At 39.9% G+C, this 576,716-nt stretch overlaps 4 protein-coding genes and 4 pseudogenes across 10 annotated transcripts in view; 5 read left to right on the forward strand and 3 right to left on the reverse strand.

Annotated features, from left to right (window-relative positions):
• The first annotated feature begins 41,043 nt into the window (after positions 1–41,043).
• EDA (ectodysplasin A) lies at positions 41,044–468,533 on the forward strand. Of its 5 annotated transcripts, none has more exons than XM_055267222.1 (8): positions 41,044–41,635; positions 378,777–378,882; positions 451,942–451,965; positions 456,846–457,025; positions 458,512–458,546; positions 459,477–459,528; positions 462,439–462,569; positions 464,410–468,533. In XM_055267222.1, the coding sequence occupies exons 1-8, from the start codon at positions 41,240–41,242 to the stop codon at positions 464,659–464,661; spliced, it is 1,176 nt and encodes a 391-aa protein (XP_055123197.1). In that variant the 5' UTR covers positions 41,044–41,239; the 3' UTR covers positions 464,662–468,533. The 5 variants fall into 5 exon arrangements, with proteins under 5 accessions (XP_055123197.1, XP_055123198.1, XP_055123199.1 ...); XM_055267223.1 differs by having other exon boundaries at positions 462,439–462,563; XM_055267224.1 differs by having other exon boundaries at positions 462,448–462,563.
• LOC129476598 (uncharacterized) lies at positions 95,407–95,525 on the forward strand (annotated as a pseudogene).
• On the forward strand, positions 112,859–113,058 carry LOC129476647 (uncharacterized; annotated as a pseudogene).
• Positions 120,994–127,926, reverse strand: LOC134736067 (transcription factor NF-E4-like; annotated as a pseudogene).
• Positions 360,111–361,308, reverse strand: LOC129475176 (CCR4-NOT transcription complex subunit 7-like; annotated as a pseudogene).
• A 1,065-nt stretch (positions 468,534–469,598) lies between the features above and the next one.
• AWAT2 (acyl-CoA wax alcohol acyltransferase 2) lies at positions 469,599–477,051 on the reverse strand. The gene is made up of 8 exons (XM_055267230.1): positions 476,961–477,051; positions 473,400–473,510; positions 472,974–473,044; positions 472,526–472,730; positions 472,117–472,291; positions 471,240–471,439; positions 470,827–471,016; positions 469,599–470,682 (listed from the first exon to the last, which is right to left on the reverse strand). Exons 1-7 carry the CDS (start codon positions 477,043–477,045, stop codon positions 470,862–470,864), a joined length of 1,002 nt encoding a protein of 333 aa, XP_055123205.1. The 5' UTR covers positions 477,046–477,051; the 3' UTR covers positions 469,599–470,682; positions 470,827–470,861.
• Positions 477,052–489,638: 12,587 nt separating this feature from the next.
• OTUD6A (OTU deubiquitinase 6A) lies at positions 489,639–492,074 on the forward strand. Its single transcript, XM_055267231.2, has one exon. The coding sequence runs from the start codon at positions 489,735–489,737 to the stop codon at positions 490,599–490,601; it is 867 nt and encodes a 288-aa protein (XP_055123206.1). The 5' UTR covers positions 489,639–489,734; the 3' UTR covers positions 490,602–492,074.
• Positions 492,075–561,338: 69,264 nt separating this feature from the next.
• The window catches only part of IGBP1 (immunoglobulin binding protein 1), a 23,658-nt gene continuing 8,280 nt past the window's right edge, over positions 561,339–576,716 (forward strand). Inside the window, exons 1-4 of one of the 3 annotated variants that reach the window (XM_055267228.2) lie at positions 561,339–562,110; positions 562,290–562,702; positions 563,087–563,380; positions 575,149–575,344. In XM_055267228.2, coding sequence (XP_055123203.1) covers positions 562,515–562,702; positions 563,087–563,380; positions 575,149–575,344 — 678 coding nt within the window. In that variant the 5' untranslated portion in view covers positions 561,339–562,110; positions 562,290–562,514. Of the gene's footprint in view, positions 562,703–563,086; positions 563,381–575,148; positions 575,345–576,716 lie in introns of all 3 variants that reach the window. The other 2 variants (XM_063635132.1, XM_055267229.2) reach the window with 2 other exon arrangements.

The following is a 576,716-nucleotide window of genomic DNA, read 5'->3' on the forward strand; positions in this document are numbered from 1 at the left end:
CAAGATCCTGTCTCAAAAAAATTAAAATAATAATATTATTATTATATTATTATTTAATAATGATAATAACTCCTGTCTCTGACCCAGGAGTTTTATATCTTCTATAAGTATTCATGAAATCACGACAGGATAACTTGTTAGCTTGCAAGTAGGATACACTCTCAGATCCTTCACAGTTCTTGGCAAGAATCACCTGGAGAGCTTGTTCAAAATGTAGGTTTCTGGGTTGCCCCTCAGATTATGATTTGATAGTTCTAGGAGGAAGGCCTACGAATATGAATTTTTGATAAGTGATTCTGATGCTGGAGGCCTTTTTACCTCCCCTGAGAAACACCATCTTCAGAATTGTTAACTTGGATTTGACTATAGACTAGTCAAATATTTCTTTTTTTTCTTTTTTCTGTTTTTTTTGTTGTTGTTGTTGTTTTGTTTTTTTGTTTTTTTGAGATGGATTCTTGCTCTGTCGCCCAGAGTGCAGTGGTGCCATCTTAGCTCACTGCAACCTCTGCCTCCCAGGTTCAAGTGATTCTCCTGGCTCAGCCTTCCGAGTAGCTGGGATTACAGGCACACACCATCATGTCCGGCTAGTTTTTGTATTTTTAGTAGAGACGGAGATTCACCATGTTGTCCAGGATGGTCTCGATCTCCTGACTTCGTGATCCACCCGCCTTGACCTCCGAAAGTGCTGGGATTACAGGCGTGAGCCACTGCGCCCGGCCCAAACATTTCTTCAGACATAGATAGGGGTAGTCATAGATTAACATATGAGTTCTTTTGACAATTTTTCTAGTTTAATATAAAATGGTTAACATAGAAAATATCTGCTCAATAGATTAAAATGTAAATAAATAGAAACAAAAATAAACTGGTACCTTTGTCACTAAACTCAATTGTTGAATCACGGTGTAAATTAAACTTGAGCTTTAATTTCTCCTCTGATAAAAAAGTGGGAAATGGTTCTTATACTAGATGACTGGTTCCTCCAGCCTGGGTTTCAATAAATGTTTACTGAGCACTGATTGTGTACCAAGCTCTTGTTCTAGGTGCCAGAAATATAGGAATGAATGAGACAAAGTTCCAGCTCTTGTGAAGTGTAAATTCTAGTGGAAAGACACAGACACTGAACTCATGGACAAATACCTCAGGTGTTTTCAGATAGTGAATAAAACAGAGCAACGGGACAGAGGATGACCTGGTGAGTATTGAGGGGCATCTTAGCTATAGCAGTCAGAAAATGTCTTTCTGGGGAGGTAACATTTGCGATATGATTAAAAGAAATTTTGTGGCTGTTGGTCTCTGTCTGCCAGAGACTTGCCCATTTGTAGGAACTGAAGGTCTTTAGCCTTCGTGGTCAGCCTCACCCAGCTCCTGCCACAACTGAAAATATAACAAGAGCTTTTTCCCACTGGTGGCTGAAGTTCAGAATTAGCTTGATGCCCTAAGCACATGATCTGGTGTGTTTGAGGAAAGCCCTAATCTAAAGAACTGGGCTTCACTCATTTGACACCTATTTAACATCTGCGTCAAAAATTATTCTAGGCATTGGGGATAAGACAGTGAATAAGAGCAGCCCTTACTCTCATGGAGCTTCTAGTAGCTTCTATGGCTGGCTTGAACTCCATCCTCACCCCACCCCCAGCAGCCTAGACCTTGCCCAGTCTGTCTTCTTAGGTTGATAGGGGAACTAGACCATGTTCTCTTCAAACCAGATCAATCCCCAGAATCCTGAAACTTCTACCCAAATTTCTATGATTATCACCGCTGTGCAAATACTACTGTTCCTGGGCCCCAGACTCCAAATTCGCTCTCAAACCAGTACAAATAAGACTTGAATTAGCCTCATTACCTTGAACCCTGTGACTTGGACTTTTGGCAATCTCCCTTCTTCAGGTTGGGCCCTTCTTTCTCCCTATTGCTGCCTGCCAGTCTACTCTGTCCTCTTTCCCTGTCAGGTCCCAGCATGCCTGTTGCTGCGGTTATGCCACTGACTCCTAGAACTCCTTCTAGCTTAGTTGCTCCTGGCCTGATGATCAGAGCTAAATGAAAACAAAGAAGATGGAGGCAGCAGTGCCTGCATCAACAGCCCTTCTCCAGTGAGAGATTCCTTCCAATCAGGAAGAGGTTGCTCTGGCAACCACCAGACTTCTCACTTCTAACTTACTCTAATCCCTCTCTTATCAATTTTCCATTACAATTGAATGAGTTTCTTTTCTGAGACAAGTTTCTCAACCATTTTTATAACCTGCTTTGTGGCACCAATTAGCCTTTTCTTAAAGGGAAGGAATTCTTTATCTTTCTGACAATTATTTCAGTGCTTATTATATGTAAGGCAGATGCTGGGCCTCAGTGGTAGTTCTGAAGATGGAAATACTGTATGGTTATGATGTATGAGGGAGAGCACTGGATTTGGAGTCAGAATACCTAGTATTTAAAAATCACTTTTTAAATTTATAGAAGTCATACAAAATCATGACCAATAGCTAAAACAGCACGGAGAAACATAAAATGGAAAATAAAAGTACTCAGCTCTTATTCCCATTTCTCATATATAAGTAATATATTTCTGTGTTTCAGTAATTTCCAGTACATGTATAAGCATATGTCTTCCTTGGTTTTCCCCACAAATGGGATCACTACCATACATATTATTTTGCTCTTTGACTTTATTTTTACTGTTTATTGAGCATTTTTTTTGATTAGCATATATCTTCACATTCTCTTTGATGGTTGCATTGTATGGATGTACAATCCACTACTGCTGGTCATTTATGTGTCCGAATTGTTTTATTACAATGACTTTACAATAAATATTTTGGTATACATATTTTGCTAGAAGTGGTAGTATTTGTGTTGGATAAATTTCTGGATGAGAAACTACTGGGTTGTAAGTGTAAGCTTACTGGGTTGTAAGCATTTAACATTTTGAACATATATTGCCAAATTGCTCTTCTAAACAATAGTATCAATCTATCATCTTGACAGCAGTATATGAGAGTGACTATTTGCCAAGAAAACCTGGTCTTTAATCCCATTACTTTCTAGTACTGCAACATTGGGCAAATTACTTAACCTAGTTGAACTGCCATGACTTCTCTGTAGAATGGAGATGACAGAGCCTTCCTCACACAATTGTAAGGATTAAAATTAAATAGGACAGTCTCAAAAAATTAACATACGGTTACCATGTGACCCAGTAATTACACTCCTAGGTATGTGCTCAAGAGAAATGAAGGTGTATGACCCCACAAAAATTTGCACATGAATATTTATATTGCAGCATTATTCATAATTGCCAAAAGATAGAAACAATTGGATGTCCATCAACTATACACACACACACACACACACACACATAACTATATATAGATATAAATAATGTGCTATATCTATTTAATTAAATATTATTTGGCAGTAAAAAATAATGAAGCACTGATATATGCCATAACACAGATGAACCTTGAAAATATACCGTGTGAAAGAAGCTACGCACAAAAGGCCACATATTGTATGAGCCCAGTTATATGAAATGGCCAGAACAGGCACCTCTATACAGACAGAAAGTAGATTAATTGTTGTTTAGAGCTGAGGAAAGGTTAGTAGGGGAAAATGGAGAGTGATTGCTAATGAGTATGGGGCTTCTTTTTTGGGGTGATGAGAATGTTTTAAAATTGGTTATGGTAATGGTTGCACAACTCTGTGACTATACTAAAATATTGATTTTATGCTTTAAATGGATACATTATATGCCATATGAATTATATCTAAATAAAGTTCTTATATAAAAATATTAAATGAGATAATACTTCTGCTTCCAGCCAAATGGAGTAATAGGTACCAAATTTACCTTTCTACTTGACACAACCTCCCTGAAAACTCCAGACAAAATATATGAAACAAGGGTTTTTGAGACACTAGCTATCAGGCAATGAAAAATAGTGATTCCTGAAAAATGAGAAAGAAATGAGGTGAGCCCTAAGGTTTCCCAAATTGCTGCCATGAGAGAGTTTTTAGGTTACAACACAATAAGGGGGAGCCCAGGTAGATCCCAGCACACTCCTTGAGTTGAGAAGATGGGGGTGAGAGTTCAGGTAGACTAAAGTGGCTAGAGTTAATAGATCAGAGTATTGAAGAGGAAGGAGTTGCATAAAAAGAAACTTTTGGAGATCTGCAAATGTTACCCCAGATCAGCATATGCATGTGAAGAAACTACCCAAAGGCAAGGAAAAAGCCATTCAAAAGGATTAAAGAGAATGCAGCACTCACATGAGACCAGTAATAGTGTCCATACCCACCAACCAGAATGGAATACTTCGTAACTCACAAAGCATTGGGTAGAGTACTCAGGAAGGTCTTGTCTCAGTAATGGGAGATAATTAGCTCTAGATCAAGTACTATTTCAGATTCACATAAAAAATTATAAAAGCGAGGCCTGTAAGGGTCAAACTTTTTCCAAATAACCCTACTGTATCCCAGAGCAAGCCTCAAGAAGATTTATAGGAATACAAAAATATCCAACACACAACAATGTGAAATTTACATTATCCAGCATCCAATCAAAGGTTACCAGGTGTGCAAACAAGGAGAGCACAATCCATAATGAGGAAAAAAATCAACCAATGGAAGCCATCCCAAAATGGACACAAATGTTACAATTAGCCAAGGACATATGAAAAAATTTATTATTTATTAACCATATTACATATGTACAAAGAATTAACTAGAGACATAGGAGATATCAAAAAGACCCTAATTGAACACATAGAGATGGAAAGTACAATGTATGAGGTGAAAAATACACTGGATGAGATTAAGATCAAATTAGACATTGGAGAAGATCAGTAAACCTGAAGGCATAGCAATAGAGCTATCCAAAATGAAACACATAGAGAAAAGAGAATTTTTAAAAATTAAAAGAAGCATCAGCAAGCTGTGGGACAACTTTAAGCAATGTAATACACATGTAATTGAAGTCTCTGAAAGGGAAGAAGGCAGAAAAATATTTGAAAAAATACGGCCAAAAATTTTCAAGTTTGATGAAATATATAAACCCAGGCATTCAAGAAGTTCAAAGAACCTCAAGAAACATGAAGAAAACCAAGCCAAGGCATATGATAATCAAATTGCTCAAAACCAGTGATAAAGACAAAATATTCAAAGCAGCCAAAGGGGAAAAATTTGAACACTCTTAAATGCAGAGTAAAATGTTAACAGCAGCCAGAGGAAAAAAGACACATTACATTCAAAGGAACAAAGAATGAGAGCAGACTTCTCATCATAAAAATCAAGCAAGAGAACAGCGAAGGAACATCTTTAAAGGACTGCAAGAAAAATGAACTGTCAATCTAGAAATCTTTGCCCAATGGAAATAGCTTTCAAAATAAAGATGAAATAAATATTTTTCACACATGCAATAGCCAAAAGAATTCATCACCAGCTGACCTGCACTACAAGAAATATAGAAGTCCCCTAGGAAGGAGGAAGATGATACCAAAAGGAAATATGGAATGAACCAAATGGAATGAACCAAAAGGAATGAAGGGCACTGGAAATGATAACTACGTAAATAAATATACAAGTTTGTTTTCTTATTATTTAAATATATTTAAAAGATAATTGGATAGTTAAGCAAAAATAATAACAATGTATTGTGGGGTTTATAACATAATTAAAAGTAAAATGTATGACAAAACACAAAGGTCGGGAGGGGAAATGAAAATATACTATTTTAAGGTGTTTATACTATTTTTAAGGTAGTATGCTATAACTTAAAGGTAGATTATGATAAGTTAAAGATATATACTACAAACTCTAAAACAACCACTAAAATAACAAAACAAAAATTATAGTTAATAAGCTGGAAAAGGAGGTAAAGTGGAATCACACACGAAAAAATCCTCAATTCAGAAGAAGGCAGGAAAAGAGGAATAAAAACCAGATGGGACAAATAGAAAATAACAAGATGATAGACTTAAACCTGGCTATTATGGGTAATCATATTATATGTAAATAGTCTAAACACTCCAATTACAAGGCAGAAAATGTCAGATTAGATAAAATAGCAAGACCAAGTGAACTGTGATGCCTTTTTGATGTGCCAACTTGGCTACGCTACAGTTTTCAGTTATTTAGTCAAACACTAATCTAGGTGTTTCAGTGAAGATATTTTGCAGGTGTGACTAAGCCCCTAATCAGTTAACTTTAAGGAATTTTATCCTGGATGGACCTGACTGAATCTATTAAAAGGCTGTAAAAGCAGAGCTGAGATTTCCCCGGGAGAGAGAAGAAATTCCACCAGTAGACCACAGCTTTGGCCCATATATCCATACGATTCCATTCTGCTTATTATCCTTCCTTCATGACTTCCTGCAGATAAAAGTTTCAGCCTGTGTCCATGAGTTCTAAACTGCCTGTGATCCTCCCTTCCTGACTGACTGCCGTATAGATTTTGGACTTGTTTAGCCAGTTCTCACACAATCTCACAATTGTATATGTCAATTCTTTATAAAGTCTCTCTCTCTCTCTCTCTCTTCACTCCCCTCTCCACCTCTGGCCACACACATCCTACTGGTTCTGCTTCTGATGATAAATCATCTCATCATGGCTTTTACCTGTTGATATCAGTCACTCCAAGTCTCCTCTGTATATCCCTTTCATGACCCCATATCCTTCCCCTCCCCAACTTCTGAAATTCTTCCACTTTACTTCGTGGAATTCCTGGTCAGTCATCACCATTCCCCTGTATCCACAACTGCTTCTTTATACGTTCCCTTCATTTTTTGTGCTTAACTGAAATAAAATTCTCCTCTCAGGTCTTCACTCTTTGAAACCCTTTTAAATGGTGCTGCTTTCTCTTCCTCACCTCTAGCACCACAGGGCCTGGAGATGGAAAAGAACTCCTTCTGATTGTTGCTTCCAGAATATTTCCCTTCCTCCTCAATAGTAACCCCCAGCTTTAAATCTCATGTCATCAGATTATACCATCTACTATGTGTACTCAGGGCAGTCAACTACTGATCCCAGATCACTCACCCTTACTCAAAGATTTTAGCACCTGGCTCACTGTCACTCTCACTAACACTATTCCTGTCATAATTCTTGGTAATTTTAGTAACCACATAGATTATCCTTTTCTCAGCTCCCTGACTTCCTCTCCTCTAATTACCTTGTCCTCCACCCTACTTGAGCTGCTAACCCACATGGTTGTATCATTGACTTTAACATTAGTAGAAGCTACTATTCCTTGGCCGGGCGCGGTGGCTCACGCCTATAATCCCAGCATTTTGGGAGGCCGAGGCAGGCAGATCACCTGAGGTCAGGAATTTGAGACCGGCCTTACCAATATGGTGAAACCCAGTCTCTACTAAAAATACAAAAATTAGCCAGGCATTGTGGCAGACGCCTGTAGTCCCAGCTACTGGGGAGGCTGAGACAGGAGAATTGCTTGAACCTGGGAGGTGGAGGTTGCAGTGAGCCAAGATGGCGCCACTGCACTCCAGCCTGGACTACAGAGTGAGACTCCATCTCAAAAAAAAAAAAAAAAGCTACTATTCCTCTCTTTTATGAGTTTCAATCATCCCAATCTGCAACTACCACCTCTTTCTAACTCATTCCCCTATTCTAATGATATGTTAGTCCCACTCAATGAACCTACTACTCCCACTCTGTCATGTCCACACTTCCCTCCATACTGTACATAAATTCCATGGCCAACCATTATTTTAATTCCTTTGCATGTGCTCTCAATTCCTTTGCTCCTCTCTTACTTTTTACTCAAATGGCCAAATCCTAAGTCTGGTTAAATCCAACTATCCACCTATCTTGCACCTCCGTAATTAAATTTGGCTGGGAAACAGCACACATCATGCTGACTCTTCTCATCTTATATTCATAAGAAATACTGGTCTGTAGTTTTCTTCCCATGTAGTATCTTTGCCTAGCTTCAGTATTAGGGTAACACTGGCCTCATACAATGAGTTGGGAAGTTCTCCCTCCTGTTCTTCTCCTTCTCTTCCTCCTCCTCCTCCTTCTTTCTTCTTCTTCTTCTTCTTCTTCTTCTTCTTCTTCTTCTTCTTCTTCTTCTTCTTCTTCTTCTTCTTCTTCTTCTTCTTCTTCCTCCTCCTCCTCTTCTTCTTCTTCTCCTTCTTCTTCAGATTATGTACAACTGACATTATTTCTTTCTTAAATGTTTGTTAGAATTTGTGAGTGAAACCATCTGGGCCTGGAAGCTTTTTAACTACAAATCACGTTTACTTGACGGATCTCAAACTACCCAGGTTACCTATTTCTTTTTGAGTGAGCTTCGATAATGTGTATCTGTCAAGAAATTGGTCCATTACATCTAAGGAGTATAGACATAAATTTGTTTGTATTATTTCTCTATTATACTTATAATGTCTGAAGGTCAACAGCCATTAAAATAACAAAACAAGGAGTTATAGTTAATAATCTAAAACAAGACAAAATGGAATAATAAAAAGTATTCAATTCCAGAGAAGACAAAGAGGAAAGATGGAAGAAAAATAAAATGGAACAAATAGAAAACATGATAGATTTAAATCTAAGCATACCTAAAATTACATTAAATGAAAATTACCTCAACACTCAGTGAAAAGGCAGAGATTGTCAAATAGGGTAAAAATGCAAGACCTAATCATATTTGCTGCCTGCAAGAGCCATACTTTAAATACAAAGAGACAAATAGGTTAAAAGGAAAAAATGGGGAAAATATAACATGGCAACTCTTGTCAAAAGGAATCGGGAGTGGCTATTAACATCAGACAATGTAGATTTCAGCACAAATGATATCGTTAGGAATAAAGAAGGTCATTTCATAATGACAAAGGGTTCCATTCATCAGGAAGAAATAAGGTTTCTAAACGTTTATGCAGCTAATAAAAGAGCTTCAAAATACACGGAACAAAAACTGACAGAACTACAAGAAAAATAGACAAATTCATGATTCTGACTGGAGACTTCAATACCCCTCTCTTAAAATTTGATGGAATAAGGCCGGGCGCCTTGGCTCACGCCTGTAATCCCAGCACTTTGGGAGGCAGAGGCGGCCAGATTACGGGTCAAGAGATCAAGACCATCCTGGCCAACATGGTGAAACCTCGTCTCTATTAAAAATATAAAAATTAGCTGGTCGTGGTGGCAGGTGCCTGTAGTCCCAGCTACTCGGGTGGCTGAGGCAGGAGAATTGCTTAAACCCAGGAGGCAGAGGTTGCAGTGAGCTGAGATCACACCATTGCACTCCAGCCTGGGCAACAGAGTGAGATGCCGTCTCAAAAAAAAAAAAAATCGATGGGATATGTAGAAAATCAGTAAGGATGTAAAAGATTTCAACAACACTATTGCTGTGGTCTGAATGTTTGTGTCTCCACAAAATTCATATGTTGAAAATCCCCAATGTGATAACATTAATAGGTGAGAACTTTGGGAGGGGCTTCACTCTCATTAATGGGATTAGTGCCCTTATAAAAGAGGCTTGAGGAAGCCCCTTTGCCTTTTCACCATATGAGGACATGTAAAAGGCACCCTTAGGAAGAATGGGCCCTCACCAGACACTGAATCTGCTGGGTGCCTTGATCTTGGCCTTCCCAACCTTCAGAACTATAAACAATAAATTTCTGTCAGTCTAACAACTACCAACCAACTTGAACTAATTGACATAATATAGTGTAATTCACTATATTATGGAACACTCCACCCAACTACAGAAGGATACTGATTGCTTTCAAGTGTACATGAAACATTCAAGATGGACTACATTGAAGGTAATATAAGAAGCCTTAAGAAAATGAAAAGAATCCAGCCATACAAAGTATGTGTTCTCATCAAAACAAAATTAAATTATAAATCAATAACAAAAACATACCTGAAAATTCTCCAAATATTTAAAAACAAAATGACAACCTTCTAACTAATCCATGGATCAAAGAAGAGGTCTAAAGGGATATTAGAATATATTTTGATCTGAATGAAAGTCAAAATACAACATAGCAGAATTTGCAAGATGCTGCTAAAGTAGTAAAAGGGGAAAATTTATAGCACAAAAACACTTATATTAGCAAAGAAGAAAGGTTTTAAAGTCAATGACCTCAATTTCATATTAAGACACTAGGAAATGAAGAGCAAATTCAACCCAAAATAAACTGAAAAAAGGAAACATGTAAGTAAAAAAAGACCAGGGTGGGAGTCAATGGTATAGAAAACAGGAAAACAATAGAGAAAAATCAATGAAGCCAAAATCTGGTTCTTTGAAAAGATCAATAAAATTGGTAAGCCTCTACCAGACTGACCAACAAAACAGAGAGAAGACATGCATCACTAATGTCAGAAATAAGAAAAATGATATCACTACAGAATCCACAAAATTTTAAGTGGATTATGGGACACTGTAACAATTATATGCCTATAAAAGGCCGGGAACGGTGGCTCACGCTTGTAATCCCAGCACTTTGGGAGGCCGAGGCGGGTGGATCACGAGGTCAGGAGATCGAGACCACAGTGAAACCCCGTCTCTACTAAAAACACAAAAAATTAGCTGGGCATGGTGGCGGGCGCCTGTAGTCCCAGCTACTCGGAGAGGCTGAGGCAGGAGAATGGCGTGACCCCGGGAGGCAGAGCTTGCAGTGAGCTGAGATCGTGCCACTGCACTCCAGCCTGGGTGCCTGGGTGACAGAGTGAGACTCCGTCTCAAAAAAACAAACAAACAAACAAACAAAACAATTATATGCCTATAAATTGGACAATTTAGATAAAATGGATATATTCTCTGAAAGAAACAAACTACCAAAGCTCACACAAGAACAATTAGATAACTTGAATAGCCCTACATCTATTAATACAATTGAATTGGTAATTAAAAACCTTTCCACAAAGAAAACATCAGGCCCCAGATGACTTCATCGATGAATTCTACCAAAAATTTAAGGAATAAGCAACACCAATTCAACATTAACTCTTCCAGAAAATTGAGGAAGAGGGAATATTTCCCAACTCATCGTTCTGATATCAAAATATTTTCTATGGCCAGCACTACCTTGATACAAAAATTTTCTGAACAAAATTTCAGCAAACAGAATTCAATATTATATAAAAAGGATAATAATGCACTATGGTGATATAGGGTTTATCCCAAAAATGCAGGGTTGATTTTATATTTGAAAATTAGTCAATGTAACTCACTATATTAACAAACTGGAAAGAAAAAATCACACGATCATCTTAACCAGTGCAAAAAATTACATGACAAAATTTACCATCTGTTTCTTATAAAATTCTCAGCAAAGTAGGAATCACTGGGAACTTCCTCAACCTGATGAAAAACAGTTACAAAAAACCTATCGCTAGTATTATACTTATTAGTGAAGGATCAGGAATAGGGAAAGGAGTGTCCACTTTTACTCTTCTATTCAACATTGCATTGGACATTCTAGCCAGTGCAATCAGGCAAGACAAATAAATAAAAGATATGCAGATCAGAACGGAAGAAGTAAAACTGTATTTATCCACAAACATGACCATCTATCTAGAAATCTGATGGAATTTTTAGAAAATCTCTTTAAACTATTAAGTGTGTTTGGCAAGATTGCAGGATACAAGATGAGTATACAAAAATTAATTGTGTTTCTGTATACTAGAAATGAAAACTCAATAATTGAAATAAACAAAGCAATACCATTTACAATAGCAACAAAATACTTAGGGAACTTAATCCAATACCTAATCCAAAATACTTAGGGATACACCTGACAAAAGATGTGAAAGGTCTGTACAGTGAAAACTACAGAAAACTGCTGGCAGAAACTGAAGAAAACCGAAAATGATTGGGGAGATATATTAGTGGGTCAGAAGATTCAACATTATTAAAGTGTCAATTCTCCCCAAATTGATCTATGGATTTAAATGAAATCCCAATCAAAATCCCTGAAGGCTTGCAGAATTGACAAGCTGATTCTAAAATTCATATGGAAATGCAAAGGACACAGAATAGCTAAAGCAGCTGTACTTCCTGGTGGTGGAGCCAAGATGGCCAAACAGGAACAGCTCCGGTCTACAGCTCCCAGCATGAGCGACGCAGAAGACGGGTGATTTCTGCATTTCCATCTGAGGTACCGGGTTCATCTCACTAGGGAGTGCCAGACAGTGGGTGCAGGACAGTGGGTGCAGGGCACCATGCACGAGCCGAAGCAGGGCGAGGCATTGCCTCACTCGGGAAGCCCAAGGGGTCAGGGAGTTTCCTTTCCTTGTCAAAGAAAGGGGTGACAGACGGCACCTGGAAAATCGGGTCACACCCACCCCAATACTGCGCATTTCCAATGGGCTTAAAAAATGGCACATCAGGAGATTATATCCCGCAGCTGGCTCAGAGGGTCCTATGCCCATGGAGTCTCACTGATTGCTAGCACAGCAGTCTGAGATCAAACTGCAAGGTGGCAGCGAGTCTGGGGTAAACAAAGCAGCCAGGAAGCTCAAACTGGGTGGAGCCCACCACAGCTCAAGGAGGCCTGCCTGCCTCTGTAGGCTCCACCTCTGGGGGCAGGGCACAGACAAACAAAAAGACAGCAGTAACCTCTGCAGACTTAAATGTCCCTGTCTGACAGCTTTGAAGAGAGTAGTGGTTCTCCCATCACGCAGCTGGAGATCTGAGAACGGGCAGACTGCCTCCTCAAGTTGGTCCCTGACCCCCGAGCAGCCTAACTGGGAGGCATCCTCCAGTAGGGGCGGACTGCCACCTCACACGGCTGGGTACTCCTCTGAGACAAAACTTCCAGAGGAATGTTCAGGCAGCACCATTCGCGGTTCATGAAAATCCGCTGTTCTGCAGCCACCGCTGCTGATACCCAGGCAAACGGTCTGGAGTGGACCTCTAGCAAACTCCAGCAGACCTGCAGCTGAGGGTCCTGTCTGGTAGAAGGAAAACTAACAAATAGAAAGGACATCCACACCAAAAACCCATCTGTACATCACCATCATCAAAGACCAAAAGTAGATAAAACCACAAAGATGGGGAAAAAACAGAGCAGAAAAGCTGGAAACTCTAAAAAGCAGAGCGCCTCTCCTCCTCCAAAGGAATGCAGTTCCTCACCAGCAACAGAACAAAGCTGAACGGAGAATGACCTCAATGAGTTGAGAGAAGAAGGCTTCAGATGATCAAACTACTCCAAGCTACAGGAGGAAATTCAAACCAATGGCAAAGAAGTTAAAAACTTTGAAAAAAAAATTAGATGAATGTATAACTAGAATAACCAATGCAGAGAAGTGTTTAAAGGAGCTGATGGAGCTGAAAGCCAAGGCTTGAGAACTACGTAAAGAATGCAGAAGCCTCAGGAGCCCATGCGATCAACTGGAAGAAAAGTTATCAGTGAAGGAAGATGAAATGAATGAAATGAAGCGAGAAGGGAAGTTTAGAGAAAAAAGAATAAACAGAAACAAACAAAGCCTCCAAGAAATATGGGACTATGTGAAAAGACCAAATCTATGTCTGATTGGTGTACCTGAAAGTGACGGGGAGAATGGAACCAAGTTGGAAAACACTCTGCAGGATATTATCCAGGAGAACGTCCCCAATCTAGCAAGGCAGGCCAACATTCAGATTCAGGAAATACAGAGAACACCATAAAGATACTCCTCGAGAAGAGCAACTCCAAGACACATAATTGTCAGATTCACCAAAGTTGAAATGAAGGAAAAAATGTTAAGGGCAGCCAGAGAGAAAGGTCAGGTTACCCACAAAGGGAAGCCCATCAGACTAACAGCAGATTTCTCAGCAGAAACTCTACAAGCCAGAGGAGAGTGGGGGCCAATATTCAACATTCTTAAAGAAAAGAATTTTCAACCCAGAATTTCATATCCAGCCAAACTAAGCTTCATAAGTGAAGGAGAAATAAAATACTTTACAGACAAGCAAATGCTGAGTGATTTTGTCACCACCAGGCCTGCGCTAAAAGAGCTCCTGAAGGAAGCACTAAACATGGAAAGGAACCACTGGTACCAGCCACTGCAAAAACATGCCAAATTGTAAAGACCATCTAGGCTAGGAAGAAACTGCATCAACTAACGAGCAAAATAACCAGCTAACATCATAATGACAGGATCAAATTGACACATAACAATATTAAATTTAAACATAAATGGCCTAAATGCTCCAATTAAAAGACACAGACTGGCAAATTGGATAAAGAGTCAAGATCCATCAGTGTGCTGTATTCAGGAAACCCATCTCACGTGCAGAGACACACATAGGCTCAAAATAAAGGGATGGAGGAAGATCTACCAAGCAAATAGAAAACAAAAAAAGGCAGGGGTTGCAATCCTAGTCTCTGATAAAACAGACTTTAAACCAACAAAGATCAAAAGAGACAAAGAAGGCCATTACATAATGGTAAAGGGATCAATTCAACAAGAAGAGCTAACTATCCTAAATATACATGCACCCAATACAGGAGCACCCAGATTCATAAAGCAAGTCCTGAGGGACCTACAAAGAGACTTAGACTCTCACACAATAATAATGGGAGATTTTAACACCCCACTGTCAACATTAGACAGATCAACGAGACAGAAAGTTAACAAGGATATCCAGGAATTGAACTCAGCTCTGCACCAAGCGAACCTAATAGACATCTACAGAACTCTCCACCCCAAATCAACAGAATATACCTTTTTTATCAGCACCAAACAACACCTATTCCAAAATTGACCACATAGTAGGAAGTAAAGCTCTCCTCAGCAAATGTAAAAGAACAGAAATTATAACAAACTGTCTCTCAGACCACAGTGCAATCAAACTACAACTCAGGATTAAAAAACTCACTCAAAACCGCTCAACTACATGGAAACTGAACGACCTGCTCCTGAATGACTATTGGGTACATAACGAAATGAAGGCAGAAATAAAGATGTTCTTTGAAACCAATGAGAGCAAAGACACAACATACCAGAATCTCTGGGACACATTCAAAGCAGTGTGTAGAGGGAAATTTATAGCACCAAATGCCCACAAGAGAAAGCAGGAAAGATCCAAAATTGACACCCTAACATCACAATTAAAAGAACTAGAAAAGCAAGAGCAAACACATTCAAAAGCTAGCAGAAGGCAAGAAATAACTAAAATCAGAGCAGAACTGAAGGAAACAGAGACACAAAAAACTCTTCAAAACATTAATGAGTCCAGGAGCTGGTTTTTTGAACAGATGAACAAAATTGATAGACCACTAGCAAGACTAATAAAGAAGAAAAGAGAGAAGAATCAAATAGATGCAATAAAAAACGATAAAGGGGATATCACCACTGATCCCACAGAAATACAAACTACCATCAGAGAATACTACAAACACCTCTACACAAATAAACTAGAAAATCTAGAAGAAATGGATGAATTCCTCGACACATACACCCTCCCAAGACTAAACCAGGAAGAAGTTGAATCTCTGAATAGACCAATAACAGGCTCTGAAATTGTGGCAATAATCAATAGCTTACCAACCAAAAAGAGTCCAGGACCTGATGGATTCACAGCCGAATTCTACCAGAGGTACAAGGAGGAACTGGTACCATTCCTTCTGAAACTATTCCAATCAATAGAAAAAGAGGGAATCCTCCCTAACTCAATTTATGAGGCCAGCATCATCCTGATACCAAAGCCTGGCAGAGACACAACCAAAAAAGAGAATTTTAGACCAATATCCTTGATGAACATTGATGCAAAAATCCTCAATAAAATACTGGCAAACTGAATCCAGCAGCACATAAAAAGCTTATCCACCACGATCAAGTGGACTTCATCCCTGGGATGCAAGGCTGGTTCAACATATGCAAATCAATAAATGTAATCCAGCATATAAACAGAACCAAAGACAAAAATCACATGATTATCTCAATAGATGCAGAAAAGGCCTTTGACAAAATTTAACAATGCTTCATGCTAAAACCTCTCAATAAATTAGGTATTGATGGGGCGTATCTCAAAATAATAAGAGCTATCCATGACAAACGAACAGCCAATATCATACTGAATGGGCAAAAACTGGAAGCATTCCCTTTGAAAACTGGCACAAGACAGGGATGCCCTCTCTCACCACTCCTATTCAACATAGTGTTGGAAGTTCTGGCCAGGGCAATTGGGCAGGAGAAGGAAATAAAGGGTATTCAATTAGGAAAAGAGGAAGTCAAATTATCCCTGTTTGCAGATGACATGATTGTATATCTAGAAAACCCCATTGTCTCAGCCCAAAATCTCCTTAAGCTGATAGGCAACTTCAGCAAAGTCTCAGGATACAAAATCAATGTACAAAAATCACAAGCATTCTTACACACCAATAGCAGACAAACAGAAAGCCAAATCATGAGTGAACTCCCATTCACAATTGCTTCAAAGAGAATAAAATACCTAGGAATCCAACTTACAAGGGACGTGAAGGACCTCTTCAAGGAGAGCTACAAACCACTGCTCAATGAAATAAAAGAGGATACAAACAAATGGAAGAACATTCCATGCTCATGGGTTGGAAAAATCAATATCGTGAAAATGGCCATACTGCCCAAGGTAATTTATAGATTCAATGCCATCCCCATCAAGCTACCAATGACTTTCTTCACAAAATTGGAAAAAACTACTTTAAAGTTCATATGAAACCAAAAAAGAGCCCACATCACCAAGTCAATCCTAAGCCAAAAGAACAAAGCTGGAGGCCTCACGCTACCTGACTTCAAACTATACTACAAGGCTACAGTAACCAAAACAGCATGGTACTGGTACCAAAACAGAGATATAGATCAATGGAACAGAACAGAGCCCTCAGAAATAACGCCACATATCTACAACTATCTGATCTTTGACAAACCTGACAAAAACAAGAAATGGGGAAAGGATTCCCTATTTAATAAATGGTGCTGGGAAACCTGGCTGGCCATATGTAGAAAGCTGAAACTGGATCCCTTCCTTACATCTTATACAAAAATTAATTCAAGATGGATTAAAGACTTACTTGTTAGACCTAAAATCATAAAAACCCTAGAAGAAAACCTAGGCATTACTATTCAGGACATAGGCATGGGCAGGGACTTCACGTCTAAAACACCAAAAGCAATGGCAACAAAAGCCAAAATTGACGAATGGGATCTAATTAAACTAAAGAGCTTCTGCACAGCAAAAGAAACTACCATCAGAGTGAACAGGCAACCTACAAAATGGGAGAAAATTTTCACAACCTACTCATCTGACAAAGGGCTAATATCCAGAATCTACAATGAACTCAAACAAACTTACAAGAAAAAAACAAACAACCCCATCAAATAGTGGGCGAAGAACATGAACAAACACTTCTCAAAAGAAGACATTTATGTAGCCAAAAAACACATGAAAAAATGCTCATTATCACTGGCCATCAGAGAAATGCAAATCAAAACCACAATGAGATACCATCTCACACCAGTTAGAATGGCCATCATTAAAAAGTCAGGAAACAACAGGTGCTGGAGAGGATGTGGAGAAATAGGAACACTTTTACACTGTTGGTGGGACTGTAAACTAGTTCAACCATTGTGGAAGTCAGTGTGGCGATTCCTCAGGGATCTAGAACTAGAAATACCATTTGACCCAGCCATCCCATTACCGGGTATATACCCAAAGGATTATAAATCATGCTGCTATAAAGACACATGCACACGTATGTTTGTTGCAGCACTATTCACAATAGCAAAGACTTGGAACCAACCCAAATGTCCAACAACGATAGACTGCATTAAGAAAATGTGGCACATATACACCATGGAATACCATGCAGCCATAAAAATTGATGAGTTCGTGTACTTTGTAGGGACATGGATAAAACTGGAAATCATCATTCTCAGTAAACTATCGCAAGGACAAAAAACCAAACATGGCATGTTCTCACTCATAGGTGGGAATTGAACAATGAGAACACATGGACACAGGAAGGGGAACATCACACTCCGGGGACTGTTGTGGGGTGGGGGGAGGGGGAAGGGACAGCGTTAGGAGATATATCTAATGCTAAATGAAGAGTTAATGGGTGCAGGAAATCAACATGGCACATGGATACGTATGTAACAAACCTGCACATTGTGCACATGTACCCTAAAACTTAAAGTATAATAATAATAAAATTTAAAAAAAAGAAAAGAACAGCTAAAGCAACTTTGAAGAAGAACATAATTAGAGGGCTAGTAAAAATGCCCATACTACCCAAAGCAATCTACAGATTAAATACAATCCCTATGAAAATTTCAACGTCATTCATTACAGAAATTTTTAGAAATCTTAAAATTCATATAGAACCACAAAAAATCTTGACTATTTAAGGCAATTGTGAGCAAAAAGGGAAAGCTGGAGGCATCGCACTACTGGATTTCAAATATATTACAAAGCTGTAGTAATTAAGACAGCATACTCTTGGCATAAAAACAGATACATCAACCAATGGAATAGAATAGAGAACTCAGGCCAGGCACAGTTGCTCATGCCTGTAATCCCAGCACTTTAGGAGGCCGAGGAGGGCAGATCACGAGGTCAGGAGTTCGAGACCAGCCTGGCCAATATGGTGAAACCCCATCTCTATTATAATACAAAAATTAGCCAGATGTGGTGGTGAGTGTCTGTAGTCCCAGCTACTCGGGAGGCTGAGGCAGAAGAATCACTTGAACCTGGGAGGTGGAGGTTGCAGTGAGCCAAGATCGCACCTCTGTACTCCAGCCTGGGCAACAGAGCGAGATGCCATCTCAGAAAAAAAAAAAGAAGAATAATCGAGAGTCCAGGCAAATCCACACATCCATTGTCAACTGATTTTTCACAAAGATGCCAACAACTCATAATGGAGAAAGAAAAATAGAATAAAAAGAGAATAGTCTCTTCAATAAATAGCATTGAATAAACTGGACATCCATATACAGAAAAATGAGAATGGACCCTTGTCTCACCTCTTATACATGAATCAACTCAAAATGGATTAAAGACTTAAACATAAAACCTGAAAATATAAAATCACTGAAAGGAAACATGAGGTAAATCTCCAAGACGTTGGTGTGGGCAGAGATTTCTTGGTTATGACATCAAACCACAGGCAAAAATGACAAACAGGATTGTATCAAAATAAAAAGCTGCTGCACAGCAAAGGAAACAATTAATAGAATGAAGAGACAACACTGGGATTGGGAGAAAATATTTGCAAATCATACATCGAATAAGGGGCTAATATATACAAGGGACTCAAACTGCTCAAGAACAAAGAAAACAAATAACCCTATTTAAAAATGGGCGAAGGATTTGAATAGAAATTTTTCGAAAGAAGACATAAAAGTGGCCAACATATATATGAAAAAAATCTTCAATATCTCTAATCACCAGAGAAATGCAAAATAAAGCCACAATGAAATATCACCTCACACCTGTTAGATTGACTATCATCAGAAAGATGAAAGATAACAAGCATTGTTGAGGATATGGAGAAAGGGGAACTTTTATACACTTTCTGGTAGTAGTATAAATTAGTACAGTCATTTTCTCAAAAAACGAAAAATAGAATCACCATATGATCCAGAAATCCCACTACTGGGTATATACCCAAAGGAATTCAAATCAGTATGCTGAAGAGATGCCTGCATTTCCATGTTTATTGCTGCATTATTCACAATAGCTAAGATACAGAAACAACCTAAGTGTCCATCAATGGATGAATGGATTTTAAATTGTGGTATTTATACATAATACTATTTGGCCTTAAAAAACACACAGGAAATTCCAGGCAAGGCACAGTGGCTCATGCCTGTTATCCCAATGCTTTGGGAAGCTGAGGCAGGAGGATCCCTTGAAGCCAGGAGTTCAAGACCAGCCTTAGCAGTATATCAAGACCCTGTCTCTCCAAGATAAATAGCCAGGCATGGCATGCACCTGTAGTCCTAGCTACTTGGGAGACTGAGACAGGAGAATTGCTTGAGCCCAGGAATTCAAGGTTATAGTTATATCACTGTACTCCAGCCTGGGTAACAGACCCTTTCTCTAAAAACAAAAACAAAAAATAAACAGGAAATTCTGTCATCTGTGACAACATGTGTGGACTTAGAGTATATTATGTTAAATGAAATAAGCCCGTCATAGAGAGACAAATGCCACAGGATCTCACTTATACATGGAATTTTTAAAAGTTAAACTCATAGAAGTAGAGAGTAGAATGGTGGTTACCAGAGGCTGGTGGTGGGAGGGAGATGGGGAAAGGGGAGACATTATCAACAAGTACAAAATTTCAGTTAGACAAGAAGAATAAGTTCTGGTGTTGTATTGCACAACAAAGGTGACTAAAGTTAATAATGTATATTTCAAAATAGCTAAAAGAGAGGATTTTAAATGTTCTCACAACAAAGAAATGATAAGCATTCAAGGTGACAAATATGTTAATTACTTGATTTGATCATTCTGCAATGTATGCATGTATTGAAACATCACATTGTACTCCATAAATATATGCAATTATTATTTGTCAGTTAAAAATTAAAAAGAACAAAGTTAAAGGGCTAATACTACCTGATTTTAAGACTTCCTTTAAAGCTACAGTAATATAGACAGCATGGTATTGGTGTGAAGATAGATAAATAGATCAATGGAATAGAATAGAAAAACCATAAATAGACTTTTACGTGTAAGGACAACTGATTTTTGACAAAGGTGAAGAGGCAATTTAGTTGAGAAAGGATATTGTTTTCAATAAATGATGCTAGAGCAATTAGATAGATATATATATATGTCAAAAAAGAGAGAACATAAATCCATACCTTGCATCTAAAAAAAATACTCAAAATGGATCATAGACTTAAATGTAATACTTCTAGATAGAAGAGCATAGAGCATAGACGTAAATATAAATTTCTAGAAGAAAACATAGAAAAAAACCTTTGTGAACTAGGATTAGGCAAAAATGTCTTAGATATGACACCAAAAACACAATACATAAAAATGTGATAAATTGGACTTCATTAAAATTTAAAACATCTGTTCTTCAAAAGACATGGTGAAGAGTAAGACGACCCACAAAATGAGGGAAAATATGTGCAAACCATATATCTTATAAAGGACATGCACGCAGAATATATAAAGAAATGTTAAAACTTATCACTAAGAAAACAAATAACTAAATTAAAAATGGGCAAAAAATATGAAAAGATATTTCACTAAAGAAGATATCTGAATGGCAAATAAGCACGTGAAAAGATGCTCAACACTGATAGTCCTTAGGGAAATATAAATAAAATTGCAATGAGATACCAACTATTAGAACAGTTAAAATTTGACCATACCTAGGCTTGGCAAGGATGCAGAGGAAATGGAACTCTCTCATACACTGCTGATGGGAATGTAAATGGTACAACCACTTTTGAAAACAGTTTGCAGGTTCTTAAAAAGTTAAACATACATTTGCTATAAGATCCAGCTTAGTCCATTTGTGCTGCTATAACAGATTACCTGAGACTGGGTTATTTATTTATTTGAGACTGAGTTTCACCGTTGTTGCCCAGATTGGAGTGCAATGGTGCAATCTCGGCTCACTGCAACCTCCACCTCCCGGGTTCAAGCAATTCTTCTGCCGTGGCCTCCCGAGTAGCTGGGATTACAGGCGCCTGCCACCACACCTGGCTAATTTTTTGTATTTTTAGTACAGACGGGGTTTCACCATGTTGGCCAGGCTGGTCTCGAACCGCTGACCTCAGATGATCCACCTGCTTCGGCCTCCCAAAGTGCTGGGATTACAGGCATGAGCCACCGTGCCCAGCCACTGGGTCATTTATAAGAACAGAAATTTATTTTCTCATAGTTCTGGAGACAAGGAAGTCCAAGATCAAGGTCTGGCATGTTTGTTGTCTGAGGGCCGCTCTCTGCTTCCCTGATGGTGTTTTATTTGCTTCACTCTCTGGAGGGGAGGAAGACTGTGCTATCACATGGCAGAAGGGCAAAAGGAACAAAATCCTGTCAACCCCTTTTTAGAGGGCATTTAATCCCATTCACAAAAGCGGGGAACCCTCATAACCTAATCACCTCTTAAATGTCCCACCTCTTAATACTACCACATTGGCGATGCCTGAATTTTGGAGGAGACACATTCAAACCATAGCACCAACCACACTACTCTTAGATTTTTACCCAAGAGAAATGAAAGTATGTGTCAGGACAAATACTTGTACGTGAATGTTCATAGCAGCTTTACTTGTACTGGCCAAAAATTGGAAACAGCTCAAATGTTTGGAAATGGATAAACAAACTGTGGTATGTCGACAAAATAGACTATTGCTCAGCATTAAACAGGAATAAACTGAGTGAATGGCATAACATGGATGAATCTCAAAAGAATTAAGCTGAGTGAAAGAAGCCAAAGTGTGCATATTGTATGATTCCATTTATGTAAAACAAAAAGAAATGCAAACTAATACATAATGACAGAAAGCAGATTAGTAGTTCCCTTGAGACAAGGCTGAATGGGGAGAGATTAAAAAAGGGCATGCAGAAACTTTGGAGTAATGGGTATGTTCAATATCTTAATTGCGGTGGTATATACATACATTAATCTCGTTAAATTGTATACTTTAAATGTGTGAAATTTTATTGTATACCAGTTATATCTCAACAAAGGTGTTAAATTAAATGATCCCAGCAACATTTTTTTGTGGCCATAGACAAGCTTATTCTAAAATTTATATTGAAAGGCACAGACCTAGAATAGCTAAAGCATCTTTTAAAAGAAGAATAAAACGGGAGGAATGAGTCTACCCTATATGAAGTCCTGCTACATAGCCACAATAATCAAAATAGTGTCATATTGGAAGAAGGATAGACACATAGATCAATAAAATGGGATAGAGAACCTAGAAATAGACACACACAAATATGCTCAATTGATTTTTGACAAAGGCACAAAACCAATTCAATTGAGGAAGCACAGACTTTTCAATAAATGGTCCTGGAGCCACTGAGCATCTATAGGCAGAAAAATGAACATCTATCTAAACCTTATACCTTATAAAAATTAACTCAAGATGAATCACAGACTTAACATAGAACTATTATTTAAAAGTTTAGAAAAATAGGGGGAAATATTTCGGATATAGGGCCAGGCAGAATTTGTAGACTTTATACCAAAAGCATGATCCATAAAGGAAAAAAATTATAAATTGGACTTTATCAAAGTTAAAAACTTTTGCTTTGTGAAAAACTTGTTAAAGGAGGAAAAGATAAGCTACACACTGGGAGAGAATATTTGTACAACACATATTTGATAAAGGATTTGTATCTCATATTCTACAAAGAGCTCTTAAAACTAAACAATAAAAAAGCAATCCTATTAGAAAATGCGCAAAAGACATGAAGAAACCAAGAAGATGGTCAAATAAGCTTATGGAAATATGGCAACACCATTAGCCTTTAGGGCGATAAAAATTGCCCCGTGTGAGGTCATAATGAGATAATCACTATACACCTATCAGAATGGTTAAAATAGAAAACTGACAACACCATATGCCAGTCAGTATGTAAAGAAAATGAATTACCAATATGTTGCTGGTGGAAATATAAAATGGCACAGCCACTCTGGAAAACAGTTTGACAGTTTATTGTAAAACTAAACATGCAATTACTATACAACCCAGTAATTATACACCTGGGCATTTATCCCATAGAAATGAAAATTTGTATTGACATAAAAACTTGTACACAAATGTGAATAGCAGCCTTATTCGTAACAGTCAAGACTAGAAACAACTCAGGTAACCTAAAACGGGTGAATGTTTAAACAAACCACGGTACATCCATACCATGGATTACTACTTAGCAACAGAAAGGAACAAACTACTGATACACATGTCTTAGTCTGTTTTATATTGCTATAACAGTACCACAGACTGTGTACTTGATAAACAATAGGAGTTTGCTTGGATCACATTCTGGAGGCTGAGAAGTCGAAGAGCATGGCACCAGCATCTGGTGAGGGCATTCATGCTCCATCATCCATCCCATGGCAGAAGGCAGAAGAGCAAGAGAGGTACAAGAGAGGGAGAGCAAAAGGAGGCCAAACTTGCTTTTATAACAAAACCATTCTCATGATAACTGACTCACTCCAGAGATAAGGTTATTAATCCATTCATGAGAGCAGAGCCCTCAATGACCTAATCACCTCTTATTAGGCTCCATCTCCCAGCACTGCTGCATTGGGGATAAAGTTTTCAACACATGAACTTTGGGGGACTCATATAAACCATAGCAATGGATTATATGTGCCTTAATCTTGGACTTTCCAGCCTCCGGATCTGTGAGAAAAGGATTTCTGCTCTTTATAAATTGCTCATGTGAGAGTATTTTGTTATAGCTGCCTAAACAGACTAATAAAGGCCCTCATGTACAGAAATACTGTCTCATGTAGAAAGGATGGAGGCATATGAGAGACTGAAATGCAGTCTAGGCAGAAGGAACAGCAGGTGCAATAGCCCTGAAGCAAGAGAGAAGTTGAGTGGAGTTGCAGATTCAGGACAGAAAGAAGGTAGTTGAAGCAGAGAATTTCACCAGGGGAAGGAGATGAGCTCAGAGATGTGGCTTGGATCAAGATTGTATATTGCCCTGTAGACAGTTGTAAGAAGTTTAGATTTTATTCTGGTTGAGATAGAAATCATCTTATGGTTTTGAGCAGGGGAATACCACGATCTGCTTTGTTATTTAGGCAGATCATACACACTGGTGTATGAGCAGAACAAGGAAGAAAGTGGAAAGGCCAATTAGAAGGTTGTTGCAGTGATCCAGTTAAGGGAAGAAGGTTTAGCCTAGGGTAAAGGGACCTGTTAGTTCTGTGAAGTAAAGAAATGGTCTATGGGTTGAGGTGTCACGTTAATGTCTCATACAGAAAGATGTGTTAAATGTTAGATAGTGGCAAGTACCTCCAAATGACACTTACCAGCAGGTAGCTGGAAATCCAGAAAAGCATCAAGAACTAAAGAGATAGATATGAGAGTCATTATCATTGAGGGTATGACTGAGTGCTTGGAAATAGATGACATCACCAAAGAAGCAAAAGAAGCAAGAGAGAAGAACAGAGAAGACCGAGGGTAGAATTTGGGATAGCACCCATATTTATGTTATTTTTTTCCATTAAAATTACTTTAAATTATGAAAGTAATATAAAAATATTACAGGAAATTTGAAAGTAGCAAAAAGAAAAAAGTCTGATGATCTAAACCAACCATTTTATTATTTTGAAAGATTTCTTCCTCCAGGGCTTTTAATATATATCTTTTAACTAGTGTGCATATAGTTTTATATTGTATTATATTTCCTCACTGCTCCAGAATAGCCTACATTTTGGAAGTGGGAGAAGAGGGCCCAACAAAGCCAATGGAATTAGTTAGCAAAGGAGAGTAATATAAGGGAGTAGTGGCATTAGACTCCTATTGGTGACTTTGGAACGGAAATAGAGATGTATATAGATGCCAGTTTTTAGTTTGGTGGCAAAAGGAAGGGAAAGGATAAAATCTTGAAGTGGTGGGTGGATCCAGGGAGGATTTTTTTGGGTGAAAGATATCTAAGTATGTCTATAGGCAGAGGAAGGAAGCAGAAGAGAGGGAGAAATTGGAAATGTTGTTGACAGGGTATGGAGCATAGTCTCTACAGAAGTAGGAGGGGTCTGAATTAACAGCTGGGAGAGAGATAAATTTCTTTCTCTGACATAGGAGAGAAGAAGAAGAGATTGGGTAAGGGAAGAAGTTGAGGTAGCTCATCCTCCTTGAAGATGACTTGAGGGTCTCAGTCATGTAGAAGATAGTCAGGTCATCTCCCGAGAATGAGAGAGACAAAAGTGGGCCATGCGCTTTGGGAAGTAAATAATGTTTGGATTGGTTAAGACAGAAAGTCAAGAAGATTGCAAAGCAGATAAGTGGGTAACTAAAGTTGGAATTAGAATTAGAGAGGACCTCTAACATCATCTAGTCCAATTCCTCATTTATAGATGAGGGCTTGAGGTTAAGAGGGGTGTGCCAATCACACAGCTACTAAGAGTTAGAGCTGGGATGTAGAATCTAGGTCTACATAAACCTCTATCCAGCCCAGAAAAGCAAGTTTAATGTTTTCATTTTGATCTATCTCATGGGAAAGACTTTCCCCTGGCTAGCTAGAGACGAAACAGGGCAAAACCCAGGAAACAGCTTTATTCCAAATGCAAGCACTCTCCAAAATCTGCATGTTGGCAGCCCTCTCTGTAAGAGCTATCTTAACAAACAGTCCCTCATCTAGAATATTGAAAAGCCAAGTATAGAGTTTCAAAAAAGTGTTGGAAGGCTTTTACCTTAATCAACTAGACAATACATCTCAAAAGAGCTCCATTCCATTTTGTCACAATGAAATAGAGGCTTAGCAAAAAATTAAAAATAACCTAGAATAACCAACATTAGGGACATGGTTTAATAAGTGATGACCCATCAACAGATGGAATGTGCAGTCATTAAAATAATTACAAAGACTGTAGAAATAAAAACATGCTTATGATATGATGGTCAGAGAAGATGCAGAATTCAAAATGATAATTATACCTTAATAGCAAATATGTAAAAATAATTTATGCCCATTGAAGGTAACATTCAGAAAGAGAAAACTGTTCATCTGTTCATGATGAATTATAGATGTCATGACTTCTAAATATTCTTTATTATTGTTATATCATCTGTTCATATAAACATTCAAATAAATAAAAAGTAACTATTATTTCCTCCAGAAAAGAAATACTCATTTTCACAGTTGCTGAAAGCAAATGTTTTCTATTGTTAAATAAACTTAAATGAAGGCATGGATGGGGATCCTAGTCCATTGGAATGCTCAACTTCTTCAACACAATAAGCAAAGGCATTCAGCAGCAATGTCTTCTGGCTGTCACAGGAACACATTTTGGGTACCTCTCCTTTAGCAACACCCCTTTTTTCTCCCTTTCCCTCCTCTAGGATTAGAAGCAGATGGCAGGAGCTGGTAGATCTGGAAGGGCAGCCCAGGGAGAGAAGAGATTCTAATATTAGGCTCCTAGGTGTTATACTGTTTTCACCTATTTATTTGCTTAAATTTATTTTTGATTTATTTTAGCAACTGTACTCCATGAAAGAGAAGAAAGGAACTATTTTAATCTGTAATCCTACTACTGAATACAATTTTTTAATGTATGTGTTCTCTGGAGATAGGTTTTTATACAATGAAAATGTCTATACAATTATGTGTTCTATTTTTGTCTCAACATTATTGTGTTTAGATATTTCAATGTTTATTGCAGTCCTCAGAAGTAAGATTACATAATATTCCATTCAATCTATGTGTCTTAATTCACTTAACTATTCTGATTTTGTTGGACATTTGGCTATTACCTTTTTAAAAGATTATGCGTAATGGCATTTCTTTGTATTTGTATATATAAAATGTATTTGTATATATAGTTTTTTTTTCCTTCTTTTGAAAGATTACCTAATGAAAAACTTCCAGGAGTGGAATTACTGTGTGAAAGGGCATGAATTTTCTTTATGGCTTCTGATATAAATTGCCAAATTGCCCTTCAAAAGAATTGTCCTAATTTATCCTGCTGCTCATACTATTGTATGATGATATCTTTCCATCCTCTTTCTCAGAGCTGAATCAACATGTACTTGATGTTTTTTGCTACTTTAATAAGTATAAAATAATATCTCATTATTGTTCTTTAGTACCAGCATGATTGAATGAGTTAAATTATATCATCTAAGAACCCAATCTCAGATCTTCAATTAGAACTGGTGGCTCCCAACTCCTAGTTCAATGCTTTTTTTAAAACAAAACAAAACAAAACAAACTAGTGTGTGTGTGTGTGTGTGTGTGTATGAATTGTGTTTCACACCTTTCCCAGCTGCCTAATGGTGTGAGTTGTTGCTGGAGAGAAGGTGAAGAGAAAGGGGGTAACTACAAAAGGATTGAAGTTGCTCCCTGCCATATGTTGTTCTTCCACACTATATAAGAGATGCCAGGATGCCAGGTATCATCAAGTTAATCAATGAAAGGCAGAGCAAAACTGGAAGCGGATAAATAAGTACTGCCCAAGAATGGAGAAAACTATCAATGAAAAAACTCAGGCTTGTTTTTGATTTCTGGACCTGTACTGGTTTTCAGTCATACATAAAACCCAAAGGTATACAGGCACTTAATAGAAAATCAGTTACACAATATGTGAAGTGCTAGAAAAACTGGCAGAATTCTTCACAATCCTCCCTAATGTGTTCCTGAAGTTTCCTAGTGAGCCTACTCGTGAGATTGTATTTACTTACACTTTGTTGCCGGCAAGAATCAAGGTGTTGTATTTCAACCAGATGTCTTGAGCTGGGTTTTGCAAGATAGCGTAGCAAACAGGGAGACATGTGTTTTCCTTTACACAGACCTTCTTAGGCCATCACCAGCTGCTTTCAGTCTCATGGGTGGATCTCTCCACTTGTCAGATTTCCTAGCTCCTGAGGTTTTGGAAAAGCCACTCTTGGTTTCTTTAATCCATTTTGGGCATTGCTAATTATCTTTTAGGTGTCAAATTACACTTCCAGCAGTTTCTTAGGCCATCCCTTAGGCTTCCTCCCTAACCTGGGCCCCAAGGGTTATGGGGCCTGCTGACCTTAAAGCAGTCTGCTTGCAATAGTTCTCTCTAGTGTCAAGGAAAATTATGAAAGACTGAATGGGCAAAAAAGATTACTGGATGTTCTGACTTGTGCATTCTTCTGGGATATCTGTGCCTTTTATTGACTTTGAGCTATTTAAAAACTTTATAAGTTGTAAGAAACTGAAAATAATGCAAAATACTCTTATCCATAGAAATGCAAAGGAATTTTGTCTGATGCCATCCAATTGATTATTGTCCTGGATATTGGATATTGACCAGTTTTGTATCTATTTGAAAACTCAGTCCAGTATTCTTAATTGCCTGTAAGAATCTATGTTCTTCAAATTCGCCTTTGAACTGGTTGTAACATCTTACTGTTTCCCTCATTGAATAATGAGTTCAATAAAAATTTTTGACATGTGTTTATTTTATATTAGCATGAGAGTCATGATATTTTTTTTAAAAATTATCCTTTAACACTAGCCTGCCTTTCTTCAGAGGCTTGCAGGTCCAAATGAGCCTCTCTTTTTGCCCTTTTGTCTGAACTGGAAGCATTTAGCTCTTGTTCACCATGATATTTCAATTTAACTATTTTTAAAAACTTAGAGAAGAATTCAAAATGACAACTATATTAGCTATAACTTCAACTAATGCTTCCTCCAACCAGCTCTTCTCAGAATTCTATTCTCCAGCTTCCTCAAAGACACTTTTGGAAGAAGCAATTTACTTTGATAGCAAGTTTTTGGCCCCATCAGAATCTGGAGAAAGAAGCTCTCTGACTTGTTCACAGTACATATAATCACCCACCCCCTTTGGAGGCTGGGGCTTCTCACAAGTCAAGTGGTCGTTTCTCGGTAAGTTTTGACCTTTCAAAAACTGTAGTTTTATGTAAAAACCAATTGCTTTATGTAGAAACTTTTCATTTCCCCCTCAAATTTCAAAATTTTAAAAGTACATTTAGGGGACAGCTTGGCAGCTGCTTCTTTAAAAATAAATGTTACCAATTAAAGTATAAAGGTCAGTTGCACAGAGCCTTTTGGTGGCAGGATTCTGAAACAGTCAAGATAAGGTGAGGATTTGCACTCAGCTGGTTGAATACAGGAATGAGGCTGGATAAAATGGAGGAATACCTCAAGGCAAAGTACAAACCAGGAAAATTATTAGAGATTGGTAGGGAATGAGGACTAGGAATCAGAAGCTAAGCCAGTGATTTCTAGTTGATTTCCTGTTTCGTGCTTTTAGCTCAGCAGAAGTAAAATGAAAGTAATTCATGTGTTTTGAAAATGCCTTAAGAGTGTCAGGTACAGATATGTAAGGTAGTAGCTTGAGGGGAGAGGGAGGAGCAATTGGTTCTAGTCTAGCTCATTCATTAACTTAATGGGCATGATTCTTGGCCCTTCTGGGCTTCAGTTTCTTCTTTTGAAATAGGTTGGACTGGACTCGGTGGCCTCCTAAGGGTCTTCCAGTTCTGACTTCTTGAGTTATGTATAAAAGCTGAGAAAAAAAAATGCATGTGAGTTTTGGAACTCTGGGGGTTAAAGTAGAACTTGCTAAGCTTGGGTTGTCACACCTGGTACTGCAGGACTAAGGCCTTTGGGCCCAGGAGCCCATGATCTGGTGGGTAGTAGTGATGCTTAGGTCATATAATTTCTCGGGGCTGCCAGCTCCTTCCCTCTCAGCAGCTACTCTCCTTTCTCAAGCAATTTGGCACATTCCTAAGGGCAACTTCTTTTGCGCAGGCATGGGCATGGTGTCTCAACTCCTGCTTCTGTGGGTCCTGCTTTCTGTTGCTACAGAAAGCTTAGTTTCTAGTCTTTTCACAAAGGAGTCAGTGTGTGGAAGCTTATTCTTCAGTAGCCATTGCTGTAAAGCACATTCCAGTCAGGCAAAGTCTGTATTCCCAGTGTTAATCGAAGATAGGTCACGATAGGAAAACAAAATCCCTAAGCTGACTGAACTGAACTTGTATGATAAAAAGAGTAAGATAGTGGTCAAGACTGCTGTAGGTCTATGATATGCTGGATTTGGCCTCCTGGGTATTCATTTATTAGTTCACACAGTTCACTGAAGTTCTGTGAGCTGTGAGTGCCTATAGCCAGTGCTCAAAAAACTCTTTGAGAAGTGGATGGATGTATAAATGAAGTAATGAATGGGCAAGTGAAAGAATCAATATAAAACCCTCTGGTAATTTTTTACTGAAACTGTTATTTTGTAGTAGCACTTTGCAAACCCCCTCTGCTAGCAGGTACCCCACTATTTTCTCCTTGGCTCTACCTCACGTAATTTCTTGGGTCTCCATTTACTACTGCTGCAATTTTCTGATTCAGTTTTGTGATTTTTTGAGACCTAATTTGGCTTGGCTGCAGTATCATACCTTCCCATTGGACTGTAAGATCATATTGGAATGAGGAAAAGGTACCGCCATCTAGTATCTATTAGATTCTAACTTTAAAATTACAGAAAACTCCTTATTCCTTAGGTTTCTGAGTATGCAAAATAAATTGTTCATCATGGCATAATGAAAAGAATGTGGGCTTTTCAATCAGTACTGATTTGGATTTGAATCTTAGCACTACATCTACTAGCTGGGGGACATCAGACACAGTACTTCACTTTTCTCTGGGCCTGTCTTTTTTTTACATGTAGGAAAATGAGCAATTTACCTTGTAAGGTTGTTCCTGAAGATCAAATGAGATAAACATATGTAACTTTGCCAAACATAGTGCCTGGCACATAGTAGGTACTCAATACAAGGTAGCTATTATCTTAATATCTTACATTTGTATAACATTTTATATTTTACAAATTCTACCATACTTTCTTTTACTCATCCTAATTCTAGCATCATTATTTATTAACAGAATATATATATTCTATATATATTACATATATATATATATACACACACACACACATTGATACCATAAGACTCAAGATCAACTTGGAGCTCATCTTCATACACCAACTGTTCACCTTGGACCTAGGCTTACATGATTCCCATCCTTCTAGGAGCCAGACTGTTACCCTGTAGAGTCCATTCCTGAGTTTTTACTCATCAAGTGTTAAGCAGCTTAGAAGTGTGCTTAAATTCCAATAAGCTGTTAATTTAGCATTTCTTAGCCCAGGACTGCTAGTTTTCTGAGTTGTTTAAAGGAAAGCTTTCGAATTGGGGTGATTCACATTTTTTTGTGCAATGTTTGAAGACTCTAAAACTGTTAGGACATGGCATTTCCCAACTTATAAGAGTGTGCCTGTGAATCTGGTCCAGCTCAGAGGTGTAGTGGGAGGGGGGACAAGGCCATTTAAAAGCTTTGCTGTTATACTGAATTTGTGAAATAGAGTCCCTATTTTTCAAATAAAAATGTTCTTATTGTACATTAATTGTATTAATTCTTTGTTTTGTCCATTGATGTATTCCCAGCACTTAGACTGGTGCCTGGCACATAGCAGATACTCTATGAATGCTTACTGAATTGATATGCTATATAAAATATCCAAAGTTAAGTGTATTAACTCAATGCAATCTAGTTGTGGGCAGCTGGAGTCATTTTGGGAAAGTTATTATAACTCTAGAGTTTTCCAAGCCCTGTCACAGGTTGCTTACCACAGAACCAAGATTGGATCCTAGAGAGAGTCTCACTCTCCAGGGCTCAGATCCCTAAGATCTGTTCTCTAATTCTCATGACCAAGAAATGCAGACTGTGGGCACAATAAGCTCTTTGGCCAGATGGAGCAGGCAAATATAAGTGTAATGAGTAAATATGACAGGTTTAGTAAAAAAAAAAGAACCCTAGGCTGAGTCAGGTACACTGACTGTGTAACCTTTGATAAGTCATTCAAGTAGTCACCTCTCTGAGCTTCAGTTTCCTCCCGTTAAATGAGGTCAAATGGCCACTCTACCTACCACACATAGTTGTTTAGAGGATGTGAGTACCTGTAAAAAACAATTCCAGTGATTCTCTTAAAGTCCTACTTTGCCAGAACTGAATCTGCAATCTCCGCTGTGGTCCTGATGTGACATGTGGCATGGCTCTGTGGAATATGTAGTGCAGTATGTGTTTCTAGGCTACTTGGTGGCCTGAATGGTGGTGCTGACACACATTGCAGGGGACACAGATGCAAATGACATTCTGCCAGCAACAGGATTTTCTATTTTTGAATGAAAAATCCCTCTCATGAAGTGAGAGCCTCCCCATATGCTCGGCCACCCATGAGTAGCCAAAGACTTTATTGCAAAAATGAATATTCCATGTTAATATTGTGCCATTTTGCTCTCTATAGCAAGAAGAATTTCTATCTCCTTATTATTGCTTCATGAATTTCTGCAAACATTTCTATGCCACTCATGGCAATAGTCATTTCTCACAGCAAGTAAGAGGTCTGCTTTTCTTCCCCCTTCTTCAGTATATGTTTAATTTTTTTTCCTAAATACTCCTGACAGCCTCGCTTATATAAATGTGCTCAGCATTTTATTTTACTTTGCTTTCCACCTAGAGCAGCTGTCTTCTCTCCATCAAACCTAGACCCCTTCTGCCTTCAAACCGCTGCTTAAAATTCATCTCTACATAGTCTCCAATCCATTAACAAAGATTTGGTAAGCAATGGCTTGAGGTAGATTCTGTAGGGGCTAAGACAAAGCCCTGTCCTTTGAGGAGTGCTGGCTATAAGCTGGAAAAATTAGACCCTCATGCAGAATGGGGGAAGAATTAGCAATCGTGAGTGGCATACTCTCAGTGCCAACTGTGTTGTATGGGCAGGGTGTCCTGGTGGAGAGCACTGTGGGCAGGCAGGGTCAGGAGGGGGAACTTGAGCTGGGCCTTGAAGAATGAGCCAATTTCAAATAGGCAAAGGGGAAGGGAAAGGAAATTGGAAAGGGGAAGTGGAATAATGTCAGCAAGAGGCAAAGAGGCAGGAATGTAGACATTTGTTCCTGGGCAATGAGAGCCAACGTTATGCAGAGGCAGAGGTTTGTGGAGACCTAGCAGTGGCACAGCTGGAAAGGTAGTGTGGGGCCAGATTGGAGGACTCTGGATGTTAGGCTACTGTTCTGAAGTCAGTGGGATTACTGTGCAGAAGAATGGCCTGATAGGATCCAGATTTAGACAACTTCATCTAATTATGGTATACTCAGTGGCCTTGGAGTTAGGGCAAAATGGTGGTGTCGGTAGCAGCCAGGCAGGAGGCAGAAGAAACTCTGACTTGCAGCCAGTTTATCACTCTGCCACTCCAGAAATCTCACAATTTCTGTGTGTCTAGCTCTGTGAAGCTGATACACTATCTGTTATCAGCTGGGAGGTAAGGTTGAGAACATGGAGCATGGTATCTTTGAGCCAGTCAGACCTGGATTCAAATTCAGACTCTGCCACTTAGTTGCTTTTGAATTTGGGCCAGTCATTTAACCTCCCTGAGCCTTGGTTTCCTCATCAGTGAAACATGGAAAATACTAAACTCACACAGAAGTTAATAAGAAAGACTGGCACATCAAAGATAAGTCTTCAACCAATGTTCCTTTCCTTCCTTCTCTCCTCTTCTAGTTAGCTTTGTGACCCTGAGTATCTTTTCCTCTGGGAGAATTGCCTCATGCAAAATGAGACAACTGTCCTTTCCTGCTTTACTATGCTGAAAGAAAAGGCCTTGCCTATCCAGTAACACAACTGACCAGTCCTTCTTTCTCCTTCTTCTTACTCTACTAGGGACGGAATTCATTCATCCCATCAACAAACATTTATTGAGAGCCTATTATGTGTCAGGCACCATTCTTGGTCCTGTAGACAAAGCAGTGAACAAAACCAGACAAAAATCTCTGCCCTTGTAGAACTGATACTCTAGTTGTGGCTGCAGAGGAGTCATACAATAAACAAATAAATATATAAAATGTGGTAAGAAGAAAAATACAGCAAAGTAAGGGGACAGAGAATGATAGGTTGATAGGAAATTGGCCAAGGAAAGGTTCTCTGATAAGGTGACATCTAAGAAGAGCCCTGGAGGAAGTAAGGGAGAAGCCACGTGGCTTTCTGGGAGAATAGCATTTCAGGCAGGAGGAAATACAGGTAAGAAGACCCTTAAGTGGGAGCATTCTTTGCGGGTTCAAGGAACAACCAAGAGCCCAACATGACTGGAGCAGAGTGAACAAGGAAAACAGAGGTAGATTACAAGCCCAGGGAGGCAAACAGCAATCAGATCATGTAGGGCCTTGTAGGCCAAGATAAGAACTTTGAGAGAGATGGAGAACCATTGGAGGATATGGAGCATAAGAGTGATAGACTCTGACTTAACATTTTCACAGAATGTCTCTGACTACAGGGTAGGGAATAGACTATAGGATGGCCAGGACAAAAGCGTGGAGACCCTGTATACATTTATAGTAATCCAGGTGAGAGAGCACTGGGGTTTGGACTAGGATGATGACAGGAAGGTGGTGAGAAGTGGTCGGGTTCCAGATACATTTTAAAGGCAGAACTGACAGAACTCACTAACAGATTTGATGTGGAGTGTTCAAGAAATCGTTCAAGGATGATCTCATAGTTTTGGGCTTGTCCGATGGGAGGTTGGCGTTGCCATTTGCTGAGATGCAGAAGAACTAAGGGATAAGTACATTTTGAGGGAGAAGAGGTTTGTTTTTGGTCATGTTGAGTTTGAGACGTCTATTAGACAGTTAAGTGAAAATGGAGAGGATCAAGTTGAATACAAAAGCAACAAGTCAGGGGAAGTTGGTGAGAACATATAGGTCCTATCTCAAACTTTAAGTATGCAGAAGCAGGGCCAGGGACTTAGTGAAGGCAAATTATGCAGATGCTTTTCTACATTTCTGCCATGTCCTTGAGTATTGCTACATGTTTTCCTCTCATCCTTTTTTGATGGAAGTCTCCTACATAACAGGGACTAACATTTACTGTGCATTTATTATATGCCACACAGTGACAGCATCTGAAGGAGTTGAGAAAGTGCCACCCCATAATATGCCACTTTGGACTTCAAACTGAGGGCATTTGGGGAACAGCAAATTCAGGGAGGGATTTCTGAACTTTCCTTTTCTGTCTAAAGACAGATCCTCCAAAAGGAACTCAATTGTTATGAATCCCCTCCCTGGAAATCTCATCAACCAGGGAAGACTAAATGCATATTACAAGAGAGGAGACTGGAGGTTTACTTCATGCCCAGATGAACTTTATCACAGGGTGTCACCTATTCTTCTAAGGTCCCATTTATCTTTCCCCAAAATCATTTATTCCTCCTAGAGGCCTACTTTCCCCCTCCCCTCTTCCCTATGAAGAGGGTCTATAAGTGTCTAGATCTCACTGGGTTGGGCATTCACTTTTTGTTCATGTGATGTCCCCATGCATGTAAAAAAATGTGTATGCCTGCTATAGTTTGGATGTGGTTTGTTGTCCCTACCAAATCTCATGTTGAAATTTGATCCCCAACGTTGGAGGTGGTGCCTAATGGGAAGTGTGTTAGTTATGAGAGCAGATTCCTTGTGAATAGATTAATGCCCTCCCTGGGGATGAATGCATTTTTGCTCTGTTAGTTCCCCCCAGAACTGGTTTTTAAAAAGAGCCTGCCCCCACTCCATCTCTCTTGCTTCCTCTCTCCCCATGTGATCTCTGCACATGCTAGCTCTCCTTCACCTTGTGCCATGAGCGAAAGCAGCCTGAGGTCCTCATCAAATGTTCAGTCCTAAACTTTTCCCAGACATCAGAATCATGAGCTAAATAACCTTTTTTTCTTTATAAATTACCCAGCCTCAGGTATTCCTTTATAGCAACACAAAATAGACTAAGATAATATATTTTCTCCTATTAATCTGCCTGCTGTCAATTTATTTTACAGACTCAGTTACCAAACTATCTGAGGAAAGAGGAAAGCCTTCCCTTTCCTACACATCCTGATTAAGTACAGCTCTCTTGCAAAATATATACTGTCATCTCCATTTTGCAGATAAGAAAACTGAGGCTCTGTAAGAGAAGCAAAAATCACTTGTCCTAAGTCACATAGCTTATAAGTGAATAAGGTGGGATTCAAACCAGGATCTAAGTCCAAAGTTCGTGTTCCTTCCAACTATCTGCTTATCGCTAAGTAGGTCAGAGAGTCACCTGATCTCTATGTCAATTATTTATTCTGTGGATTAACCAGAGCTAAGAGGTATTTAAAACCAGTCCCTGCCTAACTCCTTAGCATATTCCACTCAATTGGTGGGTATTCAGGGGTTGACAACATATTTTGGATCTTTATTATTTGGGGGTTGTCAACTAATATTGTTTTATTTTATTTTATTTTATTTTTTGAGATAGAGTTTCACTTTTGTCACCCAGGCTGGAGTGCAATGGCACAATCTCAGCTCACTGCAACCTCCACCTCTCGGGTTCAAGTGATTCTCCTGCCTCAGCCTCCTGAGTAGCTGGGATTACAGGTGCCCGCCACCATATCCAGCTAATTTTTGTATTTTTAGTAGAGATGGGTTTTCACCATGTTGGCCAGGCTGATCTGGAACTCCAGACCTCAGGTGATCTGCCCATATCAGCCTCCCAAAGTGTTGAGATTACAGGCATGAGCCACCACACCCAGCTATATTATTTTTTAGGACCAGACAAACAAAAGTAGGAAGGGAAACTTGATGAGACAGACAAGTCAGTGAAATATTACAAACCAACTGTATTTGAATTTCTGGATTATTTATTTTTCTGGATTATCCACAACTCTCATAGCAGCACAAGTAAGAGGATAATTTCACAATTTTCATTTAGTTCTATTTCCTTTGTATCTTTCCATAATGTATTATGTAGCTCTTCACCCAGGAAATGTTTCATAAGTGGTACGGACAGGCATCCCTTGGACCAGTTCCCTTTTTGGAATTCTAGTAGTCTAAGTTACCATGAGTGACTTCATGTCTTATTCATTTGACAAACAATATTGGTGCCTACTATGTGGTAGGTGCCATGCTAGGTATTAGAAATATCAAAATAAAACAATATTGGTGCCTACTATGTGGTAGGTGCCATGCTACGTATTAGAAATATCAAAATAAAACAATATTGGTGCCTACTATGTGGTAGGTGCTATGCTAGGGATTAGAAATACCAAAATAGAAAGGACACAATTCTTACCATCAAGGAGCTCATAGTTTAGTGGTAAGAAATCCATGTGAAACATTCAAAATGCAGTGTGGTAAGTGATATCATCGAAGTATGCTCAGGGTGCAATGAAAGCATAAAGGAAGTCTGGTTGGAGTGAGTTGTGGGGCCATATCAGAGAGAACATGTGAATTGATTCTTGAAGAATTTATCAGGTTTCCAAGGTAGGGGCGATCTTGACAAAGAAACTAGCTTGTTCAAAGGCACGGTGGTGTGAGAAGTGTCAGCAAATTTAGTAGTATGCAAGCATGACTTCCTTGTAAAATGGTGGAAGATAACGTTGGAGAGGCAGATTAGAGGTCATGTTAAGGAGCTTATATCTTGTCTCCTGTAGTACATGGGATCAAAGAGGTAAGGTGAGGCCGGGCGCGGTGGCTCACGCTTGTAATCCCAGTACTTTGGGAGGCCGAGGCGGGCGGATCACGAGGTCAGGAGATCGAGACCACAGTGAAACCCCGTCTCTACTAAAAAAGACAAAAAATTAGCCGGGCGTGGTGGCGGGCGCCTGTAGTCCCAGCTACTCGGAGAGGCTGAGGCAGGAGAATGGCGTGAACCCGGGAGGCGGAGCTTGCAGTGAGCCGAGATTGCGCCACTGCACTCCAGCCTGGGCGACAGAGCGAGACTCCGTCTCAAAAAAAAAAAAAAAAAAAAAAAAGGAGGTAAGGTGAATGAGTGACAAGGACAGTATTGAAGGATAGAAGAAAGAGGTGGTGATGGCTGTGGAACTTGATTGTTCATGCTTGTTTCAAGGAGACAGTTCTAGCTGAGTGTAGCCACATGGGAATGTGAATCCAGAGTTATCAGGTCTTCTGGTTTTTTAACAGAAAAGCAGGAAATCTGGATTTTTTAAAAATGTGAAATCTCCAGAGTTCCAATAGCTGACAATTTTTTTTTTTTAATTCAAAGGTTTAGTCGATACTGCACCAAACACTTGCTGGATGTGGCCTGCAGGCTGTCATTGAGACCTGTGCTTTAGGGGACAGGATATGTATGGAAGCATAGAAGCTAACTGAAGCAAAACTTTAAAACGCTTAAAAAATAGCCACATACATTCCTCTCTGGATTGCCCCAGTCCAACATTTCTACTGCATATGATGACACATGTTCTTTCTCTGGGGAAGCAAAGAGAGGTCCCAGGTCAAATGCAACCCTCAGTGCTTCTGAGGGCAATGGTGTAATCCAGAGTCTCAGTCAAGCCTGGTAGAACATGGTAAGGTGAGACCAGTGTGGCCCCTGAGCATCACCATCACCACCAGGAGATGGCTGTCATTTGTTTCCTTTTCATTTTAGAGGAAGAAAGGGCAGCCTGTTTAAACTATGTATGCAAGAAAGTCAACGTGGCCAGTGACAACACAGATAAAACACAGTGTAAAGGCTGTTAAAGTTCAAACTCCTCATTTTACTGCTGGAGAAACTAAGGCCCTGAAAAAGCACAGTGACTTGCTCAGAGGGACCCGGCAACCTAGTGGCAGGATGCAGTCTCCTGACTCCTGGTCTAGCATTCTTTCCAATAATCCCGGGCTGTGATAATTAAAGTAAATCAGCCTGGCAGTTTTCCTAGCATCTAGAATTCCTGGACTGGACAAGCAGGACTTGAGAGCAGCTGTTAAACACCTTTTTTCCCCTTAGCTCTAGGATGATGATATTCTTTGTGAACTTTATATTTCATGGGTAGGGGTTAAAGAGAGGACACAAAGGTGTTTTTGAAGCACTGAGAGCATTCACAAAGTGTACAGAGAAAAGTTGTCTGTGGCTAATATATTTAAGGCTTATGACCTCTGTGCTCTCTGGACTGACCTGCCAGCAGATGCTTTTGGTTTTGTGTTTTATTTCTCTTATTTTGTCTTCTTTTCTATTTCTATCTATGTTTTTCTTCTCTTCCACCAGCCTAGGTCTTAGGCCTACACATAAGTGCTCCCAGCATTGCTGAGCCTCCATGATGACACTCAAGATGCCTGCTCCAAGTCAATAAAATTGTTAATTATTCATTACTCAATAACACGGAATGAGAGTACATAGTGACTATGAAGCATACATGGTTCTCCTGCTATGGTCATTTCGCTTTCTATAATCTCAGACTAGTAACTCTTGTCAATTGTGACTCTTGATTTAACTAACCCTTTCCATCCTTCATTTCAGGGTCTATTGTTCTGCCATTTGCCACTTTTTTTTTTTATCTGAACCCGTTTCTGATTGGTGCAGCTGTTGAAGATGCTGCAGTTGCAGCAGTGTACATCTGGAACATTTGGCTGACTTGTTGAACTTCCCCTAGGGAGTACTCCAGGAGAAGGATGGGAGGGGTGGAGAGGCCAGAACAGTTGCCTGTAAATAAAGATGCCAGTAGTGTCTGGCCATTCTGTGGACCACCCTTGTACAAATCTACTTCATTCTGGCCCTCGGCTTCCCTGTCTACTCACTGAAGGCATATGTTCTCCAATCAAAACTGCTGCAGTGGAAGAAATCTATTCTGGCTGTGGATGCTCTCATACAGCATTTTCTGCATTGTACAGGGATCGATAGCTATTTGTTGAATTAATTAATATATCAAGAAATCCTAGGAGACTGTTTTACCCTTCATAGGACAACATCATTTCAGTTCCGCTTGGCATGGAGCGGCTTCTCTGATACTTAGATTGAGCCTTCAGAGTCCCTCCAGGAGTGAGGCTGCTTGAGTCCCACCCATTCCCATAGTTCCCAGGCTCCTGGGTCTCCTTTTCTTCGGGCGAGCCATTGAATTGCAAACACAACAGGCATGGTTTCATTCCAAACCCAGAGCTGTTTTAATTAGTTTAACGTCTGTTAAACGCTTTGAAGATTGGAAGCAACAGATAAGTACTGGATGATGTTATTAACAACTGCAGTTAATTGCAAACATTTCTATTAATGCTAGTTTCTGCCTCCTTTTCTTTGCTCTACTTTCTTTCCAAGGTTCCCAAATTCTTAGCCTCCCCCTCCTTTCCTCCCCGTACTGGCGCTATAGGGTTAAACTGGGGCGGAGCCCAGGGATGAACGACAGCGCCAGTCACCAACTGGGACGGGGCAAGCGGGAAGAGCTGGGTGGGGCGGCCAGGCAGAGGCGAACCCTCACGCCCCCAGGCCCCGCCCCGCGGCTGGAGGCCCGGCTGGAACGGCACGGGGTGGGGCGCCAAGGCTTGGCGGCCCCGTGGTTGGGCGTCCCGGCAGCCGCTTGAGGGATGGGGCGGGGTCGGCCAGGACCTCCTCCTTCATTCCCTCGGCGGGCCGAGCCTCCCCTCTCTCCCGCCCCTCCTCCTCCCTTTCCCACCCCTCGGAGTGGAGCTGCACATGCGGCTGCTCCCTACTCCGTCCCGCCCAGCCACCGTCGCGCAGGAACGGGTCCCTGCAGCCCCCAGCCGATGGCAGGACAGTAGCCGCCTGTCAGAGGTCGTGAACGGCTGAAGCAGACGCAGCGGCTCCCGGGCCTCAAGAGAGTGGGTGTCTTCGGAGGCCATGGGCTACCCGGAGGTGGAGCGCAGGGAACTCCTGCCTGCAGCAGCGCCACAGGAGCGAGGGAGCCAGGGCTGCGGGTGTCGCGGGGCCCCTGCCCGGGCGGGCGAAGGGAACAGCTGCCTGCTCTTCCTGGGTTTCTTTGGCCTCTCGCTGGCCCTCCACCTGCTGACGTTGTGCTGCTACCTAGAGTTGCGCTCGGAGTTGCGGCGGGAACGTGGAGCCGAGTCCCGCCTTGGCGGCTCGGGCACCCCTGGCACCTCTGGCACCCTAAGCAGCCTCGGTGGCCTCGACACTGACAACCCCATCACCAGTCACCTTGGGCAGCCGTCACCTAAGCAGCAGCCGTTGGAACCGGGAGAAGCCGCACTCCCCTCTGACTCCCAGGACGGGCACCAGGTGAGTCACCTAGTAGGGGCGGCGGCGGCCCCCTCCCCTCGCGGGTAGGGCGAGGGCCCTCCGCCTCAGGGGCCTGGGAGCACTCTGCAACCTCGAGCCAATTTAGAGGGCAGGACCAGGGAGGGACCAGGCGAGCAAGGGAGAGGTTGCCCAGGGCAGGTTGTCTTCTCTCCCTGGCCCAGCTAATCCAGACTCCCTGGGGACCCCTTGACTTGGAAGGTCTAGCGCGCGCCCGCGGCCCCTGGCTGCGGGCTGCCTCCAGAAAAGTTGGCGACGCTCCCGTCGAGGAGGTGCCTGCGCTGCCCCCCGGCCGACTAACGGCTTGGCCCTTCTGCTCGTGATGAGGTTCTCTGCCCGCGGTGCTTGTTTTTTCGTGTCTAGAGCTGACGCCAGAACCAGCAGGCTCCCCTTTGGAGTTGGAGCTGTAAACAGCTGTAATAACTGTTCCACATCTGCCCGTTGAAACAGCTTTTAACCGCATTTTCAGCGCGGGTCCTTGTGCGCTGACCAGAACGTGGGCTTGTTCACACTTACCTGCAATTTGAGACTGATTGTCCTCGGCGTTCTAGTGAGGATCAGCGCCCCTGAGGAATTCTGGTAGAAATATGCCGTCTTGCTAGACAACTTCTGAACAGCAATTTAAAAAATCTATGGAAATAAAACTCACCCTTTGCATGCCGGTTCTGATTCTTAAGCGGGGTAGGTGTGCGGTGGGAAGGGTGGGTGGGAAGCGCTTTTACTACTGCTAGCTTGAGAACAGGAATCTGCCAATGGAATAATTACTCAGGACTAGTCCCCCAAGAGCAGTTTTGTTTTGTTTGTTTTTGCAATCTTTATGGTGTTTGTGCCCTTATTAGCAAACTATTAGCTTTGATGTTTGTTTTCTATTCTGAAAGCTCTTTATTCAAGTAAATTTCGTTCACTTAACGTAAATATTGTCTTGGTTGCCATGTGTGAAACTTAGGAGAAGCATCCAAGGATCCTTTTGAGATGGCTAAAGGATAATAGTAAAATTGTACCTCTTAGGGAAGAGAGCAAGTTGTACAAATAAGTTCCTTGAGGTGAGGGACCCAAGCCTTCTATATTTACTGCCACATCCAGAGTCATTGTCACAACTCTGTAAACATTATTTGTGCCACTTTGACCTCCCATCTAAAGTGGTGTGGTTGATAGAGACATCACATTCATGATAATAGTGTAATGTTAGGACTGATACTTAAAAAAAAAAAAAAAGATGTGCATTGTAAAGTTGCCCTGAGCCTTAAAATGTCTTTCTAGCACACTCCAATTTATATAACAGCTTATCAAAGAAGAGAATCAGCAGACGTGCTTCTCATACTTGAAACTTTAAACGTTGCAGCTAAACGATAATTAACTAGGATTCTGACTCCTTTATTTATCTACTGCCACTCCCCCCACACCCCAATGCCCAGTAGAAGTATTTAGCAGCTGAACATTGATATTCTGTGAAAAAATGAAAGAATTAAACTTCTTTAATCAAATGTTGGCCAATACTTTTTGGCATTCAGGATGGACAGAGCCATTTTTATAGACTGAGGATTAGCAGAACAGCTGTACTGTAAGGCTTCTGTGATGGCATGAAACTCTTACAGGTGTATAATGGCATTTAGTTACCTGCCTTTTGTGTGGCACTAAAATAGTTCTGTCTAGATTTAAACACAGCTTCCTATCTTCTGTCCTTTATTCTTTCTGTTTTAATATTTTTGAGCAATAGAAGCACGGATACTAGCTCTTTACATTTGTTGACATCAATTGGAATCAGTTTCCTAGAGTTATGAAGGGCTTATATGAATCCATTTCATTTGATTCCCTTGGGAAACATAGGCCCTAAAGGGAAAGTGACTTGCCCAAGGTCACATAACTAGAGTCAAAACTGGGATGATAGTTGCTCTCTTAACTCCTAGTTGGGTGCCCATTCCCCCAACTACCTCCTGGGACCTTTTGCGAGGGAGCAAGATGGAGCTCCATATTAGAACTTTTACAAAGTAGAGGGCTCAGATCTGTATCATTTTGTTCTACTCTACCTGTATTTTGACTACAGTAAGTTTAACCATGTATTCCTTATTCTTCCTGAACTTCACTTTCAGATTTGGAGTATACTTTGAAGGAATTTTAGCCCAAATTCAGCTTGTTTATTTTAAGTTATTCAACTTGAGTTTATCTTATCTTGTATATTAGTTTTAGTATACAAAAATAAGTTTTTAAAAAAGTTGATTGGGTATTAAATTAATGCTGCTACAAGCTTGGGTAAAATTTCTAGTGCCCTGGTGCACCCTCTGCTGGCTTTACAGGGACATTTAATTTTCAGTATCTGCTGACACTCAGAATTCTACATTGTGCTGACAGATTCTGATTCGGTAAATAAGGAAGTAAACAGCCTTGTGGGATTTGGCCACGTAGGTCATATTTTTATATTTTAGTTTTTAAACACAAACAACTGCTGTTACAGCAAATCTTGGATGGAGAGGAAGAAAGATAAAAATATACACCCTTCAACGGGCAGTACATTCAGGTTTCTTACCAGTTTATCTGTAAGGAGTGAAGGCAAGCTGATGAGAGTAAACTACAGGAAGCTCTCATGAGACCAAGTGGGCAGAACAGTCAGAGACACTTCATGCAGGTAGGCAAAAGTAAACGTATCCATCCTTACGAGATGATGGGCTCTGGGCTCTCATTTATGACTCAAGAAAGGGACCTGGAAATCACTGTAGATGTATGTATATCATCTCTCAATTTAAAACCTTTTTAAGCAGGGCACACAAGGAAGTTAGGGCAGGTAGGATACAGAGCAGAGAGATCAGCACAGTTCTCTATGTGAAATGTTAGAAAAGTCTCCCCGGTGGGGACACACTTGCTAATGATAAAGTGAGAGAGTCACATCAGACCTTCCGTAATCAATCATCTCCTTCAGCTGGAGCAACCAAGTAGCTGAGATTTGTCTGGATAGTTGGTGGAGATTATCTCAAGAGCAAGGGATATCTCATTTGTGTCTGAATTAGGACAATATACAGTAATACGATTGTCACAGTAAAAAACTAAAAACCACTGCTGATCATTCTGTGGAGATGTTGCGCCAGTTGTGATTGTGGTCCTCAAAGGCCAAGAATGTAGTGGGTATCATCAGGAAGGGTGTCAAAAACAACAAAACAAAACACTTACAAAACACTTATTTTTTCCATGTACAAGATCAAAAGCAGATTGGCTTCTACAATCAGACAAGAAATTCTGGTGGCTGCTCCTCAAGAAAAGCCTAACAGCTGATAAAAGTCCTCAAAAACCCCATTAAATTGATCAAAAGGATGAAGGGATTTTCTAGTTGGTTTTCCAGTCTGGATAGAAAGAGGTTGAAGGAGGAATATGATCAAAGTCTACCAAACCATGAGAGAGATGAATATGATTAATATATTGGTGTAATGTAACAATCCAGTTCAATAAATAGAAAGCCTGCTGTGCCAGACACAATGTTAAGTATTAGACACCTTTTAATGTTTGAAAAATTATTTTCAAAAGGAGGCAAATAAAGGTAGTATCTTATTCAACTCATTGTCTCAAGTAATAGTCAAAATTATGGGTAGATCAATACAGATTTACTTAGAACTGTTAGGGCTATTTGGAGTATGTTCCTAATTATTTGAAGTGATGTCATAGATGTCAACCTTAAAGTTCTACAAAACATTGCTTGACATAAGTAGGTAGGCCATTAGTGTATCCAGAGTTGACATTACCTGTGTTAAGGCTCTTCGATCAAGAACATAACTAGGAATCATTCGAGGTAATTCAAGGTGAGCACAATGAATAAATCCAAGGATTTTTTTTTTTTTTTTAGGGAGGTGGGATCTAGATAAAATACCTTTACTGTGGGTTTAAATACAGAACTTTTGATCAACTTGCTTCATTATTCCCATCGCATTTTCTCTCTCACTAACTCTGCTGCAACCCACCCATCATATCCTGTCTTAGAATCATTCTTTAGTTGTTATTGCTGTTGTTTTCAAATACATTTTATGTCTTTACATTAGAGCTCCTTAGAAATCTGCCTTCATTTTTGTCTTTCTCCATAATGCCTGACACAGTGCTAGTTACAGTTACTGTACTCAAATACTTGTTGAGTTGAATATTATTTTGGGACTTTGGAGGTGTTTATGTAAAACAAAGACATTTTCTCTTTCTATAACAGGCCTGTTTTCCTCAGGTCTTGCTAAGCCTGTGACCTATCAGCTATGCTTAGGTGAGTAAATAGTTCCACTGGAAATGTTTCACTGATTTCTAGAATAATTAGAAAGTGAAATGGAGAAGAGCCTTAACCACATAGTCAGTCTCCCAGTTTCACACCTTCTCTCTAAGATGGTGCAAAAAGCTTCCTGTAATATATTGTTTGATGTTTTGTTTTATTTGCTTTTAGGTCTCATATCTTTCTTTTTATCTTAGATCTTTTGAAAAAATAATCTGTAATTTATCTGTAACTACCTTATAGAGAAGATCTCTTTAAAGTAAAGAACCTCTGAAGCCATTTAATTCCCAAGAACATTACCAAGAGAAACCACCTTGCCTGTAGAGGACCATTTTATCTGACTCCTCTGTAAATACTCAGGACTTAGCTTTTCATTTCATTTCTTTCTTTTATTAAAAATCTTTTCTATTCAAGTATAACTCACACAGAAAAGTATATAAATCATATTTGTACAATTTGATGAATCATTACAACGTGAATATACTCACGTCACCAGCACCCAGGTCAAGAAATAGAACATTATTATATGCCACAACTCCTACTTATACCCTATTGTTATCACTATATCCTCCTCACTCTCTCAAGTTCTGACATCATAGATTAGTTTTTTTATCTTTCTCCACAGCGCCTGACATAGTGCTAGTTGGATTAGTTTATTAGTTTTGTTCATTTTGAACTTTATATAAATGAAATCAAACAGTGTGTATTCTTTTGGATCTGGTGTTTTTTGCTCAATACGGTTTTGGTGACATCCATTCAGGTTGTTGCATGTGGCTGTAGTTTTTTGTTTGTATTTTTTTTGTGTATGAGACAGAGTCTTGCTCTGTCACCCAGGTTGGAGTGCAGTGGCATGATCACAGCTCACTGCAGCCATGACCTCCCAGGCACAAGAGATCTTCCAACCTCAGCTTTTTGAGTAGCTGGGACCATGGGCACATACCACCATGCCTGGCTCATTTTTAATTTTTTTGTAGAGACAGGATCTCTCTATGTTGCCCAGGCTGGTCTTGAACTCCTGGCCTCAAGCAATACTCTCACCTCAGTGTACCAAAGCGATGGGATTACAGATGTGAACCACCATGCCCAGCCATTTATTTGTATTTTTGTATATTATTTCATTGCTTGAATATACCACAGTTTATTTACTCTATTTTTAATGAATTTGTGGATTGTTTCCAGTCTGGGGCTATTACGGATGCTGATGTTGTGAATATTATTGTACATGTGTTTTGGTTGCATATGCTTGAATTTCTATTGCTTGTATAGATTGGAGTTGCTGGGTCATGGGGGATGCATATTTTTGACTTTATTGATAATGACAATTTTTCCAAGTCATTGTATCAATTTACATTCTCACCAGCAATGTATGAGAATTTCTGTTGTTTCATATTCTTACTAACACTTGGTATTGCCAGTCTTTTTAACCATAGCCATTCTGGTGGGTGGCTTTGTAGTAATATCCGTTGATTTTAATTGGCATTTCTCAGAAGACTGACGAGGTTGTGCTCTTTCTCATGTTTATTATGCATTTGCATATCTTCTGTGAAGTGCCTATACAAGTTTTTTGCCCATTTTTCTATTAATTTGTCTGTCCTTTTCTTATAGATTTGTAGGAATTCTTTATATACTCTGAATATGAACTATTTTTGTATTTTTTATGTTGTAAGCCATTCCAAAATCTGTGATTTACCTTTCTTTATGGTATCCTTTGATGAACAGAAGTTTTTAACTTTAATGTGTTTAATTTTTTAGTATTTTCCTTTATGGGTAGTGTTTTCTGTGTCCCATTTAAGAAATATTTTCTTACCTTGAAACTGTAGATATTCTCCCATATTATCTTCTAGAAGCTTTATGTTTTTGACATTTACATTTAGGTCTATACTCCACTTGAAATCGATTTTTGTGTATGCTAAGATACAGAAACTAAGCTTCATTTTTTAAAATATAGATATCCAACTGATCCAGTACCATTAATTATAAGGACCATCTTTCCCCCAGTCCTCTACAGCGTCACCTTTGTCATAAATCAGGTGCCTGTATATGTGCAAGATTGTTTCTGAACTGTTTATTCTATTCTGTTGGTCTCTTTGTCATTACATCGCTACCGCAATCTTAATCACTCGACTTTATTATTACCTGGTAAAGCAACTCCTTTCACCTTGTTCCTCTTATTTAAAAGTATCTTGGATATTCTTGGCCCTTTGCATTTAGAATCAGCTTGTCATGTTCCACAAAAAAAGAAACGTGCTGAGATTTTTATTGGGATTGCATCGCATCTAAAAATCAATTTAGAGGGAACTCACCATTTTATGGTATTTAGTTTTCCAATCCATGAACATACCCAGCAGATTTGGTGTTTGGTGACTGCCTTCTTCTTGATCCATAGAATGACACACTCTTGCTGTATCCTCATGTAGTGGAAAGGATAAATGCACTTCCTTGGACCTATTTTATAAGGACATTAATCTCATTTACAAGGGCTCTGCCCTCTTTATTTAATTGGCCCCTAAAAGCCTCATCAAATACCATCACATTGGTGATGATATTTCAACATATGAATGTTGGGGGGAACACAAATATTCAGACCATAGCAAACCTGTTTTAGACATTATCTCAGCATCCTTTATGTCTGTTACATACTTTTCTCTGTATTCTATCCTTTTTTTCTCTCTATACTTCATTCTGGGTATTTTCATTTTTTTCTTTTTTTTTTTTGAGACCGTTGCATCTACATACTTTATTTTCAAAAAATCTTCACAGAAACAATGCAAGGTAGATACTGCCATGTCTCTATTTTTACATATGGAGAAACAGACCCAGAGGGGTTAAATAACTGTCTGCAATCATATAGCTATTTCTGGAACTATGTTTTACATAGGAATTTTATAAACCATATATAAAACTTGTATCAACTGGACCATTTAAAATGTGCATGGAGAAGTTTCTATTTAAAGGACTCCCATGAAAGGTAGATTAATTCAGTAAGTGGTATTGGGATTTACTGACTTGCCATTTTGGGGGTTTAAAAAAAAGACAAGTAAAACTGGATCCTTATCTCACCTCTTATACCAAAATAAATTCCAGATGGAACAAAGATTTACATGTAAAACATGAAGTCACAGACATCCTAGAAGAACACATGGATGCATATTTTTATAATCTTACATTCTGGATATTTTCCTGTGACTTAACTTCCAATTCATTAATTCTGTCTTCAGCTTTGTCTAAACTCCGTTTAAACTCACTCATTGAGTTCTTAATATTATTTGTCATGTTTTTTATTTTTAGAATTTTCATTTGGTTCTTTTTATAAAATAGTGTTTGGTTCTCTGCCAAACTGCCAAAATATCTTTTAACATACTGGCCATAATTATGTGAAAATCTTCATTAGATTACTCATTATTTCAATCCTTGAGGGTATGTTTCTATTGTCTATTGTTTGTCTTAATTTTCTATCATTTTACCTTTCTCCTGGTTAGTTTTGATTGAATGGTAGACATTATATATGAAAGATTATAGTAGAGATGATTTGAGGCCTCAGTTATTTTTATCTTTATCTAGAAAGGATTTATACTCACTTCTGGCACGTGCTTAGAGACACTAGCAATCTCACATCTCCTTAATTCAATATGAGACTGAGATAATTTAAAGCTGCCCTTCAATCCAAGTGAAGGTTGACTTACCCTTCCTTTTAGTATTTATGCCTTCTAAGTTGAAACCAAAAGCTTGGGTTTTTTTTTTTCCCTTGGGAGTTCTCCCTCTTTGAAGGGTTCTCAATTCCAATTTTTGTTCTTGTAGCTTCATGAGTCTGTCAGAAGCTCCTCTCTCTCTCTCTTTCTCTCAGCTGACTCTGCTATATCAGCCAATGACCTTAGAAGAAAAACAGCCTCTCTCAGTTTTCTTTTTATCCTGCATTTTGGCTTTATAGTATTGCATTACTTTGTTAGATATCAGATATCTTCAAACATATATCGTTTATATCTTGCCCCAATTTTCTTGTGTTTTTTAAAGCAGGAAATTTAGCCCAAATTACTTTTGCTTCCATTACTAGAAGCAGAATCAGCTTACCATTTCTTCAACAAATGTTTATTGGTCATCTCCTGTGTATCATGCACTGTACAAAACAATGGAGATACAGCTGTTGAACAGATTGGAGGGGATTCCTGCCATTGTGGAGCATACAGAGAAGTGAACAGGCACATATAATACAATTTCATAAAGCAATGGTAGGGTTAATCATAGGATGATCTAGAGCACTAAGGAGGAGTACCTGACCATGACTTTTGAAATCAAGGAACATGTTCTTGACAAAGCATCTTCTGAGCTTAAACCTAAAAAGTAAGCAAGAATTATCTAGGATAAGACTGTTTTAGGCAGTAGGAACAGCAAGTGCAAAGGCCTGGAGATGAAAGAGAACATGGTACATCCAGGAATAAGAAAACCTAGTTTGTATGAAGCTACTATTATCAAGACAATGTGGTTCTGGCATAAGGACAGGCATATAGATCAATGGAACAGGATTGAGAGGTCAAAAATAAACTCTTACATTTATAATCAATTGATTTTTGACAAAAGTACCAAGATGATTAGTTGGGGGGGAAAGATACACTGTTCAATAAATGATGTTGGGAAAATTGGATATCCACGTGCAAAAAAGATGAACTTAGATACTCACTAGAGACCATACCCCAAAAATGAACTCAAAATGGATCATAGGCTTAAATGTGAGTACCAAAACAATAAAATGTTTAGAAGAAAACATAGAAAATCCTGAAGATCTTGGAGAGCAAAGATTTATTAGATATGACACCAAACACATAGTCTAAAAAAGAAATGAACCGTTTTGGAAAGAAACTTTTTCTTTTTTTTTTCCAAAAGAAAACCTTGAAAAATGAAAAGAAATGCAACAGACTAGGAGAAAATCTTTGGAAAACATATATCTGGTAAATAACTTATATTCAAAGGAATTTACAAAGGATTCTTAGAATGTAATAATAAGACAAACCAAACAAAAAAATGAGCAAAAGATATGAACAGATATTTTACCACAAATGAAGATACACAAATGGCTAAATAAATAAATACATGAAAACATGTTCAACATCATTATCCATTACAGAAGTTTAAATTAAAACCACAGTGAGACACCATTTCACACCCACTAGACTGGCTATAATGAAAAAGACAATAAGAAGTGGAGATGTGGAGAAATGGAAACTCTCATACATTGCTAGTGGAAATGTAAAATGATTCAGCTGTTTTGTAAAACAGTTTGTCAGTTCCTCAATAAGTTAACATAGAGTTACAATATGACCCAGCATTTCCACTCCTAGGCATATACCTAAGATAATTGAAAACATGTTCACAGAAAAGCCTCTACATTGAATGTTCATAGCAGCATTATTCATAATAGTCAAAAAGTAAAACAGCTCCAATGTCTGATGTGGTATAATGTGATATAATATTCTATACAATGCAATATTTTTCAGCCATTAAAAGGAATGAATTATGAATAATGCTACAACATGGCTGAGCCTCAAATATATTATGCTAAGTGAAGGAAGTTAGTCGCAAAAAAACCACATTGTATGATTCCATTTATATGAAATGTCCAGAATAGGCAAATATATAGACACAAAAATTAGATTAGTGGATGCCTGGGGCAGGGGGTAGGAATTAGGATTAACTGAATATGGGCATAAGGGCACTTATTGGGGATGAAAATATTCTAAAACTGATTTACCACAGCCAGGGTTATAGCAGTGGAACGAAATAAAGGAAATGATGCAAGAGATATCATGAAGTTACACAATTCTGTAAAGTTACTAGAAATTATTGAATTGTACACTTAAAATGGATGAATTCTACAGTATGTGAATTATATCTATATAAAGTGTTTTTTTTTTAAGTGTCTGGCACATAGAAGATGGTGAATAAATGTGTAAGGGGCGTTGGTTGTTTCTGAATGATACCTATCTTTAGAGGAAGAGAATCTTCAAGCCTGTTCGATTTACTTCAGAGATTTCTCCCTCTAACAGATGTGTCCAGGGTCCCAGTGCAGAATCAATTGAATTAGAAGCTTCAAGGATGGGAGTCTAGTCATATATAATTTGACAAAGCTCTATGGGTGATTTTGCCAAGCACTGCAAATTGAGACTCTGTGATTTATGGAATTGTGAATGGCTTAGTATGGTCAGAACCTAGGGTGCATGTGGGACTCAAAAGGTACTTGCACTTGAGTGGGCAGTAATCAAGAATCTTGGCCCAGAATCATCTCTGTCTCCCTCACTTTCCCTTTTTTCCTCTCTACATCCCTCTCCCTTTCTGCCTCCCTGCCTCTCTCTCTGCCTCTTACTCTTATTCTCTCTGATAGAAATAGCTAGCTAGCTATTCCCAGATCCTACTTAGAATTTTTTTCAGAATTGTAGGGTTAAAATATATCATACAGATCATCCGTGGCAGTGGTTCTTAACCAGGGATGCATATTAGTCTTACCTGGAGAACTTTTTCAAGATACACAGGCCCCTGGCCACACCCAGACATACATCATTAGAATCTTTAGAGTGAGACCATGGGCATATATAGTTTATAAAAAGGTTTTTCAGGTGATGCTGATGCTCATCTCCATTTGAGAACATACTGCTCTAAAGGAAGAAATAAAAGCATAAAGAAGATAAGATTTGGTTCCCCATGCATAACTTCAGCTTCCCTGTTACAGATTATTAGGTCTGTATCACCTGTGTTACTGAAGCTACTTTTGAAGACCACTAGACCTGAGCTTGGGTGGTAGTGAATGCTTAATGAACACCACTGTGGAATACCATTTGGAAAATCAATTCATAAACTCTGAGGAGAGAGGGATTAGATTTCAGTTGCCATTTCCTCAGCCAGATGGTAGTGCTGTGTGCTTGGAATAGCCAAGAAAGGAGGGTGGTTTCCTGTCTCTTGTGGCTTCCTGGGGACTTCGCTTGCTGCTAGCTGCTGAAACCACCTTAAAATAATAGGCTGTTGAGTAATTTTCTCCATGTATATCCACCTGACAGTGGGCCTGCACTTCAGAGATGAAGAGTAGTTTTTATTGGTGTGATGGCATATAGCAAGGATTGAAACCAAACAGCCACAATGAAATTGATTTTCAAAAAGAAATTACTTCTGAATTTTATTCTGTGGTTTGTGGATTGTTATTCTTACTTCATCTTGCCACACCAGTGGCCTACAAGGACAATGAAAGCTTGAACATGAGTAAGAGTTTTGGATCAATCCACAAGGCTCTGTACCTAGAAAAACTGCATGCTGCAAAAGCACGTTTGCTATGTAGTCTAAATGATGGGGAAACTCTGAGGGTTTCTTCTGTAAGGATGGACCTTAATACCTGTCACAACTAGTCAGACTGAGGGAAAGAAGGGCAAAGAGTAGATTTCAGGAGTTCTTTCGACTCAACCCCCACTCCATCGAGTCCCTATTTGGTATAAGATATTGCTAGTAGGGGGATTGTATCCTCAAGACAGATTCAGCTAACAGAACCAATGAAGGAACACAAACCTACTTCATCCTTAATGACATTAGACAAATCCTTTGGTGCAGCTTGTTTCTGTTTGGATTCCCAGCTGACATCTCAAATTTAGTAAGCTAAACTGAACTTATTTTCATTCTTCCCCTTCCCATCACACACACCAAATTTTACAAAAGTAAACCCTGATTTCATGCTCTCAATCACTAATGCATAAAACTTGAAAGGCATTATATTTTTACTTCTCCCTTGTCCTTGCTACCTATATATAGCAATCAATTGTTGATTCCTACTTTGTGATGTTGATTTATATTGTTCATGATGTCTCTTGCATGACTCCCTTTCTTTCTAGTCCCACTGCTATCACTCTGGCTGTATTTGGCTTAGATGATCTTCAAGGTGCCTCCCAACAATAAAAATCTGTAACTCTTTCTCAGCTCCTTATTACCTCACTCCTACAGTGGTTGTGTAGCTGAGAGTTGCTTTGTTCTCTATTCCATATATACACCTCAGCTAGATTATTTTTCTTCCAGAGCCATTTTGTCATGTCACTTCCGCCTCAGAAACCTTGATATCTCCCTACTGCCTGTAGAATAAAGTTCAGACTTCTTAAACTGGCATTCTAAGCCCCTTTGCAATTGGGTTTGAACTACTCTGTCACTCTTCTTTTTATTCTCTGTTTGAATCTTGTTTTATCCAGACTGGTCCACTGACAGGCTGCGTTCTGGCCTTTGTTTACCTGTTCCCTCAAAGAAGAATGTCCTTTCCTCCAACCTGTCTCTTGGACCCCTCCAGGTCCTTCAAAGCTCAACTTAAACCTTAACTCTTGGGTGCATTCTTCCTTGCCCATCTATCCATCCCAGCACCCTAAATTCCTCATTCAGCACTGTGCTGTGTTGTAGGTGCTCTTGTTTCCTTAACTTGATGTGAAGGTTTTTGAAGACAGAGACTGAGTGTTACATTCCTTTATAGCTCTTACACCTACAACGCTAACTGTACTCTTAATTAAATACCAAAGTGAATCTTAAGGTATTGAAACATTCCCCCTAATATTGGACTCTAAAATATAGTTGTACACATTGATTGTGAGGATTATCATGCTACCTTAAGGATCTGGTGATTATTAATGGAGTCTGTCACTGGGGCTTCTTTGCTTTTAGAGCCCTGCTTAAGGTCAAGCACCCTCACAGAAAGTTTATTAGACTCTAGAGCTTCCTTCCTCAGTTCCTTTCCCTCCTTCAGATCTTTAAAAGCTTTTCACATAACAAGTATTCATATTCCACTTTGACCTGCTATATACCTCTTGATTTCCTCAACACAGCAAGTCCTTACCTTCAAAATGCTTTTGGAATTCATTTCTCCCTGAATACTGAAGGTACCTCAACTTCTTGGCTTTCAGATTCTAACTCATGTGCCAGGTCACGAGAGGCTCCATACCCAAATTTCTTTTCAAGTCACAAACCCCATACACCCCCATCGTATATCAAAGTTCCCTAACCTTCTTGTTTGTATTTTTAACAATAACTCATTTAAACGTGTAAATGTTGGAAAGCCCTTAAGGTCAGGACTCTCTCTGTTTGTCTTATATAGTGCAAAATATGCCAGTGTTCCAAATAATAAAGGTTTAGGGAAAAGCCCAGGTTGTGGTTATGTACGTGTCTGCATTTGTCTGTGTGAGGGAGTCAAGGAAGGGGAAAGGGAGAAAATGGAGGGACTGACTTGTGTTTCTTTGTGTTTGCATATAAGTATTAAATACTAGAATTCTAGCATTTAATTTCTAGGAGAAATGTGATTCATAGTTCAAGACATAAGACCAAGTAGTACTACTGTTTCATAAACTACACTCTTACATTTCCAGTTAACCCATTTTCTTCTCAGCCCCTGACTTTACCTATTCATTCACAAAGTCTGGCTCCCACCTGCTAAACCAGAGTGCCTCATGCTTATTTTGGTCTATTTTGGATATCTTTGTTATCCTGGAGGTTGTAGAAAGAATACTGGAATAAGTTCTGGCTCTTAACCAACTAGCACATTTCAGTGTCCTTATTTGTAAAATGGGAAAGACAGTACCTTCCCTGTCTCCTTCACACTGTCTTTTTGAGGATCAAACACAAATATATGTGAAAAATATAAAGTCTTGTGGTAATTTCTTAGAGGACTTACTGATAAATCTGTCTCTTTGTCTCATTAATTATGTAAAGCTTTTTTTCTAATTACTACCGTATATTTTCCATATAGTTGCCCTGTTGACATAAATTCACAGGGGTTGGTAATGGTACTGCGTTTTTTCAAATCATGCTTTTATGTTATACTCCCTTTTTGCATTTACAAATGCTTTCTTTCAGCCTGGCCCTCTGACAATTTATTTCCACAAGTTGTAGAGGGATAACTAGATTGGAAATTGGGATACAGTAGTACTGGTCCCAGGTCTGCGTTTAGTTATTCTTTTCTACTTAAGTTGGTTCACCTTAGGTAGGTCATTTCACCTTTCTGGCTCTCAGTTTACTCATCTGTAAAATGTTGGAGATTGAAGTTGGTGATCTGTAAGTTCTCTTCAAACACTAACAATTTATCATTGCAGCTAAATAGAATTCGTGATGCTGGCCAGGCACGGTGGCTCACACCTGTAATCTCAGCATTTTGGAAGGCCTGTAATCCCAGCATTTTGGAACACCTGAGGTCAGGAGTTCGAGACCAGCCTGACCAACGTGGTAAAACCCCGTCTCTACTAAAAATACAAAAATCAACTGGGTGTGGTGGCACGCACCTGTAATCCCAGCTACTCGAGAGGCTGAGGCAGGAGAATCAGCTTGAGCCCAAGAGGTGGAGGTTGCAGTGAGCCAAGATCACACCACTGCACTCCAGCCTGGGTGACAGAGCGAGACTCTGTCTCAAACAAACAAACAAAAAAAGAATACCTGGTGCTTTTTTTTTCAGTTTTTCCTGCTCCACACCCCACTCCTTGAGAATCACTGGCCTAATGAATATAGTCCAGATGCCAAGTTCAAGACCTACATCAGTGTTGGCTTGGCAGTATTATGTACTGTTTCCAACAAGAACCCCCAGTTATATATAGATTGGTTTTCTTACTGCACATTCCTACCTTCATTGCCACTGTGTCATTCCCCCTGTTAAAATCTTTTTTTTTTCTTTTTTTTTTGTGGTAGAATACTCCTTTGTCTCTAAGGACAAGCTTAAATGTTATACTTTCCTGTGAAGCCTTTCCTAATAGCTTAACCCTTAGTAATATTTTTTCTGTTGCATCTGAACCACATCTGCATTTATGATATGCCAGACACTATACCGGCATTGTAGGAGACAGAAAGATAAAATAAGTTCCTCACATTAGAGAAGGCTGAAATTGGGAATTAGCATTCTGGGCAGTGGTTAGCAGCATCAGCAAAGACTTGGAAATAGTAGAGTGGAGTAGAGTGGAGGGTGAGTTTGGATAAAGGCTTAGAGCCCATGGACCTTACTTATTTGGCCTATAACTATATATCCTCTTACGACAGTTCTTGTGATAGTATACTACCTTATAATATGAAACTGTGGTTTATTTGTCATTTATTGGCTACCTAGCTTTCATTTCCTTTTCCTAATACCATTGCAGTTTCTTTTTGGAGTAGTCCCTTTCCATTATTGGATGGTGTAATAGGAAATCTAGGTGCCTGTATCCCACAAGAGAAGCCAAAGGGGTCAAGTCCTTCTACTTACTACCCCAGTAAAATCAAAGAGCAGTAGTCATGTGATGTATGGTCAACCAACCTACATTCTCTTGTGGGATTGGCTTGACTTTGTCTTACAGTCTGTATCCTTTGGCCCATTGCTCCAATCACCCTCTTGCAATTACCTCAAGTCTCTTGACTCTCTGTCCCCAGGTCCCCCTGCCTTAACAAAACCTCAGTCTAGGATTAGCCCTACCATTTGGCTTTACCAGTTCTACATGAAAGACTGTTGAATAGGACTGCAGAGAATAACCAATTACAGCCACTACAAATTCAGGCCCCAACCTCTGCTGGATACTTAGTTACCTAGCAATCTTTCTTTCTGTGGACTGAATTAGCTTGATCTTCTGAACTCAGCAGCAATTCTGTACTCTCACTTTGGTCCTCAGACCTCCTGCTCTAAGACATACTTCACTTTCAGCTGTTAAAACCCGATTCCTACTTCACTGAAAACAATCAAGACTATCTGTGACATCACCTGCAAATCCATTCTCCTCACTCACTATAATACCACCTATGGATTTTACTCCATTTGCCCCCACTCTTATGCTCCTGTCTGCATAGAGGAAATGTGTTCCTTTGGTTCAAGACCAGTCCTTTCATCTGAGCTTTGGATCTTCTCCCCTCTTACTATCTCATGGTCCTTTCTCTTAGTCATTTTCTTCCCATCCTGTATCTTGGATCTCTCTCAAACTTCTTTTTTTCTTCTTAGCATGTAGTCATGCTCACATCTCATCTTTTGGGGGGACCTTTTTTGACCCAAATCTTCCTAAAACTACCCTTTCCTACTTCTCTAAATAGTTAAGCTTCTGAAAAGAGTGGAATAAACTTGCTGTCTTTACGTTTTAACCACTCATTGATGCCTAATCATCCTGTGGTTCAGCTTCTGTGTCCTCCTCCCAAGAGTTTGTGCTTGCTCACCAGTGACCTTCATGTTGTAAAATTTAACGGGATACATTTATTCTAATCATATTTCACTTCTCTGTCAAGTCCTTTATTTTATTATTTAAAATTTTTGATAATAAGCAGAGAAAGCCACTTGACATTATGAATTTACTGGGGATAGTTATTTCAATGATTAATGTTCCTCAGTGAATATTTATTATGAAGTTTCAATTTTGTTTTAGAATTTTGTAATTGAGATATAATTTACATAACTTAAAATTAATCCTTTTAAAATGTACAAAACACTGGTTTTTAGTATATTCACAGAGTTGTGCAACTGTGAACATTGTCTAGTCCAAGAACATTTTCATTGCCCCCCAAAGAAACTCTGTATCCATTAGCAGTCATTCCCCAATTCCTCCTTTCCCCCATCCTCTATCAACGACTAATCTACTTTCTGCCTCTATGGATTTAACCTACCCTGGGCATGTCATATAAATGGAATCATGTAATATGTGGCTTTATGTGTCTGGCCTTCTTCACTTAGCATAATATTTTCAAAATTCATCCATGCTGTAACATGTATCCGTACTTTATTCCCTTTTACAGGTGAATAGAATTCCGTTGTATGGATATACCACATTTTGTTTATCTATTTTGTCTATTGATGAACATTTGAGTTGTTTCCACCTTGGGGTATTATGAATAATGCTGCTATGAATATGGAGGTGTACAGGTTTTTGTTTAAACACCTGTTTTCCACTCATTTGGGGTATATACCTAGTGGTGGAATTGCTGGGTCCTATGTTAATTCTATGTTTAACTTATTGAGGAACCACCAAGCTGTTTTTCACAATTGTTGAACCATATTACATTGTCACCAGCAGTGTATAAGGGTTCCAGTTTCTCCACATCCCTGCCAACCCTTGTTATGATCTTTTTTATTATAGCCATCTTACTGAGCATAAGGTGGTATCTAATTGTTTTGATTTGCATTTCCCTAAAGACTAATGATATTGAGCATTTTTTCGTATACATATTGGCCATTTGTATACCTTCTTGGAAGAAATGCCTATCCAAATCCTTTGTCCATTTCTAAATTGCATTATATGCCTTTTAATTTTTGAATTGCAAGAGTTCTTAATGTATTCTGCATACTAAACCCTTATTAGAGATAAAATTTGCAAATATTTTCTCCCATTCTATGTGTTGTAGTTCTTTATTTTTATTTTATTTTGAGACAGGGTCTCACTCTGTTGCCCAGGCAGGAGTGCGGTGGCATGATCTCGGCTCACTGCAACCTCCATCTCCTGGGCTCAAGCGATCCTTCTGCATCAGCCCCCTAAGTAGCTAAGATTACAGGCTTGCGCCACCATGCCTGGATAGTTTTTGTATTTTTTTTTTTTAAGAGAGTTGGAGTTTCCCCATGTTGGCCAGGCTGGTCACGAACTGCTGACCTCAAGTGATCCGCCCACCTCGGCCTCCCAGAGTGCTGGGATTACAGACATGAGCTACCATGCCCGGCCTCCTTATTTTTTGAACCCTCTCCTCTTTTGGTTTCCGTGGCAATAGGCTTTCTTATTTTTTTTCCTACTTCTCTGACTATTCCTTCCTAAGTTCTTTTAGAAGGCTCTTTCCTACATATCTCTTAAATGTTGTTACAGTCACGTGCCACATAACGATGTTTCTGTCAATGATGAAGCACATGTACAATGAGGGTGGTCCCGTAAGATTATAATGGAGGTGAACAATCTTTATTGTCTAGTGACCTCTCATAGCTGTTGTAACATTGTAGTACAATGCATTACCTTTTCTATGTTTGCATATGTTTGGATATACAAATACTTACCATTGTGTTACAATTATCTATGACTTTATGAGTATTATGTACAGTGTTCAGTATAGTAACATCTTACACAGGTTTGTAGCCTAGGAGGAATAGGCTATACCTATGTAGTAGGCTATACCATCCAGATTTGTGTAAATACACTCTATGATGTTCACACAATGACAAAATAACCAAATGACATATTTCTCAGAATGTATCCCCGCTGTTAAGTGACACATGACACACTATTTCCTAGGTCTACACTCTTGGCTTCTTTTCTCTTGTTAGTTTATATATTCTCCCAGCGTGATCTCCTTTAAATTCATGGCTTTTAACTGTCATCTATGTAGGAATGATTTTGAAGCCAAGATCTACAGTATATACAGTTCAGACCTCTTTCCTATGCCCCATACCCGCTGAGCTCCAGTAGCATTTCTATTGGAAATCTTTTGAGTATAGCATAGGCAACTTGAAATCAATTTATCCTAAACTACATTTATCACCTTCCTACCCCAAACCTGCTTCTCCTCCCCTGTTCATTTCAGTAAGTAGTACTACCATTCATTTACTTATCTAAGCCAGAAGTGAGAATTGTTCTAGATTACTCCTTCTCACTTCCTCCCCACTCATATTCTAACACCAAATCTTCTTTTTTTTTTTTTTTAAACAGAGTTTCACTCTTTCGCCCAGGCTGGAATGCAGTGGCATCATCTCAGCTCACTGCAACCTCTGCCTTCTGGTTTCAAGCAATTCTCCTGCCTCAGCCTCCTGAGTAGCTGGGATTACAGGTGCCTGCCACCATGCCCAGCTAATTTTTGTATTTTTAGTAGAGACGGGGTTTCACCATGTTGTCCATGCTGGACTCGAACTCCTGACCTCGCTAACACCAAGTCTTATAGATTCTACCTCTTTAGTGTTTCTTCAGTTTCTCCTCTCATTTCAATACTTACTACCTCAAAGGCCACCACCAACCCAGTTTAGGTTAACTTCTACTTTTTTTTTCAACTTGAGTGTCACCTACTCCAAAAAACTTTCCTTGACTATTCTTTGCCAAGTCTGAAATATATGCTCTTTGGTGTTCCTATAAAATTCTATGCTTACTCCTGTCACTGCACTTAACTATAACACACTGTACTCTACTGATATAGTTCTGATGTTTGTCCCCTCCAAATCTCATGTTAAAACATAATCCCCAATGTTGGAGGTGGGGCCTGGTGGAAGGTATTTGAGTCATGGGGGCAGATCCCTCATTAATGGCTTGATGTTGTCCTTGAGATAGTGAGTTCTCATGAGGTCTGGTTGTTTAAAAGTGTGTGGCACCTCTTCTCCTCTTCCTTGCTCCCTTTCTCACCATGTGTTGTGCCTACTCCCACTCCACCTTCCAGCATGATTTTAAGCTTCCTGAGGCCCTTCCCAGAAGCCAAGCAAATGTAGGTACCATGCTTGTACAGCCAGTAGAACTGTGAGCCAATTAAGCCTCTTTTTATTAATAAATCACCCAGTCTCACAGTCTCAGGTATTACTTTATAGTAATAGTAATGCAAAAATGGCCTAATACATCTGTGCATCTTATTTAACTTGTCTGCCTTCTCTAGTAAACTGAAGTCCTTCTCTACTAAACCCCTTTTTATATGACTATGTCCACAATGCCTAGAACAATGTCATGCACACCATAGGTGCTCAAACTGGTTCATGTTTTTTTTTTTGGGGGGGGGCTCAAACTTTTGAAGGAAATAATTAGAATGTGATACTTTATTATAAATCCCTAGGCAGAATATGTTCAAGGAAACTGTTTCTTCTTGCTACTGTAACTTTTTGTTGTCATAGCTTTCTATTTATTGAGAGGATTATGTTTTTCTTGGGACCTGGACTTATGTGAAGTGAACAAAACAAGATTAATTGTGCTGTCTGTCAGACATCCCACCTCACTTTCTCCATCATGCTCCAGTGGGGTGTTGCAAGGTTGTGGCATTGTCACAAGTGGGACAAGGATTGGAAGGGCAGGACAAGCAAAATTTTCAACCAGCAATTTTTTTAGCCTTGCCCTGGGAAATCACACAATAGTAGAGCTGAAAAGAATTTCAAGAGATTGTCTTATCCAGGCCCTCTGCCTTCAAGCAAGTGAATTTTAAAGCATTCGTGACAAATGGTCACTCAGGAGCCCCTAATAATCTCACTAAGAAGAATATTCAATGGGGATGGGAAGAAATACAAAAGTGCAAAAGTTATGTATGCCAAGTAGTCAACAGGTATACTTCAATATAGAGAAGGATATATTAGGAATTGACTCCGGTGCAAATCTATATATACATCTGTGTTTTCTCATTGCCTTTTATTAACAAATGGGAGGTTTCATTCCTCAGAGAACTGAGCATGTTATCTGGTGTGGAATCAAAAAAAAAAGAAGGAATTAGAGAGCAAAGAAGGACTCTGAAATTGTTCCTGGAATCTGGGCTAATGGAATGAGCCAGCTGCCTTGGGAAAGACCTGTATCAGATAGATGAGTTATGCTGCTTCAGGCTGTTTAATTAATGAGATTGGGTTCTGTAACTGACCTGTGGATATAAAATCTGCAGACTGAGGACAGAACATACTCTTGTGAAGCAATTTTGCATTCTAAGTAGAGGATTGTGGAGTGGTACTCTACATGGCAGTTAGATACATGGACTTCATAGCCTGAAGTCAGGATTTGAATCCTAGCCCTGCCATTTACTACAAGTCTCCCACTAGTCTTCTCCATTTCTTCATCTATAATAAAGACAATATCAACTCTATAAAGTTGTTATGAGAATCAAAGAGGCAATGGATATGAACCTTATAGCATAGTGCTTGGCATATAGTAAGTCCTCACTAAATGTTAACTACTACTACTACTACTGCTTAGTAGTAGTAGTGTTCTAATCATCACTGTGCTGTACTAAAAAGACAATGAGCAAGCAAAGGGGGAAATGCTTGGTTAGTCTTAGCAGGAAATTCATGGTTATTTGGTGGTGGTGGTGGAGGCAATGAAAAAAGGTTGCCAATAGTGTAAATGCCTAGAGAGCCTTCTCATGGGCACCTGAATTCTGTCACATTTCCAATATTAGATGTTTGCTGATTATATGAGGGCTACAGCTATCATACAGCATTTCACTTAAAAAATGTTTCCATTGTCTTAAATACTTTAGGCTCTGCCACTCCTTGCAAAGATCAATATAAATCCCCAAATTACCTGAAAAGCCTATTTTACATTCTCTTTCTTAAGAAATATTGTTGTTGCCCACCCCCATAATGTTGACACTTTGCCAATGAATTATACAAAAAACAAGAAAAGAAATAAACAATCATGTTGTACTGGAGGCAGCCAGTATTTCCAAATGATGGGTCCATGACATACAAGCAAGAGAAGTTCATGAATAGTTCAGTACTTAGAATTTGAATGTTGGCTAGATTGGGAAAACTCATGTAACAGGTTTTAACTCCAGTTTGAGGGAGTTGTTTTAAAAAGAACTTCCTAATAATCATTTACAGTCCAGTTAGCCATTTTCCCATTTGTAGTAAGGGTTTTTATTTAGCCTTGCTCATTTAAAATTGGTCTTCAGTAATGCATTTAGGGCTTGATAACTGTGCAAATGATTTTCTCAAATAGCATCGTGATGATGCCAAGAGCTCTGAATGCTTTTTATGGCTTCACCCAATTCTACAGGAACATGAATGTGTTGAACAAAACTTTCTCTGGGTTAGTCTGAGCAGTAATTTCTAGTCTCTGTACTGTAAGCCTATTATGTAGGTAAGATCATAAGCTAAATAGTCACAGACCTGCTTTATTGTTGTTTATTTCTTATTGTGGTAAAATATACGTAATGTAAAATTTATCATTTTAATCATTTTTAGGTGTACAGTTCAGTGGCATTAAGTACATTCACAATGTTGTGCAATGATTGCCACTATTTCCAGAATGTTTTTATCCTTCCAAATGGAAACTCTTTCTACCCATTAAACAACTCCCTACTCTCCCCTCCCCCCAGCCCCTATCAACCATTAATCTAACTTTTTTTCTGTGAATTTGGCTACTCTAAATACCTCATGTAAGTGGAGTCATACACTGTTTGTCCTTTCATGACTGGCTTACTTAAATTAGCCAAGGTTCACTTATGTTGTAGCATGTATCAGAATTTTATTCCTATCATGGCTGAATGATACTCCATTTTATGTATATACCACATTTTGTTCATTTATCTTTAGATGGACACTTGGGTTGCTTCCACCTTGGGGTATTGTGAATAATGCTGCTATGAACATGGGTGTACACATTTTCATTTGAACGCCTGTTTTCAATTCATTTAAGGTACATACTGAGGAGTAGGATTGCTGAGTTGTATGGTAATTCTACATTTAACTTACTGAGGAACCACCAAACTGTTTTCCATAATTTTTGAATAATTTTTGCATTTTTACCAGAGGTGTATGAGGGTTCTAAATTTCTCCACATCCTTATCAACACTTGTTATTATCTTTTTGATTATACCCATCCTATTGTATGTAAAGTGGTATTTAATTATTGTTTTGATTTGCATTGCCCTAAAAACTAATGATATTGAGCATCTTTCCATATGCTTATTGGTTATTTGCATATCTTTGGAGAAATGTCCATTAAAGTCCTTTGTCCATTTTTTAATCAGGTTATTTTTGTTGTTGAGTTGTAGGAGTTTTTTTTAATATATTCTAGATATTAACCTCTTATGCAAATATGTGATTTGCAAATATTTTCTCCCATTTTGTGGATTACCTTTTCACTTTGTTGTTAATATCTTTTGATGCACAAAATTTTAAATATTAATGTAGTCCAATTTATCTATTTTTTGTGTGTGTGCTTTTGGTATCATATCAAGAAATCTTGAAAAATCCAATTTCATGAAGCTTTTCTCCTGTATTTTCTTTTAAGAATTTTATAGTTTTAGGTCTTTTGTTTAGGCCTTTGAACCATTTTGAGTTAATTTTTGTATATGGTATAAGATAAAGGTCCAATTTCACTGTTTTATATGTAGATATCCAGTTTTCCTAATGCCATTTGTTGAGAAGACTGTCCTTTCCCCACTAAATGATCTTGGCACCCTTGTTGAAAATCAATTGATCATATATGTGAGGATTTATTTCTGGTCTTTTTGTTTTGTTCACAGACCTGCTTTTGATTCTTGGCTTTGTTACTTATTGGGTGACAATCTGTGGGTTACTTAACCTCTCTCATGATAACTCCCATGATAGAAAGTAAGCTTCATGAGGGCTGACATTTTTGTACCTTTTGTTTACTGTTATATTCCTAATTAATCAATATTTGATTACAAATAATAATATTTGTTGTTGAATGAGCAATAATCTCAGAAGGCTGTTGTAAGAATTAAATGAAATAATATATGTAAAATGTTCAGCACACTTCCTGGCACATAGTGGGTGAGAAATGTTAGTTATTTTACTTATTTTTCTATTAATTGTAGAACTCCTAAGAATAAATTAAATGGTAAATCTTAAAATGCTACTATTTCAAGTGAGTCTCTCTTCGAATTCAGAGGACAGGTTGGTATGGGTGTGGAGTTACCTTGAATTGAGTGGCCCTCAATTGGAGGGGCACACAAGAACGCATCACAACCATCTTCCCCCTCATAAGTTGCTGAGACTGGCTCCCTTGTTTCTGGCACCCCAGAGACAAAGGCTGGATGAACACTGCTGCTGAGATGCCAAAGAAGAAAATGAAGGTTTAGGGTGAAGTGGGGTAAGGAGAGCAGATATTTAGGCATTTGGTAGGCAGCTCTTTAGGTCTGAAAGGAACAAAATATGCGTCACTGTGATATACTAACACCAGGCCTGGCAGGAGAATTAGGGGGTTTGGAGTTTTGAGGATCTACCATGGGCCAAGTGTCAACCATTGGACTTAGAGATTTACATATATTCTAATTTGTCTTCACAATTTCCCTGCAAAGTAGGTATTATCCCCATTTTACAGATGAGAAACGGCCTCTGAGAGATTAAATAACAGATTGTAAGTAGCAGAACTGGGATTTAAACCTAAATTCATCTTGACTCCAAAGCCTGGGACCTGAAACAGCATGGATTTTATTTAGTTTCCTTATAAATTCTAGCCCTTCTGGTAATCGTGAGAACAGCTAATAAAAAGTTGGGGCTCATGTAATATTTTCGTTTGTTGTTTTTTTTTCCTGATACATAACTGCTAAGCATTTACATTATCACCATGTCCTGTTCTGTTGTTTTAACTGGCAAATTGGAGGTACCAAAGCCGCTAGCAAACAGTTTTTCTGAGAAATGTAAAATTTTCTAAATTATATGCCTATGCATTTTTATAATTTGCAGTGGCAAATTATAAAACGCAATAGCAATTATGCTATTTGTAGTTTGTTACATTTGGCAAGATATGTGGTGGGGTGAGTGGTTGGGAGAGATGTGAGGGTGTGTATGTGTGTGTGTATACATACATATATAATTTGTGTATATACATACACACATGAAAATAGTGGGAAACACCCAAGTCAGTAAAATGGACAAACACATTGAGGAAAATGGCTTTAAAGTTTTCTAACAAAAATAATGTAATTCTTGTGCTAAGTATTAGACTAGTGTATTTCACTCTGCTTCTAAGCCATGCCAGTCATTTTTATAAACTCATACTGTCGTTTGCAACATAATAAAGGCAGAAAATGCAGTTGGTTCATCAAAGTCACTCCTTTTGTCATAACTTTATATGGAGGGGTATTACACTGTTGGTGCCAACTTTATAGAAGGACAGGCTGTTGCTTGGATGTTTGCATGTATATGTATAATGGTGCAGCAAGAATTATGCTAGGACTCTCATGGGTACATTCTATTTAGACTATGAGAAGACAAGAGCTCGGATTATAGAGCTAAACTGCATGGCTTTGAATTGTTGTTCTCACAGTAGCTTTGTGACCTTGAACAAGCTACATAGGGAAACTGAGGCTCACAGTTGATGTGAAAAGTGGAAAAAATAACAAGCTATGTAATTCATAGGGTGGCTATGAGAATAAAATACTTGCGAAGTATTTAGAAAAGTTCCTGGCTTACAGAAAGTGTTCAATAAGTGTTAGCTGCTGTGTTTGTTATTGTTGATTACTGTTCTTATTTTTACTGCCAGAAATAATAGTAGTAGTAGTTGGAGGAGGAGGAGGAGGAGGATTATAGGTGTGTCACAGACTGAAAATGAGTGGGGAGGCAATGCCCTATAGTGCGAAATTTTAGCTTTAGAGGCTGAAAGGCCTGGGTTTGATTACTACTTTTATTATTTATCAGCTATGTGACTTAAAACTTAACCTAGTTGTTCTTTCATGATTAAAGTGAATAAAGTAATACATGAATGATTACATTTCAGTATTATTGTGAAGACCATGATGAAGTCACATATATAAAAATACTTGATAAGCCGAAATACTATATGTTATATGTGTATATTGCTATTTGCCAACTCTCTTAAAAAGAACCAAAAAGAGTTGGCAAATAGCAATATACACACATAACATATTGTATTTATATGTTTTATTCTTATAAAGAACCAAAGAGAATTGAAAATGACTTATAAAAATGACAAAGCATTTATATTGTCAAAATTGGTATAATATGAAGATAAACCCAGAGTAGAAAGCTTTGAATTATTATTATATCATTTATTGAGTATTTTCTTTGTGCTATGATATACACTGTAAAAATCTTGCCTCACTTACTCCTTTCAACACCTCTTTAGGTCTAAGGCAGGAACTTGATTTAATTCAAGTTTTGAAATATTACTATAGTTTCAATGTAAAGACCTCACAGAAAACAAAACAAAACAAAGCAAAACTGAAGTTCAGAGAGGTTAACTTGCCTGTGTTCACAAAGCCAGTAAGCCAGTACGCTACATAGCCAGGACTGGAATCTAGCCCTGATTTCAAAGCCTCTTAACTGAACTTGAAAGATGGCAGTGGGAGGTGAAAAGATTTTGAGAAAAATACTATAAGAGATGAGTGGAAGCTAGACATTATTGAAGATACTCTAAATAAATGTTGTTTCTTCTCCTGTTTTCAACCTTAGTAAAAATGTTCTTGAGGAAAATCTAAACCTAGTCAATAACCTGAGGGAGCCAAGGAATGTAATGTAAGCCCAATGAGAGCAAAGACTATTTCTTCTTTACCACTGTATTCCCTGTGACTAGAACAGTGCCTAGCATATAGCAGGCCCTCAACAAATAATTATTACTTTTATGTATAAAATACATCAAAACATATATGGTAAAAAAAGACCTAGTCATATTTTTAGATTCTTTTTACTTGGAGTTCTTTTTTTTTCTTCTCTTCAACTTTTATTTTAAATTTAGGGGGACATGTGCAGGATGTGCAGATCTGTTACATGGGTAAACGTGTGCCATGGTGGTTTGCTGCACAGATCATCCCATCACCTAGGTATTAAGCCCAGCGTCCATTAGCTATTCTTCCTGATGCTCTGACAACTCCAGTGGGAGTTGTTTGTTTGTTTATTTTTTTCTTGTAAATTTGTTTAATTTCCTTGTAGACTCTGGATATTAGACCTTTGTCAGATGGATAGCTTGCAAACATTTTATCCCATTCTGTAGGTTGTCTGTTCACTCTGTTGATCCTTTCTTTTGCCGTGCTGAAGCTCTTTAGTTTAATTAGATCCCATTTGTCAATTTTTGTTTTTGTTGCAATTGCTTTTGCATTTTAGTCATGAAATCTTTGCCCATTTCTATGTCCTGAATGGTATTGCCCAGATTTTCTTTTAGGGTTTTTATAGTTTTGGGTTTCACATTTAAGTCTTTAATCCATCCTGAGTTATTTTTTGTATATGGTGTATGGAAGGTGTCCAATTTCAATTTTCTGCATATGGCTAGCCAGTTCTCCCAGCACCATTTATTAAATAGGGAATCCTTTCCCCATTGCTTGTTTTTGTCAGGTTTATTGAAAATCAGATGGTTGTAGGTGTGCAGTCTTATTTCTGAGTTCTCTATTCTGTTCCATTGGTCTATGTGTCTGTTCTTGTACTGGTACCATGCTGTTACTATAACCTTGTAGTATAGTTTGAAGTTGGATAGCATGAGGCCTCCAGCTTTGTTCTTTTTGCTTAAGATTGTCTTGGCTATTTGGGCTCTTTTTTGGTTCTATATAACTTTTAAAATAGTTTTTTTTCTTATTTTGTGAAGAATGTCAATGGTAGTTTAATGAGAGTAGTGTTGAATCTATAAATTACTTTGTGCAGTATGGCCATTTTCAAGATATTGATTATTCCTATCTATGAGCATGGAATGTTTCTCCATTTCTTTGTGTCCTCTCTGATTTCCTTGAGCAGTGGTCTGTAGTTCTTCTTGAAGAGGTCCCTCACTTCCCTTGTTAGCTGTATTCCTAGGTGTCTTATTCGTTTTGTAGCAATTGTGAATGGGAATTAATTCATGATTTGGTTCTCTGCTTGCCTGTTGTTGGTGTATAGCAATGCTAGCAATTTTTGCACATTGATTCTGTATCTTGAGACTTTGCTGAAGTTGTTTATCAGCTTAAGGAGCTTTTGGGCTGAGATGATGGGGTTTTCTAGATATAGGATCATGTCATCTGCAAACAAAGATAATTTGACTTCCTCTCTTCCTATTCGAATACCTTTATTTCCTTCTCTTGCCTGATTGCCCTGGACAGAACTTCCAATACTATGCTGAATAGGAGTGGTAAGATAGGGTATCCTTGTCTTGTGCCAGTTTTCAAGGGGAATGCTTCCAGCTTTTGCCCATTGAGTATACTATTGGCTGTGGGTTTGTCATAAATGGCTGTTATTATTTTGAGGTATGTTTCTTCAATATCTGGTTTATTGAGAGATTTTAACGTGAAGGGATGTTGAATTTTATTGAAGGCCTTTTCTGCATCTATTGAGATAATCATGTGGTTTTTGTCTTTAGTTCTGTATATGTGATGAGTCACATTTATTGATTTGTGTACGTTGAACCAATGTTGTAACCTGGGGATGAAGCTGACTTGATCATGGTGGATGAACTTTTTGATGTGCTACTGTACTTTATTGAGGATTTTTGCATTGATGTTCACCAAGGATATTGGCCTAACGTTTTCTTTTTTTTGTTGTATCTCTGCCAGGATTTGGTATCAGGATGATGCTGACCTCAGAAAATGAGTTCAGGAGGAGTCCCTCCTTTTCAATTGTTTGGAATAGTTTCAGTAGAAATAGTACCAGCTCTTCTTTGTACCTCTGGTAGAATTCAGCTGTGAACCTGTGTGGTCCTGGGCTTTTTGGTTGGTAGGCTCTTTGTCACAGTCTCAATTTCAGAACTCATTATTTGTCTATTCAAGGATTCTATTTCTTCCTGGTTCAGTCTTGGGAGGGTGTATGTGACCAGAAATTTATCGATTTTTTTCTAGATTTTCTAGTTTATGTTCATAGAGGGGTTTATAGTATTCTTTGATGGTTGTTTGTATTTCTGTGGGGTCAGTGGTGATATCCCTCTTATTTCTGATTGTGTTTATTTGATTCTTCTCACTTTTATTCTTTATTAGTCTAGCTAGCGGTCTATCATTTTGTTATTTTTTTCAAAAAACCATCTCCTGGATTTGTTGAGTGTTTCAAGGTTTTTTCATGTCTCTATCTCCTTCAGTTCAGCTCTGATCTTTGTTATTTCTTGTCTTCTGCTAGCTTTGGAATTTGGTTGCTCTTAGTTCTCTAGCTCTTTTATATATATATAAATACTTTAAGTTCTAGGGTATATGTGCACAATGTGCATGCTTGTTACATATGTATACATGTGCATTTTGGTGTGCCTCACCCATTAACTCAAACCTAATGTAAATGACGAGTTCTCTAGTTCTTTTAGTTTAGATGTTAGGTTGCTAACTTGAGATTTGTCTAGATTTCTGACGTGGGCATTTAGTGGTATAAATTTCCCTCTAAACACTGCTTGAGCTGCATCCCAGAGATTCTGGTATGTTGTCTCTTTGTTCTCATTAATTTCAAAGAACTTCTTGATTTCTGCCTTAATTTCACTATTTACTCAAGAGTCATTCAGGAGCATATTGTTCAATTGACACGTAGTTGTGTGGTTTTGAGTGAATTTCTTAATCTTGAGTACTAATTTGATTGTGCTGTGGTCTGCGAGACTTATGATTTCAGTTATTTTGCATTTGTTGAGGAGTGTTTTACTGCCAATTATATGATCAATTTTAGATTAACTGCCATGTGATGATGAGAAGAATGTATTATGTTGTTTTGAGGTGGAGTGTTCTATAGAGCTGAGTTCAGGTAGTAAATATCTTTGTTAATTTTCTATCTTGATGATCTGTCTAATATTGCCAGTGGGGTGTTAAAGTTTCCCACTATTATTGTTTGAGAGTCTAAGTCTCTTTGTAGGTCTCTAAGAATTTGCCTTATGAATCTAGGTGCTCCTGTATTAGGTGTATGTATATTTAGGATAGTTAGCTCCTCTTGTTGAATTGAGCCCTTTACCATTGTGTAATGCCCTTTTTTGTCTTTTTTGATCTTTGTTGGTTTAAAGTCTGTTTTGTCAGAAAATAGGATTGCAACCCCTGCTTTTTTCTGGTTTCCATTTGCTTGTAAATTTTCCTTCATCCCTTTATTTTCAGCCTATGTGTGTCTTTGAACATGAGATGGGTCACTTGAAGACAGCAATACCAATGGGTCTTGGCTCTTTATCCAGCTTGCCATTCTGTGTGTCTTTTAATTGAGGCATTTAGCCCATTTACATTTAAGGTTAGCATGTGTGAGTTTGTTAGTTATATGTGAGTTTGATCCTGTCATCTTGATGATAGCTGGTTATTTCGTAGACTTGTTTATGTGGTTGCTTCATAGTGTCACTGGTTTGTGTACTTCAGTGTGTTTTGTAGTGGCCAGTAACAGTTTTTCCTTTCCATATTTAGTGCTTCCTTCAGGAGCTTTTGCAAAGCAGACCTGGTGGTAATGAATTCCAGCTTTTTCTTGTCTGAAAAGGATCTTATTTCTCCTTCACTTACGAAGCTTAGTTTGGCTAGATACAATTTTCTGGGTTGGAATTTCTTTTCTTTAAGTATGTTGAATATTGTCACCCAATCTCTTCTGGCTTGTAGGGTTTCTTCTGAGAGGTCTGCTATTAGTCTGATGGTTTTCACTTTGTCAGTGACCTGACCTTTCTCTCTGATTGCCCTTAACATTTTTTTTTTTATTTCAACCTTAGAGAATCTGATGATTATGTGTCTTGGGGTTGATCTTCTCATGGAGTATCTTACTGGGGTTCTCTGCATTTCCTGAATTTGAATGTTGGCCTGTCTTGCTATTTTGGGAACATTCTCCTGGATGATTTCCTGAACTATGTTTTCCAGCTTGGTTCCATTCTCCCTGTCTCTTTTAGGTTCCCCAGTCATAGGTTCAGTTTCTTTACATAATCCCATATTTCATGGAGGTTTTGTTCATTCCTTTCATTTTTTTCTCTATTCTTGTCTGCCTGTCTTATTTCAGAAAGATAGTCTTGAAGCACTGAGATTTTTTCCTCCTCTTGGTATATTCTGCTATTGCTACTTGTGATTGCATTGTGAAGTTCTCGTGTTGTGTTTTTCAGCTCCATCAGGTTGGCTGTGTTCCTCTCTAAACTGGCTCTTCTGGTTATCAGCTCCTGTATTGTTTTATCATGATTCTTTGCTTCTTTGCATTGGGTTACAACATGCTCCTTTAGCTCAGCAAAGTTTATTATTATCCACCTTCTGAAGCCCACTTCCATCTATTCAGCCATCTTAGCCTCAGCCCAGTTCTGTGCCCTTGCTGGAGAGGTGCTGCGGTCATTTGGAGAAGAGGCACTCTGACTTTTTGAGTTTTCAGCATTTTTACGTTGATTCTTTCTCATCTTTGTGAGCTTATCTTCCTTTGATCTTTGAGGTTACTGACCTTTGAATTAGGTTTTTGTGGGGTTTTTTGTTGATGTTGTTATTGTTGTTGTTTTCTGTTTGTTTTCCTTTTAACAGTCAGGCCACTGTACTGTAGGACTGCTGTGGTTTGCTGGTGGTCCACTCCAGACTCCAGTTGCCTCGGTTTCTCCAGTACCTGGAGTTATCACCAGTGAAGGCCATGAAACAGCAAACATGACAGCCAGCTCCTTCCTCTGGAAGCTCTGTCCCAGGGGGGTACTGACCTGTTGCCAGCGCACATGTGCCTGTAGGAAGGAGCTAGAGACCCCCATTGTGAGGTCTTAGTCAGGAAGAATGGGATCAGAGACCCACCCAAAGAAGCAGTCTGGCTGCTTTTTGGTAGAGCAGGTGTGCTGTATTTCTGGGGGACCCTTCCTTGTCCAGACCACCTGTATTCTTAACAGCCAGCAGGCTGGAGTGGCTGAGTCAACCAAACCTCAGAGATGGGGGCCACCCCTTCCCCCAGGAGCTCCGTCCCAGGGAGAGATCAGAGCTCTATCCGTAGAACCCTGGCTGCAGTGGCTGAAGCCCCCACTGGGAGATCCTGCCCAGTGAGGAGGAATGGATCAGGGTCCCACTTAAAGAAGCAGTCTGGCACTGATCTGGCAAGACAGCTGTGCTGCACTGTGGGGAACCCCTTCCCATCCAGGCCGTCTGTATTCTCCAAAGTTGACAGGTTGGAATGGCTGAGTCTATGGATCAGCAGAGATGGTGGCCGCCCCTCCCCACAGGAGTTCAGTCCTGTCTCAGGCAGACTCCAGCCTGTCACCTTTGGCTGGCTTGAATTCCAAGCCAGTGCATCTTAATGTGTGAGGTGCTGTGGAAGTGGGGCCCACAGAACTGCTTGGCTCCCTGGAATCACCCGCCCTTCCTAGGGACAGGTATGGATGGACTTGCCAGTGATCCTGGGTCTGGAGTATGCATTATAAAACTCCTGGGTTTCTGTGTGTGCCTCAGTGGCTGCTCTGCCGAGACTCCACACAGCTCTGTGTATTGGACCCAAGGTCCTGGTGGTGTGGGGTCACAAGGTGATCTCCTGATCCATGGGTTGCATAGATCCGTGGGAGAAACATGGTTTCCTGGGGCAGGCTCACACAATCACTCACAGCTTCCCTTGGCTAGGGGTGGAGGGTTCCTTTGGCTGCATGTCACTCCCAGGTGGGCCATCATCCCTCTCTACTTTTCTTCATTCTCTGTAGGTCGAGTTGTTTGCCTAGTCAGTCCCAATGGGAGAACCTGGATATTTCAGTTGAAGGTGCTGAATTCACTCACCCCTTTCATTCCTCTCCATGAGTGCTGCATACTGAAGCTGCTTCTAATTGGCCATCTTGGCCCTTCCCATATTTTTAGATTCTTATGAAATAGAGTGTTAGCTAATGCATATTAGGTAGTTCCTGAAATAGTTTCAGTGAATTATGTGTGCATATAAATATGAAGCATCTAAATGATAGGTTGGTCTATTTAGTCTAGTTGTCAGTGTCAATAGGAGAATGGTAACTCTATTAATTTGTGTAAACAGTGCAATTGTGGTGACTATCTGGGGATTAGATACTGGAAACCTATTGACTGAGAAATTTATAAGGTAGGGCTATTATTTCTTTACTTTTTTTTGGCTTATAGCAAGCTTCCCAGTAGAATAATATTAAATGCTATAAAATAAGCAAAGTGAATACTCAAACCTATTTCCTTTGTACCCTTGTAGTGTGTGAAATACAGTCTTTTTTTTTTTTTTTTTTTTTTTTTTTGAGACAGAGTCTCACTCTGTCACCCAGGCTGGAGTGCAGTGGCGTGATCTCAGCTCACTGCAACCTCTGCCTCCCAGGTTCAAGTGATTCTCCTGTCTCAGCCTCCAGAGTAGCTGGGATTATAGGCATGCCCCACCAAGGCTGGCCACTTTTTATATTTTTAGTAGAGACGGGGTTTCACCATGTTGGCCAGGCTGGTCTTGAACTCCTGACCTCAGGTGATCTGCCTACCTCGGCCTCCCAAAGTGCTGGGATTACAGGCATGAGCCACCGCACCCAGCCAATACAGTCTTTTTTGAGGATAAGGAAAGAGGTAGTACTTATCTCAGGGAAATTCTTTAAACCGAAGAGTTGGAACTGTGGCTGCCATATCTTTATGGGAAATGTGGCTTAATGATTTATTATACTATTTGTGTTCATACAACAAAGAGCACTCCCTGTTTGCTGAGGTAGTATAGTACAAGAACATTGGATTTGGAGTAAGAAGATTTTGGTTCTACTTACTGTGTGACTTTGAGCAAACCATTGACTCCCTCTATGGAGTAATAACATCTTCCGTATCTCATAGGATACTAGGAATGTCAAAAGGAAATCATAGGTGTTTGTTCACTCATTCCTTTCGAAGATACTTATTGAGTTGCTACTTTATGCCACATATGGTATATTAGATATTGGATATATTATAGCGGCAAACAAAACAGATAGTGTCTCTGACCCTGATGTAATTCATAGTCTAATGGCATAGCTAGCAAATATATAAGTAAATATGTACTTACAAAGGGCTATGAATGGTGGTTACCAGAGGCTGGGAAGGGTCGTAGGGAGAGGGGTCATGAAGAGGGGTTGGTTAATGGATACAAACATACAATTAGATAGAAGGAATAAGTTCTAGTGTTTGATAGCACAATAGAGTGACTATCATTAACAATAATTTATTGTATATTTCAAAAAGGCTAGAAGACAAGATTTGCAATGTTCTCAACACAAAGAAATGATAAATGTTTGAGGTGATGAATATCTTAATTACCCATATTCAACCATTACACATTGTATGCTTGTATCAAAATATCACATGTACTCCAAAAATATAATATGTACAACTATTATGGATCCATTAAATTAAAAAAAAAACCAAAGGGCTATGAAGAGTGCTGTGAGAGAATAATAGGGGAGGGTCTGCTTTAATTAGAATGAACAGAGAAGGTTTTGCTGAGTAGGTAGCACTGATACTGAGACATAGGATGAGAAGGGCATTGGGGGAGGGGCCACATAACAGGAAATGGAAAAGCCTATGTGAAAGTCTTGAAGCAAGGAAGAGCGTGGGATGTTGGAGGAACTAGAAAAAGAGCACTGTGACTGGAAAGTAGTTAGTAAGGGGGAAAGTTAGGCAAGATGAGATTGTAAAGGCAGGGGGATCCATGGCTTCCTCACCAAAGTTAGCAGTAGAGTTTGGATTCTATTCTAAGTGAAAAGTCCTAAAACAGGAAAGAGTTTGGCATGTTTAAGGTACAAAAGGATGCCAGTGTGACTAGAGCCTAGTATGAGTAGAAGGCATGTTGGTGGGACAAGAAGTTTGGATTTTGACCTAAGTAAAATGGGAAGACATTGGAGGGTTTTAAGATTTTATAGAAACAATTAGTGCAGATGTGGATTTTTGAAGAAGATTCCTCTAGCTGATGTGTGGAGAAGGGAGAATCAAGAAGTGAAACTAGAAGAATAGTTGGATGTTCTTTCTTTCCAGGTAAAGAAGGTGATGGCATTGGATAATGTGGTAGTAGTGAAGGGGAAACGATGTAAAGGGGTTCAAGGCATATCTTGAACATAGAGCTGAGAGAACAAGCTTTCTGCTATTGGTATCCAGGTATATAATCTATCTACTGATGTGGGGGAAATTTGGGGGAGTCAGTTTTTGAGACTAGGGGAGATGTAGAAATCAAGACTTTAGTTTTGATGAAGTTTGCTTCTGAGAAGTTTAATAAAATGAGGAGCAAAGAGTATCCATTTGTTTATTTTTACAACTTGGAATGCATTGATCTTTTATAAGAGCAGTTTCAGTGGCATGATGGGATGGAACAGTTTAAGATAGGAGATACTGGCGTTTAAATGCCTGAGGATAATCTATAGAGTAGAGATTGCTGATGCAGGAGAGAGATGCAATAAACAAAAATATAAAGTCTTTGAAAGGGGTTGGGAGAAGAAATGGGATATAAAACACAAATGGAAGGTTTGGCCTTTGAGAGGGACAGGAGCAGTTCATTCACTCTAACAGGAGGAAAGAAGAGGAGAAAATGTGTGTTGGTGGAGATCACCTGATGAATTTGGTGGTGGGAAGTGGGGTGTGCCCACCTCTGATGATACCCTTCTCAATTAAGTATGGGGCAAGATCATCAGGGCAGAGAGCAGAGGAGAGTGATGAAAGTTTTGAAGAGAGAAAATAGTTGTCCTGGAAAGCAAGCTTGATAAAGTTGTAGATTTCAAACAAGTAGCATTTAGTACCTGTTTGAGGTCTGTGATTATGATTTTAAGTACAACCTATCACTGAGATTGTGTGATTTCTTCTAGCAACATTTAGCTGCTCAGGTGCAAATTCAGAGCAGGCAAATGACTGAATTTATCCAGGGTCAAGGACTTGCTAGGCTAGGGCAAGCCAGTTGAGGAAGTGATTACAATGGCAAACCACTGAAAATCTTGCATAAGGAGGGAAGAGGTTGACAGACAGTGACAACGTGGCAAGCTTAATAGATTGGAGTCTTGATGAAGTTCATTTACTCATTTAACAAATAATTTGAAAGACAGAAATTATAATACATGGTATTGACTGGGGATAAGGGAAAATTAGAAAAGGTAAAGGGATCATTAGGGACATGTTTTTGACACAGCTTTTAAAAAAAGAGATTCTAAATTTCTCAATATATTTCATATCTGACTACAGAATCCTTCATCTTACACTTTTAGTAGATTTCTAGCTTAAATACTTCCAACAGAAAGTAGCTTTACTGTTAAACAAATTCACTATTCTTGTCTTCGACCTTTAACCTGTGGCCTCCGTGGAAGTGGTCCAGGAAATAATCTTAGAATTAATTGCTTAAACTTTCCAACTATCTTGTTGAGTTACTGCCAGTCCATAAATATCTTAAGAAATAAATAAGATATAGCGCTTAAAATGTGTATGAAAGTGTTAGAGAATATTATATTGCTATAATCATAGAAGCAGCTTTCATTTCATATGATTTATTATTAAGAACAAAGTCCATACTTGATTTTGGATAACACTCTCAGGTATAAACATATTTTCTCATTTCACTTAACAAATGTTCATAAACTTCTGCTATGTGCTAGGCTAAATGCTAGAGATACAATAGAAAATAAAACAATAGGCCGGGCGCAGTGGCTCATGCCTGGAATCCCAGCACTTTGGGAGGCCGAGTTGGGCAGATCACCTGAGGTTGGGAGTTCGAGACCAGCCTGGCCAACATGGAGAAACCCCGTCTCTACTAAAAATACAAAATTAGCCTGGCATGTGGTGCATGCCTCTAATCCTAGCTACTCGGGAGGCTGAGGCAGGAGAATCGCTTGAACTGGGAGGCGGAGGTTGCGGTGAGCCGAGATCACACCATTGCACTCTAGCCTGGGCAACGAGCGAAACTCCATCTCAAAAACAAACAAGCAAACAAAAAGACAGTAAAGGTCCCTCCCCTCAGGAATCTTACATTCCTATGCAGAGAGCTTATGATTGTGTACAGAAGGTATCATTACCTTCTTTTACAGATGACAAAAGTGAAGCTCAGATTACTCAAGTCAAACTAGAAGCTAGGTCTTCAGATCCTCAGTTTTGTCTGTCTTCTGTAATGCACTGTTTCCTTATTAGCATGATGATACCTACCTTTAGTGATCATTTTTGGATAAATTTGAGGGATTTGGACCACATATTTTCCCCATGTGTCTGAATTCATTCCAGTTGTGTATGTGGTGGAGGGGGACTATCTTGAGAAAGTTCTCCACTATTATTTACATCATTAGAATAAATATATATATATATATATATATTGCACTTTGTGATTTAAATTATGCTGCAATAGGTAAGGAGGGTGAGAGGGAGATAAACCTCACAACAAAATACCTGTTCCCCTGTCCCATTATTCATGTCTCCATTACTCATTCTGTCCTAGGAGCTCATTCTGCCTCTCCATCTCACTATCACTTAGGTGATATTCTACTCCATTATCCACTGATCTCCTTGCCCACCATCTAACCTACTGCCAATTTAGGCAAAATTACCCTTGTCTTTCCCTCCTAATTTCTCAAGCTCACCATTTGTCAGATATATACTTTGTCTGTGCCTCTCATGTACCTCAGTATTTGAGGAAATCTGGGTCTACAGTTGACCTCACAAATTCCACCTGTGCAGTACTGTGTGCACATCAAGTGTTCAGATGCTATTTCCTGACTAAAACCTATATTGAGGCATTTTTGAGCCTTTCACAATGCTCCTTAGTCCTATTAATCTAATCTTCAGAAATCTTTGTCATATACTTTTCTATTTCTACTGCCAGCACTCTAAGTCAGACCACTTGCAATGCATATACCATCAACTCCCTTTCTCTCCCTCACTTCTTTTTATTCACTTGGCAAAGTCAAAATCACAATTCTAGTAACATTCTGCCTCCTTGGTGCTTTTACCCATGCAATAAAAGTAGCTGGAAAAAAAACACATGACCACACTGCCTGATCTCACTTTATGTATATATGTATGTATGTATGCATGCATATATGTATTTTAGATTCGGGGGTACATGTGCAGGTTTCTTATATAGGTATATTGCAGGATGCTGAGGCCTGGGGTATGATTTATCCCATCACTCAGGTAGTGAGCATAGTACTCAATAGTTTTTCAACCCCTGCACTCCTCCCTCCCCCCGCATTCAGTAGTCCCCAGTGTCTATTGTGGCCATCTTTAGTTCCATGTGTACCCAATGTTTCACTGTCACTACAAGTGAGAACACGTGGTATTTGGTTTTCTGTTCCTGCATTAGTTTGCTTAGGATAATGGCCTCCAACTGCATCCATGTTGTTGCAAAAGGCATGATTTCATTCTTTTTTATGGCTACATAGTATTCCATGGTGTATAGGTACCACATTTTCTTTACCCAATCTACTGTTGATGGGCACCTGGGTTGATTCCATGTCTTAGCTATTGTGAATAGTGCTGCAATGAGTATATGTGTGCATTTGTCTTTTTGGTAGAATGATTTATTTTTCTTTGGGTATATACCCAGTAATAAGATTGCTGGGTTGAATGGTAATTCTATTTTGATTTCTTTGAGAAGTCTTCTAACTGCATTTCATAGGGGCTGAACTAATTTGCATTCCCACCAACAGTATATAAGTGTTCACTTTTCTCTGCAATCTCACCAACATGTTTGTTTGCTTACTTTATAACAAAAGCTATTCCGATTGGTGCGAGATGATATCTTATTGTGGATTTGATTTGCATTTTTCTGGTGATTAGTGATGTTGAGCATTTTTTCATGTTTATTGGCTACTTGTCTTCTTTTGAGAAGTGTCTGTTCATGTCCTTTGCCCACTTTTTAATGGAGTTACTTGGTTTTTTTTCTGAAGTTCCTTATGGATTCTAGATATTAGTCTTTTGTTGGATGCATATTTTGCAAATATTTTCTCCCATTCTGTCGGTTGTCTGTTTACTCTGTTGGTAGTTTCTTTCACTGTGCAGAAGCTCTTTTGTTTAATTAAGTCTCATGTTTCTATTTTTGATTTTGTTGCATTTGCTGTTGGGATCTTCATCATAAATTCCTTGCCCAGGCCAATGTCTAGAAGAGTATTTCTTAGGTTTTCTTCTAGGATTTTATAGTGGGACATCTTACATTTAAGTCTTTAAGCTATCTTGATTTAATTTTTGTGTATGGTGAAAGGTAGGGGGTCCAGTTTCATTCTTCTGCATATGGTTAGCCAGTTGTCCCAGCACCATTTATTGAATAGGGTATCCATTCTCTCCTGTTTATTTTTGTCAACTTTGTCAAAGATCAGTTGGTTATAGGTAGGCAGCTTCATTTCAGGGGTCTCTGTTCTGTTCCATTGGCCTGTGGGTCTGTTTTTGTACCATGCTGTTTTGGTTACTGTAGCTTTGTAGTACAGTGTTAAGTCAGGTAACGTGATGCCTCTAGCTTTCTTTTTGCTTAGGATTGCCTTGGCTATTCAAGCTGTTTTTTTGGTTGCATATGAAGCTTTGAATAGCTTTTTTTCTAATTCTGTGAAAAATGATATTGGTAATTTGATAGGAATAGCATTGACTCTGTAGATTGCTTTGGGCACTGTGGACATTTTAATAATATTGATTCTTCTGGCCCATGAGCATGGAATGCTTTTTTGTTTGCTTGTGTCATCTCTGAATTCCTTTAGTAGTATTTTGTAGATCTCCTCATAGAGATATTTTACCTTCTTGGTTAGCTGTACTCCTAGGTATTTGTGTGTGTGTGTGTGTGTATTGTAAATGGAATTGCATTCTTGATTTGGCTCTCAGCTTAAACATTATTAGTATATGGAAATGCTACTGATGTTTGTGCATTGATTTTGTATCCTGAGACTTTGCTGAGGTCTTATCAGATCTAGGAGTCTTTTGGCAGAATCTTTAGAGTTTTCTAGGTATTGAATCATATTGTCAGCAACAAGAGATAATTTGACTTACTCTTTTTCTATTCGGTTGCCTTTTATTTCTTTCTCTCACTTTAAATTCATGAATGTAGAACTCAAGTTAGACGTTTATGCAGCCTTTCTAGTTCATTCATTCCCTTCCTTTTTAAGATTTTGTCATACTTTCTTCTCAAACTCTCAACATCACTGCCCACATGCTCACTTTCAACAGAGAACTCTGCTTCCTATGTTTGCATAGTACTAAAGAGTTTACAAAGTACTTTTGCATGCCTTTTCTGATTTTATCTCTCCCTCTTCTGCCCTTGGAAATTGCTAGTTTAAGCAGTATTCTTCTTTAGAGCAAATAACTCTTGGTTCTTCAGTTGGTTCTAGTATCTAGTTTACCTCTCCTAACCATTTAAGCTGCACAGATCAACCTGTGCTTGCATTTCAGTCTGTAAAAGGAGGATCCTCACACCTACCATTTTCACTCACAGGAACATTGTGTAAGCATTTGTCTTTACTCTGATTCTTTTTAAGTATTCGAGTACAAAGAAACTGATTTTCCATCCACACCCACAGCACTACAAAAGATAACCTCCCTGGACTGGAGATTCAGTGATTATTTTTTGACTCCAAAGTGTCTGTTCTGCAGTTTGATAATCAAGAAAAATCCATTTTTATCGTGGCCTAGACTAGCTTCTAGTCTAAATATTAGTGGGCCCTGTTTTAATATTTCTCCATGTATTAAATCAAAGTTTTCAGAGCAAATAAAATAATGATGAGCTTTAATTTTCTAAAAGTATTTCTTTACTAAAAGATTCCTTTTAGGTTGAACAGGTCCTTGGTAGATTTTAAATGAGTTGACTGATACCAATTCAGTTTATACTACGTTTCAGGAACATCCTTTTGTTAAAAATGAGCTACATTTGTACAGGCAGTCCCCAATTTTCACCACAGTGGTATTCCTGGGAACTGTCATAAAACAGATCATATTTTCCTACAGGAACAATATTACAATTGGGGGTTGTGTTCCTGACCAAAGATGTAGCATCAAATAAATCATAAATATAATCAACAATGTGACATAAAAGCAAAGATATAGGAACAAGAAATCTGTAATCATTTTAAGTAGTTAAAAATTACACTCCAAATCCTACAAAATAGACACAAATGTGGCATATGCAATCATTACACAAATGACACCAATGCATTAGAAAGTGTGCATAATGCCCTTAAAATGCAACCCAATTTTACAGTAAATTTTACCAAAAATAACCTGCCAGTCACAAGGGATCTATTTGTAGTAATAAATTCTTTCTTTTTGCTATCTTGTAATGCAAAAATTCTTGTGGTGTTGGAGGCAGTGTATGGTCTAAATGATCTAACTTTGTTCCCAAACCTGGCAGTGCATCAGTCACCTGAGGAGCTTTAAAGATGCAGGTTTCTGGGCCTGAACCCCAGAGATTGTCATTGAATAGGACTGGGGGGAGGCCAGGAATATGTATTTTTAAAAGTTCCCTAGGTGATTCTGACACACAACCAAGTTTAGAATCCTAGGCATGGATGTGTCAGTACCTATTTATCTTTCCCATCCCTTTTTTTCATAAGCTCATACATTCAGAATCATTCCACCGACCATAACATTTGTGCCGGTAATAGGTATAATAAGTGCTTCCAAGGTGTTTCTTTCATTGAAAAACATTTTAAAAAGTAAAGGCTGTCTTGAAGTTTGAAAAACAGTTTAGTAAGTGAGGATAAAGTCCACGTTTCTCTACTCACCCACTCCTATATGTAGCTTTGAATAGGCTTAGGTATTAAATCATGTCTTAGGAAGTGACAGTTTTTTTGACAGCCATCAGAGTTCTTTGTAGTTGATTGGGAAGCAAGAAGAATTGCTAGGTCATTAATCACTAGTATTTTTTTTTAATTTTAAAAAAATTTATTCTTTTTTTATTATACTTTAAGTTCTAGGGTACATGTGCACAATGTGCAGGTTTGTTACATATCTATACATGTGCCATGTTGGTGTGCTGCACCCATTAACTCATCATTTACATTAGGTATATCTCCTAATGCTATCCCTCCCCCCTCCCCCCACCCCACGACAGGCCCCAGTGTGTGATGTTCCCCACCCTGTGTCCAAGTGTTCTCATTGTTCAATTCCCACCTATGAGTGAGTACATGTGGTGTTTGGTTTTCTGTCATTGCGATAGTTTGCTCAGAATGATGGTTTCCAGCTTCATCCATGTCCCTACAAAGGACATGAACTCATCCTTTTTATGGCTGCATAGTATTCCATGGTGTATATGTGCCATATTTTCTTAATCCAGTCTATCATTGATGGACATTTGTGTTGGTTCCAAGTCTTTGCTATTGTGAATAGTGCCGCAAGAAACATACGTGTGCATGTGTCTTTATAGCAGCATGATTTATAATCCTTTGGGTATATACCCAGGAATGGGATGGCTTGGTCAAATGATATTTCTAGTTCTAGATCCTTGAGGAATCGCCACACTCTCTTCCACAATAGTTGAACTAGTTTATAGTCCCACCAACAGTGTAAAAGTGTTCCTATTTTTCCACATCCTCTCCAGCACCTGTTGTTTCCTGACTTTTTAATGATCGCCACTCTAACTGGTGTGAGATGGTATCTCATTGTGGTTTTGATTTGCATTTCTCTGATGGCCAGTGATGATGAGCATTTTTTCATGTGTCTGTGGGCTGCATAAATGTCTTTTGAGAAGTGTCTGTTCATACCCTTTGCCCACTTTTTGATGGGGTTGTTTGATTTTTTCTTGTAAATTTGTTTAAGTTCTTTGTAGATTCTGGATATTAGCCCTTTGTCAGATGGGTAGAGTGTAAAAATTTTCTCCCACTCTGTAGGTTGCCTGATGGTAGTTTCTTTTGCTGTGCACTCTGATGGTAGTTTCTTTTGCTGTGCAGAAGCTCTTTAGTTTAATTAGATCCCATTTGTCAATTCTGGCTTTTGTTGCCATTGCTTTTGGTGTTTCAGTCATGAAGTCCTTGCCCATGCCTATGTCCTGAATGGTATTACCTAGGTTTTCTTCTAGGGTTTTTATGGTTTTAGGTCTAAGATTTAAGTCTTTAATCCATCTGGAATTAATTTTTGTATAAGGTGTAAGGAAGGGATCCAGTTTCAGCTTTCTACATATGGCTAGCCAGTTTTCCCAGCACCATTTATTGAATAGGGAATCCTTTCCCCATTTCTTGTTTTTGTCAGGTTTGTCAAAGATCCAATGGTTGTAGATGTGTGGTATTATTTCTGAGGGCTCTGTTCTGTTCCATTGGTCTATATCTCTGTTTTGGTACCAGTACCATGCTGTTTTGGTTACTGTAGCCTTGTAGTATAGTTTGAAGTCAGGTAGTGTGATGCTTCCAGGTTTGTTCTTTTGACTTAGGATTAATCACTGGTATTTTTTTTTAAAATACATTTCATTGTGTAAATTTAAGGTATACAACATAATGTTATGGGATACATATACATAGTAAAAAGATAATTACAGTGAAACAAATTAATGTATCCATCATCTCACATAGTTACCTATTTTTTTGTTTCTGTAGCAAGAGCAGCTAAAATTTATTTATTTAGCATGAATCCCAAATACAGTACAATTTTATTACATATACTCCTCATGTTGTACATTAGATCTCTAGACTTGTTTATCCTATATATCTGCTATTTTTTATCCTCTGACCTACATCTCTCCATTTTCTCCCTCAAGCCCCCACCCATAGTAATCACTGTTGTGTTCTCTATTTTCATATGTTTGAATTTTTAAGATTCTGCATATAAGTGATGTCATGTGATATGGTTTGGCTGTGTCCCCACCCAAATCTCATCTTGAATTGTTGCTCCCATAATTCCCACATATCATGGGAGGAACCTGGTGGAAGGCAATTGAATCATGGTGGAGGTCTTTCCTGTGCTGTTCTCATGATAGTGAGTGAGTTCTCACGAGATCTGATGGTTTTATAAAGGAGAGTTCCCTGCTTACGCCCTCTCTTGCCTGCTGCAATGTAAGATGTGTCTTGCTTCTCCTTCACCATCTGCCATGATTGTGAGGCCTCCCCAGCCATGTGAAACTGTGAGTCCATTAAACCTCTTTCCTTTATAAATTATCCAGTCTCGGATATGTCTTTATTAGCAGTGTGAAAACAGACTAATACAGTAAATTGGCACCAAGGTAGTGGGACACTGCTGTAAAGATACCCAAAAATGTGGAAGTGTCTTTGAAACTGGGTATCAGGCAGAGGTTGGAACAGTTTAGAGCACTCAGAAGAAGTCAGGAAAATATGGGAAAGTTTGGAACTTCCTAGAGACTTGTTGAATGGCTTTGACCAAAATGCTGATAGTGATATGGACAAAAAAGTTCAGGCTGAAGTGGTCTTAGATGGAGATAAGGAACTTGTTGGGAACTGGAGCAAAGATGACTCTTGCTATGTTTTAACACAAAGACTGATGGCATGTTGCCCCTGCCCTAGAGACGTGTGGAACTTTGAACTTGAGAAAATTCTGGGAAGAAATTTCTAAGCAGTAAAGCATTCAAGAGGTGACTTGGATACTGTTAAAAGCATTCAGTTTTATGTATTCACAAAGATATGGTTTGGAATTGGAACTTATGTTTAAAAGGCAAGCAGAGCATAAAAGTTTGGAAAATTTGTAGCTGGATGATGTGACAGAAAATAAAAACCCATTTTCTGAGGAGACATTCAAGATGGCTGCAGAAATTTACATAAGTAATGAGGAGCCAAATATTAATCGCCAAGACAATGGGGGAAATGTCTCCAGGGCATGTCAGAGGTTTCCATGGCAGCCCCTGTGCTCACAGCCCCAAGGCATAGGAGGAAAAAATGGTTTCGTGTGCCTGGGCCCAGGGACCCCCCTGCTGTATGTGCAGCCCAGGGACTTGGTGTCCTGTGTCCCAGCTGCTTCACCTGTGGCTAAAAGGGGCCAAGGTACAACTCGGCTTGTGACTTCAGAGGGTGCAAGCCCCAATTTTTGGCAGCTTCCATGTGGTATTGAGCCTGCGGATGCACAGAAGTCGAGAATTGAAGTTTGGAAGCCTCTGCCTAGATTTCAGAGAATGTATGGAAATGCCTGGATGTCCAGGCGAAGATTGCTGCAGCAGTGGGGCCTTCATGGAGAACCTCTGCAAGGACAGTGCAGAAGGGAAATGTGGGGTGCAAGCCCCCACCCAGAATCCTTACTGGGGCACTGCCTGGTGGAGCTATGAGAAGGCCATCATCCTCCAGACCCCAGAATTGTAGATCCACTCACAGCTTGTACTGTGTACCTAGAAAAGCCACAGACACTCAACGCCAGCCTGTTAAAGCAGCCAGGAGGGGGGCTGTACCCTGCAAAGCCACAGGGGTGGAGCTGCCCGAGGCCATGGGAGCCCACCTCTTGCATCAGTGTTACCTGGATGTGAGACATGGAATTCAAAGGAGATAATTTTGGAGCTCTAAGATTTAACTGCCGTGCTGGATTTTGGACTTGCATGAGGCCTGAAGCACCTTTGTTTTGGCCATTTCTTCTATTTGGAATGAGTATGTTTACCCAATTCCTGTACCCCCACTGTATCTGGGAAGTAACTAACTTGCTTTTGATTTTACAGGTTCATAGGCAGAAGGGACTTGCCTTGTGTCAGATGAGACTTTGATCTGTGGACTTTTGAGTTAATGCTGAAATGAGTTAAGACTTTAGGGGACTGTTGGGAAAGCATGATTGGTTTTGAAATGTGAGGACATGAGATTTGGGAAGAGCCAAGGGTGGAATGATATGGTTTGGCTGTGTCCCCACCCAAATCTCATCTTGAATTGTAGCTCTTATAATTCCCACATGTCATGGGAGGGACCCTGTAGGAGGTATTTGAATCAAGGGGCGTGTCTTTTCCATGCTGTTCTCTTGAGAGTAAGTGAGTTTTCATGAGAGCTGATGATTTTATAAAGGGGAGTTCCCCTGCACATGCTCTCTCTTGCCTGCTGCCATGTAAGACATGTCTTGCTTGCCCTTTGCCTTCCGCCATGATTGTGAGGCCTCCCCTGCAATGTGGAACTATGAGTCAATTAAACCCTTTTCCTTTATAAATTACTCATCCTTATGTCTTTATTAGCAGCATAAGAACAGCTAATACATCATGCAATATTTTTCTTTCTGTGTCTGGCTTATTTCACTTAGCATAATGTCCTCCAGGCTTATCCATGTTGTGGCAAATGGCAAGATCTCGTTTCTTTTTAGGCCAAATAATATTTCATTGTGTGTGTGTGTGTGTGTGTTACACACTATAGTTTCTTTATCCATTTGTCCATTGATGAACATTTAAGTTGTTTCCATATCTTGGCTATTGTGAACAATGCTGCAATGAACATGAGAGTGCAGATATCTTTATGAGGTGGTGATTTCATTGCTTTTGGGTATATGCCCAGAGAGGGTCATATGGTAGTTCTATTTTTAATTTATTTAGAAACCTCTGTATTGTTTTCGATAATGGTCATACCAATCTACATCCCTACCAGCAGTGTACAAAAGTTCTCTTTTCTCCATGCCTGTGGCAACATTGTAATCTTTTGACTTTTTGATAATAGCCATTCTAGTGGGTGTGAAGTGGTATCTCATAGTGGCTTTGATTTGCCTTTCCCTGGTGACTAATGATGTAGAGCATTTTTTCATATGCTTATTGGAGATTTTTATGTATTCTTTAAAGAAATGTCTATTCAGGTCTTCTGACCATTTTGTAGTTAGGTGTTTGTTTTTCTACTATTGAGTTGTATGAGTTCTTTATACATTTTGGATATTAATCTCTTATCAGATATATGATTTGCAAATATTTTCTCCCAATACATAGACTGCCATTTCATTTTGTTGATTGTTTCCTTTTCTGTGCAGAAGCTTTTTAGTTTGTTGTAGTCTCATTTATTTAATTTTGCTTTTGTGGCTTGAGCTTTTAGTGTGATATGTAAAAAATCATTTTCAAGGCCAATATCCAGGAGCTTTTCTCTTATATTCCCTTCAAAAAGTTTTATAATTTCTGGTCTTACATTTAGGTCTTTTATCCATTTGAATTTATTATGGTATAAGCTAAAGGTCCAATTTTATTCTTTTGCACGTGGAAATCCAGTTTTTCCAGCACCATTTATTGAAGAGACTACCCTGTCCCCATTGTGTTCTCTTGGTGCCCTTGTCACAAAGTAATTGAATGTATATGTTTGGATTTTTTCCTGGGTGCTCTATTCTGTTTCACTGGTCTATGTGTCTGTTTTTATGCCAGAAAAATACCATTTTGATTACTATAGGTTTGTAATATAATAAATTATATAATATAATCAGGAAGTATGATGCCTCCGACTTTGTTTTCCTTTCTCAGAATTGTTTTGTTTATTCAAGGTCTTTTATGTTTCCATACAAATTTTAGGATAGTTTTTGCTATTTCTGTGAACAATGCCATTGGGATTTTGATTGGGATTGCATTGAGTCAGTATATTGTTTTGGGTAGTATGGACATTTCATCAGTATTAATTTTTCCAATCGATGAGCATGGGATCTCTTTCCGTTTATTGGTATCCTTTTCAGTTTATTTCATCAGTGTTTTGCAGTTTTGGGTATACATATGTTTCACCTCATTGGTTAAATTTATTAAGTATGTTTTCGATGCTATCATAAATGGGATTGTTTTCTTTATTTCTTTTTCAGTTAGGTAATTATTTTTGTATAAAAATGCTACTTTTTTTGTATGTTGATTTTGTATCCTGCAACTTTACTGAATTCGTTTATTAGTTCTAACAGTTTTTTATGGACTTGGGGTTTTTTTACATATAAGATCATCTCATCTGCAAATAGAGATAATTTTACTTCTACCTTTCTTATTTGGGTATCTTTTGTTTCTTTTTCTTGTCTGATTGTTCTGTCTAGTACTTTCAGTACTATGTTGAATAGAGGTGGTGGGAGTAGGCATTCCTGCCTTGTATCACATTGTAGTGGACAAGCTGTAAGTTTCTCCTTATTGATTATAAGGTTAGCTGTGGGTTTTTCATAAAATGGCCGTATATTATGTTGAGGAACATTAATACCTAAACTTTTGAGAGTTTTTGTCAAAAAAGGATGTTGGGCTTTTTTGAATGCTTTTTCTGCATCAATTGAGATGATCATGTGGTTTTTATCTTTCATTTTGTTAATGTCATATGTATCACATGGATTGATTTGCTTATGTTAAACCAGTCTTGCATAACAGGGATAATTCCCACTTGGTCAGCTTATATAATCTTTTTGATGTATTGTTGGATTTTGTTTCCTAATATTTTATTGAGGATTTTTTGCATTAATATTCATCAGTAGCCTTTAGTTTTCTTTTCTTGTGATGTCTTTATCAGGCTTAAGAATTCCAACATGTGTTGGAAAGTATTCCTGCTAGCTCTGTTTTTAGAAGAGTTTAAGAAGTATTGGTGTTAATTCTTTTTTGAGTGTTTGGTAGAATTTAGTCATGAAGCTACTGGTTTTGCGCTTTTCTTTGTTGCAAGATATTTAATTACTTCTTTAATCTGTTTATTTGTTATTAGTCTGTTCAAGCTTTCTATTTCTTCCTGACTCAATCTTGGTAGGTTGTATTTTTCTAGGAATTTATCTATTTCCTCTAGGTTATCCAATTTGTTGGCATATAATTGTTCATAATAGTCTATTTTAATTTCTTTTTTTTTTTTTTGAGACAGAGTCTCACTCTGTCGCCCAGGCTGGAGTGCAGTGGTGCGATCTCGGCTCAAGCTTCACCTCCCAGGTTCACACCATTCTCCTGCCTCAGCCTCCTGAGTAGCTGGGACTACAGGCGCCCACCACCACGCCCAGCTAATTTTTTTGTATTTTTAGTAGAGACAGGGTTTCACCATGTTAGCCAGGATGGTCTCGATCTCCTGACCTCGTGATCCCCCCACCTCGACCTCCCAAAGTGTTGGGATTACAGGCATGAGCCACCGCGCCTGGCCGTCTCTTTTAATTTCTTAAGTGTCTTATAATTTTTTCACTTTCACTTTCATTCTATTTGAGCCTTTTCTATTTTCATCTTAGACTGGCTAAGGATTTGTTAATATTGTTTATTTTTTTCAAACAACCAACTCTTAGTTTTATTGATTTTTTTCTATGATTTTTCTGTTCTCTATTTGATTTATTTCTGTTCTGATTTTTATGATTTCTTTCCTTCTTCTAATTTTGGGTTTAGTTTGTGCTTCTTTTATTAGTTACTTAAGGCATAATGTTAGACTATTTATTTGGGACCTGTCTTAGTTCATTTTGTGTTGCTATAACTGAATACCACAGACTGGGCAATTTATAAGAAAAGGTAAATGTTTCTTGTAGTTCTGGAGGCTGGGAAGTCCAAGATTGAGGGGCCTGCATCTGGCGAGGGCCTTCTTGCTGTGTCACTCCATGGCAGAAGGTGGAAGGACAAAAAAGTATGAGAGAGCAAGATGGGGCCAAACTGGCTTTTATAACAAGCCCACTCTCACAATAACTAATTCACTCTCACAGTAATAACAACCTATTCATGAGGGCAAAGTCCTCATTACCTAATCATCCCTTGTTAGGCCCACCTCCCATCACTGTTGCATTGGGGACTAAGTTTCTAACACCACGAACTTTGAGGGACACATTCAAACAATATCAGGATCCTTCTTCATTTTTAATGTAGGCATTTATTGCTATAAACTGCCCTTTTAGAACTGATTTTGCCATATCCCATAGGTTTTGGTGTGCTGTGTTATCACTTGTCTCAAGATACTTTCAAATTGCCCTTTTGATTTCTTCTTTGATCCAGGGCATGTTTAATTATTTGTGAATTTTCCAAGATTTCTTACTGTTATTGATTTCTAGTTTTTTTATAATTATGGTCTGAAGTGACACTAGATATGATTTCAATCTTTCTCAATTTATTAAGACTCGTTTTGTGGCCTAACATGGTCTGTCCTGGAGAATGTTCCATGTGCATTAGAGAAAAATGTATATTCAGCTGCTCTTGGATGGAAAGGTTTTTTTATACATTTGTTAGGCCCATTTGGTCAGAAGTACAATTTAAATCCAGTATTTCTTTATGAATTTTCTGTCTGGTTGATCTACCTATTGATCTACTCATTGAAGAAAGTGAAATACTGAAGTTCTCTACTATTTTTTTTGGAGATGGAGTCTCACCCTGTCACCCAGGCTGGAGTGCAATGGCGTGATCTTGGCTCACTGCAACCTCCACCTCCCAGGTTTAAATGATTCTCCTGCCTCAGCCTCCCAAGTAGCTGGGATTACAGATGCCCACCACCACGCCCAGCTAATTTTTGTATTTTGAGTAGAGACGGGGTTTCACTGTGTTAGCCAGGATGATCTTGAGCTCCTGATCTCTTGATCTGCCCACCTCGGCCTCCCAAAGTGCTGGGATTACAGGCTTGAGCCACCACGCCCAGCCTGAAGTTCTCTACTATTATTGTTTTGCTATTGATTTCTCCTTTTATGTTCATTCATATTTACTTTATGTATTTAGGTGCTCTAATGTTAGATTCTTATATATTTACAATTGTTATGTTTTCTTGATGAATTGACTTCTTTATCATTAAACAATGACCTTCTGTGTTTCTTGTAAAAATTTTTGACTGGAAGTCTATTTTGTCAGATATAAAGATATAAGCATAGCCACTCTGCTCTCTTTTGGTTACCATTTGTGCAGAATAGCTTTTTCCGTTCCTTTGCTTTCAGCCTATGTCCTTAAAGCTTAAGTGGGTACCCTGTAGACAGCATATAGTTGGACCTTTTTTTTTAATCCATTCAACTACTCTATGTCTTTTGATTGGAGAAGTTAATTCACTTACATTCAAGGTTATTATTAATAGGTAAAGACTTACTACTGCCATTTTGTTGTTTATTATTTATTGGTTGTTTTTTAGCTTCTTTGTTCCTTTCTTTCTCTCTGGATGAGCATAGTACCTAATAGTTAATTTTCAACCCTTGCCCCCTACCCCATTCCCTTCTCTAATTGTTCCCAGTTTCTATTTTTGCTATCTTTGTGATTTGATACTTTTCTGTAGTGCTGAACTTTGAGTCCTCTCTGTTTATCATTTGTATATCTGCTGTAGGTTTTTGTTTTATGTTTACCGTGATGCTTACATAAAACATCTTATAGTTATAATAAACTATTTTAAGCTAATATCAACTTCTATCACATGCAGAAACTAGAGTTTTACCTTCATTTTCCACAATTTATATTTTTGATGTAACAATTTACGTATTTTTATGTTGGGTATTTTTAACAACTTATTATAATTTTAGTTATTGTTAACCATCTTTTTTTCTTTTTCTTTTTCTTTTCAACTTTTATCTTAGATTCACATGGTACATGTGTAGGTTTGTTAACTGGGAATATTGCATGATGCAGAGGTTTGGGGTATGAATGATTCCATCACCCAAGTACTGAGCATAGTACCTAATAGTTAATTTTCAACCCTTGCCCCCTACCCCATTCCCTTCTCTAATTGTTCCCAGTTTCTATTGTTGCTATCTTTATGTCTATGAGTTGTTCACTGTTTTGACTTATAACCATACTAGAGTTATGTATGATTTACACACCATTACAACAATATTGGAATATTCTGGGTTTGAGTATGTATTTACCTCTACCAGTAAGTTTTAGATTTTCATATGTATTCATAATAGTAATTATCTTCTTTATGTTTCAACTTGAAGAACTTCCTTAAGCATTTCTTGTAGGGCAGGTCCAGTGGTGACGGATTCCTTAAATTTTTTCTTGTCTGGGAAAAACTGTCTCCTTCATTTCTGAATGACAGACTTGCTGGGTATAGTATTCTTGGCTGACTGTTTTGTTTTTTTTTCTTTCAGGACTTTGACTATATCATTTCATTCTCTTGTGGCCTACAAGGTTTCTGCTGAGAAATCCATTGATATTCTAATGGATATTCCTTTGTATGTGACTTGACATTTTTCTCTTGCTGGTTTTAAAGTTTTCTCTTTGACTTTTGACAGTTTGATGATAGTGTACCTTAGAGAGGGCCTCTTTGGGTAGTAGCTGTTTGTGAACTTTTGAGCTTTGTGAATCTGGATGTTGATATCTCTCCCAAGACTTGGGAAGTTGTCAGCAATTATTTCATTAAATAATATTTCTGTCCCTTTCTCTATCTCTTCTTTGAAACTCCCATAATGTGAAAGTTTGTTTACTGTTTGCTTAATGATGCTCCTTAAGTCCCATAGGCTGTTTTCACTCTTTTTCATTCTTTTTATTTTTACTGAGTCATTTAAAAAAAAAAAAAACACCATCTTCAGGTTAACAAAAGTGAACAAGCAGTAGTCAGGAAATACCATTTTATGCCCATCTTACCAATTGGCAGAAGTGCTGTTATTCACTGTTCAATAAATAAATATTTACTGATTCTTTCTTCTGTTTGATCTAGTCTGCTATTGAAGTTCCCTCTATTGTATTTTTTTAATTTTGCTGATTGAACTTTTCAGCTCCAGGATTTATTTTTGGTTCTTTTTAATGATATCTATCTATTTGTTGAATTTATCACTCAGATCATAAATTATTCTCCAATTTCATTGAATTGTTTCTATATCTTCTTTTGTATCTTGCTGAATTTCCTTAAGATTAATATTTTGAACTCATTTTCAGGTAATTTGTAAATTTACATTTATTTGGGATTAATTATTGGAGAATTATTTCATTCCTCTGGTAGTGTCATGCTTCCTTGCTTTTTCATGTTTTTTTTTGTGTCCCTGCATTGATGTCTGTGCATCAGTTGGTGTAGTCACCTCTTCCAAACTTTACAGAGTGGTTTTTGTATGGGAAGACATTCACCTGAAGATGGGCCTGAGGGTGACAATTGAGCAGACTATGGTGACTCTCATTCCATGTGGGCACAATGGTGTAGTCTTTGTGCAGCTTATTTAGTTGTAATCAATGTCTGTGAAGACTGCAGGAGCCTCAGTAGTCTAGGCTACTGGAGTTTGTGGCAGTGATGGTGGCTTCATAGGTTATTAGGGCAACGGCTTTAGGGATCCTCCTGGTCTTACTTTTCCTACAGTGGGGTATCTGAGCTGTGGGTATCTGTGTTGGTGTCAGATCTGACATGGCCAATAGGCAGCCACAGTGGTACTTAGATCCAGGGCACAGGTGCTCAGAGCAGCTGTGAAGGTGATTTCCTGGGCTCAGGGTCTTGTGAAACTATGGTAGCACCCAAAACTTGAGGCATACGTTCACTCTCCAAGGCATGAATGACTGCGGTTTTCCCACTAACCAGGGACTGTTGCTCTGTGGCACACTTCAGAAGCTTGGGTCCAGGGGACTGTGATATAGCTGTGGTTCTGACCAGCTAATTCCAAGCTGGTTCCAAGCTGATTCTGAATGGGGGAATAGGGTGGCAGAGGCAAGGTGTTTCTTTCCGTTCCCTAAGCAGCCATCCTGGGTTTGTGTGCTCTATAGGTTTTCTGCTGCTTCTTTGATGTTCTCTGGCGCTCTCCTTTAGTCATTTCTGTCAAAAATGTAGTCATTTATTCATTGTTTTGTTTTTGTGTGTGGTAGATAAAACAGTACTGGGAACTTCTCTTTGGTCATCTTGCTAATGTCATTCCTTTTTTCCTCTCAATCACTAGTCTTTTCAAAAGAAACTCCATGTGTCACCTATTAGAGACACTTATATAAAGTTTTTCTTCTCCTAGTAGATTGAAAGCTCCATGAAGCCAAAGACCAGGTCTTAAATATCCCCTATTTTTGCCCATAAATCCTAATACATTGAAGGAACTCAGTAAATATTTATTTATTGAACAGTGAATAATAGCACTTCTGCCAATTGGTAAGATGGGCATAAAATGGTATTTCCTGACTACTGCTTGTTCACTTTTGAGAAAATTCTTCCCTGAATAGTTTGCATTCATAGGTCTGGATATGTGAATATAAGTTTTAGAGTTGTGGGGGGGACTTAGATCATGTTATACACCTACCACGTTTTTAAATGGGAAAACTGAGGTTTTAAGGTTACCATGCCAGGTTTTTCTCCATTTCATATTTTTCTTTTTATCCATTTATCACGTTTGAGTACCTGCTATGTATGGGCCCCAAAATGCAAATGGTCCATTTCCTTTATGAAGTAAGAGGCAAGGTCATTTTCTGAAAAGGGTGGAGCTGGGGAATAGTGCTCTGAAGGATTGAGAAGATTGGAGAATTTTTAAAAGTTATGGCAGAGTCTACGGCCATAACACCCTGAACAAGCCTGATGTCGTCTGATCTTGGAAGCTAAGCAGGGTCGGGCCTGGTTAGTACTTGGATGGGAGACCACCTGGGAATACCGGGTGCTGTAGGCTTTGGCTGGGTGTGGTGGCTCACGCCTGTAATGCCAGCACTTCGGGAGGCCGAGGCAGGCGGATCACGAGGTCAGGAGATCAATACCATTTTGGCTAACATGGTGAAACCCTGTCTCAACTAAAAATTCAAAAAAATTAGCCAGGCGTGGTGGCAGGCGCCTGTAGTCCCAGCTTCTCAGGAGGCTGAGGCAGGAGAATGGTGTGAACCTGGGAGGCAGAGCTTGCAGTCAGCCGAGATCGCACCACTGCACTCCAGCCTGGGTGACAGAGCGAGACTCTGTCTCAAAAAAAAAAAAAAAAAGTTGTGACAGAAAGTGAAAAAGAGAAACACAGCAAGATTGGTGAGCAGATTTCAGGAGTCTGCTGCAAGTGATTTTTATTTTATGTATTGAAACAAATCTGCCTGTTTTGTTACTTTGCCCTATAATTTGGCTACTGGAGATAGGCACAGAGAAAATGAATGGTAGGAATAATCAATGGTTAGAATTTGGCCTAGATGAGTACAAAAACATCATTATCATTATCAATAACAATAACATCATCATAGTGAGTTAAGAGGTTTTGTGGTTTTGGCAGGAGTGTAACAGCATTGATACACTATGGAACCTAAGCTGGATAGGGAAGGAAGTGAAGAAAATTTTGATTGATAGGGAGAAAGTAGAGGAAGAAGGGTCAGTGAACTAGAGGTCTTGATGACCTGAAAGAATAGTGATAGTAGGAATAGTTGAACCAGCAAAGCTGGAAGTTTGTGATCAGAGAATTTCATGTTTGAATTAGTGATTTTGGAGATGGAGTAGGAAAGGGTGATGGAAACTTCCAAGGTGTACAGAGTGAGTGGCTCATATGGAATGGAAGGATGAGGTCATCGGAGGTGAAGAAGTTAAGGAACTGAAAGGTCAGCATATTCGGTATGCTATACCACACTTTCATGAATTTATCTTCCTTTTAGATGGTAACAAAAATACATCCTACACCCAGGCAATTTTACTGTATTAAAAAAAATCATTTAGAAGCAAAGTTATTGGTGTGAGGTGAATATATTCTATAGTCTGAATCAATTCATGAGATCTAATAATGTTCAGTAACTATTTCCTCCATGATCCGTTTTACTATGAAATTTATTTTCTGAATCAAGCTTTGCCTTAGGTGGAGGATGGGATCTTTATTAGTGTTCACAAGAGACATGTTTAAATGTCAGCTCTAGGACAGCTATTCTAGGCTATTCAAAGTCTATTCTCCAAGGAATTTGAAGAGCTCTCAGAGTGGATATATTAAATTAGCTGTCGCAGTAAGAAAGATGTGGAATTTTCAATCTCTGCCTCTTTGCTATCCTCTTTGTTTTTGGACATGGTCACATTCCCTCTTCTAAAAAACATTTCCTGGAACCCTGCTGCCCTGTCAAGCTACCTCTCAACTCTCTTCTTCCTTTCGTTGCTATAAATATTTACCTTTCTCTTTATTTATTGAAAACAGCTAATTTTTATTGAACAATATTGTAGGAAAAGCCTGTCTATCTATCTATCATCATAATACATAGCTTTTGTTATTTGGGGTATACTTTTCTCTGTTACATATGTACCTTTTTTTCCCCATAGTTTGAATCACAAACTGTTAAGTCTTATGAGGGTAGAAGATCTGTCTATTTTGTCTGCCACTATGTAGCTAGTATGTGTGCCTATCACATAGGAGGGACTCCATAATCAAATGTGAAATGAATGAATGGTGTATATTTTAAATTTGTATTTTGATTTTTTTCTATTTAACATAAGTATTTCCCTTTTTCTTCAGACTATTATATTCAAAAAGTATTTTATTGTTTTAATAGATCATAAATCACTACTTTTTGTAGTTGGACATTTCAAGTATTTTACAATCATTTACTATTACCAACAACAATGTAATGTACAACCTTTAGCATTAATGTATTTGCTTGCTATTATTCTTCCATAGAACAATTTTTTAAAAGTTAAATTCCAGGGAGTGGGATTACTGGGCAAAAGTGAGTATTTTCATTCTGGTTAGCTTGTTGAAAGAATTGAATACCTTTTGCCTTCATGTCCTGACTCCTTCCTAAGTGGCTTGGAATTTGGCTCCTGCCTCTACCACTTCAAAGAAATACATCTTCCAATGGCTTCCCATTTGCCAAATCAGCCTGTTTGTTTTGAGCTTTGAGAACCTTCTTCACTTTTCTTGTAACGTTTAATACTAATTTACTACCACCTTCTACTCTCCTGGCTTCATGACATGTCATTATTTTGGTTCTCTTGCTGCCTCCCTGACTGATGTTCTTCCTTGAACCTCTGAAGTGTAACTTTTCCCAAGGTTCTGTCCTGTCCCCTCCAACACTGTTATCTCTGTTTTATTTTTTTCTTTTTTGAAACAGTGTCTTGCTTTGTTGGCCAAGCTGCAGTGTTGTGGTGTGACCTTGGCTCACTGAAGCATTGACCTCCAGGCTCAAGAGATCCTCCCACCTCAGCCTCCTGAGTAGCTGGGACCAAAAGCACATGCCACCATGGCCAGCTAATTAAAAAAAAAATTGTAGAGATGAGGTGTTGCTGTATTGCCCAGGCTGGTCTCAATCTCCCAGGCTGAAGCAATCTGCCCTCCTCAGCCTCCCAAGGTGCTGGGATTACAGGCGTGAGCCTCCGTGCCTGGCTTCTGTCTGTATTTTAGTAACTCCCAAATTATTATATCTAGCCCTGACTTCATTCTTAAGCTTCAGATTTGCATTTCATTTTTTGATCTCCCATTAGTGTTCCATACTGTATACTCATCGTGTCTAAAAATGAATTAATTTCCACCCTCCAAATCAGTTCCCTGTAACTATTCCATTTCTGATAATGCTGTTGCCATTCCTAAAATCTGGACACCATGGAGACATTTTGATCCTTCCTCCTCTTTTGCTCCACCTATTCCATTAGTTGCCCTGCTATATGAATTCTAATTCTTCACTGTCCCTAACTTTTTTTTCAAAATTTTTTTCTTAATTGATTCATTCATTTATTTAACAAATATTTATTAAGAACTACCATGTACCAGGTACTATTTATGGAACCAAGGATATAGCAGTGAACATAACAGACAAAAATTCTGGCCCTCATGGAGCCAATAGTCTAGTGGAGGAAGACACACAAGCAGATAAGTAAAATACATAGAATGTCAGATAATACAAAGTTATATGGAGAAAAATTAGGGAAGTTGGAGAGAGAAGGTCAGGACAGGATGTGTATGTATATGTGCACATTTTTAAATTGGGTAGTCCAGGGAAGCTAACTGAGAAGGTGATATTCGAGCAAAGATCTGGAGGCAGTCAGGAAAGAGCCAGGCAGATATGGGAGAGGATAAGGGAGCATTCCAGGCAAAAGAAGTAGCAAATGTAAAGGCCCTGAGATGAGGGAGAACATGAGTGTTCCAGAAATAGCAACATGGCCATTGTGACTGAAGCAGAATGAGTAAAAGGAAGAGTAATAGAGGTGAGGTCAGAGAGGTAAGAGGAGAGGAACAGATCATGTAGGGCCTTGTCGGTCATTGTAAAGACTTTGGCTTTGTGTTATGAGTGAAATAGGAAACCAATGGAGGGGCTTGAGCAAAGGGGTGACCTGATTTGACCTATTTTATTGGTAGGAAAACTTTAGCTGCTGAGTTGAGACTAGACTGTAGCACGACAAGGGTAGAAGCAGGAAGTAAGTAAGGGGGCTATTGCAGTAAGTGAGGTGAGAGTTGATGGCTTGGACCAGAGTAGTGGTGGTGAAAGTGGTAAAAGATGGTTGGATTCTGAATTTACTGTTGATTGAACGTGGCATGTGAGAGGAAACAGGGAAGTCAAGGATGTCTTTGAGATTTTGGCCTCAAATGGAAGAATGAGTTTTTCTGTGTGTGTGTGTGTGTGTGCACGTGTGTATGTGTGTGTGTGTAATCTCTAATTTCTTGGATTCTCAATATATATTTTATTCTGTTCTATACCGTAATTACTTTTCACCTGGGCAGTATCAATAATCTTGATAAATGTTCAGTGGTGAATCAGATCTCCTCTTCCAGCCTCTCTTCTCACTCCAGTTCACCCTTTATAAAGTGAGGCACTAATCATATCTTCAGTGGTTTCCCATTGCACTTAATTCAGTAGGTAGACTCCCCTGTCTTGGATTCAAGGCCCTCCATAATATGAGCCCAACCTATTTCTTTGGCTTTATCCTTTGCTGTTCCCTTATATCTTCCAAATAAAGTGGCTTGCTGCTCCTTGAGTTTAGTGTTTATCAACATGTAACACGTTATAGATGATGCTTATTTGGAATCACATAATGGTTAAGAATATAGACCTCTGTAGCTGGATACCCCAGGTTTGAATCATAATTTCATTTCTCATTGTGCCTTTGGACAGTTTGACTTCTATATGTTAGTTTTCTATCTCTAAAATAGGGATAATATTAATAGCAGACTACTTCATAGAGGTGTTTTGAGAATTAAATGGGTTTATATTTAAAACACAAAAACAGTGCCTGACCAACATGTTAAGTACTCTAATGTCTTGGCTGTCATTGTTGTTATTATTGTTACTATTTTTATTGTCTCTTTCTCTCCCCACTGTAATATCAGGTCCGTGAGGGCAGGGATTTTTATCTGCTTTGTTTACTGTTCTATCCCTATTGCCTACAACAGTGCCTGGCATATAATAACAATAAATGCTCAGTAAATATTTGTGAAATGAATAATTGCAGTTTCCTTAGCCCAAGATGACTACTACTGCTGTCTCTTCCCCCTACTCTCTTCTCTTAAGAACCTGTCCAAACTACAAGGCTTATCATGAATGCCATGTATTCCATGGAATACTTCATGATTTTCTGATCCTTCTCCCCAAGCTAAGTTTAATCTCTCATTCCTTTGAATTCCCATAATAACTTACTTACGGTTTTCTTACATCTATTACATTTATTTGCCTTTCATCTTAGTCATTTTTATCTAATCTCGCTTACTAGATATTAAGTTATTAAACCACGGACTGTGTCTTACTCATTTTATATCCCTTGTGATGCTAGTATAATGCCTTGAACATGGTAGATGCTCAATAGACATTTGCTGATTGAACTGAATCTGTTTTACTGTTTATATACTTAGTTGTATACAAATTTTCAGATTTCTAAGTCATACTTCCAAGGTATTAAATCTCTGTGCAATTTATTTCTTAGGTATCCTAAATGTTCAAGCTTAGAAAGACTATGCTTTTTTATCTGCAGTTGCAGAAGAAATAGATTTGTCTTAAATCTTGTTTTAACTGCCTAAGGACCTTATACCAGATTATGAAATTGTCCTGCATATATGATCCTAAAGGGGAAGGTTTATCAAATATGGCAATATACAGCTGGAATTCAATGATCTAGTAACATCACCTAAGAACTCAGATGAGAAAAGGCTTTGTGCAGATAAAGTGTGTGTCACAAGATCCATGCACTTAAGCTCATGCATGTTATATAGTGTAAGATTCTGAGATACTCACTTATAATTTATTTACTCATCATTATGCTTTAATCATGATTATCATATTTCCTAGCCAACAGCTGTGGAGAGGCCATTTAGAAATGTTAACAAGGCTCATCGAATAGTAGGAGGGAGAGACAGCTGACTCTAAGGAAAGAGACAGAAAAACCAAAAAACAAGCCAGGAACTCATAGCAATGCGGGTCTAATAGCCCTATATGGCTTAAATAAGTCTTGAGGGCATCAACGTGTTATAATATAGCTCAGTAATTGATGTTCATAATAATGACCCAAATTCATCAAAAAACAATTAAATCGTGATCATCTACTATGTTCTATTTGTGAAGATAAGCAATGAGTATTGAGTTTTAGATTTCCATCCAAAAGATTAAATTTAAAATGGTTTTGTGTATAGAGTAATAAACCCTGAACTAGCAGGACAACTTGACTAACTCCTTCCTGAGTTATAATCAGGATTTTCCTTCATTTCAATATATACCTTTCTGTTCAGGCCCCTCTAACTAGAATTGAAATGCAATGGTAAGGCAACATGAGGCAGTAAATCTATAAAAATGAATTGTTCATTCACACTACATTTATAAAACAGGAAATACGATTATAAAACAGATGTTGACTGATTGAAATGCTGTATGCTCAATCATGTTAGTGTTTATTTGATAAGGAATGCCGTTTGTTTAGCTTTGCTCATTTATTCAGTGACTGTGGCCTGGAATTTTATTAGATGCTGTATAGCTGTATATCTCTGCCCACCAGAATGCTGAGAGAATCTTAGCTTGAATGAAACTGCATAAGAAGTTGGAGCTGTTTAGCTTTGGTAGTGAAGATGAGAAGACTTTAGTTTTGAAGGTTTTCCATTTTAAATGTCTTTGTTTTGTTTTATTTCATTTATGTATGGTTGCCAGAACATAGAAGTGACTAATAGTCTGGAAGTATTCATTACATGTTTATCTTTATTCTGAAAACTTTCATCTTCCCAAAAGTCTTTCAATGACTACCCAGGGAGAGATCGAGAGCCAAGAAAATTTCCTGAAATGGAACCATTTATAACTGATGTGTTTCTGAATAATGGAGAAAACTTAAATTTAATTTTAAAAGTACTGTAATACTAAACAGCTCTTATATTTGAAATAAATTATTCAACTAATTTTTTGTTCTCCCTTGGAGCCAGTTAGCAAATATCTTTTGTGTTGCAGTGAGATTACAGCAAATGATTTCATGGGAACATTTATTTAGATTTTGTATTTTATTTTATTAGCTGATAATATCTGGGCCTTTATGGTATAGAAACTAGCACAATAAATATTTGAATGAATAGATTTAGGAACCAGATAATTTGGAAGGGTAATTTCAAAACTTGAATGAACTATGACATTTAAAACCAGCATCTTGGATCATCATGTAACATATTGTATAATACACGTTATAGTGAAATAGATTTTAAAATTTAATACCTTAAGCAAAATATTTTAGGAATAATTTTTCTTTCTTTTAAAGAATAAGATAAATAGGTTTCTAGTCCCCCACATCCGAATATTTTTGTGTCCATTTTACCCTCTTGATAAAGGCAGAAAAGGGTTTTTAATTGTTCCTAATGCAGATTAAGAGTTGTTAACCTCTACAAACTACACAGCCAAACTAAAGTCAGTTCAGAAGGATGTGATATGTTACATAAATGTAGTATGTTATGCAGCATTACAAGTTCCTTATAATCTCTACAAATAGCTTTTAGAATTTACCAATTGATTTAAAAATAAAAACCAGTGCATGTTAACATAAATAACATAAATAACATTTTACAAACAATAATTTCTACTTCATCAAGAACATTCTTAAGTGAAATGGCATATCTTTCTTTTCTTTTCTTTTCTTTTTTTTTTTTTTTTTTTTTTTGAGACAGAGTCTTGCCCTTGTTGCCCAGGCTGGAGTGCAGAGGCATGATCTTGGCTCACTGCAACCTCCGCCTCCCAGATTCAAGTGATTCTCCTACCTCAGCCTCCCGAGTAGCTGGGATTACAGGTGTCCGCCACCATGCTTGGCTAATTTTTATCTTTTTAATAGAGACGGGGTTTCACCGTGTTGGCCAGACTGGTCTCGAACTCCTGAACTCAGGTAATCTGCCCACCTTGGCCTCCCAAAGTGTTGGGATTATAGGCGTGAGCCGCTGAGCCCAGCCTGAAATGGCATTTCTTTCTCTGAAAATGCATGATGGTAAAGAATACAATGGCCACTACTATAGTTTGGTGTCCCTGCCTTAATCCATGCAAGGCACCAACAGTTTTTGCACCACTATTTTTTATAATAACAGCTTTATTAAGATATAATTTACATACCATATACTTCACCCATTTAAAGTGCTAATTCATTGGTTTTTAGTACATTCACAGAGTTGTGCAACTATTATCATAATCAATTTTAGAGACCCAAAAGGAAACCCTGTACCTATAAGTAGTCACTACCCATTTTTCCTGAACCCTCCCCTCTTCCAACCCCTAGGAATCATATATCTACTTTCTGTCTCTATAGATTTGACCATTCTGGACATTTCATTTAAATGGAATCATATAATATATAATCTTTTATGATTGGCTTTTTCACTTAGCATAATATTTTCAGGGTTCATCCACATGGTGGCATGAATCAATATTTCATTCTTTTTATGGTTGAATGATATTCTATTATATAGTTATATTACATTTATCCATTCATCAATGGATGGACATTAGGTTGTTTACATTTTTTGCCTGTTATGAATAATGCTGCTCTCAATATTTGTGTACATGTTTTTGTGTAAACATTTGTTTTCAATTCTCTTGAGTATATACCTACAGGTGGAATTGCTGGGTCATATGGTAACTCTCTGTTGAACTTTTTGAAGAACTTCCAGACTGTTTTCCAAAGTGGCTGCACCATATTACATTTCCACAAGCAACATATGAGGGCTCCAATTACTCTTCATCCTTGGCAACACTTGTTATTGTCTATTTTTTATTATATTCTTCCTAGTGAATTTGAAATGATATTTCAGTTGTGGTTTTGATTTGTATTTTCTTGAAGACTAATGATTTTTTCATGTGCTCATTGGCTACTTATGTATCTCCTTCGGAGAAATGTATATTCAGATCCTTTGCCCATTTTTCAATTGAGTAGTTTTTTTTTTTAGTTGTAAGAGTTCTTTATATATTCTGGATATGAGTCTCTTATCAGATATTTAACTTGCAAATATTGTCTTTCATTCTATGAGTTGTTTCTTCACTCTTATTTGTGTGAAGAAAAAGAAAGGGAGTATTGCCATCTTAACAATATTAAGCCCTCCAGTCTATGAACGTGAGATGTCTTTTCATTTACTTAGATCTTCTTTACTTTCTTTCAACAGTGTTTTGTAGTTTTCAGTATAAGTTCTACCCATCTTTTGTTAAGTTTATTCCTAAACTTTTATGCTGCAAAGTTTAATGTCCAATTTATCTAATTTTCCTTTTGTGGCATCTCCCTTAGGTATCATTTTGAAGAAAGTATTGCCTAACCCAAGGTCACAAGGATATACATTAATGTTTTCTTCTAAGAGTTTTATAGTTTTAGCCTTTACATTTAGGTCTGTGATCTATTTTTTATTTTATTTTATTTTTATTTTGGCAAGCCTGTATTGACAACCTGCACTGAGGGATGCATTGATGCAATCAATATCTGAAGATGAACTATTAAAAAGTAAGTGTAAAACAGTGTCTTAGGTTAGGGTCCCTGAGAAATACACTCTAAGATGGAGTTAGAATATAAGCAGTTTGTTGGGGAATGCACTCCGATCAACTCTTGTGGGGAAGTGAAGGAAAGCATTGAGCAGTGGAAGGAGTTGAACTGTTAGTACAGTCTTCACAGGAGCTCTGGGGCTGGGATGGCAAAATGAGAATACTCTCATGTTGAAGGGGGCCTTTGTACCCTACCCTCTTCACAGACTTATCAAGGGATTTTCGCTGCCCTGGGAAAAAGAGGTTCTTTCTGGACAAAGGTAATTTCCTTGAGGGATTTGGTTGAGGCTCAGTACCTCATTCCTGAAGCAAGGAACAGGACAACATACACCTCACAGTGGCACAGTGTTAATTCGCAATGGAGGAACTGTGTTGGGATACTATGGGGGAAAGAAAAGACAATTAGTATGTGGATATGCCTCTGTGTCAGTGAAAACTTTCATAGAAGAGGTGATACTTGGACTGCCTTGACGTATGGAGGTATATTTATCAGGTAGTATAGAGAAATAGTATTCCACTGATATATGTAAGCAAAGCCTGGTGCTTTTTATTTATTTTTTTTGAGACAGAGTTTCCCTTGATCACCCAGGCTGGAGTGCAATGGCATGTTCTCGACTCACTACAACCTCCACCTCCCAGGCTCAAGCAATTCTTGTGCCTCAGCCTCCCAAGTAGCTGAGATTAAACGCATGCACCACCATGCCCAGCTAATTTTTGTATTTTTAGTAGAGATGGGGTTTTGCTATGTTGGCCAGGCTGGTCTCAAACTCCTGGCCTCAAGTGATCTGCCCATCTTGGCCTCCTGAAGTGCTGGGATTGCAGGTTTGAGCCACTGCACCTGACCCAAAGAAACATGTCACTCAGAGTGCCTTAGAGTGTAGGATCCAGGAGGAGGGATTGAAGAGGAGGATAATGAGGTGGTGACAAAGGATGAAACTGCAGAAGTAGCAAGGTCTAGGCTATGGAGAGGTAAATGGCATGCCCAGAAGTTTGTATTTTATTCTAACAGCTAGGCAGGCCTTTAGGCAAAGGAAGATCTTGTATGATACGTGTTATATTTAATTTTTATACGTGGTATGAGGAGTGGATCCAACTTCATTCTTTTACTTGTGGATATCCAGTTGTCCCAGCACCATTTGTTGAAGACTGTTGTTCCCCTATTGAATTCTCTCGGCACTCTTGTCAAAAGTCGATTGTAAATGTAAGTGTTTATTTCTAGACTCTCAATTCTACTCCATTAATCTATATGTCTGTCCTTATGCCAGCAGTACTACATTGTCTTGATTACTTTGTAGCCTTGTTGTAAGTTTTGAAATCAGGAAGTATGAGTCGTATAACTGTTCTTCTTCTTTTTTTTTTTTTTTTTGAGACAGAGTCTTGCTCTGTCACCCAGGCTAGAGTGCAGTGGCACGATCTTGGCTCACTGCAAACTCTGCCTCCTGGGTTCAAGCTAGTCTCCTGTCTCAGCCTCCCGAGTAGCTGGGATTACAGGCGCCCGCCACCATGCCTGGCTAATTTTTGTATTTTTTAGTAGAGATGGGGTTTCACCATCTTGGCCAGGCTGGTCTCCAACTCCTGACCTCATGATCCACCCGCCTCGACCTCCCTAAGTGCTGGGATTACAGATGTGAGCCACTGCGCCCGGCCCAACTTTGTTATTCTTTATCACGATTGGTTTTGGCTATTCTTTGCCCCTTAATTTCCATATGAATTTTAAGATCAGCCTGTATTTTGATAAGGTTGTGTTTAATCTGTAGATCAATTTAGAGAGTATTGCCATCTTAACAGTATTAAGTCCTCCAGTCTATAATGTGGGATGTCTTTTCATTTATTTAGATCTTCATTACTTTCTTTCAACAATATTTTATAGTTTTCAGTATAAGTTCTACACATCTTTTGTCAAATTTATTCCTAATGTTTTATTTTATTTTGATGCTATTGTAAATGGGATTGTTTCTTAAATTTTATTTTTCAATAGTTCATTGCAAAAATAGAATTAGAGCTAATTTTTAATATTGACCTTGTATACTGCAAACTTGCTAAACTTGTTTATTAGGTTTGGTAGGGTCTTTGTGTGTGTGTGTGTGGATTCCTTAGACTTTGCTCTATGTAATATTATGTTATCTGCAAATAGAGATAGTTTTCTGGATGCCTTTCATTTCTTTTTATTGCCTAAGTTCATAACTATAACCTCTAGTAACAATGCGTTGAATAGAAGTGGTAAGGACATCCTTGTCCTGTTGGGGGAAAATATTCAGTCTTTTATCACTTAATATAATGTTAGCTCTGGGTCTTTCCTAGGTACCCTTTAATGTGGTTGAGGAAGTTTCCTTCTATTCCTAATTTTTTGAGTATTTTTATCATGAGAGAGGGTACTGAATTTTATCAACGTTTTTCCATGTGTACTGAGATATTCATGAATTTTTTTCCTTTATTCTATTCATATGATATATTAATTGATTTTCTGATATTAATCCAACCTTGCATTCCTGGGATAAATTTCATTTGGTCATATTATACAATCCTTTTTATATATTACTGGATTCAGTTTGCTAGTATTTTATTGAAGATTTTTATGACTATATTCATAAGATATATTGGGCTATAGTTTTCTTGTGATATCTTTTTCTGGTTTTGGTAGCAAGGTAATACTGATGTCATAGAATGAGTTGGGAAGTATTCCCTCCTCTTATATTTCTTGGAAGAATTTGAGAAGGATGGGTATTAATTGTTCTTTAAATGTTTACTAGAATTCATCAGGGAAGCCATCTAAGCCTAGGCTTTTCTTTGTGAGTAATTTTTTTATTACAAATTCAATCACTTGTTTTAGGTCTATACATCTTTTCTATTTCTTCCTGAATCAATGTTGGCAGTTTTTGTTTTTCTAGGTACTTTCCCATTTCATCTAAGTTATATAATTTGTATACATACAGTTGTTCATTGTATTCCCCTATAGTCCTTGATGTATGTTTATGGTTAATAGTAATGTCCTCTCTTTCATTCTGAATTTTAGTAAATTGAGTCTTTATTTTTGGCTTCATCAATCTAACTAAAGGTTTGTCAATTTTGTGGATATTTTCAAAGAAAAAAATCGCCTTTTGAAAAGAGAAGTAGCAAATTAATCATTTGAAGGCAGCTAGTAACCACTATATAATGACCTCACTGACAGTGTGTTCTTGGCCACATGTTTCTTAACCTCCTGGAACCTCAGTTGCCTCATCTATAAAATGGGGTGATATGGCTTGCCTCATAGATTTGTCTTTAAAATTAGATGAATTAACATGTAAAATCTCTAGCACAATACCTATTTATGACAGATATTGTACCTTTCATTAAATGCTCGTATCTTTTTCTTCCACATTATTGTGCTGACCCTGGTTTTACTGCATTATTCTTCAGTAGCCAGCTTTAATTTACTAAAGTAAACCTTAAAAATGACTCCCCTTTTAAAGTCTGAAAAAATATTTTTGTGTTTTTTCTTCTACCATATAATCAAGATGTTATTTATTTTCACTAAAATTTAGGCATATAACCAATTTCAGAATGTAAGCAGGTGAAACTTTGGTTTAATATTAACCATAAATGAAAGTAAAAGCACAGCTGGGATTGTATATAATAAATTATCATGCTTTGTATTATTTTCATCTTTTTCTCATCTCAGTAGTAATTTTATTTCCTATTAAATATCCATAGAGATAATTTGTTTCTTCTTAAAGTAGAGCACCATTTCTCAGATAACTTTAACATTTCTGAGACAATTGTGACCTTTTAATGAACTTTATGATAGTTCAGCAGTGTTATAAATAATGAACCTGAAACTCTAAAAAGTTACCAAAACTTCTTTCAAATTGTGTTATATAATTTATTCAAGTAAAGAAAGGTAACTCTAATCAATTTTTATATTTTATTAAAAGTTTCTACATCCTATTAGTAGGATTTATATTCTGTCTTTCCTAAGTATTTTTTGTCCTAACTTCCTCCATAGGTATGCACCTTTATTGCTTGCCAGTAACTTGAGGAAATAAGAACATTTCTTCCAGACTTTGAGTCAATGAAAAGTGACTCCCATATGGAAATAGGAATTGAATGCTACTGTCTCATGTATAAACTCTGTATTTGGCCTAGATCTTTTCCCTTTCTCTGAAATGAGGAAGATGTTATGGCACCTCACTTCACATGTGCCTGACCAGCTGTTGTAACATGTATCTTCATGAACCCTATGTACTGGTTTCACTCTATGGATTACTTGTACAGTAGGAATAATTGAATTGACAAATAGGGTTATGATTAGGTTATGATAGAAACTCTCTAGCCCAGCCTGACACAAGTAGATCACAAAACATCTTTATTCTAACACTGATGATAGGAAAGCATCTCTCAGGGATGTCGGTAGAGTTCCCAGGGGTAACTTTCATCTCAATAGATCTCCAACTCCAAGCAGAAGACATGTTTTGCCGTGGAATACGGAGAGTGAAAACTCATGAATGAATGAGAAAAATTCATTCTCAAGAGACCTGCCTTAGCTAGCTAACACACGTCATTAGCAATGCGATCTTAACGGAATTATTAAACATCTCCAAGCTTCAGTTTCCATGGATGTGGGTGGTGATAACAGGATTGTTGAGAAATTTTAATAAGATAATTAATGTAAAGTACTTAACACAGTGCTCAGTTCATTGTAAGGGATTTTCATCAAGTTTTGTCAAAATAATTTCTCTCCTATGACCCACTTGGGTGTTGTAACAGGTCCGTTAGCTTTCTTTTACTATATCTGAAATTTTTGTCCTATATTCTTCAGATCAGTGCTTTTATTATTGATGGTTTGGGTTTGTGTCCCTGCCCAAATCATGTTGAATTGTAGTCCCCAGTGTTGGAGGAGGGACCTGGTGGCAGGTGATTGGATTATGGGGGCAGATTTCCCCTTGGTTTTCTCAAGAGAGTGAGTGAGTTCTCAGGAGATCTGGTTGTTTAAAGGTGTGTAGTATCTCCGTCCTTGTCTCTCTTCCTCCTGTTCTGGCCATGTAAGATGTGTCTGTTCCCCCTTGCCTTCGCTATGATTGAAAGTTTCCTGAGGCTTCTCTAGCCATTCTTCCTGTACAGCCTGTGGAACCGTGAGCCAATTAAACCTTTTTTCTTTATAAATTACCCAGTCTCAAGTATTTCTTTATAGCAGTGCAATAACAGACTAATACAACTATTTAAGATAGTTTTATGGGTCCTCTTACTTTTACCTCTATGCCCCAGTTTTTTTCATTCCTTTCTTGTATGAGTGATTTTCGGGCTTTTCATCATTTTGGAAACCCTACTTGGATCCTATTCTCAGTTATTTATTTCTTTTAAAATGTAGCACACAGAACTGGACTCCGTACTTTAGAGATTATTTGTCCAGCCTAGCCTTCCTTTAATTCAGCTATTAGACTTTTATCAGTGTAGACTAAGATTACTGTAGAATTTTCTTTTCAGTGGCTATTTTATGACCTTGTGGCCAGATCAAAAGAACCATTTTTGAGATAAGAGACCTATTTGAAATCATAGTTCTGAACACTGATTCAAGAATTGTTTTCTTCAGCTCTGAATTTACATGCTGGTTTCATCAGTAATCTATTTGCTCAGAGACTGACTTACTGGAAAAATGAAAACAGCATTTGTAATTATATATTAGACATTTTATTCTTATACCTGTATACCTAGATTTGATTGGTTAATTTATAAGCACCAACATTTCCCACATTTGTTCTTCAAATTTTATTTAGGTGGACTAGCTTATAGACCATTGACTTCAAATGGAATTGTGAAGCTAATCTTTATCTGAAGCTTAGGTGATGAAAGGCTTTCTTTCCCAAGCAAAACTAATGATACTCCCGAGTTCAATGAAAATGGCCTAACATGGAAACCAAGAGTATGTTGCTTCCTCAGCACTGCTTTCTTTCTCTGCCCTCTGGGAGGAGGGGAGAGGGCTTATGGGGAAAGGCTGCAGGAGTCAGAGCAGCCAACCTATGGCTGACCTGAATGATACTGTTAAAGGTAAAAGAAATTGCAGAAGAGATAATCAGTTTTTACTGGAATTTAGACTCCATTAGTTTTCCTTGGATTATTCAGAACACACTTTTAAAGGAGAAATCCAGAAGAATAAGAGGGAAGCACTAAGGATTGAGCCTCTTTTTCACCACACTTTAGATGATGTCAGAATTATTTTGTTACATTGTTTTAAGATGTGAATGCTTAATCACTATAGTATATAGGACTGTTCTTTGCAAATATTTAAGGGTTTTTTTTTTTTTTTTGCCTCTGGAAAACCTCAGCTCCCTAGACCGCATTCTCTGTATCTCAATTTCCTTATTTGTAAAATGAGGACAATAAGAGTACATAGAATACTTCCTAACTTCCCATAAGGTAAGTCTTTTGTCTCTATACTTAATTCTTCCAGTGCTTTAAACTATTCTTAGGACCTATACTGATTTGTGTAAATTGTGGTTACTTGTGTATGAGTTTTTTGTTCCCTACTAGATTATAATCTCTTTGAGGTCAGAGGCTAGCTGAGTTTTCATCTTTTTTGACCTTCGTAGTTCCTTGGATTAAACACTTCAGTGAAACCACAAGAAAGTAATCAGAAATATAATTGGGCAGGTGGAACAAATTTGTTAAATCTGTTTGGGAAAACAATAACTGGTTCTTAAGTAATAAATCAGCCTCAGGCTCACTGTTCCATAATCAGGGTGGGAACAAGGGAGAGGGGAAAGTATATGTTTCTCAAGATATCTGAGAACAGAAGCCCTGCCTTTAATATGGTTGATTTCATTGGATAATGGAGGAATCTCTTCCTAGTCGTGTCTGGAAAAATTAGGAAGCTTGTCATTAGCTGTACTGTGATGCAGATGTGACTTCAAAGAATCAGTTCACTTCGTCTTGTTATGTTGTGGCAGAAAGCAGTATTTCAAACTATCACAAAGCAAGGAATTGGAGTATAAGATTAACGTCTAATATGTTCTGCATGGACAGGCATAATTTCTATTAAGTATTTATCCTTAAGGCAAAGCTAAACAGATATAATTAGCATAGGATTTTTATTTGAAAATATTGATTTTCTACCCTCTCTCTCTAAAGCAGAGACTATAAGTGTCATAGAATCTCTGGGTTAGAATGGAGATAGAAGTCATCCAACTCAAGATCTCATCTTCTTTGTCAGTCACTTCTGCAATATCTCCATCAAGTTCTCACCATCCTAGGCTTGCAATGTGTCAGCAATGGAGAACTTGTCCTCATGGGAGATAGCTAATGTCATTTGTAGGCTGATCTAGTTGTTACAAAAGTCTTCCTTATTTAATACTGCAATAATAAACTCTACCATACCATAGTTATTCAGATGGGAGAAAGATCCCCACATACCCCTGACTAGTCTCCAACCCCCTAACTCCAGGCTAAACATGCTTTCAACTGTTGCTTTGTTACTTTGTTGCACTTTCCACACTGTATATTTTAGTCATAGTTTTGTAGCTGTATTTTTACACATCCTCTGAATTGTGAGCTCCTCGAGGACACGAACCACATCTTATCTTTGAATGTGTCTGATATATAATGCCTTTGAGTAAGAAAAACATGGCATTAAATCTCTGCATTATCTAGGCTACTCTTGTTTGGATGTTCTCTGAGTTATCCTTCATTAAACATATATTTACTGAATGCCTTTCTGTCAGTCAGATACTGTGCCAGTATTTAGGAATACAACAGTGAAAGAGAAAGATATAGTTTCTGACTTTGTGAAACTTAAAATGTGTGAGATACAAGGAAATGGGCAGTACAAAACAAGGAGACAGGCTGCACTAAAGGAAGGATATAGTACATGGTTTCGAACCAAGGCTTTTGGGATCAAAGATGGCTTTTTTTCTCCCCCATTTTCTTGTTGAAATGGGGAAAATATTTTAGGTATGGTCTGACCAGCCCTGATGATCACAGTTTTCATCTGAGTATTTCTGGATGTATATGTTATTGTAGGTTAAGGTAATATTTGCCTTTATAATGCTACTACATTATTGCTCATTCATTCAATAAATATTTATTGAGCACCTATCATCTGTTAAAATCTTTAGATAAATTAAAGTTAAAGACTATACTTTCAGGGATCATTTCTATAGTTTCTTACTGGAGAAGTTTCTTTGAATGTATAGAGCACTAAAAACCATATTATCTCCCAAGTGTAAAGCTGTCTCTTGGTGTTGGTTTACTTCAATTGCCATTTGCCATTAATGATTGTTCTTCTTTTCTTTGGGGAGAATAAGAGACAGAGGACACAGTCTGGGTGGGGAAAAATATTAAATTTAGCAGAGTCTAATTGAGCAAAGAACTATTCATGAATTGAGCAACCCTCAAAACCAGAACAAAGGGAGGGGAGAGAAGATGACAGGGTTGGCAATCACTACTCTGCTTTCTCTGTTTAACCACCATGACTATAACAGCTCTTCCTCACACAGGCCAAAATCAATCTGATCTCCAGAGAATGGTTTAGGTGAGTTAAGTGAAGTGTGGACCTAATGACATACTATACCGGAAAATACTTTATAAATTAAGTGCTATATATATACTACCGTTATTATAATAATATTTCCACCTAATTCCTCCCAGTAAAACTTCATTCTCTTCCATGTCACCCAGCTTTCTGACACAGTACCTCTGATCATACATACCCTTCTACCATATCACATCTTCTCACTTACCCATTGTAAATAAGCTTCATGAAGATACAATCCAATTGATTCAGTTAACTTTGCCAATTTCAGTTTTTAGATGCCATTTGTCCTTTCAGTCTTTCCGGAAGACTGAGGGTGGTAAGGACAATGATAATGCCATTGTATTCATGACACCTTATTCAATTGCTTTATAATTTGTCCAGTAAAATAGTACTTCTATTGCTGGAGATTTCTCCAGGAGCACTCCATAAAGGAAATACATGTTTTAATAACCTTTTTAGCTACTGTTATAGTATTGGCCTTCCTACACGGAAAGCTCCTATCCAATCAGAGAATATAGACTATTATGAGAAAATACTCATATCCCATTTAAGATGGCAAATGAATGAAATTCATCTCTAAATGTTCAAATGGACTATCAGAAAGTACAAATGTACCACCTGAAGTTTTTATTGTCTTCCAAGGATTATGGGTTTGACAAAGCAAACATTGGTTATAAACCATTTTGGCAATTTAAAAATAGTCCCCACACTAATATTTTTTCATAATTGGCATAATTTTTTATACTCCATGATGAGTTATGAAGTACAGAACTTTTAATAATGGAGGCTTTAAGGACTTGAGAAAGACCAGGTGGCCATCTGTGCCCTCTATGAGTCGCTTAATATTGAATTTATATTCTTTTAAATATCAGATTTGTTTCTCCAATTCAGGTGTAGCACTGTTTATTAAATAGGGTAAAATAGGTAATCTGACCTCAATCAGTCTTAAGGAGTTATTTTAAATTGCATATCTTAACAATTTCAGTACTGGCTGACTTGGTATGAAAATCTGCCAAAGCATTTCCTTAGTATTTAATAATTCTTGTTCTGCGTTTGAGTTAGCAGTTTTATAAAACTAGTTTCTTCATTGGAGATCTGGAAAGTCTCACCTAGTCTAATGGTGTATTAAAGTTATCAGAAATCTGTACTTGTCAGAGTCCTTTCCATGAATCTCCTTGAAGACAAAACATTTTAGGCTTATAGTTGCTCAGGAAAGTACCAGAGTAAACAACCATCTGTGAATAATAAGGCTTAAAATGGCCATGGTTAAAGGCCTGTTGAGAGCTCACTACAACGTTGATGCAATTGACAAGGAAATTCAGTTATTTTTGCTGCATACAACATTTTAAGATAACTAGAATTATGACTTATACCAGGACTACTAGATTTCTATGAATTTTATACAATTTCTGAAACACGTATTAATAACACATCCATACAAATATAACTCAAAGGATTAGCTTTACCTATTATTTGACAACACTCTCCATATAATTTAATATATCGAATAAGCCCAGTTAGTTTATATTTCTCTTTTCACAAAGAGAGGTATCCTTTTGAGATGTTCCAAGGGCTTATCTGGAAAATCCAAAGTTAATTCAAAGTAAAGAAAGAGACTTAAATTAGAATTTGATTTTGTGAAGCTTGTCAAAAATATCAAAGGTTTTGGCCTGGCATGGTGGCTCATGCCTGTAATCCCAGCACTTTGGGAGGCCAAGGCAGGTGGATTGCTTGAACTCATGAGTTCGAGACCAGCCTAGGCAACATGGCAAAACCCTATCTCTACTAAAAATATAAAAATTAGCCAAGTATGGTGGTGTGTGCCTGTAGTCCCAGCTACTCGGCAGGCTGAGGCAGGAGAATCGCTTGAACTTGGGAGGTGGAGGTAGCAGTGAGCTGAGATCGCACCACTGTAGAGAAAGTAAAAGAAAAGGGAAAGGAAGAAGGAAGGAAGAGAAAGAAACAAAGAAAATATATGGTTTAAAACACTTGGTCAAAATATAATAAGTGACTGTGAAGTAACAGTAATCATTTAAATAGAGTGATAATTAAAAGACTTTAAAAGGCAAATATAGAAACATAGTTGTAGAAAAATCCTTAGCTCTTTTAGAGGACTCAGTTTTCCTTCTTTCTGTCTTTCTTTCTTCCTTTCTTTTTTTTTTTTTTTTTTTTGACAGAGTCTAGCACTATCGCCTGGGCTGGGCTGGAGTGCAGTGGCACGATCTCGGCTCACTGCAACCTCCACCTCCTAGGTTCAAGCGATTCTCCTGCCTCAGCCTCCTAAGTAGCTGGGATTACAAGTGCCCGCCACCACGCCCAGCTAATTTTTAGTAGAGATGGGGTTTCACTATGTTGGCCAGTCTGGTCTCGAATACCTGACCTTGTGATCCACCCGCCTCCCGTCTCAGCCTCCCAAAGTGCTGGGATTACAGGCATGAGCCACTGCACCCAGCCTCAGTTTTCTTAAGTAATCAAAAACCTAATATAGAACGTGAAGCACAAGGAATCATCTTGATAAAGCACAGAATCTTTGTTTCCTACCAAAAAGGTAAAGAAAGAACTCTCAAAATTTCCTAGTAAGAGCAGATCAAAGGCTGGACGCAGTGGCTCACACCTGTAATCTCAGCACTTTGGGAGGCCGAGGTGGATGGATCACCTGAGGTCAGGATTTTGAGACCAGCCTGACCAACATAGTGAAACCCCATTTCTACTGAAAATACAAAATTAGCTGGGCGTGGTGGCACATGCCTGTAATCCCAGCTATTTGGGAGGCTGAGGCAGGAGAATTGCTTGAACCCAGGAGGCAGAGGTTGCAGTGAGCGAAGATCGCACCATTGCACTCCAGCCTGGGCAATAAGAGCGAAACTCTGTCTCAAAAAAAAAAAAAAAAAAGGCGGATCAAGATTCCAGGAAAGCCTTATTGTTTCAACACAAGGTAAAAAATTCTAGTTTTGCATCAGTGTACATTTGGTAGTAAGGCTCAATTTTTAGAAAAACTTGTGAATAATTTCCTTCTAATCTTAGCTTGATCACACATAAAATTACTTTCATAAGATTTATCTTCCACAAACCTTCTGTAATCTTTTTATGTCTCTTATTTTTCGTATACTTTTTGGTTTCTCATTTTGGAACAATCAATCATTCTACTTTAGGATAAAAATTACCCTCTTTTTTTCTTCTTCTGTACCTCATAGCTTCACTTACTAAAAACATGTCTTACTTTACTCACATACAACAGTTGTTTTCCTTTTATTTCTATTTTAAATTACCATATATTGATTAGCATTTTCAGCTCTTAGTAACCTTAATTTCTAGTGAAAACCCAGGAAGTAAAACAATTTACAACCCTCTGTTATATATAAACATTTTATGGTTATGCATTTCATAATTTCTAGAACATGTGCTTCTTCATAGAGTAATTTTTTCATGTTTACTAACAGACCCAAATAGCATATCTATACTGTTTGAAAACAAGATGCCAAAATATGTATACTTTAAACTTACGTTTTGTGATTAATATTTTGGTATTTTTAACTTACTTAGAAATGACCTAGACATTTCATGAATATGTATTACAGTAATTCCTCCTTTACTGCAGTTTCAGTTATCTGCGGTCAATTGCAGTTCAGAAATAGGTGAGTACAATACAATAAGATATTTTGAGAGAGGGAGAGTGAAAGGTTGTATTGGTTCGAACCCCAAGAGCACACCAACAGACAACACGAGGTAGTGTGGAGCAACACGCTGTTTTATGAGCGCCTGGGTGCAGACGGGCTGAGACCTAAAATGGCGTCAGCACCAAATGAGGGTGGGGCAGGGATTTTATAGTCTCCTCTAAACAGAAAGTGTCTCAGTCTGATGTAACTGCTACGTGGTACCCTGATGGCCTCTCTCTCGGTCTTCAGGGGGTACGTGTCTTCTGGCCAGCTCTCTTCCTGCTTCTGCTATCTTGCTGAGGCACGCTGCTCTCGCAAGTGGTCTTGGATCTTGGGACTGGGCCTGAGAAGGGAGGAGTTATTCATTCCCTTAAGCTTTCAGGCCCTGGGGAGAATCTTTCATTCCCATCTATTTTGTTATAGAAAAAGGGAAAAGGGATGACTTTCTCAATAACTACTTCAAGCGTGACATGGGGGGTGGTGTGGGCACCTTGGAAACAAAGAAAAACTTAATTTTGGGGGTATTCTTGACAGACAGGTTGGTATCCATCGTGTCGTTGCAGCAGGAACATCATCTGGATTGTCTGGTGGTTAACTGTAGTTTCAGCAAGACTTTTAATAGCTTTTATTATTAGTGGGATAATACAGGGGAGAAACAGGAGGAACCCAATGATGAAAATTACTGTCCCTACCAGTGTTTTAAATCCTCCTAATTAGAGAACCACCCTCCAGAAGGTTTGTTGGGTCCCATCCCTTCCAGGTTTGGACTGGTACATGGGCTACTTTTCTGATGTTTGAAGCAATTTCTAGAACTGCTTTTTTGTTATCGTCTATGTTAAGACAGCAATTAGAGATATTAAACTTACCACAGACCCCACTCTCTTCTGCTAATAACTAGTCTAGTGGTAGCCTGTTTGATAAATTGCCGCGCGCATTTGATTTTGTTGTTGCGGGAGCATTTCCAGGGCTGGGGAGGTTTGGTTAGTGATTATCTCTAGAACCTCCTGTAGTCTAATTATTCTGTTTAGCATATATATGGGAGTGCGATAACCCCAGGAACCATCCTCAGCCCAAATGGCAGGACCGTGATATTCGATGATCCATTGCGGAGGCCATTTGTCCTTTTGCCATCTTTGGCTTCCTTCTACCTTTAAGGATCGTTTTTCTTTGTTTAGGTTATTCCATACAGGGACTCCGAGAGTATTGCCCACTGTTAATGTTTTGGAGGAAGGAGTATCCTTGCGGGGTGAGCTTGACCCTGGTGCGACGGATCCAGCAGGGGAGTCCTTGGACTGTCACTGCAGTTGGCATGCTGAGTATCACAGTGTAGGGCCTGTCCACTTCGGTTATAGCTTTTTGTGAGGGTTAGGTTGGCAGATAAACACATCTGTGCCTGCAAGACAGTTATGTTGAGAGGACAAGGAGGTGTCGACAGGCAGAGGCATGGCCTCATTTGTTGCTTCATGAATAAAAGACAGTGTCTGGATTAAGGAAGGGGGGTAATTTCCAGGTGGCTCAGAGTCTGGTAAGGGTGGAGGCCCTAAAAGAAAAGTTCGGCCATACATGATTTCAAAGGGACTATAAAAAGAGGGTGCTTTTTGTGTTGCACAGAGTCTCATGAGGGCAAATGAGAGATTTTTTGTCCACGACTGGCGGGTTTCTAGAGTTGGGCTTGGTGAGTTGGTCTTTAAGGACAGAGTTGACCTTTTCAACTTTGCCTGAAGATTGGGGCCTGTAGGGTGTGTGGAGAATCCACTTTATTCCCAAGGATGTAGAGATGCCTTGGGTAATTTGGCTGATAAAGTCAGGCTGTTATCAGATTGGATGGGTGTTGGGAGTCCAAAACGGGGAATTCTGTGCATGATGAGAGTTTGTGTGACGACATTTGCACCTTCTGAAGTTGTTGGGGATGCTTCTACCCACCCGGAGAAAGTACAGACAAAGACTAGAAGATAGCGGAGCCGTTTATCGGGTGGCATGTGAGTGAAGTCTACTTGCCAATCTTGCCCAGGTGCCTGGCCCCGGGCTTGGTGGGTAGGAAAAAGCAGCGGCGGAGGGACTCCTGGGGTGACACTGAGTGGCAGATAAAGCAGGTCTGGGTGATTTCTCAAACACGGCTAGAAAGGTGAGGACAAGTGAGAATAGGGTGGAGAAGTTGGAAGAGAGGTTTGTACCCGACATGAAAAGAGTTGTGGAGACTTTAGAGGATAGGAATTGTTTAAGAGTGAGGAACAATGAAGCACCCTCCCTTTACATACCATGGTCCTTGTTTTTGAAGGTTTTGGGCTTGATAGTCCTCCTTTTCTTCTGAGGAGTAAAGAGGAGAGAACAAGGACAGGGACAGAGCATGGCCAAGTTTAGATGGGAGCTGGTTAGCATGGTGATGTGGGGAGTTTCTATGAATAGAGCATACAGTTGGAGAAGGCATGGGGCAGGGATGAGACTTAGTACACTGCGGTGAGCTAGCATGTCTTTGATGTTATGGGTTGAATAAACTGTTAGGTTGGCATGGAGAGATAGTTTTATGCTTTTAAGAGTGAGGACTGCAGCTGCCGCTGATGCTTGGAGGCAGGCAGGTCATCTGAGAACTGTGGCTTCAAGCTGTTTAGAGAGGTAGGCAACAATCTGGAGGGTGGGTCCCTTAGACTGGGTTAGAACACCTAGTGCAACTCCATGCCATTCACTGGTATAGAGGGAGAAAGGTTTGGTGAGGTCTGAGAAAGTGAGGACGGGGGCTGAGATGAGAGCCTTATGGAGTAGACGGAAAGGTTGGGTAATAGTCTGTGCAGGGTTTAAAGGCTCATGGAGAGGGCCTTTAGCAGCTTGGTATAAGTTTAGCAAGTAGAGTGAAGAAGGGAACCCAGAGCCTAAAATATCCCGCTAGTCCTAGAAAAGAGATAATTTCTTGCTTAGTTTGCAGAGGCAGGAGGGACCGGAGTAGGGATATGCGGTTGGTTGTGAGCTGTCAGGTTCGTGGGGTAAGAGCTAGGCCTAGATAGGTGACTGAGGGGGTGCATATTTGTGCTTTCTTAGGGGAGACCTGATACCCCTGTTCTGCCAAGAAGTGTTGCAGTCTCTGAGAGGGGCTACACAGGAGCAGATCATTAACATATTGAAGGAGAGTGGACAGTTTTAGGGATAAGGTGCAGAGGTTGTGAGCAAGGGCCTGCCCAAAATGGTGGGGGCTGTTTCTGAAACCTTGAGGTAGTACGCATGTGAGCTGGTATGAAAGGTGAGTGTCGGGGTCTTCCCACATAAAGGCAAAGAGGTCTTGAGAATCAGGGTGTAAAGGAATTGTGAAAAAAGCATCCTTTAGGTTTAGAACAGAAAAATGGGTGGTATTGGAGGGAATTGTGGAAAGTGAAGTATATGAGTTAGGAACTACTGGACATACTGGGAGTACAGCTTGGTTAATGAGCCTGAGGTCCTGGACTAAGTGATAAGTTCCATCTGGCTTTTTGACAGGTAGAATTGGTGTGTTACAAGGGGAGTCTGTTGGGCAGAGTAGGTGACTGGCAAGGAGGCGAGAAATGATAGGCTTTAGGCCAATGAGAGCTGCTTGGGGGATGGGATACTGCTTCTGTGATAGGAACTGAGTGGGCTCTTTAAGGGTAATGTGGACAGGAGTGTGGTGTGTTGTGACTGAGGAAAGAGGTGTGGAAGTATCCCAAACAGCGGGGTTGACTATGGATGGGGAATAAGGAAAGGTTGCATGTTTTAAGGTGGGAGGTTGGAGGAGTAGAAGAAAGTTAGAAGCCCCAGAGGGGTCTGGGTTGATGCATTGGGCACTATGGGGAACGTGGAAGTGGAGAGTAGTGTGGAGTTTTGAAAGGATGTCTCTGCCTAGGCGTGGAGTTGGGCATGAGGGCAGGACTAAGAAAGAGCGAGTGAAGGAAAAGGTGTGCAGGGAGCAGAAAAGTGGAGGGGTGGCTCAGGGTTTGGAGACTTGTCCATTAATTCCCACAACAGAGACTTGGGAGGACTAGGTGAGTCCTGAAAAATTAGGTAAAGCAGAGTAGGTTGCCCCAGTATTAATTAAAAAAAAGCAGGCTGGCTTACCTGCCACCATCGGAGTTACCCTTGGCTCGGATGAAGAGATGGTAGTTGCTGGGGCATCTGTTGCAGGGCACCGTCAGTCTTCAGCAGCAAGGCTGATGAGATCTGAGTAGGAGGTTTTGGCCGGCTCAGGAAGGGATGGGGGCGGTCCTTGTGGGGGCCACTCACAGTCCAACTTCCAGTGGGATCCTCTGCAGAGGGGGCATGACCTGGTGGGCTTACCTGGGTTTGGTCATTGTCTGGACCAGTGGCCTTCATTGCCACACTTGAAACAGGTGCCGGGTGGAGGTGGATTCTAGGAGGATTCTGTGTGGAGCTGTGGCCCGTGGGCCTGCAGGGCCCCTGATGGTGGAGGCAAGCATTTGAAACTGCCTGTTTTTGCCTTTTACTTTCCTCATCACGATTGTTAAAGACTTTGAAGGCAAAATTAAGAAGGTCTTGTTGTGGGATTTGGGGGCCACCGTCAAGCTTCTGAAGCTTGTGCCGGATATCGGGGGTGGATTGGGAGATGAACCAAAGGTTTAAAATAGTGGTTCCTTCTGAGCTGGCTGGGTCTAGGTTGGTATACTTTCTCATGGCTTCAGTTAAACAAGAGAGAAAAAGGTCTGGGTTTTCGTCAGGACCCTGGGTGATTTCTGAAAGCTTTTCATAGTTGATTGTTTTATGGACACCCTTTTTGAGTCCTGCAAGGAGACACACAATCATGTGGTCTCGATGGCAGCGTCCGGGGGCCCCGTCTTGATAATCCTAGTGGGGGTCCTGGTTGAGGACTGCCTTTGCGCCAGTAGGCTGGGCAGGAGCTTGGTGATGAATTGTATTAGCATACGCCTGAGCTAGGGTCCAGGTATGGTCCCGGTCTTCTAGGGTGAGGGTGGAAGAGAGGATAATGTAAAGGTCATGCCAAGTTCATAAGACTGGGTGAGGTACTGAAACTCTAATATAAGAGGTAGGGTCTTCTGGAAATGAACCAAGCCTTTTGTTAATTTGAGAGAGATCAGTAAGGGAGAAGGGAACATGAACTCTAACAATACCTTCAGTTCCTGCTACTTCCCGAAGGGAGCACTCCAGCACAGGCACTGAAGTAAGGGTGGGGCATGGGCCAAAGATGGTGCCTGAGTGAGTATAGGTGGGAGAGAAGGAAGAAGCTGGAAGTGGTTCCTGCTGAGGGTTTGAAGGGGGAAGGGGGGTTAAGCTGATAGGCAGTGGAGGATAGATAGGGGCATAAGGTGGCAGGATGGGTTTACAGGCCTCAGGAGAGGGCGGTAGGGGGAGGAGAATGGGTACAGACAATACTAGAATTGTCCTGAGGAGGGGAAGGTGTAGGAAAAGAAGTGGATACTGCTGATTGGGAAGATGGTGGCTGGGAAGATGGCAGCTGAGAGGATGGTGGCTGGGAAGATGGCAGCTGAGAGGATGGCAACTGGGAAGATGGCAACTGAGAAGATAAAGAGGAGGCTTGGGGGATTAAAGGTGGTTGAGAGAGAGAGGTAGGTGCTGGGAGGGGTGGACAGCAGTCTGCTAGATCCAACAAGGAAAAAGAGGTAGGGCTGGGAGGAGAAAGGCGATCAGGGTGGCGAGAATGGAGGAGAAGGATTTGAACAGGTGAGCAAGAACTGCAGAGGTCGGGTTGTGATCTGAGTGCAAAAAGGCCTGGACATAAGGAATTTCTCCCCATTTTTCCAGCCGTCAGCAATAATTGCTTAAGTCAGTTAAAATTGTAAAGTCGAATGTTCATTTGCGGGCCATTTGGACCCGTTATCTAATTCGTACTGTGGCCAGACTGAATTGCAAAAAGACAAGGTGTTTAGGGCGGATATCTTGTCTGAGGCCTAAGGTTTGCAAGTTTGTTTTTTTTTTTAATGAGGCAGCCTAGAGGGCTGTCCTTTGGAATAGAAGACTGGGAATTTCCCATAACAGAGGGTAGGCTTGGGAGAAAAGGGAAAGGGAGACCATCTTGCATGGCCGTAGGGAGACGATAAAAGGAGCAATTGTCACTGCTGCCTTTTTCGTTCCTGGAATGGGATCAAATGGCTTAGAAGCGTCCCCCCAAGACCAGATGATCAGCGAGTACCTGGCACACTCTAGAACCTTCTTGGACCAACGTTGGATTTTCGGACCGGAGAAACCAAGAGAGGCTGTGCAGATTTTTCCCTGTTAACCGGGCTCCCGGGAAACTACCGGTAGGTGAGATCAGTGACTGATGTGCATGCACAGAGAGGCGACTGGAGGCTGAGTAGTTTCCTTTGTCTGGCTGCTGTGGCCTGCTCTCCAGGGTGGAGGCGTAGGTCCACGGGGGACCGGAGCCCCTCCCGGTTTTCGGCACCAGATGAAAGGTTCTTGTATCTGTTCGAATCCCGAGAGCGTGCCAACAGACAACACGAGGTAGTGGGGAGCAACACACTGTTTTAATGAGTGCCTGGGTGCAGGCGGGCTGAGGCCTAAAATAGCGTCAGCACCAAATGAGGCCAGGGCAGGGGTTTTATAGTCTCCTGTAAACAGAAAGTGTCTCAGTCTTATGTAACTGCTACGCAGTACCCTGACGGCCTCTCTCTCGGTCTTCAGGGAGTACGTGTCTTCCGGCCAGCTCTCTTCCTGCTTCTGCTATCTTGCTGAGGCATGCTGTTGGTGGAAGTGGTCTTGCATCTTGGGACTGGGCCTGAGAAGAGAGGAGTTATTCATTCCCTTAAGTCAGGCCCTAGGGAGAATCTTTCAGAGAGAGAGAAAGACCACATCTATATTACTTTTATTGTAATATATCATTATAATTTTGGTATTTTATTAGTTGTTGTTAATCTCTTACTGTGCCTAATTTATAAGCTAAATCTTATCATAGGTATGTATGTATTGATAACAACATAGTGTATATAGAGTTTGGTACTACCTTTGGTTTCAGGCGTTGATGAAAAGAGTTCAACTCTGTAAAACATTTCAAGAGATTTATTCTGAGCCAAATATGAATGACCAATGGCCTGTGACACAGCCCCAGTAAATCCTGAGAACATGTGCTACAGCTTGGTTTTACACATGTTAGGGAGACATAAGACATCAATCAGTTCATGTAATATGTATATTGATTTGGTCCGGAAAGGCAAGGCAACTGGAAGCTGGGGTTTCCAGGTCATAGGCAGATTCAAAGATTTTCTGATTGGTGATTGGTTGAAACAGTTATTATCTAAAGACCTGGAATCAACAGAAAGAATGTCTGGGTTAAGATAAGAGGTTGTGGAGACCAAGATTTTATCATGCAGACAAAGCCTCCAGGTAGCAGAGGTAACAGGCTTCAGAGAGAATAGATTGTAAATATTTCCTATCAGACCTAAAGGGTCTGTTCTATCAGTTTTAAGGTCTCTGTTTTGATGTTAATGTTAGTCAGCTGTGCCTGAATTTCAAACGGGAGGAGGGTATAATGAGAAATGTTCCATTATCACCTGAACTAGTTTTCAGGTTAACTTCGGAATGCCCTTGCCCAGAGGTGAGGAGTGGGGGGAGTGGGTGGGAGGGTCCATCAGTGCATCTACTGGGTGTCTTGGAATTTATCTCCCAAGGATAAGGTGGGGACTACTGTGCTTAATATAACATAGAATGACTTTAAGATTTTAAGTTACTGAAAAAGATTTTTGAAATTTTGACAAGTTCACTTAAACTTGTATCCCGTTTACATTCACTTAATTTACTTATTCTTGACAATTCTTGAATTGCTCATTAAACAAAACTGGCCATTGAAGGAGTTCAGGAAATACCACCCTAAAATATGTATATCGGTATACATATTTTTGTTATGTTGATGACTTTGAGCTGAAGCACTTGAAAAACAGCAAAATAGGCCAGGCGCGGTGGCTCACGTCTGTAATCCCAGCATTTTGGGAGGCCAAGGTGGGCCAATCACCTAAGGTCAGGAGTTCAAGACCAGCCTGGCCGACATGGTGAAACCCCGTCCCTAGTAAGAAAAAATACAAAATTAGCTGGATGTCGTGATGGGCACCTGTAATCCTAGCTACTTGGGAGGCTGAGGCAGGAGAATGGCTTCAACCCAGGAGGCGGAGGTTGCCATGAGCTGAGATCACACCATTGCACTCCAGCCTGGGCTACAAGAGTGACACTCCATCCCCCCCCATAAAAAAGAAAGAAAAAAGAATAACAGCAAAATACAGAGGCTTTCTGAGTCCCCCCTCCATCTGCCTAAAGACTAATGCTACAAAAGGAACTCAATTGTCATCAGTCCTCTGAAGATTAACTGTTATCGCAAGAGAGAAGGCCAGAAGTCCATCGCAACCAGACAAACCTTGTCACAACATCATCTATTCTTCTAAGGGGCCCATTCATCTTTCCCCAACACGATTTACTCTGAAGATACCTCTTTTCTTCGACCTCTGACCATTTTACTTATAGTAGCAGTAGGGATTGAGTCAAGGGACCTTTGTCCTTTTTTAAAATGACCTGCCTGATTATTGCCCTAAGCAATTTTTTTTTTTTTGAGATGGAGTCTCACTCTGTCACCCAGGCTGGAGTGCAGTGGCACGATCTCGGCTCACTACAAGCTCCGCCTCCTGGGTTCACGCCATTCTCCTGCCTCAGCCTCTCCGAGTAGCTGGGACTACAGGCGCCCGCCAGCACTCCCGGCTAATTTTTTGTATTTTTAGTAGAGACGGGGTTTCACCGTGGTCTCGATCTCCTGACCTCGTGATCCACCCGCCTCGGCCTCCCAAAGTGCTGGGATTACAAGCGTGAGCCACCGTGCCCGGCCTGCCCTACCAATTTTTAGTTAGGCTTCTCATTATATTTGTCTTTGGGCTTTTAAAATTTCTCCAAACTGAGGTAAATAGAGTGGACTGGTTTGGGTCCCTGAAATGTTGGGGGACCAACAGGGAGTCCCTGTGGTCCATCCATCCTTTGTTAGATTCAACCTTTGTTTTAACCCCATCACTGTCCATTTTAGTCATCTCATTTTTAAGAACCATCTAAAAATTTTCTATGCCAAATTTGCATTTCTAAAGTGATGGTTCTTAGGTAAAACAAGGTACAAAATTTATATCTCAAAGGTACAGAATTCAGATTTCAGCACTAATTGTCATTATTTGCTCAAACCGAGAAAAGAAGGTATAGGTAAAGGCCCAGTTAAGACAAGATGGCCAAGAAAATCACCTTAAACAAAGGTAAGGCTTGTTATGTAAATTTAAGGCAATGCTTTCTCCATTGTAAGAGCTTCTAATAAGAGTCCTGCCTTTCTTCAGGTGCAGAGACAGAGACAGCCTTATAAATGGAGATTTCCTTTATAGATGTAAATTTATTTTACAAAAACGTCTCAAAATAACTAAAAATAGGCAGATCCCAGCCCAAGTTTTTAAATTAGTTAAAATTAGTTCTGAGTTCAGAGTGGTTCCCATTAATGCATAGGGCAGACAAAGCATCTTCTATGCCAGCCTAGGATACATTTCACTGTTGTTCTGAGTTTAAGATTTTGATGAAGGCATAGAGTGGTTAAAGAAGCAGGCCACCTTTATCTGAAGGCTGAACTTCTCTATATAACTTTTTTATCCTGAGATGGGAAAATAAGCAAAAAGGTTAATAAATTTAGAGTACTATCGATGAAAAGTGTCAAACTCTGTAGAATATTTTTGAAAAGATTTTTTCTGATCCAAATATGAGTGACCATGACCCATGACACAGCCCTCAGGAGATCCTGAGAATATGTGCCCAAGGTGTTTAGGGTGCAGCTTGGTTTTATACATTTTAGGGAGATGTGAAACTTCAATCAAACACATTTAAGAAATACATTGGTTCAGTCCAGAAAGACAGGACAACTTGAAGAAGGGTGGGGGTGGGGAGGCTTCCAGGTTGTATGTAGATTTACAATTTTTCTAATTGGCAATTGGTTGAAAGAGTTATCAATAGAAAGGAATGTCTATGTTGAGATAAGAGGTTGTGGAGACCAAGGTTTTATCATGCAAATGAAGCCTCCAGGCGGCAGTTTTCAGAGAGAATAGATTATAAATGTTTCTTATCAGACTATGTTGATGTTAATGCTGAAGAGGCCTAATGAGGCATGTCTGACCCCCACTTCCTGTCATGGCCTGAACCAGTCTCTCAGGTTAAATTTTAAAGTGCCCTGGCCTAGGAAGAAGTCCATTCAGGTGGTTGGGGGTACCTTAGAATTTTATTTTTGGTTTACAGTAGGCAGAGGAGGATAAAGAGAAAGATGGAGAGAAAGATAAAGAACAGTCAGAATCATCAGTCAACATAAAATATTTTCTCTCTCCAAAGATCATGTTGACCAGAAAGAGGTGGACAGAGTTGGCAGAACATATAGTCAGCAGGGTTTTGAGAAGAGAAGTTTCAGTCAACTGAGAGGTTTCTATAGGAGAAGCAAGAGTAAGTACAGAAAACAGAGAGAACTAATTCTTACAAATATTTTTCTGAAAATGGTCCAAGTGGTATTAGACAGGTTTGGACACAGGAATCTTTTAGACATAATTTGAAACCTCCACCATGGAAATATTCTTTGTTTCTCTCTGAGAAATTGGTTAATTATCATCCAAGGAGTGAAGCCTTTGGGGGCTTCCTCTAGTGAGGAAATAGTGCAGGACAAAGTGAGTGAGTTCATCAGATGTCTTCTGTAAAAACTGCCAATTTATTTTCCAATTCTCTGGCTGTTTATGATAAAGGCAGACATCTCAGAGCACAGGGTACTTTAGTTTGGGACCCCTTGTTTTTGGTTTAAAATTTATACCACAAGGTCTTCTTGGTCCTTGTAGATGTTGTAGCTGTAAAGACACCCAACTGTTTGCCTTTTGTAAGGAGTTTTCCCACTGTGCCCACTGTAACTCTAAGTTACTCTAAGTTCACCCATTTCTCTAGAAAAACACAAGTTCTATATCCATAGTTCTTATACATGAAATTTGCTAGAGTTCCACATGGAGGAGTTCTAGACTTTTTGGATCCAGATGAACCCATGATTTCCTATCATATTCTAGTAACCTTACCTACCTATTGAACCCAGTCCAGTTTCTGTCTGACCCAGGCAGACACCTGCGGCACCCCCATACAGTACCCATTCCTGTTTCTATTGTGACTTCTGAATCCATTGTGGATTAAAAAAATGCTAAAATAAATTCGAGAGCTCAAGCAACAAATTTGTGGAGCCCAGAATCTGAGAGAGAAATCACCCATGACCCCAGTTGCTGTAATAGATCAGTGGGCATAATGGGCTCTGTTGGGTACTTTTACTTAGTCACTCAGTGCTACTGGGGGTCACTGAAGTTCTACTTTGGATCTGACTTCTGATGCCAATCTGTTAAAAGAAAAACTTTAGATAAACTAAATTTAAGAGTTTAATTGAGCAAAGAATGATTCACAAATTGGGCAGTCCTCAAAACCGGAACAGGTTAACAGAACTCTTGCCTGCAGCATTTATTGACGAAAAACTGAGTGCCCTAAGAGAGACAGCTTGATTGGTTCCAGCTCTGCCTTTGCCTTATTTGAGCATGGTGTAATCAGTTAGCTACCTGCAGTTGACTGAAGCTTGGCTACTGTGATTGGTGGACACTCAGCTATTTGTTACAAAAGTATACTGTGAAGTTGGGCTTTGAGTTAGTTTTTATGTACGTAGGTTTTAGTTCATCAGTTCATTAGGTAAGGACTCAAGTATGGAGGCTTCACACATGTATGAGGAGCTGTGCTAGGAACTGGGGCTATAACAGTGATTAGAGGTAGATTTACTATAAAGTGAATGAAGCTTAAATTCCAAGGCCCTTCACTTGCAGGGACATCTTCTAAGGCCCTATAACTAATTTTGTATTTGTAATTTTGTATTATTGTTCTTGAAGAAAATTCTGCAACTCATATATTTTAAGTCCAACAAAACCTGTACCTGGCTAGGAAGAAAACAAAGTTCCTGTTACCTGCTCCCATTTTGATGGGAGCTGGAGTGGGGGCAGACAAAAAATATAAAAAATAGATCTATAATATATTAGGTGGAAGCAAATACAGGAGAAACTTAGAGCAAGGAAAGGGATATATAAAAAGTGAGGGGTGGGAGTTGCTGTCTCACTTATGTGGTCAAGAAATGCCTCTGTGATAAAGCAAGACCCCGAAGAAATGAAGGATAACATCATGCAGATACTTGGGAGAAGAACCAACTGGATAGAAAAAATAGCATGTGCAAAGGTCCTGAGTCTAGAATGTGTTCTTGGTGTGTTTGAGGAATGGCAAAGTTGTCAATGTAGCAGAAACAGTAAGAGATGAAGTCTGAGATCATGATGGTTCACTGGGCTTTCCATCAGCTTAAAACTCTTTCACAGATGCTGCTGTGTTTATTTAATTGTAAGTTTGGACCTTTGTGAAAGGCTTTTTATTTGTTTATGTTATTTTTCATTGTGTATCTAACAGCCAGTATAGTCTGTTAATTCCTAATTCTGACTATTCAAATATCAGTACCCTTGTGTACTTCAGACCGTCTGCAGATTCAGTAAACTATATGCTTTCTGTTTGGTTTTCAAACCATCAGTGGAAATCTTGAAGGATATGTGGCCTTTTAGCATTTGGCTAGGGACCATTGATTGACATTTAATCTTTCAGTCAGTCTTGAGTATGGTCTTTGAAATGTTTACAAGTTCTCTCAGCTCTAATGTGGCACATCAGTTTTGACTCTATAAAGCTATTGTGAGACACCGTCAAATACTTTCCTAAAATCAGGATATAAAAACAGTTATAGCACTCACCTGATAACATTTATATCAAAAGTAAAGGAAGGAAGAAAGGGAGGGGACAGTGAATGAGTTTTTTTCTTAATGAACTCATACTAGCTCCTAGTGTCCACTGATTTCTCTTTTCTTTAAACTGTCTTCAGCATTATTTTTTTCTCTTTTTAAAGAGGGGGTATCACTATGATGCTCAGGCTGGCCTTGAATTTTTGGACTCTAGAGATACTCTCACCTCAACCTCCAGAGGAACTGGGACTACAGGCATGGGCCATCACTCCTGTCTATGTCCCCAGCATTTTAAACCGATGTTGTTATTAAGAAAATTGTAGATTCTTTTTTTTTCTTGTAAATTTGTTTGAGTTCATTGTAGATTCTGGATATTAGCCCTTTGTCAAAAATTTTCTCCCATTCTGTAGGTTGCCTGTTCACTCTGATGGTAGTTTCTTTTGCTGTGCAGAAGCTCTTTAGTCTAATTAGATCCCATTTGTTAAGTTTGGCTTTTTTTGCCATTGCTTTTGGTGTTTTAGACATGAAGCCCTTGCCCATGCCTATGTCCTGAATGGTATTGCCTAGGTTTTCTTCTAGGGTTTTTATGGTTTTAGGTCTAACATGTAAGTCTTTAATCCATCTTGAATTAATTTTTGTATAAGGTGTAAGGAAGGGATCCAGTTTCAGCTTTCTACATATGGCCAGCCAGGTTTCCCAGCACCATTTATTAAATAGGGAATCCTTTCCCCATTTCTTGTTTTTGTCAGGTTTGTCAAAGATCAGATAGTTGTAGATATGTGGCATTATTTCTGAGGGCTCTGTTCTGTTCCATTGGTCTATATCTCTGTTTTGGTACCAGTACCATGCTGTTTTGGTTACTGTAGCCTTGTAGTATAGTTTGAAGTCAGGTAGCGTGATGCCTCCAGCTTTGTTCTTTTGGCTTAGGATTGACTTGGCAATGTGGGCTCTTTTTTGGTTCCATATGAACTTTAAAGTAGTTTTTTCCAATTCTGTGAAGAAAGTCATTGGTAGCTTGATGGGGATGGCATTGAATCCATAAATTACCTTGGGCAGTATGGCCATTTTCACGATATTAATTCTTCCTACCCATGAGCATGGAATGTTCTTCCATTTGTTTGTATCCTCTTTTATTTCATTGAGCAGTGGCTTGTAGTTCTCCTTGAAGAGGTCCTTCACATCCCTTGTAAGTTGGATTCCTAGGTATTTCATTCTCTTTGAAGCAATTGTGAATGGGAGTTCACTCATGATTTGGCTCTCTGTTTGTCTGTTATAGGTGTATAGGAATGCTTGTGATTTTTGTACATTGATTTTGTATCCTGAGACTTTGCTGAAGTTGCTAATCAGCTTAAGGAGATTTTGGGCTGAGACGATGGGGTTTTCTAGATATACAATCATGTCATCTGCAAACAGGGACAATTTGACTTCCTCTTTTCCTAACTGAATACCCTTTATTTCCTTCTCCTGCCCAATTGCCCTGGCCAGAACTTCCAACACTATGTTGAATAGGAGTGGTGAGAGAGGGCATCCCTGTCTTGTGCCAGTTTTCAAAGGGAATGCTTCCAGTTTTTGCCCATTCAGTGTGATACTGGCTGTGGGTTTGTCATAGATGGCTCTTATTATTTTGAGATACGTCCCATCAATACCTAATTTATTGAGAGTTTTTAGCATGAAGTGTTGTTGAATTTTGTCGAAGGCCTTTTCTGCATCTATTGAGATAATCATGTGGTTTTTGTCTTTGGTTCTCTTTATATGCTGGATTACATTTACTGATTTGCATATGTTGAACCAGCCTTGCATCCCAGGGGTGAAGCCCACTTGATCATGGTGGATAAGCTTTTTGATGTGTTGCTGGATTCGGGTTTGCCAGTATTTTATTGAGGATTTTTGCATCGATGTTCATCAGGGATATTGGTCTAAAATTCTCTTTTTTTTGTTGTGTCTCCACCAGGCTTTGGTATCAGGATGATGCTGGCCTCATAAAATGAGTTAGGGAGGATTCCCTCTTTTTCTATTGATTGGAATAGTTTCAGAAGGAATGGTACCAGCTCCTCCTTGTACCTCTGGTAGAATTCAGCTGTGAATTTATCTGGTCCTGGACATTTTTTGGCTGGTAAGCTATTAATTATTGCCTCAATTTCAGAGCCTGTTATCGGTCTATTCAGAGATTCAGCTTCTTCCTGGTTTAGTCTTGGGAGGGTGTTTGTGTCGAGGAATTTATCCATTTCTTCTAGATTTTCTAGTTTATTTGCATAGAGGTGTTTTTAGTATTCTCTGATGGTAGTTTGTATTTCTGTGGGATCAGTGGTGGTATCCCCTTTATCATTTTTTATTTCATCTATTTGATTCCTCTCTCTTTTCTTTATTAGTCTTGCTAGCAGTGTATCAATTTTGTTGATCTTTTCAAAAAACCGGCTCCTGGATTCATTGAGTTTTTTGAAGGGTTTTTTGTGTCTCTATTTCCTTCAGTTCTGCTCTGATCTTAGTTATTTCTTGCCTTCTGCTAGCTTTTGAATGTGTTTGCTCTTGCTTCTCTAGTTCTTTTAATTGTGATGTTAGGGTGTCAATTTTAGATCTTTTGTGCTTTCTCTTGTGGGCATTTAGTGCTATAAATTTCCCTCTACACACTGCTTTGAATGTGTCCCAGAGATTCTGGTATGTTGTGTCTTTGTTCTTGTTGGTTTCAAAGAACATCTTTATTTCTGCCTTCATTTCATTATGTACCCAGTAGTCATTCATTTGGAGTAATTATAAATGGTAATGTGTCTTTAATTCTGGTTTCCACATGTTAATTATTAGTATATATAGATGCAATTCATATTTGTCTCTTGACATTGGACCTTAAGCAACCCCATCAAAAAGTAGGCAAAGGATATGAACAGACACTTCTCAAAAGAAGACATTTATGTAGCCAAAAAACACATGAAAAAATGCTCATCATCACTGGCCGTCAGAGAAGTGCAAATCAAAACCACAATGAGATACCATCTCATACCAGTTAGAATGGCCATCATTAAAAAGTCAGGAAACAGTCAGTGTGGCGATTCCTCAGGGATCTAGAACTAGAAATACCATTTGACCCAGCCATCCCATTACTGGGTATATACCCAAAGGTCTATAAATCATGCTGCTATAAAGACACATGCACACGTATGTTTATTGCGGCACTATTCACAATAGCAAAGAGTTGGAACCAACCCAAATGTCCAACAACGATAGACTGGATTAAGAAAATGTGGTACATATACACCATGGAATACTATGCAGCCATAAAAAATGATGAGTTCGTGTCCTTTGTAGGGACATGGATGAAACTGGAAAACATCATTCTCAGTAAACTATCGCAAGGACAAAAAACCAAACACCGCGTGTTCTCACTCATAGGTGGGAATTGAACAATGAGAACTCATGGACACAGGAAGGGGAACATCACATTCCGGGGACTGTTGTGGGGTGGGGGGAGGGGGGAGGGACAGCATTAGGAGATATACCTAATGCTAAATGACGAGTTAATGGGTGCAGGAAATCAACATGGGACACGGATACATATGTAACAAACCTGCACATTGTGCATATGTACCCTAAAACCTAAAGTATAATAAAAAAAAAAAAAAAAAAAAAAAAGTCAGGAAACAAACAGGTGCTGGAGAGGATGTGGAGAAATAGGAACACTTTTACACTGTTGGTGGGACTGGAAACTAGTTCAAACATTGTGTAAGTCAGTGTGGTGATTCCTCAGGGATCTAGAACTAGAAATACCATTTGACCCAGCCATCCCATTACTGGGTATATACCCAAAGGATTATAAAACATGCTGCTATAAAGACACATGCACACGTATGTTTATTGTGGCACTATTCACAATAGCAAAGACTTGGAACCAACCCAAATGTCCAACAATGATAGACTGGATTAAGGAAATGTGGCACATATACACCATGGAATACTATGCAGCCATAAAAAATGATGAGTTCATGTCCTTTGTAGGGACATGGATGAAGCTGGAAACCATCATTCTCAGCAAACTATCGCAATGACAAAAAAGCAAACACTACATGTTCTCACTCATAGGTGGGAATTGAACAATGAGAACACATGGACACAGGAAGGGGAACATCACACACCGGGGCCTGTTGTGGGGTGGGGGGAGGGGGAGGGATAGCATTAGGAATTATACCTAATGTTAAATGACGAGTTAATGGGTGCAACACACCAACATGGCACATGGATACATATGTAACAAACCTGCACGTTGTGCACATGTACCCTAAAACTTAAAGTATAGTAAAAAAAGAAAATTGTAGATTCACATGCAATTTTAAGAAATAATATGGAGAGCTCCTCTGTACACTCTAGTTTCCGCTAATGGTAACAGTTTACAAAACTATAGTATAATATGATGACCAGGAACTGACATTGGTGCAATCTACCCATCTTATTCATATTTCTCCAGATTTACTTGTAGTTGTGTACAATCTTATCTGTGTAGCCTTGTGTATCTACTACCACAGTTGAGATACAGAACAGTTCCAACATCAAAAGGATCCTTTGTTTTGTCCTTTTATAAACACATCCATTGCCTCCTTGTGTACCCTCCCTTTACCCCATCTCTAACCCCTGGCAACCACTAATCTGTTTCTACAGTTTTGTCATTTCTAAAATGTCATGTAAATGGAATCATACGGTATGTACACTTTGGGATTTACTTTTTTTCACTCAGCATAGTCCCCTTGGAATCCATCCAAATTGTTGTATGTATTAATAGTTTGTTCCTTTTTATTGCTGAGTAATGTTTTATTGTGTGGATGAACTGTAGTTTGTTTAACCAGTCACCTGTTGAAGGACATCAAGGCTTATTCCAGTTTTTGTCAGTTACAAAGAAAGCTGCCATGAACATTTGTGTGTAGGTTTTTGTTTGAACATAAGTTTTTATTTTTCTGGGATAAATGCCTAAGAATCCGGTGGCTCACGCTTGTAATCCCAGCACTTTGGGAGGCCGAGGCAGGCGGATCACGAGGTCAGGAGATCGAGACCACGATGAAACCCCGTCTTTACTAAAAATACAAAAAAAATTAGCCGGGCGTGGTGGCGGGCGCCTGTAGTCCCAGCTACTTGGAGAGGCTGAGGCAGGAGAATGGCGTGAACCCGGGAGGCGGAGCTTGCAGTGAGCCGAGACTGCGCCACTGCGCTCCAGCCTGGGCGACAGAGCGAGACTCTGTCTCAAAAAAAAAAAAAAAAAAAGAATCCAGTTGCAGGGTTGTATTATAGTTGCATGTTTAGTTGTTTTTTTTTCCCAAGAAACTGCCAAACTATTTACAATAATTTATAATTTTACTTTATACAAAATTTATAATTTTACTTTACCATAGTGGCTATACTATTTTACATTCCCACCATGAGTGGTTCTCTTTCTCCACATTCTTTCCAGCATTTGGCACTGTCACTGTTTTTAATATTAGCCATTTGGATAGGTATGTAGTAGTATATCATAGTAATTTTAATTTTAATTTCCCTGATGGCTAATGATATTGAACATCTTTTCATGTACTGATCTGCAATCTCTGTGTCTTTAGTTAAGTGTCTCTTCATGTCTTTTATTTGTTTTATTTTTAATTTACTCTTGAGTTTTGAGAGTTCTTTATATATTCTAGATGTAAGTTCATTTTCAAATATGTGGTTTGGAAATATTTTCTCCTAGTCTATAAGCTTACTTTTTTGTTGTGCTCACATAGGCTTTCACAGAGCAAGAGTTTTAAATTTTGGTGAGGTTCAATTTATCAATTTTTCCTTTTATGGATCATACTTTTTGTGTCAAGTCTAAGAACTCTTTGCCTCACCCTAGTTCCCAAAGATTTTCTCTTATTTTTAAAAAAGGTTTTATAATTTTACTTTTATATTTAAGTCTATGATACATTTTGAGTTAACTTTTATATAAATTTTGAAGATTATTTCAGGGTTACTTTTCTTGCCTGGGGTTATCCAGTTGCTCCAGCATCATTTGTTGAAAAGGCTATGCTTCCTCCATTGAATTGGGTTTGACTTTAGTCATACATATTTATGTGAGCATATTTTCTCTGTTTTGTCTCATGGAGCTATATGTCTACCTTCCACTAATACCATGCTGTTTTGATTACGGTAGCTATATATGTTGTGTTAATATGTGCTAGAGTGATTCCTTCTCCTTTTTTTCTCTTTTCCAGGGTTGTTCTACCTATTCTGGGGCCTGTGCCTTTCCATATAACTTAAAATAAGCTTGTCTATGTCTACAAAAATCCTTGTTGGGATTTTTATAGGAATTATAGTAAACCTGTGGATCAATATGGGGAAAATTGACATCTTTACAATGTTCTCTTCCGATCAATGAACACAATTTGTCTATCTATTTAGGTCTTTAAAAATTCCTTTCAACCCATTTTATTTTTTTACTTTTTGTAACTTTTATTTTAGGTTCAGGAGTACATGTGCAGGTTTGTTATACAGGTAAACTCATGTCACAGGAGTTTGTTATACAGATTATTTTGTCACCCAGGTACTAAGCCTAGTACCCAAGAGTTATTTTTTTCTGATCCTCTCCCTCCTCTCACCCTCCATCCTCAAGTAGACCCCAGTGTCTAATGTTCCTCTCTTTGTGTCCATGTGTTCTCATCATTTAGCTCCCACTTATAGGTGAGAATATGCAGTATTTGACTTTCTGTTCCTGCATTAATTTGCTAAGGATAATGGCCTCAAGCTCCATCCATGTTCCTACAAAGGACATGATTTCATTCTTTTTAATGGTTGCATAATATTCCATGGTGTATATGTACCACATTTTCTTTGACCAGTTTGCTATTGATGGACATTTACATTGATTCCATGTCTTTGCTATTGTGAGTAGTGCTGCAGTGAACATATGCCACATGCATGTGTCTTTATGGTAGAATGATTTATATTCCTTTGGGTATATGCCCAATAATGAGATTGCTGGGTCAAATGGTAGTTCTTTGAGGAATTGCCACACTGTTTTCCACAATGGTTGAACTAATTTATACTCCCACTAACAGTGTATAAGCATTCTCTTTTCTTTGCAACCTCTCCAGCATCAGTTATTTTTGACTTTCTAGTAGTAGTCATTTTGACTGGTGTGAGATGGTATCTCATTGTGGTTTTGATTTGCATTTTTCTAATGATCAGTGATATTGAGTTTTTTTTTCATGCGCTTGTTGGCTGCATGTATATATTCTTTTGAAAAGTGTCTGTTCATGTCCTTTGCCTACTTTTTAATGGGTTTGTTTTCTTGTAAATTTAAGTTCCTCATAGATGCTGGATATTAGACCTTTGTCAGATGCATAGTTTGCACATATTTTCTCCTATTCTATGGGTTATTTGTTTAATCTGCTGGTAGTTTCTTTTGCTGTACAGAAGCTCTTTAGTTTAATTAGATCCCATTTGTCCATTTTTGCTTTTGTTGCAGTCGCTTTTGGTGTCTTCATCATGAAATCTTTGCCTGTGCCTATGTCCTGAGTGGTATTGCCTAGATTTTCTTCTAGGGTTTTTATAGTTCGGGGTTTTACATTTCAGTCTTTACTCATTCTTGAGTTAATTTTTGTATATGTTGTAAGGAAGGGATCCAGTTTCAATCTTTTGCATATGGCTAGCCAGTTTTCCCAGCACCTTTATTGAATAGGGATTCCTTTCACCATTGCTTGTTTTTGTTGACTTTGTCAAAGATCAGATAGTTGTAGGTGTGTGGCTTTATTTCTAGGCTCTCTATTCTGTTCCATTGATCTGTGCATCTGTTTTGTTCCATTACCATGCTGTTTTGGTTACTGTCACCCTGTAATATAGTTTAAAGTCAGGTAATATGATGCCTTCAGCTTTTTTTTTTTCCCTTAGGATTGCCTTGGCTACTTGGGCTGTTATTTGGTTCCATATGAATTTTAAAATAGTTTTTTCTAGTTCTGTGAAGAATGTCATTGGTAGTTTGATAGGAATAGCATTGAATCTCTAAATTGCTTTGGGCAGTATGGCCATTTTAGTGATATTGATTCTTCTTATCCATGAGCATGGAATGGTTTTACATTTGTTTGTGTCTTCCCTGATGTCTTTGAGCAGTGTTTTGTAATTCTCATTGATCTTTCACCTCCCTAGTTAGCTGTATTCCTAGGTATTTTATTCTTTTTGTAGCAGTTGTGAATGGGATTGCATTCCTGATTTGGCTCTCTGCTTAGCTATTGTTGATGTATAGGAATGTTAGTGATTTTTGTACAGTGATTTTGTATCCTGAAACTTTGCTGAAGTTGTCTATCAGCTGAAGGAGCTTTTGGGCCAAGACTATGGGGTTTTCTGGGTATAGAATCATGTCATCAGCAAACAGGGATCGTTTGACTTCCTCTCTTCCTATTTGGATGCCCTTTATTTCTGTCTCTTGTGTGATTGCTCTGGCCAGGACCTACAGTACCATGTTGGATAGGAGTGGTGAGAAAGGGCATCCTTGTCTTGTGCTGGTTTTCAAGGGGAATGCTTCCAGCTTTTGCCCATTCAATATGATGTTGGCTGTGGGTTTGTCATAAATGGCTTTTATTATTTTGAGGTGTGTTCCTTCAATACCTAGGTTATTGAGAGTTTTTAACATGAAGGGATTCAACAGCATTTTATAATGTTCAGTATATACAGCCTATATGTGTTTTGTTAGGTATCAACCTAAGTACTCTATTTTCTTCAGTGCTATTGTAACTGGTATTATATGTTAAATTTTAGTTTCTGCATGTTTATTGTCAGTATATAGAAAAGCAATTGAATATTTGTGTGTTGATATTTCATCTCTGTACTTGGTGATATGGTTTGGGTCTGTGTCGCCTCCCAAATCTCATGTCAAATTGTTTTTTTTTTTTTTTTCGAGATGGAGTCTCGCTCTGTCGCCCAGGCTGGAGTGCAGTGGCGGATCTCAGCTCATTGCAAGCTCTGCCTCCCAGCTTCACACCATTCTCCTGCCTCAGCCTCCCGAGTAGCTGGGACTACAGGTGCCCACCACCACGCCTGGCTAATTTTTTGTATTTTTAGTAGAGACGGGGTTTCACTGTGTTAGCCAGGGTAGTCTCGATCTCCTGACCTCCTGATCCACCCCCCTCGGCCTCCCAAAGTGCTGGGATTACAGGTGTGAGCCACCACGCCAGGCCAATCTCATGTCAAATTGTAATCCCCAGTGTTGGAGGTGGGGCCTGGTAGGAAATGATTGGATCCCGGGGACAGATTTCTCTTTTGGTGCTGTTCTTGTGATAGTGTGTTATCATGAGATATGGTTGTTTAAAAGTGTGTAGCATGTCCCCACTTCTCTCTCTTCCTCGTGTTCTGGCCATGTAAAATGTGCCTGCTTCCCCTTCACCTTCTGCCGTGATTGGCCTCCCCAGAAGCTGTCACGTTTCCTGTACAACATGTGGAACTATGAGCCAATTAAACCTCTTTTCTTTATAAATTACCCAGTCTCAGGTACTTCTTTATACCAGTGTGAAAATGGACTAATACACTTGGTAAACTCACTTACAGATTCTAAGTGTTTTTCTGTAGTTTCCTTGGGATCTTCAATGTAGACATAGCATCTGCAAACAAAGATAGTTTTCTTTCTTTCTTTCTAACCTATATGCCTTTTTTTCTTCTCTTATTGCACTAGCTAGTACTTCTAGTACTGTGTTTAGTATTGAGAACAACTATTCTTGCCTTGTTCCTATCTTAAGGAAAAAATACTCAGACTTTTACCATTAGGTATGATGTTACCTGCAGGACTTTGTAGATGCCTTTTATCAAGTGAGTTAATTTTTCTCTATTTCAAATTACTGAGAGGTTTTTTTTTCATGAATGAGTGTTGGACTTTGTCAGATACCTTTTCTGCATCAACTGATATGATCGTATGATTTTTCTTCATCTTGTTGATTATTGTGAATTACGTTGATTGATTTTTAAATGTTAAGCCAGCCTTGCATACCTGGAATAAACCCCACTTGGTCATGATGTATAATTCTTTTCATATATTTTGGATCCAGTTTGCTAATATTTTTATGAGGTTTTTGTATTTAAGTTCATGAACAATTATTGGCCCTTAGTTTCCTTTTTTAAATTATATTTTCTTTGTCTGGTTTTGGTATGAAGATAACACTACCCTTATAAAATGAGTTAGGAAGTATTACCTTCTTCCTATTTTTCTGGAAGAAATTTGTTAAAGTTTATGTTAATTCCTCTTTAATGATTGGTAGAATTCACCAGTGAATTCAGTTGAGCCTGAAGATTTCTTTTTCAGGAGCTTTTAAATTACAAATTGAATTATTTTGATAGTTACAAGTCTACTTAGATTATCTATTTCATCTTGGTCGAGGCTTGGTAGGTTGTTGTTTCTGAGGAATTGGTCCATTTCTTCTCAGTTATCAAATTTATGAGCATAAAGTTATACATAGTATGCCCTTATATTTTTAATGGTTGTAGGATCTAGTGATATATTCTGTTTCATTCCTGACATTGATAATTTGCATTTTTTTTTCTTTTTGTCAATGTTGTTAGGGTTTTGTCAATTGTATTGTTTTTTTTTTCCCCCTAAGGAACTAGTTTTTTACTTTATTGATTTTCCTTTTTACTGCATAAGACTGAATTATTTAAAAATGTTTTCCTCATAGGTTCTTTATAATGCATGTAACTGTTTAACACATTTTTTAAAAAAATTTCAATAGCTTTAAGGGTACAAGTGATTTTTGGATACATGGATGAATTGTATAGTGATGAAGTCTGAGCTTTTAGTGTACGTGTGACCTGAATAGTGTCTACATTGTACCCAACAGGTAATTTTTCATCCCTTACCACTCTCTCACCCTCCCCACTTCTGAGTCTCCAATGTTCATTATACCACTCTGCATATCCCTGTGTATGAAGGGCTGAACTTCCACTTACAAGTGAGAACATGCGGTATTTGTTTTTCCATTCCTGAGTTACTTCATTTAGGATAATGGCCTCCAGTTCCATCCAAATTGCTGCAAAAGACATTATTTTGTTCTTCTTTATGGCTGAGAAGTATTCCATTATACACACACACACACACACACACACACACACCACATTTTCTTTCTTTTTTTTTTTTGAAATGGAGTTTCTTTTTTTTTTTCTTTTTTTTTATTATTATACTTTAGGTTTTAGGTACATGTGCACAATGTGCAGGTTTGTTACATATGTATCCATGTGCCATGTTGATTTCCTGCACCCATTAACTCGTCATTTAGCATTAGGTATATCTCCTAATGCTGTCCCTCCCCCCTCCCCCAACCCCACAACAGTCCCGGGCATGTGATGTTCCCCTTCCTGTGTCCATGTGTTCTCATTGCTCAATTCCCACCTATGAGTGAGAACATGCGGTGTTTGGTTTTTTGTCCTTGTGATAGTTTACTGAGAATGATTTTTTCCAGTTTCATCCATGTCCCTACAAAGGACATGAACTCATCATTTTTTATGGCTGCATAGTATTCCATGGTGTATATGTGCCACATTTTCTTAATCCAGTCTATCGTTGTTGGACATTTGGGTTGGTTCCAACTCTTTGCTATTGTGAATAGTGCCGCAATAAACATACGTGTGCATGTGTCTTTATAGCAGCATGATTTATAGTCCTTTGGGTATATACCCAGTAATGGGATGGCTGGGTCAAATGGTATTTCTAGTTCGAGATCCCTGAGGAGTCGCCACACTGACTTCCACAATGGTTGAACTAGTTTACAGTCCCACCAACAGTGTAAAAGTGTTCCTATTTCTCCACATCCTCTCCAGCACCTGTTGTTTCCTGACTTTTTAATGATGGCCATTGGAACTGGTGTGAGATGGTATCTCACTGTGGTTTTGATTTGCATTTCTCTGGTGGCCAGTGATGATGAGTATTTCTTCATGTGTTTTTTGGCTGCATAAATGTCTTCTTTTGAGAAGTGTCTGTTCATGTCCTTTGCCCACTTTTTGATGGGGTTGTTTGTTTTTGTCTTGTAAATTTGTTTGAGTTCATTGTAGATTCTGGATATTAGCCCTTTGTCAGATGAGTAGGTTGCAAAAATGTTCTCCCATTCTGTAGGTTGCCTGTTCACTCTGATGGTAGTTTCTTTTGCTGTGCAGAAGCTCTTTAGTTTAATTAGATCCCATTCGTCAATTTTGGCTTTTGTTGCCATTGCTTTTGGTGTTTTAGACATGAAGTCCTTGCCCACACCTATGTCTTGAATGGTATTGCCTAGGTTTTCTTGTAGGATTTTAATGGTTTTAGGTCTAACATTTAAGTCTTTAATCTGTCTTGAATTAATTTTTGTATAAGGTGTAAGGAAGGGATTCAGTTGCAGCTTTCTACATATGGCTAGCCAGTTTTCCCAGCACCATTTATTAAATAGGGAATCCTTTCCCCTGAAACGGAGTTTCACTCTGTTGCCCAGGCTGGAGTGCAATGGCATGATCTTGGCTCACTGCAACCTCTGCCTCCCAGGTTCAAGCAAGTCTCCTGCCTCAGGCTCCTGAGTAGCTGGGACTACAGGTGTGCACCACCATGCCTGGCTATTTTTTGTATTTTTAGTAGGGATGGGGTTTCACCATGTTGGTTAGACTCGTCTCGAACTCCTGACCTCATAATCCACCCGCCTCGGCCTCCCAAAGTGCTGGGATTACAGGTGTGAGCCACTGTGCCCAGCCACCACATTTTCTTTATCTACTCACCCACCGATGGGCACTTAGGTTGGTTCTATATTTTTGCAATAGTGAATTGTTTGTATGGTGTATTTTTTCATTTTATTATTTGCAGTTGTTTACTTTGAACACTTTGAAAAATATTGTGCCACTTTCTATTGGCCTTTACTATTTCAGAATAGAAATTCTTGGCCTTTTGAATTGGTGTTCCCTATTCGTAATATGCATTTATTTCTTTTTATTTTTTAGATTTCAAAATTTTAATTATGGTGTGTCTTAGCATGGATTTCTTTGAGCTTATCCCCCTTGAAGTTCACTCAGTTTCCTGGGTGTGTACCAAATTTTGGAAACTTTCAACCATTAATTTTTTTGAATATTCGTTTAGTCCCACATCCGTTCACCTCTCTTTCTGGGACTCCAATGATATGAGTATTAGATCTTTTTTCATTGACCCATAGGTCATGTTTTTTACATCTGTACTTTCCCTGTTTTTCAGATTGGGTGAATTCCACTGTGTTCTCTCCTCCAGTTCACTGATTCTATCCTTTGTCATCTCCATTGTACTATTGAGTCCTCCAGCAATCTTACTTTAAAAGTTTCTGCCATTATTTTCTCAGTTATAGAGTTTCCATTTGGTTCCTTTTTTAATAATTTCTTTCTTTGCTGCATTTTTATTTTTTCATCTGTTTCAAGATAATTTGTAATTGATTGCAGAAACATTGTTATAATAGCTGCTTTCAAATGTTGTTAAATAATTCTAACATCTGATTTCATCCCAGTGTTGATCTTAGTTTATTGTCTTTTCTTCTTCAAGTTGTTATTGTCTTGTTTCTTGGTATGTTGGGTGATTTTTTTTATTGTATCACAGATGTTTTGTCTATCATGTTAGGTGACTTTGGATCTCATTTAAATCTTTTATTTCAGCAGACAGTCACCTTGTTTAGGTTTAGCATGTGAGTTGTGGGCCTACTTTTGTGGGTTGTGGTTCCAATGGCAGTTTAATTTTCATAGCTTTTGTGGTGTTATTTTGGTGTGCTTGGTTTATCTGGTGCTGCTGGGGCTTCCACTGCTCCTGCTGGTGGTGCTTGAGGGGGCAGAAGGGGTTTCCCAAGGCCTGCCATTGAATGTCTCTGGAAGAAGGAAGGGCATGGTGGGATACTCCACCAGTGTTCCCCACTCTACTCTTCCTCCACAGTGTTTGGGCAGAGGAGGAGAGTCTTGGATTTGTGAGATAAAGAAGCTTCTAAGAATAGGTGCTTCTTCTGACTCAAGTGCCATCTCTGGTTCCGTTTTCTTTCCTAACGTGTTTGAGTGTAGATGGAGGATTTTGAACCCATAGGGATAAAGAGGCTTCTCAGAGCAGGCTGCCTGCTTCAGCTGGGTCTCTCCTATAGGCTCAGCCTTGTCAGCCTCAGTATATCTTGGGGGCAAAGGGAAGCTCAGGCCTGGTGGGGAAAGAGAGTACTTCCCCTGTCTGCTCATTGCTGGTTGGGCTCCCAATTGATCCACCGTGCTGGTGACATTAGGCTCACCTGATGTTGTCAGAAGACGCCCATTTGATTTAGGAGAGGAATGAGCCCACCTGGGCTGATCTCTGTTGCTAAGATAGGGGATTCACAAACACCAGGTCTAGGTGGTCTTTCTCTGTGGAGTATGGGGATGCAAGATATCCCATAGCTTCGCTGTCCTTCCATTCTAAATCAACTCATCTTCCTGTTATAACTCTCATAGTTTCCTTTGGTTGTCTCTTATGTCATTTCCAGGTTTTATAGTTGTGTTTAGCTGAGAGAAGCAGGGAAAACACCATCCTGCCCAAACTGAAAGTCTTTTTAATAATGTATTCTATAAAACCTATCTAGAATTGAGGTTACATTCACCAGCTTGTAGACATTACTTTCTTTTTTAAAAAAATCAAGACTACATTTGCCTCTCTCTAGACTTCTGCACCTCTCTCATTATTCACAATTCTGTGTAGATATTAGTTGGGAAATCTTAGTGTAAGATCTTTCCAGTATCCTGGAACTTATCCTAGGACGAGTGCTTCTTAATCTTTTCTTCTGTCTCTCTGTTTTCATCTTTCTTCAACTCATGTTTTCTGTACCCTTTCTTGTCCTTCTTTTCTTTTCTTTTTTATTTTTATTTGTTCATTTTTTGAGACAGAGTCTCATTCTGTCACCCAGGCTGGAGTGCAGTGGTGCTATCTCGGCTCACTGCAAGCTCCACCTCCCAGGTTCATGCCATCCTCCTGCCTCAGCCTCCCGAGTAGCTTGGACTACAGGAGCCCACCACCACGCCCAGCTAATTTTTTTGTATTTTTAGTAGAGACGGGGTTTCACCTTGTTAGCCAGGATGTTCTCAATCTCCTGACCTCATGATCTGCCCACCTCGGCCTCCCAAAGTATCTTTTCCTTAAATAGAGGAAAAGTGGAAATAAAATAGGAATATTTTTCTTTCTCTTTGTTACCTAATGTTAGTTTTCTGGTTACTGATTGCAATTTGAAATCCCTTTTTGTTATCCTCAGAATATATCTCTTTTTTTTTTTCTTTTTTTTTTTTTTTTTATTATACTTTAGGGTTTTAGGGTACATGTGCACAATGTGCAGGTTTGTTACATATGTATCCATGTGCCATGTTGATTTCCTGCACCCATTAACTCGTCATTTAGCATTAGGTGTATCTCCTAATGCTGTCCCTCCCCCCTCCCCCCACCCCACAACAGTCCCCGGAGCGTGATGTTCCCCTTCCTGTGTCCATGAGTTCTCATTGTTCAATTCCCACCTATGAGTGAGAACATGCGGTGTTTGGTTTTTTGTCCTTGCGATAGTTTACTGAGAATGATGTTTTCCAGTTTCATCCATGTCCCTACAAAGGACATGAACTCATCATTTTTTATGGCTGCATAGTATTCCATGGTGTATATGTGCCACATTTTCTTAATCCAGTCTATCGTTGTTGGACATTTGGATTGGTTCCAAGTCTTTGCTATTGTGAATAGTGCCGCAATAAACATACGTGTGCATGTGTCTTTATAGCAGCATGATTTATAGTCCTTTGGGTATATACCCAGTAATGGGATGGCTGGGTCAAACGGTATTTCTAGTTCTAGATCCCTGAGGAATCGCCACACTGACTTCCACAATGGTTGAACTAGTTTACAGTCCCACCAACAGTGTAAAAGTGTTCCTATTTCTCCACATCCTCTCCAGCACCTGTTGTTTCCTGATTTTTTAATGATGGCCATTCTAACTGGTGTGAGATTATGGAACCAAAAAAGAGCCCGCATCGCCAAGTCAATCCTAAGCCAAAAGAACAAAGCTGGAGGCATCACGCTACCTGACTTTAAACTATACTACAAGGCTACAGTAACCAAAACAGCATGGTACTGGCACCACAACAGAGACATAGATCAATGGAACAGAACAGAGCCCTCAGAAATGATGCCGCATAGCTACAACTATCTGATCTTTGACAAACCTGACAAAAACAAGAAATGGGGAAAGGATTCCCTATTTAATAAATGGTGCTGGGAAAACTGGCTAGCCATATGTAGAAAGCTGCAACTGGATCCCTTCCTTACACCTTATACAAAAATTAATTCAAGATGGATTAAAGACTTATATGTTAGACCTAAAGCCATTAAAATCCTACAAGAAAACCTAGGCAATACCATTCAGGACATAGGCGTGGGCAAGGACTTCATGTCTAAAACACCAAAAGCAATGGCAACAAAAGCCAAAATCGACAAATGGGATCTCATTAAACTAAAGAGCTTCTGCACAGCAAAAGAAACTATCATCAGAGTGAACAGGCAACCTACACAATGGGAGAAAATTTTTGCAACCTACTCATCTGACAAAGGGCTAATATCCAGAATCTACAATGAACTCAAACAAATTTACAAGAAAAAAACAAACAACCCCATCAAAAAGTGGGCAGAGGACATGAACAGACACTTCTCAAAAGAAGACATTTATGCAGCCAAAAAACACATGAAGAAATGCTCCTCATCACTGGCCATCAGAGAAATGCAAATCAAAACCACAGTGAGATACCATCTCACACCAGTTAGAATGGCCATCATTAAAAAATCAGGAAACAACAGGTGCTGGAGAGGATGTGGAGAAATAGGAACACTTTTACACTGTTGGTGGGACTGTAAACTAGTTCAACCATTGTGGAAGTCAGTGTGGCGATTCCTCAGGGATCTCGAACTAGAAATACCATTTGACCCAGCCATCCCATTACTGGGTATATACCCAAAGGACTATAAATCATGCTGCTATAAAGACACATGCACACGTATGTTTATTGCGGCACTATTCACAATAGCAAAGAGTTGGAACCAACCCAAATGTCCAACAACGATAGACTGGATTAAGAAAATGTGGCACATATACACCATGGAATACTATGCAGCCATAAAAAATGATGAGTTCGTGTCCTTTGTAGGGACATGGATGAAACTGGAAAACATCATTCTCAGTAAACTATCCCAAGGACAAAAAACCAAACACCGCATGTTCTCACTCATAGGTGGGAATTGAACAATGAGAACTCATGGACACAGGAAGGGGAACATCACACTCCGGGGACTGTTGTGGGGTGGGGGGAGGGGGGAGGGACAGCATTAGGAGATACACCTAATGCTAAATGACGAGTTAATGGGTGCAGGAAATCAACATGGCACATGGATACATATGTAACAAAACTGCACATTGTGCACATGTACCCTAAAACCCTAAAGTATAATAAAAAAAAAAAAAAAAAAAAAAAAAAAAAAAAAAAAAAAAAGAAATGCTCCTCATCACTGGCCATCAGAGAAATGCAAATCAGAATATATCTCTTTTTAAGGCTCAGGTCATTCTGAATCTTGGCCTTTTGGGTGTTTTGCAGGCTCATGACACTCTTGTAGTTATCATTGGTTATGTCTATTTCATTACACTAGTAGAGCTATAAATACTAACTTAAGAGTCAGACAGACTTGCATTTGAATCTCACCTCTGCCTCTTTCTATGTGTGTGATTTGGGATTGGTTGTTTAACCTCAAAGCTATTATTTCCTCATCTATAAAATGGAAACAATAGTACTATTAATAATAGGACCAACTTTGTAGGGTTTTTATAAGGATTAAATGAAATAATATACATTAATCATGTAGCACCATTCCTTACCTAGAGTAAATTAAATGCCATTGTTGTTATATATTTTTAAAATCTGAGATTATAGAAACATGTTATAGCTTTCTTTTGATACTTATCTTTTTCTCCATCTTTATAATTGTATAGTCATAATTTCACCTTTGAGTGCCTTCCAGTAGCTTATATAAATTAAAGTTCTCAAGGAAGAAGGTTACATATCTTTTAAATTGTGAAATTTCACCTAATTTAATTGCAACTGTCATTCTTAATGCAGTTTCTGGTGATGGTCGTCTTACTGAGTAGTAAACGCAAATATTTCACATGCAATTGATGTGTAGGTGTTAAATTAGCCTTTCTGGTTAACCATCCATAAATATTTCAAAATACTTACCTTGTGTGGGTACCCAGCTTGCTTCTACATGCTACAAAAGTTTTTGCTTGTTTGACATTATCATATGTCCTACCTGTATTTCTTGCTGTATTTTAAAATAAGTTCACAGTTATAGAACATCAGCATACATCCCTGGTGAAAAATGAAGTTTATGAGTCACTTAGTAACTTGAACTTTCTGAACAGGAATCATATCTAATTTTATATTTTGTATAGTGCCCAACCCATTAAGGTCTTTATCACTAACAATTGTACCTAAAATGATGCAACAATTGTATGAAGGTCAGCAAACTGACATCATTATGAGTGTATTCTAACTAACCTAATTCTTCCAGTGTGTTTTTCCTCTGAGTTAAAGTTGGTAATCTTTTTAATCTTGGTAAATTCTTTAGGTTTCATGTTTGGTAGCTATAATTCTGGAACCTCCCAAAACTATCTTAATTAGAGGCATGTTAGAATGTGTTTGAATGTTTTCTGCTGTAGTTTGGTTACTTCTGGGAAGTATTATGTAATCTTCAGATGTGTTTTCTTCAGGAATTCAACCTTTCCTGCTTTCTTTCACCTATTATTTTTAGCACTCCACTCCCTCCTCTGGGAAGAATAGGAATCCAAATTGTTGTTAGTCTCCTGGAGATGCATAGAACTAGGGTCTTGCTAACTCTAACCTTTGAGTGTTCTAGATTGCTTTTGAGGGCCATCCTTGGTGTTATGGTCAAATTGTAACTTGGGTAATTTAGATTCTCATACCAGAAATGTAATTGAAATGGGACAAGGTCTAGTGTTTTCTTTCTTGATGTCATGAAATGGTGCTGTGCATTGGTGAGGTACCTGACTTTCTCCATGATGTTCCATTGGTGAATTGATTACTAGGTTTGGTTTGTTTATATGCTTGTAAAGTATTATTGAGTCCTTTTGGGGGAATCAATTAATTAGTGGTGGTCGGGTTGCTTTATGTTCCACTATAGAATTGTACCCTTGCCAGAAGAAATATAGATGAAAGTGACTGAGTCCTTGGGCCTGATTTGGAGTTGACCCTTTTCCAGGCTTTCCTGGCCTATTGCTATTTCCAAGTCTCTTTCTTTAGGCCGTTCTATAACTTTGCTTTTTTTTTTTTTTTTTTTTTTTAAGAAACATATTCTGGCTTCCCTTTGTACAGGACCCTCTTCCTTAGACTGCTTCCACAGTGTACCAAGTGTCTGGAATGCCCTCTCCTTTGTCTGCCAAACCGTTTCTCTGCTGTAAGCTTGAGAGTGCTAGAAATCTCACCTCCTTCGTTAAACTCTGTTGACCTAAGTGTCATAGAAGTGACAGTTCCCTGAGGCACAGATCATGTAAACACTTCTCTCTGTCAGTTTATGTAGATGTTCAGTGTTTTATAATCCTATTTTAGGTATCTTTGTGGGATGGTTATCTGTGTTGTCTGGTGTCTTAGATTTTTAAATCCACAAAGGGGAGAAATCCTATCAGACTTACTGAGTATTCAGTCACACAAATAACTAGGCATTTAATATACTGTTCTTTGATGGCAGTGTCATTGAGGAAAAAAGTGAACAAATTACTTCTGTGAAAAATTAAAACTCTTGCTGCTTGTTGAACTTTCTAATAAATAACTGAGCTTATAGGCTTAGGAAATGGGATTGGGATGTTCAACATTTCAATTCTTGGCCACATAGTATCTACTATAATGTTTTAGAAGTTTTATTTCTCTTTCCTCCATACTAGTCAGATAACTCAAATATTTGACTTCATCGCTTAGTAATCTTTGTATGCATTATAATGCTGCCTTTCAGTTTACATGCCATTAACTAGAGAAGTCTTAAATTTCTATTGTTAAATTCTCCACAGATCTGACTGAACGTGTGGTGGATTTCTACCTCTGGGAATGCGATTATTTATTAACTGCCTTAACAAAAACTTTCAGGCAGAGACAAAACCCTTCACAATTAGAACTCTGCCTGTATTTCCTCCTTTTTTTTTTTTTTTTTTTTGAGACAGAGTCTCACTCTGTGGCCCAGGCTGGAGTGCAGTGGCTCAATCTCGGCTCACTGCAAGCTCCGCCTCCCGGGTTCACGCCATTCTCCTGCCTCAGCCTCTCTGAGTAGCTGGGACTACAGGCGCCCGCCACCACGCCCGGCTAATTTTTTGTATTTTTAGTAGAGACGGGGTTTCACCGTGGTCTCGATCTCCTGACCCCGTGATCCGCCCGCCTCGGCCTCCCAAAGTGCTGGGATTACAAGCGTGAGCCACCGCGCCCGGCCGTATTTCCTCCTTTATGTCCTGCCATACCCTATCACTCATCTAGCTCCAACAGTACTAAAGTAATAGTAATTTCCCATGCCCACAGCCATACCTTTGTACACATAATGTTATCTTCTCCTGAAGTGCATTTTTCTTTCTCTAACCCCTTATTCATCTGGCATATTCTTGACTTATCTAAAATTTCTTCTATTCTGTGAGCATTTTTTGACACTTGTACTAGACAAAGTTAGTTCTATTTTCATTCTCCCATGTAGTATCCCCTACACACCTCTAGTCACACCTTTAGTTTTACATACTTAAGCAATGTATTTTTTGCCGTTTATTTGTGGTCCTACCCCTATCCATTTCACTGTAAGTTTCTTAAAGACAGGAACTGTTTGTTTTCCGAAAGTTTGAAGAGTTATTGACACATAACATGTGCTCAGTACTTGTTGAAATGAATGAATGAATGAATGAATGAACGAACCAACCAAGGACAGGCATGTCAATGGCATTAGAAACCATGGGTATGGGGATATGGGGACTTCTGCTTTTGGCTTTGACAGACTAACGGATATCAGACCAACCATCCCTCAAGAAAATATAGAAAAACTGGATAAAATTACAAAATATCTGTTTAAAAGCATCACAGTGTTACCAAAGTAACAGGGTCAAAATCCCAGAGAGAAAGGAGATGTATTGAGGTGAGCCTAATAGTCTGTGCTAGATTTCCTTTGAAGGCATTTTCCAGTGTAAGTGGTATGGGTAAAGAGACTGAGAAGCCAAACTGAAAGTGGTAACTAAGAGACAGATAAGATGAGCAGGGGTTTCAGCAGTCTCACAGGGCTATAGAGATAAAAAGTGAAGTTCAGCTATATCCTGACAGTCAGAACTTGAGGGTCTAAGATGCCAGAGAAAAGGAAAGTACAGTGAGTTTAGTTCAATATTTTACACTATTTTTTCCTTTGCAGAATTGGCTGATTTATAAGTGGTACAAGGCAAAAAAGTTGAGAAGTTAAGCAGAGTGGCAGATACAATGCTTAGTAGTTAAACAGAGCTTTCATCAATTTCACAATGCTGAAGAGACAGAAATTAGAGTTCAGAGCCTGCCAAAGAGGAGGGACCCTGGTAATTATTCCACGTTTTCAGTTTGGATCCCCAAAGGGCTAAACTCTAGGAGTAAGGATGAACTAGAAAATACCATTTTTCACAAAGACTGAAGTGGAGCTTTGAATCAGTGCAACCTTAGCAGGATTAATGTGATCTGTCCTTCACCACCTGCCAAAAGCAAAAGTAAATCTTTGGAGGAAGATAATATCATCCAGAGCTCCTCTAACTTTTAATATATAATGTCTGGCATTCAATAAAAATATTACTTGGCTTACCAGGTATATTAGTTTGCTAAGGCTGTTGTAACAAAGTACCATAGACTGGGTGGCTTAAACAATAGAACTTTATTGTTTTACAGTTCTAGAGGCTGGAAAGTCCAAGATCAAGGTTCTGGAAGATTTGGAGTCTGGTGAAGGTGAAACGGGAGAGTTCCCTGACTCCCTTGCAGGACTTGTGATGGGTGTGGCTCACTTGCCACACGTTCAAACCCCTTACAGGAGCGGGAGCACACGGACAAGCAGGTGCACAAGCCGGGGCGCGTGCTTTTGGGCTCTGGCCCCATGGTAGCATCCACGGGTGTGTTACAATTAACGCTATTTTAGCAGTTGCCATCTGCAGATGGCTACGTGTTAAACCATTTCAGTGGAGAGTCAGAATGGCAATGTTTTACACTCTGTCCTCTTGGTACCTGGGCTCTTTTCTGGCGTTCAAGAAGAATCAGGTCACACAGACTTGATGAATGGTGAATGTGGGTATTTTATTGAGTGGTGGAGTGGCTCTCAGCAGGATGGATGGGGAGCTGAAAATGGGGTGGGGTTAGAAGATGATCTTGCCCCAGAGTTCGGCTGTCCCCAGTGAACTCCTCTCGATGACTTTCAGATGCTCTTTCTCATCTCTCCTTCTCTGCTGCACTCTGCTGCTCATCTGCTCATCTGCTCGTGGAGCCTGAGGTTTGGGGTTTATATGGGTACAGGATGGGGGGTGTGGAGGGCCAAATGGCAACATTTGGGCATGAAAACAGGACTACCTATTCCCATTTAGGGCTGCGAGTTTACAGGCTTGAGGGTGGGGCCTTTGCCAGGGAACTGCCCTCTTCTACGCAGTATTTTCCTGCCTCCTGTTTGGATCAAAGGCATAATTTCTTGTTTATGGATGGCCATTCTCCTGCTGTGATCTCACATGGCAGAAGGGAGAATGGAAATCTCTGGGGTCTCTTTATAAGGGAACTAATTCCATGTATGAGGGCTCTGCCCTCATGACCTAATCACCTTCCAAAGGCCCTAACTTCCTAATACCATTGCATTGGGGGTTAGGATTTCAACATGTGAATTTTGAGGGGACACATTCAGTCTATAGCAATATAAAAACAAGCAAATTCTGGAATTGAAAATTACAATAACTAAAATTAAGAACTTGATAGATGAGCTTAATAGCAGATTTGATACAGCTCAAGAGAGAATTGGTCAGCTGGAAGATAGGTCAGTAGAAAATATTCAGACTGAAGGACCAAGAGAAAAAAGAAGAAGAAACATGTCAACAATATATTGGCTTCACTTTAGTGTATTTTTGGTAAGTCATGTAAACATTAACTCAGCCTATATAGTGCAGAGAACAAATAGAGTTATAAACAGACCTGGTTTAGAATCCCAGCTCTACCCCTTACTCTTTTACTGAGTATGTGATCTTGGATTAGTGATTCTATGAGCCTTAGTTTCCTCGTCTACAAAGCAGGAAAATATTACCTACCTTACAGGGTTGTTCTGGGAATTAAATGAAGTATGTGTGGGAGTGCTTTGTAAAATACAAAGTCACACACATGATAGTATTTGTTTTTTATTCTGTATAATATACAGTATTTTGAGACATATCTATTTTAAGCAGAAATTTATAGATATAGTCATGTATTGCATAATAACATTTTGGTCAATGATGATGGTCCCATAAGATTATAATGCCATATTTTTATTATACCTTTTCTATGTTTACATACACAAACACCATGTGTTACAATTGCTTACAGCATTCAGTACAGTATCATGCTGCACAGGTTTGCAACCTAGGAGCAATAGACCATGCCATATGGCCTAGGTGTATAGGAGGCTATACCATTTAGGTTGGTGTAAGTACACTCTATGTTTGCACAATGATGAAATTGCCTAATGATGCATTTCTCAGAATGTTTTCCTGTCATTAAGTGACACATGACTATTTGTATTCTAGAGTCAACATCTTCCCTAATAACTGTTCGGAGTTTTTATTCCATTTGTTGTATCTATACTTGATGAAAAGGGAGGGGCACTTGCTGTACTGTACCATCTCCTTTCAGGCCTCATTTCACCATCCTTGTCTAAACTTAAATCTGCATCTTTAAGATTGCTGAGATTTTCTGTTTTGTGGTGCTTGTTTTTTCCTATTCCTAAAGCATTTAATAGAAATAGATCTTGTTTGGGTGTGTTAAAGAATTTGTATTTTGTGCTTTTGTCAACTTACATTTTTGGTTCGTTGCTGTTTCTAACCCCTTCTCTTCTATTGTCAAGTCATTTAATCAATATTTTTTGATGTACTATGTGCCAGGCCCTGTGCTAAATGATTGTGATAAAAAATGGGTAATAGGCTGGGCGTGGTGGCTCATGCCTATAATCTCAGCACTTTGGGAGGCCGAGGTGGGCGGATCACTTGAGGTCAGGAGTTCAAGACCAGCCTGGCCAACGTGGTGAAACCCCTTCTCTACTAAAAATACAAAAATTAGCTGGGCGTGGTGGCGCATGCCTGTAGTCCCAGCTACTCTGGAGGCTGATGTGGGAGAATCACTTGAACCAGGAGGCGGAGGTTTTGGTGAGCTGTCATCACACCACTGCACTCCAGCCTGGGCGACAGAGACTCCATCTCAAAACAAAAAAATGAGTAATAGCTAGTGGGGAACTTAGACACTTAAACATTTTTGATATGGTAAGGTGAATGTTGTAGGGGAATCATACAAACACAGAAGAGTGGTTACTTCTGCTTGTGGTGCCACCTAATGATTAGTAAAACATCCTGTGGAGAAAGAGTAGATGTGCATTTTGGGTAGAGGAAACAATATGTGCAAGGGCACAGAGTATTGAAGAATTTGATGTATTCAGGGATCAAATATAATTTGGCATGTCTAGAATGAAGGCTGTGGGGCGAGAGAAAGGGATGGAGTAACAGATTCAACTGGAAAAGTTGGCAGGAAGATGGGTAATAATGAAGCATTTTAAGCAGGAGAGTTATACAATCTATTATTGGCAGATAATTGACAGTGATGGGAATGAACTGGAGAGGGGTAAGAGGAAAGGTAGACAGAAGAGTTGAGAGGCTGGTTTAATAGCTCAAGTGAAAAACAAGCTAGTGCAGTGGCAGTGGGGATACAAGAAGAACCCAGGCTCAAGAGGTATGATAGAGATACTAGATAGAACACATCTCTACCCCATGGTGTACAGGTTTCCCCCATAAATAACGAATGGTTTGTATCTATTATTCTTTTCTTAGTAAACTGCATATATAGAGTGTTCCCCCAATAGAGGTAGGGGTGAGGGTTTATTGAGGGAATCAGGTCAAATACAGAGAATCTCAGAACATATACAAACCAAATAAAATGAATCTGGCTGGGTGGAAATTGATGCAGAGATTCTTAGGATTTGGTAAAGTGAATAACTGCATCTGAGTGAGTATCTTTGGATGACTGTATCATGGCCTTTCTTCGTAAGTTTCTGTCATATCTCTCCTTTTCACTTTTAGCTCCATGTTTCTTTTTCAGTGAGAAAAAAGAAAGCAGTAAGTAGTGAAACTTCAAAAGTTCCTACTCCCATACCTATTCACCTACCAGCATCTGTGCCACTTTTCTCTCTCTCCTGTGGCTGTAGATGAACTTTCCATGCTTTTAATCTAAAGCCAACCTCTCCACCTATGTACTAAATCTCATCTCCTCTTTCCCACCAAAGGACATTGCTCCATCAATTATACCCTACCTTTCCTTCTCTTTCCTTCACACTCCATAGCCAACCCCTTAGCCATTCTATCAACTTAACATTCTATGTATATCCATGCCATTTCTCATCCTCTCCACTGCTACCACCCTGATATAAACCACTATCAATCTCTGAACTATATTGTATCAATAGCTTCCTAACTTATCTCTCTGCTTTTACTCTTGCCCTCTATTTTATTCTAATTACACAGGATCCAGAATGAACCTTTTTAAACATAAGTCAAATCATGTCCCTCTTTGCTCTCACTGGCTTCTCATCTTACTGAAAATAAAATCAACAGTCCAATGTGTTCTACACAAAGCTACCTCTCTGACCACATTTTCTACCACTCTACCCCTTACTCTTAGCAGTCAAACAAGTCAAGCATTTTCTAGATTTGGGATCTTTGCACTTTCTGATACCTCTGTCTAGAATGTTTCCTCCCCCTCTCCACAGATATGTACCATATGGTTTGTTTCCTCACTTCTTTTGGGTCTCTCTTCAAATCTCAAGCATCTTTCCTAGACTGCCCTTTATAGCAAACAAAACTCTCCTGCCCACCATCCCTGTTTGACATTTTATGCTGCTTTATTTTTCTTTATATCATTTATCACTACTTTATATTCTTTCCATTTATCTATTCATTTGTTTTTTAATTTTTAAAATGTTTTTGTGGAGACATTGTCTCACTATGTTGCCCAGGCCAGTCTCGAGCTCCTGGCCTCAAATGATCCTCCTGCCTCAACCTCCCAAAGTGCTGGGATTGCAGGTGTGAGCTACTGCACCAGTCTACTTATTTGTTTATTGTATGTTCTTCCCTTTGAATGAGAGGGTCTTTGAGGATGGGGATTTTGTTTTGTTCACTGCTGTATCCACAGAAGTGCTCAGTGTATTAGGTGCTCAATATTTCTGAATGAGCAAATGAATTAATCAGGGAATCCATCCTGGAGGAGATGAACGTTGATAAGGCTTCTCAAAGCATGAAGGGCCATGACTTGGTAGAAAAGAAGGGTAAGAGCTAAGGGCATTATATACACAAGCAGTGTAAGGCTTCTCAAAGCATGAAGGGCCATGACTTGGTAGAAAAGAAGGGTAAGAGCTAAGGGCATTATATACACAAGCAGTGTCATTTACCAAGACAGGGATGCAGGTATGAGCTCCTGAAGTCTGGGGACAGTAAGCATGTTGTCTTACTACTATGAATGACAGCTAAGATGTGAATGGAGGTAGAAGTATAGTGTTCTTGCATATTAAATCCTATCTAGTCTTCAGACCTTCAAACCCTACCTCTCTGAGGCCTCATTTGACTCCACAAGTTTTACTTTCACAATGAAACTTGTTAGTCCCTTGGGGGCAAGGACCTTGGTTTAGCCTTTTGTACCCAATAGATGCTCAAAATGCGTGTGTTTGATTTGGCAAAGGAAAATTGCTCAGTGCTGTGCTTTAGTAAGTAAAAGAATCTACCTTTTGTGACCATAATGAAAAATACGTATTACACTTAGCTAATTATCTTCATTGCTTTATGTAAGATAGTACTGCTGAACAAATATTAATTCCCAGACAGCAATTTTCTGCTTTTATCCTGGGAAGATACATATGTCAGACGTTATCAAATTGTTCACTTAAAATTGGTGAATTTTATTATTCATTAATTCTTTTTAAAATATTTGGTAGAATTCTTCAGTGAAACCATGTCAACCTGAAATTTTATTTGTTGGAAAGTTTATACATTCAACTTATTTAGTAGATATAGAACTGTTCAGGTTATCTATTTCTTCTTGAATGAGTTTCGTTATTTTGTATCTTTCAAAGAATTGGACTGTTTTATTACATATTTTTATATAGAGAGTTTTTCATAGTATTTCATTGTTGTCTTTTTAATGTCTGTAGGGGGTGTTGTATTAGCCTCACTTTCATTCTTGATATTAGTAATTTGTGTCTTCTTACCTTTTTTTCTTGGTCTGTGTGGTTAAAGGCTTACCAATTACATTGATATTTTCAAAGAACCAGCTATTGGCTTCATTGACACTTCTCAATTTAAAACAAAAATTATTTTATCATGCTTACTTTGAGCTTAATTTGCTATTCTTTTCCAATTTTATTAAGCTGAATGAGTAGGTTATGAATTGAAGCCTTTATTCTTTTTCTTTTCTTTTTTTTTTTTTTTTGAGATGGCGTCTCATTCTGTTGCCCAGGCTGGAGTACAGTAACGTGATCTCGGCTCACTGCAACCTCCGCCTTCCGGGTTCAAGCAATTATCCTGCCTCAACCTCCTGAGTAGCTGGGATTACAGGCGCATGCCACTACGCATAGCTAATTTTTGTATTTTTAGTAGAGACGGGGTTTCACCATGTTGGCCAGGCTGGTCTCAAACTCCTGACCTCAGGCTATCTGCCTGCCTTTGGCCTTCCAAAGTGCTGGGATTACAGATGTGAGCCGTCTTTATTCTCTTTTCTAACATAAGCATTTAATACTACAAATGTCCCCTAAGCACTGCTACAGCTGTTGAATAGTGGTGGTGAGAGTCAATATCCTTGTTCTGTTCTTAACCTTAGGGGAAAAACATTAAATCTTTCGCCATTAAGTATCATGTTAGCTGTAGATTTTCCATAGATGCTCTTGATCAGATTAAGGCAGTTCTCTCCCACTCCTAATTTATTGAAACTTTTTTTTATGAAGATTAGATGTTGAATTTTGCCTAATATATTTTTTGTGCCTTTTGAGATGACCATCTGCCTTTCCTTCTTTATTCTGTTGACATGGTAATCTATTACATTGATTAATTTTTTAATATTTTATTGAAGATTTATTTTTTTATTATACTTTTAAGTTCTAGGGTACATGTGCACAACGTGCAGGTTTGTTACATATGTATACATGTGCCATGTTGGTGTGCTGCACCCATTAACTCGTCATTTACATTAGGTATATCTCCTAATGCTATCCTTTCCCCCTTCCCCCACCCCACAACAGGCCCGGGTGTGTGATGTTCCCCACCCTGTGTCCAAGTGTTCTCATTGTTCAATTCCCACCTATAAGTGAGTACATGCGGTGTTTGGTTTTCTGTCCTTGCGATAGTTTGCTGAGAATGATGGTTTCCAGCTTCATCCATGTCCCTACAAAGGACATGAACTCATCCTTTTTTATGGCTGTATAGTATTCCATGGTGTGTATGTGCCACATTTCCTTAATGCAGTCTATCATTGTTGGACATTTGTGTTGGTTCCAAGTCTTTGCTATTGTGAATAGTGCCACAATAAACATACGTGTGCATGTGTCTTTATAGCAGCATGGTTTATAATCCTTTGGGTATATACCCAGTAATGGGATGGCTGGGTCAAATGGTATTTCTAGTTCTAGATCCTTGAGGAATCGCCACACTGTCTTCCAAAATAGTTGAACTAGTTTCCAGTCCCACCAACAGTGTAAAAGTGTTCCTATTTCTCCACATCCTCTCCAGCACCTGTTGTTTCCTGACTTTTTAATGATCGCCATTCTAAGTGGTGTGAGATGGTATCTCATTGTGGTTTTGATTTGCATTTCTCTGATGGCCAGTGATGATGAGCATTTTTTCATGTGTCTGTGGGCTGCATAAATGTCTTCTTTTGAGAAGTGTCTGTTCATATACTTTGCCCACTTTTTGATGGGGTTGTTTGATTTTTTCTTGTAAATTTGTTTAAGTTCTTCGTAGAGTCTGGATATTAGCCCTTTGTCAGATGGGTAGATTGTGAAAATTTTCTCCCACCCCGTAGGTTGCCTGTTCACTCTGATGGTAGTTTCTTTTGCTATGCAGAAGCTGTTTAGTTTAATTAGATCCCATTTGTCAATTTTGGCTTTTGTTGCCATTGCTTTTGGTGTTTCAGTCATGAAGTCCTTGCCCATGCCTATGTCCTGAATGGTATTGCCTAAGTTTTCTTCTAGGGTTTTTATGGTTTTAGGTCTAACATGTAAGTCTTTAATCCATCTTGTATTAATTTTTGTATAAGGTGTAAGGAAGGGATCCAGTTTCAGCTTTCTACATATGGCTAGCCAGTTTTCCCAGCACCATTTATTAAATAGGGAATCCTTTCCCCATTTCTTGTTTTTGTCAGGTTTGTCAAAGATCAGATGATTGTAGATGTGTGGTATTATTTCTGAGGGCTCTGTTCTGTTCCGTTGGTCTATATCTCTGTTTTGGTACCAGTACCATGCTGTTTTGGTTACTGTAGCCTTGTAGTATAGTTTGAAGTCAGGTAGCGTGATGCCTCCAGCTTTGTTCTTTTGGCTTAGAATTGTCTTGGCAATGCAGGCTCTTTTTTGTTTCCATATGAACTTTAAAGTAGTTTTTTCCAATTCTGTGAAGAAAGTCATTGGTAACTTGATGGGGATGGCATTGAATCTTTAAATTACCTTGGGGAGTATGGCCATTTTCACAATATTGATTCTTCCTGTCCATGAGCATGGAATGTTCTTCCATTTGTTTGTGTCCTCTTTTATTTCGTTGAGCAGTGGTTTGTCATTCTCCTTGAAGAGGTCCTTCACATCCCTTGTAAGTTGGATTTCTAGGTATTTTATTCTCTTTGAAGGTTTTTACATGTTAATGAGAGATATTGGTCTGAAATTTTTTTGTTGTAATATTTTTGCTTTTTTTTATCAAGGTAATAATCGCTTTATATAAAATGAGTTGGGAAGTTTTTTCTTCTCTTGTATTTCCTGAAAGTTTGTGGAAAATTGGTATTATTTCGTTCTTAAATGTTTGGTATAATTTGCCAGTGAAGTCTTATGGGATTGGAGGGCTTTTGTTGTGGTTGGAAGGTTTTTAACAAAAAAAATTTTAAAATAGATATGAGATTATTCAGATTATCTATTTTTTTCTTCAGTGAGCTTTGATAATTTGTGTCTCTCAAGAAATTTGTCCATTTGTCAGTACAGTGTTATTTGTAGTATTCTCTTATTATCTTTTAAATTTCCGTGGGGTCAAGAATGATGCCTCTGTTCTATTCCTGGTATAGATAATTTGTGTCTTCTCTTCTGTTTTTTTGGTCAGTCTAGCTATAGATTTATCAATTTTATTAATCTTTTCATGGGACCAGCTTGTGATTTGATTAAAAACAGGTAAAAAACAGAAACAAAAATTTTTTATTGATGTCTGTTTTTATTTATTTCTTTTCTCCTCCTTGCTTTGTGTTTTATTTGCTCTTCTTTCTTTAGTGTTTTCAGTTGGGAGGTTAGATGACTAGTGTTAGTCTTTCTATTCTAATATAAACATTTGATGCTGTCATTTTTTTCTGTCAGCACTGCTTTAATTATATCCAAAAAATTTTGGTATGTTGAATTTTCATTTTCATTTTCGTTCAGATCAAAATATTTTAAAATTTCTCTTGAGAATTCTTCTTTGACTCATGAGTTATTGAGATAGATATTGTTTAATTTCCAAGCATTTGGAAATTAAAGCCTTTTTTATGTTACTGATTTCTAGTTTAATTTCATTGTTAGAGAACATAATTTGTATAATTTCAACTCCTAAAAAACTTTGTCACACCCATTAGGATGATTACTGTTTTTTAAGAAACACAGAAAATAGCATGTGTTGGTGAGGATGTGGAGGAATTGGAACCCTTCTGCATTGTTGGTAGGATTCTAAAATGGTGCAACCATTATGGTAAACAGGAAGGGGATTCCTCAAAACTTTAAAAATAGAGCTACCCTATGATCCAGCAATCCCACTTCTGAGAATACATCCAAAAGAATTGAAAGCAAGGTCTTGAAGGGCTGTTTAAACACCTGTGTTCATACCGGCATTATTTACAATAGTCAAGAGGTGAAAACAACCCAAGTGTTCATTGACAGATGAATGAATAAACAAAATGGTGTGTTTGTATGTGTACACACATACATACACATACAACGGAATATTTTGTGTGTGTATATACACATACAAAATGGCATATTATAATGGTATAACAATGGTGAATATATATACACACACACATTTGGTGGAATATTATTTAGCCTTAAAAGGGAAGGCTGTGACTCGTGTCGTATGCTACAGCATGGATGGGCTTTGAAGATACTAGGCTAAGTAAAAGAAACTAGTCACAAAAAGACAAATACTATTTGTTCTATCGTTTAATTGTTTGTTTTCTGATTGTCCCCTCTAGTCTTTGTTCCTCTCTTTCCCATTTTCTGTTTTCTTTTGTAATATTGATAGTTTAAATCTTAGTTCACTTCTCCAAGCTTTTGGTGTAATTCTTTGGGTATGTTCTGTGCATGTACAGCTTAGGGCTGAGCACAAGACTTATATGGATTCATACACAGAATTAGAAGATCCCATTCTCTAGCTCTCTCCTCTCCAGAATTTTATTCATGAGCCCACTCTTGAGACCATGATTGCCTCTTTCCCAGTTCCCCTAGTCAAAAAGACAGGGTATTCTTGGAATTTTAGCTGCTTACACAGCCATCACAGCCAATCAGTTCCACAACTAGGGCTTTTGGGGCAAAGCTGCTGGAAAAAACAGAAAACAAAAACAAAAGATGATTGCCCCCACGCAGTCTTTGCTCACAGGGACCACTTTTCTTGTTTATTCTTGCTAGTAATACAGGGTTTCTATTAGGATTGTCACCAATCATGCCACTGCTCTGCCATGCAGCTCTGCAACTGGAATCCACCCTCAGGAAAATCTGCAAGAGAGAAAAAAAATAGGCCGGACGTGGTGGCTCATGCCTATAATCCCAGCACTTTGGGAGGCTGAGGCGGGTGGATCACCTGAGGTCGGGAGTTCAAGACCAGCCTGACCAACATGGAGAAACCCCATCTCTACTAAACATACAAAATTAGCTGGGCGTGGTGGCGCATGCTGTAATCCCAGCTACTCGGGTGACTGAGGCAGGAGAATTGCTTGAACCTGGGAGGCGGAGGTTGCAGTGAGCCGAGATTGTGCCATTGCACTCCGGCCTGTGCAACAAGAGCGAAACTCCGTCTCAAAAAAAAGGACACCCACTTATGTTTTGTTTGTTTTCTTTTTTGTTTTTTGAGACAGAGTCTTATTCTGTCACTCAGTAGTGGTGCGATCTCGGCTCACTGCAACCTCCACCTCCCAGGTTCAAGCAATTCTCCTGTCTCAGCTTCCCTAGTAGCTGGGATTGCAGACATGCACCACCATGCCTGGCTAATTCTGTATTTTTAGTAGAGACGAAGTTTCTCCATGTTGGCCAGGCTGCTCTCGAACTCCTGGCCTCATGTGATTCACCCACCTTGGCCTCCCAAAGTGCTGGGATTACAGGCGTGAGCCACTGCATCCAGCTTTTTCTCTAAAGTTTTAACTCCCCTTCAGAATCTACTTGTTTTTGGTTACTTTTCAGTGTTTCCAGTTAATTGATTTTTGTATTTTTTTTCAGCAGTTTTAGTTGTATCAGGACGAGAGATAGGTTGTAGTGAGCTTACTCCAACTTTTTTTTTTTTTTTTTTGAGACAGTGTCTCACTCTGTCACCCAGGCTGGAGTACAGTGGCGCGATCTTGGCTCACTGCAATCTTAGTCTCCTGGATTCAAGCAATTCTCCTGCCTCAGCCTCCTGAGTAGCTGGGATTACAGGCGCCTGCCACCATGCCCGGCTAATTTTTTGTATTTTTAGTAGAGATGGGTTTCACCATGCTGACCAGGCTGGTCTCGAACTTCTGACCTCAAGTGATCCACCCATCTCGGCCTCCCAAAGTGCATTGATTTCCAGGCGTGAGCTACTGCACCCAGCCAAGCTTACTCCATCTTGACCAAAACTGGAATTCATCTTTTTACTTGTAAACTCCCTGTATATTTATATTTAATGTGAGTCTCTTATGGACAACATATAGTTGACTTTTTATTCAGTCTCACAATTTCTAGCTTTAAATTTGGATGTTTAGATAATTTTCATTTAATGTAATCATGGTAATGTTCAGGTTTAAATGTACCATTTTGCTACTTGTATTCTATTTGTTCTATTTGCTCTCTAGTTCTTTTTATCTTCTTTTCTTGCCTTCTTTTGGAGTAATCGAATTATGATTTAATTTTATCTCCACTGTTGGCTTATTAGCTATACTTCCTTGTTTTCAGTGGTTGCAGCAGATTGTGCTTATCGTATCCTACCTTAAAATAATATCATACTACTTCACATGTAGTGTAAGAACCACACAACAACACACTTTGATTTTGTCTCTCTCATCCTTTGTGCCATTGTTTTCACACATTTTACTTTTACATATACTATAAACCTCCTAATTATTGTTATTTTTGCTTTACATAGTTATTTATCTTTTAAGAAGAATTAATAAATGATTACATATCTTTTATATTTACCATTTATAGTGTTCTTTATTTCTTTGTGTAAATCAAAGTTTGCCTCTGATATCATTGTCTTTCTGCCTGAAGAGCTTAATTTAAAATTTCTTGCAGTGTAAGTCTGCTGGTAATGAATTCCCTGTTTTTGTTTGCCTGAAAAGGTCTTTTTATAGAGTTCAGCTTTGAAAAACAATTTCACTGGGTAAAGGATTCTAGGCTGACAGATATTTTTTTGTTTCATCACTTCAAAAATGTCACTCCCCTGTCTTTTGAATAGTGTAGTTTCTGATGATATATCTGTAATTATTCTTACCTTTGTTCCACTATATAATATGCCTTTAATTTGGCTGCTTTTAGCATTTTCTCTTTATCACTGGTTTAAAGGAATTAGGTTATGGTATGCCTTAGTATGATTTTCACTGTGTTTATCTTGTTTGAGGTTTGTTGACTTTTTTGAATTATCAAGTTTATAATTTTCAATAAATTGGTAAATTTTTGGTCATTATTTCTTCAAATTATTTTTTGCCTTTATGTCCTTTGGGAGTTCCAATGCTCTGTTCACTTATTTTCAGTCTTTTTCTCTCTATGCTTCATTTTGAATGGCTTCTGTTGCTTAGTCTTTAAGTTTACTGATCTTTTTCTGTAAGGTCTAATCTGTTCTTAATCCCATCTAGTATTCTTTTAAATTTAGATACTGTATTTTTAATCTTCAGAGCTTTCATTTTTTTATTTCTGTAATGTCATTGGTAATGTTCCCTATTTCTTTCCCGGTTTTAGTAATTTGATTCTTCTCTCTGTTTTGTTTGGTGAGTCTAGCTAATTTCTCAATTTTGTAGATCTTTTCAAAGACTCAACTTCTGGTTTTATTGATTTTCTCTATTGTTTTTCATGATTTCATTAATCTCTGTCCTAATCTTTATTAATTCCTTTCTTCTGCTTCCTTTAGGTTTAGTTTGCTCTTTTTAGAGTGTCTTAAGGTAGGTTATTGACTTCAGATCTTTCTTCTTTTTAAATATATACATTTACAGCTGTAAACATCCCTTTAAGCACTATTTTAGCTGCATCTCATAAGTTTTGGTATGTTGTCTTCATTTTTATTCATCTCAAAATATTTTCTAATTTCCAGTTTGATTTATTTCATTGACCTATTGGTTATTTAGGAGTATGCTACTTCATTTACACATATTTTTAATTTCCCAACTTTATTTCTGTTATTGATTGCTAATTTTATTCCATTGTAGTCAGAAAACATACTTTGTATGATTTATGTTCATTTAAATTTATTGAGGATTGTTTTATGACCTAGCATATGGTCTAACCTGGAGAATGTTTCATGTGCGTTTCAGAAGAATATACCTTCTACTGTTGTTGGATAGAGTGTTATATCAATGTCTGTAAGGTATATTTGGTTTATAATTTGGTTCACCAGGCGCGGTGGCTCACGCCTGTAATCCCAGCAGTTTGGGAGGCCGAGGCGGGCGGATCACGAGGTCAGGAGATGGAGACCATCCTGGCTAACATGGTGAAACCCCATCTCTACTAAAAATACAAAAAATTAGCCGGGCATGGCGGCAGGCGCCTGTAGTCCCAGCTACTCGGGAGGCTGAGGCAGGAGAATGGGGTGAACCCGGGAGGCGGAGCTTGCAGTGAGCTGAGATCACGCCACTGCACTCCAGCCTGGGCGACAGAGTGAGACTCCATCTCAAAAAAAAAAAAAAAAATTTGTTCAAGTCTTCTGTATCCTGTTGGTCTTCTGCCTAGTTTTTCTATTCATTACTGAAAGTGAGGTATTGAAGTTGCCAACTATTACTGTTGAGTTGTCTGTTTCCTTCTTCAATTTTGTTAGATTTTGCTTCATGTATTTTGGGGTGTGTTGTATGTACATGATTTTTAATTGTTATGTCTTCCTAATGGATTGATCATTTTATCACTACATAATATCCCTGTTTATATTTGGCAAACATTTTATCTTAAAGTATGTTTTGTTTGACATTAATATTGCCACTCCAACATTTTTATGGTTGCTGCTTACATACTATATCTTTTCCATTATTTTACTTTCAACCAATTTGTGTTTTTTAATCTAAAATATCTGTCTTACAGACAGCTTATAGTTTAACCTTATTTTTTTTAAAAAACAGTCTGATAATCTCTGACTTTTGATTGGATTGTTTAGTCATATTTAATTTTATTATTGATGTAGTTGGATTTATATCTGCCACTTTGCTTTTGACCCTCTATATCTTTTGTCTTCTTTGTTCCTCTATTTGTACTTCTGCTTTCTTTTGAATTAAATGAATATTTTTCTGCTATAACATTTTAATTCCTTTTATGATTTTTTCACTATATATTTTTAATCACTTTCACAGTGGTTGCTGTACGGCTTACCATATATGTCTTAATTTATCATGGTCTAGTTCATTTTTTTACTAGCTTAATTTCAGTGAGATATAGACACTTTACTCCTAGGTAGGTCTAGTCCCTCCTCACTTTTGATGCTTTTATTGTTATACACATTATACACACACAAACACATATACAACACACATGCACATATATATTACAAATCAAGCAATACATTGTTATATGTATTGCCTTATATAATTTGTATATTTTAAAGAAGCTGAGAGAACAAAGAAGAGCAATTACATTTATATAGTTTATTATATTAACCTTTATATTGCCTTTTCTGGTTCTCTTTATTTATTACTCCTGTAATCCTAGGCTGTGAGCTGGAGGGAGACGGAACTCTGTGTTTTTGGCTGTAATTGCCCAAAGTAGAGTTTCTGTTACACTGATCTGGGGAAATAGAGATGGGGCAAGAGAAGCAGGAGATGAATTGTGTCTTAAATGTTACAGACTGACACTGCTGTTACCAAAATGTAGTAGATTTTCTTGAAGAAATATTTCTTCATTTTCTGTATGCTTTTAGGACAGTTTCCAAAGACTTTTAGCAGTTGTTGCTTTTTTATAATTTTCACAAACTGTGGTTGTTTAACTAGGTTGAGAGTCTGTCCAGCACTTCATGCCACTATCCTGGAAGTCATTCCCCATATTGTTTTTCTGATGGTTCTTTTCCTCAACTTTTGGTAACTCCCTCTCACATAGATGCAGATTTGGTAATCAGCCAATACTCACCATGCTCTGTTACAGTTTTCTCTTCTTGCCTGTGGCCTGGATGGTACTTCTATGCAATAAACTAGGGCAATAATTGGGCTTACCTTGTTTGGTTCTGTTTTCTTGGGGGTCACAGTCCTGTGCTACCTGTTGTGTAATATCTGAAATAAATATTGTTTGATATTTTTTATGGCTTTCCAGTTGTTTAAGGAAGAAGGATAAATCTGGTCCCTTCTACTACATCCTGGCTGTAAGTGAGATTCCCAGTCCAGTACTCTTTGTCTCCTCTTTTTTCATTATCTGATTAGGAGCTGAGACTTGAGATTTGAATTCTGGCTCCCCACTGGTTAAGGCAAGTCACCTCATTTTTTTCCTACATCATTTTTCTCTACAAAGTGGAACTAATACAAGTACTTCCCTTTTACTGTTTTTATGAGAATTGAGTTAATGTTTGTTAAGTGTTTATAACAGAATATAGCCAATAGGAAACTCAAATAAGTTTTAGCCACTACTACCACCACCATCACCACTGCCGCCATTGCTACTACTACTACTGCTGCTGCTACTACTACTACTTCCCATGTATCATTGGAGAAATTGTCTAAGGCATTGCTTATGGTACAGATATGGAAGAGGACTGGACCATAATATTTAGTAGATACTGCTGGATATTAAACATTATATAGTCGTTGGGTTTTTGTATGTGTGTATTAATGTGCAAACTTAAGATGATAGAACTTCAGAGCTGGAAGAGATCACCTGTGTCAATCACAAGCAAAATTAGGTACATAGAGCTGATTCCCTGGGCTAAGATCATGTAACAAGTTCATCTCTGACTTCCATTAAGTGCTGTTAGTGTCACACCATGATACTGCTTGTCTCTTCTGTATCTAATGTCTTCCTCCACCATCATCCAAGGGAAAACTGTGCTAATAGTTCTCTACAATTGGGTAAATTTAAAAATTGAGGTAAAACCAAAGATAGTGTTAACTGCCCACATGAACTCTTAGGGTAGTTCAACCTAGGTAAGTAAATGTGTTCAATATCCAGGCATTAGTAGACCATCCATAGCCTGTTTCTATTTATAAAGATCTGGAAATAGTTAAGGTGGCTAATTTTGGAAATGTATTTCATTTCCATCTGGTCTGAATCAATGAACTTAAACTTCATGCTATGTGGGATGGAGACATTTTATGAGATACCAGATTTAAAGACTATTATATAATGTTCCCAGAGTCTTCTTTTGGTATTACAAGATAAGTTTAATTACTTATCTGTGCACTAGTGATATGATATCAGTAATATCTGATGAAGAAGCAAGTGGATGCCTCCTGTTGACTTGGATATCCTTCTTTGAGCCTTCAAGCCTTCCCTGTATGATGTTCTCTGTCAGGAGAACAGTGCATTGGTGCTTTACTTTAGTACTCCTCAGCATATCAAGGTGATATGATAGCACTGGCAACCTGTTTCTGAATATCTATGTGCCAAGGCATTATTCTAAATTCTAAACCCTTTCCCCACATTATCTCATTTTAATCATCACAGAAACATTCCAAAATAGGTATTATATTCCAGTTTTATAGAGGAATGAAACTGAAGCTCAAAAAAGTGAAGTATCTTGCCCAAGATTATGTAGAAGGCCAGGAACAGATGTGGAATTCTGACCCAGAGTGTCTGACTCTGAAGCCCTGTGTTTCCCATAGGGGTTATCATTGGAATTAGCACTGAAATCATTGGTCATAGTACTGCTACTAAATGCAGAGCTCTACTACTAAAACTTTTAAAGGCAATGTTGTAAAGATACTACCGTGTATCTTTGCACCCAGAAGATTAATAGGAGGAACAAGTAATTAAAGGTTTCATGTTAGATAAGACTTTGGTGAAAGAATGCAAGAAGCTAAAGTAGTACTATGGGCTTAAACCCCCAAATGGTATCCATCTATTGGTTTTACCAGCCAGCAGGTGGTCTTCAAGAAATGAGGATGTTTTGGTTAAGCAAAAAGATGTTGTGGCTTAGAGTAGCAAGGGTTGGTTGCAGTTAGTGCTGCGAGGTGCTTTATGTACTTCTCATTCGATCCTTATAATGGTGCTTTAAATTAGGTTGTATCATCCTCATTTTCAGATGAAGAAGTTGAAACTTAATAACTTGCCTACGGGCACAGGCAGTTATAGAATTTGGCAGTCGCTCCCCAGGTCTGCCTACTCTGAGCCTGTGCCCTTTCCTGTCTCTCACTCTGCCTCAAGTCGGGTCCAGGTAGCATCATGTCTGCTACTATCTCGTTTTCCTCTTTGCTTTGGACTTCAGATTATTTTTCAATGGATAGAGAGAAGGTATATTTCTCTATTACTTAAAATTTTTTCATTGGACAGATATGTGGGATTCTTACATCACAATTCATCTGGAGTCAGTGAAGGGCAGGAATGGGTATATGGAGCAGTTTTCACATACTAATTAACATATCCAGTTTCTATGCTTTACCTTGGAATTCTATCATTCATGATAACACTCATTATTTCAGGCTGATCACAAGTTCTGATGGGTAGCTATATATGTTTTTGACTGATGAAACCTAAAGAATAGTTCATTAATGGATGTCATTCTTCTAGGAAATTAAATCTTCAAAAATTGGGTCTTTTTGGGAAAATAGAATAAAATAACCTTTGGTAAAAAGGTAGTTCTTGTAGTTGATAGTACTTGGGATTAGTGATCTTGCAAGTTAATGATCCTGAGTCCTGCCTCCCATTAACCTTTAATGTCAGCTGTCACAAAAAACAAAACCAAAAAATGGCTATGAGCTTAAAAAATCATTTTACTTTTGCTTTCCTGTGTTCCTGTGTTCATCGAAGCAGTCTTTTCTTTGCTTGTTAAGAAAAAAGAGACCCCGCAAATAAAATACTAAAAACCTCACTAGTGGAGTTGACTTATCAGTGTTCCAAAATATTTAGTGCTCCAGAAAATTCAATCATAAAAACTAAATTATGAAAATGAAGATCTTCTGGCTGGGCACGGTGGCTCACACCTGTAATCCCAGCACTTTCAGAGGCTGAGGTGGGCAGATCACCAGAGGTCAGGGGTTTGAGACCAGCCTAGCCAACATGGTGAAACCTCATCTCTACTAAAAATAGAAATACTAGCCAGGTGTGGTAGTGGGTACCTGTAATCCCAGCTACTCAAGAGGCTGAGGCAGGAGAATCACGTGAACCTGGAGGAAGAGGTTGCAGTGAGCCAAAATCACGCCACTGCACTCCAGCCTGGGTGACAGAGTGAGCCTCCGTCTCAAGAAAAAAAGAAAAATTAAGATCTTCTACTCCTTCCCTCCTTCTCCTACTGTCTTCCTCTCTTCCCCTCCTCTCCCTCTTCCTTCCCCCACTTATTTTCTCTCATTCTCTTGCTCTCATTCTCTCTTTTGTTCCCTCATTTTCTCTGCCTTTCTCATTCTCTTACTTTCTCTGTCTCTCTCTTATTTTCTCTCTCGCATTGTTTGCACTGTAGCTGCCTCTCCTTTATGTGAACACTAAGCAATATCATGTTTGCCCCAGGTTGCCATGGAAATGTTGCAAGTAGGCCTTTTAAGGAAGCTGACTTGCTCAATTAGTGAAATCATACTCACATTTTCTAAGGATGGTAATTTAGGAATATTTCTTTTTTTTAAATTTATTATTATACTTTAGGTTTTAGGGTACATGTGCACAATGCGCAGGTTTGTTACATATGTATCCATGTGCCATGTTGGTTTGCTGCACCCATTAACTTGTCATTTAGCATTAGGTATATCTCCTAATGCTGTCCCTCCCCCCTCCCCCCACCCCACAGCAGTCCCCGGAGTGTGATGTTCCCCTTCCTGTGTCCACGAGTTCTCATTGTTCAATTCCCACCTGTGAGTGAGAACATGTGGTGTTTGGTTTTTTGTCCTTGCGATGGTTTACTGAGAATGATGTTTTCCTGTTTCATCCATGCCCCTACAAAGGACATGAACTCATCATTTTTTATGACTGCATAGTATTCCATGGTGTATATGTGCCACATTTTCTTAATCCAGTCTATCGTTGTTGGACATTTGGGTTGGTTCCAAGTCTTTGCTATTGTGAATAGTGCTGTAGTAAACATACGTGTGCATGTGTCTTTATAGCAGCATGATTTATAGTCCTTTGGGTATATACCCAGTAATGGGATGGCTGGGTCAAATGGTATTTCTAGTTCTAGATCCCTGAGGAATCGCCACACTGACTTCCACAATGGTTGAACTAGTTTACAGTCCCACCAACAGTGTAGAAGTGTTCCTATTTCTCCACATCCTCTCCAGCACCTGTTGTTTCCTGACTTTTTAATGATGGCCATTCTAAGTGGTGTGAGATGGTATCTCATTGTGGTTTTGATTTGCATTTCTCTGATGGCCAGTGATGATGAGCATTTTTTCATGTGTTTTTTGGCTGCATAAATGTCTTCTTTTGAGAAGTGTCTGTTCATGTCCTTCGCCCACTATTTGATGGGGTTGTTTGTTTTTTTGTTGTAAATTTGTTTGAGTTCATTGTAGATTCTGGATATTAGCCCTTTGTCAGATGAGTAGGTTGCAAAAATTTTCTCCCATTCTGTAGGTTGCCTGTTCACCCATCAAGCTACCAATGACTTTCTTCACAGAATTGGAAAAAACTACTTTAAAGTTCATATGGAACCAAAAAAGAGCCTGCATCGCCAAGTCAATCCTAAGCCAGAAGAACAAAGCTGGAGGCATCATGCTACCTGACTTCAAACTATACTACAAGGCTACAGTAATCAAAACAGCATGGTACTGGTACCACAACAGAGACATAGATCAATGGAACAGAACAGAGCCCTCAGAAATAATGCCGCATATCTACAACTATCTGATCTTTGACAAACCTGACAAAAACAAGAAATGGGGAAAGGAATTCCCTATTTAATAAATGGTGCTGGGAAAACTGGCTAGCCATATGTAGAAAGCTGAAACTGGATCCCTTCCTTACACCTTATACAACAATTAATTCAAGATGGATTAAAGACTTACATGTTAGACCTAAAACCATAAAAACCCTAGAAAAAACCCTAGGCAATACCATTCAGGACATAGGCGTGGGCAAGGACTTCATGTCTAAAACACCAAAAGCAATGGCAACAAAAGCCAAAGTTGACAAATGGTATCTAATTAAACTAAAGAGCTTCTGCACAGCAAAAGGAATATTTCTACATAGAGATAAGGGCTCAGAACTCCAAAGTCTAGGTACCCCTCCCAACCCCGACTTCTATTCTCCTACATATACAGTTTTCTTCCATTGTGTCTTCTTGGAGACCTGGGTATGATTTTATTGAGGGAATATGTGGATTTCTTTAGACTTCTATTATTCTCTGATTTTTTTTTTAGTCCACAGAACAGTGACTTCCAGTATGCCCTTTTTCAGAGCAGAAGGGAAGTGTATAAATTGAAGTTTGGAGCATATAAAACCTGGCTTGACGTGGAAACAAAAGTGTTTTACAATGGAGGAGAGAAATCTTGACTCCTGCAAATGCATGCAGGTAGAAAAAGGTGAAGATTTTATCTGGTAAAAGGGATTCCTACCCTCCTCTTTGCCCTGCACACCAAAATAAAAAAGAAAGAAGTTGAAAAGATTCACCATCCTCTGGATGGTGAGGAGAGAAATGAGTCATATGTTCCTGGCCTCTAGGGATGGGATGAAGGAAATACTTGGTACTGCTGCAGCCCCAGTGGAAAGGGATTTAATACCCAGTATAGCAATAGAGAAGGGCAACTTTAGGAAGGCCCAAGTTTCATTAAGAGGTTTAACACTCTAGCAGAGGCATCCTCTACGTACTGCAATGAATAGCAGCTTCTCCCTCACACAAGTATGTTCTGAGGTTCTAGGCACTGGAGATAGAGTTATGAATAGATACAATTCCCTGCCTTCCTACAGTACATAGTCCTACTGGGAGAGGCAGGGGACAGATTTCAAAAATTGCTAAGAAAATATCAGATGGTAATAAACAGGAAGAAAGAAAGAAATAGGATAGTGAGAAAAAAGCTAGTAATGATGGAAAGGATACTCATGATAGGATGTTTAGAACTCTTCTTTGAGGAGATAACATTTAAACTGAGACTTATAGATGAGAAGGATCTATCCACACAAAGAGCCAGGAGAGCGACAGAATTCAGATAGAGAAAAAAGCAAATTCAAAAGCCCTGAAATAAGAAGTGTTTGGCCTTTCTTAGGAACCAAGGGAAAGTATGAGCAGTGTGAAATATTGGCAGAGGCCAGATTATGCAGATTGGGATTTATAAGCCATGCACAAGGAGTGTGGATTTTATTCTGAGTGCAGTGAAAAGCTATTGTGGGATTTTAAACTGGAGTGCAACCTATCAGATTGTGCTTTAACATGATTACTGTCTGCAGAGTGGACAGTGGATTGAAAGAGGTCAGCAGTGGAAGCAGAAATATTGGTGGGGAGGCTACTGCCTTTTTCCAAGGAAGAGATAATGTGATCTTGGATTAGAATAATAACAATGGAGGTGAAGGGAAGTGGAAGGATTTTGGTTATAATTTGAAGATAGAGTCAACAGGGCTTGCCCATGGATTAGATGTGGGGATAGAGGAAAAGAAAGAAAAGACTGTTTTCCTTTCTAGTTTTAGTAACTGAGTAGCTTAAAATGGAGTGTTGGAAGGGTGGTGGTTAGGATTTGCAAGTGAGACAGTGATTTGGAAAAGGAGAAGTCTGCGTGAGACTGGCAGAGTCCTGGAATTGACAGATCAAGAGCAGTTAATTCAGCCACTGCCATGCTGGTAAGGAGAGCAGTGAGAGAAAATGAGAGAAATGTTGCAAATAGGCCTTTTAAGGAAGCTGACTTCGTCCATTAGTGAAATCATACTCAAATCATACTCCTGCAGGAAAGAAGTAGGTCCCTGGAGGAGACTGAAGGTGAGAAGCTGCTCAGCCCACTCTTGTGGTAGGGGAAGCAGTTAACAGATGCAGAAGAGATCCTGCCTGGTTCAGGAGAGAATGGGAAAACCTGGAGTTCCAAGATTTGGTGGAGGAGGGTGGGTTGAGGTTCTTGTTGCCTTTGTTGCGATCAGGTACCTCAATTTTAATCCTCAGGCTGATGGAATCCAGAGAAACACCTGTTGAATCTGTAATAGAAAAATCACTGGAAATGAAAACCACACTCTTTTATTTATAAAAGAGGGTTGATTTGATAAAGGGATGAGAAATAAGATGATTTGCAAAGTACTGTTTCCGACTACTCCTGACCACAGGGATATGCAAAGGTTTATTACCAAGGACTGTGCTAAAAAGGCCCGTCGTGTGATATGTTGTAAGTTTGCATCGTGTAAACAAAATTAGGATATGTGCTGCTGGTTGCCTTTAAGGAATTATAACTTCAATATTATTATACTTTTTTAAAAAAAGAAAAAGAAAAGAAAGGCATCTTTAGGATAATCAGTACACCAACAACTGTCACTTGTCTCCTTTAGGAAGATGGCATAGCATAATAGCTTAAAAGCATGGACTCTTGAGCTGCCTGGGTTCTAATCTCTGCTTTACCACTTACCCGCAGCATGGTCTTTGGGTCAGTTAGTTAACATTCTTTAAGCCTAAGCTTTTAAATCTGTAAAATAAGAATGTAGAGCCTCCCTCATGAGGTTGTTTTGATGATAAAATATGTTGATATTTATAAAGTGCTTAAAACAGTACCCATGTCAGTGTTTGTTAAATAAGATAAAATGAATAAGCATTTGAATAGGAGGCAAATCGAAGAAATGTAAGACTAGCCCAAAATACAGGGTCATTTTATAGAGCAGGCAGGACAAAGAAAGCAGTCAGCTGACAGTTGAGACTCAGGTCTAGAGTAGCCAGCATTGGTTCGGAAGTAGGACAATGGTGCTTGTTATGACTTGATTAGTCTCTTCTTGGCTGCAGGAAAAGAACTGATAGAGACCTTTTGAGGCCCAGAGACAGGTAAAGTATCCCTAGATCTCTAAGAACACTGAACTACATACAAATAACACAGATAACTCTCCCTTGACATAGGACTAATAGGATTTTAGTTCCAGAAAAATCACTGTTTTTCCAAAGCTCATTATGACTCCCAATATGTCTTTTAGAAACTTCCTCTCACTAAGGTTTCTTTTTTCTTTTTCCTTTTTTTTTTTTTTTTTTTTTTTTTGGTTGGGGAGAGGGGGCCATCGCTTCTGTCAGAAGAATCGACAAAATAAAACAAGTTAGTTTTCTTTTTCTTTTTTTTATGGTTATACTTTAAGTTCTAGGGTACATGTGTACAATGTGCAGGTTTGTTACATAGGTATACATGTGCCTTGTTGGTGTGCTGCACCTATTAACTCCTCATTTACATTAGGTATATCTCCTAATGCTATCCCTCCCCCCTCCCCCCACCCCACCACAGGCCCCGGTGTGTGATGTTCCCCACCCTGTGTCCAAGCGTTCTCATTGTTCAGTTCCCACCTGGGAGTGAAAACATGCGGTGTTTGGTTTTCTGTCCTTGCGATAGTTTGCTGAGAATGATGGTTTACAGCTTCATCCATGTCCCTACAAAGGACATGAACTCATCATTTTTTATGGCTGCATAGTATTCCATGGTGTATATGTGCCACATTTTCTTAATCCAGTCTATCATTGATGGACATTTGGGTTAGTTCCAAGTCTCCGCAGCAAACATACATGTGCATGTGTCTTTATAGCAGCATGATTTATAATCCTTTGGGTGTGTGCCCAGTAGTGGGATGGCTGGGTCAAATGGCATTTCTAGTTCTAGATCCTTGAGGAATCGCCACACTGTCTTCCATAATGGTTGAACTAGTTTACACTCCCACCAGCAGTGTAAGAGTGTTCCTATTTCTCCACATCCTCTCCAGCACCTGTTGTTTCCTGACTTTTTAATGATGGCCATTCTAAGTGGTGTGAGATGGTATCTCATTGTGGTTTTGATTTGCATTTCTCTGATGGCCAGTGATGATGAGCATTTTTTCATGTGTCTTTTGGCTGCATAAATGTCTTCTTTTGAGAAGTGTGTGTTCATATACTTTGCCCACTTTTTGATGGGGTTGTTTTATTTTTTCTTGTAAATTTGTTTAAGTTCTTTGTAGATTCTGGATATTAGCTCTTTGTCAGATGGGTAGATTGTAAAAATTTTCTCCCACTCTGTAGGTTCCCTGTTCACTCTGATGGTAGTTTCTTTTGCCGTGCAGAAGCTCTTTAGTTTAATTAGATCCCATTTGTCAATTTTGGCTTTTGTTGCCATTGCTTTTGGTGTTTTAGACATGAAGTCCTTGCCCATGCCTATGTCCTGAATGGCATTGCCTAAGTTTTCTTCTAGGGTTTTTATGTTTTTAGGTCTAACATTTAAGTCTTTAATCCGTCTTGAATTAATTTTTGTATAAGGTGTAAGGAAGGGATCCAGTTTCAGCTTTCTACATATGGCTAGCCAGTTTTCCCAGCACCATTTATTAAACAGGGAATCCTTTCCCCATTTCTTATTTTTGTAAGGTTTGTCAAAGATCAGATGGTTGTAGATGTGTGGTATTATTTCTGAGGGCTCTATTCTGTTCCATTGGTCTATATCTCTGTTTTGGTACCAGTACCGTGCTGTTTTGGTTACTGTAGTATAGTCTGAAGTCAGGTAGCATGATTCCTCCAGCTTTGTTCTTTTGGCTAAGAATTGTCTTGGCAATGTGGGCTCTTTTTTGGTTCCATATGAACTTTAAAGTAGTTTTTTCCAATTCTGTGAAGAAAGTCATTGGTAGCTTGATGGGGATGGCATTGAATGTATAAATGACCGTGGACAGTATGGCCATTTTCACGATATTGATTCTTCCTATCCATGAGCATGGAATGTTCTTCCATTTGTTTGTGTCCTCTTTTATTTCGTTGAGCAGTGGTTTGTCATTCTCCTTGAAGAGGTCCTTCACATCCCTTGTAAGTTGGATTCCTAGGTATTTTATTCTCTTTGAAGCAATTGTGAATGGGAGTTCACTCATGATTTGGCTCTCTGTCTGTTATTGATGTATAGGAATGCTTGTGGTTTTTCACATTGATTTTGTATCCTGAGACTTTGCTGAAGTTGCTTATCAGCTTAAGGAGATTTGGGGCTGCAACGATGGGGTTTTCTAAATATACAATCATGTCATCTGCAAACAGGGACAGTTTGACTTCCTCTTTTCCTAGTTGAATGCCCTTTATTTCTTTCTCCTGCCCGATTGCCCTGGCCAGAACTTCCAACACTATGTTGAATAGGAGTGGTGAGAGAGGGCATCCCTGTCTGGTGCCAGTTTTCAAATGGAATGCTTCCAGTTTTTGCCCATTCAGTATGATATTGGCTGTGGGTTTTTCATTAATAGCTCTTATTATTTTGAGATACAGCCCATCAGTACCTAGTTTATTGAGAGTTTTTAGCATGAAGGCTGTTGAATTTTGTCAAAGGCCTTTTCTGCATCTATTGTGATAATCATGTGGTTTTTGTCTTTGGTTTTATTTATATGCTGGATGACGTTTATTGATTTGCGTATGTTGAACCAGCCTTGCATCCCAGGAATGAAGCCAGCCTGATCATGGTGGATAAGCTTTTTGACGTGTTGCTGGATTCGGTTTGCCAGTATTTTATTGAGGATTTTTGCATCGATGTTCATCAGGGATATTGGTCTAAAATTCTCTTTCTTTGTTGTGTCTCTGCGAGGCTTTGGTATCAGTAAGATGTTGGCCTCATAAGATGAATTAGGGAGGATTTCCTCTTTTTCTATTGATTGGAATAGTTTCAGAAGGAAAGGTACCAGCTCCTCTTTGTACCTCTGGTAGAATTCAGCTGCGAATCCATCTGGTCCTGGACTGTTTTTAGTTGGTAGTCTATTAATTTATTGCCTCAATTTCAGAACCTGTTATTGGTCTATTCAGGGATTCAACTTCTTCCTGGTTTAGTCTTGGGAGGGTGTATGTGTCCAGGAATTTATCCATTTCTTCTAGATTTTCTAGTTTATTTGCCTAGAGGTGTTTATAGTATTCTCTGATGGTAGTTTGTTTTTCTGTGGGATCGGTGGTGATATCCCCTTTATCATTTTTTGTTGTATCTATTTGATTCTTCTCTCTTTTCTTCTTTATTAGTCTTGCTAGCGGTCTATCAATTTTGTTGATCTTTTCAAAAAACCAGCTCCTGGATTCATTGATTTTTTGAACGGTTTTTTGTGTCTCTATCTCCTTCAGTTCTGCTCTGATCTCAGTTATTCTTGCCTTCTGCTAGCTTTTGAATGTGTTTGCTCTTGCTTCTCTAGTTCTTTTAATTGTGATGTTAGGGTGTCAATTTTAGATCTTTCCTGCTTTCTCCTGTGGGCATTTAGTGCTATAAATTTCCCCCTACACACTGCTTTAAATGTGTTCCAGAGATTCTGGTACGTTGCATCTTTGTTCTCATTGGTTTCAAAGAACATCTTTATTTCTGCCTTCATTTTGTTATGTACCTAGCAGTCATTCAGGAGCAGGTTGTTCAGTTTCCATGTAGTTGAGCGGTTTTGAGTGAGTTTCTTAATCCTGAGTTCTAGTTTGATTGCACTGTGATCAGAGAGACAGTTTGTTATAATTTCTGTTCTTTTCATTTGCTGAGTGCTTTACTTCCAACTATGTGGTCAATTTTGGAATAAGTGTGATGTGGTACTGAGAAGAATGTATATTCTGTTGATTTGGGGTGGAGAGTTGTGTAGATGTCTATTAGGTCCGCTTGGTGCAGAGCTGAATTCAATTCCTGGATATCCTTGTTAACTTTCTGTCTCGATCTGTTTAATGTTGACAGTGGGGTGTTAAAGTCTCCCATTATTATTGTGTGGGTGTCTAAGTCTCTTTGTAGGTCTCTAAGGGCTTGCTTTATGAATCTGGGTGCTCCTCTATTGGGTGCATATATATTTAGGATAGTTAGCTCTTCTTGTTGAATTGAACCCTTTACCATTATATAATAGCCTTCTTTGTCTCTTTTGATCTTTGTTGGTTTAAAGTCTGTTTTATCAGAGACTAGGATTGCAATCCCTGCTTTTTTTTGTTTTCCATTTGCTTGGTATATCTTCCTCCATCCCTTTATTTTGAACCTATGTGTGTTTCTGCATGTGAGATGGGTCTCCTGAATACAGCACACGGATGGGTCTTGACTCTTTATCCAATTTGCCAGTCTGTGTCTTTTAATTGGAGCATTTATCCCATTTACATTTAAGGTTAATATTGTTATGTGTGAATTTTATGCTGTCATTATGATGTTAGCTGGTTATTTTGCTTGTTAGTTGATGCACTTTCTTCCTAGCATTGATGGTCTTTACAGTTTGGCATGCTTTTGCAGTGGCTGGTACCAGTTGTTCCTTTCCATGTTTAGTGCTTCCTTCAGGAGCTCTTGTAAGGCAGGCCTGGTGGTGACAAAATCAGCATTTGTTTGTCTGTAAAGAATTTTATTTCTCCTTCACTTATGAAGCTTAGTTTGGCTGGGTATGAAATTCTGGGTTGAAAATTCTTTTCTTCAAGACTGTTGAATATTGGCCCCCACTCTCTTCTGGCTTGTAGAGTTTCTGCCGAGAGATTGGCTGTTAGGCCACTGGGCTTCCCTTTGTTGGTAACCCGACCTTTCTGTCTGGCTGCCCTTAACATTTTTTCCTTCATTTTAACTTTGGTGAATCTGACAATTATGTGTCTTGGAGTTGCTCTTCTCGAGGAGTATCTTTGTGGTGTTCTCTGTATTTCCTGAATTTGAATGTTGGCCTGCCTTGCTAGGTTAGGGAAGTTCTCCTGGATAATATCCTGAAGGGTGTTTTCCAAGTTGGTTCCATTCTCCCCATCACTTTCAGGTACACCAATCAGACATAGATTTGGTCTTTTCACATAGTCCCATATTTCTTGGAGACTTTCTTTGTTTCTTTTTACTCTTTTTTCTCTAAACTTCTCACTTCATTTTATTAATTCGATCTTCAATCACTGATACCCTTTCTTCCAATTGATCGAATCAGCTACTGAAGCTTGTGCATGCATCACGTAGTTCTCGTGCCAAGGTTTTCAGCTCCATCAGGTCATTTAAGGACTTCTCTACACTGTTTATTCTAGTTAGCCATTCATCTAGTCTTTTTTCAAGGTTTTTAGCTTCTTTGCGATGGGTTCGAACGTCCTCTTTTAGTTTGGAGAAGTTTGTTGTTACTGATCGTCTGAAGCCTTCTTCTCTCAACTCATCAAATTCATTCTGCATCCAGCTTTGTTCCATTGCTGGTGAGGAGCTGCGTTCGTTTGGAGGAGAAGAGGTGCTCTGATTTTTAGAATGTTCGTCTTTTCTGCTCTGGTTTCTCCCCATCTTTGTGGTTTTATCTACCTTTGGTCTTTGATGATGGTGATGTACCGATGGGGTTTTGGTGTGGATGTTGTTTCTGTTTGTTAGTTTTCCTTCTAACAGTTAGGACCCTCATCTGCAGGTCTGTTGGAGTTTGCTGGAGGTCCACTCCAGACCCTGTTTTTGCCAGGGTATCACCAGCAGAGGCTGCAGAACAGGAAATATTTTAGAATGGCAAATGTTGCTGCCTGATCCTTCCTCTGGAAGCTTCATCTCAGAGGGGCACCCGGCTGTATGAGGTGTCAGTCGGCCCCTACTAGAAGGTGTCTCCCAATTAGGCTACCCGTGGGTCAGGGACTGTTGATGAGGCGGTCTGTCCGTTCTCAGATCTCAAACTCCATGTTGGGAGAACCACTACTTTCTTCAAAGGTGTCAGACAGGGACATTTAAGTCTGCAGAAGTTTCTGCTGCCTTTTTGTTCAGCTATGCCCTGCCCCCAGAGGTGGTGTCTACAGAGGCTGGCAGGCCTCCTTGAGCTTTGGTGGGCTCCACCCTGTTGGAGCTTCCCAGCAGCTTTGTTTACCTACTCAAGCCTCAGCAATGGCAGACGCTCCTCCTCCAGCCTCGCTGCCACCTCGAAGTTTGATCTCAGACTGCTGTGCTAGCAGTGAGTGAGGCTCTGTGGGCATGGGACCTTCCGAGCCAGGCATGGGATATAATCTCCTGATGTGCCGTTTGCTAAGGCCGTTGGAAAAGCGCAGTATTAGGGTGGGAGTGTCCCGATTTTCCAGGTACCATCTGTCACGGCTTCCCTTTGCTAGGAAAGGGAATTCCCCGACCCCTTGCGCTTCCCAGGTGAGGTGATGCCCCGCCCTACTCCATGGGCTGCACCCACTGTCTGACAAGTGCCAGTGAGATGAAGCGGGTACCTCAACTGGAAATGCAGAAATCACCCCTCCTCTGTGTCGCTCACACTGGGAGCTGCAGACTGGAGCTGTTCCTATTCGGCCATCTTGGAACCTCCTCAGTTTTATTTTTCTTACAATTTGTTTTTCTCCTGAAGAAGTAACTCTAAATTTTTTATTGAACACACAATGTGTATTTTATTCCTATTAACCAGAATGTTTCCTCCTCCTTCCTGTTTTGTTCCAGGTATTGATACTCAAAAGATTTATAATTGCATTTTTTATATATTAGAGGAACTACCAAGTGGTGCTTTATGTGCATCAGATTGCAAAAGTCAGCATCTGTAGTTGGATCAGGATAGTAATTACAAGCAGCACATTTATCTTATTCCTTCTGTGGAGTAGAGCGGAATTAAGGCCCTTTTTAGAGTTATAGGGCTGCATAGGTTTGGAGAGGCCTCATCCATCTGCTTCCCTATAGGTTCAACTCTACCTAAACCTTTCTAGAAAGATGAATATCTTATTTTTAAAGGGCCTTTGGGAATTAAACTTCAAAACCTCCTTCTAAGTCATTTCTGTGTTTAGGATATTCACTGTCAGGACATTATTTTATTCAAGTAAAATCCCATTACAAAGACACAGATATTTCCCCCATCTCTTGAATGCCCTACAGAAATGATGCTTTGTTGCGCTGACCACAATGGACTACATTACTACAATAAACCTATACCAGCAAACTTTTTTTTTGTCCCCAATTCCATACTAGCTAGTTTATAATACAGATATCTGGTCTTATGTCTGCTTTGTAGGGGAAAGAAGAGGACAAAACTGGGGAAGAGGTATGAGAGGTTTCCTTTTATAACCTTTCCTCTTTGCTGCTAGGTTGGGATCACTCGCAGGTTTACCATTGACAGTGTGAGGTGAGCTCGCTTGTTTTCTGTTCTTATCCATGGGTTGGGAATGTTATTTATAGCAGTATACTAATTTAAAAAAATTCTACTCAAACCAAAGAAACAGGAAGGTCTGTTAACGGGAGATCAATTAGTGATGAACTCTTAGCTGTATTTGAGTCCCTTTTCTCTTCCCCAGTGTTTGTTAGTCTTCTGGTCATTTTGATTTTCTCATTCTTCTGAATGTATCCCATGAGAAAGTCCTAGTACATGCTGTTGGACTAAGAAGAAACTTAATGGTTAAGCTATGTCTCTTTAGTAATTAAAGGGGGTGCTGCAAATAATTTAGTTAAAAAAAGGGGGGAGTGCTAACTCATGTTGGTTGGTCAGGTATGATAGCTCACAGTTAACATTTGTTTAGCCAACTTAATTCCAAGGTTAAGCATTCGTTGAAATCTCTCTTTTTTGAATAATATTGATTGCATGATCCTCAATGTTCAGCATTAAGTCATCTTAATGTATTTCTTTTAGGAAGTAAAAGTTATCATCTGGTATATAGTAAGGACCTAATGTAGTTCATATCTCTTTCTTTATAATTAAAAGTATATTCTCACTTCTTCGCAGCAGATACTATGTTAGCTGCTTAGCAGCAACATATTCATAAGGAAGGAAAATCTTATACATTTAATTCTGCCCAGAGGGGTGCTATAAAGTATTATGAACAGAAAGCTGAACTTTCATAATGAAGCCATTGTGGATATTGTGTCAAGATGTCATTTTAATAATCCAAATTTTAATCATCCTGACTTTACCTGTCACATCGTATTTTATTTTCTATTAGCCACACATCTCTGAAATGTTCTCTAAGAGGCAGTGGTAATAGAATCTATACCTGTCCTAATATATTTGCATTGTCAGGCATTGATGAGAGAATAGGTTTAATATACTTTGTTCAAAGCTCTCCACATGGGCTCAGTCTGTGTGTGGAATATATTTTCTACGTGACTAACAATATGAACTTAACAGCATCTTCTCATTATGGAGTTATCATGCTCAAGCGATTTGTTTCCATTTTTATTGTGTATCACTCAGAAGTAGGGTTTATATTGAAATGTATCCTGGATGAAGGCCCTGCTAAAATATTTCATGTTTGTATTCCTCCAGTTCTACTACTACATGTGCTCCTCTTTGGAACTGTCCTTTAAGACTACTTTCAAACGTCGGGTATAGGCTTCAAAAGGTGTTCCTCTTCATCTTTATACACAAAGAGCAAACGTTAAGCATTGTAATTCATCCAGATAATTGAGCATCAGCCAAAAGTTCCAGTTGGGTAGAGGGTAAGACTTTTGCCCATGGGATGGGAGAAATGGGTGTCTTGGATGAAATGCTCTAATAGTGTGCACTAGATGATCTGGTAGAAAGAAGATTCAGTGTCAAGGTGTTAGCTGTTTATGTCCTTATAGAATTTATAGATTATCTTAGTGTTCTTGCTTATTCTTCTTCAATTGCCCTGATTTGGGCTTTCTCACTGTTGTTTAGCCCTGGGAACATTTATATTCAGCAAACATTTTTTGAGCAATGCTTAAGTACAAACTTAAAGAAACAAGTTTGAAGGCCAGGCGTGGTGGCTCACACCTGTAATCTCAGCACTTTGGGAGGCTGAGGTGGGCAGATCACCTGAGGTCAGGAGTTCAAGACCAGTCTGGCCAACATGATGAAGTCCCGTCTGTACTAAAAATACAAAAAATTAGCTGAGTGGGATGGCATGCGCCTGTAGTTCCAGCTACTCAGGAGGCTGAGACAGGAGAATCGCTTGAGCCTGGAAGGTGTAGGTTGCAGTGAGCCGAGATCGCACCAGTGCACTCCAGCCTGGGCAACAAGAGTGAAACTGTCTCAAAAAATAAAAATAAAAAAGACAACAACAACAAAAAACCCAGATGGAGATCACATCTTTTTTTTCCATTTGGATACTTATGAAACCGATTGTCAAGTTGGAGATTTTGGGTTATATCTGACTCCTGGTTCCACACAAGAGTTTATGTGCTGTCTGATCTGTTTATCCTCTAATGCATTTTGATCTTTAAAGTTAAATCAAGTCATTAAACATTTGCATTAATTGAAAAATAGGATGTACTATTCAGTAATTCTGTATATTTTAAGATTTCTTTCCTCTTTTTTCTAGGGAAATTACTGACTTTCTTTTCTAAACCAGCATCATTCCCCAATACAGTATTGTAACTAATGATAGCTGGGATATGCTCAATTCCAAATGGTCCAGTGTCATTTTTCCGTATAGTAGGAGTGAATAAGATCATCTGTAGATTAGCCAGAAGGAAAATGGCTTTGTGTTTTACCTTTGTAGCAGCCTCTTGAAGGGTATCTAATTTGATACAGTTATCTGTAAGAAATAGAATAAAGCAAGATAAAGCACGTATGTTTAGATGTGTGGCTGACAGCTGTCCTGAAAGCAGAAAGTGCTAATTTTTTACTTTAAAAAAAAATCTGGAAGAAGGCCCCAAATAATTCAGGGGAAGACAAATGATGCTGAAATGAAGTCACATGACTCAGTGGATAATTCCAGTGAAACCCAGGAAGAACCGCATTAGTGATAGTCTGTAAGTATACACAGTGTTTTACAATAGGTTGATTGCACTAAACAAAGGAGAAAATCCTTTCTCTGAGGAGCTTACAATCTAAAGATACAAGTTGGTGCGGTACAATATGGAATGAGAACAATAAGTGAGCCCCATGGTGGGTGGTCTTCATAGCTGAAATGCTTCAAAACAAGTGCCTTCTTGGAAAGGTAGAGGTTGGAGAGGGAGTGGCCCAGGTGTGCAAAGAAGTTGAAGGCTGTTCTTTTGGGACTGGGGAATAAGGATAAGGAAGGAGAGGGCTGGATAGTATGTCTGAAAAGAGGCTCAACATAAAAATGGGTAAAGAGATCAGACCGACATTGGCATGGTACAGCATGGTGATTTAGAGAACAAGGGGAAATACCAGCAGAAGAGGACTGAGAGAGAGGGGCAAACAACATACCTTAAGACTGTATTACAGCAAATACCACGTCTTTAAAGATTCTCCAGATCTCTCCCTAAATCTGGAGAATGCTGCTTGTAACAGACTCTTGCCAGTGTGAATGGATTCTGTACCAGAGGAAAGAACAGTCTAGTATGGATGGAACAATCCAGTAAGATTCTGTATGTGAAAAGGGCTTTGTACAAACCTCTCATGGGGTTTTATAAAAGCTCTTTTGTAAAAAAATAAAAATAAAAAATCAAAGCAGTACAAATGTACATCATCATCATTTTGCCTAGCTTTGACTTGATTAAATTTTTGGTTGGTAAAGTATTTTAAGAAAAGGTTAGCAGTAGAACTTCCCATTTCAGAGGTATTATCAGAAACAGATTTGATATTATAAATGCTTCACTTGTTTCCATGTTAGCTCATTACAACTTCTCATAGTAAATGTTCCCACAAAGGGCTCTCTATTCTCCTTACAATTGAACTAATACTTCACATAAGTGAAGATCCTCATTCTCATCCTCATTCCTGCCCCCTCTCTTGTTATCCAGCCTCTTTTTCACTTGTGTTCATATGCTCATATGTTTTATTTGGTCTCACAAAACCAATTTTATACTCTGCCTTATTCCAGCAAGGATATCAGTTGGTTTACCAAGAAATACATACAATAACAGGATTAACAAATTGACAGGGAAATGGGTATGAAGGGAAAATAATTATAATAAAATAAGGCCAGGGTAAGGTTAGTATACCAAGTATACAGCACTGGAGACTTATGACTGTGCCCTAAATTTGACTCAGCTTCTTAGCAGACGGATCAAGGAAGGAAATGTTAGTTATAAGAGTTGCAGGTGTCCATAAGGTAAAAATGAACTCATTTCTCAGAAGCAGCACAGCTTTTCTTGAGACTTGTAAGAAATTCCTCCCATGAGGTTTTATAAATGCCAGTTTGTTAGATATGAATTTTATCCTGGGGGCACTGGGAAGCCAGTGAAGTTTTTTATTTAGGGGATGACATACACAAAGCCATATTTAAAGCAGGTATAAGAAAGCTCAAATGAGTTGGGGGGGAACTAGATGCAGGAACAAGTTAGAGACGAGCCTTTAAGAGTCTGGGCAACGAGGATATGTCAGAGGGAATGGCAGATGAAGAAAAGCTATAAGAGAGGTTAGGAAGATGTACAAGGTCGTTGCTTAGATATCAATGGAAAAGGAAGAAGCAAGGATGCCTCTAGGGTTCAGGTATAGCTAAAGTGATGGTATCATAATCCCTTGCAAATAAAAGGAGGAAAGATGTGTTAAAGTGGAAAGCCCAGAAGATGATGAAAAAGCTGAGATAACCAGTATGGGTTCTTATAGTCACATTTTAGAACAAGCAGAATGAAGAAAATGGAGAGTTATCATTTATTTAGCACGTTATAGTTTACGAAGTACTTTTACATACAGTATCTTATTTTGTCCTCATGACATTCCTGTGAAGGAAGTAGTACTATCCACATTTTACAGATAAAAAATCTTGGACTAAATGATTAACTGACGTTATAGTAAGTGCCTTGTTTTTCCCCCGCTGTATTACACTGCCTCAAAAAGACCACCTGCTTGGAGCTGTTGACATAATATTATCAGATGAAAATATCAGGACAAGGTTAGAGTTTTGCCATCATTATGAACATCAATATTTTGCTTTGCTTTATACAATTGTTCTACTGGGGACATTTGATAGGAATAGGACTGTTTGCCCCTACACTAAATGTCCCCAGACTACTATGCTTTTAAAATTTAATATCTGCTTTTTATACTTCTTTAATCTCTTCCACTGCTGTCAGCTGTTACTACTTGATGTGTCTGGCAGTTCCCCTCCTCCTAATCATTTGTACCCCTGGAAACCAAACAAATATGCTTGTTACTTTTAGACACAATCTTAAGAGTGACTATGCATTGAATTAGAACATAGGGAGTCCTCTTATGAGAACTCTAACCCTTATTTATGTTTTTACGGGTAAAGAACATAAGTCTTACTGTACATTCATTCTTAGAATATATAATTTTGGCTCTCTTCTAGTGTCTTGGCCAATTTTGAGTAGTTGAAAGTGCTGGATAAGTTACCTAGAAAGGTGAGGTATCAGTATATATATTTAATATGTAACCTTGGCCAATACTTTTTAAAAATAGGTGTTTTGATGGTGACTGGAAAGTAATCATGCTTTACAAAGGGAATGTTGTGAATTTTTAGTAAATAGTAATCTAGATGCCAAAGGTTTGAAGTGACTGCCCAACCTCCTTTACTCCAGAATGACTGGTGACCACTTCTCTCAGTCCCCATTCCCCTCTACTGGAAAAGTTGCAGACATTTTCTTTGTTCTCCAGTCAGTCTTTCTTCCCAAAACAGTCATAGAAGCTTCCAACCAGCCCTTTCTTGGTTCACTTGTCTTTCTCTTTTTCCCTCTGCGAGGAAGGCTTTTCATAAAGATTTATTGACTATCCACGGGGCATTGTTCCTATAGGAAGTACTGAACTCCTCAGTGTGAAATCTGTGCCTCCAGCTGGCTAAATAAAGCACTTTGTGACACTTGGTACAGCATGTGCATAATTCAGATGTGTGGACTGTTGCCCAAGCATCATGAGCACTCAGCCTATGTCCAAATAGAAGCAGTGTTTTTTTTTACAAATTTACTTTTCAAATTAATTTTTAAGATGAAGAACAATTAGTGGCTAATCAATACATTTATTAAGCCACCTGAGCTGGGTAGAAATGAGAGAGAAGAGGAAAGGTGATTTCCCTTCACACTCTATTGAAATATGAAATTAATAAAAGTTGATGTCATTAGAACTCAGCAAGGTCAGTAATTAAAACTCTTGGTCTTTCAAATGTTCCTAGGAAAGATTGTATCCTTCATTATGATGGAAATGGAAAATGCTTATTTCTCTGCACAGGTAGTTTGGGACAAAGGAATTACTTTTACTGTTAGTTAGAAATATCCTCATGTCACCTTGTGCCCAGAAAAATAAGAATGATTTTGGATTAGATGTGGTCTGTTAAAAATACAGTGGTGATACTACCATTTTATGGCTTTGAATTGAGCCTTGGGAAAAAGTTTCTAGTTCGATGCTTTTAGGAGCTCATGATTGGATATAAGATTTTACAAAGATAATGGGGAGAAAACAACTTCCTATGTCCTTTTATGAATTCATTTAAAGTGTAAAAGTATTTTCTAGAAATAGGCAGGATATCTAGGCCTTGATAGGAGTGAGGGACATTTCTTCAGCTTTACTAGTCATCCTGTTTTGCATGTGACCATGTCAGTATATCCATTTTAGACTGACCTTTCAGAAGAAGAGAAATTTGCTTTTCCTTCTTTTTGCTTTTGTATCTAAGTGTCTATTACAGGAACATACATTTGGTGGGTATTCAAATGCCTCTGATGAGATGTTTATTGGTAAATGAAAAATGTTTTCTGAAGGGAGCAAATGGTATGCTCTCTAAAGATAATCAGATTTATCAGTTCAAAAATATGGCAATGCAACTGAAGTACCCAGATTGAATAGTAAACTATGAATTATGCCTACACAATGCTGCAACTGCCGCCTTATGTAACCTCAACTTTTGCAGTATAATGAAGGTATATTATTAAACATTTAGATAGCCTCACTTACTGAATAAACAATCAGCGGCTTGATAAATTATGTTTGGACCTAGCACTAGAGATACTTCACTCATTATAGTGCTTGTGAGCACTAAGGCCAACCCCTGGTATTTGAGGGACATTATGCAAATTTCCCCAGAGCAGCATGGTTTGGAGTTCTCTGTCTGATACATCAGTTAGCATTAGTGCCCTGTGGCTAAAAAGGATATGATGATGGGTGAGTATCCAAGTGTAATATTAAAATAAACCAATGAGATTTGAGGCTTTAGACTTTCATTTCATTTCATCCATCAGCTACATTGAACTTTCTTTTAGAAAACCAGACTAGCATTGACCTGCTAGAGTCCATGGGGAGACTATGCTATAATAAATTTTGATTAGGTATTAATAGATATAAGAGAGAGAAGAGATGAGCTAGCCAGGAAGGGTGAGGTGGGCAGAAGGGACATTACTGAGCTGAGGAGGGGATAATTAGATTAGAACAAAGGAAAGTGTATATGCCTCCTCACTCTTCCTCTCAACTACTATTTTGGTCTAGCGATGAACCTTGCTTATCGATCTCTTATCCTTCCTGTCTTAGTTTTCTTCCACCACTACCACTCCCATTCATTTTTTTATTCTTTTTTTTTTTTTTGAGACAGAGTCTCACTCTGTTGCCCAGGCTAAAGTAAAGTGGTCCAATCTCAGCTCACTACAACCTCCGCCTCCTGGGTTCAGGCAATTCTCATGCCTCAACCACCTGAGTAGCTGGGATTATAGGTGCCTGCCACCATGCCTGGCTAGTCTTTGTATTTTTAGTAGAGACAGGGTTTCACCACATTGGCCAGGCTGGTCTTGAACTCCTGATCTCAAGTGATCCACCCACCTCTGCCTCCCAAAGTGCTGGGATTACAGGCATGAGCCACCGCACCCTGCCCGTTTCTTATTCTTGATGCCTTCTGTCCTTCTGGATATTCCCTAATAAGTATTACATAATAAAAGAAAGACAACAAGGAAAACTGTTGTTTTTCTTTGTTTTTGTTGTGTTTTTGAAAAATATTTCCTACTTTTCCCCTTTACCCTTCTTCATTGATACTGCCCAAATAAAACCTTTAGCAGATAATCTCCTTTACCATATTTGTACAAAAGGTTTCTATTATAAACTACTGCAGCTGAGCTCATTTTGTTTATTTAAGTAATAATATTCTCTGGATGGCATCTCAATCACTCTGACACCTTGTCATCTAGAGTGGCATCCCAGGGTATTTATAATCTTCTCAATGGTTAGCATGAAATTCTCAAACCAAAATTAATTTGAAGTCACTTTAACTTAAAATGATTTCAAAAGATCCCCAAATCAAATTGTCATAGGCATGGCACCGCCTAACAATCAGTGATTAGTGCTTTGGAACAATTATTCTTAAACTGTTTTGTTTCTGAAGGAAATATTTATTCAACACTCCACCCGAAGAAGAGGGACAATCATTTATCACTGAACAGCCAGAATTTTCTGATCTCAAGCACTCTCTCAAAAAAAGTTCTTAAAGGCTATGAGAGAATGTAGCAACAGTGGTGGACATAAGGGAATTGGCTTACCTATTCATTCATTCATTTTCATGCGTTCATTCAACAAATAAATACGGAGGGCCTACTATATGCCAGCATTATTTTATATAGATTCTATCTACCTTGTTATACAAAAGATAATATTACCTGGTTTGAAAATGCTCATTCTCTAGTGGTGAGTAACCTATGGTTAAATTAGAGTAACCCTTAGTTCCATTTCTCTTTGGTAACCAATGATTCAGTACTATGTAGTTTGGATCACTTTGCAGTATAGTGGTTTTGTCTTCCCATTCTGTGATGTTTCTCTAGCCTGCAGCCTCTTACCCATCATTCATAACCATCACTGGTGTTCATTGAATTGTACTTGTACTTGTTTGCAATGTGTTGATTTTAATTTTCTTTTTGAACTTTTTATTTTAAAATATTTTATTATTATTATTATACTTTAAGTTTTAGGGTACATGTGCACAACGTGCAGGTTTGTTACATATGTATCCATGTGCCATGTTGATGTGCTGCACCCATTAACTCGTCATTTAGCATTAGGTATATCTCCTAATGCTGTCCCTTCCCCCTCCCCCCACCCCACAACAGTCCCCGGAGTGTGATGTTCCCCTTCCTGTGTCCATGTGTTCTCATTGTTCAATTCCCACCTATGAGTGAGAACATGCGGTGTTTGGTTTTTTGTCCTTGTGATAGTTTACTGAGAATGTTTTCCAGTTTCATCCATGTCCCTACAAAGGACATGAACTCATCATTTTTTATGGCTGCATAGTATTCCATGGTGTATATGTGCCACATTTTCTTAATCCAGTCTATCATTGTTGGACATTTGGGCTGGTTCCAAGTCTTTGCTATTGTGAATAGTGCCGCAATAAACATACGTGTACATGTGTCTTTATAGCAGCATGATTTATAGTCCTTTAGGTATATACCCAGTAATGGGATGGCTGGGTCAAATGGTATTTCTAGTTCTAGATCCCTGAGGAATCACCACACTGACTTCCACAATGGTTGAACTAGTTTACAGTCCCACCAACAGTGTAGAAGTGTTCCTATTTCTCCACATCCTCTCCAGCACCTGTTGTTTCCTGACTTTTTAATGATGGCCATTCTAAGTGGTGTGAGATGGTATCTCATTGTGGTTTTGATTTGCATTTCTCTGATGGCCAGTGATGATGAGCATTTTTTCATGTGCTTTTTGGCTACATAAATGTCTTCTTTTGAGAAGTGTCTGTTCATGTCCTTCGCCCACTTTTTGATGGGGTTGTTTTTTTGTTGTAAATTTGTTTGAGTTCATTGTAGATTCTGGATATTAGCCCTTTGTCAGATGAGTAGGTTGCAAAAATTTTCTCCCATTTTGTAGGTTGCCTGTTCACTCTGATGGTAGTTTCTTTTGCTGTGCAGAAGTTCTTTAGTTTAATTAGATCCCATTTGTCAATTTTGGCTTTTGTTGCCATTGCTTTTGGTGTTTTAGACATGAAGTCCTTGCCCACGCCTATGTCCTGAATGGTATTGCCTAGGTTTTCTTGTAGGATTTTAATGGTTTTAGGTCTAACATGTAAGTCTTTAATCCATCTTGAATTAATTTTTGTATAAGGTATAAGGAAGGGATCCAGTTTCAGCTTTAACATAACTTTTTATTTTCAGAAACAGGAAGTTTCAAAAAATAGTACAGAGAGATCTCTTGTACCCTTCCTTCAGTTTTCCCCAATGGTTATATATTATATAATTAGAGTGCATTATTAAAACCAGGAAACTGACATCAGTACAATGTGTGTATAAATTCTATGCCATCTTATCACTTCTGAGGATTTGTATAGCCAATAAAAACACAGAACCATTCCATCACCACAAAGATCTCTTTCTTGCTACCTACCCTTTTACAGTCAAACCTGCTCCCTACCCTTCTTCACTATCTGTAGCCCCTGGCAACCACTAATTTACTTTCCATGTCTAAAACTGTCATTTCCAGAATATTAAAGAAAAAGAATCATACAGCATGTGACCTTTTGGGATTGGCTTGTTTTTCACTGAGCACGATACCCTTGAGATTTATCTAAGTTTTTGTCTGTATCAATAGTTTGTTCTTTGTTATTGCTGAGTAGTATTCCATGTTATGGATGTACCACAGTTTGCTCGATTGTTTGCCCCACTTTATTGTTCTATTTCCTTGTTCACTGATTCTTTTCTCCTGTTCTGTTTGTTCTGCTGTTGAGCCCAAACATTGAGTTTTCAATTTGGCAAGTATATTTTTTCATTTCTAAAATTTCTATTTGATTTTTTTGTAGGGGGGAAGTGTTTGGCATTTTTTTAACTTCTGTTTTAGGTTAAGGGTTACATATGCAGGTTTGTTATATAGGTAAACTCATGTCATGGGAGTTTGAGATTATTTCATCACCCAGATACTAAGCCTAGTACCCAATCATTATTTTTTCTGACCCTCTCTCTCCTCCCACCCTTCACCCTCAAGTAGTTCCCAGTGTCTTATAAGTCCATATATCCCCTCTTTGAGTCCATGTGTTTTCATCATTTAGCTCCCACTTATAAGTGAGAACGTGTAGTATTTGGTTTTCTGCTCTTGCGTTAGTTTGCTAAGGATAATGGCTTCCAGCTCTACTCACGTTCCTGCAGAAGGCGTGGTCTCATTCTCTTTCATGACTGCATAATATTCCATGGTGTATATGTACCACACTTTCTTTATCCAGTCTGTCATTGGTGGGCATTTAGGTTGATTCCATGTCTTTGCCATTGTGAATAGCGCTGCAACGAACATTTGCATGCATCTGTCTTTGTGGTAGAATGATTTATATACCCAGTGATGGGACTACTGGATTGAATGGTAGTTCTGTTTTTAGCTCTTTGAGGAATCACCACACTGCATTCCACAGTGGTTGAACTAATACACACTTCCGCCAACAGTGTATAAGCATTCCCTTTTCTCTGCAGCCTTACCAGCATCTGTTATTTTTTGACTTTGAGTTGGCCTTTGCTGAAGGTGCTATGGATGGGAGTGGAGCCACAGTCTTATCCGTGGTGTTTAGGTGGAGTAGGAAGGTGACTAGAATTATTCTGTCTTGCCAGGCTGCCATTTTCCTAGTCCTTTGGCTAGAAAGAGCCACCTTTCCTTGTGACTTGATGTTAAACACCTAGAAATCCTTAAAAGTAGTAACATAATTACGAGTAACATTGTGATTGTGTTAATTATGCCACATTTTACTTACTTTTTAGTACTTTTATTGAAGTATTGGCATACAATTAAGTACATTTAAAGTTTACAATTTGATGCACACACCCATCACCACAATCTAAATAATAAATATGTCTATCATGCCCAAAAGTTTCCTTGTGTCCCTTTGTATTCCCTCCATTCCTTCCCTACTCACCTCCTCCTATCCTAGGCAACTATTGATTTGCTTTTTTCTCAATACAGATTAGTTTGCGTATTCTAGAATTTTTATAAATGGATTCATAGAGTATGCACTTTTTCTCTGGTTTCTTTTACTCAGTATAATTATTTTTATACTCATTCATTCTGTCATGTATGTAAATAGTTCATTCCTCTCTTATTGTTTAGTAGTAGCAGTATATTGTATAGAAATGTGACAATTCATTTTTCCTTTCAACTGTTGATAAACATGTGACTTGTTTCCACTTTTTGGCTATTACAGATAAATGCTATGAACATTTATATACAAGTGTTTTTGTGTACACATGCTTTTATTCTTAGATAAAAGGACAATGAAATTGCTGGGATATATGCCAGGTGTATGTTTACCTGGTAAGAAATTGCCAAACTTTCAAATTTTGCACTAGCACTAGCAGTGTATGAGCGTTCCAGTTGTTTCACATCCTGCCAAGACTTGGTATACTAAGTCTTTTTAATTGTAGCCATTCTAGTAGATGTACAGTATTATTTCATACTAAGAAGTTTTAATTTGCATTCTCCTAATGGCAGATGATACTGAACATCTTTTCATGTGCTTATTTGCCATCTGAATATATTATTTGATGAAGCATTCATTCAAGTATTTTGCTGAATTTTAAGTTCTTTCTCATCTTATTATTGAGTTGTAAGAGTTCCTTATATATTCTAGGTGCAAGTCCTTTGTCACATATACGTTCTGTTAATAGTTTTCCCCATCTGTGGCTTGGCTTTACATTTTTACAGTGATGTCTTCTGAAGAGTGAACATCTTTAATGTTCATGAAATGCAATGTAATGATTTTTCCCCTTTTGTAATTTCTGGAGTTTTGTAATAATTAAGAAATCTTTGAGAAACCTAAGTACATTGAGATTTTCTTCTGTTTTCATCAAAAAGTTTTATAGTTTTAGCTCATACATTTAGGTCCATGATCCATATTGACTTAATGTTTTATACAATGTGTAGTAAGTGCCAAGGTGTCTTTATTTATTTTTTTGCATATGGATATCCACTTGTTTCAGCATTATTTGTTGAATAGACAGTTCTTTTCCCAATGTATTGCATTGACATCTTTATTGAAAATCAATTGATGATATAAGAGCAGATCTATTTCTCGATTCTATTATGTATTATTAATAAATTTGCCTGTTTTACACAATAATATACTGTCTTGATTATTATAGTTTTATATTAAGTCCCAAAAAAAGTAACATATGTCATCCATAATTGTTCTTTTTTGAAGTTATTTAGACTCATCTAGGTGCTTTACATTTTCTTACAAATTTTAGAACCCAATTGTCAATTTCTATAAACATTTCTCCTTATTTGGGTTTAATGTGTTGTTCTTCTACTACTTATTTAATGTAGGAAGATGGAGTCATTGATTTGAGAACTTTCTTGTTCTTTCCTAATGTAGGCATTTAGTGCTATAAATTCCCCCCAAATATTGATTATGATATACTGTTTATTCATCATCATTCAGTTCACAATCTTTTTCTAATTTCTGTTTTGATTTCCTCTTTGACCTATGGATTAGTCAGAAGTGCAATATTTAATTTCCAAATACTTAATGATTTTCTAGATGTCTTTCTGTTCTTGACATCTAATTTATTTTCATTGTGGTAATGGAGCATTCTTTGTGCCACTTGCATTTTTTAAAATTTGTTGAGACTTGTTTCCCAGAACGTGATCTAGCTTGGTAAATGTTCCATTGGCAGTTGTGTACTTGTCAATGCTGAGTTGTGTGTTTTATAAATATCAAGTAGTTTACTTGGTTGATAGTGTTTGCAAAGTCTTCTGTCTCCTAACTGATTTTCTGTCTACTTATTTTATCAATATTAAGGGATGAGTAATGAAATCTCTGAATATAATTGTGTGTTTGTCTATTTCTCCTTGCACTTCTGTCAGTGATCCAGCTTTCTTTTGATTAGTATCAGTGTGGTATATCGTTTTTCATTCTTTAACTTTTAACCCATTTGTGCCTTTATATTTAAAATGCGTTTCCTGTTAAGCAGTATGTTGTTGGATCTTGCTTTTTTAATTCCGTCTGACAGTCTCTGCCTCTTAATTGAGGTGTTTAAAGCACTTCAATTTAATGTGACAATTGATGTGGTTAGGTTTAAGTCTGTCATCTTATCATTTGCTTTTTATTTATCCCAGATATTCTTTCTTCCCTTTTTCTTCTTTTCCTGCCTTCTTTTTGATTAAGTATCATTATAATTATATTGCAAAGCCTTTGCTGGATGATTAGCTTTATCTCTTAGTATGTTAGGGGTTGCTTTAGGGTTTATAGCATACACAACAAGAAAAAAATTATGTAATGATTATTTCTGGTGTTCTTCATTCCTTTCTATACATCCATATTTTCATCTGATGTCATTTTATTTTTTCCTGAAGGATGTGCTGTAACATTTCTTATACCATGAGTAGTAGGCAATGAATTCTTCCTTGTATGGGAAGGGGTGGTGTGTGTGGTGTAAAAAGGCAACATGATGGGATTGAAAGTGTGGGATTGAACTCATAGCAATCACTAATCTGTTCTATCTTTATAATTTTCTCACTTCTAGATTATTTTACAAAAGGAATCATAGCGTATATATGTCCTTTTGAGACTGGCTATTTTCACTCAGCACAATTCTCTGCACGTTCTTGTTGTGTATATCAAGAATTTATTCCTTTTATTTGCTCACAGTTTGTTTAACCATTCACATGTTAAAGGACATTGATCTATTTCCAGTTTTTGGCTATAATGATTTGAGCTTATATAAACATTTGTATATAGGTTTTTGCATAAACATAAGTTTCCATTTCCCGGGATTATTGCTCAAGAGTGCAATTGATGGATTGTATGGTAGTTGTGTGTTTAGTTTTATAAGAAACTGCCAAGTTGTTATCCAGAGAAACTGTACAATTGTACATTCCCGCTAACAATGTACGTATGAGTGATTCCGTTTTTCCACAGTCCTGCCAGCATTTGGTGTTGTCACTCATTTTTATTTTAATCATACAGATAGGTGTGCAGTGATATCTCATTGTGGTTTGAAGCTGCATTTTCTAACGGCTAATGTGGCAGAACATCTTTTCGTGTGCTTATTTTGCCATCCGTACACCCTCAGGTGAAATAGCTCTTCAAATCTCCCATTTTCTAATGGGTTTTTTTTTTTTTTTAAACTGTTGAGTTTTGAGAGCTCTTTATGTATTCAACATACTAGTCCTCTTGGGTATGGGTCTTGCAAATATTTTTCTCCCAGTGTTAGCTTGTCTTTTCATCCCCTTAAGAGGGTCTTATGAAGAGCAAAAGATTTAATTTGGATAAAGTCCAACTTAATCACTTTTTTTTTATAGATTATGTTTTTGGTGCCAAATCTAAAAACTCTTTGCCTAGTCTTAGATTCTATTTGCTCATATTTTTTTTCTAAAAGTTTAGTTGTTTTAAATTTTACACAAGTCCATAATTCATGTTGACTTAATTTTGTGTATTGGTGAAAGTTAGTTCAACAGCAGTTTTTTCCTTTCTGACTATAGATGTTCAACTGCTCTAGCATCATTTGTTGAAAAAACTATACTTACTCCGTTGAACTATTTTTGCTCCTTTATTGAAAATCAGTTATGTCATGCAAAGAAAGGAAGTATGTATGTATTTATTTATTTATTTATTTATTTTTTGAGACGGAGTCTCACTCTGTGGCCAGGCTGGAGTGCAGTGGCATGATCTCGGCTCACTGCAACCTCCGCCTCCTGGGTTCAAGCAATTCTCCTGCCTCAGCCTCCCAAGTAGCTGGGACTACAGGTGTGCACCACCACACCCAGCTAATTTTTTTGTATTTTTAGTAGAGACAGGTTTTCACCATGTTGGCCAGGATGGTCTCGATCTCTTGACCTCGTGACCTGCCCACGTTGGCCTCCCAAAGTGCTGGGATTACAGGCGTGAGCCACCGCGCCTGGCCAAGAAAGGAAGTATTTTTATACGTAATACTCCTTGGATAAACCTTGAAAACATAATTAAACAAACTAGATGCAAAAGGCTACGTATTATATGATTCAGTTTATATGTCCAGAATAGTAAAGTTCATAAAGACAAAATTTAGATGAGTAGTTGCAGTGCCTGATGTGAGGGGGAAATAAGGAATGACTACTACTGGACATGAGGCTTCTTTTTGGGGTGATCAAAATATTCCAAAATTAGATATTGGTGAAACAACTACGTGAATATACAAAATACCATTAAGTTGTATAACTAAGAGAATGAATTTTATTGTATGTGAATTTAGCTCAATAAAGCCATTATGAAAAATAGATTTGGCATATTTTTATGTGTTCATTTCTGGGTTATGTATTCTGTTCCATTGATACATGCATTAATCACTCTACCAGTGATGGTAAAGATGGAATCATATGATACACAGACCTTTATGATTGGCTGTTAGCTGTGATGTTAGCTGTAGGAACTTTGTAGATGCACTTTATCAAATTGAAGGATTTCTGTGTTGCTTACTGAGATTTTTCATGAATTAGTGTTGGACTTTATCAAATGCTTTTTAATTTTTTAATATTTTTTGATGGAACCTTGATCTGTTGCCCAGGCTGGAGTACAGTGGTGCAATCATGGCTCACTGCAGCTTACCTCTCGAGCTCAAGCAATCCTCCTGCCTCAGCCTCCTGAGTAGCTGGGACTATAGGCACACACCACCATGCCTGGCTAATTTTTTATTTTTTAATATTTTCTAGAGACAAGTTTTCCCTATATTGCCCAGGCTGATCTCAAACTCCTGGGATGAAGCAGTCCTCTCACTTTGGCCTCCCAAAGTGCTGGGGTTACAGACATGAGCTACTGCACCCAGCCTATCAAGTACATTTTATGTGTCAGTTAATATTATCATGATGTTCTTATTTATCCTGTTGATATAGTGGATTACATTAAATGATTTTCTAATGTTGAACCAGCCTTGCATACCTGGAATAAGACCCATTTATAATGAATCATTTTATACAATGTTAGCTTCAATTTGTTAAATTTTTATTAAGGTAAAATTTACATAATGTAAAATTCAACATTTTATTTTATTTTTAATAATTTCAATTTTCATTTTAGATTCAGGGGTACATGTGCAGGTTTGTTTTACGGGTATATTGCATGTTGCTGAGGACTGGGGTATGATTGATCCCATCCTCGTTAGTGAGCAAAGTGTCCAATAGTTATTCAACTCCTGTGCCCCTCCCTCCTTCCTCCATTTAGTAGTCACCAGTGTCTATTATTGCTGTCTTTATGTCCGTGTGTACCCAATGTTTAGCTCCCACTTATGAGTGAGAAAATGTGGTATTTGGTGTTCTGTTCCTCCATTAATTTGCTTAGGATAATGGTCTCCAGCTGCATCCATGCTGCTGCAGAGGGCATGATTTCATTCTTTTTTATGGCTGTGTATTATTCCATAGTGTATATTGACTACATTGTCTTTATCCAGTCCACCATAGATAGGCACCTAGGTTGATTAAATTTGCCTCTTTAGACTGTACCATTCAGTGATTCCTAGTATATTCACAGTGCTGTGCAAACATTGCTACTAATTCCAGAATATTTTCATCACCCCCAAAAGACCCTCTATCCATTAAGCAGTCATTCCACACTTCTTCCGTTACACATTAAGCAGTCATTTCACACCTATTCCATCCCTAGTCCCTGATAACTACTAATCTACTTTCTATTTCAATAAATTTGTCAATGATAAACATTTCGTATTAATGGAATCATGATACACACACCTTTACGATTAGCTTCTTTCAGTTAGCATGTTTTCAAGGTTTGTCTGTGTTATAGCTTATATCAGAAAGTCATTGCTTTTTAAGGCTGAATAATATTCCATTGCATGAAAATACTACATATTGTTTATACATTCATCTATTATTGATAGACAGTTGGGTTGTTTCCACCCTTTGACTTTTGTTTATAATACTGCTATGAGCATTGGTGTACAAGTGTCTATTTGTGTCACTGCTTTCAACTCTTTTGGCGATATACCTAGAAGTGGAATTTCTGGATCATATGGGAATTCTGTGTTTAACTTTTTGAGGAACCACTATTCTGTTTTCCACAGCAGCTCCACCATTTTACATCCCACCTGCAATGCACAAGGGTTCCAATTTCTGCATATCCTTGCCAACACTTGTTATTTTCTGTTTTTGTTGTTGTTGTTTTTAATAATAACTATCCTAATGGGTATGAAGTGGTACCTTATTGTGGTTTTTATTTGCATTCACCTAATGATTAGAGATGTTGCACATCTTTTCATGTGTTTATTGGCCATTTATGTATCTTTTTGGGAGAAATAACCATTAAAGTGTGTGTGTGTGTGTGTGTGTGTGTGTGTTGAATTGTAAGAATTCTGTATATATTCTGGAATTAATCTCCTGTTAGATATGATTTGCAAATATTTTATCCCATTCTGTGGGTTGTCTTTTCACTCTCTTGATAGTGTCCTTTGGTGAACAAAAGTTTTTAGTTTTGTGGGAGCTGGATATTTTTTTATTCCATAAATAATCTTTAGGGATGCAGTTAAGTTACTAGGAAACAGTTTAATTCCTTCAGGTATTGCTTTTAAAATTAGTTAGATGAGTACAGAGCAGAGCTTAGCCTGGTGCTAATTATTCCCTACTCCCAAGGCAACACCCTGTTAGGCACTCTGCTCAATGCCTAGTGAATTATGAGTTTTTCCATTCTGGCTGAGACAAAAGCTATTATTACTGGGTTCTGTGTGATCACTGGATAATGTTCTCTCTAATCTTTTTGGATTTTTTTCCCTTGTGGCCTTGGGTAGTTTCCTCACATGTATCCACTGATTAGTGCTCTGCTGAATACTCAAGTGGGAACATTTACAGGTCTCCAGGATTTTCTTTCTGCACTGCTTTCTCTTCTGCAGTACTCTGCCCTGTGAACTTTAGATAATCTTGGTCTTCTTAGCCTCTTAGCTCTGTCTCAACTCAGAAAGTCTGCTAATCTCCACTTGGGTTCTTCAGTCTACACTGCAGCCTAGAAATCCGCTCATAGCAATAAGCTAAGGCAGCCACTGGACTCATTTTACTTGTTTCTAGGCTCTGGAGAGTTATTATCTTTTGTTACCTGATGTTCAGGTTCTTGAAAACCTTTTGTTATGTATTTTGTCTTGTTATTTTAAAAAAGCAAAACATAGTTTTGTTTTGGGTGTTTCAGGCTGTTACTTCTTCTTAATCAGAAGTGAACCTGTCATATTGTTTTAAGCCATAACTGTATACTAGTAGCTCAGAGAAATTTCTGACTCTAGAGACTTCCCTGAACTTGCACAGGCTCAAATTCTTAGCCATATGATATTTGAAAGATTAAATATACAAATGTAATAGGGAGATCAACGTAATTGTCTTGGTTGTTCTCTTTGTTCATTTTCCAACCCTACCTATTCAACTGAGTGGATATCTTTATTCCTCTGTAAGGCACCCTTCAAATTATTATTATATTTGTGTTGAACAGAGGCATTAAAGAATGTATTGTAAATGGCATGATTGATTCTGCTGTCCCCAACCTCCCACGTTTAGGATAAACTCCATACATCCTAGTTTAGGATAAACTCCATACATCCTCATTCTTCCAAGTAAAATATTATGGGTCAATTATTGATGAACCTTTAAAAAATCATTATATGTGTATTTTGAACTATATTTTGAGATTCTTTTAAGTTTATTGCCCACCATGAAAAGTATTCCTTCTTTTTTTATTTGTCTTTCCTGAACTGAAATCCCTGAAATTTCAGACAGAACTCCTATTCTTCCAGTATTTTTGACAGACATGTTTGGGCTCACTGCCCCAATGTTGTTCATGTTCTTGTATGAGTTTGATAATATCCCATCTCAGTCATCATCTTTTGTGACTAAAGAGACCTCACTCATCCTTTTAATCTGTAGTCATACAGCCACCTTCCCTTCTGTACCTATGCCAATCCTTTTGAGTTTCTCTATTTCTCTATTTCCATTCTGTCTTATTGTATAGCTCCCAGAGCTACATATAATATTCCATATTGTAACTCAAATATTTATATAATGGTGTGACTGAGGAGAATAGTGTCCTTCCTTTGCCTTTATTGAAGAATCCCAGTATTTGTAAAAACTTTTTTGATGTCTCCTGGAAATGTTCCCATATTCCTTTTAAGCTTATACAGTGACTCCAGAACACATCACATTGATTTGTACTCTTGTTCACCAAATTCACCCTGTAATCTCTGTAAATACTTACCTAACTGGTATAATTTATTTTATAAGTCCAATTTTTATCATTTGTTATAAAGTTATAAAATTTAAATGAGATTAATTTAATGAATGCCAAAATTTGAAGTAAAAAGTTATAGATATTAGTTACATCCTATATCTGTCTCAACATCTATTATATTTCTGTATTTTGGTTTTGATGCATAGTATGGAGAAAATCTTCATTCACACAGATAAATAATTCTAAATGGCAGCAATTTTTAATAGCTCATCTTGTAACCATAGATCATTACTTAATTAACTGATCCTAAAACTTGAAAGAATAGTAGGAAACTTTTATTTTGAAATTGAGTCATTGACAATATCTGACAAGTGCTTATATTCTTTAACAAAATATAAGAGAAACATCCGAAGCTCACAAGTACATAAATTGTAATGTAATGTATTAATTTCTTATAATGTATTAATGGTAGTTTCTTTTGCTGTGCAGAAGCTCTTTACTATAATGTATTAATGTCACTTGTTATTCTATAACTGATTCTTACATGACAAAAGAATAGTTGAACAGATGTGCAGGGGCTCAATTTGATGCCAGGCAAGTGTTAGGCACATATGCCATAGTATTATACTTTTTACAAATTTTTGTATGAACAGTGATATAGTTTGGCTGTGTCCCCACCCAAATCTCACCTTGAATTGTAATAATCCCCATGTGTCAAAGGCGGGGCCAGGTGGAGATAATTGAATCACGAGGGTGGTTTTCCCCATACTGTTCTCGTAGTAGTGAATCAGTCTCAAGAGATCTGATGGTTTTATAAATGGAAGTTCCCCTGAACAAGCTGTCTTGCCTGCCACGATGTAAGACATGCCTTTGCTCCTCCTCTGCCTTCCACCGTGATTGTGAGGCCTCCCCAGCCATGGACTGTACATGGAACAGTCCATGTTCCATGGACTGTTTACATGGAACTGTAGTCCATTAAACCTCTTTTTTTTTTAAATAAATTACCCAGTCTCGGGTATGTCTTTATTAACAGCATGAGAACAGAGTAATACAAACAGAAATGCATAGCCCTGAGGAAGAGGGGAGCTGTGGCCTTCCTAATCATCTGCCTATCTAGGAGAATTTTAATATACGCACAGAAATGGCAGGAGAAGATTTATTCTGAGCTTTAAGCAAATACTAGTTGACCCTCTGAAACAAGTTAGTGAGTAGGTGGTTGGTCTTCAACAATATATATTTAGTATCTAACATAGTCAGGTGCGTGTGTTGATAGTTCTTAACTTTCACTACAGTTTTTTAAAGTATTTTAACAGTGATTTTCAAATTAAGTATTTGCAGAATTCCTGAAGTACCTCCGTATCCTAGAGTCCTGGAGAATACAGTTTTAAAACTATTTAAGATCTAAATATTTATTATGATTTTCTAGCTAATTTATTTTCCTTCATTATATTGATCTCAAAAAAAACTAAATACTTTTAGTCAGGGATTATTTTGCTTTACAAAACCTATGAGTCTTTTCTCCAATAGCTTATGACAATGGTTTGTTTCTGTTGATTCTGGGTTTTGTTGGGTTTTGTTGTTTTTGTTATTGTTGTTGTTTTTTGGACAGGTTTTAGAAACTTTCCCAATATGGAGATTAAACATGCTGGTTTGTGGTTCTATAGAGATCTCTAGTGAATGTTGGGGGTGGGTAGGTGAGTATTTTGTTGGCAGTTCCTCAGCCCTTTGGTAGAATGGCCATAAATCATGGCAAGTCGCACCTTTATAAAGGGTAATTTTGATTTCTCACCTGTGTCTCTTTAAAATTCTTGAGTGACCAGGACCCCAATTTATATAACTATACGTAGTTTGTCATTTGGCGGTTAGAAGTTACCACCATGGATTTAGTACATCTAGCCGACATGTTTCATAAGCCAGTTTGGGAATAAAAGACTATCTAAGATCCTCTAGGTAAGTAGTGACTCACATAATTTACTTGTTTAATCTCTCTGATAGTGCTTTTTCATCTGACTGTATCCTTTTCACTGTGATCTTCAAGTAGCTCTGTCACTTTCTTATATGTCCTGTGGTATGACCAGAGCCATGAACTGGGCTAGACTACATTATTTTACTTGTGATGCTATATGAGTTGGGGAAAGAGGAGTTTTGTGAAATTGGTCCCCAAATTATTAAAGTTCTAAATTTAAGTATAAATTACAAAATGATAAATTATAAATTTAGGTATAAAACAACATAGTTTTATAACATTGAAGATAAATTCGCATTTCAGAAAAGGTTTTGCTAAAAATGCATGTGGATGTTGAATATGTAGTATATGAAAACAAACTTATACCTTTTCTTGTTTAGAGAATGAATTCTACATGCACCTCCAGTAGACAGGGATTCTTGTAGATAGATTACTGTTTGTGTGATTTATGACTCCTATCATAAGAAGACATTGTTGGTTTTTTGTAATGAAGTCTAAATTCTCATTCATGTCAAATCTATATAATGATCATATTTAGTTGAGTTTCTAAAGTTTTTCTTTTAATTCAAACCTTTTGTATAATCTTTAATGTGTACACTTTTCCCAGTTGTATTATCATTTAATTATAGCAGTGTAATACAAAAGTCAAAGTTAATATACTTAGATTTTGGAAATGCTGACAAATAGAGACTCCCTACAAATAGTTGAGATTTCATTAAACATTTGGATTCAAGCTGGCGAGCCAAAGCAAGAATCGTTATAGCGACAGATAAATGAAAGGAAGTATGGTTTTGCTATTGGTTCTTGATTGAGAAAAAATAACTGGAGGCAAAAGATGAGCCAGCTTCCTGAACAGTAATAAATAGTGATCTAAAACTCATACCACTAAAAGTTTAGGAGTCTGAATGCCAGAACGTACTTGTTAAATGTCTCCTCCATAAACTATTTGGACAGTTCTGCCTTTTGAGTGCCCCTTCATTTTCCTTTCTTGAAGCGCTTGCTAAATGAACCGTCTAAAACTTCTTGTGGTAAACCATGATGATATCCTTTGTTTTTGACAATTGAAGGGTTCACTGGATTTTTATGCTGGCTGTTAAGTACAGTAATCATGGTTTATACATAGTATAAGAGGTCTGGCTATCTATCTCCTTTATGTTTGAGATGCAGTTAGGGTAACCTCCTATTTGAGCTTCAATCTTGCTGTCCCAAGTTTTCTTAGTGATGAAATTGAGCAAACCAGTAACTGACCCATGAACCTTTAGAATGATGGAGTAAAAACACTTCCTGCAATTTTCTGGCACAACCTCTACCTTCAGCTGTTAGCAAACGTTTTCTTTAAAGGACCAGAGAATAAATAGTTTGGGCTTTATGGGTCATAAGATTTCTGTCACAACTACTCAACTCTACTGTTATAGGGTGTAAGTAGCCATACACAGTACATAAATGAGTATGGCTGTGTTCTAGTAAAATTGTATTTACAAAAATAGGTGTTGGGGAGGATTCAGAGAAATTGGAACCACATATATTACCAGTTGGAATGTAAAATGGTACAGCCAGTGTAGAAACAGTTTGGCAGTTCCTCAAAAAAGGTAAATATAGGATTACCATATGACCCAGCGATTCCATTCTAAGGTATATACCCAAAAGAATTGCTAACAGATATTTGAACAAGTACTTGTACACAAATGTTCATAGCAGTATTATTCTCAATAGCCAAAAGCTGAAAACAACTCAGATGTCCATCAACAGATGAATGGATGATCAAATTGTGATATACCCATACAAAATAATATTATTCAGTGATAAAAAGAAATGGACTGCTGATACATGCTAGTACATGAATAAACCTCTTAAACATCCCAAGTGAAAAGAGCCAGACACAAAATGTCACATTTTATATGGTTCAATTTATCTGAAATATCCAGAATAGGTAAATCCATAGAGATAGAAAGCAGATCAGTGGTTTCTAAGGACTGGAGGTAGATAGAAATAGGGAATGACTGCTTCGTGGGTATTGAGTCACCTTTAGGGGTGATGAAAATGTTTTGGAACTAGATAGACATGGTGGTTGCATAAGATTTTGAATAGTAAATGCTACTGATTTGTATAATTCATGCATTCAGTAGTACTAAACACTACTGAATTGTATAATTTAAATGATTAATTTCATCTTATGTAAATTTCACCTCAAAAACAAAAAACAAAAACAAAACGAACAAAAACAGTCAGCTACCCTGATTGGCCATAGCTCGCTGACTCTGCTCTACCTAATACAAGAATACTGTACATCTTCTATCTCTGAATTATTTTTGTCTCTAATGTCATTGTGGTTACTGGAGAATATGTTGTAAAATGGTAGAAAAGGCTTATATGGCCATGATGCAACTTGACTACCAAGAACTGATAAAGCATGAAGCACCAACATTTTCTCTGAGGGCTTTGTCAGTCACTTTAGTAGTCATAGTTTAAAGACAGAAACAAAACTTGTGGCTACTTATATCAATAAAAATATTTATTAAGCTATTGTATATGTATATGTATACAGATATGGTTGTGTATAAATGCATTGCTCTAAAAGAATTCTGCATCTAACCTGTACCCCTTATAACATTTATAAAGAAAGATACAAATATTAATAAAACATATACAGATGAAATCTTGTATATGTATATAAATGCTGTATATGTATAATATAAATAATATCTCCAAGAGTACTTACACCTTTATCCTACAGAGCAAATGCTCTCAGGCCAAATCCAGCCCACTGCCTGTTTTTTAGATAAATGTTTTTTAATGGCAGCTGTATTGAGATATAATTCACATATCATACAATTTACCTATTTAAATTGTACAAATCAATAATCTTTAACATATTAACAGAGTTGTGTAACCATTACCACAATCCGTTTTAGGACATTTTCATCACTGTAACAGGAAACCTTATACCTGTTAGCAGCCATTCCCTGTTTTCTCCTGAGGACCTGGTGATTTGGTTTGGCTCTGTGTTCCCACCCAAATCTCATGTCAAATTGTAATTCCCAATATTGGGGGAGGTACCTGGTGAGAAGTGATTGGATCATGGGGACAGATTTTTGCCTTGCTATTCTCATGATAGCGAGTTAGTTCTCATGAGATCTGGTTGTATAAAAGTGTGTGGCAATTCCCCCTTCACTCTCTCTTTCCTGCCACCATATGAAGACATGCTTGCTTCTCTTTCATCCTTCCACCAAGACTGTAAGTTTCCTGAGGCCTCCCCAGCCATGTCTCCCATACAGTCTGCAGAACTGTGAGTCAATTAAACCTCTTTTCTTGATAAATTACCCAGTCTCACCTAGTTATTTATAGCAACGTGAGAACAGACTAATACACCTGGCAACCACTATTCTACTTTCCATCTCTATAGATTTGTCTATGATGTACATTTTATATAAATAGAATCACACAATGTGCAGTCCTTTGTGACTGACGTCTTTCACTTAGCATAGTGTTTACAAAGTTCATCCATGTTATAGTATGTATCTACTTACTTTTTTTCTATGACTGAATAATAGTCCATTGTATGAAAATACAACATTTTATTTATCTACTCATCAGGTGATGGCCATTTGGGTTGTTTTCATCTATTGGCTATTACTAAGAATCCTTCTGTGAACACTCATGTATAAGTTTTCATGTGGATGTATGTATTCTTTCTCTTGTAAGAAATTCTACCTAGGAGTAGAATTACTCGATCATATGGCAGCCCTTTTAACCTTATGAGGAACTGCTAGATTGTCATTCAAGGTGTCTGCACCTTTTTCATTATCACCAGCAGTTTATGATGGTTCTATTTTACCACAACCTCACCAATACTTATTGTCTGTCTTTAAATAACGTTTTATTGGAACACCACCACATTCATTCATTTACGTATTATCTATGGCTACTTTTGCAGTACAACTAAAGAGTTGAATAGTTATGGTACAGACTGTATGACTCAAAAGGCCCAAAATATTTACTAATTGGCCCTTCACAGAAAAAGTTTGCTGCTAGAGGTATTGTTATAAAGTTGAAGTTAGTCATGTTATGTTTTGAATGTCTTGGTGAAGTGTGCTAATTACAGGAATTAGTCTAGTATATTCTTTCGTATGACTTTCCTAAGTGGCCTCAACAGAAACCTATAGTCACTTAAAACAAAGTATACATGTATGGCCAGTATCCTAGATATGCAATTATATCTGTTAGACAGAAATTCTATGATTAAAAAAGAGAAGCAATTCATTGTCATAATTTGTCATCAAAAGCATTATAACAAATTATAAAAATACTAGAAAAGGTAGGTATAGTATCAAGATGATAAATACCAGTAAACATGATGCTCCAGAACATGTAAAATATATATTTTGGAGTATCATAGCATAGCATGGGGAGGGGAAAATTAAGTTTGCAAGTCAAGAATAGTGTGGGGGAGGGAGTTTGGAGGGAAAAGACAAGTTGGGTAGACTTTGGAGGATACGGCAGGTGCTAAATCTTAGAAGAATCTGCAATGCTCACTTTGTTCCCAGAAGTAGCTACACCCAAGTCAACCCCTGGCTTGTTTTCCACTAAGGGAGCCAAATACAGACTGGGGTGGCTACAGATACGGAAAGCTGGTATCAAGATCTTGCTTTTGATAAGTAAAAAGGACTATACATAAGGAGTGCCATCAAGATGGGGATGAGGTGACTGGGAGGAGGAAGAGAAAGGTGAGTCGGTCATGCACAAAACTTAATTATTTTGGCTCCTCAACAGTTTTGTTTGTCACCAAGTGTGTGTAGGCAAATAACATTAAATGCTCTTAAAAAAAAAAAAAAAAAAAACATTAAGCAGCTACTAAGGAGACTTGGACTGAGAGGAGAGGAGGGGTTAAGGAGCCCTTGCCCAGAAGTTATTTTGGTCTTGTGTGGCCACACAAATGTGTATCTTAGCAACAGCATTCAATTATGAGGCACATTAGTGCTGCTTTGTGTGGTTATATAGTGGTACTTTAAACAGGGCCAATTTCATTATGGAGGAGCTTTCCTGGAGGATTTGTTCATCGAAGTGTCTCAGTGATAGAGTTCTGCTTTAAATATATTGAAAGAAATTACAGGCCTAGGATAGGGAGCTGGCCAATAAAGCGTATGGTACCTGGCTTCTCTGTTGTAAATTAACTGGTAAAAAGATCTTTGAAGCCAGCCAAGGACTGGGAGACTGAATAACTTGACAAAGTATCTAACATATAACTTGACTGAGCTCTGAAACTATTACTAGAGAAAAATAACCTGTATATACACCCTCAAAATGAAAAGAGGTTTGAGTAACTAACATACAATGTTCTCTCCTTCCCTCACTTGTACTGCAGGATTACTGCTTGTATAGAATACACTGAAGCCACGTCAACAAATTATTTTCTATGGATCATTCACCAGGTCACAGAAATAGTCATATTCTTCAGAATGTGAGTCTTGTTTTGATAAGCCTGAAGTGTAAGTATATCTGTAGGTCAATAAGGAATTATAGAAAAGGAATTAACATCAGCATATAACTTCCATTAAAATTAAACATAGTGGGCCAAGGGTAGATATGCTATTGTCATTGGAGTTAAAAGTTTAATCAAAGCAGTGAAATAGTTCTCGTTGGATTAAATAGAGATGGTTTCCTAAAGAAGATGGAAATCTTTGAACAGTTTAAATGACAGAACAGATGTTTTGTGAGCAAGGGTAGGGGAATACAATCTGGTTTTGTTTCTTAGCAGAACCAGAAGTAGTAGCAGAATAACCAAACAAAAGGATTTATGAAATCAGCAGAGATAAATTAGGTGATGAAATCATCTCATATTTCTTAGCGCAAATTTTTCAAATGAAGGCTCTGCACCAGCTGTATCTATTTTATCCCTATCCACTGTCACCATTCTATTAAAACCTTTGTCAAAGTAATTTCGGGCTAAATTCCCAAACTCATTGGCCTTTACTTAGTCCTCATTCTTCATGAATTTGATGTACCCTCTCACAAGTACTCTTTGATCTCGGTGATACTATGCTATCCTAACTTTCCTTCTGCTTTTTAAAAATGTTGTATCTATATTCCTCCTTGTCTCTTTTTCTCATTTTCTATATTCATTCTCTTTTAACACTACTTTTTAGGCTGCAGTTATACAGTCTCTTATCATGGCCTCAAAAAGTAGATAGGTGATCTACTAATATAGTTTAACATTCCAAGTGGCTGATAGCAAATCTTTTCTAAATGAAAAGGGGAAAATTGAAGCAGAGAGGCACTTTGTAATTTGGTAAGTGTTAAAATAATGTATTAAAGTTGAATCTAGCATGAACTTAGATTTCTGATTCCCAGGCCCATTTAAAAACACTTTAGAAGATGTTTTCCCCGGTTTATTATGTGAGCATATCTTGAGCATCTTGAGTACTTTTGGCTTATCAGCATGGTGGTTGCTTGACTAAATTATTCAGTTCTTAACAAATACTAATAGCTCAGAATATCCATACTGTTTGGTGAATGAAAATATATAAAGGAAAACTAGTAATTCAATAGGGCCAATGCCATGAGAAGACCCCTTAAAGTCCTCTTTTTTCTTTTTTTTTTATATTTTATTATTATTATACTTTAAGTTTTAGGGTACATGTGCACAACGTGCAGGTTTGTTACATATGTATACATGTGCCATCTTTTTTCAAGATCTATGTATGTCGGGGAGGGGGCAGAGAGGTGAAAGTTGGGGAAAAGGAAGGGGAAGAGAGGGAAAGAGAAAGAATGTGTTCAGATACTACTTTTACCCATTAAATTGCTTAGCTGTATATTTTATTTAATCTTAGTTCAATTGATAGCAAATTAATCAGGAAAGAATATTCAGTGTGTGACCCACTCAATGACTGAAATACCCTGCTACTAAGAGTTCCTAAAAATATGTAGTATGCATACCTTGTATATTACTATTTGGGCCCAAAAGTATAACAAAACAAAGGATGAATCACCTGTTAATCAACTTTTGTTGGTGTTATTGTTCTCAGCTTCATGTTCTTTTACAGAATAATATGTTTCACATGAAACAGTGTCTGACATCTTCTTGGAGCAAGTAGAGCAAAGCAGCAGTTCAGAGTCCCTCATAGAATTTCTTAGATGAATTGTAAATTTTGTCAGCTAGTAATTTTCTCATGGCTTTTTTTTTTTTTTGGTCACTTAACAGATGCTCTAATTTGTGTAATCTTTTCACACATATACCCCTCAAAACAGGCAACTGAAGTAGTTATGATAAGTGAAACACAGTGCTTTGGTTTTCATTTGAATACAGTATTGCCTTTTGAAGGGCATATATGCTTATACTTAACTTATGACAGGGAAGATATGCCTCCTTTAGGCTTTTTAACTTTTTCTTATGAAAAATTCAAACATACACACAGGTAGATTAGTATGATGGAATGGACTCCCCATGTATGTACACATCACCCTGCTTCAACAAATATCAATTCATGGTCATTTTTTAAACAAAATTTGAGTTTATGAAGTTGGAAAATAAATTATACCTAAGTACTTGATAGAATGTAAAGGTAATTTGGAAAGGCCTGGAGATAGGAATAGTAAAAATAATAAGAAATGTTTATATGTTGATGACAAGCCCTTTGTCAATTGCTTTGCTTATGTTAATTCTCACAAAATCTCATTTTATGGGAACCACATTATTATAATTTTCAAATACAAAAAAATTTGAGACACAGAGAGGTAAAGTGACATGTCTCAGGTACCCAACTATAAGTGACAGACTTGGGCTTTGATCCTAGGAAGCCTGGCTCCAAAATCTATCTTCTTAATCACCATAAGAGGGATAAGATACAGAAAATAAGTGTGATATTCAACTGAAGGTAAATTAGAAATTAAAGCTGTAATTCATGAAATTGTAATGTATGCTAATAGACAAATACTAATTTTATAGAAATTTTATTTATTTTGTGTGCAACAATTGTATTTTTTTTTTCTTTTGGAGATGGAGTTTCGCTCTATCGTCCAGGCTGGAGTGCAGTGGTACTGTCTCGGCTCACTGCAACCTCCGCCTGCCTCCTGGGTTCAAGCGATTTTCCTGGCTCAGGCTCCTGAGTAGCTGGGATTACAGGCATGTGCCACCACACCTGGCTAATTTTTGTATTTTTAGTAGAGACGGGGTTTCTCCATGTTGGTCAGGCTGGTCTCAAATTCCTGACTTCGTGATCTGCCTGCCTCGGTCTCCCAAAGTGCTGGGATTACAGGCGTGAGCCACCGCACCCGGCAACAATTGTATTTTTAAAATTTTTCTTTTTATTTCAACAGTTTTGGGGGATACAGCTGCGTTTTGGTTACCTGGATAAGTTCTTTAGTGGTGATTTCTGGGATTTTGGTGTATCCATTACCTGAGCAGTGTATAGTGTAACCAATATTTAGTCTTTTATTCCTCGTCCCCCTACTAACCATTCCCCCACCGAGTCCCCAAAGTCCATTATATCATTCTTATGCCTTTGCCTCCTCATAGCTTAGCTCCCACTTATAAGTGAGAACATATGATATTAATATTTGGTTTTTCATTCCTGAATTACTTCACTTAGAATAATGGCCTCCAGCTCCATCCAAGTTGCTACAAAAGACATTATTTTGTTCTTTTTAATGGATGAGTGGTATTCCATGGTGCATGTATACCACATTTTCTTTATCCACTGGTTTGTCACAGGGCACTTAGGTTGCTTCCATATTTTTGCCATTGTGAATTGTGCCGCTATAAATATGGGTGTGCATGTGTCTTTTTCATATAGAGACTTCTTTTCCTTTGGGTATATACCCAGTAGTGGGATTGCTGAATCAAATGGTAGTTCTACTTTTAAATCTTTAAAGAATCTCCATACTGTTTTCCATAGTGGTTATATGAATTTACATTCCCACTAGCAGTCTAAAAAAATGTTCCCTTTCCACCACATCCATGCCAACATCTATCGTTTTTGACCTTTTAATTATGGCCCTTTTTGCGGGAGTAAGGTAGTATTTCATTGTGGTTTTAATTTGCATTTCCCTGATAATTAGTGATGTTGAGTATTTCTTTCATATGTTTGTTGGCTGTTTGTATATCTTCTTTTGAGAATTGTCTATTCATGCCCTTTGCCCACTTTTTGATGAGATTATTCTTTTATTGCTGATTTGCTTGAGTTCCTTGTAGACTCTGGATATTAGTCCTTTGTCAGATACATAGTTTGCAAATGTTTTCTCCCACTCTGTGGGTTGTCTGCTCTGCTGATTATTTCTTTTGCGGTGCAGAAGCTTTTTAGTTTAATTAGGTCCCATCTATTTATTTTTGTTTTTGTTGCATTTGCTTTTGTAGTCTTAGTCATGAATTCTTTGCCTAAGCCAATGTCTAGAAGAGTTTTTCCAATGTTATCTTCTAGAGTTTTTATGGTTTCACATCTTAGATTTAAGTCTAAGATTAAGTCTTTGATCCATCTTGAGTTGATTTTTGTGTAAGGTGAAATTTTATAGAAATTTTGTTAGCACAACTTCTCAGGACTACATCTGTTTCACAAAGTAAAGGCATACTTGTAGATTGAAAAGAAACACAATTAAGATGTCAGAAACTCTCTGATACAAGTTTTATTTTGTAGTTTGCATTCTATCACACCATATCATTACTATCAATTAAAATTTCTTTGGCTGCAAGTAACAGAAAACTCAACTCAAAGTGGTTCTAATAGTAGGTTTTTTTTTTTCATAATTATCTCCCATAACACACCAGTCGAATGGTTCTAGAGTTGGGAAATTCCAAGGCAGAGTGATGTTATCAAGGACCCAGGTACTTTCTGTCTTTCTCTCTCACCATCTCTTGCATGTTGGCTTTTGCCTTTAAGGTTGTCCCCTAATGGTTGAATGGAGATTTTTGTTTGTTTGTTTGTTTGTTTTTTTGCCCCAGCTTTAGCTTATAAGGCCAACCACATAAGCAGATCTTTCTGAGGTTAGCAGTTTTAGGACTGTTATGCTCTTTTCTCTATAAGCAAGGAAGAGGAAGTTTCTCTTTATGTCAGAGCAAAACCTTTCTCAGTATCAAAACTACCTATAAGCCGAAGTTCCATTGTCAAGATTGGACTGCTTACCCATACTCTCACTGAAAAAGAGGCTGGAAAAACTAGCGTCTCCTATTTTTAGCTTCTAGTGGAAGGTGGGTTTTAGCAGAAAAGAAAGAGAAATGGGTTAACTTAGGGAGGGTAGATTCACTCCTGGATGTAGAAAACTCGTCTCTGGCAAAACATCTTTACGTGTATCTTGGTAACGGGCTTACTATTTGAGCTTGTGCTTCCTGCGGGCTTACTATCTGAGCTTGTGCTTCCTGCATTTATTCACTCAAGAAATATTTACTGAATGCTTTTCACTTAGAGATGCTTGAGTTGAAATCTGAAGGGTGAATAGTATTTAATTAGGCAAAGAAGGGAGGGAGGTGACTAAAGAGATTCCAGACAGAAGAAGCAGTAGCATTAAAAAACAGGGTATATTCAAAGGACCATACACAAGCACAGATAACAAGAAGAGTGGTTGAAAAAAAAAAAAACCTTGCTTTGAGATATAGGCAGAGCTCAGACTCTGTAGGACATTGTAGGCCATAGTAGTAGTAAAGGTTTTGGCCTTTAGCCACTGAAGGGCTTTAAGTAAGGGATATTGTGATCAGCTTCACATTAAAACAATTTTGAACATTTTATTTGGAAATAATTTAGACCCACAAGAAGTTTCAAAATTAGTAAGGAAGTTCCAGTGTACCCTTCACTCATATTCCCCCAGTAATAATATCTGAAATAATGTTAGTACAATTATTAAAACCAGGAAACAGACATTGATACAACACTATTAACTGAATGACAGACAATTTTTGTATTTTATCAGTTAGCTATGAATTTCTAAAAGATTCCTCTAGCTACAATATAAACAATGTTTTGGAGGACTAGAGTGGATGTGTGGAGACCAGTGAAGAGGCTATTGTAGTACATAAGGTGAGATGTTGGTGGCTCAGACTAGGATGTTGGCAGTGAAGATTCTGAATATTAGATTCAATAGATATTTGGGAGGTAAAATAAAGTGAACTAGGTGATTCATTGGATGGGATGTTGAAAGAGAGAAAGTCATTATTTCTAGGTTTCTGGCTTGGAGAACTGAATAGAAGGTGATGCTATTCACTGAAATAAGGACTAGGTTTGTGTGTATGGAGGGGCAGAGATGAGTAGCTCACCCTTGGATAGACAGGTAGATCTGTTGAGTATGCAATTGAATGTGAAACTCTGGAGCTCAAAAGAGGGGCTACATGGTATTCTATAGCATGGATGTACAATGACATATTTATTTTTTATTTTTAAATTCTTTGTAGAGTTGGGGTCTTGCTCCGTCACCCAGGCTGCAGTGCAGTGACACAATCATAGCTCACTACAAAAGCTTGAACTCTTGGGCTCAAGCAATCTCCCTGCCTCAGCCTCCCAAGTAGTTAAATGGGAGTCTAATCCACCCCACCACACCCAGCTAATTTTATTTTTTGTAGAGACGGGGTCTCACTATTTTGTTCAGGCTGGCATCAAACTCCTGGCCTCAACCGATCCTCCTGCCTTAGCCTCTCAAAGTGCTAGGATTACAGGTGTGAGCAACAGCTCAGCCTCAGACATACCTAATAACTGTTTTCTGTTCTTAGAACTTTCTCCAAATTTTTATTCTTAAAATAAACATAATTGTAGCTAAATCTTTGTGTATATCCTTAATCATTCCTCAGGATAAATTCCCTGGAGTAAAATTTATAGGCCAAATAACATGTCTATTTTAAATAAAAACTTATCAAATATTGAAATTATTTTCCTTCTGTATGATTCTATAAATCATTAAAAACATAATCTGAGTGGCACAAGGACTGAGGTGCAAGTGAAGCATGGGCTGCCACAGTCAGGGCCGAGGTACAAGCAAGGTGCAGATTACTGCCATCAAGGCTAAGAGGCAAGACCACTGGGGCTTAGGTACAAGTAGCACATGCATTCCCCACGCATTGGCCTAGGCTGCCACCTCTGAAGGCAGCTGTGCCCTCCCCAGTGGCAAAGCCACAGCATGGCCAGTACCACTCCCAACCTGAACATTTCACCATGGGCCTGGGGATCACCTTACCCCCTCTACACACTATCAGGGGGCTTGAGGACAAGCCCACCTGGCCCAGCTTCGCCCCCTCCCCCATCCAGAACATACAGTCCAGGGACCAGGGGATTGCCCAGCCCAGTCCACCACTGTTAACACCTCAGAACTCCTCCAGGGGTCCTGAGGTAGGGTCTACCCCCCCTGTCACTCCACCACCTGCATAGCACTTACCTGCCTGCGTAGCACCTACCTACATAGCACCTACCTACTAGCACCTTCCACCTGTGGGTCTGAAGACTGGCTCAGCCAGCTCATCACAGCCACCACCAACACCAGTGCACATTGCTCTAGACCCAGAGGGTCATTCTGCCACTGCCACTGACATCACCTAAGCCATGTTGGCTGTCCAGGGGCCTGATAACCCACCCATCTGCCTGGCCCACTGCTACAACTACCAACTACCAACATCTGAGTAAGTCATCTGGAGGCCCAAGAATTGGCCTACTAACACTGGAGCCAATGTATGCCACCCTGGGCCCCAAGAATAGAAATGCTCTGCTTAGTGCTGCCACCACTAGGAGCCAAAGACAGGACCACCTAGAATCCCACTACTCAGCAAAACTTCACCACAGCTTCCGCAAATAACTACACCCTAAGCCACTGAGGAAATTACAGATATGCCTGATGCTGTTTATAGCCAAAGAAATCATACAGAGACTAAACTGCTGCACACACCCAGAATCAAAGCCAAAGTGCCCTACTCAACCAATACCATAGATACGTCTTCAAGAAAATGTCCCCTCCATGAATGCAAATGCAAAAAATTGGAAGAAGTGACTATTATACCAGATGTGCAGATATCAAATAAAGAAACAGGAAACATGAAAAAGCAAGGGATGATGACATCTCCAAAGGGACACAATGATTCTGCAGCAACAACTACAAATAAAAAATAAGTTAATGAAATTTCAGAAAAAACATTCACAATGATGATTTTAAAGAAGCTGAGTGAGATACAAGAGAATACCAAAAAACAATACACAGAAATCAGAAAAACAATTCAGGATGTGAATGAAGTTTTACCAGAGATAGATACCATAAAAAAGAACCAAACAAATTCTGGAACTGAATAATCACTTAATGAGATACAAAACATATCTGAAAACCCCAACAATAGATTAGATCAAGCAGAAGAAAGAATCTCAGAGCTTGAAAACAGGTCTTTTGAAATAACCCAATCAGACAAAAATGAAAAATAAAAAAGAACAAAAAAGAATAAGCAGAGTTTATATATATATATATATATATATATATAGGACACCATAAAGTGAACAAATACTTGAGTTATCCAGAAGGCAAGCGGAAAATAAAAGTGTTAGAAAATGCATTTACCAAAACAGATTTTATAAATAAAACTTCCTAAGACTAGCAAGAGATTTAGACATCCAGGTACAGGAGGCTCAGAGGCCCCCAAACACATACATAGCAAAAAGATTTTCTCCATGGCACATTGTAGGCAAACATTCTACAGTCAAAGAGAATAAAATAAAATTAAAATTAAATTAAATAAAAACAGCAAGAGAAAAGCATCTAGTCACCTACAAGGGAATCGCCATCAGACTAACAGCAGATTTCTCCGCAGAAATTTTACAAACCAGAGAGAATGGGATGATATATTCAAAGTTTGGAAAGAAAAAAGCTGCTAATCAAAAATACTATACCCAGCAAAATTGCTGTTCTTAAAAGAAGACGAGAGACAGACAAAAGATGAGAGACTTTATCACCACTAGATCTGCCCTAAGAAAGTTCTCAAGGGAGTCCTAAACCTGGCAGTGAAACGATTACATTTACCATCATAAAAACACACATAGTTATAAACCTCACGGGTAAAGCAAACACACAAATGAGGCAGAGAAACAGCTCAAACGGTACCACTACAGAAAACCACCAAACCATAATGAAAAACAAGAGAAAAAGAAAGGAACAAAGGATATACATAACAACCAGAAAAAATAACAATATGCCAGAAACAAAACCTCACATATTAATAATAAACTTGAATGTAAATGTATTAAATTCTCCACATAAAAGATATAGACTGGCTGAATGTATTTTTAAGAAACATGACCTAACTATATGCTGTGTACAAGAAATGAACTTTACCTGTAAAGACACATATAGGCTGACAGTAAAGACATGGAAGAACGTACATATCCTACTCAAATGGGAACCAAAAGTGAGCAGGAGTAGCTATACTTAATAGCAAATAAATTAGAGTTTAAGTCAAAAACAGTAAAAAAGAAAAAGGCAAAGTCACTGTAAAATGACAAAGGGATCATCCAGTAAGAAGATATAAAAATTTGAAATATATACACACCTAACACTGGAGCTCCCAGATTCAAAAAGCAAATATTACTAGATCTAAACAGAGAGATAGGCTTAAATACAATAATAGTTGGGGACCTCAACATTCCACTCTCGGTATTAGACAGATTATCTAAATAGAAAATCAACAAAGAAACATTGGATTTAAACTGAACTCTAAACCAAATGGACCTAAGAGACATTTACAGAACAGTTTATCTAACACCTACAGACTATACATTCTTCTCCTCAGCATGAGGAACATTCTCCAGGATAGACCATATGTTAGGCCACAAAACAAGTCTCAACAAATTTTTTAAAATTAGAATCATACGAAGTATCTTCTCAGACCACAAGAGAATAAAACTAGAAATCAGTACCAAGAGGAACTTTGGAAACTATACAAATACGTGGAAATTAAACAACATGCTCCTGGATGACCACTGAGCCAATGAAGAAATTAAAATGGAAATCAAAAAATTTCTTGAAGAAAATGAAAACGGAAACACAATATACCAAAACCTGTGGGATACAGCAGAAGCAGTGCCAAGAGGGAAGTTTATGGCAGCAAATGCCTACTTCAAAAAAGTAGAACAGAACTAGAAAAGGAAGAACAAACCAAGCCAAAATTAGCATAAGGAAAGAAATAAAGACCAGAACACACCTACAGAAAATAGAGACTAAAAAAATACAAAGGATCAATAAATAAAAAGATGGAAAATAATCCTAAAATTTATACGGAACCACAAAAGACCCAGAATAGCCAAAGCTAGCCTGAGCAAAAAGAGCAAAACTGGAAGAATCACATTACCTGACTTAAAATTATACCACAGACTTATAGTAACCAAAACAACATGGTACTGGCATTAAAACAGACACATAGACCAAAGGAACAGAATAGAGAACCCAGAAACAAATCTATACAGTAAATTAATTTTCAACAAATGTGCCAAGCATATACATTGGGGAAAGGATAGTCTTCAATGAATGACACTGGGGAAGCTGGATAAATATATATGCAGAATGAAACTAGACCCCAATCTCTCATCATACACAAAAATAAAAATGGATTAAAGACTTAAATCTAAGACCTCAAACTATGAAACTACTAAAAGAAAACATTGGGGAAACTCTCCAGAACATTGGACTGGGCAAAGATTTTTTGAGTAATGTCCCAGAAGCACAGCCAACCAAAGCAAAAATGGACAAATAGGATCACATCAAGTTTAAAAAACTTCTGCACAGCAAAGGAAGCAATCAACAAAGTGTAGGAAACCCTGCAGAATGGGCGAAAGTAATATGCTGACACTGATGAATTAATCCATTGTCAATCTGACAATGGATTAATAACCAGAACACTTAAGGAGCTTAAACAACTCTATAGGAAAAAAATCTAATGATCTTATCAAAAATGGGCAAAAGATCTGAATAGACATTTCTCAAAAGAAGACATGTAAATGTCCAACAGGTGTATGAAAAAATGCTCAACTTCTAATCACTGGGGAAATGTAAGTCAAAACCACAATGGGATATCATCTTACCTTCAGTTAGAATGGCTATTACTAAAAAGACAAAAAAAAACCCACAGATGCTGGCAAGGATGTGGAGAAAAGGAAACTTTTATCCACTGTTGGTAGAAGTGTAAATTAACACAGCCATTGTCAAAAACAGTGTGCAGATTTCTCAAAAAAAAAAAACAACTAAAAATAGAACTACCATATGATCTAGCAACCCCACTACTGGGAATTTATCCAAGGGAAAAGAAATCAATATGTCAAAGAGATACATGCACACTCATGTTTATTGTAGCACTGTTCACAATAATCAAGATATGGAGTCAACCTACGTGTCCATCAATGGATGGAGAAAATGTGGCATGTATACACAACATAATACTATTTGGCCATAGAAAATAATGGAGTCACTCCCTTTGCAGCAACATGGTTGAAACTGGGGGTCATTATGTTAAGGGAAATACGCTAGACACAGAAAGACAAATACTGCACATTCTCACTCATATGTGGGAGCTACAAAAGTTGATCACATGAAGATAGAGTGGAATGGATACCAGAGACTGGGAAGGGTATATGGGTGGAAGGGGAGAGCAGGGGATGAGGTGGAGGGGATGAGAGATTGGTTAATGAGAATAAACATACAGTTAGTTAGGAGAAATGAGTTCTAATGTTCAGTAGCAGAGTAGGGTTACTATAGTAAACAACAATGTGTTGTGTTTTTCAAAATAGCTAGAAGAGAGGACTTGAAGTGTACCCAACACATAGAAATGATTAATACATGGGTGATGGATACCCTAAATACTCTGACTTGATCTTTACACACTATGCATGTAATAAAATTTCATGTGTGCCTTATAAATATGTACAAATATAATGTATCATTTTTAAAAAAAAAAAACCTGATGCCTCGTTAGCCTAGGCATGGAACAAACTTCAGTATTCTAAGAGGGGCTGGAGATTGATGAATAATGAGAAAGCTGAGAAAATTATACAAAACAAAAGTAGTGTCTGAACTTCTATCAGCCACTGATATAGTATGTTATGATATTAACCATCATAATCCATTTGTTACCACATTTTAAAATGTAAACTATTAGAGAATTTCTCTACCTTTTGGGATAGTACATTTTGTTTCTATAGAATTAATTCTATGTTGAACTTTTACTGTTCCTTAAAGCAAAGCGTACCTGAGAAGTTAGTGTTAAAGAGTCTCATAAAGTCTCATATTATCTGTGACCTCTGTACATTTACCAACACAAGAACCATGTTGTACCTGAGAGTATTGTGGAGACTTTTTTTTAATACTTGTGAGGTCATGCACAGTTCAAATTAGATCTAGGGAGTACCTTGTTCAACCACATTTATGATGTGTCCCTTATTGGCCAGACTAGATCCTGACACCTAAGCAGAATGAAGAACATTTCCTGGGTGCAGTACATGCTTCAAAACATTTAATTTTAGTGTGTTGAAAAGACATCAAGGCAACACTTTTAAAATTTTAAGTAAAAGTATAGGAAAATGTATTTATGACTTTGGAGTAGGGAAACCGTTTTTTTTGAGAGACAGGGTCTTGCTCTATCGCCCAGGCTGGAGTACAGTACCATGATCAGGGCTCAGTGCAGTGTCAAACTCCTAGGCTTCAGTGATCCTCCTGCCTCAGCCTCCCTAGTACCTAGGACTACAGGCACATGCCATCTTTTTTTTTTTTTTTTTTTTGAGAAACAGGATCTCACTGTGTTGCCTAAGCTGGTCTCAAACTCCTGGGCTCAACTTATCCTCCCACCTTAGCCTCTCAAAGTGCTGGGATTTTAGGCATGAACCACTCACTGTACCCAGCAGGGAAATTCTTAAGATAAACTCAGGATTACTCGTAAGAAGTTTATAAATTTGATACATTAAAATTATAAATTTCTGTTCATCAAAAGACATAATTAAAATATGAAACAAAATCCAAAAACCAGAAGATATTTGTTACACATATAACTGATAAAGGATTGTTACCAAGAATATATAAAGAACTTCTCAAACCATTTTTTGTAAAAGACACCCATTATAGAAAAGATTTGAATAAGCAGTTCGCAGAATAAGAAACATGAATGACTAATAAACATAAAAAGATTATCATTCTTACTAGTAATCTGGAAAATACAAGTTAATACCACCAAGTTAACATTTCATGCCTATCAAATTTGCAAAAAATCACCAAGTCTGACAGTTCCAATTTTGGCTAGAATGTAGAACGTGAGACATTTTCTACACTGCTGGTGGTAGTGTAAATAGTTACAACCACTTTGGAGAACAATATGGCAATAGCTATTAAAGTTGAAGATGTATGTAACCGATGAATGACCCAGCACTTTTACTCCTAGGTGAATTCCTGGAGAGACTTTCTCATGATAAGTCAGGAGATATGCACATGAACATATTTTTAAAGGCACATTGTTTATAATACCAAGAAATTGGAAACAACTTAAATCCCCATGAGCAAGGGAATAAATAAATTATGGTATATTAAATATACAGTGAATACTATATAGTAGAGGAAAATGAATGGACTAGAACTACATGAATAAATATAGATGAATATCACAAACATAGTGCTGAGCAAAAAAAACAAGTGTAGAAGAATATGTATATAATGGAACAGTTTTATATAAAGTTTTAAAATATCCTCAACAATTCTATTGTTGTAATATATAATTCTATATAGTATACTTATAAGTATGTATAGAAATATATAAAAATTATAAACAAATTCAAGATGGTATTTAATTGTTGGGCAAGAAAGGGCAAGGTGATCAGGGTAGAGATACACAATAAAAATTCAACTATATTCGTAATGTTTTATTTCTTAAGTTGAGTAGTAGGAACATAAGTATTTATTGTATTATTCTTTGTGCCTTTTTATAACTTGTAAACATTTTAAATGGTTTTTGAAGGTATTGGATTGGATTTAGAGTCAGGAGGAGACTCTAGCTTGCCGCTAACCAACTGTATGTCCTTAGGCAAGTCACTTCTCCAGAGAAAATTGGAACAGCTTTTATGACTCCAGAAGTTGGACTTATTTAAAATCATGGACAAACTGTAATATACACTTGTCAATGGCTGTCTGGCAGTGTCTGCACAGTTTTTCAGTTTCACCAAAATTTATTGAAGTCAAAAGAAAAATATGCATAAAGGCCACAAAACACTAAAGTAAAACTTACAATGTCAAAAACCTTGACCACATTGTGTGTAAATTGTTTTGAGTTCATTATTCTATCCCAGGCTACCAAAATATAGATAGACAGGTGCTAGGCCTACACATAGAAGATTCTACATGATTTGGAACCAGCCACCTGTACTTAAAGAACTGAAGCAAGCAAACTTAAGTGATCACAGGGAAGATTCTGTAGTTGCTGGTTTTTTTTTTTTTTTCCCCCTCTTGGTAGGTTGAGATTTATATGGGTGGCTGAAATAATTATGTATAGCTGATACAGACACTAAGATTTTTTAGATGTATCCATACCAACCCTTCTGTGAATATTCTCTGTATTAGAATGCATCTTGTCTTTTTAGCATTTGAAAAAGATGATTCAGGGGATGGTATTTTTTCTTTTTATTTTTTTATTATACTTCAGGTTTTAGGGTACATGTGCACAATGTGCAGGTTTGTTACATATGTATCCATGTGCCATGCTGATTTCCTGCACCCATTAACTCGTCATTTAGCATTAGGTATATCTCCTAATGCTGTCCCTCCCCCCTCCCCCAACCCCACAACAGTCCCCAGAGTGTGATGTTCCCCTTCCTGTGTGCATGAGTTCTCATTGTTCAATTCCCACCTATGAGTGAGAACATGCAGTGTTTGGTTTTTTGTCCTTGCGATAGTTTACTGATAATGATGTTTTCCAGTTTCATCCATGTCCCTACAAAGGACATGAACTCATCATTTTTTATGGCTGCATAGTATTCCATGGTGTATATGTGCCACATTTTCTTAATCCAGTCTATCGTTGTTGGACATTTGGGTTGGTTCCAACTCTTTGCTATTGTGAATAGTGCCGCAATAAACATACGTGTGCATGTGTCTTTATAGCAGTATGATTTATAGTCCTTTGGGTATATACCCAGTAATGGGATGGCTGGGTCAAATGGTATTTCTAGTTCTAGATCCCTGAGGAATCGCCACACTGACTTCCACAATGGTTGAACTAGTTTCCAGTCCCACCAACAGTGTAGAAGTGTTCCTATTTCTCCACATCCTCTCCAGCACCTGTTGTTTCCTGATTTTTTTAATGATGGCCATTGGAACTGGTGTGAGATGGTATCTCACTGTGGTTTTGATTTGCATTTCTCTGATGGCCAGTGATGATGAGCATTTCTTCATGTGTTTTTTGGCTGAATAAATGTCTTCTTTTGAGAAGTGTCTGTTCATGTCCTTTGCCCACTTTTTGATGGGGTTGTTTGTTTTTTTCTTGTAAATTTGTTTGAGTTCATTGTAGATTCTGGATATTAGCCCTTTGTCAGATGAGTAGGTTGCAAAAATTTTCTCCCATTCTGTAGGTTGCCTGTGCACTCTGATGGTAGTTTCTTTTGCTGTGCAGAAGCTCTTTAGTTTAATTAGATCCCATTTGTCAATTTTGGCTTTTGCTGCCATTGCTTTTGGTGTTTTAGACATGAAGTCCTTGCCCACGCCTATGTCCTGAATGGTATTGCCTAGGTTTTCTTGTAGGATTTTAATGGTTTTAGGTCTAACATGTAAGTCTTTAATCCATCTTGAATTAATTTTTGTATAAGGTGTAAGGAAGGGATCCAGTTTCAGCTTTCTACATATGGCTAGCCAGTTTTCCCAGCACCATTTATTAAATAGGGAATGCTTTCCCCATTTCTTGTTTTTGTCAGGTTTGTCAAAGATCAGATAGTTGTAGGTATGCGGCATCATTTCTGAGGGCTCTGTTCTGTTCCATTGATCTATGTCTCTGTTGTGGTACCAGTACCATGCTGTTTTGGTTACTGTAGCCTTGTAGTGTAGTTTGAAGTCAGGTAGCGTGATGCCTCCAGCTTTGTTCTTTTGGCTTAGGATTGACTTGGTGATGCGGGCTCTTTTTTGGTTCCATATGAACTTTAAAGTAGTTTTTTCCAATTCTGTGAAGAAAGTCATTGGTAGCTTGATGGGGATGGTATTGAATCTATAAATTACTTGGGGCACTATGGCCATTTTCATGATATTGATTCTTCCAACCCATGAGCATGGAATGTTCTTCCATTTGTTTGTATCCTCTTTTATTTCATTGAGCAGTGGTTTGTAGTTCTCCTTGAAGAGGTCCTTCACATCCCTTGTAAGTTGGATTCCTAGGTATTTTATTCTCTTTGAAGCAATTGTGAATGGGAGTTCACTCATGATTTGGCTCTCTGTTTGTCTGTTATTGGTGTACAAGAATGCTTGTGATTTTTGTACATTAATTTTGTATCCTGAGACTTTGCTGAAGTTGCTAATCAGCTTAAGGAGATTTTGGGCTGAGACAATGGGGTTTTCTAGATATACAATCATGTCATCTGCAAACAGGGACAATTTGACTTCCTCTTTTCCTAACTGAATACCCTTTATTTCCTTCTCCTGCCTGATTGCTCTGGCCAGAACTTCCAGCACTATGTTGAATAGGAGCGGTGAGAGAGGGCATCCCTGTCTTGTGCCAGTTTTCAGAGGGAATGCTTCCAGTTTTTGCCCATTCAGTATGATATTGGCTGTGGGTTTCTCATAGATAGCTCTTATTATTTTGAGATACGTCCCATCAATACCTAATTTATTGAGAGTTTTTAGCATGAAGGGTTGTTGAATTTTGTCAAAGGCCTTTTCTGCATCTATTGAGATAATCATGTGGTTTTTGTCTTTGGTTCTGTTTATATGCTGGATTACATTTATTGATTTGCGTATGTTGAACCAGCCTTGCATCCCAGGGATGAAGCCCACTTGATTATGGTGGATAAGCTTTTTGATGTGCTGCTGGATTCGGTTTGCCAGTATTTTATTGAGGATTTTTGCATCAATGTTCATCAAGGTTATTGGTCTGAAATTCTCTTTTTTGGTTATGTCTCTGCCAGGCTTTGGTATCAGGACGATGCTGGCTTCATAAAATGTGTTAGGGAGGATTCCCTCTTTTTCTATCAATTGGAATAGTCTCAAAAGGAATGGTACCAGTTCCTCCTTGTACCTCTGGTAGAATTCGGCTGTGAATCCATCAGGTCCTGGACTCTTTTTGGTTGGTAAGCTATTGATTTTTGCCACAATTTCAGAACCTGTTATTGGTCTATTCAGAGGTTCAACTTCTTCCTGATTTAGTCTTGAGAAGGTGTATTTCTCAAGGAATTTATCCATTTCTTCTAGATTTTCTAGTTTATTTGCATAGAGGTGTTTGTAGTATTCTCTGATGGTAGATTGTATTTCTGTGGGATCAGTGGTGATATCCCCTTTTTCATTTTTTATTGCGTCTATTTGATTCTTCTCTCTTTTCTTCTTTATTAGTCTTGCTAGCGGTCTATCAATTTTGTTGATCTTTTCAAAAAACCAGCTCCTGGATTCATTAATTTTTTGAAGGGTTTTTTGTGTCTCTATTTCCTTCAGTTCTGCTCTGATTTTAGTTATTTCTAGCCTTCTGCTAGCTTTTGAATGTGTTTGCTCTTGCTTTTCTAGTTCTTTTAATTGTGATGTTAGGGTGTCAATTTTGGATCTTTCCTGCTTTCTCTTATGGGCATTTAGTGCTATAAATTTCCCTCTACACACTGCTTTGAATGTGTCCCAGAGATTCTGGTATGTTGTGTCTTTGTTCTCGTTGGTTTCAAAGAACATCTTTATTTCTGCCTTCATTTCATTATGTACCCAATAGTCATTCAGGAGCAGGTTGTTCAGTTTCCATGTAGTTGCACGGTTTTGAGTGAGTTTCTTAATCCTGAGTTGCAGTTTGATTGCACTGTGGTCTGAGAGACAGTTTGTTATAATTTCTGTTCTTTTACATTTGCTGAGGAGAGCTTTACTTCCAACTATGTGGTCAATTTTGGAATAGGTGTGGTGTGGTGCTGAAAAAAATGTATATTCTGTTGATTTGGGGTGGAGAGTTCTGTAGATGTCTATTAGGTCCACTTTGTGTAGAGCTGAATTCAATTCCTAGATATGCTTGTTAACTTTCTGTCTCGTTGATCTGTCTAATGTTGACAGTGGGGTATTAAAATCTCCCATTATTATTGCGTGGGAGTTTAAGTCCCTTTGTAGGTCACTCAGGACTTGCTTTATGAATCTGGGTGCTCCTGTGTTGGGTGCATATATATTTAGGATAGTTAGCTCTTCTTGTTGAATTGATCCCTTTACCATTATGTAATGGCCTTCTTTGTCTCTTTTGATCTTTGTTGGTTTAAAGTCTATTTTATCAGAGACTAGGATTGCAACCCCTGCCTTTTTTTGTTTTCCATTTGCTTGATAGATCTTCCTCCATCCCTTTACTTTGAGTCTGTGTGTCTCTGCACGTGAGATGGGGTTCCTGAATACAGCACACTGATGCGTCCTGACACCTTATCCAGTTTGCCAGTCTGTGTCTTTTAATGGGAGCATTTAGCCCATTTACATTTAACGTTAATATTGTTATGTGTGAATCTGATCCTGTCATTATGATGTTAGTTGGTTATTTTGCTCGTTAGTTGATGCAGTTTCTTCCTAGCCTCGATGGTCTTTACAATTTGGCATGTTTTTGCAGTGGCTGGTACCGGTTGTTCCTTTCCATGTTTAGTGCTTCCTTCAGGAGCTCTTTTAGGGCAGGCCTGGTGGTGACAAAATCATTCAGCGTTTGCTTGTCTGTAAAGTATTTTATTTCTCCTTCACTTATGAAGCTTAGTTTGGCTGGATATGAAATTCTGGGTTGAAAATTCTTTTCTTTAAGAATGTTGCATATCGGCCCCCACTCTCTTCTGGCTTGTAGAGTTTCTGCCAAGAGATCAGCTGTTTGTCTGATGGGCTTCCCTTTGTGGGTAACCCGACCTTTCTCTCTGGCTGCCCTTAACATTTTTTCCTTCATTTCAACTTTGGTGAATCTGACAATTATGTGTCTTGGATTTGCTCTTCTCGAGGAGTATCTTAGTGGCGTTCTGTGTATTTCCTGAATCTGAATGTTGGCCTGCCTTGCTAGATTGGGGAAGTTCTCCTGGATAATATCTTGCAGAGTGTTTTCCAACTTGGTTCCATTCTCCCCGTCATTTTCAGATACACCAATCAGACGTAGGTTTGGTCTTTTCACATAGTCCCAAATTTCTTGGAGGCTTTGTTCATTTCTTTTTATTCTTTTTTCTCTAAACTTCCCTTCTCACTTCATTTCATTCATTTCATCTTCCATCAGCGATACCCTTTCTTCCAGTTGATCACATCTGCTACTGAGGCTTCTGCAATCTTCGCGTAGTTCTCGAAACTTGGCTTTCAGCTCCATCAGCTCCTTTAAGCCCTTCTCTCCATTGGTTATTCTAGTTATCCATTCTTCTAATTTTTTTTTCAAAGTTTTTAACTTCTTTGCGATTGTTTTGGATTTCCTCCCATAGCTCAGAGTAGTTTTATCGTCTGAAGCCTTCTTCTCTCAGCTCATCAAAGTCATCCTCCATCCAGCTTTGTTCCGTTGCTGGTGAGGAACTGCGTTCCTTTGGAGGAGGAGAGGTGCTCTGCTTTTTAGAGTTTCCAGTTTTTCTGCTCTGTTTTTCCCCCATCTTTTTGGTTTTATCTACTTTTGGTCTTTGATGATGGTGATGTACAGATGGGCTTTTGGTGTGGATGTCCTTTCTGTTTGTTAGTTTTCCTTCTACCAGACAGGACCCTCAGCTGCAGGTCTGTTGGAGTTTACTAGAGGTCCACTCCAGACCCTGTTTGGCTGGGTGTCAGCAGCAGTGGCTGAAGAACAGCGGATTTTCGTGAGACCACAAATTCAGCTGTCTGATAGTTCCTCTGGAAGTTTTGTCTCAGAGGAGTACCCGGCCGAGTGAGGTGTCAGTCTGTCCCTACTGGGGGGTGCCTCCCAGTTAGGCTGCTCAGGGGTGAGGGACCCACTTTAGGAGGCAGTCTGTCCGTTCTCAGATCTCCAGCTGTGTGCTGGGAGAACCACTACTCTCTTCAAAGCTGTCAGTCAGACAGTGACATTTAATTCTGAGGAGATTCCTGCTGACTTTTTGTTTGTCTGTGCCCTGCCCGCAGAGGTGGAGCCTACAGAGGCAGACAGGCCTCCTTGAGCTGTGGTGGGCTCCACCGAGTTCGAGCTTCCTGGCTGCTTTATTTACCTAAGCAAGCCTGGGCAATGGCCAGTGCCCCTCCCCCAGCCTCGCTGCCGCCTTGCAGCTTGATCTCAGACTGCTGTGCTAGCAATCAGCGAGACTCCGTGGGCATAGGACCCTCCGAGCCAGGTGCGGGACACAATCTCCTAGTGTGCCGTTTTCCAGGCCCGTTGGAAAAGCGCAGTATTAGGGTGGGACTGACCCGATATTCCAGGTGCCGTCTGTTACCCCTTTCTTTGACTAGGAAAGGCAACTCCCTGACCCCTTGCGCTTCCCGAGTGAGGCAATGCCTCACCCTGCTTCGGCTCGTGCACAGTGCGCTTCACGACTGTCCTGCACCCACTGTTTGGCACTCCCTAGTGAGATGAAACCGGTACCTCAAGCAGAAATGCAGAAATCACCCGTCTTCTTTGTCGCTCAGGCTGGGAGCTGGAGACCGGAGCTGTTCCTATTCGGCCATCTTGGCTCCACCCCCAGGGGATGGTATTTTTTCAAAGCTTGTTTTAGAAAAATGGTTGACATAACATGCGTGATACCTAACATCACTCAGTTTTTTTGTTTTTTTTTTACGACTTTAGTTTTGATTTTTTCATGAAATGTTGAAGATGTCTTAAGTGTGTAGTGAATAACTTTTAGTGTTTTTTAAAATTTAGGCTCTCTGATTAATGCTCAGTTTGTCCATAAATAGGCCTTATCAATCCATTCTATTACCCTTTACAAAAACCCTTTGTTTCATTTAAGTGGGTCTATCTCTCTATCCCTTATTTTAATTCAAATATTCCATTGTGAAATTTTGCTTTCTTGGCAAATTCCAAAATGCAAAAACTGCAGTTACTTTTGCAGTCGCCGTAATGTATGGTGATCAGATCAGGGTAACTAGCATATCTATCATCTCAAACATTTATTACTTCTTTGTTTTGGAAACATTCAGTATCATCCCTTTAGCTATTTGAAACTATATATTATTGTTAACTATAGTCATCCTACATTGGTATTGAATAGTAGAACTTATTCTCCTATCTAGTTGTAATTTTGTATCCTTTTGCAAATCTCTCCATATCCCTCCCTTCCCCCTCCCCTTCCCAGCCTCTAGTATTCTTCTTTTCTACTTTCCACTTTTATGAGATCAACATTTTTTTTTTTTGAGACAGAGTCTGGCTCTGTCCCCCAGGCTGGAGTGCAGTGGCACCATCTCGGCTCACTGCAAGCTCCGCCTCCCGGGTTCACGCCATTCTCCTGCCTCAGCCTCCCGAGTAGCTGGGACTACAGGTGTCCACCCCACGCCCTGCTAATTTTTTTGTATTTTTAGTAGAGACAGGGTTTCACTATGTTGGCCAGGATGGTCTCGAACTCCTGACCTCGTGATCTGCCCACCTCGGCCTCCCGAAGTGCTGGGATTACAGGCTTGAGCCACCATGCCCGGCCGAGATCAACATTTTTAAGTTTCCACATATGAGTGAGAATATGTGGTGTTTAATTTTCTGTTCCTCATTTCACTTAACATAATGTCCTCTAGTTCCATCCATGTTGCCACAAATGACAGGATTTTCATTCTTTTTTATGGATGAGTAGTATTCCATTGTGCATATTATACCATATTTTCTTTATCCATTCATCTATTAATGGATACTTAGGTTCCTTCCAAATTTTGGCTATTGCAAATAGTGCTGCAGTAAACATGGGGGTGCAGATGTCTTTCTCATACAATGACTTCCTTTTCTTTGGATCAATTCCCAGTAGTGAGATTGCTAGATCATATGGTAGTTCTATTTTTAATTTTTTGAGAAATCTTCATATTGTTCTTCATAGTGTCTATTGCTCTCAATCGCCACTATGCTAATTTATATTTGAGAAAGAATGTGATTCACTTTCTCATATGTCTTTGATAGAATGTAGATAAGATTTCTGATTGTTTCTTAACAATGTTCTCAAAAGATTGCAGAAATCACAGTTGGAAACAGATACTCAGTCTGCTAAGATGGCTGAGGTTATAATTTAATAATTGTTTATACATCTATGAAATATTATTATAAGAGGATGTCAACTACCAGTTTTCCTTCTCTTGTGAAGACAAAGCTAAAAGAAACAGGTTTAAACTATATTGGTAGTGTTAGGTTACATATAACAAAGAAATGCTCAATAATGAGGTTTGTTAAATAGTAGATTAGTCAACAAAAAAAGATAGCTGAATTTCACTCATGGGAAAATCCTTATGAAATAGGATAGATAATCATCTAATATGATTGGCTAGTGGGAATGATCTTCATATAACTAAATGGCCTCTTAGGACTCCTTCCAAACTCTGAATTCTGTGAAAATAATGTAATTAAAACCTGTTTCCAAAATAAATATATAGTTATTAATACTATATAGAATTGTTTAATAAGTTTACAGTAAATGTCTACCACATTGGCATACAAATCTAGAATGCCCTGGAGCCATGTGATAACATTGTCATAGAATCTTTGTTATTGGTATTGTTATTGTTGTTTAAGTTGGAACATTAATAGATGAGGAAACTGAGGATCAGAGGTTAAGGGACTTGCCCAAGATCATAAGGTAGCACTTTCAGGACTAAAACCTAGCCTTGTATTTCTACTTCTGGTTCAGAGCTTTCCATCTCATCACCCTCCTGACCTTGGGCTTCCTGTTCTGGGAGTGCTTAGAGGTGAGGCTGAGATATGTCCTAGAGAAACTTACTTAATGTCAATTATGTTCTGTATCAAATAGAACTACAAGAGATCTAGGAGAAGCTTCAGCAACCTTGAAATTAAGGAACACTGGTTTTCTCTGCCTCTGGAGGGGCCAGAGTAGTTATATATAGTCAGTCTCCTTCACTGCATTGAAAGGAACCATATCTGCCTTTGCTCATTGCTGAAACTATAGTTCTTGACACAAAGGTATGAAAATATCTGTTAAATTAGTGAATAGATATAAATGAAATTAACTTTCTTTATTTTATAATCAGACATAAATTTTGTATTAGGCCACTGGCTATTTGTAAAGCTGGGTATATCCTCTCTTTTATTTTTCAAAAGGCCTCTCCAAGATATATCTTTTTTAGTTTTATTTTTTTACCTCCTCTGCTTAGGAAAGTGAGACAAAACTAAACTTAAAAAAAAAGTTTCCGGTTCATTCTCAGCAAACTATCGCAAGGACAAAAAACCAAACACCACATGTTCTCACTCATAGGTGGGAATTGAACAATGAGAATTCATGGACACAGGAAGGGGAACATCACACTCCGGGGACTGTTGTGGGGTCGGGGGAGGGGGGAGGGATAGCATTAGGAGATATGCCTAATGCTAAATGATGAGTTAATGGGTGCAGCACACCAACATGGCACATGTATACATATGTAACAAACCTGCACATTATGCACATGTACCCTAAAACTTAAAGTATAATAATAATAAAAAAAAGTTTCACTTTTTCCCAGGTAGGAGCTTCCATGTTGGTTTGCCTCTTGTGGTAGAGTCAAATTTACTGCAGCAATTAACAACATGTTGTGCTATTAAATCAGCACCAACACAAAATGCTTTAATTAAGCAACCATGTGCCCAAGATGCTGATTGAAATTAAGCAGCTGTGGTTCCTGCTTGTAGTCTAACTCAGACAATACTGATCAGGACATGCTGTATGTGTAAAAGGACCCAAACCTTGAACAAATGACAAATAGTAAACTATTTACATACATAAATTTGAGTTGGTATATAATACACTCTGATATAGGAAGATCCAGTATACAAGATTTTGAATTTTAAGATGAACTAACTGAGATTTAGGTTATAGCATGTCTGCCATTTATTTACTACCTACTATGTGCAAGACATTATGCTGAGGGCTCTCTATACTTACTTTCTGAATTTTCACAAAAACCCTGTGTGATTGGCATTATCCTCCGTATACAGACAAACAGGCATGGAGAAGTTAAGTAATTACTCATTGCCACTTTGTAAATAAGGCGGAATTCAAGGCCAGGTTATCTGAATTGATAATCTGTTATATTTCTATTGTACCATCCTACCTTTTCCAGTGTATTGAAAGGAATACTGGATAAGTAATCAATATATCTGAATTTTAGACTTTGTTCTGTCTTGGGAAAGTCAACTAATAACTCTGACTTTAGATTTTCTTTTTTTTATATAATGGAGAAAGATCATTTATTGTCTATGTTAGGGCATGCCTGTGGTGACAGTACTTCCTATATGAATAGTCTTGACTCGTTCTACAAATAGAAGAGAGTATTTAATATTGGGATTATCAACATATCTGAGACTCTTTTGTATGTAGTTGGCAGTACATATTTATCTAACAAATATTTGTTGAGTACTTAAAATATGGAAGGCACTGTGCTATGTGCTAGAGATACAATGATGTGGGGAAACAAAAAGACAATGTACCCCACCTTCATGGAGCATACAGTAATTTAGTGGGAGACACAGACATTAAAAACCCACCAATAAATGTAAAAATTACAAATGGGTTACATGCTACAAAGAGAAGAATGTGATTCCATGAAAGCATATGATATGGTACCTTGACTCACATGACAATGAAGAGGGCTTAGACTGAGATCTGAAGGAGGAGTAGGAGTTATCTAGACAGATGGTAGGGGATAAGAGAGTTCCAAGCAGAGGAAATGGCATGTGCAAGGTCCTGTGGTAGGAAGGAGCATAGAGAGTTTCAACAAATGAAGAGTCAAGTATAGCTGGAACATAGAAAGAAATAGGGGGACAGTAGAGGAGGCTTGAGGATAGGTAGAGACTAAACTATGCCAGGGCTCATAGGCCATATTAAGATCTTAGTTAAGCTCTGGTTAAGTTTAGCTTACTTTGGACTTTATGAAAAAGAAATGACTCGATTTTTTATTGTATATTTATGTTTATCCAGTGATTTTACAAAGAAATTTTCTAGTTATATACCATCCACATTTTAAGCAATTAAAAAGAGTAAACGTAGTTGGAAATGCGACTTAGAAATGAATGACATACTGATATCAGAGACAAAGATAACGTATTTAATACTTACAAAGCTTTTATGATAAGGAAAATAACAACTCAATATAATGGTCAATAGATATGAACAGAGTTCACATTAATACAATAGCTCTCAAACATACTAGCCTTTTGTTAGAAGACAAACAATTGATTGTGACCAAAACTCAGTGATTGTCCTCATGGGGAAGACAAATGTTAAACAAATAATAATAATTACATGTGTACAATATTATATGGGGAGCCGAATCAATAGCACTCATAGTAAAGTTTTCATATGTAATAAAAAAAGAAATGAACGACATACATTTATGAATGGAAACTAGGAAGAGAATTCTATAGATGAGGAGAATTAAAATCTGTGACACATAGTATCTTAAGAGGATTCAATTCACTACGTAGGCAAAATTTTAAATGTAACATGTATTTTTTGGACAGCTATTATAAAAGATGCTGCTAAATAAGAAAACTAATGCCATATCTGGGTAAGAGCTATTGCTGGTAAAAGTGAGAGAAAGAAGAAAATGGTTGTGTGCTAGTGTAGTCTTGGAAAACATGATGAAGATGATTATAGTTGAATTTACCCCTGGATACTGGATATGGACTACAGGAGGAGGGCACACTAGATATCTCTATTGTGTCTCAAAAACACAAATAATAATTTTAGATTTTGGAGAGTAAGAAGGAGGAAATAGATTTCTTAGCCTTTGCCTCTTTTACCACAGTTTTTTCATCCAGAGTAATCTAAAGACAAGTTGGGAAGTTATTTCCTAGACCACATCCCATGTGTGTCTACCTACCAATCACTTCTAATGCCATAGACTTTCAATTTACAACAGCATCTTAGAGATCATCTGGTCTACTTCCTTTATTTAATAAATTAGGAAACAGGTTCCTGTCAGGCATTGAGTCAGAGTTATCAGTGTCCACCCATCTGATCGCTAACAGAATATTTGGAGAGATATCATTTAAAGAGAGAAGCAGGGACAGAAAATGACCTTAGTGTGTCAGTATAAAGAATACAAACTTTGGAATCAGAATGCCTATCTTCACAGTTCTGGTACTGCCAGGGACCTTGAATAAATTACTTAGTATCTCTGAACTTAAATTTCCTCAAGTGTAAAATAGGGCTAAGAAAAGTACTTTCTTTACAAGTGGGCATAAGGAATAAATGTGATTATGAGTAAAAGTGTTTTGTACTCAAAATGTAAATTATGAAACCTTATGTAAATATAAATTGCTGTGCTGACAGAATACACCAAACCAAATTGTACAGCCAATGACAGCAACTGTACTGAATAGTGTTGTATTTTGGCTTCCTCTTTTTTCTTCTCCCTATTTTGTTAATTTTATTGTTTTTATTGTTTGTATATTATATATTTATTGTATGTATATTATAAATTTATTGTATTCATCTATTACAGGGAAAGGATACAAATTACAACCAGCCAAAAGAATAGTCCCATATGGCAGAGTCCAGGAAGGTTCCAATCATGAAGCTTCCTTTATCCTCAGGACATGTTACCTTCCTAGCATCAATATGTATCAGTACACATGGAGTATTGCCAACTTAGGAAGCTCACCTAAGCTTTAGTGTTCAGACATTTTGTTGAAGATTAATTACATAGGCATGATTGATTCATTTATTGCCCATGTGGTTGAACTCAGTGTTTAGGTCAACTGATACTGCATGACCCAAAGCCTCCAACCTAAGTCACATAGTTGATCTTTCTGATGTGGCCAGCTCCCACCTGAAGACTCTCAGGTTTGTAATGCCATAACTGTGCTCCTGAAAGAAGTTGTATGTGGTTAAGATCTTGCTGGTAAATGTCTTTGATGATAGTGCCGTTGAGGTACCCCATGAGTAGCAAGATAAGGTACGTTTTATTCCTTTCAAGGTGAAGACAAACTGCAACTGAGAGGCTATTCAAATAGACACTAAATATTAACAAAAATCTATAAAAGCAAAATAATTTTTCAATAGTTAATTGAGTGGAGACAATAATTTTAATATTATTGGCTATGGGCCTTAATCAGTAGTATCATGGCATTAAGGTTGCAGTAGCCCACTGTTAAGTGCCATTCATTTTCATTAGGTTTGGGCATTAGCCATATTGGGCTCATCAAGAAGAAGGTAGCAGGAATAATAGCTGCTTCTTTTAGTAGGTCTTGTATAATGGGTCTTATTTCTTATACGCCTTGTTTCTATCTATATTGGGCCACATTTACTATTTTAACCTGGTGGTGGTGGTGGGGAGGTCCATAGGTTACCATTTGTCAAGCTTATTGTAAGTGCCAAATAGTTAGTATTGTTTAAATTTGTTACTCTTTGGGTCAGAGCATCAGTGCTCACTGTATTAGTCTGTTCTCACACTGCTATAAGCTACCCAAAACTGGTAATTTATGGAAAAAAAGAGGTTTAATTGACTCACAGTTCCACAGGGTGCACAAGGAAGAATGGCTGGGAGGCTTCAGAAACAGTCGTGGCAGAAGGCAAAAGGGAAGAGAGAGAGCAAAGGGGGAAGTGCTACACACTTTTAAACAACGAGATCTCATGAGAACTCACTATCATGAGAACAGCAAGGGGGAAATCCACCCCTGTGATCCAGTCACTTCCCACTGGGTCCCTCCCCCAACATAGGGAGTTACAATTCGACATGAGATTTGGGTGGGGACACAGAGCCAAACCATATCACTTACATTGGGATATTTTAGGTCAATGAGCAACTATGACCCTGAGGAATTTAGGCAAGGTAAATGTTAAGGTGAGACATACCTGTTTGTCCTCTATTTTATATTTGGCAACTCCCCTAACAGTATAAGAAGTACTTTGTTTAAAAATTTAATGTGATCTCCTAACAAACAGTATAAGAGGTACTTTGTTTAAAAATTTAGTGTGATCTCCAGATACAACTGTAACTGGAGTCCCAGAATTGATTAAGGCCATGAAGATTTGCCATTTGGTGCATCTGGGTAGATGTTGAAGTTAATAAATTAATTTAGAACTGAGGTTGCAGAGGCACAAAAGCTAATCAAAACCCTTTTTACCTTTCTTTTGCATAGATTGTTTTAGTAAATGTTGGATTTCCAATTGGGTAAAAAAAAATCATGAGCCCCTGCTTTAGTTATTGTTTCCTCCTCCATATCAAGATTTCTTGTTGGCTGGGTGCGGTGGCTCACGCCTGTAATCCCAACACTTTTGGAGGCCGAGACAGGTGGATCATGAGGCCAGGAGTTCGAGACTAGCCTGACCAACATGGTAAAACCCCCGTCTCTACTAAATACAAAAATTAGCCAGGCATGGTGGCTCACACCTGTAATCCCAGCACTTTGGGAGGCTGAGGTGGGTGGATCATGAGGCCAGGAGTTCGAGACCAGCCTGACCAACATGGTAAAACCCCCGTCTCTACTAAATACAAAAATTAGCCAGGCGTGGTGGCGCACGCCTGTAATCCCAGCTACTCAGGAGGCTGAGGCAGGAGAATTGCCTGAACCTGGGAGGCAGAGGTTGCAGTGAGCCAAGATCGCACCATTGCACTCCAGCCTGAGCAACAGAACAAGACTCCATCTCAAAAAAAAAAAAAAAAAAAAAAGTTTTTTTTATTTTTGTGGTTATTGGGCATTCATCAAGGAGAGAGAGTCCTCTCTCCCTGCTCATATTTATAAGTTTCTTCCTCCAGAGAGTTGAAATTCAGTATCATCAGGGTTAAGGGCCTCCCTACAGTGATTGTTGCTCTATTGGGTTTAAGAAACGTGGGCTGGCTGGGCACGCTGGCTCATGCCTGTAATCCCAGCACTTTGGGAGGTTAATGCAGGTGGATCACCTGAGGTCAGGAGTTTGAGACCAGCCTGGCCAACATGGTGAAACCACGTCTCTACTAAAAATACAAAAATTAGCTGGGCATGGTGGCAGCCACCTGTAATCCTAGCTATTCAAGAAGCTTGAGGCAGGAGAATCACTTGAACCCAGGAGTCGGAGGTTGCATTGAGTCGAGATTGCGCCATTGCATTCCAGCCTGGGCAACAAGAGCAAGACTCCATCTCAAAAAAAAAAAAAAAATAGAAACCTGGGCTTCAGTGAGATTTAATTTAATCCTTTGGCATGTTGACAAGTCATAGCCCTCAATTGAACCCAGAGTCTTTGTTGGTCATTTTTATAGTTGTCCATTAGGGTGATAGTTTCCTCTGGACATTTAAAAGGGGTAAGGGTAAAACATTTGGGGCTGTCTTCTATAAGGGCTTGTGCCACTGGATAACATGGGCATCTTTTTATAGCCTTGAGGGCCAGAATCTGTTTGGATGGCATACGCAGTAGCAGCAGTAGCAAAGGCATCATACAGTCCTAGTTAGCCATCTGATTTTTGGAGTGTAGACTTCAACATGCCACATGGTGACTACTCTGCTTCATATAATCAACTAACCAATGGGCCCATACATTGTACAAGATGTAGACTTTCCCCTGAGCACTCTATAAAATGGGGACCAAGGCCTCATTAAGGCATATAACCAATGGTCATAGAGTAAAAGTCCTCTCCCTGAGCCTAGCATCAATCATGCCTTATTCTAGAATTGAGACACATGATTCAAACTGAAACACTCATAAAGGCCTGGGCTAATATGCGTGACCCAGGGCTACTCCAAGTAGGGCCCCAATACCATATTCCTATCCCTAAATATAAATCACTGAAACTTATTAATTAGGTAGATTAAATCTATAACAGAGTCTTGGTAGGAATTGGCATATGCAGTACAGCACAGCACAACTCATAGTTCAGGCTGACCAGCAGGCAGCAGCACATTTCAAAGTGTACCCTGGCCAGTTAGCAAGCCAAAAGCAAGAGAGGAAAGACCCCTAGGTAGTGATGGTTATTGCCCCAACATCCTCCTCACGGTGCCAATTTTCTTGTGGTTGCCCTGCAAGAGGGGATAATTCCCCTCACCCAAAATGTGGTTTGGATGTCAAGACCAATGATGCCACACATGCAGTAAAAGAGGCATGAGAAGGTTTATTACAGACATAATGAGGTTTTCTGGAGAGAGCAGGGATGGCTCCCAAGCCAATCTGAAATGGCTTCAGTGAAGAGAATGGCAAATATCTTTGGTTTTTATTGTGGTTAAGTGGTGGGGCCAAGGTGAGGTTTCCTGTGCTGGTTGTGCCTTGTGTGGTTTGAACTTTGAGGCTTGCACCATGGGAAAGAGTGCCCAGGCCCTCTTATCACCTTGTCCTGATGTGGGACAAAAAGGGGAAGGGACAGGAGTGGGGCTTGAAAGCTGTCACCAATTATACAACAAAAATATACTCAGGCTCTTTATTATAATTTTCATCTCTAAAAATAAATTCCACCGCCACCAGTAAAAGGAAAAGTAGAAGTTTACCAGCTAAACAAGATGGCTAAAATGAAAACATGTTCAATTTCTTTTAAAAAGTTACTAGTGTTTTTTAAAATATCGATGTTAATAATCTCAGATTTATTCTTCTTAAATTTATCAGCCTTCTTTTTGATGCTGTACTGAAAATTAAGATGTAGTAGTGATATCTGTTCTCTTCCACTATGTAATTCTATTTTTAGAAGTCCTATGTAGCTTTAATGCTATGCTTTATTTTGGAAATATAGTTTTATTTATAAAGATTTCTTATCTGTCTTTGGATAAAACCAAATATTGCCTCATAGAAGCTGAGACCTCTGGTCTGCATCAGTGCACTTTTATTCTATACCACAAACTAATTGTGCTTCTTGGAAAAACCATTTGTTCTGTGCATTAGATTCTTCATCTGTAAATTTGTTCATCCAATATCTGCTTTCTATGAGATAGACTTTGAATGAGGTGTTGATGGTACAGAACTGAATAAGGCATGCCCCTTGCTAATAAAGAGCTCACAGTCTGGTGGGGGACATAAATGTCTGCAATTACAATATGATATGGCAATTGTCATGATAGAAGTGTGCAGGTGGTGCTGGGAATAATAGTGATATGGATAACACCTTTACTAGGTATTCTTCACCAGGAGGGGAATAAATGGAGAACAACCATGTTAAAGTACTTTGAGATGTATAAAGTGAAACAAAATCACAAATACTCGACTTCATTTCATCTAATTTATTCATTTTGAGCTTAAGTACTTAGAGCTTTTGGTACTCTTGAAATGTATTTTTGGAATTTTGGAATTACTGTGGGACTGTATTTGATGCATTTCTAATTAAGATTTATTTTTAGTTTCTGATGGTCATATTCTCCAGATTGTGAAACTGTGTGTTCTTCTTACCGCCATGGTTGAGTGCAGCTGGGGCAAATGACACAACTGGCAGACTGCTAATACTATAAAATTATGGTTTCTAAAGACCTCAGTTGGGCCCCCTGAGCACCATTCAGTAATCCTTTTATGTGTTCTTAATTATTCCCCTCTCCTGTTGACAGGGGCTACTACCATTGCAAACCTTGACTACCTTTCTCATGAGCACTGCTCCACAGTTATACCGCATTTCTACCTAACTATTAAGTGAGTCATGCTTCTTTAGATCTCTGTACCTTTGTACATTCTATTCCTCTGACAGGAATCCATCACCCTACACCAAACTTAACCAGCTTCTATTTTTTTCAAGACTCAGCTCACATATCTCCACTCTCTGAGGCCTTTTTTGGCAGCCCAAGCATAGTTAGCCACTCCTTCATTTGCACCACCACTAGGCATAGTATTTTCTGCTGTTATAGAATGTAGCATACTCTATTATACTTGTTTACTTTCTTAATTTTCTCCTCTAATAAACTGTCAAGTCCTCAAGAACAGGGACTATCTATCTTTGGTCTCCAGCACCTAGTATAATGTTGGCACAAACATAAATATTTATTGAGAGAGGAAAGGTAAGGAAACAACATAAATATTAGGCATATACAGCTTCTTTCAGAAAGCAAAACCACTTTTTTATTAATTTCAATCTTTTAAGCTAATTTGCAGTGGCATACCCCAGTTTCCTTTTTCTCTCAACCTTTAGGAAAATTTCTTTCCATTTAATAGAAAGATGCTGAATTAAAAAAAAAAAAACTCCAACAAAGACAGCTGTCTGACAGCTGTAGACCATCTGTGCTTTCAGTCCTGGGTAAAAACATCTGGCTACTTGAGAATAGAAGCTCTGTACTAACGGAGTTTTCTAGACTGATGGTGATTAGTATTCTACAAATACGCCTTGCATTGTCCCACTTTGACATGATATAATGTACACAACTTGTCCCTCAAAATTATGAAGTTTCTTTTTGCTTGTGTACCTCAATGAAGGTTAACAAACAACAAAAACAAAAAATGAAGTGTTATCATGTTGCTACATTTTGGCCATGAAAACTGCTTTTGTCATAAAAGACAACATCACAAAAAGTAAGTGATCAGTCCAGAGGAGTGTGCATATGTACCCATACATTTATGTTGTTAGGCAACAGTCTATACCGCATATGAATTTCTCCTCAAACAAAATATTCAAACTAAATGCCAAACATCCTTTTCTATGTTTCCCAGATTTGGAACTACCTCAGGGACTATTTCCATTTAAAAAGCCATGGAAGAAATAAAGTATAAAAGACCTGGTTCCATGTGTCAAAATACCTGCAGTTCTGTCTAGCTATATTTAACCCTCCTTGATCAACTAATAAGCTTCCTCTTACTTATTTGTACAGAATTCTGAAAAATATCGTATCAATTACATGAATAGCATCATATGCACACATTCTATTTCAAATGTTCAGCCTTTAATAAAGCTGTGAGTAGCGGGACTGATCCAAGATGGTCGATTAGAAGCAGCTGCAGTTTGTGGCACTCACAGAGAGGAATGAAAAGGGGTGAGTGAATTCAGCACCTTCATCTGAAATATCCGGCTTCTCACACTGGGACTGACTAGGTAAACAACTTGACCAACAGAGAATGAAGAAAAGCAGGATGGGGTGACAGCCCACACAGGAGCAGCACAGAGCCGAAGGAACCCCATCCCCAGCCAAGGGAAGCCGTGAGTCATTGTTCAACCCCACACAAGAAAACATGCTTCTCCCATGGATCTTTGCAACCCATGAATCAGGAGATCCCCTCGTGAGCCCATGCCACCAGGGCCTTGGGTCTGATAGACAGAGCTGTATAGAGTCTTGGCAGAATAGCCACTCAGGCATACACAGAGACCCAGGAGTTTTACATACTTTGGCCCTGGGATCTCCAGCAAGGCAGGAAATCTGTCCGTACATATCCCTAGGAAAGGGGCTGAATCCAGGGAGCCAAGCAACGTCATTCTTTGGACCCCACTTCCACATCATCTCACAAGTTAAGACCCACTGGTTTGGAATTACAGCTAGCCAATGGCAATGGGCTGGAGTCCGACTGAGACAAGTCCAAGTTCCTGGGGGGAAGGGAAGCTGCCATCTCTGCAGTTCAGTCAACTCAGCTGCTCCAACCTGCTGGCTTTGGAGAGTCCAGATGGTCCAGAGGAGGAGAGGTCCCCCACAATACAGTACAGCTGCCTTGCCAGATTGTGGCCAAACTGCTTCTTTAAGCAGGACACCGATCCATTCCTCCTCGCTGGGTGGGACATCCCTGCAGGAGCTTCAGCCAGGATTCTATGGACAGAGCTGTGATCTCTCCCTGGGACAGCTTCCGGAGTTAGGGTGGGGGTGGGGGTGGGGGTGGGGGGTAGCCACCATGTCAGCAGTTGGGTAGACTCAGCTGTTCCAGCCTGCTGGCTGTGGAGAAAACAGACAGTCTGGACGAGGAAGGGTCCCTTACATTGCAGCACAACTGCCTTGCCAGATCTTGGCCAGAGTGCTTCTTTAATTGGGACCCCGATCCATTTCTCCACACTAGGTGGGACCTCCCTGCGGGGGCTTCAGCCACACCAGCAAGGGTTCTACAGACAAATCTCTGATCTCTCCCTGGGACAGAGCTTCTGGGAGGAGGGGCGGCTGCCATCTCCACAGTTCAGTTGACTCAGCTGCTCCAGCTTGCTGGCTGTGGAGAATACAGGTGGTCTTGATGGGGAAGGGTACCCCACAACAGAGCACACTTGCATTGCCCAAAGGCAGCCAGACTGCTTCTTAGGGCAGGTCCCTGATCCAGTTCCTCCTGACTGGGTGAGACCTTTCAACTATAGGAGGTGGTGGATCTCCAGCCACCTCCTTTAGGTTGGTGCAGGACAGCAACAGATCAGTAGCCCCCTGGGATGGAGCTACCAGAGGAAGGAGGTGGCTGCTGTCTTTGCTGTTTCATGGCCTTTACTGGTGATAACTCCAGGTATGGGACAAACAAAGGCAACTGGGGTCTGGAATGGACCCCCAGAAAACCGTGGCAGCCCTGAGGTAGAGTGGCCTGACTGTTAAAATAAAAACCAACAAACAGAAAACAACAACATCAACAAAAAGGACCCCACAAAAACCTCATTCGAAGGTCAGCAATGTCAAAGATCAAAGGTAGATAAGCCCACAAGGACAAGAAAGAATCACCAAAAAATTGCTGAGAACTCAAAAAGCTAGAGTGCCTCTTCTCCAAATGATTCCAACACCTCTCCAGCAAGGACACAGAACTGGGCTGAGGCTGAGATGGCTGAATTGACAGAAGTAGGCCTCAAAAGCTAGGTAATAATGAACTTCACTGAGCTAAAGGAGCATGCTGTAACCCAATGCAAAGAAGCTAAGAATCGTGAAAAAACAATACAGGAGCAGATAGCCACAATAGGCAGTTTAGAGAGGAACATAACTGAGCTGAAAAACACAAAACATGAGAACTTCACAATGCAATCACAAGTATCAATAGCAGAATATACCAAACAGAGGAAAGAATCTCAGAGCTTAAAGACTATCTTTCTGAAATAAGGCAGGCAGATAAGAATCGAGGAAAAAGAATGAAAAGGAATGAACCAAACCATCCGAGAAATATGGGATTATGTAAAGAGATGGAACCTATGACTGATTGCGGTACCTGAAAGAGATGAGAAGAATGAGAAGAATGGAACCAACTTCAGGATATCATCCAGGAGAACTTCCCCAACCTAGCAAGACAGGCCAACATTCAAATTCAGAAAATGCAGAGAACCCCAGGAAAATACCCCACGAGAAGACTGACCCCAAGACACATAATCATCAGATTTCCAAGGTTGAAATGAAAGAAAAAATGTTAAGTGCAGCCAGAGAGAAAGGCCAGGTCAACTACAGAGGGAAACCCATCATACTAACAGCGGACCTCTCAGTGGAAACCCTAAAAAGCCAGAAGAGATTGGGGCCAATGTTCAACATTCTATAAAAAATAAAAAGAAATTCTAACCCATAATTTCATATCCAGCCAAAATAAGCTTCATAAGCGAAGGAGAAATAAGATCCTTTTCAGACAGGCAAATGCTGGGGGAATTTGTTACCATCAGGCCTACCTTGCAAGAGCTCCTGAAGGAAGCACAAAGTATGGAAAGGAAAAACCATTACCAGCCACTACAAAAACACACTGAAGTACACAGACCAGTGACACTATGAAGCAACCACATAAACAAGCCTGCAGAATAACCAGCTAGCATCATAATGACAGGATTAAACTCACACATAACAATAATAACCTTAAATGTAAATGGACTGAATTCCCCAATTAAAAGACATAGAAAGGCAAGCTGGATAAAAAGCCAAGACCCATTAGTATGCTGTCTTGAACAGACCCATCTCATGTGCAAAGACACACATATGCTCAAAATAAATGGATGGAAGAAAATTTACCAAGCAAATGGAAAACAGAAAAAAGCAAAGGTTGCAATACTAGTTTCTAACAAAACAGATTTTAAACCAACCAAGATTTTAAAAAAGACAAGGGCATTACATAATGGTAAAGGGTTCAATGCAACAAGAAGAGCTATTTAGGTATCTTAAATGTATATGTGCCTAATACAGGAGCAATCAGATTCATAAAACAAGTTCTTAGAGACCTACAAAGAGACTTAGACTCCTGCACAATAATAGTGGGAGGCTTTGACACCCCACTGACAATATTAGACAGGTCATTGAGACAGAAAATTTCAAAAAAATATTCAGGACCTGGAACTCAGCTGTAGATCAAGTGGACCTGATAGATATCTACAGAACTCTCCACCCCAAAAAAACAGAATATACATTCATCTCATTGCCACATTGTACTTACTCTAAAATTGATCACATAATCGGAAGTAAAACACTCCTCAGCAAATGCAAAAGAACTAAAATCATAACAGTCTCTTAGACCACAGCACTATCAAATTAGAACTCAAGATTAAGAATTTCACTCAAAACCACATAACCACCTGGAAATTCAACAACCTGCTGCTGAATGACTCTTGGGTAAATAATGAAATTAAAGCAGAAATCAAGAAGTTCTTTGAAACTAATGAGAACAAAGAGACAGTGAACCTGATTCTCTGGGATGCAGCTAAAGCAGTGTTAAGAGGGAAATTTATACCACTAAATGCCCACATCAGAAATTCAGAAAGATCTCAAGTTAGCAACTTAACATCTCAACTAAAAGAACTAGAGAACCAAGAGCAATCAAACCCCAAACCTAGCAGAAGACAAGAAATAACGAAGATCAGAGCTGAACTAAAGGAGATAGAGACATGAAAAACCCTTTGAAAGCTCAACAAATCCAGGAGCTGGTTTTTTGAAAATATTAATGAAATAGACTGCTAGCTAGACTAATAAAGAATAAACATGAGATGAATCAAATAAACACAATCAGAAATTATAAGGGGGATATCACCACTGACCCCACAGAAATACAAACTATCATCAGAGAATACTATGAACACCTCTATGCACATAAACTAGAAAATCTGGAAGAAATTGATAAATTTCTGGACACATACACCTTCCCAAGACTGAACCAGGAAGAAATTGAATCCCTGAACAGACCAATAACAAGCTCTGAAATTGGGTCAGCAATAAATAGCCTACCAACCAAAAAAATCCAAGGACCAGATTGATTCACAGCAGGATTCTACCAGACGTGCAAAGAAGAGCTGGTACCATTTCTACTGAAACTATTCTAAACAATTGGAAAGGAAAGACTCCTCCCAAACTCATTTCATGAAGCCAGTATCATCCTGATACCACAACCTGGCAGAGATACAACAACGAAAAAGAAAACTTCAGGCCAATATCCTTAGTGAACGTCGATACAAAAATCCTCAATAAAATACCGGCAAACTGAATCCGGCAACACATCAAAAGGCTAATCCACCACAATCAAGTTAGCTTTATCCCTGGGATGCAGGGTTGGTTCAACATATGCAAATCAATAAGTGTCATTCATCACATAAGCAGAACTAAGAATAAAACCACATGATTATCTCAATAGAAGCAGAAAAGTCCTTTGATAAAATCCAATGTCCCTTGATGTTAAAAACTGTTAATAAACCAGATGTTGAAGGAACATACCTCAAAATAATAAGAGCTATATATGACAAACCCACAGCCAGTATCATACTGAATGGGCAAATGCTGGAAGCATTTCCCTTGAAAACTAGCACAAGACAAGGATCCCATCTCTCACGACTCCTATTCACCATAGTATTGGAAGTACTGGCCAAGGCAATCAGGCAAGAGAAAGAAATAAAGGAAGAAATAAGGATATTCAAATAGGAAGAGAGGAAGTCAAATTATCTTTGTTTGTAGATGACATGATCCTATATCTAGAAAACCCCATCATCTAAGCCCAAACGCTGCTTAAGCTGATAAGCAACTTCAATAATGTCTCTGGATATAAAATAGATGTGCAAAAATCACCAGCATTCCTATATACCAACAACAGGGAAGCAGAGAGCCAAGTCATGAATTAACTCCCACTCACAATTGCTACAAAAGGAATAAAATGCCTAGAAATATGGCTAACAAGGGACATGAAGGACCTCTTCAAGGAGAACTTACAAACCACTGCTCAAGGAAATGAGAGAGGACACAAACAAATGGAGAAACATTCCATGCTCATGGATAGGAAGAGTCAATATCTTGAAAATGGCCTTGCTGCCCCAAAGTAATTTATAGATTCAATGCTATTCTCATTAAACTACCACTGACATTCTTAACAGAATTAGAAAAAAACTTTTTAAAAATTCATATGGAAGCAAAAAAAAAAAACAAAAAAAGAGCCCAAATATCCAAGATAATCCTAAACAAAAAGAACAAAGATGGAGGCATCATGCTACCCGACTTCAAACATGCTACAAGGTTACAGTAACCAAAACAGCATGGTAGTGGTAGAAGACCAGACACATAGACCAATGGAACAGAATAGGGAACTCAGAAATAATACTGCACACCTACAACCATTTGATCTTTGACAAACTTGACAAAAACTAGCAATGGGAAAATGACTCCCTATTTAGTAATTGATGCTGAGAGTTCTGTCTAGCCATATGTGGAAATTTGAAACTAGACCCCTTTGTTACACCATATACAAAAATTAACTCAAGATGAATTAAAGACTTAAATGTGGAACCCAAAACTATAAAAACCCTGGAAGAAAATCTAGGCTGTACCATTCAGGACATCGGCACAGGTAAAGATTTCATAACAAAAACACCAAAAGCAATTGCAACAAAAGCAAAAATTGACAAATGGGATCTAATTAAACTAAAGAGCTTCTGCACAGCAAATGAAACTACCAACAGAGTAAACAGATAACCTACAGAATGGGAGAAAAGTTTTGCAATGTATCCATCTGACAAAGCTCTGATATCCAGCATCTATAAGGAACTTAAACAAATTTACAAGAAAAAATCAACCCCATTAAAAGGTGGTCAAAGGACATAAACAGACACTTCTCTAAAGAAGACATACACGCGGCCAACAAACATAAAAAATGTTCAACATCACTGATCATTAGAGAAATGAAAATCAAAACCACAATGAGATATCATCTCATGCCAGTCAGAATGGCTATTATTAAAAAGTCAAAAATAACAGATGCTGGCTAGGTTGTGGAGAAAAGGGAATGCTTTTACACTGATAGTAGGAGTGTAAATTAGTTCAACCATTGTGGTGATTCTTCAAAGACCTAGAGGCAGAAATACCATTTGACCCAGTAATCCCATTACTGGGAATATACCCAAAGGAGTATAAATCATTCTATTATAAAGATACATGCACACGTATGTTCCTTACAGCACTGTTCAGAACAGCAAAGACATGGAATCAGCCTAAATGCCCATCATTGATAGACTGGATAAAGAAAATGTGGTATATATACACCATGGAATACTATGCAGCCATAAAAAGGAACAAGATCATGTCCTTTGCAGGGACATGGATGGAGTTGGAAGCCATTATCCTCAGCAAACTAACGCAGGAACAGAAAACTAAACATTGCATGTTCTTATAAGTGGGAGAGTTATGATGAGAACACATAGACACATGGGTGGAACAACACACACTGGGGCCTGTTGGGGGGCATGAGGGGGGCGGGAGAGCATCAGGAAGTATAGCTAATGGTTCTGGACGTAATACCTGGGTTATGGGATGATCTGTGCAGCAAACCACCATGGCACACGTTTATCTATGTAACAAACCTGCACATCCTGCACATATGCCCCTAAAGTTAAAATAAAAGCTGAAGAAAAAAAATAAAAAATAAAGCTGTGAGTAGCTATCAACAATAGTATTTGAATTTCCAAAATTTTCAAGTACCATATAGCTCAGATTTCACAACTTTGATCTTAAGTGGTTAGTCTCACTAATAATAATTTAAAAGTACTTGAATTTATGAATTTTGTAATTAACCTTCATTAGCTTAACTTTAATATTAGCACAAAATTAACAGCAGTTCAAATTTCAGTACCAAGATCTTGATGTGTATGTGTGTGAATGTGCATAAAGATAAAGAATACAGATGTAAGTCAGATATGCCAGCAAGTGGTTAATAAAATGTGGTATCATGGCATTTGTGCCTAGCTCATTTGCATCAGATTTACTCTTCTGGGTGCCTCTTGGATGTTTTTCAATTTTTTAAAATTGTTATGAAATACGTGTAACATAAAATTTACCATCTTAGGCGTTTGAAATGTACAGTTCAGTGTTACTAAATACATTCATAATGTTGTGCCACCATCACTACCATCCATCTCTATAACTTTTTGTCTTGTAAAACTGATCAGTTGAACATACTTGGTGAGTATGCCATAACTTTGTTATTGAAAATTGGGAGACCAGGCACAGTGGCTCACTCCTGTAATTTCAGTGCCTTAGGAAGCTGAGGCAGGAGGATTGCTTGAGGCCAGGAGTTTGAGGCCAGCCTGGGCAACATAGTGAGACCCCATCTCTACAAAACACATTTTAAAATTAGTTACATATGGTGGTGCATGCCTGTAGTCCTAGCTACTTGGGAGGCAGAGGCAGGAGGATGGCCTGAGCCAAGGAGTTCAAGGTTACAGTGAGCTATGATCGTGCCACAGCACTTCACCTCCAGCCTAGGCAACAAAGTGAGACCCTGTCTCTAAAACAATTAAAGAAAATTGGGGCCCTAACTTTTTACCTTCAAAAGTTTGTAGGTATCTCCAGAGATAGTGTGATTTTAAAGTAACTTACTGATAAACTGTAGTGTGTCTGGAGGAAGCATAATTTCTAGATGAACTGGAAGCCCCAAACAGTGATCAAAGGACATCAGTCCTAGAGAAGAGTATTGAGGGACAATATGGTACTTCACTTTGAAAGGGCAGAACTCAAGTCAACGAGCCACTTTCAGATCAATGTAAGAAGAAACTTTCTAGCAGATGCCTTAAATACTTAAGCAGTAGAATGATGATTGTCTGTATGGAATATATTGTGTGGAAGATTAGACTAAATAAGTTCTAACATCCTTTTGTTATGTTATTCTGTTAAAGATAGGAAACACATTGAATAGTAGTCAGGTTTCCTGTCATATCATGTTTTTCATTAGCCCATCAATGAAACCATATTCTTTACCTGTCTAGATTGTTACACCATTTTGTCAAGTGACAGCTACTGTACCCTTCAGTTCTGTTTTCTTTGCCTAAAATGTTCTTCTCCTAGATCTTTTGATAGCAGTGCCATTTTTATCATTCATTTCTCATCTCAAATGCCATCATTTCAGAAAGGGATTCCCTGACCATCCTATTTAAAATAGTCCACTTATGCCCCTTCATCATCATCCCCCATTATTCTCTATCATATCACCTTGTTTATTTCCTTCAGGGAAATGATTATATTCTGTAATTTTCTCGTTTGCTTTTTTCCGTCTTTCCTCACTTAGACGTAAGCCCCATGAGGTCATGAACCTTTTCAATCTGGTTCATAGATAAATCCCTAGTTCCCAACATAGTGCTGTCCACGCATAAAGATGGTAAATATTTGTTAAATGGATAAAGACCCTCACACCACATTTAGGGTTTTTTGTTCTGTTAAAGACATTCCTGGACTGGAAGAGCCTTGCTCAGAGACATTTTGCACTTCCCCACCACCTCATATCAGGTATTTGGATGTCCAAGGTTGGTAATCTTTCCATTTTTATAATATGACAAAAAGTGGTCCTTTTTCTGTTACTGTTTTCAATGATGATAGGTTTTCCAAAATGTAAAGACAAGAAACTGGAGCATTCATGGAAAAAAAATGTTGTTGTAATTAAAATTTTGTGGCTATATTTAAGGATAAATGATAAACATCACAGATGGTTGTTTGCAAAGATATATGTGAGTGCTTGGTTACTTGGGCTTCATCCAGTGGTTTGCTGTAGCTTAATTATTTAACTGATAGAATCAGAAATGGAATCACCTGAGACATTATGGTAGCACCTGCTTCTGAAACCATTATCAAAGTGATCTTTATGGCATTTTTCTTCCCAGGGTCTAGTGAAGATGACCACCTGCTTGCCTTGGCTTTAACTTACTTCAATGCTCACTAGTCATGTTTCTTTTATTTCTCCACCTAGCTTTAATGATTTTAAAAAAATAATTTCACTCATTATATGTGAGTGCTATATCAATATCAAACCACATTTCTCTTTTCATAAATCCCCTAAAAGCACATCATTCTAAGCAAAACATTTTAGTTTGCAATGACCCTGTGTTATAGTTTGCCATTACCTTATTTTCTGTATTTCACAGTATTGTCTAATGTATTTTGGGCAGGCTTTTTGATGAGCTTTTTTACTGACAATAACAGGCAAGTATTTCCATTAGTCTTCCGGCTCCTTTTATCCCTATATTCTTTCTTCTTCCTGTCTTTTCATCTTGCTTCTTCCCCATGCATTTTTTCTATTTATTTAAAAAATATTTTCCTTGTGTGATGTGTCATAAATTGATGTTGACAAAATGGTTTCTATCAATAAATGACTTCTTAAATTTACTGAAAATTTTAATTGAATTTTTTAAAGCCAGAATGACGCCTTGTTCTTCCCAAAGACAAAAAGCTGTTCATGTCCACACCTGCTAATCTAAGCTGTGGATTCTTAGTCCTTTGAAACACACAAAATAGCGCTCAGCAAAATTTTTTATTTTTTCTAAATGCCAGAATACTGGCTACTGCTGAGGTAATTAGTTAGCCACACGTTGTATATGTTATTATTATGGCTTTTAAAGCTCCAAGTATAGGTAGAAACTAGGAAAAAAAATCTGTATAATCCTCAAAATATTAAACTTCTATAAATAGTATTGGCATAGGTGCCACGTGAGATTTCCTTTGAAAATTAAAAAAAAAGAAATTTATGGAAAAGTAATACTCGTGTAATAACATAAGTTACCACTCAAAAGATAAATAGTATAATAACTGACAGTGTATCTTTTAGGGATCATGGAAACGCTTGAAATTGTGAGTAGGACAGCATTTGATATGAAATAAGCTTGCAGAAATGATTCAGTAGCTAACTGGATATTGGTGAAATAGAATGTTTCCAAAATGCCAGCCTCTGATAAGATATTCTGAAACCTTGAATGCTTAAGTAGGTTTGTAGAGCAGTTTTTCTCAATCTTTATTCTTTAGAACCCTGGTGTAACAAAATATATGACTAATTTGGCTTGAGGAGAATAGAGGGTTCCATAGCCAAAGAAGTTTGGGGTATACCATGTACTATATTTCTCCCTTATATCCTTATTACACATATTAACATATTAAAGGCAGTAAAAGTACCTGTTGTTTACCTTTATTTTACCCATTGTTTCCAAACTTACTTGATGAGAAATCCTTTTATTATTATTATTATTATTAAACTTTAAGTTCTAGGTACGTGCACAACGTGCAGGTTTGATAAATAAGTATACATGTGCCATGTTGGTTTGCTGCACCCATCAACTCATCATTTTCATTATTACGCCTAATGCTATACCTCCCCCAGCCCCCTACCCCACAACAGGTGTGATGTTCCCCACCCTGTGTCCAAGTGATCTTCTTGTTCAGTCCCCACCTATGAGTGAGAACATGCGGTGTTTGGATTTCTGTCCTTGTGATAGTTTGCTGAGAATGATGGTTTCCAGCTTCATCCATGTCCCTGCAAAGGATATGAACTCATCCTTCTTTTATGGCTGCATAGTATTTGATGGTGTATATGTGTCAAATTTTCTTAATCCAGTCTATCATTGATGGACATTTCTGCTAGTTCCAAGTCTTTGCTATTGTGAATAGTGCCACAATAAACATACATGTGCATGTGTCTTTATATTAGCATGATTTATAATCCTTTGGGTATACACCCAGTAATGGGATTGCTGGGTCAAATGGTAATTCTAGTTCTAGATCCTTGAGGAATCGCCACACTGTCTTCCACAATGGTTGAACTAATTTGCATTCCCACCAACAGTGTAAAAGTTCCTATTTCTCCACATCCTCTCCAGCATCTTTTTAATGATTGCCATCCTAACTGGCATGAGATGGTATCTTATTGTGGTTTTGATTTGCATTTCTCTAATGACCAATGATGATGAGCATTTTTTCATGTGTCTGTTGGCTGCATAGATGTCTTCTTTTGAGAAGTGTCTGTTTTGATTTGCATTTCTCTAATGACCAATGATGATGAGCATTTTTTCATGTGTCTGTTGGCTGCATAGATGTCTTCTTTTGAGAAGTGTCTGTTCATATCCTTTGCCCACTTTTTGATGCAGCTGTTTTTTTTTCTTCTTGTAAATTTGTTTGAGTTCTTTGTAGATTCTAGATATTAGCCCTTTGTCAGATGTGTAGATTGCAAACATTTTCTCCCATTCTGTAGGTTGCCTGTTCACTGTGATGGTAGTTTCTTTTGCTGTGCAGAAGCTCTTTAGTTTAATTAGATCCCATTTGTCAATTTTGGCTTTTGTTTTCATTACTTTTGGTGTTTCAGTCATGGAGTCCCTGCCAATGTCTATGTCCTGAATGATATTGCCTAGGTATTCTTCTAGGATTTTTATGGTTTTAGGTCTAACATTTAAGTCTTTAATCCATCTCGAGTTAATTTTTGTATAAGGTGTAAGGAAGGGATCCAGTTTCAGCTTTCTACATATGGCTAGCCAGTTTTCCCAGCACCATTTATTAAATAGGGAATCCTTTCCCCATTTCTTGTATTTGTCAGATTGTCAAAGATCAGATGGTTGTAGGTGTGTAGTATTATTTCTGAGGGCTCTGTTCTGTTCCATTGGTCTATATCTCTGTTTTGGTACCAGTACCATGCTGTTTTGGTTACTGTAGCCTTGTAGTATAGTTTGAAGTCAGGTAGCATGATGCCTCCAGCTTTGTTCTTTTGGCTTAGAATTGTCTTGGCAATGCAGGCTCTTTTTTGGTTCCATATGAAATTTGAAGTAGTTTTTTTCCAATTCTGTGAAGAAAGTCATTGGTAGCTTGATGGGGATGGCATTGAATCTATAAATTACTTGGGCAGTATGGCCATTTTCACAATGTTGATTCTTCCTATCCATGAGCATGGAATATTCTTCCATTTGTCTGTGTCCTCTTTTATTTCATTGAGCAGTGGTTTGTAGTTCTCCTTGAAGAGGTCCTTCACATCCCTTGTAAGTTGGATTCCTAGGTATTTTATTCTCTTTGAAGCAATTGTGAATGGGAGTTCATTCATGATTTGACTCTCTGTTTGTCTGTTATTGGTGTATAGGAATGCTTGTGATTTTTGCACATTGATTTTGTATCCTGAGACTTTGCTGAAGTTGCTTATCAGCTTAAGGAGATTTTGGGCTGAGATGATGGAGTTTTCTAAATATACAATCATGTCATCTGCAAACAGAGACAATTTGACTTCCTCTTTTCCTAGTTGAATGCCCTTTATTTCTTTCTCCTGCCTGATTGCCCTGGCCAGAACTTCCAGCACTAGGTTGAATAGGAGTGGTGAGAGAGGGCATCCCTGTCTTGTGCCAGTTTTCAAAGGGAATGCTTCCAGGTTTGCCCATTCAGTGTGATATTTGCTGTGGGTTTGTCATAAATAGCTCTTATTATTTTGAGATACGTTCCATCAGTACCTAGTTTATTGAGAGTTTTTAGCATGAAGGTTGTTGAATTTTGTCAAAGGCCTTTTCTGCATCTATTGAGATAATCATGTGGTTTTTTTGTTTTTACCTGACTTCAAACTATACTACAAGGCTACAGTAACCAAAACAGCATGGTACTGGTACCAAAACAGAGATATAGATCAATGGAACAGAATAGAGCCCTCAGAAATAATACCACATATCTACAACCATCTGATCTTTGACAGACATGACAACAACAAGAAATGGGGAAAGGATTCCCTATTTAATAAATGGTGCTGGGAAAACTGGCTAGCCATATGTAGAAAGCTGAAACTGGATCCCTTCCTTACACCTTATACAAAAATTAATTCAAGATGGATTAAAGACTTAAATGTTAGACCTAAAACCATAAAAACCCTAGAAGAAAACCTAGGCAATACCATTCAGGACATAGGCATGGGCAAAGACTTCATGACTGAAGCACCAAAAGCAATTGCAACAAAAGCCAAAATTGACAAATGGGATCTAATTAAACTAAAGAGCTTCTGCACAGCAAAAGAAACTACCAACAGAGTGAACAGGCAATCTACAGAATGGGAGAAAATTTTTACAATCTACCCATCTGACAAAGGGCTAATATCCAGAATGTACAAAGAATTTATCCATTTCTTCTAGATTTTCAATTTTTTTTGTGTGTAGAGGTATTTATAGCATTCTCTGATGGTAGTTTGTATTTTGTGGGTTTGGTGGTGATATCCCCTTTATCATTTTTTATTGTGTCTATTTGATTCTTCTCTCTTCTTTATTAGTCTTGGTAGCAGTCTATCGATCTTGTTGATCTTTTCAAAAAACCATCTCCTGGATTCATTGATTTTTTGAAGGATTTTTTGTGTCTCTATCTCTTTCAGTTATCCTCTGATCTTAGTTATTTCTTGCCTTGTGCTAGCTTTTGAATGTGTTTGCTCTTGCTTCTCTAGTTCTTTTAATTTTGATGTTAGGGTGTCAATTTTAGATCTTTCCTGCTTTCTCCTGTGGGCATTTAGTGCTATAAATTTCCCTCTACACACTGCTTTAAATGTGTCCCAGAGATTCTTATATGTTGTGTCTTTGTTCTCATTGGTTTCAAAGAACATCTTTATTTCTGCCTTCATTTCATTATGTACCCAGTAGTCATTCAGGAGCAGGTTGTTCAGTTTTCATATAGTTATGCGGTTTTGAGTGAGTTTCTTAATCCTGAGTTCTAATTTGATTGCACTGTGGTCTCAGAGAGAGTTTGTTGTGATTTCTGTTCTTTTACATTTGCTGAAGAGTGCTTTACTTCCAATTGTGTAGTCAATTTTGGAATAAGTGTGATGTGGTGCTAAGAATGTATATTCTGTTTATTTGGTGTGGAGAGTTCTGTAGATGTCTAATAGGCCTGCTTGTTGCAGAGCTGAGTTCAAGTCCTGGATATCCTTGTTAACCTTCTTTCTCATTGATCTGTCTAATATTGACAGTGGGGTGTTAAAGTCTCCCATTATTTTGTGTGGGAGTCTAAGTCTCTGTGTAGGTCTCTCAGGACTTGCTTTATGACTCTGGGTGCTCCTGTATTGGGTGCATATATATTTAGCATAGTTAGCTCTTCTTGTTGAATTGATCCCTTTTCCATTATGTAATGGCCTTCTTTGTCTCTTTTGATCTTTGTTGGTTTAAAGTCTGTTTTGTTAGAGACTAGGATTGCAACCCCTGCCTTATTTTGCTTTCCATTTGCTTGGTAGATCTTCCTCCATCCCTTTATTTTGAGCCTATGTGTGTCTCTGCACATGAGATGGGTCTCCTGAGTACAGCACACGGATGGGTCTTGACTCTTTATCCAATTTGCCAGTCTGTTTCTTTTAACTGGGGCATTTAGCCCATGTACATTTAAGGTTAATATTGTTATGTGTGAATTTGATCCTGTCGTTATGATGTTAGCTGATTATTTTGCTCATTAATAATGCAGTTTCTTCCTAGCCTTGATGGTCTTTACAATTTGGCATGTTTTTGCAGTGGCTGGTACCAGTTGTTCCTTTCCATGTTTAGTGCTTCCTTCAGGAGCTCTTGTAAGGCAGACCTGGTGGTGACAAAATCTCTTAGCATTTGCTTGTCTGTAAAGGATTTAATTTCTCCTTCACTTATGAAGCTTAGTTTGCCTGGATATGAAATTCTGGGTTGAAAATTCTTTTCTTTAAGAATGTTAAATATCGGCCCCCACTCTCTTCTCATTTGTAGGGTTTCTGCCGAGAGATCCGCTGTTAGTCTAATGGGCTTCCTTTTGTGGGTAACTCGACCTTTTTCTCTGGCTGCCCTTAACACTTTTTCCCTCATTTCAACCTTGGTGAATCTGACAATTATGTGCCTTGGGGTTGCTCTTCTCGAGGAGTATCTTTGTGGCGTTCTCTGTATTTCCTGAATTTGAATGTTGGCCTGCCTTGCTAGATTGAGGAAGTTCTCCTGGATAATATCCTGCAGAGTGTTTTCCAACTTGGTTCCCTTCTCCCATCACTTTCAGGTACACCAATCAAATGTAGATTTGGTCTTTTCCCGTAGTCCTATGTTTCTTGGAGTGTTTGTTCGTTTCCTTTTAGTCTTTTTTCTCTAACCTTGTTTTCTCACTTTATTTCATTAATTTGATCTTCAATCACTGATACCCTTTCTTCCACTTGATCAAATCAGTTATCGAAGCTTGTGCATGTGTCACGAAGTTCTCATGCCATGGTTTTCAGTTCCATCAGGTCATTTAAGGTCTTCTCTACACTGTTTATTCTAGTTAGCCATTTGTCTAGTCTTTTTTCAAGGTTTTTAGCTTCCTTGGGATGAGTTCGAACATCCTCCTTTAGCTCGGAGAAATTTGTTATTACCGACCTTCTGAAGCCTACTTCTGTCAACTCGTCAGTCATTCTCCATCCAGCTTTGTTCTGCTGCTGGTGAGGAGCTGTGATCCTTTGGAGGAGAAGAGGCACTCTGATTTTTAGAATTTTCACTTTTCTGCTCTGGTTTCTCCCCATCTTTTTGGTTTTATCTACCTTTGGTCTTTGATGTTGGTGACCTACAGATGGGGTTTTGGTGTAGATGACCTTTTTGTTGATGTTGATGCTATTCCTTTCTGTTTGGTAGTTTTCCTTCTAACAGTTAGGTCCCTCAGCTGCAGGTCTGTTGGAGTTGCTGGAGGTCCACTCCAGACCCTGTGTGCCTGGATATCACCAGTGGAGGCTGCAGAACAGCAAATATTGCAGAACAGCAAATATTGCTGCCTGATCATTCCTCTGGAAGCTTCATCCCAGAGGGGCAGCCACCTCTATGAGGTGTCTGTCAGCACCTACTGGGAGGTGTCTCCCAGTTAGGCTATACAGAGGTCAGGGACCCACTTGAGGAGGCAGTCTGTCCGTTTTCAGAGCTCAAATATCGTGCTGAGAGAACCACTGCTCTCTTCAGAGCTGTCAGACAGGGACGTTTAAGTCTGCAGAAGTTGTCTGCTGCCTTTTGTTTAGCTATGCCTTGCCCCCAGAGGTAGAGTCTAGAGGCAGTAGGCCTTGTTGAGCTGTGGTGGGCTCCGCCTTGTTCAAGCTTCCAGACCGCTTTGTTTACCTACTCAAGCCTCAGCAATGGCAGACGCCCCTCCCCCAGCCAGGCTGCCACCTCGCAGTTGGATCTCAGACTGCTGCACTACCAGTGAGCAAGGCTTTGTGGGTGTGGGACCCACCGAGCCAGGCACAGGAGAGAATCTCCTTGTCTGCCTGTTTCTAAGACCTTGGGAAAAGCACAGTATTTGGGCGGGAGTGTCCCGTTTTTCCAGGTAGTCTGTCACAGCTTCCCTTGGCTAGGAAAGGGAAATCCCCCAACCCCTTGCACTTCCCAGGTGAGGCAATGCCATGCCCTGCTTCAGCTCACCCTCCATGGGCTGCACCTACTGTCCAACCAGTCCCAGTGAGATGAACCAGGTACCTCAGCTGGAAATGCAGAATTCACCCATCTTCTGCTTCGCTCACTCTGGGAGCTGCAGACTGGAGCTGTTCCTATTTGGCCATCTTGGAGCACCCCCAAGAAATCCTTTTATGATAGGCTAACTCTTAGTGTATTATGGGACACTAGTGTTTTGGAGAGCACAGTTTGGAAAATTCTGTTTTACAATACTCTCCAGAATCTAGCTGAATAAGCTATTCTGTTTTTTAAATTCTTTAATTTTTTTAAAATTTTTTGTTTCTTTTTCATTTTTGTGGGTATATGGTAGCCATATATATTTATTGGGTGCATGAGATATTTTGATACAGGCATACCATGCATAATAATCACATCATGGTAAAACCTGGCATATCTTTAGGAAGTTTGATAATGTGTCTGGTGTACTTCAACAGCAAACTACAAAAATAAAGTCTAGAAAAGTATAAAGGTGACTACACAGTTAAACCCACAATCAGAGTTGTGGCTTAGTGCAATTCTCCCTTCTTTATCTCTACAGTCAGTCCATGGTGCTGCCTCACAACCACTGTGCCACTGCCACAAAACCTATCTTCTGGCTTTTATTTTGGATTCTTTTCTTTTAATTGTTCCATGAGATGATGACTTTTCACTGTATTAAAGACCAGCTGAATTACCTGTCACTGCTTAAGAGACTCCTAACCCAGTGTTAAATGAAGGCTCATAAAAACAATTTAAAAATGAAGTTGTAACAGTTTTCTATAATTGTTGCATATGATTTTTTTTTTGTTAAGATCATGTTTATATTCTTCGAGACACATGTGAATAAATCTGTTTCTACTCACTCTGTAACATGCTGCAGAGAGTTGTCTATGTGACAGGTAGCTCAATTGAAATTCAATGCCTACAGTTAAAAGCGTCTTCCTTTGCGAATAGTCATGGAGCTCCTCACCAGGAAATGAACATCTTTTAAAGCAAAAGGATCATCCAAAGGAATTGGTGGCATATGAGGAATTGATTGTCCTCTTTACCATACCCTGTTGAAATGTGCTGTAGCAGGACCCAGAGCTTCATGAATTCCAGATATTGTTCTTCAAATAAGTTCTCAGGGAGACCTGGGGACTCAAGAACTGATCCCAATATGATCTTACCATTCCATCTTTAGGGTGACCTTTCCATTTTACAGCTTGACAATGATGATACATTTCAGACATTATAAAGATGTTGTATTCCTTTGGGGATCCTCTTTGAAATCACTGTTTCTTTTCTCTGCCATGATGTCTCAGCATTGTAAAGAGGATCTCTCACTTTTGGCAGCCACAATCTCCCCATGCTGAACTTTATGGTAAAGTCTACTTTATGGTAAAGAACAGGCTGTCCCCTTCAGTAAGCACATAGCCTCTGAGTGGAACTCTGTTTCATCTACTGTAGTAGAGGATCCTGCCTTGCACTTTGAGCAGTTAGACACTCCTCAGATTAGGCATTAGGCTTAGTTGCCTTTGAAAGAGCATATTGCCTTTGCAATCAACTACCAAATGATCTTTACATTAGCTAATGCCATGTGATAAAATGTGCATGTAGGATTTCAAGAAATAAACATCTGGGCTGGGCGTGGTGGCTCACGCCTGTAATCCCAGCACTTTGGGAGGCTGAGGTGTGTGGATCACGAGGTCAAGAGATCAAGACCATCCTGGCCAACATGGTGAAACCCCATCTCTACTAAATATACAGAAAATTAGCTGGGCGTGGTGGCAGGCGCCTGTAGTCCCAGCTACTCAGGAGGCTGAGGCAGGAGAATGGCATGAACCCAGGAGGCGGAGCTTGCAGTGAGCCGCGATCGTGCCACTGCACTCCAGCCTGGGCAACAGAGCGAGACTCTGTCTCAAAATAAATAAATAAATAAAAACCAAATAAGCATCTGGAATTCATGCAGCTCTGGGTCCTGCTATAGCACATTTCAACAGTATGGTAAAGTGGACAATCAATTCCTTATAAACCACCACTTTCTTTGGATGATCCAAAGGATCTTTTATTTGCCCTCAAAACTGCCTATCTCTCATGTTTGGTCCTTAGGTGATTATTCCTTTCAAACTGACTTTCAGATTATCAAAACTCTCATTTGTTTTTAGTTTTTCCCAGTCCAAATTTGTTCATCTTCAAAATGGCATTTTGTTAGTCTAATTTTGTGATAATATCCACACAAAGAAATAAATGCAAATATGTAAATGTTTGAAAACCCCTCCTGTCCATATATGCAGATATAGAAAATGTGTATTTATGAACCAAACTAATCAGCATTTTAAATGAAATGTATTCCAGCCTATATTTTAGGTCAGACCATCCCAATTTTGTTGAATTGTTGAATTTCCATTTAGCTGTTTTCAATAGTATAGTAAGAAACAGGAAGAAAGTTACTTTTGTTTATAGAGATTAGGTCCAAATGGCTTCAATTCATCAGGCCACTCTTCAGACATACTCATTTCCCTTTGCTTCTATTCACCATCTATTCTCCCCTCTTAGAAAAATGAGTTTCTTTATCTCCTTCATCTTTTTAACCTACACCCACAGTTGAACTTTTCCAAAATCTATAACTTGGGCTTGGAACTTCCTACCCTATATCCCCAGCCTCTTCCCTTCAATTTATCCAGGAATCTTTTGAAATCCTACATGAACATTTTGTTAAATGGCTTAGCTAATTAATTGAAAGAAAGATGGTACAACCTTTGCTTTACTCAGTCTAAAAGTATTGTCACACCATAATATGCACTTACTCCTCTGCCTTGTCACAAGAGTAATATGTCATTTCCTTTTGAAAACATTCTGTTCAATAGTCAGTTGTCTACAGGCTCCTTATGACCATCCATGTATGATACCCTTTACTTTTTAGAGACTAAGTCAAACTCCCTCTGTTCAGTATTCCACAAATATGTGCTACTAATGAAAACCTGTGTGTGATGGAGGGTAAGGTTGGGGAGAGGAAGCCAACTCTGGCATCGAAAAGATGTGATCAGCCAGATGGTGAAGTAGTTGAAGAATGGCATTATCAGCTAGGGCTGGGGAGCAACATGTGATCAAATTGGTCAAGACCTCAAAACGATTTCAGAGTTATAACAGGCCAGTTCTGTACACTGATGTTTCCCAAACTCTGCTGCAGTATATGAAAAAAGAAGGTGGATGTGATTACATTTAACCTGATGTGTTTACTTATTGCTCTCTTGCCTAAAACTTTTCAGTAGTTACTCTCTGCAGTTCAAATAATTTCCAGCCTCTTTTCCATCAACTAATAAGGTTCTGCCTGCCTCTAGACTCTCATCTGGTGCTATGCTCCTGTGAATTCAACTGCACTCCAGCCACACTGGCCTTTTTTTTTTTCTTTTCCTCAAACTCACCAAGCTTTTTTCTAATTCAAGCTTTGCTCATGCTCTTCCTTCTGCCTGGAAAACTCAAGCTTATTCATGGCCAGCGAGAGACAGCACTCCTCTTTCAGGTTATGGCTCACACACTACTTCCTAAGAGGCCCCCAAACCCATTGTTTTCTCTATTCTTTTCCTTCATAGAAATATCATGTTTAATTATTTTTCTTACTTCTTGTCTATTAATCTTCCCCCACTGGAATGAAAGCAAGGTTCTTGCTTATTTTGTTTACTTTTGTGTCTCCAGAATATAGAACAGTGCCTGGCATATAGCATGAGCCCAACATATATTTGTTGAATGAATGAATGAAATGTTGTTGAAAAGAATACAGGAACTAACTCAAATGTCCAACAACAAGAAAATGATCATATATATTATTTTATTAAATTCAATATAATATTTTTAGTTATAAATAACAGGAATATTATGCAAAACAAATATTTTTGTTAGGATAAGGGGAAAATATAGAATAAAATTGTCTTAGTCCATTCAACCTGCTATAACATAATTCCATGTACTAGATAATTTGTAAAGAATATAAATTTATTTTCTCATAGTTTTAGAGGCTGGGAAGTCCAAGATCAAGCTCCAGCAGGTTCAGTTGTGTAGCGAGGATTTCTCTTTGCTTCCAAAATGGTGCTTTGTTGCTGCACTCTCTGGCAGGGAGAAACATTATATTCTCACATGTCAGAAGGCAAGTCAAGAGAGCCAAACACTGTGTGAAGCCTCTTTTCTACATGCCTTAATCCCATTCACAAAGGAAGAGCCTTCATGGCCTAATTACTTCTTAAAGGTCCCACCTCTTAATACTATCACATTGGCCATTAAGTTTCAACATCTGAAATTCAGAGGGGACACATTCAAACCACAGCAACAATATCGTCTGTATGCTATGGTGAAATATGTATACATATGGACAATAAAAGTAATTCAGTATGTGTATATGGGCTCAGCTGTTTGTTCCATGAATTTTAACATGTTTGTATTATCTTCATAATAAAAATAAATAATGTACCTAAAATTCTAGGTGAGCAAAAGAAGTATCAATGCATTAGCCTTGTTACTATGGACAATAGTAGAGGAGAACAGCAACAGAAATTTCAAAATTCCTATTACAGTGCCAAGATTAGTGCTCCAAATTTTTTCTTGAGGGACATGGAGAATTTGGAGAGATTTAGGAGAGTTTGGATACAGAATTATTAGAGAAATACTAAGGAAATTCATTTTCTTTCCTTTTTTGTGACTGGGTCTCACTTTATTACCCAGGCTCAAGTAGTTCTCCCACTTCAGCCTCCCAAGTTCCTGGACTACAGGCATATACCATCATGCCCAGCTATTTCTTTCTTTCTTTTTTCTTTTTTAAGCAGAGGCAAGATCTCACTATGTTGTCCAGGCTGGTCTCGAACTCCTGAGCTCAAGCAGTCCTCTCACCTCAACCTCCCAAAGTGCTGGGATTACAGGAATGAGCCACCATGCTCAGGCAATATAGTTTCTTCTTCAGGCAGAATAATTCTACTTTATAATCTTCAGTGAGAGCTGAATAAATAGTAAGGGACCTAAGTTACAGTAAATTATAGAATTGTAGAAATAAACTTTTCAAGATAAGTGTCTTAAAAGCAAGGAATTTGTGACAAAAGGAGTGTGTGGGATCTCCTACATAGGAGAACTCTTAGTAACAGGGAATTCAGATGATTGTCTTTTAGTCTTGACAAGGCTAAATGTAGTCCTACCTAAAGCTAAAGAAAAGTATAAAATTTTCTACAAGGTTATTTCAGTCTTGTCATTCTGCTTTTAACTTTGGGAAGACAGAAAAGTATTTCTGCTATCTACTATATCAGGGGTCCCCCCTGTCAGACCATCGACCAATCTGTGGCCTGTTAGGAACCAGGCTGCAAAGCAGGAGGTGAGCGATGGGCGGATGAGTAAGGGAAGCTTCATGTGTATTTACAGCTGCTCCCCATCACTTGCATTATCACCTAAGTTCCGCCTCCTATCAGATCAGCACTGGCATTAGATTCTCATAGGAGCGCAAACCCTATTGTAAATCACACATACGAGGGATCTAGGTTGCATGCTCCTTATGAGAATCTAATGTCTGGTGATCTGTCACTGTCTCCCATCACCCCCATATGGGACTGTCTAGTTGCAGGAAAACAAGTTCCGGGCTCCCACTGATTCTACATTATGGTGAGTTGTATAATTATTTCATTATATATTACAAAATAATAATAATAGAAATAAAGTGCACAATAAATGTAATGCATTTGAATCATCGTGAAACCATCTCCCCACCCCAGTCAATGGAAAAATTGTCTTCCACAAAACCAGTCCCCGGTGCCAAAAATATTGGGGACCACTGTACTATACAGACTTAATACATTTTGTTGAATAGCTTGTTTACTAGGCATCTTGAGCAAGGCTAGAGATTGTAAGATGAGAGATTCAAAAATACGTATGATATGGTTTGGATGTGTGTCCCCACCCACATCTCATGTTGAATTGTAATCCCCAATGTTGGAGGTGGGGCCTGGTGGCAGGTGATTGGTTCATGGGGATGGATCCTTCATGAATGGTTCAGCAGCATCCCCTTGGTGCTGTACTTGTGATAGAGTCCTAACAAGATCTGGTTGTTTAAAAGTGTGTAGCACCTCTCCCACTCTCTCTCTCGCCCCTTCTCTGGCCATGTGAAACATCCCTGCTCCACCTTTGCCTTCTGCTATGATTATAAATTTCCTGAGGCTTCCCCAGAAGCCAAGCAGATGCCAGCTTCATGCTTCCTATACAAGCTGCAGAACCGTGAGCCAACGAAACCTCTTTTCTTTATAAATTACCCAGTCTCAGGTATTTCTTTATAGCAATGCAAGAACTGACTGATCATATAATAAAGAAAGTGCCTTCAAGGAGCTTATGGGTTAGTAAGTTATACTTGATAAAAATAAATGTGCAAACGAATATAATTTCTAGAAAAATAAGGTGCCACAATCCTTCAACACTCCAAATTTGTAACTTTACTCTTTATAGACTTTAACAGTTGTCTTTTTTATTTTGTTTTTAAATTTATTTTTAATACATTTAATTGTATATTTGAGGTTTATAACATTATGTTATAGGATACATATAGATAATGAAATGGTTACTATAGGGAAGCAGATGAACATATCTATCATCTCACTGTTACTTGTTATGTGTGACAAGAGCAGCTAAAATATTTAACAAAAATTCCTAATACAGTCACATCAGTATGGTACTGGCACAAATGAAGAGTTGTCTTTATTCTCTTTTATCTGACCATTTCCCTCTTTAGTCATACTCACCATACCTTTCATTTCATTATACAGAGTATTTCTAAGTCAGTGCAGTAGAGGAAAGAACACTAGATTTGGAATTAAGAGATCATTTTTTTTCCATTCTGCCTTTCCTCTGCATTAGCTGGGTAACTCAATTGCTTTATCTATAAAATGCAAATGGTAAGACTTGCCCTATTTACTTCATATAAAGACAGGTACTTTGTAAAATATAAAATGCCATATATATGGGATGGAATTATAAAGACTTTAAAGACTTCATTAAATAGCTGGGTGCAGTGGCTCACGCCTGTAATCCCAGCACTTTGGGAGGCCGAGGCGGGCGGATCACGAGGTCAGGAGATTGAGACCATCCTGGCTAACACAGTGAAACCCCGTCTCTATTAAAAATACAAAAAATTAGCCAGGCGTGGTGGCAGGCGCCTGTAGTTCCAGCTACTCGGGAGGCTGAGGCAGGAGAATGGCGTGAACCCAGGAGGCAGAGCTTGCAGTGAGCCGAGATCATGCCACTACACTCCAGCCGGGGCCACAGAGCGAGCTCCGTCTCAAAAAAAAAAAAAAAGACTTCATTAAATAAAGCACAGTATAAATGAGACAACTCCCTTGAAGAAGAAAAAAGGGGGTGGGAAAAGTAAAATATAATGAGAAAGAAATGTAGACTACAGTGAATTTTTAATCTAGCCTTTTATGGTTCTTAGGCATCAAGACTAGATCTCTGGCCCAATTTTGACCCAATTGAGATGAGAAATTTGAAGAGAGGGTGAGAAAAACTAAAATCATCTCATAGCCTTTGAAAGATAGGCTCTGAAAAAACGTATTGATTGGTATCACTATTTTTTGACTTCTGAATAATCCAAATAGACTTTTAATTAGCCCATTTAGAAGTGGTGGGAAATAAGGAAGTTTTCCTAAGGCTGCTGTAGTGTTGATCTTCTAGTAGAAATCAAGCTGTTTGAATTTTTGATGAAGAGTTATGCCCCCAGGCATGATGGGTTTTCTCTGCCTTGGCAGAACTACCCAATACTCTTAGATGATGTGTGTCTATCCCTTAAACTTCAGCTTTAAGAAGCATTGGAAAAAATGTATCAGCCCACCAAATTGTCACAAGCCTCCTGGTCCTAGTAGAACAAATTCTGCAATGTAGGGCCCCATCCCTCAACAGTTTTAGGTTGGATCTCTGCAAACTTTGGCCATCACTTGCATATGTTTTCTCTCTGCAGACATTTGTTTAGAACACTCCACATCTGCTTTTGTCTCCAAAGTCCCACAAGCATAATTTATTCAATCCTATATAAAAATGGCATGAAATGAGTATGATGAAACCTGCTGTAATGATGACCAATGAGTTCTTTCCCACCACCACCTGATATAATTGGCATCAGCTACAGCCCAGTTCCACTCATTTTTTCCCAGGAGTGATCTCAGCATAAGTACATTTCTCCTCTTCAGGCTTAAATTTGATTCTCATGGAATGTGTAATTAAAGTCTTGATGAGTTGAGAAGAAGGAAATGAGGGAAAGGAAAATAAGTAATTATCACCAGTTGGTAACCTCGTAAACTTGACTTTTCATGGGACTCATAAAATAGCGTGCAGAGTGTATTCAACTATAGTTATTCCCTTAGAAACTCCAGACATATTCAAGCATGTTCATATATTAGGGTAGCTCTACATAGTTGAAGGAGAAAAAACATTTTCAGTTTACATCTTTAATTTGAAACAGATTTTGCTTATATGGTAGTTTAATTGTGGATAACCTTTCACATCTAGTTTTGTTACAGTTGGTTTTAGTGATGGTCTTTATAACACAGAGATCTATCTGATTCTTAGATACATTTTTCATACATTTGGCTAATTGGGAAATCAGTGAAATTGGTCTCTATTCATTTGTAGATTTTGTGGATAGTTATTCTTCTCTTTGACATACTTTTGTCTCCCAGTGACTAATTATAGCTTCAGCCTTACCTGTTAAGGCTTTATCTGTCAGATACCTGGCATCCTAATGAGGAAGGACAATTAGCAACTTTACATAGCATTTCTATGTTTCTTTCACCAGGGTTAATAGGTCAGCCTTTGGCCTTGCTCAAATCTATTCGCTCAAGAAGTTATGAAACTTTTTTGGGTTTAGAGTGGTAGGGCCCCCAAGATGACCCCTACTTATCTCTGATTTTTGATATTAACACCTTTGTTGTTTTCTCACCCAGAATGAATAGGGCATTGTGGACATGATGGAATGTGAATTCCAAGGCTAGGTCATAAAAATACATTGAGTCTTCCACCTTGCTCTTTCTTGCATATCTGTACTGAGAGAAGCCAGCTGTCATATCCTAAGGGCACTCAGCCTGTGGAGAGCTCTAGAATTGAGACCTCCTACCAATAGCCAGCAAAGAGCTGAGGCTTTCTGCCACAACCATGTGAGTGAACCATCTTAGAAGAGAATCCTCCAGCCCCAGTTAAGTCTTCAGATGACTGCAGCGCCAGCTAACATTTGTATTACAACCTTATGAGAGACCCAAGGCCAAAACTACATAGCTAAACTGCTCCTGAATTTCTGACTCCAGCAACTGTGTGAGATAATAAATGCTTGTTGTTGTTTTAGGACACTAATTTTTGAGGTCATTGTTTAAGCAACAATAAATAACTAATATAGGAATCAACGTTTGTGAAATTCAAACATGGTCTGGTTTACTAGTGGCCAAACTCAAGGATGAAATTTTCAAATTAAGTTTTTAAATAAACAGTCATCCTTAAAAATAGAAGGCTAAAGAGAAAAATAATTCATGAAAGTTGCACTTTTTCTTCATGTCGTTTTTTGTTTGTTTTTGGTTTGTTGTTGTTGTTGTTGTTGTTGTTGTTGTTGTTGTTGTTTGAGACAGAGGCTTGCTCTGTCGCCCAGGCTGGAATGCAGTGGCACCATCTTGGCTCACTGCAACCTCCACCTTCTGGGCTCAAGCGATTCTCCCACTTCAGCCTCCCGAGTAGCTGGGATTACAGGTGCCTGCCACCATGCCTGGCTAATTTTTGTATTTTTATTATTAGAGACAGGGTTTCACCATGTTGGCCAGGCTGATCTTGAACTCCTGACCTCAGGTGATCCGCCCACCTCGGCCTCCCAAAGTGCTGGGATTACAGGTGTGAGCCACTGTGCCCGGCCTGTTTGTTTTATTATTATATTTCGTTAGTCACCAAAAAGGGGGGGAAAAGTTGAGAAGGGACTGCCTGTGTTAGAACACAACCAAAATGTCCCAAGCCTTGACTTGTTAGTATTGAGAAGAAGGAATAGAGGTTTGTTCCCATGTTACCAAATAAACAACTCCCAGGAATTCTTGGAGGAACCTGGCACCTGGGCAATCAGCAGAAACGTGTTTAATTGACTCCTTCGGTGTACTAAAAGGAAATCTTGGTCTCTTCAGATTCCAGGTGAAGAGTGCTTTGGAGCCCCAGCTGATACAGGCCTCCAGTTTTGTTGCTGTCTCACTCATATCTAATAAACCTTACTGCAAAATTGAAGGAAGAGAGCAGAAAATTTTGAGTATGTGAGAGTGGCAGAGACTAAAGTAGCTTATTCAGATGCTGATGTAAAGGATTGGGTACTTTTTGACCAGTTGATTGATAAAAGAATCACCTTGTGGAATACGGGTTGTGTATGGAGTTTTGAAGAATGAAGGGGAACCCAGGGTTGTGCTAAGAGTTGTTGGTGCTTATTGAGAAGTCCCAGTCAGAAATAATGCAAGTACCTTTCTAGCACCAATGAGAAGGTTCTTAAGGATATCTGCTCCTCAGTGGCCTATACTAGACATATCAGACATTTGGACAAGTGTGATTCCCAAAATATTGGGGATACTGATAAATGAATGCCTACTTTTAAATGTAGCAAATTAGCATACTGTAAAATGTACTTGTTGTGGGGGGAGTTTTACTGTTCAGTGATTTTTCATATACATGCATATTTATTTACCACCATAATCAGGATACAGAGCAGTTCCATCACCAAAAAACTCCTTCATACTACCTATTTGTGGTCATACCCTCCTCTCTCCTTACTACTACCAACCACTGATTTGTTTTGTCTTTTCAAGAATATTATATAAATATATGTAAGTGCATATATACAGCATGTAACCATTGAGACTGGTTTCTGTCACTCAGCATAATGCCTTTGAGATCATCTAACTTGTTGCATGTATCAATAGCTCACTTGGTTTTTGCTAAGTTGTATTCCCTTGTATGAATGTACCACAGGTTTTTTTTTAATCCATTCACACATTGAAGGAAGTTTCAGCTTTTTTTTTCCAGTTTTGGTGATTATAAATAGAACTACTAAATACATTCATGTACAGGTTTTTATGTGAACATAAGTTTTCATTTCTCTGGGATAAATACATAGGAGTGGGTCATCTGATAATGTGATAATACCTAGTACTGGATCATATGATAAGTCTATTTTTATGTTTTACTTTAAATGAAACTATCAAACTGTATTCCAGAATGGTTGTGCCGTTTTGGATTCCCACTAGTAATGTATGAGAGTGCCACTTGTTCTACATCTTTATTAGCACTTGGTATTGTCACTACTTTTCTTTTAATTTTAGCCATTCTAATAGGTGTGTAGTGTTATAGTTATTTTAATTTTACATTTCCCTAGTGGCTAATTGTATGGAACATCTTTTCATATGTTCAACTGTCTACTTTTTATTTTGCAAAGTAAGGACATTTAAAATTTAAATATAAAAGGACATTTTAACATCAAAAAGTAAATAAATGTAGCTTCATGAAAAGTTTACCACATTGTCTTACTTATTTTACCTTAGGCCAATTGAAATTTGGTTGTGAATAGGCATTGGTCTATAGTACTGACAAGCCCCTAATGTCTAGGACCAGTTCTTTTGGCATTGGCTTTATTGTAAGAATTCAGGGATCAGCATAGTAGTTCCTCTTGCTGAAGAGTCTTATTAGATAAATCTTCATTGGCTCTATGCCATTTACAGGGTCACATGCAAACTTTCTGGCATGACAGTTGGGATAGTTTACAGTTTTTCATCCCACTACCATTTTTTGCTTTATCTCCTACTATTCTCTCTACTACTTTGTTTCTAGCCACCTCACTTACTTTACTGTCCCCCATACAATCCCCAGTTTCATCCTTCATCTGGAATGCCCATCAAGCCTAGTCAGATCCTACTTATTCTTCAAGCTGTTATTCAGTGTTTCACCAAGTATATTCTGAGGAAAACCTGCATTGAAATATTCTAGAATTATGAAATGTGCAGATTCCTGGGCCCTGCTCTGGACTCACTGAATTAGACTTTCTGGGGATGGGCCCCAGGAATTGAAATTCCAACAAGTGTCCAGTATATGATCCTTAGGCACAACTGAATATGAGAACCCCTGAATCTAGCTGAAGTCCTATCTTTGTGAAGCCGTCATGTGTGAGTCCTACTCCATAGTGATTTCACCTTTCTTTTAAGGATTGTCAAACTTTCTTTCTATTTAAATTTGTCAACAGCACTCATTTTGACATTTCATCTATTATTTAAATGTTAAAGTGTGATTTAGTTTATAAGCCACTGAAGAATAGGAATTCTCTTCATATCCCGTTTAACATGTAGCATAATATAGTTTAATATAATGCACACAAAGTCTATATATATATATACACACACACACACATACATATTATTTCCATCCTTTTTGGTAGTGGAGTTCTGAGATTCAAGGAGAACCACAATTGTTTCTAATCATTTTTTCAAAGGCATAGTTCTGTGAACAATGATGATGTAAAGCTTTGGGAATCTTGCCTTTGATTTGAGATATTTTCTACTCCCAGTGCTAAATTGAATTAAGCCTTTGAAAAGCCTATTGACACTTTAAAAAATCTTAAATATTTGTTATATGAAGGGGTGGTAGTGTCTCATTGCTTTTGTAGTGTGTTGACTAGCCAAGCATGCTTGTCTTTGAAACATACCATGTTGATTCCACTTGCTCCTCAGTGCTTTATTCATGCCATCTAAGTTTTGTATACTAACCTCTCTTTCTGCTGAAATTTTTCCCATTATTCAAGTCCCACAGCAATTCTCAACTCGTCTATACAACTTACTGTTACAACTTCAGCCTACAAGGATTTCTCCCTCCTGTGAACTCCTAGTACTTCCTGCCTATAGTTCTCATTTGGCACTTAACATATACATTGTCTGATAACATACTGTTGTTTCCTTGTTCCACCCTTATTATTTAACTTTCCATGGGTGAATGTCATGCTTTGAAAGCTAGCCACGATTCCTTGATGTTCAGGAACTTTTTAAAAAATATGTTTTTCTAGTGTAGAAAAAAAAATAAAGAATTTAAGTAGTTGTAGCAATACACTGACTTTTATAGAAACAACTGTTGGTGGTGGAAGCTGACAGAGGATGTCGCAATGCTAGTTTCTTAAAGAGGCAACCAGTGTGAAAATCAATATTATACAAAAGCAGATGTATTGGGATATAACTTATATACAACTTTAAATTATGTTTTTTTACTCCATGCTTGTAAATATATTCATAATTTGCAGTACATAATGATTAATGATGTGAGGGTGTGATTAAGGCCATATCTATACCTGACCTGCATACTGATCCATGGCAGCCACGGCCAAACTGCTCACGTGCCATCTTTATAATCAATATTAATTGTTGTGGCTGAATCCATCATGTGATGAGTCCCATTGGTTGTTAAGAAATCCTTAAAAACAGATGGCCAGTACCTTGGTCTGTTGATTCCACACATGTAGTTGTGGTTTTATATACTGAAGGACAGATGACAGTATACAACACCTCTGTGGCTTATTAGTAGAGTTGGTCTGATTCAGAGGATACCTGGGAAACTGGACCTTTGCCCTTTTATAAGGTCCAAAGAAGTAGGAATGGTTTGAGCCTCTGTCATTTTCTCAAATTCTCTTTGGTTCAGAGGCTAGTTATCCAGTGCAGAAAGATAGGAGGCACACTTAGCTTTTACCTTTCTCCAACTCATTTAATCCAATCAGGAACCTAGTTCTGTGCAGCCTACCCTTATAACATCTCTTGAGTCCATGCTGTATTTCCGTCCTTACTACTACTGCCTTATTTCAAAGTTTCTTATATCACTAAGATTAACTGTTTCACTACCTACAGTCTCATCTGCTTCCAATATATATTCCATAGTCATTGGGAGGGATCACGTTATTCTTCCTTAAAATGCTTCCATGGCTTCTATTGCTTAAATGATAAAATGTAGTCTTTAGGATGGCATCCAAAGCCCTCCATTGTCTGGCCACTGCCTGACTTTCCACAGTCATCTCTGGAGAATCCCATTTGTATTCTCTAGCCACATTGAATTAGTTCCTGGATGTATCATGCTGTTTTATGCCTTCATGCTTTTGCACATACTACATTTTATGCTTGGAATGCTCTTTTCCAGTTTATCATTCTACCCCATAAAGGCTCTGAACAAGTACTGCTTTACACTCTTCTATTATTTGTGCCTCCACTGCTTCCTATATACATTTCCATCTTAGCCCCTGTGAAATCTTACTTGTTTATATGTCTGACTACCCCAAATAGACTATAAACTTCTTTTGGGGGGGGGGGTTATAAAAGTAAAATTTATTTAGAATGACAAAGAAATTATAACAAATTATAAATTTTCAAACATTTACACCAAAACGTCGCAAAATCTAAATCAAGGGTTTGTGTGTGTGTGCGCGTGCGTGTATAAGTTTTGTAAATTTTCCTGAAGCAAATAGGATATCTTTTGAATGGTTGGCATTCGCAGATGAAAGTAAGTAGAGATCAGGTCTTCTCACCCTGCTCAATTTCTTCCTTCATGGCTTCTCACTGTAACTATTACTTTTATTCTCTTTTGTGCTTATGCATTTAAAATTTTCTGTTCTTATCAATATGTTCTAACTAAATTTAACCAGTTTCTATTGAAAGAGCAATGAAATAAAAGCTAATTTAATCACACATATTATAACTTATGCCAACAATGCTTTGGATGTACTCACCTATGTGTGCATCTGTTCTTTTTCAGCTCTCATTTATTTGTTGATTAGATTTAAAACCACTGTGCCTTGTGCACATTGGCATCACATCCCACTTGGAAGAGAAAAATCATCAGTAGATATACAATGATGTAAATCTTGTGACTCTATCAAATGAACAGGTTTCAGTAACATCTTTCCACCTGTTTGGCTAGTTCCAAGAACCTTTATTTCTCCCTTTTATACAACTGGAAAGGAAGGCAGAGAATGATAAATGAACTGGGATCCTATAGTCCAACACAGTGATTCTCTCCTTGGTCCAGTGTCATCCCTATCATCTGGAAACTTAGAAATGCAGATTCCCAGCCACATCCCATATCTACCGAATCAAAAACTCTAAAATGTGGAGGGAGAGGCAGCAATATGTGATTTAACATGAAGTCAAGATGATTCTGATGCATGCTAAAGTTTGAAAAGCACTGGAACTTAAAGATCCTAGTATGCTGTTGATTGCCCTGTGTTCTCCTTGTTCTGAAATTAATGTATAAGGCATGTTATATCCTACAGAAAAATGCCTTAGTGGTATTCTATCATTATGCAAAACTGAAAATCAAGGGAGATCTTTGTGTGCCCTCCTTCACGGAGGGTAGGAAGTTTGGCATTATAGCAGATTATAGATCTACAGAGATGGAGTTTCCCTCTTGTTGCCCAGGATGGAGTGCAATGGCGCATTCTCAGCTCACTGCAACCTCCGCTTCCTGGGTTCAAGTGATTATCCTGCCTTAGCTTCCCAAGTAACTGGGATTACAGGCATGTGCCACCATGCCTGGCTAATTTTGTATTTTTAGTAGAGATGGGGTTTCTCCATGTTGGTCAGGCTGGTCTCGAACTCCCTACCTCAGGTGATCCACCCACCTCAGCCCCCCAAAGTGATTTTTAAAATACCCTTTTAAGTACATGGTTGAACTGGCCCAAAATTAAATAACATCTCTAAAAGCTACAAATAATAAGACATCACAAATACAGAGCAGTAAACTAGGGGTAGTGAGCTACTATTTGGCATTTGTCTGGGTGTATCTGCTGATCTCCGTTGGCCTTTAGTTCGGTTTTAATGGGACACTCAAGTTTGGGAGCAGAGGATAAAACTAGAGACCTGAGAAAGGTGGGAGGTCAGATTGGAGAGCCCCGAATTAAGCCAAGATTTCCAAAGGGTCACAGGCATATTGGATGAACTAGGAAAAGAAATCCTTGCAGATGGAGCAATGGAAATACATGCCTGTCTCAGTCTTGGTGCTGATTGGAGTGAGAAAAAAAAATTCTCCACTGAGATTTCCTAATCACAAGCCCACACTCAAAAAAAGATTGAGACTAGAATTCCCACTGCTTGTGTGGCCTGAAAAACCCACAGAGATATCTAGAACTTTAAACATGTCCCACATTGGTACTGCTTTCCAAGCACCTCATAGATACAATGCAAATCATATTTTGAAGAATTCATTTAAACACAAGCTTCAAATAATTCCTACAGATAAAGTTCCCATGAACATGAATTCACAATAAAAAATCACACAATTTATGAAGAAATAAGCCATTATAAATGACTAAGCAGAAATAAATAGCAAACTTCAGGAGCAGATCTACAAATACAACAGAAATTATCAGATAACAGACTATAAAATAATTGGCATAATATAGTTAAATAAAAGAAGGCCCTGAGGTATGATGAAGGTATAGGAGACTATCAAATGTGACAGGCAAATTTGAAAAAGAACCAAATAGAATATCTGTAAATGAAAAATATAATCATTAAAATTAGAAATTCCATAGATTAAATAGATTAGACACAGATGAAGAGAGAATGAGGAATTGAAATAAATTATACAGAATGTAACACAGAAAACAAAGAGGTGGAAAACAGGCTAGGTTAAGAAACATGGAGGATAGAATGAGAAAGGTCTACCATGTGTTTCGTTGGAGTTCCAGAGAGATAAAATGGGGGAAAGGCAATATTTAAAGAGAGAATGACCGAAAATTTCCCAAAATTGATGAACAGTACCCAATTTAGGATTTTCATTAAGTTCTAAGCAAGTTAAATTAAAAATCCTAATCCAGGCTTAGACATATTGTGGTGAAAGTATGAAACACCCAAATCAGAGAAAAGCTCAACATTAGCCAGGCAAAAAAGATTATACTTAGAAGAAAGACAACTAAACTCAATAAAATGACAGCTAACTGACAGCAACAGTGGAAGCCAGAAGAAATTGTAATAGTATCTTCCATAGTCAATGACAGTAGTCAGCAAATGTTTTCTGTAAAAAGCGCAATAATAATTATTTTAGGCTTTGCAGGCCATGTACAGTCTTTGTTGCATACTCCTCTGTTTGTTTTTTGTTTGTTTTTGGTTTCTTTCACAACACTTTCAAATATAAAAACAATTCTTAGCTCAAGGGTCACACTGAAACACACTGCAGGCCAGATTTGGCCTATAGGTCATAGTTTGCTTACCCTAATCTGTGAGATAATAACTGTTGTTTTGTTCATTTTATTTTATGGTCAGGGGTACATGTGCAGGTTTGTTAGGCAAACTTGTGTCATGGGGGTTTATTATATAGATTATTTCGTCACTCAGGTATTAAACCTAGTACTCAACAGTTATTTTTCCTAATCCTTTCCCTTCTCCCACCCTCCACCCTCCACCTTCCGACAGGCCCCACTGTGGTTTGTTTTGTCTTGGTTTGTTTTTTTTGAGATGGAATCTCACTCTGTCGCCCAGGCTGGAGTGCAGTGGTACAATCTCAGCTCAATGCAGCCTCTGCCTCCTGGGTTCAAGTGATTCTCCAGCCTCAGCCTCCCGTGTAGCTGCGATTATAGGCACCTGCCACCATGCCCAGCTAATTTTTATATTTTTAGTGGAGACAGGGTTTCACCATGTTGGCCAGGCTGGTCTTGAACTCCTGACCTCAGGTTATCTGCCCACCTCAGCCTCCCAAAGTGCTGGGATTATAGGCATGAGTCCCAGTGTGTATTGTTCCCCTCTGTGTGTCCATGTGTTGTCATCATTTAGCTCCCAGTTATAGATGAGCACATGTGATATTTTGGTTTTCTGTTCCTGCATTAGTTTGCTTAGGATAAAGGCCTCCAGCTCCATCCATTTTCCTGCAAAGGACATGATCTCATTCTTTTTATGGCTGCATAGTATTTCACGGTGTATAGATACCACATTTTCTTTATCCAGTCTGTCACTGATGGACATTTAGATTGGTTCCATGTCTTTGCTGTTGTGAATAGTGCTGCAATGAACATATGCATGCATGTGTCTTTATAATAGAACGATTTATATTCCTTTGGGTATATACCCAGTAATGGGATTGCTAGGTCAAATGTATTTCTGTCTTTAAGTCTTTGAGGAATCACCACACTGTCTTCCACAATGGTTGAACTACTTTACACTCCCACCAACAGCGTATAAGTGTTCCTTTTTCTCCACAACCTTGCCAGCATGTTATTTTTTTACTTTTTTACTTTTTCATGGTAGCTATTCTGATTGATGTGAGATGGCATCTCATTGTGGTTTTGATTTGCATTTCCCTAATGATCAGTGATGTTGAGCTTTTTTTACATGATATTTGGCAGCATATATGTGTTTTGAAAAGTGTCTGTTTATATCCTTTGCCCACTCTTTCATGAAGTTGGTTGTTTTCTTATAATTTTAAGTTCCTTATAGATGCAGATATTACACCTTTGTCAGATGCATGGTTCGCAAAAATTTTCTCCCATTCCATAGGTTGCCTGTTCACTCTGTTGATAGTTTCCTTTGCTCTGCAGAAGCTCTTAAGTTTAATTAGATCGCATGTGTCAGTTTTTGCTTTTGTTCCAATTGCTTTTGGAAAGCAAAGATTTCTTCGTTATGAAATCTTTGCCTGTTTCTATGTCTTGAATGGTATCACCTAAGTTTTCTTCCAGGGTTTGTATAGTTTTGGGTTTTACATTTAAGTCTTTAATCCATCTTTAATTAATTTTTCTATATAGTATAAGGAAGGAGTCCAGTTTCAATCTTCTGCCTATGGCTAGACAGTATTCCCAGCACCACTTATTGAATAAGGAGTCTTTTTTCCATTGCTTATTTTTGTCAGGTTTGTGGAAGACCAGATGGTTGTAGGTGTGCGGCCTTATTTCTGGGTTCTCTATTCTGTTCCATTGGTCTATATGTCTGTACTTATACCAGTACCATGTTATTTTGCTTGCTGTAGCCCCATAGTATAGTTTGAAGTCAGATAGCCTGTTACCTGCAGTTTTGTTCTTTTTGCTTAAGATTGCCTTGTCTATTCGGGCTCTTTTTTGGTTCTATCTAAATTTTAAAATAGTTTTTTTCTAGTTCTGTGAAGAATCTCAATGGTAGTTTATTTATTTTTTTGCTCAGCATTTTATTTATTTTTTATTTATTTCGATAGGTTTTTGGAGAACAGGTGATGTTTGGTTACGTGGATAAGTCCTTTAGTGATGATTTCTGAGATTTTGGTGCACCCATCACCCAAGCAGTATACACTGCACCTTATTTGTAGTCTTTTATCCCTCACCCCTCTCCCACACTTCCCCCCAAGTCCCTAAAGTCCATTGTATCATTCATATGTCTTTGCATCCTCGTAGCTTAGCTCGCACTTATAGGTGAGAATATACAATGTTTGATTTTCCACTCCTGAGTTACTTCACTTAGAATGATGGTCTCCGACTCCATCCAGGTTGCTGCAAATGCCATTATTTCATTCCTTTTTATGGCTGAGTAGTATTCCATGGTGTGTGTGTGTGTGTGTGTGTGTTGCAAATTGTGCTGCTATAAACATGCATGTGTAAGGTGTTTTTTTTCATATAATGTCTTATTTTCCTCGGGGTAGATACCCAGTAGTGGGATTGCTGTATCAAATGGTAGATCTACTTTTACTTCTTTAAGGAAACTCCATACTCTTTTCCATAAAGGTTATACTAATTGACATTCCCACCAGCACTGTAACAGTGTTCCCTTTTCACCACATCCACACCAACATCTATTATTTTTTGATTTTTTAATTCTAGCCATTCTTGTAGGAGTGAGGTGGTATCGCCTTGTGGTTTTGATTTGCATTTCCCTGATAATTTGTGATGTTGAGCATTTTTCATGTTTGTTGGCTGTTTGTATATCTTCTTTTGAGAACTGTCTATTCATGTCCTTAGCTCAATTTTTGATGGGATTATTTGTCTTTTTGGAGGGGGCTGATTTGTTTGAGTTCTTTGTAGCTTCTGGATATTAGTCCTTTGTCAGATGCATAGTTTGCAAAGATTTTCTCCCACTCTGTGGGTTGTCTGTTTACTCTGCTGACTATTCCTCTGGCCATCCAAAAGCTCTTTAGTTTAATTAAGTCCCACCTATTTAACTTTGTTTTTGTTGCATTTGCTTTTGGGTTTTTGGTCATGCAGTCTTTGCCTAAGCCAATGTCTAGAAGGGCTTTTCTGATGTTATCTTCTAGAATTTTTATAGTTTCAGGTCTTAGATTTAAGTCCTTGATCCATCTTGAGTTGATTTTTTTGTATAAGGTGGGAGACAAGGATCCAATTTCGTTTTCCAACATGTGGCTTGCCAATTATCCCAGAACCATTTGTTGAACAGGATGTCATTTCCCTACTCTATGTTTTTCTTTGCTTTGTCGAAGATCAGTTGGCTGTAAGTATTTGGCTTTATTTCTGGGTTCTCTATTCTGTTCCATTAATCTGTGTGCCTATTTTTATACCAGCACCATGCTGTTTTGGTGACTATAGCCTTATAGTTCGAAGTCTGGTATTGTGAGGCCTCCAGATTTGTTCTTTTTGCTTAGTGTTGCTTTGGCTATGCGGGCTCTTTTTGGGTTCCATGTGAACTTTAGAATTGTTTTTTCTAGTTCTGTGAAAAATGATGAAGGTACTGTTATGGGAATTGCACTGAATTTGTAGATTGCTTTTGGCAGTATGGTCATTTTCACAATATTGATTCTGTCTATCAATGAGCATTGGATGTGTTTCCATTTTGGCTATGCGGGCTCTTTTTTAGTTCTATATGAATTTTAGGATTGTTTTATCTAGTTCTGTGAAAAACGATGAAGGTATTGTTATGGGAATTGCATTGAATTTGTAGATTGCTTTTGGCAGTATGGTCATTTTCACAATATTGATTCTATCTATCGATGAGCATTGGATGTGTTTCCATTTTGGCTGTGTGGCTCTTTTTTGATTCCATATGAATTTTAGGATTTTTTTTCCAGTTCTGTGAAAAACGATGAAGGTATTGTTATGCGAATTGCATTGAATTTGTAGATTGCTTTTGGTAGTATGGTCATTTTCACAATATTGGTTCTATCTATCAATGAGCATTGGATGTGTTTCCATTTTGGTTATATGGGCTCTTTTTTGGTTCCATATGAATTTTAGGATTGTTTTATCTAGTTCTGTGAAAAACGATGAAGGTATTGTTATGGGAATTGCATTGAATTTGTAGATTGCTTTTGGCAGTACGGTCGTTTTCACAATATTGATTCTATCTATCGATGAGCATTGGATGTGTTTCTATTTGTTTGTGTACTATGATTTCTTTCAGCAGTGCTTTGTAGTTCTTCTTGTAGAGATCTTTCACCTCCTTGGTTAGCTGTATTCCTAGGTATTTTATTCTTTTGTGGCAATTGTGAATGAGATTGCATTCTTGATTTGGCTCTCAGCTTTCCTGTTGTTGGTGTGTAGGAATGCTACTGATTTTTGTACATTGATTTTGTATCCTGGGACTTTGCCGAAGTTGTGTATCAGCTTAAGAAGCTTTTGGGCCAAGACTATAGGGTTTTCTAAATACTGGATCACGTCATCTGCACACAGGGATAGTTTGACTTTCTCTTTACCAATTTGGATGCCCTTTATTTCATTCTCTTGCCTGATTGCTCTGGCCAGGACTTCTAATACTATGATGAATAGGAATCAAGAGAGGGCATCCTTGTCTTGCAACTGTTTTCAAGGGGGATGCTTCCAGCTTTTGCCCATTCGGTATGATGTTGGCTGTGGGTTTGTCATAGATGGCTCTTATTATTTTTAGGTATGTTTCTTCAATACCTAGTTTATTGAGTTTTTTTTTTTTTAATATGAAGAGGTGTTGAATTTTATTGAAAACCTTTTCTGTATCTATTGTGATAATCATGTGGGTTTTGTCTTTAGGTCTATTTATGTGATGAATCACATTCATTGATTTGTGTCTGTTGAACCAACCTTGCATCCCAGGGATAAAGTATATTTGATCGTGGTGGATAAGCTTTTTGATGTGCTGCTGGATTTCGTTTGCTGGTATTTTGTTGAGGATTTCTGCATCAATGTTCATCAAGGATATTGGCCTAAAGTTTTGTTTTTTTGATGTTATCTCTGTCAGGTTTTGGTATTCAGATGATGCTAGCCTTGTAGAATGAGTTAGGGAGGAATCCCTCCTCATCATTTTTTTGGAATAGTTTCAGTAGGCATGAAACCAACTCTTCTTTGTACATCTGGTAGAAACCAGCTATGAATCTCTCTGGTCCTGGGCTTTTTTTGGTTGGCAGGCTATTTATTACTGCCTCACTTACGGAGCTTGTTATTGGTCTGTTCAGGGATTCAATTTCTTCCTGATTCAATCTTGGGAAGGTATGTGTGTCCAAGAATTTAACCATTTCTTCTAGATTTTCTAGTTTATGTGCATAGAGGTGTTCATAATATTCTTTGATGATTGTTTGTATTTCTGTGGGGTCAGTGGTAATATCCCCTTTGTCATTTCTTTTTGTGTTTATTTGAATCTTCTCTTATTTCTTCTTTATTAATTTAGCTAGTGGTATATCTATTTGATTAATTTTTTTCAAAGAAACAGCTCCTAGATTCATTAATCTTTTAAATGGTTTTCCATGTCTCTGTCTCCTTCAGTTCACCTCTGATTTTGGTTATTTCTTGTTTTCTGCTAGCTTTGGGGTTTGTTTGTTCTTGATTCTCAAGTTCTTTAAGTTATGATGTTAGGTTAACTTGAGATCTTTCTAACTTTTTGATGTGGGCATTTAATGCTATAAATTTACCTCTTAACAGTGCCTTAGCTGTGTCCCAGAGATTCTGGTATGTTGTATCTTTGTTTTCAGTAATTTCAAAGAACTTTGATTTTTGCCTTAATTTCATTTTTTACCCAAAAGTCATTCAGGATCAGGTTATTCAATTTCCATGTAATTGTATGGTCTTGAGCCTTAGTCTTGATTTCTAACTTGTTTGTACTGTGGTCCAGGATATTTTTTGTTATGATTTCAGTTCTTTGGCATTTGCTGAGGAGTGCTTTGCTTCCAATTATGCAATCGATTTTAGAGTACATGCCATGTAGTGATGAGAAGAATGCATATTCTGTTGTTTTTGGGTGGAGAGTTCTGTGGATATCTATCAGGTTCATATGATCCATTGCTGAGTTCATGTCTTGAGTATCTTTGTTAATTTTGTCTCAGCAATCTGTCTAATATTGTCAGTGAGGTGTTAAAGTCTCTCACTATTATTATGTGGCTGTCTAAGTCTCTTTGAAGGTCTCTAAGAACTTGCTTTATGAATCTGAGTACTTCTGTGTTGGGTGCATGTATATTTAGGATAGTTAGATCTTCTTTTTCAATAGAGCCCTTTACATTATGTAATGCCCTTCCTTGTATTTTTTTTTTTATCTTTGCTGATGTAAAGTCTGTTTTGTCAGAAATCAGGGTTGCAACAACTGTTCTGTGTTTTCTCTTTGCTTGGTAGATTTTTCTCCATCCCTTTATTTTGAGCCAATGTGTGTCATTGCATGTGAGATGGATCTCTTGAAGACAGCATACCAATGGATCTTGGCTCTTTATCCAGCTTGCCACTCTGTGTCTTTTAATTGGGGTGTTTGGCTCATTTACATTTAAGATTAGTATTGATATGTATGGATTTGATCCTGTCATCATGATGTTAGCTGGTTATTTTTCAGACTTGATTATGTGGTTGCTTCATAATGTCACTGGTCTGTGTACTTCAGTGTGTTTTTGTAGTGACTGGTAATGGTCTTTCCTTTCCATATTTAGTGCTCCCTTCAGGAGCTCTTGTAAGGCAGGTTTGGTGGTAACAAATTCCCTCAGCATTTGCTTGTCTGAAAAGGATCTTATTTCTCCTTTGCTTATGAAGCTTAGTTTGGCAGGATATGGAATTATGGGTTGGAATTTATTTTCTTTAAGAATGTTGAATGTTGGCTTCCAATCTCTTCTGGCTTATAGGGTTTCTGAGATGTTCACTGGTAATCTGATGATGGGCTTCCCTGTGTAGGTGACCTGACCTTCTCTCTAGCTGCATTTAACATATTTTCTTTCATTTCAACCTTGGAAAATCTGATGATTATGTGTCTTGGGGTCGACCTTCTCAAAGAGTATCTTCCTGGGGTTCTCTGCATTTCCTTTATTTGAATATTGGCTTCTCTAGTTAGGTTGGGGAAATTCTCATGGATGATATCCTGAAATATGTTTTCCAAGTTGGTTCTATTCTCCCCATCTCTTTCAGGGACACCAATGAGTTGTGTCTTCCCTCTGTCCACTCTCAGCACCTTCCTTCTGAAGATCTGTTAAAAGCACATGAGTCGTCTCAGTCCCTCAGTGGGAGCTGTTTCACCTGGCATCATCTAGTCAGCCATCTTCAATGATAACTGTTAAATGAACATTTATATCCACTGAAACCACTAAGTGAAATAAAGATGTGTTTAGGCAAAGAACTGAGTTTATGACTTACAGATCCTCACCAAGGAAACTTCCAAAAGATGTACTTCACAGAAGAAGAAAATGATCCCAGAAGGAAAATTTGAGATGTAAGACAGAAGAACAAGCAAAGATTGTTTAAACATGTGGGTAAATATAAACAAACATTGGCTTTATAAAACAATAATAATGTCTAATTTGTAAGTTAAAGAAAAACTATATAGAAAGAAAATACCAGACAATAACATGATACAAACCAGCAGGGGATGATCCAAGTTCAGGAAAAGATTGTTCATGAATATACTAACCTTAAAACTTAAATATACATGCTGTAAATTCTAGGGTGAACAATAAAATAGTAGAAATAGAGTAGATAGCTTTCAAAGTAATAGGAGTGAAGGGGATCCTCAATCCGTAACAGTGGGGAAAAAGGAGTATGAAAAGAAATATAGAAAAAGTGGGAGAAATACAAAGCACAAAATGACCTGATATGTATATAATCACAGTAGATGTAAATGGACTAAATTCTCTGGTTAAAAGACAAAAATTGTCACACTTACAAAATAAATTTAGGCATATGCTCTCTATACGACACTCATCTAAAGCATAAGAACACAGGAAGATTAAAACCCAAAGAATAAAAGACAAATACTAACAAAAAACTGAGATACTACATTACTATCAGACAAAATAGAACTTAAGGCAAAAAGAATAAAGTAGGTTTCTACTTAAACATGGTAAATTAACCACGTTTCTGTCATTTAGTAGGAGTTTGTGAAATATTTGAGATAAAAATGATAAGAATCCATGAGGACAAAGAGAACAGGAGAAGAAACTTCAATTCATGAGACAGTTTAATACATATTGAAGAGAATAGGTAGAAGATAGATGACAGCAAGCATTAGTTATCTACGGCTGCATAACAAATTACTCCAAAACTTAGTGGCTTAAAATAACAAGTACTTATCTCACACCATTCCTGAGAGTTAGGAATCTGGAAGTAATTTACTTGGGGATTCCTGGCTCAGAATTTCTCATGAGGTTGCTGTCAGGAAGACTACAGTTATCTGAAGATTTGACTAGGGCTAGAGGATATGCTTCCAAAGTGGCTCACTCACATGGCTATTCGCAGGAGTCCTCAGTTCTCCACCACATGGGCCTCTCCACAGGTTGCTTGAGTACCATTATGACATGTTACCTGGCTTCCTCCAGAGCAAGTGATCCAAAAGACAAATGATGAAGACACAGTAGTACTTTCTATGATTTAGTCCCCAAAGTTGCCTACCATCATTTCTGCTTTATTCTATTCATTAGAAGCAAGGCATTAAGTCAAGCTCACATTCAAGTGGGAAATTAGGTTTTATTTATTGAAGGAAGGAATATTTTTAAAAAGTTGTGAACATACATATTTTCTTGAGACAGAGTCTCACTTTGTCACCCATGCTGGAGTGCAGTGGCATGATCATGGCTCACTGAAGTCTCAACCTCCTGGGCTCAAGTGATCCTACTGCTTCAGCCTCCCCAGTAGCTAGGACTACAGCCATGTGCCACATACCCAGCTATTTTATTTTATTTTTTGTAGAATCAGGATCTCTCTATGTTGCCCAGTCTAGTCAAACTTCTGGCCTGAGCAAACCCCTCTCCTCGGCCTCCCACAGTCCTGTGATTACAGGTATGAGCCACTGTGCCTGGCCAAGAACATATTTTAAAACAACCACCGAGTGGCAACTGAGTAAAGTAGAGTAACTACGACACAAATGCCTGCATAATGTGGTACTTACTAAAAGGAGCCAATTGGCCCCGTATAACCCCTGAGAGATTTGTAACTTTTAAGCACTAAATCCAACAAGAAGCCAGGGAAATGTGCAGGGCTGAAAACAATAGCCTTGACTAAAAATCCATATAGGAAATAGTTGGACTCTCAGATCCCCTCACTCTAACACACACCACAACAGCACCACCATTAGGAAAGAAAATAGATCTTTATTTTCTGAAAAAAAATTAGATGAATATCTCTATGGTAAAATTAATAGATGGTAAACCAGGGGATACTGTCCTGCCCTCAAATTGGTATCCAGTGAATTGTGTGCCTCCATCCTCTCTCTTGCCTCTCCTGCACAGTAAGGAAATACAGGATTCTTAAGAAATTAAATGGCCAGAGAAAGGACCTCCAGATACTGATATTTGAGACTCCCCTAAGCAAATAATCACCTTGCCTTCAATGACCCTACCATATGGTCTACCCATTGACAAGCTCCAATCATGTGCACACAACTTTCAGTCAGTTTTTTATTGATTCATTTTTTAACATGAACATGTAGGCAAGGATTACTACATAGCTGAGGAAGCCTCAGACATTAAAGATAGGGTAAACAACAGCCAAACAGAAAAGAAGAACTTGAAAAAAATAGACAATAAAGCAAACAGAAGAAAAGTATATATATATATATATATATATATATATATGTGTGTATATATATGTGTGTATATATATATATATATGTGTGTATATATATATATGTATTTACACATATACACATGTCTGTATATGTATGTATGTGCATCTGCAGGTGTGTGTATGTGTGGGCATATATGTATATACATACACACATATATGTATGTATATGTGTGTGTGTGTGTGTATATATATTCTATGCAAAGTGAGAGAGGGAATAATTGTGTACTAGCTTAAATATTGCACCATTTTGTGTTTTGAGATGGTTAAAATGGAACCAAGCACTAAAATTTGAAACAATCTTATACACATGCAAAAACTGGCAGCTTTTCACATGTAGCATTATATTGACATTTTACTTGACTTCCTAAGCCACTGGTGAATTAACCTGGCTTCTTTGTATTCATTATTTTAAAGAATGTATTCATTTCTTTTTACATACTAATGTTAGAAGTAGATGCTGGGGTAGAGCTAACTTAATTGCTCTCTCTCTCTCAGTGTTGTTATTCTTTTTTAAAAAAGTTTGTTTTATAGAAGTATAATTTACATACAGTAAATATTGCCTTTTAAATTTTTAATTTTAAAATTGTACTATTCTGACACAACCAAGGACCCTCACAGAGTCCACTTCACTCCCCTGCTAACTCCACTGGAGCAGGTGCTGGTACTCACAGCTGCAAGACCTGAAGATGGATCACACCTGAAAATTGATGCACTCTTTGCAGACACTCCCTAGTACCAGCCCAGAGCCCATTAGCTCCACTGGGTGGCTGGACCCAGAAGAGAAATAACAGCCACTACAGTTCAGCTCTCAGGAAGCCCCATTCCTAGGGGATGGGGAGAACACCACATCAAGGGAGCACCTCGTGGGACAAAAGAATCTGAACCGTAGCCCTTGAATCCCAGATCTTCCCTCTGACATAGACTACCCAAGTGAGAAGGAACCAGAAAAACAATTCTGGTAATATGACAAAACAACGTTCTTTAACACCCCCAGAAGATCATACCAGCTCACAAGCAATGGATCCAAACCAAGATGAAATCTCTGAATTGCCAGAAAAAGAATTCAGAAGGTCAATTATTAAGCTAATCAAGGAGGCACCAGAAAAAAGTGAAGTCCAACTTAAATCAAAAACATGGCCAAGCACAGTGGCTCATGCCTGTAATCCCAGCACTTTGGGAGGCTGAGGCGGGTGGATCACTTGAGGTCAGGAGTTCAAGAACAGCCTGGCCAACATGGTGAAATTCTATCTCTACTAAAATTACAAAAATTAGCCAGGCATGGTAGTGCATGCCTGTAGTACCAGCTACTCTGGAGGCTGAGGTATGAGAACTGCTTGAACCTGGGAGGTGGAGGTTGCAGTGAGTCGAGATCGCCACTGCACTCCAGCCTGGGTGACAGAGCGAGACTCCATCTTGAAATAAAAAACATGATACAGGATATGAAAGAAAAATTCTTCAGTGAAATAGATAGCATAAATAAAAAACAGTCACAACTTCTGGAAATCAAGGACACAGAGAAATGCAAAATGCACTGGAAAGTCTCAGCAATAGAATCAAGCAAGCATAAAAAAGAACTTCAGAGCTTGAAGACAAGGCTTTCAAATTAACCTACTCCATCAGAGACAAAGAAAAAAGAATTTAAAAAATGAACAAAGCCTCTGTATTAGTCAGGGTTCTCTTAGAAAGACAGAACTAATAGGGTATATATATATAAAGTTTATACTTAATAAAGTCCCATATATATATATATACATACATATATATGTATATTGTGGGACCTTGTGATCCCACTATATATACATATATATACATATATACGTATATATATACACACACATACACATATATGTATATATATATACATACACACATATATGTATGTATATATATACACATATATGTATGTGTATATATATACATACATATATGTGTGTATGTATATATATATACACATATATATGTATGTGTGTGTGTATATATATGTATATATGTATATATATACACATATATGTATGTATATATATACATACATATATATGTATATATGTATATATATATATACATACATATATGTATATATATGTATATATAGTGGGATCACAAGGTCCCACAATAGGTTATTTGCAAGCCGAGGAGCAAGAAGAGCCAGTCCGAGTCCCAAAATTGAAGAACTTGGAGTCCAATGTTTGGGGACAGGAAGCATCCAGCACGACAGAAAGATGTAGACTGGGAGGCGAGGCCTGTCTCTTCTTTTCACATTTTTCTGCCTGCTTTATATTCACTGGAAGCTGATTAGATTGTGCCCACCAGATTAAGGGTGGATTTGCCTTCCCCAGCCCACTGACTCAAATGTTAATCTCTTTTGGCAACACCCACACAGTCACACCCAAGATTAATCCTTTGTATCCCTCAATCCAATCAAGTTGACACTTAGTATTAACCATCACAAGTCCACCCCTTGTCAATTTGAACCCATACACATCTCCTGAGATCATTCATAATCTTCAAATAAAGACAGTGAGGTCATAATTACACCTAACATAATACAACTATCCTTCGTACAACTGGAATTGCACCAATCCCCAACTCAAATACTATTACATAAAGTTAACACTTAAATGCTGATACAAAGTCAGTAAGTCTTACATCACATGATAAAGGAAAAGGAAATAAGATGAAGATATTTTCTTAGTACGAGTATATAAATGCACCAACATGTTTTTAACAAAAGAAGTAGGAAATATTCATGACAGTTACAGTCCCCGTTTCTGCAGCTGGTCACATGGTCGTAGCTGGTATTGATGACTACCTTCTTCTACTACCCATTCTGTATTCCCTATGCCTTCAGGAAGCACCTCAGCAGGTCGTGGCTTTTTTCCTGGTGGAGTGACTCAAACCTTCATTCCTGGAGGGTCTGGGTCATTCGTAGTCCTGCCTGGATTGGGCTGTTGTAGTTTCCTATTGACCTTAATCACAAGGTATGGTAATACTAAGAGACGCCGTAATGGATCTCCTGTATTCCATGCGCACTCTTCCTTACCGTCCTTGTGGAGTAGTAGAGTTATTTCATGTTGATAGCCTGGGTCAATCACCCCAGCCAACACTGTAACTCCCCTTTTACCCTGTTGACTTAAGATTAGGAGGAGCCCAAAGTGGCCAGGTGGCAACCTTAACTTCCAGTTTAATGGAATCATTGTTGTGTCTCCTGGTGGCAGCGTTCTTCCCTCTAGAACTAAGACCTCTAGGTCAGCAGAACGTAATGTTGCGGGAACAGGAGGCAAAAATTTTGCTAGTGGATCACTAGGGGTGATGGTAAGTGGTGCCACTTCCACTTCCACCTCTTGATCCCTGGACATGTGAATTCTGGCTATGGGAGAAATAGTACCATATATTGGATGCTGATTCAGAGCATACACAGCCTTCTGGAGAACTTTGCCCCAGCCCGGCACGGTGTTGTCACCTAGTTGGCATTGTAATTGTGACTTCAAAAGGCCATTCCACCGTTCTGTCAATCCAGCTGCTTCAGGATGATGGGAAACATGGTAAGACCAGTGAATTCCATGAGCATGAGCCTACTACCACACTTCTTTAGCCATAAAGTGAGTGCCTTGGTTAGAGGCAATGCTGTGTGGAATACTGTGACGGTGGATAAGGCGTTCTGTGAGTCCACGGATGGTAGTCTTGGCAGAAGCATTGTGTGGAGGATAGGCAAACCCATATCTGGAGTAAGTGCCTATTCCAGTGAGGACAAACCTCTGCCCTTTCCATAATGGAAGAGGTCCAGTATAATCAACCTGCCACCAGGTGGCTAGTTGATCATCCCAAAGAATGGTGCCATATCGAGGGCTTAGTGTTGGTCTCTGCTGCTGTCAAATTGAGCACTCAGCAGTGGCTGTAGCCAGGTCAGCTTTGGTGGATGGAAGTCCTTGTTGCTGAACCCCTGCATAACCTCCATCCCTGCCACCATGGCCACGTTGTTCATGGGCCCATTGGGTGATGACAGGGGTGGCTGGGAAAAGAGGCTGAGTGGTGTACACAGAATGAGTCATCCTATTCACTTGAGTATTAAAATCCTCCTCCACTGAGGTCACCTGTTGGTGAGCATTCACATGGGATACAAATATCTTCATAGTTTTTGACCACTCAGAGAGGTCCATTCGCCTATCTCTTCCCCAAATTTCTTTGTCACCAATTTTCCAATCATGCTTCTTCCAAGTCCCTGACCATCCAGCCAAACCATTAGCTATAGCCCACAAATCAGTGTATAATCGCACATCTGGCCATTTCTCCTTCATGCAAAGTGCACAACTAGCATTGTTCAAAGTTCTACCCACTGGGATGATTTCCCTTCACCACTGTCCTTCAGGGATATCCTAGAAAGGAGCTGTAGTACTCTAGCTTCCACTTTCAGGTGGTGCCTGCATATCGTGCAGAACCATCTGTGAACAGGCTGTAATCTTCTCTTCCTCTGTCAACTGATCATAGGGAACTCCTCATGAGGCCATTGGTGCAGGCTGGGGGAGAGAAGGTAGGGTGGCAGGAGTGGAGACCATGGGCATTTGAGCCACTTCCTCATGTAACTTACTTGTGCCTTCAGGACCTGCTTGAGCCCAATCACGTATATACCACTTCCATTTAATGATGGAATGCTGCTGTGCATGACTCACTTTATGGCTAGATGGGTCAGAAAGCACCCAGTTCATGATAGGCAGTTCAGGTCTCATGGTGACTTGATAACCCACAGTCAAACTGGAAAAGCCCAGTCTCTCTGGCCAAGAGCTGTCTCTCAAAAGGAGAGTAGTTATCTGCAGAAGATGGCAGGGCCTTGCTCCAAAATCCTAGAGGCCTCCATTGTGATTCACCTATGAGAGCCCACCAAAGGCTCTAAACAGCATCCCTACCGGCCACTGACACTTCAAGCACTATTGAATCTGCTGGGTCATATGGTCCAAGTGGCAGAGCAGCTTGCACAGCAGCCTGGACCTGTTGCAGAGTCTTCTCCTGTTCTGGACTTCACTCAAAACTGGCAGCCTTTCGGGTCACTTGATAAATGGGCCAGTGTAATACACTCAGATGAGGAATGTGTTGCCTCCAAAATCCAAATAAGACCACTAGGCATTATGCCTCTTTCATGGTTGTAGGAGGGGCCAAATGCAGCAACCTATCCTTTACCTTAGAAGGAATATCTCGACAGGCCCCACACCACTGGACCCCTAGAAATTTTACTGAGGTAGAAGGTTCCTGAGTTTTAGTTGAATTTATTTCCCATCCTCTGGCATGCAAATGTCTCACCAATAAGTCCAGTGTGTTTGCTACTTCTTGCTCACTGGTTCGAATCAGCAAAATGTCATCAATGTAATGGACCAGTGTGATATCTTGCAGAAGAGAAAAGCGATCAAGGTCTCTCCAAATAAGATTATGACACAAAGCCAGAGACGTAATATACTCCTGAGGTAGGATAGTAAAGTATATTGCCGGCCTTGCCAGCTGAAGGCAAATTGCTTCTGGTGGGCCTTATGGACAGGAATGGAAAAAAGAGCATTTGCCAAGTCAATGGCTGCATACTAGGTACCAGTAGATGTGTTAATTTGCTCGAGCAATGAAATCTTGTTGTACCACATCTGGGACAGCAGCTGCAATTGGAGTCACCACTTGGTTAAGCTTATGATAATCCACTGTCATTCTGCAAGATCCATCTGTCTTCTGCACAGGCCAAATGGGAGAGTTGAATGGGGATGTGGTGGGAATCACCACCCCTGTGTCTTTCAAGACCTTGATGGTGGCACTAATCTCTGCAATCCCTCCAGTGATGCACTATTGTTTTTGATTTACTATTCATCTAGGTAGAGGCAGCTCTAATGGCTTCCATTTGGCCTTTCTCACCATAGTAGCCCTCACCTTACTAGTCAGGGAGCCAATGCGAGGGTTCTGCCAGCTTCTAAGTATGTATATGCCAATTATGCATTCTGGCACTGGGAAAATGACCACAGGATGAGTCTGGGGACCCACTGGACCCACTATAAGTCTGACCTGAGCTAAAACTCCATTGATTACCTGACCTCCATAAGCCCCTACTTGACATTCTGGGTCCCTTGGAATCAAGGTCAGCTCAGAGCCAGTGTCCAGTAGTCCCCAAAATGTCTGATCATTTCCCTTTCCCCAGTGCACAGTTACCCTGGTAAAAGGCCGGAGGTCTTCTTGGGGGAGGATGGGAGAAAGATTCACTGCATAAATTATCAGTAATATAGTGGGGTCCTTCCTCAAGGGGACCCAGCCTCCCCTTCATTCAAGGGGTTCTGGGTCTGTAAACTGGTTCAAGTCTTGAAATTGATTGAGGGGCCATGATTCAAATTAGTTTTTTGTCCATTTGACCTAGAAGTTTTCTGTTTGTGTAATTTAAGTAGGAATACAGTAGGCTTCCTATCAATTTCACTTCTAGGAACACCATGATTAATTAGCTAATGTCAGAGCTCTCCACGAGTCAGACTATTCTGATTGTTGCTTTGCCTCTGCTATCCATTATGGTAGCTATGCCCACCTTGTCTTTGACGGTTGAGTGCTGTCACGTGGCCCCTGCCACCTCGGGATCCAATTATTCCCATTGTATTTGAATTTTGTAGTTGAGTGACTATGGTTCTCACCGTTAGATCTGATATACAGAGAAGAGCAATTACAGGGCTATTCAAAGATGCAGGTGCTGCCCTCACAAATCTATTTTGCAAGGCATCAGTCAAGGGTATAGCTTCTGGACCCTCCCAGCTGGGATGAGTAAGTCTAAAGTAACTAATCCACTCCACCATCCCAATCTCCCTAAGCCTTTGGATCCCTTCCTCTACATTAAACCAAGAAAGATCAGGCATTTCCAGCTCACTCATGGTGGGCCATCTTTTAACCCATATTTCAGCTAACCAAGCAAATAAACTATTATAACCTTTTTTAACTCCCTGAGCTGCAACATTAAAAGCAGAGTCCCTACTTAGTGGGCCCAAATCAGTAAATTCAGCCTGATCCAACTCTATGTTTCTTCCAACCGTTATCTGATACCCTTAATATCTATTCCCATGCTTGTTCTCCAGGTTTCTGTTTATATTAATTAGAGAACTCAAACAGTTCTTTTCCAGTGTAGTGCACCTCCTCATGGGTCACACTCTCAAACTTACCTCTAGGGGCCTGCCGGGAGTTTAGTCTAGTTGTAGGTCTAGAGGCAGAGATGTTGGGGGTGGTTTCTGAGGAAAATCAACATTATCTTGCCTGGCAACTGCCTCAGGGGAGGCCATTACTGTTGCCTCAGGCAGTGCAGGGTTTGTCTCCTCAAAGGTGGAAAAGCTGATGGCAGCATAGGTCAGGGAGGGGATATTGCCACTACTAGGGATGGGGAAACTGTTCCTTCTTGCCAAAAAGTTCATCAGAGTTTGCAAACTCAGTGTGCCCAGCTTCATCAGGGTCCTCTCACACATCCCCATTCCAAGTTGCAGGTCCCATTTTTTTTTCCAATCAATACCCTCATTTTAACAGTAGATACTTGGCAAGGCTGTGCATGCATCTTTCATTGTAGGTCAACCACTCATATAATAAGAGCTTGTGTCTGTTTTTCCACAGTTTCAGCTCTTTCTCTGCAGGAGGTAAGACTCTCATTCAGGGCAACCTTAGCAGATTTGAGGCTCAGTATCTGCTTCTGAAGTCAGGCGACAGAATCCCTGAGTTCATTTTCTTTCATCACTTTTTCCACTGAACTTAGGAGCAACCAACCAGCTTCATTATGTTGCTTGGTTCTCCACATGTGGTCAAAGATATTATGTATAGAGTCACTGAGCTCCTTGCCTCTCATGAGTGGTAAATCAGAAGTGTCAAATGCATTTATTTTGCATAACTCTATAAACAGTTTCTGCCAAGGACTATCAGTGTTCTCCATACTTTTAGAAGTAGAGTCCTTAGCATTTTTGAGTCTAATCATATTAAGCAGCCAACTCCAGAAACCCCAAAACCAACAAAAGAACTCCATGCTTAATATTCTGTTTCTCTAGAAACACTCCTGGTACCAAAATCTGTATTAGTTAGGGTTCTTTCAGAGGGACAGAACTAACAGTATACATATATAAAGGGGAATTTATTGTGTATTAACTTATACAATCCCAAGGTCCCACCATAGGCTGTCTGCAAACTGAGGAGTAAGGAGAGCCAGCCCGAGTCCCAAAACGGAAGAACTTGGAGTCCAATGTTCGAGGGCAGGAAGCATCCAGCATGAAAGGAAGATGTAGACTGGGAGGCTAGGCCCGTCTCTCCTTTTCACGTTTTTCTGCCTGCTTTATATTCACTGGAAGCTGATTAGATTGCCCACTGGATTAAGGGTGGATCTGCCTTCCCCAGCATACTGACTCAAATATTAATCTCTTTTGGCAACACCCACACAGACACGCCCAGGATTAATACTTTGTATCCCTCAATCCAACCAAGTTGACACTCAGTATTAACCATCACATCTTCCAAGAACTTTGGGACTATGTTAAACATCCAAACCTAAGAATAACTGGCTTTCCAAGGAAGAAGAGAAACCTAAAAGTTTGGAAAAGATATTTGAGGAAATAATCGAGGAAAACTTCCCTGGCCTTGCTAGAGAGCTAGACATCCAAATACAAGAAGCTCAAAGAAAACCTGGGAAATTCATCACAAAAAGATCATCACCTAGGCACATAGTCATCAGGTTATCTAAAGTCAAGACATAGGAAGGAATCTTAAGAGCTGTGAGACAAAAGCATCACAAAACTTATAAAGGAAAACCTATCAGATTAACAGCAGATGTCGCAACAGAAACCCTACAAGCTAGAGGGGATTGGGGTCCTATTTTTAGCCTCCTTAAACAAAACAATTATCAACCAAGAATTTTGTATCCAGTGAAACTAAGCTTCATAAATGAAGGAAAGATACAATCTTTTCCAGGCAAACAAATGCTGAGAGAATTTGCCACAACCAAGCTGGCACTACAAGAACTGCTAAAAGGAGCTCTAAATCTTGAAACAAATTCTCAAAATACACCAAAATAGAACCTCCTTAAAGCATAAATCTCACAGGACCTATATAACAATAACACAAACAAAAAAACAAGGTATTCAAGCAACAAATAGCATGATGTATAGAATAGTGCCTCACATCTCAATACTAACTTTGAATGTGAATGGCCTAAATCCTCCACTTAAACGATACAGAATGGCAGAATGGATAAGAATTCACCAACCAAGCTTCTGCTGTCTTCAGGAGACTCGCCTAACACATAAAGACTCACATGAACTTAGATCTAAGGGGTGGGAAAAGATAATCCATGTAAATGGACACCAAAAGCAAGCTGGAGTAGCTATACTAATAACAGACAAAACAAACTTTAGAGCAAGAGCAGTTTAAAAAGACAAAGAGCAACATTATATAATAATAGAAGGACTAGTCCAACAGGAAAATATCACAATTGTAAATATATATGCACCTAACACTGGAGCTCCAAAATTTATAAAACAATTACTACTAGACCTGAGAAATGAGATACACAGCAACATAATAATAGCAAGGGACTTTAATACCCTACTGACAGCACTAGACAGGTCATCAAGACAGAAAGTCAACAAAGAAACAATGGACTTAAAATATACCCTACAACAAATAGACTTAACAGATATATACAGAACATTCTACCCAACAACTGCAGAATATACATTCTATTCATCAGCACATGGGATATTCTCCAAGATAGACCGTATGATAGGCCAAAAAAAAAACTCAACAAACTTAAGAAAATTGAAATTATAGCAAGTACTTTCTCAGACCGTAGTGGAATAAAAGTGGAAAGCAACTCCAAAGCAACCCTCAAAACCATACAAATACATGGAAATTAAGTAACCTGCTCCTGAATGATCATTGGGTCAACAATGAAATTAAAATGGAAATTTAAAAATTCTTTGAACTAAACAATAATAGTGACACAACCTATCAAAACCCCTGGGATAGATCAAAAGCAGTGCTAAGAGGAAAGTTCATAACATTAAATGCCTACATCAAAAAGTCTGAAAGAATACAAATAGACAATCTAAAGTCACACCTCACAGAACTGGAGAAACAACAACAATCCAAACCCAAATCCAGCAAAAGAAAAGAAATAATAAAGATCAGAGCAGAACTAAATGAAATTGAAACAAAAAAAAAAAATACAAAGATAAATGAAACAAAAAGCTGGTTCTTTGAAAACATAAATAAAATTGATAGACCATTAGTGAGATTAACCAAGAAGAGAGAAGATCCAACGAAGCTCAATTAGAAATGAAATGGGAAATATTACAACTGATACCACAGAAATACAAAATATCATTCAAGGCTACTATGAACACCTTTATGTGCATAAACTAGAAAACCTAGAGGAAATGGATAAATTCTAAGAGAGAATTGAAATGGTAATTTAAAAATTACCAACAAGCAAAGAATCCAGGTTCATAAAGATTCATAGCTGAATTCTATCAGACAGTCAAAGAAGAATTGGTACTAATCCTATGGAAACTATTCCAAAAGATAGAGAAAGAGGGAATCCTCTCTGAATGATTCTATGAAGCCAGTATCACCCTAATGCCAAAGCCAGCAAAGGACATAACAAAACAAGAAAACTACAGACCAATATTCCTGATAGATGCAAAAATCCTCAACAAAATACTAGCAAACCGAATCCAACAGAATATCAAAAAGATAATCCATCATGCTCAAGGTGGTTTCATACAAGGGTTGCAGGGATGGTTTAACATACGTAAGTCATTGGGCACGGTAGCTCACGCCTGTAATCTCAACACTTTGGGAGGCCAAGGCAAGCGGATCACCTGAGGTCGGGAGTTCAAGACCAGCCTGACTAACATGGAGAAACCCCCGTCTCTACTAAAAATACAAAAAGTTAGCTGGGCGTGGTGACACATGCCTTTAATCCCAGCTACTCAGGAGGCTGAGGCAGGAGAATCATTTGAACCTGGGAGCAGAGGTTGTGGTGAGCTGAGATTGTGCCATTGCACTCCAGCCTGGGCAAAAACAGCGAAACTCTGTCTCAAGAAGGAAAAAAAAAAAAAAGGAAAAGAAAAGAAAAAAAAGTAAGTCAATAAATGTGATACACCACATACACAGAATTAAAAACAAAAATCACATGACCATCTCAATAGATGCAGAAAAAGCATTTGACAAAATCCGTCATCGCTTTATGTTTAAAACCCTCAGCAAAATCAGCATACAAGGGACATACCTTAAGATAATAAAGGCTATCTATGACAAACCCACAGCCAACATTATACTGAATGGGGAAAAGTTGAAAGCATTCTTCCTGAGAACTGAAACAAGACGAGGATGCCCACTTTCACCATTTCTATTCAACATAGTACTGGAAGTCCTAGCCAGAGCAATCAGACAAGAGAAAGAAATAAAGGGCATCCAGATTCGTAGAGAGGAAGTGAAACTGTCACTGTTTACTGATTATATGGTCATATACCTAGAAAACCCTGAAGACTCATCCAAAAACCTCCTAGAACTGGTAAATTAATTCAGCAAAGTTTCAGAATACAAAATTAATGTACACAAATCAGTAGGTCTGCTATACACCAACAGCAACCAAGCTGAGAATCTAATCAAGAACTCAACCCCTTTCACAATAGCTGCAAAAAATAAAATACTTAGGAATATAACTAACCAAGCAAATGAAAGACCTCTATGAGGAAAACTACAAAACACTGCTGAATGAAACAATAAATGGCACAAACAAATGGTAACACATTCCATGCTCATGGATGAGTAGAATCAATATTGCGAAAATAACCATACTGCCAAAAGCAATCTACAAGTTCAATTCTCATCACAATACCATCATCATTCTTCACATAACTAGAAAAAACAATCCTAAAATTCATATGGAAGCAAAAAAGAGCCCACACAGCCAAAGCAAGACAAAACAAAAAGAACAAATCTGGAGGCCTCACAATACCTGACTTTGAACTATCCTATAAGGCTATAGTCACCAAAACAGCATGGTGCTGATATAAAAATAGGCACATAGATCAACAGAACAGAATAGAGAACCCAGAAATAAAGTCAAACACTTAGAGCCAACTGATCTTCAACAAAGCAAACAAAAACATAAAGTGGGGAAAGGACACGCTATTCAACAAATGCTGCTGGGATAATTGGCAGGCCACATGTAGGAGAATTAAACTGGATCCTCATCTCTCACTTTATACAAAAAATCAACTCAAGATGGATCAAGGACTTAGAAATCTAAGACCTGAAACTATAAAAATTCTAGAAGATAACATCAGAAAAACCCTTCTAGACATTGGCTTAGGCAAATACTTCATGACCAAAAACCTAAAAGCAAATGCAACAAAAACAAAGATAAATAGGTGGGACTTAATTAAACTAAAGAGCTTTTGCATGGCAAAAAGAACAGCCAGCAGAGTAAACAGACAACCTACATAGAGGGAGAAAATCTTTACAAACTATGCATCTGACAAAGGACTAATATCCAGAACCTATAAGGAACTCAAACACATCAGCCCCCCAAAAAAACAAAGAATCCCATCAAAATGTAGGCTAAGGACATGAATAGACAGTTCTCAAAAGAAGATATATATAAACAGCCAACAAACATATGAAAAATGCTCAACATCACAAATTATCAGGGAAATGCAAACCAAAACCACATGATACCACCTTACTCCTACAAAAATGACCATAATCAAAAAATCAAAAAATAACAGATACTGGCATGGACATGGTGAAAAGGGAACACTTTTGCACTGCTGGCTGGAATGTAAACTAGCACAACCAGTATGAAATACAGTGTGAGGACTCCTTAAAGAACTAAAAGTAGATCTACCATTTGATCCAGCAATCCCACTACTATGTATCTACCCAGAGGAAAATAAGTCATTATGCAAAAAAGATGCCTGCACACGCATGTTTATAGCAACACAATTTGCAGTTCCAAAAATATGGAACCAGCCCAAATGCCCATCAGTTAACGAGTGGATAAAGAAACTGTGGCATATATATATATATATATATATATATATATATATATATATGGTGAGGTATAAAGGACTACACATTGGGTACAATGTACACTGCTCAGGTGATGGGTGCACAAAAATCTTAGAAATCACCATTGAAGAATTTAATAATAAGAATAAAATATAAGCTAAATGACGAGTTGATGGGTGCAGCAAACCAACATGGCACATGGATACATATGTAACAAACCTGCACATTGTGCACATGTACCCTAAAACCTAAAGTATAATAATAAAATAAGAATAAAATAATAATAAAATAAAACATAATAAAAATAAGAAATGTTTAAAAATTATACTATTCTGAGAGTTTGGGCAAATACATAGAGCCATGTAACCATCACTTCAATCATCATATAAAACCATTGATCATCTTCCTAATTATCCCAGAGATCTTTTTATAGTCTACCCTTACCCCTGCCCTCAGCTCTTGGTAACTATTTATCTGTTTCCTTTCCCTATAGTTTTGCCTTTTTAGAACATCCTAAAAATGCAACCATGGAATATGCAGGTTTTTGCATCTGGCCTTTTTTCATTTAGCACGATGCATTTGAGGTTTATCTATGCTGTTGTACATTAGCTTTCTATGCCTTTTCGTTGCTTAATAAGATGACATTTTATGGACATGATATAGTTTGTTTATCCATTCACAGGTTGAAGGACATTTAGATTGTTTCCAGTTTTTATGATTATGAATAAAACTGTTACAAATATTTATTTATGGGGTTTTGTGTAAACATAACATCATTTCTCTTTTTTAAATATATAGGAGTAACACTACTAGGTTGTATGAAGAATGTGTATTTAACTTTAAGAAAATACCAAACTGTTTTCCAAAATGACCATACCATTAGACCGAGCAGGGTGGCTCCTGCCTATAATCCCAGCACTTTGGGAGGCCAAGGTGGGAGGAAGGCTTGAGGCCAGGAGTTTGAGACCAGCCTGAGCCCATCTCTATGAATATTTTTTTTTTAATTAACCAAGCATGATGGTACACACCTGTAGTCCCAGCTACTTAGAAGGCTGAGGCAGGACAACTTGAGTCCAGGAGTTGGAGGCTGCAGTGAACTATGATCATACCACTGTATTCCAGCCTAGGCAACAGAGACCCTGAGTAAAAAAAAATGACCATACCATTTTGCATACCCTTGAGCAATATATGAGAATTCCTGTTACCATCTCTTCGTACTGTTCATTTTTAAAATTATTATCTCAGACATCCTGATAAGCATATAGCAAAATCCCATTGAAATTTAGATTTCTTTAATGATTAATAAAGTTGAGTGTCTTTTATAATGTAGTAAAGTGTCAGTTTAAACCTGTTACCCATTTTTTCTTTTTTATTTGTTTTTTTATTATGACTTTTGAGAGTCCTTTATATTTTTTGTATAGAAGTTCTTTATAAGACATGTGATTTGTAAATATTTTTTCTCAGTCTGTGACTTGTCTTATTGCTTTCTTACCAGTGTCTTTCACACAGCAGAAATTTTGAAGTCCAATTTATCAAGTTTGTTCTATTATAGATTGTGCTTTTGGGGTCATATCTAAGAAATCTCTGCCAAACCCAGTTACAGAGATTTTCTCTTATTTTTCCTTCTGGATATTTTATAGGTATTACATTTATATCTTTGATTTATTTTGGGTTAATTTTTGTATATAGTGCAAAGCATGAGCTGAGGTTCATCTTTTTTGCATATAGATAACCGTTGTTCAAGCACCATTTGTTGAGACTATTCTTTCCCTATTGAATTACTTTGACATCTTTGTCAAAAAGCAATTGACCATATATGTGTAGGTTTATTTCCGGATGCTCTCTTTGTTCCCTCGATCTATGTGTTCATTCTGTCGCCAGTAACACAGACTTGATTCTCTCCTCTTTGTTCTTTTTTTTTTTTTTTTGAAAAGATACAAAGTTTTATTAAACAAACCTGGAATCAACAGTATTATTACATAAATTAGACAGCAGTAAAATTTTCCTAGGGCATATGTACAAATCACAGTGATTTCCATTGTGCAACAAACAGACAGGATTAAAAATAGGCACTCCCCTCCCCGACCCCCCATGAGAAGGCGGGGTCACCCCGCGGGGTTCCTAGTTCTGGCTCGCCAAGGGGTGCACAAACCTGCAAAGGCACTCTGCCTGTGTGCGCAGCATCCGGCAGCAGTTACAGGGGCCCCAGAAGCACGTTGGCAACATGGTGAGGCAGCCCAGTGTTCAGCGCAAAAAAAGAATTCAGCTACGACAGCTGAGCAGAGCTCAACAGCCATCTCAGAGGACAAGGACTGTGGAAAGGCTTCAAATCTCATCCGCTAAAACACAATTGTAATGCCATTTACATACAGAACAGACGTCTCCACCATGGAAGATCAAACTAAGCCTGAACAGAACTTCCCAACACACGATAATTTACAGAAAACCATGACAGAGCATCCCTGCTATTAGGAAGGACTGTTCTGCGGGGCGCAAGGCCATAAGGTGTGCAAAGCAAACTTGATTATGAAAAGGCTTGGTGAAAATACAGCCCCTCACCTTCACCAAGACACACACACACACACCCCGCAAAGAAACTATCCAAATGCATTAAGACACCTGTTCGTGTGCTTTTCTTCTTGCTTTTGTTAAGTGAATCCCATCCGTTTAAGTTAGACTAATTAGAAGGCCTTCTTGCCTCCGTCAGCAACAGAGAAAAACAGTGCATATGACTCCCAATGTGTGTAAAATGCATGCTAGGTAGATTGAAGGAAAAATGAGAGGAACCCGGGCACCCCATTTCAAATCTCATGTTTGCTGACTATAAAAATAAATCATAGTAATATTATTGAACATTCTACTTTGTTCTTTTTCAAAACTGCTTTAGCCATTCTCATTCTTTGATTCCGCGCCGCCTCCTCCCTGTCCCCCCGCCCCTGCCAAGCCTTCAAGGTACTATTCAGCTCTTTTCCACATCTGCGCCACTTAGTGGCTAGTCTGGAACCTGCACTGTGGACTACTGCTTAGTTCAGCTCTCGAAGTCTTTCATATTGCTGTTTAGGATCTGATCCTTGCATTTGCAACTTGGGGATGAGCCCAGGGATTTATAAGCAACTTTATGGAATTGCTTTCCTGATCTTCTCCCTCTCTACAGCCTCTCAGTCCTTTCCTATTCCTTGTTGCTCTTCTTTTTGGTTCTTCAGCCATAGTGATAGGGCTTTAGTTACCTGTTTCTGTCACATACTCATCACTACTTTACCTGCACCCAGGCCAAGTGGCTGTAAGAAAGAAAGAAAAAATATAATGGTGGTCAACTCACCCTCTTGAGACCTCAGCTCCTCCAACAGGAGAGAAAGTTCGCCTTCCCTCAGTTATAGGCAACTACAGCATCCCTGCCAATGCTGATGCTGCCATTGATGCTGCTGCCTCTGTAATGGAAATGCCTGTAACTAGGTCATGAGAGTATGGAAAAAGGAACCAAAAAAACACACAGAGTGTTTACTCCACTGTCTCCTCCTCAAAACAGAACAAGAGATACTGCTGTTTCTTTAAGAGGAAAAGGAAGATGGCATACCTGGGCTGGAGAAAAATTTTCTCCACCTACCCGTTGTTTCTAGCAGTATGGCTTCCTCTTCCTCTGTGCCTGTGTAGCCTCCATCCCCAGCTGACCATGGGTGCAGGTTCCTCCTTCCCTCCCTCCTGTGAAGTTTCACTATAAGACACAAACTGTGAAAAATCTAAAGTCTACTCTCCCCATGTGTTGATATTCTTACTTTCTTGGCAAGCAAACTCTGTTCTCCAAAACAGTAGTAGTAGGACAACAAGTTGTTCTTAGCAAAGGAAAAAAATCACTTTATTGTTATTTTAGTTTTTTAAAAAAACCAATAAAGTGGCATGTTGTGTCTGATTACATTGGGAGGTTTAGCATTTTTTTTGTTCTGAGGGGGATGGGACCAGCCAAGCCATTCACAATGAACATGGGTTCACAGGACTTTCTAAATGGAAAGAGCTTAATCTGTAGCACCCAGAAGATAAGCCAAACTATGCCATTTTGAGTGAACAGTCAGGTTGGCAAGGACATGTACTTGAATTTTCATTCACCTTTTCAGCTACCAAAGAATGTTTCTACCCATCTCTTGACCTAATCATCCTGCAGTTTGGAAAATCAAACTCTCCAATACATGAGATGAGCCAGCAGAGCCAGACCATGACCAGGAGATAGCTCATCCCAGTGAAGGACGTGCTTAACAACAACAACAAAAAATTCAAAATGTCTATTTCCTCCACTGCTGGAGACTTTCAACTACTTAGGCATGTGACTTCCTGGTGACTTAGGGGACGAAAGTAGTGATGAAACAGCCACCACCATATTGCCAGTAGTGGACAAAAAGAGAAGGAAAGTGAATCTGCCTTACAGCTGCCAGAAGAACCTCAGGATGTGGCATCATCGGGTCAGAAAAGGAAAATCCATGTGTTGTCCTTCTACCCCAGTAGCTGAATTCTAGCATTTTGGTCTCCTGGTATACCCCACATTGGGCAGAAATAGCTATATTAGCATGGATCATAGTTACTGGGCTTCACCTGTTCCCATTGGGCCTTGGTTAGGGAATATCACTTCGTTGGCTTCAAACATGCTTATCTTACATACAGATTGTAATCTTTCCTTTCTTTTAGGAAATTTTCCTGTATGCAAAACAGAGTGGCAGGGAGATGCAATGTCATGCCCCTTCTCCACAAGGACTTTGGATATTGGACTTTGCTTTCTTGCCATTACCTAGTGGTTAAAGCCCCATCATTGAAATTTACATCGTTTCTCAATTGGTATTTGGGCAACTCTAACTTCCCATGTAGAAACTTTAACTTCCTTATCCCTGTATAGAAAAATCCTTGCCTTTGGCAAGGGGGAGTGGTGGCAAAGCCTGACGCATCCTGGCACCTCATACCCCACGAAGTGCCCTGCCTCCACAAGAAAAAGCAAAGCCAGTGACCAGCTTGGCTGCAGGGCCAGCCCCTTTGCAACTAGCTTTCCGACATTTGTTTTAATTTTTTTTTTTGAGGATAGCTCTTAAGGGATTGATCCTGAGAGGTTGGGCAGGGGGGCTTCCTTCCTAATGCACTGTTCTCACTCTCCACCACCACTCCCCAAAAAAAACCTCTTACTAGGTATTTGGCCTTCATAACAAAGGAAAAGAGCCCCAGGTCCCTTTAGCATGCAGAGTAATGGGGATCCCTCCAGGGCCACTGGCACTTCAAGGTGGTCCCAGACTCATAGGAGATTGTGTTGTCATCTTTCTTAAGTAAATTTGAATACCTCAGAAGTGATTAGGTCACCAGTTCAGTCCTCACCAACACATCACAGGACTCCCTCCTTAGCCCAGTTGCCATAGTTGCTTAGCTATACGCCTCAGCCAGATCCTTGGAATTGGTCTCTCCCACTGGCCCCTATCCACTCAAATCCATTTGCTCTGTAGTTTTTGAGCTGTCTCCATTTCACTGCTGCATTAGTCCATTTTGCGTTGCTATAAGAGACACTTGAGACTGGGTAATTTGTAAAGAAAAGAAGTTTATTTGGTTCATGGTTCTGCCAGCTGTACAAACATGGCACCCACATCTGCTCGGCTTCTGGCAAGGCCTCAGGAAGCTTTTACTCATGGTGGAAGGTGAAGGGAGAGTAGGTGTGTCACATGGCAAGAAAGGGAGTAAGAGAGAGAGGGGGTGGTGCCAGGCTCTTTTTAACAATCAGATTTTGTGGTAACTAATAGAGCAAGAATTCACTCATTACCACAAGGACAGCATCAAGCCACTCATAAGGGATCCACCTCCATGACCCAAACACCTCCCACTAGGCCCTACCTCCAACATTGGGGATCACATTTGAACATGAGGTTTGGAGGGGATGAACACCCAAACTATCTCCACTGCCGTGATGCCTGAGGATCTTTTTCTTTGGGATTGATGCAATTGTTTTTTCTTAATTTAGCATCTGTTTATTGAAAAAAACAAAACTAGCCTTAATATTATACCATTAGGAGTTCTCTTAAGCCATGCAGTCCTTCCAGCATTGCATTCTGAGCAGATTGAGGCAAGCAGGCTAGGATTCCATGGAGTTATAAAGAGTCTTCCCTTGGTGACCAGAGCATGACTCATGTCTATGCAGTCTAAGCATGTAAGGGTTAATCAGTTGCTATACATACCTTGGTGCTTCCCAGAGGTCTCACTCCAGACTGCTCTGCAAATGTGGACAGAGTACACCAGCACCCACTGTGCATTCATGATTGCCTTAATGAACATTCTCTTGCTATTTTTGGTCTGTCTAGGAGTAAACAGGGTCTAAGAAGGTGCAAGTCAGGTGACTAGGTTAGCCTCCAATTGAAGTTCCATTTTATGAGGTCCCCAGTAGAAGTGTTGATTGCTTGTTTAGTCACAGTGAGCTTTAAGTACATAGAAACAGCCCCTGTCTGTTAGGCAGAAACATCATCCTCTAAAGTAACTTCCAACTTACTTCGGTGGAAATGTACACTGGTGGCGCATATTCAGTGTTAATTCTCAGTGTTTGTAACTACTTTTTTCTTTTTGAGACGGAGTTTCACTCTTGTTGCACAGGCTGGAGTGCAATGGCACTATCTCAGCTTACTGCATCCTCCACCTCCCGGGTTCAAGCGATTCTCCTGCCTCAGCCTCCCGAGTAGCTGGGATTACAGGCAGGCGCCACCATGCCCAGCTAATTTTGTATTTTTAGTAGAGACGGGGTTTCTCCGTGTTGGTCAGGCTGGTCTCGAACTCCCAACTTCAGGTGATCCACACCGCCCCCCTTGGCCTCCCAAAATGCTGGGATTACAGGCGTGAGCCACTGCACCCGGCCCTATAACTACTTTTAATGCCAGAAATATAAAATGTGATGCTGTTAATTCAAAGTGATTACTAAAGATCGCAAGCTTAATTTTTAATGTAAATATATAATCTGTTCCCCCTCCTAGTGAGCAAGCGTGGCCTACATTTCTCAAATATAAGTACTTTCATGGCAGCCTATAACATTATCTCCTCAAAGGAACTTGAGCTTTCTTCTGATGCATGTCTTTCAAGCCCAATGCCTAGTGTGTCCCAACCACCTCTTCCATTTTCTTATTTCAATCAGTTTTTCATTCCCAGTGAGTTGACCTGACAATGTTGTTTTGAGTGTCAGAGCCATGTTAGGGCCAGAGTTTCTCAGATCAGGAACTCGTAGTACCATACAGCCAAATTGCCTTTGCCAGGCCACTGCCACCATTACCACCATTGACTCAAGGTGGGCAGATGAATTCTAGAAATTCTTAGGGAGCCAGGATAACTGGATACCCAATTTGGATTGACCATGTGGGCAGCAGGAATTTGTCTCTAAGATTCTTGCCTTTGTTGACTCCCCAGTGCTGTGGGAAAGTCCTATCTATACGTTGATGGCCAGTGACTCCCAATCTTCCCCATGATGGGTTGGTAGAAATCTAATTGGGATTTCTTTGGTTTTGCTTCCTCACACTTTTTTGATGGGAGGTTTATTTTGTTTCTGAATAAGAAAAAGAAAAGAATACCATGGCCCTTATGAGGGTTTATAGAGTTTTGAGCAGTATTTCAGCCATAAATAAGCAATCTTAGAAGTCTTTGATCAACTAAGTAGTCTTAAAAATATGCTTTTTAGGGGGCCAGGTGTGGTGGCTCATGCCTGTAATCCCAGCATTTTGGGAGGCCAAGGTGGGAGGATCACTTGAGCGCAGGAGTTTGAGATCAGCCAGGGTAACATAGCAAGACATTGTCTCTACAAAAAATAAAGAAAAGAAAAATTAGCCAGGCATGGTGGGAGGATTGCTTGAGCCTGAGAGGTCAAGACTGGAGTGGGCTATGATTACACCACTGCATTCCAGGCTGGGCAATAGAGCAAGACCCTACCTCAAAAAAAAAGAATTTTTTTCTAACTACTACTGCAAGTGACTGAGTGCAAAAGAATAGGTTTCTCCATTGTATTCAAAATAATAAGTAGGTCCCAAAATTTAGATAGTAGTAGTTGACATATTTCCTCAAAAAGCAACCAGGAAACTCACTTTGGTATTTGTTTGTATATCAGCTTACAAAAGAAGAAGTGAACCTATACTCCATGTATTTCTAGTTTAATTACCAAGTAGATTAATGGTTGCCTAGGGGTAGAGGGAAGGTGGAAATATAGAATGACTGCTAATAGGCAAGGAGTCTCTTGTTGGTGATGAAAATGTCATAAAATTCGATTGTGGTGATGGTTGCACAACTTAGTGAATATACTAAAAACCAATGAATGATAGACTTTAAATGGATGAATTATGTAAGTGAATTATATCTCAATTTTTTAGGAATGAAGTAAAAGTGGAAATGTTTCTATCTTTATAGATTTGCATATTCTGAACATTTCATATAAAAGGAATCAGAATCATATAAACTCTGGTCTTTTGTAATTGGCTTCTTTTACTTAACATAACGTTTTTAAGGTTTATCCAGGTTGCAGTGTTATTCTATTTTATTGTTGAATAATATTTCGTTGTATGGATATACCACATTTTCTTTATCCATTCATCGGTTGATGGACATTTGAATTGTTTCCCCCTTTTGGCTATTGTGAATAGTGCTGCTATGAACATTCATGTACAAATTTTTGTTTGAATACCTGTCTTCAGTTCTTTCGTGTATATACCTATGAGTGGGATATCTGGGTTATATAGTTACTCTATGTTTAACTTTTCAAGGAACTGCCAAACTGTCTTCCAAAGTGGCTGCAACATTTTACATTCTTACTAGCAATGGTGGAGGATTCCAATTTCTCCACATCATTGTCAACATTTACTGTTATCTCTCTTTTCTATTATAACCACCCTAATGGATATAAAGTGGTGTCTCCTTGTGGTTTTTTACTTGCATTTTCCTAGTGACTAATGATGTTAAGCATCTTTTCATGTGCTCATTGGCCATTTGTACATCTTTTCTGGGGAAACATCTATTCATATTTTTGCTCAATTTTTAATTAGTTCAGTTGTCTCTTTTATTGTGGTAAAATATAAATAACATAAAATTTATCATTTTAACCATTTTTAAACACATAGTTCTGTGGCATTAAGTACATTCCCATTGTTGTGAAACCATTACCACTGTCATCTCCAAAATGTTATCATCTTCCCAAACTGAAGCTCTTTAACTATTAAACACTAACTCCCCATTCTTCTTCCCAGCCCCTGGCAACCACCATTCTACATTCTGTCTCTAAGAATTTGACTGTTCTAAGTACCTCATATAAATGGAATCTTACAATTTTTTTTATGAATGGCTTATTTTACTTAGCATAATGTCTTCAAGGTTCATCCATGTTGCAGCATGAATCAGAATTTTATTTCTCTTTAAGGCTGAATGGGAGAGTGCCATCAACAAGATCGTGAAACAGGATGCTGTTCATATTCCTCCACAGCAACAATAATTTTACAGCCATCCACAGACAAAATTGTCTTTGTAGGAGCCTTGGAATTCAGGTACAAGTTTGTGAAACCCCTGCAGAACCCAAGACTTACGAAGGTCATTTTGAGAAGATGTACCCACATCCAGATAATATACTTATTAACCTTTGTTTCAACTCCAGACCCGGAAACAGCCCCATCTACCTGTGGGCTCAGCTATAGCCCCATCTAGCTTTGATCCTGCTACCAAAACCGTCTGCCAAGAGGCCCAGGAGGAATTATGCGTACCACTGCCTCAGGAGAGAGGCCTACTAGCCTCAGTATCAGATGTGGACCTTAAAATAACACTATAACTTATCTCCAGCCTTTCTTGGTAATTGTACAAGATCAATCCTGCTCACAAAAGGATCCAGAGGGAGACACACTTAGGTCCCTGGGGCAGGATTACCAACCTCACTCCCACAGCAGGTGCCTAAATGGCTCTGAATCCCATCTTCAGCCTCTCTCAGCTTTGGTCTGAGAGCAATCCTTGACTGTGCTCTGCAGGCAGGCCAGTTTACCTAGTTCCCATAGGAGATCCTGAAACAGACCTAAAAAGTGGCACCAGCCCCTCTCAGCTGTAGCTTGAGAGCAGTCCTGCCCATAAAAAGACCTGCAGGGAGAAATGACATCGGTGACCTTGCAGGTGGACCTGATGTTCTCAGTCCCACTGTGGATCTTGAAATGGCCCCGTAATTTGGCTCCAGTGCCTCTCAACTGTAGTCTGATAGCAGGACTGCCCACCCAGGGACCCACCAGGAGAAATGCCAATCTGTGACCCCAGAAAAAGGCTGAAGACTTCAGTTTCAGCTTGTAGGCCCTAAAACAGCCCTGCAACTTGGTTCTAGCGCTTCTCAGCTGCAGACTACAGTAGTACTGCATGCCAAGGTACCCACTCAGTGATCCAACAAGAGCTTTCCCAGGAACTCAAAGTAAGTCACACCCATCCACATACCTAGTAACAGGCCTGCCATCTGTGGGCCCTGAATTGGATGCTCATCCTGGCACCAGTCCTACAAACCAACATCCTAGAGACAGTCCAGTCACCCAGGGACCAGACAGGATCCACACCTGCTAGAACCCCTGATAATAGACCTGCCAACTGTGGACCCCAATTGCAGACCCAGCAGCAGCCACATTACCCAGTTCAAACCCCATTTGACTGTGATTCCAGAGGCATTCCATCAACCCAAGAACCTAGCAGAAGAAGGCCTTAACTTGCCAAAATCAGTCTGCAAAGACTGAAAGAGGAATTTCCTTCAAATACATGGACATCAATGCAAAGCTACACAAATAAGGAAGAATCAAGCAAATGTGAGCCACCAAAGGAAACAAAGTTCCAATTACTGACGGCAAGAAATGGAGATCTATAAATTACCTGACAGAATTCAAAATGATCATCTTAAAGAAGCTCAATGAGATTCAAGAAAACATAGATAGACAACTAAATAAAATTAATAGCCCAGGCAGCATGGGGAGACCTCATCTCTACAAAAATAATTAGCTGGACATGTTGGAGTGTGCCTTATAGTACCAGCTACTTGGGATGCTGAGGCAGGAGGATTACTTGAGCCCAGGAGGTAGGCTGCAGTAAGCCATGATCGCACCACTGCACTCTAGCCTGGGCAACAGAGTGAGACTCCATCTCAAAAAATAATAAAAACAAATAAATAAAATTAAGAAAATAATGCATGATCAAAGTGAGAAGTCTAATAAAGAAATAGGAATCATTTAAAAAGAACTAAATGGCGCTAAAGAATACAATGACAGAACTGAAGACTTCAATGGAGAGCTTCAACAGCAGACTCCATCATAGAGAAGAATTAGCACACTTGAAGAGAGAAAAGGAAAAGAAAGTTTATCTAAAGAAATACTGTCTGAAAACTTCAAATGTTGAGAAGGGATATAGACCCCCCCAGATTTATGAAGCTCAAAAGACCCCAAGTAAAATAACTCAAAGAAGAATACTCCAAGGTACATTATATTCAAATTGTCAAAAGTCAAAGACAAAGCATCAAGAGATAAGAGATTCATCACATATAAGGGAACCCTCATAAGGCTACCATGAGACTTCTCAACAGAAAACCTTGCAAGCCAGGAGGGAGTAGAATGGTATATACAAAGTACTGAAAGAAAAGGAAACTACCAACTAGGAATATTATACCTGGCAAATCTGTCTTTGGGAAATGAAGGAGAAATAAAGACATTTACAAGCAAAAGCTGAGGGAGTTCATCATCACTGGGCCTGTCTTACAAGAAATACTAAAAGAAGTTCTTAGAATTGAAACAAAAGGATGCTAATTAACAACATGAAAACACATGAAAGTAAAAAACTCAATGGTAAAGGTAAATACATAGTCAAATTCAGAATACTTTGATAATGTAATAGTGGTATATAAATCACTTATCTCTAGTATAAAAGTTATCTCTAGTATAAAAGTTAAAAGACAAGACTGTTAAAAATAACTATAGCTATAACATTTTGTTAAAGGATACACAATATAAAGAGATGAATTATGACATCAAAAACATAAAATGTTGGGGGAGACAAAAGTGTAGAGTTTTTAAAATAACCTTCTGTAAATATAAGATGTTCTGTCTAAGTCTTATGATGACCACAAAACAAAACCTATAGTAAATACACAAAAGATAAACAGAAAGGAATCAAAACATACCACCAAAGAAAATCATCATATCACAAAGGAAGACAAAAAGAGGAAGAAAGAAACAAAGGACCTACAAAGCAACCAGAAAACAAATAAAATGGCAGTGATAAGTCCTTACCTATCAATAATTCCCTTGAATGTATAGGAATTAAATTCTCCAATCAAAAGACAGAGTGACCGAATGGATTTAAAAAAAAAAAAAAAAAAAGACCTAGTGACATTCTGCCCACGAGAGACCCATTTAAACTTTAAGGAAACATATATTGAAAGTGAATAGATGAAAAAATATATTGCATACAAATGGAAACCAAAAGAGAGCAGGAGTAGCTGTGCTTATATCAGACAAAATAGACTTTAAGTCAAAAGCTGTAAAAAGAGACAAAGAAGGTCATTATATAATGAAAAAAGGGGTCAATTCATCAAGAGGATATAAAAATTATGGATATATAAGGCTGAATAACATTCCACTGAATGTGTACATACTACATTTTGTTTATCCACTAAATCTGTTGATGGACACCTGGGTTGCTTTCACCTTTTGGCTATTGTAAATAAGGTTGCTATAAACATGGCGGTACAAATATCTGTTCAAGTTCTTGCTTTCCATTTTTTGGGGTATATACCCAGAAGTGAAGTGGAATTGTTGTATTGTGGGGTAGTTATATATATATATATATATATATATTATGTTTGTCCACAGCAGCTGCACCATTTTTACATTCCCACCAGCAATAGACAAGGGTTTCCATTTCTCCACATTTTTACCAAAACTTGTTATTTTCTGGTTTGTTTTTTACTTTTTATTTATTTACATATTTGTTTTTTGAGACAGGGTCTCATTCTGTTTCCCAGACTGAAGTGCAGTGGTGCAATCATGGATCACTGCAGCTTTGACCTCCTGGGCTCAAGCGATCTTCCCACTTCATCCTCCATAGTAGCTGGGACTACAGGCACACACCACCACACCTGGTTAATTTTTAAAATTTTCTTGCAGATACAGGGTCTTACCATGTGGCCCAGGCTGGTCCTGAACTCCTTGGCTTAAGCCATCCTCCCGCCTTGGCCCCCCAAAGTGCTGGGATTACAGGTATGAGCCACCACGCCTGGCCTTCTGGTTTGTTTTTTTAATAATAGTCTTCCAATTGGTGTGAAGTGGTGTCTCATTGTAGATTTGATTTGCATTTCCTTACTGATTAGTGAGGTTGAGTATCTTTCCATGTGCTTATTGGCTCTTTGTATATCTTCTTTGGAGAAACATCTACTCAAATTCTTTGGCCGATTTTTAATTGTTTTTTGTCATTTGATTATTTATTTATGTGGATTCTTTATATATTATGGGTATAAATCCCCTAACAAATATATGACTGTAAATATTTTCTCTCATTCTGTAGGTTTTTATTTCACTTTCTTATGCTGTTCTTTGAAGCACACAGATTATACCTTTGATGATGTCTACTTTATCTATATTTTGTTGTTATTGCTTGTGCTTTTGGTGTCATATCTAAAAATTCATTTTCTAATCCAAGGTCATGAGACTTCATATCTGTTTTCTTCTGGCAGTTTTATAATATTAGCTTTTCCAGTTAGGTCTCTATGGTCTACTCTGAGTTAATTTTGTGTATGGCATGAGGTAGAGGTCTAACTTCTTTCTTTTCCACGTGGATATTCGGTTGTCCAAGTACCGTATGTTTAAAAGGCTATGCTTTCCTCATTGACTTGCCTTGACATCCTCCTCCTTTTTATTAAATTCAAAGTGAGTGCATGGTGAATGAACTCCCATTCAAAATTGCCACAAAAAGAATAAAATACCAGGAATTCAGCTAACAAGGGAAGTGAAGGGCCTATTCAAGGAACACTACAAACCACTGCTCAAAGAATTCAGACGTGACACAAACTAATGGAAAAACATTCCATGCTCATGGATAGGAAGAATCAATATTATGAAAATGGCCATACTGCCCAGAGCAATTTAAAGATTCAATGCCATTCACATTAAATTACCAGTGATATTCTTCACAGAATTAGAAAAAACTATTTTAAAATTTATATGGAACCAAAAAAAATAAAAGAGTCCAAATAACCAAGGCAATCCTAAGCAAAAAGAACAAAGCTAGAGACATCATGCTACCCAACTTTACTATATTACTATACTACCCAAATATACTATAGGGCTACAGTAACCAAAAGAGCATGGTACTGATACAAGAACACATAGACCAATGGAACAGAATAGAGAACTCAGAAATAAGACTGCACATCTACAACCATCTGATCTTTGACAGACCTGACAAAAACAAGCAATGGGGAAAGGATTCCCTGATTAGTAATTGGTGCTGAGAGAACTGGCTAGCCATATGAAGAAAATTGAAACTGGACTCCTTCCTTACACTATATATAAAAATCAACTGAGGATGAATTAAAGACTTAAATGTAAAACCTTTAACTATAAGACCCCTAGAAGAAAATCTAGGGAATACCATTCAATATAGGCAAAGATTTCACGATGAAAATGCCAAAGCAATTGCAACAGAAGCAAAAAAATGACACATGGGACCTAATTAAAGAGCTTCTGCACAGCAAAAGAAACTATCAACGGAGTAAACAGCCTACAGAATGGGAGAAAATATTTGCAATCTATGCATCTGACAAATGCCTAATATCCAGCATCTATAAGGAACTTAAACAAATTTACAAAAAAAAAAAAAAAACTCCATTAAAAAGTGGGCAAAGGACTGAACAGACACTTCTCAAAAGAAGACATATATGTGGCCAAAAACATGAACAAAAGCTCAACATCACTGATCATTAGAGGAATACAAATCAAAACCATAGTGAGATACCATCTCATGCCAGTCAGAATGGCTATTATTAAAAAGTCAAAAATAACAGATGCTGGCAAGGTTGTGGAGAAAAACGAACACTTTTACACTGTTGGTAGGAGTGTAAATTAGTTCAACCATTATGGAAGACAGTGCGGCGATTCCTCAAAGACCTAAGGACAGAAATACCATTCTGTCCAGCAATCCCATCACTGGGGATGTACCCAAACCACTGTATATATTCCTTATATATGTGAAGGAATATAAATCGTTCTACTATAAAGACACATGCATGCATATGTTCATTGTAGCACTATTCACAATAGCAAAGACACAGAATCAACCTAAATGCTCATCAACCATAGACTGGATAAAGAAAATGTGGTACATATACACTATGGAATACTATGCACCCATAAAAAGGAATGAGATCATGTCCTTTGCAGGGACATGGATTGAGTTGGGGGCCGTTATGCTTAGCAAACTAATGCAGGAACAGAAAACCAAGTACCACGTGTTCTCACTTATCAGTGGGAGCTAAATGATGAGAACACATGGACATATGGGGGGAACAATACACACTGGGGCCTGTCAGAGGGTGGGGAGTGGGAGGAGGGAGAGGATCAGATAGAATAATTAGTGATGCTGGGCTTCATACCTGGGTGATAGGATAATCTGTGCAGCAAACCACCGTGGCACACGTTTACCTATGTAACAAACCTGTACATCCTGCACATGTACCCCGAACTTATAAGTTGGAAATGAAAAAAAAAAGTGAGTGCATGAAGTTAGAAAAGGACACAGGAGAAAATTTTTCATGTGGTGATCTTTAGAACCTAAGCTTTAAGTTTGTTAAACCTTCATGTTTCTCATGAGTACAATATGGTAATGAGCTTAGTAAGATACTGTTGATTACAAAGTATTGAGGGGTACATATCACATTTTCAGGAAGTATTTACCTTGACAGTCTGCAGTTATAAGGTATTTGTATGCTTCTTTGACAAATACCTGCAAATGTAAATATGCAGAAGGTTAATTGAGTTTTTGAATGCCATTTCTACTGAACAGGAGAGTTTCAGGTATAAATGTCTTTGCTATATGTAAACTAATATTACATGCTCTTTCAGCTTCTCTTTTTCATACCCAATAAAGCTTTTAGTAAATAAAAATGATGCAGATAGAGAAAATGCTTCTTGAGGTGTATTTTAATAGGAAAAGTTTCTGACCTGTCCTGTCAGTCAGTTTTTAAAATTCCAGAGAAGTGTCTGCCATGGCTTCTTTTTTTGACACAAACTAACAAAAATGTCACACTTATGCTGTGACCACAGCTACTATTGTCCCCACAGAGCTAGGGAACAAAAAATCTTCCAGTTCTAATAACATATTTCAGTGCTAGGATAGACCAATTGAAAAATAGATTAGAGCCATGAAGAAGATTAGAGATCATGTAATATTTAGCTCACAAATTTAGTTTGTTTGACACACAGTGTTTTAACAATTAAAATTAGTTTCCCCTATTTTTTATTTATTTTTATTATTGTACTTTAAGTTTTAGGGTACATGTGCACAATGTGCAGGTTTGTTACATATGTATACATGTGCCATGTTGGTATGCTGTACCCATTAACTCGTCATTTAGCATTAGGTGTATCTCCTAATGCTATCCCTCCCCCCTCCCCCCACCCCACAACAGTCCCCGGAGTGTGATGTTCCCCTTCCTGTGTCCATGTGTTCTCATTGTTCAATTCCCACCTATGAGTGAGAACATGCAGGGTTTGGTTTTTTGTCCTTGCGATAGTTTACTGAGAATGATGATTTCCAGTTTCATCCATGTCCCTACAAAGGACATGAACTCATCATTTTTTATGGCTGCATAGTATTCCATGGTGTATATGTGCCACATTTTCGTAATCCAGTCTATCATTGTTGGACATTTGGGTTGGTTCCAAGTCTTTGCTATTGTGAATAGTGCTGCAACAAACATACGTGTGCATGTGTCTTTATAGCAGCATGATTTATAGTCCTTTGGGTATATACCCAGTAATGGGATGGCCGGGTCAAATGGTATTTCTAGTTCTAGATCCCTAAGGAATCGCCACACTGACTTCCACAATGGTTGAACTAGTTTCCAGTCCCACCAACAGTGTAAAAGTGTTCCTATTTCTCCACATCCTCTCCAGCACCTGTTGTTTCCTGACTTTTTAATGATGGCCATTCTAACTGGTGTGAGATGGTATCTCATTGTGGTTTTGATTTGCATTTCTCTGATGGCTAGTGATGATGAGCATTTTTTCATGTGTTTTTTAGCTGCATAAATGTCTTCTTTTGGGAAGTGTCTGTTCATGTCCTTTGCCCACTTTTTGATGGGGTTGTTTGTTTTTTTCTTGTAAATTTGTTTGAGTTCATTGTAGATTCTGGATATTAGCCCTTTGTCAGATGAGTAGGTTGTGAAAATTTTCTCCCATTTTGTAGGTTGCCTGTTCACTCTGATGGTAGTTTCTTTTGCTGTGCAGAAGCTCTTTAGTTTAATTAGATCCCATTTGTCAATTTTGGCTTTTGTTGCCATTGCTTTTGGTGTTTTAGACATGAAGTCCTTGCCCACACCTATGTCCTGAATGGTAATGCCTAGGTTTTCTTCTAGGGTTTTTATGGTTTTAGGTCTAACATGTAAGTCTTTAATCCATCTTGAATTAATTTTGTATAAGATGTAAGGAAGGGATCCAGTTTCAGCTTTCTACATATGGCAAGCCAGTTTCCCCAGCACCATTTATTAAATAGGGAATCTTTTCCCCATTGCTTGTTTTTGTCAGGTTTGTCAAAGATCAGATAGTTGTAGATATGTGGCGTTATTTCTGAGGGCTCTGTTCTGTTCCGTTGATCTATATCTCTGTTTTGGTACCAGTATCATGCTGTTTTGGTTACTGTAGCCTTGTAGTATAGTTTGAAGTCAGGTAGCGTGATGCCTCCAGCTTTGTTCTTTTGGCTTAAGATTGACTTGGCAATGCAGTTTCCCCTATTTTTTAAATGGAAATAATTTCAAATAAAAGGTTGAACTTTTCTTGAAAACCAGATGCTCTGGCAATCCTGAGCCTGCATTCTCACATGATAACAATAGGCTGGAACTAAGGAGTGTTCTTCAGGTCATCACTCACTCTTGTCCCTCTGACACTAAGATGCTTGTTTCATTTCCATGAATCATTACACTTACAGTTATGTTTCACGTAGCAGCCCATTTCATTTATTAATGTTACCTGCCTGGACCCTCACATCTGATTCAATTCTCACCCCACTCCCCCTCCATGTTAGCTTTCTAATGCTGCTGTAACAAATTACTACAAATTTAGTGGCTTAAAACAACAAAAATTTGTAATCTCACGCTCCTGGAGGCTAGAAGTCCAAAATCAAGGTGTTGGGAGATTTGGTTCCCTCTGTGGGTTCTGAAGGAGAATCTATTCGTGCCTTTCTGGTGGCTGCTGGCAAACCTTGCTATTCTTTGGCTTGTGGACCCATCACTCCAATCTCTGCCTTAATCTTCATATCACTTTCTCATCTGTATCTATGTGTCTCAAATCCTCTTCTGCCTATTTCTTATAAGGACACCTGTCTTTGGATTTTGGGCCCACCCTAAATCCAGGATGATCTAACATTGAGATCATTAACTAATTTTATCTGTAAAAGCCCTTTTTCCAAACAAGGCCGCATTCACAGGTTCCAAGTTAGGACATGAACTTATCTTTTTGTGACCACTATTTAACTCACTACAACTCCATTTTAAAGATAAGAAAACTGAATCCAAGACAGGTTTAGTCACTCCTCCAAAATCATACAACTAGTTTGTGATAGAATTGATTCAAAAACATTAGTCCCCTAACTCCCAAATGAGTTTCCTTTCCACTATTTTATGTTGCTCTTTTACATCAGATCAGTTCATGTGCCACATAAAATATGGAATAAACATAAGGAATAATAAGTTGCCTCTAGCTCTATCACTTTGTAATTTTGTGCATTATTTTAGCTGATGGAGATCTTTAAAATGTGTGATCTCTTTAACAGTTTGTTATTCTCTATTAAAATATCAGAAATTAGTACATAAACCAGTTGCATGGTAATTTAAAGCTGTCTGAAGAAAATATTTTGTTGTTGTTCAAATCCTGGCTCTGTTATTAACTTGCTGTGTTTTCCTGGGCAAGTCCCATCCTCTCTCTGGATTTCAATTTGCCCACTTGTAAAACAAAGGAGTTGGACCAAGATGAATTCTAAGGTCTCCCCCAGCACCAATTTTCTGGGATTCTGTTTTTGCAGAATTATTCTGAATGTGGTTAATCAGCCACTTTGAGGTACTATTGTCCAGCTAAGCTTTTAGGAATAGTAGTTTCCAGAAGAGAAAATCTATTTTACCACCACCTCTATTTTGAGTTGATTTTTGTATATGGTATAAGAAAGGGGTCCAGTTTCAATCTTCTGCATATGACTAGCCAGTTATCCCAGCACCATTTATTGAATAGGGAGTCTTTCCCCCATTGCTTTTGTCGACTTTGTTGAAGATCAGATGGTTGTAGGGGACGGCTTTATTTCTGGGCTATTTCTGTTCCATTGGACTGTGCGTCTATTTTTTTTACCAGTACCAGTACCAGTACCAATATTTTTGGTTACTGGAGCCTTGCAGTATAGTTTGAAGTCAGGTAAGGTGATGCCTCTAGCTTTGTTCTTTTTGCTTAGGATTGTGTTGGCTATTTGAACTCCTTTTTGGTTCCAAATGAATATTTAAATTACTTTTTCTAATTCTGTGAAGAATATCATTGGTAGTTTTATAGGAATAGCATCAAATCTGTAAATTACTTTGAGCAGTATGGCCATTTTAACAATATTGATTCTTCCTATCCATGAGCATGGAATGTTTTTCCATTTGTTTATGTCATCTCTGATTTTTTTGAGCAGTGTTTTGTAATCCTCATTGTAGCGATCTTTCACCTCCTTGGTTAGCTGTATTCATAGGTAATTTATCTTTTTTGTGGCTATTGTGAGTGGGATTGCATTCTTGATTTTGTTCTCAGCTTGGGATGCTGTTGATATATAGGAATCCTACTGATTTTTGTACATTGATGTTGTATCCTGAAACTTTGCTGAAGTTGTTTATCAGCTTAAGTAGCTTTTAGGCAGAGACTATGGGGTTTTCTAGGTATAAAATCATATTGTCTGCAAACAGGGATAGTTTGACTTCCTCTCTTCCTATCTGGATGTCTTTTATTTCTTTCCCTTGCCTGATTGTTTTGGCCAGGACTTCCAGTGCTATGTTGAATAGGAGTGGAGAGAGAGAGGACATCCTTGTCTTGTTCTGGTTTTCAAGGTGGGGTGCTTCCAGCTTTTGCCCAGTCAGTATGATGTGGCTATGGGTTTATCATACATGACTTTTTATTATTTTGAAGTATGTTCCTTCGATGCCACATTTGCAGGGGTGGGATTAACATGAAGCCTGTTGAATTTTATCAAAGGCCTTTTCTGCATCTATTGAGATGATCATGTGGTTTTTGTTTTTAGTTCTGTTTATGTGATGAATCACATTTATTGATTTGCATATGTTGAATCAAAATTGCATCGAAGAGACAAAGCCTACTTGATCACACCACCTCTATTACGATGAGGGGATGAGGGTACTTTAAGTTTAGTTTCCAGCGGTGAGACTGGATTTGTACAAAACCATCCATCTTCCTCCTCACCCCATCCCTTCTTTGCAGCCTTTCTCAACCTACACACACACACACACACACACACACACACACTGATGCACATACCCTTATCATCTTTCTGTCCCAGTATATAGCCATTGAAAAAGAAGCCAACTGGCAGACCAAGATGTCACACCCTGATTTTAAACACTTTAACACCATCCTGAAACCAAAAAATACCTGTTTTGACTATAAACAGGTAAAAGAGTAAAAATAAAAAATCCTACATTATATAAATGTTGTTCTGACAAACTGTTTTCACCCTGATTTCTCTTCATTGTGCTCTAATTTTTAAACCTTCTTGACATTTGACTTTATAGGCTACAACTTTCCACTTTCCACAGCGGTAATTATCATTTATTCTGTGGCTAGTTCTGAAAAAGGAGCCAGGAAATTTGAGCTTCCAGCAAAATCTCCCTAAGTATAATTCACTAGATAAACTGTACAAGTCTATTCTCTTTTAAATAAATTACTTGAGTTCTTACTTAAATGATGTACTGTATTAGTTTGCCAGGGCTACCATAAGAAAATACCACAAACTGTGTGGCTTAAACAACAGAGATTTATTTTCTTGCAGCTCTAAAACCTGGAAGTCTGAGACCAGACTTCCAGTCAGGTATCAGCAGGGTTGATTTCTTCTGAGGTCTCTCTCCTTGGCTTGCAGATGGCCACTGTCTTGCTGCCTCTTTACATGGTCTTTCCACTGCCTCTTCACATGGTCTTTCCTCTGTGAATTCTAATCTCCTCTTCTGATAAGGACACCAGTCAGATTGGATTCAGGCCCACTCAGTCTCATGTTAACTTAATTACCTCTTTAAATATCTTATCTCCAAATATAGCCACATTGTGAGGTACTGGGGGTACTGGTGTGACATCTTGGTCTGCCAGTTGTCTTCTTTTTCAATGGGTATATACTGGGACAGAAAGATGATAAGGGTATGTGCATCGGTGTGTGTGTGTGTGTGTGTGTGTGTGTGTGTGTGTGTAGGTTGAGAAAGGCTGCAAAGAAGGGATGGGGTGAGGAGGAAGATGGATGGTTTTGTACAACATACAAATTTGGGGAGAAGAGGACACAATTCAGCCCATAACATGTACCATATTATTTCACACATTATGAAATGTTAAACCTAGAAGTAATTTAGAGACTATTTAGTATAATCCTCTCATTTTGTAGGTTATAAAGACTGAGGTACAGGGAAGTTAAAGACACTTACCTAAGGCAAGCCGTATGGAATTAGTGGCAGAGGCAGGACTAGAAATCAGGTCTTCCAGCTCCAAGTTCCATCCCCTTTCCACCATACCATGCTGCTACTTTAGTCCATTTGACTTATTGATGCCTTTAACTTCTCTTCTTCTCACTCCTCCTCTTGATGATTTAGAATAAATTTGGCAAATATATTAAATTAGCTATTTTTAAAACTATATTTACCTTAATTTTCCTGTACTTACTACCCTCCACAACTCAAATTTTGAAAAGAAAAAATTTAAGGAGTTTTCTACTTAATTTCCTATCAATTTTCTCTTTATACATATATTTTTCACTCTTGCTTTGAAATAACAGGATTTTTCTAAGATAAATGAAGTTTGCTTGCCAGAATAGACAATGAAATGAAATCAAAGAACCCTCAGCTTTTTGTCACCTTCTTGGGATCTGAGGTAGAGAAAAAAATTTGCACAAACCTATGCCTCTCCCCCTTCTTATTACCTGTCCTTCTCTTTCCCTACAGTAGGATTTTAAAGCTTCTAGAAACTTTGATATACACACTCCTCCTCCCTCCCTCAACAAAACAATAAATACCATCATTGAACTGATGCCATAAAAAGTGCCTGATTTTTCATTCTTTAGCCAGAGGTATTTAAGCTCAAACTTTGGAACCTGAAAGGAAAGAAAATTCTGAATATAAATGTACCTTTTCTTTACTTGTAAATCTTCTCCGTTCGCCTTTTAGAGTGAAATATCAAGAGAGAAAAGGGAGAAACTTTGAGTTATAAAGTGAATGATATGAATGTTTAAAACATTTATTAAAATTAGGTGTACTCTTCCATTTAATCCAGGGTTTTACTTTTACTTAAACTACTAACAGAAACTATTTCTTTTCAATAGTCAGCTAGTTACTTCAGTGGACCAGGGAACACTTTTTTCTCTCCTGTCTAAATCTCCAGTTGTTTGCTTCTTGAGAGATAGATGTTTAATGACAAAAAGCCTTTGTTCAAATGAGTCCCTTGGGTAACATAGCCCCCATGCTGCCCCTCTCTTACCTTGCTGATTACTAAGGAATTCATCTGAATAAGTCACCCTCTATGGAGACAAGAAAGGGGCAGGGATTCATCCCATCCTGCCTCTAGTGCAACATGTCAGAGCTTGATCCTATTGCCTGCTTATTCAGTACAGACAGAAACACTGGGAAGCACTAAAATATAGGTGTCTGTGCCATTAAGGTACAAAAGACAGTTAAAATATGTCTGTCAAGCAGATCTGTATTGTACCACAGTCTTAATGATTTTGACTGTCCAGAAGATAGAAATATAGATTAAATTTGATTGACATGCTCTCAGACTGGACATGAATGGGTGGGTGAAAATAAGTACAGGATCATATTATTTAATAAACAATTCGGACAACATGAAATAATAAAACAGTGATTTCTTTTTCAAATGGCATTCTCAGAGGGTCTAGAAATTTCTGATTTGGTGGAGGGGGGTTGGCTATAGGACTCGATTCCTCCCCCTACCCAAGTAATTTCAACTGGAAGTTCCATATGTATTTTTTATTGTGGTAAAAATGCATAAAGCCCCACTTTTTATGCTTTAAGATTTTAATTTCTGTTTACTAGTTCATTTGAGGTCGGGCATGGTGGCTCACGCCTGTAATCCCAACACTTTGGGAGGCCGAAGCAGGTGGATCATTTGAGGTCAGGAGTTTGAGACCAGCCCTGGCTAACATGGTGAAACCCCATCCCTGCTAAAAATACAGAAAAAAGAATTAGCTGGGTGTGGTGGCAGGCGCATGTTCTCCCAGCTACACAGGAGGCTGAGACACGAGAATCGCTTGAAACCCGGGAGGGAGGCAGAGGTTGCAGTGAGCCGAGATCGCGCCACTGCACTCCAGCCTGGGTGACAGAGCGAGACTCTGTCTAAATAAAAAAATTAATAATTCATTTGAATAGGAAGTTCATTGGTTTCTAAAAAATGTCATAAAGTACTATGAGAGAAAATTTTTTCCTGATATCTGAATATGTTTATATAAAAAATCTTGGCTATATAAAATAAAAATAGGTGTTATGTATTGAAATTTTTTTATTGAAAACCATACAATTGGAACTGCCCTGGTTGTTGTACCTTTTGAACAAATTTCCTTCACATAGTGACAAATTACTTGTGTCATCATCTTTTCCCTATCCTTGTTTTCAGCAGTCAGAATAGCAAGGTCCACTATGTTGTCTGATGTACCTACAGCCAGGCTCTGATGGAGACAGAGTTCTCTTGCTTTTTTACTTCTTTGCAATTACTATTGCTTTCAGCAGAGATTTGCACCCCTGTAACTTGGGGGGTGCTGCTTTTGCTATGATTTTTAAGTGTCATCTTCTATGAAGTATAGTACTGAAGAGGAGTTATTGTATAGTGGGAATAAAACTGTTGAGCTCCACTAGATGGTTCTTTTAATGTGAGATCATACCATCCAGTAAGACTCAGAGGGATATATTGAAATCAGATATTTGAGAATCACCTCCATTCTTCTCCAGCACTATTGCTTATCATAAGGATTGAACTAGTTCTGTGAGAGACACAATGAGGTACATCTGGTGGGCTAGATTTGCTGTAATAGCCTCATCAAATGGTCCATGTTAATCACAGCAACTAGCAATTGCTTTACCATTGTTCAGGTTGTTATTTGCAATCTGATTATTTGGTAATGAACTGCCCTTAGCTGACCTGCCAACCTCAGGTCTGTTTACGAAACCTGTGACATTACGAGAAATACAGTATTCCTAGTAGTATAATCCAACAATCTAAAAAACCATGTTGCAAATGGGAGGGAGATCATAATTCCTGTCTGAGTATTGGAAGTTGCAATTATTAACAGTTGTGTGTGTGTGTGTGTGTGTGTCACTAGATAATATGTATATACATATACTGTAATTATTACAATATATATACAGTGAATACATATATATAATTTCTTAACTGTTCCTACCCAGTCTATTCATTAATTCCATACAATTATACATCACTTTACATTCTCCAAAATACTTCCACATACATTCTTGTTTAATCCTTATACTAGCTCTGTTAGTAAAAATCGTTCTCTATTTTATAAAGTGAAGCTATGAAAGGTAATATATCTTGCAAGATTTCAGAGCTAGGAAATGGTTGAGTCTGAATTGTTTTTCTAAACTCCTAGCCTACTGCTTTTTTCTGTTACACCCCAGCTATCTTTCTTATAGAGGCAGTGTGATATAATGGACTCAGACTGCCTGGATTTGAATCAGAGATCTTTTACTTCCTAGTGGTATGACCTTAGACAAATTATTAAACCTCTCTGTGCCAAAGTTTCCTCATCTAAAAAATGGGAATAATAATAGTATCTACCTTTGTTGTGAGGATTAAACGAGTTGATATAGAGATGGTGTTTGGAACAGTGACTTGAGTAGTTAGCATTATGTTAGTGTTTGATGCTATTATTACCTTTATTATTATCATTCTTGTCATAATCAGCATATTGCATAGCATGGTGGCTAAGATCTGTATTTTTTAAGATCTCAGTCACTGCATGCAAACAGTCTAGATTCAAATCCAAACTCTACTACTGTGTGACGTTGGACAAATTACTTTGACTTTCTGTGCCTCAGTTTTATCATAAATATATATATATCACATATATGATATATATATATCAAACATTGGGCTAAGCATGTTACATTAATTAATTTAGTAGTCGTAGCAGCCATGTGTGACTAATGCTTTATATATTTATGATATATATTTTTGATATATATTTTATCATAAAAATACATATCATAAATAAAGTGTTAGTCACACATGGCTGTTTTGACTACTAAATTAGTTAATTCACGTAACATACTTAGCCTAGCGTTTGATGTTAGAAACCCCACTTGCCTTATTCCTAACATCTTGGCTGCAAACTCAGACCCATGAGGTGTCTGTGTGGCAGTTGTATATTGTATATGACATATGTAATTCATCAGCCCTCTATAGTCTAATCACACAAGCTAGTGGTTTGGTTGTCATGATAGTTCTTGGTAGGAATGTATTTGTCGTATAAAAGTTATTTTGGTATGGTGTGGTGAAATGAGTATTCACTGGAGGTCTGGTTCTATTGCCGAGTGGCCTTACAAGTGAAATTCTGGAGCCTGGAGAAAAAAACTTTAGCAAGAGTAAGAAATGAATTCTCAGTCACCCTCTTTTCTCTCTCCCTACTAATGCTGTAATGCTATATTTTCCAGCCCATGGTGGGGTGGGTCTATAGTGGTAAGACAGTGTGGTATCATTATATTTAGGAGGAAAATTGTTTCAAGTTTGAAATTTTTTCCAATATTATATTAGAAGTCAACTGGAGAATGATATTTACTTAGTAGTTATTTTAGAAATAACTTTTCTAGGCCCAATTCATTAAGAAATAAAGGAGATCATCCTACAGACAGATCACAGGCAAACCCTCATTTTAGGGGATGACTTTATTCCAGAAGATCATTTCTAAGTTGATAGTTTGGCACTTGAATATTTTTCTATAGAAATTATGTTATTTTTCTGTAGCAATTAGGTTATTGTGTTATTATGGTGAAGTTTCCAGGTTAGCCTACAACCTGTGATAGGACTGAAATACTGTGATAGAACTGAAATACTGTACTGTACTGAAATACTATTAACTAGCAATTAAAGCAAAATGTAATTGAATAAGAAACAGCACCTTGACACTAAAGCATGAGCATAGCAGAGTTAATTACAGGTTAAGAAGATAGATGGAGGCTTTGGGAGAGTCTTTCTGAAGAGCACTTCTAGGTACTTTCAATGGACATTAGAAGTTGATGGCACAGGTTTTATGTCTAACTTCACTTCAGAAAGGATGATTTTACTTTTCCTTGATACAGATATCTCACAGTGCTCTTATAACTATCAGCCTTTATTAGGGCTATTTGGGGTTCATAAATAGAACAAAGAGACCAAGAAAGGTAATTTTGAGGTAACTGGGCAAGAAATAGCAGAAGAAAGAACCATTTAAAGGGGTAATATGGATCCATGTGAGGTTCTGTGATTGCTTAAGGTGGAATTGACCACAGTAAATGATAAAAAGAAGAAAAGTGGGGAGCTCAGTTTGTGCGTAGGATCCCAGTGGAAAGAAAGGCAGTGAGAAGCTTTCCATGAAACCCCAGCACCTTTTTAACTTCAATTCACACATTCTTTCTGTACTGTTCCTTTTATGTTCCCTTTCTCCCCCACTAGACTAGTTCTTGAAGGGCAGATATGGTTTCTTATTCATCCCTCTGCTTCCAACAATAACTACCACGTAGTAGGTGTTAACACACTGTATGTTGAAATGATAATCACATATGATCTTTTAGGCCAATTCGTGTGCTTCTTACTTGACCAGGCCATTAGAAAGCTGTAAAATTGTGCTCTCAACTAGCATTTGGTACATAGTTCTAGCATTTGAATTCAGAATTGTAATGTTATAAATAGAGAACTGAGAACCCATGCATGAATTGTCTGTTTGGTTATAGACCTAGTCTCTTCTCCCCATTTCATGAGTGACATCATCTTTTCTTTCTCCATCTCTCTGTCTTGGAGCATGGTCTGGCCAAACTAATTTTGTAAATACCCTAAAGATGGAGCTTTGGACACTCCCTGATTGACAGAGCTCTCTGGAGCTTTTATACCTTCTCTCAGAAACACATAGTAACATTCTGGTTCCAAAGAGATGGTGTAGAGTTTGACTATTGATTCTTTGTCCTGCTTGCTTGCTTTTGTTCTGTTTGACCCCTTCCCTGATGCATTCCTGCTGGAGACAAACCCACATGCTGAACCATGGGGAACAGTCTGTAATGAAACAACAAGTTGCTCCCAATTTTACATATTGCATGTTGGGGCAAAGGCAGAGTTCCTTTTCCTCTAAAGCTATAACATTAAAAAAATTCTGTTTGATATTCAGAGTTATTTGATCTGGCAGTTTAACAACTGTTGATGTTTTAATTGCTTCTTTAAAGGATTTCATCTACATTTCTAGGTTTATTTTTATTTTACTCTGAAGGAATGTCAATATTAGCCATCACTTTGCCCAGTAAGTTCCCATTGCAGGATCTTGGAGTAAAATCCAGTAATTACCGGAGCTGGTAACTTAAGACCCTGCTGAGAAATTTGGCAGCTACACTTTTCCCAAGGAGGCATCTCTTCCCATGGAGCTAGCAATCATTTATTGTTCTGAATCAATTTTAAGTGAGTTTTCTACCTTAGAAACCAGCTTTCTATGTTCCTTTGGAAGCGATTTAAATCATTCTTTTTGGGTGAAAGAGGAATGTTAAGTCATGTTAAGTCACTCTTTTTTTGTATGCACCTAATAAGAGCAACAAAGTAACTCTTAGACAAATGTACAATTGTAAGATGTGCTAGCAAGAAAAATTTAGCAAGTTTATAATCCCTCAGGGTCTTACTTCATTTTTATTTGTCTATTCATAAGTTTATTTCCAAGACCAAATAGAATGTTTTGTTGGCGTGCTGCTTACATATATGCAACTAGCCATTTGAATTCTCTCAACAAAACTATGCACATTCAAAGCAGTTTAGAGATGAAAGGGTCCTCTGAGATCATCTAGTCTAGCCTCTTCTAAATGTTTTAACCTTGTATTTATTAATAAAAGGAGAGCTGGATGAGCTTGCATCTTTGCTCTTCTGTCATGTATCCTTTGAATTATTCCAATGAAAAAAATGTTTGTTAAATGCTTACATGCTGAACCCAGTCTGAAGCAATTTGCTTCAGAAGGCATGGTTCTTAGAGTTTTGGAGCCTACACACTAAAACCAATAGCACTGACATACTATATATTGTCTGTCACATTTTCTCTTCTGAAGTTTCTTTACACTCCGTCATCACCCCTACCAGCCCCCCTCCGCACACACACACACATAAACACACACACACACACACACACACACACATCTTGGGGAGATGAAAACAAATCTCTTAAACTTTTATTTTTCTGCTTTGAAGCAGCACTCCCAGAAAAGATTTTTTTTTTAAAAAGTATTTAAAAATTATTAAATTTTTAAAAAATTTTTTTGAAAATGTACATTAAAAAACTATATTATGGGTACATAATAGTTGTACATATGTATGGGGTACATGTGATATTTTGGTTTTGGTTTTGTTTTGAGACGGACTGTTGCCCAGGCTGGAGTGCAGTGGCATGATCTCAGGTCACTGCAACCTTTGCCTCCCAGGTTAAAGTGATTCTCCTGCCCCAGTCTCCCGAGTAGCTGGGATCACAGGCGCCCACCACCATGCCTGGGTAATTTTTTTGTATTTTTATTAAAGATGGGGTTTCCCATGTTGGCCAGGCTGGTCTCAAACTCCTGACCTCAAGTGATCCGCCCCTCTAGGCCTCCCAAAGTGTGAGATTACAGGTGTGAGCCACCACCCCTGGCCACATGTGGTATTTTGATACAGGCACACAATGTGTAATGATCAAATCAGGGTAATTGGAATATCAATCATCTCAAGCATTTATCTTTTTTGTGTTAGGAATATTCCAAATCAATTCTTCTAGCTATTTGGAAATATACAAGAATTATTGTTAACTATAATTGACCTATTGTACTACCAAACACTAGATATTATTCCTTTTATTCAAATGTATTTTTGTACTCATTAACCATTCCCTCTTCCCCTCTTTTTTTTTTTTTTTCTTTGAGACACTATCTTGCTCTGTTGTCTAGACTAGAGTGCAGTGGCACGTTCATGGCTCACTGCAGCCTTGAACTCTTGGGCTCAAGCAGTCCTCCTACCTCAGCCTCCCAAGTAGCTGGGATTACAGGCATGCACCATAATGCCTGGCCATTTCTTTAAATCTTTGTAGAGATGGGGTCTCACTATTTGCCCAAGCTGGTCTCAAACTCCTGGACTTAAGTGATCTTCCCACTTTGGCCTTCCAAAGTGTTGGGATTACCAGGCATGAGCCATCGTGCCTGACCCCCTCTTCTACTCTTTATCCACCCTCCCCACTAGCCTTCCCAGCCTCTGGTAACCACATCATTTTACTCTATCACCATGAGTTCAATTTTTTTTGTAGCTTCCACATGTGAGTGAGAATGTGCAATGTTTGTCTTTCTGTGCCTGGCTTATTTCATTTAACATGGTGATCTCCAGTTCCATCCATGTTATTGCAAATGACAGGATCTCATTTTTTTTTATAGCTGAATAGGACTCCTTTTTGTTATAAGTACTGCATCTTCTTTATCCATTTGTCTGTTGATGGACACTTAGGTTGCTTCCAAGTCTTGGCTATTGTGAATAGTGCTGCAATAAACATGGGAGAGCAGATATTTCTTCAATATACCGATTTCATTTCTTTTACGCATATACCCAACAGTGAGATTGCTGGATCACATGGTAGTTCTATTTTTAGTTTTTTGAAGAACCTCTATACTGTTCTTCATAGTGGCCGTACTAACTTACATTCCCACAGCAGTGTACAAGAATTCCCCCTTTCTCTTTTATCCTTGTCAGGGATAATCAAAAGTTAAATGAAAGGACCAGCCAACTGATTGATGGGGGGGACACTGGTTAGGATGGTTGAGGAGAAGTGGACTTAGCCACAAGGTGTATTATTCAGCTTTCCCATATTTTTCCTTCCTTTACTAGGAATATAAGACTTTTCACTCACAGACTTAATACTTATATAATATGTCCAACAACCTTTTTGGGAAATGGAAGCAATTACTAGTTCAGCTATCTGGTTCTTCCTCTGAATTTTTTTTTTTTTAATGCTGAAAACCCAGAAACTTCCAAATGAATCTCCTGGCCTTTTCTACTGGTTATTTCTTGTGCAGCTTCACTAGGCTTAAAAGGTCAGCCTCTTCATTGCGCTATGATGTTATGATTGTAACTCTAGACTATTTTCTTCTTGGCATCCCTTCTCAATAGATAGCACTCAGTGATTGAAAATGTAAGAGATTGCTACTGTGTGAGGAATTTCAGAATATAAACTATGGTAGTTAGAAAATGATATGGATATAGTATATGTTAGAACCCGTCTTTGCCTGGATCACTTTTCATGAGTCTTTTTCTGTTGATGTTGACCTGTTCTAGCCCCTCCAAACCTAAGCTTTTTGTTTTTGTTTTCACTTGACTTAACTAGACCATAAGCTCCATGAGGGAGGAGACTATACTGTTTGCCTTATTCACTGCTATAAATTTCTATGTCTCATATGCCTAATATAATACTTGGCACATAGTAGGTATTCAAAAAATATTTATTGACTGAATTAAATAGTCAGTAGCCTTGTCCTAGTTCCCGTATTTGCTACAGTAAGAGCCCTCTTGCTGAACTCTGCCTGGTTATTGATGAAACCAGGTCATCTATGTCTTCTGTTTATCTTTGAGTATAGACTACACCCCAGCAACTTCCAACAACCTTCTGGCAGCAATATTTTTCTGATTGCCCAGTCTTAAAACTCTTCAAGTGCCCTCTTCTCACACCAGATTTCTCTCCTAACTAACCATCCTACGTCATTTCTGACAAAATCTTTCCTTTATCTATTGTTCAAGATTATATGGGTTCAAAAATTTCTTACGATGTACTGTACTTGCAGTCAGTCTCCTACTTGATGTCCTATAGAACACAAAGTTACATTTGCATAATAAGGGCCACCTCCTTTCTACCTCCCAGAAGGGCTACCCCAAATCGTAAATAGTAAGAGGAATCTTTTGAGCACAAGGACAAAAAGAAGCAGGATAACTCCATTTTTTGAAATGAAAATTTTAAAATATCACATTGAGGTGATGGTGTGAAAGTACTTTCCTGAAGTTAAATTTGCAAGTGTCTGCCTTCTTCTTCTCTCCTCTGGATATCACACTGACACATCTGCCATTCGAATTGGATTTTGTGTAGCTTTTGAATTGAGAGTGACACAGAATGCTGTGGCTTTTGGAATGTCTTTGTATTTTTCCCTCGTGAGAGCTAGGATGATGGGATATATTATGGTGGTGCTGTCTATATTCTCAATCATCAGTGCAAATTGACAGCAGCACCATAAAGTCAGATTTATTGGCACGTGTGCACATACACACACACACAGGTTGTTAGAGTACAAGTTCTACAGTATTTATGTATAAGAAAAAAGAATACTTTTAGCTAAACGTAATGTCTTTTCTTCTCTGTATTTCCATGCATACCTGAGAACATAAAAGATATTCAATAAGTATGTGGCAAAGTTAAAATTGTTGCCTTGATGACAATTTCATTTCTTGGGCTGTAGAATAATTCAAGCAAGGAATTGCTACTCTGGTCATAATTCTGAAAAGGAAGAAAGAACTGCTTGGTGAGATAGTGATGATAGGCACCTTGGGAGAAAGTGAGTGTGTCATACTAGAGTTTGTAATAATGAAGGAAGTAAGTGCTGCTGATGGTTCCACATCTATTATAGGCTTTACGAAAGCATATTTCAGAAATTAGGGAAATGAAAGATAGGTATGTCCCCCTTGTCTTAATATACTACATGTTTTTAAAATGATAAGAGGCTTTCAAAATTGAATACTCCTAATTTCTTGGCAATAGAGAAGGAAAGGGAGTATCTAAAACGGTCATATTCAACATTTCCTGTGCCCTAACACATACCAGAAAGGACATGACATATACCTAGTAATAGTGCTCACTACAGAATGTACAATAACACGCATCACAATTTATAGAGAAGCGTATGTATTTTGAATCCCCACCCAAAGGGCCATTCTCCTCTCTCTAGCCTCTACACGTGGTATCATTGTTTTGTGTGACTGCACAGGAAGTTCTTTGGTAAGTTCAGATGTGACATGATAAAAGGAAGAACATAGAACCAAGTACACATTCTAGACAAGGACATTATTCTATAAATAGTATCAGGAAAGTCAGAGCCTTGTAAAAAAAAAGTTAAGGACCACTAAATGTGTACCTATATTTAGTTCTGTTTAGAACAAGAACAAGGAAGAGCTAGGCCTACTTGGCATCCTGTTAAAAGTGACAGCTGGCAGAACTATTCACCCAGACTTCTCTATTAATGATATTGATGTTCAAACAGAAAAGGGTGAATGGAACATGGTTAAGAAGGAATTTTTGAAGCTCAAGGTAGATGAGAAATTAGAAAAGAGATATCTATTCCCTTTGAGTCTCTAATCCCAGAAGAACTAGGTGTAAGAGAAAAGAAAAAAAAGTCTAGAGAAGAAAAACTAGATCTATGAGAAAGAAGCTGCAGAGATAATCACAAAACTACTACTCCCAGTTTTTGAGATGTCATAAAGGGTAAATTCCAAAAGATAAGAGATGGACAAATTCCCTGATTTTCTCAAACAGAGAGGAAGGTTGGGAGTGATTTGCTGAAGCTGTGGATCTGTACACTTGACAGTTACTCCCAGCATAATTCTAGAATGTATTTTCAGTGAGATGCTTTGTAGACATTCATTAAAGAAAATAATGGCCACTGGGACCTCCAAGTTGGTTCTCTAAGAAGTCATTAAGAAAATAATATTTATGTGTCATTTCTTGGTAGGATTACTAAACTAGACTTTAAGGGAAAGACATCATAAAATAGGGATCCAGTAAGATAATTAATCCTATGTCTTGTGTTATCCTCGTGGAAACCAGGATATAAGAGAAGACTGATAGCAGTTAGAGGAATTTACCTTGGTTGAACTCTGTGTATTCATTTCAATGTAGAGGGAATTATTGAGTAGCTTACCATAGAGCTCTGTCCTGTTCAACACTTTTATCAATAACTTGGACAAAGTTATTGATATAAATATATTGACAAAGGATATAAAAAGTATATATAATATATATATTAAATTATTGGATTATACAAAATTAGAAACAACAGATAACATATGCATGACAAATGGCTTGTCTGGTATCAACCAAGGCAAGGTACCATACTTCAGGAATCACTGGAAAATATTGCATCTGGAGGAAGGTTTTACTTAGGGGCTGAAAACCATATCTGATGAAGAATGGGGATTCTTAGCTTTGCAAATAAAAGACTTTAGTGGGACATGGTAGTGGTCTTTAAATATTTGAAAAAATGGTATATGTAGGAGAAATTAGAAGGATGAGGGAATAGTTGGAACTGAGTGGAGGATATATAGGAAGGAAGATTTTGGCTTAGTTTAGGACAATTTTCTAACATTTTTTTCTGTTTAACATAGCAGTGGTCTGTTTAATAAGTTAGTGAGCTCCTTCCATATCAATAGAGGAATTCAAGCAGAAGCTAGACAACCATCTTTTGGAGTGATTGTTAATGTGATTCTTTCCTTAGAGGAAGATTTAGACAAGATAAGTTCTGAAATCTCTTACAACTCTGAGATTTTATGATTACTATCTCTACTGGCAGTTTTTCTTGTTAACATCTGTGTCCATCATAATTTTCAAGGGGAAAGTCAATAATCCTGAAAATTACATCACAGATATCCTATCTATAAAGCTTTTCCCCCCAAATGTTCATTTTCCATCTTCTCGTATCTTCCTTCCTTTCTTTCCTTCCCATATACTCATTTAAAGGCATATTCAATTAGTAATACACCCGTAGCGATAATCAGAGCCCTACTTATTTATACCTTCTACAATTATTTGGGCTTTTTTGTTTGTTGGTTGGTTTGTTTTGTTTTGTTTTGAGACAGCGTCTCACTCTGTTGCCCAGGCTAGAGTGCAGGAGCTTGATCTCATCTCAGCTCACAGCAACCTCTGCTTCCAGGTTCAAGGGATTCTCGTGTCTCAGCCTCCCAAGTAGCTGGGATTACAGGTGTGCACCACCACGCCCAGCATTTTTGTGTTTTTAGTAGAGACAGGGTTTCACCATGTTAGCCAGGCTGGTGTGGAATTCCTGAGCTCAAGTGATCCGTCTGCCTTGGCCTCCCAAAGTGCTGGGATTACAGGCGTGAGCCACCACGCCCGGCCCTTCTACAATTATTTGTACCATCAGAATGAACTATAAATTTGCTTGCTCTTTTCTTTTGTATGTATGTGTTTGGAGAAAAAAACTTCACAACATTTTTAACAGAATAAGTCAATATTTATTTTGAAAAAGTGATATACTGCTTAGTCTCCACCATCCACCCAGTAAAATAATCTGTCTTCTAGAAGTATCAAGTACTGTTTCATCATTTAGGATGTCACCTGAAAAGATTAAGGGTAGTCCAAGCATTCTAGTATCCCCTATTAAATGACTATGGATTTATCTCTTGTCTATAAATGTATACAACTTCTCTTGAACCTTTTTTACCCATTTCTATTTTCAGCCTAAATCATTTCTAAGTATAATGATGATAATGAACTCATAAATTTTTGATAAAGTAGTATGCATTTTCTTCCATACAAATGTTTGGTATTGTTGTATATCTCTTTTAAGTGGATAATTCAACAGTTATTAAGCCCCTACTATGTGTTAGGCAGTTTCATATCTATTATTAAAGTGCTTGCGAAGTAGATGGAATTACTCATAGGTTTGGGTTTTTTTAATTAATTAATTTTTTTTTAGAAACAAGGTCTTGCTACGTTGCCCAGGCTGGCCTCAAACTCCTGGATTCAAGTAATCCTTCTGCCTCAGCCTCCTGAGTATCTGGGGCTATAGGCACACTCCATCGCACCCACCTACTAATAGGTTTTAACTTTGGTTTTCAGTGGGTTATCTATAATATGCTAGGTAAAGGAGAGAGAGAGAGAGAGAGAGAGAGAGAGAGTGTGTGTGTGTGTGTGTGTGTGTATTTCAGTCTTCCTAGGGGTTTACTGTACTTCTTGAATCTTTAATCTATACATTTATATCTTTGACCAAATTTCGGGAAATTTTGACCATTTCTTCAAATATTTTTCAAACCCAATTTTCTCTCTCCTCTCCTAAGATTTCAATTACGTATATGTTTGAACCTTAACTTTCATCTTACAGGTCCCTGAGGCTCTGCTTATTTTTTCCAATCTTTTTCCTTCCTATTGTCTAAGTTGGACTTTCCTGTGAATCTATCACGTTCACTGACTATTTTGTCATTTCCATTCTGCTAAGTCTGAGGGTGAACTTTTATCTCAAATATTGGATTTTTCTGTTTCAATTTTTTTCTTTCTTTTTCAGTTCTATTTCTTTGTTGAGATTTCCTGTCTTTTACTTTATGCAGATATGTTTTCCTTTATACCCTGAAGCATAATTAACAATAGCTGCCTTAAAATCTTGTCTGCTGTTTTCAATGTATGTATCACTTCAGAGTTGGTCTGTTAGAATGAGTAAAATTTTCTAGTTTTTTTCATATGTTGAATGTGAAAAAACATATTGTATACTGGATACTATGAAAGATTGTATACTACATACTTTGTATTATATCCTGGGTACTATAAAAGATTATGTTATAGACCCTCTGGATTCTGTTACATTCCTCAAAAGAGTATTTTTTTAGGCAAGCATTTAACTTGGCTGAACTCAAATTATAAACCCTCTCTCCCCTGCAGTGGGCAGTAGCTCAAATCTATGTTCAGAACTTTTATGTTTAGCTGGGCTGCTTGTAGTCTACCCTGCATATGTACAGTTCAAATGTTAGCCAGTGATTCAGACAGAATTTAGATGCAGAATTTAGGATCACCTCTGGCTTTCTCCTTTCTAGGATTTCTCCCTCACTTTCCTATAGCTGTAGATGCCCACTCTGTCCTCCAGTTCTTTAAGCCAGTGGGAATGCAGATTTCTATCTGAGTTCTACACACTCCATGAGATGCTAAAAGCCATTTTTAGAAATAGAAAACTCACTCAATTTCCCTTCTTTTAAATGTCAACTCCCCTCTCATGTGTTCCATCTGTATGCTTATTTTATTCTCCAGTGCTTTCAGGTAGCTTTTTTCTTTTTCTTTTATCCAGAGTTACAGGCACACCTCAGAGATACATTGTGGATTTGTTTCCAAGCAGCCAGAATAAAACTAATATCATAATAAAATGAGTCATATGAATTTGGGGGTTGCCCAGCAAGTATAAAAGTTATGTTTACATGATACTGTAGTCTGTTAAGTGTGCAATAGCAATATGTCCAAAAAAACAAACTACATACCTTAACTCAAAAATATTTGTTGCTAAAAAATGCTACCAATCAGCTGAGCCTTCAGTCATAATCTTTTTGCTGGTGAAGAGTCTTGCCTTGATGTTGATGGCAGCTGACTGCTCAGGGCTGTGGTTGCTGAAGGTTGAGGTGGCTGTGGCACTTTCTTAAAGTAAGACAACAATAAAGTTTGCTGTATCAATTGACTATTGTTTTCACAAAAGATTTCACTGTAACATGTGATGCTGTTTGATAGCGTTTTAACTATAGTAGAACTTCTTTCAAAATTGTGTTCAATCCTCTCATTGTCATTCCAACAGTGTTCACAGCATCTTCACCAGGATTAGATCCTATCTCAAGAAACCACTTTCTTTGCTAATTCATAAGAAGCAACTTCTTATGTGTTCAAGTTTTATCATGAGATTGCAGCAATTCAGTCACATCTTTGGGCTTCAATTATAATTCTAGATCTCTTGCTGTTTCCACCACATTTGCAGTTACTTCCTCCACTGAAGTCTTGAACCCTTCAAAGTCATCAATGAGGGTTAGACTCAACTTCTTCTAACCTTGTATTAATGTTGATATTTTGACCTGCTTCCATGAGTCATGAATATGCTTAATGGCATCTAGAATGGTGAATCATTTCTGGAAGGTTCTTTACTTACTCTGCCCCAGTACATCAGAGGAATTACCATCTATGGCAGCTATGGCCTTATGAAATGTATTTCTTAAATAATAAGACATGAAGGTTGAAATTACTCCTTGATCCACAGGCTGAAGAATGGGTGTTGTGTTAGTAGACATGAAAACATTTATCTCCTGCTACATCTCCATCAGAGCTCTTGGGTGACCAGGCATATTGTCAATGAGCAGTAATATTTTGAATGGAATCTTTTTTTTTTTTCTGAGCAGTAGGTCTCAATACTAGGCTTAAAATTTCAATAAACCATGCTGCAAGCAGATATGCTGTCATTCAGGCTTTTTTGTTCCATTTCTAGAGCTGCAGCAGGATGGATTTAACATAATTCTTTTTCTTTCTTTTTTTTTTTTTTTGAGACAGGGTCTCACTCTGTTGCCCAGGCTGGAGTACAGTGGCATAATCTTGACTCATGCAACTTCTGCCTCCCAGGTTCAAGCGATTCTCCCACCTCAGCCTCCTGAGTAGCTGGGACTACAGTCACACACCACCACACTCGTCTAATTTTTGTATTTTTAGTAGGGACAGGGTTTCACCATGTTGGCCAGGCTGGTTTTGAACTCCTGATCTCAGGTGATCTAACTGCCTCAGCCTCCCAAAGTGCTGGGATTACAGGCATGAGCCACCACACCTGGTGAAGATTTAGCATAATTCTTAAGGGCCTGTGATTTTTGGAAAGGTAAATTAGAATTGGCTTCAACTTAAAATCACCAGCTGCAATAACCCCTAATAAGGAGAGTCAGCCAATCCTTTGAAACTTTGAAATCAGGCATTGACTTCTCCTCTCTAGCTATGAAAGTCCTAGATGGCATCTTCTTCCAATACAAGAGTATTTTGTTTGCATTGAAAATCTGATGTTTAATGTAGCAACCTTCATCAGTTATCTTGGCTAGATTTTTCTAGATAACCTGCTGCAGCATCTTTGTCAGCACCTACTGCTTCATGTTGCACTTTTATGTTATGGAAACAGATTCTTTCCTTAAGCCGCAAGAACCAACCTTTGCTACCTTCCAACTTTACTTCTGCAGCTTCCTCACTTCTTTCAGCCTTCACAGAGTTGAAGAGAGTTAGGGCCTTGCTCTGGATTAGGCTTTGGCTTAAAGAAATGTTGTAGCTGGTTTGATCTTCTATCCAGGCCACTAAAACTTTCTCCATATCAGCAATAAGGCTGTTTTTCTTTCTTATCATTTGTGTGTTCATTGGAGTAGTGCTTTAAATTTCCTTGAAACACTTTTCCTTTGCGTTCATAACTTGGCTAACTCCATGGTACAAGAGGCCTAGCTTTCAGCCTATCTCGGCTTTCAACATGCCTTTCTCACTAAACTTAACCATTTCCAGCTTTTGATTTAACATGAGAGATGTGCCACTCTCCCTTTCACTGACACTTAGAAGTGATTGTAGGTTTATTAATTGGCCTGTTTTCAATGTTGTTGTGTCTCTGGGAATAGAAAGGCCTGAGGAGAGGCAGAGAGATGGGGGAACAGCTGGTTGTTGGATAAGTCAGAATACACACAATATTTTTTAATTAAGTTTTCTCTCTTATATGGGTGCAGTTTGTAGTGACCCAAAACAATTACCCTAGTAACATCAAAGATCACTGATCACAGCTCATTATAACAGATATCATAATTATGAAAACTTTTGAAATATTGTGAGAATTACCAAAATGTGACACAGAGACCCAAAGTGAGCACATGCTGTTAGAAAACCAACACCAATAGATTTGCTCAAGGTAGGTTTGCCACAAACATTTAATTTGTTTAAAACACAGTATGTGTGAAGCATATTAAAGCTACTGTCAGATCAAGCCTCTTGCAGATAATAACTATATTGATCTCACAGGAGCTTACATGGCCATGACCAGAAGTGGAGCCATCCTGTAATATATCTACTCACATGTTTTAGAAGAGAATACTGAGGCTCAGAAAGATTAAGCGACCTTCTGAGTGTCACGTGACTAGAAAATAATAGAGCTAAAGTTTAAATATAGGCTTTCTGGCTCCCAATCCAGAGCATTTCTACATGTTACTTTTTATAATTTACCTTTTAATTTTATTTTTAATTGACATGTTATAATTGTACATATTTTGGGGGTCCATAGTGATGTTTCAATACATATAATGTAGAGTGATCAGATCAGGGTAATTAGCATATCTGTCCTCTCAAACATTTATCATTTCTTTGTGTTGGGAAATTCAGCATCCCCCTTCTAGCTATTTGGAACTATATAATAAATTATTATTAACTATAGACATCTTAACGGTGGTATAGAAGACTAGAACTTACTCCTCCCAGCTATAATTTTTTATCCTTTAGATATCAGTAATATTCTTTCTCAGGCATTATTCTCCCAGATGGATAAGTCCTGATTCTTTTGTCTCTCCTCATATAATACCAATTACTCCCATTACCTTAATGAGTTTTCCTTGTAGATGTCCACTAAACATTTTACAACTTCCTTCTAATCTTTTTTAGGTTTCCACTGTTTCCAGTATTGGCTTTCATTACATAAAAAGAGGAAAGTGTCTCTTGCTTACTTTCCAATGACCTTTTTGAATTATATCCCAGCAACATCTTCATGGAATGGTTTTTGAGGCTTTAAATATGATTTCTGTGTTAAAAGTAGAAGCTTAGAAACTGTAATCTTACATAATTCAGATTATTCTCCTCCTAAATATGTTACTTTATTCACCCTTATAGGAAATTTTACCTTTTCTACTCTCTCATAAGTCTCATTAGGCCTTTCTTTTTGTAATGTTTCCCATTTGTTGTAGCCTTTCATATAGAAAGAACTTTATGTCCTCTGTAATCTTAAACCCATGTTCTTCCAGATCACTAGCAAAAATGTTAAGATAGACTGTGTGGTATTGTGAATTAAAAAAGCATCATGGACCAGGCGTGGTGGCTCATGCCTGTAATCCCAGCACTTTGGGAGGCCAAGGTGGGTGGATCACCTGAGGTTGGGAGTTTAAGACCAGCCTGACCAACATGGCAAAACCCCATCTCGACTAAAAATACAAAATTAGCCAGGTGTGGTGGCACATCCCTGTAATCCCAGCTACTCGGGAGGCTGAGGCAGGAGAATCACTTGAACCCGGGAGACAGAGGTTGCAGTGAGCCAAGATCATGCCATTGCAATCCAGCCTGGGCAACAAGAATGGAAAAAAAAAAAAAGCATCATGACAGGTGTACATATCTGCAAAAACTATTCATTGAGTGGCTACTCTGCACTGGTCACTTTGCTGGGTGCTGAAGGTATAATAATGAGCAAGACGGACATAGTCCTTGCCTTCCTAGGGCTTTTGTGGTCCAGTAGAGAAGTCAGACAACTAAACAAGCAGTAAAAGAATAAAAACTAAGTGTGGACATGGGAGGAAGTGCAGGGTGCTATGGAAGCACATAGCAGTAGAATCGAACCTGTCTGGGGCGGGAGAGGGCAGAGAAAACCCTCCAGATTAAGACAGATTCTGATCCCAGTTCTGCTGCAACCTTATGTGGCTTTCTTGTCAGTGCTCCTCTCTTGGCCTCAGTTTTCTCGCAAGTCAATAAAGTTGTTGGACAACATAGTCTTCAGCGTCTTTTCCAATTAGTTAATTCTGCAGTTTCAGTAGTGATGCATGATACTGTAAGTGCAGACTTTGAAGGCAGATACACCTGAGTTTTATACTCTCTCTGGACCCCAACTTCCACATCTACAAAATGGGAATAATGACTACTTCAGGGTACTGGTATGAGAATTAAATGAGATCAGTTATGCAAGGCTGAAGTTACAGAGAGGACACAGATTAAACATGAGCCATTTTCCTTTTATGCCAGTTTCAATAAATAAGTGACTTAAAGCATTATCTTTGAAGTAAAACATTTATTATAAAGTAGAATGCAAAGTTTACGTGAATTTTAAGATAAACGAAAGAAATTTTCTGTTTTGGTACATGCCAGCAGACATTAGTAACATTAATCTCTACTGTTCTTTTTTTTTTTTTTTTTTTGAGATGGAGTCTCACTCTGTCGCCCAGGCTGGAGTGCAGTGGCATGATCTTGGCTCACTGCAAGCTCTGCCTCCTGGGTTCACGCCATTCACCTGCCTCAGCCTCCCGAGTAGCTGGGACTACAGGCACCCGCCACCACGCCCGGCTAATTTTTTTGTATTTTTTAGTAGAGACAGGGTTTCACTGTGTTAGCCAGGATGGTCTTGATCTCCTGATCTTGTGATCCACCCGCCTCGGCCTCCCAAAGTGCTGGGATTACAGGCGTGAGCCACCATGCCTGGCCACTCATTTTTGTTTGTAAGCAATCTTTGGTATATGACCTTAAAAAACTTGAAAACCCAAATAAATATCATCCATTGGTTTTCCATTGACCATATTCATATTTACTTCCTCAAAAACTCTTGCAAATGAATCAAGACATGATTTCTACTTACAGAAAATAGGTTGCCTTTCCCCACTGAGTTATGTTGCCATTTACATATTTGGTCTTATAGATTAAGTTGTTTGAACTCAAAACTAGGAGAGTATTTCAGAACCTCAGTAAGCTTATAAAGCCCAACTCCTAGTGTTTGTGTTAACCGGTAAAGGAATATCATGGATAAATGGTATCCACAGATGATCCTCAAGCCTTCCTTTATCTATCGTTTGAACACATTTCTTCATGAGAAACTATATACCAGAGGAAGAAAATTGACTAAAATCACTTTTCATCTACATCAAGTAGTCCCAGATTAACTCTATTTTATACTAATCTCCTCTTCATTCCAAATTTCTGTGGCACTTAGGTTATCAATTTTTTAATAATAGTATTGTTAATATAATATGTTTTAAGTCAGTCTCTGGTTTTCATATACCTTGTGTTTTACTACCCCCAAAAGATCACAAACTCCTATGTAAGCATGAAATATATTTTGAGGTTCTCTTTTTATATATATCTTATTCTATAATGTCTGGTAATTTACAAGTTCTGTACAATGTAGATGCTTAGTAACCATTTGTTAACTAATTTTATACCTTCTCATGGGTATAACTACTTTGAAAAAGGCAAGAGAATATCAGCAGGAAAGAAGTGGAAGGGAATTCATGATGGCAAGTACCGGTGATGAAATTATGCCTAAACTGAATTTATTTCCCAAATTCCAGAATAGGCTAATCCATCCTTTCTGCTAAAGGAAGCTGAATACCCCCATCCCCTTCTTTTTTTTTTTTTCCAGATAGAGTCTTCCTCTGTCACCCAGGCTGGAGTGCAGGGGCACGATCTCAGCTCACTACAACCTCCGTCTCTCGGGTTCAAGAGATTCTCCTGCCTCAGCCTCCCAAGTAGCTGGGACCATAGGCGTGTGCCACCACACCGGGCTAATTTTTGTATTTTCAGTAGAGATGGGGTTTCGCCATGTTGGCCAGGCAGGTCTCTAACTCCTGACCTCAAGTGATCCGCCTGCCTCGGCCTCCCAAAGTGCTGGGATTACAGGTGTAAGCCACCGTGCCCGGCCAGGAAGCTGAATACCTATTACAAGTGAAATGTAACTTGAACTCTGTGCAAAGAAATTGTTATTCTGAAATCATCTGCCTTACTATGAAGTGACAGTTCTCTAAGAAATGTGTTACCTTTTCCCTAAAAAGAGAACCTTCACTCCTTTAGCAGTCAAGTGAGTTAATTTCCTTTCAGTTTTATCAAAACCATTTCCAAACTCCATCTTAGCTTTTCCTATGAAGACAGTCAACTCTGGTGGTATCCGTACACACAGACTGTTTTGAAAAAAATCTCTGGAAGAATTAAACCTAGGGTTCTTTCGAAAGTAACTGATTGGATTCACTCTAAATAGATTTATTTTTGACAGATAACTCAGAGTATTTGTGACTGGCTAACAGCAGGAACTAGAATAGACTTCGTAGTCTAGCAGGAGTTAAAACTTGAGAAATGGCCATTGATTATGAAAACCCATAGCTGATAGATAAGTAACCATTTGGAGTACTACAAAATGGGGCAGAAAAGCCACTGATAATTTATTGTATTTTTTAATCCCCGTTACAAAAAAAAAAAAAAAAACTCCTGGGTGCATTTATAAACACACAGACACTAAACATGACTGGGATCACACCTGGGCGATTCAGCTTCTCCAAACTCATTAACTGAAAAGATATAGATTAATTGGAGGGAGTTCAGAGAAGAGTAACAAAAATGATTAAGGGGCCAGAGGGATTGATTTATGAGCAAAGATTAAAAGAATTTTGTCTATACAATTTAACTAAGTGATGACTAAGGGGGAAGGGGGTGGGGATACAACTGTCTGAAGGGTGTAAACACCAAGGAGAGAGGAGAATAATTTACTATGCAACATGAGAATATAACTAGGGCTAATAAGCTATAATTACCCAAAGGAATAACAGAATAAATATTTCAGGGAAACTCAGAACCATGAGACCGCCAACTTGTTTCTCAAGGAGACACTGGCAGATACTTATAACGTTGGTCTCATCCAGATTAACAAGTATGTGGTATGAAACAATCATTTTATGCCATTGAGCTCTCTCTTTCCCCACCCTAGCTTCAACAGTCTTGCCTTTTACATTATTGTGGCATAGTTTGAGTCCAGCCTAGTGCACAGGTCTATATAGTTTTATCTTTGTTAGTGCCGATAAGTCAAAGTTTAATTCCAATAGTGGCCATACAAGAGCGCTTCCTTTTGGATTTACTGTGAATTTAATTGAAAAGCATCAAAATAAGGAATCATATCTGAAGAGGAGAAAATCCTGGATTCTGCTTCAGAAGTCATAGTATTTCTGTTTTGGATCTCCAATAATAAACTTTCAAATTATATTTAATGTCTAGAAAAGTTCAATTTTAGCATTATTGCAAGAAAAAAGACACTAAAAATAAATCTTTGTAGGCTTCATGATTTGTGTAAACTTTGGAATGTGGTTCTTCAGAAAACAAATTAGTCTGTGGGTAACTGCAGGCTAAGTTATTTGGCTAATTCCTATTGTGCTATCATGACATTCCAGAGCATTGCTATTTAACTTTGCCAGATAAGATTTTGCATGTCACTGCAGTGAGAGCAGCTTCTTTTGTATGCATACTTTTCTCCTTCTTTTCCTTTGTGTTGGGAATCTTCATAGGGCAATCCCAGTCTAGAAATACCATTTTTTCCCTTCACCATTGCATTGACAAGTTTTTCTGGTTTTATGTTAAATTTTATACTTCCTTGTCAACATTTTTCTTAGATAAATAATATATTAATGCAATATTTTAAATAAAATTTTTAAATAAATGTTTAATGTTATAACAGTTTTACATTTACAGAAAGGTTGTGGAGATAATACAGAGTTCCCATATACTCTATCCCCAGTGTGCCCCTATTACATTAGTATGGTACATTTATCATATCAAATGACCTAATACTGATACATTATTATTAATTAAAATTCATACTTTATTCACTGTTTTTAGTTTTTACCTAATGTCCTCTTTCTGTTCCAAGATTCCATCCAAGATGCCACAGTACATTTAGTATCCCCTTGACTATAGTAATTTCTCAGACTTTCCAATGACCTTAACAGTTTTGAGGAGTACTAGTTAGGTATTTTGCAGAATGTCCTTCAATTGGGATTTGTCTAATGTTTTTCTCATGACTTTCTCATGGGGTTATGGGCTTTTGGAAGGAAGACTACAGAGGTAAAATGCCATTTGAAGCACATCATAGCAAAGGTACATACTATCTTTAACTTGGGGAAGCTGATTGAAAAAAAACATTTTAAGTACATAGTATCAACGTGACTTATCACTATTATTGTTAACCTTGGTCGCCTGGCCAAGTAGTGTTTGTCAGATTTCTCCACTGTAAACTTATTTTCCCTTTCATATTTCACTGTTTGTAAGGAAATCATTATGCACAGCCCATGCTAAAGGAGTGAGGAATTAGGCTCCACCTCCTTGATGGTGAAGTATCTACATAAATTATTTGGAATTCTTCTGCAGTTGATTTGCCTATTCTCACACTATAGGATTTATTTATTTATGTCTAGATACGGTGATTATTTATTTTATACTTTGGGTTATAATCCAATACTGCTTTATTCTGTTGTTCAAATCATTCTGGCTTTGGCCTTTGGGAGGTCTTTCAGTTGGCTCCTGTGTCCCTTTGATGTACCCTCATCCATGTGGGCTTTTATTGAACACTTCTTAACTTGATGGCACTACAAGATGCTACAGGTTCATATGTATATTTCCTGCCCCAGCTAGTCCTGTGACCACCCAATTCTCCAAGGATCTCTGGTTCCTTTTATTGGGTATTACAAAACAAGATCTGAGTGCTAGATGTGCTCATTGCTACTGGGTGTCATTACTTCTAGGCCTTCTCAGCTGACAGAGGAAGAAAACGTATGTGTATACTAGCCCATGTATGTATACACATATCTATCAATATTTCCGTATGTAACCATCTGGATCATTACTAAGCTAAACATGAGTTCATACTGATGTCCCCAACGCTAATACAATACCACGTGGATCATTCTAACCTTCTGTCCTGCTTGCGTGTAACTTCCTGTTGCCATCCACCATCCATTTACTTGATCATCCAATTCCAATTTGTGGCTATAGTGGTTTCAAGCTTGTTAATTCACACCTCTGTGGGAACAACTTTATCAAATATAGTAGATGCTTATCTATGGTTCCTTTTGTCTTTAGTCTTACAAACTCATTTCCAAAGTTACTTAGATTGGGCCTTTTTCCCCCCCGCGTCCTTCAGTGAAGTTGTTTCATACATATAATTGGATTCTTTTGTCAAATTCTGTATCCCATCCTGAGATCAATCCCCTGATGACTTCTTAGATTATTTTTTAACTTTTGCATACATTAAGATTTACTCTTTGGGCCGTAAAGTTCTGTGAAGTTTGAAAAATGCATAGTGTTGTATATCCACCATTACAGTATCATACGGAATATTTCGTCACCCTAAAAATCTCCTGTGTCCCACCTATTCAACCCTCCCTCCTCCTCCACATACCTCTGACAACCACTGATCATCTGTATACCATCTCTACAGTTTTGTCTTTTCCAAAATGTTGCATAAATAGGATAGTGAAGTGTATAGACTTTCCAACTGGCTTCTTTCACTTGGCAATATATATTTTACATTTAGCCATGTCTTTGCATAGCTTGACAGCTCATTCCTATTTTATCGCTGAATAAAATTCTATTGTATGGATGTACCACAGTTTGTTTATTCATTCACCTATTAAGTGACATCTTGGTTGCTTCTAATTTTGGTGATTATGAGTAAGGCTGCTATAAACATTTGTGTGCAGATTTTTGTGTAATCATAAGTTTCAAATCAGTTGGGTAAATACAAAGGAGTGTGATTGCTGGATCATATGGTAAAACTATGTTTAACTTTGTAAGAACTGCCAAACCGTCTTCCAAAGTGGCTAACCATTTTTGCAATCTCACCAGCAGTGAATGAGGGTTCCTGTTACTATGCTTTCTTGCCAGCAATTGGTATTGTCAGTTTTTGAATTTCAGCCTTTCTAATGAGTGTCTAATGATATTTCATTTTTGTCTTAATTTTTATTTCACTAATGACAACCTTGCCCACCTTTGAGTGGTTATAAACTATGAATTTTTAAACAATAGTTTTAGTTTTACTAATTCTCTCTTTGTTGGAATTGAGGGAACAATGCTTTCAAAGTGTTAGGCTTTATTTATATTAGAAAAAGGTTTAAAATTCAGGCTGCTACCTTTTTATAAATGTGTCGATTTGTGCTTCTGTACTAATTAGCTACAACGTAGGCAAAGGAAGCATCTACTAAAGTGAATGCTAAGTCACCAGTGGCAGACAGTGAATCACAAGAACCTTATTGGATTGTTGTGCACAAAGTAGAGGGAGTTTTGTTGGTAAGCAAAGATGCCTATAAGATTATTGTTTTTCTGGATGTATCTGGGACTTCATTTTATTCTTTTTTATTCTTCTCTCTCTCATTACCATCACCACACACACACACCTTTCTGTCCTCCCCACCTAAAGATGGAAACAGCAGTAAGGAGGACTAAAATGTAATCAGAATATATATGCAGCATGACTTTTTCTTGCTTTAGGACCAGAAAACCAGAGTGACTTTCTTTTTCCTATTCCAATGTGACTAGTGGATAAATGATTTCTTTCACAACTGCTAGTTGTATCTGATTTTGATGGCCTTTCTTAAAATTTTACTTTAAGTTCCTGAATACATGTGCAGAACATGCAGGTTTGTTACATAGGTATACGTGTGCCATGGTGGTTTGCTGCACCTATTGCCTCGTCCTTTAAGTCCCCTCCCCTTGCCCCCCACCCCCAAACAAGCCCTGGTGTGTGTTGTTCCCCTCCCTGTGTCCATGTGTTCTTATTGTTCAACTCCCACTTATGAGTGAGAGAACATGAGGTGTTTGGTTTTCTGTTCCTGTGTTAGTTTGCTGAGGATGATGGCTTCCAGCTTCATCCAAGTCCCTTCAAAGGACATGATCTCATTCCTTTTTATGGCTGCGTAGTATCCCATGGTGTTTATGTGCCACATTTTCTTTATCCACTCTATCATTGATAGGCATTTGGGTTGGTTCCATGACCTTGCTATTGTAAATAGTGCTGCAATAAACATACATGTGCATGTGTCTTTAAATCAGTAGAATGATTTATTTAGATGATTTATTTATAGTAGAATGATTTATTCCTTTGGGTATATATCCAGTAATGAGATTGTTGGGTCAAATGGTATTTTTGGTTCTAGATCCTTGAGGAACTGCCATACTGTCTTCCACAATGGTTGAACTAATTTACATTCCCACCAACAGTGTTAAAGCATTCCTATTTCTCCACAGCCTCTCCAGCATCTATTGTTTCCTGACTTTTTAATAATTGCCATTCTGACTGGCATGAGATCGTATCTCATTGTGGTTTTAATTTGCATTTCTCTAATTATCAGTGATGTTGAGCTTTTTTTCATATGTTTGTTGGGTATGTAAATGTCTTCTTTTGAGAATTGTCTGTTCATATCGTTTGCCCACTTTCTGATTGGGGTTGTTTTATTCTTGCAAATTTCAGTTCCTTGTAAATTCTGGATATTAGACCCTTGTCAGATGGGTAGATCACAAAAGTTTTCTCCCATTCTGTAGGTTGCCTGTTCATTCTGATGATAGTTTGTTCTGCTGTGCAGAAACTCTTCAGTTTAATTAGATCCCATTTGTCAATTTTGGCTTTGGTTGCAACTGCTTTTGGCATTTTCGTCATGAAGTCTTTGCCCATGCCTGTGTCCTGAATGGTATTGCCTAGGTTTTCTTCTAGGGTTTTTATGGTTTTGGGTTTTACATGTAAGTCCTTAATCCATCTTGAGTTAATTTTTGTATATGGTGTAGGGAAGGGGTCCAGTTTCAAATTTCTGCATGTGGCTAGACAGAACTCTCAACACCATTTATTAAATAGGGAGTCATTTTCCCATTGCCTCTTTTTGTCAGGTTTGTCAACAACCAGATGGTTGTAGATGTGTGGTGTTACTTCTGAGGTCTCTGTTCTCTTCCATTGGTCTATATGTCTATTTTGGTACCAGTACTGTGCTGTTTTGGTTACTGTAGCCTTGTAGTATAGTTTGAAGTCAGGTAACGTGATGTCTCCAGCTTTGTTCTTTTTACTTAGGATTGTCTTGGTTATACAGGGTTGTCTTTGATTCTACATGAAATTTAAAATAGTTTTTTCTAATTCTGTGAGGAATGTCAATGGTAGTTTGATGGGAATAACATTGAATCTATAAATTACTTTGTGCAGTATGGCCATTTTCATGATATTGATTCTTCCTATCCCTGAGGATGGAATGTTTTTCCATTTGTTTGTGTCCTCCCTTATTTCCTTGAACAGTGGTTTGTAACAAATTCTTGAAGAGGTCCTTCAAATCCCTTGTTAGCTGTATTCTTAGGTATTTTATTCTCTTTGTAGTGATTGTGAATGGGAGTTCACTTATGATTTGGCTCTCTGCTTGTCTATTTTTGGTGTAAAGGAATGCTTGTGATTTTTGCACATTGATTTTGTGTTCTGAGACTTTGCTGAAGTTGCTTATCAGTTTAAGGAGTTTGGGGGCTGAGACAATGGGGTTTTCTAAATATAAAATCATGTTGTCTGCAAAGAGAGAAAATCTGACTTCCTCTCTTCTTATTTGAATACCCTTATTTCTTTCACTTGCCTGATTTCCCTGCCCAGAACTTCCAATAGTATGTTGAATAGGAATGGTAAGAGAGGGCATCCTTGTCTTGTGCTGGTTTTCAAAGGGAATGCGTCCAGCTTTTGCCCATTGAATATGATATTGGCTGTGGGTTTGTCATAAATAGCTCTTATTATTTTGACATATGTTCCATCAATACTTAGTTTATTGAGAGTTTTTAACATGAAGGGATGTTGAATTTTATCAAAGGCCTTTTCTGCATCTATTGAGATAATCATGTGGTTTTTGTCTTTGGTTCTGTTTATGTGATAGATTACATTTATTGATTTGCATATGTTGAACCAGCTTTGCATTCCAGGAATGAAGAAAACTTGATCTTGGTGGATAAGTTTTCTTGATATGCTGTTGGATTCAGTTTGCCAGTGTTTTATTGAGGATTTTTGCATCGATATTCATCAGGAATATTGGCCTGAGGTTTTCTGTTTTTGTCACGTCTCTTCCCAGTTTTGGTATCAGGATGATGCTGGCTTCATAAAATGAGTTAGGCAGGAGTTCCTCCTTTTCAATTTGGAATAGTTTCAGAAGGAATGGTACCAGCTCCTCTTCGTACCTCTGGTAGAATTCGGCTGTGAATCCATCTGGTCCTGGGCTTTTTTTTTTGGTTGGTAGGCTATTAATTACTGCCTCAATTTTAGAACTTATTATTGGTCTATTCAGGGATTCGACTTCTTCCTGGTTTAGTCTTGGGAGGGTGTATGTGTCCAGGAATTTATCCGTTTCTTCTAGATTTTCTAGTTTATTTGCATAGAGATTTTTATATTATTCTCTGATGGTAGTTTGTATTTCTGTGGGGTCAGTGGTGATATCCCCATTATTATTTTTTATTGTGTCTACTTAATTCTCTCTTTTCTTCTTTATTAGTCTAGCTAGTGGTCTATTTTGTTAATTTTTTCAAAAACTCAGCTCCTGGATTAATTGATTTTTTGGGGGGAGGGTTTTTTGTGTATCTATCCTCTTCAATTCTGCTCTGATCTTAGTTATTTCTTGTCTTCTGCTAGCTTTTGGATTAGTTTGCTCTTGCCTCTCTAGCTCTTTTAATTGTGATGTTAGGGTGCCAATTTGAGATCTCTCTAGCTTTCTGATGTTGGCTATTTAGTGCTATAAATTTCCCTCTTAACACTGCTTTAGCTGTGTCCCAGGGATTCTGGTACATTGTCTCTTTGTTCTCATTGGTTTCAAAGAACTTCTTGATTTCTGCTTTAATTTCATTATTTACCCAGGAGTCATTCAGGAGCAGGTTGTTCAATTTCCATGTAATTGTCTGGTTTTGAGTGAGTTTCTTAATCCTGAGTTCTAATTTGATTGCACTGTGGTCTGAGAGACTGTTTGTTATGATGTCAGTTCTTTTGCATTTGCTGAGGAGTGTTTTACTTCCAATTATGTGGTCTATTTTAGACTAAGTGCCATGTGGCACTGAGAAGAATGTATATTTTGTTGATTTGGGGTGAAGAATTCTGTAGATGTCTATTAGGTCCACTTGTTCCAGAACTGAGTTCAAGTCCTGAATATTCTTGTTAATTTTTATCTCATTGATCTGTCTAGTGTTGACAGTGGGGTGTTAAAGTCTCCTACAATTATTGTGTGGGAGTCTAAGTCTCTTTGTAGGTCTCTAAGAACTTGTTTTTGTGAAGCTGGGTACTCCTGTATTGGGTGCATATATATTTAGAATAGTTAGTTATTGTTGCATTGTTGCCTTTACCATTTTGTAATACCCTTCTTTGTCTTTTTTGATCTTTGTTTTTTTAAAGTCTGTTTTGTCAGAGACTAGGATTGCAACCCCTGCTTTTTTTTGCTTTCCATTTGCTTGGAAAATTTTCCTCCATCCCTTTGTTTTGAGCCTATGTGTGTCTTTGCACATGAGATGGGTCTCCCAAATACAGCACACCAATGGGTCTTCACTCGTTATCCAATTTGCCAGTCTGTGTCTTTTAATTGAGCCATTTAGCCCATTTACATTTAAGGTTAGTATTGTTATGTGTGAATTTGATCCTGTCATCATGATGCTATCTGGTTATTGTGCACACTAGTTGATGCAGTTTCTTCATAGTGTCATTGGTCTTTATATTTTGGTGTGTTTTTGCAGTGGCTGGTACTGGTTTTTCCTTTCCATATTTAGTGCTTCTTTCAGGAGCTCTTGCAAGGCAGGCTGGTGATAACAAAATCCCTCAGTATTTGCTTGTCTGGAAAGGATTTTATTTCTCCTTTGCTTATGAAGCTTAGTTTGGCTGGATATGAAATTCTGGGTTGAAAATTCTTTTCTAAGAGTGTTGAATATTGGCCCCCAATCTCTTCTGGCTTGTAGAGTTTCTGCTGAGAGGTCCACTGTTAGTCTGATGGGCTTCCCTTTGTAGGTGACCTAGCCTTTCTCTCTGGCTGCCCTTAACACTTTTTCCTTCATTTCAACCTTGGAGAATCTGATGGTTATGTGTCTTGGGGTTTATCTTCTCATGGAGTATCTTAGTGGTGCCCTCTGTATTTCCTGAATTTGCATGTTGGCCTGTCTTGCTAGGTTGGGGAAGTTCTCCTGGATTATATCCTGAAGTGTGTTTTCCAGCTTTTTGATTGCCTTTTAACACTAATTTAGGTCCTTCCTCTCTGAGTATACCTGGTGCTACCATGTTGCCCCATCTCTCCCCAAGCTGCAAACTTGTCTTTCTCCCTTTGTTTCCAATTCCATCTTACCCATTCTATATGCCATTACTTCAGGGTCACACTAGGTAAAAAACAATAATAGTAATTGTCTGAATCAATTTTATTTTAAATGTTAGTGGGGAAGAATACAACTAACATTAATTGAACATCTACAATGCACCAAGCACTTTTATACATGTTCTCATTTAATTCTCACAACAATCCCATGGTGATTGTTATTTCTGTTGTATAGATGCCATTAATTTAGAGGTAAGTGGCATGCTTTAACCCTTTTGTACATACTATTTCCTCTGTCTAGGATACCCCTTCAGTTCCATCTCTATCTAGCAAATACCAAACCTTCAAAAGCCACTTCAGATGTCATCTCCCTAGCTGGTGGTCTCAGCACTGCCCATGTCAATTCTGAAAAGACTCTCCAAGTAATTCTGATACTGGCCCCTGGTTAAGAGTCATCATATGAAACAATACTGTGTAGAGAGCAAGAGCCACATCTTACTGATATTTGTATTCCTGTTGCATTGCAGAGTCTATTTTGCATTCCACAGTAGTGTTTTGGTCAGTGTTTATTGAAGGAATTATTTGAGGTTTATGGAAATGCCCATGTTATGTTGTATGTTACTGTGGGTGGGTGGATTTTGAAAAATTCGAGTAAATTTATTCAGATAAATGCTACATCTCTGGGGAGCAGTAGAAGTGAAAGGTGGTGATAACTATGAATGAAACCCATATAAACACAGAGGCAACAATTTTTAGAAAGAAGAGAATGCTTATCATATTTTTATTCTTTCTGGAAACAAACTACTTTTCTCATAATGCAAACTAAAAAAAGTAAAATTTGATAAAGTCTGTTTGGCTGGTACAAATACATAGCACATAATTGTAAACCAAGGATATTTCCTTGGGAAATGGATTGCCATCAGAAAAAGAGACTGCATGAAATGTTTAACATTTATTAAAGTGGCATAGGTTAAATTGTTAAATAGCTGAAAAACACTGAAGTAGGAACTCATAGAAAAGTTTGGGTAGCCTACTATCCTTTATAAAAAGCAGGATCTTTGTTGATTCAAAATACTTTGGTTGCCTTGGGCTCTATGGTATTGAATGTTGCTAAAAATAAATGCGCCACCAACTTACACTTAGGAATTTCTTCTTTCTATAAAAGTTTATATTGTGTTGTAATTTGACCTTTATTGGCAAGAAATAATGTAAAACATTTCTAATCAATTCTAATCAATTCTCAAGCATGATATGGCAGCGCTTTCCACACAACTAGGTACCAGCTGATAAGAGATGAGATCTCTGATTACTATTTCAGCAGTTACCATTAGTACAAGTAAAAATGAATATTGTGACTGGCAAGTGCTCAAGGATTTTAGTACTAACATAATTATTTATTGCTTAGAACTTGGCTCTGCATGGTCCAAGTTCAATGTCAATTTAAGACCCCAGCATGATACTGTACAGCTGACTTCATTTGCCAAAGAAATTTGAAAACTTTTTTAAAGCTATTAAAAGCATTCTTGCTGTTTCTTGGCAGTGCTAGGTAGAACTTGGCTCATCATGGAGCTGGGATAATCACAGAGTGAGCGAATGATAATTTAGGTCCTTAGGCAAACATACAAGCTTTGAAGCCAGGGTATTTCTAATTGCATGCCTAGTGTCTGATTGACATGATTCTGAGGTTAAACAACTGCCCCGAGAACCTACTCCTAGTTGCCGATTGTTTACCAGTGACCTTCCACTCCTACACATAGAATTGTGTTTCACCTACTGACAGTGGTCTGCCAAAGTCCAGGATGAATCTTCCTGGAGTGTAGATTCTGCTCGGGGTTAACAGAAAACATTTCACTTCATTCTATTTGTGTGTGTGTGTGTGTGTGTGTGTGTGTGTGTGTGTGTGTGTGTGATGTATAATGCAAAATTCTTCTAAAATGGGAGACTTCAAAGAAATGTTAGGACTTAAGCCTGTCCCTCCCACTCCTGCCATGGGGAGACGCCATTTGGAAGTGTGGAGAATCTTAAAAACACTGCTCTAAGTTATGGCCACTTTTCTGGAATGCTCTTATCTCTCACCTCTCCCCAGAAGTATCCTGCTTATTTTTCAAAAGTCATTGTCCCCATCTTCTGTACCCCAAGCAGAGTTAACACTTCTCTGTGGCTCCGTAGACTTTCCTTTATGAACCTCATATGGCATTCATCCCATTGGTGTGATTACCTGTTTGTCTTCTCACTAGGTAGATGGTGAGCCTCAGAAGAACAAGGTCTTTATATCCTCAGTGCCTTGCACTGTATTTGACTAGAGCAAGTAACTAGCAAACAGTGAATAGTGAATAGGTAGATGGATAAATGGATGATAGAACAGACAGGAAAATGTCCATTGATATGTCCACCCATGTGAATAAGATTCTGAGCTCCTCTCCTAATATTCTAGTTTAGGCCTCTGAATATAAAAATGGGTGTTCACTGGGCTGTTTTCAACTTGCATATCAGTTATACCCTTACTTTTAATGGGGAAATATCAATGTAATTCATTCTATTAAGGCTCAGGAAGAAAAATCATATCATATCAATTAATGCAAACAAAGTATTTAACAAAATCCAATACCAATTCATGATTTAAAAAAAAAAAAAGAAACTCCCAACCAACTAGGAGTAGAGGGGAACATCCACAAATTGATAAAGGACATCTACAAAAGTTCTACAGGTAACATCATACTTTATGGTGAAAGACTAAATGCTTTTCTTCTAAAATCAGGAACAAGATTAAGATGTCTGCTCTCAACATTTCTAGTCAACATTGTGCTGGAGGTTCTAGCCGGTGAAATAAGGAAGCAATAAATAAGAGGCAACCAATTTAGAAAGGAAATAAAACTGTCTTTATACACGGATGACATGATTATCTTTGTAAAAAGTTGTAAGAAATACACAAAACAACTACCAGAACTAGTAAGTGAATACAGCAAGTTCACAGGATACAGGGTCATTATTAAAAATCAATTCTATTCCTATATACTAGGAATAAACAATCAGAAATTGAAAATTTTAAGAATACCATTCTTAATAGCATCAAAAATATGAAATATTAAGATGTCAGTTTTCCCAAAATTGATTCAATGCAATTTAAATTTTTTATGGGAACTGATAAGCTGATCTGAAAATTTATGTGGAAAGTCTGAGTACCTAGAATATCCTAAACAACTATGAAAAAAGAGCAAAGTTGGAGGACCTATGCTACCTGATTTCAAGGCTTATTAGAAAGCTATAGTACATAGTGTTTTTAATATAGACAGTAGATCTAGTTGCAGAATAGTGAGCCAAGAAATAAACCCACACATATATGGTCAAATGATCTGCAACAAAAGTGTCAAGCAATTCAATGGAAAAATTATATTAAAAAGACAAAATACAGCATGGAAGAAAATATTTGCAAGTCACATATCTGATAAAGAACTGTTATCAAGAATACATAATGATCTTTTAAAAATTCAATAATAAAAAACACACAACTCAATACTTTTAAATGGAAGAAAGAGAGTCAGGGACAATGGTGGATATCGGTAATCCCAACTACTTGGAGGCTGAGGTAACAGGATCACTTGAGCCCAGTTTGAAACCAGCCTGGGCAGCATAGCCAGATCTTGTCTCTAAAAACAAACAAACAAAAAGTTTAAATGGGTGAAGTATTTGAAAAGACAATTCACTAAAGAAGATATATGAAAAGATCCTCAACATCATTAGCCATCAGAGAAATGCAAATTAAAGCCATAATGAGAGACTACTACATACCTATTAGAATGATTAAACTTAAAAAGACTGACCATACCAAGTTTTGATGAGGATATGAGAACCTGAAACTCTCATACACACTGCTGGTGGGAATGTAAAATGGTACATCCACTTTAGGAAATAGTTTGGCAGTTTCTTGTAAAATGTACTTACGACATAGTATATGTTACCCAACAGTTCTACTCCAAGGTATTTCCTAAGAGAAATAAAAGCGTATGTCCACAGAAAGACTTGCACACCGATATCCGTAACAGTTTTATTTGTAGTAAGTAAAAACTGGAAACAAATCATTTTGTCCCTCAACAGATAATGGATAAACAAACTCTGTTACATCCATGCAACAGAATACTACTTATCAATAAAAAGGAATGAACTGATACATATTATAACATGTTAAAATCTCAAACTAATTATGCAGAGAGAAAGAAGCCAGACAAAGTATCTTGTATGATGCTATTTATATAAAATTCTAGAAAATGAAAACTGATCTATAGTGGCAAAAAGCAGATCAGTCGTTACCTGGAAATGCAGAGGGCATCAGAGACTGGGCTGAGTGGGAAGGGATTACAAAGGAGCATGAGGAAACTTTTGGGGGTGATGGATATCCTTGTTATTTTGATTGTGATGATGGTTTCACAGGTGTACATAGATGTACATACATATGTAAAAACTTAAATATGTACAGTTTGTTATATGTCTGTAAAGCCATAAAAATGATCTCTGTGGCTGAAAATGAAGCTGGTTATAACTTAATCTGGAGTTTGTGTCAAGTATCAGTGGGTTATAAGAGAAAGGATATAGTCTTTGGGGCTGGGGTTAAGGGAAAGAGGCAGGTTAAATAATAGAGACGGGCTATTCTTTAGTTGCCTTCTTGCCAGAACGCTTTTTCAGGTAAAGGTTCTGAGAGACGGATTTAAATTTAGTAATGGCAAAGGAAGATTTCTGTTCCAAGGTTACTAATTGGTTTTTAAATTGCCATATGATTATTTTTATATCTTATGAGTAATACATGCACATAGTTTTTAAAAATATGAACTAAGTACCTAAAAGTTTATAATGCAGGCAATGTTTCACTGTTCCAACCCTCCAAATCCTAATCCTCTGAGATTACCTTTCACTCTATTAACTGTTTCTGTTTAGTTCTTCTATTGACTGCTTCCATATATACTGCTATTTCTTAATTCATCTATTTTAGGCTTTATTAACTTTGTAATTTAATTAATGAGGCTATAACTCACTTATACTATCTCTTGTCCCAATTTGGTTATCATGCTTTTTAGTTCCTCTTTTTTTTTTTTGAGGAATATACTTAGACCTTTATTTCTTGTTTCATAAACTATAGACAGTATCTCTTAGTTCTTTGTAAAAACTAAGAGTTTGTAAAAAGAGGCCATCAGTTGCCTTTATCTCTCTCCCCTACCTACCAATTCTAGTCATTTGTACTTTTACTTTTTACATTGCCAAGATTGGTAAGGTTTATGTTTTGCTCTACATTTATAATTAACTATCTCTATAATTAAATATCCTGTGATTTTATATACTGGTTATTTCCAGAAGTTGAAAATCAATATACAGTGTTTATACTATTGTTAATTATTTAAAATTTTTCTCTCTTCTGTCAAGTGTTGATAGTATTACATTTCTTAATTTGTAAAACTTGTTTTTTTCTGGATTTTCTAATTACCTTTATTTTTCTTGCATTGTCTGCTACATTCATAAGTTTCTCTAATTTCTTTTTTTTTTTTTTTTTTTTTTGAGACGGAGTCTTGCTCTGTCACCCAGGCTGGAGTGCAGTGGTGCGATCTCGGCTCACTGCAAGCTCCGCCTCCCGGGTTCACACCATTCTCCTGCCTCAGCCTCCCGAGTAGCTGGGACTACAGGCGCCCGCCAACACGCCCGGCTAATTTTTTGTATTTTTAGTAGAGACGGGGTTTCACCGTGGTCTGGATCTCCTGACCTCGTGATCCGCCCACCTCGGCCTCCCAAAGTGCTGGGATTACAGGCTTGAGCCACCGTGCCCGGCCAAGTTTCACTAATTTCTTAAAGATGGATAGGCCTGGCGTGGTGGCTCACGCCTATAATCCCAGCACTTTGGGAGGCCGAGGCGGGCAGATCATGAGGTCAGGAGTTCGAGACCAGCCTGGCCAACATAGTGAAACACCATCTCTACTAAAAATACAAAAAATTAGCTGGGTGTGGTGGCGCCTGTAATCCCAGATACTCAGGAGGCTGAGGCAGAAGAATTGCTTGAACCCGGGAGGCAGAGGTTGCAGTGAGCTGAGATCGTACCACTGCACTCCAGCCCAGCCGACAGTGCAAGAGTCCATCTCAAAAAAAAAAAAAAAAAAAAAGATGGATAAAATGGTGAATCTTTTTCCCTGTCTTTTTCTTGATGCCTCTCTCTTGGAGCCCCCCTTCCTTCCATTCAGACTAAGTGTTCCTTAGGCCTCTACTGTACGGCTGGGACTTACTTTTATTAGTCTTTGCAATATTAAAATGTCATGTTTTTGTTATCAGACTCAATTGATAGTTGGTTAGGACAAAATTATAGGTTTGAAATAATTTTCTGTCGGAATTTCGAAGGCATTCCTCCATTGTTCTCTCTAAGAGCCAGCGTTGCTGATGAGATGACCAAGCCATTCCAACTCTTGTTCCCTTAACTATTAATGTTTTTCCTCTCTGGGAGCTTTTAGGATCTTTTATGTATCTTTGCTGTTCTGAAATTTCATAATGTGTGTAGGGGTTGAGCAAAATGGTTTAGTACCCCAGATATAAGGCCTTCAACTCAATAAGCCCCAACTATGTAAATAGAGCCATATACTGGGGGACCTCTAAATTCCAGATAGTAGAGGTCTTTGTTTTACAGCATTAATGCCCACATTAGTTACCTCAATTCTTCTTAGACAATTTATTCAATCTCTTTAGAGAAGAACCTTCTGATTTTTTTCTTTGCCTTGGGAATCAATGCCTGAATACTAGCAGTTCTATATGCAGTGGAGGAAAATGATTAATATACGGATTTTCAATGAATTTCTCATATTTCATTTTCACCCTCTGCCTTACTTGGCATTTCCAATTTTCAAATTTTTCTGTGATCCTACAGGGCAGACGAACATCCTCCCAAGCTGCAAGCCCCGTCTGTCATTTTATCTGCCAATCTTTATCAGCCAGCATCCTATTCAATATCTGTCTATCAGAAATGGATTGGGATCTCTTTTCCACTGCCTCCCTCTACTATTGTCTTCATTATATCTTTTTTATTGTTTAATGTCATTTTTAATTTTTTTTGTTTTTAATTTTTGTGAGTACATAGTAGGTATATATATATTTATGGGGTACACGAGACATTTTGATACAGGCACACAATGCGTAATAATCACATCAAGGTAAATGCAGTAACCATCTCTTCAAGCATTTATCCTTTCTTTGTATTGCTAACAATCCAATTATACTCTTAGTTTTTTAAAATGTACAATATTTTAAAACGTACAATATTAAAATGTACAATAAATGATTGTTGACTGTGGTCACCTTGTTATGCTATAAAATACCAGATCTTATTCATTCTATCTAACTATATTTTTTACCCTTTAATAATCCCCACTCCCCCACCCATTACTACCCTTCCCAGCCTCTGATAACCATCATTCTACTCTACATCCCCATGAGTTCAATTGTCTTAATTGTTTAGCTCCCACAAATGTGTGAGAATATATGAAGTTTGTCTTTCTGTGTCTGACTTCTTTCAATTAACATCACGACCTCCATTTCCCTCCATGTTGTTGCAAATGACAGTATCTCATTCCTTTTATGGATAAATAGTACTGCATTGTGTATGTGTACCATATCTTCTTTATCCATTCATCTGTTGATAGATACTTAGGTTGCTTCCAAATCTTGGCTATTGTGAATAGTGGCACAATAAACATGGGAGTGCAGATATCTCTTTGATATACTGATATCCTTTCTTTTGGGTATATACCTAGCAGTAGGATTGCTGGATCATATATGGTAGTTCTATTTTTAGTTTTTTGAGGAACCTCCAAACTGTTCTCCACAGTGATTGTAATAATTTACGTTCCCACCAACAGTGTACAAGGGTTCCCTATTCTCCACATCCTCATCAGCATTTGTTATTGCCCGTCTTTTTTTTTTATAGAAAACATTTTTGAAGCCTTTATTTACAAAAGCTTTAAAAACAAATAATACGCTCTGTTTTGCAAATAATGTTTTGTTTAAAAAGGACCGCCCAGTTACAGCACTGTAATATCGTGAATAAAGAATGTACAAGGGAGACAAACCAATGTGACTAACATTTGGAGATTTGCTAATATTATTGATTGAAGTATAGGTAATACACATTATAACTTGTAGTCCATCATTTCAGGGTAGAGTTAATGATTACCGAAAAGTCTTCTTACATCCTACGCATACTCTGGTCTGGTCACATATTCTGCATGGCTAAATATTTCACAGTCTCTTTTGTCAGTATATGTAAAATAGATTGCAAAGATATACACAAAAAAATAAACAAGTATTACACTCCTCAGGTAATTTTATTAGCTCTCTCTATATACATATATATGAGAATATATATATTCTCATATATTCTCAAGCATCAAAATGTTATACTTGATTGAAGATTTGTTTCAGAAAATATTTTATCCTTTATGTACTCATATATATATGAGTACATTATATATATATATTATATATATACATTTATATATGGATTTTGTTGTTTTGTACCAAATCTCTCCATTATTTACCTTTGTAGCAACTAGGAAAGCACAATTTTTTACTTCTAATTTAATTTGGTACAAAATATACCTAAAGACTTGCTATTTTTTGGATTTAAAAAAAATCAATTTGTATAACCAACGAATCAAGAGCATCATAAGTATGGCTACAAAATTAAAAAAAAAACAAGGGTAAACAGTGATGGAATAAAAATAAGCAGATCAAGGGAAGTGTGCTATCATAAAGTAACTGTAGCTTCAACATCTTGAGTACCAGTTTCCTGGCAGATACTAAATATTCAATCAGAAGGGATTTTTCCTGAAGGGTGTAAGACTGGTTTGAAAAGTCTTTAGTCACAGAGCAGCCTACACATGCCAGTTAGAAACTGAGAGACACTAGATGTGCTTGGAAGATTACACACTACGTACAGAAACAGCAGTTACTAAGCTCCTCAGTAGTTTCTTGTCTTTTTTTTAGTTTCACTGAATTGACAGTTTGCACGATGAATGTGCTACATTCTGTGGGTCAAAACCGAGTAAATGCTGTGTAAAGTTGGCAGATGGTCATTTTTCCAGCTAAGATCAAGTAAAAAAAAATTTCTGATAAAACAGAGGTTTTGAGTTAGAATCACTCTCCAAAGTACAAAATTGATGGTCCACAATCTCAAATAGCTAAAACTCCTGCAGAATGGAAGGGAGAGACATGAAACAGAGAAATAAATTACAGTCAGTGCTAGTTAATTTAGGAAAAGGGAAAAATAAACCAAACTCCCAAGTAGGTAAAGTTTATCAAAATATTCAATGATGTAGCTTTCTCCACTCTGTCACACACGCTTGCTAACAAGTATATTAAATTAAGGCCAAATTTAACCTGAATGTGTTTTTTTGTTTTTGTTGTTGTTTGTTTATTTGTGTGGTTTTTTTTTTTTTTTGATCTGAGATAGGAACGATCATACTTAGTACTGAAAGGCAGACAATAAAATGGGCCATGAAAGGGCGGGGGAAGGTACTGTCTATTGTTCAAGGGATTCAACCAGCGATGAAACCTATATACGAGCATGTGTGTAGCTCAAAATAAAATAAAAATAAAAGGACTATTTCATGTCATGACTGCTTGTTGGCTTCTTCTTCATATGCATTCCCTGTGCCATTCTGTACATAGGATGAACCAGAACCAAAGCCATACAAATGACCACAATATTTGGCATCGTCAGTATGATCTTCAAAGAACATTCCTCTCATTTTGAAAAAGGCCATTCCTGTGAGCAATGAGTTAGATCCTGCCTGATGTGGTGGTCCTATCTATGCCAGCTCTAACTGTTCTGCCACCTCCTGTAATCCAACTTTGAGATTTTTGCAGCTCTTCATGAGGTACTTCACATCATAAATGACAGGTAAAAACAATCGAAGGATCTCAAAGAAGTCAAGTTCTTCTTCAGGCAAGTTAGAGTTGGTCAGGATTTTGATTAAATAGCCAAAGTTGTAACTGCTATGAAATGACAACCATTTGACCCCTTCACAGAGGACCACTCCTGAAGTCATAAGAAGTTCTGCAAAATACTGGGTCTCAATTCCTTCCTCATCATGTTTTTTAAACTGGATACCAGATGTCGTTAGTAGCTCTATAGAGTCCTGGGCATACATGTCCTCTGTCAAATTAAATTTAAAATTAAACTGCCAAGTTGAAGTTCCTGGAGGGTATTCTCCTTGCTCATTTATAAACGTCAGTCCTAGCTGAATTATCTTTAACAAGTCTACATTACACTGCAATAGTTGGTATTGATAGTCAGCATTGCTCCTGAATTCTCCAATGGGTCTTGCAACCACACCTGGAAACTCGGTGTCCATAGCAACGTAATTATATTTTCGGATAACTTGACGAATTTTCTTCGTCTCTTCATCCATGTTGCAAGCCCAAACTTCACAAATTCTTTGGCTATGATGTACAGTTGCTGCTGGCATAGTGAGGGCACAAGGGAGTCTAGATGCCAAGCATCCAAATGTTATACTTGATTGAAGATTTGTTTCAGAGAATATTTTATCCTTTATTTATGTACTTGTGTCACTGAGCTCTCTCTCCTCCTCCTCCCCCTGGCCATAGAGACAGCACCCGGCGGCGGTGGCAGTGGCGGGTGCCCCATAGACACCTCTCGCCCAGCAAGGGGGAAAGAGGAGCAGGAGCTGCGCCACACTGTGCTGCACCGTCGCTTTTCGCACCACCTGTCTTTTGAAAAAAGTTAAAATGGATAAAGGCCATTTTCACTGGGGTGAGATGATATCTCATTGTAGTTTCGTTTTGCATTTCTCTGGTGATTGATGATGTTGAGTACCTTTTAATATGCTTCTTTGCCATTTGTATGTCTTCTTTTGAGAAATGTCTATTCAGATCTTTTGCTCATTTTAAAATCGAATTATTAGATTTTTTTTCCTATAGAGTGGTTTGAGCTACTTATATATTCTGGTTATTAATCTCTGTCAGATGAGTACTTTGCAAATATTTTCTCCCATTCTGTGGATTATCTCTTAACTTTGTGGATTGTTTCCTTTGCTATATAGAAGTTTTTAATTTGATATGCTCCCATTTGTCCATTTTTGCTTTGGTTGCCTGTGCTTGTGGGATATTAAATTTTTGCCCAGTCCAATTTCCTGGAGTTCCCTCAATTTTTTTCTATTAGTGTCATAGTTTGAGGTCCTAGATTTAAGTCTTTAATCCATTTTAATTTTATCTTTGTTTACAGTGAGAGATAGGAGTCTAGTTTCATTCTTTTGCAAATGGATATCCAGTTTTCCCAGCACCATTTACTGAAGAGACTGTCTTTTCCGAATGTATGTTCTTGGAACCTTTGTCAAACATGAGTTCACTGTAGATATATGGATTTATTCCAGGGTTCTGTATTCTGTTCCATAGTCTATGTGTCTCTTTTAATGCTAGTACCATGCTGTTTGGGTTGCTCTAGCTCTGTATTACAATTTGAAGCCAGGTGATGTGATTCTTCCAGTTTTGTTCTTTTTGCTCAGGATAGCTTTGGCTATTCTGGGTCTTTTCTGGTTCCATATACATTTTAGAATTTTTTTTATTTCCGTGAAGAATGTCATTGATATTTTGATAGGGACTGCATTGAACCAGTAGATAGCTTGGGGTACTATGAATATTTAACAATATTGATTTTTCTAATCCATGAACATGGACTATCTTTTCCATTTTTTGTGTGTCCTCTTCAATTTCTTACGTCAATGTTTTATAGTTTTCAGTGTAGAGATATTTCCCTTCTTTGGTTAAGTTTATTCCTAGGTATCTTATTTTATTTGTGGCTATTGTAAATGGGATTACTTTCTTAATTTCTTTTACAGATTGCTGCTGACATATAGAAATGCTGTGTTGATTTTTTTTTTTATCCTGCAACGTTACTGAACTTGTTTATCAGTTCTAATTGTTTTTTTGGTGGAGTCTTTAGCTTTTTCCATATATAAGATCATTTCATCTGCAAATAAAGATAATTCAACTTTGTCCTTTCCAGTTTGGATGCCCTTTATATCTTTCTCTCATCCAATTGTTCTAGCCAGGACTTCCAGTACTGTCTTGAATAACAGTGGTGAAAGTGGGCATCTTTATCTTATTCCAGATCTTGGAGGAAAGGCTTCCAGTTTTTCCCTATTGAGTATGATACTAACTGTGGGTCTGTTATATATGGCTTTTATTGTATTGAGGTATGTTCCTTCTATACCCAGTTTGTTGAGGGTTTTTATCATGGACAGATGTTGAATTTTATCAAACTCTTTTTTCAGCATCAATTGAAATGATCATATCATTTTTGTCCTTCATTCTGTTGATATGATGTATCACATTGATTGACTTGCATATGTTGAACCATCCTTGCATTCCTGGGATAAATCCCACTTGTCACAGTGAGTGATCTTTTTAATGCATCGTTGAATTCAGTTTGCTAGTATTTTGTTGAGGATTTTTGTATCAATGTTGATCAGGGATATTGGCTTGTAGTTTTCTTTTTTTGATGTGTTTTTGTCTGGTTTTGCTATCAGGGTAATATTGGCCTTATAGAATGAGTTTGGAAGTACTCCCTCATTCTCTATTTTTTGGAATAGTTTGAGTAGGATTGATAGTTGTTTTTTAAATGTTTGATAAAATTCAGCAGTGAAGCAATTGGGTCCCAGGCTTTTCTTGGCTGAGAGATGTTTTATTACAACTTCAATCTCATTATTTGTTATTAGTCTGTTCAGGTGATGGATTTCATCATGGTTCAATCTTGGTAGGTTCTATGTGTCTAGGAATTTACCCATTTCTTCTAGATTTTTCAATTTATTGGCATACAGTTGCTCATAATAGCCTATAATGATCTTTTGTATTTCTTCAGTGTCAGTTATTAATGTCTCCTTTTTCATCTCTAATTTTATTACTTTAGGTCTTCTCTCTTTTTTGTAGTTAGTTGGGCTAAAGGTTTGTTAATTTTGTTTTATCTTTTGATAAAAAACTTTTCATTTTATTGATCTTTTGTATTTTTATTTCAAATTTCTACTCTGATCATTATTATTTCTTTTCTTCTACTAATTTTGAGTTTGCTTCGCTCTTGCATTTCTGGTTCTTTTTTAACTTTTGTGAGTACATAGTAGGTGTATATATTTGTGAGTTACAGGAGGTATTTTGATACAGGCATGCAGTGCATAATAATCACATCATGATAAATGAGGTATCCATTTCCTCAAACATTTATCCTTTGTGTTACAAACAATACAATTATACTATTTTAGTTAGTTTTCAATGTACAATTAAATGCAATTCTAGTTCTTTAAGATATATCATTAGGTTGTTCATTTGAAATTTTTCTAGTTTTTTATTGTAGGTGCTTATTGTTATAAACTCTCCTCTTAGTACTGCTTTCACTGTATCCCATAGGTTTTTGTATGTTGTGTTTCCATTTTCATTTGCTTCAAGAAATTTTTTAATTTCCTTCTTAATTTCTTCATTGGCCCACTGGTCATTCAGGAGTATATTGTTTAATTTCCATGTGTTTGTATAATTTCCAAAATTCCTCATTATTGATTTCTAGTTTTATTCCATCGTGGCTAGGGAAGATACTTGATGTTATTTCAAGTTTTTGAATGTTTTAAGACTTCTCTTGTGGCCTAACATATGGTCTATCCTTGAGAATGATCCATGAGCTGAGAAGAAGATTATGTACTTTGCAACCCTTGGATGAAATGTTATGTGAATATCCATTAGGTCCATTTGGTCTATAGTGCAGATTAAGTCTGATGTTTCTTTGTTGATTTTCTGTCTGGATGATATATCCAGTGTTGAAAGTGAAGTGTTGAAGTCTCCAGCTATTATTGTGTTGGGGTCTATCTCTCTCTTTAGCTCTAATAATATTTGTTTTATATATCTGGGTCTTCCAGTGTTGGGTGCATATATATATTTAAAATTTTTATATCCTCTTATTGAATTGACCCCTTTATCATTATATAATGACCTTCTTTGTCTCTTTTATAGCTTTTGTCTTGAAATATATTTTGTCAGATATAAGTATAGCTATTCCTGCTAATTTTTTTGTTTCCATTAGCATGGAATATCTTTTCCCATCCCTTTATTTTCAGTCTATGTGTGTCTTTATACATGAAGTGCATTTCTTGTAGGCAACAGATCATTGGGTCTTGATTTTTTTATCCACTTAGCCACTCTATGTTTTTTGATTGAAGAGTTTAGTCCATTTACCCTCAATGTTATTATTGATAAGTAAAGATTTACTCCTGCCATTTTATTACTAGTTTTATATTTTTGTGGTCTTCTCTTCCTTCTTTCCTTTCTTGCTGTCTTCCTTCTAGTGAAGGTGATTTTCTCTGATGGTATGATTTAATTTCTTGATTTTGAATTTTTGTGTATCTGTTGTATTTTTTTATTTAAGGTTACCACTATGCTTGCAAATAATATCTTATAACCATTTATTTTAAACTGATGATAACTTAACAATGATTACATATACAAACAAACAAGCAAAGAGAAAACTAATAAGAACTCTACACTTTAACTTCATGCCGCCACTTTAAAACCTTCTTTTCTATTTATATCTTATTATATTGTCTATGTCTTGAAAAGTTGTTGTAGTTATTATTTTTTATTGGTTCTTCACTTAGTCTTTCTACTTAGGGTAAGAGTCATTTACGCACCAGAGTTACAATGTTATAATATTCTGTGTTTTCCTGTGTACTTACTATTACCAGTGAGTTTCGTATGTGCAGGTGATTATTTATTACTTATTAACGTTCTTTTCTTTCTGATTGAAGTACTCCCTTTAGCATTTTTTGTAGGACAGGCCTGGTGTTGAAATCCCTCAGCTTTTGTTTGTCTGGGAAAGTCTTTATTTCCCCTTCATGTTTGAAGGATATTTTCACTGAATATACTATTCTAGGGTAAAAGGTTTTTTTTTTCTCCTTGAGCACTTTAAATATGTCATGCCACTCTCTTCTGGCCTATAGGGTTTCCACTGAGAAGTCTGCTGCCAGATGTATAGAGCTCCATTGTTATGTTATTTGTTTCTTTTCTCTTGCTGCTTTCAGGATCCTTTCTTTATCCTTCACCTTTGGGAGTTTGATAATTAAATGCTATGAGGTAGTCTTTTTTGGGTTAAATCTGCTTGGTATTCTATAACCTTCTTATACTTGAATATGCACACCTTTCTCCAGGTTTGGGATGTTCTCTATTATCCCTTTGAAGAAAGTTTCTGCCCTAATCTCTCTCTATCTCTTCTTTAAGGCAAATAACTCTTGTATTTGCCCTTTTGAGGCTATTTTCTAGATCTCATAGGCATGCTTCATTTTTTTGTATTCTTTTTTCTTTTGTCTCCTCTGACTGTGTATTTTCAAATAGCCTGTCTTCAGGCTTACTAATTTTTGTTTCTGCTTGATCAATTCTGCTAGTAAGAGACTCTGATGCATTCTTCAGTATGCCAATTGCATTTTTCAGCTCCAGAATTTCTTCTTTATTCTTTTGTTTCAGTCTCTTTGTTAAATTTATCTGATAGGATTCTGAATTTCTTCTTTGTGTTAGCTTGGATTTCATTGAGCTTCCTCAAAACAGCTATGTTGAATTCTCTGAGAAGTCACGTATCTCATTTTCTCCAGGATTGGTCACCAATGCCTTATTTAGTTCATTTGGTAAGGTCTTGATGCTTGTGGATATTCATCGATGTCTGGGCATTGAACAGTTAGGTATTGACTAGTCTCCACAATCTAGGTTTATTTGAACCCATCCTTCTTGGGAGGGCTTTCCAGGTATTTGAAGGGACTTGAGTGTTGTGATCTAAGTCTTTGTTCACTGCAGCTTTAGGGCCACGCCAAGCCCAATAATGCTGTGGCTCTTGCAGACTCAGAGAGGTACCACCTAGTGGTCATGGGTAAGATCTGGGAGAATTCCCTGAATTGCCATACAGAGACTCTTGCTCTCTTCCCTTACTTTCCCCCAAACAGAGTCTCTGTCTCTATGCTGAGCTGTCTGAGGCTAGGAAAGGGCTGACACAAGCACCAATGTGGCCACCACTACCTGGACTGTGCTGGGTCAGACCCAAAGCCAAGATAGCACTGAGTCTCACCCCAGGCCTGTGGTAACCACTGCCTGGCTACTGCCTATGTTCACTCAAGGCCCAAGGGCTCTACAATCAACAGGTGGCAAATCTAGCCAAGTGTATGATATTCCCTTCAGGGTGGCAAGTCTCCCTGGCCCCAGACAGGTCGAACGATGCCATCCAGGAGCCAGGACATGGAGTCAAGAAGCATAGGAATCTACTTGGTGCTCTATTCTACTGTGGCTGAGCTAACACCCAAAGTGCAAGACAAAGTCCTTCCCACTCTTCCTTCCCCTTTCCTCAATAAGAAGAGTCTCTCCCTGTGGCTACCACTGCCTCAGGCCCATGGCGAGTACTGCCTGGCTATTGCCAATGTTCACTCAAGGCCCAAGGGTCTTTAGTCAGCTTGTGGTGAATGCTGCCAGGCCTGGGACTCTTCCTTCAGGGCAGTGGGCTCCCCTCTGGCCAAGGACAGGTCCAGAAATGCCATCCAAGAGCCAAGGCCTAGAATTTGGGACCCCAAGAGCCCACGTGGTGCTCTACCCCACTGTGGCTGAGCTAGGACCTAAGCTGTAAAACAAAGTCCCTTTTACTCTTCCCTCTCCTTTTGTCAAGCAAGAGGATTCTCTCATAGCCACCACAGTTGGGAATGTACTGGGCCACACCTGAGGCCAGCACAGCTGAATCTCACACAAGGCCTGTGGTGAGTACTGCCTGGCTCCCACTGCTGGTTTTTCAGGGGCCAAAGGCTCTTCAGTCAGCAGGTGATGGATTCTGTCAGGACTGGATCCTTCCCTTCAAGGCAGCAGGTTCCCTTCTGACCCAGGGTGTGTTTAGAAATGTCATCCAGGAGCCAGGGCCTGAAATGGGAGCCTTAGGACTCTGCCTGGTACCCTATTCTACTATGGCTAAGCTGGTATCCAAGTTGCAAGACACAGTCCTCTTTATTCTCCCCTCACCTCTCCTCAAGAAGAGGGAAGGAATCTCTCCTGGAGCTGTGAGCTGCACTGCTTTTGGTTGAGGGAGGGGTGACGCAAGCACTCCCTTGGCCACCCCAGCTGATATATCACTAGATTGCATGCATTCCAAGCCACTGTCTCCAAACCCAGCACAGCACCAGGACTTGCCCAGGAATTGCTGTCCTTATGGCCTAGACTGCCTTTAAAGTTTATTTAGAACCCCAAAGCACTTTAGCCTACAGTATTAGGGCTTGCGAGAACTGGGGTTCCAACCATGGGGATGGACAGTTCTCTCGCTAGCACTGGTCTAATGCTCCTTCCGTGGTTGCCAGCTGAGTTCTGCCCCAGGTTGCTTTCTGCTGTGACAGGGCAGCACTGAGTTTCAATGCAAAGTCACAATCACTGTGCTCTCCCTCCCCAAAGTGCAGATTCTCTTTGTGCCACATGGCCACTGTTGGGGGATGGGTGAGAGGAGGCATAGGTGTCTTAAGACTGTCTTTCCTACCCTCTTCACTGCCTCTTTCTTTAATATGATGTTAAAATTAGGTACTATGATCACTCATCTGATTTTTGGTTCTTATTAAGGTGCTTTTTTGTATGGATATTTGTTCAATTTGATGTTCCTGCAAGGGGGTGGGGTGATCACTGAAGGCTTTCATTTGGCCATTTTGCTCCACCTCCTCCACCTCTGTTTGTTTAATGTCATTTTAATGGGATCTTGGGAGAGAGAGGAGCTAAAACTGTTCGGTTAGTTACCTTGATGCAGATGACTATATACTTGTTAAATTTTAAAGTTTATGGAGTTTCTGTGAATTTTTTGGAAAATATTTGTAATGAGGAGCAATTAGGTATGAACTGGACAAACCTACATTGTTTATCCATTTATAGAAATCAGAGGATTCATTAGAGTTAAAGCTCTGTGAAAAAGATTAGTATAAAGCATTGAAATCTAATTCTCCATTGCTCCATGGAAAGATATCTTTAGTCCCTAATACTAACAATCAAACAATGGATATGTATAAAATTGACTCTAATGAATAGGGTATTTTGCTATATTTCATTTCATTTGTTTATATTTTATCCTAATTTCTTTTTGAGTGGATCACTCCATTGAGATACTATACAAAATATTCATGAGACAACACTCAGCATACTTTCTTCACTCACTTTCATGGTCACAAGCAAGAGACAGGAATTTTCCTCTAAGAAAATGACATTTCCATAGACATCCTAATGCTGGATTCCAGTCAGTAGCCATATTGAAAAAAAATTGCCTTTCAAGACATTTGTCTCTCAGTTTTACAGCCACTGAAATAGTATCAGCCTGCCATTACGTCACATAATGAATTATTTTGTATTTACCTGAAGGCAGGCCCTGGACATACTTGGACACATGAGGCACTAAAATGCCAAGCTAACAGAGAACAGCATTGCAGCTTTGGATTTGTCTAATCTCACCGTGGTCTTGCTGGTCTCGTGTTTTTCTTGCCAGTCCTTTTGTGCCATTGGTGATTCTAGTGTTATAGTCTTTAAAATGCTGAATTTGTGTCCCAGGCCCTTTACTGTTTTTTTATTTATTATGGACTAAATCCTTGCTGATTAACCTGCCTGCCCCTAAGATACCTGTATCTTAAACTCTTCTTTGAATTCAATCTGTTGTACTTATAGCCTATCCTGCCTGACCTTTTCCTCTGAAGTTATTTACTGATCTCTGAGATTCACTTTCTATACTCATATTCCTGTGAGCCAGTCCTGGATTAATGGTCCACTGGCCACATATCTGTGTTCATATCCTTGTTATCTACCCAAGCCCGTGAGTCTATTTGGACCATTGTTTCTAGTCTTTCTTTCATTATCTGAGCCCTAGTTATAACAGTTGAACTCTAGTCTACAATGTATTTCAATATCAGTGTAAACTGAGTATCACTCATCTTTCCTTAAAATTTTTCCCACTACTTAATTTTTTTTTATAATACTTGGAACATTTTTGCCTTCTCAGAATCAATAGTCATCTGTTTCTTAATTTGCTTCTTACTTGTATCCTATTCCCCTCCCCCAAGTTCTGACTGTTGCAACTCTGTTTTCACTAACTACCTCACTTTTATCTTTCCTTCATATTTATCTTGAATGTTGTAGTCAGATGCGGCTTAGGGGTAGTTTATGTGGTGTAAGTCTCCATTGGCAGCAGAATGGATTTCGTAGAATGCTATTAATGGTGAAATTTTGGACAAGGAGAAAAAATTCCCAGTTTAAATGTATTGCTCAGGCAATCTCATTTTAGTCATAACGCTACTCTAACCTGTGCTAATCCAGCTTCATAAAGGTAAACTGCAACATCATTATCAAATGTGTAAGAGCCATTTAACAATTCACAATTAAGAGGTTGTGTTTGAGCTAATGTTTTCTGAATCCAGAGCTCATTTAATTTATAAGCTACTCACAAATGATTGCCTTTAGTGATTTCCAGGTACTGTAAGTGGAAGAGTATGTTTTTATGTGCCAAAGCACCTTTCACTTTAGAAGCATGAGGAATTACAAAATAAATAAGCACACACTCCCAAGGGAAGGCAATGTCATCCAGTATATATTGTTGCCCTTCCTTTTATTCAAAGATGTCACTACTGATCTCATCCACTCTCATGGGGAGCAAAGACTAAATCTTCAACCAGAAGTCCTTTCTATATGACATACATACAAACCATTTTTTTTTTATTTGTGTCTGCAGCTGCTACTTGTAGAGCCTGTCACTGTATGTATTTCTGTGTTTGACTTGTGGTCAGCTGAAAGCCTTTGCTCAAAAGTTCAAAAATTCCATATTGTTGCATTCCAAGCTGGTCTCTGCTGCTGTTTTCCCTAGCAGCCCACAGCTATGTTATTTAGAGCTATTCTTTAATACACCTTTAGAGTATTTCTTATGCCACCCCTACTTGTGGTTATGCCATAAAGCTCACCATACCAAAGATGCTTTGGTTTCCTTCTGCCATTGTATTTCTACACATGTCAGCAAGGAACAGTGATTTAATGCTGATAGACAAGCTGACTTCCAGAATCTCAGTAGTAGTCATCCCCTCTTACCATTTTACATTAAGCATGACTCTGACTCTGACAATAAAACAGTTCACCAAGTAGATGTGGTATCTGTGGTGGATGTAAATTTCAAAGTCATACAAAAGCTGGACCCAACTTATATTTTCCATTGATGAGGATCAGTTCAGTAAGCTTTTAGCTTTTCAGCTCTGTTCTGGATGTTAGGAGTCAAGCTAGACCTAGGAAACAAAAAGTCAGGGCAGGGGTCCATTTTCCCCCTTTGCATTGATAGTTTTATGTTTCTAATAACTCATCTTTCTCCTTGATGTACATCTTAAATAGATTTCACCCTGTCCAGAGGACAAGTCCACACTGGTTCTGGACCCACAAATATACCTGCCATTGAGGAGCTTACTACCTATGGGGGAAGAAAAAATACAATTAAGATATATAAGGCATTATTTGATAAATGTGAGGGTATCTGTTCTGCCCCAAAATGGGATCTAAGAAAAGCCAGAGATTGAACTGGTCTGTAGTACAATTTCACACTGGTGCCATTCCGTGGTAATCTTCCCAAGTAAAAATACTTTTTTTATTTTCCTTTCTACTTTATAGTTACTTGCATTGTTGGGCAGTGATTTTTAAGTCAAACTGCCTAGGAAGCAGAATTCAGTGACTGCTTTTAGCTCTATGTGATGAAAAAATGTTGGTTGTGTTTAGATTCCACATTTAGCCTTACTCCATAATTTCAGTCATACTCTGACATGTCTACAACAAGACATGGCAATCCCTGGCACTTACATCAGAGATGTCCAAGATGCCAGTTTAATTTGGCATTTGGCCTGATTGCTGCCACCACCACCCCCAACCCACTGGTGACAACTCCCATGGGATGCTATGATCAATGTTGAATGTCCTTGTTTGCTTACTCCCAGGAGTTGGCACACTCTGTTCAGCAACTAGCACATACTGTGCTTCTGTTGTTGTCACACTGTTTTTGAAACCTTACTACCTCCTATTGTGTAGTGCTATCACAGCTACAAAAAACCACAAAATTATTTGTATGTTGTTTGTCTATGTATATTAAAGATAGTTTCTAGTTCAGTGCCTTCCATATGGTAAGTACTCAATGTTTATTCAGACAACAACACCCTGAATGACCTTCTGTAGACCTTTTGTTGGTAATGAAAGCATGTCGAGTTAAGGGTTCTTATGATTAAAAGTGCGTTCAATGCCATCTTTTGTAATCATTTTATATCTATGACATATCCATCATGGATATGTACCAATGAGACAACCCTGTTTCACTCATTGGTGCCAGGATGCTTATATCTTGCTATAGTGAAATCAGAGATTTTGTTGAATGTTTCAGGGCATAAATGGTTTAATTTATTTGAAGGTCCCAGCTGATAGCTCATGGGTGATGATAGTGATGGCAGTGGTTGCAATAAGAGAAATAGATTTTATATTCAACAACAGTGAAAGAGAAATCATTTTGGAAAATAATAGATGATTTGCTGATTTTACAGAGCCTGGTATGTACCTGCCTCCTCTTGAGGGGCATGAAGTACCAATTTCACAAATACATTAACTCCTGGGAATGATAGAAGAAAAGGTGAAAAACATTAGCTATGCAAGACCCCTATTTTACCCAGAAGAAAAAAGAGGACTTTGTTTTTTTAGTCTAAAGGTAATGAACTGATTGATAAATGAACAATACAGCTGTTTCTCAAAGTTTAGTTCAAGGACTGGGTGCATCAGAATCCCCTAGTGAGCAAGGTGAAAAGTCAGATTCTAGGGTTCCACCTCAGACTGACTTTAAATTTGGGAAGGGTAAGGCCTGGGATTCTGCATTTTGACACTCATGCCTAGTGATTCTGATGTACACTGAAGTTTGAGAACCACTGACCTATAGGGTTCTCATTCTTAGGATCCCTTTGACTTGATTCCTGCCAGTAGTGTATTGAATCCTTAGTGTACCTCTCCATGATGGATCTCAAAAACTAGGCCCAATTAGAGTCAAAAAAAAAAAAAAATCTTGGCTTTAAGGAATGGATTGGTGATAGTCCGCTCTCTGGTTTAAGTATGTCCCCTCCAAAATGTAGGTGTTGCCAATGTGGTGGTATTAAGAGGTGAGGCCTTTAAGAGGCAATTAGGCCATTATGGCTCCTACCTTGTGAATGGGATTAAGGTCATTTTAAAAGAGGCTTTATGCAGTATTCAGCTCTCTCGCCCTTCTGCCTTCCATCATGTGAGTACACAGTGTTTCTCCCCTCTGGAGGATGCAGCAACAAGATGCCATCTTGGAAGCAGAGAGTAGCCCCCACTTCATAATCAAACCTGTTAGCACCTTGATCTTGGAATTTCTAGCTCCCAGAACTGTGAGAAAATAAATTTCTCTTCTTTATAAGATACCGAATCTCAGGTATTTCATTATAACAACATGAACAAAGACACTCTAATTATTCTTTCAAGAGAGTGAAATTTATTAGGGCCTATTATATGCCAGGCCCAGGGCTAGGCACTAGCTATACAAAAATGGATGTGTGATCCCTTCCCTAAAGAGGCTTATGAGTAATTTTCTATGAATTGTCTAGTAAAATCAAGGACATTAGCCATGAAATAGAAAATGAATTAAATTTACTCTATGTCATGGTACCAAAAAAGTACCAAATAATTTTGTGGGTTTAGATATATAAGAAAATATGTTTGTAGAAGTGTCTGGAGAGTCACTAGCAATAATGGATGTATCCCTCATGTCTCACTGTTAACGAATTGTTTCCAGCTGAGATCCCTGTAATCTGCAGGTGCTGTTTACCATGTAATTTTACCATAGGAAACAAGGGTGTAATCACTTAATAAAGTGTAAAGAATTAGATTTCTTTTCCCCTTGAGCAAAATGCCTGGCTGTGGCCAACATTCCTGATGCTTCCTCCCTTGTGCAATAGGAAAGCAATATTCTAAAAGAGAAAACTGCTTTATTCATATCCTGCAACTTGCCTCTGGAGGCTATGCTAATGAATGCAAAACTCAAGCTAGAATTCCAGACATTTTGTGTGAGCAGCCACTGATTTTTGTCTTTACCATTATACAGAAGATAGTTTTCCCTTCTACCTCTAACTGAGATGCAAAAAAGGGCCCCATGAATAGGGAGTCTCTCATTTTAAGCAGTGTTTTTGGGTTGTTTTCTTCTTATTTTTATTGAAAAAATAGAAACTATGTGTATTAGTTCGTTTTCATTCTGCTGATAAAGACATACCTAAGACTGGGCAATTTAAAAAAGAAAGAAGTTTAATTGGACTTACAGTTCCACGTGGCTGGGGAAGTCTCACAATCATGGGGGAAGGCAAGGAAGAGCAAGTCACATCTTACATGGATGGCAGCAGGCAAAGAGAGAGAGCTTGTGCAGGGGAAGTCTTTTTTTTAAAGCCATCAGATCTCATGAAACTTATTCACTAATTACAAGAACAGCAGGGAAAGACTTGCTCCCATGATTCAGTTGCCTCCCACCAGGTCCCTCCCGCAACACATGGGAATTAATCATGAGATCTGAGTGGGGACACAGCCAAACCATGTAACTATGTTCAAAGCATTTTCATATACAGGCAGGCAGTTCTCTTCTAATGAACACTTGACTTATGAATGTCCCGTATTCATCAACAACCTCTCTTGAGGGACTTTGAACTACTCTTACTACTCATGGAAGGTGGAGTTGTTTCTGCTGTCTGCGAAGTTTGTTTCTCCCTCAACTCTCCTCTTCTGGGGGCTTGAGTTCTCACAAGCTCCTATTAGACCCTTAGAACAGTTAATACAAGAGTATCTTTTCCTACTGCCACCACTAGGACTCAGGAAGGTGCTGGGGCCCCTGCCAGAACTCCCATAGGAGCTGAGCCCATGAGAGAGCACAACAAGTATGAGGGAATCTCTGGAATTGTAGTTGGTAATGGCAGGGAGGTTCTTCATCTGCATTTCAAAATATCTTTTCCTAGAAATAGCATTGTGCTTAATAGCCTACCCTTGTAGAACTTGGGTATATGATAGATTCACTGATCTAGACCACAGCCAGAAATCAAGCAGTAAACAAATGGCTTCTAAGCCACTAGAAAATATGCATCTTACTTATTGGAAAAGCCGTTCAAAACCACACTCATTGCCTGTTTATTCTGTTTGTACATGAGTCTAATTAGTTTTAACTAAATGTCAAGCCTACAGCAGATTATAAGCAGCAAATCTGAAGGGACTGGAAAAGATGTTACAGGTAGGTAAAGTGAAATCTGATAGTTGATGACAAGATAAAAGATAAAATAACATTAAAAAGAAGTTTAAGCACTCAAAAAACCAATCACAATGAAACAGTACTTCACATCCACCAGAATGGTGGATTGATTAAAAATACTGACAGTACCAAGTGTTGGTGAAGATGCAGAGCACTGGGACCCTTTATGTTGTTGGTGGGCATTTAAAATGGTACAGTCACTCTGGAAAATAGTTTGGCAGTTTCTTACAACAAATACCATATAACCCAGAGGTTCTACTCCTAGGTGTTTACCCAAGAAACATGAAAACATAGGTCTACACAAAGACTTGTACGTGAATGTTCATATGAGCTTTATTTATAATAGCCCCAAACTAGAAACAACCCAAATGTCTATCAACGGGAGAATTCATAGAAACAATGTGATAGAGCCATACAGTGAAATACTGCTACTCAGCACTAAAAAGGAATGAACTAGTGATACATGCAACAACATGAATGAATCTCACTGACAGTATGTTGAATGAAAATTCATATTCATTCATACATATGAAAAATTATAATGGATGATTCTAATCTAGAACAGGAAAAATTAGCTATTGTGATAGAAATCAGAACAGTAGTTGTGTCAGGGTCAGGGCACTGGAGAATGACTGAAGGGCACAAGAGAAAATTTTAGGGGGTGATGGAATTCTTGATTTATCTTGATTTTGGTGGTAGTTACAAAAGCATGTATATTTATCAAATCTCTTCAACCTGTATGCTTAAAATTTGTGCATTTTATTGTATCTAAATTATATATCAAATTTTTATAAGGTACAAAAATTTCAAAAGGGAAAAAAATCCTTCAGAAGATCCCCCTGCTGCAGGATCTAAGTCTAAATTCCTCAACATGATCTGGCTCTTACTTAATACTCCTTGGCTTATTTCTCACCATTCCCTCTCACCTCCTAGCACTTATTCTAAGCTACTTATAGTTCCAAAAGTTGTTATTCTTTCTTTTTCCTCTGAACCTTTAAGCACAGCATTCCTTTTTCCTGGAATTCCTTTTCCATTTTCCATTTATCACTAAATCATTGACATCCTTTAGGACTCACAGAGGTAGCACACCTCCTCCAAGACGACTTGTTCACTTTCAGGTTGTGTTAGATGCTTCCCCTCTTGCTCCCAGAGAGCTTGAAGCTCCTCTCCATCAAAGCATGTATTGCTCTATAATGTAATTGTAATAATTAAAAAACCCTCAAACCCATAGTGGACTGAGGTCATTTAATGTACAGGCAAATAGTCCTCCACATATTCAGTAAGCCCTGAATTAAATCACATAAACTAATTTCTTTTTTATTGCATTATACTAGGCCCTATCATATACTTTAATATTCACAAACACTGAAGTAAATATTGTTATTACTGGGTTTTTTTGGGGTTTTTTTAGTTTTTATTTTAAGTTCAGGGGTACATGTGCAGGATGTATAAGTTTGTTTCATAGGTAAATGTGTATCTTGGGCATTTGTTATACAAATTATTTCATCACCCAGGTATTAAGCCTAGTATCCATTTGTTATTTTTCCTGATCCTCTCCAACCTCCCACCTTCCACCCTTCAATAGACTCCAGTGTGTGTTGTCCCCACCACGTGTCCATGTGTTCCCATCATTTAGCTCCCACTTATAAGTGAAAACATGCCATATTTGGTTTTCTGTTCCTGAATTAGTTTGCTAAGGATAATGGCCTCCAGCTCCATCTATGTCGCTGCAAAGGACATGATCTCGTTCTTTTTTAATGGCTGCATAGCTGAAGTAAGTTTCAGCACTCAAAGTTTTCAAGAAAACTCTTCTATCCAGGATGTCTTGTAGAGTTGCAAATGATTGAGATTTTATTGTAAACAGCAATTTAGTTTTATACTATTATTAGTACTTAGCTTATTTATATTGTGAGTTAAGTAACTTTCTGTGGGCTTATCAGGAAAACTAGCCAAACTTTATTATGTTGATTGTATGAGAAAATGCATTTTTACATTCCGATCAAGTGACTCAAAAATACTACTCAGTTGAACCATGTAAAATTGTTGATTGATATTCAACCATTTTTGACAAAAATGGCAGTTTATTTTGAAATGCAATCCTGTTGACAAGATGGAAATTACCTACACATTGATTTATTAATTTTATATTTAATACATTCATGTATCCTTCAAGATGCTAATCCTACACCTTAAGGATATTGAGCAAATCACAGAATTTTGAAGAAAGTTTGTGTAGAATATTAGGGCTTTCTTGGGTCCAACCCATTTTTTTCCACTTAATCAGAGATGGAGCAGACATGAGGACTCTGAAATTGTTTATTTTTTGAACTGATAATAGAATGAAAATGCAGATTCATTTGTTCTATTTTAGGCCCCAAATTAACCATTCTATTTTGAAGATTAAGTTCAATAATAATAGTAATAGCAAATATTTATTAAGTGCATACTACATGCTAAGTACTGTTCTAACTCTACAACTGTTTTATCTGCAAAGTACTATTATTATCCCTATTTACTGATGAGGAAACTAAAGCGTAAGTAACTTGTTCAAGGTTATACAGCTAGTAAGTGGCAGAGTTGGCATTAGAATCACTCAATCCTACTACCATGTTTACTGTTTACCTCAAGCACATGGTTTTACCACAATAAAGCACTCATGCTAAAAGATTATGATTCGATTCAGCAAATATATATTTAAGTTATGATTATTAGTGAAGTCAGACCCATTCACATATGAAACATATTGTATTATTATGAGAGACCATTATAAGACAGTAGAGGACCAGGTACCAAAATTAGTCTTATAGACCACAAGTGCTGTAGGAATCTCAGAAGAGGAGAAAATAATTGTGTGCTTTGTCATGACTAACTCCCAGAAGAGCATTGACATAAATGGTACCTCAGTATTGGATGCACAGCATTTGGGAACAAACCAAAATTACATCATAAATAGCAATGTGGCAAAATCATGAATGTGTAATAATGAAGTCCAATGGGGAGCAGCAAACTCAAGGTTTTCTTTCTTTCTTTCTCTTTCTTTCTTTCTTTATTTCTTTTTCTTTCTTTCTCTTTCTTTTTTTTTTTTTTTTTTTTACAGAGTTTTGCTCTTGTTGCCCAGGCTGGAGTGCAGTGGTGTGACCTCAGCTCACTGCAACCTCCACCTCCCAGGTTCAGGCGATTCTCCTACCTCAGCCTCCCCAGTAGCTGGGATTACAGGCACCCCCCACCACCACACCCGGCTAATTTTGTATTTTTAGTAGAGATGGGGTTTCACCATGTTGGTCAGGCTGGTTTCAAACTCCTGACCTCAGGTGATCTGCCCACCTCGGCCTCCCAAAGTGCTGGGATTACAGGCATGAGCCACTGCTCCCAGTCAAATTCAAGGTTTTCTGTTCAATTTTCTGTTCAACTCAAATTCTGAGTGAGCATCCTCAGTATGTGCGGGAAGTTAGAAATTTGTGGCTAGGCTCTCTGAATCCCAGAAATATATGAAGAAATGGGACCTGATGGATTATTTATTAGATATTCAGGGTGGAAGGAATGGGATTCAGAAATTAACCAAAATTTCATGCCTACATGATTGGAATAATAATGGTATCAAAAATAAAATGGTTTGTACAGTGGAGGGGAAGATGGGCTCAGGCTTTAGACACATCAAACTTAAGGTACAGGTAAACTGTCTTTGGAAATCTGGTTTTTTATGTTGGCTATAACTGAGTGGGGTCAACATTTGACTAATGTACTTGTAATTTTTACAGATGGCCCTATTGAATTTCTTCTTCCCTGATGAAAAGTCGTACTCTGAAGAAGAAAATAGGCGTGTTCGCCGCAATAAAAGAAGCAAAAGCAATGAAGGAGCAGATGGTAAGTCTACTCAGTTGATCCTTTATCACTTCTGAATTATTTGTTAGTAAAAGTATCCTTTTAAGAACTACCTTCTCGGTAGGGCATGGTGGCTCACACCTGTAATCATAGCACTTTGGGAGGCCCAGGCAGGCAGATCACTTGAAGTGAGGAATTCAAAACCAGCCTGGCCAACATGGTGAAACCCTGTCTCTACTAAAAATACAAAAAAAAAAAAAAAAATTAGCCGGGCCTAGTCCCAGCTACTTGGGAGGCTGAGGCAGAATCGCTTGAAACTGGGAGATAGAGGTTGCAGTGAGCTGAGACTGCGCCGCTGCACTCCAGCCTGGGTGGCAGAGTGAGACTCCATCTCAAAAAAAAAAAAAAAAAAAACACTACCTTTTCAAGTGTGCTTCATCGTCTTATATACTGTCCATAGACCCAAGGTCATAGACTATTTCTGCAGCCTAACCTACCAATCAGTCCTTTAACATAGAACTAACTATACAAGGATCCTCGCTCCTCCAACTCCAGATACCTTCAGTCCTTTCTCAGTATGTCTGAGAGCCATGATAGCATTTGTATCTCTCAAAATCACCCTCTATAAGGACCTCATCTCTCCCGGAGATGTCCCACACCTATTAAGGTCAACAGGAGGATTTGGTCCTATTCTTGGAATTGACAGTGTTGTACCCTGCTAGCACTTACATGATGTGTTAATTCCAATGATAATTTTATCAATGTTGGTATCCACTACCATGCCCAAATCTGAACTAGACCTTCTAGAACTAGTTTATAAGTTTCTTGTGAAAAGAGATTTCATTTCTCTTTGTATAAGCCTAGAATCTAGCCTACTATCTGGAACATTGTTGGTGATTGTTATGTAAGTTGATAATGTTGACTGCCCCTTCAGCTAGGCAGTGATGTATCAATGGAAACCGTCCCTGTTCTGGGTGTAATAGCTTTGAGTTAACTAGCAATGCATTCTGTGGGGCATAACAAAATGTTGAGCTAGCTCCTGGGCAGGGTCTTCGAATTGCTCTGATATTTCAGCATCACTCTGTCAATTGACATAATGCTACCCCTTTGGGCACAGGGGTTTGTAGAATACATAGCTCTGGGCTGCTGCAAAGGCATCTGGATTCAAAGACAGCATGTGTCTGGCTACATCTGCCAATAATATGTGTTTGGAGGGTTACAAAGCAATATGACTTTATACAGATGAAAATGAAATTTTTAAACGGACATTTGTTGATGTGAATAAGGGCCAATGATGGAAGCAGTTTTAGAAGGGGGGAGCTATTAAAGAGATGGAGCCAGGACTTTGTCAGTAGGGGCAAGAAGAAGTATAACTGGCTGAAATCTGAGAAAGAGCTCAGAACAAGGACCCCATAATAATACAAAAAAAAAAAAAAAAAAAAGAGCCAGAGCAGTAAGATAGGGTTTTCTAGTCAGTGGAGGTGGCAGCAGTATTGAGCCTTTGAATGGAGCACTGGACCAGTGGGGCCATTCTCTAGAGCAGTTATGCAGATTCATTCTTAGAGCCTAAGAAATGCAGTCCGTGAAGTAAAAGTTACCCATTATTCACCTACTACTTGTAGCCAGTTTCCCAGAAGTCTTCTGGCTATGTGGAAGCAGGGAGCTAAGAAGCACGGTCCCTTTCCTCTCCTAATCATCTCACCCTCTGATACATGTAAGTCTCTCCACCTTCGGCTTTTCCCCTGAGGCTACTCCCACAACCATCAAACTTTTCATAATCCCTGGTTGCGAAGGAAGAGAGGAGACAGATGGTAAGAGCAATATCACCTTCTATAGTGGGCGTGGTCTTCCCTCCCTCTCTGAATGGAAAGTCTAATGGCTTCTAATGTTTACCTCTTCATCTAACCTCCCAAGTTTTCTCTTAAAGAAGATAATTTCCTCCTTTCCCCAAAACTGCTTTATCCAAATTCGGCTACCAACATCTCTGATACCAATCTTCCTTAGAATGTTTATTCTGTCCTGATACAAAACAGTTTTCTCTCTGGTCAAGGTCAAAGCCTCTCTTATTAATTTTTAGTACTTCTTATCTACTTCCCTCCTGATCTGATACTCTAGTCAGTCACTAGACTCTGGTTTCTTGGTGCCAATGCCAAGTTTCTCACGCAATCCAGGCATTTTTCTTTAATCAGTATAGCTTGGAGGAATCCAAGAGTCCCTTAGAGTTAGGAGTATAGAATGCCTGGGGGTCCTTGAATTTTATTAGATTTCTAACTTTTCACCTGGTGATCTGTAGAACCATTTCTTTAGATGTGGCAGATGCTCCAATGAGTTAAAGAGTGGTAAGTCAATCCAAATCTCCTTTTCCTTTGAACCATTCTTGTTACTCTGATGAGTGTATACTATATTTATTCAATATACTCATCAAATATTTACTAAGTAAATACAGCAGTTTATATAGTACTTGAATAAACATTCAATGAGGATTTTTTTTAATATCCCCACTGCCTAGAAACAGACTTGGCACCTGGTAGACCCTCAATAAATATTTCCTGTTGCCCTCAAAGTGATTTACTTCCAGCATAAAGAGACAGACAATAAATAAAGTTGGTTAAATTTGATAAGTGGTATGAAGAAAAATATAGCTGAGCAACAGGGAGACAGAGTGATGGGGTAGGCTGTAAGGTGATCAAGGAAGGTATCTCTGATAAGGGAACATTTGGGAAGAAACCTGAATGAAATGAAGTAAGAGCTATGCAAATGTCTGGGGAAAAAAGAAGCAGAAAATTCAAAGGCTCTGAAGCAGAAGAATATTTGGTATGTTCCAGAAAGATCAGTGTGGCTGGGAGCAAAGTAAGAAGAGGAAGAGGGAAGGAGATGAGATCAGAAAGCAAAATCCAATCTAGAGCCTTGTTGGCCAAGATAAGGACTCTGGCTTTTATTCTGCATGAAATGGAGGACCATTGGAGGATTTTGAGCAGAGGAATGACAGGATCTGATGTATGTTTTAACAGCATTCCTCTGGCTGCTATATTGAAAATAGATGCAGGAAGAAAGGATACAAGCAGGAAGAATCTTTAGGAGAGTATTACAATAATCCAGGCAAGAGATGACGGTGGCTTAGACCAGGATGGAAGCAGTGTGGGTGGGGAGAAGTGGTCAGATTTTAGAGAGATTTTGAAGGAATGGCTGAAGGATTTTTCAGATTGATTAGATAAGGGATATGACAGACAGAGAAGAGGCATCAATGACCCCAGGGTTTTGGACTTAAGGAACTAAACAGGTAGAATTGCCATTTCTGAGATGGAGAAGAAAAGGAGAGAAGCGGTGTAGAGGAATATGGGGAAAGAGTTTAGTTAGACTTGTTAAATTTGAGGTAGCTATTAAACAGCCAAGTGGATATATAAGTCTACACTATACATCACTGTGTATCATGAAAATGAGATGACTCTCTTTTGTACAAATAAAGGACTTGTCATTGAAGAAGTGAGTCAGTCTGGAAACTGCTCTGAACAGAATAAGAGGTAGGATGGGATAGGTAAATCATAGTGGGGCAAGTTAAGTCCAAAAAAATATCTATGCCAAGAGATTTTTTTAAAATTCTTATCAGGTGTTGATTCTAAATTCACAAATTACTTGATATGTTATAATAAAAATTTAGCTATCTAAGCTCAGGTTTGCCTCACAAGTGTCAAAGAACAAGTCATTTACCTTGAAGAGTTAAGAACATGGCAGAAGTTCGTGACCAGCCTGGGCAAAATGGTGAAACCCCGTCTCTACCAAAAATACAAAAAAAAAAAAAAAAATAGCGGGGCACTGTGGCACACACCAGTAGTCCCAGCTACTCAGGAGGCTGAGGTAGGAGAATTGCTTGAGCCCAAGAGGCAGAGGTTGCAGTGAGCCAAGATCGTGCCACTGTACTTCAGCCTAGGCAACAGAGTGAAACTCCGTCAAAAGAACGAAAGAAAGAGAGAGAGAGAGAGAGACAGAGAGAAAGTCTAGACCCTACTTCATTTGTTTGGTCATTCATCATTTAACAAATGTTTTTTACAGGTGCCCGCCACAACACCCAGCTAATTTTTGTATTTTTAGTAGAGACTGGGTTTCACTATGTTGGCCAGGCTGGTCTCAAACTTCTGACATTGAGTGATCCGCCCGCCTCGGCCTCCCAAAGTGCTGGGATTACAGGGGTAAGCCACTGCACCCAGCCTAGACTTTCTTTCTAGGAACTATAGATATTAAGCTTAATGATCTCCAGAAATCCCTGTGGGAGAAAAAAAATTTAATAAACAGTTCATTAACTCTTGGAAAAGGAAGGGATGTAGTGATCCTTAGGAGCTGCATAGGTTCACCAAGAACAAATCAGGCTGCAGAAGCCTATTTTCCTGTTTTCATCAGACTATTAAACTAGTTGATTAGAGGCATAGCATACACATAGTCTATCTTGCCTTTTAAAAAGAAAGTCAGTGGCAATATCCGGGGTATATACAATCTTTCTGACTCACCATTCAAGAATGACTAGGTTCATCTCAGTTTCTCCATTCAAATTACTTTGTAAATGAAGGCATTGTCTAGCTAAGCAGGAGTCCCAAACACACGGTTAGTTTCAACTCTTAGAAAAGAAGTGAATTTCGTTTTCTTTACTACATTTCTTCCTTGAATTCACTGACTTGAGTTGGCCAGAAGTATTTCAGATCGTTTATTTGTACTAATTATGTGAGGCCTTTGGTGGTGGTTGTTCTTCAAAAGAAAGTATGATACCTTCATTGTGGGTGTTGAGTCACAACAGTTCTAGAAATCTGTGCCAGGATTTCCTGCTGCGTCTTATCTTTGTGATGTGTTTCTGAAGTAATAATAGCTCAAGGTGGCTTGTTTGGTCATCTCTTGCCCTGCACTCCAGAAATCCATAGAACTTTATTTTCTAGTTAGAATGAAATGTAGAATGTATTTGGGAGGTCATGAGGCCTTAGAATCAGGTAAAATGAATCCAGAATTCCCAAGGAGGTAGTTTCCATATTTTACAAATATTATTGTAAAAACATCTGTTCTCTTCCGATAAGAGCATTTTCAGGAGTTAATAAAAATCTTAATATCTCTCCACACCTGCCTGCCTTCCATGTTTCTGTCCTGGTAAGAGAATAAAAGTGCAGCATGGTGTAACAGAAGAGGTACTAGACTGAGCTGCAATTTCTTGATCCCAATCTTGATATCACTGCCACCTTACCAGCCATGTGAACTTGGAGAAGTCACATACTTCTAAGCTTCAGTTTTCTTGTCCTTAAAATAGGGATAATTAGCCCTGCTTACCTCACAGAGTTGTTGTATTTATCAAAAGTGTTAACGTCTGCAAAAGTACCTCATTTTATTTTATTTTATTTTTGAGAGGGAATCTTGCTCTGTCACCCAGGCTGGAGTGCAGTGGTACGATCTCAGCTCACTGCAATCTCCGCCTCCTGGGTTCAAGCAATTCTCCTGCCTCAGCCTCCCAAGTAGCTGGGATTGCAGGCACCCGCCACCACACATGGCTAACTTTTATATTTTAGTAGAGACAGGGTTTCACCTTGTTGGCCAGGCTGATCTCGAACTCCGCACCTCAAGTGTTCCTCACGCCTCAGCCTCCCAAAGTGCTGGGATCACAGGCACGAGCCACTGCACCTGGCCTGCAAGAATACTTCAAAAATTATTAAGTGCTATTACTATGCTGTCTCTGGAAAACAAACATACTAGTATGGTCTGCCAGGCATTTGGGGCATTCACATTCCCTAATTTATGGACAACAATTATAATTTCTTCAAAAATGCTCTCTCTCAGCCAAATTGCCCATTTTTGTTCTCACTCATGCTATCCAAGCCCATAGGAAGAAGACTCCAAGCCTCACACTATGGCCTACTTCATCACAGCAAATGATCACATCTGCACATTGCTCTGTGGCACTATCTCACTCTGGCTGGCTGGCTGTATATATGTATCCTTTTTGTTAGTATCTCTTAGAAATTTCTCTTCCTTGTAGTTTACTTTTGGATATATCAAAAAACTTAGTATTCTTTTCTACTATTATAAAAGAACAGAGGGAAAAACAAGATTGAAATATATCCTTTGTACTTCAATTTTTAAAAATAATAATGGAATGGGGCATAGCTACTATTAAATTGATACAGATGAACATGAGAGTCTATGATGTCAAAGAAAACAGACTTTCTGCCTGTACAAATGTTAGCTAGAATTAAGAATTGCCCTCATTTTAGTATTGCTCCTGTATTTATTGCTTTCAGTGAGCCATCACTGTGGATTATCAAATGAGAGAGTAAAATCATTTTGAGAGCGATAGAGTTTCAGGGGCTTGTTCACAAGACAAAAGTAAAGCTTTTGAAGGCTCGCCATGTGTGTGGACTCGAAGAGGATTGTTGATTTCAGATGTAGAATCCCCAAGGTTGCCTGCTGGTAGTGGGTGCCAACAGCTTAAGTGCCCACAGCAGAACACTCTGGAGAGTGGCTTTATATCAAATAAGACATTAAGTAAGCTAAAATATCTTAGCTTGCTCATACTCCAAAATATCCTTTAAAACTGTATTTTCATTGACGGAACTAGCCGTGCAGTAAATGATCTCAACAGGCCATCACCACTAACACTTGGTTAACAAGCACCTTTAGAATACCAACTACTTGTAAGACATTGTATGAGGTTCTGTAATTGGTATAGCTACCAAACTCCTGTACTTAGTATGTAAGGCCTAAATTGAATTGGGTATACAGGTTAAAGATTAAGATGCTTAAAATATTTATGGGATTTTTTAAATTACAAAAATGATACATATATTATAACAAATATGAGCAATACAGAATCAGGAAAGGTATAATGTGAACATGCCCTCCCCACCCACTGCCCCACTACAATAGTTCTTATAAAGTTAAGACATCTTTGAGGAATATCTCACTTGCCTAAAGGAGGTCACAGTCCCACCTGACCTGATGTTCTCTAAAGGTCCTTCCTGTCTACTCAGTCTCTCTAAAGTTCTTTCTAGTTATTTTTTTCTCAATATTAGGGAAATTGGTGAACTCTAAGCCAGGAGATATAGATTCTAATTCCAGCTCTGCCATTAGTAGTTATAGTAGCAGGATGACCTTAGGAAAGTCTTACTTCACTTCTCTGATCTTAGTTTCTTCTAATGAGTTAAACTAGAATCAGTGATTCTCAACTGGAGTGTAAGAGATCCAAAAGCATATAAGGAGTTCTTTTTGAAGCATGCATACTCCTGGGAATTCTGACCACTCTACATCCCATTAAGAAAACTATACTGAGGAAGGTACTATTACTGATGGGAGCATATCATATCCTTCAGATGTATTAGGGCAAGAAAAGATGTTGAACTACTAGAATAGATGGTTGAATTGTTTCCTTCCAACTCTGATATAACTTGTTACTAACTATTCCTGACTTCTATAATATAATGATAATAGCTAGGCTAGTTTTAGCCAATCAGATGATGTCTAGATGATTAAATACTAAGGGTTTCAATTTGGATGATCAGTGAGCCTTTTCATTAGCATCCCTGAGAACGCTCAATAAGGATTAAGCGCATGCAAATGGTTTCATGAAGTGAAGGCTAAGCAGGTTAATCTGTTGGCTGAGTGGTGAACTGCTAGCTCACTTCTGTATGGCTCCTCAAAATATCACAGGCAGTTATAGATGTGTGGTCAGAAGGCACCTGTTGGCTCTGTAGTGTGTTACTTACACAACCCTGCCTTACTCTAGATTCTACTCCTTGACCTGTAGGACCTCTTCAGTCTAAAGATAAGGAACTACTACAGCTTCCTTTTTTAAAAAACTCATTCATTCCATAAATGTTTATTAAGTACCAAACTAGTTGTTAAATCAATGTTTATTGATCACCCTTCCAGACACTAAGGGCACAGTAGTGAACAAGATAAGACCCTACCCTAATCAAACTCACAGTGGATGATTTCAGTACAGTGTAGTGACCATATAATGGGGTAAGCACAGGGTGCTATGGGACACACTGTCACCTGATCTAGACTTGGGAGGACAAGGAATGTCTCCTAATAAGTGTAACATCTAAGCTGCAAACTGGTGGATGCTATAGTTAGCCAAATGAAGATTTGAGGGAAGTGTGCACCAGGCAGAGAGAATATATATGTTGTAAGGCTTAGAGTAAAGAGGGAGCATGGCTCATTTAAGGAACTGAAAGAAGTTTGTAAGGTTGTAGTATAAAGATCTAAAGGGAAAATGATAATAAATGAGCTGGCCAAGAGGGGTCAAATCACGCAGGGCTTTGGAATCAATTTTATGGAATTTAGAAACTATCCTAAAGGCAATGGGGAAGTACAGGATCAATGTCAAGAATAGATTATGTGGCAAATATCTTCAAATGCTAAACACACATACTGTAATCCAGCAATTCCACTTCTATTTATAGATACACTAACACACTGGAAATCATTTATCAATGAAGTTATTCTTTGCTGTACTACTGATAATAGCAGAGAATTGGAAATACATGTCCATTATTTAGGAACTCATTAAATATGATAAATCTGTAACTAGTCATCATTGTTGCTCTGAGGAAGAAAACTGAGTGTTTGGGGCTGAGGTTAGGAGGGAGTTGACTAGTTGAACATGTGCATGTTCTACCAGTTTAAAATAAACAGATAAAATTTAATTTTAAAAATAGTCTGGACACGGTGGCTTACGCCTGTAATCCCAGCACTTTGGGGGGCCAAGGTGAGAGGATGGCTTGAGGCCAGGAGTTTGAAACCAGTCTGGACAACATAGTGAGACTGCATCTCTACAAAATTTTTTTTTATTAGCGAATTGTGGTGGCATGCACCTGTAGTCCCAGCCACATGGGAGGCTAAGGTGGGAGGATTGCTTGAGCCCATGAGTTCAAGGCTGCAGTGAGCTATGATTGAGCCTCTGCACTCCAGCCTGGGTGACAGTACAAGACCGTTTCTCAAAAAAAATAAATAAATAAAATGGGCATGATATGCCATTTTCTACTCATTACCTAAATACATTAGCAACAATTTTATAATACATTAACATCCTATTATAATTAGGAGGTGGAAAAACTCATATATTGCTGGAAAGAATGTAAATTGTTATAACCATTTTGGATCTTAATCTCTCTAGTAAAGTTAAACATTAGGATACCTGTGATCCAGCATTCACTGTCTTGGGAATCTAGCCTACAAAAATAAGAATTCGGCCAGGTGCAGTGGCTCACGCCTGTAATCCCAACACTTTGGGAGGCCGAGGCAGGTGGATCACCTGAGGTCAGGAGTTCGAGACCAGCCTGGCTAACATGGTGAAACCCTGTCTCTACCAAAAATACAAAAATTAGCCGGATGTGGTGGCATGGCCTGTAATCCCAGCTACAAGGGAGGCTGAGGCAGGAGAATTGCTTGTACACAGGAGGTGGAGGTTGCAGTGAGCCAAGATTGCACCACTGCAGACTGGGTGAAAGAGTGAGACTCCATCTCAAAAAAAAAAAGTGAGAATTCTGGTATATAGGTCATACATAAAAGGGTATTTATTATATCACTGTTTTGTTGCCAAAAGGAGGGATAACTCTAATGTCTATGAATAAGAAAATGGTAAAATAAACTATGACATAGACATACTATTGAATATTATGTATATTATTATTCAATGTAATAATAATAGTAATATTATTACTATTAAAAGGAATGAGTTCTATGTAGTTCTGTGTAGGGGTCTGAAGTAGCCATGTTCTATTGCTAGGTTTAAAAATGCAAGTTTTAGAGTAATGTGTATAATATGATCCCATTTTCATAGAGAAAGATTTTAACATATATTTTTTATTTTATATGTAAACATATATTTTATAAATATGTATAGGTGTGTGTGTGTATATATATATATAAACATAGGAACAGATGTGGGAAGGGGAAGCATCAAACAGTGAATATCGATTACCTTGGGTGGAAGAGGGTTGGATGGGAAGGGAATAACTGTTAAGTGGTTCTTTATGTAGTTCTATATGTTTGATTTGTTACAATAACATGTGTAACTGTAATTTATAAGAATATAAAAAGTGGTTAAAGTGGATAGAAAATAATGGATGGGAAAGGGCATAATGAAGACAAAGAAGGGAGGAGATTGCTGTAATGATACACAAAAGGAATGACAGTGGCTGAATTAAAGTAACAGCAATAAAGACAGAAGTAGATAGATTGAGTTCATAGGTGGAAAAAATAGGACTTGGTGATTTGATTGAAGGGAGAAAAAGAAGAGTCAAGGAAGCCACCCAGGTTTCTGGCAAGGTACTATACTAGTCACTGATGTAATGATCAGGGGAAGAAGATGTGTGGTTTTGGACAGGTTGAGTTTCAGGTACCAGTGGGAAATTCAAGGAGGAGAAACCTGTAAGCAGTCCAAGATATGCATCTGAAGCTCAAGAGAGATAGCTGGTCTGAAAATACAGATATGGAGATAATTAGCTACATTAGGACTCTCTCAGTTACAAGTGACAGATAGCTGGCCTAAATTGGCTTAAGATTTTAAAAAAGAAGGAGGGGGAGGATTTATTGCCTCATTTAACTGCAAAGTCCTTCATGAAGCTGGCTTAAAACATGGCTTAACCTTGGGGCTTAAATGATATCATCAGGACTTTCTCAGCTCTGCTTTCCTTTGTATTGGCCTCATTCTTCATGTAGGTTCTTGCTATGAGGTGACAAAAATAGCTACTAGAAGCTCTAGACTTACATCTTACCAATTCAACAAGCCCAGTGGAAAGAGGATGACTTATTCAGTAAGAAAGATGTTGGCAACACTGGTGAGAGCAGGTTTAGTACAGTAGTTGGGGCAGAAGCGTTCATGATGAAACCAGATGACGAATTAGAAAACAGCAAATATAAACAAAAGAGAGGAGGAGAAGAGAGGAATAGCAGAGATTCATTAAGCATCTATTATGTGAAAGACACTGTGTTATATTACACCCAGGGACACAAAGATGCATAAAATATGGTTTTTTTTTAAGCTCTGGAAGCCCACAGCCTTCAGAAAAGAGAAAATCTTATAAGTAATTCACAAAGTGATAGATAAGTACTTATATAGAGGTATAATAAGACTGCAATGGGAGCATAGAGGAGGGAACCACAGAATGGTCAACCAAATACATTAAATACATCTCTGAGGAGAAGTGCATAATGGCTGGCACATACTAGGCATGCATATATGACAAATTAGGTGACAATTATGTTTTGGAAGGTGAATGGGACTTTGATGAAGAAAGCTAGACAATCTATTTCTAACAAAGGGAACAGCAAGTACAAAGCTAACCAATCCCCTGGTGCAAGGTAGCAAAATACATTTAGTACCTTGATGTAATTTAGAAGCAGTGATTGATCCTACCTTCCTTGTGTAAGACTCTTAGCTGACTTAGAGAACATAAGTCCTATGTAATTAACATGTTCACAAATGTAGAGAGAGCTGTTTTTGAAATGGTGAAGTACCAAGGACGCTTTGCTGTAGGCTTATGAATCTTGGCTGCATTTTACCACTGCTTCCAGCATGTAGCTCCTTTAATGAACCTAGTACTCTGGTGCATTAAGTCACTTGTTTAGGGTCTAGTCACACTGAATTCTATATACTGCGAGCCAGAGGTCTAATCAACCTATGCTCTTTGTCACATGGTATACTAGAAAGAAGAGGTCTTTGTGCAGATCTATTCTCCCTATAGCAAAACAAGTCGTGGGCCTGGCCTGCTGCCAGAAAGTTAGTAGTGTCATCTGTGTAGGTGAAATTCAGCACCTCATTATCTTACATTGTGCCAGAAGAGTGGGAAGAAGATTGACTTGGTAATTTGCTATGTTTCGATCCTAATCTGCTTAGAAATATGATTTCTTTAAAAGGAAATGGAAAAAGAATGTGTTTCTCATGATAGCTTCACAGTATCTCCTGAGAGGATGTTCAGCTATTGTAAATACAGCAATTTAATTCTCTCCTTGAATTTCAGATGTATTTCATCTCTTTAAAAAATAAATGCGTTGAAATGATCAGATTATAAAGTATGAATTGTATACTTCCAAAAGTGGAATTTAATATTTCAGATTACACAAAAAAAACTTTTTTCATGAGTCATAAAGTTATTGGTTTGTATACTATGTTATTTTTATACATCATCTCCAAAACTCTTTAAAAATAAGTTTACATTGTAACCTATTTAAAGGAGAAAGGCATATTTGCGGTACACATATTTTATCTCAGAGGTTACTTTCAAGTTAGTTTCATTTCAGCGTTTTGAGTCTAATTCATTCTTCCCACCCTGTAGCATAGTATGCAAAATCCAGAAGCTATCAGAAGCAAGGCCCAAATTTAGTGTAGTAAAGCTTCTAGTACATGGATGAAATACACACATAAGAAAGAAAAAAGAACAAGGCCAGGTGTGGTGGCTCACACCTGTATTCCCAGTACTTTGGGAGACCAAGGCAGGAGGATCTCTTGAGGCCAGGAACTTGAGACCAGCCTGGGAACATAGCAAGACCCTCATCTCAAAAAAAATTTTTTTAAATTAGCCAAGCTGGGTGGTGCACATGTGTAGTCCCAGCTGGGTGGTGCACATGTGTAGTCCCAGAGAGGTTGAGGCAGGAGGATCACTTGAGCCCAGGAGTTTGAGGCTGCAGTGAGCTATGACTGCACCACTGCACTCGAACTTGGGCAACAAAGTGATGACCTGTCTCAAAAGAAAAAAAAAGAAAGAAAAAAATTCAGTTGATATCAAGTTTCTGACCCTTAGTTTCTCTCTGAAACAGTTTGGGGTAAGGAAAGAGCATAGGATTTAAAATCACACAAATCCTAGCTATACTACTTTTAGCTTTGTGGCCTTGGCCAAGTCATGTAACCTCTCTCAAGCTAACTTTTCTCATTATGTAATGATAGTAATGATACTTCCTTTGATAAGACTTTATAAGGACTAGAGATAAAGTAAAATGCCTAAACCATTGCAGGCACATAACAGGTGCTCAATAATTGGTAATTATAAGTATCAACTGTAAAATGAGAATAGTACTAATCCATTTATTTCTCAGGTTATAAGTCGAATAAATGAGAATGCTTTTTTTTTTCAAGCACCTTAATCTCTTAGCTATTTCGTAGTTGAAAAGAAGTTATCCTGCTTATCTCACAGGATTGTGATGATCAAAAAGGATAATAAATGTTAAAACACCTAGAAAAACATAAAGTGCTGCTCAACATTGGGACCAAACTTCACTATATACTGAACATCTCACTATATGGTCCAGAACGGGATCTTCATGGTGATTCTTAGTCCTCAATAGACAGCTGTATCTAGCGTGATAAGACAGGGAAGTCTCAAAACACTTTACAAAGATTTCTGTCAGATTTCAAAGTTTGCTGTTAACGAAGTAGACCTTAATTACCCAGAAAACTCATTTCTGTGGAACTCCTTATATGGAGCCAAGGAAGCAAGGTATTAAACTGTGCATAACTCTATTGGGTGAGGAATATATAGCATTGTAATTAGAAAGAAATCTGAGGTATAGTGTTCAAGCCAACTCTATAAATGCCATCTTAAAGATTATATAATGTATTCTAAAATATTTCATATGGATTTTTAAAGAATTGAATAACAATCAAATATGCTAAACATAAAAATGACTCAGCACACAGTTTAATAATTCCTGATGCCAAATATATATCAGAATCTGTAGGACCTTAACAATATTATTTATGAATATAAATTATTGATCAAAACTGTACAAGTAAATGTTGAAGACTGGACCAAACCTGATCTGGGTTGAAGTCCTGAGCTCCCTCACTCACTCATCCTCTAATTTGGAGCTAGTCGGCCTCCATGTCATTTCACTGATTGCTGTAAAGGTCAAATGAATTGCTGTCTGTGCAAATGCTATGCAAACTGTAAAGTGATGTACAAATGTGAAGTATTATTTATCATAAAAGTTGAATACAGAAAAATGGTTTGAAACAGTTTATTAATTTGGGAATGTCAAAGAAATAAGAGCGTATGAGAAAACCAAAGGTCTGGTTATGTTTAGTATATCATGCAACGTTGCCATGGGGTGGCAACCATAGCAACAAAGTAAGTAATCTTTTCCACCAGACATTTCTGGTTACAGCCTCTTGTTTGACTCAAGCCAGTCCCCCTCCTTGACTGCCTTTTTACCTCCTCACTTTTGATCCTTATTCATCCTTCCAAGATCCAGCTGTAGGCTTCATAGCCTTTAAGAGGCCTTGATAAACCTCTATCCAGATAGCTCATCTTAGTTTACATTCTTCCACGTGCATGCTTAAGATACTTATATTTTCTAGGCCTTTTTCATGTGCTTCTCGCATCTTCACAGCTAGGTAACAAGCCAAAAGAGGTTAGAGATTCCTTCTATCTCAGTGTGGCAACTAGCATAATGCAAACAAACAGTTAAGTACTTAATGAATATTTGTAGATTGAAAGAAAACATGCTGCAGGCCCAATGCTAAAGCATACCCTTCTTTCAAAAAAGAAAACTATATTTGAAAGAGCTTAAGAGATGGTCAGTAGACAATGCAGTTGTCTATGAAGCCACAATGAGTTATATATATAATGGCAACTAATTGGTAACTTATTGGGAGATCAAGGGAAGAAGTTGTTATAAATATTTGTTCATGAGGGAGCAACCTTCAGGCCCTTTCCAGTTCTATCCCTGTACCACAGTAATGATACTGTGCACAAATGGCTTCCTCAAAGGGCTATACTGTGTAATATACATAATGTTCCATTTTCACATTTAAACGTAAGTTAAGAAACAAAATTACATTGTAATTTATCATCACATATTTATTATCTCCCCTTCATCTCCCAAATTTTACGATTTTTCTGATTGCTAAGGTGTAGTGTGGCACTCTTCACCATTTATTGGCATAATACAGAGCTTAGATAACATTCACATGCAGAACACCCTCCCTGGGGCCCCTAGGGTTCTGTAGATTTTTCTAGCACGATGGCTGTAACTAGGCCCCCTTTTCTTCTCGCTCAAGAAAACCTATCAGAATGTGAATAAGAGTGACACTATCATAGAAAGAACATTTGTTCCAGTTTTTATTTAAGTAAATTATTAGTGACCTTCAGGACTTTGTTAGTAACAAAATGTTTGCAGTACACTTCAATACCACAGTTGCAGTCACTGGGGCAGTAAAATGGACTTTGGTTTCGCATTTAAGGACCTGGGTTCAAGTTGTAAGTCTGCCACTTATTTTCTATGAAACTTTGAACATGCTTCTTGATCTCTCAGCCTCAGTTCCTATAAAATGGTAATAACAGTAATACATCACTGGGATGATATGGGGATTAAATACAATGTTATTTGAAAAACCAATTTTGAAAATGTAAAGCCCTGAGCAAACCTGAGTTCTATATCCCCTTATGCACCCATGTAATTCTCCTTTCTGTCATTGCCATACCCTTGGTTTAGGCCTTCCAACTACCTATTGCTTTGTCTCCTTCCTTACCTTATATGAATTCCTCATCCCCTTTTCCTTCAAAATCATTCTCTTGTAGTTGATCCAACTAACAGTCACAGATTCATGTTCTTTTCCATTAGAATTAGCTATGCTAAGCCCTAACTCCTAGAGGTTGTTCTTAATTATGAACTTACATGCAGTCTGGGACAGAAAAACAGAAAACTCCTTACTTACTTTAGAGTTTTCAATCTTTTCCCCCACCCCCAGAGAATGTTTTTATATACACCAAAAGTCAAGCTCTTCTGTTGCCTTCCCAATACCTCCAGTGTATACCCACACATAGCCCAGTGCTGAAAGACAGCTTAGGGAATGCAGAGGAAAGGGATTGACCACCAAAAACAAGACAAGGATCTTGTGGGAAGACAGGACGCAAGTTCTCTAGATGGCTGAACTACAACCTCAGATGTGTTGGCATTCTCAAAATTTGTATGGGAACCTTCAGCAGTAGGGCCTGGCTATACCTACTGCTACTGTTCCAAGCTCTAACACCACATGGTCCAGTCCAATAGAGCAAACAAAGATTGTAAAACTAGGACCAGCTGCCACTTACAATGTTTCTTGGGCCTTCACAAGCAACTCCACTCCTTGCCCATTGCTCCTCCTACTGGTTCTGATCCATACCGGAACTCCCTCTAACTTGCATTGCCTTCTCCCTCATTCACTAGTTGTCCCAGTTGAATGAGAATTGTGAGTTCCTAGGTCTCTCTCAAAAGACACTCTTCCATATATACGACAGGAGACTTATACAGTGGCAAAATCTAACAACCCGAATGCCCATCAACAGAATAGTGTATGGATAAATTATGATATATTCATACAATGAAATATTAAACAGCAACCAAACCAATGAACTGTAGCAACACTTATGAATATGAGTGAATCTTACCAATATAATGTTAAGCTTATAAAAATTAAATCCCCTATGTTGAATTTGCCAACAAAAGAAAAAACTATGTTTGTATTAAACATATTTAAGAAGCAAGTCATCTCGGACCTTTAATAAAGGTAAACCTAATTTAATACTGAAAAAACTAAGTCCTAAAATATTAAATGTAGCATAATAACCTTTGTAAGTTACAAACAACTAACTTTAAAAATACATATATATTAGGAATATATTTAAACGTGATATAATTATATGAAAAGGAAATTGAGGAAATGAATGAACACAGGATTCAGGATAAAGATTACTTGAAAAAAAAAGATTACTTGAGTGGGTAAATTGTAGGGAGATGAGAGTGAGAAGGAAGCATATGGTTGAATGTAAGTTTTTAACAAAGTCCTAGCTTTTGTTTTGGGTGACTCTTTTACAACTGCTTATTACATTATTTTATTAAAGCTAAACAAATACAAAAAAAAGCAATGGGGAAAGGAGTCACTGTTCAGTAATAGTGCTGGGATAACTGACTGTCCAAAATAATAAAATATGCAGAAGAATGAAACTGGACCCCTACCTATCACCATACACAAAAATTAACTCAAGATTGATTAAAAACTTAAATATAAGACCTCAGAGTATAAGGATCCTAAATAAAAACCGAGGAAACACCATTCTGGACATCAGATTTGGGAAAGAATGTATGACTAAGTTATCAAAAACAATTGTAACAAAAACAAAAATTAATAAGTGGGACCTAATTAAACAAAGAGCTTCTGCACAGCAAAATAAATTATCAACAGAGCAAACAGACAACCTACAGAATGGGAGGAAATATTTGCAAACTATGCATCTGACAAAGGTCTGATATCCAGAATCTATAAGGAACTTAAGTTTGTCTTTATTACAGGTCCGAGATGACTTGATTCTTAAATACATTTAATACAAACATAGAACAAGCAAATTGAACAAGCAAAAACAAATAACCCCCTTTAAAAAATGGGCAAAAGAGGCCGGGCGTGGTGACTCACACTTGTAATCCCAGCACTTTGGGAGGCCGAGGTGGGCGGATCACGATGTCAGGAGATCGAGACCGCGGTGAAACCTCGTCTCTACTAAAAAATACAAAAAAATTAGCCGGGCGTGGTGGCGGGCGCCTGTAGTCCCAGCTACTCGGAGAGGCTGAGGCAGGAGAATGGCGTGAACCCGGGAGGCGGAGCTGGCAGTGAGCCGAGATTGCGCCACTGCACACTCCAGCCTGGGTGACAGAGCGAGACTCCGTCTCAAGAAAAAAAAAAAAAAAAATGGGCAAAAGATATGAACAGACACTTCTCAAAAGAAGATATACAAGTGGCCAAGAAACATGAAAAAATGTTCAACATCACTAATCATTAGAGAAATGCAAATCAAAATCACAATGAGAAACCATCTCACACCAGTCAGAATGGCTTCTATTAAAAAGTCAAAAAATAAATGCTAGTGAGGTTGTGGAGAAAATGGAACACTTATGCACTGTTGGTGGGAATGTAAACTAGTTCAACCACTGTGGAAAGCAGTTTGGAGATTGCTCAAAGAACTAAAAATAGAACTACCATTTGACCCAACAATCCTGTTACTGGGTATATATCCAAAAGAAAATAAACTATTCTACCAAAAAGATGTATGCACTCATATGTTCATGGCAGCACTCTTCACAATAGCAAAGACATGGAATCAACCTAGGTGCACATCAACAGCAGATTGGATAAAGAAAATGTGGTTCATATACACCGTGGAATATAACACAGCTATTAAAAAGAATAAAAGTATGGCCTTTACAGGTACATGGATACAGCTGGAGGCCATTATCCTAAGCGAATTAACACAGGAACAGAAAACCAAATACCACATGTTCTCACTTATAAGTGGGAGCTAAACATTGGGTACATATGGACATAAAGATGGCAACAGTAGACACTGGGGACTACACGTGGAGGGAGGGAAGGAGGGAGGGAGAGGTCAAGGGTTGAAAAACTACATTTTGGGTACTATGCTCACTATCTGGTGATGGAATCAATTTTACTACAAACCTCAGTATCACACAACATACCCATATAACAAACCTGCACATGTACTCCCTGAATCTAAAATAAAAGTTGAAATTTTTAATACTGGCAAACCGAATCCAGCAGCACATCAAAAAGCTTATCCACCATGATCAAGTGGGCTTCATCCCTGGGATGCAAGGCTGGTTCAACATACGCAAATCAATAAATGTACTCCAGCATATAAACAGAACCAAAGACAAAAACCACATGATTATCTCAATAGATGCAGAAAAGGCCTTTGACAAAATTCAACAACCCTTCATGCTAAAAACGCTCAATAAATTAGGTATTGATGGGATGTATCTCAAAATAATAAGAGCTATCTACGACAAACCCACAGCCAATATCATACTGAATGGGCAAAAACTGGAAGCATTCCCTTTGAAAACTGGCACAAGACAGGGATGCCCTCTCTCACCACTCCTATTCAACATAGTGCTGGAAGTTCTGGCCAGAGCAATCAGGCAGGAGAAGGAAATAAAGGGTATTCAATTAGGAAAAGAGGAAGTCAAATTGTCCCTGTTTGCAGATGACATGATTGTATATCTAGAAAACCCCATTGTCTCAGCCCAAAATCTCCTTAAGCTGATTAGCAACTTCAGCAAAGTCTCAGGATACAAAATTAATGTACAAAAATCACAAGCATTCTTGTACACCAATAACAGACAAACAGAGAGCCAAATCATGAGTGAACTCCCATTCACAATTGCTTCAAAGAGAATAAAATACCTAGGAATCCAACTTACAAGGGATGTGAAGGACCTCTTCAAGGAGAACTACAAACCACTGCTCAATGAAATAAAAGAGGATACAAACAAATGGAAGAACATTCCATGCTCATGGGTTGGAAGAATCAATATCGTGAAAATGGCCATACTGCCCAAGGTAATTTATAGATTCAATGCCATCCCCATCAAGCTACCAATGACCTTCTTCACAGAATTGGAAAAAACTACTTTAAAGTTCATATGGAACCAAAAAAGAGCCCGCATCGCCAAGTCAATCCTAAGCCAAAAGAACAAAGCTGGAGGCATCATGCTACCTGACTTTAAACTATACTACAAGGCTACAGTAACCAAAACAGCATGGTACTGGTACCACAACAGAGACATAGATCAATGGAACAGAACAGAGCCCTCAGAAATGATGTCGCATAGCTACAACTATCTGATCTTTGACAAACCTGACAAAAACAAGAAATGGGGAAAGGATTCCCTATTTAATAAATGGTGCTGGGAAAACTGGCTAGCTGTATGTAGAAAGCTGCAACTGGATCCCTTCCTTACACCTTATACAGAAATTAATTCAAGATGGATTAAAGACTTATATGTTAGACCTAAAACCATTAAAATCCTACAAGAAAACCTAGGCAATACCATTCAGGACATAGGCGTGGGCAAGGACTTCATGTCTAAAACACCAAAGCAATGGCAACAAAAGCCAAAATCGACAAATGGGATCTCATTAAACTAAAGAGCTTCTGCACAGCAAAAGAAACTATCATCAGAGTGAACAGGCAACCTACAAAATGGGAGAAAATTTTTGCAACCTACTCATCTGACAAAGGGCTAATATCCAGAATCTACAATGAACTCAAACAAATTTACAAGAAAAAAACAAACAACCCCATCAAAAAGTGGGCAGAGGACATGAACAGACACTTCTCAAAAGAAGACATTTATGCAGCCAAAAAACACATGAAGAAATGCTCATCATCACTGGCCATCAGAGAAATGCAAATCAAAACCACAGTGAGATACCATCTCACACCAGTTAGAATGGCCATCATTAAAAAATCAGGAAACAACAGGTGCTGGAGAGGATGTGGAGAAATAGGAACACTTTTACACTGTTGGTGGGACTGTAAACTAGTTCAACCATTGTGGAAGTCAGTGTGGCGATTCCTCAGGGATCTCGAACTAGAAATACCATTTGACCCAGCCATCCCATTACTGGGTATATACCCAAAGGACTATAAATCATGCTGCTATAAAGACACATGCACATGTATGTTTATTGCGGCACTATTCACAATAGCAAAGAGTTGGAACCAACCCAAATGTCCAACAACGATAGACTGGATTAAGAAAATGTGGCACATATACACCATGGAATACTATGCAGCCATAAAAAATGATGAGTTCGTGTCCTTTGTAGGGACATGGATGAAACTGGAAAACATCATTCTCAGTAAACTATCGCAAGGACAAAAAACCAAACACCGCATGTTCTCACTCACAGGTGGGAATTGAACAATGAGAACTCATGGACACAGGAAGGGGAACATCACACTCCGGGGACTGTTGTGGGGTGGGGGGAGGGGGGAGGGACAGCATTAGGTGATACACCTAATGCTAAATGACGAGTTAATGGGTGCAGGAAATCAACATGGCACATGGATACATATGTAACAAACCTGCACATTGTGCACATGTACCCTAAAACCCTAAAGTATAAAAATAAAAAAAATAAAAAAAAATAAAAAATAAAAAGTTGAAATTTTTAAAAAACTAAATAAATAAAAGTGGGCTACATATAGACCAATTTGAATGTGCTACAAATGTAAAATAGATTTCATAATAGATTTCAAAGACTTAGTACCAAAAAGGCAATGTAAAATATCTCATTAATACACATCTATATTGATTACATGCTGAAATTAAAGTAGTTTAGATTTATTGGGTTACATAAAATCTATTAAAAATTAATTTCACCTGATTCTTTTTACCTTTTTAATATGGTTAATAGAAATTTTTAAATTACCTATGTGGCTCACATTTGTGACTCACATTATGTGTCTATCAGACATAGAAATGTGTCATGGTGGTATAAGAATTCTAGAGCACTGCTCTTTATGTGTATAGCCAGCTGTTTTCGGGCTTAAAGCTATTTAGTTTGTCTTTTTAGGTTTGATAATTCTAATTTATTTTATTTCAGGGCTTCTGAAACCTTAATTGAAAGTTTTAATAAATACAAAAGTAATACATGCTCCTTTTAAAACAAAATTAAGTATCAGAGAAATTTATGATGTAACAGAAGGAATGTAACACCACAATCTTAGCTCCCAGATATAGGCACGGTTAAGAATTAAGAAGATTTTCTAGGTATATGTGTTTTTAAAGTATTAGAATGTGAACATCAAAGTTATCCTTATTCTTTCTCATTTTTTCTGATACCAGAGAGGCGACGGAAGGTCATGGCTCAATGTTTGTGCCAAGCAGAGAACTAAAGTAGTGGTTCCCACCTCTGGAGTTACAGTCCTCTGTCGTTAGCTGGAGTTCGGATGTTTTTTCCTGGCCAAATCTCTTCTCCTCACCCCAAAAAAGTTCCATTTGGCATATGTTTATACTAAAAGCTGAAGTGAACTAAAATTAGTGTTTTGAGAATTTCCTAATACCCCTTGGGAAAATATCAGAGACCCAATGGGATATTGTAAGACCAGAACTAACAATCACTATTTCAGTGTATTGATTTCCAACAAAGTACCTGATCATTTCTCTCAGTGGGTATGAACGAGGCTTCTGATGGGAGTGTAATGATTTGGAGAAAACAAGATGGATCTATTTCTCTATAGGTTTCTCTCTGTTCTTAGGAAGAAATTCAATGGAGGTAGCTGTGACAGGGGAAGGGGGTGGAAAAGGGGTCCAAAAGTCAGATTTTGATTATGTGCTAGATCTTGAAACTTCTCTTTTCAAATTGCCTGAGGCCCTATAAAAATCATTAATATAGAAATAGCTATTTTTTCAAGCCTTGGACTAAGTGTCATGGAAATTACAGAAGTTATTTTCTTTGTTCACATTATTGATTGACAAGTTCAAAGATTTTGGATACATTTCTTGGAACAGACATCAAACAGTTTGACATTTTTCCTTCTTTTCTATTCAATGAAATGAATCCTTCATTCAACATCATATTCTTAGGAAACACACCAATGAATTTTTAAATCTTACTCTATATTACCCCCGTTCCTGCACTGGTTGAGACTTGTGAGAGAAAAATAATACAACCTGCTCTTTTACTGCCATTCTGATTAGAATCTCTTTCCTCTCCTTTTTCAGGGAAATGGCAGACTTGAACTAGGCATTCCAACGAAGGCTTTTCTGAAACTTTTTAAGTCATTGTTCTCAGCCATCCTATCTATTCTAAAGTCCATTATCATTTTCCTTCTAGCCTGAACCCCTTGACGCCACAATTCTGATGTATTTGTCTGTTTCTTTCTTGGTCACATGTTCATTTGTCTTGCTTCTGCCTTCCCTTAGATTGGCAGTTCCTTGAGGTGAGAGACCAGGTCTAGGTCTAATTCCAAAGTAATATAAATTTACATGGTCAGAAAATACTTATTAACAAAATTATTACCTAGAACCCATTTGCCCCAAACCCTACCTAGGTTTATTTTATGAAATTCATGCTTTCATTTAAAACCATTAAGTTCACATAACAGTAAACTTCTTCAAAGATCACACAAAAAGATAAATTGGAGCTAGAAACACAAATGAACAGCATGGAAGAGTTTTGGATATTAATGGCCCATGTATATATTTTTCACATTTTTAGTTTGCTTTTGCTATATAAAAATGTGTCCTGTTTATGGAGTACTGTGTGATCTTATTTATTAAACAGAACAGTAGATTACACAGATCATTCAGTTGGAAATACATCTGGAATTCAGATCTAGTTCAAACACTAACTAGCTATGGGACTTACGTGCTCAGTTTTTTGGGCAGAGGAAGGAAATGACCTAACACTGATCCTGATAACCTCACAAGGGTATTGGCAAGATCAGTGCATCAGAAATATATCAGAAAGTGTTTTGTAAACTAAATACCATATAAATATGTGGGATGTCATTACGTTTGCAGTTTCAACATTCAAGAAGGCCATTCATTTCCTGTTAGCATCCCTTGTACTTTGAGGATGTGGCCACAAGTTCCTTTGGCCTTTGTCAGTATCATCAAAAATGCCAGCTTTTAGACACAGATGTGATTTATTTGAAAGAATTATATTAGCTCCCTTTTATCTTTTAAAAAATTAAGGCAATATTTTATTAAAATAACAAAACAGGCCCAGCCCAGTGAGGCACGCCTGTAATTCCAGCACTTTGGGAGACCAAGGTGGAAGGATTGCTTGAGTTCAGGAGTTCGAGACCAGCCTGGCCAATGTGGTTGAAACTCCATCTCTAAAAAAAAAAAAAAAAAAAAAAAAAAAAAAAATTAGCTGGGTGTGGTGGTACACATCTGTAATTCCAGCTATTTGGGTGGCTGAGGCACAAGAATTGCTTGAACCCGGAAGGTGGAGGTTGCAGTGAGCTGAGGTTGCACCACTGCACTCCATCCTGGGTGACAGAGCGAGACTCTGTCTCAAAAAAAAAGAAAGAAAGAAAAAAAGCAGCTTTCTTGAGATATAATTCATATATCATACACTTCACCCATTTAGTATATACAATTCAGTGGTTTTTAGAATGTTCTCAGACTTGTGCAATCATCACCACAATTCATTCTAGAACAATTTCACCACCTCAAAAAGAAACCCTTTAGCTATTATCCCTCAATTCCCCTATTCCCTCTCCCAGTCATAGGCAACCAGCAATCTACTTTCTATCCAGTAAGTTTGCCCATTCAGGACATTTCATATCAATGGATTCATACACTACGTGGTATTTTGTGTCTGGCTTCTTTCTCTTAGCATAATTTTTTCAAGGTTTATCCAGGTTGTAACATATATCAATACTTCATTCCTTTTTTATCATGGTAAAATATACATAACAGAAAATTTACCATTTTAACCATTTTTAAGTATACAGTTCAGTGGCACTGAGTACATTCATAATGTTGTGCAACCATTGCCACTGTACATTTCCAGAACTTTTTCATCCTTCCAAAAAGAAACTCTGTGTCCATCAAACAATAAATCCCCATACCCCTGCTCCCTGCAGCCCCTGGTCACCTCTATTGTACTTTCTGTATCTATGACTACCTATTCTAGTTCCCTCAGATAAGTGGAATCATACAATATTTGTCCCTTTGTGTCTGGCTTACTTTCCTTAGCATATAAGTCAAGGTCCTTCTGCATTATAGCATATACAGTACTTCATTCCTTTTTGTGGATGAATCATATTCCATTTATGAATATACTATATTTTATCCACTCATCAGCTGATGAACACAGGTTGTTCCTGCTTTGGGATATTATGAATAATGCTAATGTGAACATTCAAGTACAAGATTTTTATGGAAATATGTTTTTATTTATCTTAGCTATGTACCTAGAAGTGGAATTGCTGGGCCAAATGTTACCTTTGTGTTCAGCTTTTTAAGGAAATACCAGACTGTTTTCCAAAGCAGCTACATCATTTCATAATCCCACCAGTAGAAGATAAGTGTTCTAATTTGTTTATATTCTCATCAACACTTGTTACGATTTATCTTTTTGATTATATCATAGTGGGTGTGAAGTGATATCTCATTGTAGTTTTCATTTACATTTCCCTGATGACGATGATGTCAAGCATCTTTTCATGTGATTATTGGCCACTTGTATATTTTCTTTTTCTTTTATTTTATTATTATACTTTAGGTTTTAGGGTACATGTGCACAATGTGCAGGTTCGTTACATATATATCCATGTGCCATGTTGGTTTGCTGCACCCATTTACTCATCATTTAGCATTAGGTATATCTCCTAATGCTGTCCCTCCCCGCTCCCCGCACCCCACAACAGTCCCCGGAGTGTGATGTTCCCCTTCCTGTGTCCATGAGTTCTCATTGTTCAATTCCCACCTATGAGTGAGAACATGCAGGGTTTGGTTTTTTGTCCTTGCGATAGTTTACTGAGAATGATGTTTTCCAGTTTCATCCATGTCCCTACAAAGGACATGAACTCATCATTTTTTATGGCTGCATAGTATTCCCTGGTGTATATGTGCCACATTTTCTTAATCCAGTCTATCGTTGTTGGATATTTGGGTTGGTTCCAAGTCTTTGCTATTGTGAATAGTGCCGCAATAAACATACATGTGCATGTGTCTTTATAGCAGCATGATTTATAGTCCTTTGGGTATATACCCAGTAATGGGATGGCTGGGTCAAATGGTATTTCTAGTTCGAGATCCCTGAGGAATCGCCACACTGACTTCCACAATGGTTGAACTAGTTTACAGTCCCACCAACAATGTAAAAGTGTTCCTATTTCTCCACGTCCTCTCCAGCACCTGTTGTTTCCTGACTTTTTAATGATGGCCATTCTAACTGGTGTGAGATGGTATCTCATTGTGGTTTTGATTTGCATTTCTCTGATGGCCAGGGACGATGAGCATTTTTTCATGTGTTTTTTGGCTGCATAAATGTCTTCTTTTGAGAAGTGTCTGTTCATGTCTTTTGCCCACTTTTGATGGGGTTGTTTGTTTTTTTCTTGTAAATTTGTTTGAGTTCATTGTAGATTCTGGATATTAGCCCTTTGTCAGATGAGTAGGTTGCAAAAATTTTCTCCCATTTTATAGGTTGCCTGTTCACTCTGATGGTAGTTTCTTTTGCTGTGCAGAAGTTCTTTAGTTTAATTAGATCCCATTTGTCAATTTTGGCTTTTGTTGCCATTGCTTTTGGTGTTTTAGACATGAAGTCCTTGCCCACGCCTATGTCCTGAATGGTATTGCCTAAGTTTTCTTCTAGGGTTTTTATGGTTTTGGGTCTAACATGTAAGTCTTTAATCCATCTTGAATTAATTTCTGTATAAGGTGTAAGGAAGGGATCCAGTTTCAGCTTTCTACATATGGCTAGCCAGTTTTCCCAGCACCATTTATTAAATAGGGAATCCTTTCCCCATTGCTTGTTTTTGTCAGGTTTGTCAAAGATCAGATAGTTGTAGATATGTGGCATTATTTCTGAGGGCTCTGTTCTGTTCCATTGATCTATGTCTCTGTTGTGGTACAAGTACCATGCTGTTTTGGTTACTGTAGCCTTGTAGTATAGTTTGAAGTCAGGTAGCGTGATGCCTCCAGCTTGTTCTTTTGGCTTAGGATTGACTTGGCGATGTGGGCTCTTTTTTGGTTCCATATGAACTTTAAAGTAGTTTTTTCCAATTCTGTGAAGAAAGTCATTGGTAGCTTGATGGGGATGGCATTGAATCTATAAATTACCTTGGGCAGTATGGCCATTTTCACGATATTGATTCTTCCAACCCATGAGCATGGAATGTTCTTCTATTTGTTTGTATCCTCTTTTATTTCATTGAGCAGTGGTTTGTAGTTCTCTTTGAAGAGGTCCTTCACATCCCTTGTAAGTTGGATTCCTAGGTAATTTATTCTCTTTGAAGCAATTGTGAATGGGAGTTCACTCATGATTTGGCTCTCTGTTTGTCTGATTGGTGTACAAGAATGCTTGTGATTTTTGTACATTGATTTTGTATCCTGAGACTTTGCTGAAGTTGCTAATCAGCTTAAGGAGATTTTGGGCTGAGACAATGAGGTTTTCTAGATATACAATCATGTCATCTGCAAACAGGGACAATTTGACTTCCTCTTTTCCTAATTGAATACCCTTTATTTCCTTCTCCTGCCTGATTGCCCTGACCAGAACTTCCAGCACTATGTTGAATAGGAGTGGTGAGAGAGGGCATCCCTGTCTTGTGCCAGTTTTCAAAGGGAATGCTTCCAGTTTTTGCCCATTCAGTATGATACTGGCTGTGGGTTTGTCATAGATAGCTCTTATTATTTTGAGATACATCCCATCAATACCTAATTTATTGAGAGTCTTTAGCATGAAGGGTTGTTGAATTTTGTCAAAGGCCTTTTCTGCATCTATTGAGATAATCATGTGGTTTTTGTCTTTGGTTCTGTTTATATGCTGGATTACATTTATTGATTTGCGTATGTTGAACCGGCCTTGCATCCCAGGGATGAAGCCCACTTGATCATGGTGTATAAGCTTTTGGATGTGCTGCTGGATTCGGTTTGCCAGTATTTTATGGAGGATTTTTGCATCAATGTTCATCAAGGATATTGGTCTGAAATTCTCTTTTTTGGTTATGTCTCTGCCAGGCTTTGGTATCAGGACGATGCCAGCCTCATAAAATGTGTTAGGGAGGATTCCCTCTTTTTCTATCAATTGGAATAGTTTCAGAAGGAATGGTACTAGTTCCTCCTTGTACCTCTGGTAGAATTCGGCTGTGAATCCATCAGGTCCTGGACTCTTTTTGGTTGGTAAGCTATTGATTATTGCCACAATTTCAGAGCCTGTTATTGGTCTATTCAGAGATTCAACTTCTTCCTGGTTTAGTCTTGGGAGGGTGTGTTTGTCGAGGAATTTATCCATTTCTTCTAGATTTTCTAGTTTATTTGTGTAGAGGTGTTTGTAGTATTCTCTGATGGTAGATTGTATTTCTGTGGGATCGGTGGTGATATCCCCTTTTCCATTTTTTATTGCATCTATTTGATTCTTCTCTCTTTTCTTCTTTATTAGTCTTGCTAGCAGTCTATCAATTTTGTTGATCTTTTCAAAAAACCAGATCCTGGATTCATTAATTTTTTGAAGGGTTTTTTGTGTCTCTATTTCCTTCAGTTCTGCTCTGATTTTAGTTATTTCTAGCCTTCTGCTAGCTTTTGAATGTGTTTGCTCTTGCTTTTCTAGTTCTTTTAATTGTGATGTTAGGATGTCAATTTTGGATCTTTCCTGCTTTCTCTTGTGGGCATTTAGTGCTATAAATTTCCCTCTACACACTGCTTTGAATGTGTCCCAGAGATTCTGGTATGTTGTGTCTTTGTTCTCGTTGGTTTCAAAGAACATCTTTATTTCTGCCTTAATTTCATTATGTACCCAATAGTCATTCAGGAGCAGGTTGTTCAGTCTCCATGTAGTTGAGCGGTTTTGAGTGAGTTTCTTAGTCCTGAGTTGTAGTTTGATTGCACTGTGGTCTGAGAGACAGTTTGTTATAATTTCTGTTCTTTTACATTTGCTGAGGAGAGCTTTACTTCCAACTATGTGGTCAATTTTGGAATAGGTGTGGTGTGGTGCTGAAAAAATGTATATTCTGTTGATTTGGGGTGGAGAGTTCTGTAGATGTCTTTTAGGTCCACTTTCTGCAGAGCTGAGTTCAATTCCTGGATATCCTTGTTAACTTTCTGTCTCGTTGATCTGTCTAATGTTCACAGTGGGGTGTTAAAATCTCCCATTATTATTGTGTGGGAGTTTAAGTCCCTTTGTAGGTCACTGAGGACTTGCTTTATGAATCTGGGTGCTCCTGTGTTGGGTGCATATATATTTAGGATAGTTAGCTCTTCTTGTTGAATTGATCCCTTTACCATTATGTAATGGCCTTCTTTGTCTCTTTTGATCGTTGTTGGTTTAAAGTCTATTTTATCAGAGACTAGGATTGCAACCCCTGCCTTTTTTTGTTTTCCATTTGTTTGATAGATCTTCCTCCATCCCTTTATTTTGAGTCTATGTGTGTCTCTGCATGTGAGATGGGTTTCCTGAATACAGCACACTGATGGGTCTTGACTCCGTATCCAGTTTGCCAATCTGTGTCTTTTAATTGGAGCATTTAGCCCATTTACATTTAAAGTTAATATTGTTATGTGTGAATTTGATCCTGTCATTATGATGTTAGTTGGTTATTTTGCTCGTTAGTTGATGCAGTTTCTTCCTAGCCTTGATGGTCTTTACAATTTGGCATGTTTTTGCAGTGGCTGGTACCGGTTGTTCCTTTCCATGTTTAGTGCTTCCTTCAGGAGCTCTTTTAGGACAGGCCTGGTGGTGACAAAATCACTCAGCATTTGCTTGTCTGTAAAGTATTTTATTTCTCCTTCACTTATGAAGCTTAGTTTGGCTGGATATGAAATTCTGGGTTGAAAATTCTTTTCTTTAAGAATGTTGAATATCGGCCCCCACTCTCTTCTGGCTTGTAGAGTTTCTGCCAAGAGATCAGCTGTTAGTCTGATGGGCTTCCCTTTGTGGGTAACCCGACGTTTGTCTCTGGCCGCCCTTAACATTTTTTCCTTCATTTCAACTTTGGCGAATCTGACAATTATGTGTCTTGGAGTTGCTCTTCTCGAGAAGTATCTTTGTGGCATTCTCTGTATTTCTTGAATCTGAGTGTTGGCCTGCCTTGCTAGATTGGGGAAGTTCTCCTGGATTATATCTTGCAGAGTGTTTTCCAACTTGGTTCCATTCTCCCCGTCATTTTCAGGTACACCAATGAGATGTAGGTTTGGTCTTTTCACATAGTCCCAAGTTTCTTGGAGGCTTTGTTTGTTTCTTTTTATTCTTTTTGCTCTAAACTTCCCTTCTCGCTTCATTTCATTCATTTCATCTTCCATCACTGATACCCTTTCTTCCAGTTGATTGCATTGGCTACCGAGGCTTCTGCAATCTTCGCGTAATTCTCGAAACTTGGCTTTCAGTTCCATCAGCTCCTTTAAACCCTTTTCTTCATTGGTTATTCTAGTTATTCATTCGTCTAATTTTTTTTCAAAGTTTTTAACTTCTTTGCTATTGTTTTGAATTTCCTCCCGTAGCTCGGAGTAGTTTGATTGTCTGAAGCCTTCTTCTCTCAACTCGTCAAAGTCATCCTCTGTCCAGCTTTGTTCCGTTGCTGGTGAGGAACTGCATTCCTTTGGAGGAGGAGAGGTGCTCTGCTTTTTAGAGTTTCCAGTTTTTCTGCTCTGTTTTTTCCCCATCTTTGTGGTTTTATCTACTTTTGTTCTTTGATGATGGTGATGTGCAGATGGGTTTTTGGTGTGGATGTCCTTTCTGTTTGTTAGTTTTCCTTCTACCAGACAGGACCCTCAGCTGCAGGTCTGTTGGAGTTTGCTAGAGGTCCACTCCAGACCCTGTTTGGCTGGGTGTCAGCAGCGGTGGCTGCAGAACAGCAGATTTTCGTGAGACCACAAATTCAGCTGTCTGATAGTTCCTCTGGAAGTTTTGTCTCAGAGGAGTACCCGGCCGAGTGAGGTGTCAGTCTGTCCCTACTGGAGGGTGCCTCCCAGTTAGGCTGCTCGGGGGTCAGGGACTCACTTTAGGAGGCAGTCTGTCTGTTCTCAGATCTCCAGCTGCATGCTGGGAGAACCACTACTCTCTTCAAAGCTGTCAGACAGGGACATTTAAATCTGCAGAGGTTCCTGCTGACTTTTTGTTTGTCTGTGCCCTGCCCCCAGTGGTGGAGCCTACAGAGGCAGGCAGGCCTCCTTGAGCTGTGGTGGGCTCCACCCAGTTTGAGCTTCCTGGCTGCTTTGTTTACCTAAGCAAGCCTGGGCAATGGCGGGCACCCCTCCCCCAGCCTTGCTGCTGCCTTGCGGTTTGATCTCAGACTGCTGTGCTAGCAATCAGCGAGACTCTGTGGGCATAGGACCCTCCGAGCCAGGTGCGGGACACAATCTCCTGGTGTGCCGTTTTCCAAGCCCGTTGGAAAAGCGCAGTATTAGGGTGGGACTGACCCGATTTTCCAGGTGCCGTCTGTTACCCCTTTCTTTGACTAGGAAAGGCAACTCCCTGACCCCTTGTGCTTCCCAAGTGAGGCAATGCCTCGCCCTGCTTCGGCTCACGCACAGTGTGCTGCACCGACTGTTCTGCACCCACTGTTTGGCAGTCCCTAGTGAGATGAACCTGGTACCTCAAACGGAAATGCAGAAATCACCCACCTTCTGTGTCACTCACGCTGGGAGCTGTAGACCGGAGCTGTTCCTATTCAGCCATCTTGGCTCCACCCCCCAATTTATATATTTTCTTTAGAGAAATGTCTATTTAGATATTTTTCCTAGTCTTCAAGCAGATTATTTGTCTTTTTATTATTAAGTTATTTATATATTCTGGATCCCATCTCTTATAAGATATATTCTTTGCCAATATTTTCTCTCATTCTGTGGATAGCGTTTTCGCTTTATTGTTGGTTTCATTTGCAGCACAGAGTTTTTAATTTTGATAAAGTTCAATTCATCTATTTTTTCTTTTATCACTTACATTTCTCATTTTTTAGTGTTTCTATTTTCTATTTTTTAGTGTTGCTATTATAACTTAGAAAAGTCCAGGATCGTTTTTTTTTTACTGAGAAAACTTAGAAAAGGCCAGGGTATATTTTTCACTGAGATTTTATATCAGTCACAACTCAAGTGGCTCTGTGATTTCACTGTGATTTCAGGGCTCTATAGCTTCTTTGACCACAGTAGCCTGCCTAGCTTTGCCATCTTAGTTTCTCTCATATTTGACTCTCTGCAGAATGGTATGGTCTAATCTGGGTGACAAGGAGTCAATATTTCTTCTCCCTCACCCTCCTGTAAAGACTTTCCTTCCCATCTTACAGTTGGCAGAAATGGAGTGAGACTGTATCATATAGGTATGTCTGTGCCTTAACATCAAACTAACCTGTACATGGTCTCTCCAATAACTGACTGCATTTTGCCTACAGAGATCTACTATAGTAAGTATTCTGTAACACTTAGCTATGATGTTGGCTGTTAGGCCCTAGAAACCTGTGCTTTTTCTGAATAGCTTAGTTACAGAATACTGTAGCAAAAGAATTCGTCAGAGCTGATTACTATAACAATGTGCCAGAATAATACTTTTACATTTAAAAAATCTTAGATGACCTCTAAGATTCCTCTCAGCCATGAAATTATATTAATTTTGAGCAGTTAAAATGATTTTATAAAAACTATTTAACATCTGATTTACTTATTCTAGACTAAATAAGCCAAGTGCTGTAATAAAGATCTCAAGCTATATTCTAAAAAATTATCATTGATTACATTTCTACTATGTTCCAGGCACTATGGTAGGCACTCTAATCCTCCCATCATCTCTGCACATGAAGTGGAAGTTATTCTCATTTTACATATAGACACAGACAATAACCTCAGATATGTTAAATAACTTGAGTAGAGTTACAGGTAGTGTGGAAAGATAAGAACAAAAATAAAGTCTTCCTTGTCTTATTTTGCCCGTCTGGGCAGGTGTTCATTTTGTCTTTTTGATGCCGTCAGTATCTGTGTTCACCTTTTCTTGCCTGAGCCTTGGGCAGGCTGGGCTTTCTGTAGAGCTACTTGGCTGGAAGCTTTTTCTAGCCACAAGCATTCCACTGGGGTTGTGGGGCATCTGCTCACTTTACTGTCTCTTGGTAGAAAAGCTTAAAGGAATTTTTTTTTTTTCTGTTTTCAAAGATGTTACTTTATTTGGGAAGTCAACAAACTAATACACAAAAAGCAAGAAGTAATATAAGACAGGAAAATGCCTGACTGAGTATAATTAGGTAATGAGTATGTACACTAAAAACTATATTTTTAATTAATTGTTAGCATTAATTACACAGAGATGGCCAGACACTACCTTGGCACTGTGGAAATGGATAACGATGATGTCACGTCCAAAGTGACCCAAATGGAGGGAACACCCTTTACACTTCAAAGGTCTCTAACTACTACTCTTTTTTATCATGTGACAAGAAAGGTAAATATGGTAAACAATTCTGAGTATTTCTTTATACTTTATACCCTTTACATTGTACACAGCTAGCCACAATCTTCATGCCTTGAAAAACTTAAAGTCTAGTAAATTCAAGAAATTACATGTGGACCAGATATAAAATAGCAAATAATACTACAAAAACAACAACAAGAAAAACAACAAAATACCTAACAAAGAAAACAAGAAATATGTTTTCACTGGTGAAATTTGAGAAAACATACTACATGTTGCTGAAGGCAAAAGAGAAAACTGGTATGACAAGGAGCTCGTTTTGTTTTAGTTAAATCCTGTGTTCTGTCCAAATTTTTTTATCATAGAATATTTTTAATAAAATAATCACCACACAAAATTTAAGCTGGTACAGAATAGAGCTGATATATTAACACATTCAGCTTTCAGAGTGCTCAGTTGATAACAGTATGATGATTCTAAGCAATAAAGAGTCTGCCTGTTTATTAGAGAGAGAGTTTCTGGGAAATTTTAATTTTCTAGTGATGCCTAATGATAGAAGTGGATGCAATTTAAAGTCTTAGTACACTCAATCAGATTATCCCCTTTTTGATCTCATGTAACTCACTAAAATTAATAGAAATGTTACACTCAGACAAATAACAAAAATTAGCCAAGAAAAAAAATCAGAAAAATAATGAATCTGAAAAAGAAAGTTGATCTATCTGAAAAAGAAATTTAAGTAGCTATGCATCCAAACTCTGCTGCAACACACTCAGACAGGTGTCTCTAGGTCTCCTAGTGTGAAGAGAGGGTATATGCTATATATGATTAAGAGCATGGGATTCCAAATCAGAAAGCCTTGCCTTAAACCCCAGCCCCATCCTTCTTATTTGTGTAATTGTCCATGAGACTTGTAATGTTTAGTTTCTCTAAGTTTCAGTCTCCTCATTCACACACAATATTTAAAAATAACACAAATCTCATGAATTTGTGAGAATAGAAATTAATTTATAAAAAGTAAGTGGGTGGATGCCTGAAATATAATAAAGGTTCAAACCCGATAGCTATTATTGTTATAGTTATTATTGTTACTATTATTTTTTTCTTCCTTTATTTTTTCTTTTTTTTGTTGTTTTTTTTGGGGTTTTTTTTTTCTTTTTATTATTATACTTTAGGTTTTAGGGTACATGTGCACAATGTGCAGGTTTGTTACATATGTATCCATGTGCCATGTTGATTTCCTGCACCCATTAACTCGTCATTTAGCATTAGGTGTATCTCCTAATGCTGTCCCTCCCCCCTCCCCCCATCCCACAACAGTCCCCGGAGTGTGATGTTCCCCTTCCTGTGTCCATGAGTTCTCATTGTTCAATTCCCACCTATGAGTGAGAACATGCGGTGTTTGGTTTTTTGTCCTTGCGATAGTTTACTGAGAATGATGTTTTCCAATTTCATCCATATCCCTACAAAGGACATGAACTCAAAGTGAAAGTTTAGAATCCTAGTAAAGCTATAAGACATAGACCCAACCCCAAACTGCTGTCTCAGTGGGGTTCATCTCTCTTTATGACTAGATCCTTTTATGTCAGTAGGATAGGACCTTGGACATTATTGCCAGTGGTATACAGTATCACTATGGTAGGACTGAAGGTTTGAGTACTATTTCTATACTCCTATACCACAAAAGCAATCTCATACTATAGAAACAAACCTGTACTGTAGAATAGAAGATAATTGAGCAGGAAATGTTTAGTTTGCATTGCAAACTTTTTTTTTTTTTCTCACTTTTAGCATCTTGGCTTCTATTCTGGGTTTAGAGATAGTAAGTAATTATAATATCATGATGAGATGACAATATCATTCTTTTTCTGTTCCAAGTGAATGATGGCTCTTTGGCCCATAAGCTGTAACACACATAAGTAAAGGGGTTAAATTGAAGGCATGCAAGAAGCAGGAAACAGCCACTACATGGTCACGTGCGAGAAACATTAGTTGAATACAGATACAATTGTTAGAAGTCAGTCACATTTTCTAGAAGCTTTTTCAGACTTATTGAATACCAACTTTGTGCCCTCACTTTATGTGCTTTACGTCATTGAATTCTCATAACAATCTTGTGAAGTTAATATTATTATTCTCATTTTATAGACAAGAAAACTATGGCTCAGAAAGATTAGGTAATTTGCCCAAAGCCACACAACTAGTGAGTGGCAAATGCAGAGACTGAACCAAAGTCTTTTTGACTCCAAAGTTCTTTCAACTACACTGCCTCCAAATGACTTAGCATGGTCAGATACTTGCTTTTTTCCTTGTAGTATCCACTGTTACGATCAGCCTGGTGTTAGTAATGCAGCAGCATCTGAAGCATAGTGGTTTGAGGAGAGGGGAAGGGGGCGTTTAAGGACCAGAAAATGGCATCTAAGATAGGAGTTGTCAAGTGGAGACATGGGGCCTCTCTGCTGAAACCATGAATTTAAAATTGTATTCTTTACACTAAGAATCCCAACAAGTAAAAGTCACTAATACTTACAGTTGAGAGTGTGCGTGTGGGGAAAATGTTGCTGCCATTACTTTTGAGACTTAGAGCAGCTGCTATTGCAACCTCCAGGGTACCCTACTCCCACCAGTCTTACTTCTACTTTACAGTAACTGTGAATGTCAAATCTTGTTTTAGGCACAAGGAACAAAGTTTCCCTGCCGCTTACATCTTTCCCCCCAAGAAACACAAAGGGCTTTACAAACCCACAAAGGAGCATTGCATAGAAAGAGAACTTGGACCGTACCAAGAGTGATTGGTTTAACATTCCACACATTTCCAGTGAAATTGGGAAAGGCATCTTGCATGCCTTTCCATAAGCCTACTAAATCTCCATCTCTTCAAGTTTCCTTAGACTCTCTTTTACTATGGTTTATTCCCTAAATTATTGCTACTGTCAGAAATCCTGTTAGCTATCCAGAAATTCACTTTTGAGGATATTGTGTGCTCTGCTGATTTTTTTTTTCTTAAAAATAAAACAGAGTGACTTCCATTTCCACCAAGGTGGAGAAACCCCATTCCTTCTATGTCCTCCCTCTTACAGCTAAAATACCCTGGATATAACACAATATACAAGACTGAGTGGTGGAAAAAAAAATGAAGACTGCCTTGGAACTTGAAGAACCAGTGGTGGGCTCCCTGGGTTTCCTTTTTGCCTCTCTCACATATCCCAGACAGGGCACTACAGAAGCCTCCAATTCATAACTGCCACTAAGCACAGACAAAAAAACGCTCTAAGAAAAGCCTGTTTCCTGTATCCAGAAAAAAAGAGGTAAAGGGTCACTTTACAGCAGAAAACTTTTTGACCATACTTTTCATACTCCAGTGTAACAATAACGGAAAAAGTTTTACCCTCCCCACCAGCCTACAGTTTCAGTGGGACCTACCCAGAAGTTAAGATTCTATTCCATTTCTTCCCCCCACAAAAGCAGACAGCTTGCTCTTAATCCACTACTAGAGCATTGTTGGCAGGACTGAGCAGACAGCTCATCGTCTCTCCCCCATCTGTCAGAAGCAGATGGTGCTCCTATTCTCCTGCCAGAGTAGTGTCAACCCAGTCCAGTGGCAACCTAAGCCACCACACCCACCAAGCAGCAAGGAGAATTAATGGCTCAGTATAAGGTAGGGCTAATTGCCTTTAGATTTAACCCCCCACCATCTCATGTCATTGCTGCCCAATGGGGGTAAGAGGTTGAGCTTCCACCCCTACCTAGCATCAAAAAGACTGAACAAGGAATTGCATGTCAAGACTAGTAAGCTCATTATGTTAAGTGAATTAAGCCAGGCACAGAAAGACAAACTTCACATGTCCTCACTTATTTGTGGGAGCTAAAAATCAAGACAGTTGAACTAATGGAGATAGAGAGTAGAAGGATGGTTACCAGAGGCTGGGAAGGATAATGAAGGGCTGAGAGGGGAGTGGGGATGGTTATTGGGTACAAAAAATAGTTAGAAGAATAAGACCTAGTATTTAATCATACAACAGAGGGACTATAGTCAATAATAATTTAACTGTACATTTTTAAATAACCAAAAGAGTATAAGTGGATTGTAACACAAAGGATAAATGCCTGAGGGGATGGATACGCCATGTTCCATGACATGATTGTTTCACATTGCATGCCTGTATCAAAGTACCTCATGTACCCCATAAATATATACACCTACTATGTACCCACAAAAATTAAAAATAAAAAAAATATTTAAAGACTGGTAAGGGCCAGTCGCGGTGGCTCACGCCTGTAATCCCAGCACTTTGGGAGGCTGAGGCGGGTGGATCACCTGAAGTCAGGAGTTCGAGACCAGCCCGGCCCACATGGTGAAACCCCGTCTCTACTAAAAATACAAAAGTTAGCCAGGCATGGTGGCAGGCACCTGTAATCCCAGCTGCTCAGGAGGCTGAGGCAGGAGAATCGCTTGAATCCGGGAGGTGGCGGTTGCAGTGAGCCAATATCACGCCACTGCACTCCAGCCTGGGCAAGAGAGCGAGACTCCATCTCAGAAAGAAAAAGAAATTGTTTAATTTAAAATAAAATTAAAAAATAAGGACTCTACTTTTCCCTCAGCCCCTGGTGCTAGGGAGGCCTGGTGGAAAGCTGAACCCCCACACCCACCTGACAGTAATGAGACTGAAAGAGGCAGCATGAAGCAAGGCTAGTCAGCACTCCTATTCCCACTGCCCTGATGTCAGCAAGGCCCAGTGAGGAACTGAACCACCACCTCCAATCAGCATCAGTGAGGCTTAACAAGATGGTGAAAGGTAAAGCTAATTGGCAATCTGCTTCTCCCCCTCCCATCCCCTGATGCCAGCAGGGCCTGGCAGGGAGCTGACCTTACACCTCCATTCAGAGGCAACAAAATCCAGAAGCCTTGTCAGTCATTGCCCCACTTTCACTGGGATAGTGTCAGTGAGGCCAACGGAGTAGCCGAACTTTCACTCCACCCATTTGCAACAGGAAAGTGTGAGTCAGTGCCCCACTTTGTTGCCAGGGTCATCTCAGCAGGACACATCAAGAAGCTGAACATACTTGACCCTCACATTATACCTCATATAGGGGTTTCCTGCTTTAAAAAGAAGATTAAATAGAATCCAGAGTTTCATAATATATAATAATATCCAAAATTTCAAGATTAAAGTTGAAACTCACTAATCAGAAAAGACAATCCAATGGACACCAACACCAAGATAAATCAGATTTTATCTGACAATTGTAAAACATCTGTAGTAAAATCCATAATAAAAATTATCTAACAAGCAATTACAAATCCTCCTGAAACATAGAAATATATATATAATCTCAGCAAAGAAATAGAAGTTATAAAAATAAGCAAATAGAAATTATAGAACTGAAAATTACAATAACTACAATTTTAAAAGTTGGCAAATGAGCTCAGTAGCACAGTGGAGATAACAGAAAACAGAATCCATAAACTTGAGGACAGATGAATACAATTACTTTATCTGAACAACAGGAAAAAAAAGATCAGAGCCTCAGGGAACCCATGGGACAATAAAAAAAGATCCAGTATTCGTATCATCAGTGTCTAAAAGGAGGAGACAGAGAAAGAGGTTAGGCTTTCTATTTTTTTTTCATTTTTTGTGTGTTCATAGTTATTCATTGAAGCATTCTTATGATGGCCACTTTAAAAATATTTGTCGTATAATTCTATCATCTCTGTCATCTCACTGTTGGCTGTTGGCTTCTACTGATTATCTTTTTTTCATTTAGTTTGACATATTCTTGGTTCTTAGTATGGTGGGTAACTTTTTATTGAAACCTTAACATTTTTCTATTTTGTTTTAATGTTCTCGATCTTATTTAAACCCACTTTAGTTAAAGCTTTTTGTGACACTGTCTGGTAGGCGTAGAGGAGTTGCCACCTCATTACTGCCTGGTAGAAGTAGAAGTGTAGGTCCCACACTTGGTCTCCTCTGACACCTGAAGGATAAAGAGCTTCTCATTACTGCTAGATTTGGGTAGGAGTTCTAGCTACCTGTAACTAGCTATCAGTACCTAGACCAGTTCCAACTGCCAGAGTCTATAGTTATCTGCCAGGGGGGATGAAAGTGTCAGCTCTCTTCTTGGCCTCCTCTGATACCACATCAGCAGGGTACCTTGTTACAGCCTCATGAAGGTGGAATTCTAGGCTTCCCACTTGGCTTTTGTTGGTTGTTTGTGTGAATGGGGTGGGGCCACAGGTTTTTTTTCTGTAGTGTTTGACTAAAGCGGATATTATCGAAAAGTTTTCTCTCATTCTGGGTTGCTCCTTTTTTGGTCCTTTGGCTCAAGAGAGCAGGATTTTGCTAGGGCTTTTTTTTTTTCTGTCCTTGTTGGCATTTCTAGGTTGCTGGCTTCTTCATTTCCAAGTCTGGGATTTATGAGGCAAAAAGAAAACCAGGAGAACTTATTATCCTGTTGCTCCTTGGGTCCCAATGGTCAGTCCATTTTTCTCTGTTCTTCAGATTGAGTAAACTATATTCATCTGTCTTTGAGTTTGTTGTTTCTATATTTTGTCATCTCCACTCTATATTTGAGCCCATTTAGCAAGTTGGTTTATTTTGGTCATTTTAAATTTTAGCTGTATAATTTCCATTTTTATTTCTTTAACTTCCATTTTTTTGTTTTGTATTTGTTCATTAGTTTCAAGGGAATTCATAATTATTGAAGCAGTTTTTGATGTCTATTTTAAAACTTCTGTCAAATAGCTCAAAAATCTGATTCATCCCTGTATTATATCAATTGATTTTTTGATTCACATTATTACTCCTGGTTCTCATTATGATGTGTGATTTTTTTATTGTATTCTGGACATTTTTAATATTATGTTAGGAGATTTTTGACCCTACTTACATCTTCTATTTAAGCACTTTTTAAGTACAGTGTGTCAGCTCTGGCCTACTTCTGTGGGCTGTAATTCCAATGGCAATTTTGTTTTCTAAGCCCTTGCAATGCCTCTATTCTGGTCTGCTTCATGCTCTGGCTCTACTTGAGCTCCTGCTTGACTCCTACTGGTGTTACCTATGGGAACAGAAGGTGCTTCCATGGGCCATCCAGTTTCACTACTAGAAGGTCAGGAATACTAGACCTGCGGGACAGAGAAGATTTTCTCTTGACTATTCTCCAGCCACCCAGAGCTTGTGGGCTTTCCACTCCATCTCTGCTAGTGCCTGCAGAGGAAGAAATTACCTAATTGGGCTCCCTTCTTCTGCTGGGTAGAGGGACAGCAGATACAGATTCTGTATGAGTCTTTGCCACTAGGTGCAGGTTCAGAAGTCTTCTAGCCGGAGATCATTTTCTGTCATTTTTTGCCACTCCTTGGAGGCCAGGAGGCACCAAGGCCTGTGTTGCCTTCTGCCATGGGGTAAAGGTCTGGTGGCAGATGCCTGGCCTGGATTATATTCTGTTGCTAGGTAAAGGGTTAGAGAGAGGGTTGGGGAGGGTTACATCTGGGGAGAGAGGATTGGGAAGCACCTGGCCAGCTGGCACTGCTGGTGCAAGAGAAGTGCCTGCTACCCACTGGTGTGGGGCAGAGGATGGGTTAGCCTGCTCAGGTTCCACTGTTGTGTTAAGAGTTACTTTAAGAAGATTGGGTCCCCTGCCACTGGGTAAGGGTTTCCCTGCTAAGTCCTTGTTGGGCTTTCCTTTTTCCAATCCTTGGGCCAGAGACAACAGGCTTTTATTTTTTTCATTTTTGTCTATGCATGTTGGTGATTCCAGGTTGCAGGACTCTCTAGCACTGGGATATATGAGAGATAGAGGGAAAACCCAGAGAACTCACTGCCATGTAGTTTCTCAAGTTGTGATGTCCCTAGCCAGTCCACTTTCTCTTTTCCACTTTTCAAAGCTTTTGTGATTGTCTGTTGAATTGTTTCCAGGGTATTTAGTTGTAGTTAGAAGGAAGAAGGCATCTTGTCCCAGAACCAGAACCCTGACTTACATATATTTTCAATTGTAATAAGTGGCATCCTATTGTCTTTATGTTTCTTCAATGTGCTTTTTTCACAGAATATCATGTTTTTGAGATCCACTCATTTTGGTAAACATACATGTATACTTCATTCATTTTAAATGCTATAAAATTTGCTCTTATATGAATATGCCACAAGTTATTTATTCATTCTCCTGTTGGTGGACAATAAGGTTTCCATTTCTCTCTATTACAAACAATGCTGCAGTAAACGTTCAAATACATGTCTCCTTGTGCACATGTGGGGGAGTTTATTTGGGTCTATATCCAGAGTGAAATTACTAGGTCCCAGAATATATACAGCATGAACTTTATCAAATATTGCCAAATTGCTCTCCAAAATCATACCAGTCTATACTCTTGCCAAAAATGTGAGATGTTTCATTTTGCCACATTTTCACCAAAACTTGTATTAATGTAGTCAACTTTATTCAGCTCTTTTCCTATGAGTCTGCTTTTGTGTCTTCTTTATGAAATCTTTCCCTACACTAAAGTCATAAAAATATTCTTCAATTTTTTCTTCAATATTTTTTCAAATACTTTAAACATGTTTTTTCTCCAATTTAGGCCTTTAGTATGTGTCTGTAACTTATTTTTGTGTGTGGTCTGATAAAAGAATCTTATTCTACTTTTTCTAATATGGATAGCCAATTGCTCCAACACCATTCATTGAAGAGTCCTTTCTTTCCCCATTTATAATGCCACTTCAATCATGTTTCACGTTCCCATAGAGTCTAGGTTGACTCTGAAGTTTAAAAAAATCCCTTAAAAAACCCTTAATAAAACAAAAATAAATAAATAATATAAAATATAATAAAAAAGTAAAATAAAAAATAAATAAAATAAAAATAACCCCCCAAAATGAGGGTTAAGTACAATATTGAGTTTAAAATGAGAAACTTTTTATTACAGGTACCCCAAATAAAACCTTTACCTTAAACCAACTTTCTACTAGTAAAGGAACTTTGAGGATCAGGGGTAGAGATTAACACTGATTAAGTACCTGTTAACATTGATTAAGCACCTATGATGTATCAGATACTGCTGGTCAATTTACTGCCATGGCCATTTTATTTATCCTTTGCAATAACTTTGAGAAAGAAATTATGTTATTACCATTTTACAGATAAGAATGCTAAAACTTTGAAAGGTTAAGTTGCCTAGGCCACACAGCAGGTTGGACAGAGCTTAAATTCAGTTCTGTCTGATTCAAAAGAGCTTGATTTTGTCAGTCTACTACACTGCTTCCAAGGAAAGCTCACAGGCCTGAACTGAGGAAGATGTGACTTGCCCATTAGGAGTAGAATATGTGTTACAATGCACTGTTGTGCATTGAATGACCAAGTATTCTCAGAGTGACTGCTTTACTTGTTTGCCCTCCTGACTAGTGCAAAACATCAGTCTAAGATGAGCTCCTGCTTCCTCTCTCATCCTCTTCTAGTTTATTTATATCTCTATCTCATATTTCCTCAACTTGAGGTACAAATTTGGTTGTCAGAGACTTTCCTGCTAAGCTCTAGGTAGCATGGGGGAGGAAAAAGTAAACAAGGGGTGGTTAAGGGAGGGCTAAATCACTTATTCTTGTTAACATTTTTGGATTGGATTTCATATATTAAAGGAACCAAATGTAACGCTGATGTGATATCAGCCCTTGCATTATTTTATCATATTACCACAATTGGATATTGACTGCTTATTAAACTATCATTTTTTCCTCCTGTGAACTCAGTGCTCATTGCTCCCCAAGACTGTTCTGAAGAAGTTGTAATAAGTGGCAAAAGCAAGAGATTTGGTATCAGATAACATAAGTTTGAGTCCTAACTCTGCTTTGGCTCTGGGATCCTACACAAGTGATGTTTTCTTTTCTTTTTTTTTTTTTTTTTTTTGAGACGGAGTCTCGCTCTGTCCCCCAGGCTGGAGTGCAGTGGCGCGATCTCGGCTTACTGCAAGCTCCGCCTCCCGGGTTCACGCCATTCTCCTGCCTCAGCCTCCCGAGTAGCTGGGACTACAGGCGCCCACCAACACGCCCGGCTGATTTTTTGTATTTTTAGTAGAGACGGGGTTTCACCGTGTTAGCCAGGTTGGTCTCGATCTCCTGACCTCGTGATCCGCCCGCCTCGGCCTCCCAAAGTGCTGGGATTACAGGCTTGAGCCACCGCGCCCGGCCTACAAGCGATGTTTTCTTCCTTGAGCTTCAGGTTTCTTCTCTGTAAAATGGACATTAACATGAGTTAATGTGAGGATTAAATAAAATAACAGTTGCAAATTTACCTTGTAAAATAATGTGCAAAGGGAGGTTCTTATTCATCTGCCATTCTCTATAATCATTTCTGTTCTTTTCACATCTATACCAACAGCTCCCTGCTAGATGACCCTGATGCAGCAACCCTAATGCCATTGTTCTCAAATTCATAAGAATTACCTAGGACTTGCTTTGTAAATACAGATTTCCTGGCTCTACCCTCAGAGTTTATTAATAGATCTGAGATGAGGCCCAGAAATCTGTACTTTTAAAATGCTTTCCAAACAATTCTTTAAACACAGCCAGATAGAAGACATACTTTGCCTAAAACACTTAACACCATATATACAAAGAAGAATTTCATGGCCCTGAGTGAGATTCAAGGTTAAAGCAGCTTATGGTGACTGGTTATAAGCCAGCCTTCCCTAATGTTCCAAACTCCTATTCTGCCTAGGTCAAAGAGGACCCAGCCACATGATATCTTAACATTCCCTCCCACTGCTGTGATTGCAGCTGCATCATGAGTCCTTAGAAGCAAAGCCTAGTAAATTAAACCAGCAATTATTGCTGTTTAAAATGGTAGTGATTTTAAGAGTTTTCTTTGAAAAGTCTGTCAATAGGAGCAGAAGACTATGAATAACACCAAAATATTTAGCTGTCTATTGAAATTTCTTTACAGTATCAAATAAAATGGGAACAGATGCAACTAGACCAGAACTTGGTTAGTAGGTAACAGATTTATTGGGCTTGCTCATTTTAAAAATTAAGGTTATAAACAACATATGTCAAAAATCCTATAAAACTGCTGTGGAAATCATCTTCCTGGAAAGCCAAAATCCCTGCTAATATTCTGAATTTGCTTTTCGGAACTGAAAATGACATTGTATACATCTGCCCCACTATTTGAAACAATGTTTCCTTGAGACAGAGCTCACTCTGCCCTGGGTGTGCATTCAGTAGCTACCCCAAAGTTTCAAATACCTGGTCTCTTCCCAGAATGTAATCCATCCAATCCCTTGAGAGAAGACAAATTCTCTATTTACAAATACAGGTGGAATTGCTGAGTTACAGTTTCCTGGAAGTTTTCATATGTAGCTCATGATTTGAAAGTAAAAGGAAGTCATATGACAGTGAAGTCACCAGGTCTTCCATCTATCCTGAAGGGTAGAGAGAGACCTGATGAGAATCTCAATTGGCTGTTTTTCTTTTTACTGTCACATATGCAGGTTTCCTGTTGAATCTCTCTGGTCCACTGTTCCCTCTAATGAAGTCAAGTTCTGTGCTCAGGGCAGTAATATCCTCAGAAGCAGATGTCTCCCATAAAGCATGACCTCATTCCTTGGAATGGGAAGAGCCAGCAGTAGACTGTTGGGCTAATGGGTGGGGAGGGCTTTGTTTAAAAATAGTTTTCTAAAATAATGTGTTTAACTTTTTAATAAATTTCTATAAAAAGGCAAATTAGTTTGTTGCTGTTTTTTGTTGTTGTTGTTTTTGTTTTTGTTTTTGTTAACCTCACTCCTTACTTCCAGAAGGGGCAACCACTAGACCAGAAGGAACGGAGTCCTCGCAGAGCACAGGCACTTCCATCCAATTGTTTGTACAGATGGGTGAAAATTAGGATTTTCCAGATGCTGAATCTAGGCTCTGTATCAGACCCCACTGAATCACAGCCTAGATTTCAACAAGCCTTTTTATAACAGCCCTGGAGCTTAGAGGAAATAAACTGAAGTGCCCAAGGAAAGTTACTGACCCAGATGCTCCAGCAAATTAGGCAAGTGGGAATATTGCTAGAGAAGGGAAGAGTAGAGGAAAAGGGTGGACCAATTAGAAGGATGCAGTTTGAAGCCAATCCAAACTTGCTAAAGGGAATGGGCTTTCCAGGCTATTCCTGTTCCTTTAGAAAAGTACATGTAGGGCAGTTCCTGAACACTGACTTCTCAAATTATTAGGAATAACCAAGATGAATGGCATCCTGTACTGTCTGACATCCTATCATCAGGGCTTACAGGCACTGCCCATGTGTTCTAGTGTGTTACTCACTTCTGTTTCTGTCTATGCAAAAGGTGATCACTAAACAAGGTCCAAAGAGCTAATTTCCTAAACATGGAGGGCAAAGACCTTTTCCATAAACAAGATCCATAAACAAGGAAACATGATAAGGTAGTTATCATCTGAGCTTGGTACCTTCAATTTGTAAATTTAATCACTACATCCCCATAAGAGGTCCATTTCAGTTACAGCTATGCATTAAAAATGAAGATATGCCGGCCGGGCGCGGTGGCTCACGCTTGTAATCCCAGCACTTTGGGAGGCCGAGACGGGCGGATCACGAGGTCAGGAGATCAAGACCACGGTGAAACCCCGTCTCTACTAAAAATACAAAAAATTAGCCGGGCGTGGTGGCAGGCGCCTGTAGTCCCAGCTACTTGGAAGGCTGAGGCAGGAGAATGGCGTGAACCCAGGAGGCGGAGCTTGCAGTGAGCCGAGATTGCACCACTGCACTCCAGCCTGGGCGACAGAGCGAGACTCCGTCTCAAAAAAAAAAAAAAAAAAAAAAAATGAAGATATGCCAATAATTCTGTAAATATTAATTGATGGCAGTAAATACTGAAATTAAATTTCCTTTCCCAACTCCCACATTAGTCACCTTGGCCAGCAACCAGTCTTCCTCCAGATAACTCTTTAAGCTTCATCTCCACCATAAAGCCTGATATGGTTTGGCCCTGTGTCCCCACCCAAATCTCATCTTGAATTTTACTCCCATAATTCCCACATGTGAGTGGGAGATAGTTGAATCATGGGAGCAGTTTCCCCCATACTGTTCTCATGATAGTGAATAAGTCTCACGAGATCTAATGGTTTGATAAGGGGAAACATGTTTCACTTGGCTGTCATTCTTTCTCTTGTCTGCTGCCGTGTGAGACGTGCCTTTCACCTTCCACCATGATTGTGAGGCCTCCCCGGCCACGTGGACCTGTAAGTCCATTAAACCTCTTTTTCTTCCTAGTCTCAGGTATGTCTTTATCAGCACCATGAAAATGGACTAATACAGTAAACTGGTACCAGCAGAATGGGGTGTTGCTGAAAAGATACCCAAAAAAGTGGAAGCAACTTTGGAACTAGGTAACAGGCAGAAGTTGGAACAGTTTGGAGGGCTCAGAAGAAGACAAGAAAATGTGGGAAAGTTTGGAACTTCCTAGAGACTTGTTGAATGGTTTTGACAAAAATGCTGATAGTGATATAAACAATAAGGTCCAGGCTGAGGTGGTCTCAGATAGAGATGAGGAACTTGTTGGGAACTGGAGCAAAGGTGATTTTTGTTATGTTTTAGCAAAGAGACTGGCAGCATTTTGTCCCTGCCCTAGAGATTTATAGAACTTTGAACTTGTGAGAGATGATTTAGGGTATCTGGCGGAAGAAATTTCTAAGCAGCAAAGCACTCAAGAGGTGACTTGGGTGCTGTTAAAAGCATTCAGTTTTAAAAGGGAAACAGAGCATAAAAGTTTGGAAAATTAATCTGACAATGGGATGGAAAAGAAAATTCCATTTTCTGAGGACAAATTCAAGCCAGCTGCAGAAATTTGCATAAGTAACGAGAAGCCGAATGTTAATCCCCAAGACAATGGGGAAAATGTCTCCAGGGCATCTCAGAGGTCTTCACAGCAGCCCCTCCCATCACAGACCTGGAGGCCTAGGAGGGAAAAGTGGTTTAATGGGCCAGGCCCAGGGTCCCTGTGCTGTGTGCAGCCTAGGGACTTGGTGCCCTGCGTCCCAGCCACTCTAGCAGTGGCTAAAAGGAGCCAACGTAGAGCTTGGGCCATAGCTTCAGAGGGTGCAAGCCCCAAGCCATGGCAACTTCTACTTGGTTTTGAGCCTGCAAGTGTACAGAAGTCAAGAATTGGGGTTTAGGAACCTCTGCCTACATTTCAGAAGATGTATGGAAATGCCTGGATTCCCAGGCAGAAGTTTGCTGCAGGGGCAGGATCCTCATGGAGAACCTCTGCTAGGGCAGTGCAGAAGGGAAAAGAGGGGTCAGAGTCCCCATACAGAGTCCTTACTGGGGCACAGCCTAGTGGAACTGTGAAAAGAGGGTCACCATCCTCCAGACCCCAGAATGGTAGCTCCACCAACAGCTTGCACCATGCACTTGGAAAAGCCACAGACACTCAACACCAGCCCGTGAAGGCAGCTGGGAGGGAGGCTGTACCATGCAAAGCCACAGGGGCAGAGCTTCCCAAGACCATGGGAACCCACTTCTTGCATCAGCTGGATATGAGACATGGAGTCAAAGGAGATCATTTTGGTACTTTAAGATTTGACTGCCCTGCTGGATTTCAGACTTGCATGGGGCCTGTAGCCCCTTTGTTTCAGCCAATTCCTCCCATTTGGAATGGCTGTATTTACCCAATGCCTGTACTGTACCCTTATTGTATCTAGGAAGTAACTAACTTGCTTTTGGTTTTACAGGCTAATAGGCAGAAGGGACTTGCCTTATCTCAGATGAGACTTTGGACTGTTGACTTTTGAGTTAATGCTGAAATGAGTTAAGACTTTGGGGGACTGTTGGGAAGGCATGATTGGTTTTGAAATGTGAGGACATGCAATATGGGAGAGATCAGGGGCAGAATGATATGGTTTGTCTTTGTGTCCTCACCCAAATCTCATCTTGAATTGTACTCCCATAATTCCCACCTTGTGGGAGGGACCTGGTATAGGTAATTGAATCATGGGGGCAGTTTCCCCTATACTGTTCTCGTGCTAGTGAATAAGTCTCACAAGATCTGACGGTTTGATAAGGGGAAACGTGTCGCTTGGCTGTCATTCTTTCTCTTGTCTGCCACCATGTGAGACATGCCTTTCACCTTCCACCATGATTGTGAGGCCTCCCCAGCCACATGGAACTGTAAGTCCATTAAACCTCTTTTTCTTCCCAGTCTCGGGTATGTCTTTATCAACAGCGTAAAAACAGACTGATACAAAGCCTTCCTAGGGCAAACCTCCCAGACTTTTGTTTCTTATCTCCTTGAGCCCATCCTTCCTGTCTCCTCCTTCTGTACCTTTGTCTTTCATCCTTCCCACCTCTGATGCCTCTAGAGACAATAACATTGGTGCCTGAAATAAAAACAAATGGAAAACAGATAAGAAGAGATTATGAACTTTAAAAAAAAATCAGTGTAGCTGGGTGGACTGAGAAAAATAAACTGAGGTCATGTATGAGTTGTTGTCTCTCAAGAAAATGTTACACACTAGGAATAACCATATTATTTTTAATGAAGGTTACTGGACTTTTTTTCTACCAGGAAGAAAAAAAATCACCCAATGATATCCTAGAAAAAGGGAGTTAGGGCTGAGTATAGTGGCTCACGCCTGTAATCCCAGCACTTTGGGAGGCCAAGGTGGGTGGATCACTTGAGGTCAGGAGTTCAAAACCAGCCTGGCCAATATGGTGAAACCCCATCTCTACTAAAAATGCAAAAAAAATTAGCCGGGCACAGTGGCAGGTGCCTGTAATCCCACCTACTCGAGAGGCTGAGGCAGGAGAATTGCTTCAACCCAGGAGGCAGAGGTTGCAGTGAGCTGAGATGGCGCCGTTGCACTCCAGCCTGGGCTACAAGAGTGAGACTCCATCTCAGAAAAAAAAAAAAAAAAAAAAGGAAAAAAAGAAAAAGAGAAAACAGGAGTTAGGCCCAAATCGAGATACTACAGAACAAAACAGTTCCCATGTTCCTTAAACTGTTACAAAGCATAGAAAGAGAAATAATTCCTCTCGGTTCATGTTATAAAATTGGTATAATCTTGATAACAAACTCTTCCAAAGCAGCACCAGAAAGGCAACTAAAGATATCTCACATAAAAATCTTAGGTAACTACTAGCAAATCAAACCATGCAATATATTTAAAGTATAGTGTGTCATGACCAAGTAGGGTTTGTCCTAGGAATGCAAAGATTATTCAATAATAGGAAATCTCTTAATATTATATTATATCATCAACTCAAAGAATATAAATCATTTGATCACCTCAGATGTCACAAAGGCATTTAATAAAAATTTAACACTCCTGATTATTCTTAGTAAACGAGGAATAAAAGGACATTCTCTAATATGATAAAGAATATCTTGGCCTAATAAACAGCATAGTACTCAATGGTAAATATATTAGAAGTATTTCTTCTAGAATTGGGAATAAGACAAAGATGCTCATTATAACTGCTGATGTTCAACATTATTCTTGAAGTTCTTACCAACGTAATGGGGCAAGAAATTGAAATAAGAGATATAACTGTTGGGGAATTATATAAAGTACCATTATTTACAGATATTGTTCTATAGCTAGAAAACCCAAGAGAATGGATTAAAAAGATATTATAAATAGCAATCACCAAGGTGGCCAGGTCTTATATTATCTGTTTGTAGTACAAATATGGTACCGGCATATCTTGTGTTCAAACAACATTTATAAGTTGAATATAATTGAAAGAATTAACTGAAAAAGAACTTTCTACAGGCAGTTAAATCCTTCAAGACCATTTCAGAATCTTGCTGTGTCTTGGGATAATTATTGTGAACACCAATTTATATTGGATAAAGAGGTTCAGTTAATCGAGATTTCTGTTTGCTTGAGTTTGGGACAAATGAAGTTTATATGGTTATAGGATTTTGCAAAAAGATGAATTTGTCTTTATTGAGTGCCTAGAGAATATCTTATACTTGCTTTTCATGTTATCTTGTATAAACCTCACAACAACTCTGTAAGGTAAGTAATAGTATCCCCATTCTTTAAATGAGAATGTACTCAGAGAGATGAAGCAATTTGCTCAGTGTCATGCAGCACTTACTAAGTAGTGGAGCTGGGCTTGAATGCAGTTCTGTGACTTCAAAGACCACGCCTTTTCCACTAGTGACTTTCAATTATGTGTTCAATTTCCCTGGAAGAGAAATGTATTTCCTGGGACAACGTTCTGCTGAGTATGATGTATAGAGGGTGGCCAACACACAGCTACCAAAACAGACACTGCCTTTATGGAGAAGGGGGTGGCAATAATGAAAATATTAAAGGCAAGATAAATACTTATCATGTTGAAGGATAATCCCAGAAGAATCCAGGTAGTATGCCCTTCTTGGGGAAAAAAATTGGATTGACTCTTTCTAAATCAAAGTATTAGCAGCACCTCCATCCTAGGCAGGCACTAATGTAAATGACTGGAGTACACACAAACTGAACATCAGAAATCCTTAGTTTGTCCCATCAGAAGAAGAATCCAGTGTGACTCAGGATAAGCTCCATTCCTGATTAAAGGGACACAACATGCACAACAGCACAATAGCTAGCCATCTTGAACTGTTCTGGGACCCAATCTAGAGCCATGTTGCATATGTGTGGTTCTCAATGTAATTGCTGTTTGTGGTTTGGCTGGCCAGCTGCCGTGGTAGCACTCCTCCTCAGTGAAGAGGAGCCAGCCAAATGGCTGTCATCATGTGCTTCTGGGAACAGCACATTGATGCCAGCCATTTGGGCCCCTTCAGCCCACTGATGGGGTTAACCTGCCCACAGTAAGACAGGTTAGCTCTGATGATTTATGTCACGTCCCAAAAGTAGATTCCCTTCTGACTCCTATGTTCTGCTGAACAAAAAGGTTGGATGATAAATTGCCAGTGTAACCTTTACTATGTTTAGTGAGTTAACACATCTCAACTACTGAAGCAATCCATTTGATTCATGTGCATACTGCTTAAAATAATTCTTTGCATTTGCTTAGCACTTCATACTTTCCAAAGCTGTTTTTGCTTCTATTATCTCATTAATCCCAAGAGCTGGAGATGGAATACTATGGAATATTCTTACCCTCAGGCTTCTGTTGAGCCCAAGTGAAGGAGAAATGGTGCTCAGGGCTTCTCCTAGAGTAGTGGTTCTCAACCTTGGTCACACATTAGACTCCCCTGGGAAGGTTGGAAAAATCCTCATGCCCAGGCCTGACCCCACACAATTGCATCAGTATTCCTAGGGCTGGGGTCCAAGCATTGAGAGTTTTTGAAACTCCACAGGTGATTACAATGTATAGACAGATTTGAGAACCACTAAGAAGATAAATTCAATCTGAGGCATGTGAGTTCCCGGTAACAGGAATGTGTTCAAGTGGCAATGTCACAGTGGTATTAGAGACATGGGCTGTATCTTTCTCCATGAGGGTTGAAGTCCTGAAACAAAATGTGCTCTTGAAAGAGTGTGTAGGTAAAGAAAAGCAGGGGCCTGAAGACTAACTTTTGATATTCATAGTGTTAAGGTGTCTATCTGTGTTAACCTAGTTTTTTTTCAAAGGCAACATGATTTCATAATGAAAAAAAAAAACATGACTAATCAGAGGCCTTTGTGGAAGGAACTGTGCATATATCTAAAGGGATCAATGGGTGTAATTTATTTAGACTTTCAAAAAATCTCTAACTGACATTCCACAGCAAAGGTTATTATGATTTAAGTTATGTCACCATGAACCATGGAATTAGAGGGGCCATCATATGAAGAGGGCTTGAATGCAGGGATAAAGGGGAGTGATAAATGCTGTTTCTGGTTTTATTAAACATTTTTATATATAGTCTGGGTGAAAGAGTTTGCAGTGAAATCTCTAAGTTTGCAGATGATGAATCATTTAGTCCAAACACCCATTCAAAGTTCTGCCACTTACTAGCTGTGTGACCCTTGAAAAGTTACTTAACCTCTCTTGTCCTGTTTCCGCAACTGTAAGATAATGGAATTGGACATGAACATCTCAGCTAGAAATTCTGTAGATTAGCTTAACTCAGCTCCCCTCTCTGTGTTGATAATGAAAACAACACATAATCAAGTTCTTTGGTTGATTAGGGCAATGGTAGAGAGTGACAATTATGGGGTCAAGGACCAGAGAAAGCAATTGTTATACAGAATTATTCACTATACAGAGTTCATTGTAACCAGATTGGCAAAGCACTATTTCTGCCAGCCATCTGCTGGAACACAAAAATAGCTTTGTTATACAGGACCGTCCTTTATAATTGGATTTAACCTGTATGACAGATTTCTTCAACAATAAATTTATAAATCCTTATATAGCATTTTAGACCTGAGGTTCATAAAATTTTGGAGTAAGAGGTCACCTAGTCCATACCTATATTTGGCAGGAGGAGAGAGAAATGCAGACAGGTGAAGTGATTCGCCCAAGGTCAGACAGCAAATAAGTCATACAGCTCTATCTCTGGACAACTACTCCAGTTTTCTTCTCCCTACACTCAGTTCTCAAAGCAGTTAGGAATATAGCTATTTGAGTCCCAGGCCAGACCGATTTTGAAGCTGTTTGGTTAGCCCTGCCAGTTAGGTATGTGGCTTGATAATGATGGTGATAGAAAATGAATGTGATGATGATAGCTGCTATTTATTGAGTGCCTATATGTGCTAGGCCTTGTGTTAAGTACTGTAAATTATCTAATTCAATCCTCCTGACATCCGTTTTGAGGTAGATATTATTGTGCCAATTTTCATAAATGAAAAAACTGATTGAGAGGTGAAGTAACTTGCCCAAGGTTATATAGCTATTGAATATTATTATAGAACTAGAATTCAAACCCAGTTCTGAAAAGTTAACAAGGTTCATGCTCTTTCCACAACCCCATCATTTCCCAAACAGTGCAATCCAGAACATTAAGTCAACAAGAGATAGGTATTTCTTTAAAAAGCTTCTGTAACCAAATAAGTTTGAGAAATGCTGCATTTCATACCCCTTTTTGAAGAGTCACATTTCCAAGAGTATATTAAAGGATATGAGAAATCTTCAATGAAGAAATCTGTTTTTCTTTAACCATGTGTTTCCCAAACTCTTTTTTGACCAAGGAGCCCCATTTCCAATAACATCCATTGATGTCATACAGGACCCTGGTGCTCTCTAGAACACAGTGTGAAAAACACTGCATGATCTCCCATTCATCTTTCTGATTATCTTCAGAGATTGTTACCCTTAGGCCTGGCTTTCTCCATCCTAACCACTAAAGCGACCAAAGACTAAGTGTTGCAGAATACTTATTTAGCAAAGACACATGCTTATGACTTTGGGAACATATTTGGTAACATGAAGAAACCTATACCTCATGAAACTTTGAGGGACCATTATGCTTCTGAAATGTCAGTAGTTGGTAGGACTCTTTTAGTACTGTCTTAACCACAGTAATATTTTTTAGTCTTTTCCAAACTAAGCCAGAACTGAGCCAGAGAAGTTTCACAGCTGATCATAACTTAAGTTTGTGGAGCCTGAAGCCCCAGAGATGGGCCCCTGCTGCAAGGGCTAGAGAGGAAATCCTTGGATGAGGAATGTAAGCCATCTCGCATAAGAAATACTTGAGATTGAGATGGGATGGGGCGGGATGAGAATCAACTTGCAAACCCCTACCTTTTCTTGCCTTTTTGTCACGCTTACAGCAGATGTTGAAACTGTAATCTGGGTTCTGAACGTGGGCATTCCATGTGGTTCTCATTCAAAATTCCCACTCTTCTTTGAAGCTAATGGCTTCTATCTTCTTCATACATATTGAGCTTGCCACGCGTATTTGCACATTTCCTCTGTTTTCAATTCTAATAGTGTGAGATAGAAAATAAAATAAATTCTTAAGATGCCAAGATTTGAAGATACAAACTGTATTGAGGAATGGTTTTCTTTTTCTTGAATAAAATGTCCATTCCTGTACCTCCCTGGTTGCTAGCCATTGCCTTCTCTTTATTCCTTTACTAACTGGTACTGAAGAAATGTTGACAATGTCCAGTTCTCTGGTATTGTTCTCAACATAAAGAGAGAAAAGCATGAAAGCTAGAAGCCTGGGCCAGGAGCAGTGACTCACACCTGTAATCCCAGGGAGGCCAACAAAGGAAGATTGCTTGAGGCCAGGATTTCAAGACTAGCCTGGGCAACATAGTGAGACCCCATTGCTACAAAAAATAATTTTAAAAAACTAGCTGGGTGTAGTGGCACATGTCTGTAGTCCTAGCTACTTGGGAGGCTGAGGCAGGAGGATTGCGTGAGCCCAGGAGGTTAAGGCTGCATTGGGCCATGACTGTGCCACTGCACTCCAGCCTGAGCCACAGAGCAAAACCATGTCTCAGGAAAAGTGAGAGAAAGCTGGAGCCTACTACCTGTATAACCAGAGAACAAATAAAATTAAATTAAAATTTATGAATACCTACTCTAGGCACATGACTTTCATTTATTTAGGCCATAAAATAACTATAAATTGATAGAATTGTGCCCATTTTACAAATGGACAGTTTTTTGAAACTATTATCGTTAATACTTTAAGCTTAGCATGACTGTGATTCAATGGAAGGTACAATGAGCTTGGAGTCAGAAGAATCTTGGTTTACTTCCCAGGTTTACCACTTTCTTCATCATTCATTTGTTCATTCAACAAACATTTTTATTGAACAGCTACTATAAAAAAAATGCTTTAGGAGCTGGAGATACAGAGATGAGTAATTCACAGCCCTTGCCCTCAAGGAGTTAACAATGTATTAAGTAGAACGATCACATATCAGAAAATTATAATTTGATAAATGCAGCAGTGTGTTAATGGAACACAGAGGAATTAGTATCTGACTTTTAAAGTTTTAAAGGATGTGTAGGTATTGAGGGAAAGTGGAACTGGAGAAGGGCACTTCAAGCAGAGGGAATGGCATGAAGAAAGGTACAGAGGCAAGAGGTATGTGACAGGTGTGGTGGATGTAGAGCCAGGGCTTGGAGATTCATGTTGAACTACATGCCATGCAGTGTTGCTTTTAAACTAGTGGATGTTTTATAAATTTATTTTTATAATTATGGACTATTTTTAGAACAGTTTTTGTATACAAGAATATTGAACAGAAACAGAGAGTTCCTGTATACTACCTCTCTTCCCACCCTTGGCAACTACTGATCTTTTTACTATCTCTGTAGTTTTTCCTTTTCCAGACTGCCATATGGTTGGAATTATACAGTATGTAGCATTTTCAAACTGGCTTCTTTCACTTAGCAATATGCATTTAAGGTTCCTCTGTGTCTTTTACTGGATTGATAGCTTATTTATTTTTATTGCTGAATAATATTCCATTATATGGATGTCCACAGTTTATTTAACAATTTACCTATTAAATGACATCTTAGTTGCTTCCAATTTGGGGCAATGATGAATAAAGCTGCTATAAACATTGGTATGAAGGTTTTTGTGTGGACATAAGTTTTCAGCACATTTGCGTAAATAAACACCTAGGAGCACAATTTATGGGTCATTTGGTAAGACTATGTCTAGCTTTATAAGAAACTGCCAACCTGACTTCCAAAGTGGCTGTAACATTTTGCATTCCCACCAGCAATAAGTGAGAGTTCTTTTTGTTCCATATTCTCTCAAGCATTTAGTGTTGTCAGTATTTTGAATTTTAGCCCTTCTAAGAGATGTTTGGTGCTATCTCATTGTTTTAATTTTCAAATGACAATTTGAATTGAATTTAAATTATTTAGAAATTTAAATTTAAATTGAATTTAAGTTATTTAGAAATTTAAATTTCTAATGACAAATGGTGTTGAGCATATTTTTCTATGCTTATTTACCATCTGTATATCTTCTTTGTTGAGATGTCTATGCAAATCTTTTGCCCATTTCTTAATTGTATCATTTTTTTCTGATTTTTGAGTTTTCTGTTCAGATCTTTGCCCATTTCTTAATTGGGTTAACTGTTTTCTTATTGTTGTTATAAGAGTTCTTTATGTATTTTGGATAAGTCCTTTATCAGATACATGTTTTACAAATATTTTCTCCCAGTCTGTGGCTTGTCTCTTGATTCACTTAACAGTATCTGTCTCAGAAATTTTTAATTTTAATGAAGTTCAACTTATCAATTTTTTTTCTTTCACAGATTGTGCTTTTGGTGTTTTATCTAAAAATTCATTGCCAAGCCCAAGGTCATCTAGATTTATCCTATGTTATCTTGTAAGAGTTTTATGGTTTTGTGTTTTGCATTTGGATCTATGATCCATTTTGAGTTAATTTTTGTCAAAGTTGTCTAGTTTTTTTTGTATAAATGTCCAGTTATCCCAGCACCATTTGTTGAAAAAAAAAAAAACTATCCCTTCTCCATTAGGTTGCCTTTGCTCCTTTGTCAAAAATTTATTGACTGTATTTGTGTGGGTCTATTTCTGTTCCATTAATTTGTGGTATTTCACAAATACCACTGTCTTGATTACTGTAGCTTTATAGTAAGTATTGAATCAAGTAGTGTCATTCTTCAGCTTTGTTATTATTCTTCAATATTGTGTTGGCTGTTCTGAGTCTTTTGCCTTTCCATATAAACTTTAGAATCAGTTTGTTGATACCCACAAAGCAACTTGCTGAGATCTCAATATTGTTTGGCTGTGTCCCCACCTAAATCTCATCTTGAATTGTGGTTCCCATAATCCGTACATGTCATGGAGGGACCTGGTGGGAAGTAATTGAATCATGGAGGCAGTTACTCCCATGCTGTTCTGGTGATGATGAGTGAGTTCTAGTGAGATCTGATGGTTTTATGAGGGACTTTTCCCCCTTTGCTCGGCACTCCTTTCACCTGCCTCCATGTAAGACGTGCCTGTTTTGCCTTCTGCCATGATGGTAAGTTTCCTGAGGCCTCCCCAACCATGTGGAACTGTGAGTCAATTAAACCTCTTTTCTTTATAAATTACCCAGTCTTGGGTATGTCTTCATAGCAGCATGAAAATGGACTAATGCAGATCTTAATTGGGATTGCTATAGACAAAGTTGGGAAAAAGTGACATCTTAACAATATTGAGTCTTCCTATCCACGAACATTGATCATGTATAGGAAGACACAATATTATGAAGATGTCCATTGATTTAGACCTTTATTTTCTTTCACTGAAGTTTTGTATTTTTCCTCATATAGATATTCATATTTTGTTAGATTTATACCTAAATATTTCTCTATATATTATGTTAATATAAATAGTGTTTGTTTTTAATTTCTAAATTCCAGTTGGTCACTGCTGGTATGTAGGAAAGCAATTGATTTTTATATACTAGGTGTGTATCCTGCAACCTTATTATAATTGCTACTTAGTTCTAGAAGATTTTTGTTGATTCCTTGGGATTTTCACATAGACAATCATGTAATCTGTGAACAAAGACAGTTTCGTCTCTTACTTCTCAATCTTTATGCCTCTTATTTCCTGTTCTTGCCTATTGCATTAGCTAGCATTTCCAGTATTATGTTCAGTAGGAGTGGTGAATGGGAACATCCTTGCTTTGTTCCCAGTCTTAAAGGGAAAGCATCTAGTTCCTCACCATTAAGTTAGCTGTATGGTATATGGATGTCCAATTATTCCAGGATCATAAATATTCTGAATGTTATAGATGTTCTCTATCAAATTGTGGAAGTGCCCTTTGATTCATAATTGGCTGAGAGTTTTTATCATGAAGTGATGTTGCATTTTGTCAAAAATCCTTTTTTGGATCTATTGACATCATATGATTCTTCTTTAACCTTTTGATGAGCAATGGGATTCAATTAATTGATTTTTGAATGGTTAACCAGCCTTGCATACCAGGAATAAATCCCATTTGGTTGTGGTATATAATTATTTTAATACATTGTTGGCTTTGATTGGCTAATATTTTATGGAGGATTTTTGCATCTATATTCAAGAGATAGCAGTGGTAGTTTTCCTTTCTTGTAGTGCCTCTGTCTGTTTGGGATATTAGAGTAATGCTGACCTCATAGAATGAGGTAGGAAGTGTTCCCCCTGCTTCTATTTCCTTTTTTATATAATTTCAACTTTTATTTTAGATTTGGGGGTACATGTGCAGGTTTGCTAAATGGGTATATTGCACAGTGCTGAGGTTTGGGGTATAGATGATTTCATCACCCAGGTAGTGCCTCTGATTTTATTTTTTGAAACAGACTGTAGAGAATTAGTATGATTTCATCTTTCAATATTTGATTAAATTCACCAGTGAAACCACTGGGGCCTGGTGCTTTCCCTTTGGGAAGGTTACGAATTGTCAATTCAATTTCTTTATTACATATAGGCCTACACAGATTACCTATTTCTCCTTGTGTGAGTTATGGTAGATTGTGTCTTTTAAGGAATTAGCCCATTTTACCTAAGGGATCAAATTTGTGGGCATAGAGTTATTCATAATATTCTTTTATTGTTCTTTTAATGTCCATGGGATCAACAGTGATGGCAGCCCCTCTTTCATTTCTGATATTAGTAAAATTTGTGTCTTCTCGCTCTTTCTTGGTAGGAGTTTGTCAGTTTTTTTGATCTGGGAACCAGCTTTCAATTTCATTGATTTTCTCTATTGCTTTCCTGTTTTTACTCTCATTTATTTTTGCTCTCATTTTTATTACTTCCTTTGTTCTGCTTACTTTACATTTAATTTGTTCTTTACTTCTAGTTTCTTAAGGTAGAAGCTTAGATATTGATTTTATATCTTTCTCCTATTCTAATATATGTATCCAACACTATAAATTTCCCTTTCAGCACTGCTTTTGCTCCATCCCACAAATTTTGATAGGTTTCATTTTAATTGTCATCTTGTTCAAAATATATTTTTAGTTTTCCTTGAGACTTTTCCTTTGACCCATGTCTTATTTAGAAGGGTGGATTTTTTTGTTTGTTTGTTTGTTTTGGTTTTGTTTTATTTTGTTTTGATACGGAGTCTCACTCTGTCTCCCAGGCTGGAAGGTAGTGGCTCAGTCTTGGCTCACTGCAAGGTCCGCCTCCCAGGTTCAAGTGATTCTCCTGTCTTAGCCTCCAGAGTAGCTGGGATTACAGGCATGCACCACCATGCCCAGCTAATTTTTGTATTTTTAGTAGAGACAGGGTTTCACCAGGTTGGCCAGGCTGGTCTCAAACTCCTGACCTCAGGTGATCTGCCCGCCTCAGCTTCCCGAAGTGCTGCGATTACAGACATGAGCCACTGCACCTGACCTAGAAGGGTGTTTTTAAATCACCAAGTAGTTTGGGATTTTTCCAACTATCTTGCTATTAATTTTTAGTGTAATTCCATTGTGATATAAGAGCATACTTTGTATGATATCTCTTGAATTTTTAAGGTGTGTTTTATGGCACAGAATATGGTCTGCCTTGTTCAGTGTTCCATGTGAATCTGAGAAGAATGTGTATCCTACTATTGTTAGATGAAGTATTCTATAAACGTCAAATCTATTTAGTTGATTGATGGTACTATTCAGCTCAACTATATTGTCACTGATTTTCTGCCTGCTAGATCTGGCAATTACTGAGGACATATTGAAGTCTCCAACTAATAGTAGATTCATCTATTTCTCCTTGCAGTTATTTTGCCTTATGTATTTTGATGTTCTGTTATCAGGCATGCATACATTAAAGATTGTTATGTTTTCCTGGAGTACTGACTCTTTTTTATCATAATGTAATACCCATCTTTATCCCTAATCATTTTCCTTGATCTGAAGTCGGCTTTGTCTGAAATTAATACAGCTATCCCAGACTTCTTTTGATTAGGAGTTAGCATGATATATCTTTCTCCATCCCTATACTTTAATCTACCTGTGTCTTTATATTTAAAGTGGATTTTTTTATAGACAACATATAGTTGGGTCTTGTTTCTTCATTCACTCTGACAGTCTTTGTCTTTTAACTGGTGTGTTCAGAGCATTCACATTTAAATTGATTATTGATATAGCTGGATTAATATCTATCATTGTATTAGTCTGTTTTCACACTGCTGGTAAAGACATACCCGAGACTGGGTAATTTATAAAGAAAAAAGGTTTAATGGACTCACAGTTCCACATGACTAAGGAGGCCTCATGATCATGGTAGAAGGCGAACAGCACATGTTACATGGTGGCCAAAAAGAGAGAATGAGAGCCAAGCAAAAGGGGTTTCCCCTTATAAAACCATCAGATCTCGTGAGACTTATTCATTACCACGAGAACAGTGTGGAGGAAACTGCCTCCATGACTCAATTATCTCTACCAGGTCCCTCCCACAACATGTGGGAATTATGGGAGCTACAATTCAAGATGAGATTTGGATTGGGGATGCAGCCAAACTATATCAACCATATTTGTAATTATTTTCTATTTGTTGCCATTTTTCTTTGTTTCTTTTTTTGGCTTCCACTTTTTCTGCCTTCCCTGATTTTAATTAAGCATTTTATATGATTCCATTTTCTCTCCTCTCAGCATGTCAATTACACTTTGTTTAAAGAAAAGTTTAGTGGTTACCCTGCAGTTTGATATATACATATATACATTTGCAACTAATCCAAGTCCATTTTGAAATAACACTATACTGCTTCTCCCAATCCTTCCCTTTCATCCCTTAAAATACTGCTTGATTTGTTTCACATATCCACATACTACAATCACAGAAAGCATTTTTTCTTTTTTTTTTTTTTTTTTTTTTTGGAGACAGGGTCTCACTCTGTCACCCAAGCTGGAGTGTAGTGGCATGATCTCGGCTCACTGCAACCTCCGCCTCCTGGGTTCAAGCAATTCTCGTGCCTCAGCCTCCCAAGTAGCTGGGACTACAGGCACGAGCCACCATGCCTGGCTAATTTTTGTATTTTTGGTAGAGACAGGGTTTCACCATGTTGGCCAGGCTGGTTATTATTTTGAACAAACTGTTAACTAGTACATCTATTAAGAACAAATAAAATGTTTTATTTTACTGTCATTTATTTGTTATCTAATGTGCTTTCTTTCTTTATGTAGATCTAAGTTTCTGACCTATGTCATTTGCCCTCACTGAAGAACTTCTGTTAACATTTCTTGCAAGGCCGATCTACTAGCAACAAGTTCCTTCTTTTTTGTTTGTCTGAGGAAGTTTTTATTTCTCCTTCGTTTTGAAGGACAGTTTCACTGGGTACAAAATTCTAGCTTGCTATTTTATACCATTGATCCTCATCAGAACCCTGGGCTTTAAGTAGAGACAAAGTATGTAGTGTCCCCTAATTTAGCAGTTGAAGAACCAGAGGAAAAGTAACTTGCCCTATGGTCATTTTGTGGTTCAGTAAGCACTAGAATCTGGCTAGACCTGCTGCTGCTGGCCTCCGTGGCCCTGATTCCATCACAAGATCCCCTTTTCTTATTGTCAGATAGGCAAACTGCCTGCCCATATTGATCAAAATTTGTCCAATCCCAATTTTACTCCTATCAAAGCAGTCCCCCATACTGCACAGCTATATGTCCCCCTCTGATGCAGGTGGGTTTTGTCTAAAGAAAACATATGATTACAAATACGGGGAATTGGAATGATATAAAAATGTAGCTTATTACACTAGAAATAGATATGTAATAGTGGTAGTGCTCTGAATAGGTATGAATAAGGTTCTGAAGCATATAGAGAAAACAAATAGATATATCTAAAAGATTATAGAACTCATCAGGGATTGCTGCTTTTGCTCTGAGTCAAGATGCTCACGTCTAGTATGGGACAGCTCTAGCTCCCTGACATTTTCTCTCTAGAAGCTACAACTACAATGGCCTCAAGCGAAAGCAATGAACATGGTAGAGACACAGCCAAATCTTAAAGGTCCATGTTGAAAATAATAAGAATTATTTACTGGTCATGGTGAGCTATCTTAGAACAAGAAGAAACTCCTATACTGCTGAAATGATGTACTTATTAGCACTTGTGGGAAATGTGATACTGTCTAATGACAATCTTGTGTATACTTTTACATCTTTGTTTTTTCCCAAGGGATATGCCAAATGTCCACTAAGCAGGAGCTCTCTGAGAGCCCTTCTATGACCCAAACTATAGTGGAAGAAGACTTTGTGAGCCCCCAGCCCAGCACAGCTGCCTTACAGAAAAGTGGCCAGACTGTTTTCCACATGGATCTGTGTCCTCGCTATTCCTCACTGAGCAAGGCCTCCCGACCTGAGACCCCAGCCACCCCACCGCTACCTGGGCTCTTCCACTTTTGTTGCTTCACAGCTCCCTCCTCTAATGCCCTCGGGCTCAGGAGAGAGCAAAGTGATTAAGGACTATCATGGACCTCCAGCACAGTGCAGATGCCTTATAGAAAAGCAGCCAGACTGTTTTCCATGCAGGTCTCTGACCTTGTTACTCCTCACTGGGCAGAGCCTCTCCACCTGGGCCCCCAGCACAACCACCCTGCCCCTGCCTGAGCACTTGCCAGTGGTGGCTCTGCATTTCTCTGGGGAAAGAAATCCCAGAGACAACCTACAGCCCCTCTCCCATTGCAGCTGCAGCGGTATCGCCCTTACTGCCCATGGGCTGGGGAAGGAACAAAGGGCCTGGTTGTGTCATTGTACCTCCAGCACACTGCAGCAACCATAGGGAGAAGAGCCCAGTAGCTCTTCCCTGTGAGCCCTTACCCCCTACACTTCACCAGATAGGGCCCCCAACTTGGGATCTCAGAGTAGCTGCCCCAACCCTGACTGGTAGTGGCTCTGTGTTCCCCTGGGGTGGAACTTCAGAGGAAACCGACAGCCCCTCTGCCACTGCCACTGCAGTGGTTCTGCCCTTGCTGCCCTCAAACTGAGGAAGAAACAAAGAGCCTAAGGGCTTTACTTATACTTCCAGCACACTACAGTTGCCATATGGAAAGGAGCCCAGTCTCTCTTCCCAGTGAGCCTCTGACCCCCTGCTCTTCACCAAGCAGGGCCCCCAGCTCAGGCCCATAGTGCAGCTGCCCCACCCTCTGGCTGAACATTCCCATTGGCAGCAGCTCTGCATTTCTCTGGGGTGGAGCTCCCAGAGATGACTGAAAGCCCTTCTGCCACTGCCACTGCACTGATACTGCCCTTGCTGCTGTCTGACTGGGAAAGGAACAAAGATCCTGAGTGCTTTACTCACACCTCCAGCATACCACAGCTGCCCTAAGGAGAAGAGGCCAGTCTGTCTTCCCCTACAATACCCCTGCCTCCCTACTCATTACCGGGCAGGGTGCCCTGGCTTGGGCCCACGGCACGGCTGCCCGACCCCAGGCTGATTGCTCCAATCGGTAGTGGCTCTATATTTATCTGGGGTGGAGCTCCAAGATACAAGTGGCAGGCACTCTGCCATTGCCACTGCCAAGGTCCTGGCCTTTTCAGTCCCCAAGCTGGGGAGGGAACATAATGCCTGAGCACAGCCCAGGAGTGCCAAGTGGAGAGCTGAGAGCTGAGATCTACAGCCAGCACTCATGTAGGAAAGGAGCCCACACCCTCAGAGCACTGAGAGGGAGCACAGCTGAAGACACAAGGAAATACAGAGGAACCACATGGCTGAGCAAGAGCCTACCTACTGGCCATTATGCCTAAGTGCTATCTACTGGATCACAGCTCAAATTTCAACAACAAAAATACTTTGCTAGTGTACCCCCCGATAAAATCAAGGACAAGAATTCAGCTACAAATGAAGACCTAGCGCAAAGCCTCAGCCCTCTGATAACATCCAGAAACAAAGTCAGCTGACCATAACTGAAATTATACCACAGTTAAAGGAACATCAGCCCATACAGATGAGGAAGAACCAGCATGAGAACTCTGGCAATTCAAAAAGCCAGAGTTTTCCTTACATACAAATCAATGTACCAGTACCCCAGCAAGAGTTCTTAGCCAGGCTGAAATGGCTGGAATGACAGTCATAAAATTCAGAATAAGATTCAGGAGAAAGTCAAAACCCAATCCAAGGAATCTAAGGACTACAATAAAATGATACAGGAGCTGAAAGATGAAATAGACATTTTAAGAAAGAACAAAACTGATGTGATAGAACTGCAAAATACACTGTAAAAATCTCATAATGCAATTGCAAGTATTACCAGCAGAATAGACTAAGCTAAGGAAGAACCTCAGATCTCACAGATTGGTTCTCCAAACTAAATTAGTCAGACAAAAATAAAGAAAAAAAGAATTTTAAAAGAATGAGCAAAGCCTCTGAGAAATAGGAATTATGTATGTAAAGACACCAAATCTAACACTCATTGGCATCTCTTGAAAGAGAGGGAGGGAATACGAGCAACTTAGAAAACCTGCTTGAGGATATTATCCATGAAAATTTCCCCAACCTCGCTAGAGAAGCCAACATTCAAAGCCAGGAAATGCAGAAAACCCCTGTGAGATACTGTACAAGACAACCATCCCCAAAACACACAGTCATCAGATTCTCCAAGGTCAACATGAAAGAACAAGTATTAAAGGCATCTAGAGAGAAGGGGCAGGCTACCTACAAAGGGAACCCCATCAGGCTAACAGTGGACCTTTCAGCAGAAACCCTACAAGCCAAAAGAGATAGGGAGCCTATATTCAGCATTCTTAAAGAAAAGAAACTCCGGCCAGGCTCAATGGCTGACATCTGTAATCCCAGCGCTTTGGGAGGCCAACGCAGGTGGATCACCTGAGGTCAGGAGTTTGAGACCACCCTGGCCAACATGGCAAAACTCCGTCTCTACTGAAAATACAAAAATTAGTCGGGCGTGGTGGTGCATGCCTGTAATCCCAGCTACTCGGGAGGCCGAGGCAGGAGAATCGCTTGAACCCAGGAGGCGGACGTTGCAGTGAGCCGAGATCGCGCCTTTGCACTCTAGCCTGGGCAACAGAGTGAGACTCCGTCTAAACAACAACAAAAAAAAGAAACTCCAACCAAGAATTTCATTTCCAGCCAAACTAAGCTTCATAAGCAGAGGAGAAATAAGATCCTTTTCAGGCAAGCAAATGCTAAGGAAATTCATTACCACCAGACCTTACAAGAGGTCCTTAAGGGAGTGGTAAATATGGAAATGAAAGACCATTACTGGCTACCACAAAAGCACAATTAGGTACATAGACCATTGACACTATAAAGCAACTATACAATCAAGTCTACATAATAACCAGCTAACAACACAATGACAAGATCAAATTTGCACATATCAATATTACCCTTGAATGTAAATGGGATAAATGCCCCAATTAAAAGTCACATAGTGGCAAGTTGGATAAAGAAGCAAGACCCAACTGCTTTCTTCAAGAGACCCATCTCACATACAATGACACTCATAGGCCCAAAGTAAAGGGATGGAGAAAATCTGCCAAGCAAATGGAAAAAAAAAAAAAAAAAAAAAAAAACAGGGCTTACTATTTTAACTTCAGACAAAACAACCTTTAAACCAACAACAATTTTAAAAGACAAAGAAGGGCATTACATAATGGTAAATGGTTCAATTCAACAAGAAGACCTAGCTATCCTAAATATATATGTACCCAACACAGGAGTACCCACATTTATAAAACAAGCTCTGAGAGACCTACAGAGAGACTTAGATAACCATACAGTAATAGTGGGAGACTTCGACACCCCACTGACAGTATTAGAAAGATCATTGAGGCAGAAAACTAATATAGATATTTCGGACCTAAACTTGATACTTGACCAAATGGGCCTAACAGACATCTACAGAACTCTTTACCAATTAAAAAAACCCCAGAATATACATTCTTCTTATCTGCACATAGCATATACTCTAAAGTTGACCACACAATTGGCCATAAAACAATTCTCAGCAAATTAAAAAAAAAAACAGAAATCATACCAACCACACTGTCAAACCACAGCACAATAAAAATAGAAATCAATGCCAAGAAGATCACTCAAAACCATACAAATAACCTACTCCTGAATGACTTCTGGGAAAATAATGAAATTAAGCAGAAACCAAGAAATTATTTGAAACTAATGAAAACAAAGATACAACTTACCAGAATCTCTCAGGCACTGCTAAAGCAGTGCTAAGTACCAGATGCCCACATCAAAAAGTTAGAAAGATCTCAGATTAACAACCTAACATCACACTTTGAGGAACTAGAAAAACAAGAGCAAACCAACCCCATACTAGCGGAAGACAAGAAATAACCAAAATCAAAGCTGAACTGAATGTATTTGAGATGTGAAAAAACATACAAAAGATCAATGAAATCATAGTTGGTTTTTTGAAAGAATAAATAAGATAGACCACTAGCTAGAGTAATAAAGAAAAAAAGAGAGAAAATCAAAATAAACACAATCAGAAATGACAAAAGGGACATTACCATCAATAAAACAGAAATGCAAAAAAAAAAATCAGAGACTATCACAAACACCTCTATGCACACAAACTAGAAAACCTAGAAGAAACTGATAAATTCCTGGAAACATGCAACCTCCCGAGACTAAGCCAGGAAGAAATTGAATCCCTGAACAGACCAATAATGAGCTCCAAAATTGAATCAGTAATAAATAGCCTGCTAAGAAAATAAAACGCACAGGACCAGGTGGATTCACAGCCAAATTCTACCAGACGTACATAGAAGAGTTGGTACCATTCCTACTGAACCTATTCCAAAAAGTTGAGGAGGAGGGGCTTCCCCCTAACTCACTCCGAGGCCAGCATCATCCTGCTACCAAAACTTGGCAGAGACAAAAAAAACTTCAGGCCAATATCCTTGATGAACATAAAAGCAAAAATCCTCAACACAATACTAGCAAACTGAATCTAGCAGCACCTCAAAAAAGCTAAGCCACCACAATCAAGTAAGCTTTATCCCTGGAATGCAAGGTTTGTTCAAGGTATGTAAATCAATAAAAATTATTCACCACATAAACAAAACTAAAAACAACAACCACATAATCATCTCAATAGATGCAGAAAAGGCCTTCAAGAAAATACAGCACCACTTCATGTTAAAAATCCTCAACAAACTAGGCATTGAAGGAACATACTTTAAAATAATAAGAGCCATTTATGACAAACCCACAGCCAACATCATACTGAATGGGCAAAAGCTGGAAGCATTCTCATTGAGAACCAGAACAAGACAAGGATGCCCTCTCTCACCACTCCCATTCAACACAGTACTGGAACTCCCAGCCAGAGCAATCGAGCAAGAGAAAGAAATAAAAGGCATCCAAATAGAAAGAGAAGAAGTCAAACTATCCCTCTTTGCAGACAATATGATTCTATACCTAGAAAACCCCCATAGTCTCTGCCCAAAAGCTCCTTGATCTGATAAACAACTCCAGCAAGTTTCAGGTATAAAATCAATGTATAAAAATTAGTAGCATTCCTATACACCAGCAACATTCAAGCTGAGAGCCAAAGCAAGAATGCAGTCCCATTCACAACAGCCCCAAAATAATAAAATACCTAGGAATACAGCTAAACAAGGGGTGAAAGACCTCTACACTGAGAATTACAAGGCACTGCTCAAAGAAATCAGAGATGACACAAACAAATGGAAAAAACATTCCATGTTTATGCATCAGAAGAATCAGTATTGTCAAAATGGCCATAATACCCAAAGAAATTTGCAGATTCAATGCTATTCTTATCAAACTACCAATGACATTCTTCACAAAACTAGAAAAAACTATTTTAAAATTCATATGGAACCAAAAAAGAGCCTGAGAAGCCAAGGCAATCCAAAGCAAGTAGAACAAAGCTGGAGGCATCATATAACCTGACTTCAAACTATAAGGCTGCAATACCCAAAACAATATGGTACAGATCAAACAATGGAACAGAATAGGTAGCCCAGAAATAATGTCACACACCTATGACCATCTGATCTTTGACAAAATTAACAAAAACAAACAATCTAGAAAGGACTTACTATTCAATAAATGGTGCTGGGATAGCTGGCTAGCCATAAGCAGAGATAATTGAAACTGGGCCCCTTCCTTACACCATATACAAAAATTAACTCAAGGTGGATTAAATACTTAAATTTAAAACCCAAAACTATAAAAACCCTCGAGGAAAATCTAGGAAATACCATTCTAGACATAGACCCTGGAAAAAATTTTATGACAGAGACACAAAAAGCAATTGCAACAAAAACAAAAATTGACAAATGGGACCTAATTAAACTAAAGAGCTCCTGCACAGCAAAACAGCAAAAGAAGCTATCAACAGAGTAAACAGACAACCCAAAGAACGGAGAAAATATTTGCAAACAATGTATCTGACAAAGATGTAATATCCAGTACCTATAAGAAACTTAAACAAATATACAAGCAGAAAAACAAGCAACCCCATTAAAGAGTGGGCAAAGGACATAAACAGACACTTTTCAAAAGAAGACATATACATGAGCAATAAGCATATGAAAAAATGCTCGGCATCATCAGAGAAATGCAAATCAAAACCACAGTGAGATACCATCTCACACCAGTTAGAATGGCCATCATTAAAAAGTCAGGAAACAACAGGTGCTGGAGAGGATGTGGAGAAATAGGAACACTTTTACACTGTTGGTGGGACTGGAAACTAGTTCAACCATTGTGGAAGTCAGTGTGGCGATTCCTCAGGGATCTAGAACTAGAAATACCATTTGACCCAGCCATCCCATTACTGGGTATATACCCAAAGGACTATAAATCATGCTGCTATAAAGACACATGCACATGTATGTTTATTGCGGCACTATTCACAATAGCAAAGACTTGGAACCCACCCAAATGTCCAACAATGATAGACTGGATTAAGAAAATGTGGCACATATACACCATGGAATACTATGCAGCCATAAAAATGATGAGTTCGTGTCCTTTGTAGGGACATGGATGAAATTGGAAAACATCATTCTCAGTAAACTATCGCAAGGACAAAAAACCAAACACCGCATGTTCTCACTCATAGGTGGGAATTGAACAATGAGAACTCATGGACACAGGAAGGGGAACATCACACTCCGGGGACTGTTGTGGGGTGGGGGGAGGGGGGAGGGACAGCATTAGGAGATATACCTAATGCTAAATGACGAGTTAATGGGTGCAGGGAATCAACATGGCACATGGATACATATGTAACAAACCTGCACATTGTGCACATGTACCCTAAAACCTAAGGTATAATAAAAAAAAAAAAAAATGCTCGGCATCACTGATTATTAGAGAAATATAAATCAAAACTAAATGAGATACCATCTCACACCAGTCAGAATGGCTATTACTAAAAAATCAAAAAACAAGAGATGCTGGTGAGATTGTGGAGAAAAAGGAACACTTATATACTTCTGGTGGGAGTGTAAATTAGTCCAGCCATTGTGGAAAGCAGTGCAGTGATTCCTCAAAGAACTTAAAGCAGAATTACCATGCAACCCAGCAATCTCATTATTGGGTATATACACAAAAGAATATAAATTGTTCTACCATAAAGACATGCACATGTATGTTCATGGCAGCACTCTTCACAATAGCAAAGATGTGGAATCAGCCTAGATGACCATCAGTGGTAGACTGTATAAAGAAAATGTACATACATGTCATGGAATACTGTGCAGCACAGTAGACTGGAAAAAGAAAATGTACATACATGTCATGGAATAATATGCAGACATAAAAAAGACTGAGATCATGTTCTTTGCAGCAACATGAATGGAGCTGGAGGCTATAATCTCAAGCAAACTAATGCAGGGACAGAAAACCAAATGCTGCATCTTCTCACTTATAAGTGGGAGCTACACATTGAATACATATGGACACAAAGAGGGGAACAATAGACACCAGGGCCTTCTTGAGAGTGGAGAGTGGGAGGAGGGTGAAGATAAAAAAAACTACTTATTGGGTACTATGTTTATTACCTGGGTGATGAAATAATATATACACCAAACCCCTGTGACACACAATTTATCTATAGGACCAACCTGCACATGTACCCCTGAAACTAAAATAAGAGTTTGAGAAATGACTTTGAGCCCTGTTTCTCTTGGTACTCTTCATGTCATGGGCATTTTAGGGAAAAAATATAAACATTTTAGTTAACTCTTTGTCTTATACTGTATGCCAAAATCTGTACCAGATTAATTGTAGATTTAAAAATAAAAATGAAACCATAAAAGAACTAGAAAATATATAAAGAGTTACCTATAATATCACATTAGGGAAGGCCTAAGCATGACACTGAAGGCAGTAACCATATAGGAAAAGATTATTAGGTTTAACTACATGTAAGGAAAGCTTTTCACACCCTTTGACCCAACAGCGTCATTTCTAATGACACATCCTAAAAAACCTTTGGACAAGTGTATAAAAATGTACATATGTGGGGCCGGGTGTGGTGGCTCACGCCTGTAATCCCAGCACTTTGGGAGGCCAAGGCGGGCGGATCATGAGGTCAGGAGATTGAGACCATACTGGCTAACACAGTGAAACCCCGTCTCTACTAAAAAATACAAAAAATTAGCTGGGCATGGTGGCGGGCGCCTGTAGTCCCAGCTACTTGGAAGGCTGAGGCAGGAGAATGGCGTGAACCCGGGAGGCGGAGCTTGCAGTGAGCCGAGATCACACCACTGCACTCCAGCCTGGGCGACAAAGCGAGACTCCGTCTCAAAAAAAAAAAAAAAAAAAGTACATCATTGTTTATAAATGTACATAACATATAAATTGTTTATAAATGTACATATAAATTGTTTATAAAATGTACATATAAATTGTTTATAAATGTACATTGTTTATAAATGTACATCATTGTTTATAATAGTGAAAAACTGGACCCAATCTAAATATCTATCAAAGATGATTAAACGCTGATGCATCCATATTAAAAATTACAATGTAAAAATGTATTTATTGACATAAAAAAGGTTATCAAATGACATTTTTCATCTGATCCCATTTTGTAAAAATGCCTATTTATATACATAGAAGACTTCTAGATGTGCATGAAATGTTAGTAGTGGTTATTTGGGGATACTTTAATAAGCTCTTTTTCCTTTTGCTCCTCTTTTGTATGTATATATGTATGTATGCATGCATTTATGTATGTGTAAGGAGTAGGTATATCTTGTATAAAAATAATAGAAGCTTAAAAAGATTTTAAAATTTCCATTTCTCTCTTTTCACTTGTGGATTTAAGTCAGACCTTCTCCAGGAAGCTATTTGTTCCCCTTAAGTGGCCAGTATAATTCCTGAAGCCACTCCCTCATCTTTTGTATTTCCCTATTCAACTGTAAGTTCTTGAAGATAGAGTTGTGAGTTGCGTTTCATTATTTACTGCCTTCCATACACATGCTCAGTAAGGACTGGTTGGCTGGTGATGGCCTGATTTCCTCAAAGCCTGCTTTTGAAGTCTGATATAACAGTGCTTACCTTTAACCAGCTGAAATGGTCAAAAACTCGGTCCAGGCTAGCACACCTTTGCAAAGAGGGCAGGGTAGCCATAATGGCTGTCTTCCTACTACTCTCCCAGGCTGTGGTGGCTGGCTGATAGAGCTGAGCCCTTTCTGTGTAAATCTTTCCCCGAACAGCTTTCTTGTTCAAGAAAAAGGCATTTCTCAGGTTGAGTCACTGCCTCGTATCATTAATGTCTGTGTAGTTGTGCTTTCCTCTCAGAACTTCCAAGCACATTTTCAAGAACTCACAACGCTGTTAAAAAAAAAAAAAAAGATTCATAAAGGATGGGTAACAAAGAAAGAAGACAAAGAACTGGGAGGAGAGGAGAGGAGAAGAGAGAAGGAAAAGAGAATTGAGATGCATGACCTTAAGTACAGCAGGTTGCTCCAATCTAAAACATCCCCTGGACATAACAATAGCTACTGTTGCACATGAAATTACTTTGCCAGAAAAGTCTACACAGACATTGGTTTTTCAAGGGACCTGTGAAAGCTCTGATGGCCACTCTGGCAGCCCTCCAGGTTAGAGACTTTACTGATAGCTAATAGGGCCTGCTCTTATAGTTAGAGATCATTCCAGGTTTGTTGCAAATATCAAATGAGATGATAAATGGAAATATGTTTTATAAACTATAATATTGAAATGCTTGGTGTTCCTTTTGTAAGCTCTTGAGGGCACTGACGGTTTAATGTGTAACTGTCTTCATGGCAGTTTGGAACAGATTTTAAATACCTGTATTTAAAGAAAGTCAAATCCGTATACAGAATGAAGAGAATTTATTTATTAGAAGGGAAAAAAAAAAATGACTGGGAGCGACCTAAACTGTTTGGGGAGTTGCAGTCACCTAACTATATTAGAAACACCTTGGGTTTTCTAAGTACCTTCAATTGATTAAAATTATTTTCCTTAGAAGTAATTTCCAATAAAATACTTATGATTTCACTGCCAATGAAATGGTTGACATTTCTTATTTTATTTTATTTTTTATTTTTTATTTTTTTTGAGATGGAGTCTCGCTCTGTCGCCCAGGCTGGAGTGTAGTGGCGTGATCTTGGTTCGCTGCAAGATCCACCTCCCAGGTTCACGCCATTCTCCTGGCTCAGCCTGCCAAGTAGCTGGGACTACAGGTGCCCGCCACCATGCCTGGCTAATTTTTTGTGTTTTTAGTAGAGACGAGGTTTCACTGTGTTAGCCGGGATGGTCTTGATCTTCTGACCTCGTGATCCACCCGCCTCGGCCTCCCAAAGTGCTGGGATTACAGGCGTGAGCCACCACCCCTGGCCGACATTTCTTTTAAAGTGTCCATTAACTTATAGTAAATTACAATGGAAATGCATGTGGCCCTCACGAGTGTATTATGGTCAAACTTTTAATAAGTAACAAATTAAATCATGATAAGGAAGTGACTAAAAGTTAAACACTGCTGCTCTGCTCTTTCCATGAAAATGACCCTTTGCTCCTTCCAAGTTCAACACGAGACTTCATATCAGATTCTCACCTGAACGCATGACTCTTCAACCTCAGGACTTGCAGAATTAATGGAATGCCATCCTAAGGTTGTTGAGTTGTGTGTTTCTGGGCATTTCATCTCTATGGAGAAGTACCCATTCCCTCACCCCAAAGACTGAAGTAGAGAGATTTTTCTCCCTAGGGAAGAATCTTCCTTGAAACTGTTGTGGCCTCAAGAGTTAGAAGACAGAATGGGGAGGTTTGATAGTTGGATCCTTACCAAAAGCCTGACCCTTGGCTGTGAGACTCCCTCAAATTTGCAGTGTCTTGGGGATCCCTCCTGGTGACTATCTTAGAAAATAAACATTTTCTGTTCATTTCCAATGACTTAATTATCTATTTTATTTTTCTTATAGGTCCAGTTAAAAACAAGAAAAAGGGTAAGTTCCTGACTTTATAAAATTGCTGTTTTGTCATATATTTTCTAAAATTAGAAGAAAAAAAATCAAGAGTATGATTTTTGTATTATATTCTTTCAGCATTGTCTGTTATTTTATTCAATCATATGTTATCTTCTTGAGTATTGTAGTTTCTGAAGAACAAGAAATCATTCTTCAGTGATGATTCACCTCTTTCTTTCATTCTTCCTTGTTCTTCTCCCTGCCCTTCTTTTTATCCTTTTTTTTTTTTTTTTCGAGACGGAGTTTCACTCTTGTTGCCCAGGCTGGAGTGTAATGATGCAATCTTAGCTCACTGAAACCTCCACCTTTGGGGTTCAAGCAATTCTCTTGCTTCAGCCTCCCGAGTAGCTGGGATTACAGGCACTCACTTTTATCCTTTTTTTCCTCCTTTATCAAATCAGTGATTAGGTATGAATGAAATCCTGAGTCACCATGTAGGAACTAGATACACTACCTATCAACAGATGTCAGTACCCTATTTCTTGGACTTAAAGTTTCCCTGATTTGATTTCCCAAAGAGTCAGGGAAGGTATTTCTTGCTTTGAGGATTCAATATCATTTTCTCTGTAATGAAAAAGCTATTCTGGAGTAGTACCCTGACCGTTTAGTCTTTTCAAAGCAGCTTCCATTGTGCTGTTGTTGGGTCAGTAAGTCCCCAGTGTACTTGCAATGAAACTGGCCCTAGGGCATGTACAAGTGCTCACTTACTAAAAGAGGAGAATCAATCCAAAGACAGAACAGTCTCCAAAGACAGGGCCAGGCAATATGGTCTACTTCTTAGGACTGAAAGAACCAATTATGAAACTAGTTAAAGCACCTGTTTGTTTCTGGGTTCTGATCTGGGAGGAAGACAGAGTAAAACTAATGATTTTTCATTAAAATGCTTTAAGTGAAATGATGCTGTGTGATAAGATTTATGGAGCTTTATAGAATAGATCGTCAACCCCATACTAGGCCAAAAAGACTGGCTTCAGCTGCAGTCTGCCACTTCTTTGAACACTAGGGTACTCTGGTGCCTTGAGGTATCATAGTCCACATGGAAAAGTTGTGTGCCTGTTGCAAAGAAGCTGAGGAATGGCCTGGCCTCCTGAGGGCCTGAACTGAGCAAGGTTGGAAAACAGCCAGGGAGCTGGAGTCAGTGAGGAAACCTTTCCCTGTGGGGCCTGGGCACTTACCACCGAGATATTCTGTCTTTTAAGAAAGTAGATTTGATTTTCAAACATGTAGTTCTTAACTCTTGTCATATCCCTTTAAAACAGAAATTATAACTCAGATCATTGCCTGGCACTGCTACCTTGTGTACGGGACATTATTGAGAAGACAGTGCACATAGGCCTTAAACATTTACTTTGGCTGAAAGTTATTTAGAAGCCATTTAATATAGATTTCCTTGGACATGGTGAATAGGCACATGCTTGAAGAGGTAAATTGAATTGTTCTCTTAATTTTCACCCTTTAATGGAATTTTCCTCCTTCCACAACTCTCTCACTCACTCATTCACTCACTTTTGGTTGTTCTTTCATTTTGGGCTTAGCTAAAAGGTTAAGGAAATACTCCTTTGATGAAGTTTAGCTTTGAAAGGAATGTGTATATTCTTTCATCTAACACTACATAGGGTATGTTTCTAAGTACAAACGTCTCTGGGCTTTTATATCATGAAGTGTTCTGTTAAAGTAAGGAAATCCAGAGAAGGGAGTCAATCCTCTGAAGTTACCCTCTTGCTCCAGGGGTCATTTTGTACATTCTCTTCTCTGGGCCCAACTTTGTGTAAGTATGCAAGTGTGAGAAGCACACTTGCCTAACCCTTGTTGCAGAGAAGCAGAGGACCAGCTGCAGAACTGGAACAAAGCAGTTTTTTTTTTTCTCAAATGCCTTCTAACATTTTCGTAAGTGAACTTTCTCTGTTTTCACTGCAACCATTAGTTTCTTGGACTGGAGGAGTTTCTGGCTCTAATTCTTTCAAAATTACATTAGCAATTACAGGAGACTCACATTCTTGAAGCTGAAGTTTGTGCTACCCGCAGAACACCCTCTAGCTTGAAAATCACTATTAGGCTTGGAAATCTTGGGACACAGGACAGCCTAATATGCACCAACTTCTGTGTCTATGCCATCTAGAAAATAAGGAGGGAGAAGCAAACCTTACAACCAGGCTAAGGAAGCTTCCTGACTGCAAGGGGTAAGTCACCCCTCCTTATAGAAACTCAGTCTCATGAGGAAACAGAGAAATCATTGAAGCCAAGCTTCTTGTTTCACAGATGTAGAAAGGAAAGGATTTGCCCAAAGTGTGTCTGTGGCAGAGCTGGGGCTTACATCCTTATCTCCTGAGTACAGATTCTGTGTTCTTTCCACCACACTAGCTGGAATTGAAACTTGGGCTCTGAATAAGCCTGATTTGGAAGCTGCCCAAATCTGAAGGGAGATGGTTTTCCTGTTCAGCATCTTGAAATTGGCTAGATCTAGAAACGGGGCAGATCCAATCTTTTGCTGCTAAGTGCAGAGAAACCTCTAAAGCTCATGCCTCTAGGTCTTTAAGGCTACAGGGACTCTTCTGGGAGAGATGTTCTCTGGACCTTCCTTTCCGAGGAAGAGACCCCATGATGACCCCATGGTTTCATTCCAAATGCAGATGTGGTTAGACATAGACAACTGGCCTCTTGAGTGGCATTGCCATGAGGATTTGGTTTCTTGGCCACGAGGCATTGTTCTTAAAGGAGGACCTGATAAATCAGGACAAGATTCTCCTGCCTAAGGGTCTGGGGAGCAAGAAGTCAGAGTCAGTAAGAAGGTTTTTAGTGAGACTAGAGAAGGTTGTAGTTAAAACTAAGAAACTACCTCAGGTGAAGACATTGCAATGAAGTCTGGAAACAGGCTTCCATTCCTGAAACTTTCCATAAAATTGTGAGAAGGTGGTGAAGGAAGGAAGAAGACCTGTGCCCTACATGTAGTCTTTGAGTGGAGCTGCACAGAGCAGAGGAAGTCAACAGGAGGAGCTGGAGGTTTTGGTTCAAGACCACAGTTATGACTCATTTAAGATAACTACATCCTGGTGGGAATGTTGAAAGGACTGGAATATGAAATAGGAGGGTCGAGATTGTTCTAGAAGGATAGCAAGGAGGAAAGGGGGAAGAGTTGGTGGGCATGATTAATAATACATTTGAGAATAGGACTTCTGAGGAAAGACTTTGGGAAGCTGGATTATTTAGCCTATAGAAATAGGGGTTGGAGGCCAGGCGCGGTGGCTCACGCTTGTAATCCCAGCACTTTGGGAGGCCGAGGCGGGTGGATCACGAGGTCAGGAGATCGAGACCATGGTGAAACCCCATCTCTACGAAAAATACAAAAAATTAGCCGGGCGTGGTGGCGGGTGCCTGTAGTCCCAGCTACTCGGAGAGGCTGAGGCAGGAGAATGGCGTGAACCCGGGAGGTGGAGCTTGCAGTGAGCCGAGATTGTGCCACTGCACTCCAGCCTGGGCGACAGAGCGAGACTCCGTCTCAAAAAAAAAAAAAAAAAAAAAAGAAATAGGGGTTGGTGGGCAACTTCATTTCTTTTCATATATAAGGATTATTATGTATATGTATATTCTTTGTCTACACAAGTAGAATAAGAGCTTAAACTGCCACAAGAGGGACGTCAGTTAATATACCAGAGAACTTCCTAACAGTGAGCAGTGAGGGGCAATAAACATTGGAACATGTTACTATGCAGTTTGCAGAATTTCCTTTCCCAGAGATCTTTTAAAATAGAGTTTACAGAGGTCAGCTGAGAAAGTGAACCCTGCTGCCTCCTCCTCAGCTCTCTCTACTCTCTGTCTCTGCTTCTTTCCTGTTTCTCAATATCTCTCTCTCTCCCTCCTCCTCTTTCCGTGCCCCTCTTCCTCCTTCTGCATTCCCCCATCTCCAAAACTCCTTCCCATTCCTCATTCCCAACTAGCACTGTCCCCATCCCAACCCCCATTTCCTGTACATCCTGACTCCCGGAGGAACCTTCCTGGAGCTGATACTGTTCCTAAGGCCAGGCTGTACGGCTTCCTCTTGTTATCGACATCAAGTCCACCAAACTAGGCAGTAAACATAAAAGCTCCACATTCTTCAACAATAGCCCAATTCTAAAAAGAACCACAAAGTGATCCATAGGTCTAATCACTTGGTAGTTCTCATCCTTTGGACTCGGCTGAAATGTAACCTCCTTTTTGAAACCTTCTCTGACCTCTTCAGCATTTGGTTCCTACCCACTAAGGTAGCACTTCTACTATCCCATGGCTGTGTCTGTTTCCCCACAGACACCGACTGATCTCCTGGAGGGCCACTTATTTCTGTATGCTCAAACCTGGCTTTGTAAATGCATATTCACAAAAGGAAGTGGGGGGAGGGGAGAGAAAGCACAAGACAGACGGAGACAGGGAGACAGAGATGTGTGATAAAGGTACCCAACTCTTTAGCAGGGCCTCCCAGAGAGCTGACTTTGTGTCCTCAGAAGTCCGTAGAACTCCTGACAGTACACTCATCACAGAAAAGAACTACAAATGTAACACTGAGGCCAGGCACGGTGGCTCACGCCTGTAATCCCAGCATTTTGGGAGGCCGAGGAGGGCAGATCACCCGAAGTCAGGAGTTTGAGACCAGCCTGGCCAACATGATGAAACCCCATCTCTACTAAAAATACAAAAATTAGCCGGACGCGGTGGCACGTGCCTGTAATCCCAGTTACTCCGGAGGCTAAGGCAGGAGAATCGCTTGAACCCGGGAGGTGGAGGTTGCAGTGAGCCAAGATTGCGCCACTGAACTCCAGCCTGGGCAACAGAGCAGGACTCCGTCTCAAAAAAAAAAAAAAGTAACACTGAATCCTATTTTTCAGGAAAGAAAGCAGGACCTCCTGGACCCAATGGCCCTCCAGGACCCCCAGGACCTCCAGGACCCCAGGGACCCCCAGGAATTCCAGGGATTCCTGGAATTCCCGGAACAACTGTTATGGGACCACCTGGTCCTCCAGGTCCTCCTGGTCCTCAAGGACTCCCTGGCCTCCAGGGACCTTCTGGTGAGTTCCCCTGTCTCTCCACCCCACCAGATGCCTTACAAGTACTTTAGGAGAGCAGGAGTGGGTGATCCTGAGAGCAGTTTCAAACGGTGGAGATGGGGGTTGGTGTGCAATAAGGGATGCAGATCTCCTAGCCCAGTGTAAAACTAGGAATTGGACAAGCCAGTAGGGCCTGGCCTGCTCTAGCTTCTTATATCTACCAACCTGTCAAGGACAGGCGACCTGTTCTTGCCCCATCTCAACCCTTCTGTTACAAGCCCTCCCTGACACTTGGCCTCCCTGTAAAACTCATATGAGCTCATATGACCAGTAAAACTCATATGAGCCAGAGACAGAGGCCCTGGTGGTTCACTGGAGTTCCAGTGGGGAATAGATTTAATCTTCTCTGATTCCCAGCATCTAGCTCCACATGCTGATGTTTGCATAGAAACAGGCTATGGAGTAGAAAGTTGAGGACTGAACAAAATGACAAGCCCTAGGATAGTTTCATCTTATGAAGTCTAAAGTGCTTTTCCCATAGCAAGTAGTCACTAATGGTCAAGAAGTTAGAAACTGAAGACTCACTCAGGCTGTGGATGAAGCAAACCCAGGCACCAAGGCTGTCCTGTCCAGGAACCAAGTGCTTCTTGCACTAGATCCTTACCCTACCACACTTGCCATTCAAATGTCATTTCATCCCTTTGCATCTTTCTCCTTAAGCCCTGAAGGGCATCCGAAAGGTATGAATGCAGATCCAAACCTGCCTAATTGGATTTGACAAGAGTCAGACTGCCTGGGCTAATGTCAGTTGTTATTTCTTTCTCCTGCTCCTCACTCCCCTGCCCTGTATCTTGGGGCTTTAAAGAAATGGACCCTTACAGCTGATTTCTCCAGGGGCAAGAATTCTGCAGCAGGATTCAGATTCTTTAACTTGTACTTCACACAGGGCTAAGCAGTGTTACCATGGCCACAAGAGATGGAGTTAGGAATTTTTTTTTCATCCAATCATTCCTTAAATATTGAGCACTTTCTGTATACAAAGAGATATATTGATACATGGTCCCTTTTCTTATAGAGTTTATCTCCTAGAGGAAGAGAGAGCAAAGAAACAAGATATTTACAAATAGCAGTGGGCTCTATGAAGAAAATTAATAGAAAGGGAGCAAAAGGCTAGAGAAGCCAATGCCATTGCCTCAGGGTCACACAGTGACGGGAATGCCCTCTCATTGTTCTCCATGGCTGCCCGGTGGGGCTTGCCTTGGGCTAATATTGGCCAGAGGCAATACTCAGAAGTTTCCCTGCTGGGTGCTGGGCCCACTGAAGATGAAGGTCGGGGCAGGAAACAGAAGGGGTGCACTCTGACTCTTCCTCCAGCTCTAAGCCCTGGAGAATAAAGCTCAGACAGGGCTGGCTGCAGGGAGCACGGCTCACCACCGCTAGCTGCTCAGGTGAGGGGAAAAGGAAGTCAGAAGATCATGCCCTCTGATTGTCCTGTCCTGTTTTGCAGGTGCTGCTGATAAAGCTGAAACTCGAGAAAACCAGGTTGGCTGGGGATTGCTCTCTTCTTGGGTAGGAGGGAAAGCCACAGGCTAGAGCCACCTTTAAGTTAGCTTCTTATTAGATTTCCTGAGGCTTTATTTCATGAGAACACCCTGGAGATTCTGAGGGTTTTCACTCACAGCCCCCTCCCATCTCCAGGAATAGAAAAGCTTTGCCCCAGGGCATGTTTTTAGCTAAGGAAAGGGTGTCTTGCCAGGATCATTTTTCTTCATTCCACAGGAGACCCCAGGGTCACCATAGCCAGGCCCAGTAGTCAGCTGAAATAAGCTGCCAGTCAGACCTATTCACCTGAGCCTCCAACTCCCCAGACACCCCAGACACCTTGTCGGCTCTCAGACCACCTGGGATCCAGAGCTGAAGAGTTGAAGAGTATGTCCTTGAAAAACAGCCAACCAGCTCCAGGCCCAGCCTAGCTTGGGCGTCTGCCTTAATGGCCTAAAGAGCTCCTCCCAGTCTTTGAGCTTCCTAATCTGTCTCTATTGGCAGGTTCTGCTGCCTTGCCTTGTCTCATCTCAGCCTCCCTCGCTACAGCTGTGTGGCCACAGTGATAAATCTACACAGCTGCGAAGTGCTTGACGGCTTGCAGGGCAATTTTATATCCATCACCTCATTTGATCTTCAGACATCCCTGTGAGAGAGGCCAGACATTCTTATAATCCCCATTTTACAGTTAGGGAAATGAGGCTCAGAGGCATTACATTTGGTTGAGGTCACATAGCTAGGAAGCGGTAGAGCTACAAAACCATATTACCCTCTAGTAGAAATGTAGTCAGTAACATCCCAAGACAGGGGAGAGGGATCAGAATTGGATTGCAATAGAAGACTAGAAACCAGGACGGAAACATGGGACTGGTGGCTGAGCAAGCAGCCATTACTCATAGTGACTACTCTCTATCCTTCTCATCCTGCCAGCCAGCTGTGGTGCATCTACAGGGCCAAGGGTCAGCAATTCAAGTCAAGAATGGTAAGAATCAAAATAGGCTCTCTTCCAAAGAGGAGCTTCTCCCCTGCCTCCTCCCCAGCCTCCAAATAATCACCCAGCCTAGTTCCTCCCAGGCCCCTGAGGTACCCTTGGCATACGAAGTCATTCTTTGCTCCACCATGCCCTCTACTGGCTATCCTGAGCAATTGCTGGCATCAAGACCAGTTGCTACACCCAAATTGCTTTAGAATCACTGATGACGGAGCTGAAAGGGACTTGAGACATCATCTAGCCCAGGCATTCTCAGGGGATGGAGGTTATATCAGAGCCACCATGGAGATATGTGTAGTTAGATTAATATTTTCACAATACAAATTATAGAAAGTACAACTATGTAAAATTAAATTCTTTTTGTCTGATGGATCTACACAGATGGGCAGACAGGCTGCATCTCTCAGGGAAGGTGGGGCATGTTAGAATCTCCAGGGAATTTAAGATGCTAGTGTCTATCAGAAAGGAGAACGTGTTTAGTGGGGTTAAGAAACACTGATTTGTTGTAATCCCTGCATTTAAAAGATGGGGAAACAGAGTCCCAGAGAGATTGGATAATACCATAATAAATCATGCTGCTTCATATTTGTACAATACTTTAGAAGCATACTTTCTTTGTCTTTAATTTCGTTCAATACAAAGAAGCATACTTTCTTTGTCTTTAATTTCGTTCAATCCTCACAACCACCCTATGAGGTAGGTGTGAGCTCCTTTTTACAACGACAGAAAGTGAAGTTCAGAGAGGTTAATTAACTTTCCCAATATTTCTTAGTCAAGTTAGTTTAGGAGCCAGGATTCAAAACTACATCTTTCTGACTCTTTCCTCTCCCCTATGCTACTTCAGTGATATGTAGGTACACTCCACTGAATGATTAGGTTCATTTTCTTCCCCCAAAGAGACATGAACATTCATGAAAGAACAGCACTTTAGAATAATGTCCAGTCCCCAGACTGCACAAAGCCTAAAATGCGTGAACCTGCAGGAGCCTTGGGAAGCAGCAGCAAGACGCCAGATGCTTACAGAGCTTGGGGTGGAAGGGAGAGGTTGTGAGTACAGAAACGGTAAAGGAAGGTTAAAAAAAAACAGCTACATGGGGACAGTTTCTAAGAACTCAGTCAGTCCTGAACTGGCTGTGCTGAGTTTCCTTAATGACTGTATTTAGCTACTTCCCTGACTACCACCTCCATATCTGACTTAGTAGCCTCAGAAGTGTAAATAGGAACACAATGGCACCAAAACCCAATTGGTCTTGCTGGGGACCCCAAGGCCCTGAGTGGACCATGATCCCCACCTGTCCAGGGAGGCCAGAGACAGGCCAAAATAGATTTGTTTGGGTATCTAGACGGATAGTGTTTATTCTGTGCCAGCAGCCACTGATTTTGCTCCCACTACCACATAATAAGATTGTTTCCAGCCCCTCTGGGCCAATCCTCAGAGGTGGTCTGTGCTGACCTTTAGTATTACCAGAAGTGATGGGGGTGGGGTGCAGTGGCTTTAGTATTACCAGACCTTTAGTATTACCAGAAGTGATGGGGGTGGGGTGCAGAGGCCGAGGCTGGTGGATCACTTGAGGCCAAAAGTTTGAGACCAGCCTGGCCAACATGGTGAAACCCCGTCTCCACAAAAAAATACAAAAATTAGCTGGGCATAGTGGCACACACCTGTAATCCCAGCTGCTTGGGAGGCTGAGGCAGTAGAATCACTTGAACCCGGGAGGTGGAGGTTGCAGTGAGCCAAGATCACACCACTGCACTCCAGCCTTGGTGACAGAGTGAGTGACAGTCCATCTCAAAAAGAAAAGAAGAAGAAGTGATGGGGTCAGGGGTTGGAGGACGTCATGGAGAGTGGTCCATTGATGGGACAGAGCCAGGGCAGCTCCTAGCCCATCTACTTACCACCTCAAGGAAAGATGGTCACCTTTTCCAGAAAGCCTGTTTCCTCATCCCTCAGAGAGGCAGGCCTACTGAAACTGGCCAAAGATGGACTTATAAAATATAATTTCTTGGGTGCAGGATGGATGGCTTAGAGGGGAAAAGGCTGCCTGGGCTTGGATGTCCTCCTCTTATGGTGGGAAGGAACATTCCTCTTTCTGCAGGATGGAAAGAGAAGTTTTTCCTCCACCCTCACACACTGGCTTCCACTGTTCAAAGGAGTGTGACTGCCCCCTCCACCCCTGCCTGGGGTGGGGCGGAGACAGATGCTTTGCCAAAGGTGCCTCGGCTCCTATCCTCCCAGCTGGCTCTATTGCAGCCTTCCAGTCTATCCTTCACTCTCATAAGGATCCCTCTCACCTATGGGGCCCTGGTACTAGTGGTCAGTAGCCCCAGTTGCCATGGAGTCTGAATCATCTCTAATCCCTAAGGTTCTCCAGTGGTTTCCTCCCAGGGAGGCTTTCCAGAAAGCTGTGGGTGTGGAAGAACCATAAAAAAGAATCTCTTAAGGAGAAAGAGAAAACCCATGAACCTATGAGACAAGAGAGGGATTCAGGAGCTCTGGCTGGGAAAGTAAAATTGAATAATAAGACCTAGCCTGCCGCTCAGTGTCTGAATTTTGCCTGTGCAGGCCCCATAACAACAAAGAAAATAGGGCAGCATGCCCACTCTGATCCTCCACCAGCAAATTCCAGCTAGAAGGTATTGGTTAAAGACCCTTCCAGATGCAAGAGTCAAGAAAGGAAGGATAAAGACAGGCAGAGCCCATGAGCCCTGAAGCAGGCCTGGCAGCTGCTTTACAAACAGAACAGCTTCTCTGCTTTCAAATGCTCTTCTTAAAGTTTGGCCTTCTAGGCTACCCTGGTTGCACTGGGATAGGGGTGGGGGTTGTGAACTCCTTGGTATTTATTTTCTGTTGCCTCGATTATTCTGACATGTACTGAGTGACTGCCCTTCTCTCATACCGAGATCTTTCAGGTGGAGTGCTCAATGACTGGTCTCGCATCACTATGAACCCCAAGGTGTTTAAGCTACATCCCCGCAGCGGGGAGCTGGAGGTACTGGTGGACGGCACCTACTTCATCTATAGTCAGGTAGAAGTGAGTACGGTCTTAGGCCTAACTCTTCTTATATCCAGACTGCAGATCCGGTGCAGGCCACATAGGGGCACTGTGGAGCCAGCCAAGCCCATCCAATGGCTAACTTCCTGCTTTGGGTGAGGGGGTGGGGGGACCGCACTGGGAGGGAGTTGAAAGGAGGAAAGAGAGAGGGGGCCAGCTTCTTTTGTTTTGTTTTGTTTTGTTTTGTTTTTCCCTAGCCAAATATTATTGAAAAACTGTGAAAAAGGCCCCTCCCACACCCTGCCATCTGATTCCCTCCTGCAGGGCCTCAGGCCCCTGTTTACCCTCTGAGCTGTTTGGCTGCACTGCCAAACTTGAACTTGGTCTCAGTATATTCTTTGAAAGTCAGTTCCAGGGTTACTGAGAACCCTTCCCCTCAACGCTGCTGGCCCGGACGTTATAATGAATAGTGCTCCTGCAGACTTTCTTTCCACCTCAAAAAGATTTCTGACTGTCTTTCCTTCCTCTTTCTTCTATTTGTTTCCCTATCTTTCTATTCCTCTATTCTTGCCTCCTTCCTGCTGTCATTCTTCCAGCCCTTTCTCCCTCTGCTTTTGTCCTCTTCCTGCCCTGGGCCCGCTCCCCAAGTCCACCAGTGTCCATCTACTTCCATTCCCCCATTGTTTGCCTCCACGGGGGTGGCTCCTTGGAGATAAAGGAAGATGAGCCATGAGGTTGGGATTTTTGTGGAGTGGGCAGCAAGCAGGCAGGTGGACAGAAGGACTATGGAGCCAACAGATGGGTGTCACATGAGAGCGGCCAGAGAAGGTGGACTAACAAGCATCTACTAGGCACACTGAGCACCCCAGTGTAGCTTGGGTCCTGACCCATATATGGCACCCAAATATGCTGTTCCCACCTGAAGAGCTGATAGAGGGAGTGACCTTTCATAAAATGATTTACGGTGATATCTGAGAGTCCCAACACCCATGGGGCACATGGGCATAACCCTGATGTCCTATGAGCCAAGCTCCACATGGTGGGGGCGGGTGGCAGATCAAAACTTGGTGTGAGGTATGATGGATAAGGGTAGTGAAGGATGGAAAAATTAATTTTCTGAGCCTAGGAGAGAATTGAGAGTGGCCCATGCAGGCCGGGAAAATCCCCATGACATTAGGCCACTGAGCATAAGTTAGTGCTTCCTTCTGGCCACAAAGTTAGGGGCCTGGGCTTTTCCAAATTCTTTGTCTTGTTTGCGGTAGCTAGCTCTCCATCTCTCTGGACCTGTTTCCTCAATCATCAAATGGGAGGCCCAAGGGGCACTGTGAATCAGTGAGGGGAGTCCAGGCACAGGGGAGGGGTGGTGCAAGCTGAATAAGCTTCTGTTAAGGAGCTGAAGAAATCGCCAGTTGTTACATGCCCTCTCTCGGGAATCAGTGACTTCTAAGTTTCTCCACAAATAGTCTGTGGGGCTCAAGAATGGAAGTCAGTTTGTGTCTACGGCACTGTGTGCACACCTGCTATGTTCAGAGCACTCTGCGTCATGTCAGGGCTGGGGCAGGGGTGGGCGGGGGAACGGGGACACGGTGAAGCTGCAAATAGGGCATGGTTCTTAGCCTCACAGAGTTTACGACAGGTGTGCTGTTGTAAGAAAGGTTTGCTCAGCCAGCTGAGCCCCATGGACTAGGGGAAGGACAATGCATCAGCCTGTCACCCTGCCTTTCCTGTTGGCCAGCTAGCACGCCTTCACATGGGACTGCCCCATCCATGGGGTATACTGACAGTTCATCTGTGAAGGTTCTGTCAATTCACCACAGGGAGGGCCCCCCACCCTCTCTTTCCTCTCTTCCCCAATCCCTTCTTGTTGCCTCTCACTCAGGTATACTACATCAACTTCACTGACTTTGCCAGCTATGAGGTGGTGGTGGATGAGAAGCCCTTCCTGCAGTGCACACGCAGCATCGAGACGGGCAAGACCAACTACAACACTTGCTATACTGCAGGCGTCTGCCTCCTCAAGGCCCGGCAGAAGATCGCCGTCAAGATGGTGCATGCTGACATCTCCATCAACATGAGCAAGCACACCACGTTCTTTGGGGCCATCAGGCTGGGTGAAGCCCCTGCATCCTAGATTCCCCCCATTTTGCCTCTGTCCGTGCCCCTTCCCTGGGTTTGGGAGCCAGGACTCCCAGAACCTCTAAGTGCTGCTGTGGAGTGAGGTGTATTGGTGTTGCAGCCGCAGAGGGAAATGCCCCAGTGTTATTTATTCCCCAGTGACTCCAGGGTGACAAGGCCTGCTTGACTTTCCAGAATGACCTTGAGTTAACAGGACAGTTGATGGAGCCCCAGGGTTTACATGAAGCAAAATCTTCTTTGGTTCCATGTTGACTGGCTTATGGCATGACTCTTCAACCCCGAGGTCCCTGTTGTCAGATCTATTGTTTGTTGCACTAAAATGAGGATCCAGGGCAGCAGGCCAGAGAAAGCAAAGGTGCACTCCAGACTCTGGGGGTGGACATCTGACCCCAAGGGGGCTGCTGCTCCTCTCTTGGGTAGGGTAGTGGCTGGGGCGGAGTGGGAAGGGAGCATTGCAGCCTAAGAAGAAGGCCAGAGAGGGAAAAGGCAGGTGCTTTTGGCAGAGACCATGAGAGAAACCTGCCAAGGAGCATCCTTGGCAGTGGGAATGTTCTTTCTGCTCTATACTGTGGCCTATAGGAGGGTCGGAGTGCTCTTCCCACTCCGGCTGACAGCCACACCGTGGCAGCTTGCTGGGCTTTGGGAAGTTTGCTGTGCTTTGGAACAATCACAGGGAATGGCCACAAATCTGCCCACATAAGACCCTGAATCCGTACTTGGGTCACATGTCTCTCATTTTATTTACAGCTGTGCTCCATACTCAGAAAATTCCCTGGGGTCACCTTCTAGTTGCCCCCATTCCCAGCCTGACTAGAACTCCTGTCTTCTTTCTCCACAGAGCCTACCTCTGTCTGAGACAGGTGCCTAACCTGGGACCTGTGGTCATGTGAGTCTGGAATACTCTTTAGCTTACCTGGGCACAAACAGAATTTCCCATTTATTAAGCAGTACAAATGTTTTTCATCCATTCCTAATCGAATTCTGTCTGGGGACAAAGGGTTGGACTGGATGACCTCCAGAAGTCCCTTCAATTTCTAGTACCTGTGACTCTTAGCAGGTGGCTCTCACCACAGCCTTCTAAATTCCCAAATCCTAGACTGCTCCTGGGCATTAGCAAGGCAGAGCCTTTTTACCTGGCCTAGAAAGGGCAAGGGGTGAGGATAGGACAGAGGGATTTTGTTCAAGTTTGCTACAACCCAAGTGGACATTAGGCCAGGCCTTACCTGAAAGGCCATCAGCTGATGCCGTACTAACCCAGTCTTTCTGCACTCTGGCTTCAAAAAGCCACAGCAGAGCATTGTCACTGCAGATGCTCATGCTGCTCACCTAAAGCCAGGCTCAGGAGAAGCCAGTGTCTAGGCACTGAGCAGGGATCTGCCCCCTAGTTCAGGTCCAAATTCACCTTCCCCTAAACCCCAAGCTTCCCACCAGATCATATGGTAGGACCCTCGAGAGCCTTACTTCAAAGTGCCTGGGCTCAGCCTGGCTTCTGGGTGCTAGGTCCAGCCCAAACCTGGGAAGGCCAGCCTTGTACAGCCTGCTCCTCTTGTTCCTGAAATGTGTTTCCTTTTCAGGAGATGGGGAATAATTTCCTTCAGGCAGCTGAAATTCACCAAGAACAGCGGGTACTTATTTCTCAGCTGTGCCTTCCCTTTCTAAGCAACCACACTGCTTGGCCCTTCAAGGGTCAGGGTGAGAGGTGATGGGCTAGGCCTCCGTTGTCTGGTTGCTAATGACAGCCTTGCAACCCAAGGTGAGGTGAACTCCAGGCATGTGTCTGGACCTAACTCCTATAAAGTGCCTTGGACAGTCCGCAGTTGTAGCAGAAACCAACAAGAACCTCTCCTTCATGTTTGGAAAATAATTTCTCTTTTATTATCTCCTTTGAAGAAGGCAAGGCTGATAATATGACAAACATCATTGTTTAGATGAGGCTCAGAGAGGTAGCACTCTCAGAGTGTTTTGACCAGTTTAAGCCGCAGACCTGGAGCTTCAGCCGGGTCTGACTCCAAAGCTGTTCCATTACACCACAGCATTGTGTAGAATTTGAGGTCTAGAGAGAACCAATAAAAGTGGTAATTTGGAACTGAAATCCTTGAGGGTTCTAGGGAGAAACTCAGAGATGCCTGATTTCATTCCTTGATGGTAATACCTGTCCTCTTGGCTGCCAGGGGCTCCGTGGCAAAAAGAGTCAGACATTTCTTTGGGAAACAGCCAACAGCCTTAGAGCTCTTGTGTTCAGAACAATCTTCCTGGCACCATGTTGAAGCAGCAGGCCTCTGGGACCCACAGAACTGGTAGCCTTTATGTTCTTTCACCCATCCTAGGAACCAGCCAACCATCATGTGTGGAGCCCCTACTGTGGGCAAGGTCCTCCTTTCATTACCCTACAGACAGCTTACAGGAGGCAGCCTGCTTCCCACAACTACTAGTGTGACTCCTTATCTCTTTCCACCATACCTTGGAGACTTTGATACTACCAGGGCCTCTCAGGGATGGAGGGAATACCTGAAAGAGAGGACTGGTTCTGAGGCCAGAAAGGTGTGAGGAGAGAGGAGGAAAAGTCTTCCTAATTGTGCCCCTAAAGAACATCCTGATACCATTCTATTCTCCAGACATGGAGGGGATGACAAAGGAAATAGGATCTGCACTGGACCCTTGATTCGTTCTGAACCCTCCAAAGGAACTCTAAAGGGCGAGGGATGATGAGGGAAATAATAGGTAGCTGGGGAGCCCTATTGCTGCTAAGTCATTGGCAAAGTGACAAAGCAATTTACTGATGAGAGAATGTGGAAATAGATGTGCAGTTTGGAACTATGCTGGTGTGAGTTTGCCAGAGGACCAATGCTAGCATGGAGAATGGGACAAGGACATTTGTGGGCAAGCAGATGACAGAGGTTTGAAGGAGAATTGCATGGCAGGAGTCTCTGCCAGCTACTTGGGCTTCAACAGCCAAGCTGGCATAAAAGACAGCTGGCGGAGGCTGTTCGGCTACTGGTTACCTGGAGAAGTAGTATTTGCCTATTTCCCCCTTCATCCATCCTGAGCCAAATTTCTTTTGCTGAACAGGAAAGAGCTAGGAACCCTGGAGGTAAACAAAGACTTTGATCCATGTATGAGTGTGTGTGTTTATGTAACTTCCTGTGGATGCAAATAGATTCAGAGAAATTTAGAGCTAAAAAGGCCCTTAGAGGGAATCTAGCCCAACCTACATTCCACCCTGTTACTTATGTAGAAAGTGAGGCCCAGAGAGGGAAGATGACCTGCCCCAGGTGGTGAGCAAGCACCAACCTCCAGATTCAGCAGAGTGAGGGGGTAAAGCAGTTCCTGTCCCACATGGCCATCTTCTTTCTTCTACCCACAAACTCCAGGCTGGAAGTACTTGGCCCCCTTCAGGAGCCTGGCCAGGCAGGGAGAGAGTAGCTGCAGCCTTCATCAGAACTCTTCCTCCTCCCAAGGCATTCTCCCAGCTCTAGCCTCTGGACTGGAAAGCACAAGACTGGCCCAGTACCAGCAAGTCCTTAGGCTACTGTAATGCTGCCTCAGGACCCATCCCTGCCTGGAGGCTCCTCTAGGCCCTGTGAGCACAAAGAAGAAAGCTGATTTTTGTCTTTTAATCCATTTCAGGACTCTTTCCAGGAGGGCTCGGGGTGTGTCATTTCTGTATTCCTCCAGCTGGGATTGGGGGGTGGGCTTTGTTGTGAGAATGGCCTGGAGCAGGCCCAATGCTGCTTTTGGGGGTCAGCATCCAGTGTGAGATACTGTGTATATAAACTATATATAATGTATATAAACTGGGATGTAAGTTTGTGTAAATTAATGGTTTATTCTTTGCAAATAAAGCGCTTTCCCCGTCTGTTCTTGAAATCGGCGTGAGTACTTCCCACATGTTAGGTGCTTCTTTGCAAATGACGCCACATATGAGCTAGGGGAAGCACCAAGGCACCCATTTCAGAGGCAGCAACAGGAGGAAGATGGTCTGAATTTCCTGTTGGAACATCCTACATCCTCTCCATACCTCAGACCACACTCCCGCATCCCCATTACCTTAGGTCAGGGTGTCCAATCTTTTGGCTTCCCTGGGCCACATTGGAAGAAGAAGAATTGTCTTGGGCCACACATAAAATACACTAACACTAACGATAGCTGATGAGCTAGAAGAAAAAAAAAGTCACAAAAAGTTATCATAATGTTTTAAGAAAGTTTATGAATTTGTGTTGGGCCCCATTCAAAGCCATCCTGGCCCGCATGTGGCCCACAGGCCACAGGTTAGACAAGCTTGCCTTAGGTCTTCTGTGACTGTGACCACATGACCGGTAGGCTCGATGTCCTGCCAAAAGGAACATTGTCCTAGGGCAGCAATACACAGAACTGACTCACTCTCAGCTTAAGAATGTGGCATCTACAAAAGATACTTCAGGCCTGGGCCCCAAATAGCTTGGGTAGACCCAATCTCCAGCTCATTTTGCAGATGAGGAAACCAACACTTAAAGAATTTAAGTGGCTCACCCAGAGTTACCCAACTAGTAAGTGTGTCAACCTGGTCTGATTCCTTCCCAGCCGAGGCTGCTGTTACCTGGGAAAGTAGTATTTGCCTATTTTCCCCTCCATCCATCCTGAGCTAAAATCAATAAGGAAGGGGCTCACAGGAAAAAGACCAGATTGCAGCTCAAGAACACGTAGCTCAAGAGAGGTCTGGCGCTTTTCACAACCCCAGCAGCCTTTCCCCCAGCCCCCCGCCAATCTTTTGGCTTCCCTGGGCCCGCCCCTGTGCCATCGTATAGGTGGAGCAATGTGCACACAGTAGACCACGACAAGCCTGCAATGGCCAGGTGTGCATGGTCTGGGTGTTGGAGCCCAGGCTGGTCCTATGGCCGCCTTAGAGGTTTGTTTTTTTTTTCTTTTAAGGAAATCAGTTACAGGAAAGCTACAGACTGTTTAAAAACACTTTATGGAAGCTCAGGGAAAATGTAATCTCTGGCACAACAAGTAACAGAGACAGCAGAAAAGCAGAAGCATGTCTTTGGCCACTGTATACAAATCATCACATGAGGCAGGCACCCAGGGTAGAGGCAGCAGCTCACACTGCAGTAAACACGCAGGATATTGTAGACCAAATTGACGAACATAATGCAGGTAAATCACTGGACCAAATGGCACCCACCCAAGAGAGATGGAATGAGAGGGCTGTGAGCCAAATTTTGTAGCCTGTCATTGCAACAGCCATTAGACCAAGAGTCTGAGAGACTTGCCGTTCAGAAGGAGAGTTCTTTATGGCTGCTAAAAGCCAGGCGCCTCATTTCCATCCTGAGCAGGCTGGCTGACTCTCAAACAAAGGCCAGAATTACAGGGCCACGCAAGTATAGGCAAGTTGCTGAGGGAACGACAGAGAAAATTAGGCCTGAGCCCAACCCATTCTGTTACAGCTCTGTGAGGTGGAAACTGAGTGCGGGCTAGTGGGTAGCAGAGGGTATTTAGGGCGTTGTTTGCTCAGGGACAGGAAATGGGTAAAATGGTTGGAGAAGAAAATGGTTGGTGTAGCTCTCCACTTTATAAAGTTCAATCACATCCAATATTGTTTGATCTCCCCAACAGCCTTTGAGGTAAGCAGGAGAGAGATTGTTAGTCTCATTTTATAGATGAAGAAAGGAGGCTCAGAGGTGACTGATTGCCCCAAAGTCACATGGCTTGAAGTTGGTGGAGCTTGAACTCAAAGCCCACTGGCTCTCCAGGCCCCAGTCCTACTGCTGTAGGAAGTAGGACTCAATGCCAGAAGATGGGGCTCAATGCTGGGAGATGGGGCTGTTTGACAGCTAGAGAAGGAGAGACATGCACCCCAGAGCCTTCAAAACAGAGTAGTTGGTGCACACGCGGTATCAGAAGATGGGCTTTTTATTTTGTCCGTTGTTTTCCTCAATGCTGGTGCCAAAGTGCCGTCAGGACACTTCTCCCCTAGGCTCTTCCCTGTTTCTTGGGACTATCTCTCCAGTAGCTGCAAAGAAAGGGCAGAAAAGAGCTGGAAGGAAAAAAAAAATGAAGTGGGAAAAGGAGTGCAGAAAACAAGCAAATAAATAGCCCCTCCCCATAAGGAGGACTGGTCAAATCAGGAGCGGGAGCCCGATAGGTGACTTTTGTCCTCCTGTTCTCACTGGGTCCATACCTTCCAGCCAGGCTGAAGGCTGCTGGGGATGTCTGTCAGATTATCTCCAGCTCCTGGGTCTCTGAGATCCCAAACTTGGTCTTATGCTGGTCAAACAGTTTGCGTAGGGCATCAATATAGAGTGTGTGATATTTAGCCACGATCTCCTGGCTTGGATTCTCAATCTTGGGCATTGGTAGAGGCTCCCCAACTGCCAGGGGAGACAGTGAAGGAAAAGGGGAAAGCATCAGAATAGCTCATTCCTCAGAATGGGCCCCAGGCTTCAAGCCCAGACTCTCCCCATCCTCACCTCCAAAAGCTGCCACTCATCCCAGCCAGCCTCCCTGCCTCTAAGCAGAGTCAGAGCTGAGGTTCAGCCTCAGAGCTAGAGCCTGTGTCCTAGACTGAGGCTGCCAGCAGAAACGCCCACTCACCGATGGTGGTTACAGGCCGACTATAGGGCAGAAGGCCCCAGGAGTTCTCGGTGAAGCCACGTCCGTAGAAAGCACAAGGGTAGATGTGTACCATGCTCTGGAACCACTTCTGGAAGCGGTTGACAAAGCCACCAGGAGTGAAAATGTGCTGATCATAGAGGTCCGTCTCCCCAAAGGCATAGGCAGGTATTAGAGCCACTCTGCAGAGCAAAAGCATATCCTCTGAAGCCCAGAAAGGTAGGGACCTTGTCAAATGCCAGACACGCTGACGGCCCATGATCCCTGGGTCTGACTACAGGCTTCCCAGACCCCAGTCCAGCTGTGCCTAGATCCAAGTTGAGTGTGGGGGCTCTGTGGCCTACCCCTGGCTGCCTGTGGGAGCAAAGCATCAGTAAGCTAAAGGAGGAGGCAAGCCCAGACCCTCCTGGGAACCCCTGGGTCTGAAACGCTGGAAAGTAAGACCCAAGGGCCATGCCAGTTGATTTTCTTCACTTTAACACAAGCTAAGCTTGGCTCTCTCTGAGACAGGGTTGTTGCCACTCCCCTTGTATAGAGGGGCCGGCCCAGATGAGAGGCTGGTGTGAGGGAGAACAGGCTCAGGGCTGGCCCTCTGCCCGTTCTGCTTCAGCAGAAACGCCTCCAGGACCTGGCCCCAGCTCTTCAACCCAGAGGTGGCTTTCCTCCTCCCTCTTTTTTTTTTTTTTAACTTATTTATTTTTTTAATTGACAAAAATTATCTTTCTGATGACCATAGTTCATAAGAATGTATTGTATACTTCCTCCTCTCTCTGTGGATGTCCTTTCGTCGAAACCCCCTCTTCTTTCCCTGCAACACTTTTGGATCCCTTCTGCCAGCCTGGACTGGAGCTGTCCTTACCCATGCTGAAGGGCCATGCGCACAAAGCCAGACCTGTTCTTCAACACCAGGGTAGAAGAGCCTGGCAGGCTGTATCTGCACTCAGCCAGTCCACCAGCCACCACGATGACCATGTTGCCTGTGCCTTTATGAGTCAGCAGAAAGTCAATGGAGGATTGACTCACAGAGCAGGCCCCTTGTGGATAGAAAAAGCCAAACAGCCACTGGTCACTTCCCAAACCCCTACGTTTCCTCTCCCCTGCTTCAAAGGAGGGGGAGTGCAAGGAGCCTAACATCAGGCAGGTGAGCCTATGATAGCTGTTTCACACCAGAGGGGATTGGGAGCTGGCCTTGCTCTCATGCATCCCCCTACAATTCTCCCTTGGGGAGCCATTTTTTCTTTGGCTTTGTGTCCTAGGAGCCAACTTACCTGTAGACATCACATATTCTCTGAGGAAAGGCATCCAGAAAAAGGCTCCCAGTGTGAGTACGTAAGGGGTGATGCCAGGAAATATCTTGGAGAAGCCTGAGGCCTCTGTGGAAAAGTGGCCAAACCATCCATGGGCCAAGAGCCCATGAGGGTGGCAGACGAGGATGTAATTGCGGCTGGGGGAGATGTCATGAGTCTTCAGAAGCTGCGGAAGAAAGTAGAATCAGGAGGGCTATCCCCAGGGTAGAGAACTCCTCTTTTGGGCAGAGATCTGAAAGGAAAAGGACTGCTAGGTCTAGCCATGCAGGCTGCCCAATGTACAACTACAGGGGGCGTCATTCTCAAGAGCCTCAATGTTGATGGCACCCTCCACCCCTAGCCTGACCCAACTGCTAGCACTGAAGTCGGGGCTGGACCCGGGCTTGAGTGGGGACCTGGGGCTACTGACCTTGAGAGGGAAATAATCGCTGTAGTGTTTCCACAGGCGCCAGTGCCTCACACAGGTAAACCGGCGGCCGCCTGAAAACAGAGGCAATACAGCCAAGCTTTGTCCATTCCCACTGTGGGCCTGCCCCAGGGTGCTCTCACCCCCTGCTGTTTCCTGGCCTCTTAAGTGGCAACCAAGGTGGGCATATCAGGGCAATTTAGGACAGGCCTAGCTTCTGCTTCACTAGCTGCCGCTCCCCTAACCCACTCCAGTTCTGATCTGGGCCTTTCTACCACCTTAAAAAGACCCCTTCCCTCAGCCTCTCTAGCCCAGGGAGGGACAGGCTAAAGGGCTGTCTGGGAATTGGCCAGAGCCTCTCAGGATTGTGATGAGAGAAGGGGAAAGAGCATGTGGCACGTGGCAACACAGCACCAGCAGGACCCTTACCTCGCTGAGGGGTCTTCCAGTCGAAAGCCAGCCAGGTGAGAATAAGCACAGTGACAGGCCAGTATGGCGTGAACACCACCAGGTAGAGGTTGACAACAATCACAGTGGTTGCTGCAGGAAGCCCAGACCAGAGTTAATGAATTTCAAGCAGTCCCTCACATTTACCCTCTCTCCGGAGTTCTGTCCACCCCAAGGTCACGTGCACTCTCTCTCACCCATACCCACTCAGCACTCTCACTTCTTCACCCCAGCACCTGGCCCATCTGCCCATGTCCCCAGCCCCCTCTTCTATCTGGCCTTGGGAACCTGATTCAGGTCTAGGAGTCAAGGTGTCTTCCTCCCCAGCTGAGCTTCACACTGTGAGCCCTCTCCTCTCTGGGCCCTGCTCCAGCACTGCACTGGGCTCTGCCTGCAGTGTGGTCAATGGCAGTGAACCAGCGGTGGGCCACCAGAGATGGGGAATCCTGGAACAGTTTTCCTCTAATTCACGTCCTCCTCTCCAAATCTTCCCTCTGAGGCATTAGTTAAGGGAATACCAGGGAAAGCAAAGACCCATCTTCAGCCCAGTTGGGAGCACACCAGACGGCAAACAAAGAAAAATACAAACCGGAATAGAATAAGGTACTGGGCTGTATTAAGTTCCAGTAAGATAGGAACACTGTAGGTTAGCATAGTTAGGAAGAGTTGCTAGAGATGAGTCATAGGGAGCCACACTCAGAATTATTACTGGACTCAGTTTTTAAGGCAGCTGTAAGTAAGATTATTTGGGAAAGCGGGTCAATAAAAGGTTAGAAAAGACAGAGAACATTTCTAATTGAACATTGCAGATTGAACACAAGTTTTTGACTTGACTTCTTGCTGGAGCTCCATGAAAATTATTATTAAAATGTTTTTTAAAATATAGATCCACAAGGAGAAAGAGAATTAATGAGATGCCAACAGCAGATAAGAGATATTAGCAAAACATTTCCATGTAGGAAAGCAGATGGAAGAGGGGGTAACTGACTTAGAACAAAAAAGTTAAAATCTAGTTACCTGTAAGGGGGATGCCTACAAGATGTGAGCCTATTTGCACTGGAGGATCTAGGAAAGACTCAGAAGTTGGAGGCATCAGGTGCCACAAGAGGCAGGGATGAGGCGCAGGGCTAGAAAAACTGGAGGATTGGTTGAAAGTCTGCCAAGGAATTAGAACCCCAGGTTCCCTCTCCTCCCCTACACAACTGGATGATGGGAGGATTGTTCCCCAAAAAATTGAACTAAACAGACTCTAGACTCAAATACTTACACTAGGCACAGCTAAGATATTATATATGCAGCCAAATTATTAATCAAGTATAGAAGTGGAATAAAGGCAATTTCGGATGCACACAGTCTCAGATAATTTTTCTCCCATGCTCCTGTCTCAGAAAACTACTGGAGAATGTGCTTCACCAAAATGAGGGAGTAAACCAAGAAAGAGGAAGGCATACAATCCAGGAAAAAAAGGACCCAACGAAGGAGGGGAGCAAGCAGGGCCAGGGATAGGGAGAGGTGAGCAAGGTGCCCAGGGCACAACGTTGAGCAAGACACTCACTCTCCAGTTAAGAGTCCTATGAGTCCATTTTGTCCCTGGACTCATCCCCTTTCAGCCACTCTCCTCCTTAACCCTTCTCTGCTCCTCCTGCCTCCCTTCCAGCTCACACTGGGACCTGATCCCTCAGTCTTGCTTCCTCCATTTCTCTTGTGCCCCACCCCCCGACTTCAAGTCCTATTCATTCTACTCCAATTTATTGAATCTCCCCTCTTCTTTCCTCTTCTCTGCATCACCATCACTACTGGCCTGGTCCAAATTACCGCCATCTGGATTATTGCAACAGCCTCCTACCTGGCATTGCCCCTTTCACTTCTAACTTCCTATAATCAGTTTGCTTCACAGAGCTAGAGTAATCTCTGATGCCATCACCCTGTGTCAATCTCCCTCATGGCTCCACATGGCTCTCAAAAAAAAGTCCAAACTCCTTCCCATGGTTTACAAAGCCCTATACAATCTGTCCCCTGCCTGTTTCTCCAGTCTCTTCCTTCTTCCCTCTCGTTTGTTCATTCATTCATTCAATAAATATATATTGAGCACCAATTCTGTGCTTCTCACCCTCCACCTCACTTAACCACTGGCAGCTCCTTGAATGCATTATGTGCCCTTTGCCATCCTAGCTTTTCCATGTGTTGCCCACTCTCTGCCCCAAATGCTCTTCCTTTCTTCACCTATTTCCTATTTGTCCTTCAAGAGTCAACTCAAATTCAAGAGAAAAACGGGCAGAGGTCATAAATGGGCAGTTAATAGAAAAAGAAATGCTAATTGCTGATAAACACGAAAAGATGCTCAATCTCATCAGTAATTAAGGACGTTCAAAATGAGGCGACAGCTCATGGTTTCTTGCCTATCACTTCTGGGCGGAGGTAGTAAGGACTGTGGATGAGTTCTCCATTCACTTTCTCTCCCATGCTGTGGTAATCCCTCAAGCCCCATTTTGCAGTGACACAATTTGGTGGTGCCTCCGTCAGCCTGAGTATTAATGTCCACAGTGAGTGGTGACTCCCACCAACCTATATTGGACATTCAGCATGAACAAGAAATAAACATTTGCTGGGTTAAGCCACTGAGATTTCAGGGTGAATTTATCAGCACAGCATACCTAGACCATCCTGATTAATACACCCTGAATGCTCCCACTTTGCAAACGAGGAAAACAAGACTCAGAAAGGATAAGTACCTTGCTAAGAATTGCACAGATAGTAAGTAGTAGACCTGGAATTTGAAAACAGGTGAGGTGAGGTAAGGAATGCCCGCCCACCCTTCCTATTCACTGGCATGCCTCTATGCCAGCTCTGTGCACCAAGGCCTACCTGCATTCTTTATTCCTAGATAGTTTGCAAGGTCACTTAATTCATGTCCCTGACTCCAGCCAGTACTCACCTGAACCACTGGAAAGGCAAGAATGTTTTCCAGGACCCCTTCCCATGGTGACGATTTGTTTCAGCACTTAGAACACAGTGGCCAGCATAGAAATAACTTGCACAAAGTGTTTGTAGTGTATCCATCCATGCAGACATGGATGGATAAATGGCCGAAATCTTCAGGAGGAGGTTTCCAGAGCCTCAGTCTGCCACCTGACCCAACTGTCTCTCACTGGTGGTTTGCTTGAGTCCCTGTGATTGCAGCCAAGCCCTTTTCCTTGGCTAGCCTCAGTGGAACTGCTCCTCATCTTCCCAAAGAATGCCCTCTACACCCCAATGTAGACCCAGGAGGGCGCACACCTGCAGCGAAGTCCATGTGCATAGACGCGCATATACACACCCCCGCATAGGCACACACCCATATGCACACACACATGCCCACAGGGACACTCACAGATCCCACAAACACCATGGCCAGGTGGACCAGGCCAGAGGCTGGTGTTACGAACCTTCCTGGTTTTACTGGAACAACCCTACTTTGACCATTGAACATCCTGCAACCCTAAAATCCTTCAGTCTCAGGCAAGCCAGGATGATTGGTCACCCTACCAAAGGCTGAAGACTCACTGATAAGCAAGGCACTGAGGGCCCACTGGAAAACAGCAAAGACGTCCAGGGCAGTCTTGAGGTCCTTCTTAGAGGGCAAGAGCATTGTGCCCAGCGTCCCAGTGGCTCCAGGTAAGTGCTGTTCAGCTGCCCAGCCCTGATTGCTCAGGAGTCTGTGATGTTTCCTCTCTTAATGTTTTCTTCCCCAGCCTCTGCCTAGCCTCTGCCCCTGTACCACCCCTCCACAGAATTACAGGACCACATAATGCCTCTGCTTATCCAGTTCCTTCCAGCTGCCCACTCACCTGTACTTCTACCAACTTGGGTATTGCCTGGACTGGGATTGTGACACTCCTTCGCACACTTGGCTAGAGAAATGTGATGAAACCCTGGTGTGGGAAGTTAGTGTGGGCGTGCAGCCGACAAGAGGCCTCCAGGGCCAGTCTGGATGGTGGAGAGTGATGGGCAGGAAGGAGCCTGGGGCTCAAATGGGACACAGGGCTTGCATTTCTGTTTCTGAGGCCCAACTGTCTATGGTCTCTCAGTGACAATGGGATTGGAGGGCAGAGGGAAGGAGGTCACAGGCCAGGCCTTAGAAATACCTTCAGCCTTTTGGCCAGTCTGGGAGAACTCATTACTCACATTGAAGAGACATCACATGTATGTCTGTGAGCTATCATAGGTACTGAATAAACCTGTTATTGAATGAAGAAACAAATATTGGGGTATATTATTCTGTGTACATGAAATTTTAGAATAGGCAAAACCAATCTATAGTGAAACAAATCAGAGCAGTGGTTACCTGTGCTGGGGGATTGACTAGGAAATCTTTAGGGGTAACAGTGATGTTCTCTGTCTTGATAGGACTTTGAGTTACACAGATCAAAACCTTGTTACTCAGTGAGTATACACTTAAAATGTGTACATTTCACTGCCTGTGGATTTTACCTCGAAAGTAAAAAAATGTTGAACTCTCATTAATTCTGAAGTGTGTAGGAGTGAAGAATACTAGGCTGGGCATGGTAGCTCACACCTGTAATCCCAGCACTTTGGGAGGCCAAGGCAGGAGGATCACTTGAGGCCAGGAATTAGAGATTACAGTGAGCTATGACCCTGCCACTGCACTCCAGCCTGGATGACAAAGTGAGACCCTGTCTCTAAAAAAACAAAACAAAAAAAGAGTGCTGATGTCTGCAATTTACTTTGAAATGCATATAAAATATATTGATGGATGGATACAGGGATGTATTGATGGACAAATATGTAATAAATATAGCAAAATATTACCTGTACAATCTAGGTGGTGGGTGTTCACTGTACGATTCTTTCAACTACTCTGTAGGTTTGAATTTTTTTATAATAGAATTTTGAAAAAAGAGTTCCCTCAAGGTCATACTTTGGGAGGCCGAGGCAGGCAGATCACCTGAGGTCGGGAGTTCGAGACCAGCCTGACCAACATGGAGAAATCCCATCTCTACTGAAAAATACACAATTAGCCGAGCGTGGTGGCACATGCCTGTAATCCCAGCTACTCGGGAGGCTGAGGCAGGAGAATCGCTTGAACCCGGGAGACAGAGGTTGCGGTGAGCTGAGATCGCACCATTGCACTCCAGCCTAGGCAACAGGAGCAAAACTCTGTCTCAAAAAAAAAAAAAAAAGTAGTGGCTCGCTCCTGTAATCCCAGCACTTTGGGAGGCCGAGGTGGGTGGATCACATGAGGCCAGGAATTCGAGACCAGCCTGGCCAATATGGCGACACCCCATCTCTACTAAAAATACGAAAAATTAGCCGGACATGGTGGCGCGTGCCTGTAATCCCAGCTACTCTGGAGGATGAGGCATGAGAATCACTTGAACCCGGGAGGCAGAGGTTGCAGTGGGCTGAGATCATGCCACTGCACTCCAGCCTGGGCAACAGAGCCAGACTCCGTCTCAAACAACAAAAAAAAAGAAAAAGAAAAAGAAATTTTACAAATATGATTTTGTTCATGCACATGCATGTGTACATGTGGTCTTTGCCTGTGAGTATATACGTACAAAGGGAAATATGTATCTAGTTGTCAACACATGTTTATATATGCACATTAGTAGGTGGCATCTCCAAGCCTGTGTATGATGGGAGATATGCGAGTATGAAAGATACCAAGTCCAGCCAGGTGTGTCCTATGTGCCAAATACATGGAAGGGTGGAAGACTGGAAGGGTGTCTTAATACAACATCTAATTATTATGAGGGCATAATATATGCCAGGCACTGTTCTGGGCAGCAAAACAAACTAAAAAAAATCATGATTTGTGAAGTTTATATTCTGGTGGAGGAAGACAAATGATAGAAATTAATTAATTAACTAATTCTATAGTGCATTCTAAGGTGATAAAACCTACTGGGAAAAAAACAAAAAACATTTGAGCAGAGTAAGAGGGATGCAGAGTGCTGGGAGGTGGGAAGGGATCAGGCAGGGAGAGCAGGCTTTACAATTTTAAAAGGAGTGATCAGGGAAGGCCACGCTGAGAAGGTGACATTTGAGCAAAGGCTTGAAGGAGATGATTAAGTAAGCAGTGTGGCAATTGGGATTGAGAAAGTTCTAGGCAGAGGAAACAGTAAGGGCACACAGCCCCTGGAATAAGGTGTCCCTGGCAGGTCATGAGGAGCAGCAAGAAGACTTGAATCAAGTGAATGAGAAGAACTGAGTAGGTGAGGGCAGAGAGCAGAGTGCCTGGCAAAGGCCTGCTCATGGAGGGTCTTGTAGGCCAACATAAGGACTCAGCCTTCTACTCTGACCGAAATGGAGAGCCTCTGTAGGGCTTTGAGCAGAGAAGAGCCAGAATGACTTAAATTGCTAAAGGGTAGGGAAGGAGGAGATCTTTGAGGGGCTATAACAATAATCCCCTGTGAGAGATAACAGTGCCTTACACCAGGCTGGGTGGCAGTGGAGATGGAGAGAAGTAGTTGGATTCTCCATGAACACAGAATTCCACAAAAGACCATTTGGAAGAAGGGTTGGAGTTGGGGATGAGGCAGAGGAAGAACATTCTGTACGGCCCTGTGGGAAGGATCTGCACTTCCCTGCCAAGGAGAAGCCACCTCAGCACAGCTGGGGTTGGGCTGTGGGCCAAGTGCATGGAGCCCCAGGACACTTCCAGGGGCCAGCACCCATGCAGCGAGTGAAGACCGCAGTGGCCTGAAAAGAAAGGAAGAGCTGCCTACCAGAGAAGAAGAAAGCCTGGGGTTGAGAGGCCACTTCACTCCCTCTACTGAGACACTCCTGAGATGGGCCTTATTTGTATCAAGCCAGGCCTTGTGGAACTGTGTTGTCCCCACCTCTTCACACATCTTTCCCCTGTCCCTGATGCCTCACTCTCCCATCTTGGTCTGGGAGCTCTCAGGGGCAGGAATTGGGTGGTTCTGGGTCTGACTGTTCTCACGTGCCCAGCCCCTAACACAGGCCACACAGTAGCCACTCACTGACAATTGTTATGAAAATGCCTGAGTGGATGGAGGCCTGGCCCGTGTGGCACTGGGCAAGTCTCTGAGGCTTGGTTTCTTCACTTCTAAATAGGAGATAATGAGTGGTCACTCAGACATGTGAGAATCCAGAGAAGTAACAGATGGCCGATCACTTTGTGAACCGTGAAATGGTGTCCAAACATAGGTTGCCACTGTTGTTGCCATTGAGAGAAGGGGTGGGGCACTGAGAAGTGAAGGCCCAGAGCTAAACTGCATTTGTCCCAGAATGGGCTTCCCTCCAACAGCGTCACTGTGGAGAAAGAATGGCAGAAATTCTGGAGCAGAAGCCATGGCAGTGTGAACGTTTTGGACATTTTGGAAGCCCTGCCTTCTCGTCCACAGAAAGAAGGGCATGTACCTAGCTGATGCATCTGCATGCATCCCCCCATCCTAATACCAAACAGAGAAGTTGTCAAGATTGTGTGGGTGCTTCCAGTCCTCAGTCCTATCCCCCTCCACCATCTCTCCACTCTATCCTCACAACATTCCTGGACTTTCTGAGGCTCAGAGATGGTCAGAGCTGGAAGGGTTCTTGGAATTTTCCATTAATAATTCCAAGCTACTCAGGGGAAGACTCTCCATGGCTTTCACTGAGCCCCCTGCCAGTGACATATTTCTTCATGCTCTCAGACCCAAGCTCAAACCCCACTGGTCCTACTCTCTAGGCTCCTGGAAACAGATGAAAAATAAAGCCAGTCATTCTTCCTTTACATAGCAGTTTTTACTCTGCCCAGGTAGGGTTGTCGGATAAAATAACAGGATGCCAGTTAAATTGGAATTTCAGATAAACCATGAACAATGTTTGAGTGTAATATTTGGGACATACTTACACTAAAACATTATTGCATGGGACATACTTCTACTCAAACATTATTTGTTGTCCATCTGAAACTCAAATCTAATCAGGTTCTGTGCTTTTATTTGCTAAATCTGGCAACCCTATGATCAGACCAGGATCATGTGGTCAAAGCAGTTGGCACACCCTGGCAGCCACAGCCGGGCCTTGTCTGGCACATCCAGATAGCAGACTCCATTCAGTGGCTCACGAAATCTGAACGTCACCCCCAGTTTCTCAGCTGCCCCAGAAATCAGGCTAGCCTCCATCCCCTGCAGTTAACGGCTTACTCAGATTCTTCCAGCAGAGTCCCCACTGTGCTGAGGGATATTTCCTGCATGCCCAGCACCCACTGCCAGCCCACCCATCTCTTCTGAAGGGAGGTGGCCTGCTGGTCAGCGATTTTGTGTATTCTGGCTCAAGTTCCGGTTCTCGCCTTCTCTCATTTAGCAAACTAAGAATGATCAGGGGATGGGAGCCTGCCTAAGAAACCAAAGCAGGACATTAGTGATGGAAGGCAAAAAAAAAACCAAGCATGATAGTTTGAAAGTGCCAGAGTGGGCCTCTTCTGACTCAGAAGATTGGAGTTGGTCACTGTCCTCTGCTCTGGTGGGCAACATGTACCTTTCCTGTTTCCAAAGGGCTCCTGGGATTGGCGGCTTTCACATGGCCACTTTTTCCCAAGGATTCATATTCACCTCCAACCTCATGCCACTGGCGACAGTAACAAGTCTCAAACTCTCCCAGGAATGCTCATACAATCCTTCAGCAGATGTGGAAAGGGAACAGAAGAAGCTTCTCTGTGTACATGGACCATTGCTGAGGAGGGACAGAGGGAGAAAAGAGGCTAGAACGCTAATCAAGAGCAAGACTAGGAACCTCGCTTCCAAAGGTCAGCTTCAATTTTATATGTAGTTCTGTAGTTGTTTCTTTTCTTTTTTTTTTTTTTTTTTGAGACGGAGTCTCTCTCTGTCACCCAGGCTGGAGTGCAGTGGCGCGATCTCAGCTAACTGCAACCTCCGCCTCGCAGATTCACGCCATTCTCCTGCCTCAGCCTCCAGAGTAGCTGGGACTACAGGCACCCGCCACCACGCCCGGCTAATTTTTTGTATTTTTAGTAGAGACGGGGTTTCACCGTGTTAGCCAGGAAGGTCGCGATCTCCTGACCTTGTGATCCACCCGCCTCGGCCTCCCAAATGTAGTTATTTCTTTTTAATCTGTCTTCTCCTATTTAGCTGTATGCTCCTTGAGATTAGGGGTCTCTATTTTGTTCATTGTTACATCCTAAGTGCCTAGAACAGTGCCTGGAACATTGCAGGGCTGATAAATGGTGGCTGAACGACCGATTGAATGAATGAGCAAAGGGGGTTGGCGTAGAAGGAGGGTCAGGAACAAGGTTGGGGCAGCACAGAAACCAGGCCTGAACAGAGCAGGAAGCTCATGTGGCCCCAGAGCCTTAAGGGACAGGTGGGAGGATGAAGAAAGAGTAAATCCACAGTGATCTACTCAAAAGCCTTCAGTGAGGTTGCCTCCTTGTTGCCCAGTCTGCTGTATCACCTGACTCACACTCCAACACCTACAATCCGGTGATATACTCCCTCTTAGGCAAGTTCTAGGAAGACAGTTATTCTCTAGATGCCCAGGAACTGTAAGCCCAGGACAAGATGGGATGATTTCCTCACATCCTGTCTCTTTAGATTGAAATAACACCATGTGCTGTTGTGTCTAGTTAGGAGAACTTGGTTATATTGGTTTATGTTTGACAATTTCTCAACAGCCCTTGAGCTCACTGGAAACTTCCCTCCGATGTAGGCTAGAAACTCAATCCAGACAGACACTTAGGGACCATTAAACTCTGAACTAATGAGGGTCCTGATTACCATGGAAACTGCCATCTCTGGTTACCTGTGAAGGGGAGAAGAAATAAGGGTAAAAGGGTAGATGTGGGGATATAGAATGGGGAACAGGAGTTGGGAGGTAGGGACTGAGGTATGGTAGAGTGAAGAAACTGCAATTTATTACTGGCCTCTTTGGTGCCAGGCACTGAGCATTGCATTTCACGTACATTTGATCATCACAGCCCCCTGGAAGTTAAGCACTCATTCTCTTCTCCACCCACCTTGCTGACTGGCAAAGCATAACCATTAATCAACAAGATGGCCTATGACCATTCCTAGTGCTTATTATTGGAAGAGGTAACCTTGAACTCCCTGCCATCTAATCCTTATCAAAAGCTCACTTGTGAGAAATGATATTCACAGAAAGATGCTTGAAGAGCAGGCAGCTCATCCATTGCTGGAGACACGTGACTTTAAAAGGCAAGGCCTGTGCTTCGGAAGTTGGATCATAATCTCCAGATGGGAAAGTGTGTGTTGGGGGAGTAGGCTTCAGTTCAGGGCTGGAAAAGGCACATTCGATATTATAATAACTATGGTTTCCTTAACACAAACTACAGACAGGAAAGCTCAACATTTGCAAAGCTGGTTTTTCTGCACTTCAGGCCACAAAAACAAACCCACACAATGGGGTTTGTCATTCAGAGGGACCTGTCATTCTTTCTGCAGAATCTGAAAAAGCTATCTTGATTGCAGCAAACAAGCAGACTCTACAGGACAATTGCTATCACACTATCAAAGTCCAAAAGATGTCTCTTTCAGGATCAGCATAATGGTTTTCTAAAATTATAATTGCTTTGATTCATTTTAAGTCACAGTATTTAATTTCTTTGAAACATGCAAATGCCAGTAAGGGAGAGTGTGAAATAGTTCCATTTATTTCAAATAAGATAGGAGAAGATAGAATAGACATCCTTTGCCCTATTCCTCTTGCTATTACAACAAAAAACTCTGGATATTATATACAAAATGAACACAAGACTCCAAAAAGTGGAAAGAAGGCAGACCACATAGGGTCTTCAGGACAGGAGGAATGACATGAGTTTTCTTTTTGATTCATATATCTTAGGCTTGAAGTTAAAGAAGCCAGCAACCAAAAATACACTAACAGCCATAGACAAAAAGAGCCCCTATAAAAGCCTGTTTTCTCCAGCCAAGTGACTAGGAATGAATTAGCCTAGCAAGACAGAAAAGTTTTAGACAATAATCACTCTACTACGCCAGCCACAACCAGAGAAAAACTGTGGCCCCACCCCCACCAGCAAAGACTGAGTGGGGAGCCTAGACTTCCAATAATGATCAAAGGATGGATATACCAAGAAGATACAAAGATCCTAAAATGTGTAGGATTTGCAACAGAGGTGCAAAATATGAAAAGCTAAGCCTGATAGAACTGAAAGGAGAAATAGAAAAGGCTACAATTACAGTCAGAGACTTCAAAACTCCTCTCTCAACAATAAACATAAGAATTAGACAGAAAATCAGCAAGATATAAAAGAATTGAACAACATCATGAACCACTGGGATCTAAACAACATTTTTAGAACATTCCACCCAACAGGAGCAAAACATGCATTCTTTAAAGTGCCCACGGAACATATATTAAGATAGGCCATACTCTGGGCCATAAACTAAACAAACCCTAACAAATTTAAATGAATTGAAATCGTATACAAATGTGTTCTCTAACCACAAAGGAATCTGTGTTAGGCTATTCTTGCATAGCTATATATAAAGAAATACTGGCTAGGCCAGGAGCGGTAGCTCATGCCTGTAATCCCAGCACCTTGGGAGGCCGAGGTGGGTGGATTACTTGAGGTCAGGAGTTCAAGACCAGCCTGGCCAACATGGTGAAACCCTGTCTCTATTAAAAATACAAAAATTAGCTGCTAGAGGCTGAGGCAGGAGAATCACTTGAAGCCAGGAGGCAGAGGTTGCAGTGAGCCGAGATCATGCCATTGCACTCTAGCCTGGGTGACAGAGCGAGACTGTCTCAAAAAAAAAAAAAAAAAAAAAAAGGAAAAATACCTGAGATTGGGTAAGTTATAAACAAAAGAGAAAAGAGGTTTAATTGGCTCATGGTTCTGATGGCTGTACAGGAAGCATAGCAGCTTCTGCTTTTTAGGGAGATCTCAGGACACTTCCAATCATGGAGGAAGCAGGAGCAAGAAAGAGATGAGAGGAGGTGCCACACACTTTTGAACAACTAGATTTCACAAGAACTCACTCACAATCTCAAGGACAGTACCAAGAGGACGGTGCTAAACCACTCATGAGAAATCTGCCCCCATGATCCAATCACCTCCCACAGGCCCCGCCTCCAACAGAGGGGATTACAATTCAACATGAGGTTTGGGCAGGGACACAGACCCAAACCATATCAGAATCAAAGTAGAAATCATTAATAGATAACAGGAAAACCTACAAACACTTAGAAGCTAATAACTCACTTGTTAATAATCCATGGGCCAAAAAGTCTCAAGGAAAACCAAAAAGTACGTTGAACTGAAGGATAATGAAAACTAAACATATCAAAACATGGGAGAACCAGTTAAAGTAGTACTGAGAAGGAAGTTTATATCACTAAGCGTATAGAGTGGAAAAAGAGAAAAAGTCTGAAAGCAATTATCCAAGCTCCCACCTCAAGAACCTAGCAAAAGAAGAGCAAACTAAACCCAAAGCAAGCAAAAGGAAGAATATAATAAATAGCATAAGTTAATGAAATCTAAAACAGAAAATCAATGGGGAAAATCAATAAGACAACATGCTAGTTCTTTGAAAAGATCAATAAAATTGACAAATCTCTAGCAAGACTGACAAAGAACAAAAGAGGAAACACAAATTACCAATAAAGCAGGGAATACCACTATAAATCCTCCCAACATCAAACAATAAAAACGGAATACTACAAATAATTCTGCACACATAAATTTGACTACTCAGAATAAATGGACCAATTCCTCAAAAAACACAAGCTACCAAAATTCACTCAATATGAAATATATAATTTGATTAGTCCTATTAAGGAAAACTTTTTTTTAATTTTAAAACTCCCAAGAAAGTGATGTCTTGGCCCTGATGGTTTCACTGGAGAATTCTATCAAATGTTTAAAGAAGAATTATTACTGATTTTACACAATCTCTTTCCAAAAAACAGAAGAGGAAGGAACACTTCCCTCCTCTTCTTGTGAAGTTAGTATTTACCCTGACACTAAAACTAAACAAAACAGTACCAAAAAAGAAAACTGCAGACCAATACCTCTCATGAAAGTAGATTTTTTTAATCCTTTTTTAAATTACCAAAAGAATTCCTCAACATATAAAAATAATGATAAACTATGACCAAATCGGGTTTGTTTCTGAAATGCAAGACTATCTCAATACTTAAAAATCAATCACTGTGATCTACCATATTAATAAGTTATAGAAGAAAAATCATATTAGCATATCAATACAGAAAAAACATTGACAACATTCAATACCCATTCATGTCAAAAACTCTCAGAAAAATAGGAATAGATGGGAAAGGCCTCAACTAGATAAATAACATCTACAAAATCCTACAGCTAACATCATACTTATCAGTGAAAGATGAAATTCTTTTCCTCCTAAAATCAAGATCAAAACAAGGATGTCTGCCCTTGCCATTCTTATCCAACATAGTGCTGGAAGTTCTAATCAGCACAATAAGGCAAGAAAAGGAAATAAAAGACATACTTACTGGAAAGGATGAAATAAAACTGTCCCTATTCACAGATGACATGATTGCCTATGTAGAAAATTCCGAGGAATCAAGGGGGTGAAAACCTCCTAGAAATAATTAGCTAGTTAAGCAAGGTCGTAGAACACAAGATAAACAAAAAAAGTCAATTGTATTTTTATATACTAGCAATGACCATGTGAACACTAAAAATACAATACCATTTACAATCACTCAAAAAAAGAGAAATGCTTAAGTGTAAATCTAACAAAATACGCACAGGATTTATATGCTGAAAATCATGCAGTGTCACTGAAAGAAATCAATGAAGAGCTACATAAATGGAGATACATATCCGGGCATTCAAGGATTGGAAGACTCAACATAGTAAAGATGTCAATTCTCCCCAAATTGATATTCAGCTTGAACACGATTCCTACAAAAATCCTGGCCAGGCACGGTGGCTCACACCTGTAATCTCAGCATTTTGGGAGGCTGAGGTGAGAGGCTCGCTTGAGCCCAGGAGTTCAAAACCAGCCTGAGCAACATAGTGAGGCCCCCCATTTCTACAAAAAGTAAAAAAAAAAAAAAAAAAAGTTAGCTGGATATGGTGGTGTGTGTAGTCGTCCTGGCACTTTGAGAGGCCAAGGCAGGAGGATCACTTGAGCTCAGGAGTTCAAGACCAGCCTGGCCAACATGGTGAAACCCTGTCTCTATGAAAAATATAAAAAGTATCCGGGTGTGGTGGTGGGCGCCTGTAGTCCCAGCTACTCAGGAGGCTGAGACATGAGACTTGCTTGAACCCAGAAGCTGGAGGCTGCATTGAGCCAAGATCATGCCACTGCACTCCAGCCTGGGTGACAGAGCAAGACTCTGTCTCAAAAAAAAAAAAAAAAAAAGAAAAAAAAGGAAGGAAACGAAGGAAGGAGAAAGAGAGTCAGAGAGAGAGAGAGAGAGGAAGAAAGAGAATGAGAGAGAGAAAGAAAATAGGCAAATGAAGGGCTGAGCGTGGTGTCTCACATCTGTAATCCCAGCACTTTGGGAGGCAGAGGTGGAGGATCACTTGAGCCCAGACTGGAGTGCAGTGCCGCTATCTTGGCTCACTACAACTTCTGCTTCCCAGGCTCAAGCTATCCTCCCACCTCAGCCCCCAGGAGTAGTTGGGACTACAGGCACACACCACGCTAATTTTTTGTATTTGTAGTAGAGAGGGGGCTTCACCATGTTGCCCAGGCTGGTCTGGAACTCCTGACTTCAAGACATCCTCCCACCTTGGCCTCCCAAAGTGCTGGGATTACAGGCGTGTGCCACCGCATCTGGCAAAAAAAAAAAAAAAAAAAAAATTCCCCAAAATTAGCCAAGTATGGTGGTGCCTGTAGTCCCAGCTACTCAGGAGGTTGAGGCAGGAGGATCACCTGAGCCTGAGCCCAGCAGTTTGAGGCTGCAATGAGCCATGATCATGCCACTGGATTCCACCCCCATCCCCCCCAAAAAATCGAGAGAGAAAATAGGCAAATGACATAAACATTTTACTGAAAAGGATATGGCATACATGGCAAATGAGCACATGAAAAAAGGAACATCATTAGCCATTAGGGAACTACAAATTAAAACCACAATGAGATACCACTTCACGCTTATCAAAATGGCTAAAATAAAAACTTGTGGCTGGGCACAGTGGCTTATGCCTATAATCCCAGCACTTTGGGAGGCTGAGGCGAGTAAATCACCCGAGGTCAGGAGTTCAAGACCAGCCTGGCCAACATGGCGAAACCTCATCTCTACTAAAAATACAAAAATTAGGCCGGGCGCGGTGGCTCACGCTTGTAATCCCAGCACTTTGGGAGCCGAGGCGGGCGGATCATGAGGTCAGGAGATCGAGACCACGGTGAAGCCCCATCTCTACTAAAAATACAAAAAAAAAATTAGCCGGGCGTGGTGGCAGGGGCCTGTAGTCCCAGCTACTCGGAGAGGCTGAGGCAGGAGAATGGCGTGAACCCGGCAGGCGGAGGTTGCAGTGAGCTGAGATCGCGCCACTGCACTCCAGCCTGGGCGACAGAGCGAGACTCCGTCTCAAAAAAAAAAAAAAATACAAAAATTAGCCGGGTGTGGTGGCAGGCGCCTGTAGTCCCAGCTACTCTGGAGGCTGAGGCAGGAGAATGGCGTGAACCTGGGAGGCGGAGGTTGCAGTGAGCTGAGATTGCACCATTGCACTCCAGCCTGGGTGACAGAGCGAGACTCCATTCCCCGCCCCCCCCCCAAAAAAAGAGTAAACTGAAAGGACTGTGTTTGCCGGAATGTAAGTAAATGTCCTTGTTCTGATGCACAAGTTAATGGTTCCCTGGTGAAGGGACCTGAAAGACTGGAGAAAAACGCACTGCTTCCTCAACAATAGGGGCAACGCCAAGTCCAGGGTTAGAGCACATTCAGCGGTGTAGTATCTGTCATGTGGCTGTCAGGCATGGCTACTGCCTGCATTGTGTACAGACTTGGAAATAAAGTCTGCTGTCAATCAGCGAAAGACTACAAGCCCAACTGCCACACACGTTGCAGGAAGGCCATATTTGAATCCCGCCAAAAACCTTTGCTGTGGGGTCCAATGGGCTCATACTTCCGGTCTCCCAACAGCCACTCCTAGCACTGGGCATGCTTGCGGGGGAGTGGCCATGGAGACACAGTGACCAATGGCAGAGAAGAATGCGAATGGGGGAGGGGAAGCGGTGGCTGAGGTGAGCCCACAGCAGCGGTTATAGCCGGCTGAGGTGAAAGAGAGCGACCGTTAAGGCAGGCTGAGGACTTCTGGTCTGTTCGGTACTTGAACTGCCAGCAAATTTCAACTCCCGCTTGCCATTCAACATCATGGATGATCCGAAGAGTGAACAGCAGCGCATACTGCGCCGCCACCAACGCGAGAAGAAGGAGCTGCAGGCCCAGATCCAGTTCTTAAAAAACTCGGTCCCCAAGACCGACAAGACGAAAAGAAAGCAGTTGCTCCAAGACGTGGCCCGCATGGAGGCCGAGATGGCTCAGAAGCACCGGCAGGAGCTGGAGAAGTTCCAGGACGACAGTAGCCTTGAATCTGTCGTCGAAGACCTGGCCAAGATAAATCTGGAAAACCGGCCTCCCCGCCCCTCCAAAGCCCACAGAAAGCGAGAAAGAATGGAGTCCCAGGAGAGGGAGGGCCAGGAGAGCATCTTCCAGGCCGAGATGTCGGAGCACCTGGCCGGCTTCAAGCGCGAGGAGGAAGAGAAGCTCGCCGCCATACTGGGAGCCAGGGGTCTGGAGATGAAAGCGATCCCGACCGACGGCCACTGCATGTACCGCGCCATCCAAGACCAGCTGGTGTTCAGCGTGTCTGTGGAGACGCTGCGCTGCCGCACCGCCAGCTACATGAAGCAGCACGTCGACGAGTTCCTGCCCTTCGTCAGCAACCCCGAGACCGGCGACTCCTTCGGCTACGACGACTTCATGATCTACTGCGACAACATCGTGCGCACCGCGGCATGGGGAGGCCAGCTGGAGCTGAGGGCCCTGTCGCACGTCCTGAAGACCCCCATCGAGGTGATCCAGGCCGACTCGCCCACCTTGGTCATCGGGGAGGAGTACGTCAAGAAGCCGATCATCCTGGTCTACCTGTACTACGCTAACAGCCTCGGCGAGCACTATAACTCCGTGACACCGCTCGAAGCCGGCGCCACCGGGGGCGCGCTCCCGCGTCTCCGCTAGGCCCCAAGGCGCCGAGCAGCCCTGGGGAACCGTCGCCGTCGCCGCATCTCCTCAGTAGGCTCAGTTTATTTTCCCCTTTTGCTTTTCTGTTGTTGTTTTTTTTTCCTTCCTTTTAATCAAAACTACCCCCCCCCGCCCCGCCCCCGCTTTCCTGACCTTGCTGCTTTCACGGGGTGGGAAACGAAATTCGAGGGAAATTCCCTGGAAATATGAGGGAAATCTCTGCATTGCACCACCAGAGGGGCATAAATTTGATAAGTTCTAACCTCGTCTTGCCCTTAAGGGTCTTTACCTCCCTCACCCACTAAGATTTGGTCATGTTGCGTATAACTTAACGACAAAAATGGAAATATTGGCCGGGCGCGGTGGCTCACGCCTGTAATCCCAGCACTTTGGGAGGCCGAGGTGGGCGGATCACGAGGTTAGGAGTTCGAGACCAGCCTGGCCAACACGGTGAAACCCCGCCTCTACAAAAAAAATACAAAAATTAGCCGGGCGTGGTGGCGGGCGCCTGTAGTCCCAGCTACTCGGGAGGCTGAGGCAGGAGAATCGCTTGACGGGAAGCGGAGGTTGCAGTGAGCCAAGATCGTGCCTTTGCACTCCAGCGTGGAAGACAGTGAGACTCCGTCTCAAAAAAAATGAAAAATTAGCCGGGCGCAGTGGCGGGCGCCTGTAATCCCAGCTACTTGGGGGGCTGAGGCAGGAGAATCAATTGAACCCGGGAGGCGGAGGCTGCAGTGGGCCGGGCTCGCACCGCTGCACTCCAGCATGGAAGACAGCGAGACTCCGTCTCAAAAAAAAAAAAAAAAAAAAGAAAGAAAAAAAGGAAATGTTAAGTTTCATGTGTTCTGGGAAAAATAAATCTAGTAGACTAGCTCGGGGAGTCTTCAGGTTTTCCTATGAATATCTTGGATTACTTAGACAAAATTGGAGTTTATGTGATCAAAATGCCTTGTGAAGGCCTTTTGCTGAGTTTTGGGGGGAAAGATTGTCATGGTTTGCTTTTTACTTAAGCTAGGCTACTCAGGAGATGTCTCAAGTTATGAACAAGAGATCCGCTAGTACTTTGTTTTGTTTTTTTTCATCAAAACTTGTGCGGTTCCTAATTAATTTTAGTTGCTCCCATGTTTGCTAATTCTAAATAACAGCCTTTGTTAAACTTGTAAGGTAAATCTGTTAAATAGAGAAAGTAAATTTAGATAAACTGATAGGCTAGATAAGGTTTACTCTAAGACGTGAAAGATCTGAACTTAATTTCCTTTACTAAAGGTAGGAAGAGATATGACTTTATTCAAATAGTTGATACGTTTCATTATCTTTACAACTAGTATAAAGAAAAAAGAGACACATTGATAGGTAATTTACTTACTCTAAGGGGTGAAGATCTGAATCGAGTAAGTTTCCTTTATTCTTAGAGATATAAAAGGCTATGACTTTATTCAAGTACTTGATTGACCTTATTATATCATCTGGTATGAAGTGTGAAAGATATGAATGTAACAACTTTCCTTATTTCTTAGAGATAGAGAAATATCTAAAAAGATTCTTTAAAATATTAAAGTTTTGTTCTATTTTGTTACATCAAAAGTGAACAATATACTTTTGTTATTTGAGACTTGTTAATATCCTTGAATTTTCCAAAAGAATATAAAGTGAAATGATTTACAGTCAACAACTTATGAAAATTTTAATCTTTACTTTCTGTAATTCAGTGAGATTAATTTTGGAAAGTCTTTCTACATTCCAACTGCTCTAAGATAAAATATACATGTTTTTAAAAGTTTTTAAACATGTAGTTTGTTCAAAAATAAAAACCATTTAAAAAATACCTGCTTCTCTGTTTTTGTGTAGCTAACTTCATACAGAGTTTACATCCCAGGATCTACTTCAGCAAAGGAATCCTGGAGGGTTAGGGAGCATAGGCCTGTTGGGGGTGGCGGGGTGGTGGTTGCTGACTGGGGACAGGGGCAAAGACTGCTGAAGGGCTCTAGAAATGGGAAAGGTGCTCTACTTCAGTGGGCTGCATAGGATCAGGGAAGGGGGTGACAAGCTAAAAGAAGAGGCCTGGCTAGGGTAGGGGACCTTCATGGACAAAGAGGCCCAGCTGGGTAGCGGGGGCACAGGCTAGGAAAGAAGGCCTGGCTGAGGGAGGATGCCTGGAAAAGGTCCAGGCTGGAGGCTGGGGCATGGGCTGCTGAAGGGTTCCTGGTAGGAGAAGGTGGCCCAGCTGGGGCAGGCTGGAGAAGGAGAGGAAGGGGGCCTGGCTTGGGAGGGGAAGCTGTTTGGGAACTGGGCTACAGTCTGGGGAAGGGGTCCTGGCAGGGGTGGAGTTGGGTGGAGAAAAGGGCAGGAAAGGGGGCTGGGTCAAGAAAGAGTCACTGGCTATACAAGGAGGAATAGGCTGACCAGGGGGCAACTCAATGGGACAAGACGCCTGGTAGCAACGGGTCTTTGGCTACTGAATGGGGAAATGGCTCAGGCAACCTGCCTGGCCAGGGGAATTGAAGGGAATTGGGAAATTGGGCCTGGATAGGGAAGGGAGCCTCACTGGGGAGGGCACACAGGCTGAAGAAGTGCCATATGGTGTGGAGGGGTCATGGAAGAAGGAAGCCTAGCTGGGATGGGAGGAGGGGGGACCTGGCTGCAAGGGTGGGGGAACGCTGGCTGGGAAAGGTGGCTGGGCTGATAATGCAGGCTTAGGTGACCAAAGGGGCCAAGCATGGAAGTGGCCTTGGCAGGGCAAGGAGGAAGATCTTGGGGAAGAGGGAACAGGCTAGGGAGGCACAGGCAGAGGAAGGGGACAAGGCTCGGCAAGGGAACCTGGCTGTGGACTGGGACATGGGGTGGGGAAGGAAGCCTGGCTGGGAGGGGCATAATAGGTTGAGCGGGGGTGGGGGGAACGGGTTAGGGAAGAACTGGCTGGTCAAGGGAAGGAGGCCCAATTGAGTTAGGAGCCAAAGGATGAGAAAGGTGTTCCTAGCTGTTAATGAGAGGAAAGGCTGGGGAAGAACGCCCGGCCGGCGGAGGGGACATGGGCTGTCCAGTGGAGTCCAGGCTGGAGAAGGCACTGGACCAGGGAAGGAGATCTAGCAGGAAAGCAAGCATAAGCTGGGGAGGAGGACATAGACTCGGGGAGAAGGACATAGATTGGCGGAGAGGGCGAGACTGAGGAAGGGTCCCAGACATGGGGATGTGCCTGTCTTGTAAAGGGACCACAGTCTTGAGAGGCTGGCACAGTCTATGGAAGACAGATGGGTGTGGGGTAGGGAGGATTGTGGAGTAAAAAGACCCTTTAGGGAAAGGATGCCTAACTGGAGAGGGACTCTGACAGCGGAAGGGGATGGGGAGGGAGGCACAGACTAGGAAAGGGAACCTGGTGGTGGGAGAGGTTTGAATACCGAGAAGGACATAGGCTAGAGATGGGATCATAGGCAGGTTAGTGGGCCCGGCTGGGAGAGGGGGCCTACCAGGCAGAGAGAGCTTGCTAGGAAAGAGATCATGCCTGGGAATGAGGGCCTCTCCCCCTGACGGGAACTTGGCTGAGGAAGGGCACGTGGTTGAGAAAACGGGCTTAGTTGTGGAGGGGGACACAGGATAGGAATGGGGTCTGGTTGGGGTAGGGGCAATAGGCTGGACAAGGGGCCTGGGCAGGCGAAGGCTGTGGAAAGAGGCCTGCCTGGAGAAAGGAGCACAGACTGGGGCAGAGGGCACATTGGGTGAGGAGAGCTTGGCTACAGGAGGGCGATGGCTAGGAAAGGGTTCCTAGCCGGGGAAGTGGACTTGGCTTAGCATGGGGCACATGTGGGTGAAGGGATCCTGGTGGGAAAGATTGCATGGCTGGGGAGGCCACTGGGCAGGTGAGGGAGAGCTGAGAGAAGATGCCTGACTGCGGAAGGAGGTGCTGGCTGGGAAAGGCCAGCAAAGGGGCAACTCCTTGGAAAAGTGGTCCAGTTGAAAAGGGGAAAGGCTGGGGATGGGTGCCTGGCTGTGGGAAGGGGACATAGAGTTGAAAAAAGGCCTGGGCTAGGGAAGGGCAGACTGGCTAAGGAGGCTGTCAGCAGGATCTCAGGTTGGGGAATAGGCTGTGGCTGGGGTTGAGGCTGTCCTGGGGAGAGGAAGGAAGGAGGGGCATCCAGTGCGGGTACAGGATGAGGAGGAAGCCCCACTGAGACACAGACTGGGAACCCAGCAGTAAGTGGTTAGAGGGCAGAGAGGTGCGCACAGACTGGTCAGATGGCTAAGAAAGGGGCCAATCTAAAGAGGACACAACTTGAGGAAGAGGGTCTGGCTGGGGAAAGGGGCCCTGGGCAAGGGGACATAGGCTAAGCAAGGAAAATAAAGTTGGGTCGTGGAGCCTGCCTGGAGATAGGGATATTGGGCAAAGGGGACCTGGCAGGAGAAGGGGCACTGGCTGGGACAGAATTCCTTCATGGTCCAGGACAGGCTAGAGACAGGAGTTCAGGCTCAGGAAGGCTGCCTGGTTGCCGAAGAGGGCCTACCTGTCCAGGGGGCACAGGCTGGGGAGGGGCAACAAGCTGGGGAGGGGCAACAAGCTGGGGCAGAAAGCCTGGGTAGGGTTGCTGCAGAAGGCAGTACTGGCTGGGAAATGGGGCCTGACTGGGGAGGCCTATCAGTAGGTATAGGGGAACCATGTCTAGCAGGGCAAGGTGACCTGACAGGAGAAGTGGCCTTGGCTGGGGAAGGGGGCCTAGCTGGGAGGAAAGGTATATAAATGGATGAAGGGGGCCTGGCTAAGTGAGGGGGCCTGACTGAGAAAACGGGCATGACTGGGTTCCAGGGAACAGGCAGAATCAGGGCTCCTGATGAGAGAAGGGCAGGCAGCATAGGGTGGGGATCGGGTGGAGAAGGGGGACTCCCTGAGAAAGGAGGCCTAGGTCTAGAAAGGAAATAGACTGAGGAGCAAGGTTAAGGAAGCGCAGCTGGGCAAGGAAGGGGGAATAGGCTGGTGACAAGGACACTCATTGCTGAAGGGAGCCTAGTTGGCATAGGGTATAAGTTGGTATAGGATGAAAAAGAGTTTCCTGGCTTTTGAAGAGGGGAGGGCAGCTGCCTGGGGGCAGAGGCACTTGCTAGGCAAGGGGTTCACAGGGTATGGGGGGATGGCTGGGGATTGGGCACAGCTGTGGAAGGGTGCACTGGCTGGGAAAGGGGGCATAGGCTGGGCAGGGGTCTTAAGTGGAGAAGCGGCATAGGTTGCTGAAGAGGGCACTGCCTGGATAATGTGAGCCTTGCTGGGGGTTGGGCTGGTACAGCCCAAAAAATTCTGTGACAGATGGCACCAAAGATGGTAAAGTCCCATTTTACAGGCTTGTCCCTGAATACAAGAGAAATAGCTATTCCTATTTTGGGAACCTTTAAGATCTCACTGGTCCTGTCCCCAGCTGCCCCCATTGGGTCTGCCTTCAGCAGGAAGGAGAGGGAAGTGTTAACCCAGGCCAGATCCTAACCATGCCCAGAACACAAAGAGGGGGGGTCTCCACTGTGGGATATGGCAGGACACGAGGGATTTGCAGTTTGTTCCATTCTATAACAATGACTACAGTCACTGAGGACAGACTATTCTGGGCAAGTTCATGAAGGCCATGGGGTACTGTTCTCAAAAGGATCTAATTCCAGAAGCAACTTTCATTCATTTCCTTACTGTTTTTCATTTATTCATTATCATTCCCTCTCCCCTCTTGCCATAGCAATAAAAAATAAGATGCCTCTTGTATGCAAATGTAGGCTCTGGAGTCAGACATCTATCTGGGTTTAAAGCTGAAATTGCCCACCTACTTCCTAGCTTTGCGACCTTGGATAAGTCACCTAAACTTTCCGGGCCTCAGTTTCCTCATGGATAACATAGGGAGATTAATACTTGTCTTAGAGCTATTTCTTCAGGATATTAAGAACATTAAATGAAAATGTCTCCGGGCTTGATGGCTCACACCTGTAATCCCAGCACTTTGGGGGCCAAGGCGAGTGGATTATTTAAGGCCAGGAGTTTGAGACCAGCCTGACCAAAAAGGTGAAACCCTGTCTCTACTAAAAATACAAAAATTAGCTGGGCATGGTGGCACACGCCTGTGGACCCAGCTACTTGGGAGGCGGAGGCAGGAGAATCACTTGAAACCAGGAGGCAGAGGTTGCAGCGAGCCGAGATCGCATCATTGCACTCCAGCCTGGGCAACAAGAGCGAAACTCCGTCTCAAAAAAAAAAAAAGGAAAAGAAAATGCATATCAAGTGTCCAGAAAATAAGTGCCCAACAAATGTTAGCTACTATTAATATTATCTAGGAGCCCATGAACATGACATTATCGGCTCTGGGAGCAGCCACTTCTTGCTTTTGTCTACGGTGACTTTTGGGGCCACTTGGCCTCTTCCCACAGGTCCTGCAGGGGAAGCAGAGACTCTCCCAGGGCTGTCTGCCCCAGCTGTTGCTCTCAGAGCTTCTACTGGAACTCACCAAAAGTGCCCCTCTGGGGACAGGGTGACCTGCATGGAGGGACTCAGGCTCTTCTTTTCAGGACTTTTCTACACAAACACATAATAGACTCACATGTTTTGAAAAACAATATTGGTGTCATTCTATTGAAATTGCCTTTTAAACTTAACAATACATTATAAACACTTTCTTGTGTCCTTAAACAGTCTTCAATATGATGATTTTAAAGCCTGCATTCTAGCCAATGAATGTGCCATAATTTATTTATTCAATTTTATTGTTTGACATTTAGATTGCTTTCAATTTCTCACCACTATAAATATGCCACTGTAATATCCTTGCAGCTGAATCTTTGTCTATATTTCTGATTATTTCCTTTTGATAAGATTTGTAGAAGTGATCTAGGTCAAAAAGGAGAGGCTCTTAATGCATACTGGGAAAGACTGCATGAATTTACACTCCCAGGCTGTGAGGGTGTTATTTTCCTACATAATTGCCAACACGGAAAATTATCATTGTTGCTAATTTGTTAGATGAAAAATGTTGTATTAGTGGATATTTCATTGATTACTAGTGAGATTGAATATTCCTCTATGCATTTATTTCATTCATGCAGGAACAAGTATTTCTCTTTTTTTGAATTTCAACTTTTATTTTAGATTCAGGAGGTACATGTGTAGATTTGTTATGTGGGCATATTGCATGACACTGAGGTTTAGAGTACAAATGATCCAGTCACCCAGGCAATGAGTATAGTAGTCAACAGGTAGTTTTTCAGCCCTCGCCCCTTCCGCCTCCACCTCCCCCATAGTAGTCCCAGGTGTCTATTGTATCCATCTTTGGGTCCTTGTTTACCCAAAGTTTAGCGCCCACTTATAAGTGACAGCATACGGTATTTTGTTTTCTAGGAACAAATATTTCTTATTTTGTTGCCTATTCCTGAACTTCACTTAATTTTCTCTGAATAAGTTTTTCTTTTTCTTTTTTTTTTTGTTTGTTCTTGTTTCTGTTTTTTGAGACAGAGTCTCGCTCTGTCGCCCAGGCTAGAGTGCAATCGTGCAATCTCGGCTCACTGCAACCTCCGCCTCCTGGCTTCAAGCGTTTCTCCTGTCTCAGCCTCTCAAGTAGCTGGGATTACAGGCACACGCCACCACGCCCGGCTAATTTTTTGCATTTTAATAGAGACAGGGTTTCACCGTGTTGCCCAGGCTGATCTTGAACTCCTGAGCTCAGGCGATCCACCCATCTCGGCATCCCAAAGTGCTAAGATTACAGGCGTGAGCCACAGAACCCGGCCTTCTTTTGCATTTTTAATAAGACCTTCCATATTAATAAATCTGATCACTTGTCATTTGAATATTTTAAAAAATAGTTGGCCAGGCATGGTGGTTCATGCCTATAATCCCAGCACTTTGGGAGGCCGAGGCAGGCAGATCATGAGGTCAGGAGATCGAAACCATCCTGGCTACTAAAAATACAAAAATTAGCTGGGCGTGATGGCACACACCTCTAATCCCAGCTACTCAGAAGGCTGAGGCAGGAGAACCACTTGAACCAGGGAGACAGAGCTTGCAGTGAGCCAAGATCGTGCCACTGCACTCCAGCCTGGGCGACAGAGTGAGACTCTGTCTTAAAAAAAAAAAAAATAGTTTTTCCTGTGCATTAATTAGCCTTTCAGTTTTGTTTCTTTCTTTTTGCATATATGTAAGTTTAAAATCATAATGAAATCTATTAATCTTTCTCATTATGGTTTCTGTCTTGGTGTCAGTCTTAGAAAAGTCTTCCTTATCCTGAAAATGGATCTATACTTGTGCATAATTTATTTCGATTTTTTAATGCTTTCTCTTTATATTTATATTTAACATATCCACCTGGAAATTACATGGGTGTAAGATAAGGACATAAAGTGATTTTCCTCAATTATGATAGCTAACCAATTAGCTCAACACTATTTATTGAATAATCCACCATTTCACCACTGATTTGAATTGCCACCTTCCATATATGTGACATTCTTATACTATAAAAAGGTGAGTCTCTTTCAATCAGTTATACAGAATACCTATTTTTTTAACCTCAATTTGAAATTGTCAGCTGTCCATTCATCCACTTATTTCATATTTACTGACGATAACAGTGATAAACAATAGCTTAAGAGAGAGAAAAGATCTAGTCCCAGTGCTCACCGTCTAGAGGTGGCAGACAGGACAACAGAAATAGACAGAAAGCAACATGACCAATGCTGTGATAAGAGGAAGCACAGAGGAAGGAAGGACACTGAATCCGACTTGCTGTGTCAGGAGGCTTAGCAGGAGCTCCCAGAGAACACAACCAGAGCAGAGACAAGAAGGTGTGAAAGAACGGGTGTCTCCTGTTCAGCCTAGCTGAAGGGTAGTTGTGAGAGAGTTGTGGAAAAGAAGCTGAAGAGGGAGGCAGGAGAAGTAACCCAGCTTAAGTAAACATCGGTTTTACTCATAATATTACAAATTAAATGAGATACCATGCTTCATCAGTCAGATTAGCAAAGAAGTAAAGTTTGTTTGTATGCTGTGTTGATGAGGGAATGCAGAAACAGGCACTCTCAAACAGTGCTGATGGATGGTGTATAAATGGGTACAATCCCTTTGGAGGGCCATTTGGCAATAGCTATCAAATTTAAAGTGCATAAACCACTATCATTTGTATTTTTAGCAGTTTCCCTTGCACATGACTAGAATATATATTTAAAAGGATATAACTGGTCACTTTTGAGGAGGGGAACCAGGTTCCTAGGGGAAAGGATGGGAGGGGGCTTTTCACTGTGTAATCTCTTGAACTTCTGGTATTTTGAACTATATGAATTAAAAATTTAAACCTAACCTACTTAATAAAATGCACATAGCTTTTGACCTCGCAATATATTGAGGGTATACATATTGTGGCAGGCCAGATCTCACTAACACAGACCTCCATAACAACTGTTTCAGTACTGACTGAGTGGTTAAGTTAAATATTAAAAGCCAGTGCCCTTATATAAAGGCTGGGTTGTAACGAAAGCTCACCAAGAGTTTTGCCTAGGCCTTTCCTGGGCCTTAAAGCATGAAAAAATAATGAAGGAATTTTTTTTTTTTTTTTTGAGATGGAGTCTCGCTCTGTCACCCAGGCTGGAGTGCAGTGGCACGATCTTGGCTCACTGCTACCTCCGCCTCCCAAGTTCAAGCGATTCTCCTCTCTCAGCCTCCCGAGTAGCTGGGACTACAGGCGCCCGCCACCACACCCGGCTAATTTTTGTATTTTTAGTAGACACGAAGGTTCACCATATTGGTCAGGCTGGTCTCGAACTCCTGACCTCATGTGATCCACCCACCTTGGCCTCCCAAAGTGCTGGGATTACAGGCGGCGTGAGCCACTGCGCCTGGCCATAACGAAGGAATCCTTAACAGGAAGCTATTTAAGATTAAAAGTTTTACTGGGAGTCTGAAGAAACTCCCCAGGCCTCCAAAAACAAGTTTATTGGAGGTCTGAGGGAACTCCCCAGACCTCCATGATTTAGCAGGAGACAAGATAAGGGTAATCACCCCAGCACCTAGACCCATTTAGATTAAGTAAATTTACTGAGGCTCCAGAGGAAGGTCTTCAGAACTCAGACCTTAGTTATAGATTAAAAGCAGTTAATTACCAGGCACGGTGGCTCACGCCTGTAATCTCAGCACTTTGGGAGGCCGAGGCGGGCGGACCACGAGGTCAGGAGTTCAAGACCAGCCTGACCAACGTGGCGAAACCCCGTCTCTACTAAAAATACAAAAATTAGCTGGGCGTGGTGGGGCACGCCTGTAATCCCAGCTACTCGGGAGGCTGAGGCAGGAGAATCGCTTGAACCAGGAGGCAGAGGTTGCAGTGAGCAGAGATCGTGCCACTGCACTCCCCGCTGGGTGACAAAGCGAGACTCTGTCTCAAAAAAAGAAGTTAATCACTTATGTCTTTAGATGAATGCACACTTACATGTAGACATATAGCTTAGAAGGTATATAAGCTCTGGAAAACTTTGTAATTTTGAGTTGATCTGGCGATAATTTCCAGGCCTTCTCCCTGTGACTGGTTACAGAAATAAAAACTCTCTTCCTCCCCAATTCATCTGCATCTCGTCACTGGGCCATGAGAAATAGCAGCCCAACCCTCGGTTTGGGCCGGGAACAACATTACACAAAGTTTATTTTTAGGATGTTCATTACAGCATTGTTTGTCAATGCAAACATCTAGACACACCTTAATATCCTCAGTAAAGTCTAATTAAATAAATTTTGGCATATCTATATTAATTATTACCTCTAGGGACAGGAATAGAAATGGGTGCGTGAAAGGAAGAAGATGGTGAATTTTCACTTTGAAACTATGTGCTTCTATAAAGCTGATTTTTTTTTCTTTTGAGACAGAGTCCTGCTCTGTCGCCCAGGCTGGAGTGCAGTGGTGCGACCTCAGCTCACTGCAACCTCTGCCGCCTGGGTTCAAGCGATTCTCTTGCCTCAGCCTCCCAAGTAGCTGGGATTACAGGCACACACCACCATGCCTAGCTAACTTTTTTGTATTTTTAATAGAGACAGGATTTTACCATGTTGGCCAGGCTGGTCTCGAACTCCTGACCTCAGGTGATCTGCCCACCTCAGCTTCCCAAAGTGCTGGGATTACAGGTGTGAGCCACTGTGCCCAGCCTACATAACTGAATTTTTGTATTGTGGTGGTATATACATAACAAAATCTACTACTTTAGCTGTTTTTAAGTGTACCCTTCAATGGCACTAAGTACATTCATATTGATTTGCAACCATCAGCACCATCTGTCTCTAGAATTTTCTCATCTTCCCAAACTGAAACTTCATACCCATTAAACATTAAATCCCCATTCCCCCTACCCTCAGCCCATCAACCAATATTCTTTTTTTTTTTTTTTGAGACGGAGTCTTGCTCTGTCACCCAGGCTGGAGTGCAGTGGCGCAATCTCAGCTCACTGCAACCTCCACCTCCTGGGTTCAAGCGATTCTCCTGCCTCAGCCTCCTGAGTAGCTGGGATTACAGACGCCTGCCACCACGCCCAGCTAATTTTTGTATTTTTAGTAGAGACGGGGTTTCACCATGTTGGTCAGGCTGGTCTCGAACTCCTGACCTCGTGATCCACCTGCCTCAGTCCCCCAAAGTGCTGGGATTACAGGCATGAGCCACTATGCCTGGCCCATCAACCAATATTCTACTTTATGGCTCTGTGAATTTAACTACTCTGGGTACCTCAAACAAGTGTAATCATACAGTGTTTGTCCTTTTGTGTCTGGCTTATTTTACTTAGCATCATGTTTTCAATCCTTATCTGTGTTGTGGCACGTGTGAGAATTTCCTTCTTTTCTAAGGCTGAATAATATTTCATGGTGTGTATGTACCACATTGTGTTTATCCATTATATTGTTGAATTTTTAAATAGAAAATGTTATCTATGTATTATCTAAACACTAGAAAAAATATTTTTTTAAACTGGATGGTTTCCTCTTTTTTTTTTTTTTTTTTGCTCTGAAATAATTTAAATAGCATAGGAATTATCTGCTCCTTGAAACTTTGAAATAATCCATTCATTTGTGAAACTGGGCCTGGGCCTTTGAGGTAAGACTCTTGACAGATACAATTCTTGAAAGAAAAGCTATTGTAAAAACAATAATAATTCATCTAAAATACATAGGGACAAAAATTGAAGAACAAAAAATCAGGAGGTAAAAAGGAAAGGTGACAAGTTTCTCATCTCTCAGAGGGTGAATCAGACACAATTTCACTTTAGAAGCTGAAATATTGAGAATTATAGGCATAGGCATGGTGTTTAACATCATAAAAATAACCACCAGTAGAACTAAAAACAGATTGCCTATCTTCCCATTTAGAAGATCTTTTTAAAAAAAAAAAAAGAAAACCCAGCCCTTGGAGCAACAGATAGAAAACCTAGGTAATTGGCCTTTTGTGGGGGTGGGGAGGGGGTGTCGTTGTGCATTTCTCTTGGTATCTTCATTTTTCCTTGGGTTTACATTATTTTGCATATGGAGATAATGATATTGTGGTAGGCTACTGTGGCCTGAACCTAGTTTAAGACAGAAGATAATAGAAGATATCTACTTTTCTGGTTTTGGTTCCTTTTCATTTCAGTGGGTCTTAGCCTAAGGGAATTATGCAAATATGCATTTACCCAACCATCAAGTCCCATCTTCACTGTCAATGGGAAAATGCATCCCCTAAATGTGTTTATTGTTCCTGAATATCTTGAAAAAAAGAAAAAAGAAATCTTGTTAACAGCCATTGACCTAGATTGATCACCATAGGCCTTCCCAGCTGTCTTTCTCTCTCTCTCTGTCTCTCCCGCCCCACCACACACACACACACAAAAGACCTGAGACCTGTCTCAATGTTGTGCATGACTCCACAACGTAAGGCAGAAGTGAGAGGAAAGCAGTCGTGGTTTGGTGTAAGAATGTTTTGATAATCAGAGGTATTCAAAAATATAAAGGACCATCTCACAAGAAGGCGTGTAAGCTAGGCTGGATAACCACCACCTACCACCTCATAAAGAGGTTTTCAGGCCATTCAAGCACCTGATGGTAATTTAGAAGCTTTCCACCTCACCTGAGGATTTAGAAAACAAAAGAGATTTCTTTTGCATGGAGGTGAGGAGTGAACCAGAGGAAGCAGACAGCCCTAAGTCATGGGGAAGGCTAGCTTGGGAGGTGGAGGACCACTGACAGAGGTTTGCTTTGGCCCAGTTGAGTCCTCTTTCTAGAACCACATAAATGTTAATCCCCCACCAGGCCCTGATCAGTCTTGATTTTGGGAACACACTCGTTTTGTTGAGCTGAAGAAGCAGCCTGAGGTGGAGACACCACGACTACAATGTTGATTCCAATCCCCCTTCCTAAGTGCAAATCAGCTACTTCAGCCCAACTTGGAGAGCTGCTTAAGGGACCTATTCTAATGAATAGCCTAGAGTGACTGGAACACATTCTCAAGTGTGTAAATAGTGCTTTTGAAATATTTGAGGGGGCTTAAAAACAGCTTGTTCTCTTTAAGTAGCCTATTCAGTTAAACAAAATGTATCAAGTATCTCCATGACAGGCACTGCTTGCTGGGCTGGGGCCCAGGAAGGCCTCAAAACAGTTAAGACTGCCTTGGTGCTCTCCAAGGAGGCCTAGCCTCAGAGGTGAGACCAATATAAATCCAAGTGACCCCCAATCCAAGGCCCAACAGTAAGTGCTGTGGTCCAATAAGAAGATGAGGAAATAAAGTGAGGATGCCCTGGGCCAGCTTGGGGTGGAGGAATCACAGAGCAAGGGGAAATGGGGAGACTTGAAAGGCCAGCTTAGATTTAGGTGGGCAATGCTGAAGGCAAGGGCATTCCAGGCAGAGGGAACCCCATTAGGCAAACACACAAAGATGACAGTCTGTGAGACACATGTAGAGAACAGTTGTTCACATTTCCAGCATCCATTGCCCACTATTCCTGCAAAAGCCCCCACTTATCTTTTGGTGCACCATCTCTCTCCCACCCTGTTAGGTTGAAAGGGGTTCACCAGGGCCCTCCCCCTTAGACCTGCCAATCAAAACACCTCTTCTCCCTGGCCACAGTGACTGGTTCACGATGTTATATGTAAAAATGTTTATTTAGAAATAGAATGTTTGTTCCCCAGTGCCACAAAGAAATACCACTTGAACATAAATTTAATTCTCTCAGCAAGGCCATTTTTACTTTCTGCAGAAAGGGCACACTCGCCAGCAGTTTTGCCACAAGAGTACACTGAACAAAAGAGACAAGGTCATTTATAACCTGATGCATTCACCCTACTGCTGTCTCTGGTTTCCATTGGCTGGAACAGGACCTCACATTCTGTATTTGTCCCGATTGGCTAGCAACTTAGAACTTTTTAAAAGAGGCAAAGGCAGAGGAGAACAAAGGAAGGAAACAGTAACTTGTGGAATGCTGAGAAAGGTAAAAAACACCTCCAAATAAGGAAGAGGAACAGGCTATGAGCTAATGCTTGCTTGGACCAGTATAAGCATGCCAGGGCAAATATTTAGGCTAAATTGTGGGAGCTAAGAACACAAAGTACATTGATTTCTTTATTATGACTAGCAGATATTTTAAAATGTTAGCATAGGTATTTGAATAAATTTTGCTTCTAAGAGAAGTTACTATTTATTCCTAATTAGACGGAGAGGAAATTCTCTTTGAAGAGGAATCTCTACTTCACATTTTACAAAGATGAGCTCGTGGCCTGGGCTCATCCAATCAGAGGAAAAGTCAGGATATGATGGGTGCATGAGCTTTGTTGCTTTTTTGTTTTGAGATGGGGTCTCGCTCTGTCACCCAGCCTGGAATGCAGTGGCGCGATCTCAGCTCACTGCAGCCTCCGCCTCTCGGGTTCAAGCAATTCTGTCACCTCAGCCTCCCGAGTAGGGAGGGATTACAGGCATCCGCCACCATGCCCAGGTAACTTTTGCATTTTTTGGTAGAGACGGGGTTTCCCCCTGTTGGCCAGGCTGGTCTTGAACTTCTGACCTCAGGTGATCCACCCGCCTCGGCTTCCCAAAGTGCTGAGATTACAGGCGTGAGCCACCGCACCCGGCTGCTTCATTGCTTTTTTTTTTTTGAACCCTGCTACATCTTAACCTTCGGATCGGGACTGCTACAATTGCTACAGGCTGTTCCCTTTGAAGCCACCTTGGAAAATCACCAAATTGAATCAGTTCCTAGGAAGAGGCCATTAAGGCCTTCCTGGAATTGCAGGTGAGTTCAGAGTTCTTGGAAAATCCCAATCAGAATTTTGTTTGAAAGGAGGAAGGAAATGGGTAGCAACAACAGTGTTTTCCCATGTTCCAAATCTATGTGCGCGAAGCAACTTTTTCTAGAATTCTCAGCCACCTGGAAACCAAGAAGAGGTTACTCAGGGTATATTCTAGCCCTCAATCATTACTGAGGGTACAGAGAGTACTCAGTTTTTTATCATGAGGACCAGCCCCCACAGCAACTTCCTGAGCTACCTTTTCTGTAGAGCCTTGACTCAGCGACCACCCCATACCTGAGATAAGAGAGAATGTTTTTTCTGCAACTTGCTCACCCTTCCAGGAAAAACTCTTCTTTACTGACGATTTAGAATGTTACAATATAGGCAATGGAATCCATTAAGTTAATGTTTTTCAGAAGGAATGAGACATCAGAGCTATGCTTTAGGAATGACACATAGGATGACATTTGGGGGAAATAATGAATTGCAAGGAGAGATTGAAGGGAAGAAGATGAATTGAGGGTTTCTCTTTTAATTTATGACAGATGATGCTGACCTGGATTGGGTCAGTGGCAGCAGGGAGAGAGGAGGGGACCAAAGTCGTAAACATTAGTAATAGAATTAGCATTTATGTGGAGAGTAAGGGTAAAGCCAGGATCAGAGGTGATCCTGCTGATTCCCTGGTTTCTAAGTAATTCTGGAAATGGTTCACTGAAAGGCCCTTAAAAATCCCTTAAATCAGGGCTGGACACACTGGCTCACGCCTGTAATCCTGGCACATTGGAAGGCTGGGATGGGAAGACTGCTTGAGCCCAGGGATTCAAGACCAGCCTGGGCAACACAGTGAGATCCCATCTCTACAAAAAAAATCTAAAAATTAGCCAGGTGTGGAAGAGCTGAGGAGCTGAGGTGGGAGGATAGCTTGAGCCTGGGAGGTTGAGGCTGCAGTGAACCATGATTGCACCACTGCATTTCAGCCTGGGCAACAGAGTGAGACCCTTCCCCTCAACCCTTAAATTGTCCATTCCTCCCAAAAAAATCCCTTAAATCGTCTATCAAGTAGAGTATATCCAGTTTCATGTATACAACCTTTGTACACTAAAGGTTTTTGGTACCTCTGAGCTAAACCAAAAAGAGGTGTGTGCGTGTGTGTGTGTGTGTGTGTGTGTGTGTGCACAAGCAAGAGAGAGAGAGAATGTGAGAGAGAGAGAGAGAGAACAGACTATCTTAGAAAAGAAAGTACAAGAAGGCAAACTCAGTGGCTAAGGGGCAGGGTGTGAATGTATTGCTTATTCAAAATATAAATATGGTTAAAATTTAAAATATATATAATTAAAATTAATAAAGTTAGTAGCAAGCCAAGCATGTGTCAACAGTCATCCAGCAGTAACCCTCAACAAACAATATTGCTGCCAAACTCAGAATGATTCACTTGATAACAGTAAGACGAGAGCTTCAGCAGGACAGTGCAGGGAGGGCTCTGGCACTCTGGCTGTAATGAGCTCTGCATCCTTCCTGTAGTTCTCCAGTAAGTAACTATTTGGCTGGATTTCGTAGCCTATCTCTTTATCGTATGTACATCCCATCCCTTTCAAGGAAAGCAGTGATTCTCAGAAATAATAAAGTCTAAATTCACATTTTAAAAGCCATAATTTCTTTCCTGAATTCAGACCCATGATGGATTTTGGGTTTTACATCATTTTGCAAAGCAGTTTCTGTTCTTTCTGTTTCTACTGGTGGAGAGACCTGAGGCCCATACAATGCTTTGTCTAAAAACAGATCCATTAAACCCTAGTGACACAAAGAAACTGCAGCAGAAGCTTTGAAATTCAAGAACTTTTTGCAGGCTTTTTTTTGTTGTTTTGTTTTTGTTTTTTACTTTGGGCCAGGTCAAATTTTTTAGCTTTGGTGTATTCCCCTCTCTGATCTTTGAAGATAGTCCCCCAAAAGCCAGGTGAGGATAGTGCAGGAAAGAAAGGATGGTGGGGAGTAACCCTTAAGATTCCATTTGCATAGAATAAGCACCGAGAGAATAGACATCAAATATTATCAGAGCTTTGTTTTTTCCCAAGTGGAGTAATAGGTGAATTTAATTTCTGCAGATTATCAGCTGTGAGCATATGTTACATTTTATTTTACATTGTATTTCAACAAAAACAAATCAGTATAAAGACTCCTAGATAGTATAAGAGACTCATTAAATGATTTTATAGTATTTTTTTCTGCAAACAAAATGCCTTTCTGTAAATAAGAAAAAAATCATTTTAAATTGCAAATGCTTTCCCTTTTTTTAATGGAAAAATAATCAGCCGCAATTTTTTTCAATGAATAAACATTTCCCCAGACAGACTTGTACTAAATGTTAACATTTTAAACATTTCAGTGATGTAGTATGCTAACTACATACACATACACAATAGCTAACATGATGAAAAGTTAAAATCTCCCTTAAAAACTGAAAATTGATCTAACTAATAATTCAAATTTTAAAAAAATTCAATGTTTCCCTGAAAATAGCTTTATATTTTAAGGACTTACTAGAAAAATGAAGCTGCAAAGTAACTTATAAAATAAAACCATACAAGTAAGTAGGTAATTTACTATAAAATTCATTGTCATCCTCCTAAGTTTTTCAGTATTATATAAAAACTATAAATGTTAAAATAAATGTTTACAAAGGAGGATGTGACTAAGGCAGCAGGAGGATGGGGGTTGGGGAGACACTTCTGGGGTAATCATAAATGTTTTATTTCTGGATCTGAGCACTGGTAATACAGCCGTATTCATTTGGGAACACTCGTGGAGATGGACCATTATGAAATGGGCACTTTTCTGCATGTGTGTTATACTTCTACTTTATTAAATAATATTAAAAGCAAAAAAGAGGGGAAAGTCAAACAGAGTTGCATGTTACAGAATTTTAGGATGGTGACCGAGACTGGGTTGGATATTGTGAATAACAAATTTAATTCTCCCCAACCCACTGAAGTATGCACTATTATAATCTCCATTCTACACATAAGGAAACTGATAAACAGAGTGGTTAAGTAACTTGCCCAAGGAGGTTATAGACTACTATTTCAAGAAGTTTATAGTGAATGAAAAAAGAGAACAGTAAATCATGCAGAAAACAGGGAGGTTTGTTTTTTGTTCTGTTGTATAGGCAGGGGTTGAGCGCATTTACGTTTCAGGAGAGAAGCCAGGGAAAGGGGAGTGAAAGTGCTTGATCCCTCCCTCAGGAGGCCAGAAAGGATGGATCAAGAACCCAAGTATGTACAGCTTTGCCCAAGGGAATGGCCTCTCCTAAGATCTGAAAAGCCAAGAGTTCTGTGCACTAGAGAGCAGAGAGAACACACATTAGGTAAAGTAGATTGTTGAGGACCTTGCTAAACAATAAGGAGGCCAGGAGTGGGTAAAGAAAGCTGGAGAAAATATGCAGTGAGGATTCCTTAATGTTTATCACAGTTAAAGCAATTGCACATGTCTGGATCCCACCCCAGGCCTACTGAATGGCATTCTCTGGAGGTGGAATCCCAGTGACAGCATTTTTAACCAGCTCTAAAGGTGCTTCTGATGTCCCTTAAGTTTAAGAGACATAGTGGCATATGAGATCCACAGACAGAGGATGAAGTGAAGAAGGATCCACCCTCTAAGACGGAGCATGGAGGGACAGTTTCCCCAGGAACTGGGACTTTTTGAATAAGTTCTTCAAATGATTCTAATGTAGGTAGTCTGTGGGCCACACTGAGGAAGTTTTGCCTGTAGGGTGACAGTGGCTAAGCATGTAGACTCTGGAGCCAGATTCTGAATACTGTACTACTATTACCTGTGCAAACTTTGGCAAGTGAGTTAATCTCTCTGTGCCTCAATTTTCTCATCTGAAAAATGAGGCTAATAGTAGATAGTACCCACTTCATAAGGCTGTTGTATTAAATAAGTTGATATATGTAAAGTGCTTGAAACATAATAAACATCCAATACTCAGTAAATATTAGCTATCAGTGTTGCTTTGTTTTTATCATTCACCATAGTTGGGGGGCGCAGGACCACTGAAAGTATGACCTGAAAAAGTAGGTTAGGCAATGGAATGTTCAAGTAGACTCATGAAAATCGCCCGGAAAGTCTTGTGACCAGCTCAGGAGGAGAAAGGGGGACTAAAACCTAATAATGTGGCAAAGTAAGGGTTGTACTCCTTTATGACTGGTCTGACTAGGGTCCCTGGTTGGTGAAGACAGTCACTGACAGGGGAAGTGTCACACAGTATAGAGCTATATCTGGCAAAGTGAGAGTGGCAGGGAGATGGACATAAAACTGCTGCTAGGCCCTCCCTAGATGGAGAACATACTGGTTATTAAACGATGCTAATGTATTCAAGAAAGACTTGATAAAAAGAGTAGCTTGGGAACCAGTACTGCAAGGATGGCCAACTGCTTAAAACTTGCCTTGTTTTGCCCCTGGTGGGAAACACCAGGCTCTAAAAGTGCTCTCAAATCAACTAAAGTCCTTTATTACCCATCTGACTAAAGGCCTTAGATTCTAAGCTAAGCCTCCTTGGCAAGCATTTGGAGCCCTGTCACCAGCCACAGGGCCAGGCTGCTGCTTAGCCTCTTGGTGTGTCTTTTGCTCCTTTGCAACTTAATCCTGTTTTGGATGTCAGTTAAGCGGGGCACAGAGAGGCTAGAGAGAAAACTAGAACCCAGGTCCCAAGGGAAACAGTTGAAGGAGCTGGGGCTGCTTAGCTTGAAGAAGAGAAGATTTGAGTGTTTTGAATGAACTTCTTCAAGTTGGTTTTTTTTTGTTTGTTTTGTTTTGTTTTGTGATGGATTCTTGCTCTGTCTCCCAGGCTGGAGTGCAGTGGCACGATCTCGGCTCACTGCAACCTCCACCTCCCGGGTACAAGCGATTCTCTGCCTCAGCCTCCCGAGTAGCTGGGATTACAGGCACCCGCCATCATGCCCAGCTGATTTTTGTATTTCTAGTAGAGACGGGGTTTCACCATCTTGGCCAGGCTGGTCTTGAACTCCTGACCTCGTGATCCACCGGCCTCGGCCTCCCAAAGTACTGGGATTACAGGCGTGAGCCACCGCGCCCGGCCCAAGTTTTTTTTTAAATCAATTTAGCTGATAGCAACTATCCCTCGCAGCCACCAGAGGCCCTGTCAAAAGAACATCAGCAGGGGACCAACTTGCATGGGTCCCTTTTGGCAGGCAGCCTCAGGGTCAGGGGTCAGATTGCGGGCACTGCTTCAATGACACAACTACAATGTGAAAGTCTAAGACTTCTTATTAGCACTTACCCACCCTGGGGTGTACACGGCATGCCCTGGAGGCCGCATGCACACAGGCACACATGCAAGGTCAGGGAGCACGTGAGAGAGAAGAGAGCATGTCAACTAGCAGCATATATTGGAGAATAGGGTGTGTGGGGGTCGCTTTTAATTTCACAGGCAAAAGCCTGAATGGTCCTGCACCAGAGATGTCTCTAAGTTCTTATCTCCAAACACCTACTTGAGCCATTTGGGTATGGTGTCGAACTGAAAACGGTACTGGAAACGGTGTCAACGGTGACTGAATGAGACCTGCCTCTGGCACGAGAAAGCTAAACCTGCATTCAAAATGGATGCCGAGGCAACATAAAATTATAAGCATTCACTACATCAACGCAGTGTGGGTTCTGTACCTCTGAAGGGCTATTACAAAGCTGCAAGAGCAGGTGGGATGTGAGGGGTGGTGCCCAAGGGGCAGAACTAGGATTCATAAGTGGGTAGAAATTTCAGGGAGGCATCTTTCAGCTCAATACAAGGAATTAACTTTCTAACAGAACTGATCGACCATGAATCAGAATGGATACCTTGTGAGGTACTGGGTAATGAGTTCCCTGTCACTGGAGGAGTGCAAGCTCAGGTTGTATGACAAGTTTACAGGAGAGCACATTTAAGCACCCAGTTAAACTTTATAGCTAAAATGCTTGTTCTCTGTTTGTGTTCAGCAGCCTGGTTTCATTTCATAACCCTTGGCTTCTTAGCCCTGGGCTTTAACAGGCTGCTTTAACATCTGGCAACCAGGTCACATCTAAATATAACTAGGAAATGGATGTTGGGTAGCACTTTGATTCTCCCATAGGCCCCAATTAGGTCCATGAGCGTCTCTCCTTTCTAGCTACCGTCACCTCTCCTCTCCCAGACTGCCTACAAAGTAGGATACGTTTCTCTGGTTCCCTGATTTCTTGCTGTCTTTGAAACAAACCCATAAGCCCTTTAGGATTTAGGATAGGAGATGACAAAACAGCAAACATGGGCAAGTAATCCAGAGGCCCAGGAACTTTGTCCAAGTTTCCAGAGCAGATGTCCATGGTCTACTAAACAAGTGCTTCTCAAACTTTCATGTGCATTGAATCACCCCGAGATCTTGTTACAATGAAGATTCTGATTTAGGATCCTGAGAGTCTGCATTTCTAACAAACGCCTGATGATGCTGATGCTGCTGGTCCATGAATCTAAGTCATTATGTAAATGGCAGGTAACTTACATGCCTACAGGATTAGCATAAATAGGTGAGGGAAGCCCAGGGGTTCTGAGAAGGGAGCAAATGGATAAACCAGTTGCTCTTCAAATATCCCTGGACTCCCTGGGCCCTAGATCTCATTACCTACCCCATCCCCCTGACCAGGTGAAGGCTTCCTTGGCATTTTCTTCAGATTTCTTCCGTCAAAACAAAGGGCTTGGAATCCACAAAGGGCGCCGCCCACCACGAGGTACAACGTTTAAAAAAGTTTTTAATTTAAAAAATTTTATTTTTGGCTGGGCGCAGTGGCTCCTGCCTGTAATCCCGGCACTTTGGGAGGCTGAGGCGGGTGGATCATGAGGTTAGGAGTTCGAGACTAGCCTGGCCTACATGGTGAAACCCCATCTCTACTAAAAATACAAAAAAATTAGGTGGGTGTGGTGGCAGGCACCTGTAATCCCAGCTACTCGGGAGGCTGAGGCAGGAGAATCGCTTGAATCCAGGAAGCGGTTGCAGTGGGCTGAGATCACGCCAATGCATTCCAGCCTGGGTGACAGAGCAAGACTCTGTCTGGCGGGAGGAGGGAAATGGGGGGGGTCTTTTTTTTCATTCAATACAATTTGCAATGGATGTCTCCATCTTGAGCGCTCCCACCTCACACACACACTACTTTTTTTTTTTTTTTTTTTTGAGACAGAGTCTCACTCTGTGACCCAGGCTAGAGTGCAGTGGCATGATCACGGCTCACTGCAGCCTCAATCTCCCCAGGCTCAGGTGATCTTCCCACCTCAGCCTCCCAATTAGCTGGGACTACAGGTGCAAGCCACCACGCCTGCGTAATTTTTGTATTTTTAGTAGAGATGGGATTTCGCCATGTTGCCCAGGCTGGTCTCAAACTCCTGGGCTCAAGTGATCCACCTGCCTCGGCCACTCAAAGTGCTGGGATTACAGGCGTGAGCTACCGCACCCAGCCTGACTTTTTTTTTTTTTTTTTTTTTTTTTTTTTTTTTTTTTGAGACGGAGTCTTGCCCTGTCCCCCAGGCTGGAGTGCAGTGGCGCAATCTCGGCTCACTGCAAGCTCCGCCTCCCGGGTTCACGCCATTCTCCTGCCTCAGCCTCTCCGAGTAGCTGGGACTACAGGCGCCCGCCACCACGCCCGGCTAATTTTTTGTATTTTTGGTAGAGACGGGGTTTCACCGTGGTCTCGATCTCCTGACCTCGTGATCCGCCCGCCTCGGCCTCCCAAAGTGCTGGGATTACAAGCGTGAGCCACCGCGCCCGGCCCAGCCTGACTTTTTTTGTTGTTGTTTTTTTTAATACAGACGGGGTCTCATGTTGCCCAGGCTGCTCCTGTGCTCAAGCAATCCTCCCGCCTCGGCCTCCCAAAGGGCTGAGATTACAGGTGTGAGCCACTGCACCTGGCCACACACACACTTTAAACAGATTTGCTGCAGTTGTTTTTTGCCAGTAGACTCCAGGACAAACCCCAAGTTGGAGGGCAAAGACTTTCACCTCTGTAAAAGAATTGTTCCTTCCATAACAGGTCCATCCAGTAAGAAAAATGGTAGTAGAGAAAGAGACTTAAGCCTGGGTTTATAATCATTGGAGAAGACCCTACCCCACCACCTTGGTTCCTCAGGGAAGTAGCCGTGGAGAGCAAAACACAGCTCATTCTACAGAAGCCCCCTTTCATAATGGAAGCACAAATACCTCCCCCAAAGGAGCTGTGCTAACTTTCAAGAGTGGTGGGCATCCCGTCATGAAACAGCCTGGGCACACAGCTATATGAGCCAGATATGGTAAACACCAAGGATCCCAGGGAGGGGAAAGGTTTTCAGAACTAGCTGCCTCCCCAAGGGAAGGAAGAGTTGTGTTCAAGGCTCCAGGACATCATCCCTCTCACACCACACTATGCTCTGGGAGCATGGAGGGGTGGTGGACCTCATACCTCAGGGGCATGTTCTGTTGGAAGTGGCACAAACGAGACACTTACAAACCTGTCTCGGCAGCCTGCCTGTCAAATTATACCTCTGTGCTGGGTCAAACTTTTGGCCAATTAGAACTCAGAAGAGCAGACCAGTGCGGTGGCTCACGCCTGTAATCACACCACTTTGGCAGGCTGAGGTGGGAGGATTGCTGGAGCCCAGGAGTTCGAGACCAGCCTGGGCAACATGGTGAAACCCCTTCTCTACAAAAAATAGAAAAACTAGCAGGGCATGATGGCATGCGTCTATAGTCTCAGCTACTCAGGAGGATGAGTTGAGGCCACATAGGGTGGCTCACACCTGTAATCCCAGCACTTTGGGAGGATGAGGCAGGCAGATCACTTGAAGTCGGAAGTTCAGGACCAGCCTAGCCAACACGGTGAAACCCCTTCCTTACTAAAAATACGAAAATTAGCAGGGTGTGGTGGCAGACGCCTGTAATCCCAGCTACTCAGAAGGCTGAGCCATGAGAATCGCTTGAACCCGGGAGGTAGAAGTTGCAGTGAGCTAAGATCATACTACTGCTCTCCAGCCTGGGTGACAGAGCGAGACTCCAACTCAAAAAAAAAAAAAAAAGAGGCTGAGGTGGGAGGATCACTTGAGCCCCAGAAGGTCGAGGCTGCAGTGGGCTGTGATCACATCACCGCACTCCAGCCTGGGTGACAGAGTGAGACCCTGTCTCAAAAAGAAAAAAAAAAAAAAGAATTTAGAGGAGCAAAGGCCACTACCAGCTGGCCCTTCACAGGTGTGGTGAGAATGGTGGTGTTGGCCCCAGTTGGGCACAAAGGTAAGCCCTGGGATGAAGAACTGACAGGGCCTAATAGTGTCTGCTCCCAGACAGACAGACTGCTACTTGGTAGGAATGCCACAGTTGTTGCAGAGAAGCTGTGTTAAACTGGGAAAAGCTTGCTTTGAGAATCGATCCAGTCAGACTGCAATTCTAGCTCCCCCACTTTCTAGCACTGAGACCTTGGAGCAAGTTACTTCACTGCTCTGTGCCTCCGTTTCCCCCTCTGCAAAAACAAAGCAAGACCTACCTCTTCAGTGTATTGTGAGGATTTAATGAGGCATTTGTGAAAGCACTTGACACGGAGCATGTGCTCTAAAAGTGTTTCTTTCCTTCCTTTGGCCTGGCAGCATATGTTTACTAAGGAAAGCTGAGACATAGAGAGGCCAGCCCTATCCCTTGGACTGATGCCAAATTGGAGGCCTCTACATGCCATGCCCAAGAAACAAATATAAGACCAGAAGAAGATTAGATAAAGCTGCTGTCTGCCTGCCTGCCAATGTGACAGCTCTTTTGGGTTCTGACAAAGGAGAGCAAGCCAATCTGAACAGAGTACCAGCTCTGGGAGTTTCGGATCCCAGAAAAAGGTCCTAAGTCCTGGGTGGCAAAGACAAGGTCTCTAACTGCCCCAGTCTGGCATATATAGTCCAAGGCTGGCAGATGTATAGGAGAGGCCTAGATGGGGAAATCAAGATGGCTCCAACTCTGACTGCCACGAAAAATGTGGTTTCTGGAGTCCCGGGTCAAGAAGCTTCCCTCTTTCTGAGCGCCAGAGAAGAGTTCCAGAATGAACAGGAAGTGCAAAGAGAGAGCCAGCCGAGAGGCAACCCTAAAAGAACTATCCATCAGAGGCTCAGATCGCAACTGCTCTTCTATGCATTGGCTTAAAAATCAAATTCCATTCTGGACAAATTTCCTTATTGCATGCAAGCTGCTCTAATTTCAAGAATGTCAAATACGCAGCCAAATGCAATTACATTTTAAGCACAGCACTCACTTGAAATATAGCACAAATTTCTAAACCAATTTTAATCAAATTACAGAGAGGGCAGACATGCTCAGCAATCTGAAATTCCACCTGATCCAGAGAGCCTTTCCTGATTAGTTAGAAGAGTGGCCAGTTCACTGGCTCTCCCCTGCCTGTTGTGTTCACTCTCTGCTCTCAGGTATGTCTTTATCCTTATTCTTGTACACTGTGTAGATGTGTTTGCTGATTATGCATTTCTGCCCTGGTTACCTGTTTGCTCAGTTAATCACATGTCCTTTACGCCTGAGCAGTCTTTTGGCTATTTCCTTCTGGTGCCTCTCTGTGGGCATGGGCCTGGCCTTGGAATCCTCCCACACAGGGCTCCTGCCCAGGTGCTTAATAAGGGCTCTTTGAGAATGAAAGCTCAAGAAGTCTTAGGCCAAACCAGGTGGCTGCTGGGACATTATGTGACAGCAAGTCTAAGCCCTCCCCCAGAATTCAGGCAATAACTCATTTATTATCTGGGCAATGGGTCTAAGTGCCTTAGTGTCACTCTGGTCTAGAAGACTGGTCTACCCCTCACAGCCAAGCATCACCAGAGATGCCTGCATATATATTCCTGCCACAGGTGGCTGGAGGAAGAGCTGCCTGGGCGCTCCCTCTAATGCTCAGCCCACTGACCAAGACCTGAGGGAATCATATCCAGGGGGCAGCTGACAGAAAGGAGATCAGAAGTTAGCTAGTGACGAGGTCTGCGACTGACTTTGGGAGTTCTTCCATTGGGAAATCGACATTGTTGATTTCTGGATTGCCCCAAAAGGCTTCAGGACCATCATTCAGGCACGAAAGGGCTCTGGGCTCCATGGACAGCCTGTAGCTCACACCCACTTCTTGGTTCTCTCTCTCTTTTCTTCCCTCTCTCCCTCTCCCTCCCTCTCCCTCTTTTCTTCTCCTCTCCCTCTCTCTGACTCTTTCCATCTTTGACGGTGTGTGTTTGTCTCAGTCTTTTTCTCCTCCATCTCCATCTCTCTGTTCTCTCTGTCTCTGAGTGTCTCTTTCTCTTTCTCTTCCACTCCCACTCCTCTCTCTGTCTCTGTCTCTGTGTCTCCACTCTCACTCTTGCTCTCTCCCCCTTCTCTCTCCTCTCTCTTACTCTGTCTCATCACTACACACTCCATATGCCCACATACAGAAACACCCATTTTTCCCTTTAACAAGCCCACAAATTAAAAAAGGTAATTTCACTTAGAAACTAAGAGAAAGGAAGTAGCCCAGAGCACAGATGTCAGCCTCAGTCAGGATGCTAAACCAACCCCCCTTAACTCTTTTTCTGTTGTGTGATGAGGTCTCAGGTCTCCAGCCCCCAAAGGAACTGTCATCCTGCCAGAACTTGACTCACTGGAACCCAAGAGTGACTCACTGGGATGGACAGTCATGAGTTGGATGACAACTTGCTGGGATCTCTAGCATCAGATTGAGGAATTGAGGGATGAGGGTGGACTAGATGGAGCAGATAAATGACTTTTAAAGTCTGCCCTTAATGCAAGATTCTGAGATTTTTATAGTTGTGACATACTTGAACCTGAAATGACCAGATAGTATTGAGTTCTGGGCTTTATACATTAAGAGGAACAAACTAGAATGTGTCCAGGGGAGTGTTAGTAGGATGGAGCAGGGACTGGAGACCGTGTCACTGTCTCAAAACCAACATGAACTGAGTGCCTACTGCATGCCAGACACTGGACTCAGCACTGGGCATCCAGATTAATGAGGTACAGTCTTTTGACTTCAAGAACTCACTTGAGTGATCAAATCTAGAAATAGGAGTTTAATAATAACAACATTCATTGAGTGCTTGCAATACATCACACACTGTTCAAAGCTTTGTGCTTGTATTATCTGATTTAATCCCTATTTCACAGGTGAGGAAACTGGGACACAGAGAGGTTACATGTGGTGACAGTTTGGTGCCATGAAGATTGATTGAAAGAGCTAGGGCTGTCTAGCCTGAAGAAGATTCAAGGGAATGTGGGCCTCTTGTCTTCAGACTTCTGTCAGAGTCCAAGAGAACAGGTGTATTTGTACATGGCCACTGAGGGCAGAGCTGGAACCCAAGAGTAGAAGCATATCTGGACTTAATGGAAGGAAAAAATCTGCCTTAGGAGTCAGAGTTGTCTGTGGGTAAAATAGGTTGCCTGGAGAGGAAGGGAGATGTCTAAGCAGAGGCTGGATGACCATTCAAGAAGGGAAGAGGTGAAGAAGATGTTCCTAAAGGTTTCTTGTAGTTCTGAGGGTCTGGACATCTCTATTTTCTGGCTGCACACTGGCTTGAGGACCCAAATATGTCCCCTTTAAAGTCCTATGGATATCCATACTTCAGCTGTCAGAGATAAACATGCCCATCTCTGTATGTAAGAAGCCCCTGTGGCCTGCTTTTATGCTCATCCTCCTGCACAGAGTCCCTAATTATCTTCTCTTGTCCCATGCCCAAGGGGTTTGGGGCCATGCTTTGAAAAGAATCCCACCACAGTCCTCTACCTCAAGTTTCCTGCTCAGGTCTAAGGCTGATCTTATTGCAGTGGAACTGCAGGACAAGAGCTAAACAATGGTTCTTCTTCAGTAGGGTGGTCAGGCCACAGCAGATGACCAGCAGGCCAGTCACCATCAGCAAAGTCCAGGTAGCCCAAGGCCCCCATGCCTCATACATGGTGGACTGTGGTCACCCATTACTGCCAAGATACATGCTCTGGCCTTCCTCCAAGTCTAGCACACTCACATTGGCCCTTAGCAAAGCATCCAGCAGTGGAGAAGATTGCTAGAGATAGCTAAGTTAGTGAGGTGGCCAGGTATGGCTTTCAGGGTCCCTCCTTCCAGGGCTTGCAGCCTATTGTAGTGGAGGCCCAGACTAGCCAGGGGAAACCAGCCAAGGCTCTCAGGAAAGCTTCTCAGCTTATCAGGGCCATCCAAAACATGGAGCTTCTGCAGGCAGAGAGGCCATGCCTGGGAGCTCTTCATCCCATTGGCCTACAGAGAGAGCTTCTGCAAGGAGAACTGCAAGCTTCAAAAGGTCCCTGGGGTTAAAAACCATCCTCATGTTGCCAGAGAGATCCAGGCAGTGGAGAGTGGCAGGGGCAGACTCCTAAACGTAGGACCCTGGCTCATTCTTTCGAAGGCTCAGATAGATTCTTCACTAGGAAGGCTGTCCTGGTGAAGGCTGGGGCCAGGGGTCAATGGTGCTTCTGAGGGAGGGGCTGTTTCCCCATGCTCCATGCCCCCAAAACAGGTACAATATGTTATCCTCCAAGTCTACAGCTTTCAGCCTGGGCATAATCTCAAAAAACCAGACAGGGGCACACTGAATCAGATTCCGTGGAAATCCAGAGATGTCATGGGCAGAAGGACAGTGGAGAAGTAGGGAATGACCTTGGAACTGGTGATGCCATGGGCAGTGGGCTGTCACATTTCAGAGACAGTTCTAGGCCATGCTGAGGTGCTGAAGGGCAGGAAGCCTACCAAGGAAGTCTCTTGGGAATGATACCAGTCAGTTTCTACTTAGGTCAAGTGGGATATGCCAAGATAATGTCACTCAGGTTGGATGTTACATCGTGGCTACTCCGAGTCAGATTCCACTAGTCACCTCTTAGTACCAACTGGCAACCCCCCATACTGGAGATAGGGGATTTGGTTCTAGAGACATCAGGTAGTTGTCAAAGAGGGGAAACTGTCAGAGATGGTTTGGGGTAGGGAGAGGTGGGAAGGTGCTCAGAAGCCAGTTATGACTCGGGTCTAATACCTGAAACTAGTGTGCCCCATCTCACTCCTCAGCTGCAAATAACTGCAGGGCACTGGGCCTCTAGTGGAGCTGCCACAGGTTGGGGAGGCTAAAGGCAGAGATGCAGTGAAGGTAATTGCTGGCCGAGCTGAGCTCCTACAGCAAGAGCAAGCCAGCCAAGGCCCCTGACTCAATTTCCAGAATGTACTTGCTGCTCAGGTTGATCCAACAGCAAAGGGGAGCCCAAGAAGGTGCCCCAGGCCAGGCGAGTCACATAGTTACCTGAGAGATTTAGGCTCTCCAAGGAGCTGAGTTTGGCCACCTATGGCACCATTGAGGCAGTTGGCCGAGACATATGGAGCCCAAAAGCGACACAAGAACTGGAGTGCTCTGTCATTAGCCAGATGGTTATGGTCCAGGAGGTTGGATGCCAGGATGAGGGAGCAGAGCCGGTGAAGCTGGTGGAGGGCCTCTGAAACCAAAACCTTCAGCTGGTTGCCCCAAAAGTCCAAGTGCCGAAGCCTTGGTCTGGCCTCAGTTGCACCATCCCCCCTAGAACTTTTAGAAGAAGGTTGTGAGAGAGGTCAAGTTGTTCCACACTACATGGGAGCCCTGCCAGAAACATTTGGAAGCAGAAGCCCTGGCAGAAAACACTCGGCCTGGCCATCAGGGTTGGGGAGACAGAAGACTATCTTGGAAGCTAGTGAAAGAGTAGGGTGGAGTTGGGGAGGAAGAGATGAACCCCATACCCTCAAAACAAAAGATCTTGAGCACCTCTCATGGCACTGCCAAATACATTACCTCACTCCAAGAAGTAGGGGTGGTTGTTCCTGTCTTACTAGATGATGAGAGAAGCTCAAAAAAGTGAAGTGACCTGCCCAGCATACAGGATTTTAACCCAAGTCTGGCTGACTGAAAGCCCATGCTCTTTCAATTTATCTTACCTCCTTGAGTGTATCTTTTTCTACTTCAAAAAGCTCTTGTTCCCTATGGCAACAGGAAATTTGTTTCTATCCATGAATGAATCAGGCGGTCTTACGGTACAATACAATCAATATGATCCTTGAATGTTAGAGCTAGAAGAGACCTTAGAGAGTATTTCTCTCTGACAACCCTCCCATTTTATAACTAGCACAACAAAAGGCTCAGAGATGGGAAGAGGCTTGTTGAAGGGGACAGCAAACCTGAGCCTACCTGCTCAGCCCCTGCCCCAGGAGCTCACCAGATAGGGACCAAGAAAGGAGGGAGAGGCAACAATGAATCTATTTCTGGATTCCATAGGGTGGATGCTGCCCACCCATAGTTACTCTTCCTTGGAGATGAAGCACCCACCAAGGACAGGAGGAACCAACTTCTAGCCCTTTGCCTTGGAAAGAGTCAACCAGGAAGGTTCTCCACTCCCCAACCCTACTCCCTGGAGAATATAACTTACGGGGTAAAAAGGGGTTTTGGGGTAAAAAGGGGTTTTGAGGTAAAAAAAAAAAACAAAAAACACACATGAGTTGGCTGGGCGTGGTGGCTCACGCCTATAATCCCAGCACTTTAGGAGGCCAAGGTAGGCGGATCACCTGAGGTCGGGAGTTCAAGACCAGCCTGATCAACATGGAGAAACCCCATCTCCACTAAAAAAAATACAAAATTAGCCAGGTGTGGTGGTGAGTGCCTGTAATCCCAGCTATTCGGGAGGCTGAGGCAGGAAAATCGCTTGAAGCTGGGAGGTGGAGGTTGCGGTGAGTCGAGATCACGCTATTGCACTCCAGCCTGGGCAACAAGAGTGAAACTCCGTCTCAAAAAACAAACAAACAAAAAACACATGAGTTCAATTCCCAAGCTCACCACTAACTAGTCTAATAAACTTGGGCAAATTCTGTGACTTCCCTGAGCCTCTTTCCTCATTTGTAAAATAGTGATACCTCTCTCACAGGGTTGTTGTGGAGATTCAATGCAATGACAAATGTAAAGCACTTAAGGCAAAGTATGCATCTATAACTATTCAACTATTCATTTGTCTCTTATCTACCAAGGACTTCCATATTTTCCTTTTTGTTTTTTTTTTTTGAGACAGAGTCTTGCTCCGTCACCCAGGCTGGAGTGCAGTGGTGTGACCTCGGCTCACTGCAACCTCCGCCTCCTGGGTTCAAGAGATTCTCCTGCCTCAGCCTCCTGAATAGCTGGGATTATAGGCACATGCCACCACGCCCGGCTAATTTTTTGTAATTTTTGTAGAGACAAGGAGTCACCATGTTGGCCAGGCTGATCTCAAATTCCTAACCTCAGGTAATCCGCCAGCCTCGGCCTCCCAAAGTACTGGGATTACAGGCATGAGCCACTGCGCCTGGCCTCTGGCTAATTTTTGTATTTTTAGTAGAGACAGGGTTTCACCATGTTGGCCAGGCTGGTCTCGAACGCCTGACCTCAAGTGATCCGCCCACCTCGGCCTCCCAAAGTGCTGGGATTACAGGCGTGAGCCACCACGCCGGGCCAACTCCCATATTTTCATCCCAGACTGGGCCAGGAAGGCAAAAGTCCCCAGCATGGGGAAGATAGCAGCCTCAGGGCAGAGGTAGCCTTGCAACAACGAGGCAGAATGATTTATTCTACTGCTTTTGCAGAAATAGCAAGGCCAGGAGTAGGCTGAGATCTGGTTGGGCCATGCTGTTGGGGTCTTTCAATTTCCCCCAAAACCATGAACCTGGGCTAGGCCTTGGAAACTTTTAAGTAGGCCCATGCCAGGGCAAGAAGTGCTGATACAGGATGGGAAAAGTAGGGACCAATGTTCTCCCTGGGGGAAAGATGAAAAAGAGAAGTTGGGGAGGGAGTGAAGGCTTTTGAAATAGGTAGAGGAAACCTGCTGGGCTTTTCTTGAAAGGAGTCACATCTTGGGGTACCAGGAAATGAATGCTTTCCCTAGCTGGCCTATAAGTTTCCCTCAGTCCTTGGGGGCCATTTTAGGGAAACTCCTCCATTAGAAGGGAAATCTAAGCTCTGAGTAAAAAGGCCAGCCTCTCACCCCCTGTATTGTAGGGCTCTGTCTCAGAGACAACAGGAAAGTCAGAGGGTGGGGACCAGGGTGAAATTGGGATAGGGCCCTGCCTCTTGGCACGTATTGTTCTGGGTGCCCCTCCCTCTACTCATTCAATTACTTAGTGCCAGGCCCTGTGGGGAACAGAAGAATCTTAAGTCTCACCCATATTAAAAAAAAAAAAAAAAAAAAAAACAAAACAAAACTGTACTGGCCGGGCATGGTGGCTCACACCTGTAATCCCAACACTTTGGGAGGCCAAGGCAGGTGGATTACCTGAGGTCAGGAGTTCGAGACCAGCCTGACCAACATGATGAAACCTTGTCTCTACTAAAAATACAAAAATTAGCTGAGTGTGGTGGCACGCGCCTGTAGTCCCAACAACTCAGGAGGGTGAGGCAGAAGAATCGCTTGAATCCGAGAGGCGGAGGTTGCAGTGAGCTGAAATCGTGCCACTGCACTCCAGCCTGGGCAACAGAGTGAGACTCCGCCTCAAAAAAAAAAAAAAAAAAAAAAAGACAAAAGCAAAAAAAAACTGTACCATGATGCTACTTCCTTCTCTGTCCCTGGTTCTTCTTTCTTTTTCAGGCAAGCTCTTGGCAGTTTCTTCCTCTGAAAAAAAATCCGTGGACTTCATCCCTTTATCTCCATCCCGAATACAACTTCTCTAGTCTAAGCTCAGCTCATCTCTCACCTGCCTCCAGCTTCTGTCTTCCTTCAAGGCAACTGGACCTCCAGGTCATCAGTTGCATCCATCCACTTCCTTGCTTAGAACTCTTTGATGGCTCTCCACTGCCCCCACCAGATCAAGTCCAGTCTCCTTCACCTGGCACATGAGGTCCTTTGTGATCTGGTCCCTGCTTATCTGTCTGTATTTGTTGTCACTTCTCCCACAAGAAACATGCAATTCATACTTACTTACAGTTCCTGGAATGACTGTGAGTAACTACCATTTTACACCTCTCTTTATTTGCACATACCGTTATTCCTGGAATGCTCTTTCCAGCTTGACTGGCGTAATTTGACCTGTCTTACAACCTGTGGCTGAACCGTGATCTTTTTTGTGAAGTTTTCCTTGATCTCCCATCTTTTCTTGGCTTCAGCCTTCTAGTCATCTAGTCGGCGCCCTCCTCAAACTCCCTGGCAAGTTCCTGCCATGCCTGGTCTTGTTTATTCCCACTTTTGCCCTTCATTTTTGTTCAAGTGAGCTTTATTCTATACCAAACACTCTACTTACGTTGTATGCGTGTTATTACATTGAATCTTCACATCCACCCTGTGAGCTTGATGCCATTATTATCCCCATTTTACAGCTGACAAAACCGAGGCTTGAATATCTCTGTTTGTTGCTCAACATCACCCAAGATACAAGGTTAATAAGTGGCATAATGGAGACCAAACCCAGGTTGACTCAAAAGGCTTAATCATGGTGCTAGAGTCCCTAGCCTTTACTAAGTTGAGGGGTGCAGTAACCCTGGGAGAGGCTTGCTGAAGCTGGGCAGAAGTGGAGGTGAAATCTCCTTAGGGCCATGTGTCCTGATGTCCTAGAGGCTACAGTTACTTTGGGGCAGCCCAATGGCCAGTATATGGCTTCTTCCATCTGAGACAGAGAGCAGCCTGTGGCAGGAACAAGGTAGTACCTTTCTAAGGATAAAAAGATGCAAAGTTGGTCCAGTCGCAGTGGCTCATGCCTGTAATCCCAGCACTTTGGGAGGCGGAAGCGGGTGGATCACTTGAGGTCAGGCATTCGAGACCAGTCTGGCCAATATAGTGAAACCCCATCTCTAATGAAAATACAAAAATTAGCTGGGCGTGGTGGGATGCACCTGTAGTCCCAGCTACTCAGAAGGCTGAGGCACGAGAATCGCTTCAACCCAGGAGGCAGAGGTTGCAGTGAGACTCCGTCTCAAAAAAAAAAAAAGTTTTAAATACTGAAGCTGCCTACTTTAAGAGCTCTCACAAAATCCTCTAGCCTCATGCCTAGGCAGAGAAGGTCAAAATGTCCTGAGCAAGACTGACAGGCAGCAGAGAGAAGGCAAAGGGAAGCAAATGAGACAGAAGTTAGGCTCCAACTGCCACCTGGTGGCCAGCCTTAGAGAAGCAAGTGGATGGTTCTAGGGTCGCAAGCTTAGGACACAAGCCAAGGGCCAGAGAGGCTGCTCAGGTGAGCTGGGCCTTGGCTCACGGCATTCATTCGTTCATTCACTCACTCACCTATTCATCCATCCAACTATCTATTCATTTCTTCATTCATTTAAAAAGGTATATTATACTAGACAGAGTCAGCACTGGGAATACAGCAGTGAACAAAAACAAAAATTCCTGCTCTCATTGAGCTCATACTGCAGTGGTAGGAGACAGAGTAAAAAAGTCCATGACATTGTGTTTTAGATGGTGACGAGTGCCATGGAGAAAAAGTGGGGAAAGGGGAGGGGCAGAGGCTTTGCCATTTTAAATAAAGCCTCACTCAGAAGGTGAAATTTGATAAAAGACTTGAAGGAAGGAAGGGAGGTAGCCATGAGGACGTCTGTGCGAAGCAGATTCTGGGTTAAGGAAACAGTCTGTGAAAGCCCCAAAAGTAGGAGCATGTGTTATGTGACTGAGGATCGGTCAGGCCAGTGTGGCTGGAGCAGAGTGAACAAGGAGGAGAGTAATAGGAGACAGTCACGGGGAAGCAGACAGGAGTTCGATCATGTGGGGCTCTGGAGGCATATTTTACATACTGAGTGAGAGAGAGGAAGCCGGGGAAGGCGACTTGCCCAGGGTCACCCAAGCTAGCAAGTGGTACTAGGCATTCCGTCGCAAAGGCCTGAGCTCTGTGGTTCTCACAGGGATAGACACATAGACCAGTGGGACAGAAAAGAGAACTCAGGAATAGACGTATACAAATCTGCCCAACTGATTTTTTGACAAAGGTACAAAAGCAATTCAATGGAGGAGAAGGATAATCTTTCCAGCCATTAAATTGTCTGGTGGTTTATTTACTTATTTATTTATTTATTTATTTATTGCCTATGGTTGTCTAATGCTCTAGAGCTGGGCAGAAGTGGAGGTGAAATCTCTTTGAGGCCATGTGTCCTGATGTCCTAGAGACTACAGTTACCTTGGGGCAGCCCAATGGCCAGTATCTGGCTATCTAATTGCTCTAGAGCATTAGACAACCATAGGCAAAAAAACAACCCTGAACTAAACCTCATACCTTATGTAAAAATGAACTCAACACGGATCACAGGCTTAAAAGTAAAATATAAAACTATAAAACTTGTAGTTTTTAGAAAAAAATAAGAGAAAATCTTTGGGACCTTGGGCTAGGCAAAAACTTTCTAGGCTTTTCACCAAGAGCATAATCTATAACAAAAAAAAATTCATAAATTGACTTCATCAAAACAAAAAATTTTTGCTCTGTGAAAGACATGTTTTAGTCACACAAAACTATGAATGTTCATAGCAGCTTTATTCATAATAGCCAAAATGTGCAAGCAACCCAGATGTTCTTCATCAAATGAGTAGTTAAACTGTGCTACATCTCTACCATGGAATACTACTCACCAATAAAAAGGAACAAATTATTGGTACATTCAACAACTTGGATGAATCTCTAGGGAATTATGCTGAGTGAAAAAAAGCTACTCCCAAAAGGTTAGACACTGTATGATTACACTTTTATAACATTCTTGAAATAGCAAAACTATAGAGATGGAGAACAGATTTGGGGTTGCCAGGGATTAAGAATGGGGAGAGGGAAGCTGGTGGATGTGGTTCTAAAAGGACACCATGAAGAATCCTTGTGATGACTGAACAATTCTATATCTCGACTGAGGTTGTGGATACATGAATCTGCACATGTGATAAAAGTGCATAGAACTACACACACACACACACACACACATACACAGATGAGTCCATGTAAAACATGAAGTCTGAATAAGCTCTGTGGACTGTATCAATGTCGGTGGACTTGTGTTTTGTTCGTTTTTGTTTTTGTTTTGAAACAGGGTTGCCCAGGCTGAAGTGCAGCGGCATGATCACAGCTCACTGTAGTCTCAACCTCCCAGACTCAAGTGATCCTCCCGCCCCAGCCTCCCAGTTAGCTGGGACTAAAGGCATGCAAAACCAAGCGGGCTAATTTTATTTTTTGTAGGGACAAGGTTTTGATGGGTTGCCCAGGCTGGTCTCGCACTCCTGGGCTCAAGCAATCTGCCCACCTCAGCCTCCCAAAGTGCTGAGATTACATGCGTGAGCCACCGCGCCAGGCCAGTTGACTGGTTTTGATATTGTACTATAGTTATGCAAGATACCCGCATTGGCAGAGGTGAGGTAGAGACTACACAGGATCTCACTGCAACTTTCTGTGAACTATTTCAAAACAGAAATGTAAAACCAAAACATAAAACCCTACAAGAAACCAGTAGAGATTCTAAACAATAAACTTAAGATGTTAGATCAAAAGTTTGGAGACCTCCACTGTCAGTTAAACAAAGAAACAAAAAACCTTAATGTATTTACTGTTTATAATATTCATAACTGAAAAACCAGCTCCTCAGCGAGATTAGAACTACTTCTGATCTGACCTTATGTAAGGCGATATTCAGGAAGATACTTAGTCCAACACTCTTATTTTAATGTTGGGGAAAATGAAGCTCAGAGAGAATTTGTCCACAGTCACATAGCAAAAGAGAATGATGGAAATAAAATCCTGTTGGTTTTCCGTTTCAGGAGGATTATAAGAAGCTTGGGGGGAAATAAGGCCAAGTCCCTTTGCTTCTCTGAGCCTTTCTTCCTTAAATTCTGTAAAATGGCCAGTTATGAGTTTGAGTATGTAAAGTTGCCTGGCACGTAGAAAGTACTCTATAAACCATAGTTTCTTTACCCCCTTTGTTGAGAGAAGGACTGCTATGCCTTCAAAGCCAGAAGGGACAGAGAAGAAGACAGCAGATACTGCAGGGAGTCACCCTCCCCTTCCAGCCCTCCCTGAGTTCTAGACCTCCAGTAGAAATTGATCCTAGTGATATCCTGGGGATAGTCACCATGGAAATGGCTAGGGAGAGGGGCGTTCAGTTTCTATGGTGACAGCCCAAGAAACAGGGATGTGACTAGAAAAAAATGCTGGGGATCATGGAGTTCTTTCCATGGAGACGGGAAGGGGGCTTTCTGAGGCTCACATAGGGGGCAGGGGTAGGGAAATTGGAGAAATGAAGCCATTCATCTCTATGGCAACAGATGGAAAAGGAGTGGAGTCACTCAAAGAACAGTTGACAGTGAAGCTTTCTGTCTCTGATGCTAGAGTGCTGTTACAGGTTCACTTAGACCTATTTAAATTTTTAAAATGTCCCTCCATGTGCCATATAAATTCATCTTTCATATCACCAGTATGCCTCTACACTTTGGGAAAACTAGACCAGTGTATCTACTATAGTCTGTCTTCAAACAGTTAAGGGGAGCAGTTAAGATATTGTTTATCTGAATTCTTTGGAAATAAGTGCTTTATAAATGGGGGGCATGCAGCAGCCCCAGCTTACCTTTCATGATTCATGAGGGCAGGGAGTCTGTCTGTCTCATTCACTCCAGCACTTTAGAATGGTGTCTCACACATAGCAGGCATTCAGTAAATGTATGTGGAATAAATTAACCATCCTCTTCTTGTTGCCCCCAACTGGAAGTTCCAAGAATATAAAAGTCCTTCAAGTTCCCTGCATATGCTATCACCATTTAAGACTCAGTTTAGGAGCTAGGCATTGTGGCTCACATCTGTAATCCCAACACTTTGGGAGGCGGAGGCAAGAGGATCGCTTGAGGCCAGGAGTTTGAGAGCAGCTTGGGCAACACAGTGAGACTACAAAAACTAAAAAATAAATAAATAAAAATAAATTAAAAATAAAATAAATAATAAAAATATAAAAATAATAAAAATAAAATATAAAAATATAAAAATAATAAAAATAAAAATATAAAAATAATAAAAATAAAAAATAAAATAAATTAATTAAATAAAAATAAAAATAAAAAAATTAATTAATTAAAAAATAAAAAATAAAAAAATAGCCAGGCACTGGCACAGGCACTGGGTCCCAGGCACTGGGACCACAAGCAGGGTGGCACACGCTTGTGGTCCCAGATACTTGGGAGGCTGAGATGGGAGAATCGCTTGAGCCCCAGAAGATTGAGCTGCAGTGAGCCAGGATCACACCACTGCGTTCCAGCCTGGGTAACAGAGCTATGAAGCCCCTAGCTAGGTTCTCCTGGATGTTTCTGTCATACCCTCCAGGTATCACGATAACAGCATTTGCTTCATCACATTTAATTCATGAGTTTGTTTGTCTCTCTCCTCACCTAGCTGTTAGAGCCTGAGGAGCAATGACTATGCGTATTTATATCCCAGCAGTTAGCACAGTGCCTGGCACTCCAAAGGTCCTCAATAAATATTTAATTGACATAAATGCCTTTCTCTTACTTATCAAGTCTGCGCTCTCCTGGCAGACTGTACATCCTCCATAATATGAGCCAGCCTACTGATTCAATCTTTCTTCCATTTACTTTCTAGCACATATGTGTTACATTTTCATTTCTTTTGTCCTTCACTAGGTCTATAATTCACCCCTCTTCTGTAGTAGAGTGTGGTGGTTAAAAGCATGGGCTCTGGAATCAGATCTGGATCCAACAGAGTTGGGTTCAAATCTGAGCTGAATGTAACACTATTGGGCCGGTTACTTTAACCTCTATGAGCCACAGTTTCCTCATCTGTAAAACAAGATGCTGTGGTTTGAATGTTCCTTCCAAAGCTCATGTTGAAATTTAATGGCCAATGTAGCAGTATTGGAAGATGTGCCATTTAAGAGGTGAACAGATGAATGCTGTTTTCATGGGGGTGGGTTAGTCATTGAGGGAGTGGGCTCCTGAGAAAAGGATGAGTTCAGCCCAATTTCCTCTGTCTTGTGCACACACTCACCATGTGATGCTTTCCAACATGGGATGAGGCCCTTACCACGTGCCAGCAGCATGCTCTTGGACTTCCCTGCTTCCAGAACAATGAGCCAAATAAATCTTTTCTTTATAAATTACCCATTGGTAGTATTCTGTTATAGCAGCAAAAAGAAAAAGGACCAAGAAACTGCGGTATAACAGCACCTATTTCTTATGGCACTTCACTTGTGAGGTTATTTTTTTATTTTTATTTTTATTTTTGAAATGGAGTCTGGCTCTTGTCACCCAGGCTGGAGTGCAATGGCGCAATCTTGGCTCACTGCAACCTCCGCCTCCCAGGTGGGAGCGATTCTCCTGCCCGAGCCTCTCAAGTAGCTGGGATTACAGGCGCCTGCCACCCCTTCCGGCTAATTTTTTTTGTATTTTCAGTAGAGACGAGGTTTCACCATTTTGGCCAGGCTGGTCTTGAACTCCTGACCTCAGGTGATCCACTTGATTCACTTGGCCTCCCAAAGTGCTGGGATTATAGGTGTGAGCCACCTCACCTGGCCACTTGTAAGGATTAATTGAGAAAATGCATGTGGAGAGAGTGAAAGATGGCTTCCCTCCACTCTTCCAGGTTCTGTAGGTGGCCTATGAATTAAATGGACATAAGACAGATTAACGGTAGAAGAAACATTAATTACATACATATGCACAGTAATCCCACAAACTATGAGACTTCAAGAAGGGTCAGATGATTGAAGCTTATCCTGAGTTATAGGAAGGAATAAGGGCTTGAGGCTTCTAGGGAGTGGTGGCAACACAAGTTAGGGGAGGGTAAGGGAAGGAAATGTTTGGTGAATAAATGTTGTTTTGTTAGGCAGACAAAAAGTCTCTCAGCTAATAAAAGTCATCTCAGAGCAGCCCTCGGAAAAATAGGCGATAGTCGGCCTGAGTGTGGTGTCAACCTCCAGTCTCCTCTCCTATGATCTACGTGGTTGATAAGATTCCCAGGGAGGGGTTTCATGACGATTAAGTTCCTTTTGGAGGAGCCAGCTTTAGGCAGATAAGGGGAGCTCAGAGACAGCCTCTGCCTGTATCCACTGTTCCCCAAGTGCCCTCAGTTCAAATAATCAGTATACCAAAGCAACATATTTTGAGGGGGCATTTCCCGAACTCCTCCATTTCCCGTCTGAAACTTCTCTGGGAGTTTCGCACACTAACAGTTGAGTTAATGGCTGAGAGAAAAATTGAGTTAGTAGCTGAGTGGTAAGAGACCTGAGAACAGGTCAGTCCACCTAAACAGTTGTGTCTCATTTCAGGAGGTTTGTTGCAGGTGAGTTCCCATCAAAGTTAGGCCTCTAGATGATGCAAACAGGTATTTAATAAGAGACATTTCTATGGAAACAAAAGAAATACAAAGGTTAATGTTTGGAGCAGTCTATAAAGTAGCTTTTTCTTTTCTTTCTTCTTTGTTTTTTTTGAGACAGGATCTCACTCTGTCACCCAGGCTGGAGTGCAGTGGTGAGATCTCAGCTCACTGCAACCTCCGCCTCCTGGGTTCAAGCGATTCTCATGCCTCAGCCTCCCAAGTAGCTGCTATTACAGGCGCCTGCCACCACACCTGGCTAATTTTTTTTTATTATTTTTTTTTATTTTTAGCAGAGACGGGGTTTCACCATTTTGGCCAGGCTGGTTTCGAACTCCTGACCTCAAGTGACCTGCCCACCTCGGCCTCCCAAAGTGCTAGGATTACAGGCGTGAGCCACTGCACCCAGCCTCTATAAAGTAGTTTCTGAGTCTGGAGGGCAACCAGTTGAGAAGATTTCTAGATATTAAACTTCAAGCATTTTCAGTTAGAGTAGGGGCACGCAGTGGCAATATGACCTATTTTCCTGGTTTGCAGTTGGCATCAAGTGTTACAGTGAACTTTCCGAGTAGTCCATACATCAACAGGCACAATGCTTATCCATATGTAAGTTGTGGTGATTTCTCTGACATTTATATCAAGTCATACAGCTTCAGCTTTCAGGGCTTCAGGAAAGGGCAGTTTTAATTTCAGAAATTACAAGTCATCAGGGTAGGAGAAAAACTGGAAATATTAGTTTGCAGAGTCATAGCCAGACACTGGAGAAACTAGAAGAATTCAAGATGTAGTCTAGTTTACAGGTAAATAATAAATCCTCAGAAAGAATGAACTAAGATCTAATAATGGCTGCACTATAATTTTCTTTTGAAACATAATTTTTCTCTCTACAGTCACCCCCATTTCTACCAAAGATAATCACAGTAAGACCAATTTATTTACAAAATAACTTATTTTCATAAAATTTGGCCTGATTATTTACATAAGTGCTGTAAGGATGGTGATTGAATTAGCCAGGCATGGTGGTATGTGCCTGTAGTCCCAGCTACTCAGGAGGCTGGGGTGGGAGAATCATTGAACCCGGGAGGCGGAGGTTGCAGTGAGCCAAGATCACGTCACTGCACTCCAGCCTGGGCGACAGAGTAAGACCCTGTCTCAAAAAAATAAAAAAAAACAGTAATTGATCTTACAGTCTCTTTTAAGTCTGGAACTTTTAATAAGGAATTACGGATTGGACTTTTGGAAGCCTCTTGAGGCTATAAAGCCAAACTGAAGACTCATCATCAAACTTTGCCTGTAATATTTGTAGATTTGTATGAATTCCTCTCTTCTCAAGGTCCCCAAAATATTTTGAGTTTCCTGGGCTTGCCAGGAAATAACCTACCTGTAAGGCAACAAGATGAAGTGTGTGTTCAAGATACCAGGCCAGTTTTTTTCCCCAAGGGCTTTATTGGTTCTATAAAGTCAACCTTAGTTCCCTAAAGTTATCTAGTCATATCAGAAAATACGACATTTCAATCAAGCCTTGGTAATATAACCAGTGTCTCCAATTGTGTCCTATTACAAAGAAAACAGACTCTTATTGAACTTATGCAGACAATTATATTGCCATAAAAAATAAGAATATTCAAAAATAGTTTCCAAATTCTGGAAGGATCAGGTATGGAGAAAAAGATAAATGTTGCAATTCTATTTACAAAAGTATAATTTGCCAAATTTTGTAAGTTATAGATAGCTTAAATTTTTTTAAGTTTCCTTAAATTCAGTAAACAAAATATAAAAAGAATCAGCAATTTTTTTTTTTCTTGAGACAGAGTCTTGCTCTGTCACCCGGCTGGAGTGCCGTGGCGCAATCTCGGCTCAATGCAACCTCCGCCTCCCCAGGTTCAAGCGGTTCTCCTGCCTCAACCTCCCCAGTAGCTGGAATTACAGGCACCCGTCACCACGCCCAGCTAATTTTTGTATTTCTAGTAGAGACGGGGTTTCACCATGTTGGCCAGGCTGGTCTCAAACTCCTGACTTCAGGTGATCCACCTGCCTCGGCCTCCCAAAGTGCTGGGATTACAGGCGTGAGCCACCACATCCAGCCAAGAATCAGCAATGTTTTAAACAAAAACTCATTTTTAAAAATTTAATCTTTTTGTCAGTTCATTTCCAGGTAATTAATTCTCATTCTGCTTGATGTTAAGTTAGTAGTTTCATGAGCCCATCGTTTCTTCGTTACAGTTCTGGAAATTCTTACCCAGTCCAATGGTATGATCGTAAAGTTATCATAAACCTGTATCGCAGAGTACAGAGTACTGTATCATTCATTTAACAAGAGTCATAATTAAGACTTCAAAGGCAAATAAAGAATAGCCTTAGCTCTTTTAATAGATAGGACTCTGTTTTCTTTTAAGTAGTCAAAGACCTGATAAAAGGCAACATGAAGCACAGGAAATTATTTTGATAAGTAACAAAAATATTTTCATTTAGGCAGATCACTCAAAAGGTAAAAACAAATCTGTCTCTCATCACTACTATAAGAAAATCTTGTCATTTTAAAGGAGAAGACCAATTCTAGTTTTGCCATCAGCATACTTTTTTTTTTTTTAATTATTATTATACTTTAGGTTTTAGGGTACATGTGCACAATGTGCAGGTTTGTTACATATGTATCCATGCACCGTGTTGGTTTGCTGCACTCATTAACTCGTCATTTAGCATCAGGTATATCTCCTAATGCTGTCCCTCCCCACTCCCCCCAACCCGCAACAGTCCCCAGAGTGTGATGTTCCCCTTCCTGTGTCCATGAGTTCTCATTGTTCAATTCCCACCTATGGGTGAGAACATGCGGTGTTTGGTTTTTTGTCCTCGTGATAGTTTACTGAGAATGATGGTTTCCAGTTTCATCCATGTCCCTACAAAGGACATGAACTCATCAATTTTTATGGCTGCATAGTATTCCATGGTGTATATGTGCCACATTTTCTTAATCCAGTCTATCCTTGTTGGACATTTGGGTTGGTTCCAAGTCTTTGCTATTGTGAATAGTGCCGCAACAAACATACATGTGCACGTGCCTTCATAGCAGCATGATTTATAGTCCTTTGGGTATATACCCAGTAATGGGATGGCTGGGTCAAATGGTATTTCTAGTTCTAGATCCCTGAGGAATCGCCACACTGACTTCCACAATGGTTGAACTAGTTTACAGTCCCACCAACAGTGTAAAAGTGTTCCTATTTCTCCACATCCTCTCCAGCACCTGTTGTTTCCTGACTTTTTAATGATGGCCATTCTAACTGGTGTGAGATGGTATCTCATTGTGGTTTTGATTTGCATTTCTCTGATGGCCAGTGATGATGAGCATTTTTTCGTGTGTTTTTTGGCTGCGTAAATGTCTTCTTTTGAGAAGTGTCTGTTCATGTCCTTTGCCCACTTTTTGATGGGGTTGTTTGTTTTTTTCTTGTCAATTTGTTTGAGTTCATTGTAGATTCTGGATATTAGCCCTTTGTCAGATGAGTAGGTTGCAAAAATTTTCTCCCATTCTGTAGGTTGCCTGTTCACTCTAATGGCAGTTTCTTTTGCTGTGCAGAAGCTCTTTAGTTTAATTAGATCCCATTTGTCAATTTTGGCTTTTGTTGCCATTGCTTTTGGTGTTTTAGACATGAAGTCCTTGCCCACGCCTATGTCCTGAAATGGTGTTGCCTAGGCTTTCTTCTAGGGTTTTTATGGTTTTAGGTCTAACATATAAGTCTTTAATCCATCTTGAATTAATTTTTGTATAAGGTGTAAGGAAGGGATCCAGTTTCAGCTTTCTACATATGGCTAGCCAGTTTTCCCAGCACCATTTATTAAACAGGGAATCCTTTCCCCATTGCTTGTTTTTGTCAGGTTTGTCAAAGATCAGATAGTTGTAGATATGTGGCATTATTTCTGAGGGCTCTGATCTGTTCCATTGATCTATGTCTCTGTTGTGGTACCAGTACCATGCTGTTTTGGTTACTGTAGCCTTGTAGTATAGTTTGAAGTCAGGTAGCGTGATGCCTCCAGCTTTGTTCTTTTGGCTTAGGATTGACTTGGTGATGTGGGCTCTTTTTGGTTCCATATGAACTTTAAAGTAGTTTTTTCCAATTCTGTGAAGAAAGTCATTGGTAGCTTGATGGGGATGGCATTGAATCTATAAATCACCTTGGGCAGTATGGCCGTTTTCATGATATTGATTCTTCCAACCCATGAGCATGGAATGTTCTTCCATTTGTTTGTATCCTCTTTTATTTCATTGAGCAGTGGTTTGTAGTTCTCCTTGAAGAGGTCCTTCACATCCCTTGTAAATTGGATTCCTAGGTATTTTATTCTCTTTGAAGCAATTGTGAATGGGAGTTCACTCATGATTTGGCTCTCTGTTTGTCTGTGATTGGTGTACAAGAATGCTTGTGATTTTTGTACATTAATTTTGTATCCTGAGACTTTGCTGAAGTTGCTGATCAGCTTAAGGAGATTTTGGGCTGAGACAATGGGGTTTTCTAGATATATGATCATGTCATCTGCAAACAGGGACAATTTGACTTCCTCTTTTCCTAATTGAATGCCCTTTATTTCCTTCTCCTGCCTGATTGCCCTGGCCAGAACTTCCAGCACTATGTTGAATAGGGGTGGTGAGAGAGGGCATCCCTGTCTTGTGCCAGTTTTCAAAGGGAATGCTTCCAGTTTTTGCCCATTCAGTATGATATTGGCTGTGGGTTTCTCATAGATAGCTCTTATTATTTTGAGATACGTCCCATCAATACCTAATTTATTGAGAGTTTTTAGCATGAAGGGTTGTTGAATTTTGTCAAAGGCCTTTTCTGCATCTATTGAGATAATCACGTGGTTTTTGTCTTTGGTTCTGTTTATATGCTGGATTACATTTGTTGATTTGCGTATGTTGAACCGGCCTTGCATCCCAGGGATGAAGCCCACTTGATCATGGTGTATAAGCTTTTTGATGTGCTGCTGGATTCAGTTTGCCAGTATTTTATTGAGGATTTTTGCATCAATGTTCATCAAGGATATTGGTCGGAAATTCTCTTTTTTGGTTATGTCTCTGCCAGGCTTTGGTATCAGGACGATGCTGGCCTCATAAAATGTATTAGGGAGGATTCCCTCTTTTTCTATCAATTGGAATAGTTTCAGAAGGAATGGTACCAGTTCCTCCTTGTACCTCTGGTAGAATTCAGCTGTGAATCCATCAGGTCCTGGACTCTTTTTGGTTGGTAAGCTATTGATTATTGCCACAATTTCAGAGCCTGTTATTGGTCTATTCAGAGATTCAACTTCTTCCTGGTTTAAAACAATAGCAAAGAAGTTAAAAACTTTGAAAAAAATTAGATGAATGGATAACTAGAATAACCAATGGAGAGAAGGGCTTAAAGGAGCTGATGGAGCTGAAAGCCAAGTTTCGAGAACTACGCGAAGATTGCAGAAGCCTTGGGAGCCGATGCGATCAACTGGAAGAAAGGGTATCAGTGATGGAAGAGGAAATGAATGAAATGAAGCAAGAAGGGAAGTTTAGAGAAAAAGAATAAAAAGAAATGAACAAAGCCTCCAAGAAATATGGGACTGTGTGAAAAGACCAAATCTACGTCTGATTGGTGTACCTGAAAATGACGGGGAGAATGGAACCAAGTTGGAAAACACTCTGCAAGATATTATCCAGGAGAACTTCCCCAATCTAGCAAGGCAGGCCAACATTCAGATTCAGGAAATACAGAGAACGCCACAAAGATACTCCTCGAGAAGAGCAACTCCAAGACACATAATTGTCAGATTCACCAAAGTTGAAATGAAGGAAAAAATGTTAAGGGCGGCCAGAGAGAAAGGTCGGGTTACCCACAAAGGGAAGCCCATCAGACTAACAGCTGATCTCTCGGCAGAAACTCTACAAGCCAGAAGAGAGTGGGGGCCGACATTCAACATTCCTAAAGAAAAGAATTTTCAACCCAGAATTTCATATCCAGCCAAACTAAGCTTCATAAGTGAAGGAGAAATAAAATACTTTACAGACAAGCAAATGCTGAGTGATTTTGTCACCACCAGGCCTGCCCTAAAAGAGCTCCTGAAGGAAGCACTAAACATGGAAAGGAACAGCCGGTACCAGCCACTGCAAAAACATGCCAAATTGTAAAGACCATCGAGGCTAGGAAGAAACTGCATCAACTAACGAGCAAAATAACCAACTAACATCATAACGACAGGATCAAGTTCACACATAACAATATTAACTTTGAATGTAAATGGGCTAAATGCTCCAATTAAAAGACATAGACTGGCAAACTGGATAAGGAGTCAAGACCCATCAGTGTGCTGTATTCAGGAAACCCACCTCACGTGCAGAGACACACATAGAGTCAAAATAAAGGGATGGAGGAAGATCTATCAAGCAAATGGAAAACAAAAAAAGGCAGGGGTTGCAATCCTAGTCTGATAAAATAGACTTTAAACCAACAAAGATCGAAAGAGACAAGGCCATTACATAATGGTAAAGGGATCAATTCAACAAGAAGAGCTAACTATCCTAAATATATATGCACCCAACACAGGAGCACCCAGATTCATAAAGCAAGTCCTGAGTGACCTACAAAGGGACTTAAACTCCCACACAATAATAATGGGAGATTTTAATACCCCACTGTCAACATTAGACAGATCAACGAGACAGAAAGTTAACAAGGATATCCAGAAATTGAACTCAGCTCTGCACAAAGTGGACCTAATAGACATCTACAGAACTCTCCACCCCAAATCAACAGAATATACATTTTTTTCAGCACCACACCACGCCTATTCCAAAATTGACCACATAGTTGGAAGTAAAGCTCTCCTCGGCAAATGTAAAAGAACAGAAATTATAACAAACTGTCTCTCAGACCACAGCGCAATCAAACTAGAACTCAGGATTAAGAAACTCACTCAAAACCGCTCAACTACATGGAAACTGAATGACCTGCTCCTGAATGACCTCTGGGTACATAATGAAATGAAGGCGGAAATAAAGATGTTCTTTGAAACCAACGAGAACAAAGACACAACATACCAGAATCTCTGGGACACATTCAAAGCAGTGTGTAGAGGGAAATTTATAGCACTAAATGCCCACAAGAGAAAGCAGGAAAGATCCAAAATTGACACCCTAACATCACAATTAAAAGAACTAGAAAAGGAAGAGCAAACACATTCAAAAGCTAGCAGAAGGCTAGAAATAACTAAAATCAGAGCAGAACTGAAGGAAATAGAGACACAAAAAACCCTTCAAAAAATTAACGAATCCAGGAGCTGGTTTTTTTGAAAAGATCAACAAAATTGATAGACCGCTAGCAAGACTAATAAAGAAGAAAAGAGAGAAGAATCAAATAGATGCAATAAAAAATGAAAAAGGGGTTATCACCACTGAGCCCACAGAAATACAATCTACCATTAGAGAATACTACAAACACCTCTACGCAAATAAACTAGAAAATCTAGAAGAAATGGATAAATTCCTCGACAAATACACCCTCCCAAGGCCATCAGTGTACTTTTGATATTAAGGCTCATTTTTAAAATGCTTATAACGAATTCATTAAATTTTAGTCAGTTTGACCACACAAGATTCTCCCTCACTTACTCTCTCTCTTCCCAATTTCACATCCATTAAATTTTTGTCCATCTTTTCTTCATTTGTTCTGAAACAATCTTTAAATAACCTCCCAACTGGACAAAATTATCTTTCTGTAGAAAGTAGAAAAGTTCCTCTTCAAAGCTTATTTTGGTTTAAAAATAAAATAATAGACACTAGGCATAATAGCTTCTTACTCTAAAGCCTCCTATCAACTATCAGCTCTTACACTTTAGCCCTGTTAGTTGCTTTGGCTTACTCAGGCATGTCTGGACAGGCCCAGGCAAGTCTTAGCTCATAGCTTACGCCCCTTCCTCATTTGGAAATGTTATTGCTTCCTTAAACCTTTCATAAGCAACTTCCTCTCCTTCTTTGTTCCCCCTTGCACTTATCTATTTAGGAAAGATTTAGGCTATTAGCAAATCGGGTATCAGTTTAAGACTGTGAGGTCCAGCTCCAGCCAATGGATGCAGGACACAGCAGTAAGGACAACCCAAATGTGTAAGGGATAAATATGTCTGCTTTTCCTTTGTTCAAGTGTGCTCTCACCATTGTTCCATCTGTGAGAGGCACCTTTTCTGCAGAAAGTAAAAATGGCCTTGCTGAGAGAATTAAATTTATGTTCGAGTGCTATTTCGTTGCAGCACCAGGGAATAAGCATTTCTAATGCTTTCCCTCAACAACAAAAAAACACATTCTCATACTGTAGATCACCTTTCTTTACACATTTTGTATACAATGTTCTCTTATTTCTAGTAGTTTTGATTACATGTTAGGATTTTAAGTCTTAGTAACTGATATGGTTTGACTCTGTCCCCACCCAAATCTCATCTGGAATTGTAATAGCCATGGTGTCAGGGGAGGGACCTGTAATCCCCATGTGTCCAGGGAGGGAAGTGATTGGATTATGGGGGCAATTTCCCCTATGCTGTTCTTGTGATAGTGAGTGAATTCTCACAAGATCTGATTTGTTTTGTTTTGTTTTGAGTCTCGCTCTGTCGCCCAGGCTGGAGTGCAGTGGCTCAATCTAGGCTCACTGCAACCTCCACCTCCCAGGCTCAAGCGATTCTCCTGCTTCCGACTCCCAAGGTGCTGGGATTACAGGCACATACCACCATGCCTGGCTAATTTTTGTATTTTTTTAGTGTTGACAGGGTTTCGCCATGTTGGCCGGGCTGGTCTTGGACCCCTGGTCTCAAGTGATCTGCCCACCTTGGCCTCCCACAGTGCTGGGATTACAGGCGTGAGCCACTGCGCCCAGCCTCGAGATCTGATGGTTTTTAGAGTGGCAGTTTTTCCTGCACTCTCACTTCTCCTTTCTGCCACCTTATGAAGAAGGTGCCTCGTTGTAAGTTTCCTGAGGACTCCTCAGCCATGTGGAATTGTTGAGTCAATTAAACCTCTTTCCTTTATAAATTGCCCAGCCTCAGGGAAGTTCTTTGCAGCAGTGTGAAAACAGACCGATACAGTAACCCTAATTCTTAGTGTAAACCTAGGAAGTAAGCAATTTTGAACTGTCATGTACCAGAACTTTATTAATACACATTTCATAATTTTTGCAAACATGTTTTCTCATAGAACAATTTTTCATTGTGGAGCAGGACATATTTACTAACAGATCCAAAATATATTTTGTACTTCTATAGAATTCAAGAAGCCGAAAGTAAATAAACTTATGTTCAGAAATTAATGTTTTAGTATTTTATCTTATTTGGAAATGATCTGGATGTTCAGTGAATAGCCATCATTCAATTTAACTTAGCAAAACTCTGTAGGTAGGAGTTACCAAAGAGATTTGGGAAACTTTTTAAGTAAACATATAATAAAACATAATTATTGTTTAAGTTTATTTATAAATTTTATCTTATTTACATCTTATTTAATTTACTCATTCTTAACAATCATGTTTGGATTACTCATGAAAATTTCATGAGACATTAGACAAAACTGGCCATCATCTCAAGTTATTTCACTATTAACTTTTTCTTTTTTTGTTTTTGAGACAGAGTCTCGCTCTGTAGCCCAGGCTGGAGTGCAGTGGCGCAATCTTGGCTCACTGCAACCTCCGCCTCCTGGGTTCAAGCAATTCTCCTGCCTCAGCCTCCCTGGTAGCTGGGATTACAGGTGTGCACCACCACACTCGGCTAATTTTTGTATTTTAGTAGAGACGGGGTTTCACCAAGTTGGCCAGGCTGATCTCAAACTCCTGACCTCAAGCAATCCACCAGCCTCAGCCTCCCAAAGTGCTGGGATTACAGGCATGAGCCACTGTGCCTGGGCACTATTAACTATTTTTACAGCATATGCATGTCAGGTAGTCATCACCAAAGCAAATTACGTGGGTGTTTTTTTTTTTTTTTTTTTTTTTTTTTTTTTGGGAGGGAGTCTTGCTCTGTCGCCCAGGCTGGAGTGCAGTGGCGCAATCTCGGCTCACTGCAAGCTCCGCCTCCCAGGTTCACGCCATTCTCCTGCCTCAGCCTCTCCGAGTAGCTGGGACTACAAGCGCCCGCCACCATGCCCGGCTAATTTTTTGTATTTTTAGTAGAGACGGGGTTTCACCGTGGTCTCGATCTCCTGACCTCATGATCCGCCCACCTCGGCCTCCCAAAGTGCTGGGATTGCAAGCGTGAGCCACCGCGCCCGGCCCACGTGGGTGTTTTTTTTTTATATTTGTTTGTTTATTTGTTTCTTGTTGACAGCTCAGAAGATGCAGCTGTTTTCATTAAACCAATAGTATCAAGCTAGTCTTATTTACCAAAGATTTACCCAAGTCACATAAACTTGAAAAATATTTGAGTTAGTTACCATATTTCTAGCAGTTTTAGTTTTTCATTTATATAAGCACTCATTTACCTCTAAGCCAATTTGGTTTTTGGTTTGTTTGAGACATGGTTTTGCTCTCTCAGCCAGGCTGGATGTAGTGCAGTGGTGCCATCATAGCTCACTGCAGCCTCATCTGCCAAGTTCAAGCGACTCTCCCACCTCAGCCTCCCAACCAGCTGACACTTGCAGACACACACGACCATGCCCTGCTAATTTTTTTTTTTAAGTAGACACAAGGTCTCACTATGTTGCACAGGCTGGTCTTGAATTCTAGAGCTCAAACAATCCTCACATCTCAGCCTCCCAAAAGAGTTGGGATTACAGGCATGGGCCACCACGCCCAACCAATTCTACAGCCAATTTGAATAGAACTCCTTTAAGAGATTTTATACCATGGGCCTGGCACGGTGGCTCATGCCTGTAATCTCAGCACTTTGGGAGGTTGAGGTGGGCAGATCACTTAAGCTTAGGAGTTCAAAACCAGCCTGGCCAACATGGTGAAACCCAGTCTCTACTAAAAGTACAAAAATTAGCCAGGCTTGGTGGCAGGCCCCTGTAACCCCACCACCTTGGGAGACCAAGGCAGGTGGATTGCCTGAGGTCAGGAGTTTGAGACCAGCCTGGCCAACATGGCAAAACCCTGTCTCTACTAAAAATACAAAAGTTAGCCGAGTGTGGTGGCATGCACCTGTAATCCCAGCTACTCTGGAGGCTGGGGCAGGAGAATCGCTTGAACCTGGGAGGCGGACGTTGCAGTGAGCCGAGGTCACGCCACTGCACTCCAGCCTGGGTGATAGAGCAAGACTCCGTCTCAAACAAAAAATTAAGAGATTTTATATCATGTAGACATAACATGCAAACATGCTTGTATATACACATCCATAAGCATACATAGACATACAAATAAACACCAATAAAGATCTTATGGCATTTTACTTTAAAAGTTTTACTCATGAGGCAGTAAAATACAGTAATATAAACTCACTGGTTTATCCCCTCTTATATTTTTATGTAAATTGTGTTTCTGACCCCCAAAAATAGAACAAGTTAAGGTTACCTGCTCACATGGCTAAAGCTTTTTTTTTTTTTTTAAGATGGGGTTTCACTCTGTCACCCATGCTGGAGTGCAATGGCACAATCTCGGCTCACTGCAACCTCTGCCTCCTCGGTTCAAGGGATTCTTCTGCCTCAGCCTCCCAAGTAGCTGGGATTACAGGCACCCACCACCATGCCCGGCTAATTTTTGCAGTTTGTAGTAGAGATGGGGTTTCCCATGTTGGCCAGGTTGGTCTCCAACTCCTGAGCTCAGATAATCCGCCTGCCTCAGCCTCCCAAAGTGCTGGGATTACAGACGTGAGCCACCGCACCCAGCCCGCTAAAGCTTTTTGCTGTTAATAGAAAAGACTTTTAAGATTTTTTTTCAGGCTGGGCACGGTGGTGCACACCTGTAATCCCAGCACTTTGGGAAACCGAGGCAGGTGGATCACCTGAGGTCAGGAGTTTGAGACCTCCTGTCTCTACCAAATGCAAAAAAAATAGCCAGGCGTGGTGGCACATGCCTGTAATCTGAGCTACCTGGGAGGTTGAGACAGGAGAATCGCTTGTACTTGGGAGGTGGAGGTTGCAGTGAGCCAAGATCGTGCCATTGCACTCCAGCCTGGGCAACAACTCCGTCTCAAAAAAAAAAAAAGATTTTTCAGGTTTTTTGCTGTTGTTGTTTGTTTATTGCTGAGAATCATCTTCCCTAAAGTTTGCATTTCAAAAGGGATAGTTCTTGGATAAGGCAGAGTAGAAAATTACATCTCAAAGGCACAGAGAAAGAATGTCAGTTTGCACCAAGAAGGAGGGGGCATATTTGCCTATTAGAGGTCTAGTTTAGTTACTTTTTACATTTTTCTTTCTTTTTCTTAAGTGTAGGACTGTTCTGTTTCCAATGTTCTAATTTTTTAAAGTATCTGCAGACATCTTGAGATGAATAGGTGAAGTTTGGAGATTGATAATAAGGATAGGTGGGCTTTGAATTGCTTCTAGAGGCACATTCACGTTTTTGTAAGGACTCAATTTGTAAGACAAGGACAGTTGTTTTTAATTCCCCAAAAATTAGGTTGCAGGCTGAATTATATCAAGGGGTTGACCAATCCATCTAATTACATTATCTATAATTTGCTCCTTTATATCAGGAGGATTTCCAACTAAGATGGAAATTAAAAGATTCCTCTGTTCTAGATTTATAGTTGCTCATCTTTGGAATGTTTTAATAATCTGTTTTCTTTCTTTCTGTGTATATAGTTCCATTTTAGCTCAAGAGAGAAGGCCAGAAAAAAAACAAGTTCCTATTATGCTCTGAATATATATAAACCAAAGTTCTAAACCAAAGGTATACCTAATAGATCACTCAAACCAAAACTAATAAGCCTCTTTTGGCTTTAACCATGGACATATGAGGCATCTCCAGAGAGGGAGCAAGAAGATGCAGCCCTTCCAAGATAAAAAGCCACTCCCAAAGACAGCCAGAAGAAAACCTTAAGATGATTATCCTGAGAGCTGGCAACAGTAGGTACACTAGCCTCAAATGGGGCACAACCCACATTCCTGTCCAGCCATATTTTGGGGTGCTCCCAACCTTTTGGTTGGCTGCCTGTACATGCAAGCCTGATAACCCATGTGCCCCTAACAAGCAGAAAGTTAAACCAAGTTCTCAAGACTCAAAAATGAGACAAACAGGAAAACAATAACTGTTCATGAGAGAGAAAGGATCACTAACAAATGGGTACTCCAAAACCAAAAGTCATAGTTCAAAGCAATTCTTACAAATGTTTCTCTCCTTAGCTAAAGGAATGTAATGAGGAAATGGAGCTGGATTTGGAGGAGGGGAGTTTTAAATTAGGACCATGAGATCCAAAAGATATTTTGAAGGGTCAGGGACAGGGAGTTGGGGAAGTATAAGAGGGCAGAGAAGTAAAATTTACAATGAGTTAAAAGGATTTTAACTTTGTTCTAATCTGATTTCTGCTTTTTGATCTTGCTAAGGGTGTCTCTAAAGCTAGCTGTTATACCTCTTTATGTCCTTTTTTCAATTTGACCTTCTCATAGGTACCAATAAATAGTTGTTTAGAACAGCCCTCTGAAAATACATTTTTTAAATATAGCCAATTCATTTATCTTAAAAGTGACTCAACCAATAAGTCTTTTCACAGAAAGATGTAGAATTAAACCGAAAGTTATTCTAACTTTTCCGGTTTAGGATATGTGATCTGAGAGACCAAAATAGATTCCCTTTTATCAACTAAGATGTACCCTAAGGTTAAGAAAATAAAAGTTACCTGTATTAGTCTGTTCTCGCATTGCTATAAAGAACTACCTGAGACTGGGTAATTTATAAAGAGGTTTAATTGGCTCACGATTCTGCTGGCTGTACAGGAAGCATGATGCTGGTATCAGCTTGGCTTCTGGTGAGGCCTCAGGAAACTTACAATCATGTCAGAAGGCAACGGGGTAGCAGGCATGTCACATGGTGAAAGCAAGAGCAAGAAAGCGAGTGGGAGGTGCCACACACTTTTAAATGTTCAGATCTCACTTGCTATCATGAGGAAAATACCAAGGGGGATGATGCTAAACTATTCATGAGAAATCCACCCCCATAATCCAATCACCTCCCTCCAGTCCCCACCTCCAGCAATGGGGATTACATTTCTTTATTTTATTTATTTTTATTATTTTATTTTATTTTATTATTTGTTTATTTATTTATTTATTTTTTTTTGAGATGGAGTATTGCTCTGTCACCCAGGCTGGAGTGCAGTGGCACAATCTCCGCTCACTGCAACCTCTGCCTCCCAGGTTCAAGCAATTCTCCTGCCTCAGTCTCCCAAGTGGCTGGGATTACAGGCACCTGCCACCACACCAGGCTAATTTTTGTATTTTTAGTAGAGACGGGGTTTCACCATGTTGGCCAGGCTGGTCTAGAACTCCTGACATCAAGTGATCCGTCTGCCTTGGCCTCCCAAAGTGCTGGGATTACAGGTGTGAGCCACCGCCCCCAGCTGGGATTACATTTCAATATGAGATTTGGGTGGGGACACACATCCAAACTATATCACCCACAGAATGTGGGATGCCTCCAGTCACAAACCTCCTGGTCTGTAACACTAGGCAAGTGATATTGGGATGGGAATTTCCAAGCACTAACCAAGCAATGAAGGTTAAAACAACAAAAGCTCCTTATGGACTGGGACTGCTTATTGTGACAGACTCCCCTGAAAGCTGACATGGTCAGTCAAAGAGAATGCTGCTTGCCACTTCTAGTCTCAGATTCCAATCTGTTTGATTGGCTGCCTGATGCAAGCCCGTACTTGAGCCCCACTCCACCAGATGGCAGACATCAGAGAGAGTGTTCTCTGGTCAGAAAGCCAAGCTCTCAGGACATAAAACAAGATGAAAGGAGAACCTCATCAGTTTATTTGTCTCTGGGACCCACACCAAAGTTTGTCTAAACTGACACCACTTTGGTGAGAACCTTAAACTCACCAATCTGTGAGGCCAGCTGGAACAACAGGTTTATAAGGGCCTGTGCCCATGTTCTGCCCTGTGATTCTACTCCTCATGACACATGACATGAAAGACAAAATAAATGAAAAAGACCGTATCTGGGAGGAAGGGGATCAGAAAACAAGAATATTCATACTCCCCTCCCCCAAATACTAGAATCCATATACAGGAACTAGTTCAGTGGCCAGGTGCAGTGGCACGTATCTGTAATCCCAGCACTTTTAGAGGCTGAGGTGGGCAGATCACTTGAGGCCAGGAGTTTGAGACCAGCCTGACCAACAAGGCAAAACCCCATCTCTATTAAAAATACAAAAATTGGCAGGATGTGGTGGTGCACACCTGTAATCTCAGCTACTGGGGAGGCTGAGGCATGAGAATTGCTTGAACCCAGGAGGTGGAGGTTATAGTGAGTCAAGATCATGCCACTGCACTCCAGCCTAGGTGACAGAGCGAGACTCTTATCAAAAAAAGAAAAAGAAAAAGAAAAAAAGAACTAGTTCCCACACATTTCTACTGCTAATCCAAGTTTAGAAAGGGTAAGACAAAGAGACTCTTAACACTCTTGCTTCAACCAGATGCTGAAGGAAGACACCTGAAAACCTGATGTGGTCAGAAATCTTACCTGTGGCTAGCATTTTCGTCAGGGGTCTCAGGATCCTGTAGTTTCAGCATTTGTGGAGTGAGCTGGTCCCTGCCAGTGAGGCCCTGGATTGGGTGCCAACTACAGGGGAGCAAAAATAGGCTTTCCTCCACCCTTCTAGGTTCCTTGGCTGGGCTATGAATTAAATGGATATAAGACAGATTAACTGGATTTTAAAAACCTATTTCATTACATACATATGTATGGGAATCCCACAAATTATGAGACTTATAGAAGGGTCAGACTATTGTGTTATAGGACCAACAGGTTTGTATGCCCACTGTGCAGTAACATACCAATACACTGAAACAGAAGGGTTTGCAGCAGAGAAAGAGTCTAGTGATTGCATGGCACCAAGTGAGGAGATGGGAGGAGACCCTCAAATCAATCCTCTCAAGGAGTTCTGGGCTGGGGTTTCTAAGGGGATCATGGAGGGTGAGGGGGCTGGAAAATTGGGGCCGTTGATTGCTTGGGGTAAAGGGGATGAAATAATCAGGATGTGTAAACTGCATTATTTGGTGAGTCAGCTTCTTGTGGGGTTCTTAACCCCAGCTGATGTCAGTAGTTTCACTGGCATACAGGACCTGAAAGAATATCTCAAATGGAAAACTTAATACTTTATAATGTTCAAGTTGTGCACTGTATTATCATTATGTTCATCAAGCATGAGTGAATTAGCACCTTATGGTTATAAATGTTGACTTATAGTATTCAATTTAATCCAGCTACAATTGACTTGGCTGGGTTCAGGCTCCCACCATGCTGGATCATAGCATCCCCAAATTTTAAAAATACCAAATGCATGACAGTGCTCCCATGAGTGATCATGAAGTGATTAGTCATTGTTCCATTGAGATGTCTTATTTAAGGGGAACAAGCTGGCGATCTTAGTGTCCATGGCCCTGAAGAACCAGATGCCAGGTTTAATTTCAGTATAAGTCACGCCTAAGTGTTACGGGCCTGGAGCAAGGAAGGTAGAACTTCCTGAGTGGGTTTCTAATTTCTCGAAGCTTGGTAGTTTAAGAAGGTGAATTGGAGGTGATAAGCATGTTGACAAGGAATGATTTGACTTGGATGTGCTATGTACCATAAATGACTGAATGTCCTATGTAATATTAAGGATTTGCTGTACTGGACAACGGGCATGTATGCAAATCTGTCCTTGTGATATGTTCAATAAATGTATGATAGGTTATTATGGCATTATTGTTTTTGCTGGATATTCATGGAAGTAGGAATTTAATGTATGATAATACATCAATGTACAATGTATGATTAAGCATATATGATACTGGTACATTAATTCTTGGGGTCGAGCAGGAATGCACAATGTACATAGTTGTACTATTAATTTTTGTGGATTCTTCAATACTGACATAGTTAAAATAAAATTACTGTACTCCCAAGTAGAGAAATCAGGGGATAGTTAAGGTACAACTTAAGCTTTTGGTGCTGGTGGTAAAGCAGGAAGCTTTCTCCTTGAAATTGTCCTGGGGAGGAGGGCCCTCCATTTTTGGTTTTTACAAGACCTAAGTACTTTAATTATACTACAAGGAATTCTTCATTTGAGTAACTTGTTTTCTATTAGACTAGTGGGTGACATGAAAACAAGGATGAGGGAAAAATATGCAATAGATGCTGCTTAGCCAATGATGATGGAGTGTTGGACAGCTTGGCCTCTGATTCATGTAAGCTTAAGAAGGTCTGCTACCAAAATTCAGCATAAGCATTGACTTAATGGTTGAAGTATCGTGCTTCGCTGCTTGGATATGTGAAGTATTGGAAAAATAGTTAGGATAAGAATGGAGAGGACAAAGGCCAGTACCCCTCTTACTTTGTTAGGGACAGAATGTAGAATCGTGTAGGCAAACAAAAGGTATCACTCTGGTTTATTGTAGGGTGGTGTATTGAGGGTATTTGCCGGAGTCTAGTTGGTCAGGTGAGAATAAATAGGTCAGATGAGAATAAAGTAGTAATAGAAGAAAGGGGATCAGGCTTAAGATGTCTTTGTATAATAGGGGTGAAATGGAATTTTGTTAGAATCTGATGAAACTCCTGACAGGTTGTTAGCTCCTGTCTTGTGGAGAAATAAAAGGTGGACAGCTACTAGGGCTACAATAACAAAGGGTAAGATGAAGTGAAGGCAAAGAATCATGTGAGGGCGGCCTTGTCAACTGAAAAGCTCCAACAAATTCACTGCACAAGGTCTGTGCCATTATATGGAATAACGGATACGAGTTTGTGATTTCTGTTGTACCTTAAAAGTTTATCTATCCGCTTCCCTCCCTTCCTCTCTTCCTCTCTTTCTCTTTCTTTCTTTCTTCCTTCCTTCCTTCCTTCCTTCCTTCCTTCCTTCCTTCCTTCCTTCCTTCCCTCCTTCCTTCTTCCTTTCTTTCTCTCCCTCTGTGGCCCAGGCTGCAATCTACTCGGCTCGCTGCGGCCCGCGCCGCGGACTGCCTGGGACCGCCTGCGTGCGCCACCGCTGCCTGCTTTTTCTCCTTTGGCTGCAGGCACGCGTTCGCCATGTTGGCCACGCTGGTCGCCAGCTCCTGACGCCGAGTGCTCTGCCCGCCTCAGCCTCCCGGGGTACTGGGACTGCAGACGGAGTCTCGCTCACCCGGTGCTCGGTGTTGCCCGGGCTGGAGTGCGGTGGCGTGGTCTGGCCTCGCGGCAGCCTCCGCCTCCCAGCCGCCTGCCTTGGCCTACCAGGGTGCTGGGATTGCAGCCCCTGCCCGGCCGCCGCCCCGTCTGGGAGGTGGGGAGCGTCTCTGCCCGGCCACCCATCGTCTGGGAAGTGAGGAGCGCCTCTGCCCGGCCGCCTATCATCTGGGAGGTGAGGAGCACCTCTGCCCGGCCGCCCCATCCGGGAAGAAGTGAGGAGCGCCTCTGCCCGGCCGCCCCGTCCGGGAAGAAGTGAGGAGCGCCTCTGCCCGGCCGCCCCGTCCGGGAAGAAGTGAGGAGCGCCTCTGCCCGGCCGCCCCGTCCGGGAAGAAGTGAGGAGCGCCTCTGCCCGGCCACCCCGTCTGGGAAGTGAGGAGCCCCTCTGCCCGGCCTCCCTGTCCGGGAAGAAGTGAGGAGCGCCTCTGCCCGGGCGCCCCGTCCGGGAAGAAGTGAGGAGCGCCTCTGCCCAGGTGCCCCGTCCAGGAAGAAGTGAGGAGCGCCTCTGCCCGGCTGCCCCATCTGGGAAGTGAGGAGAGCCTCTGCCCAGCCACCCATCGTCTGGGAAGTGAGGAGCGCCTCTGCCCGGCCACCTATCGTCTGGGAAGAAGTGAGGAGCGTCTCTGCCTGGCCGCCCCGTCTGGGAAGTGAGGAGAGCCTCTGCCCGGCGGCCCCGTGTCTGGGAAGAAGTGAGGAGCGCCTCTGCCCGGCCGCTCCGTCTGGGAGGTCTACCACGGAGGCCAGAAGCAATGTGGGGGCTGGACGTGGTGGCTCACGCCTGTGGTCCCGGCACTCTGGGGGGCGAGGCGGGTTGATCACTTCGGGCTAGGAGTTCGAGACCAGTCTGGCCAACTTGGCAAAACATGAAAAATACAACAGACAAACCAATCAACCAACTCAATGACAAAAAAACAGGTCTACCCTGGAGTCATACTCTAACTTTTTCTATTTTCCTCCCTTTCTGATCCTTTATCCCACTTTCTTTTTCTTCCTCTTCCTTCTCCCTCTTCTTTGTCAAATAGAGGATTGAGTTATTATCACTGATCCACATAAAGTTCCTCTCTCATTTATTTTAACTCCCACCCCCCATTTCTATTCCCCGACTTCCCATGTGCAACCTTCCTAATATGTTTGATACGCATCTTTTTGTTTGTATGTATTTTTAGAAAATGTTTATTGTTTTTGTGTGCAAAAAAAAATTAAAAAAAAAATACATAATCATAAAAAAAAAAAAGTTTATCTATCCTCATGGCAGGACATAACCTATAAATGCTGTACTATTATGGCAAATAATAAACTAACACCAATGTTTCAGGTTTCTAGGCAAGTATAAGACCCGTAATATAAGCCTCATCCTACATGTAAGAAGAAGAAAATGAAGAATATTGATGCTCCATTGGCATGTAGGTGTTGGATAAATCAGCCATAATTTACATCTCAACAGATGTGTGTGATGGAGGAGAATGCAGCTATTATATCTGATGTATAGTGTATGGCTAGGAACAGTCCTGTAATAATTTGTAGGGCCAGGCAGACACCTAGAAGAGAGCCAAAATTTCATCACGCAGAAATGTTTGGTAGTGCTGATAGGTCAATAAATGAGTGATTAATAATTTTTATTAAGCAGTGGGTTTTTTGGATGTTGGTCACTAGAGTTCTTATAGTTGAAGTACTGTATTAGTCAGGGTTCTCTAGAGGGACAGAACTAATGGAATATATATATTTTTTTCATTATATATATTCCCTTTATATATATATATTTCATTATATACATTCCCTTTATATATATATTTATATATATTTATATGAGAGTTTATTAAGTATGAACTCACACGATCACAAGGTCCCACAATAGGCTGTCTGCAGGCTGAGGAGCAAGGAGAACCAGTCCGAGTTCCAAAACTGATGATCTTGGAGTCGGATGTTCAAGGGCAGGAAGCATCCGGCATGGGAGAAAGATGTAGGCTGGGAAGCTAGGCCAGTCTCTCCTTTCACATTTTTCTGCCTGCTTGTATTCTAACTGCACTGGCAGCTGATTAGATGGTGCCCACCCAGATTAAGGGTGGGTCTGCTTTTCCCAGCCCACTGACTCAAATGTTAATCTCCTTTGGTAACACCCTCACAGGCACAACCAGGATCAATACTTTGTTTCCTTCAATCCAATCAAGTTGACACTCACGATTAAACATCACAAGTACAATGATGATTTTTCATGTTATTGGTCATGGCTAAATTCCATGTGAAAATTATGACATAGACTGTGTAGGAGTTAAAGAGGAGCTGGGAATGGTGGCTCACGCCTGTAGTCCCAGCACTTTGGGAGGCTGAGGCAGGTGGATCCTGAGGTCAGGGGATCGAGACCAGCCTGGCCAACACGGCAAAACGCCGTCTCTACTAAAAATACAAAAATTAGCCGGGGGGGGTGGTGGCGGATGCCTGTAATCCCAGCTACTCGGGAGGCTGAGGCGGGAAAATTGTTTGAACCTAGGAGACGGAGGTTGCGGTGAGCCAAGATTGCACCATTGCACTCCAGCCTGGGCAACAAGAGTGAAACTCCATCTCAAAAAAAAAAAATAAGAAGAAGAAAGAAAGGAAGAAAGAGGAGAGAAACACAAAACGCTGCTTGCAGTTAAAGATAGGTTTACTTTAGATAAAACCTGAGAGGTGCTCCTGGCGGGTTTCGGTCAGGAGCGCTTTCTCTTACGGACTAAGAGTATATATTGGTTTTAGGGTGAGAGGGCTTATCACAAGCTTGGAATGTTTCTGTGTGGAGAGAAGTTTATGGTGGGGTTGGAATGTCTCTGGGAGGAGGGGAGGTTATCTTCGGGCAGACATCTTTCTGGCCAGAGGGGGCTTATCTCGAGGCTGGCATCTTCCTGGCTGGAGGGGTGTTTATCTCGGGGCTAGCATGTCTCTGGTCGAGGAGGAATTTGGAATGTTTCTGGTTGGAGATGTTATTTGTGGTTTATGGTCATGCTGACCTTAGCCATTAGGCTGATGCCCTTTGGATTTAGGTGGTTTTTTCCTAAGGTGAACTTTAGAATGAGGGGCTCGTCCAAGATGGCGATGCTCCTGCTCTGTCAGACTGTATTTTTATTAAGTGCAATTTTTGTTGTGGGCCTTGTGGGTTTTTCTTCAAAGCCTTCACCTATTTATGGAGGTTTAGGGTTGGTCATTAGTTGACGAGTAGGTTGTGGTATTGTGTTAAATTTTGGTGGTGCTTTTCTGGGATTAATTTTTTTTTTAATTTACTTGGGGTGAATGATAGTGGTTTTGGAATGTACTACAGCAATGGCTACTGAGGAGTACTCTGAAGCTTGGGGCTCAAGTGTTGTTATGGGGTGCCCTGTTGTTAGGGTTATTGTTAGAATTATTTATGGTTATGTGAATAGTGCATTATGATGAGGTAGAAATTATTACTGATTATTAAAATATGGAAAATTGGGTGATTTTTAAGGGTGAGGAAGTAGGGCTTTGTGAAGATTCTGTAGGTATTGCTGCATTGTACAGTTATGGTAGTTGATTAATGGTGGTTTCCGGTTTGTCAGCATTTTTATTGTGATTGAGATTACTTGGGGAAACAGGGTTATATGATTAAGAATAAGATTAGAAATATTGGGATAAGAAAGGAGAGAAAATAGAGTTTGGTTAGGCCTTTTTGGCTGGATACAGTGATCGAGGCTAGTTTTTAGAGCTGGGCTATATTTTTTGATGTTGCTTTTTCTTTTCTTTTTTTTTCTTTTTTTCTTCAGACGGAGTTTCGCTCTTGTTGCCTAGGCTGGAGTGCAGTGGTGTGATCTTGGCTCACCACAACCTCTGCCTCCCGGGTTCAAGCAATTCTCCTGCCTCAGCCTCCTGAGTAGCTGGGATTACAGGCATGTGCCACCATGCCTGGCTAATTCTGTATTTTTAGTAGAGATGGGGTTTCTCCATGTTAGTCAGGGTAGTCTCGAACTCCCGACCTCAGGTGATCCACCTGCCTTGGCCTCCCAAAGTGCTGGGATTATAGGCATGAGCCACCACACCCGGCCTGGTGTTGCTTTTTCTATTTAAATTAAGTATCATAGAAGGAATGCTATATTTTGGCTTGCAGTGAGGTTTGAGTATGGTGTTATGTGTTGTATTGTAATTGGAAAGGACTCCAGTATATCAGAGGAGAATTTATATGTGTGTGAGGGGATTTTAAGTTTAAGATTGCTAGTTATGAGATTAAGTTCTTTTTTTTTTTTTTAAACGAAGTTTTGCTTTCGTTACACAGGCTGGAATGCAGTGGCATGATCTTGGGTCACTGCAACCTCCACCTCCCAAATTTAAGCAATTCTCTTGCCTCAGCCTCCTGAGTAGCTGGGATTACAGGCCTGAGCCACCACTCCTGGCTACTTCTTTGTATTTTTAGTAGAGATGGGGTTTTGCCATGTTGGCCAGGCAGGTCTCGAACTCCTGACCTCAGGTGATCCACCTGCCTCAGTCTCCCAAAGTGTTGGGATTACAGGTGTGAGCCACCACACTTGGCAAAGATTAAGTTCTATTGCTACTGAAAATCCTAGAATAGTTATGCCAAGGGCTGTAAGTTTTAGGAAGAGGGGCATGTTATTTGGGGAATAGATATAGGAGTAATATTGCTGGAGATGTAAAATCCAGCAAAAATACTACCAATTGCTAGGCATTTAATTTAGTTTATTAGAAGGGGGTTACTTTTTGTTTTTTGTTTGTTTGTTTGCTTTTGAGATGCAGTCTCACTCTGTCGCCCAGGCTGGAGTGCAGTGGCGCAATCTTGGTTCACTGCAACCACCGCCTCTTGGGTTCAAGCAATTTTGCTGTCTCAGCCTCCCAAGTAGCTGTGATTACAGGCGAGTACCGCAAGGCCCAGCTGATTTTTTGTATTTTTAGTAGAGGTGGGGTTTCACCATGTTGGCCAGGCTGGTCTCAAACTCCTGGCCTCAAGTGATCTGCCCACCTCAGCCTCCCAGAGTGCTGACATTACAGGTGTGAGCCACTGCGCCTGGCCTGAGTTATTTTTGTTGATGACAGCTAAGGTTGTAAAGCAAGGCTGTCCTAGCAGTGTGAAGAAAATAATTCGGGTACTGTATACAGCCTTTAGGGAGGTGGTGATGAGTGTAATTAAGAGGGCTCAGCCATTGGTATATGATGTGCTTGTGGTTTCAATGATGAGATCGTTGGAGTAGAAGCCTGTAAGGCAAGGTATACCTGCGAGGCTGCCCATGATAAGTGAGGAGGAACTGAAGATGTCTTGTTCATTATTTAGATTATGAATAATAGATCCAGAGCATATACACTGTGGCTTTGAAGAAAGTGTGAGTATAGATATGAAGAAATGCTAGGTGAAGTTGATTAATGCCAGTTGTAACTATTGAGACCTAGTTGACTTGAGGTAGAAAATGCTACAATTTTTTTTATATCACTTTGTGTTAGAGCTCAGATTGCTGTGAATAAAGTGGTGATGGCACGTAAGCATAGTGTAAGTGCCCAAATGAGTATATTATTTTGTATTAAGGGGTAAAAGCAAATTAGTAGGCAGATACCTGCTACTACCATTGTGCTAGAATGAAGGAGGGCAGAGATAGAAGTTGGGCCTTCCATGGCTGATGGAAGTCACGGATGAAGTCCAAATGGAACTGATTTGCCAGTTGCTGCTACTAGGAGCCCAATTAGTAGGAGGATATTGGGGTTGGGGTTAAGAATAAATATCTGTTGAAATTCTCATGTATTAGAGAATGATAGGAACCATGCTATTGCTAAGATGAAGCCAATGTTTCCAATGCAATTATGTAGAATTGCTTATAGGGCTGCTGTGTTAGCATCTGTTCAGCCATATCATCAGCTGATTAGTAGTAAAGATACAATACCTGCTCCCTCTCATCCAATGAAAAGTTGGTAGTGACTAGAATTAGTATGGTGATGAGAAATGTGAGTAAATATTTGAAGAATGATTGATATAAGGGCCTGAGTGTATATATAATATTTATTTATTTATTTATTTTTATTTATTTATTTTGAGATGGAGTCTCACTCTGTCACCCAGGCTGGAGTGCAGTGGCATGATCTTGACTCACTGCAACCTCCACCTCCTGGGTTCAAGCGATTCTCCTGCCTCAGCCTCCTGAGTAGCTGGGACTACAGGTACACACCACCACGCCTGGCTAATTTTTGTATTTTCAGCATGTTGGCCAGGCTGGTCTCAAACTCTTGACCTCAGGTGATCCACCCACCTCAGCCTCCCAAAGTGCCGGGATTATAGGTGTGAGCCACTGTGCCAGGCCATCATATTTAAATTCTATAACCGACCATGAGCTGAAGAGTGCTACTGGTATAAATACTATTGAAAAATAATCTACTTTAAAGCTAAGTGAGAGTTTTAGGGTTTGGGTGGTCTTTCAGTGTCATTTTGAGATGATGGTTTCCTGAAGTGGGTAAATAAATGTAGTAGTTGGAATGAGACTGGTAATGAAGGGCTCATGTGATGGAGGTTTTTATGTAGGTGAGGTAGGAGTTACTTTTGTAAATATTAGTTGAAGTAATAATAATTAGAAAAGTTAAGGTAAAGGAGGAGAATATATGCATTACTTTTATTTGGAGTTGCACCAATCTTTTTGGCTCCTAAGGCCAATGAATAGCTTCTATCCTTTAAAAGCTGAGCCTTATTGTTAGATATGGGGACATGAATTAGCAGTTCTTGCATGCTTTCTTGGTAAATAAGAAGTTGGAGGCTTCTACAATCCAATGTTTTGGTTCAACTGTATTTACAATATATGAAGCCCAAAATCATTTTGGGGTTCAGTGACAGGAAGAGGAGGGGTAAAAGATGTATGGACATTAAGGTGTTTTCTCATGTAAAGGAAGGTTTAATGCTATTAATGTAATAGGTAAATATCCCTCACTGTGTTATAATTTATATATATATATATAGCGAATAGAGGGCTGTGATTAACATGTTAAGTCCTATTAACACATACTGAAGTTACATCAGGAGAATGAAGCTATAGTTACAAAAAATTCTCCAATTTGGTTGATGGTTGTGGGGAGAGCGAGATTTGTAAGACTAGCTAAAAGCTATCACACACCTATTAGGGTAGTGTTTGGAGACCTCAGTGCTGCTTGGCCCACTGGAGACCTCTGTGGCCGGCAACACCCCTGCCTGGGCCTCACTCAGCCCTGGGCTCGCCACAGGAGGTACCCTGCTCACTCGGCCCAGTGGGCTGCACTTGGCTTGTGCTCCGGCCTGGATCCCCCACTCACTGTGGGATCCACGCTCAGCCCTCAGCTGGGCCAAGTGTGCCACGACCTGCTTCCACCTTGGGCTCAGGCGTCTGGATGAAGGGACTGTGGTGGTGCCTGAACAGGGATGCCAGTGACCTCGAAGCCCCAAAGAGGGTGTTGCAGCATGCTAACGGCTCTTTCAGTCCCACTCTCCACAGCCTGACAAAGGGGTGCATGTGGCACCCAGCGGCTCCCTCTCCTGCTTGCTCAGCAAGCCAGAGGGGAGTGCTACAGGGTTACAGTTCTGTTTGCACACACCATTCAGGGGGTCCCAAATTCTTGTCCCACATCCAAGAAGAATGAGGTTATGCTGACAGCCAGTGGGTGAGCAAGGCAAACTGAGTGATGAAACAGCTCTCAGTGGAGGGTGGACCCAAGTTGGGCAGCCCTTTTACCCAAAGTTAGGTAGGCTCCCCACAACCTGCAGGCGGGTAGTCCCAAAGTGTGAATGAGTCCGGGGCTTTTATGGACTCAGGATGGGGAAGTGTGTGTTGATTAGTTTATGAGTGTGCAAAAAAAAGGCTAAAAAAAAGACACCACTCAAAGATGGGCACAATGGTGTAAAAAACCAATTAGGGAGGGTAGGTATATGTAAAATAGGTGAAGAGTGGGGATCAATCAGAGGAAAGCACGCCAAACAGGAAGAGAGGTTCTCAATCCGGTCTGTGGATTTATTCGAGACTTGTAGTTTGGTTTTCAGGCTTTAAACTGTCTTTGGTTTGAAGCTCAGGTTTCACAGGGGACCCGCCACTGTCTGCCTAGGGATTTGTCTGCCTCCTGCTGCTATCATCAGGCTAATAGTATTGTTCAACTATGGATTCATTCATAATTTGAGTTTGCAAGGCAAAACAGTATAGATGATGTGAGTCCACGGGCAATTATTAGGACAATTGCACCTGTAAAACTTCAGGGTATTTGGACGAGGATGGCTACAGTAAAAAGCGCCATGTGGCTGCTTACAGAAGAATAGGCAATGAGATATAGAACAGTTAAGGGGAACTATAATCTTGTAACAGGGTCTACATGATTTTGAAGCAGTAGGCAGCAAACAACTATGAGGAAGCGGGTCAGAGGGCAAGCTGACCTCATGATTCATGCTGAATTTGCTGCAAGCTTGGTTTATTTTTTTTCTCTCCCTCCTTTTTTCCATGATTAATTTTATGAAGTTTATAGGGATTGTTTCAATTGAAGCTTATACAGCATCCTGAACTACAGAAAGGAATAGGGGCTTGGGGCTTCCTGGGGGCTGGTGGCAACACAAGAGTTATGTGAGAGCAATGGAAGGAAATGTGTGGTAACAGAGGTTGTCTTGTTATGCAGATAAAAAGTCTTTCAGGTAATAAAAGTTGTCTCAAAGCAGCCCTCAGAAGAATAGGTCATTGTCTGGGTGTGGTGTCAGCCTCCGATCTCCTCTCCTGTGATCCAAGTTAATCTTTCCTGGTTGGTAAGATTCCTAGAGAGGGGATTCATGACAATTACATTCCTTTTGGAGGGGCCAGCTTTAGGCAGATAAGGGGAGCTCAGAGACAGCCTCTGCCTGTATCCACTGTTCCCCAAGTGCCCTTGGTTCAAATAATCAGCATGCCAAAGTGGCATATTTTGGGGTGGCATCTCCTGAACTCCTTCACATGTAAAGTACTTAGCATAGTCACTTGGCAGGATGTGTGAGCACTTAGAGAAGTTTAGGTATTATTATGATACAAAATTATTCATTTAACATTGAGTCTCTCCTACCTAATGGGTGGCAGGTTCTGTGCTAGAGTGAACAAAGATGAGTAAGACACTCTCCCTGGCCTTAAAGAGCTCTCAGTTTAGTGAGAGACAGGTGTGGATAAAGATAACCACAGTACAGTACTATCACAGGGGGATTAATCAAATGCTGTAAGAGCTAAGAAGGAGGCAGCCTCGCCTACAGGGGAAAATCAGGAAGTGCTTCCCAGAGGAAGTGATCTTTGAGCCAAGTTATGAGTAATGAATAGAAATTTGCCAGGCACAGACAAGGAAGATGACATTCCAGGCAGAAGGTACCACCTATGTGAATGCATGAAGGCCTAAGAGAACATGATAGGTTTGGAGAACTAGGAGAGTTTGCTAAAGGTTCAGCTTAGGATCCACGAAGGAGGAAAATAAAAAGGATGTCAGCAGGCAGATCAGAAAGGATCTTGAAGTCATGTTATTGAGTTTGACCTTTAACAGAATGCCCCTCCGGGCCAAAGTTATTCTCTCCATTCTTCTAACACCTTGAACACACCTTTATCAAAATACTTATCAAATTAATATTTGATTATTTGTTTACCTGTCTCTTCCATGGAACTATGGACCCCTTAAGAGCTTAAACCTTGGGTGGTGTTCGAATTCTCAATGCCTAGCATTCAGGTAGCACACAGCATGTATGGTAGGAGTAAAGGAAGGAATTTCTCCAAGGTCACACAGCTATTCAGTAGCAGAGTTGGGCTAAAGGGATCCTCCCACCTCAGCCTCCCAAAGTGTTGGGATTACAGGCGTGAGCCACCGCACCTGGCCAGATTAATGCTTTTTATATTGTGTTACTTAGGCCCTTGAGTCCCTCACCTGGAGTGCCACTCACTGAGCAGGTTGAGGAAGGTGGGCCAGTGGCTGAGTTGGCAGGCTTCTTTGTATCCTCTTCAAATACATCAGTCCTTTTAGAAATTACAGGCTCTCTAAAACTTGTTTTGGAAAAAGAATTATGCTACTACAAAAAGTTTAAGTACCATTATACTTTCATGATTGCTAAGTGCCCTAAACTAGGATTTTAAAAAGTCTCCCATGCATAACAGGAGTTTAATATGATAAAGTGTTTACACACAAAACACAGCAAACGACTCGTTTTTATTATTCCTTTTTTTCTTTCTTTTTTTTGAGACAGAGTCTTGCTCTGTCACCCAGGCTGGAGTGCAGTGGTGTGATCTCGGCTCACTGCAGCCTCCACCTCCCGGCTCACTGCCTCAGCCTCCCGAGTAGCTGGGATTACAGGCCCGCGCCACCATGCCCAGCTAATTTTTGTATGTTTAGTAGAGACATGGTTTCACCATGTTGGCCAGGCTGGTCTTGAACTCCTGACCTCAGGTGAGCTGCCCACCTCGGCCTCCCAAAGTGCTGGGATTACAGGCATAAGCCACCACGCCCAGCCATTATTCCTTTTTTTCTAACCACTTTTTAATCTTGGTATTCTTTCAAAATAAGATGAAATGCAATGCTTAAAATGACAATTCTAATATATAACAGGCACTCTGAAAGTAATTGGCATCCCCTATAAAGACTGTCATTTTGGCTGGGCACAGTGAATCACGTCTGTAATCCCAACACTTTGGGATGGTGAAGCGGGTGGATCGCTTGACCTCAGGAGTTTGAGATCAGCCTGGGCAACATGGCGAAACCCCGCCTCTACAAAAAAATACAAAAATTAGCCAGGAGTGGTGGCTTGCACCTGTAGTCTCAGCTAGTTGGGGGGCTTGAGGGTAGAGGATCACTTGGGTCCAGGAGGCGGAGTTTGCAGTGAGCCAAGATCGTGCCAATGCACTCCAGCACTCCAGCCTGGGTGGCAGAGTGAGACCCTGTCTCAAAAAAAAAAAAAAAAAAAAGACTAATTTTGAAAGCCATAAAAAATGGCTCACAAAGTTTAAGACCAAATCAAGATTGTGCATATTTTTTTCCTCTTAAGTAACAGTAAAGACATGTTTTAATCCAAGCAAATGCAGAGAAGCAAATTATCTTTACTCTCACAATTACTACATTTCTAAGTCTCCTCCACAAGTACTATCTTTTTCTTCTTTATATTCCCTGCCAAGCCTGACCCTGAAAGGTCAGTTTACTAGAGGTGTCAGATAAACCAAATAGGTAATTCGCCAAAGCCTCACTTCCTTCTTAGTCTATAAAGCAGGGGTTGCAAGGGAAGGTTTATTAGAATCACCTGGGAAGCTTTTTCAACCTCCATGTATGCCACAGTCTCCTCTCCCTCTTAGGAAGCACTGTTCTAGTTTGGGGCTTCAATCTGTCCCACATTAAAGGTCTTCATCTTTCTAAATCCTACCCAACTGAAGGCTAATGGAGTAGAAACAATTGAACTCAGAAGTCACTGACTTTGTCACAAACTGGCTGGGCAAGTCCCTTAACCTTTCTGGTCTCAAGTTTTTCCTCTGATTTTGGGGGTTCCCTTTAAACTTTGACATTCTTCTATGTGACTGCATGTCTAAGAAGCCTTCTAAACTACTCCTAGCATGGAATGACTTGCCCTTTCTTGGTTTTCCAACAGCCTATGCAATACAACATATCACCTATTTTATACTGTCCTATATTGCCCTCTAGTTGTTTTTTAATGAAGCTTTTTTTCTTCTCAACGATATGTAGTTTAAAATACTAGTTTAAAAGTTTATTTTCAGGGGTAGAGAGTGTGCCTGCTACTTAAATCTCCTAGGACAGTTCAGGCTACGTCCTAAGGTAATCAGTATGTATTTATATTGCTTTGTTCAAAACAATGACGTCCCTTCTTTGAAGTCCTGAAATTATATTTTCCATCAGTTCTGTCCAGTAGAAATATAATGGGAGCTACAAATATAGTTTTAAATTATCTGGCAGGCACATTTACAAAGTGAAAAGAAACAAGCACAATTAATTCTAATAATATATTTAATCCAACATATCCAAAAGACTATCATTTCAACATGTAGTCCATGTAAAAAGTATTTACATTTTTCATCCTTTTTTTTAAATGTCTTTGAAATCTGGGGTGTTTTTTACACTTGCAGCACATCTCGATTCAAAATAGCCACTTTCAAGTGCTTAGTAACCACATGTAGCTAGTAACTACCTACTGAACAATGCTGTTCTGCATAAGTTGGCTGCTTTCCAAACTGATCACTTTTTTTTTTATTCAGATAATGACTGATACTGAGTACTCAGGCTAGCCAGTGGTGCAAAGATGAGTCAAATTCATTCTGATAAGAGAGATTTGTAAGTCACTAGCAATTATACAGCGTGGTAGGTGCCATGATGGAGATGCATAGAAGAAACCCAGACTTGGCGGCTGAAGGGCACAGGGTGGAAGGCGGTAGGGAGACAAGGAAGGTTGCACAGAAATAACATTTGACGCAGGAACTAAGTGCACGAAGGGAAGCCGGCTGTGCGGTGACCGGAGTTACAGGTTACCAATCTTGCTGAGGGGGGCTCCACCGGACGTCGGCCTACGGGTCGTAGGCGTGTGTGGGGTGAAGGGGAAAGAGGACGGGAGAGGATTGGCTCGGAGGAACCCGTAGCTCCATCTGGTGGGTGGACCGAAGCCGCAGGGGGGCGCTACTTGCACTTCGCGCTCAAGCGACCGGATCTTCAAACCGTGGGAGTGGTGCGGCAGCTGGAGTCCCTGGACTCCTCAACCTAGGGAGCTACTGGCGAGGTAAGGGGCGCGCCTGACCGGCTCCTAAAGCGCACTCACTCGTCCGCACTCCTCGCGCTCCGAATTCCGTCTCGCCTCACCCGGGCTTCAGAGCCCACAGAACTTAGCCCCGTGTCGGCGACGAGGAGCTCATGGTAAAACAGCGCATAGGGTTTTGGTTGTTTGTTTGCTTTTAACAGATGCCTATGACTTGTAACGGTCCGTCTGGTAAAATGAGTCTATGGAAATGGTTGCCAGGGCCGGCTAACAGCGGCTCCCGGAAGTCCTTTGATGCTTTGTTAACAGTGAAGCTACTGGACCAATGAGTTGCCTCTTCCGGTTTTGTCCGCGCTCGCCTAGTTCTTCTTTATCAAGGTTGCCTTTGACCCCGGAAAAGAGATCTTCCGGGTTCCTCTCTCCCCAAAATGGCTGCTGAGGACAAGTTACAGCTGCTGCGGCTCCCCGAGCTGTTCGAAACCGGTAAACAGTTACTGGACGAAGTAGAAGTAGCGACTGAACCCGCCGGTTCTCGGATAGTCCAGGAGAAGGTGTTCAAGGGCCTGGACGTCCTTGAGAAGGCTGCCGAAATGTTATCGCAGCTCGACTTGTTCAGGTATGGGGGAAGATAGTAATAATGGCTGAGAACGAAGGTAATAATGGTTACCAAGGGTGGAGCCATTGCGCCTGAGTGGAGGGGACCTTTAGTAGTGAGAACCTTTCGTTCCTACTTACCACTGCGATCTTGTGTACATTGTTTACATTCCCCACTTCTCTTCCCAGATGGTTGATATCTCACGACTCTGCTTCCTAGCGTCTGCTGATTGCATAGGCATTGGGTGTGAGCGCTCAGCCACTTTAATTGAGTGAAACTGGCCGCTGTTCCCCGTGCCTCCCTCTGCTCCACTCCCAGCCCAGCCTCCCACTCCGTCCCCCAGAAAGCAAGGGCCACAATTTGAATGCCTAGTCAGGCTTCACTGCCTCCTTTTTGCTCTTCCAGCCGAAATGAAGATTTGGAAGAGATTGCTTCCACCGACCTGAAGTACCTGTTGGTGTCAGCGTTTCAAGGAGCCCTCACCATGAAACAAGTCAACCCCAGCAAGCGTCTAGATCATTTGCAGCGGGCTCGAGAACACTTTATAAACTACTTAACTCAGTGCCATTGCTATCATGTGGCAGAGTTTGAGCTGCCCAAAACCATGAACAACTCTGCTGAAAATCACACTGTCAATTCCTCCATGGCTTATCCTAGCCTCGTTGCTATGGCATCTCAAAGACAGGCTAAAATACAGAGGTGGGTCAATAGCTATAATATGAGGGCTGCCCAATGGCAGTGCTTTTCGGGGGCATGCTTTCTTGGCGGGTGGTGGGGGGCCAGAATGGTGTGGGCCACTTTCTTGGTTCTTATTGAGCATAGGCCCTGGGGAGAGCAAACTTTCCTGAGTTTTTCAAGAAGCCTCTGCTTTTGTTGAGATGATTATACCTACTTATCAGACCCCTTCTACCTTATGGTTGCCAACAGCAGCAATGTAGTTTAGCAGAGTGTCTCCCAACCTTTTCCACATCACATCATAGCAATGTTCATATGGTACAGTGGGGTAGATGTCTCTGAAAGGCAAAGCTAGGCCATTTTATGGTCCACTGATTGAGGAGCTCTGTTCAGACTACTGGAGTAGATGTGTAACATCCTGAACTGATCTTAGTCCTGGCACAGCTTCATTGTGTGACCTTGGAAAAATTGCTTACTTTCTTAGGTTTTTTTGTTGTTGTTTGTTTTTTAAACAACATTTAATGGGTGGTCATGATGTCTAGGAACTGTGCTAGGCACTGGGAATACAAACTGTATAGGTATTTGTGTGAGTATGAGTGGTCCTTGCCTTGGAGGAGCATACAATCTGGTGAGGAAAACGGGCATAGAAACAATATCAATATAAACGGATGTTATGGAGGGATGCACAAGGTACTATGAGAGCAGACAGGAAGGGCACCTAACCAAAGGGAGCAGGAGAGAGGAGAAAGCTCCCTGGAAGAGGTGACTCCTGTGCTGAGTTTTTTAAGGGTAAATAGGAATATCCAGAGGAAGAGGAGAGGAGGGCATTAGCCAGCAGAGTATGTAAAACCTTAGTGAAGCCACAGAGGCATTAAAGAAACAGTGGTGAGTGGAGATGTGTAGGCCGAAAACAGCAGCTATAAGCAATTAGGTGACGGTAGAACACAAAGAGGGTGGTAAGGGGGAAGGAATGATACTGAAGAATGTTGTAGGGTCCACATCAAGGAGAGCCTGGGATGTGAGGAACGTGAAGAGAAACTTGTTGCTGAGAACTTTGTAAGGTGTTTGAATCCCAGCTCGACCACTGTGATTAATCACTGTGATTTTTGTTAAGTTATTTAATCTTTCAGTACCTTAATTTCCCCAGCTGCAAAATTCAGATAATAATAGGTCCTTCCTCATAAAGTAGTTGATGAGGATTAAAAGAGAAATACATATAAAGCAGTTAGCACAATGTTTGACACAGTAAACACTCAAAGTCAACTATTATTATTTGTGGCTAAGAGTATGGGTCGTAGAGTCAGAGACCTGGGTTTGAGACGCAGCTTTACTTATAATCTGTTGGACTTTGGGGAAGTTATTTAACCTAACTGAGCCTCAGCTTTCCTCATATGTGAAATCTAAGTAATAATGGTACAGATGTCCCCGATTTGCGATGGCTTGTCTTAGAATTTTTTAACTTTATATTGGTGCAGAAGCAATACACAGTCAGGGGAACATCAATAAATTACATGAGTTATTCAACACTTTATTATAAAATAGGCCTTGTGTTAGATGATTTTGCCCAACTGTAGGCTAATATAAGTGTTCTGAGCATGTTGAAGGTAAACTAGGCTAAGCTATGATGTTCAATAAGGTGTATGAAATGCGTTTTCAACTTACCATATTTTCCATTTATGATGGATTTATTGGGATGTAGCCCCATTGTAAGTTGAGATGCATGTGTACCTATCTCAGGGTTAATAAGCAAAAATGGGAAAAATCACATAAAACAGCACAATATCTGGCACGTGGTGAGTATTCTATAAATGTCAGCTGCTATTAGGTAGGACATGCCAAAGAGCTTACTCTGGTTGGTGACTGAGATCCACTGAAGAGTTCTGTTTCTTTTTTCTTTATTATTATTATTATTATTATTTTTATACAGAGTTTCACTCTTGTCACCCAGGCTGGAGTGCAATAGTGCGATCTCGGCTCACTGCAACCTCCACCTCCTGGGTTCAAGCAATTTTTATCCCTCAGCCTCTCGAGTAGCTGGGATTACAGGCACCTGCCACCATGCCCGGCTAATTTTTGTATTTTTAGTAGAGATGGGGTTTTGCCATGCTGGCCTGGCTGGTCTTGAACTCCTGATCTCAGGTGATCTACCTGCCTCGGGCTCGCAAAGTGCTCGGATTACAGGTGTGAGCCGCTGCGCCCTGGCTGTTTCTTTTCAAGTAGTAGCATGATCACATTTGCATTTTAGCTAGTATACTCTAACAGCAGTTAGGAAAAAATGAGGGAAAAGATTAGACCCAGTTAAGTCACAAAGGTGACTAGGGTTTACTATTGCAATGGTAGAGGGATGGGGGAATATATTTAGGAGGGTTGAATCTACAGGAAACCTGGTAATCAATTGGTTGTGGGAGGTGGGATGGAAGGAAGCAGCAAGGAAAGATGTCCATGTTTCTGATTTAGGTGGATGGCTGTGAAATTTATTGAGATGGGGAAAGAGGAAGAAGAGAAGATCGGGGAAGGGGAGACTATGAATTTAGTATTGAAACATGTTGAGGTTAAGGTGCCTAGGAGATAAGTAGAGGTGTCTGTTAGTCTGAAGCTCAGAGGCGAGGCTTGGTCTAGAGAGCTGAAGGTGATTCATTTATTCAGAAATATTTATTAATTCCTTCCTGTGTGCTAGGAGCTGTTCTAGGTGTTAGAGAACCAGATGAAGTCGGTGCTGCTATGGAGCTTTTATTCTGGTAGTAGAGACAAACAGTAAGCTAGTAAATAATGTAATTTCCGCTGGTAAGGACTATGAGGAATAATAAAGTTAGGGGATAGTGAGTGACTGAGGATATGGGCTAGACTGATATGAAATGGAATTTAACATCCTGTCCTTTGTAAGAAGTTGGGGGCAGCCTGTCAGCAGATAATAGGTAGTTTAAACAGTGAGTTTGGTATCCAAATAATTATACAAAAAAAAAAAACTGCAAGAGAAAGATGAAGGAGTGGTCACATCTGGTTGGAGGGATGAAGAAAAGGTTTCAGAAAATAATGGCATTTGACACCAGGCGCCGTGGCTCATGCCTGTAATCCCAACACTTTGGGAGGCTGAGGCGGGTGGATCACTTGAGGTCAGGAGTTCAAGACCAGCCTGGTCAACCTGGCAAAACGCCATCTCTGCAAAAAAAAAAAATAGCCGGGGGTGGTGATGCACTCCTGTAATCTCAGGTACTCGGGAGGCTGAGGGAGCAGAATCGCCTGAGCCTGGGAGTCGGAGGCTGCAGTGAGCCAAGACTGTGCCATTGCACTCCAGCCTGGGTAATGGATTGAGACTGTGTCTCAAAAAAAAAGAACATAAATGGTTTTTGAGATGAGTCTTAAAGGATGGTTAAAAATAGAAATTAGGCTGAGCGCGGTGGCTCATGCCTGTAATCCCAACTCTTTGGGAGGCCAAGGCAGGAGGATTACTTGAGCCCAGGAGTTCAAGACCAGCCTAGGCAACAAAATAAGACTCTGTCTGTACCAAAAAAATAAAAATAAAAAATTAGCCAGGTGTGGTGGCACAGGCCTGTAGTCCCAGCTACTCCAGAGGCTGAGCTGAGCTGGGAGGATCACTTGAGCCCCTGGAGGTTGAGGCTGCAGTGAGCTGTGATCGCACCATTGTATTCCAGCCTAGGTGACAGAGCGAAACCCTGTCTCAAAAAAAAAAAAAAAAAAAAAAAAAAAAAAAAAAAGATTTTCCTGAATGTAATAGTGCTCATTGTAGAAAGTTTGCAAAACAGAAGAATATTTTTTAAATAAAAAAGCCTCAATCCTAGCACTCATAGATGATCATTGTTAACTTTCTGATGTGTTTCCTTTCAGTTATATAGTTATTTAAGCTAATAAATTTGGAATGCTGTAACTATAGCTTTTTATCCTGTTTTTTTTAAACCTAACATTATACCATGAGCATTTCCTCGTGTCTTTTGAAACCATGATATTGAATGTTCCATGCTCTAGTTGTACCATAATTATTTAAACTAATCTGTTATTGTCAAATATTTAGACACTGGTTTTTTGCTATTCTGAGTAATGCTATAAACAAACATCTTTAAATGCATCTGTCACTGTTTCCTTAGGGTAGATTTCTAGAGCCAGTGACTAGGTCAAAGTGTTTGAATATTTTGAGGCTCTTGATATGTGGTAAAAGTGTTGCTTTGTACAATAACAGAGTTTCAGAATATGTTCCACTGCATTTGTCTTGGGTGTTAATACTCAGAAAATCCAATTGGGTGGCCAGGCGCGATGGTTCACTTTGGGAGCCTGAGGCGGGTGGATCACCTGAGATCAGGAGTTCGAGACCAGCCTGGCCAACATGGCAAAACCCCATCTCTACTAAAAATACAAAAATTAGCCAGGCGTGGTGGCGGGTGCCTGTAATCTCAGGTATTTGGGAGGCTGAGGCAGGAGAATTGCTGGAACCCAGGAGGTGGAGGTTGCAGTGAGCCAAGATCGCACCGTTGCACTCCAGCCTGGGCTGACAACAGCGAGACTCCGTCTCAAAAAAAAAGAAAAGAAAAGAAAAAAAAGAAAATTGGGTAAACAGGAAGTATCTGTTGTTTTGATTTGCATTTCTTTGGCCTGCCGCTTTGAACGTTTTTCTTAAATGCCTGACAGATATCAACACCTAACTTTATACTAATGTCTCCCACATTCGTATCACTAGCCCAGACCTCTTCTGACCTTCAGACCCATACTTGCAACATCCTTCCTTTATGGGTGTTTCACAGACATGTCATACCTTGAACCCTTGGCTTTTTAACCCCCAAATGTGCCTCCTCACCCATCTCAGTAAGTGTACCACCATTGACTTAGGTTTTTAAACCAGAAACCTAGGATTTAGCTTCAATTCCTCCCTTTTTCTGAATGTTCACATCCAGTCCATCAGCAAAGGCCTGTCCATTCTAGCTACAAAAGGTATCTTCTATCCTTCTATTTCTCTCCATCTCCACTGTCATACCTCAGTCTAGGCTACCAACATTTCTCATCTGAGATAGACAAATCAGCTCCAAGGCTTTGTGTGATCTGCTGCCTGCCTCTTTTCAGTCTCACCATGTATCATTCTCCCCTCGTTCACTAGACTCCAGCCACAATGACCGTCTTTCAGTTCTTTGAATAGACCCAGCTCTGTCCCTCTATAGAATCTCTGTGTGTGCAGTTCTCTTTGCATGGAATGCTCTTCATATGGCTAATTCTTCATCCTCTAGGACTCAGCTTAAATGTCATTCCTCAGGCCTTTCCAGATCAGTCTCTTTAAGTAGTTAACAACTATTATTCTCTCTTTGCTTCATGTTTGTTTCCTTCTTGGCACTTATGTGCAGTCATTTCATGTGTCTTTCTGAGTTTTGTCTCTCTCCCCTACTACAGTATATACTCTATGAGGGCACAAGCCATTTCTTGTTCACTATGTTATGCCTGCCATAGAGCTTGGCATATAGAAGTTCCTCAAGCAATGCTTATTGTTGACAAGCAGGAGAAACAAGATGAACAAAAGCCCAAAGCCAGGGTATATTTAGGTATGTTCAAAGACTATATAATAGTCTGGTTTGGCAGAAGCTAAGAGGAGTATGGTTGCAGCTCTGCATGAAGAAGTGATGTGTATATAAAATACTGAAAAAGAAGAGAGGCAGAGGGAGAAATACAAGTTAGCATGTTATAATAGTACTTCAAATAGGAAGAAGTGATAAAAAATGAAGTTATAGCTATCAGAGATACTACTTTTGCAAGAATAGTTTACATGGTTAGAAAACAAATTACTCACATCCTTATTTACTTCCTGGAAGTCCCCCAACCCATGCCTTTAGATACTGAGGCCATCTTACATAAAACACCTGAATGGTATGTCCTCTCTCTCAAAACCTATTTCTTCATATATGTCCTCTATTTCCCATATTTGAGGAGCATGAATCTGGTTGAGTAACAGCACCTCCATCCTTTTGAGAGAAATAGAGAAGTGGACGCTGGGTAAGTAATGAGTCTAGTTTTGGATTTACTCAATTTAGGTCCTAAAGTGACAACTGGATAGTTATTTCCATAGACACATTTACTTGAAATGTGCAAGTAAAATTTATTAGACTGTTTTGTGACTGATGTGAAAAATTTAGGAGGCCTCTGCTTTCGTTGGTGTAGATGAGTTTGCCAAGGAAAAACATGTAGACAGAAAAAAAGTCAAAGAAAACTTTGGGGCAAGTTAAGGGAGAAGGAAGAGGAAGGAAAGAGCAATCAGAAACTCAGTAAGGTGGCCGGGCACGGTCTCTCACGCCTGTAATCCCAACACTTTGGGAGATCATGAGGTGGGTAGATCATGAGGTCAGGAGTTCAAGATCAGCCTGGCCAAGATGGTGAAAGCCCGTCTGTACTAAAAATACAAAAAAATTTAGCTGGGCCTGGTGGTGGGCACCTGTAATCCCAGCTACTCGGCAGGCTGTGGCAGCAGAATCGCTTGAACCCGGGAGGCAGAGGTTGCAATGAGCCGAGATTGCACCACTGCACTCTAGCCTGGGCAACAGAGCAAGACCCCGTTGCAAAAAAAAAGAAAGAAACTCAGTAAGGTACAGGTACTTATAGGAGCCTGGAAAAGAGAAAACAAATGTTATGTCCTCTTTGAAGCCTTTCCCTAATTATCTTCCCTCCCAGATACCATGGCATTTAGTTCATGTTACTTATCACAGTATAACTATCTGCCAGTCTCTAGACTTGAAACTCCTCAAGGTCAGAGACCTTGACTGATTGTATCTCAGTATGCTAATTATATCATTGTATATAATTGTATCCCTTGGTGCTTAACCCAGTAATTGGATCATAGTAGGTATTTGGAGGTGTCTTTGGGAGAGACAGAGTGGTCATAAAAAAGATGGAAGCAAAATGCTGTAGCGGAAGAAGCCTAGACTTAGGAGTCAGACCTGGGGTAACTAATCCAATTTCTACCACTTAATAGATGTGGCATCATTTAGCAACCCCCCCAGCCTCAATTTCTTTATCAGCTAACAGTGTATTGCTGCTTACAAAGCACTTTGATGTGTGTTTTTCCATTTGATCCTTTTAACAACCCCATGAAATAGACATTCTTATCCCCATTTTAGAGATTAAAAAAAGGGGGGGCTCTGAGAATTGAATTGCCCAAAGTTAACATAGCTAGTAAGTAGCTAGGTTAGGATTTAAACCCAGGTCTTCAAATTCCCAGTTCTAGTATCATTCCTACCGTAGTAAAGAGAAGAGTAGGCCAGGTGTGGTGGCTTATTCCTGTAATCCCAGCACTTCAGGAGGCCAAGGCGGGCAGATTGTTTGAGTCTAGGAGTTCGAGACCAGCCTGGGCAATATGGCGAAACCCTGTCTCTACAAGAAATACAAAAATTAGCTGGGTGGTGGTGCACACCTGTAGTCCCAGCCACTCAGGATGCTGAGGTTGGAGGATGGCTCGAGTCTGAGAAGTTGAGGCTGCAGTGAGCTGTGATCGCACCACTGTACTCCAGCCTGGGTGACAGAGTAGAGACCCTGTCTCAAAAATAAAGAGAAGAGTGATCATTTGAAAGGGTAGAAAAATGAGTTGAGGGAAAGTGTTTCTAAGACAGGGGAAAGGTACCAGTAGAGTGAAAAACTAGCTGCTAATGACCAGGAGGATGATCAATAAATAGAGTGAGGCCTGGAAGAATGTGGGGGGGGTACTAGATTGATAACAAAAGTGGAGTGGTAAAGACATTACCTTTGGTTGGGCACAGTGGCTTGTGCCTTTAATCGCAGCACTTTGGGAGGCTGAGGCGGGAGGGTCATTTGAGGCAGGAGTTCAAGATCAGCCTGGGCAATGTAGTGAGACCCCGTCTCTACAAAAAAAATAAAAATTAGCTGGGCATGGTGATGTGCGCCTGTAGTCTTAGCTACTCGGGAGGCTGAGGTGAGAGGATCACTTGAGCCCAGGAGCTGGAGGCCAAAGTGAGCTTTCATCACACCACTGCACTGCAGCCTGGGCAACGAAGTGAGACCAAAACAAAAAAAAACAAAGACATTACCTTGGAAATGGCTTGGTAGAGACAGTATCAGCTCCTTAAAGGCGACAGTAAAAGAGGAAGAGTGACGTTATAGAGTGTTTTTTTTTTTTTTTTGAGACAGAGTTTCGCTCTTGTTGCCCCGGCTGGAGTGCAATGGCACGATCTCGGCTCACTGCAACCTCCACCTCCCGTGTTCCACCCATTCTCCTGCCTCAGGCTCCTAGTAGCTGGGACTACAGGCGCCCGCCACCAAACCCGGCTAATTTTTTGTATTTTTAGTAGAGTTGGCGTTTTACTGTGTTAGCCAGGATGGTCTCGATCTCCCGACCTTGTGATCTGCCCACCTCGGCCTCCCAAAGTGCTGGGGTTACAGGCGTGAGCCACTGCGCCTGGCCGAGATGGGGTTTTTCCTTGTTGGTCAGGCTGGTCTCGAACTCCCGACCTCAGGCGATTCGTCTGCCTCGGCCTCCCAAAGTGCTGGGATTACAGGCGTGAGCCACCGTCCTTGGCCAGTTACAGAGATTTTATGGTGAAGAGGGAAATTGAATTCTACATTGGCTGGCCATCTGGTGAGTGCGATGGTGATAATAGTCTTCACAAAAGATGAACAAAAGGATGGCTGAGCAAGGGTGACCACTCAGCCAAAGTTTGACAGTAGTGATTTGTAGTTGACCCATTTGATACAAGTTTCTAATTCCTTAACTCTCTTCAACAGCTTGGGAACAGAAAGGGAATGGAAGTTGCCCAGGGTCAGAAGGGTTACAAGGATAGGGGATTCTAGGATAATAGGGAGTATTTCCATGTAATGGCCCACCATGGGGAATCCATAACAGTGATGAAACTATAAGACAGTGGTTTTCTATCTGTTCCTTGGAGCCCTAAAATTTCACTGCAATGCCTGGGGGTTGGGGGGGGGGGGTGTTGGCAGCCCTACTGATTTAACCAAAGTAAATTTTACTTGTTTATTAATTATGGGAGTTCCGTGGCATCTCTCATTAGAAGAAAAGGTTCTTTTACTAAGACAAAACAGTTTTAAAAACACTGGCCCAAATGAACAAGTATTGAGTTAGAAGTTTAAAAGATGATGAGCAGGCCAGGCATGGTGGCTCACGCCTGGAATGCACTTTGAGAGGCTAAGGCAGGCAGATCACCTGACGTCAGGAGTTTGAGACCAGCCTGGCCAACATGGCAAAACCCCGTCTCTACTAAAAATAACAAAAATTAGCTGGGTGTGGTGGTGCACACCTATAATCCCAGCTACTCGGGAGGCTGAGGCAGGAGAATCACTTGAACCCGGGAGGTGGAGGTTGCAGTGAGCCGAGATCGCGCCATTGCACTCCAGCCGGGGCAACAAGAGCGAAACTCTGTCTCAAAAACAAACAAAAAAACAAAGATGATGAGCAAAGTCATAGAAGCTAGGAAGTAGAAGAAAAGGAAGGAGCAGAGTGCAGTAGTTAGGCGTTAAGCATGCAGAGAATGGGAAAAGAAACAAAAGAACCTTATTCAGAGGACTACTAGACTAACCCTGAATTTACCCTGAATTATATCATCCTAAGGTCCTCGTGTGTTATTTTTTTTCCTGTGACTTAGGTACATCCAGGAAAGAGGGTTGGGGATAGGAGTGAGACTGGAGTTAAACATTCTCAAGTAATATCTTGAACTAGGAATTGTAGTTCTTTGTAGTGTTCTACTCAAAAAGCTTCTTAGGATGATGATGTGTCAGTTATTTGTAACATAGTAAATGTCCACTTGTTAGGTAAAAGGAAGAGAAGAGCCTAAACATTTTTATAATAGCCTTTTCAGAACAGTGGTTCTTGACTTTTTTTTTTTTTTTTTTTGAGATGGAGTCTCACTCTGTTGCCCAGGCAGGAGTGCAGTGGCACGATCTCGGCTCACTGCAACCTCTCCCTGGTTCAAGCAATTTTCCGGCCTCAGCCTCCTGAGTAGCTGGGATTACAGGCGCCTGCCACCACATCCAGCTAATTTTTGTATTTTCAGTAGAGATGGGGTTTCACCATGTTGGCCAGGATGGTCTTGATCTCCTGACCTCATGATGCACCCGCCTCAGCCTCCCAAAGTCATGGGATTACAGGGCTGAGCCACTGTGCCCAGCCGGTTCTTGACTTTTCATGGGTCATGGACCCCTTGCCCCTTTGATAATTTGATAAAATCTATAAAAATTTCTCAGCCGAAAAAAAAGAAAGAGAAAGCATACAGGTAGAGTTCTGTATAAAATTTGAGGGAGTTCAAGGACCACCCCCACCATACTGAACTCTCTGTGGACTTCAGCTTAAGATCCCCTGATTTGGGTGAAGACCTACAGAGGAACATCTGATTCTGGAGAGTCTAAAGTGGGATTTCAAGCAGAGATATTTCAAGATACGTCTCTTGGAAATCTTGATGTTTTTCCTTGACTTCTGTCTTTCCTTCAGGCTCTTACATCCAATAAATCAACAAATCCTATCTATTTTATATTTTAAATATACCCACATCCCACTGTCTCCATCACTACCTTCCTATTTCAGGTCACCATCTCTCACTTGGATTGTGGCAGTATCCTCTTAATTGCTTTCCCTGCTTATATCCTTGCCTCATAGCCCCCACAGCCCATACTCCACACAACAGCCAGAGTGGCCCATATTTTTAAAAGTCTTTTATGTCACTCTATTCATGTCATGTATTCAAAAGCCTCCAGTGGCTTTCCCATTCAAAATACCATGATATTTGATATTTTGGTTATTGTGTGACCTACCAGGTTCTACACATTATGGCCCTGGCTATGTCTGACCTCATTTTCTGTCACTCTTTTTTTATCTCAGCCATACTGGCCACCTTGTTATTTCTCAGCCATGTCAGGCCAGGCACGCTCCCACCTCACAGCCCTCGTATTTGCCCTTCTTCCTTAGCATACTCTTCCAGATATTGGCATAGTTATTTTCCTGAAGTCTTTGTTCACTGTTATCTCTTCAGAGAGGTCTCTTCTGACTACCTTGTATATAATAGCACCGCTACTTTTCCACCATCACTGTATGCACTTGACCTTACTTTTCGCTCTTTCGTAGCACTTATCATGACCTAACTCATCTATTTCTTTTTGTCTACTCCCACTGGAATGAATGCTTCATGAGACCAAGGACTTTTATATGCTGCTGTGTCTCCAGCACTGAGAATGGTGCCTGTCACACAATAGGTACTCAGTAGATATTTGTCAGATGACATACTAGAATGCATCCTGAAAAAGAAAGGCAGCCGGGGTGGTTATGAGTCTTCAGATGATACAAGGATGAGCCAGAAGAGCTGGGAATGTTTTGCCCAGAAGAAAAAAAGAGTTGATCATTTTTTAGGCTGTTTCACAAGGCATTCCTGCATCACTGGCAGGTAAATGACCCCTAAAATTCTATGATTTTTTTGAAGGTGTAATTCCCAAAATGGAAGCATCATGGGAAGCACTGTGTTGCTATACTAAGCACCCACCCTAGTAAAGGTCAGTATAATCAAATGACTAAGGTACTCATCTTCCCTAAAGGACTTGCTGAGATCCGGTTACTTCTGTATTTTTCTGGCTTCAGAAGGTACTCCTCAGCCCCTGCTGGGCCCTTACTTGTCATCTGAGGGAACTGCCTGGTGGCTATCTCTGGGGTATAGAATCTATATCCCTGCCAAGGTGGAAATTGGCATGCTTACTACCCGATCATTTGCAAAGATAAAATCTTACTGAGGCCTTCTTTTGAAGGAATACCTCTTCATTTGTAAGTTCATGGGTAATGCTTTTCTGTGGAACAGATACAAGCAGAAGAAGGAGTTGGAGCATAGGTTGTCTGCAATGAAATCTGCTGTGGAAAGTGGTCAAGCAGATGATGAGCGTGTTCGTGAATATTATCTTCTTCACCTTCAGAGGTGGATTGATATCAGCTTAGAAGAGATTGAGAGCATTGACCAGGAAATAAAGATCCTGAGAGAAAGAGACTCTTCAAGAGAGGTAAGCCTGGCCAAAGAAAGCTACTGCCAGAGATTTGAGTATTCTACAGAAGATCAAATTAAGATCCTTTTAAGTCTCCATAAAATCGCTGTTTTTATCAAGATGAGTATAGAAAGGCCGAAGGATCACTAAGGTAGCTTTCTCTTTAATTTAATGTGCTCCCCAGTGCTTTTTAATCTGTAACACACTTGTAGTCATTTGTAATTTTGTGGTATACCATGGGGGACAGAAATGTCTCTGAAATAAAAATTGGTTTTGGTTGTGGAAAGCTGTGGCTGGTGAAGGAAGGCATAGGGAGTTAAACCTTTAAAATCTGTGCTAACTGGCCACCACAGTGGCTCATGCCTGTAATCCCAGCACTTTGGAATGCTGAGGCGGGCAGATCACTTGAGGCCCGGAGTTTGAGACCAGCCTGGCCAACATGGCGAAACCCCCTCTGCTAAAAATAGCCAGGTGTGGTGGTGCGCGTCTGTGATCCCAGCTACTCGGGAGGCTGAGGCAGGAGAATTGCTTGAACCTGGGAGGCAGAGGTTGCAGTGAGCTGAGATCATGCCACTGCACTCCAGCCTGGGCGACAGAATGAGACTCCATCTCAAAAAAAAAAAAAAAAATTGACTATAATGAAGGGGAAGAGAGGAAGAGGATGGGAATGGAGAAGAAAGGTAGAACTGGAGGAGAGGGAGAAAAGAGATGTATCTGCTGCCACTTGTTCTTTGGTTCAGGACACAACATGAATTGGGTTGAATTTATCGGGAAGTCACAGGCATTTATTTAAGTCCTCAGAGAAACCTCTTCCTAATTTGATTTGTACTAATTAGCCCAGGAGCTCTTGCCTCAGGATAATATCAACCTAGTTCTTCATGTTAAGAGATCAAAGAATGAACAATTAGTATTCTAAGGTCATAAGGCCCCTTGAGCATGTCTAGATGAGTGCTTTTCAAGCATTTTGAGGCTGGACTTTTCTGGGTCCTGCCCTGTCCCTTTCTTTGTGTGTGGGTTTTTTGTTTTTTCTTGTTCGTTTGTTGTAATCGTTGTGGTGTTGTTTTAATGTGCTCTTATGTGGTATTGGAATTGGTTCTGAAAGTGATCGAGCTAGAACTAAGTGAGCACCTTTTCTTTAACCATCCTTTGTTTCAGCATGCCCCTAGAAAGCCAAGGTTCCTTGAAACTTTTCTGTATACCTCTATATGGAAACTACTAACCAATCCTTCTCCCTTTCATTTAGGAACATTGACTTCTAAAGCACCGTAGAAGTTCTTGACAATTAAGTGCATAATTACATTGGAAGAGGTTTTAGAAGAAGGGTGGTAGTGATTCAACTTTTTAACTGAAGGCCAGGCTGAAGAAAGGGGCTTTGAGTTCAGCTCAGGGG

Source organism: Symphalangus syndactylus, chromosome X (genome assembly GCF_028878055.3).
Source record: "Symphalangus syndactylus isolate Jambi chromosome X, NHGRI_mSymSyn1-v2.1_pri, whole genome shotgun sequence".
Taxonomy (NCBI): Eukaryota; Metazoa; Chordata; class Mammalia; order Primates; family Hylobatidae; genus Symphalangus; species Symphalangus syndactylus.

Coding starts and splice junctions, on each gene's coding strand:
- EDA (XM_055267222.1), top strand. CDS start 41,240: ATGGGCTACCCGGAGGTGGAGCGCAGGGAACTCCTGCCTGCAGCAGCG. Junction 451,966..456,845: donor AGTTAAAAACAAGAAAAAGG/GTAAGTTCCTGA, acceptor CCTATTTTTCAG/GAAAGAAAGCAGGACCTCCT. Junction 459,529..462,438: donor AGCAATTCAAGTCAAGAATG/GTAAGAATCAAA, acceptor TCTCATACCGAG/ATCTTTCAGGTGGAGTGCTC.
- AWAT2 (XM_055267230.1), bottom strand. CDS start 477,045: ATGCTCTTGCCCTCTAAGAAGGACCTCAAGACTGCCCTGGACGTCTTT. Junction 472,731..472,973: donor GCGATTATTTCCCTCTCAAG/GTCAGTAGCCCC, acceptor TTTCTTCCGCAG/CTTCTGAAGACTCATGACAT. Junction 472,292..472,525: donor AGAATATGTGATGTCTACAG/GTAAGTTGGCTC, acceptor TCTATCCACAAG/GGGCCTGCTCTGTGAGTCAA.
- OTUD6A (XM_055267231.2), top strand. CDS start 489,735: ATGGATGATCCGAAGAGTGAACAGCAGCGCATACTGCGCCGCCACCAA.